At 47.0% G+C, this 568,101-nt stretch overlaps 18 protein-coding genes and 1 long non-coding RNA gene across 35 annotated transcripts; 13 read left to right on the forward strand and 6 right to left on the reverse strand.

Moving 5' to 3' along the window:
• Positions 1–17,204: 17,204 nt before the first annotated feature.
• Positions 17,205–39,859, forward strand: LOC308224030 (mannan-binding lectin serine protease 1-like; the record flags this gene model as incomplete). Its single annotated transcript, XM_080623636.1, is given in 12 exon segments — positions 17,205–17,224; positions 17,226–17,378; positions 19,424–19,649; positions 27,297–27,474; positions 27,742–27,873; positions 28,341–28,537; positions 28,842–28,989; positions 29,508–29,626; positions 30,462–30,540; positions 34,921–35,058; positions 36,000–36,074; positions 38,964–39,859. Coding segments are annotated over 12 exon segments (2,361 nt in total).
• Positions 39,860–55,034: 15,175 nt separating this feature from the next.
• Positions 55,035–60,224, reverse strand: PDCD1 (programmed cell death 1; the record flags this gene model as incomplete). The annotated part of the gene is made up of 5 exons (XM_080623995.1): positions 55,035–55,253; positions 56,077–56,111; positions 56,693–56,848; positions 57,883–58,206; positions 59,981–60,224. 5 exons carry the CDS (start codon positions 60,222–60,224, stop codon positions 55,035–55,037), a joined length of 978 nt encoding a protein of 325 aa, XP_080480121.1.
• A 1,834-nt stretch (positions 60,225–62,058) lies between these two features.
• Positions 62,059–89,467, forward strand: PCYT1A (phosphate cytidylyltransferase 1A, choline). Of its 11 annotated transcripts, none has more exons than XR_013957431.1 (15): positions 62,059–62,372; positions 63,102–63,322; positions 63,760–63,893; positions 65,461–65,530; positions 67,354–67,417; positions 72,738–72,842; positions 76,218–76,358; positions 79,137–79,236; positions 80,918–81,034; positions 82,972–83,123; positions 83,920–83,998; positions 84,762–84,904; positions 85,948–86,136; positions 86,719–87,814; positions 87,939–89,467. XR_013957431.1 is itself a non-coding variant. In XM_080623427.1 (14 exons), exons 1-14 carry the CDS (start codon positions 62,313–62,315, stop codon positions 86,923–86,925), a joined length of 1,782 nt encoding a protein of 593 aa, XP_080479553.1. In that variant the 5' UTR covers positions 62,059–62,312; the 3' UTR covers positions 86,926–89,467. The 11 variants fall into 11 exon arrangements, 8 of the variants coding, with proteins under 8 accessions (XP_080479553.1, XP_080479557.1, XP_080479556.1 ...); XR_013957432.1 differs by having other exon boundaries at positions 86,719–87,029; positions 89,391–89,467; XR_013957433.1 differs by having other exon boundaries at positions 86,864–87,029; positions 89,391–89,467.
• A 2,056-nt stretch (positions 89,468–91,523) lies between these two features.
• Positions 91,524–93,908, reverse strand: SLC51A (solute carrier family 51 member A). Its single transcript, XM_080623481.1, has 9 exons — positions 93,868–93,908; positions 93,596–93,690; positions 93,101–93,255; positions 92,913–92,986; positions 92,680–92,838; positions 92,435–92,546; positions 92,171–92,317; positions 91,922–92,027; positions 91,524–91,805 (listed from the first exon to the last, which is right to left on the reverse strand). Exons 1-9 carry the CDS (start codon positions 93,900–93,902, stop codon positions 91,669–91,671), a joined length of 1,020 nt encoding a protein of 339 aa, XP_080479607.1. The 5' UTR covers positions 93,903–93,908; the 3' UTR covers positions 91,524–91,668.
• Positions 93,909–109,392: 15,484 nt separating this feature from the next.
• On the forward strand, positions 109,393–124,994 carry TFRC (transferrin receptor). Its single transcript, XM_080622497.1, has 19 exons — positions 109,393–109,469; positions 111,118–111,188; positions 113,009–113,219; positions 113,826–114,045; positions 114,261–114,404; positions 115,113–115,209; positions 115,593–115,715; positions 116,513–116,608; positions 116,774–116,913; positions 117,300–117,466; positions 117,764–117,883; positions 118,496–118,581; positions 118,682–118,745; positions 119,020–119,087; positions 119,453–119,520; positions 119,925–120,006; positions 120,949–121,170; positions 121,666–121,806; positions 122,087–124,994. The coding sequence occupies exons 2-19, from the start codon at positions 111,156–111,158 to the stop codon at positions 122,327–122,329; spliced, it is 2,325 nt and encodes a 774-aa protein (XP_080478623.1). The 5' UTR covers positions 109,393–109,469; positions 111,118–111,155; the 3' UTR covers positions 122,330–124,994.
• Positions 124,995–126,931: 1,937 nt separating this feature from the next.
• Positions 126,932–147,980, forward strand: TNK2 (tyrosine kinase non receptor 2). 3 transcript variants are annotated; one of them, XM_080622447.1, is made up of 15 exons: positions 126,932–127,065; positions 136,284–136,461; positions 136,604–136,674; positions 138,241–138,453; positions 138,543–138,695; positions 138,889–139,166; positions 139,242–139,368; positions 139,461–139,607; positions 139,978–140,072; positions 142,846–143,040; positions 144,502–144,593; positions 145,507–146,822; positions 147,281–147,376; positions 147,466–147,593; positions 147,697–147,835. In XM_080622447.1, the coding sequence occupies exons 2-15, from the start codon at positions 136,299–136,301 to the stop codon at positions 147,701–147,703; spliced, it is 3,081 nt and encodes a 1,026-aa protein (XP_080478573.1). In that variant the 5' UTR covers positions 126,932–127,065; positions 136,284–136,298; the 3' UTR covers positions 147,704–147,835. The 3 variants fall into 3 exon arrangements, with proteins under 3 accessions (XP_080478573.1, XP_080478571.1, XP_080478572.1); XM_080622445.1 differs by lacking the exon at positions 147,466–147,593 and having other exon boundaries at positions 147,697–147,980; XM_080622446.1 differs by lacking the exons at positions 126,932–127,065; positions 147,466–147,593 and adding an exon at positions 129,404–129,543 and having other exon boundaries at positions 147,697–147,980.
• Positions 147,981–192,247: 44,267 nt separating this feature from the next.
• On the forward strand, positions 192,248–195,299 carry LOC308223834 (deoxyribodipyrimidine photo-lyase-like; the record flags this gene model as incomplete). The annotated part of the gene is made up of 9 exons (XM_080623300.1): positions 192,248–192,482; positions 192,673–192,818; positions 192,964–193,146; positions 193,326–193,484; positions 193,796–193,994; positions 194,084–194,236; positions 194,515–194,636; positions 194,736–194,895; positions 195,074–195,299. The coding sequence occupies 9 exons, from the start codon at positions 192,248–192,250 to the stop codon at positions 195,226–195,228; spliced, it is 1,512 nt and encodes a 503-aa protein (XP_080479426.1). The 3' UTR covers positions 195,229–195,299.
• Positions 195,300–196,225: 926 nt separating this feature from the next.
• RUBCN (rubicon autophagy regulator) lies at positions 196,226–227,741 on the reverse strand (the record flags this gene model as incomplete). Of its 2 annotated transcripts, XM_080622367.1 has the most annotated exons (23): positions 196,226–198,622; positions 199,504–199,597; positions 199,984–200,137; positions 200,333–200,394; positions 200,791–201,029; positions 201,432–201,496; positions 201,858–202,003; positions 202,319–202,451; positions 203,489–203,549; positions 206,217–206,291; positions 207,101–207,202; positions 207,564–207,768; positions 208,236–208,351; positions 208,516–208,611; positions 210,505–210,549; positions 211,115–211,663; positions 211,891–212,047; positions 212,259–212,399; positions 212,973–213,079; positions 213,254–213,413; positions 214,098–214,178; positions 216,103–216,256; positions 227,572–227,741. In XM_080622367.1, the coding sequence occupies 23 exons, from the start codon at positions 227,739–227,741 to the stop codon at positions 198,459–198,461; spliced, it is 3,276 nt and encodes a 1,091-aa protein (XP_080478493.1). In that variant the 3' UTR covers positions 196,226–198,458. The 2 variants fall into 2 exon arrangements, with proteins under 2 accessions (XP_080478493.1, XP_080478494.1); XM_080622368.1 differs by lacking the exons at positions 196,226–198,622; positions 199,504–199,597; positions 199,984–200,137; positions 206,217–206,291; positions 210,505–210,549 and having other exon boundaries at positions 200,377–201,029.
• Positions 222,993–227,650, forward strand: LOC308223433. Its single transcript, XR_013957305.1, has 3 exons — positions 222,993–223,131; positions 227,038–227,106; positions 227,273–227,650. It is a non-coding gene; the product is annotated as an uncharacterized lncRNA (long non-coding RNA).
• FYTTD1 (forty-two-three domain containing 1) lies at positions 227,680–242,404 on the forward strand. Of its 3 annotated transcripts, none has more exons than XM_080622370.1 (9): positions 227,680–227,901; positions 231,012–231,143; positions 234,125–234,270; positions 235,053–235,165; positions 236,013–236,109; positions 237,159–237,220; positions 238,098–238,172; positions 238,970–239,096; positions 240,173–242,404. In XM_080622370.1, the coding sequence occupies exons 1-9, from the start codon at positions 227,799–227,801 to the stop codon at positions 240,176–240,178; spliced, it is 861 nt and encodes a 286-aa protein (XP_080478496.1). In that variant the 5' UTR covers positions 227,680–227,798; the 3' UTR covers positions 240,179–242,404. The 3 variants fall into 3 exon arrangements, with proteins under 3 accessions (XP_080478496.1, XP_080478495.1, XP_080478497.1); XM_080622369.1 differs by having other exon boundaries at positions 227,682–227,901; positions 240,169–242,404; XM_080622371.1 differs by lacking the exon at positions 227,680–227,901 and adding an exon at positions 228,146–228,604 and having other exon boundaries at positions 240,169–242,404.
• Positions 242,405–243,216: 812 nt separating this feature from the next.
• LRCH3 (leucine rich repeats and calponin homology domain containing 3) lies at positions 243,217–316,403 on the forward strand. 2 transcript variants are annotated; one of them, XM_080622751.1, is made up of 19 exons: positions 243,217–243,607; positions 272,424–272,568; positions 274,083–274,209; positions 274,957–275,062; positions 275,253–275,389; positions 276,379–276,488; positions 280,508–280,601; positions 281,665–281,785; positions 284,290–284,438; positions 286,791–286,867; positions 290,107–290,152; positions 290,305–290,445; positions 291,686–291,733; positions 302,043–302,091; positions 302,582–302,695; positions 303,345–303,463; positions 304,921–305,058; positions 307,716–307,793; positions 312,973–316,403. In XM_080622751.1, the coding sequence occupies exons 1-19, from the start codon at positions 243,250–243,252 to the stop codon at positions 313,099–313,101; spliced, it is 2,286 nt and encodes a 761-aa protein (XP_080478877.1). In that variant the 5' UTR covers positions 243,217–243,249; the 3' UTR covers positions 313,102–316,403. The 2 variants fall into 2 exon arrangements, with proteins under 2 accessions (XP_080478877.1, XP_080478878.1); XM_080622752.1 differs by having other exon boundaries at positions 284,290–284,354.
• Positions 316,404–319,237: 2,834 nt separating this feature from the next.
• On the reverse strand, positions 319,238–341,012 carry DRC9 (dynein regulatory complex subunit 9). Its single transcript, XM_080622627.1, has 9 exons — positions 340,916–341,012; positions 337,348–337,495; positions 333,874–334,112; positions 330,349–330,430; positions 323,690–323,851; positions 322,958–323,032; positions 321,232–321,363; positions 319,972–320,073; positions 319,238–319,470 (listed from the first exon to the last, which is right to left on the reverse strand). The coding sequence occupies exons 2-9, from the start codon at positions 337,471–337,473 to the stop codon at positions 319,330–319,332; spliced, it is 1,059 nt and encodes a 352-aa protein (XP_080478753.1). The 5' UTR covers positions 337,474–337,495; positions 340,916–341,012; the 3' UTR covers positions 319,238–319,329.
• On the forward strand, positions 340,818–346,713 carry RPL35A (ribosomal protein L35a). Its single transcript, XM_080622628.1, has 5 exons — positions 340,818–341,050; positions 341,466–341,508; positions 344,479–344,631; positions 345,643–345,787; positions 346,654–346,713. Exons 1-5 carry the CDS (start codon positions 340,906–340,908, stop codon positions 346,675–346,677), a joined length of 510 nt encoding a protein of 169 aa, XP_080478754.1. The 5' UTR covers positions 340,818–340,905; the 3' UTR covers positions 346,678–346,713.
• Positions 346,714–352,798: 6,085 nt separating this feature from the next.
• Positions 352,799–358,307, forward strand: LOC308223683 (uncharacterized protein C2orf72 homolog; the record flags this gene model as incomplete). The annotated part of the gene is made up of 3 exons (XM_080623046.1): positions 352,799–353,318; positions 356,315–356,431; positions 357,655–358,307. 3 exons carry the CDS (start codon positions 352,799–352,801, stop codon positions 357,744–357,746), a joined length of 729 nt encoding a protein of 242 aa, XP_080479172.1. The 3' UTR covers positions 357,747–358,307.
• A 2,923-nt stretch (positions 358,308–361,230) lies between these two features.
• PSMD1 (proteasome 26S subunit, non-ATPase 1) lies at positions 361,231–433,423 on the forward strand. The gene is made up of 25 exons (XM_080624338.1): positions 361,231–361,382; positions 363,648–363,691; positions 364,785–364,858; positions 365,103–365,272; positions 366,118–366,323; positions 367,588–367,731; positions 368,501–368,727; positions 370,339–370,399; positions 372,117–372,245; positions 374,875–374,963; positions 375,628–375,706; positions 376,500–376,673; positions 377,745–377,856; positions 378,214–378,410; positions 379,515–379,610; positions 380,180–380,244; positions 406,901–407,015; positions 409,738–409,854; positions 417,313–417,415; positions 422,671–422,840; positions 424,511–424,603; positions 426,179–426,271; positions 429,660–429,806; positions 432,239–432,393; positions 433,225–433,423. Exons 1-24 carry the CDS (start codon positions 361,367–361,369, stop codon positions 432,383–432,385), a joined length of 2,868 nt encoding a protein of 955 aa, XP_080480464.1. The 5' UTR covers positions 361,231–361,366; the 3' UTR covers positions 432,386–432,393; positions 433,225–433,423.
• HTR2B (5-hydroxytryptamine receptor 2B) lies at positions 388,757–398,810 on the reverse strand (the record flags this gene model as incomplete). Its single annotated transcript, XM_080624339.1, has 3 exons — positions 388,757–389,677; positions 391,916–392,116; positions 398,501–398,810. 3 exons carry the CDS (start codon positions 398,808–398,810, stop codon positions 388,797–388,799), a joined length of 1,392 nt encoding a protein of 463 aa, XP_080480465.1. The 3' UTR covers positions 388,757–388,796.
• Positions 433,424–441,818: 8,395 nt separating the features above from the next.
• Positions 441,819–511,371, forward strand: ARMC9 (armadillo repeat containing 9; the record flags this gene model as incomplete). The annotated part of the gene is made up of 25 exons (XM_080623996.1): positions 441,819–441,869; positions 443,523–443,648; positions 444,080–444,250; positions 445,188–445,343; positions 448,032–448,118; positions 449,387–449,411; positions 457,061–457,218; positions 460,090–460,188; positions 468,301–468,336; positions 475,667–475,701; positions 476,891–477,002; positions 477,917–478,009; positions 479,280–479,370; positions 480,205–480,328; positions 482,045–482,184; positions 482,998–483,074; positions 485,030–485,104; positions 486,199–486,289; positions 487,207–487,265; positions 493,712–493,816; positions 494,990–495,105; positions 499,724–499,845; positions 502,930–503,062; positions 507,753–507,925; positions 511,268–511,371. The coding sequence occupies 25 exons, from the start codon at positions 441,819–441,821 to the stop codon at positions 511,288–511,290; spliced, it is 2,478 nt and encodes an 825-aa protein (XP_080480122.1). The 3' UTR covers positions 511,291–511,371.
• Positions 511,372–530,347: 18,976 nt separating this feature from the next.
• On the forward strand, positions 530,348–540,458 carry B3GNT7 (UDP-GlcNAc:betaGal beta-1,3-N-acetylglucosaminyltransferase 7; the record flags this gene model as incomplete). The annotated part of the gene is given in 10 exon segments (XM_080623997.1): positions 530,348–530,456; positions 531,094–531,179; positions 531,883–531,910; positions 532,231–532,291; positions 533,753–533,930; positions 534,484–534,526; positions 534,529–534,605; positions 534,607–534,627; positions 534,629–534,656; positions 539,093–540,458. Coding segments are annotated over 10 exon segments (1,776 nt in total). The 3' UTR covers positions 540,238–540,458.
• Positions 540,459–544,894: 4,436 nt separating this feature from the next.
• Positions 544,895–552,240, reverse strand: NCL (nucleolin). The gene is made up of 15 exons (XM_080622963.1): positions 552,022–552,240; positions 551,294–551,401; positions 550,376–550,670; positions 549,907–550,053; positions 549,455–549,634; positions 549,152–549,235; positions 548,798–548,933; positions 548,411–548,547; positions 547,839–547,965; positions 547,562–547,695; positions 547,076–547,211; positions 546,827–546,978; positions 546,180–546,306; positions 545,544–545,761; positions 544,895–545,389 (listed from the first exon to the last, which is right to left on the reverse strand). The coding sequence occupies exons 1-15, from the start codon at positions 552,037–552,039 to the stop codon at positions 545,307–545,309; spliced, it is 2,082 nt and encodes a 693-aa protein (XP_080479089.1). The 5' UTR covers positions 552,040–552,240; the 3' UTR covers positions 544,895–545,306.
• Between the last annotated feature and the right edge of the window lie 15,861 nt (positions 552,241–568,101).

The raw sequence follows: 568,101 nt of genomic DNA on the forward strand, positions 1-568,101 counted from the left end.
AGAGCTCAGATTGTAGTGTAAGATTAAAGGACAGGGCAAGGGTACATCCAAAAGTAGAAACAAGGAAATGCCTTGGGGACCGGCAATATGGCATATCAATCCTCTTCGTGAATGCAAGGTTTTCCTCCCCACCCTTGTCTTTGACCATCTCAGTAGGAGATGCAGTCCACTAGCTAAGCAGCGCTGGACCACAGGCAGCCATGCAGAGCATCAGAGACTTTTATGTTGCTCTGGACATCACACAGAAAGTCCTTAGCTGCAGCAGATCCAGGCTGTGTAGCTCCCGGACACTTGACATTTATGTCATGGGATGAACAGTTTCCATTCTACATATTTTTATGTGTATTGTCATTCCCTAACTACAGAGGAGACCCTAACCTTGCAGTGGGAGAAAGCACAGCATCTCCTAGCTAGGAACAGGAGCCAGTCAAGTTCAGGTTTGAAATACTGATAAGAGGGTGAAGGTGATTATCAGTTAGGACATGGATTGTTATGGGGCTCAGAAAATCCTCTCTTAGAGGCTTAGAGTCCAGACAGGTTGGGCTGCATCTGTGTAACATGAATCACTTGGCCAAAACCAGCCAGGGAGCACAGACATACCAGAGAAATTTTTGCTTCCCCTTGTTGAATATCACCTTGCTCCTTTTGACAGTCTCTCCCTTTTGTCTAGGGAAAATAAAAGCTGTAACTGTACAAAAGCCTTGTGGGATTATTTCTTAAAACCCTAGATACTTCTCTTATATATATAAATATAGCTACTCTGTAACTATTCTTTTCTGAAATAATTCATTATTTCAAAGGTATGACACTTTAGAATGACAGACTACAGCTGCATTCCCCAGAAACTGTATCGTGGGCAAGATAAGGCAGGACAATGGCCAAACAAGCCACTGACCAAGCTGGCTGGGTTATATGGGATGAGATAAGAGGAAGACAGGGACAAGATACAACCTTTTATCCTCTGCATTCACTGAGATGTTTGTCCCTTCTTCAGTGAAGCAGACCTTCTCCAAAAGAACCTGCAGCAAACAACCCAAGCCTATCTCCGCCTGGATGGTTTTGATGTCAAAGGCAGCTAAGCAAAGGGGGAGGCTGTTTTCATCCAGACCTCTGCTCTGCCACCAGGAACACTTGACATTGCCTGTGCTGGCTCTTTGACACTGAGGCAACGGCAAAATTAATGGCTGTGCTTCTGAAAGGGATTTAAACATTAATAATGAAAGCGGGGGGACAGCTCCTCAAGGCACATTAGTGTCATTCAGGGCTCCATTCACCTGGGATGATTACGAAAGGGTCCTCTTGTGACGGGGACCCATCTATTGGTAGTGGGATGGATATGTGAGAGAGCCTGTGCTAATCTTTCCTTAACTGTATCAAACTGATCCTGTCTCCCTTCATTCCCTTTCCCCAAAGCCACAGTTGAGTCCAGGTATTTGGTTTCTCAAGAGCATGGCAAAATTTCGTGTTGAACCCACATCTTCCCTTATGTTGCACAGCTTTCCAAGTCACAGACGGATTACCTGATGTGTTCCCAAAATTTGCTCTCCTTCCAAAGCTGTGTGTTTGGCTGTTCAAAACTACAGAGAAATTTGTCTTGAGCGAAACAGGAAAGGGGCCAACACAGTTTTGTTTCCATCAGAGAGGTTGTCAAACCGTTCACAGGAGGAGCAGGAGCTGCATCCAACTCCCCCCGTTCACCCGATGACAGCATCGGGGCAGAATAAAGTCAGAAAGCCGGTGGTCACAGGGTCTGTCAGCTCCCACAGCGTCTTCCCCTGCCATCAGTGCCAACTCCTTCCCCCACTCAGTAGGACAAATTACCCAAGCAGCTGTTCCCCACTCAACGTACAGAAATGTTGCAGAAAAATTAGCTTCTCAGTAGGCTGGTTCAGTCATTATCAGCTCACTTATCCAACACCTAGATATCTCCAGACATTCAGACACAGCATATTTGGCTCCTTGTTCATTATCTCTACTGCACTGTGGGTGGAAGCATTCAAAGACAAGACCTCATGGCCCAAATCAGATGAAGTGTGCCCTCTGAATTCTCCTTACTTACTTTCTGGTTGCTAAACTTCCAACTTTGATCTCAGACCACAATTTTCAAGCTGTTTTCCATGATTATGAAGCACAGAATGTCCTTTTCTGTACTAAAAGCTTACAGTCGCAAGAACCCATTCGAATCCAGAATCTGAAGCTTTAGAACAAATGCCCATTCTTGCAAACATCACAATAAAATTATGTGAGCCAGCAATACTTGAAATAACACCCAATTTATCCTCCTATTTCCCCTGTATGATTATGTCTTTCATTTTGCTGGAGTAGAGAACCTTGAAAACAAATGAGTCAGTTTGATTTTTGTTTCATGGAGAAGTTAATTTCCTGGCTCCTTTGCTCGCTCATGACATTTGGCTGACAGTCTGCATGCTTTCTGAAGAACTGACAGCCTTGGAAACTTTGGGCTTTGTGGATAGGGAGGGTGAGGTCCCAGCATCCTCCTGCCCCCTCCAGTTTTGCAGTGGCATCCAGTGCCTGTGGTACCTGCAGCACAAGAGTGTTTTCCTGGCTTTCCACAAGGCTCACAGCTTTCCTTCTCACAGCCTTCTCACAGTTTGGCAAGATTGACCTGGCACATTTAAAATGTAAATAGCAAATGAACCACCTTCAGCATCACATGAGCCTGTGCTATGGTGGTGGAAGTGGAAGCTTGCAAGCCCTTCCTCCTGCTGTGTAACACTAACCATTGCTGGGACACAACCACAGAGCATCATTTACCCCCAGAAAAGAAGGGGGACAGACCCTTTCACCCCATCCTGAAGAAAAGACTTGCATCCTTGATGTGAAAACCCTTGACTTGCTTTTCAAGGTGACCCCACCAGGTGATGGAGCAGTTCAAGGATTGTTGAACCTTTCCTTTCTCCAGCCCCTTTGATATTTTCCTCCATCCCCTAGGTCTGTCCTGCAGACAGAGGCCTATCACCCTTGCCAGAAGATTAATCCTATCTCAGAGGGCATCCCCAAAACTCGTACTCAGCACCACTCTCCATGACTGTGGAAGCAGCCCTGCATTGGTCCAGCCAAGGAGGCACCTCAAAATCGCAGTCTCCCCTCCTGCCTCTCCTAAACCCTCAGCACTTCATCTCACCAAAGCACACTCTCACACAAAGTCCTCTCCAGTCTTACAAGGAGATAAGATCAATTTAGAAGTATAATGAATGTATGTACATAAAAGTTCTGATTCAAACACTTTCATTAGATTCAGTCACTGGCTCCCGATACAAAATGATGGTGACACCAATTCCTTCTCAGCCTGAGTGACTAATTGTGACACAGAGGCAATTAGGCTTGGTTAGATGATCCGTGTCCCTTCAAAATAATGGTCTGTCAAACTGCATTTGCCCAAAATAATCCAGGATTGACTTGAGAATCAAAATATCTGTTTCTTCAAAATTAGTAAAAACCCAGAGCCCCTTGTTCCTCCATGGTGCAGCTTCAAAATGAAAGGGCTGCCACACAGTGATGAGGGAGGATGGGCCACCCTAAGGGAGGTGGGAACAGGCATTAGATGCTGTTAGAGGCAACAGCTATAGCAAACTACTTACCACACGCAGAACACAGCCTGAACAGAGCTGGATAGACTCCTCTGGCCTTAAGCAAACCTCCCTTCAAAGTCTCCAGCACCGGCAATACCTGGAATGCAGGAAGATGCGACAGGCAGAGGTGTGGGGTCGTCCGCACCAGGCTATTAGCACAGGCTTCCTTATATGAGGCCCCAGGTCACCAACATGGGCTTTGCTGGTTGCGCTCTGAGGGCAACACTCCACCTCTGGCATCTTCCCTCTAAAGAAACCCTGCACACAGGCATCTGTGGCTCAAGAGGTTATCCTGGGGAGCCAATGGGCCACCTCATGGAAACACATTGCAGAGAAGACAGTGCTCACAGGGACTGCATGACACTGTCCACTTTGGGAACAGGAACACTCAGGAGATGGGGGTTGAGTTTCTCCAGGCTTCAGGCAGCAGATCCCAGAGCATCCTGCACTTCCCCATATCCTAACTAGGAGTTAGTAAGGACCAACCCTCAAGTCAGTTACCTAGTTATCTGCCTCCACAGAGAACTCCTGCTAATTAAGCACAATGGGTTAATTGGAAGAATCCACACAGACGTCCCTAAGGATCAAGGCCAGGGAATGAGCTCTCCCCTACCCCACAACATCCTCTGCAACCCCCAGAGGGTTTGTTAGCTCTTGCAGTGGAGGGCACCCACCTCCATGGGACCCCAGCAAAGGATGCTCTGGCACCTTGGCTAATTTCTACATCATCCCCCAAATTACACCGATGCAATTTCCATCTGCTCTGCACAGCTCACTGGACCCAGCTCTGAGAAGGAAATCACAAAGCAATTACCCACGTTAATGGAAGCAGATATTCATATTGCCTATCTTGCTGCTGTAATCCCACCCCTGAGAGCTGGTGGCAGAAAGGTGCAATGGAGCCATCTAAGTAAAGCTTGCAACCCACCTTCATCTGCATCCCACCTGATCACACCCATTCATCCACAGGCAGCAGAGCCCACAAAGGTGATTTTTCAGGGACTTTCCTGAATGGATTCTCACATGTCTGATACTGGTGAGTTTGCCCCTTGGAAACTACCTTTCCCTTGGAGCCACCAATTTGAATATTTCTTCCCCCCTTTCACTGAACTGGAGGAACTTAACATCTTTGAGACTCCTGCCTGTGACAGCTTTGGCTGAAATGGGGCAATTGGCTCTTGTACCTGGGGCTAGGGTGAGAGATAGGGAGCCAAGCTCCTCATCTCATTCCTGTGACATGAATATGGAAAATAAAGGATTTCACATCCCAAGCAAATTACCACCTAGGAAACAAGAAGTGGCATGGCCTCCTGCCAAGACACTGGTCCATTCCACACAATTTCATCCTCCATGCAACTGCTTAAATCAGCGTGGACTTCTTAAATCAGAAGCAGACTGAGCCTCATGTTTGCATGCTAGATGAGCCCTTGCGAGCAGCAAAAGATGAAGAAGGGATCCCTGATATTCTGCATGTGACAGAAAGGAGTCAGAGCTGATGATGCTGTAGGTCTCTAACCCCTGTGCTCCACAGTGAGCTCAGCAGCACAGTCAGTAATGGACAGAAATAACAACTTACTTCAGGGAGAGATTTTTCACCAAACTGTCATTTCATCTGTGACCCTCTGGGCTGATCTGCAAAAGACGGCTGTAAAATATCTTCAAAGAGATGTGGGAATGGAAACAGTTCTCCACTGGAAAACTAAAAATCACTGACCTTTTAAAGGATAGTGGTTTAGTTGTGCTACCAGCCATAGCATGTGAAAGATGCTCTTCCCCTGGTACCCCCTCCATGTTGCAAGGAGATTAATTCCTTGCTTCTCTCATTTTCCAATGGAGAAAAACTGCCTATTTCTTCTGCTCCAGCTAAGGCTCTCTGCTCCACAGGTGCCAGTAGCCTTAGCTCTTAGGCTAAATGGATCAACATGCCACTTAAGCTCAGGATGGTGCTTTCAATTTATTCCTAATTTCAAGGCTTCCTTCTGACACACAGGGGCACAGCCAAGCCCTCTAGCCCAGGGGCTCCTACACATGCTGCAGGTACCACAGCTCTAGGCATGTCTGGAAGTGGGCTGGAAGGTGTTAATTCTGGAGCTGCACTAGCTCTTCACTCCTGCAGGGGGGATTTCATTCTTTATTTATGGGCCAGCCTCCTCTGGCTAGGAGACATTTAAATTTTTCAGCAAGGTCTATGTCCCATCACCCAGGGCAGTTTAAATTCTCACTCATTTCATCATGCACAGACATTGGTGCAGACATCAGCAAGTGGATAGTAATTAGAGCAGGAAAAGGATGAAAAAAAGAGTCAGTTCTGCAATGATTATCCCCTATATAAAATAGAATTATGCATATTTTACAGGATGAAAATGATCCGCCTGTTGCACTATTTAGCCCTACCCGTATGTGACAGAACAGATACATTAAAAGAGCATCTCTTAAGGTTTTGTCTCAGCCAAAGGACATTGCTGCTGAAAACAACCACTATATGTGAGAAAGCCTCATATAGCACTCAGCTTGTTTTGAACATTATGTGACCAATAATGTCTGATTGTTCATCAAAAGGCAGCTCGAGAACAGAAAGCTTTCTGACACAGGAGTTTCCAAACATAATTGTAACATAGGATGCTTTCCACGTTGAGTGCTGACATACACCACTTAAGGGCTCTGATTTTCAACGACTTGTGAAAACCCAGCTTTGAGACAGCAGCAGAATTGTTCTGGTCCACAGGAAGTCTCCAGGCTTGCTGCCTTCTGTCACCAACTACACCAAGAGTAAAAGCCACCACTGCCCCTACTGCCAAAACAGATGCTGCTAGGGAATTGCTCATCCCCACATCAGATTGACGTTTGACCATCAGGCATGCTCAGACAGATTGGCATTATGTGTCAGAGAAGGTTCAGGCTCCCAACAGAAGCTCCTCAGCAATTTGCACAGTTCAATATAACAATTTGCTCGTGGATAATGCTAGGGGAGGGAGAAGCAGTGCTGACTGAGTGCTGAAAGGGAGAGCTGGTCGTTGCTCTGTCATCAAGACATCACTCCGTGATCGTTTTGCCAAATGCAATTTAAACAGCTAATCACTGCTGCAGGAGAACAGAGACACTCTGAGCCTCACAAGGGCAGGAAGACTGTGTCCAGTCAAGAGGGAGGGCAGGCAGCACAAGTGGTCCAATTCCTCCTCACTGCTGGGGAAACTGAGGCGTGGAGAGACAGCACCGAGCTTATGGTCACACAGGGAAGGTGCTGCTAGGGTAGAAATGGAACTCCCATTTTACAGCCCCCATCTGGGAAACAGTGGAGACGCGAATTTGCCTCGTTCCCACCCCTCCAGGCCACTGCCCCACATTGCAGGGGCTGCAAACAGTCACCAAGTTTTGTGGCCTCCCCAACAGCACAGCAGGGAGATGCCACAGCTCGGGAGTCCTGGACAGAAGTTCCCACTCCCAGGCCACTGCAGCAGAAGGAAAGGGGACACTGCTGGGAATCCCACTTGGCACTTCTGGGAGAGGAGGCAAAAAGTTTGTTTGTTTTCCTTTCGTGCACTGGAAGCTCTCTAATTGCACTAGACTGTTTGCAGGAGAAGGGTGTAATTAAAAGTGAATGGCTCTAAGTCCTTTATTATCATGAATATTAAAGGAAGATAAACACTACATCAATATTCATTTAAGCAGAAACGGAAAAAGAAAGGCAGGACTTGATCCCAGCTGACGCTTCAGAATTTTATAAATGAAATAACACAGCCGGGGGGAGGGGAAACAAAAAAACCAAACAAACAAAAAGAAGACCTAGAAAACAGTAAGGACCTTGGCACAAAGCAGCAGGGACAAGCTGGAATTGATAGTCACCCCATGCCACGTCCTTCCTCATCACCTCATCCCCAAAGTTAGCTGCATCAGAGGAAGGGTACAGGACATGCCCAGGTTGATAGTTCCAGTACTCAGTGGCCTACGAACTGGGATTCATCTCACCTTTGCGCACAGCACTGATGCACAAGTGTTTGGTAGTCACTCCATAAATGTGCAGTTCAAACTGGATGCTATCACTGACTGCACCAACAGTCTATCATGCCTCAGTGCTGCTGTGGAGTGACCCAAAGCCTGCTGAGCAAGCCAACCCCATCGTGTAATCCGTTCAAGACTTTCTCACTAGGAAAGAGATCCAAGTCACATTTTCTGTCCATTTTCTCCGTCTCCATCCCTGGTTTCACCTTTTGCTTCTTTTCTCCAACACTCCACCAGCATTAGCTCCTCAGCACAAAAAGCATAACTCACCACTAGCAGTTTGTGCAAGCCACAGGGCTGATGGTCCTTCAGTCTCTTGTTAGAGCTGCTGGAATCTCAGCAGTGACCTGTTATATAGCACAGCAACACACAGTAGCTTCACCCATCCGCACTAGCTATAGATACAGCTCATCCCATGCACACTGCACCATCCAGCCAGCTTTCCCCAGGGAGCCCAGGCTGGGAGCTGAGCAGTTTTGTGTGTCCCAGCTCAGCCCCAGAAGCACTATAAAGATACCTTTAAGGAGAAAAAGGATGCAGCTGGCTTGCAAGAGAATCCTCTATGGCAAGACAAGCCTACATCCTTCTTCAGCAGGTCAAGGCATCCCCACCCACAGCACCAGGCTTTCCTAAGGACCAGGCCCACCATGCCTCACCCAGACTGCATCCCTTATACAGTAACTATGCTACTACTCACACTCCTGCATGGCCTGAGCCCAACACCAATGAAAAGAGGAGAAAGAAAATGTTTCCACGGCTCAGTATCACAACACCATCCCCAGCTGCTCTGTAGGTATTTATGCCATTTCCAGGCTCCCTCTAACTGGTCCTCAGGCAAATGCAGGGCACCTGAGTCAGAGCAGTGAGCAGTGCTAACCTCAAGGTTACAGCCACCCTCAGCCCCTGGATCTGAGACGGAAATGCAGTCCTGAGTCATGTCCTGAGGCTGCAGAGCTTTTGTGGTGTAAAACTGATGTTTAAATTTCTTCTATCTGCAAGTAAGGGCACATGTGTGTCTGGGTCACTGCCCAATGGTGTCTCAGATAGACACTGGCTTCAGACTTCTGCCTTCATCAGCCTGCCCCTGCTTTATTTCTGCACAGGTAATGTGCTCTTAGTAGAAGTAGTCTGCCCTAGAAGTGGCCACATCCTAATAGTGAGTGAAATCACCCATGTGCAAATCATTTTGTGATGCTAGAAACATTCAGTATCAATTTTTGTGCTCAAATACACCCCCAAACTGCTCACTCACTCATGAATAATGCAGAAATCGCTCTCCACAAATACAGCCCAGGGCACCATCCCTCTCTGCCCTCTGCCACCCTCAAAACTAATCATCTTCTGCTTCTCCCAAACCTATGGCTTGTCATCAGCTGAGGTGTTGTCTTGGGCGGGTTGGCTGGGGCATGAATAAGAACTAAAATGTGACTTGAATGACATTATAAATGCGGTTGTTCATAAAAGTACAAGCCACAGCAGATTTTGAAGATAACTAATGGCCCACTCCTGGGTCTCATAAATCCAGGTGGGTTGTTAAAATCCACCCAGCATTCCAGTCTTCATCTATGTGATCTATAAGCTATGTTCCCCCTCCAGCCTACAGAACATGTTATGCATTGCCTGCCATAACAGTCAATGTGTCTCTGCACACCTCCTAATGACAGGTCGCAGCTGATTAACAGGTTGTTAATGAGGGCAGAGCTGGTGTTTGTCAATAATAATCCACAGCAAGACCCATGCAGTCCACATGAAGAACGACTGCTGGTTTGAAGTAATGCTCAGAGGCAAGCAAACAGCTTGCATCCCTCCTTTGCTGAGTCCTCTCCTAACCCGTCTGCATTGCCAGGAGTTTCCAGTCTTCATATTGTTGTTCCAAGGGATGTTCAGCGGAAGGGTTAAACATCCAGATCGCCCTTGGATGCGAGTGCTCAGAGAGCTGGCCCTTCAGCTGGCCACATTAAAGGCTCTGGGAAGTATTTTTATCAGTTAGGGGAGCAATGACTTCATCATTTGTATTGCTATTATGACTAATGGCTCAGCCCTTCCAACGCCAGCGCATCTCACATGTCTTAACAGTAATCCTCACCGTAAGAAAGTGACACCAAGGGAAACTGAGGCAGGGGACATTGTGCTGCTGCCATGGATGCCATGCTGTGTGTGAGGTGCAGCTTCTCAGGCAAGACACACATCCAGCTGTGGCTGTGGGGACCTGGGGGTCTCTTCAGCAGTAGCACGGTGTGCACTAGCACTAAAAGTCAAAGGACTTGTCAAGATACCTTCTTGCAACCTTCCCCATACATCTGTATTACCTTCTAGCCTTAGCAGCTCTACAGCAACCCAGCTGCCATGTCCCACTCCAGAGATGGCCACATGTCAAAAGCATATGGGATGATTCCTGAACTGACTGAAAGGCCCTGCAAACATGTGGGTTTCCATGATGGCGGCAGCAGGGGATGTTTCCACTCCTGGCCAGGAGCAAATGAATCATTTGGCACTGGTGTCCGTATAGGAAGAACTGCCTCATCTCTGAAGCAGTCAGGCACCAGGGGTTTGCCATCAGTGTTGGCCTCACCAGCTCCAGAAGTGCTGGATGTCACATTGGCATTTCTTCATACACGAGATCTTCCTTGGGTCCTTTCCAGTCTGTGTTGCTTGAGATAGCCAACATCATGAGGACAACACTACCAGCCTTGAAAATGCTTCCTACCAAGGGGACAGTTTGAAGCTTAAATATCCGTTGGTGATGGCACACATGGGCAGTGTCCCCAGCCCCAGTGAGACACAGCAAATTGCCTGCCTGCCCCAGCTCCACTAAGAACCAAATGACACCACCAGGAACCACCATCCATGGTGGATGGATAACCTAGATCTTAGCAATCAGGCAGACCCAATGCATCACCTGCAGGGACAGGATTGCTCATCACTGCTGCTAGCGAAGATCAGCAGGCTTCTATATCTGTCACAGCCTCACCACCACCATGTCTAGAAATGATTGCAGCAGCCCAGTAGAGAGGGCTTCTCCCTGAGGGAGCTTTGAAGGGTCTACTGGTCCTAACACAACACAAACATCTATCTCCTCCAGTAGCAGGAAGCTTTAGCTTCCCCAGGCCGTTGAGTTTTCAGGCTCCCCAAGTGAAGAACGAAGCTGCATTTAGAGCAGAGGGTTACATACCCAGAACAGGGGCTGCAGACCCAAATGCCGGGAGCTACAAGCTACAGGGAATCACAGCGAACCCCGGGCATGTGAGCAGTGGTAGGTGCTGTCAGAGCCAGCAATGACACATCATGGTTCAGCACCCACCAGCTTCAGTGAGGCCCAGCTTTCAGAAACTAAAAAGAGAATGCAACAATACTCTGAGATTTCTCTGGGTCTTTTCTTTCTTCTCTTTTTCCCACAGGGAAGCAAGGTCCTGCCAACAAACTGTTGATTGCGCTCAGGCGGCTCATGTTATCTGCGCTCGGGAGCACGGCGCAGCATGCAGTCCCCTCCAACGCCTCAGATTTGCTATCATCCCCTGCCACCCGCATAATCACTTTGGTCACGCCACACTCTCCCCCGCTGCAATTTCACAGCCGCTCAGTCAGGGGGAAATCGCAGTGATTTGGGCTCGTCTGGAAGCATTACAACTGCGTGCTGCCTCTTAAAAGGACACTGGTTTGAACAGAGACGGATTGGCTATGGAGGGACCCTCGCAGGGTCCAGAACTCCCCAGTGAACCACTTGCCACCAGGAAAAGTGCTTAGACAAGTGGTTTTTGGACAAAGGGTGCTGGGTCTGAGTGCTTGGGGATGAAAACAGACCACTTTCCATGCCAAGAGCTACCCCGGGCTGGGGAGGGTATGGAGCATCAGGCTGTGAGGCAGAAATGTAGGCTTCAAAGTCTGTTCCTGCCCCAGCTTTCCTCCAGACTGCTCAAAAAAAGTTTCAGAGGTCTTTTTCTCTCAAAGGGGTGCAATGGATGCTCTGCTGCCAGCCTCTGTATGTACTAAGTGCCTAAACCCTTCACAAGGCTGTGTCTGTCCTTCAACTGTGGGTGTAGGCACAGCCAAGCCTATATCCTGTCATGGTGGATGATGCTTCAGCACCTCAGTCTCACACTCTCAAAAGTATTTAGGGGCTTCCCTTCCAGTGTGTCCTGGGTTCAGCAGTAGCAGTCATTTTTTCTCCTTCTTAGTAGCTGGTGCAATGCTGTGTTTTTGACTTTCGTCCTGGGGATAATACTGATAAAACCGATGTTTTCAGTTGCTGGTCAGAATGTTTACCCTGACCAAGGACTTTGTGAGTCTCATGCTCTGCCAGGGAGGAGGGGAAGCCGGGAGGAAGCAGGGACAGGACACCTGACCCAAACTAGCCAAAGAGGTATTCGATAGCACATCACGTCATGCCCAGGATGTAGAACTGAGAGTCCCCGGAAGGGCTAGTTCACTGCTGGGTGGGGGTGAGTTATCGGTCGGCGGGTGGTAAGGTGTTGTATTCTCTTCTCTTGTTATTTCCTTTATCATTATTATTATTGGTGGTAGCAGTAGTGATTTGTGTTATACCTTAGTTACTAAACTGTTCTTATCTCAACCCATGGGAGTTGCATTCTTTCGATTCTCCTCCCCGTCCCTCCAGGAGTGGGGGGAAGAAAGTGGGGGGGAAGTAGACTGAGTGGTTCTAATTTACGGCCTGGGCTTAAACCACGACACAGTGAAACACAAAGGGTGCCAAAACACCCATCAAAGTCAGCACCAGCATACATGGTTAAATACCAGCACAAAGTCACAGCTCTGTCAAGAGTCAGTGATGCAGTGGCTGGAACGCAGCAGTAGGAGATCCATTTGACTGGGCAAATATGTGACACAGCATTCTCATTTCTCTGATTCTGTCTCAATGTTATATGCATTTTTCCCTCTCTGTATCCTTTTGGGCTCCCCCAAGCCTTGTCTCAGCAGAGGAGGGAATGCCAGGTTGCTGAAACAATCCAAATCATTCCATATCAGTCATAAGCATGCTCTGGCAGCCAGGGTACACCCCATGATCTGTGTCTCACGGTGTGCATGCAAAGGCAGAGGATGGGGCTGACGGGGGGAAAAGAGGGCTCAATATTTCCATCCACAGCGTTATGGATCTGATTTTCTCTTGCAGTCAAATGAAGCATTGATTTATTGCAAATAGCCACTGGGCTGTGTTGATAGTGCAATAGATTATCTTTTCAGGTACCTTCTTGTCAATGCTGTATGTACCTCAGCAAGTTACCTCTGCCAAGGGCTGTAGCATGAGCCTTACCACAGGGCAAATGCCAGAGGAGGGCACTGTCCCTAAAAGCCATCACACCTCTACAATTTCTACTTACTCAGCCCATGCGGCAGAATTATCTGTGGGAGCTGCCTGCAAGGAGCAGATCTGAAAGCCTCGCGGAGCACAGTGTGCTTGGCCACTGTCCCCACCAGCCACCACAGGCAGAGGTTCGAGTACTGTCTAGTGGCACACAGGGCCAGTGGGACACACAGACACCCCTACTCCAGGCAGCAAGCCTTCTTCCTCTGCTCATCACCTCTGTGCACACTGCCTCCAAGCTGCTCCTCACTCTTCTCCACAAAACCTGCCTTTGCCAGCACCCCTCAAGCCTCTTATTCCCGCCTCTGTGTAGTCTCCTTTCCCCATCTTCTCCTTCTTTGGCTCATTGTCATATATCTCCCTTTTCCCATGCCTGTACATCCTCCCTCTCCTGCATTCCATGTCTGGGCTGTGGCCACATCCACCTGGGACTTGCATCATGTATCGTGCACCATGCAGCACACTCCAAGGGCAAGGGACTGCAAAGATGCTCCTCCCAAACTCACAAAGCAGGAAGATGGCTTTGCAACTCTCTGCCCTCTCTGATTGTCAGTGTCAGATGGGTGTCTTTGTTGTCACCTCCATGCCCTGTCCTTCAGTGACATCTCCAAGGTGGGTCTTGCTGCCTCCCTACCACTGGACCTGCAAAGAGAACCCGCAGCAGAGCGCTGTGGGCCCACCAGCAGCTCCCCGAGGATGGATTCAGCGGAAAGATCCACGAGGGGGCTCCAGGAACCCATCTGAGCTGGAGCAAAGATGCCAGGAACAGAGCTTGCTTTTCCTGGAGGATGGAGGAGAGATGCTAGGAGCTGAGCTCACATCTCCTGAAAGATGGGGTCTCATCCATCATTCAGGGTGGAGGGGAGCAGGAGAGATGACAAAGCTCTGTCGAGGATTTGCCAGAACTTTTGTCCCTGTCACATACATCATGACAAGGAGCAGTGCACATGTCACAGTGTGCCCGACACAGAGCCTGAAAGAAGCTGTGGTGTGGGCTGTGCTGGGCCAAGCCAGGGGACAGCAGGGCCACAAGCTCTTGCAGGATACTGGTGTTCAGTGTATGATAATTTACACCAGCTGCGGATTCATCCCACGGTGTTATTCCTGCAGGTCCACATTTATCCCTCACAGCTGTTTTATCCCTGTCTAACTCCACTGAGTGTAGGGGTATTATTTCCAAGAGGTAAATTTGACCCCAGCACTAAAGAAATGCTTTGGATAACACTGCTGAGCTCACTCCTTGGCAAGCATCCTGGACACGCAGAAGTCACTCCAAGGGTGACCTTTTCAAGTATGGGAGACATTGGTGAGAGAGCAGGTCCAAGTCTGTCTACAAGTTTGTCACAGTCTAACTTCACTGCCCCATCAGCACTGGGGGAAGAAAACACTCCTTTTGAGTTAAAGACTCAGCATGCCCACTGCTGTTACAGCATGGTGAGGTGAAGTCGCCCAGTAAGGTGGGGACAAGACTCAGCAGCCCTGGCATCACTGAGATAGCTACGTGTTAGCTGGATCTTTTAGGTAAAGGACAGCAACAGTGTACATGCGACAAGGTGACCCTCACCTGGCACCCTGCCTGGCCAGCACCACATCTTCCTCTCAGTGAACTTTTTTTGCTTTACTCTTGGACACTTCATGCAGCCATGTGAGTGTCCAAGCCTGGCCACAGCAGACCATCCTCTCAGGTGGAAATAACACTGAAGATGACGTTGCAGCCAGAGCAGATTCTCCACCACCTTCCTTCCCTTTGCAGGCCTGCAACCATCTCCCCACCAGCAGACTCTGCAGGATAGGGTTTATATTGACATGGAGGCTGGGGGCAACCTGGAGTGCCAAGTCCACATGGCTGCTGGCTGGCACTATGGTTCAGCATGGAAAAGCCGTGCACTGCAACTCTAGACCCACAGCAGCAGTGGGGTGCAGAGTCCATTTGGGCTGATCTACTGTAACTGATGGAGACAGTGCAATTACGCAAGCCAGCTAATTAGGATTCCAATAAGACTTGTTTGGAGACCTGACCTTAGTGGAGGACTGGGACACTGGAGGTGTTGGAGATGGGATTTGGAGCAGGAACGAATAGGGATGCATGAGGCTGCAGGTAGCTTTAGCCACCTGGGGATGGCAGAAATGCAGTTAAGACCACTCAGTCATTGCCTTTCAACTTTCTTTAGGAGCCCACACTATAACAGGTCAGATTTGGCCAGAAAACCCTGACCCCTGAGCTGGTTGGCATGAGCCTGCAGGGACCTATGGCTCTGCACACCAAGGGGTTTGGTAGGCTGATAGACAGGGACAAGCACTGGGACAAGGGAACCACCCAGGGTATAGCAGTTTAGCAGGTAAATCAGCCCAGAGGTCTGCTGATAGTGTCTACAGTGACATGCCTCTTGGGCATTGTCTCCTGCTCTCCAGAGCCTAGGGGGTCAGCATGGATACTTTAAGCCCTCTCTACACCCAGCAATGCGATCCAAAACCACATGGAGCTTCTGTTGCTACTTCACGGGTCCCTGTCCAGCCTCACAGTGTTATCACAGACTTTGACCGTTGGTGATCTGGCTTGAAAGAGGCATCAGCAAGCAAAGAATATGACACTTCAGAATTAAGTTGCCCCTGAATTAGAGGAGCTGTTTCGAAAAGCTATCCTGATGGAAAAATGAATGTGTGAAGGACCCACCCTGCAGAACAGGCAGGGAAAAAATAGATCACAATGTAGTCAGGGCTCAGACAAGACCACACTTGCTTGCAAAAATAAAGCATTGCATTTGACACATTGCTTACATATTAATTAGTTTGATCAGCTTGCCTGGGTGTGTTAACATGAGTGAGAGCTTGTGTCTGTTCAGTGATGAGCTGTTAAAACATCCAAAATAGAGCTACAAATAATGTCAGGCTGAGATCTTCCCTTTGCCCGGAGCCTTCCTGCTGGTTTTCTAGTGCTTTTCCACTCATATTTTTCTATTTTACTTCACTGTGTCTCCTAGGTACCATTTCTTCCCCAGTGCAGAACCAGAGACCCACAGGAGCAAGAGAAGTGGCTTCTGCATGGGAAGCCCAGGAACTGTCACTCCTCAAACACAAAGACAAGAAATGGAAAAAGAGTAAAACTATTCCCTTCACACCATCCCCTTCCTTCCCAGCTTCTCTGGGATCGCTGGAGGGGCACAGCCACCGCAGAGGCTGGAGTTAACATCGCCCCTTTAACGGCAGCGCCACAGCCTGACATGAGCGAGCTGGGGAGTCCAGGGAGGGCTGGGAGCTGCTGCTCCAGGAGTGGTGCCAACACATCCCTGTTTCCCTGCCTCTTCCCCGCTCTTGTTTGTGTGTGCCTTTTAACATGCCGCATATGTATCCGTGCTTGCCAGTGGATGTCTGCAGGGTTTACATTAACCAGCTCAAGCTGAAGTTGGTAAACAGCTATTAAAGCTTTGCTCTTCATGCCTCCAAGGGTGTCATTTCTGGACAAGGGAGTCACTTGCATCCTTTGAGTTCTTACAGGCTATTCCCTTGTTTGCATCCCAAGAGGATCTTCCCACTTAGCTATGCAGACACGAGGGGTTTGAGTTGGTTTGTGCCTGGCACAGAGAAGGGAAATGAATCTCCCGAGGCTTAGTGAGGAGTGTTCATGTTTTTACCTGTTTCCTCGACAAAAGGGAGTCAGACTCAAAACCTGTAACTTTAGTGTTTAAAGTTCTCACTCCTAAGCAGAGTCCACATCTAAAGCTGTTCTTTTGCCCTGGGACAAAACGCTGAATCCAGCGACTCCTCAGTCCTGCAGGAGGCTGCAAACTAGGTCTTGATTTTATTCAGACTGTCACAACTCAGAAGTTTCTTGGAAACCAGATTCCCATCCCAAAGGCTGGACGGCACTGAGTGGGAAGCTGAAAGCAAGTCCCGAGCACCAATCCCAGCTGCAGCACCACCACTAAAGCTATTTGTCCCCGCACAGGTTTTGTTTCACACGTTCTTGCCTTCTGTTTTTGCTGGAGCCTCCGACCCTATTGAGAGGCAAATTTTAGCCATCTGGCAAAGCAGGCTATAGGGGGGAAAGTTAAAAAAGAGGAGAGAGAAAACACAATGTGCATGAGCACAAACACACACACAAAACTCTGGAGATTAGGGAACACAAAAACTTCACTGAACGCCGCGGCTTTTGCTGGAGCGCACGGGCGGCGGGAGAGGAGGGAGCAGCGGGCGGGCGGGGAGGACGGTTCCAATGCAGGCAGGTCTGCCTGCGTGCCTGTGGGGATGTGGGGAACGGTTGCAGGCAGGGGAAGGCGTGACCTGCATGGAAAATGCCAGACAACTCCAGACGCACACACACATAGGCGCACACACGCTCACAAATCTCCGGACAGAGATAAGGCGGACAGCGGAGCACTCGGAAGGAGGCAAAGCCTTCCCCTGCAAACCAACCGGCAATCCTCCACACCAAACCCACCAGCAAACCCTCCCAGCAGCAAAATGAGGTGAGTACCTCCGCAACGGGCTGACCCCGGCGTCCCGCATGCCGTGGTTTCGGGCACGGCCGAGCAGGGGGGCCGTCCCTCTGGGGAAGGTTTCCCTCTGATGACCGTGGCTTTGGTTTCCACATCTGCAAGCTAACCAGGCGTTGCTCATGCCTCGGCTTCGTGCTGTAGCCCGGTTTGTGTGCCAGCATCCCGGCAGAGCTCAAGGAATCCTCGGGTGATGGGCATGCAGCAGGGGCATACTGCTCTGCCACGGTCCATGGGCGAAAGGTGTGAGTGAGGCTGGACACGCTGCAAGGGCTTCAGGTTTCTGTGCACACCATGGTCATTTATCACTTTTAGGTGAGGTTAAGATTTTCCTGACATGGGAAAGTAGTTTGATGTTTTGCTTCCCCTGTTTAAAGAGAAAGCAGTGAGTTGCACCAGCAAACGGCCCATTCAAGTTGAGGAGGTGATGCCCATTTTCACCAGCCGAGCATCCAGCCCCATGCATGTACCCTGTCCAGAGGAGAAACAGATTTTCCCTTCACACATTTTTGTGGTTTCAGACAAGCTGTCAGAAAAAGGCATGTTCAACCTCACTGTGCTTGAAAGAAAAATCAATTCAAATTTCTCAGCTTCTATTAAAGAAAAGTGATGGAACTACACAAATGAGTCCCAGAAATCTACTGCCCTGGTTTTGAAAGAACACAGGTTAAAAATAATCCACTAACAGTGCTTCAGTTTCCTCACCAGCATACGCAAATCAAGCCTAATTTTGAAACCAGGGGTACACGTACATGTGAGCAGTTCCAGTGCCTGTAATACACACCTACAAGTTTTTGCCAGGCCTTAGTACCTTTTTAGAAAGCATAACTTTCCATCTTTAATGGCTCTAATTTCCTGCATGTTTCTTTTCCTTTCTGCACTCCACTGGGTGTAAAGTGCCAGAGGTCTGCTCCTCTTTCTGAATCCCATGCAATGGCACCGGCTTTGGTGCCTGGACCTCCAGCACAGGCAGTGTTCTCACCTTGCACAGAGAAATATGTGGTTTATGCTCACTTTCATGCTCAAATTGGAGCTCGAGGGTGGTGCAAAGTCAGGTGGACTGCCACTGATTTACCTGTCCTTTCTGCCCTCCTCTGGGACAAGAAAGTTGGTAAAGTTGGGACACTCTTCAGGCTGAGATTTTTTAAAAGCTGAGTTTGATCACAAAAGATCTCTAAGGACCTCAGCCTCTGTGTGCTTCTCCATATGGGGTGAGTGGTACCCTAAGAACTGAAGAGAAAGAAAAGAAAAAAAAGGAGAGAAGAGAAAAAAGAGAAGAGAAGAGAAGAGAAGAGAAGAGAAGAGAAGAGAAGAGAAGAGAAGAGAAGAGAAGAGAAGAGAAAAGGAGAAGAGAGAAGAAGATGAGAGGAGAGGGGAGGAGAGGGAAGGGGAGGGGAGGGGAAGCAAAGCGAAGCGGAGGGAAGGGAAGAGAAGAGAAGAGGATAGTGGAGCATGACATGCTGGGTTGCACTGCTGGGGACCCAGTCCATCCTTGCCCAGCTGCAAAGATATGTGCTGTTTATTGAGAGCCAGCAATCTCAATTTGTCAGGATGAGGCAGTGATAATAATGATACTTAGCAGTTATTGCAATGATACTTTCATTAAACTGATTTAGAAGGCATCATTATTTTATTAAGCATCCTTATGTTTATTCTTCCATTAAATGAAGATTTGCCCATCAGAGCCCCATTAATTAAAGGATGTGTTGCCAGTGGCTGCTGCTCCCAGAAGCATGAAAAATACCAAGCTCATGATGGTGCCTGGAGCTGAGAACTGTGGAGGTGCCTTTGCATCCAGTGTGGCACCTGCATCATCCACCTTTCAAAGGGGCCACGTGTAGCTCCCACCCTCACCTCCACCTCCCTGCTTCTTGGCAGAGGGGTTGCTCCTGGTGGCAGAGTGCTGCAACTCGTCTCCCAGACGTTTGGAGTGTGTGACCTTACACAACCTGCTTGAGACCTCAAGAGGTTTTGGCATTTCCAGAGTTTCATTTCATCTCCTCACATATGTTTTCCAGGTACCTTATGACATGGGCCTTTTGTGCCTTGCTGCTCTACACAGTGGATGCCATTGAGCTGACAGACATGTTTGGGGAGATCCAGTCTCCCAACTTCCCAGATTCCTATCCCAGTGACTCAGAAGTGACATGGAACATCTCTGTGCCCGATGGATTTAAAATCAAGCTGTACTTCATGCATTTTGACTTGGAGTCCTCCTACCTCTGTGAATACGACTATGTGAAGGTGAGCTGTGATATCATGAGCAGATGGTGGGGTAGACAGCAGACCTGTTTGGCCAGCTAAGAGAGGGTAGTGCTGGAAAAGCTGGGAACAAGCCAGTTTTTCCCATATACTGGACACAGGAGTTGTCAGTCCAGGGGACAACAGGGAGAGCACGTGCAAGCTGACAACATACCACTGAGCTAACAGTGAATGGGACACCAGATTCAGAACTTACAGAGGACAAGATTTCTGAAAACATTTGGGCACCTCATTCTCATTGGACCCAAAGGGATTTACACACCCATGGTTGATGAACTCCTGTGGCTAAACCCCCAGCCTGTGCCACTTTGGTACCAGCCACACGCAAGGAGGATCCTTGAGTTGGGCACTCTTTGCCAGGCCATGGCCATGGGTGCACCTTGCAGCCAGCCTGCATCTCTGGCTGCAGCTTGCAGGCTCCTGAGACACCCTTTCCAGGCCCCAGGGATGCCAAAGGTAAAGGTTAGACCTGAGCTTGAGGCTGCTCTCCTGCACGCAGAGCCTCCCACAAGCTGCAGGGCATAGACCCAAAGGCTCCCTTGGGTTTAATGCAAACCCATTTCAGAGCTGAGATACAAATTTCAGGGCCACTACTGGCAAATACTTGCAGCACAAACAAGCTGGGGAGGCTCCCAGGGACCTCTCAAGGCCAAACCACAGAAGATTTCAGTCTGCTTCATTGCTGGGCAGAAACCCATCAGAAACTGTGGTGGGCCACACACTGTAGTGCCACAGAGCACCCTTGCCTCTTGCACCATAGGTCTTTCCAAACAAAGCCCTTGTTTGTATCCAGGACAATCCTGAGTTCTCCATACCTTTGAACTTGGTCAGGTCTGGTGCTTTCTAGCAGACCAGCATAGCAAGCAGGTGCTTTCTAGGTTTGCCTGGCTGAACATGCCTTACCCCATTGCCCGGCACAAGCCTCACCCTGCTCCTCCGCAGAGAGGCAGGTGGAGGTTGCAGCCAGGTCTGGAACCACAGAACTCAGCCCTGGTGCTAGCTGCCAGCTAATTGAAATTATTATTTTATTCTTGCCCTAGTAAAACAAAGCAAACATTTGTATTTTTTTTTTCCCCTCTAGAATCTGTTGTTCGCTGCTTTAATTTCCCCTTTGTGCTGGCACTCATTCTGCTACTAACAGCTCTCATTGAGGTTTGATTAGTTCTTTCTGCTTCTCCTGGATCTTTTCCAAGCACAAGGGCCAGGGACATATATAGAGATATATTGCTTTAAAAACCCAATAAGCTCAAGGAGCAGATTTCTTGGAAACTTTCCCCATTCCAAGCTTTACCCCTCCTCCCACCCTTCACCCCCTGCTCTTTTTAACTTTTTCACAATGCTCCCTGTTATTCGGCCATGGTGCCAACTTGGCACCATAGCTCTCCCTGCCGCTGGATTTCCATAGGAAGGCGGTATTTTTCACAGGAGTTTAGATCTGAGCTGTATAAAATTGCTTGGGGCTATAACTCAGCTTGTGGAGCCTTCACCACAGAATTACATTTGGAAAGTCCTGAAAATGGATGGATTTTGGGAGACCCATAGGCTACTCTGCTGGGTAGGGGTCCAATCTTGATGCTGCTAAACCACCAGCTTAGAAAATGTTAAGGAGGGCAGCAAATGATTCCATGGCTATTTTCTTCCCTGTGTTTGTGTGCCCAGCCTCTGTCTGCATCAGTGCAAGACACAAAAAGTGTCATCCTGCTCTTTGACTGAGGCCAACAGTGCATGGCTATAGAACATAAGTATAGAGCCAATACACATAGGGGCTTCTCTGTAATACTCTGTCAGTCCCAGTGAAGATGCTCAGAAAGCCACAGAACACATCACTCTGTTAGATGGTGCTCAATGGATTCCCCTCCATGAACTTTTACCATTGTTTTCTGAACTCATGGGTGACTTTAATCTCTGCAGCATCCTCTAGGGGAGAGCAGCACAGGTTAAATATATGATTATATGCCTCTATGTGTGTGTGAAGAAACACCTTTTTTGTTCTGATCATGGGTCTGACTGAGGTCTCCACCAGGGTCTTCATCTTGTCTGCCATAAGAAGGAAGTCAAAATAAGGGCTGAACAGCTCCAATGCAAGGTGGGGGTCCAGCTCAAGGTAGGCAGAAAGCTGCTATGCCCTGGCCTTTGCTTTCCATATCTCCTTGGTTGCCTATACGCCCAAGTTCTCAAGCAGCGTAGAAAGTCATCCTGAGTGGCAAGCTCAAGGCGAGCTGAGCTGTAAACCCACAGCCTTCGGGGTGGTCTTCAGAAGGGAACAGTTTCCAGAGCACTGAAACAATGGCTAATTAAAACAATAGCTGTTTATTTATATATATATATATACACACGTATGCGTGGCTGTGTGTATATATATATAAAAAGATCATGGCTCATAAAGAAATGCTTATAGGTCAGGAAGCTTGTTTGTGCAAACGGGGATGGCAGAGAGGGGTACTTCATTAAGGAAGTGAGCCAGAAGAAACAGCCACCCCAAAATATCCACCCGAAGATGCCCCATGCAGGTAGGAAACACCAGCCACAGACTGCCTTCGGAAGCCAGTTGGAAACAGCCTCTCCCCAGGCTGTGAATGGCTGCCCTTAGCCACATGCCAGGTCCTGGGGATGGAGAAGGAGCTGTCATCTGTGCTGGGTTTTTGGCTCCTGCCCTCTGCCATGCTCCTTGGTAGGCTCTGCCCAGCTCATTGCTGTCCCCAAAGAGCTGATTTGACGGTTCCTCATTTGCGGTGGGCCTCACTGTGGTTTGCCCAGCTCCTTTCTGGTGTCACCCAGCACTGAGTGCTTTGTGCCCAATTCTCCAGCACTGGCCCAGAGCACACCAAAAGTCACAGCCGTGACTGGGCATTGGGTTAAGTGACCTGACTAGCGCCACTGAGGAGCGCTGGGGCAGGGCGCTGGGAGATGAAGTCACAGTGGAGCATCAGAGATGGCAGATGAAATTCTGACTCTGAGGGACCTTCACGAGTAAATCCCCAGGTTTATTAGGGAGATCTGAGCCTAGGGTCCTGTCCATGAGGTTGTGCACATTACTCGGTCAAGCCCTGGAACGAAATCAACCCCTGAGGACTTGGCAGCCGGCTTGAGACCAGCTCCTTGGTTGAAGTGAAGGTGGGATCTATAGTGAGAGGTTTTCCCCATGTCAGACCATCGCAAGTCCTTGATGGCCCACAGTACTCATGGGGTTACATCTCTTCACCCCGATCCCTATCACTGAGTCCTGACTCAGGGAAGCACATGCTTAAGACCTGATCGTGTCCCAGGGAGAATCTGTGCCATCCGGTGCTCACACAGACAGGACTCCTACTAACCCCATGTGTGGATGCCAAGGAGCTGGCCAGGCATCTTAGGCAAAACCAGTGGCTGCAATAAATTTGCTGGTGGCCAGAGGCCCAGCTGAGCACAGGAGGCAGTTTTTGCCAACCCCAGTGAGGGGCTGGTGAGAGGAAAACAGGGGTCTGAGCCAAGCTGGGAAGGCAGGACCGCAGGCAGAGCATCAGCTAGTGCCACCACGCCAGGAACCAGTGCTCGAGAAGGAGAGCGGGATTCTGTGATGTGATGGAGCCGCATCCCCCCAAGGTTTGGCACAACGTTTAGGATGCATAGCAGACCAGCTTTGCATGCAGTGTCCTGAGTTCACAGTGTGCCATCCCCTGCCACGGGTGATTCCCATGGGGCAGGGCTGTGTGCCATGATGTTCTGAGCACTCAGCAGCACTCGATGCTCAATACAGCACTGGCAGGGGCCATGCAGGGACAGGGAAGGAGATCGATGCTGCATTCAGAGCAGTGCATGCCCAGCCTGGGGCTCTGAGAAGAGGGCACAGGACCCATTTACACCTTCCTCTGCTCAAACAAGGGGGAAAGGGCACAAATGGGGAGTTAGCATGAACTGGGGGAGGGTCAGGAGAAGAGCATCTTCTGATGGGCCTCAGGGGGTAATCCATGCTCCAGGGGAATGGAGTCCCAAAAGGAGCATATCAAATCCTGAGAGGCAGCTGGGAGGATCTAGGGCTTTGCTGCTCACTTTTCCCATCCTTTTGGCTCTGCGCAGACAGTGTGGTGGCACCCGCCACCTCCTGCACAGCTGTGGACCAGCAGCTCCATCAGCACCGCACCATTCTGCCTGAGCTCTTGTTGTACCTCCCCAGGAATGAAAGAAACTGGGTTATGTGAGTGCAGCAGCCCATGGGAGGGGATGGTCTCCAGACACTGAGCCAAGTCCACAGCAGGAGAAACCAGCATCCTCCGCTTTCCCCCATGGCACTGCTGCCATGTATGTTCCTGTGGAAATTCGGGTGCATGTTTGCACACAAAAGGACCCTTAATGTCTATCAGGAGGAGGATGCATGCGTGTTGGGGAGAGGGTCTTTAGGAGACATAGATGGAGGCTCCTGTCTCATCCCTGCTTCATTTCCAACAGTCAGCAGCAGCATTAGTCATTTTGCAAAAACACCCCATTCATCTGGGTGCTGGCTTCTTGTGTGCACTCTAACTGTGAGGCAGTGAGACAGGCCGTTTCACGCTCTTCCCCATCTCTGAGTGTATCCTCCCCATGTCACGTTCCCAGTGTCTTCAGCCCAGCGCTGTGATTTCTCTGCCTAATGAGCCATTTATATATATTACAAGTGGTATGTTTGGCCTTCATCAGTCCAATTAGTGCATTCCTGGAGGACTGGAGCCGGGGGGGGGTGGCGGCTGCGTTTCCGTATTGCCGGCTGCCTGCTCCTCTCCAGCAGCAGACACTGAACTGCAGGGCCAAATTCCCCTTGGTGTTCCTGGTGTTGTGTTAACCCACCCGCTGCAGGAGGCATCTCTGGAGCATCACTCATACCCCGAGGCAGCACCCCAGCTTCTACCCCAAAGGGGAAAATGAATATGGGACAGAGGGGGACACATGGCTTGGGTCACCATATCTCTTAGACACAACCCAAGCCACAATGCAGAGGGACAGGGCCACAGCCGGGGAGGGACCTCCATCTGCCTCCATCCAGAGGGGCAGAAATCTTAACAAGAGAATAAGGAGGTAGGCAGAAACAGGGCAGATGGCAAGAGGCAGTGGCAAGGGTAAATTTAAGGCACGAGAGTGTCACTATACTTTATTTTTCAAAGGAGGATTCTTTCAGCATATTTTTATGGGGAACTTCTCTGCGGCAATTGATATTTCCCTCAGGGACACATCTTCTCTAGTGAAAACGTCGACATCGTGACCCGAGAGGGAGAAACTCCAAACAAACAACCAGGATTTAATTACCAGCCTGCTTGCTGGATGTAAATGATCTACAAAAAAGTATACAGTCCTCAGCAGCAGCACCAAATATTAACCAGGGATGATGACCTCTCTGTTTAGTTTACTGCTGGAGGGCTGTCTCTGCTCCCTGTGGCTCGGGGCATGGGACCCATCACAGATAAGAGGCCTTAGATACCTTCATCAAGGAGACCACAGCTCCAGGGCCTCATCCTGCCAATCTGGGGCTGTATCCAGAGATGCTGGTGGCAGCGTTGGGGCTGGCCCCATGGCAGGAGCATCCTTAGGCCAAGACATGGGGCACCAGGGCAGGTTTTGCCGTGCCTCGGTGATGCTGCACTGCAGGTCCTGCACCAACCAGGGCTGGAGAAGAGGGATGGGAGCCCACATGATGGTCCATGTGTCCCTGCAGAGGTGACAGCCACCAGCCCTGCACAGAGGAGCTGGCTGGAAATTGCTCCTTCCCACAGCTTCCCTTAAGAAAAAGCAGTTCCTGCACAAAAGGCTGCATGCCGCGTGCTTGTGCAGCCAAGACTGCATGATGGGGCCAAATGCCGTTTTCCTTTGCTTTTAGTGATGGTGCTCCCGTTTGTCAGTCTGAAACACTATTTCATTTTAAAACCAGCTTTCTTTCAAATTTGAAAGAGATTGTAAAGCACCACAGTATATTTCAAAGGGATTGAAACCAGATGGATCCCAAATTACTTGTTTTCCTTTTTTTTTTTTTCCAGAACACTGTTTCACACAAAAAATCTAAAATTCAGTTGGGTTTTTGTCCCAATGCAGGCACATGTTTTTTCTCCAAATTCTCAAAATTTATCATCGGAAAGTCTCTCTCTTTTCTGGCCAGCTGCAGCTTGTATGAGAGGATGGAAAATATCTGGAGGCAATGTCAAGGCATGCTGAGTTGCCATTTCCATGTTGGCTTTCCCTGGTGTGAGCGAGTTTCCGCCTGCTTGTTCAGCCCTGGGAAATTTCCCTTTCAGCCCCAGACCCTCCCCAGCCAGCGCATCCCGAGGGTCTCCAGGAGACAGGGATGAAGCCAGAGGAGAGTCTTGCCTCTGACGCCATGCAAGCTGGGGATGGTGTTTCAACACTTCTGGGATGCCATGGGTCCCAGAGCAGGCGGCTGTTTTCCCCAGGCATGTGCTGGGGGACTGCACGCTTCATAATGGCCTCAATAGCATTGGCTTGGCACCAGAAGCAGCAGGCTGCCGTGGTGGTGTTCATAGCATTCCTCAGACGAGGGGTTATTCATATTCATATCTCCTGGGGGAAAGCAGGCGGGATGCTGGGAACCAGCTGGGAGAGCTTATGGTTGGGACAGGGGGTGGGGATGAGATGTACAGAATGAGTTGGGGTCAATGCTGAAATGGTCCTGGAGAAAATGGCAAGGAAAAAAGAGGAAAGGGGGTTTCCAGGGAAAACTGGAGGGTTTTCTGCAGGGATTACAGTGCTTTAAGGCACAGGTGAGGCTGTGCTTTAGAGGAATGCACATAGACACTAATGAGCATGCTGATGTGACAACATGACACACTGGCCCATTGATGCCCTCCTGTAGCCCTCTTGAGTGCATGGCTCAGAGTCCAGAGGAGGTCTGGAGCCAGACAGGGACCCTGGGTGGCAGGGACAAGACCCAGCTGATCCAAGCCAGCCCAGGGGACAGAAGCACCATCCAGATTACAGCTCCTGCTTTTGAGCTGATGCAGAACCAATGGCAGGGGCTTCTCTGGGGTCCCAGCACACTCCCAGCAGCAGAGCCCTCATGCAGACGCTGCTGCACAGATCAGCATTTGGGCCAAGGGAGGAGGAGAGGGGGAGTGTCTCAGATGCCAATAGCTCTGAATGGGAATGACACTCAGGGCTGATTTTCACACCCCTTCTTCCCACCACCTGCCTACGTCCTCATCCCACTTCCCAAACAGGCTCCCTCCCTGCATCCTCCCCTTACACCTGCCAGCTCTTCCTTACATCCCAGATGCTGCCTGCTCTCATCATCTGCTTCAGAAGCTCTGGGCAGAGCAGGCAGAGTCCCTGATTGCCTGCAGAAGGTGAGGCGGATGCAGCAGGAATGGTTGGAAATTGCTGTTCCGAAGGTGGTCTGGGAAGGGCCAAGGCAGCACAAGGCTGAGCAGGACAAGGCACCCAGGGGCCCAGAGCTGCATCCTTAGGCTGTGGCTGTCAGAAGCTGCTGGATGGGCAGCCTGCCCCACAGAGATACTGCAGAGCCCTGGCAGAGAACAGGCTGGGGAAGCACAGGCAGAGATGTGAGCTCTGAGGTGCAGAGCATGACTCCAAGCCTGACCTCCTGCAGGAAAGCTCTCTGGCTTGCAGACATCCAAGCCCTGCAAAGCACTCACCCATTCTTTCTGCTAACAGATTGAAGCTGAGGACCAGGAGCTGGCAACCTTCTGCGGCAGGGAGACCACAGACACAGAGCAGACTCCTGGCCAGCAAGTGATCCTGTCCCCGGGGCCCTACATGGGGCTCACTTTCAGGTCTGACTTCTCCAACGAGGAACGCTTCACTGGCTTTGATGCCCATTACACTGCTGTGGGTAAGAAGCAGTTCAGCTTGCAGGACCAGTTTGCTAAGGTGGCAAAATAAATTTGCTAGGATCATATCCCAGGCTAGCCTTGGGGACCCTAGCAAGAGAGGTCCTTGTATGCAGCCCTTGGGCAATATGGGACTCATCGGGTGCTAATGTGAGCCACCATATGGGACAACTAGCTTCTCATTTTTTGTGGCAAATGTCCCCACAAGGAGTGACATGTGGAGGGCTGCAGGGTGACCTCCCCTCCCTTCCTTGTTATCTCCATCCTAGATGTGGATGAGTGCCTGGAGAAAAGCGATGAGGAGCTGGCATGTGACCACTACTGCCACAACTACATTGGCGGGTACTACTGCTCCTGCAGGTTTGGCTACATCCTCCATTCTGACAACAGGACCTGCAAAGGTACTACCTAGGCACAGCTCGGACGTGGAGATGGTCACACAGAGGGGTCCCTGAGCAGGCAACAGACCTACCAAACACAGGCAAAACTGCCTTCTTTCACTGCCAGAGCCGACAGGTTGCCTCATCCCCTACACACCAATAGCATGGGACTGGAGAGTGCCTAAGGCCTCCAGTTCTCTTGCGTGGGAAAGAGATGTGGTTTCTCCTACGGGCTGTGCTTCTCAAGTCAGAGACATTAAAAGGTTTAGTCTTAGCTCTGAATCTGCATCTTGTAGATTACCTGGGATTAGCTCACAGCCCAGGACTTCTATGCTGCAGGCATATCTGGAAATTGGCTGTGTGAGGTCCCCCTTGCATAGTCCCATATTTGGGTCCAGCAGACCCCAGTCAACTGCAGGGGCTGATGAGAGTGGTCAGGGCTGGGATGTGGCTGGCAGGGTCCTGAGAGAGCCATGGCTGTGTTTCAGTGGAGTGCAGCGACAACCTGTACACCCAGAGGAGCGGGGTGGTCACCAGCGCCGACTTCCCCAGCCCCTACCCCAAGAGCTCTGACTGCCTGTACCGTATCGAGCTGGAGGAGGGTTTCTTCATTACCCTCAGTTTCGAGGACAGCTTCGATGTGGAAGACCACCCCGAGGTGACCTGTCCTTATGACTACATCAAGGTGAGCTGGGCTCTGCACACTCCTTTCATCCCACACTCCTGTCACTTCCCTAGTGTCCTGGTGATGGGACCAAAATCACCCTTGTCTAAACAGTAGTGCTCAATTGACCCCATGTCTCTTACCACATCTGATTTTGACCCTTTCAGCCAATGGTGACCCTCTTTCAGTTCACATGACCCCAACACATGGTGCTTAAGCCCCACTGACCCCACCACAGCCCCATCCGTTAGCCAGCCTCAGGGTGAAGCAGTCCTCAGGGATCAAAGATCCCCCTCAAACCACCCACTCTTCTTTGCCTTGGCAGATCAAAGCTGGAAATAGGGAGTTTGGCCCTTTCTGTGGAGAGAAGTCCCCAGGACGCATTGAAACCCAAACCAATAGCGTTCAGATCCTCTTCCACAGTGACAACTCTGGAGAGAACAGGGGCTGGAAGCTGTCATACACAGCAATTGGTAACTGCTGATGCTTTCCTCTCTTTGCTGGGCTTGGGCAATGGGAAGGGCTTTATAAACCCTGCAGGTGGAGAACATGAATTTGGTGGTCCATGATCCCATCTCCAGAAAGGGTCTGTTCCAGAAATCACATGAGGAAAGGAATAAAATAACAAGGAACCTCCTTTATATTTTTTTTCCCTACTCAAGATGAGCCCTGAAACAAGACCACATTGCAAAGCAGAGCATATTTGGCCAGGATAATTGCACAAGCTACTGTTATTAGCTCCCAGCTAATATTTGGGCTAATAATTTGGGTTTTGCTCAAAGCCAGGGTATTACATACTAGAGGAAAGACTTGGAGCCTCCACTCCTTCCAGGAGAAGAGTCTGGCTAAGCGAAGCCAGTGTAGGCTAACAGCAAGAGCAGGGCAGGGATGCTCGGACTGTGCTACATGAACTGGGCAGCAGAGCTGGGACTCCACTTCTGTCATTGATTCAGCTGAGTTTTATTTTGCTTCATTTGCTTTTTATTCAAAGGAAACCCATGCCCACAGGTGCAACCACCAATCAATGGGAAAATCGAGCCTTCCCAAGCCAAGTATACCTTCAAAGACCAGGTTGTCATCAGCTGCAACACCGGATACAAAGTACTGAAGGTATGGGGTGACCATGTGGAGCTGGGCACCTGGGTAGGAAAGGGTGGGATCCTTCCTCCCAAAGCCATTGCATCTCTGGAAAAGTGAATGTCACCCACATACAATTACCCAATTCCCAGGGGCAAGGAATAAGCCTCCTCTGAGAGCCACCAACTTTGCTTTCCAGCGGAAAAGTGGAGATGGCTTCTTCCCAAGCCACCCTCCAGCATCCCTCCAGAGCCGCCAGTCTCACAGGATGCCAGGCTTGGCACCTCTGCCAGAGAAGAAGTCAGTAAAAGCCCCAGGGGAGCTGCCAGGACCATGCCTGCTCCCCACCTAGGCAGGCTCTGGCTCAGCTTCCTGGGCAACCCTGGAGACCAGGAGGTTCTCTGGGATTTGGAACAGCTTCAGCTAGTCAAGGGGACTGGGATTTTGGCAAGCCCTCTCTGGGAAACAGCTGAGAGCCACAGGGAGTGTGGGTGATTCACAGGGTGGCTGTCTTCCCTCCAAACCAGTAGCCTGCTTTGACTTCCAACATGGAGCTGGGTATTTCTCTGATCTCTTCCCAGCCTCATCCTTCATGCAGAGCTGCCTCCTGACCCATCCCAGCACCTAGAGTAGGAATAAATGACTCCAGGTTTTTTTGCATTCAGCATGTCACTGAGATGCGGGCAACAATAAAACTTTTCAAGATTTTCATTATGATTATATTGCAATATTTAGCTAGAAAAGTCCTCCTCCAGGAGGGTCTGGATATAGCTTGACTTAATCACCAAGAAATTGACTTTTTACGGAGAGATTGATTTTCTTGCCTTGTACATTGATGGTAATTTTTTTGCTGGCATCTTCTGCACAGGATAACCTGGAAAGCGACTCCTTCCAGATCGAGTGTCTAAAGGACGGGACATGGAGTAACAAGATCCCTATATGTAAAAGTAAGAACACCCTTCCCCACCCTGCCAACGTCCTTCTCCTGCTGAAATAATTTCATGCTAAAGGGAGCTGCCTTGCCAGAGTGGAGTTCCTTACTCAGAGACTCAAACCCAGCCAGAGAGGCTACGTAACTCTGCACAGCTCTTTTGGCTCATTCTTGGATAACAGCGGGGCTAGCTCCAAATGCCACAAGCAGGAGGTTGGTGCTTTTATTTAGATTACTCGTATAACTTGATTTGCGAGCCGCTTGGCTGTCTCCCTCTCAAAGAAAGAGCAAGCCTGGCTCTGGCGAGCCGGGTCTGTTAGATAAATCTGACATAACTTGAGGTAATCTAATTCCTGGTACAAATTTCCTTCCCAGTGGAGGCTACTAGGACCCAGGGTATTAGAGAGGTCCCAGGCACTAGTCTAAACTGGGTGCTGCTCAGCCAAGTGAAAGGGAGAAGTTGCCCAAATATTTGCAAACTTTAAAAACAGGAGAAAAGGGGAGAAGAAAGAAGATGCCATTTGAAAGGACAGGTGATGATTTGCATCACCTCTTCTTTCATCTAACCCAGCTCCTCTCTCCGCTCAAGCTTGGCAGATGGACCCGATAAAACATTTCTCCTTTGCCCCCAAACACCCCCAGCCCTCAGGAAGGTGATCGCTGCTGCTCAGCCTGCTGTGAGGCTGTCCCAGAGAGGAGAAAAGCAGCAAACACACTCAGAGAAGGTCCCAAGACCTTCCAGGAGAGGCAGGATGAGATGCTCTAAGGGGATGTTGGGATCCAGGCTCTCCTCATCCGGGCAGATCCTTTCTCTTTTAATGATTGTGGATCTTACCTTAGAAGAGCGTTTCTGGAGCTTTAATTCATGTTTTCTCATTCAAAATGAAAATTTTGAGGCTCTCAGACCTGCTAAATCGATTTGTATCTGAAAGGGCTCCTTAGAAATTGTGAGGTCAGAGATGCCCCACTCCTACAACTCTCACTACCAGTCTCCCATTGATTTTACCCAGCTTGAACAGTGACCAGATGAAAATTGGCATTGACCAGAAAAAAAGAACAAATATTTTTAATCCCAGGAAGTATTATTTTTTTAAAATGATTACCTACGTTATTCGAGACGGGCTGGAACTGATCCCTTCTTGTGCAGTATGACTCACTACACTAAATTTCTAGGACTTTTTGGGGAAAGCCAAGAAGCCCCTAAATGGGCAGTTCAGGCCTCCAAAGTGCAATGCCTCCCACCTCCCCAGGATGCGTGGGAGAGGCAGGGCACAAGCAAAAACAGTTTTAGAACGCAGCGCAGAAAATAGAAAACTTCTCAGCCAAGGTGGATAAAATCCAGCTCCGTGGCCTGGCGAGTCTGAACACAAACCCGTGACAGCCTCTCACAGCCCCTGTCCCCAGGTTGCCCTGGGCAAGCAGAGCAAGTAGGTCCCCGGCACAGCCCTGGCTCCGCCGGCACCCGCAGCACGCTGGCACGGCTTGCTGGGCTCTCGTTAATGATTGCTGGTATTTTGGGGGCTGGGTTTCCTGCATGCCTCTCTCTGCTCATCTACTAATTGGGCTTTCTCTCTGCTTTCCTCCTTCCCCTCTGCTTTCGGTGCAGCTGCAGATAGAGCCGACAACCAGACAGAGGGAAGAGCCGGCTCGGAGCAAGTGGCCGCGTGAGGCTGGTGCCGGCTGCGCCGCCCCGACGGGCAGCCTGTCTCAATGTCCCTCTGATCTATCCGGTACCCAGGGCATGTCCCCTTTGCCCCTGGTCCGGTTGCCAAACCCATCTCTGTGGCTTGTCTAACTGGCATGGCGCTCTTAACCTCCTGCGTCTGGTGCTTTATTAACTCCATCTCGAGAAGGGGAAGGAAATTTGGAGTCAATCCCCTTTCCCTGCTGTCACACTGCTCCATGGGAAGGGTGTCTGCCCAGCCCCAGCACCATTGCCTGGGGACCATGTGCTGCCACCACCTCCCAGCACGTCCTCTGTATCCCTCCCTCTCCACTCAGATGCCTCAGCCAGCCTGGCTCCCCCCTCAAGGCAGCAGTTGCAAAAGGAGCGCGGCATGGCCGCCTGGTTGGTTGGTTGCTTGTTTGGATTCAGCCTCCCGCTGCCCTTCCTCCCTGGCTGCCCTTCCTCCCTGGCCCAGCGTCACAAATAAGAAACACTCCTTCCTTTTTTCTCTCTGAGAGTCCTGGTGCCTTTCAAGCCCTCCGGGCAAGGAGGTCTGGAGGATGGGTTGGCATCACCAACCCTTCCCTGCAAGCATCAAGCCCTGGCTCCAGCACAGGGGAATGGATGCTCCTCTGCTTCCCTTTGCAATGCTGGCCCAGCAGAGGTGAAGACAGTCTGGCCTCAAGCTGATTGCAGCTGAGAGAGGTCAGAGCTTTGTGTCTGGTCCCACTTATGTCCCCGAGAGCCATGGGCGTGCACCCCTGACTCCCCAAGGCACCAGAGGCTTCACTGGGAGGATGCTGGGATGTGTTCCCTGTTACTACAATGACACCAATACTAAATGACCACTTTCCTGAGGGAAAAGTCTGGAAAAGTGCACGGCACAAACTCCCTGTGCTCACCCTTTCAGCAGGAACCAGGACACTGCTGGAGTAACACCTCTGTGCAAGAGCCCATTCTCCAGGCATCAGGCCTCCTGCAGGCCTGAGGGACACAAAGGGATGCACTGTGCAGGCCAGTGGATGCTGCCCTGCAGCTATAAACGACCCCAGAGCAGATGTGCAAGCCAGGCTGGTCCCCAATATCCATTCCCTCCTTCCTGCAAACCCCAGCATCCCCCAGTTCCTTACAAATGCCCCATGGTTTCTGGTACCATGGCACAGGAGCACAGTGCACCCAAGCACCCCGGGAATTGAGCAGGAAAGCTCAGTCAAGGACCCCTGGGTCTGGAGAGAGGTCTTTGTCCCCTCCTCTCCAAGGCACAAGTGCCCAGAGCCTCTATTCAACCTGGCTGCACCCACGTACCCCTGCTGTCCTTACAGTGGGTGGAGGGGACCCTGGTGAACAGTGAGCTCCAGAGTTTTGTTTTATCCAAGCAATTAGGCAATCCTGAGCACCAGTACATGTCCCTGGTCCAGGTACCACTCCTAGTGAATTCTCTCTTAGTTAGCCTGGATCACTGTGTAAGGAGTTCTGTCTCCTGTCCCACCCCCTTTGCATCCTGGAGCACATGGAGACCCACAGAGCTCACATCATCCCTGATCCACAGGGCCTGCTTTGTGCAAAGTCACCCATCCCCTACTCAACCTCTCATCTTAAATGTGGCAGAACTCAGCACCACAGCACCACATCTCCCAGCAGGATCAGACCCCAGTTTCTGGACAGGGCAGAAGGAGGTTGCACAGCATCACCTGGATGTGCTGTGAACTGCCCACAAGGCAGGGAGCTGCAGTTTCCATGGCTCTGGTGGATGAGCCACCTCTCAGCCTTGGTTCCTTCCTGGGGTGGGTGGCGCAAGCCCAGTTCAGGGGACAAGCTGGGAGTAGAGGCTGGGCAGGGCAGGGCACTGTGAGGGATCTGGGGGAGAAAGGGGACCATGGACAGGCTATGGGGAAGGGCAATGGCAACCTTCTCCATCATACCCTGAGCCCACACCAGAGATGGGTGAAGCAGAGCCAACCTTGCCCATGTCCTGGGGGATGGAGCAGGTGAGGTCTCACCAACATCTGCTGGCCTCCCAGACCAGCTCAGCCACACTCTCAATGTCCTTCATCCCCTGCCATTGCAGGCAGCCGGGACCACGGGTTGCTTAGCCTGATCTGCAGATGCTTATCAGCACTGAATGGTGAGCAAGACCCAGAGCAGGAGGGATGGGGCCATGCACTCAGCAAAGCCTTGTGCATAAAGGAGCTCCCCTATGCATGGCATAAGTTAGTGAATCATTGCCTGCTTTTCCCTGCCAACCATTGCCCATATCAGATGCAATGATATACTTTGGGACCACCTCTCAATGGATCTCACCTGCCAGAGCAGGTTTCTTCCACTTTCAGCGGTATAGCATAGATGTTGCACTAAATGAAGTGCACAGGAGGGGCTCCCAGAGCTGGGCTCTCCACAATCATAAGTGGTGTTCTCCATACAGCCTGTGAGTGAGATGTGCTGTTGGTATTCAGTACTACTGCCTGCATGCCCTGTCTGCAGGGTGGCTGTGTTGGGTGCTCAGGAGGCCAGGCTGCTCTGGCTGGGGATAGCCTCCTGCTGCCATCTGAGACCATGTCAGGCTGTGCCCCCTATAGTGCCCTAGAGAAATGGGATACAGGACTATACAGGCCCTCATTCTGCCCCATAGGACCACCATCACATGCCAGAGCCCAGCATTACTGCCCACTGGCTGGATGGGCACCCAAAACACAGCACAGGGCTCAACCCCCCTTCTGTGTTGGCTTTCAGTTGCTGACTGCAAAGCGCCGCCAGAGCTGGAGCATGGCTTTGTCGCCTTCTCCTCAAGGAACAACCTGACCACCTACCGAGCAACCGTCCAGTACCACTGCCAGCATCCCTACTACCACATGGCCCCCAACAGCACCGGTGAGCAGTGGAACTGGGCCGTGTCCCCATGGCACGGTGTGGGTGGGCGCGTGGCCATGCGTGTGTGTGTTTGCAAGTGGGGGAAGTGTGGGATGGCCTCTCCGGGATGCTCTGCAAGCAGCAGGCTGTGGATGTAGCCTACACACATCGTACCCTGCATCTGCACTGCCTGGATGGTGAGACTGGTCACATCCTGCTCTGCAATGAGGTAGGATGGGAGTTAGCACTGCCTGGTGCTTTGCGTTTTTCACAGCCTCGGCAGAGCAGTGTGATTGTTCTTCTGCACTCTGCCTTCTGCTTCCTGCAGCATATGGAATTTTCTGTGTGTCTGTGAAAGGAGATGCTTTCAGCAGAGAGCAGCAGGGCCAACAGTCTCAGAAAGGGCTCCTCCAGAAGGCTCCTCACCCCAGCACCCAACCATCCAGCATAGTCAAAGCCAAAGAGATAGCAGTAGGATCATGGCAGAGTTTCCCCCTTAACCCCTGGTCCACAACCACAGAGACACCATAAGGTGCATTGCCAAGCACCCCAGGTGTCCACATTTTTCAGAGCTAGCTCTTATTCCTCCCTCAGCATGCAAAGCCAAAGGATTTCCTCACATTCCTGTCTCCCTGCTTATATCCCCCCTGCATACCTGCTGGCCCCATGTGTCTGGTCCCAGCATCCTGCAATGCATTAGCAGAACAGGCACTGGCAGCATTACTGGAGCAGCACTGCCAGCCAAGGCTGAGGGCACAGCACAGCCCTCCAGACAACTCGAGGCAATGAAACTGAGGATGTGGCATGTCCATGGATGCAGGGCTGCCAGGCCCCCCCCCAGGGAATGGAGCACAGAGGGTGTAAAAAGGAGAGTACCTGGGAGCTGGCCAACATCTCCTCGTTGCAGAAGACACCCCCTCATGCCAGAACCACAGCCCAGCTAATGCTTTGGTTTCTTCCAGCCACTTACACGTGTGATGCATCAGGGGTATGGAGAAGTGAAGAGCTGGGGACCAAGCTGCCATCCTGCCGACCAGGTACTAGTGCTGGGGTGGCCGGTTCCCACGGCAAGGGGTGCAAGGCAGGGATGTGCCATCAGAGAATGCCTTCCCGTCTGATGTGACGTATTGTTTCTCTAGGCAGGGACCTTGCTCCCTGGTGACAATGCAATATGCCTTAGGTATATATATATACAACTGCTCCAAAGTATGGACAGGAAGGTGGTGGGGTCAGAGGCCTCCTGCTATCCCAGCTGGTACAGAAGGTCAGGGTGCAGTGGTGGCACTGGGCAGCAGTGATGACGGCATGTCTCTCTGTCAGTATATGGCAGCAGTGGGTCATAGCCACCTCATGTCGGGGCTCCTCAAGCTCCCCACTCCAACAGTCAAGGAAACCAGGAGCCCAGGGCAGAGCCATTGGCCGTGTTCAACCCTTAGTATCACTGGAGATGGCTTCAGCCAAGGGCAGAGCGTTACCTGCCCAGCACCGCTGGCTGTCAGCTCCCATTAGCAGTGTGTCCACATGCAGAAGCAATTAGCACCTCTCCAAGCCTTGCACAAAAACCCAGCCGCTTTGCAGGGAAGGAAAAATCCCAAGCCTTTGAGCAGTAGCAGAAATGTTTGCAGCCAGCAAGTTTCCAGGCCAGGCGCCCATTCGGGATTAAACAAAAGCCCCTGGGATGTTGGCTGGCCATAGCCAAGCATGGGGCCAGCTCCGGCTGCCAAGCGGGGGGCAGGCTGGAGGCAGCCCTGGGTGCGGCTGTGGTCTGGTGTGCAGGAACAGCTCTACACAGAGGTGCAGGGACCCAGCTGCCGTGGAGCTCCTGCAGCCACAACCACCGCGGGGTTGGGGAGGTGGCTCAGCCCCAGGGAAGGTATCTGCTCTCGGCCACACCGCACGACTGCAAGGCCAGAGGAGGGACCCCCTCAGATTCCCTACATCTCATGGAGGTCTGAGACCAGGGCTGTGGCTGCTTTTGTTGTGGTGGCTGCTCCTTGCATCTCTCCTTGATGTTTCAGCCTGAACTAATTTGAGATGGGAGCATGCGGGGACATCTTTTGGGGCCATAGCTGCTTTCATGGGCCACTTCCAGGCCTCCTGATTAGTGACAGAAGTCAAAGAGACTTCGGGAAAATGGAAAATCCCAGAGAGAGGGTGATGCTCTCCTGAGATTGGGATCTGCAGGCTGCAGCTGGCCAGCTGCTCTTCAGATCTTCCCCGTGTCTCACGCCACCTCCCCATCAATAGGAACTCTTCTTCCAGGCCACTCTGTGCCTGCCTCTGCCATTAGTGGGAGCATTTGCAGCCTGGTCAGCACTTCTGATATATAATTTAACAGAATAAATATTTGGCTGGATGCACTTCCTCTAAAACCATCTTCCTGGGACAGCCATAAGCTTCAGTGCAGCAGACCAGCTGGGCTGGGACACAGGAATTATTTGCCTGAGCACATTTTCTATTCCTTGCTGCACTGGGAAAGGCAGAGGAGTGGAGCACATGCAGAGACACTCACCATGCTCCCTCCCCTCCCTGCAGGAGTCACAGTTTTCCTAGCAGCAGACCCCAGCCACAACAAACCCATGTTAGCAGCTCCTGGTGTTCCTGCCCTGGTTGCAGAGTTGACTTTTAGCCCAAATTCCATCTTCCTGTGGGGCTTTGCATCCCCACCTTGAAGGACAAGGGGCATTGGGGCAGAGTCCTGGCACTTTCCATAGAGGATGTGGGTTCCCCTTGCAGACGTGGAGGGATGAGACCAGGACATGAGCTGCTGCAGCACAGGACTCTCCCAGCCGTAGAAGGGTAAGCTGGATAAAGCTGCTGGAGGCAGCCTGTCAGGGCTCTTCAGATATTGATTCTAGATCTGTTGAGGAGCTGAGCAGAGGGATGCTGGTTTGGCTGCCAGAACTGTGAGGACTTGAGATGCAAGAGTAAACCTCATGGTGCTAGGCAACATCCCACAGCAGAGCCTTCCCCAGCCACAGCTTCTCTGGGAGGGCAAATGCCATGGCCATGAGACCACAGATCTCATGAGAGGTCTCAGAGCAAGGGGTGAGGCGGGGCTGATGTCAGGCTTCAGTCCTTTTCCAAATGCCTCCAAACGGTGCTCCCCTGGGTTTCTTGGCACATGGAGCCACGCAAGGGGCTGAATGGTCTGGGAAGAGCATACTGAGGATGCAGGATTACTCATTTGGCCTTTCTGCTTCTGAAGTGGTGTGTATCCAGCCAAATCCCTCCAGAAACTGAACTGCAAAGTGAGGAATTGCAAAGTACAGGCTAGCCTTCAAGCCATCTCCTTGTCCCACCTACCAGTTCAACTGTACAACTCTTAAGTACAGCCCTGTTTTACTTCAATCCAGTTTGGCAGAAATCATAGCATCGCCAGGTCTTTGAGATAGCAGAATGATTCCTCCACTTGCCCTTTCTTAAGGAAGCTAGTAGCACCATGTCCTCATCTGGAGCAGAGATCAAATAGATGTGAACCAAGACTATGGTCTGATACCTCTTAACATGCCTGAAATCCCACCCTGGCTCACATGTTTCGCTGAATCCATGCTTGACTTCAGTGTTCAGAGATCTGGTACAGCTCTGGTATAGCTAACCCTGGATGAAAGCCTCCAAGGCTCCGTAGCGTGCTATACACAGTTCTGACTGTCCATATTCATGCCCAGTGAGCAACAGCTCACTCCCCTTTTCCACCCCTTTTCCAGGAAGGCAAACCACTGCCACTAGAAATGGTTCCATCAGGCAAAGGAAGACACAAATGAAGCTGGGGTTGACTTAGGAAGCAAAGCCCTTCAGGAGGACAGATGTGTTCCTTTTCCAGACTAACTCCAAAGACCTGTTAGTGTAGGGAGTGAGGTGCAATGTCCAGCCTGCTCGAAGCTCCGAAGTGCTGGCGGTAACTGCCCTGTCCCTTTTGCCCGCAGTGTGCGGCCGGCCGGCTCGTCCTCTGCCAGGGATCATCAAGCGCATCATTGGTGGGCGGAATGCAGAGCCTGGCTTCTTCCCCTGGCAGGCCCTGATTGTGGTGGAGGACATGTCCCGGGTGCCCAATGACAAATGGTTTGGCAGCGGGGCCCTGCTCTCGGACTCCTGGGTGCTGACAGCTGCCCACGTGCTGCGCTCCCAGCGCCGAGACAAGACTGTCATCCCTGTCTCCAAGGAGCACGTCACTGTCTACCTGGCCCTTCATGATGTGAGGAACAAGATGGAGGCTGTCAACCGGACAGTTGAAAGGATCATCCTCCACGAGGAATTTGATATCCAGAACTACAACCATGACATTGCTCTGGTCAAACTGAAGGAGAAGGTGACCATGGGGAACTATGTCATGCCTGTCTGCCTGCCCCAGTTTGAGCATGAGCTGGAGGGGCCTCACCCCAACACGCTGGGGCTGGTGGCTGGTTGGGGTATCTCCAACCCCAACATCACGGTGGATGAGATCATCAGCTCGGGCATGAGGACACTGTCCGACATCCTGCAGTATGTCAAGCTGCCGGTGGTGCTGCATGCAGAGTGCAAGACCAGCTATGAGTCACGGTCAGGGAACTACAGTGTGACTGAGAACATGTTCTGTGCTGGCTACTATGAAGGTGGGAAGGACACTTGCTTGGGAGACAGCGGAGGAGCCTTCGTCATCCAGGACCCAGGAACCCGGAGGTGGGTGGCCCAAGGGCTGGTCTCATGGGGTGGCCCGGAGGAGTGCGGGAGCAAGCAGGTCTATGGTGTGTATACTAAAGTCTCCAACTATGTGGACTGGGTGGAGAAGAAAACAGGCTCCTCAGAGAGGTGGACATTTCTAGACCCGGAGCTGGAGAGATGAGTGACTAGGCAGCCTGCTGCCACAGCTCCCTTTCTTTTGTTGTTGTTGTTTAATGTGCTCCAGACTCTGGTCTTTCGCAAGCAGAAGCCACGACGCTCAGTGCACGCCAGACCTTTGCCAGCCCTCCACATCATTTGTTTTGCTTGGTCCCGCATCCCTTTTCTTGCACTCCTAGGAAATGCTTGCTAGGGAGCTGGAGGAAGGATGCGAAGGGCAAGATCTCAGCTGGCATCCTCAGCTTGTGCTGCCCATCTGCAAACCTCACCCACACTCCTGGGGACCCTCCCTCCAAGCCAGGACAAAGGCACAGCGATGGAGGCAGCATTTCCCTGCCACCAAAGCTTTGGGCTGTGCAGAGAACTGTCCCCATACCAGTGCTCTCCAGCCAGATCTTCCCATCAGACACAACTGCAGGAGCTGCAGAGGCTACAGACAGTGCAGAAAATCCAACTGGGCAGGCCTGGATCTCACAGCCCCCCCTCTGTGTAACACCTCTTCTGTGCAAGGTAGGAGTAGTGAGACAGCCCTGAGGGTTTGCTATTGTTTTTGTTTGCAAACAAACATCCCTGCCCGATGGCATCTCAGGTGATGTCAACCTGGCCCCAGGGATGTGAGGAGGTATCCACATTAGCCCTAACTTCAGCCATGGCTGCCAAGACAGCACCAGCTCAAATGGGCTACTCTTATCCCACCATGTGGGATGGATGCCCCACAGGAAACACAAAGACAAGAGAGCAGGGTTTGGACCCACTGTCACATTCACCTGCAGCCACTAGAACTTCTCCAACCCTCTATCACCTCAAGCCCTGTCCAGTCTTCCTCCTAGCACTTGGAATGTTTCCATCCACAGCAGTCCTCCCAAGGAAAGTTTTCCAACACATGAGACAGCATCACACCTGCTATAGCTAAGCAATACTTATTTTCAGCAGAATCATTTCAGACAAAATGTCCTTCCTGTGTTTTCACCTCATTTTAGGGGACTGGGTAGTCCTGCATGGCAGTGCATTCATCCTTTCAAGAACCTCATCCCTTCTAACTGCTTTTAAGGCCATTGGTTTGGCACTGATTTACAGGTTATTGATGGTGTTCAGTGTTTGTTCTAATAGGATCCACTGGCCATTGCAGATGTCCGAGCCATTCTAGACTGACCCTAGCTCATTTATCACACCAGAAGTATTCATACCTCCCCAGCCATTCTCCATGGTCCACACAGAGAAGTAAACCCCACCAAGGAACAAGGTCAGGCGACCTGGCCTTCCTTCAGTAAGGAAAGTCTCTTTCACTTGCCAGCAAAGCTCTCCTATAGCTGTAAGCCACATGCGAAAATTGCCTGCTGTCCTCTCTGCATGGCTGTAGCCTTTTTTGGACCTCTCCTCCTCCTCCTCCTTTGGTTTTGCCATGCAAAGAAGGAGTCAACAGTGAATGAACCACTCAGCCATTTTGGTATAACCCAAAAAGCCATTTGTAGAGCATGCAGAGGAGCACAAGGCCTAAGGAAGGTTAAACTTGCAGACACACTAAGAACTGTACTCTTGGCTATGCCATGTAGCTGCAAGGTATTTTTATATATACATACATATATATATTTCTTTTTTGATACTACATTCTGTAAAATATCCGATGTCACGTAAGGATGGTTCTGTGTAACCTTCTTCCTGAAACAAAATAAAACTTTGATACATACTGAGCTTGTGCCCTGAGGCTTTTATTCTGAGAGGAACATTGCGTTGTTTGCTAGTCCCTGCCACACGCGCTTGTGCTCCCGGGGGAATTCTCACACTGTCCCTCACCCCAGCGGCTGCTCAGCCATGGCCTGCAGAGCTTCACGGGCTGAGACAGACCCCGACCATCCAGGAATACAAATTGAAAAATATGGAAGAAGATGAGATTCTGCTCTTCAATTATTTATAACCTTAGCACTTCACTGAAGATAGGGGTGGTGGCAGCAGGAGAGTGCAGCAACCTGTTCACTGGGAATAACAATTAAATCTGGGTTCAACTGGCATACAGAAAGAATAACAGATATGTTACTTTTGCTTTAAAAAGGGTGGAGAATCAGCCCTTCCCCACTAGATGTTGGATTGAGAGAGCGCATCTTCATAGCAGAGACTCCACAGCAGGCAGATGGGAGCTGAGGTAGGATGCTCTGCCCAGCATCTCTTCTCTGCATCACAGGCTGAGAAAATCCAGCTTGAAATCATGGGCACTGTTTCATACCATGTGTCTGGATACAGGGCTGGGAGATGGGTTATTGATCCCTATTTTCCTACAGCACAGAACTGAAATAGCAGCACTGGGCTCCTCTGAGTTGACAGCAGGGAGGAGAGTGGTGGGTCTGGCCCACTTTCTCACAGTCTGCTAACATGTCCAGAGACATCCAAGGGATGAAAGGGAGGAGAGAGAAACATTGAGATCTGGGCATGTTTCCCTGAGACCACCAACTGTAGGATCTGAGCCTAGACAGCTCCAAGGCAAGCTAAAAAATATTGCTGCACCATAATAGATCAGTCATAATGCAGACTCTCCCGCGCTTCCCATCAATAGCTCTGCTGGGAAATCCCCGATGCAGCCCAGCCCTCATCCCCAGCTCATCAAGCTGCTGTGCTGCAAGTGCAAATCCCTCCTGCCCTGTGGCCCCTGTGGCTGGCTGCAGGCAGCACTGGGAAAGGGCAGCAGAGGAGAGAAGCAAGAGCAGCAACCACCATTTGCATTTGCTGGCACCTCATGACCTGCAGGAGTGGTGAGAGCTTCTCCCTAGGGAGATAGGCATGGAGAAAGCCATTTATCAAGCTGGCTCCAGTGAAGGGTCAGCAAAACATCCCTTGGTGAGGTCTGCCTGTCCCTGGCTGCATTTGAAGGCCAGGCTTGAGCTGAGAGTTGGCTGCAGCACAGCTCAACCTCAGATGGACCAGGGGGAGACAGCTGAGGGACAGGCCCAGGATCTGTGGGTAGAGAGAGAGAGCATCCTTCATCCTTCAGCCCCAGGAATGGGCTTACTGTCTCCACTCCAGCTGAGGGGCTGGTGACCACTCAGCATCCTAAGAGGCTGAGCCATCAGGGCTTGCTCTGGCCTCCAAAAGTGCCAAGAGCCACAAAAAGCAGCACTTTGAGGGAGAGCATTTTACTAAGAAACAAGCGGGAGATGGGCACAACTGCATGTCAGAGTGGGGTATCCTGGAAGGACTCCAAAAATGAAGGTGTGGTTGAGAAGCCAATGCATGCACAGGAGAGGATGAAGACTGCATGATGGAGGGGACTGCATGCACAGCATGAAGAAATAAGCAGGCAAGCCGGCAGCAGCAGGGAGGGGTCCAGGGAAAAAGCAGCATATACACGCAAAGCCGTGGGTGGGAGAGCACAGGGTGTGAGCAGAGGGCATTGCAGGGGAACAGGGAATGGCTCTGCCATTGTAAAAGAGCAGAGAGACCCAAGCAAGAAAATAAGGACCCCTACAGAGATGTGGTCTCCATTACAGCTGGCTTCCCAGGCGGAGGCAAGGGAGTTCCCCCTCAGCAGCTGGGTGGATGGAGAGGCTGCAGCCAGCAAGACATGATGACTGGGGATGGGAAAACCTCAGCATGGAAAGGAGAGGGCCATGGGCAATGGCAGCAAGAAACTTGGCTGTGTCTCTGCTTCATGACATAACGCCAGCGAGGAGAGGGTGGGCTGCTCCCAGCGCAGAGAGCCACACAGGAGGGAAGGGAGTTGGTCCAGGCTGCAGGATCAGCCTCCTCCTTCCACAGCAAAGCCATTCAGACACAGCCACCCAAAGCAAGGAGAGACAGAAAGACAGGTCCATTTAGACACGAGACCCTCTGGGTCCCAAGCTCTTCCTCAGCTACTGTTCCTATGCCTAAAATGGTCCGGGCATCACTGATACTCACTCCAAAGGGGACAGGTCATGCTGACTCTCCTTCCTGGGGAAGCCCCTGCTGGTGGCACCAAGCTGGTCCCCAGCCCTGCTGCTGTGGCACCACTTTCCCACAGCAAGAGCTGGGGATCTGTAAAGGTTTGAGACCCCGTGCTTTGCATCATGTGTGCATCTCCAGTGCTGTGAGACTCGAAAATCACAGTGAGAGACCAATTCATCCACAGACCAGGACTGTACCCACGTAGCAAATGGTTTGGGGGGACCAAGCTACAGGCAAACAGCTGGGCATAGGGATGGCAGGGAGGGTATCCCCCATCTGGGAAATGCTGTCGAATTCCAGCGCTGGCCGTCCAGCGCTTTTACTGCAATGCCGGAGATCTCGCAGCTCCATCTGCTGGCTTCATGGCCAAGGCTGCAGAGGCTGCAGAGAAGGTAAGGCGCTGGGGAAGGGGAGAATTGGTGGAATAAGTAGGACAGAGCGCTTAAGAAACAAAACCCACACGGCCCCTGGATCACACAGGGTTTTATTGTTGCTTTTATCTTTTTAACAAATAGCCTGCAGGTTGCATATATGAAAATACAGGAGAAACTTACACCAGCAAAAAAGCAAACCCACAGCGAGCACTGTAAAGGCTTGATGCTATGCAAGCTGCACAGGTGATGCTGGGTTTGGTTGTTGCCTTTCCTTCAGCCCATTTTTTTTTTCCGTTAATTCAGTCATGAAATCTTTTCTACCATGTCCATCTTCAGCATGAAATAATTTTCAAAGTCAGGCATTCACAACTTCTCTGGGCAACTTGTTCCAGTGTCTCACCACCCTTACAGTAATAGCTAATGTAAATCTGCCCTTTTTCAGTTTAGAAGCATTACCCCCAGTCCTATCATGATACTCCCTAATAAGGAGTCCCCTTGTAAAAGCTCAATACCCAGATGTTTCTGGAGGATGAAGCAATCTCCTGACCCCTGATGACACCAGGTGCACGGGGCCAGGGCAGATGCTGCTGTACACAGCTCACAGGAGGCACTACCAGTGACCACAGGCACCAGCTCCCCATGGCTTTGCTGCAGACCTCCAGCTCTAGGTGCCCATAAGCTCCTAAGGCAGGGGAGAATGGGAATGTGCTTCCCTGGAAGCTAAGCCCAGATGGTAAGTGAAGTCAGCCCTCAGCTTCCCTCCAAGCTGCTCACATGTACCTAAAAAGGGCTTTGGAGAAATTAAAAGCACAAATGCATCTTTGAACTGAGGAGAAAGGGCTTGTTTTATTCTTGCAAGTACATTTGTCCTTTGCATTGGGCAGCTGAGGGTCATCCTTATGCAAAGGGTCTCATGAGAAACCATCAGATCCACCAGGCTCCCTCAGGCTGTGGGATGAGGTGCCTGGCTGAGGCACTCCACTCTGCCTCCATGTCTTCAGGAGCTGGGGAAGTTGACCTTGGGTACCCAACTTTCCAGGCACTCCAACAGGTCCCTAGCCATCACCCCAGTTCCTCTTTGCAAGCTCCCACTACTTCTAGGTGAAATAAAACAGGACAAAGAGGAGTACTGCCAGAATACAGAGCAAGTAGCTGCCAATGAAGCAGCAGCATTTCCAAGGGAAGCTGCTGTTGAAGTGTGAGGGGTGGTGGGTTGGGATTGCATAAGGCCTCATAAGGGTGTAATGGATCCTGGCCTTGTCCACATTCATCAAGGGATTCCAGGCATTTGACGCCAGATCCAGCCACGTCTCACTGCAAATGCCGAGCTGGCAGCCCTCACAGCAGGCATTGTTGTGCTGCTCTGTTGCCAGCGCATCCAGCACAACTTCCAGGAGGTCAGAGGGCTGAACATGCACTCGGTAGAAGTACTTGAGGATCTTTAGCACCACGTTGTGCAGAAGCCTCTCCACAGTCTCCAGGCTGAATTCAGGCTCCTCCAGCCAGGGGTCTGGGCACCTCCTGCAAGCATAGTGGAAGGTTCACATCCACACCATGCCCCAGCCATGGCACTGATGCATGTGGAACAGGATGTGCACTTTGGCCGAAGACCACTCATGAAAGCACTGGGAGCACTGAAACCTGCCAGGGCACAGAGAAGATCAGCTAATGCTAGGTTCCCTGTGCTGAGCCAGCGGCTTCCCATGCAGCCAGCAGGGACCAGGGCAGCCAGGTCTAATGGATTCATTTCACTCAAGCAAACTTCACACTGAACTGCCCTCCCCCTAACAGCATGATGCCAGTGTCTAGGGAGTTCAACACAGGTGTGAGCTCATGACTGGCCCAAGCATTAAAGATCTTAGGAGCCAAGCTGACTGCCAGCACCATGCTGGTCCCCTTTTTTAGCCCATCCTGGCCACACTCCCAGGAGCAGGGGTCCTTGGGGTGGGAAGCACCAGGCCCCTGGTCTGTTTGGTGCTCCATCCCCTCACCCATACCGGCTCAGCACAGCTCAGCGGAAAGCCAGCATAATCTCACGGCTGGGGAAGTAAAAAAAAGACGACAAATAGAAGGAAGGTGTGGGTGGAGGCTGCAGGGCAGGTGAGGAGATGTCTCGAGGAATCAAAAGGTGTGCAACCTGCAACTCTTTGTCTTGCACAATCTGTGTGGGAGCTGCAGACCAGGTCTCTGTTTGCTGCCACCTGGTCAGGGTGGCTGGTTGATGCCCAGGGTCCTGCCTGGGGTACAAATGGCTGGGGTGGAGCCTCTCATCTGCAATGCAGATCTCTCTGCTGTGCGACCTTGCAGCCTGGTGCAGGGACTGCTGAGGCATTGCCCCATGTCTCAGCAGGCAGAGGCTTTCCCCATCCTCATCCTCTGGGTGCAAACCCAGATTTGTTTTGAGTGTGGTATAACTACCTCTGCTCACTGGAGGAGATCTTTGTGTCTTGACACCAGCACGGAGAAACTCTGGCCAAATATCAGCTGCCCTTTGGCCCTGTGGAGCTTCCGCTCTCTCCTCCCTTCCAATTACCATGATTTTTTCTAGTTTGGCAATAACCCACCAAGCTTGGAACAAAATGGGACAACCCTTCCAGCCTCACCCACCTGCAAACTGCCCCTTTTGTGTCAAAAGCTGTTTCCTACAAGCAAACTTTGAGAAAGGGAAAGGTCTGCCATGGCAGCCCATTGTCCCTGGTCCTGCTCCAACACGGACTGTGCTAGCAGCCCCTCACCTCCCAAGAGCATGGCGCTGCACAGGCTCCTTCCAGCCAGGCTCAAGGACGTGCACCTGCAGGGTATCATCCTTCTGAAGCATCCACGACTCTGTTAAATGCATATCTGCAATCTTCTCTGCAAAAATGTCCTGCCAGATCCTCATGGTCTCACCTGGAGCTGGGCAAGAAGCAGTGACCAAGCCTGCAGTTCAAGCTTGTAGATTCTGAGTGCTAAGACATGTGTACAACAGTCTTTTCTCCAAACATATCCTCTTTGCACATCGTATTTGTGCTTGGAGAGGGGAACCTTTGCTCCCGCATGAGCAGCAACGCTCCGTCCTAATCCGTGTGCCAACAGGCTCTGCTGATGCTACACGACATCTTGACCAGGTGGAATGTCCTCCAAAGCAAGGACAAAGGAGTGTTTCACGAAGCCCCACACATGAACTCCCAACCCCACTGAAGCCGTGTTCTCATGATGCTACTCCATCCGTAGGTAGGCACTGAGGTTGAAAGGAAACCCCCTGCCAGGCTGCCTGTGCCTATCACCATCACGGGAGCAGAGGTGAACCAGCAGAGATTGTGCCCAGCGTAGGAATAAAAAAAGTGAAACCCACCACAAAAACACAGGACTCGGCAGCTTTACCTCTCTCAATAGCTGCCACCAAATACAGGCTGTTTCTAACACCTTTCAGCCAACTCCAGCAGAAAAAGGCCTGACATGAAACCGTAGGGTGGAAAGCTGGGGAGGCTGGTACCGCATGTAAAACCGAAAAAGGTGAGGTGTGCTCTGAACTGGGAGCACTAGAGCTCTCTGTAACCCTTTGCGCTCCAGCTTACCTCTCTTCAGGTATGCAGGTCTCCCAGGACATCCCATGGAGAGCAATGCAGGACAGGGAGCAGGTTAGATAAAAGGCCAAATGATTACTGCTGTTGAGTTGGAGGAAGATCTGCAGCTTGATAAGGTAATCTCAGCCTGCCATAGAAATTGAGAGCAGCCCTGCAGAGAAGGACCTGGGGAACTGGTGGATAAGAAGCTAGACATGAACTGACAGTGTGCACTCACAGCCCAGAAAGGCAACCAGGGTTGGAACTAGGGGATCTTAAGGTCCTTTCCAACCCTAACTGTTCTATGATTCTATGGTAGTGAAGCACTGCCACAGGTTGCTCAGAGAGGTGGTAAATGCCCCATCCCTGGAAACATTCAAGGTCAGGCTGGATGGGGCTCTGAAGAAGCTGATCTAGTTGAAGATGTCCCTTCTCACCGCAGTGGGAGTGGAATAAATGACCTTTAAAGGCCCCTTCCAACCCAGACTGCTCCATGATTCTGTGATTCTATAAAGCCATGTCACCTAGCATGCAGCTTTCAGAGGAGAGCATCCTATGCACAGAAAGGGCACAAAACTCAAGAAAATGCCCAGCCTTGGAAAAAATGTGCTGAGTGGCTGCTGAGGATGAAGCCACCATGGAAAGTTATGGCAGGCCCTCATGTTGAGTGCTCAAAGCAGCACTCAGGCTCTCACAAACAGGGAGGGTTTAAAGCGAAGACTGTAGCAAAGTCTGCAGCAGGACAAATCTCTGTTTAAAAATGGCCATAAGAATCTATGAATCAGGCTTAAAATACTCCACATTGCCTTCAAATGAAGTCTGTCCCTGTGGCAACTCTTCTGGCTTAACATCTGAAAAGCTTGGGTGCCCCAAACAGCAGGGGCAGTGGCTGGCCCTGCCCTGGAGCTGGCTGAGGAGCTGGGGTTGCTGAGGATGTAGGTGACAGCACCTGTGTCCACATGAGAGTGGCATGGTGACTGCCAGCAGTAGGTGACAGTGATTGTGAGGTCTTGAGAGGCACCAGCACATCAGGTTCACCCTCCAGATCCCAGAAGGGAGGCAGGCGATGAACATAGGTCCCAGCAACCACAGGGAGCCTCTGGTTATTGCTGCTGGAAGGGAAAACCCTGCAGCATCTGTACATCCCCTAGAACTCCTCTGTGTTAGGGGCTGAGATTTACCCTGGGCAGGGCGGGTCAAATGCAGGAAAAAGTTAAGCATTTTGACATCTCCCCTTTATTTCTAGGGCAGCCACAAGTGTGTTGAACACCTAAACCTCAAGGAGGAGCAGTCCTCTCTCCTGGCACTCTCATACTCACCTAAAGAAACCAATCACTTCACCCAGGGAATCTGTGGGTTCAGCCTAGGTCTTCCTTCCAGCTGCTGCCACAGGGCAAAGGGATGCTCCCTATGGTGCAGGCACGGCTCCCCACATTGCCCACCCCAGGGGGCTATATGCTGCCCCTCAGGCACACTCCTCAACAGAGATCCGATGGCATCCCTAGTGTGGGGACAGGCCCCTGCCTCCATTCCGGCTGTGATGGAAACCAGTCCCCCGTTACATCATGGCAACACAGCTCAGATCTTGACTCACAATGTACAAAGCCCTTGCAGTCATCTCTGAGACAGAGCCTAGTGCTGGTCCCACTGTTAAAGTGTTTGACTCGCTTTTACTAAAGGGACTTTCCCAGAACCACCCACGGAGCTGAAAGTGCTTTTAGGTCCTGTTCCACTTCGCACACACCTCCCGGCACTGCCCAAGCACCTTGCTGCCTAATGGCACCCACCTGGCAACAAAAGCTGCTCCTGCCAGTGCCCCCACAGCCCGGCATGGACTAGAGACAAGACATGTCATGGCCCCAGCACACTGACACTGGGTTGGACAGACCCAGCCAGGGACAGATCCTCTCCATACCTGCATGCTGGTTGTGGCTGCTCCGCAGGATGCCTGCAGGAGGCAAACACAAGGTGCAGCCCAGGGAGTAATTTCCCTGCAGCTTTCATGCTGCCCGAGATTATTTTTGAGCGCAGTTCCCACCCCAGGGTGTGCTGCCTGTGTGAGCGGAGGAAGGTTTCCCAAAGCTCTTTCTGCTGTCCGAGCAGCAGGGCATAACTCTAAACACTTCTCTGCCTTTCACTGCTTGCTCCCTACCAGGGCTTTTCTCCCTTTCTGAAGACCTCCCTCATCTCTTCCTGCACTAAGCATGCTCAATGCTTTCCCATCAGTCATTCTTTCAGGGCATTTTTACTCTTTTCTCCAGATCATCAGGGTGAACACGATTTCTAACCCTCCTCCCAGACAGCCCCTGCACCCTCCCTCAATAGCCTGTTGCCTTCATTTGAGCCATGCTTGCCCAGAAAACCCCTGTTGGATGTGTCTGCTGTCACACGCTATTAGTGACTGCTCATGGGCTACAGCTTCTTGGGTAGCCATCTACCCACAATGGTAGAATTTCCCATTTCCCCTATTTGCTTATGAGAATGTCACGTAAGGCAGCACAGAGATAGCATCGCTCCTGCTTTCCCTGCAGTACCCAGCCCTAATGAAGAGAAAATGAGATTGGTTTGACACAACATGTTCCTGCTCAACCTATGTTCTCAGCCCCAGCACTGCCCTCTCGGTGTTTACCGCTTCGTGGCCTTACTAATTTGTTCCAGTGGTTTTCTGGGTACTGAGGCAGGCTGACTCATCTAGAGTTTCTCAGGTCCTCTTTTTTCCCCTTCTTTGAAGCAGATGGTGAATTGGGCATCTGTATCCTCCTGGGACACAGCTCCATGACAGCTCTCTGCATTCCTGTCCCCCTCCAACCTTGCCACTGTTGATGGTGAATGGTGGTCACCCCATCGAAGTGAAACCCACTGCCTCTAGGGACAAGCTATGGCTGTAGGTTCCCTTCCAGGCTGGACTGTCTTCATAGTCAAGCCCTTGGACAAGTGGGTTCCCACTTTTCTCAGGCTGGATTTTAGGCAAGGGAGATCAGGTCCTTTGGAAATAGGGATATGCTCAAGCTGAACTGTAGAGAGGAGTCATTGCCCCATTGCCCTGGACTTCTGGGATGGAGAGGGATGCTGGGGAATGGGGAGAGATTTAAGGAAAGGGGTAGATGTGAAGATGTGGGCAGGTATTACCCCACACGGCCTCTTGAGCCTCACAATGGTCCCTCCAGGCATCAGGAGAGAGCTCAGCCCCCTCCAACAAAGCTCTGGCTCAGTGCCACGGTTTGGTCTTTGGGGCAGTGGGATGGGCAGGGCCAGGGCTCCTTCCCAGCCCTTTGAATCCCCCCACACCAGGATCTGGCCTGCTGGCACCAGCACATCCCACCAAAGGGAGCAGCATATCCCACCAAACAGAGCAGCATATCCCACCAAAGAGAAGAATAGAAAGAAGGAGAAACCCTGGAGCTGATTCAAAGCAAAACCAAAGAAAGCAAAATGAGGGTGGTAGGAGGAAATGCAGATGTTCTGCAAGCCTGCAGCAGGCTCGGCAACAGAGCAAGGCTGTTAGTGGGACAGGACAGGGGAGATGCAGTGGGCCTGGACCCTTAAGGACAGACACACCAGGGCTGTGCAAGCTGCCGTGGTTAGGGGTCCAGGCAACCTGTCCAGTAGCCCACAGATCCTTAACCCAGGGGCCAAATACTGCAGTACATCCAGCCCAACCTCTCCAAAGCTGAAACACAGCTGAGACCTCCCAGTGACCAGGAGAGTGTTTACTTGTAAGTGATCTTACTGCCACATAACCTGCCTGCCCCTTCTCCCCCTGACCCCAGCATCTGCAATGTCTCATTCTGTAGGAAGGGTGCTTTTGCTCCCCCATGGCATAGCTCTCCTTGAAGACACTGCTGCAAGCAGCTCACCAATTTCCTTGAGACCTGGCTTTTGGGCTCAAGTTTCTTTAAGGGATGCTTGCTCACATGTTGTTCCCAATCACCTTTAATTAAGGCTGGGGTATACAAGGAATCAGGCTGGCTTTCAGCATCTGCTACTTAGGTATAGTAGTTTGGGTGTGTTGAAGTCACATATCCAGTTTCCTGCAAATGATGACGGCGATCAGCTCCCTGAGATCTTCCACCAGGGTTTGGCCCTTCCTCATCACTACGACCCCAACATGGGCTGGGGGATGAGCCCAGGTATGATGTCAGGGAGCTGGCAAAGCATTTTGGTACTGGCTGTGGTGGCAATGCTGGGTGCCCACAGTTGGAAGCAGCTGCTCTGCCAGAACAAGGCATGCAGGAAACACAGCTGCTTTGGTGCCTGCAGTCACCCGCTCAGCTGCACCCAGGTCCTGGGATGGGAAAAGGTGCTGTGCATGGATGGGGTGGTTTGGGTGCAGTGTGTCTGCAGAGGTGTGCATTATTTGGCACACAGTAACTGTACAGATTTAGGGGTGTGCACACAGATTTGCACGGGGAGTTGTGCATGCACTTTTGTGTTCATTTGTTTGTGCTTTCACATCAGTGTCCATGGCCAGGCTGGGGATGCTTGCTCTGGGTTGATACAGACAGAAATACAATTGGAACCCTTCAGTTTGGCTGCTGTGTGCGTGTGAGCACGAAGCACAGGGTAAGAGGCTGTCACGTGCATCCTCTATCACACGCATCCTCTGTCACTCACACTGGTAGGAATGAGGTGAGCAGATCCAAACCTATACCCTCTCCCTTCTGGCCTTTCAGGAGTCATTCCCAGTGATGACACATTCTGAGACCACAGAAGAGTTGGATCCAGGTGCTATTTAATTTTACAGGGCCTTGTTCTTCTCCTGCTTGCACTGCTGTAAGCCTCAGTTTTCCCAAAATGGGATGCTGAGGACAAGGCTGGGGCCCTGGGACACAGGGGTTAGCCCCAGCAGCCGCAATTCTGCAGGGAGGGAGGTCGAACAAGACAGCCAGGTGGTAGGGTCTGCCTATCTGCTCTGCAGCAAACCTCCTCTCCACAGTCTAAAGCAAAGACCATTGAAACCCTGCCACCCATGCCCCTCCACAGCCAGCAAAGCAGCTGGATGTACCGCAAAGCCATACCAGGCCCATCAAAGCTCAGCCTCTTATTGATGCAGCCACAGAAAGCCAAAGGACAGTGAGGGTGATGAGGCCCTGGCACAGGTTGCCCAGAGGAGTTGTGGCTGCTCCATCCCTGGCAGTGTTCAAGGCCAGACTGGACTGGGCTTGGAGCAACCTGGTCTAGTGGAAGGTGTCCCTACTCGAGGCAGCGGTATTGGAACTGGATGGTCTTGAGGTCTTTTCCAACCCAAACCATTCTAGGATTCTGTGACGTAAGGGTGTCAGTTCAGCTCCCCCAGAAAACCTGACACAAATTTTAGCATCCTAAGTGTAAACGAGTTCTGGTCTCTGCTTAATTTGGAGTGAAGGGGCATAAACCTTCCAATTAGCACAAATAGCAGGCAGCCAACTGGTGTGGGTGCAGTGGTAGGCAAAAGCAGAAGGGCTCTGATACAGAGTGAAGGGCAGGGGAAGGAGGGATGTGAAATGAGAGAACTAGGAAAGCCAGAACTGGGGTCCTCTCGGTTAGGTGAGAGGTAAAACAGCCTCCTCCAGGTCCGGCAGCTGGAGGGAGCAGGATGGGCTGCAGACCCAGCATCTCCGCTGCCTGAGAAGCAGGATGGAAAATGTGAAGCAGACCCACCCTTTCGCTGGTGTCACCTCTGATGGGAAAGCCAAAAGCAAAACTGCTGACTGAGCTCCTGCTTCTCGCCCGCTGCAGCCACCTCCTTCCTTGGCTTTCCGGGCAACCTGAGCCCGGCCGGCTGCAGCTCTCTGCCAGAGCCATCAGGGCAAGGAGTGGGGCTGCTGCTTGCAGAAAGCCCTGACAGGCTGAGCTATGCATTGGTGTGAATGAATGATGTGGGAGTTACTGCCTGTGGTAGCTACTGGGAGCCTTCAGTGACACTGGTGACCAAGGGGGGCCACTGTAACCACTGTCTTGCCCTGAGGAAGGGTGAAAGCCCTCCTACACTAATGTTCATCCCGTATGGTCCCCTCTGGAGGTTTCTTGGGGACTTTCCAGCCCCCTGCATGGGACATACTGCAGTGCCTGTTATGCCTCGCCACTTCCCCCAGCAGCCAGGCTGGCACCCACAAGGCTGCACTGGTTTTATGGGCGATAAAAGGAAATAAAACCTATTGACAGTGCTGCTAAAATGTGAGATGCAAGTGACTGTTCTCTGGGTTTTGTGGTCTTGGCGAAGGTCTCTGCTGCCTCCAAAACCACTCCTTACCAGGGTTCTTCCCCTCTCAAGTGGTGTCACTTCTTTCTGTTCTGGTTTCTGGCAGGCAGCATGGCCCCAGCATTGCTTTCAAGAGGGATAATGGACGTTTGGAGCCAGAAACCTGCACGGAGCACCATGTTGTAAGCTTTGCCCTGGCTTACGGCAGCCAGGCCCGTGGTCACGCAAGGGATGTTCATCCCTAATGGGCTGTGCAAGTGCCCAGAGATGAGCCTGGTAAGGAGGGGACTTGGTTTGCAGCTGCACCCCAGTAACCAGATCACACAGTGGGGAGAAGAAAAAGAGTGGCAGCCTCTCTGCATTATAAAGACCAGCTTCATGTAAGAGCAGCTTGTGTATGGCACGCAGAGGCCCAGAAACCACAATAGGTGCTGCTGCCTCTCAGCTCTCGGCTGCATGCTGCCAAAGAGATGTTATTCGGCTGCCCACACGCTTGCCATCACAAGGCAACAGACTCCCCCTGCTTGAAACCCTTTATTCACCCCCTGAGCCAAACCCACCTCCCACCTACTGGGGGGAGGGACAAGGGGGTATTTTTCCCCCCTTGCAGAGGAGGGAAGTGCCTGGAGGCAGGAGGAGAATCAGCTGCCCTCTTCCCAGGGGCTTCTTTAAATAGCCCTACACAAAGCAGTGTCTGCTCTGGGCAAGGAGAATCCCTCAGCCCCAGGCTCCTCTGAGCAGCATCTCCCAGGATCCACTCCCGCTTTGGCCTCCAGCATTTCCTCCCATTGGGTCAGACCTGGGTGAGGGAAGGAGCATGTCCACTCCAGAGAACCCCAGGTGAAGGCAGAAAATTGAGGCATGGTGTGAGTCACCTTTGGGACAGACCTGTTGGCATCGCTGCTCTGCCACAGCCCCTCCTCCCTGCCCTGAGTGAAGAGGCAGCATGAGAAGCCCTGCAGGGACCTTCATTGTCTCTTGGCACCCACCCCACGGGCATGGTCCCACCACAGCCAGGACTGTCCAGTGTCAAGTTCAGCAGCAGCACCTTTTGCTCCAGTCCTGGCACACCGGACTTTTCCCATTTGCAACCTGTGGTGGGAGCGAGGGGCCAGGGCAGCCTGTCCCTGCCTGCACCCCTCAAGCAAGGAGAGACCCCAGCCCTCAGCAGGGCTGGAACTGCAGCTGCCACATCCTCTCATCCGGGTGTTTCTTCCCCCGCTCTGGTGTGACAGGTTTCTCCTCTGGGAAGATGATGGTGGCGTATTCAGTCTGGTCAACTGGTGAGGTCTCAGGGGGGACCTGGATGTGCTGGTCACACTGTAACTCCAGCACGCCATAGTCCACAGTGGACACGGACACCACAGGGGGCTTCTCTTCCTCCTGCAAGGAAATTCCATTGGGATGATTCATCATCCAGAGGTACCTGCCATCCCCAGTGCAAACCCTGTTTTTACAGGAAGTGCCAAAACCAGCTCTGAAGCATTCCAGGAGTGCAAGGGCAAGAGCAATACAAAGCAGAAAGACACACAGACCTGGGATACCATTTGCCAACAGAAACCGGACTGTGAGCCTTGGGGTCACTGCTGAAGCCATATGATCTCTGCCTTTGCAGGCAGGTTGAGGTCCCTGCTTACCCAGTCATAGAAGGCAGGGTGGTGCTAGGAGCCCCTTTCCCACCTGTCTGAGCTGGCGTGGGGTGCATGAGAAGAGCACAGGGCTGAGTTTGCTCGGCTCAGAGAGACAGGGAGCAAAGGGGACCTACTCGCTGCCTTCAGCTACTTAATAGGATTGCAGAGGAGATGGAGCAAAACTCCTCCTGGAGGTGCCTGGCAAAAGGAAGAGAGGAGACAGACACTAGCTGCAGCAAAATAAATTTTAGCTTAATATATTGGGGAGAGGGAGGGGGCAGCACACATTTTCTCCCATTTTCTACAGCAACACAATCCACTGTTAAAGATAAGCCCGCTTCAAGCAAGGGTTGAACTAGAGAGGTCCCATCCTATCCCAGTTACTTTAATTTTGTGATGGGCTGTGCTGCAGGTGCAGAAAAGCAATTGTAGTTGTGCAGAAAAGATCAAGCAGCATCAGAGAAGACAGAAGAAGCAAATAGCCTGTAAAAGGCTGATAAAGGGAGGCCCTGCACCCCAGCGATGCCACAATGCTCCCTTGAAGCACGGCAGGGCATCCGAGACAGAAAACTCACCATTGGCGTGTTTTCACTTTGTGGTTTCTGTACATCTGCAAAGTAACACATTTGGTTAGAAGATGCTTGCATGCCAAGACAGCGTGAGCATCTGGGTCTGACCCAGTCCCCATGTCCTGCGAGAGCACAGGACATCACAACCATTGCACCACACTTCCTCCTTCTCCCCTTGGGGTCTAACACACTGAGCATTACAAAGACAAGTGTGATACCAACCCAGGGTTTAATTAGGATTAGTGGAGTGCAATTCTTCAGGGGTCACCTCTGGGAAAGCCCCACAGGTGCCCACAGCAGGAAGGTGATGAGAGTGCCGAGGTGCCCATACAAGGCGTATGGAAGGGGCTCCTACAGCATTAACACACAACACTAATGAGTAGTGCAGAGGCACACCATATGGTCTGGGGTCTCTATGAAGGGCAAGCAGGGCCCAAAATCACTCTTCTCCCTTGGGCATGGAGATACCTGTCCCACGGGGGCATGCTAAAGCTGAGTTTAGCACACTGAACCAGCCCATGTACCCCAGCAAGTTGCAGGCATCTGGCTGCCCTGAGGTCCCAGCTGGTTCCCTGGCAGAACCCACGCCCTACCACAGCATGGCCTCTGCGGGGGATCATACCTCCTCTCCTGTACGTGATGGTGAGGTAGCCGAAGATCAGCAGCACAACCACCCCAAACAGCAGCAGGATTCCCAGGAGCATGGCCTTGATATAGTCTGGGGGGTTGCTTTCCTCCATGTCAGGCTCATCAGTAGCATTCATTTTCTCAGGGGCTGCTGCAATAGCCATCCAGAAAAGTGAGAACAAGACAGCAAGTCAGGAGTGTAAAATGGGCTCTATAGTCCTTGTGAAAGGCAACCAGGGAACATGGGGGCTGTCCCCTGAAAGGGCTTGGTTCCAGGCAGGCTGCTACAGCCCTGCCATCCCTGCAGGGGCCCTGACTTTGGGTTGACATAGGGGATGTTTTGGCCATGTCCTATTCCTTCTCATTACAGGTGATGATGGTCCCACACCACTGAGAGCTGGGGTGCAGGGGGCCAGGGCACTGCTCTGCACCCACAGGCAGTCCTGCAGCATGACTCCCTGCCAGGCAGAGCCCATGGAGGACACAGCTTTCACAAGCCTCCCCACTGATACCATGTGCTCAGGCCAGCACAGCATCAGTTCACTTTGTGAAGAGATGTTGTGAAAGACAGTGACTTCTGCAGTGTTTTTCCTTTTTATAAAAGGTCACCTTCAGCCCCACAAAGCCCCCACATTGCCAGGCAAGAGCATGGCAGATCTTGCTGCAAGATCTCAGTCTCCCACGCCATGGGACTATGGCACCCTCCCAGGGCATGGTTTTGCAACAACACTATCTACACCAACACTGGCTGTTTAAGGGATCTTAGGTCTGGTCACCATCCCAAACACAATCCCTGTCCCCAGAGGGGCTGTTCAGGGTGAAGGCAGTTCCCTACACTTGTTTCCTGCCTCCATGTGTGGGTGAAAGCAGCTCCCTATGCTGGTCTCTTGCCACCATCTGTGAGTCAGGACTCGCTCCTCTCTACAACGTCACTAGCAGAACAACTCTAGCGGGATGGAGCTCTCTGTCCTCAGGACCAGATCCAGCCACAGTGTGGATATGGGAGGATAGCCTGTCTCCCCGTGCCCTCAACCCTGCATGCAAAGGCAAGGGGAAAGGACAGAGCTCTGCTCCCCTGATCCACAGCAGGTCCTCCCCCAGCAGGGTAGCATCTGCCTTGTGCCCTGGGGCTATAGCATGCTTGAGAGCACCATGTGTCCCCATCAGCTCAGTCCCCAGGCTGACCTGTGACCACCAGCTGGGATCTATTGCTCTCCATCACTTTATTGGGTTCAAAGAAGGTGATCAGACCACAGAAGTAGAAGCCTGAGTCGTTCTGGTGGAGGTTCAGGATCTCAAGCTTGAAGGCAGGAGTGTGGTTGGTGAGCAGGTACTTCTCTGTCTTCACCTGGCCGTTGATCTCAGCGATTTTTTGGGCTTGGCTGTGGTTGGTCTCCTTGTACCAATTGAGGCTGTACTCCAATCTGGACTCGTTCTCCATGGAGATATTGCAGAAGAAGGTGGCTGAGCCACCTGCAGGGAGAGTTAACATTGCTGGGAAGAAGGTCACTGTTTGAGAGAGAGGAAACAAGGCACAGACATGGTTACAGCAGGCACAGGTCTCAGAAACAGCTGTACTCTCTGCTGGGAACCAGGGATGCAAGGCCAGTCTGCGGCATCATTCTGCATCTCAGGGACATCAGCCCTTGTCTCTCCCCTCCTAAGTCTGTGCCTGACAGCTGGAGGGAGATCCTTGGGTAGTAACTATACCGAGAATTGGTTTCAGCAGAGCAAATTGTGCTCTGGGCTACCTAAAATTAACCCCTAACACCTGTACCAGGGAAAACAGACTTAGGGTGTTGTATTATTTTAAAATCTATACTGTGTGTTAATGTCTGAGTCATTCTTCCTCCAGCTGATGCTGCTTCTGACAGTGAGCAGACGGATCGCCGGTACTCAGTCCTGGACCAGGGCAGTACCCTGCAGTGCAGACCATTGCATGCCCAGCTGCTGTGGGGTGCTCCAGGTCTGCCCACTTCTCTGTGCTGGGACACAGCATGGGCAGGGGTTAACCAGGGCACTGTATTTGCCATCTCCAGCCTGAGACAATCTGAAAGGGCAGAGGAACCTGGAGCTTACAGTAACCATCCCTTTCCAGCTCCTCCCATGTACAGGAGCAGCCAGCCAACCACACCAGGGGGTCCTGGCCAGGCTTGCAGGCTGTTCCCAGCACAGAGGGTAGTTGGCCATCTCCTTGGCCCTTAACACCAGCCCTGTTGCTAAGCCACACTTCCCTGTTTGTGAACCCAGTGGGTTCACCCCACCCAGGCAGCGAGGATGCCGCTAACACAGGCCAGGCTCACAACGTCCCAGCTCAGCCAGCTCCATCCAGCAGGATAAGGCAGCTGCTGCATTAGCTTTGGTTTGGAGCAATAAAAAACAAGAAGCATTTTTCACATGGGTTATCTGACCAAGCAATTCAAACTGCCAGTGGTTTGAAAAGTTCCTGCCGTTAAGAAGTTTATCTTCTCTTTTCAGAAACAGCCACTGAAAGGTAGGTACCCACACTGAGAGATGTAGTTTTTGCAGTGTTTTGGGTTTCTTGCGTTTAACAGAAAATATTCTGCAGGCTCGAATCTTTTCTTCCTAACCAGTGCCATTGCCAGCAACGAGTGAAGCACTTAGAGGACTTCTGAAAGCAGAGGTTAGATTTACATGTTTCCCTGCATCCTCTCAGCACCAGAGGCAACATCTGCTCCAAGGGACACCCAGACCTGCACTCACCCTTGGGGCAGAGAACACCCGAAGTGACCATAGAAAAAGATGGGCTGGGAGGAAGTGGGGACATGGTTTGATGAAACCATGCTCTTGCTCAGTCTGCCCAGACTCACTCCTTCCCCTCTGGCACCCTTTCCTCCTCAGACTTCACCCTGAGCAAAAGCACATGCAGGACCCTGGCTCCCTCAGTGTCAAGTCTAAACTAGGAGGCCCAGCCTGAAAATGTGAGACCCAGAGCAGAAAACCCCAGATCTGGCATGGCACTGGCAAACCCAAAACCTGGCTCAACATCAAACCCCAGACACAGACAATTGTGCCCATAGAACATCCCCAGTGCTGGCATCATGGGCTGGCATCCTGTCCCCTTCTCTATCCTTTAACCCTGTTTCTACCCCAAGCATCCTCATTCTGCTTACTTCAGCCACACGTACCCAAAAGATTTGGGGTTTCTGCCTCCTTGATGCCAGAGCTATTTTTAACTACAAAGCTCCCAGCCCATAGACATTTTCCACCGGCTGTGAATGACACAGGCCACGTCACAAGCACACCACGCTCCGGTACCTACCCCGGCGGCAGCCAGCCAGCATAGGGCCACAGCAGAGCAGGACAGTGCAGAGCCTGGTCACGGCCACCTCCATGCTGCCCCACATTGTCTTCAAGGTAACCAGAGCCACGGCGAGCCAGCCAGTCCTCTGCCCAGGCAAATGTGCTGTGCCACCCCAGCTCTTCTCTGTGCTTCCTTCCCCACAGCGGTGGCTTGTTTTCTGACGTGCACAGCAGGAGCTGGGGTGGAAATGAAACGTGCCCATCTCTGCCGCAGAGGGAAACCCATCTGCCTCCCACCCCCAGCTTCCTCCCCACAGAGGCAGGGATCAGGTGAGCCAGTCCTGGCCTCTTCCCCTCCCATGTGCTCCCACATAGGCACACAGCCGCCAAGCACAGGGGACAGGCACTTCTGGGGGAAAGCTTCCAGGGATGGAGCAGGCAGGGACCACAGGGGACACACTTAGCTCCAGCCTGGCTCATAAGTAAAAGGGCAGTTTTGGGTTCACAGGCATCCATGGGTGCTCACATGAAGTGCCCATGGCAGTGTGGTGCTGGGGAAACCCATGGCATTGGCCAGCCAGGCAGGGTCTGAGCAGCCATGGGCTGCCTATTGGCAGCCCGCTCCCACCAGGAAGGGATGGGAGAGGAGGAAGAAGGAGGAGAAAACAGTTTGTTCTTCAAAACTAAGAGACAGGAACTTCAGTGAGTACATCACACCACTTTTCTGATGCACAATGTCCTTTTTCCTCCCAACAAGAAGCTTGCCCAATGTGTTGGCAAGGGTCCCACTGACACAGTTGAGACCTGGACAAGACCCTGGTCTCCTGCAGCCCTCACTGTTGGGGCACAGAGCCAGCTCAAAGGATCAAGGGTCAGTTCCAAAATGGCTTTAAAGCATCTGGGGTATATAACATGCACTAAAAATTTGGAAGATGAAAAAGCAAGCAATGATTGAACAATTGGGATGGAGACAGCTGAAGGCCAGAGCTGAATGTCCTCAAAGCCCAGGGAAAGCAAAGCTTCCCAAATGAGGTGGGGAACACAATTTACCATCAAAAGAGGCTGAAGAAGAGAGACCTACAGGTTCCAAAAATCCCTCCCCTGTTGGTTTAACTGAATTCACATCTGTTGGTCTGACCCAGGCAGGAGAGGAGCAGCCTGGAACAGGAAGAGGAAACGGTTAATAGTGTTTGCAAATAAACAAGGAGAGAGGTGAGGTCTTTCAGATACTTCTCAGAAATTAGGAAGGCCCGTGCAAACAATTTGCATGAGCACCAGCAGCTGACACGGAGGAGAAAGGCAGCAGCCCTGAGGTGGTGAGTAAGCAGCGAGTAAGCGGATGAAAGGAGTGGAGGCACAGAACTGTTCTTTTAGCAAGCGGAAATCTGCAGGGCCTGGGCAGGGCAATGGTGACTGCAATGCAAGGGTGCCACACAAGTATGGCTTGGGGCCCCTACCACTTTCAGCATGGCAGCGGGGTGATGTTCCTGTTCTGCTGGTGGGCAAAACTCATGCCCAGCCAGTAAGGGTACTAAGGGCTACCATGGACCATCTCTAGCAAATGGTGCTGCTAAAGCGTGTGGAAATCAGGAGATGCTGCTGCTGCTCAGGGTCCCAGCAACCCAGCTGTGCTCACAGCAGGTTGGGGCAGAACCTAGCACGAGTTGAGAGGCATCTGTGCATCCCAAGCGAAACTCAAAATCTCCTGCTTTCCAAGTGGCAAGGCCAGGCAGCACCCTGCCCGCAGAGGCCCAGTGCCCCCAGGCTTGCCACACACGCTGGCATCATCCCAGCAGCAGCATGCTCCACACTGGCACCAGCTGCACCTTCACAGTGTTTCCATGTTAAGCTGAGTGACGCACCCGGGGACCTTTCTTAGCAGCATCACCCACTGCAAGTAGGAAGAATCATCATGGAAATTGCTGCACCAAGATAAACAGCAAAGGAAGCAGGATGTCAGTCAGCTTCTCAGGAGGTGGCCACCTCTCAACAGCCTTCCTTGAGACAGTCAGCAGCTGTGGGCAGGGAAAAGGGCACAACGATGTGATTGGATGGGGGGGATATTGGGGAGTGACACTTTTAAGCCTTTCTGGAAGATTTAAGAAGTTCCTGGAAGAAAGGAGCAAGACTGGTGTCTCTGTACTGATGGTTTGGAAGTATGGATCAGAGACAGGAGGGGAGCACAGGGTGCAGCAGCAACATACAGGCAGGAATTGGGAACAGGCTTCTTAACAGCAACGACTTCAGGCGGCTCCCTCCTTCGCCGGCACCAGGACTACCCCAGCAAGGCTCTTGGGGCCGGGACACCACCGCAGCCCCTGTACATCTCTGGGTACGGGGCCCCTGCCCTGATGGCACCCGGAGCACTCGGCACCAAGCTCACAGCCACCGCAGCCCACCTGATGCGAAAGGTTAGTCGATGTACCGGGGGGGTTAGGGTTAAGCTTCTTGCTTAACAATGTTACCGCTTATTCATGCTTACTCAACAAATGCGCGCTCAACACTTATCGTGCTTGCTGGAACAGGGTGGGAGGACCAAGGCTATTGATAAGAGGAAGGAACAGTAACTCGGTTCCTGTTCTCTGGAACCCTAAACCGGCTGAAATCAGCTTTGCAGTTTGGACAGTGACTAAATCACTAGTGAACATGCGCGACGACTAGAGGTGAAAAGTTCAAGGAAGACTCGTTTACTTCATCTTGAGACCCTCACCCACGACCACCAGGAGACACTACGCAAGCAAGGACCTTTTTCCTCATTATAATACGAGAGGGGATAGGTCATGAATATGTATAAGTGTGTTGTGTAACCCCACGAATATGTAATAGTTTAGAGGATAAATATGAAGGAGAACAACGCTGAGGTGTGCATGCCTTCGGAGGAGCGATCCCCCATGCGCCTCAGCGCTGAATAAAGCATACCTAGTTTACAACTTTAACGAGTTGTGGAGTCTATCCACAACTTCTTCTTCACACCGAAGCCCGGGCGAGGCAGCAGGCACGGGCTGCGGCCGCAGCGGTTTTGGCGGCAGGAAGGCAGCGCGGAGGCACCCAGCGATGCGCGGCCACCTTCCCCGCCGCTGCCTCTCCCGCTGTGACCTCCTGCCACGCTCACGCCCCCGGGGCGCCCATCTCTCCCCCAGTGCCCATACCTCCCGGACCCGCGGACACATGCGAGCTCCCCCACGCCGAGCGCCCTGACGTGCGGCGTGACGTACAGCGTGACGCGCGTCAGGCGGAAGTGGTGCGGTTGCCACAGTAACCAACGCTGGGGAGAGCCGCGGAGTACCGCGGCCATGGACGACCCGGGCTTGGACGACGGGTCTGGGAACATGTACAGCCTGAGGGCCAGCGTCCAGCACCGGTGAGCCGCGGGTGCGCCGGGAACGGAGAGACGCCCGGGCGGCCTTTGGTCGGGGCGCGGGGGTGGTGGGAGCTGCGGTGGGGCTGTCGGGAAGGGTGTCCCTGGGCCTCGGGGGCTTGTATGGGGCTGTGTGCGCTTGGTGGTAGGAATGGGGAAGCCCTGGGGCTATGAGGACCCAGACTAACTTTGACACCAGACAAAGGGGGGGGGTGTGTGAGGAGGGGAGCACAGGGAGGGGATGCTGCTGGAGGGGCTGGTTTCACACCTATGTTTGTACAGCTTGTGGCAGGGCTGGTTAAGTATCTCCATCTCAGCTGGGCTTTCTTCCCCCGTGGTTTTTAATTTCTCATTTTTCTTTAATATGTGGAAGTTACACATATTTCTACACATAGTGTGAACTTTCTGGGTTTTCTGTTGCTGTTTTGTTGCCCTGATAGATTTAAAGCATCCACAGTAAAGGAATGCATCCGTGCAATACTGAAGGAGAAACTGGCCAATGTACAGTACATTCCAAACGACATGCCTCAGCTTACGATGTCTTTATCAGAGACAATAAAAGACAGACTGAAAGGTAAGGAGGTTTGTTTCTTTCGTACTGTATCCTCTCCCTTTTAACAGAGAACCTTCCTTTATTCTTGAAACCTATTCCTTCCCTGCTGACTGACTCAAGGCTACTGTTATGAAACAATCTATTATATGCACATATGTTCCTTGCCTGCAGCACTAGAAGGCTAATTCAAGCAGACATGATTTGTTTTCATATAGACTGGCTGGTGTGGGATGTCAGCCTCAGAGGAGGAAAGAAGCTGCATTAGAGAAAAGGAAGAAGTGATGCTTCATTGCTTCTTGCTTCAATAAGCAGAACCATTCTTCCTATTTTCCTGCTGCAAGTTAGATCAGAGTTAGGTCAGAGTGGAATAGCAGGGAGATCAGAACAAGGCTCAATGGGAGCAGCAAAGGGGGAGAGAATGAGGAGCGTTCTCCAAGGAGGGGTGTGACTACAGCCTTACAGCACTGGGAAGGGTTGTGGTGGTGCTGCACAGGATGCCCTCCACCATTTTTGAGCTCAAGAATTAAACTTCAGGTTCCATCAGGTGTTTCCTGTGTTTGCTGCTGGAATAAGTCCATAGACATGTGTTGGCACAGTCACTTTTTTTTTGGTCTTCTTCCTGGGAACAGGCTGGTGCTCCATCTGCTGGGCTGGCCTGACACGGTGGCACAGAGCTACTGTCACCCTCGACAGGAACCCTGAATTTACATTTCTCCCAGAGTTACACATCTGTTTAAAGCCAGCAGCAGCTGTAGTCCCAACACGAGTTGATGCTGAGCTAACATGCACAGGGATTGGCTTCAGGAATCTGTAAACACAGTCACAATAGCCTGAAGTGAGACTGGCCCAGTGTATTAGCTGGCATTTCTTATTCTTATAAGCATTGACAGGGTGGATGTTACCAAACCCAGCATGTAGTGTTCAGTCCTCCAGTGGAAACAGTGCACCAGAATCTTCCCAGGACACTGATTTGTTGAAGACAGGCATTAGGATCTATATTTTATTTTAAACATGCTTGTTCTCATTTGGCTTCTGGAACATTGCCATGGCCTGACTGGATCTGTCCTGTGCCCCAGAACTGTTTCTTTACTATTGTAAAACAACTGCATATCTTCGCAGATACATAACATACACCCACATATGCTTTTATATGGCCTTTTATCCCAGGTGAGAAGTAAAGGAAACACCTATGTGGCAGAAGAATCTCTACAATGCTTTTGCATAAGAACAGTTTTAAAATAAGCCAACTTTCTTCAAACTGGATTTTGTCCACCATTCTTTTTATGTGTTCAGTTCCTGAAAGTTGTTAAGGTAGAACGCCAACAAGTTGTGTGGCTGTTCAGGGGTGTCTTCTGCCTTAGATGCATCTTCTGACGGATGCTTAATACCCTGTTCACTCTTTAACTCCAATAAAATCATGGTACTCTGTACCTAGGAAGATGAAGCTGCAAGGTAGTCTGTCCACTTTGCCAATGTATAGGCTTGTACAAGACACTTGCTTTGTAGAAATCTTTAGCTTTGTGGGCCCTGTTTTGGGGTCCTATTTTAAACAAGTAGTTGCTCGCTATGATTTTTTCTCTCTCTCCAGAGGTGGGATTTAACAGGTACAAAATGGTGGTGCAGGTTGTGATTGGAGAGCAGAGAGGAGAAGGAGTGAAGTAAGTTTTGAGTCTTCTAATTGTATTTCTATAAATTTTGTCGGGTTTGGGTGTTGTTGGGTTTGGGTTCAGGTTGGGGTGGGTTTTTTTTGGTTGGTTAATTTCTTGGTTTTTTCTCATTTGGAAGCTGTTTCCAAATTTCCTGGGTAAAAAGTTCTCTCTGCAGATGATAAAGTGTAAAGCACTTTCTTTTCTCTTTAAGTGGCAAGTGAGAGCTTGGATTGTGCCTCCTTGAATTACCTCATGATAATTGGCTGCACAGGGGTTCTTAGCAAGCAGAAATGTTGAAAAGCATTTGTGATGAGTGTTGCAGAAAGGCATTTTAAGTTGTATTCACAATGAACTAGAGCACACACCCAGTCCATTCTCAAGTTCTGGCTGGAGCACAAGAGCCATGGTAACTCACTTCTGTCTAAAGCCAGATTTCCATAAATTCTTGCTTTGCATTTAATCCCCCCAGGTATGCATTTAAGAAGTTTACATTTCTATAATCCCTATACAATACTGTAATGGGAACCAAGCCTAGACGAAGTTCTAGTTTAGCTCCAGATAACTGCAGTTGCACAAAAGAATTCCTCTTCGGCTGCAGTCGTGGGCTGTAGTTTTCCATTACTAGTGAGTAGGGAGAAAATGAAAGAGAACAGCCTACAAGGTTTATGTGCTTTATCTACTGGGCTTATCTTTACTATTGTGCCCGGTGCTCCAGCAGCAGAAGATAAGTGCAGCAGAGCTGTAATCAGGTCTGCTGCCTCAGTGTTCTGGAGGTCAGGAAAGAATATCTATACCTGCTGCTCAGGCTTTTGTTAGGAATGTCTGTCTGCAGGCAGACTGCTTCAGAAGCAGTGAATGGTTCGATGAAGTGGTCTGATTTGAAAAGTGAAGCCCAGCAACACAGGCTGATAGAGCAATTGGGGAAATTTTCTGGTTTGCAGTAGGCAGGAGGTGAGACTGAAGCATGATTGCTAACATCCTTAATGCAAAATACTGGGAAACCAGGGTATTCCAGAGGCAGAGTGGAATATTGGACTGCATATTAGTATTAGAATTAACAGAGCTATGGTAATAGGGGAAAACTAAATAAATAAAAGAGAGAAGGGGGAAAAAAGGATTAAATTCAATAGCCTTCTAACAATGAGTTGCATGTCTAGGGACTAGGAACAACATGCTGTGCTACAGACATTGACCCTGTCAGCTGAGACTGACTGGGGCAAGCAGGGAGGTGGGCATTTGCAGCAGGGAAAGGGGAGTGTCAATGACCCTAGACAAGGCAGCACTGAGGTCTCATCTGTAATATCCTGTTACGGTTTAGTTGCTTGTCTTCAAGGTAAGGCTTGGACTGAAGCAGGTGTAGGAAAAGGCCAGCAGGATGGTCACGGAATAGAGTATAGATACATGAGGACTAGAAGAGCTTAGCTCATGGTCTAGTAACACAACATCTGCCAAGGAATACGATAGCTCCCTATAAATAAGTTGGGGATATGTACTATGAGGGTACAGGAGGTGAAGGACAAGAACAAATAAGCTATATTAGCCACTGATATGCACAGGCCAGAAGTCAAAGATTCTTAAGCACCATAGCAAAGAGATTTCAAGCCCTGCTGTGGAGGTGGCAGGGTTGATAGCTGAGGAGTTTCAAGATGAAGCTTGATCCACATACAGAAGGGGTTACAGCATGTGGTGGAATTTAGCAGTGGGGATCTAGGCTTACGATTCAGGAGAATTCTTCCTGTTTCCTCTATCTTTGAAAGAATCTCAGTTTGATCACTAAGGTCCTTATATGTGAACCTTGTGGGTGATGGCTCAACTCTGTGTCTTTTGTCTAGCATGGCTGCGCGATGTTTCTGGGATGCTGACAATGACAGCTGTGCTCATGATGTGTTCATGAATGTAAGTATCAACTGTTTTACCATGGGAAAGTGTAAAGCTACTTGCTTTTGTGTGAGAGGTAGAGCAAACTTAAATATGGAGCAGAAAAAAACAGCCACTCAAAGGAAGGAACCAAGACTATTGAAACAGTATGATTTACGTCCTCATTCACAAAACTTACTGAGATATCATATCCAACATAGTAGAACTTATTTCTTGAGTAGGTCATATATTGCTGTGCAAAAGTCATTATAGCCACACCATTTTACAGTTGGGGAGAGGAATCAATGGCGAGAAAGTCTTTTCTTGCATGGTTTGCTGAACTGCTGTTGTGGAGTATGGCTGGAACCCAGGACTGAGCAAAAGCCAAGGTTTTATTATCATTATTATTTTTTTTTCTTACTATTTTAAACTGACACCTAGACACCTGTGGGTGTGTGGAGGGAGTAAACTGAGGCACTTCTGACATTTAGACACACCATCCTAAGTTACACCACAAGTGAGGTAAGGAACTAATTAAGAGACAGAAATGTGTGATCTATCCCAGGACAGGGTTATGCTCTGGTCTAAGTGTTGTCTTAGCTCAGCCTTTTCAGCTAGGCTAGCAAAGAGCTTGCCTGCACTAACGCAGAGCCTTTCTGTTTTCCCCAGGACAGCCTGTTTTGTGTAGTGGCTGCATTTGGCTGCTTCTACTACTGAAGATGGTAAATGTTACACAGAAGGACAGAGGTGGGGAAGAATGCCTTAGGGCATTTTTTGTTCAAGTGCACAAAAGCATAACAAAATAACAGCTCTACAAAGCATGCCTCACGCCTGTTCTACACACTACAACATTCTTTCTTCCTTGTGGATATCAATATAGCTTTAAGCACAGTATTATTATGTCCTTTCTTTAAATCACCCTTCAATTTTATATAGTGTGTTGGGTTTGTCCTAGAACTGTACTGCCAGTAGCCGTTGTTTTTAAGGCAAACTCAACTTTCATCCTGAAAGGGTTCTGTTTCTTTTATGTTTGTTAATTTTCTGAAATGGATTAAATATTTATAAGAAATGTAAGATAATAAAATCTATGTATTTAGTATTTCCTCTCCTTGGGTTGACCCTTGCCATTTCCATTATCTCTCCTTCCATTCTAAAAGATGCACTAGCCTGGATGATTTGTCTGTGCTTCTCAGATGAGCATTTTCTGAGGATTCTCTGTAAATTAACCCATAAAGCTGACCTCTTATTCTGGTTATCCAGATTTGTTCCTGTGACTCTTATAACAATTGGGCTGTGAATCCCAGCTGTGTCACATGAGATGGTATTAACTGATAGGGAGACAAGGTATTTAGGACATCAGGTCAGGCACCAGCCTGCATACCTCACGACTACTAAACTCCTCCCTGTTGTAACTCCTCATTGGTTTGGTGCAATTTGTTAGAACTCCAGAAAAGAGGAGTAGAAACAGCTGTTGTATACCTAAAAAGGAGCGCTGCAGCCTCTAATCTCTTCAAATGTTAGAGGACCATGTCAGTTCCTGAGAGCAGGTGCAACCAGAGCACATCTCAAGTGCCTGTTGGAAGATGGGATGAGGTGAATCCTGAACCCTACCCTTACTGACTGTTGGGACCAGAATGCACTCTACCCATGCAGCTTGGGAAGCAGGGAAGTAACAAATTACGATGCATCTTTTAGAACCACTCTTTCACTACAACACTGGAGGCAGCATAGTCCTGTTTCTCGATTACGTTTGTTTGAACGTGGCTTCCTCTCCTTTTTCTCTGGTGGGAAATAGAGGGTGCTTACACGACACCACCATGGCCCAGAGCAGCCCGGGCTGCTCTAGGGGTGCTTGGCTCCCTCCTTTCACAATCCCCTAAATTTACATTGGGCACATGAAGGGCCGCGGGTCGAGGTTGTGGGTGGTAGCAGCAAACCTCCGCTGGCCCTTCTTCCGCTGATGGCCTCCGGTCCGAGCCTCGGGCGTCTGCGCAGGGCTGAGCGGGGGGGCGTTGTTGTGAGCCGGAACGGAGATTCTAGGCGCGGTTTCCCCGGGTGCGGCTTCCCGGAGCGCGGCCGGTCCCTTCCTCCCGCCCCGGGCCGACACGCAGCGGCTCCACCCGCAGCCCCGTTGGCGTTGGCGGGAGCTGGGCGGGGCCGGCGCCGGGAGCGGGGCCGAGCCGAGCCGGGCCGGGCTGTACGGCGGCGGAGCGTGCGGATGGCGGCTCGCTGGTAGGGGAGCGGCGGCCGGCACTGTATGTGCCGGTGGCTTGTAGCGGGCCGGGAGGCTCTGGGGTCTGTTACTGCGGGGACGTGGGGGCTCTGGGGTGGCTGCAGGGTCTGTCGCTGGGGGGGGCAGGGGACAGGTTGCTTGCTGTGGGACCAGAGGAGTGCCCGTCATGGGGGCTGGAGGGAGGTGGGGGCTCCTCTCTGTGCCCTGCGGGGCCAGTGGGGACCTCTTTCCAGCAGAGTGGCCAGGCATGGGGCAGCCCTGCCTGGGCTCGCTGTGGGGCAAGGGGACTCTGGGAGGTGCTGCTTGGTAGGGACGTGGGGTGCTTGGCTTTGGATAAGGGGGCACGTCTGCTGGGGAGGGTCGTGGTGCGCTGGTTCTTGTTGGAGGGAGCTTAGGGAGAGGCTGGAGCCCGGACACAATGCTCGGGGGGCGGCAGGATGGGCTGCGGTGGGGGTAAGCAAGAGGAGGCAGCAGCAGATGCTGGAGGAAACTTTGGGAGTATTCCCCCAGGGGTTGGAGCATGGGGACTGTGGGGGACATCCCCTGCCCAGGGGATGAAGCCAAGGGGTGGGCTGGGGAGGGAGGAGCAGAATGACAAAGAGGTGGCCCTGGCTGCGGAGAGGGAAGGTGTGACCTAGCTGCTGCGCAGGCACATGTCTTCTCTAACCCGCTTTTTTGTGTCCACCAAAGTCCTGGCTGCACTGGTTAATCGTTTTGTAATTAAAGTCTGCTGGAATTCTGAGAGCTGTCATGCTCCTCGGTGGCCTTTGCTCGCTGTGGAGGGAGGAGCAGGATGCTGCAGGTGGTCTCCCCTCGGTCCCCACCCTGTGCATTTGCAGCACTAGGTCCATAGTGTGAGGCTAGTGTGTGGTCAGAAGCAGGTACTGCGGGGTTTCCATCTGCAGGACTCCTGAACCTGAGCACAGCCACTGTATTTGCTTTGAAATTCAGATGACAAACACCTGTGCTTTATTTCCTGAAGGAATTTGCTGTACTTACAGAATTATTTAAGTTTATGACTTGGAAGTTTCCTGGTTCAAGATCTAGATTACAATTATCTTGAATTACTGTAGGGTGAGCCACAAAAAATAATTGTTGGAGTGAGGGCTTGGTGTTGATATGTAAGTCTACTAAAGGAGGTTGCCTCCTGAAGTCACAAAAGGCTCCATTAAACCCTAAAAACACACCATACATGCAACTCAACACAAAAAACTTCTGACACAAAAGTCAGGACAGAATGACCACTCATCCCTGTACTTTATTGTCCCTGGGTAGGCTCTGAATCCCTTCTGATACTCTGCATAAGCTCTCTTGCTTCTTTGCTAGCCACAGCAGAGGCTTTGTCACATGCTGGGACACTCAGTGCCTCAGGTTATCGTATACCCAGAATGGCTGCAAATTCATGGAGAGGGTCTTGCCACCAGGTTCTCTTTTGTGTGCGTATTTCATAGCAGCTCTGCCTAGGTGATCATGCTGCACTGTTTTCAGTTGTGGTGTTAGAATTGTCTTAAGCCATTTGGGACTTTGTTGGTGAACAGCAACATCTTTTCACCAATGGCAGGACATAGGTACCAGATCTCTCTGCTTGAAAAGATATTATCAACCTGCCTGCATCAGTAGAGGATGCAAGGCTTGGGGGTTTGTTTTAGCAAGTATAGCAAAGGTCTGCATCTGGATGCCATTGTACTAGTGTAAGGCACTGGCCGAACTAGAATCCCTTTTATATGTTCATGTGGCTATTAATATGCTGCAGGATAGCTGCTTTTTTTCAGCCAGAGTAGCTGAAGCAGCCTATGTTACAAGTGTAGACAGGACTCTGCCTACCAAATCCTGCAGTAACCTTTAAAAGGGGCTTGAGGGCTTAGGCCATGTAGATAGAGCAGATGCAGGCTGGGACGCAGCCATTAGCACTCAGTTTTTAAGCAGATACTTCTACTCTGAAGATTGGGGCAGAGCTGGGCCAGGCAAGCTTGGGCTGGGAATGAAGTTGCCTTGGAGGTTGGGCAAGATTTTTAAGCACAGGTTGAAGAGAAATCTGTGATGAGTCTTCTATCATTAACCTCTTCTGAGTCTTTCTGTCTACAACAGACCTCTACAGGGATACACACCAGGAAGTTAATCGAAAACTTGGGGTTGGAGGTGGGGGAGAACAAGGGGAAAGGGATTCTCTTCTCCTCTTGATGGAGGACTGCAGGGTCATTTTGGTACTATACAGCCTGTCAGGGGAATTGCCTGAAGTGACAGGACTTGCTCCTTTTCCCTGAAGCTCTCACTTTTGTGCTGCCCATGTGTCAAGGCAATTCTCTGCAGACAGCTGGCAGAGTGCAAAGTTTAGTAGTATTTGCCTGCAGATGAGTCAGCAGAAGTGAAATAGCTTGCTCTTGTAAAGTGGAGTGATCTTGTAGGCAAAGCAGCACATGACAGTCACATCTGATGTGCTAACACCTTCCAATTTCAGAGGGACGATAGGAGAGCCTGGGAACTGTGGGTGTCAAGGGGCCTTGCTGGTCCAGCCTGCCAGTCTTGGGCTGATTTGGATTGGGGTGGGAAATGCAGCAGCCTTGAGCCAGAGCATTTACGGAATTGTTGCAGCCAGGTCTTGTTTTGTACAGGCTTTAGAATTTAAGTAGCAGGATTGTTTTTGCCTTGGCATGTAAATCTGCAAGTGAAAAGCAGTGGAAGTGGCAGAAGAAATCTTACTACTGCATGTAGATTTGCAGATAATATTCTTCAATAAATTCCTTGGGACCTGAGAACACAAAGAATGCAGATGGGCTGGGTCCTCACACCATCAGTATGGTTAGGGTGCAGAAATATGCAGAAATTATCTGCTTCTCCAGTGTAGTGCCAGGCACACAGTTCTCTGATGCCTCCAAAGCTGAACAAAACGTCGGTACTGTCCATGAAGATGCAGACAGCGAGATAAGGCTTTGGCTGACAAGAAGGTTTGCCACACCTACTCTGACCTTTTCCATCTGCCAGAGGTGTTAATTGCAGTGTTGTTAAATTCCAGCTCGGATGATGGTGTAGTTAACTAACCCTAGAGGAGCTGTAAATTCTTTCCCTACTTTCCTTATTTTTTTTTTCCTTTGTGGTAACCAATGCTTGTCCTTTTTTTCCTCACAGAAGTGGCTGCATTTCAGTGGGACTCAGCGATTCCTTGACAAGGAGAACAGCTCCTCCCATCTGGCAGTCGGCTGGGCCTCACGGAGCTGGTACAACTCTCTTGAGGTGAGCTAGCTGGCATCTTGAGGTGGTGCAAGGCACTGCTTTGGTACAGGATATGCACCAAAGAAGTTTCAGAAGCAAACCTCCATGTTTTGTCAAGTGCTGCAGAGATTTGCTTATGGCTTTCCTGAGTGGAGCCCTTCCAGCCTTGCTCCTCACAAGTAGTTCCTGGTATTCAGCACAGACTCAGTAATGCAGGAGGGTGATGCCTTAAAATAGAACAATGTTAATATTTTATAGCAGGGCTCTTTCTTCTGGTTATGCCTGGGGTTTATCTTGGCTTTTTTTCAGAATGAGCTTTGAGAGTTATCTTCTCTTCCCCCTTCCCCATCTGCTGTAAATGTAATTAGTTTTAGAACAGTCAGTGTTTTGTGCATTTAAGGAAGCAAAGCTGTGTGCTCAGGTGTTATGCTCAGCTACAGATGTTGCATCCCATTGTTAGTAAGTGTTTGGGCTGCTATTTTAGTCTCTTGGCCAAAATGAAACATTCTAAGATTAATAGCTTTGTAGCAGTAAGGTATGGTTTATTTTTAAAAACAATGTGTTCCCAGTTTTTAATGAAGACAGGTTTGGTGCTGGGAGGGCTAACGTGCTAACCACAGGATAGAAGTTTTAAAGCTGTCATTTAAAGAGGAGTGATAAAATTGTTTAATTTCTGCATTAATTTGAGCAATTAGCAGAACTGTGTCACTCATGAGATGCCCAGACCAGCTTTCCAGAAGCTGCAGAGGCTCCTTCAGCAGCATCTAGCCTGTAAGATCAGAGCAGATAGAGCATATTTACTCCATCCTCGAAGCAGGTTTCTCCTGTGATGCATCAGGTGTTGCTGGTGCTGAGTGGCTAGTGCTGTCTGACCACTGCTGTTTATTTGATGCAAAGAAAATCCATTCACGTAAGCTATTGCTTGTCATCATTTGACTAGGTATACCCTGAGAACTGCAAAGGTGAATTAGGGTGGAGGGAAACTAGTTGGGTTTGGGAAGAAGCTGTTGGAGATCTTTCCTGGGCTCAGACAGTGGTGCTGTACATCAGCATAAAGCATGGTGTTGCCCTGTGTTGTAACTTGCTTTGGCTGACTGTGAGCTCTGCACCCAGCAGCAAGATGCTGGTGATAACTCAATACAATGTAGTTGTGTGTGGAGAGGTCTGGTTGCTCTGACATGCCAAGCTAATCCAGGAAGAGCTTCACCTGTTTGTGCATGGAGGCTGCTATGTCTGTACTTCAGCACCAGAGCCTCTGCCAGGGCTTTTTAGTGTTTTGATGGACAGTGGTTCTGATTGACTGTGTTCAGCACTTTAATAGACCTTTTAATTCTCTCCAAAGGAAAGGAAAGCAGGTGTTCAGAGACCAAAAGGTGACTTGAAGCACAGTGAAATTATTTTGACCAAATAACAAGAAAATCTGCTGTTGTTTCTACCCACTGTTTCCACAAACGTTAGGGTTACTTGAACCAGAGGCAGAGGCCTGCTGCTTTTTGTGAGCTAGATGGTTTCTGCTAGGACCATAGTGGTGAAGTAAACAACTGATACAGAGTGTGCTTGCAAGATGGCACTTTGCAAAACCTAGGAATTGCTTGTTTCATACCCTTTGTTTTCACAGAGGCACTCTGGAAGCTGCTGCATTTATAGGACAAGTCTTGCCTGAAAGTTAAACATTTATGAAGTATTTTTGTCTTCTCCCCAATATTGTTTTGGCTGCCCACTCACCTAAGATTCTCTTTTTCTGTTCTCAGTGCATTGTGCTAGGTCTAGCAGAGCTGTCTGGGATACTTAGATGTATTTACCCCAAAACTAGTTCAGTTGTGTCTGGTCCTAACACTGTTCCTAAGGTATCATCTACTTGATGCTAGGTGGGGAGATTGGTATGTTCACATATTACTAAACTGCATTTGACTCCATACTTAGGAACATTCCTTAATCTGGAGTCATTTGCACTTGAGTAAGTCTGATCACTAAATCTGCTTAACAGCTCACTTTCACAAAGCCCACCCTTCTTGTTTGCTGAACAGTAGAGCTTTGCTCAGTTGACCTTAACTGAGGACAGTTCCAGCTTGTCCCAAGCAGGAATGCTCAGTACTAACCCTCTGCTGAGGAGAGGGGTGGTGTTCAGAGGGACATCTGCCCTGTCTCATACCTCCTACTTGCCCCACCTAGTGTTTTCAAGCACACCCACTGCATATGGGTGGGGAGAAGTTTTAAATTCCACACGGCTCTTATTATTAGGGTGTTGAGGCACACATGTAAGCATCATTCCTGGGCAAAGTGGTCATGCTGCTCTCAGGAACAGGTCAGAACTGCCAGCTGCTGCACGGAGAGCTCCATACTTCAAGTGAGCCAGAAAGATAATGCTGCTCTTTAGTTATAGACTTTGCAAATGTAGCACGCATTTCTAACTCCTGCAGCAGCTGAAAAGGGAATGCTTGCTGCCATGTCTTTCTATAAATCCTTAGTTTTGCTTCAGCTGCATGGAGTGCTGGGCTTCCTAATGCTCCAGGGCCCTTTTGGGAAGGTGCAATGACTCCAGCTCAGAAACACAGATAGCTGTCATGATTTCTGTCCCAAACTGGTGGTCTGTCTGTCAGTTCATCACAGAAGCAGTTCAGCTGAACCACTGCTAATTACAACCTGGTACATAAAGTGCTAGCAGTATGTGTGCCCCTAATGTGGTATCAGCAGCTGCTTCACCATCAGCTGAGTCACCACTGCAGTGGGGACAGGGGACAAGAGGGCAGCACAGTGGCAGCCATCCCAAGGTGAGCCATCGGCACTGGGGAGCTGCAGCTTGATCTTACACAAGCAAAAAAGCAAACAGCAAGCTGGGTAGTTACTGCAGTTATGACCATGGGTTGCACCCCTTCCCTCACCCTTACCCTGCTGCTTAAACCTGCTGCTTCTTCCCATCAGGATTGTACAGGGATGCAGCACACCCACCGTCTTGATGGGTGGGTAGGGGTTAGGGTTAGAAGAGTGTTTACATTCATCAAAATGAGAGCTAGGGGAGGGCTGAATACAGACTAGGCATGCCTTAATCCTTAGGTTGCTTTTGAGATGCTAAAATAGTATAATTAGCCCTGTAATAATGATTTATAACTTGCATTGCAACTCTTGTTCGAGTTTCTCTCCAGCCAGCTGGCTGCTGCACACTTCTCTCTGCAGAACAGCTCCAAGTTGCATTAAATGATTCAGTATTCCCACCAGGCACTGTTTGTCAAGCCTTGGCAGCTGATGCCAAATGCAACTGGCTGAGCCCCTTGTTAGGTGGCTGTGTCTTTGTGCTGACCTTCTGTACGCTGTGCCTGCTGTTGACTGATTCCGTTTTGGAAGAGCTGAGAAATATTTTTACTGTTTTTTCTCCCTCTCTCCTTCATTTTGTTCCAGTTCTTACTGGCCGTGCTTGGCAACATGGAGCCGCCAACCTCCTCCAGGCTGAATTCCCGTAAGAGAAGAAAAGATGGATCTGGCCCCAATGGGGCAGCAGAAGTGGATGGAATCCCTCCAAAAATGTCCCGGCGCTCACTCGTAAGTAAGCAGAGATAGGAGCTTTAGATGCCTGCACGATTAGGACATTGCCCTGTAACAGCAGAAAGATAAATGTGATGGTTTTTCTGCGGGGGGTAAGAGAGAAGCAAATGATAGTAGCTGTCCTTCTTGCAAAGCCAGTTTAAAATCTTCCTTTATTCATACTAACAACATACTTACAATGTGGGCTTAAATTAGGCCTAAGGAAAGTGTCACTAAGCTGCTTTTGAGGTGTGTCTAGCTTGTTTATAGTCACTTAAGCTGAACCTGAACAGGCTATCAATATAGATATTCATGGAGAAGAACATTCATTTCTCACAAGTCAGTTTTCTTAAGTGACACAGCAGGAGGGAGAAATACTCCAAACAAGCATGTAACAACCCATGCACCTCGCAGAAAGCAGTCATTTTCAAGTCAGGGAACTGCAGGAGGGTCTGTAAGCACCTGCAGAAGCAGTCTATTGAGTTCACGCTCTGAAACACCCAGAAGATAACTGCTCCTTTGATTCTCTTGGTCTGGCAGGAGACTGCATTTATGTTTCTGGTACTTTGAGAGCATTCAGGAAAATTTCTCTATCTAGATCAACCTTGGGACAGCTTTAGCAAGCTAAAGGCACTGGGGTCTCTTCTAGAAGGGGTCTATGCCAGTTAACACTAGTGTAAAGGGCTGACTCTAACTTGTGCTTGCCACAATATTGTGATGATAGACTTTTTACAGCTCTTCTCTGCCCTCTTCCTGGATCTGTCCTGTGTATCATGTGTGCTCCAATTGCTCTTTCCTTATCTGTGTCAAAAGCCAGCTACCATCCCTGACACGTCACACTGGGGTCGTAGTCCTTGGCGAAATAGGGTGATGTGTTCCAGCTTTCCTCTTTGATAACAATGTTTTGCTCTTCTCAGTACTTCAGTCCTGTCCCAAAGCTTTTGACAGATGGAAGCAAAGCAAGAGCAGCACCAACATTGAGAACTAGGGAGGCAAGCATTGGGAAAGGAGGCTCGAGCTGTTGCATGACTTATCCCTCAGGGCCTTGACTGTTGTCAGAACCCAGTGCATGTATTTGCATAAGGAAGGAGAAGTGTGCAGGTTATTCCGTGGGAATTACTTGTTCTTCAAGTTGGTGTTTGTCCTGTGTTAGAAAGAAAGCATCTGTCTATGAACAGCACACAATAAATAGTATCTAGCCACTCTTTAAACTTTCCGGCTGTTTTTTAGTTAGAGGGCTAGCGCAGACCTCACGAGGAAAGTCTTTTTTTCTTCTTTCTGTCAAGAAAGATTTATTTATCATAGCAAGAGTAATGGTGTCACCTAACTGTGACATTACCTTGAAGCTTTTACCACTCCCAGCTGAACAGCTGGCTAGTAGAGTGTTCCCCTGGAGCAACGGGGCTCAGCAGCAGATGGTGGTAGCAAGCCTGCTGATGCATAAGCCTGTCCTATTGTGCATGTCGAGTCCTGACCCTTGTAGGCGCTGTGGAGGAAGGCAAGACTCTGGCAGGACCTTTTGAAGACATTTCTGTGTGATCATCTGATAATTTTCAGAGGGTTTTTGGGGTTTTATGCTTTTATTCCTAGTTTCATATCAGGTATGTGCCAACCAAATGCAAAGAATCTGTTTTATTCACAAGTCCCAGATATGATGGTAGTGATGAAAGCAGACACATGCAGGCATTACCTAACAGTAAGGATCCTGGTAGAGGAGGTGGTGTGTGAAATGCAGGTACTAGAGCCTCAGTAAATTACAGGAGATTTTCAGCAGTATCAATTTGCTTGAATGTAGTGGTCAGTGGTCGCTTCCTGTGAGCTTCACTTTGAGCTCTCTAGTAAGGAATGACATTAGCAATAATAGCAGCGGTCTTTCTGGTTGCAGTGGTGCTGGGCACCATGGCAGGATGCTGCAATGGGACAGGAGGTTGGAGAGGAAATGGCTCGTTAGCTTTTTGCAGCTTAAAGGTGTTATTCTAATGATCTGCAAGCTAGTTTCCTAGTCTTCTGGCTTGAGAAAAAGACATCCATTGCTGCCCCATACCTTCCGGCTAGCAGGAAATAGGACTGTTCTGTTATGGGAGGGGCAGATGTTTTGTTTTCCTTCGGAGGAGATCAGAAATTATGCCTGGACTTCAGCTGCTGATAAAACAAGCTAGCAGATTAAAAGGGTTTTTCTGCATCAGTTGTAGATACTCAGTTGTAGTATCTACAGTTGTAGATGCCTGCAGCAGTTTTAGATGCCACAGATCGAGGCCAGTCTCTCACTGTGTATGGCTCAGAAATGGGTGATGATACATATGTTCCCTGGGAATTAGTGCTGCTGTTGGTATTGCTCGTCTGCTTGTTCATATAATCAAATCGAGGAGCTGTTACAATTTGTACCTCACAGCACAAGCACTCAGGCACAGCAAAGTGATGGTCTTGCCTGGGTTGGCATAGCTGGCACTGCTACAGTGAGGTTTGATGAAGCTTGGCTTCTGCTGCTGTGAACTGCTGTTTGTCAAAAGTCTGGTTTACCAGCTGCAGATCTGAGCCTTCTGTTTTCTTGAATCCAGTGTGACTGCCATCTTAACTCCACTTTTCTCTCTCTCTGTTTCTCTCTAAACTCAGGCTAACCACCCTGCAGGGGTGTTTTGAGGTTTAGCACCAATAGTCTTTTAGTACCTGTGTTTGAATTGTGCACGGTGAGACATAGCAAGTCACTTGGTGACTAGGACACTGCAGTGGCAGTGCTGCTGCTACATACAGCATTCACCTTTGCATTCTCACATATAACCTTCTCTGGCTATTTAGGGACTGAGGGAACCAGCTCCGTTCTCAGATGAAGTGGAAATCGATTACAGCAAGCCATACATCAGAGTAACATATGAAGAAGCAGTGAGAGGGACGCCTTGTAAGTAAAAAAACAAAAGCAGACTGGAAGGGAATTGTACAAATGTTGGGGTGGGATGCGGGTATGATTGTGATATCTCTTGAGATCAAACCAACTGGTGTGTCAGACCAGGTTTGTGGTCAGTGATTTAGTTAATGCTTTGGTGATGAGGTGGCTGTCCCTATGTGAAATTAGTCTGCCAGTACTGTTGAAACTGGACCTCGTGTGTGTGAGGAGCCATACCTTCACCAGTGAGACTGTTTGATGCAAACAGGTTTTTGTGGTTTAGCTCTTCTGTGCCACTGGCAGCTACAGAATAGTATCAGAGCTGAACACTTCTCTGTATTACTTTGAAGCAGCTTAAAGTTAAGCACTTTAAAACTCATCTTTTCTGAAACTTGAAAAGGGCAGACAAAACTAACATACATCTTTTTTCGAGAATGTCCCATTGTAGCCTGGCTTTAAAGTTAGTGTCTTTAAACACAGTAGGTCAGCCCCAGAACAAGAACATATCCTTTTATTCTCTAAACCAGGCTAGGAGCAACTGTTCTCTTTGCAAGTCTAAAAGGAAGGCAGAGGCAGGGCTGACTCCTGAAGGATGGCTGCCCTCTTGTCAGAGTGTGCAGACAGTGCTGTGTTATTTGGCCTCTGTTGTGTCTACAGAGACAATAAAAATGCTGTACTTCTACCTACCTGACTGCTGATGAGACCTGGCAGTGGTTTCCTGCAGAGGTTCTGGAAATCCAATGCACATTTATTTCCCAGCTGAAAATCTGGGAGCCTGCCTAAGGTCTCTGATTTCAGTAGTGGTGGCTTTCCTGCCTGCTAAGACTAAAATACACTGCATGCTTCCTTGTTGCTGTTTATGCCTGTGCTCAGGAACTGTAGCTGCTGCAGGTATGGAGGAACAGACCAGTATGCTCCTGCCATTTTCCAGAACATTATTGTACTTTCATAAAGGCCTGCCAGGACCAGCCTTCTCCTGGCATACGGAAGGCTTTTGCAGTCTCAGATCTCCAGATCCTTGGCTCTCCAAAGCCTCCTGGCATCTTTAGTGAGGTGGATTTGCTGGAAAGGGATTGAAAGAGGCTGTCCTCAGAGTGACTCCTCTGTTTAGCTTGGGCTTAACAACCTTACCTCTGTGTTTTCCTTAAGTAGTCAGGCTGAGTTTTTTGGTCGAGCTTACACTTGATGGTCTGAGGAAGCTGATGATAGTGGTGGGGAATTAGAACAGCCTGGTCCCCCAGCCAGACTGGTAGCTGTGGCAGTGGCTGCAGAGAAGGAAGCTGAAATGTCTTGAGATGTTATCCTGACTGGCAGGGGGGAACATTTGGGCCAGTTCCTCTCTGATAGCTCCCTGCTGTGCAAAAAATTAGTGCTGTGCTTAAATTTCCATAGGAGGGAGATGTTCAGGGTTTGCTTTCCCTTGGTCTCCCTTCAACTTGGTTCAGTCAATACGTGTTAGGCTTTGAGTCTGTCTGTGAATATGGTTGTATTTCAGCTGAGCTGTGTTTGTTTACATGTGGAAAGGCAGAGTGCCAGCCATTGCTCTTTACAAACTTTTCCTGGCCACAGCTCTGCATTCTGCCACTTTTCTGCAACATCCCCAGGAGTTTTAGAAGGTCCCCAAATGTGGCAATGAGCAGCAGCTGCTTCTGCAGGAAGGAATCTTCACAAATGTTTCTCTGTCCCTTTGGCACAGTGGATCGCCCTGTCAGAGTTTATGCCGATGGAATATTTGATTTGTTTCACTCTGGACATGCCCGAGCCTTGATGCAAGCAAAGAACCTCTTCCCAAACACATACCTCATTGTTGGAGGTAAGGAGCGACCTTGTTGACTTTGGCTGTCATAGGAGTACAGTTTACCTCCATCTGTGGTTATGCATGCAGATGGCATAGTAGGGTTTTTGTCTTTATGGCCTCACTGGCCATAAAGCAGCTCTCAGTGCAGCCATGTTGTTGGAGTCTTACTCCAATATGTTGAGAGTTGCGTATGTCTGCAGAAAGATATCCTGTACAAAATGGGTACGTAAGGAAAAGATTTTTTTTTTTTTGATCACACTGTGACAGATACTGGTGAGTTGCACATCTGAGTATCAAAATACATTAGGTACAATTGAACATCTGCCTCTTGAATTGAACATCTGCTGAAGAATGAGTAGCAGTCCCTCCGTGGCTGGTTGAGCTTTGTGTCGCCTGTATCATGGTGTATGTCACTTCCCCACTCCAACTTTTTGCTGGGGATTTTTGTGGCTAAACCCTAACAGGTCCCACTCGGAGTGTGGAGATCATGGTTTTCTGGGCACATGGCCATGGAAGTCAGTGAGGCCCCATTTCTCCAAATAAAAGTTCCCTGTTTTGTCTGTTAGGTTCAAAGGTCTTTAGATGCTGCCAGGAATATACTGCTTGACTGCCTGAGGGGATCTGGAAGAGGTGTTTCAGCCAGGCCTCCTTCAGGAATATAACAGGGAAAAAAGAAACCCTTTTTTCTGGCTGCTGTAGTATACTGGCCTCTGTGCCCATGACTTCACCCACCTTAAAGACTGTGTGTTGTATATCAGAAGGTGACCTCTGGTCAGGATGCATAATGATGTTAAAGTATCAGCGTTGAGAATACCTTTAACTGCTTTTCTCAACAACTATTAGCTTCCTGAAGCAGATTGAAACCCTGATCCCACAATAGTGCGATCATAACGTCTTTGTGTGGTTTGTTTCCTTACCACTTGCCGCTGAGGGCATTTTTATAGTGGTACCTCTGCATTTTTGTGTGTGCTATAGTAGTGTTTGGAAGGGGAAGGGAGGGAGCAGAGCTAAAATAGTTGATGCAACCTACAAAATGCGTTGAGCTTAGAAATCTTGCAGGTGGAAAGATATCCCCATGTACATAAGTGTTGTACTTCAAACAGGGTCAAACTATTAATATTCTGATGTAGCAAGGTATGTAACCATGTTCTCTACCTTTGGGAGACTGGTGAAGAGGTGGAGGGCAGTGAACTGCTCCCTTTGAACCAGGAACTGAGACAAGAGGCAACAGCCCAGTGAACGTTAGCTCCAAGCTGGGAGCAATCTCACCCACTCTTTATCATCTGTTTGTCCAGAGCATGAATACATCCAATGCCAGTGAGACTGCTAATGCCTTGTTTACTTTTGAGTCTGATAACCAAATAAAACTCCCTCCTCAATGTCTTACGTTGCAGATTTTGAAGAGTTTTAACTTTTAATTTCTCATAGAACATAAGTAAGCTAACTTGATTTGCTGTGAACTCACCATTTGTTTTAATACAGCTTTCCAAGACCTAGACTGTGGTATGGCATTTTATGAAATTGGAAGTTTTGGCAGTGGGCTTTATTCATGGGCTTCAGTTTCCAAGCCTGAGACATCCACAGGTTAAAAAGCAGATTTCTGCCCAATAGGCCCCCAGGTGCCATTTCATACAGGAGAGTTTTCTATATTAGCTAAGAGTTCTACAGACCTTGAGGGCTTGGCATGTAAGTACCCAGCTTGGGCAGAAATTCCCCAAACAGCCTTTCTGGAATTGCTCAGGAGCTAAGTTCCCTGCACTGTGCCAGTGCCTGTCACAAAGCTCACTGTTTTTGGTGCTTTGTGGCTGGGTTTGAAACTGCCAGCACACTCCATCAATCTGTCAAAACCAGGCTGGCGTTGCCTGGTGTAGCGGGAGTGTGTGCAAGGTCTTTTTACAGTAAAGCATTGGGGTAAGTACTTCAGGCTCACTCTTCTCTGCCTGTTTCTTCAGTCTGCAGTGACGAGCTAACCCATAACTTCAAGGGCTTCACAGTAATGAATGAAAATGAGCGGTATGACGCTGTGCAGCATTGTCGCTATGTGGATGAAGTGGTGAGAAATGCGCCATGGACGCTTACCCCCGAGTTTCTGGCAGAGCACAGGGTAATTTGTGACATCTGATCTGTTCTGCATTTTGATTAGCCTCTGTGCTGGCTGTTTATAGCAAGAATTTATCCATGGGGGTGACCTCTGCCTGAGCAACCTGTTTCTGTTGAAACTCCTTAAATAGGGAACTTACGGGGTTATGGGAATCAAGTGGGCTTCTTGAAAGCATAGAAGCATCTGCTGAGCTGACAGGTAATGTTAAAATAAGGTAGAGATTGTGACATGGTGAAAAAGCCTGAGAGGGTTCTCGCTGTTCCAGGAGAAGTTGATGCTGGTTATAGATTGGTGTGAAGCACAGCAGGGAGAGGATAACATGGGTTGGAAGGGATTTCTGGAGTGTGTCTGGTCCAACTCTCCTTACAGCAGGAGCAACTCAGATTTACATCAGCTTCCCTGCAGCAGGAAACCAGGCAAGCTGTCTTGAGAGTCTTTTATCAGTCAGTAAGATAAAGTGAAAAGAGTCTGTAACATCTGTTGAACTGCTCTGGGACATGAAGGAGTCTCCAGGGAAGTTTGCTTAGTTTTTTAACCTTCTTAGCATTAACAAGCCATTTCTCTGTGGAGCTTAAAACAGCTGTGTCCTTAGTCCCAGCCTTTCCTCTCTGGTGTGTGCTTATAATTGGTATGCAATTACCATTGAGAGCTTGGGACTGCTCTGTGTTGCTTTTTAACGGAGGAAAGCATCTTGCTAGTCTCTGTCACACCCGTGCATTGAGGTGTTGAGCAAAAAGTTACCATCCTTTGGCAGAAAGTAGGATAAAATACTGAGTCTCATTGCTTTCTTAATTTTCAGATCGACTTTGTTGCACACGATGACATCCCCTATTCTTCTGCTGGCAGTGATGATGTTTATAAGCATATAAAAGAAGCAGGTGGGTCTGGGCCAGATTCTCCAGGGCTTCCTGTCAAAGGTCTGCTGTAGTTTCTTCTGTGCCCCTATGTGGCAGGATTATGCCTGGGGAAGTGGCAGTGCTCTCCTGAGAACAAAGTCTGCCCAGGAGGGTGGGAAGAAGCCCAGCTTTGGGCCCTACTTCATAGGTGACTGTTCCATGTCCCATGTCCATGGCCGAGCATTGCCCAGCATTAATTCCTACTTCCAGTCTAGTTACTGTGATTGAATTAACAGACACCTTCTGAAAAAATACTAAAGTTTGGCTTACAGATTCTCACAAATGGGGAATCTCATGAACTCAGCAAAGTGGCTCCTCTAGCTGTTTGCTGTAAAACTCTGAGGGGGTGCAGTTTATTTAAATCTATCCAAACCCAGCCATCAGAGCTTGTTATATTTTCACCCTCAAAATTGTAGGATTCTTTGTCTTGTCCTTGTAGTCACGCTATTCTATATGCCGTGGATCTTAGTTAGGAGTTTTTAAACCAGCTAATGTGAAAAGCCTTTCATTAGAAGACATGGTATTTTGACAGGGTTTTGAGATGCTTTGGTCTTACTTAGGTCTTCCTCATAGTCCCAGAAAGGAGGACCCTAGTATTGTGCATTCAAGGGCAAAGATACGGTGGTCTGAGAACAGTTAGGAAGTGAGCTCTTGACAGGAGAGATTATTCTCTAATAGAGGTGGCAGCAGCTCTTTTGCCATGTGTCTTGCTACAGCTGTCCTGGGTCCTGTTCCCCAACTTTAGGCATGTTTGCGCCAACTCAGAGGACTGAGGGGATCTCAACATCTGATATCATCACCAGGATCGTGCGGGACTATGATGTTTATGCCAGACGGAACCTGCAGCGAGGTTACACAGCTAAAGAGCTCAATGTCAGCTTCATAAACGTGAGTTGCAGCATCTCTCACCACAAGCTGTGTGAAGCAGAATCTTAGAGAGTGTGGAGATGTAGAATCTGTCTAGTGGTAGCACAATCCTGACACATGCCAGTAAAAGGACAATCTGCAGAGCTAAACAGATGCACCAAACCATTGTCTGTGGAGTAGAAATTAAGATGACTCCTGCCCCTGAAACTGCGTCAGGGACCCACCCAGAGGAGCTGGGGTTTTGCTAATACTACTCCATTGTCAGAAATGTCTGGGTGATGTTTTACCTGTTGAAAGAGCTGGAGACGGTGCGTGGTGAAATGTGCGTTTTCTTGAGTTAAATGAAGTGTGCGTTGTTCTTGGCAGCAGCTGCTGTGTGTCATCTTTCTCTTTTTCCACCTTACTAAGGTAGAGTCATTTATTAGGATGAAATCTGGTCCCATTCTAGCTGTACTATTCCCTTCCTGGAACTCTTTCAGGAGCTGCAGTGCTTGGGTAGGAGAGAAGGATATCCTCTGATCTTGTGCTGAGCAGCTCTAGCCCACAAGCAGAATACAAAGCAGAAGGCACTCTGATGTTGGATGTAAAGTAGTAAATGTTTTTTGGGTTTTATTTTTATCACTCAGATACTATGCCTATTTTTTTTTAAATACAATCATATACAAAAACAAAACAGGAGAGATAATGGCTGCTTGGCCTCTCTGTGGCATGTAACTCTACCTCTGTTTAAAAACACCCAGACTTGTGCTATCATGATATGCAGAAAGACCTACAGCAGGTCACTTGAGTCTAATCAGTATATTGTATAAACATTTCCCTCTTCCATGCACTCCTGTTAGATAGTGCTAATCTCTGGGTTTAGTCTCACACTGTGTGCTGTGCCAGTGCCTGTCACAAAGCATCTCACAGCCCCACTATGTTTGCCATTTAGTCTAGGGAAAAAGTGTCACAAGACTAATGGAGATGCTGAGTCTTAAGCAGCAGTTCAGTGTAGTAACACAGAGCAGAGGTGGTCACCACTCAGATTTGCTGAGCTGTATTCTGATCCAATGCTTACTGTACAGGAGAAGAAGTATCACCTCCAGGAGCGTGTGGATAAGGTGAAAAAGAGGGTGAAGGACGTAGAAGAGAAGTCAAAGGAATTTGTCCAGAAAGTGGAGGAGAAGAGTATTGATCTCATTCAGAAGTGGGAAGAGAAGTCCCGGGAGTTCATTGGCAATTTCCTGGAGATGTTTGGTCCAGAAGGTGCATTGGTAAGGAGCTGCTCTGGGAAAAGGGGATTTTTGAGAGCTTGGCAGTTGTTAATAGGGCTTCTGGAGCCCAGGGTCTCCAGACAAAGGTTCACAGTTTGTTGCAGTGCTCAGTGTGCTGCCAGTCTGCAGACATCTTGTCCCAGGCTTTGGCAGCCTGTTTACAGGGAGCCTTCACCTTTTCCAACTGGATAATGCCAGTTATGATTGTAGTACAAAAAGTCTCTGTATCCCATAAGCTAGCCTGTAAACTTCAGCTTGTGTCCTACAGGCCACTGAGCAGCCAAGAGATTTGGTGGTCACTTTGTCATTGGTCTAGGATTAGTCTAAAGCTACTTTTTTATGCCAGACTCTCCTTTACAGCTGAGTAAATATTACAGGCACTTCATGTTAGAAGTGCTAGAAGATTGGTGATGATTACACTGTATGTGGTTTCCAAAGTCTGGAGCAATGCTTGGGCTTTTTCTGCCCTTGTATGAAGCATTGAAGGGATGCAGCAACCCAAAATGCTGCACAAGCTGTAGGTAGCATCCATTTCCATTGCTGTTTGAGCCATGCTAACTACCTCCCTGCTTCTGTCACTAGAAACACATGCTGAAGGAGGGCAAGGGCCGTATGCTGCAGGCCATCAGCCCAAAGCAGAGTCCCAGCAGTAGCCCCACTCACGACCGCTCCCCATCTCCCTCCTTCCGCTGGCCTTTTTCAACCAAGACTCCTCCCTCCTCGCCAGCCAACCGCTCCAGGAATGAATCTGCAGTCACCTATGACATCAGTGAGGATGAAGAGGATTAAGCTACCAGCCGGGATTTGCTGCGAACCGCTAACCGCTGCATCCTAAGTCTGAACCCACTGGGGAACTCTAAATGAGTGAGAGAGCCATAGGAACAGGGCTGATGGTGAGCACAGGGCATTGGAGACACCTGTTGCTCTTAGCAAGGGCTGCTGCCTGGAAGCACATTCTAACCTCCTCTCCCTTCTCCTCCCCAGATCCCCTTTTTATTGTTTACATTCTAGTAGTTTCCAGGGGGAAGATCGGTTTTATATTTTAGAAAATACTTTTAAAGCGCAAAGAATAGCACTCAAGCATGGCTTTTGTTTTGGTTTCTTTTCCCTTGTTAAACCTCCAGGCAAGAGGGAGAATGGGAAGACCCATGTGTCTCTTCTTTGCTTCAGTTCCTCTGTCTTATTCCCCCCCACCCCCAGGCAGTATCTGTGCCACTGCCAAATGAAAGACCCCTCAGTTCCTCAATCAGCATGACCTTGAGAGCATGCAGGAGGTGATGGTGTAAAGAGGCCTCTAGGAAATAGAGACATCTCTGCTCCACTGGAGCCCATAGGAATCTATCCAGCAGATGCTGTAGTGCTCATGTGCCCCTTAGCTGAGCTTCCCAGAATGTCATATTGAGGATGTGCTGAGTAGGGGGCTACCAGCTTAACACACAGGAGTTACACCCTGGAGGAACTCGCAGCACTGTAGAGTCGCACACCTCATAAGCACACAGCATTCGCAGCTTCAAATTGTACAGGGGCTGCAGGGGAAAGGCCTTTCCAGCTAGTCTTAACAAGACTGCTAACTCTTGAGCTAAAATTCAGCCCTCAGTTGCTGTTGGAGAGAAGAGAATGAATCTTTGCTTCAGGGCACTTGCTGTCTGCGCATTTCCTCAAGTGTGTGAGAGCCCAGGTAGGAAACGAATGTGTGTACTCCTTTGAAAAGTTCCTTGTCCCTGGTCTCTGGTGTGTAATAAGTTTTACTGTCTGTCCAAACGGCACCTCAAGACTGTGCTCTGTGCGTGTTTGTGTTTCAGTTGCTGTGCTCTAAGGGCTGGAGCAGTCCTTTACACTGGTGCCGTGAAGTCGCTGCTATGAGGACAGAACGTGAATTCGTACAGCCAGTTTGCTGCCCATGTTGGCGTGTGCAGCTGGACAGATGAAGGGCATGTTTTACCCCAGCGAAGGGTCGCAGTCCTGTGTGGTGGTTACCTGGCTTGCTTAATAAATGCACAAATCAGTGCCTGCTTACTCCTCTCCTGGGGGAAGGCCAGAAAAAGCATCAGAGAGCTGCAGCTTTTTAACACTTTAAATATGTAATCTGCTTGTTTGAAACCGTGGTGCAGGTTGTGCCTGCTGTCCTGTCTAATAAACACTGAGCTTTGTGGCCTGCGACTCCTTGCGGGCAGTTGCCCTGCCCATGCTGCATGCCTGTGCACAGAGCAGGTCAGTGTCCTCTGTCCTTGAGGCAAGCACTGGAGGAACTGGACTTGCTGTCACGTAGCTGCAAAGCTCCTGCTTCCTTTTCTGTTCAGGTTTGCCTGTGATATCCATTGTCTCTGGGTGGAGCTGCTGGGCAGAGTTGCCTGTATACTGCAATGCTGGGAGTACAGGACAGCTCAGAGCTGGTCAGGGACACTGCAGGGAAGTTTTTCAAGTGGGATTTGGCACTTGCAAAGCAGTGGGTGCAAGGAGGCAAATTGTCAAGTGCTGCCACAAGCTCTCCACAATGCGATGCTTCCAGGGACGCAGTGACACTGTGGTGGGAGCAGGCTGCTGCTTCTTTCCAGCTTTCATCTTGCTGATCCTTTGTCATGCTGCCCAGAGGGCTTGACAGAGACTCTGTGCTTCTGTTGAGGCCAGAGCTGGTATCTGGAAGGGTATTTTGGGGATTCTTATCTGCCACTTCGGACCTCTCTCAGCAGGGATGTGCATGGCTCTGTGAGCGTGGTTGGCTGCTATGGATTTTTTTTTTTTTGCTATTAAGGAGCAAATAATTGCCACTTGGTACAAGCCAGTTGTGAATCCCCTAGTTTATGAGTGGTAGAGCACTTACTTTGTATCACCTACATTCTCTCTTCCCTCATCTTCCCCACCTTCCCTTCCTTACCATTCCCTCAGTATGGGTGTTGTGTTGCTTTCCCAAGCCAGATCACAAAGGCCAGGCTGCTTTAGAGCCTTACTACTGTTTTAAACACAAGTTATGCAACAGTGTTCTGTAAATTCAGATAACAATGGTGTTTTGGATGATGATTTGTTCTGCAGAGACCTTAATGTATTTCTCAGTCTCTCTGCAAAACCCGGGGTACTTGGTAAGAAGCCAGCTATGGTTTTACATGTAGCTTGGAATAACAGAGCTGTTTCTTGTAACCAATAATCCCTGCTTCCTCCTTGCACTTAAATTAAATTTGAACCTCAAATCCCAGATTAGTCTCTTTTTTTTTTTTTTCCCTTTGTATTTTTTGTTTGCTTATGGATTGCTGGACCAGCCTCATCTCCAGCACTGCCTTGTCTTCTGAGGAACACGACAGAGCTTGATCTTTGGGCAAAACACATGAGCCAAGTTCTCCAGAATATCTTGGTATCCACAGATGTACCCAGTGCTGCTTCCCAGGGCTGTCCTGCACACCCTTAACTCATCCCACTCCTCAGAAGAAGCACCCAGAAGAGGCATGATGGAATTGAATTTGGAGTCAAGAGGTAGAGTGGAAAAATAAATCTTTACTATCCTGCATTGAAGAATGTGTTGAGTTTGATGCTGCTAAATCCAGAGGCGTTAACTTCTGCAAGACAGCCCTGCCTCAGTTCCTGTACAGATCTGGGCGTGAGGCTGTTGGCACCAGCAGCCAGCCCCTGGGAGAGGATTTTCTGATGGCAAAGAATAGTGGCAGCAGCAGGGCAAAGCTGGAAGGTGCCAAGGATGCTGGTAGAAGCAAGAAATGAAGAGCATGGCACTTTAACAGCATAATGCTTAGAGTTGTAGAAGGTCTTTAACCTCTCAGGAAAGTATGAAACACACCTGTACTGAAATGATTTTGCGCATTTTATGGAGGACTTTATTGTGCAGTCTGGCTCTTGTAACCAGAGGCAGGTGCTAGAGCACCAGGTACACCTGGCAGTAGTGGTGACTTTAGTGGGACTGACCCCATGTTTTGCCCCTGGGCCTCAGGGTGAGCTTCTTGCTGCCAAGGACTCCCTGGTTTAAAGGTGTGGGCTGGGTTTCCTACCTGCCTCAGGTAAGGAGCTGGGTCTGGTTGTCTGATCGAGGGAAACGAGTCCCATATTTTGCTCTTCCCTATGTGTTGCTTCTTGGCAAAGCCATGAGATTGCTTGGTCCCAGTGCTTCTGATGCCTAGAAAGCTGTGTTGGTAAAGGCCATGTACTGTTGCCTGAAGACTGTCAAATTTGGCAATCTTGTAACAAAACACCAGCGCATCTTACAGCTGAGCAGTTTTCCATTGAACACAGCCACCTGCGAAAAGCTCTGAGTAACTTTTCCCCCCTTTTCATGGCACACAAAACCTGCTTTTTCCCCAAAATGAATCGATTAAATAAAAAGTTGAGAGCTTGGGCTTTTTGACTGCTTCCCCAAGGGGTTGCTCTGGCCAGAGGTATTACAGTGGGAGGACACCAGGATGCAATTCAGGGGAAGCTTTGGTGGTGCCTTGCAGCAGGCTCTGGTCTTAGTACAGATGATCTGGCATCTGCTGCCCACTTCCAGCTATGCTGCTTGACCAAGTCCCGCTGTCACCTCTGACCATGCTGCATCACCCAGTCCTGCTGTCACCTCAGCCTCGCAGCAGCAGTTGCTTTAAGCTGGTTCTTCCCAGTCAGTGTTTGCTGTGGTGGTTTCTCTGTATGGACCTCTGTGCACACTATGTATCTTACTGTCTTGTTCTTGAGTTGGGCGTTTGGCTTTTATGTTTAGCCAAATAAATGCCAAGTCATTTTACTCACTGTGTGCTAGATCCCTTCTGCCATCCTAACACGGCCAGCTCCTGTTGTGACCTCCTCACCTGCCATGTTAAGCAATGGTTTGAGTGAGAAGGTTCTTCATTGCAGGTCAAAAGATTACCTAGTGGTTTCTGCGAGCCATCATTCCTCCTGATGTCCACCTCCACCTCTGTTCTAAGTGTAGAGCAGTTACGGCTACCGAAGCACATCCTGGACAAGGCTGGTTAAGGTAGCATTAACTAATAGCCTGTATTACAAAGGTGCTTCAAGGCTTCTTCCTTTTGCCTGGCCCCAGGCTGGCAGATGTGGATGCTTCCACTGTGCTCTCAAGGAACAGGCCAGACCCAACTAGAGGTCTCAGGAGAAAATGTTGCTGCCCTGGCATTGCCTTGGACCCCAGCGAGCAGCACCCAGAGGTCAGTGTTACAGACAGGTGTTGAGCACACTGTGACAGCCCTGTGCCATGACTGTGCTGGTCTGGGCTCCATTGTCTTCTCTCTGTGTGGAGTCATCTCCCACCCAGGCTGGGCAGGAGACAATCTGAGCCCAGTCACCAGCACAAGCCTCGGGTACAAACTTATCTTTATTCAGTGCCAGATAAGAGACCCCCAGGCTGGAGGTGGCTTCACAGATCCCTTTGGCTCATGGCTTTCAGGTTTTGAACCGTTTCATCCCATGCCAAGATGTTCTTCTCCCCTCTGCCTCCTATGCTGGTAGTAGCTCCCCAAAGTTGGAGGAGGAGGAGATGGTTGTACAGGCAGAACAGCCCCTTGCCTCATTCTGCCCCTTGGCACCCCAGTTGCTCCCTCCTGCTCACGCCTTGGTGCTGGTGCCTGTGGGTGTGAAGCTGACAGGCTGATAGCCCGGCTTGTCATCCTGTTTGCGGTAGTATATCCGCGTCACCACTGCCAAGATGAAGGTTTGCGGGATCAGCAGCTGCGCGTTCATCTCTGGAAAAGGAGAAGGGTTGTTTGAAGCTGCCTTCATCCACCATGTCCATTCCCCATGTGCAATGGAGGGGCTCAACCAGGAGCACGTACCACTGCTCCCCAATCTCCCAACTTACGCTGCGATCTGGCCTTGGAGGAGAAGGGCGGCGAGCAGGCAATGCTGCCATTGTTGGCCAGGATGCTGAAGATGGCGGGCTGCAGTGCCGTCAGGAGGAGGAGGATCTACAACCACCAACACATGAGGTGGTGCAGGCTGCACCACTGCAAGGCTGCTGCCCTTCACCTTCCCCACTCTCCAACAGCCTGCCCCATCTCCGCCCTAACCCCTTCATGCTTGCGTGGAGCCAGGCAGGATGGGAGCTTACCTGGAAGCAGGCAAACTTGGCCTTGATGTTCTGCTCAGTAAGGTGCAGCCGGGCCTGCCGGAAGAGGATGCCCAGGGCCCACAGCCCGAAGAGTGTGGAGGCACCGACCACGGTGTTGATCCAGAGGGCCACGCTCTCCGCTGAGATCTAGGAGGAGACACACAGAAACACACGTGGGCTGAAAGAGCTGCTGGGCAAGGCAAGGGCTGGTGGAGGCTCTCCATCAGTGTGTCACCCTGCCTGCCTCTGTGCCCTGGCACTCACATCAGCAGGGTTGTAGTTCCCATCCGTGGCCAGCACCAGCCCCAGGAAGACACCAACTGCCCTGCAGAAGGCATACTGGAAAGTCCCCAGCATCAGCAGCTTAAGCTTTCTCCTGGCACAGCAAGAGAGACCATTAGCACCCTGAGGTCCCCAAGCCCTGGCCCAGGGGCTTCTCTTTCACCCCAGCAGTAGAGGGGTGTGACAGCCCTCCCCAGGGGCAGGGGGTTACCCCAGCTCTCCCTCACCTGCTCATGGTGATTCGGGGCAGGCAGGGGCAGCAGCAGCAGCAGGGCCCAGTGCTGACAACCATGGGCACATCCTTCAGGGTGCTGAGCACTGCCTCCTTCCCCCCGAAGCCCTCGACCATGACCAGCATCAGGAGGTAGAAGCAGACAGCAAAGTACCTGTGAAGGAGGAGGAGGAAGGCAGGTCAAGCCCCGTGGGGAGGCCAAGTAGCTCTGGGATAGGTGATACTCACGCTGTGGTAGCCATCTCCACCACCATCATGGAGCGTGGGATCCACAACCCGAAGCAGCTGACCACAGACACAACCTGGGGCAGACACAAGCTTGGCACACTGCTGCTCCCCACTCCTGTGGGCCGGCAGCCCTTGGGTGGCCCTGGCCCCCTGAGTGATGTCCCCACTGCTCTCGCTCCTCAGCTCACCGTAGGGGCTGAGCTGCTCCAGCAGAGGGTCTTCATCTTGATGGGGCAGCGGATCTTGCGGATGAGGTAGAAAACCTCTTCCACAAAGATCGCGACTGACAGCAGTGTCATGATGGTGGCAAGACCCATGATGGCGAGTTGGGCCATGTCCAGCTCTGCAGGGGAGGGATGAGAAATCAGCTCTGTCCCCTCCAGTCCCCCCTGGGGTCACCACTGCCACATGACCAGGTTTGGGAAACCCCTTGCTGCATCCTTCTGGCCATGCTGGAGCTGGTGCTTCTGCCCCACTGCTCCCACGTCTCCTGCCCTGGCGCTGCCCCCATCCTTGCAGGCAGGGCTATGGGGTGGGAGGCTGAGGCCCTGGCAGCACCCTGCTGCCTCCCCCTTCCTCAGGGCTGCTCCCTCCCTGCACTGTCCACATCCACCCTGTTTCCTTCTTCCCTGCCCTGCTCTGCCAGTGGCAAAAGGAGGGTTCCCCCCCATCCCCAGACCCACGCTGCAGCAGGTGCCGGGAGGTGGGAGGCAGGGAGAAGCATGCTGCCGGCACGCTGAAGTTCCTCATCAGCATCTCCACCAGTGGGCGGGGGAACCTGCGGGGAGAAAGGGGAGAGCTGCATGGACCCAGCCCCGCGGGGTCCCCGCGGTCCCCTGGCTGGCCCGCCTCACCACAAGCACCTCCCTTCCTTTATAGAGGGAATAACCCAAATCCTCCCCAAAAAAGCTGGATTTGTGAGGCCGCAAAGCGGCGCGGGGGTCCCGGCACCCACCTCGGGTCGTCTGCCAGCTCCATGGCGGTGTCCATCCTGCTCTGCTCCTCCGCGGCTCCGTCCCAGCACCGCCTGCCTCGGGGTCAGAGTCCCAGGGCAGGGACCGCGGGGAGGACGCCGCGCCTCGTTCCAGTTTAACCAGCTGCCTCCGCCGCTGCCCGCGCCCATTGCCGTGCCCTCGGCCGCTCGGTTATCGACCCGGCGTGCCGCGGCCCGCGGACATCACCCATGGCAGCGCGCCTGCGCGTTCCCGGGACACCGGGCACCCGTGCTGTGGTGACCCTGCCTGTGCACCCCCTCGGTCCGCATGGACAGGGGCTCATGGTGCCACATGGGATCCGGGATGCACCGCCTGTCCGCTCAGCAGCAGTGGCCGGACGGGAGGTGATGGTGCGGGGCGGTGGAGCCTGCCGGGCCCCGCACAGCCCTGTGTCGGTGTGAGCAGTTGGCAATGGCTCAGCTCCCAGCGCTCTGCAGCGCTGAGCCCTGCTTAGAGCAGTCCCACGGCACTAGAGGGCAGGGCTGGCCCGGATCAGCGCCCAGGCCCTGGGACAGGAGCAGGCCGGGTCTGGGAGGGCAATGTAGGACGGAGGGAGCACACTGCGTGGGGAGCTGGGGCGTGAGGCTTGGGGAGCAGTGTATCTTTGCCCTAGATGGATCCCTGCATCCTCATGGGTCTCAGGGGTGTCCATGGCTCCTGATGTCCTCCCAGCACCCCAAGGAAAATGAGGGCTGGTTTATACTAGGCCCCCACGGACCTTAGAGCCCCAACCCTTTGCCCTTCTGACAGTGAGCTCCTGATGAAGCCAGAGTAGCAGCTGCACCCCAAATGGGTCCCCTGTGCCCTGGCATGAGATGCTGCAGTTGCCATGGGAATGGGGTGGGGGGAGGAGGAGGATCCTGTGGTTGCCATGGGAATGGAATGGGGTGATGTTTTGCTGTGGTTGCCATGCATCCTGTGAGGCCAGGGCTCCACAGCTGCCCATCCCATCATGGAGTTTCTCACCCCGCTTTGATTCAGCACCCCTCATCTACCTGAGCTCACTGGCCTTCCTCCTGTAAGTCATCCCACACCCTCCTGGGGACGTGGAGCAGCAGAGCTGCTGTTTGACTCCAGTGTCCTCAAGATGCTAGAACCAGGCATCAGCTCAAACAGCCTGGATCTGCATCCTCTTCCCCACTACCCCTTGTCCAGCAGCCCCTGGGGCTGAGCACCCCAAGACTCTGCCCTTTCTCCACCTCTGCCACTGCAGCCCCAGGGCTTAGCCCCAGCCCCCATGTACTCTTTCTTGCAGGTGCCACAGCTGGCTCTGCACATCACACTTCCATCCTCTTCCTCCTGTTTCTCACTAGCTTGGTCCTGCCCCACGTAGTCAACCTAGGACTCCTTCAGCCTGGTGGGGTGGCAGGGGAGCAGGGGCTGCCTCATGGCAGGGTCGCCCCATGGGGACACAGTCTCCCCATGTGTGTCCTGCAGCAATGGGAGGACAGGCTGAAGCAGGGGCTCTGCAGCACAGCGAGACAGCACTGTCTGCATGGGTGCCACCGGCACTGCTGGCCACACATCCTCTGCTATCCCTACTGCAACTGCTCCATGGAGGTGAGGGACATGGAGCCTGGGGGCTCTGTGTATGCCTGAAGTGCCGCGGACACCAGGTTCTACCCACCCCATCCCTCAACCTAACAACTAAACCCTGTACACCTGTTCCTACACACCACATACCACCCCATCCTGCCCTATATACTGTGTCCCCACACCTAACCTGACACACTGCATGCTCTAAACCCTACCTGTAGCTTGCATGCTCAGCCCTACACCCATCCCTATACATTACACCTTGCACACCCAGCCCTACTCCCTGCAGCCCTTACACACTGCACCCTACATCTAGTCTTACACCATGTGCACAGCACGCACAGCTCTCCATGTTTCCCCTATACCCCTGTCCATACATCCTGCATGCTGCACACCCAGCCTTGTGCCCTCAGACATCCCTTGCACACACAAACACGCTCACCCCTGCCTTGCACAAGCACAACACCCCCTCCATGCACACACAGCCCCCGCGTGCACCACAGTGCAGAGAGCAGCCAGAGCTGTGGGGTGCACAGAGCCTATGGGCCCCCCCCACCTCCGCTAACACCCCTGTGCCGCACCAGTTTCACCAGCATTGCCTATGGCTGAAGAAACATGTTAGCTCCTGCGGTATTGGCTGCATCTGCCTGTTTGTGATGGTCACCGTGGGCTACACCACGGCAGTCCTGCTGTTCTGCCTCATCTGCTTGGTGCTCATCGCCCTGTGGTCCATCGCCACAGCAATGATCTGCACGTATCCTTGCCCCAGGGAGGCAGAGCCATGCCCTAGCACGTATGTACATGTGCTGCACCACCCAGGCTGTCACGTGCAGGAACCTATTCCCCTCCCTGGACATAGCCCTGGGGCCAGCACCACCCATGGGTGCCCACTGCATGGGGGGACACTGTAGTCCCCTTGCCCAGCATACCTGCGTCTGTTGTCCCTGACTCACTGCTCCAGCATGATGATGACCCTCCTCATCACTGTCTACCTGATTGAGCTCTGGGTCTCCTGCTTCCCCCAAGCACAGCACAGACTGAGATGCCAGGTACAGCTGCGGGGCATGGAGCACCCCGCCAGCACAGGAGGAGATACAAGACGTGGCTGGACCCCAAGCTGTGGGGAAGAGCCCAACAGATCAATGCTCTGCATGAGTTGGTCCCACCATGCGTGCACACACATGCACAGGGGCCTCCAGCACTGCACACACTCCCCTCTCCATCCCCCCTTGGTGCTGGATGCAGCAGTGGCAGCTGGCAGCACCGACCCCCCTCCACCTGCACCGAGCCCCCAGCCCCATCACTGTACCCAAGCCCACCCAGCCCCACCCCATATGGGCCCAGGACACATCTGTCACCATCCCTCTGGTGTCACCAGCACAGAGCTGTCCCCCAGGGACACACTGGGCTCTCACCCCTGCAGCCCACGGCCTTGCATCCTCCCTGAAGCAGCAGGACAGGACGTGCCTGCAACTTGCTTGCTCTGACCTGCCCCAGGAGCTGTCAGAGTTGGGTGTGGAGAGGGGAAATGCAGCGGGATGCGGTAGCCCCAGGTCCCCCCACCTTCTCCCCTGTTCCAGCCCCGGTCCATGCTTAGGGTGGGCAGTCCCTCCTTCCCCAGTCACCTTTCTCCACACAGCTGCTACTACAGCCAAAAGCTGGCAGGATGGGCAGGAGCCAAACAGCAGGTAAGCATCCCCTCCCATGGATAGGATGGGACAGCCACAAAGACTCCGGGCAAGCCCCACCAGCTCAACCTCAGCCTCAGCCCCAGCCCCAGACCCCTGAGATGTTCCAGGCATGAGATGCCCTTTTCATGCCCAAAACACCATCAACTGAGAAGAAAAAGGGAGTGCTGAGGCCAGAGCCATGTACTCCCCGTCTCAGGGCAAGGGTGGTCTGAAGGCTCCTCGGCAGTGGGGCGGCAGTTTTGCCCTGAGGAGCCGGCAGAGGGGCAGTGGCAGCACTGCCGAATCTCCCTGTTTGCTCAGTTGCCGTTTTAGTTTAACCAAAGCTGTTTGACCATTAAAATCCTGCCCCAAAAACCCCACACGGATCCCCCTGGCCAGCCTGCATCGCCCACACTGCTGCTTCGTCAGCGTTCCCCAAAACTTGGAAAAGTGCTTGAAATGCAAATATTTGAGTGGTTTTTAGACAGTTTTCCACCCATGTCTAATTCCCTGCGGTTATAGCCAGATGGGCTGACTCCAGCAGGCACAGTGAGCTCCCAGCTGACCATTACCATTTTCCTTATAGACAGGACATGGCAGGGATGCAAAACCCTCATTCAAAGCCCTAATAGGAAGTCAAAATATGTTCCTCCTTATGCTCTCCTTTCCCACCCAGATCCTGGGGCTGCAGCAGACAGCGGGAATGCCAAGGAGTGAGAACTTCACACCCAGCTCAGGTTCTGGTCCATCGAACAACTGAACAATAAATATCTTCACCCTGAGCTTTTGGTGATCTGTGGTCACTGCTGTCCCAGCGCACAGATGGACAGACCCTGCTCAGTGGGATGGAGAGCTCCCTCTCCCAAGGGACATCCTTCACTCTGCTTGGTCTCTGTGCCAGGCTGCACCAGCAGCCAGAAAGCAATGGGACCCTGAGGTGCAGGGGGGATGCTTGGCATCACAGGGATGCCCACAGTCTGCAAAACCACAGATGACCCTGCTACCCCGCACCCCAAGGGCTCAGGGGAGAGGCAGCATCCCCACCCAGCTAGCATCCCAATAGCACTCCACCGAGCTGCTAGAAGCAGGAGGGTGAGCACTACTCAAGAGAAATAAACAAAACATTGAGGTCAACTAGACTTGTGACAGGGATAGGAAAGCCTTTCCCAGGGCTCTTCCCCCCACTCCTGCAAGCATCATCACAATGAGGAAACTGCTGCTGAGAGTTTGGTGGTCACACAAGGCTGCTGCACCATCCACTTGCACATGTCCCACCACTACCCACAGCCACACAGTGCGACAGCCTCGGCTAGAACCTTCCAAATCCAGCAGTGTCAGAGAGGGGTCCTAGGCACCCTGAGCACTCCCCTGCAGCAGTCAGTGTAGGGCCATGCAATGCCTCCAGCCCTGGCCTCAACACAGCCAGGATGGGGCTGGTTCCCCCCAGCCCCAGCTCAGGAGCTGCCCCACTGATAGGGGTGGCAGGAAGCCCTGCCCATGACTGGCTCACAGATAAGGCTCTCGTGGTCCCCACAGATTGCCCCAGGAGGCAACCGGGGAGGTGGGAGCCACCATCCCTGGGAGATATGGCCAGAAGGGAGCAGGGGGTGAGGAGGGTGGGGGGGCTACTGCAGGGGTGCAAGACACCAGGCCCCTGCAGCTCCTCTTCTATGGGCAGGGGAAGGTGCCCTGGTTCCCCCGAGAGGGTGGCAAAATGTGTGGACTCCCTGGCAACAATAGCCACCCTCAAACCCTCCCCTTCCCAGCAGGGAGAAGTCCGTCTGCCAGTGGAAAACACCTTCCAGAGCCCTGCAAACCCATAGGGCTGCATCACAGGCTCGCTGCAAGGCAGGGTCAAGGACCCCACCGTGCCTCAGTTTCCCCATCTGTACAATGGGGAAGGAGCCCGGGGCACAACAGCAGAGAGGGCTCAGCCTCCTCAGTCCGGTGCCAGGAGAGCCTCATGCCAGGTGTTATTTACAGACCCAGCTGGCATTTCAGATGAGGACACGCTGCCCTTGGAGCCACATGGCTGCCTCCAGCCCCTGCTGCAGGGTCACCAGGAGAACAGCCAGCCTCGGAGGGGCTCAGTGGGGTTGGAGTCCTGCTGGCCTCAGCCTCCCATCCTGGGCAGAAAGAATCCCCGTTCTCCTAGCACAAGGGGGCAAGGATCATTCCCACTGCATCTCTCTTCCCAGCCATGGGTAATGGGATGCACTAATGGCAGTGATGTTGGGGTGAGAACAGAGGCATGCATCACATGAGGGAGTGTGAGGGAGAGCTGGGGATTTTCACTAACCAGAACAGCACGCTACTTCGTGGAAAAGCCATGTCTGGGATGTTTCATCATCCCCCTTCCCACCTTCATGAGAAGCAGAAGTGGTGCAGAGGGTGAGTGGCCAAAATCTCCCTATTCCCCGCTCCCCAACAGCTCCACTCTCAGAAACTCTGCCCGGCCATGGCCATGGGGCCAGCTCCTGTGCACAGCCCTGGTGATAGCCCCAGGGACCCTCCTGTCTCTGTTCCCCAGGCAGGTCTGGGTGTCCCCACAGGTGCTGCCACCCTAACCAGGCTCCTGTGCTGCAGGGCCAGGCTGGGGATAGAAGTGGGATGTTGGCACAATGAGGGGCATCACCATATCTGTTTTAGAGCGTCTAGAGGGGCCATCCCTCAGGGAACCTGCTTGCAAGGCAGCCCAACTCCGCAATTTATGTCAGCAAAATGCCCCTTCCCAAAATTTCTGAGACTGACCATATATTCATGGAAAAGCCTTACATAATGTATACTCGCACATCTATAAATATGTATATGACCTTATACACTGTATAGGGTCTTATATGAACTGCAGTGAGCTGGGATGGGTGTGCCCTCGAGTGGGACAGCTCACCCTTATCGCCTGAGCTATAGCTTCAATCACGCTTCCAAACCAGTGCTCCCAAGGGACTGACCCTGCTTCTCCTGCCCAAGGGTCTCCCCAGCCCCAAAGGTGACTGAAGGGGATGCACAGGGCAGTCTGCTGCCTTTCGCAATGCCCAGGAGCCCATAGCTGTCATTCCAAGGGTCTGTCTTCCAGAGTAGAGGAGAGCAGGGGTGCTCTCCCCTGATGTGAGAGGAAGGGGAGCCCACTGTGAGTGGGAAGAAGCCTGGCAGCATCTGCATCAAACCCTTCTCCATCTGGACCGAGGCCATCAGAACAGCTTTGATGGCTCTAGCATTCTCCTCCCTTTTGAACAGCGTCTCGCAGATGGGGCACCTGATAACATCCCCTCCTTCTGCCCGGTCCTTCTGGCCTCCCTTCTGTTTGCTTTTCCTCCCAGCAGCCCCACGTCCGATGGTGCCGCGCTTGGCCGGAGCGGAAACGACCAAGCCATGGTGGGGGCTTTGTCTCCTTCAAAGAGCATGAACAAACGGCCGGCGGTCCCCAACCCCGCTGGGGGATCCTGCGGAAATGCCGTAGTCAACACCCTCGGGCGCTGCTTCCTCCCCACTCCCAGGCTTCGGATGCAAAGAGGTGTTTTGCTGCCGTAAGGCAACATCTGCATTTCCAGCAGGCGCCCCGGTGAGACGCCGCTGGTTTCTGAGGGCCGCCGCCAACCTCTGAATGAAAAGGCACCTTGTTTGAAAAACAGAGGGGCCTTCTCTGCTGCGGCCACCTAAAATGCTGCACATCACTGCTGATGTTTGCTTTTGGGGAATGACGAGGTAAAGTGTGGGCTGCAGGCGTTTGCTTTGGTTGGGATCTTTATTTTCATACTTGTCTGCCTCCTGCAAGAAGCTCGCAGGTGAAAATGCTGAGATTTTTAAAAGCCCTGCCTCAGACTACAAATATTTTCCCAGAAAGCCAGTAGAGACACAGTATGTTTATGGAATGGGGGTGCTCATTCCCTGATGGCCCTGAGCCCTCACAGCTACACAACACCCTCCAGCCACCCCACAGGAACACCCACAATGGCTGTGGGTGAGGCACAGTGAGTGGTCCCAATTGCCACGGGAAAGCCTTCGGCCGTTGATGGTCTTCTTCAGCAGGTCAAGGCTGTCCCCCAGTGATGCCGCCTCCCATCGCAGGTGGGAGGTGGAAAACATCCAAAGTGCAGTTCAGCGGAACCAAGAAAAACAGTTCCTCCTTTTCCCTCATCACTTCCCCTGGTGCTGAATCAAGTGCTCCAGCTCAGCTGCCCACTCCCTCTTGCTTTGGTAGGCAAGCAGGCAGTGTGGTGGGAAGGGGTGGGTATACCCAGGAGCTGTGGGCAGACATGTGAGAGTCTCTGTCGGGTGTGCATGGACAGGGGCATACATGTGGATGTACATGTGTGTGTGTGCCCATACTTGAGACATAAATGCGTGGGTGCATGTGGTTTTGCCCACCTGGCTGGCATCCACGCCTGTAAGCACAGCACCCTGCTGGGTGGCAGGGGCCCAGCATCACCGGCTCTTGCTTGCTGACAGCCCTGGACAAACCTCTCTCCTGGGTCTCACTTTTTCCCCCAAGTCCCTGCTAGGGCACAAATCGAAGGGACAAGGAGTTTTACCCCCAGGATCCCATTAACAAGGAGGAAGAGGGGAGGGAGGGCTGTGGCAGCTCTAGTTCCTCCAGAGAGGTGCACATAACCACATGTTGCTTTGCCCGTTTTGCATCACGGGGTAGTAAATAAAACCTCTGAATTCACATCTGGAGGAAGCTGTAAAAGATGCTGGGTCGTGCACAGACGAAGAAAAGCGCTTTCTCCAAAGAGGAGTAATCACACCCAGCACAACCCACAACTGCACCCAGCTGAGAAGGGAGCCAGGGCGGATGCCTGCACCAGCACGGCGGGTGCTGCAGCTCCCAGGGCAGTTCTTGTGGACAGATTGAGCCAAGCAGAGGTAAAGGAAAGGCTGGTGCTGGAAACTGCCCCTGCTGGCCATTCCCATACAAGCCAAGGATGACTAAAAGTCAGAAGTTAAGAACAAATACCAGCCAGCTCTCCACTGGGGAAGCGGGTAAGGGAGGAGCAGAGATTGTTTCCATTGACTTGACCAGGGAGTTCTTTTAGCTACAGGAAAGACTTAAACTTTCAGGCCACATTGAGACAAAACCACAGACATTTTTAAAGTCAGCTTTTCCAGCTGAGCAGTGGCCTGGCTCTGCCATGTGTGTATCCCAAAGGATGCCTGCCAAAACAGGGAGGGGGTAGGCAAGGTTGTGCCTCTGCATAGCCCACCATGGACATTTGCCTTTGGCACCCTGTCCCTCAGAAGGGGACATGGGGGGACAAGTGCCTGCCTGGGGCAGAAGGCTGTCATGGGGCAGACCAGCAGGGATGGGAAGGTCAGCAGCTTGGCCAAGGCTGCTTATCTCTTGATTCCCAGAGCTGGGAGAGTCATGGCCTTTCTCCAGCCACATACCTCCCAGGAGATCTGCCCTTGAGGCGCTGCCCTGCTTCACATGCCCCAGGGAAAAGGATACCCAGGCTCACATTTAAATTACCCATGCCTGCTGCCTGTCTGTGTCCAGGGAAGGGTCTGGCTGCAAATTGCAGCCCCTGGAATTCAGCTCAGCCCCTGGGACCCCACAACAGCCCAAGGGAAAGGCACGAGCTGCTTAGGGCTATGCCAGGCACCTGAGTGCCAAAAGCATCCCCAGCCCTCTGGCTGCCAGAGGTCCCCTGGTTTGCACACTGCATCTCACCCTCTGCTCCGTAAATAAACCTACAAGGCACATGGCATCGCCTGGGCCGCAGTAGCACAAAGCTGGCACGCAGGCAGCCATGGGCAGGTGCCACAACTGCTGCCAAGTGCAGAAAAGGGACAATTAGTAGGTAGAGAGAAAGCTCTTGCTCTCCCTGTCCAGCCCTGCTGTGCTAATCCCACCCCAATTAAAGACCCCTTATTGCCTTCATATATTGCTGTGAGGCATTAATCTGCCCTAAACCAAGGCATTTTCAGCAGGTGGACAGGACAAAGCCAAGCCTCAGCTTGCCAATGGCTCCAGCATCTGCCTGGGAGGGTTTAATTACCCTGACAATGGCTTCAAAAGCAGAAAAGCCACCGAGACCAGGAGAGCCCTGCAATCAGAAACCCAGAGAGGAGGTACTGGCTTAGCCTGCTGCTCCAGGATGCCTGGGGCCACCTCCTTCAGAGTACAGCCACTTCCCAAGAGCAGAACCATCATGCAGCCCCCTTGGGGATACTTTTTCCAAGCAGAGCCTTCAATGCTGCGCATGGTGCTGGCTTCTTCTTTATGTTGTTCTTTTCCTTTGTGCTTTGGGCTGCTCTTTTGCCCATAAATGCACTTTATAAAAACACAAAGCAGTGGACAAGCCTAATCTGAGCCAACATGTGCCCTTATCGCAGAGGGTGGTTCCCACTGAGAAGGCTTGGGCTGTCCTTTATCCAAAGGATAAGGCAGCACGTGCATGCAATGCGGAGCAAATCGGAGGCAAAACTTTCCAGCCCCTTCCCAGGCCTTCCCACTGATCCTGCTAGTGAGGTTCAGCAGGTACTGCAGGTCCCCGCAGGGCAGGCACATGTCCAGCTTAGAAAGCAGGCCCATCTCACAGTGTCTTCATGTCCTTCCACAACTCCATCCAGGCATCATTCAGAGCTCAGCTTTCTAAGGCTTTTGGGCAACAGTCACTTTCCTTCTGGCTATGTGGGCTTCTAAACAAAACACCACAAATTTTGGATGGCATCCCTGGCTGATTAGAATTCAAACCAAGTCTGGAAGACAAAAACCCCAACAGCCCCCAGCTGTGTGAATTGCTGATTCAAGAAAAGTGTTCACAAAATTGCACACAAAGCACTTTGCAAAAGTGACCTGAAATGCCTGCCTGGAGGTGGACTGAAGGAGGAAAGAGAGGGGCTGTATACTGTGCAGATACAGATCAGCAAGGACCAGAACAAAGTGGGATGGAGGAAACTTGTGAGCGACCCACGATCTGGAGGCAGAACCTCCCCGGACTGTGTTGCAGCTCCTATGTCGTCCCTCTCCACACTGCTGTCTTCTCCCTTTCCGCTTCCCACTGCTCAAACCCTCTTCCCCTTGTGTGACCCGATGCCGGGGCCAGGTCCGCAGGTAGCCATCAAACGCCACAGACTTTTTTGGCGGTGCAGAGCAAGACAGACCTTTGATGTGCCCCAGGGTGGCCGCGCTGCGTCCTCCTGCTTTCCAAAGGCCCGTCTTTGGCTATTGTGCTCACATCCTGAGCTTGTTTGTACACCCGTCTGCGGCCCCCAGCCCTGCAGCCCCCCTGCCGCAGCGGCAGCCGCCCTGACCGCCAGATAAAAGCAGCCGGGCTCGCCGGGCAGAGCTGCTATCAGCGCAGCGACAAGCAGCACAGTCCCGCGGTGCAGCCGCTGATATAGAGGAGCTTTGTCGGGCTGACCCTGCGCCGCTGAAGGCTCCAGGTCAACAGCAGCCCCTGCTCCGTCTCCATCAGCCCCAGCTGCCTGCCGCAGGGCTGCCTGAGTGCTTTGCCTGTTGGCAGGAGCCGTATCAGCCCAGCGCACGCCAAGGGCTTGTCCTTTTGCGGTGCTGCTGTCCCCCTCGGCTGCACCTGGGACGGACAGCATCTTGCCAAAAGATGTAACTGTCAGGCAGGAAGCAATGCTGAAGCCTTGCTCTTTGCTAATCGCTTCATCTCCCTGCTTCCTCTGAGCAAGGATAAAGCAGGGATAACTGCCAGCCCTGCTCCCTGTAGGCAGGGTCAGTAGTGCAAGGAGCACAGAGGAGTCCCCAGAGGCCTGGGGGTTAAAATCCCGGTGAAACCCAGTCTTTGCAAATAAGGAAGCCCCATTAGAAGAGCCAGCCTGTTTTAATCTCAGTGTGACAATGTCCAAGCATGAACATCTCTGTTGGCCCTCTGTGTCCAACCCCTGGCAAGCAGAGCAGTGGTAATGAGCATCACCACGTTCACTTCCCTCCTTGTGTGGTTGGAGAGATGGAGAGATGAGCCTCCTCACTGCAGGAAGGCAAAACAACCCCTGGAGGACTCCAAAGAGGAGATACCACAGGATACCCCAGGTCTGCACATTCCAAGGAAGAAGGGACTGCACCGTCTTCACCCCATGTCTCTCCCCCAGGTACTCGGTGCTTTCTGGCTCCTGTCCATCTGGCAGATGCGGACAATGCGGAGAGCCAGGCCAGATGCAGGTGCTTCCTCAGGAAGGAAGCAAACAAGGGTGCTATTTTGAAGAGAAGACGGAGCTGTGGCCAGCTTTCAGAATTACATGCATGTTTCCACTCTCTCAAGCACATTTTCCTGGCTGCACGTGGCCCATCCTTGCCTCCCCCACAGCCCCTTTGCTACAGGAGAGGCAGCAGATCCTTTCCCAGGTACCAGTGCCTGCCGTGATCCCCTCCTTCAGGCAGCATGGCAGCACATGCTGGGACTGCAGCTGAAGAACCGAGCTCCCAAGCATGGCTTTGCATGCCTGGATTGCCAGAAGTGAGCAGGATGGTGTGACCTCTTTCAAGGTAGCACAACAGCTTTTCCTACAAGGGTCAGATCCAAATATCTCACCCCTGTTTAAGTCAGGGCAGTTGAGAAAGGCAGCAGCAAATGCCAAAAACACAAGCAAGGGGATACTCATGGCATTGTGAAATAACTGGATATTGCACTGGTGGCTGGGGTAGACAGTAGCAGGGAGGGCAGGCTTTCCCAGGAACCATGCCTGCCAGCCCTGGCATGGAGTGGGTTTGCAGCGTGATTCCAAGGTTGCAAAAACCTGGGTGTCCCAGCTCCCTTTCAGGAGCTGGTGCAGCCCATGAGTTGAGCAGAAAGCACAGCCAATGTGTTGCTCAGATCTGCACCAGGAAGGAGGAAGCTGGCACTGCCACTTCTCCCAGTGGCTCTGATGCAGAGGAAGCAGCTGACACACAGTGCAGAAGATCAAAGCCTTTCATTTGTCCCCAGGTGCCTGTTGTCTGCTTGGCCCTGCACCCTGGGGTGCCCCTGTTTTGCAGAACACAAAGCCCATAGGAGCTTTTTGGCTGTCTCCCATCCCATGGGCCATCGTATCTCCCACAACTTGGCACCACGCTCCAGCACTTGGATCTTGGCTTTTCCAACCCTTCCAGATTGAAAAGCCATGTTAGTCCCTGCATTTCTTGCCATAAAGTGCTCAAGTCATCTCCCAGTGTTGTTTTTGATAAGATGCTCACAAAGCACTGGTCATCCTTTCCAGCCTGTTTATTTCTGATGCTCTTGTTTTCCTTCTGCTTTTCAAATGCCTTTCCAAAGTGTAGGACAGCTGGTCACACGAGGGTCAGCCACGCAAAACCGAAGTGAAACTGTGTTTTCCTTCCCACATTTTGGTCTCATGTTTCAGCATTAATCCTGCAGGAGGGACACTGTCACATCATGGGATATTGCACAAAGAAATGTGGAGCCATTTGAGTCTGAGTCAAGGCACTCACAAGCCCATCAGAAGCTCAGAGGAAAGAGGGACAAACATACCAGGGCCAAGACGCAAGGAAGAGGAATGCCCTGATGGAAGCTGGGCTACAATGAGGTGTCAGGACAAGCATGGAGGCTCCTGCACTGAACAGCAGGCAGGAGCCAGGCCAAGCAGGGAGCAGAGCAGGCAGAAGCACGTAGGAGCTTGGTGCAAGCCGCAGACACCTATGGCGTGGTGCAGCAGGGCTCAAACAAAAGTCTGCTGCAGCCAGTTCAGAGTTTAAATGCTCATGGTCTTTGGGAAGCAGAAACCTCCAGGTGGAGAGCGATGTCTCCTGATTTTTATGGGCCTGAGCCATGCTAAAGTCAAGCACACAGAGACGATGCATCTTCCTGGGATGAGGGATCAGAGGTCAGCAGCCATCAGTCCTACACCGCCCTCCCTCTTTGGTCATTTCCCAGCTCTAGCTATCTCTCTTCCTTGCAAAAACTTTTGGCCGAGCTGGGCAGTGTGAGCACAGAGCTAGGCATCATCTGCAGCACAGGCACCGCTCTGCAAACAACACAGGTGCTAGGCCAAAAAGAGGTGGCATCAGCCACTCTCACGCCAAGCCTGCAGCCAACACAAGGTAGAGGGTGCTCAGCTGCTCTCAGGTACCATGTTGCATCTGACGAGCTCTCATTTTAAGGTATTTCACTGCCAGTGCTGACTGGTGCAAAACCATCCGAGTTTCCAGAATGACAGCTCTCTTCTCTTTTTCCTGGCAGGTATAGAAATGGGGAACTGCTCAGCACACAGTCAAACATATTGTGAGAGGGAAGAGAAAACACCTGCAGCTAGTATCTGTCAGGGCAGGTCGAGGCTGGAACAGTGGGGCACACAGCAGCTCCTCTGGCAGCAGAAAAGGAGATACAATAGACAGATGCTATGGAGAGAAACTAATCAGACTGCCCCTTTCTGGCTTATATTTCAGCATTACTCCTGGGAGCCCCCTGAGTGTGGGCTCTGCTGCAGTGACAGCAGTGTTCCGCCATGACTGGCATCACCACACACGTTGATGGATGGCCTGGAGGGGAAAGCGCCTCAGCACTGGAACCTGGCTCAAACCTCTTGGCATGTCCACCAGCAGGTCTTGCCTGAGAGCTGCTTTGCAGGAGGTTTGTCTCTAGACAGATGCATCGAATTTCAGGTCTAGCTAATCCCACCTTTATCAGCGCAGGAATGTAATGCTTTTCACAAAGCATAATCCTCTTTGCAGTCATGTGCTCTGCCAAACTACAAACTTTATGCTCCCGTCCTTCTTTCCTGGGAGAGGATTTGAGGCAATAATCCAGGCCTACCAATTTATTTTCTTTAATGAGCAAGGGACAAATCAGCACAGCATTGCAGAACACACACACACTCAAACTTTGAAGCGGTCCCTGCTTCTGTCATGCCTTTGAGGGATGCCCTGAGCTGAAGAACCGAGGGTGGAAACAGTGACCTCTGGTCATGCCGGAGCCCAGACAGACAGGGCAGAGGCAGCTGTAACCACAGCCAAGGACCACTAATGACCGTGGGCAATGCTTGAGGCAGCAAACATCAGTGGGTGTTTGAGGAGGGCAAGATGTTCTGCAGGTTCCATTTAGTTGGGGTCTGTATGAGATTAGCCATCAGCTGAAAGGAAGCAGAGCAAATATCACAGCCCTGGTAGTCCTCGGGAAGCTATGGCAGAGAGAGCCCCTGGCAGGGGGAGCTCCTTTTCACAGCCCCATTCAGCGCCTTGCCGAGCTGCAAGCCTCAGCCCAGCATCACACTCACAGCTGGAGATAGACTTACTTGCAAAGGGCACGGGTGGTTTATGGGTTTCCTAAATACTCCCCATTATATTATTTACCACCATCACTCTAACACTGGGCTGCCTCTTCACCCATTGCTCCACCTTATGAAGCCTACTGAAAGATGGCATGCTAGAACTTCATTCTGTCAAATGACCAATGCATTCTACTTCTCCTTCAAGTTCCTCAGAAACAAACCAGGGGACCTCACCAGTCTGCACGTGCTGGCTATTAGAAACCAAGCTCTGCACACAGAGGAGTTCCCACCATGGAATGGGAGCACTCTGCCTGCCCCAGGGAGAGGGCTGGGGTGAAGACCAGATGGGCTGTCTGTGCTTCTGTGCACTACTGCAGCTGGATCTCGTCAAGGCTTGGCATGCTTCTCATCATGCAAACAAAACAGAAACCTCAAGTAGCACAACATGAAGGAAAGGCACCCCGGGTGCCTCTGCTTGCTCAGGTCAAAAAAGGCAGCCCTGAGCATGCATGACTTGCTGGGACCTGAAGATGCTGAGCACCTCCCAAGCCAGAGCAAGCCCTGTGTTTGGTTTGTATCACCCAGGGAGAAAAATATTCTTCCTGCTCTCTTCCTTCAAAGCAGAGAGGGTGGGAATGCCGAATCAGTGACCTGCTCCTTCTTTTGGCCGCCGCATACTGTGGTGAGCGCACACCCGTCCACAGCATGAACACCTAAGAGGTGCTAGAATACCTAAAGAGGTGTTCTACCGCCTTCCCTATGCGAGGCTGCTGTCCGTGCTGCTTCCAGCCCTAACCGTGGGGCACCCAGAAACAATTCTGACAGAACGCTGCTTCCTTATACCCCTTCCCCGCAGCGGGGGCGGCTCAGTCAGCGCAGCAGCAACGGCCCACCGCGCCATGGAGGTTCCCCTCCGCCGCTGCGGGACCTAAGCACACCAGAGCGGCCCCTGCCCGGCCATGAACCATTCCCGCCCTCTGCGCCCGGGCCACGGGCATACGCCGAGAACAGCCCGCAAGGACCCCGAGGCGGGGCGAACCCTGCCGCGCGCGCCTGTGGCTGCGGCGGGCGCGCTGATTGGCCCCGCGGCGCGCAGGGGCGGGGCGCGCAGAGCAGGGGTAGGGCCGCGTCGCGGCGCCCGGTGCAGCAGTTGGGTCTCGGCGCGGCGAGTGAGAGGGGCGGTGGTGAGCCTGGGGGCGCGCTGGGCGGGAGGGGGGCAGGTAGACGGGGGGAAGGGGTGGTGGCCGCTCTGAAGCGAGGCGGGGAGAGGTAGCGCGGCGCGGCCAGAGGGCGGCGGGGCGCGGGGGCTGCAGGGCCCGCGCTGGCGGTGCAGTGGCAGCAGCAGCAGCAGTCCCGTTGGCGGCGGGGCGTGCGCGCAAGCACGTGGCCGCGGCGCAGTCTGCCATAACCGCCTGACCTTCAAGGCGGGCAGGGCCCCGCTGCGGAGGGGAGACGTGCCCTCGGCGGGAGGCGTATCGCCCGGCTCGCTTATCGGGCAGCACGCAGCCGGGCCCTGCCCGCGATACCGGGGCCGCCCAGCCCCTCGCGGGAGCCTACTCCTATGCTTTTATTTATTGTTTTTTCCTCCTGCTCTCCTTATTTTTGAGGGATTGCGGTTGTTGGCCACCTCCCGGGCTGCGTGGAGGGAGGAGGGAGCGTCCCTTCCCCGTTAGGTGCCCGGAGTGCTGGCTCTCTGCCCGGCCTGGCTGAAGGGGTTTGGGCCATGAGGGGCTCGGGGGGACCCTGTGTTCCTGGGGGAGTAGGGAGCGTCCTTGCCAGGTGTGATGGCCCCTGGCCATTGTGCTTCCCTGACTTCCCCTCGGTTAGCTCGTCTGTCTTTCCGAAGACCCTCCATATGCATGTTGTTCCCCACCTGCCAGCTGGGAGCCTAGGCCTCAGACTGTCACTTGGAAAAGCTGCTGGGGATTCAACTCTGTGTACTCGTGCCCTGAGTGAAAGGTGAACGTGAGATGAGCGGATGGTCACTTTTAACCTTTGATCTCCAAATAAAGCCTGCTTATATTTCAGAGCTCCCAGGTGTAAAGCTAATCCACATGCACCCAAAGACCAGTTCAAAGTTATTTCTGAGCAGCACTGCTTGAGGGCATACTCAAACTGCATGCCTACAACATAAACACCTGCCCCAGCCCAAGCTGTCTCGTCACTGACTTACAAAGCTTTTTCCAGCCTCTTTTTAGGAAGAAATGCTGAAGTAATTGAGTTGCAGCAGATAAGTTTACTGTTTAGAGAAACCCATATGATTGAAATGCTTTTTGAAGAGTTGCTCTTGGCTACTCTGGGATATTGCGCAGAACTCATACTGCCTTCATAAGGTGGTAAAGAATATAGCCATCTAGAAGAGACTTTGCAATTGAAAGTGTTTTGGCAGTGTTAGGTTTTGTCCTGCTTTGAGTTACAGCATTGTGCCACTTCTGGCTAACAGTCGGACTCGTCTCCATCCTGTCAGTGAGACAGACTCCAGGAGCCTTAGATATGTAGTGTGTGTTGTCACAGCTGAGCAGTGCCTCTTGCTAACATTCCCTGAGTGGAGGTGCCCCTACCATTAATAAGACTCTTGGCTGAAATCAGCCATTTGAGGCTGTATTCCTCATTTATACAGTCTCAATCCCCAGAGTTCAATAGAAGGAGTCAGTTTGTTCATCAGAACTGATATTTGCAGTGGGAGTATGTGAGCTTGTACCATTGTGACTTACTTAGAAGCATGCATGTAAAGTCCATGGGCAAGTGTTGTACTGGTGACAGTGACCTTGGATATCTTATGTAATGGCAGAGGAACAGTGTGACTTGACTGCTTGTGTTCTGCACTTCCAGGGCTTTGATCAAGTTGGTGGGTACTCCTCCAGAAGGCAATGGACCATGCCAGAGCAGCAATCTCTAACTTGGTAAGACACATCTCCCTGTGCCATTTGTCTCTTGGTGGGCTGCTGGTACTGCAAGAAGAAAGGTTCAACCACATGTGTGTCAGCACTGGGGAAAATGAGAAATCCACAGCAGTGTTGGGTGCTACTGTGTGGGTTGTGAGCCAGATGTCACCGTAACTAGCTGGCCCTGATAAGGGGGTGGCTTATGCAGTTCAGTGCTGTTTGGTTATCGGTTAACTGCTATAGTGTCTTGGGTCTCTCAGGAAGCTGATAAGGAGGGGGGGTGATCCTTGAACAATGTTCCAGGAGGAAGTGCTGCTGAGGAAGCTGATAAATGCCTATCGGGACAATCAACATGTGTTGTATTGTGTTACTTTGGGGGTGGGAATTCAACCACAAGTCCAGCTTTTGAATGTAATGTGCTTTGAACCAAATGTGCTCAGACAAGCCTGCAGATCCTAGAGAGCTTGGACTGTGAGATGACCCTAGGCTAGGCCTGCAAATGTGATGGTTTGGCCTCTGCCCAAGTGTGAAGGATATGTGGGGTTGAAGCATGTCATCTGCAAAGGGTGAGGGAAGCTGAGCTATCAAGCAGCTGAGCAGGGGCATTGTAGGACAGGCTGCTGCGTTGTGCTTTCTGAAACGTGAGCAGCCAGCCACTTCATCACTGGTAACATGGGCCAAGATGGAACCGCAGGTCTGAAATTACATGGTATCGTTTTTACCAGCCAAGCTGATGTATGGTGTCTGCACCTTCAGCCCCTCACTTGCAGTTAGAGAGCAAACTGAGAACTGTGAAAGAGGTATAGATACTGTAACAGGGCTTGGGTGCTTGCAACCAGCCACTTCTCCAGTACTGTGGAGAGGGCCTGCAGGACTGTTGCTCCCAAAATTATTCCTCTGGCCTTTTAGCCAGTCTCCTGCCTGTCCCCAACACAGCCATGGCCGCAGGCAAGTTCAGCAGCTCTAATGGGAGCTGAGTGGTTCTGCACAGTGCGTGGCTATGCCTGGAATTGAGTTTAACTGGAATTTAGTTTAACTGTCTGTTAATCTGAGCAACTGCCTTGTGCTTGGGCTGCTGTTCTGTGGGCAGTTGGACTGTGTGTTGCAGCTGTTCAGAAAAGTGGGCTCCAGCCTGGAAGCTGCTCTGCTCAGGCACTGATAAACACTTGCTGAATGGTGCCAGTTGCTGGTAGATGCAGGAGGTGTGGCCTCAGCTTTCATGTTAGCTGAGGTAGCAGGGTTCCCATGGGTCATCTCTCTTCAGTGTAGCAGCTTCATAATACTCGTCAATAGTGTAATTTAAGAGTAGCCTGGGCCGTTAAACACAAGACCATCTAGATGTTGCATTAGAGTATTGACATGAAAGCGGATGTGGCTCAAAGGCACAACCACGCAGGAGTTGCCTTCCCTTTCCTCTGTGCTGATCAAAGTTCCCTTCTGTGCAAACTGCATATGTTCAAGTCAGATCGATGTGCTCCTGATTAAGACCAGGAGTTTCTGCTTGAGTCAGCCTGTGCCATGGGGTAATGTGGGAAATGCTGATGCCATTGACTGTGTCATAGCTGAAATAGACTCCAAGCCAGACTTTGACCAGTGTAGCTTTGAACTTGTGTAGGGCAAACAGATGCTGAATAGGCCCTGGAGACCCCGTGTTGGGTCTAAGTCTAACTGTTCAAAGGAGCCAGCCTGATTTACTGAAACCCAAATGCTCAGGCTGTGCTGGAGCAGTTTCAGGTGAACAAGCTGTATTTGATTTTGGGCATGGGTGCAGCTGGCTGCAGGGACTGTATGTAGACTGATGTAACACTCTTCTATCGCATGACTGTCTTTCAATACAGTTTGGTGGCGAGCCAATGTCATATACGCGCTTCAGCATTGCCCGGCAAATGGATGGAGACAACAGCCATGTGGAGATGAAACTGTCTGCTGATGATGAGGAAGGAGGGGAAATTGGGAGACAAGAGCATATGCATGCCAGCATGCCTCCACGGAGGAGTGTCAAGAACCTCTGCTTCCTAGTCATTGCAGCTCTCCTCCTCCTTTTGATTGGTAAGGAAGGGTGGGAGACAACTGCATGAAGTGGATTCTGGTATTGAGCATATCTGAGGCCATTAACATTTGGCTCTGTATTGGTTCATGAGATAATTAAAGAGCCTGAATCCAGGCTGCAGCCTCTTGTCACTAAGTATGTCTGTCTCAGACTTATGGTACAGAATTGGCACAAAGAAGTGTGAAATTTGGCAGTGGAACTGTGTCTTAGCTGAAGGGTAAACTGATCCATTTGGCAAGTGTACTGGTTTTCCCTTGATTAACTCTTAACACTTTTCTAGTGATATGGCTCAACATGTCAGTAAAGCCTCTGGTGCTTGTGTCAAGAGTTTTAACCCTGCCTCTGGACTAAAGTAAGCATTCTTCTTCCAAAGTGGTGCTGGATGGACTCTGCCAAGCACAAGTTCAGATTTGCAGTGTACCTTAAAACATGCCAGCTCGGGCACAATGTCAGGCTGCATAGTCCTGTCTGTCCTTAGCCATGCTAGCTTGTCAAAAATGGTGTAAGAGCAGAGATGCATCTCAACCCTGAAGCTGCTTTGTATGCGCTTGTGTGGGGCTGATTTAGTCATCTGCAGCACAAAAAAATGTCTCTTCTGTCTGTAGGGTTTCTGCTTGGCTACTTGAGTTATCGTGGACGAATGCAGAAGGCTAGCAGGTGTCTGGATGGAAGTGGCAAGTGTGAGATGACTCCTACTGCATCTTACTTAACAGAGGATGAAACTGAGGAAGAAGAGGTTCCTGGACCGCCTGTCTTATACTGGCCTGACCTCAGAACCCTGTTGTCAGAAAAGCTGTCAGCCATACGTCTTGAGGACAGCTTGAGGTAACAGGTCCAGAAAGCTTAACTACAGCTATAAGAGGCACATCCTGTGAGCAGAACTCCTCAAGCTCTTTTGGAGAGCAAGGGCCTTAAAGATGGTGTGGGGTAGTATTGTGGTTAAATATGGGCTTAAATGGCCCATCCAGCTTGGGTTTGCAGGCTGCAGCACTGCAGTGCAACCCAGTGCTGTAGTATAAGCTATTATCTGTTACCTACAGGCAAAGAGCAAACAAGGACTCTTTTGAAGCTGGACAGATTGAAGATGAGAAAGCTGCCAGCTACATTCATGACCAGTTTAACAGCTTCCACTTGGATGAAGTCTGGAATGATGAGCACTACATTAAGCTGCAGGTCAAAGGCAGGTACGTTAATGAAGAGGTGCAGATCTCTTCCTTGCAGCATAGGTATCTGTAGTCTTGAGCAAACACATGATTTCTGCTGAAAGCAGTACTAAAATTGTGAGCCAGTTACTGCTCTCCAAAGAAGGCCTCAAGCTAGCCAAGCAGTAGCTGCTTCTGTCTCTTCTCAAGATTCCAAAATCCAGAGGGTCTGGTAGCAGCCCTGTGGATTTTTCCTGGGGCAGCTGGTTCCTCAAAGCATGCTTAGGAAGTAGAGAGAAAACAAACTTGAGTGAAGACTAGGCTGAAGGGCATATTGCTTGTGAGTAAAACTGTGGATGTGGGTGCTATCTTGTCACCCAGATGAGTGTTGTGGACCTGGCAGTGGCTTCTGTTGTAGCTCAGGAGAGTATCAACAGGCACTGTGTTGGCTGACAGCTCACACCTTTGTCTTACTTGCCCTCTTTGTGTTGGGGGGAAACGAATTTGCTTAGGTTCTCTTAGGAGATGACTAAGAGACCTGGAAGCGCAGATTCTTTCTGCCTTGTCTTAGAAATTAGCCTTCATTAATGTCTCTGAACAACCCTAGAGATTCTTGCATGGAAGTACTGAGATGAGTCTGCCTGCTTCAGGTTCTACGTTGACTTGATTGTAATTGCTGAAATATGGGATCTAGTTAAATATGGAGTTTATGTATGAAAGAACATAACACTGTCTCTTTACTTTTAACAGTAGCAACAACAGAGTGTCTATTCTGCAAAATGGTGAAGAGGAGGAACTGGAGAGTCCCAGTGCATACGTAGCATACAGCAAGACTGGCTCAGTTGTTGTAAGTGACTCCAGGAAGATTTGGGAAATGTGCTTGCATGCTTACCAGGTGGCAATGTTCAAAATATGTCCCTTTGAGATATGAAGTGTATAAGCCATCTCCAGTTAGAGACCTGGGGTGGTGGTGGGGAGAATTCAGTGAGGAGCAGGCCCATGTTTTCAGCAAGCAGTGAAAATAACTGTTTACACTTATGTGCTGGGATCCAGACAGGAAAGTCATCAGAAGTGTTGTTCAAGCAGGCATGTTGCATGTGATCAGTTTACATGATTGAGCTTGAACTCCCCACTGTTAGCAGGCGTCACTGGTACTGTGACTCTGTAGGCTGTATCAAGTACCTTACTGACATAAGACTGTTGCATTTATAACCAGTGTTTCTGTCCCAGGGCAAACCAGTTTATGTGAACTATGGACTGAAAGCTGATTTTCAGAAGTTAGAGAAGCTGGATGTTGCACTGAATGGAGCTATACTCATCTTCAGAGCTGGAAAGATAACCCTTGCTGAGAAGGTAAGCAGTCCATGCCCCAAAGCCTGGCGAAATGTGGCACCAGGAAGCCATGTTTCCTCCTCTTTTAGGTTTAGAGGTGTGTGTCCAGGTCTCTAGAACTTGTGTTTGTAGGCTTGTCCCTGCAGGTCTGGTCTTGTGTGTATGCACTAAGCTTCCACGTGCAGATCTGGACACCAGGACTGAACAGAGCTGGTTACCATTCATCATGGCATTCTTGTCCTCTGGCAGTCTTGCTGGGACAGCCAAGCATCTAGAGTGATGGAGGCAGCCTCCGGGCTATATGGTATTGCTAGATGCAGCAATAGAGCTGCTAGAAGCAGAACAGCCTTGCCTTCAGAACACCTTGTGTTGCTGCAGCCAGATACTTTTAAATCTTGGCTGCAGTGTCTCACTTGGTCTGAGTGAAGGTGGTGGCACTGCATGCCCAGTCAGCTGCCTTGCGTGTTGCTGTAATGCTCTCTGTGTAGCAAGTAGAACCAAATAGGCAAGCAGCCTAAAGGATCCAAGTCCTGTACACAAACTTGTTATATGTGTCTGACCCGGAGCTGTCCCTCAGATGGGTGCTTCTGGGGAGGCTGGGGCACGGGACTCTGCAAGCAGGCACAGTCTGACTGCATGTAAGACACAGCTGAAAAGTGCTTCCACAAGGAGTGTTTACTGGTTCTTCAGTCCCTTCCCACTTTTCAAGCTGGTATCTAACCTTGCAAGAGTGTTTGTGCTGGTGGCATATCAGAGGCAGGCCTTAATTCCCCTTGCTTGCAGTGCAGATGTGCAGTAAATGTTCCTGTTTGCTTTAGGTTGCAAATGCCCAAGATGCAGGAGCAGTTGGTGTCCTGATCTACCTGGATCCCTACGATTACAAGAACACGGATGCACTTGTCCCCTTTGGACATGTGAGTATGCAGCTGGTTCCCCTGCTCGTGTTCTTGTTAACTTTTTTTGCTGTGGACTGCAGCAGTCCTTCTGCAGGCCTCTGGCTCAGCAGTGCTTCATACCTTTGTGTGGATGAAAGCTGTTGGGCTTCTCTGAGACTTGAGGGCTCCTCTTGCTTTTCACAGGCCCACCTTGGAACTGGAGACCCTTTTACCCCAGGCTTCCCTTCTTTCAACCACACCCAGTTCCCACCAGTGGAATCTTCTGGACTGCCTCGCATCCCTGTTCAGACCATCTCTAGCCAAGCAGCAGGCAAACTGTACAGGTAATAGTTTGTCCTGGCTTGCAGGCTAGGCTGCTGTGGCCCTCGTGGAGAACTGAGAATGGTGTTGATGTGCTGTGAGCCCAGGGAGCTCTCTGCTGGTTCCTGCTGTGTATCGCAGTGAGCACTTACTGGAACTGGCTGGAGAAATGTTGCTTGTGTCCATGTCTTATGTCTTAAAGACTGAACTTAAGCTAGTGTTGGGATTTCTCTTGGCTTCTGCATCTGATCTCTCCCTGCATAATTAGTGGTACAGGACTGCAGGCTATCTCCTGAGCAGGTCCCGAGCAAAGCTGCATCTGCAGCTGTGGGCTTGCTTTCTTCACAGGATAACTAGATGAGGTCAGAGCTGTATAATGGGTTCAAAGAACCTCTCTTTTTCCCTTCAGCAAAATGGATGGAGACAGATGCCTTCTGGAGTGGAAATCTGGGGTCATGGGATGCAAGATGATGAGCAGCACAACCAATGTGACAGTAAAATTGAGTGTGAACAATGTTATGGTGGACCAGAAGATTCTGAACATCTTTGGTGCTATCAAGGGATTTGAAGAACCAGGTAACAGCAACTGCCTTGTGGCTTAGTCTTAAAGGGAACCCTTCCTCTTCTGTGATCACCAGATGACAGCTGTTCCTACAAAGACAACAACTTCCTCAGCAGAACTAAGATCCTTCCCGAAGGGTCAAGGAAAGGGCTGAACCATACTGCCAGAGAAAGGCTAAATGATAGCAAGCAGTGTGCCAGATTTAGGAGTCAGACTCCATATTGTGTTTCTAGCAAAGGCTCAAAGCTGCTCTTTTGATAAGTGGTGTTTACAACCTGAACCTTGCAGCTCAGATTTTGTCTCCTTTATAGATCGATATGTTGTGATCGGAGCTCAGAGAGACTCCTGGGGCCCAGGAGCAGCCAAGGCTGGTGTTGGAACTGCCATATTGTTGGAACTTGCCCGTGTGATCTCAGACATAGTGAAGAATGGTAAATACTTGTGCAAAAGCACGGGAGTGGGAGGTGTGATGGAGGTTTAGTTCTCTATGTGTTAATACTGGGGAGTCCAGCAAAATAATCCTAAGGGAAGGCAACAGGGAATCTGACTAAGCTTCCTGGAAGTCTGTGTTGGAAAAGCAACAGCTAACTTACCTGCAGTGAGCACTTGCATCCACTGCGTGCTTGCATCTGGTATTCCTTGAATGCAGAAATGTCCTTGGATAATATGCAGTGCAAACCTCAAACTTGAGCTGTTTGTTGGGCAGCCAGACCTGAAGGTGGGAAAAGACTGACGTGGCTGACCAGCTAGAGCAGTGGAGGCTGCATGGTGGCACTTAGTGTGAGTGCTCCTGTCTCCAGGGTTAATTTTGGGCTCAGGCAGCTAAACAGAAAAGGAGGGAAATGCAGACAGTATGGTTTTCTGACACATTTCTGCAGCATGAGGGTCAGGGGGAAGTGTCCATGTGTCTGCTAGTGTGCATGTTTGCAGCAGCCAGAACGCTTCAGCTCTAAGGAGCAGGAGATTCATCACCCCAGGCCCTCGGTGCTGACCTACATCTCTATGGGGGAAGGGCAGACATCTCAGTCTTCCTCTCTTTGCAGGTGGCTACAAACCAAGGCGCAGCATCATCTTTGCTAGCTGGAGTGCAGGAGAGTACGGAGCTGTGGGTGCTACTGAATGGCTGGAGGTATTGTTTCTTTGGTGGACTTCTGCTTGATGACTGCCCAGTTGTGATTTCCTGGTGTTGTACTGCTGCTGCTCATCTTAAAATACTTGTTTTGTTCTAGGGGTACTCTGCAACGCTGCATGCCAAAGCCTTCACTTACATTAACTTGGATGCTGCAGTTCTAGGTAACCTCCTACTCTGAAGTTTCTCGAAACTGAGCGGGACTAGAATAGCTTGCCTGATATCCCTTAACCTCCAGGAATGGGGGCTGTGCCAAAGGTATGCAGAGCCTGAGCCAAATGGAGGCAGCTCTACTAGGTCCCAGTAGACTGTACTGTGTCTGCTGAAGATCCTTTGGCAGCAACCTGTAGATAAGTTGTTGCTGGGTCACAAGGCTGAGCAGCTCTAACAGCAGTGGCTAATTGTGCCAGCATGTCAAATGTCCTTGTCTTTTTGCAGGCTTCAACCACATGAAGATATCTGCTAGCCCACTGCTGTACACATTACTGGAAAGAACTATGAAGGGGGTGAGTTGAAGGGTCTTGGGCTAGTCAAGGTGACTGGTTTTAAGGAAAGCAGCCACAGCCTGTGCTGGCTCATTTTTCTCAGTAGGCACTTTCTGAGGAGAAAGCCCTGAATAGGAGAAAGGGCTGAGATACTCCAGAGGGCCCAGTCTGAAGCCAGCTGGGCTCTGGGAATTGCAGTTCACACATGTAGAATCTAAAACTGGCAAATGCCACAGTTCAGTGGGAGGTGAATGCTTGTTCTGCATGAACTGTATGGAGAAAGGAGATGCCTGACTGGCATCTGTACAGCAATGCAAGCTCCAGGATGGACCTGGAAGCCCCGGCAGAGGTCAGAATAAGTGCAGTGACTGTTAATCTCTGTGCAGGTGAAGGACCCAACAAAGGATTCAGGAAACCTGTATGACAGAGTTGGCTCTGACTGGGTAAAAACAGTGTAAGTAGTGTCATCCTGTTCTTTGGAAAAGCAAATCTCCATAAAGGAGCAAACTAAATGGCCTCTGCTCTTTGTACTGGAGTGTCATACTGCTGTCTGCAGCAGGCTCTACCTGCTGCAGTGGGATCAGGCAAGCGTGAACAGTATGCTTGTTACACTTAATGCTGTCCCAGTCTGCCTGTAGGCAGCCCGGATACCTTTTTGTAGAGCAAGAACAGCCTTGTCCAAAGACAGGTGGCCAGAAATGAATGAGAGCCCTCAGTGCTTGGCTAGATTCATTGCCAAAACCAGCCTTATCTAGACAGGGTAGTCCAGTTGGCTTACAGCTTCAACTCTAGAGCTTGTAGCTTTTCTCCTGGTGTATCCAAACCAGTTGGTAACTACTCAGTGCTTGTCTTTTGCAGTGTTCCCCTTGGTCTGGATAATGCAGCATTCCCTTTCCTGGCCTTCTCGGGAATCCCTGTGGTTTCCTTTGGTTTCTGCAATGTAAGTGCCGTCCACCTGCCTGGTGTACTCATTCTGTGCAGAGTGTTGTAAGGATATCTGCTCTTCAGGGTGGCAGAACACAAGGTGCTATCCTAAGCTCCTTGTCCATACAAGAGCCTTTCTAGGGAAGGAGAGGTAGGTAGCCTCTGGACCTACATCTGACACAGCCTCGTGGTTGTGTCAATACTTGCTGCAAAGGCAGCATCTGGGGCATGGTTGGCCTGCGGTCTCTGTTCCAGAGTCCTGAACCCTCATGTTTTGTTGGGAGAGGGGGCACTTGCTCTTCTGAAGGCGCAGATGTCGATGTTTCAGAAGGTAAAAGTATTAAATAATGTCATGCTGTTGCTGCTTCAGTGAAAGACTCTGCTGTGGCCTGCTAGTCAGCAAGCAAAGTGCATTGGGGAAGCAGTACTGTTGGTTAAAGCAAGTACTAATTCAGACTGTTCAGGTGGGGTACTGCAGCTTGGGGCTGGAAAAAGTGGCATCAGACAGGCAGCCTGCTCTGTTACTGCAAGGTGTGTAGCTGGGAGCCTTTCTGATAACAGCTTCCTCTGCTTATGAATGATTTTGTTAGTGTCAGACTTATTCCACAAAAACCTTGAGTTATCCTGCCAAGAAAGGTATGTGCTGCCAGCACATACCAGACTGAGTGATGGGGTTTGCCTGCCTGCACTTCTGCATTCAACTCTGGTAGGGGAAAAGCTCTATATATCTTTGCGTCCAACAAAGTAGTAGAGCATCCTGCTGATTGCTGGAAACTGTGAGGGATGAGATGCAGGAGCTCCATTCCCTTCTGTGCTTTTGAAGTTTTGCCCAAGTCTCGCTACTTAGCAGCACAAGGAGATGGGATGTGGTAGAAGTTGCAAGCGAGCTGCAGTGGGAGGTAAGAAATGCTAGCTGGAGAAGCAGTCTTGCCTAACTGCAATGCCTGCCTTCTTGCAGAAAGATGAGGAATATTCCTTCTTGGGAACTACTGAGGACACTGTGGAGAACCTGAAGATGACTGACAAGTTGTATGATCTTATGCGTGCTGCTGCAGAAGTTGCTGGACAGATAGCTCTTAGGTTGACCCATGATCATGAGCTTTACCTGGACTTTGAGAGATACAGTGAAGAATTGCTAGCGTTCCAGGAGAAGTTTTTTCTCTACGATCGGGATGTGAAGGTAAGAAAGGCTCCGAGTCCATTGAATCCCTGCTATGGGGCCATGTGCTAATGGGGCTCTGCTGCCATTGGATACAGCAGGGTGGACATCTTTCTCCTTTGGGCACCAGAGTGTACCAAGATGTGACAGGAATTAATGCTCTTTATTAGAGCAGTGCAGGCAGAGTCACTCTGTCAGACAGATTTAGCTAATCCGGCTGTGATGAGCTCTTGAGGAAATGGACACGGATGGTTTCTTGTCTGGTTACCATTTGCAGTACAGTGCAGCTCTGCATCTCATTTGCACCTCTGCTGAGAGCTCACAAGAAGCTGTGGGTGGGGAGAGACGTCACTGGGCTCAGTGACCTCAGAGGAGCCTGCCAGGAACTCGCTCTGCTACTTGGTTAAACACGGGGTGGGGGGGTGGGGGAGAGACAACAACAAACCCAACACTTTCTCTTGGTAAGAAAGCAGCAAAAGAAGAAAATCAGGTTTGCTAACAGTTCCTCCCTCACAGGCTCTGGGGCTGACCTTGAACTGGCTGTTTTTTGCCCGTGGTGACTTCCAGCGAGCTACAGATACACTGAGACGAGACATTGCGAACAGTGACAGGGAAAACAAGATTGTCCGCAGGGCCCTGAATGACAGGATCATGAAGGTGGGTACAACTGGTTTTCCTTTTTTCATGAAGGAAAGAAAGGTTGGGATGGGCCTCTTCCTCAGGTGCGCCACGGGCAATGTGCAGACTGGTATCTCTTTGCTTGCTTAGTTTCAGCGTGACTGACTTCTGCACTGGCTATTGAGAGAGAGTCTGGCACAGCACAGAGATGCAGTGAGAAAGGGCTGGGTGGGGACCAGAGGTCAGGAGCTCTGTGGCAGATCAGGAAAGAAAACTTGGAAGGTAAGGGTATAACCCTAAATTTGCACCTCTACTTCAGGTGGAATACGACTTCCTCTCCCCGTACCTCTCGCCAAAAGATGCTCCCTTTCGCCACATCTTCTTTGGCAGAGGCTCCCACACCCTGCAGAGTCTGCTGGAGAACCTGCAGCTGCTGAGAGCCAGCAGGGACAGCGTGGATGTGAACATGCTGAAAGAGCAGCTGGCCCTGGCGACCTGGACCATTAAAGGAGCTGCCAATGCCTTAGTGGGTGATATCTGGGATACAGACAACGAATTCTAGACATGGCAAACACCTGGGTAAGGTACAGGATTAGGGATACCCACTCCCTAACATTTTTCTGTAGATTCTCTGGCAACAAATACTTTTTGACCAAAGTGGAGCATAAAATTTAAATCTCACCTTGACAAATTCACAGGAGGCAGCTTTAAAGCAGGTACTAGGGTTATCATGAAATCTGCTCTGACCAGGCTCCCATCTGACAAACCAGTCATGTAGAGCTGCTTGCGGGGCTTTACTTTCCAGTGTACTTGAGAACCAACAGTTCAGGTGACTCCTGAACTGGTACCTTGAGTGGGGAGGTACCTCATCTATTTAGGGTTTTAATTGTTGGCCTCCTAAACCTAGTGATAAAATGGGGAATGGATTCCTCTTAACTCTTGTAATGAGGATCCCTTTTCTGGCAGGGAGCTGCAGACATCAACCTGTAGCTCAAAAATAAACCAACCTAGTAGTAGCCCGCAAGTGCTGGATTATCAGCAAGCTCTGAAGTGCCCAGCCTGCCTTTACTCAGCGGGAGAGTCCCAATATCTTACAGACTAGCTTTTGCCAAGGCAGGTCTCGATACCCAGGGAAAATGACCCAAAGATTATCTAATGCCCCCTTTAGATCCTTAACTGGCACCTCAGCAACTCCTGCGGCATTGAGGAATGGCTCTAGACTGGCACTTCAGACTTTGCTGCTGTGGGGCCTTTTGTGAAATCGAGTCTCTTGCTGGCCAAACCCTGTCTGACTGGTGCCATTTTGCAGGATGGCTCTTGTTTGGCACTGAGATATTTATTTGTTTATTTATTTATCAGTGACAGCGTTCACTATAAATGTTGTGGTTTTTTTATAGAAGATAATTATCGGAAGCAGTGCCTTCCATAATTATGACAGTTATACTGTCGTTTTTGAATAAAGCAGCATCTGCTATTACAATCAAACATGATACTGGAACTTTGCATTTAAAATAACCTAAACAGGTCCCTCAAAAACCAAAAAGTTTTGGAAAACTAGCAATTAAACTTTCTGTGGCAAAAACACCCCTCTGGAAGAAACCTGAATGTGCAAACCTGGTAGCAAGTCTCCAGGTTGTGCTCTAAAGTGATTCTTGAAATGCTGAAAATTGGAAATACTAGAAATCTGGCTGCCCTGTGATGTCTGTGCCTCTCTGTGGGTTTCGGACCCCTCTTTGCATCTCTTTCTGGATGCAGTGTGCTCTCACAGGGAGCACAGCTTTCCCCGTGGCCGCAGTGGCGGAGTTTGATGTGTAGCCCTTGCTCCACCTGTGCAACACACAAACTACTTGTACTTCAGATTAGGTATTGGCCCAATATTTAAATGGCAACTTCTTGCAAACTTCCAGTACCTTATGTATCATGAAACCTAACTGACATTATCGGGGGCAGTGTCTTCCATAATGTGTAAAGAACAAGGTAGTTTTTGCCTACCACAGTGTTATATCGGAGGCAGTGACCTCCATATGTTGCACTATGGGTGTACGTAATTATCGGGGACAGTGTTTCCCATAATTGTTCTATGCTTATCATGCAATGTCATCTGCGAAGCTTGATGGTTAGTATCTAACATGGATCAGTTTCCTGCAGTTCTATTTTTTCCACTCTCCTGTGGTAATGCAAATACAAACTTTGGTCTGTTGTGTGCTTCCCTATATTCTACCTTCTCTGTAGGCTGAACTGTTTCAAATAGCTGTGCTGTCTTGAAGTGGCTTCCTGCCTCCATTCATGGGGCTGGTGCTTGAATGTTTTGCGGAAACTAGGCTAGTTAGACTGTGTGCTCTGTGATTTAGTAAACTTCCTTCAGATCTATTACAAGGAGTTAGGGAGTTAAAGGTGAATCTAGGGCCTGGGGCTAATGCTGTCTGGAGGGGTCTGGTCACCGCTCTAGGTAGGCATTCATGGTACCTGAAGGCTGGGGGATGCTGCTGTGTGTGCAGGGCAAGCCGCTTGCTCCCCAGGTCCTGCTGGAAACTGCAGTGTTGTTTCCTGGGTGTGTGTGGAGTGGCACCTCTCATGGTGCCCTTCTGCTGCCTGCCCTGAAGCTGAACACTGCTGCTGTGTGACACCTGCTGAACTCTGCTGCCTGTTCCCAGAAAGCAACCGGCTTGTTGCTGCCAGCACTGTGCTCTGCAAACAGTTCTGGCATTTAAACCTAAACCAAGGGAGTGACCTGAGCCCCAGCAGTAGTCCTTGAGGGAAAGAACAGTGTTCAGCTGAAACAGAGGCCTGGCCTCTGCAAGGAACAGGCAAGGATGAGCCCCCAGCCTGGTCCCTGAGCTCACCAGTGTTGAAGGCAAGTTTTTTCACCTCTCTCAAAGCCCGATGCCCAGGCTTGTGTGACTCCGTGCTACTCTTAACTACCCTGCTATCCGAGGCCTGTGAGCAGCCCTGTGTTACTGTTTCCTAGTGACACTTCTCTGGATGGCATTTAGGAGCTGCTGTCTGGGAGTCCTCACTGTAGTGTTTGCATGCATCTTGATGTCAGAGGTAATCACGTGCTTTGTAGCGGGCGGAGAAAGACAAAGCCTGTCTCCTGGCTGGGCAGCACAACAGTGACTGCTGGGATGTTGGGATGCCTGGTGCAGCGCTGGCATCGGAGTGGTGTGGGGTCTTCAACTGTTTCTGGGTTACCTGCTGTCTGCTTGAATAAAGTTTTAAAGCTTCAACACTCACCTCCTCTCGTGGGTTCTTTACCAGCTGTGATGCTGGTGTGGTAGTGCATGAGATGGGGGCGGCTGGAGGGAGGAAGCTCTCCTGCTGCATTGGCCTGTGTTGATGTGCAATAGCAAGTTCAAACCTCAGTGTGCTCCTCGACAGTGCGTCCTGCCTAAGGCCGACAGCTGGCATGAGGATTCTGGCACTGAGGTGGAAGAGCAGCCGCCTCTTGGTCACCGCATTGATCCTAAAGCACCTGCGGCACTGGGGTAGATGGTGGAAGTATGCAATGTCAGACTTTCCCCTGGCATGTGGTTGCTCATATTGCCCCGGAGAGCTCTGGCAGGGCTGGAGCTGCTTCCCCAGACTAAGAACCTTCTCGTGGGAGACCGTGCTGGTTCGGGGCTTTGCATTTTAAATATGCTTAGCTTTCCTTCCCTGGTGCTAGTCTCTCCTCCTTAAGAAACACTGCATCCCGTGAAAATGCACCGTTTTGGAGGGGGAGGCTGCTTGTTCCTTACGGGCTGTCCCTCCTCTTCCAAGCAGGGATGATTTACTTCTTGGGAACACGCTGTCTCCTGCATCTCCTTGCCCAAACCTGGCAGGGTTCTCTCCCTGCAGTGGCGGGGCCTCTGCAGCCGCCGGGCGGGGCCAGCCCCGCCGGGGCAGCGGGGGACAGGGCTGCAGCCGCCTGGGAGCAGGAATCAGGACTGCTCCGTGGCAGTGCCGGGCTACCCGTGCCCTGCGCCCCATCTCACACCTCCAGTCCCTGTACCGGAGCGGTCCTGGGTTTGGTGCTGTTCCTGGTGAGTCTGCCCCCCGCGCCCCACTCTTCCCCCTGTCTGCGTGCCCGCCCGTCCCCGCTCGCTCGGTCCGTCCGTCCCTCCCCACCCCGCCGCCATCCCCTCCCCGCTGTTACGTAAAGCGGCGACGCGGCGCCTTTAAGAGCAGGGCCGGCCGGGCGCGCACCGCCCCGGCAGCTCTCGCCGGCGGCGGCAGGAGGGGGCGGTGGCGGCGGCAGCGGCAGCGGCGGGGTAGGGAGGAGCGGCGGCGGCGCCGGGACTCCAGCAGCGCGGCGCGGGGGGGGCGCGGCAGGGGGCGGCCCCGGGGGGGGCCCCCCCGGTGAGCGGGGCCGGGGCTGGGGCCTCGTGCACCATCCGGGGTCAGGGCGCGAGCGGGGTGCCGGAGGGCGGGGGGCTGAGCCCGGGGGTACCGGAGGGCGGCGGAGTGGCCCCGGGGGTGCAGGAGGAGGGGGGCTTCTCCCAGGGCGTGCAGGAGGCGGGGCTGGGGGCGCTGCCCCGCGGCCAGGAGCTGGTGGCCGCGGGCGGCGGGGGGCCGGGACGCGGCGGGGGCCAGGGCCGGTGGCACTGGGTGCCGCTGGGGGAGCGGACGGGCTTGCAGGAGTGGGGCGAGCGGCCCGCGCTAGTTACCGCCGCCGGCGGCAGCCCCAAGCCGGGCGCGGAGCCGCGGCGGCCCCGGGAGCGGGGGACAGCCCGGGCGCGGCGGCGGGTGCGGGACGCGGAGGAAGCGGCGGCGGGGGAAGAGGGGGGCAGCCCCGGGGCGCAGCCGCCGCGGAGAGCGCGGTGCGCTGTGAGGGGCGTGCAGGAGCACGGCCCCAAAGTCGGGCAGGAGCAGGGCCTAAGCCGGCGGGCGCAACAGGAGCGGGGCGGGGGGCGGCGGGAGGTGAGTCCCCCGGGCCGTGCCCGCTGGTGGGTGCGGCGGGGCCGGCAGGAGGAAGGGGAGGCCAGGGGCGGGGTGCAGGAGGAGGGCGAGTTATACTCGGGAGAGCAGGAGCACCCCGGCGGCATCCCCGGCACAAGGAACCCCGCACACCGCCCGAGCCGCAGGCGGGCCGCCCGGGTGTGAGGCCGGACCCGGCACCCGCTGCTGGCCGCCCCGCGGGGGGTCCCCCCGGAGACCGGGCTGCCGCCGGCGTCGATCTGCGTACCACGGCCCGACAGGCGGGCAGACGCATCCCGCCTGGCATGCGGGCTGCGCGGAGAGCGGCTGTGCCGGTCCTCTGCCTGCGGTGACGCTGTGGACCCGGCGCAGGATGCGGTGGCAGTGGCGGTGAGCACGGAGGTAAGAGCGAGGCGCGACCCCTTGCAAGGGGTGGGAGGTGTCGGTGTGTAGCACTGCGGCACTGCCCGGCCGTGATGTGCCTCACCGGGCACGGCTGGCACCGTGCCCCGCGGTGCTGCGGGCTGCCGGTGCTGCTGTCGTGCCCAGGTGGCAGTATGCCCGACCCTCCTGCTGCTGCCTGCCAGGACGGAGCAGGCAGTGGGTCTGGAGTGGGTGCCCGGTGCTCTTGAACCCTCCCAAACCGCAGCGGAAGCTGGGGGAAGGTTTTTTTTTCCTGGAGAAAAGGCGGCTTTGCTCTGCTCTTCCTCTTCGCCGGGCTCGTGGGAGCTCCAGCGCTGAACAGAGGATCCTTGTCCTCCCGGGCCGGCCCTGCGCCTTGGGGTGTTGTGCTGCTGCTGGAACCCGAAGCAGCGATGAGGTGCAGGGAGCCTCTACCCACTGGCTTGGTGGGCAACACCGTGTCTGTGTCCAGCCACACTGTAGCGGGTTTTTCTCTACACATTCGGGACCTTTTGGGTGCTTTTGTTCTTTGTTGGTTTTGCTTTTTTTAATAAAGCCTTTAAGTTAAACCTGGAAAGGTGGTGCCGACAGCCCAGCGAGGGTCCCACCTCGTCAGGAGAGCCCCGCTCTGCTCTCCCGGCACTGCCAGACCCCTTGCCCACTCTGCTGCAAGTATCCGGGGATGGGGTTTGCAGGTGACCGGAGGAGCCAAGGCAGGGACAGTGTCTTTGCCGCAGCGCTGCTGTCATGGGCCAGAGACTGGGCAGGGCTGGGCTGTCTGGGCAGGGCAGGCTGGGGCAGAGCCCGGCGCTGGTGCTTCCCCACGCGCTCACCTCCCTGGAGCCGCCTCGGTGCATCATTCTGGGGTGCCCCAGTGCTGGTGTCAGCTCACCACCCCATACAGTGGGTCTCCCTCATCAGTTGCTGCATGCTCTGGGTGTCGTGCATCCCCTCCATTTCTCAGCCTTTTGCTGACCTGACTCAGGGCAGAGCCCTTGAACAAAGTTTGTCAATGCTGGGCTTTGCTAAAACCACGACCTGCCTGGGAGGGGGGGGATCTCTGGTCTGCTCTCTAACAGGCCCTTCTTTAAGGGAGAGGGTCCAGGATGGGCCCGGGGTGCTGCAGTCTGATGCTCCCTGTAGGGAGCGGGGCCAAAGTAGGCTCTGCACCCTTGGTCCCGCCGGGCTGAGACCCGGCTGGGGCCTGTGCAGGCTGTCCAACCTCCTACCAGCCCCTGGAGCTACCCGGGCCTCTTTAGCCCAGAATTCGTTAGTGCAGGGTGTGGGCTATGTGGGTATGGCTGGGGGGCTGGGGATGCCTTCCTTCTCCTGCTCTTCCTCCTCCTCCGGCAACTACCACCCTGCTGTCCTGGCCTTGACTCAGCGTACACCCGGGGCATGGGGGTCCTTCACGGGCAGAGGAGCAGCTGCCACAGGACCAGAAACTGGTGCAGGCTTGTAGCAAAGCCCTGTCCCACCTTGCAAACCAGGCCTCGATCCATGCCTCAGTTTCCCCCCAAGAGGCCCCATCCTGCCACTGAAGCACTGGGGTTCTCACTTCAGTCATGCCCACGAGGGATGGTAGCCGGCTGGAGCAAAGGATCCCGGGGGACATTGCCCACTCATGTGGGTTTTTGGGGGCAGGAGGGAGCTCTGCCCCGCATGCATCCCCTGCTGGAACAGGAAGGCTTTAAGGAGAAAGTCTTGCTCCAGCTCTCTGTTGAGCAGCCCCAAGGCGGGGAGGGGGCACTGCTCACACTGCAGCCTGGCTAATTAGGCTGACATCAATTAGTGATAATGACCAGCAGATGCTGAATGATCTTGCCAAGACAGTGCTCTGCTCTGGTGCTGGGGAAGTGATGGGATTTAGCCTTTGTCCCCCCAGCTCTGGGGCTCCCACCTCCCCTGCTCCCAGCACCCATCATGGAGGGGAGATGCTGTGTGGTGGATGTGGCTTTATGCCCATCTGGCCTAAGACCTGGCAATTTCATTTTATGCCAGCTACAGCCTGCCCCAAGGGCAGGTCACGCAGCGGCATGGAGATGGGGGTACTGCTGGCAGCACCCCTGGGGCAGAGGTTTCACCCTGGGCTCAGGGACTGTCCTGGTCCCCCCCTTTCCATGGCAGGACCAGGGGCAAAGACCACCCATGACCCTGGGGTAGAGGGGGAGCAGCTCCACAAAGGCTCTTTCAGCTGCCTGGGCAGGCAGTGGCTCTGGATTGAGGGAGATGTTCCCACCTTTTACCATCCAGGGAGGGTCTGGGGTGGGCATATGGGTGTGCCAGGCTGGGGGAGGACCCATCCTGACATCTCCCTCCTGCTGTGCCCCAGGGGGACCCTACGGCCAGCGTCACGACAGCCCTGCCAGCCCCACGGCTGAGCCCTGACACCGTGTCCCCTCGCACACTGCCTGGCTCACTGCAACACTGGGGCTGGTGCTGCCGAGGGACCCCCACAGTGCCACCGCTGCAGCCCAGGTGAGATGAGTGCGGCGGGCACAAACCAGCGTTGCACAGGGCAGGGTGGCAGCATCCCCACCATGGCAGTGTCCTTTGGGGACGGTGATGCCAAGGCTCAGTGATGCCAAGCCTGCTGCCCTCTCCCCCTCCCTGCATTGCCTGTGGGCACGAAGCTGACTGTGAGCAGTGTGCTGTGCCGGGGGTGTTGCTTTGCCTGCTTGTCCCCCAAAACACCGTGCTGTGTTTCTGTCTTGGTTGGAGGGTCTTGAGGCTGGGGTGGGCATCAGCTACAGGGTCAGTGATTCCTGCCTGCAGTGAGGAGATGGGAGGTGCAAGATGGGCTCAACTCGCCCTGCCTCGACCTGCAGGAGGGATTTAGTGGAGGAAAGAGGCTTATGAAGGGAATTGGAATTGCGCTGGGCTCTGTCGGGTTGGGGGGGCTCCCCACCCGGCTGCGTCTCTTCTCCCCAGGCAGGCACTGCTGCAGGCAGGGGCTCAGAGTGGGGGATGCGCTGTGCCAGTGGTTAGGATCAGGCAATGGGGCTGAGCTCTGGGAGCCCAGAGATGGCAGTGAGGGGGAACCAGGCACCCCGGCCTCCACGGCCAGCACCACCACAGGGGTCACCAGCCCTCCGTGCTGGCCCCCCAGGAACTCCTGCTTGCCTGAGCAAGCAGCATCGGGTACCAGCACCGAGGGAGCCAAAGCACCCACAGGTAGGGGATCCCACAGGGGGGACGTGGGGTGGGGACAGAACCGGGGGAGCTGGGTGGCAGCAGCACCCTGGGGTGGGCAGGATGTGTCTGGCAGCCCTGGTTTTGGTGGGAGCAGGGTGCGTTTGTATGCGTGGGTATGTGCGTGCCCGCATGCCTGTGCCGGGCCACCGGGCCGGGGAGTGTGTCACCACAATTTGGGGCCGCCCCCGGGGCCCCGCCAGGGCTGAGCCAGACCTGGGTTGCTGCCGCGGCCGCCTTGCTGCCGCCACAGCCGGTGAGATCACTTCCAGGTGACGGAGCTGCCAGGAAGGTGGCAGACTGTGGTGGCAGCAAGCGGGGTGATGTGCCAGAGGTGAGTGGAGGAGGCCGTCTCCCTCTGGGAGCTTGCATGGGGACCCGCCGCTTCCCGGAGTCCTCTGTGAGGGGTGGTGGGCACGGGGATGCTGTGGCCCCAGTGTCCAGGGTTGCAGGAAGGGATGTGGGGCCAAACGTGGTATTCCAGAGTGCTGGGAAGGTCCAGTGTCTGCAAGGGGAGGGACCTCCTGTGGTCAGTTCCCTGTGGGGCAGGGACAGCACACCCCATTGGGAAGTTGTCCTTGTGCTGGGGCCCCTCCGGGGTGGGAATTACAGGCTGGTGGGTCAGGGGTGGCATGGGGTGATGCCATCCATCCTCTTACAGGGGACCTCTCGTTTGGGTTTCAGCTGAGCCTGGGCAAGCCCGGAGGACCCAAGGCATGGAGGGGTGAACCACATCCACTGTGGAGGCTGTGAAGACGGGGGTTGTCCCCTCGTGGCTTGGTGCCCTGCAGCATCGCTGTGGTTGGGCAGGCTGGCGAGGGTTTTGGGGCAGCTGGGGCCAGAGGGAAGGTGTCACGGCACGTGCGTCAGTCACGGCCATGGCGTGCCAGCGCGGTGACGCCGGCGGCCGTGCATGGGGGTGGCTCACTGCTCCCACGCCGCGGGCCCGGCCCGCCTCGGCTGCACGGCTGAGCTCACCTCCTTGGTATGGCGGGGCAGGAGGAGCCGCCGCGGGGTGTCCCCCTCCCGGGGCAGGTGCCCCCCCCGGCACTGAGGGTGTTTCCCCTGGGGAGGGCATGATGGATGCTTGCTCCCACTCCTCTGGCGACACCGGGTCTTGGGGGATGTGGGGGGTCGTGGGGTGGGCATCATGCTCCCGTGGCTCTGACATAAGAAGCAGATTTCTCCCTAGGGCTGTGCCATGCCCCAGAGGACAGGTGGGTCCTGGGGGACAGGGTAGGGGCTGAAGGGGCTTCCCTCTGCTTCAGCTCTGGCCCAAGGGGCCTCATACAGTGGCTGTGGCCAGACAGTGCTGGCCTGTGAGCCGGCCCCGATGTGCAGGTTGGGGGTACCCCATGGACGGGGGTGGCCACCCAGTGCCACCTGCCCCTGCTGGGGGCTGTGCCTGGTGCAGCGCTTGGCACAGGTCTGGGAGACCCCCAGCGCGCTGCGATAGGGTGGGGAGAGAGGATTGATCCTGGGAGCAATCCTCCCCGCATGCCCTCCGGAGCCCATCCTCGCAGCGCCCGCGGGGCCTGGCTGCTCTCCCGGCACTGCCGTGCTTGCGCCAATGCTGCCGGTCGCTGTGGAGCAGCCATCTTCCCAGCACATCCCATCCCCCTCTGCCGGCGCAGGGAAGTGGGAGGGATGCTGGGGATGCTGCCAGTTCCAGAGCCCCCACAACCCCTCTGCAGGTGCCCAGCGGGGTGCCTTCTCACCCACCCAGCTTGCCGCCGATCCCCGCCTGCCGAACGATGATCCCTGCTCATCCTCATCCTCCTCCTCCCGCCTGCCTGCACCGCATCCCCGCTGGCGGGCTGCACCGTGTCCGGGTGGGGGGAGAAGGTGGCTGTGAGCGCGGCACTGGGGATGGCATCGATGCCACCACCTTTCTGCTCGGGTGCTGGAGTGGGGACAGCAGGCGGACAGTGGGGCTGCCGAGACGGGAGGAAGATCCCGTTGCCAGGTTGGGATCGGGGTGAGGACGGGAGCTTGGCGGGCTGTCCCCGCTTCTCTTTTCCCCCATCTCTGCATCCCTCCATCCACCCTCCTTCCCCTCCATCACATTCGCGGTCACCTTCACCCTCTCGCTGTTTTCCGGAACTGCAGCAACTTTCTGCCATGTGATCCCGAGCCCGGCTCCAGCCCTCGCCACCCCCAGCCAGGCGCGGGTGTCTCCGCAGAGCCCCCCGCTCGCCGACGCGCCGCAACCACCGCAGCCGCCCCAGTCATGGGCGAGAGATGCGACTACCAGCGCCTGAGCAGCGCCGAGGAGGAGGAGGAGATGCTCGGCTCCCTGCCCCACAGCCTCTCGGACAGCACTGGGCAGCAGGCCCTGCGGCCAGGCAGCAGGCGCCCCGCACGGTCCCCGCGGCAGGACATCACCCTGGGCATGCCGTGCCGGCGGGTCAGTGTGGGGGGAGCGGCGGGGGGCACCCGGGCAGGCTGGGTGTCCCCCATGAGGGCAGGGTCCTGCTGTGGGGCACAGGACAGCATCTGGCACGGGGCATGGGGGGTTCCTGCATGGCATCTCCCCTCTCCAGCAGTCGTGGTACTCCGCAGCATCTGGGGTGGTGTGGGCATGGCATCCCCCTTCCTGGCTGTGCTCCCATCCTGACACACGGGAGCAGGGCTGCCTGCTGCTTCTTGCTGGGGAAACTGAGGTGTGGAGGAATGGTGGCACAGTAGGAGGAAATGGAGGGGAACGGTGTCCATCACAGGCTGCCATCCTCATGGAGGGGGGTGTTGGGCTGTGTCTGGAAGGGGGCGGCTAGGGAGCACGCATAGGTGAAGCTGCCTTCGGGTGTAGGGCAGGTGTTGGGGTGTCACGGTGGGTAAGAGCATTTCGAGGTGCTTTGGCCACCCATGTGCTGCTGAGCATGATGCCGGGCAAGCGCAGAGGCAAGGAGTGTGCCACACTGGGGCAGGCACCCATGGGTGCACAGGGGCGCAGGCGGCTCCAGGTGTGCGTCAGGCGGGGGCGGGTGTGCTGCCGCCGGCTGTGAGGCGCCGGGGTGTTGGCGCACGTGCGGCCGGGCAGGGCCATGGCTGGGGGGTCTGCGGGGGTGATGCGCTGGGGGGGGCTGCGGTTGTGCAGGTGCCGGGGGTCGTGCGTGTGTGGTCCCAGGGTGTGCGTGATGGTCATCACCACTCATGCGTGCGCCTGGGTGCATGCAGGGTGCACCCTTGAGGCTGCAGAGGTGGGTGTGCGCAGCATGGTGTGTGTGCAGGGCATGGAGGGCCAGGTAGCACCACTGCCAGGGGGCTTTGCCGCCTGCCAGGTCATGGGAGTGAGATGGGCATCTATGAACCCCCCTAGGGGTTTGCTGGATGGACTTTGCTTGCCTGTCTCAGCATTAAGGCTGTGGCATCAGGTTCTGTGTCCGTGAGTCTGTGGTGGATGGGGAAACTGAGGCACGGAGCCTACCCAGCACAGTGGGCAAGGCTGGGTGTCCTTCTCTCTCCTCCCCCGACTCCCTTCTGGAGACCAGTACTCCCAGTGTGGGCTCTGAAATGGGCAGCCTCACCTGAGGTTTGGGGGTGCAGGAGGCAAGCGCACTGGCCCCTGTGGGTGCCAGTCTCAGTGAGTGCCGATCCCAGTGGGTGCCATCTCCGGCTGATGGAGGTGATGCCCTATTCAGAGCCGGGAACCCCCTGCATCACAGAGTCCCCAGAGCCAGGGAGGGGGCAGCTGGCGCGTGGCAGAGGTTGGTGCCGAGTGCACCGTGCCTGGGTGTCCCTGGTCAATGGGCTTCTTGTGTCGGGCGCCTGTGCCAGCTGGGATTCCGGCGGTGGTGGAAGCCGCAGCAGAGGCTCGTCCGCACCTGGGGATGCGCTTAACCCTCTCCCAGCTGCCCCCCCCCTCCCCCCCCCGTCGCAGCCATGGCCACAGTGGCGGGGGATCAGACAGGCCGGGGCTGCGGCAAGAGGTTGCTGTGGGTCTGTCCTCTCTCACGCCGTGGCTGCGGGTGCGGCCAGATGTTCTCTCCGGGGAGCCCGCCCCGGACAGCAGTGCTGGGGTTGGGTGCCAGCTCTGCCAGGGAAGGGGAGTGAGCCCCAGGGTGCTGACGGCACCCCACAGCAGAGCCCGCGGGGACTAGTAGCTGGGCAGCGGGTGCGTTTGCCGAGCCAGAAGCTCCCCCCGCAGTGCCCATCGCCCTGGCATCCTGCCTGTGGCCTCGGCTGGGGAGTGGGGAGCCGGATGTCTCCTCTCCCTCCCTCCTTCCCTGCTTCCTGAGGGGGGAAACTGAGGCCTGGGAGCGTTTCCCAAGGCCGGGACGAGTTTCCATGGAAATGGGAGCGGGGGTCCAGGCTCCCAGCTGCCGGCGCGGGTGCCCGCTGCTGAACAACGGAGAAAGCGGGACATTGATGGGAGCCCGGCCCCCTGGGCGCGCGTCCCAGTCCCGGCTGAAAATAACCCCTCCCCGGAGCGCTGCTTGGGCAGCCGGCCGGGACCGAGCCCCGCGGCCGGACAGGGGTCCCAGGAAGTGGCTCCAGCCAGGGGGTGACCCCAGCGCTGCCTGCCGCCACCCCCCGCCCCGGCCCTGTTGCGTTGGGGAAGGGGAGGGCCGGCCAGGAGGATCGAGAGCCGGACGGAAGAAGAGGGAGAGCCACAGCCCGCGTCCGGCTGACGGACGCCCCGAGGACCCCTGCCTGCTCCGGGGGCATATACGGGGCGGCCGAGCCCGAGAGGCATGCCTGCAGCCAGAATGGCAGGGCTGCGGGTGCCCCTGCTGCGCTGAGCGGGCTCTGCCGCGGGACGCCGGCGCCGGGGAAGGGACATCGGTGGTGCCAGGAGCCGGTGACGGGCAGCCAGGCAGGATGCGACGCTTCCAGGCTTTGCGCCGATCCTTCCCTTTCCTCACCCGCTTCCGCCTCTACCGAGTAAGTGCCGACCCTCGCCCCGGCAGACCCTATACTGGCTGTCACCCAGCCCTGTCCCCATTGCCTGTGGGCAAGGGACCAGCCGTCCCTGGCCACCCGCGGGCGCACACCAAAGGCCAACGGCTGCTTTCGCCCCGCATGCCCCCCGTGTGCCCCCGTGTGCCCCCGTGCCCAGCTGCTTGCCGCACCCGCCGTATTTTTAGCCCAATGCCGAGGGCTGTAATTGTGGTGACGCACCGAGAGAGTCGACTGCAGGGGATGAAGACAGCGAGGACCCGGGGAAGAGGAGAGGATGGAGTGGGCTGTGCTGCTGTGGGACCGGGATGAGGATCCCACCTCCCGCCCAGCTCACATCAGTGAGGGGCAAAGACATGCCTCTTCCCAGGAAGGCGGCAATGAAAGAGGAGGAAAGCTGGGAAAGCGGGCAGGGATAGGGAGCGGAGGGGGACATGTTGTGGGAGATGTGGGGAACCGTGGGTGAGACCTGGCCCCATTCCCCGGCCCAGCTGTGGAGCTGACACCAGCAGCGCTGGATTGCCTTGTGCCTCAGCCCAGGCACCAGGACCACCCGAAAGCTGTGATGTCCCTGTGTGTCCCGTCCCTGTGGCTGCCAGGCAAGGTGCCACCACTCGTGGCAGAGGAGACCTGCTGTGGGTCTGTGCCGCAGCCCAGCTGCGTGTGTGGGGATGGCAGGGGGCCAAGTGGCAGTGCCGAGGTGGCTGCCCCCTCCCCAGTCAGCCCCTCCAGCTGGGCAAAGGGAGTCTGGCAGGCATGGGGTGTCCCTCAGCTGGGGGCCGGTGCCAGGCACATCCGTCCAGGAGGCTCTGCCCTCTCCTGTGTCCCTGGCACTGCTGCCTGGGGACAGCTTGTGCTGGAGTAGAAGGGTGGGCTGGTGTTTCTGTGGGCACCCTGGGGCAGTATGAGGGTCCCATCCTGCTTGATGGAGTACCTTTCCCAGCTTCTCAGGGGAGCTGGAGGCAGGCTCAGGAGATGAGTCCTGCTAGCATCCCTCACACCCTGCCCAGGCAGCACCCCAGCCCTGGCTCTCAGCCTCTCTGGGTGACGTCCCCAGTGTGAGGGCAGGGCAGAGGGGAGTGGAACAGGGTTCTCCCCCTAACCCCACATGTTCGGTGTCCCTGCAGAGGCTGAGCTGTAGCATGCAGGCGGAGGAGGGCACGGACTGGCTGCTGGAGCTGCTCACTGAGCTGCAGCTGCAGCAGTACTTCCTTCGCATCCGGGACGAGCTCAATGTCACCCGCCTCTCCCACTTCGAGTACGTCAAAAATGAGGATCTGGAGAAGATCGGCATGGGGCGCCCCGGTGCGTACGCCCCCCCAAACCTCCCCCCATATCTCTGGCTGGCTGCACAGCATCTTCTGGGGATCCCAGAGGAACATGCAGTCTATGGGCTGGAGGGACCCCCATCCCATGCTGGGTTGGTGACAGCCACTGTGTCCTGCAGGCCAGCGGCGGCTGTGGGAGGCAGTGAAGCGGAGGAAAGCCATGTGCAAGCGGAAATCCTGGATGAGCAAGGTAGGGATGGGAGAGGGGCAGGTGTGGCAGGGAAACAGGCATGCAGGAGGAGCCGGACCTCTCCACATGCTCTTCCACAGTGCCTGGCTCTTCCCCATGTCACCAGTGCCTGGCAGGGAGGCTGGCAGGGAGGGGGGCAGAAAACCCTGTGAGGCATGAGCTGCCTGCAGTGTGCTCCCATCCTGTGCAGGCTTCTGGGTTAATTCCTGGTGATGGATGTCCCTACCGCCCCAGCACTTGGGAAATTCATTCCTCTTGCATTATTTGCCTCTTTGCCAGGAAACTAATTTGCAGCTAATGAGCCACAGAACCTCTGCATCTCGCCCCAGGCAGCTCTATGGGCACCAGTGCTGCCTGGCCCCATGCCCACCAGGCTGGGGCTGTGCCAGGGCAGGGGACCCCACATTGCTCGTGTATGCCCCTGATGCCACTGTGTCCAAGGCTGATGCTGCTGCCAGCCTGGCACCTTGCACCCCCAAAAGAGCAGGGTAATTGCCAGCTGGGCTCTGGTTTGTGGCCTCTTCCCTGTGTGACTCATTTGGGATGGGATGGAGACAGGATAGCTTTTAATAGAAGGCTACTCAGCCTCGCACTGGGCACAGAAATGCCACCTCCCACCCCAGCCACATGCTGGGCCCAGCCGCTGCTAACCCCACACGGGCCCTAGCTTCTGAGGCTGGGATGGACCCTATCCCATGGGGCACATCACTGGTGCTGGCACATCATCAGTCCCAGCTGGGGGAGATGGCGGGACAGCCTGTCCACGTTCCCTCTGGGCTGGCGGTGGCAGCAGCACATGTTGCAAGGCCCATGTTGCTGCAGGGATGTGTCACCACACTCGGCCCAAGCTGGAGGTTTCTCTTGGCCTTATGCCCAGGCACATCGTGTAGTCGCAGCCTGGCCAAGGAATGCCCAGGGCCCTCCAACTGCCAGCCTGGTTTGCCGAGGCTGCTGGAGTGCTGCTGTGGGGCTGCTGTGAGAGGCTGGGAAAGCTGAGGCTGTTCAGCCTGGAGAAAAGGCTGCATGAAGACCTCATAGCAGCCTTCCAGTATCTGAAGGGGGGTCTGCAAGGATACCGGAGAGGGACTCTTCCTCAGGGACTTTAGTGGCAGGACAAGGTGCAATGGGTTTAAACATAAACAGGGAAAATTCAGGTTAGACTTAAGAAGCCCTTTATTGTGAGGTTGGTGAGGCACTGGAATGGGTTGCCCAGGGAAGTTGTGAATGCTCCATCCCTGGCAGTGTTCAAGGCCAGGTTGGACAGAATCTTAGGTGACATGGCTTAGTGTGTGGTGTCCCTGCACATGGCAGGGAGTTGGAACTAAATGATCTTGAGGTCCTTTCCAACTCAAACCTTTCTATGATTCTACGAATCCACACAAGTCGCAGCTCAGCTAGGAGAGCAGAGCCTGCTGCTGCGCCAGCCTACCCTGGGTAATCATGAGTTAGGGGTTATCATTAGGTTCCAGAGTGTACAGGCCAGACAGGGTGTCATCCTAGCACTCACAAACACAATAGCTTGGGGCATCTCTGCAGCTGCATCTCACCTACCTCCATGTCCTGCAGGTGTTCAGCGGGAAGCGCCCCGAGTCAGAGCTGCCTCCCCAGCCCCAGAGCACTTTCCGCAAGCCCCCCACACCACCCCCCCCCGAAGCCGGGGGCCAGCACTCCCTTACCTGCCTCGTACGGGAGCGGGACCTCTCCATCTTTGAGAAGTTGGGCGACGGCTCCTTCGGCGTCGTGCGTCGTGGCGAGTGGTGCACGCCTGCCGGCAAGACGGTGAGGGGCTGTTCATGGTGGGGTGAGCCGGGCAGCGGCACCACCTGGGGGGGAAGATGCTTTGGGGCTCATCCCTGCTTTGGCCGTAGCTGGATGTGGCAGTGAAGTGTCTCAAGACGGATGTACTGAGCCAGCCAGAGGCACTGGATGACTTTATCCGGGAGGTGAATGCCATGCACTCTCTGGACCACAGGAACCTTATCCGTCTCTATGGTGTGGTGCTCTCCCACCCCATGAAGATGGTGAGTGTGGGAGGATGGGGCTGACCTCCGTGGTGCCCTTTGAGGGTTCTGTGTGGTGGGGTGAGCAAAGCCAGGTTGGATCCATACCCCAGTGCTCCACAGGCATCTCCAGTGGGGCACAAAAAGGCTGGAAACCAGCCCAGCAAGGGTGCCTCTGGCCTGACCAACCTGCTGTTCCTACCCCATGGCCCAGGTGACAGAGCTGGCCCCACTGGGCTCCCTACTGGATCGCCTGCGGAAGAACCAGGGCCATTTCCTCATCTCCACCCTCTGCCAGTATGCCATCCAAGTGGCCAAGGGCATGGCTTACCTGGAGTCCAAGCGCTTCATCCACCGTGACCTGGCTGCCCGCAACATCCTGCTGGCTTCCAACGAGCTGGTCAAGATTGGGGACTTTGGACTGATGCGGGCCCTGCCCAAAAATGATGACCACTACGTGATGCAGGAGCATCGCAAGGTCCCCTTCGCCTGGTGAGCCCTGGGGAGGGGGGGACCTGGGGATGCAGCACCCATTGCCTTCTGATGCTCACATCCTTCCCCACACAGGTGTGCTCCTGAGAGCCTGAAGACACGCACCTTCTCCCATGCCAGCGACACCTGGATGTTTGGGGTGACTCTCTGGGAGATGTTCACCTACGGGCAGGAGCCTTGGATCGGCCTCAACGGCAGCCAGGTGAGTGCACAGCTGGGACCTGACCCCCTGCCTCACCCTGGCAGTGGTTTAGGGGGACCTGGGAACCCTTGACAGTACTCACTGCTCTGCAGATCCTGCACAAGATAGACAAAGAGGGTGAGCGGCTGCCGCGGCCTGAGGACTGTCCCCAGGACATCTACAATGTCATGCTGCAGTGCTGGGCACACAAGCCTGAGGACCGACCCACCTTCGTGGCCCTGCGGGACTTCTTGGTGGAGGTGGGTGTGCAGGGAGGGGGGACAGGGGCTCCAGCACCCCCTTCCCCTCTGCTCTGCTTAAGTGTAGGCAGAGTTCAGGGTATCGCCCAGGCAGGAGGTGACATTGGGGGATTCAGCCCAGGCAGCCCTGCAGGCTGGGAGGTGAGGGGCAGTGATGTGGTCACAGCAGGGGGTTCCTGGGTACCACCTGGCTCTTGTCCAGCCGAGGGGTGTTACAGCTGAGTAGGGGCTGGGAGTGGTGATGCTGTCTCTTGCTCACTTTTGAGGCTCCCGTGCCTTCCTCTACGTGGGGCTGCAGCTAATCTCAAAACAGGGCAGGGATGGATGGTGGGGGTCTGCATCCCCTTGTTTTCATTCTCTTTTCCCCCAGGCCCAGCCCACTGACATGAGAGCACTGCAGGACTTCGAGGAGCCCGACAAGCTGCACATCCAGATGAACGACATCATCACAGTCATCGAGGGCAGGTACTGCTCAGGGTGGGAGGGCACATATACTGCATGGGAGCAGTGCCAGGTATTGCACTAGAGGAGCATGGACCAGCTGCCAGCTTCAGGGCTGCCAGTTTGCGTGGGCACAGGGGAAATGGGAAGACTGGGGGCGCTGGCAGAGCTGTGGAGCAGGGATGGGGAGGATGAGCTCTGCCCCCCCCAGCACACCCGATTGTGTAGCCCACAGGTGAGCTGCCCCAGTGCCCTGAGAAGTGTGCAGTGCCCCAGGCAGCACAGCGATGTGAGGCCATTGCAGTGTTAGGAGGCAGCAATGCCTATGGGCAGCACAGCTCTACCTGCACTGCCCGCACCATCCACCCTCTGACTCACTCACTCTGCCTCTGGGTTTGCCCTGGCCTTGTCCCTGGAAACCGGGTGCCCCAGAGCTGCTCCCCACTGATAGCGGTGGGGACCTGCCGCGGGGCCAGGAGAGATGCTGGGGAGCTCAGTACCACGGTGGCATGACCTGTCACGCCCTGCGCTGTCAGCTCTGCTCCTTGGTCGCTGCTAGCCACGCCAGGGCACAGCCATCCCCTTCCACTGCCTCGGTGACCTGCGGATTGGAGGGACCTTTGGTCCCTGCATTCCCATCCTAGTGTGTGGCTGTCCCACTCCAGCGTGCAGACAGTGGAGACCCCTGGGAAGAGCTCCATGTCCCTTTGCCCCGCTGGCACATGGGAGGCTGCTCCCGCCTCCAGCCCCAGGGGGTGAGGAGAAAGGCTCTGTCCTCCTCCCCTTCCTGCTCCCCCTTCCCGGGGCCAGCTCCCCGCCGTTAGTCACGGCCCGGAGGTGAATCAGGCCGGATTTGTGTGTCTTCAGGGACCGGCTTTCTCTCCGGCCGCCGCCGCCAGGGATGACTCTTGCTCAGGGTCTGGCGGTTTAATTGCAGGGAGGGGAGGGGAGGGACGCGGCGTCGGCGGAGGGAGGGAAGAAGGGAAGAAGGGAGGGAGGGAGGGAAGGAGGGAAGGAGGGGCGGAGGGCGGCGCGGCCGCGCCAGTGAGCCTACATCGTCCCCGGCTCCGCATCACGGGCTGGGGATCCTGCTCCCGCGCCCCCAGCCCCGCCGTCGGCCCCAGGTGAACCACGGGGAGCGGCGAGGGGAGCGAGAGGTTGGTAGGAGCGGGACGGGGGGACGTGGTTGCGCTGCAATGAGTCGGGGAGGGCCGTGAGCGCAGCCTCCCCTGCCTCAGTTTCCCTGGGGGACGCCGGTGCTCGGTGGCCCGCGGTGGGCACGTTTTGGGGTGCTGGGTCCGAGCAGCCGCGGTGAGCTCTGCAGCCGGGGTGTGCTGCTGCTCCCGGACCGGATCCCCATCACCGTGCCTCAGTTTCCCCTCCGGGGCGCCTGCCCCCCACTGCGCTGGGGCGCGGATGCCCGGGCAGGGAGGGGAGGGCTGGCGGAGGGGGTTGGGGGCTCCTCCCGGGGGCCGCATCCGGCCCCGCCGAGGCCGCCCGGGGCACCGTAAACACCCCCCACCCCTTTTCAAGCCCCTGCCTGTCGTTCGGCGGGCGCTGGGCGTGCGTACGTGTGTGTGGGCAGGGGCAGGGACCTACCTGAAAGCCCCCCGGGGACCCAGGCGGTCGCGGGAGAGGGCTCTCGGAGGGAAGCCAGGGAAAAGCCGCAGCGGGATCGTGCCGGGGGTCCGCGCCCGGATCCAGTGGGACGATGCTGGGAGAGGTGGAGAGCAGAAGGGCCGGCTCAGCGGCAGCATCCCTCCGGTGGGATGCGGTGGTGTCGCGGCGCGGGGAGGGCGGGTGGAGAGGACCTCCGGGGAGGGGAAGACGGCTCCTGCCCGTCCCGGTGCGGGTGAGGGATGGTGCCCGGTACCGGTTGGGCTCTGCCGCGGCCACGCCGAGGGGTCCCGGCGGTGAGTATGGCGGGTGGCTGGCGGGGAGCGGGGAAGGTAAACAGGAAAAGGGCTGAGCTGGTGGCTGGGGGTGACTCACAGGTGACTCCAGGAAACTGTGGGGCAGTGCCAGCCTCGCCAGGCTGGCACCGCCACCGCCCCCTGCCCGGAGCACGCCCTACCCGCGGGGAGCGGGGGACCCGGCAGGCGGGGGGCGGGCTAGGGTCGGAGTCCCCCCACATTCATCTGGCACAGTGCCTGGGGTACCCTTTCCTGCCCCCTACCTGTCCTTCTCCTGTCCCACTTCCCACGCGGGCTAGGTGATCCCCCTCTTCTTCCCTTGGAGCAGGCAGCTTCTAGGGCACACTGGGGACCAGAACCCCAAGGTGGCATTGACCACTGCCTGCCTGCCCATCTTCCCTTGCCCACACCAGCCTGCATAAGGCTCACTGATAACATAGGAAGGGAGCGAGGAAGACCTCCCAATTAATATTTGAAGGTTCATCATCGGACCCCAGCCATGTTCCTTGCACCATCCTTGGCTGCGTAGGGCACAGAAGGACCAGGGGTCAGGAGGTCCGTGCAGGCATCACCCCAAGGCTCCTGCATAATTTGGGGCAGCTGGGAGGAGGAAGGGGCACATCTCTGTGGGCACAAGCAGGGAGCTTTGTTCCCTACCCCCTGCATCCCCAGCACCACCGGGTGCAGGGGCCCACAGGGTGGGAGGCAGAGGGCACTGTCAGCACAGGGTTGGGATCCTGAGCACCTGGGCTCCCTTCCCGGCTGTGCCACTGCTTGCTTGCATGGACTTGGACGAGTCACCTCGCCTCCTCCCCCGTCACCGGGGCAGGCGTGTGTCCACCTCTCATACCCTTGTTGGTAACGAGGTCCTTTTTATTCTTTAGGGCCGAGAATTACTGGTGGCGGGGTCAGAATAAGCGGACCCTAAAAGTGGGCCAGTTTCCCCGAAACACGGTGACCTCGGTGGCAGGGTTGTCGGCGCACGACATCAGCCAGCCACTTAAAAACAGCTTCATCCACACGGGCCATGGAGACACCAACCCCCAGCACTGCTGGGGGTTTCCCGATAAAATTGATGAGTAAGAAAATCTTTTGTCTTCTCTGCATCCCCTGCCTGCTCTTTGCTTTTCCTGCTGCCCGCTGGGCATGGAGTGAGCCATGGTTTGGCCATCCTGTGTCCCCCTTGCCAGTGAAGCATCTCTTCCGCTCCCCTGCTATTCTGAGGATGGTGGCTCCGGGAAGGGTTCTTGTGGCTGGACTAACTCTCTCTCTTCTTACTAATGGGGTCAAGGGCAGGGAGGGCGGCTGTGCTTGTGGGGGGGCTGTCTGGGGCGGGGAGGGAGCATCTTCTCCTAGCCCTGCAGCCCCTCATGCTGTCCCGGGCTGGAGGGACATCAGTAAGCACCACCCTGGATGTGGCCATGTTACCACAATGCTTTTGGGATGTCCCAGGGCTGCTAAACCTGCGCCTTTCTGTGCCTGCATGGAGGGAAGCTGTGATGGGGGTGTAGCCTGACCCCCTGCTTTTAACAGCATGAGTTAAAACAGCACACCATGAAAGAAATCCACCAAAATGCTTTTTCCACTGCCTGTTCCATCAGGACAGACCCAGGTTGTTCTGATGAGGGGGTCGAGTGCCTGTGCCTCTTTGCCACGTGGGACTGGCACGCTTAGTGTGGTGCTGGGGGATGGTGGGCAGGGTTGCTTGGCTCAGGGCAGAGGGCATGGGGGGTCTTTGCCAGCACTGGGTTGGGGGGATGTGGGAGGGCTGTGTGTGGGGGGCAGGATAGGATTTCAAAGCCTGGAAAGGTACAGCTGGGTAGAGCCAGCTCCTGTGCCTGGCTAAGGACATCCCCTGGGATTGTGATCCCCACTGCTGCTCAGCTTCCCACCCCCGGGACAGTTCTGCCGGTGCCCTCTGCCCCAGCCTGACTCCCCCAGGCCACCCGGTGGGCTGAACCTCGGGGGGCTGGACCGGGGCGCCGTGCGCACAGCCCTGCTCGTGCCCCGGCAGGCTCCCGCTGCGTGGGCACGGCGCTGGGTACGTGCTGCCGCGCTGCCGAGAACGCACCGGGCTGGGCACACACCCAGGCCTTGGGGCTGCACCGGCTCCCACCGGCTCCTGCCCCGCCGCGCCCAGCTTGCGACGGCTCGCCCGCGCCTCCCGGCACCCCACCAGCGTGCCGTGCTGTGCCGTACCGGGGCGCCCTGCCCTGCGCGCAGCGTCGTGCCGGGACACCCTGGTGCTACGGTGTGTCCCGGGTACCACACCCCGTACAAGTACACTGGGCACGGCACCCTGCTTGCAATCCCCTGCGTTACAGCACATCATACACGTGGTGGTGGGATGGCACCAGGCTCTGTGCTGTAGCACTAAAAGCCTCTGGGGTGTGGTGCCCCAACGCTCACTGGGATGGTACTCACTGGGGCATGGTGCATGGTGGAGGTGGGGTGTACCAAGGGACAGGGCACAAGCTCAGGGTGCAAGGAGTCCCTCGAGGCCCCTGCTGACCTCCAGGCACTCTCCTTTCTCCCCACAGGCTGTACCTGGGAAATCCCATGGACCCTCCTGACATTTTAGGTGTGGACCCGAGTGCTGCCAGACCCACACAGCTTCCTGGCAGGGCTAAAAGTGAGTCGCTTTTCTCCTTCACCCTCCTCGTCAGCTGCGCAAAGTCCTTGTGCCCTGCTGCCAGGGTGATGGGCTGTGGACCCTCTCCTTTCTGTCTCTGCTGCCACTTGCTATTTACAGACCCAGGGGGAGCTGGGGTGACAGGGCGTGTTGTCACCTGGCCAAATGCCACCGCCAGCAGCGTGGGTGGCCTGTGGCTCTGCCCGGCTGGACTCTGCCCCGCTGCCCTTCGTCCAGGTCCCTCGTCCACTCCCAGCCTCCCGCGGCCAAGCTCCCCAGTACGGGGGATCTCGGTGGAGCTGCCACGTGGAGGGAGCTCGCACGCTGTGCGGGTGCCACAGATCCCCTAATCCTGCAGTTTTCCCTTGGTGGGGCTTCCCACCGGCATCCTCCCTGCACCCCAGCGGTGATGCAGGACATGATGAAGCATGCACCCTGCTAACGAGCACCCTGACTGCCGCTTGCTTCGCGCACTCACCCCACGCCTCGCCTCCTCTCGGGCTCTCTCTTCTCCTGCAGGGCAGCCGCCTCCGCGTCCGCCTCAGCCTACTGTCCTGCTCACCAGTAAGTTGGGCTTTTTTGGGTGCTTCTCTCCCCCCTTGTGCCTTCCTTCTCTTCTCTCTTAGCTCCTTTTCCGATCTCTGCCTCCCGGGTACCAACATGGGCGATGGCATCTGTCGTGGGGACAGAGATAAGGAGCCAGATGCTGGGGTCTGCAGGGTGAGGAAGGGCAGGGTACCCCTCAGGCCCCCAGCACCCTTCTGCCTGCCCTGGTGCATCACTACATCCAAGGTGGAGAGGAAAGGTGGCTGAAGCTGTCAGGCAGTTTGGGGGTTAGGGATGCAAGTGCCCCTCCTTGCACCCTCGGGATGGGTGCCAGGAACCTCACCATCCCTCTATGTCTACCTCCTAGAGCCCTGCTACGACCCAGTCAGTGAGGAGGAGGAAGGTCTGCCAGGGGGTCTCCGGAAGCTCTGCCTGAAGAAGCCAGGCCCAGGCAAGGGTCTGCGACCAGTCAAGCCGTCAGCACGGGTTCCAGGCACCAAGGTGGGCGAGCGGCAGCCCAGCCGGCTGACCAGTGAGGGGCCGGCAGGCGGCGAGGTGACCCTCATCGATTTTGGGGAGGAGGTGCCCCAAGGTAGCCCCTCGCCACTGGGGGAGCTGACAGCCCCGTCGCTGGCCAAGCTGGCCATGGAGGCCTTCTCCTTGCTGGACAAGACCCCACCACAGAGCCCCACGCGGGCTCTACCCCGGCCCCTCCACCCTACGCCAGTGGTGGACTGGGATGCCCGCCCCTTGCCCCCACCGCCTGCCTATGATGACGTGGCACAGGATGAGGACGACTTCGAGGTCTGCTCCATCACCAGCCCTCCAAGCCGGCGGGGCAAGACCAACTATGGCTTTGTGGACGAGGGCGAGCGGGGACCAGCGCTGGAGGACAACCTCTTCCTGCCCCCCAAGGAGATGAAGCAGCCCAGCATAACGCAGACCACAGAGCTCTTTGAGGAGCTGCAGCAGGAGTGCATGAAGAGGCTTAATGTCCCCCTGGGACCAGCTGCCCCCACAGACGACAAGCCTCAAATCCCACCCCGTATCCCTATCCCGCCCCGGCCCGTACGCCGTAACGAGCCCGGGCGCTGGTCCGGGGAGCTCTCCCCAGCGTCGGGGGGTGAGGAGGACCGGCCGCCCCAGATCCCACCCCGGGACCCACTGTCGCAGCCCACGTCCCGGACACCCAGCCCCATGGCCCTGCAGGTGGGGTCCCCCCAGCAACGTGCCGCCCTCTGCTCTTGCCTCTCCACCTCGCCAGGGAAGCCCATGCCCACCACGCAGAGCTTTGCCCTGGACCCCAAGTACGCCACCCCCAAGGTCATCCAGGCACAGGGCAAGGACTGTTCCAAGGGACCCTGCATCCTGCCCATCGTGAAGGATGGGCAGAAGGTCAGCAGCACCCACTACTACCTGTTGCCTGAGCGCCCTGCCTATCTGGACAAGTATGAGAAGTTTTTCAAGGAGGCCAAAAGCCCCGAGGAGGTGCAGGCGTCCCGCCTGGTCACCACAGCCACCGTTCGTCCCATGGTGCAGCAGCCGCCAACAGACTGCAAAGCCAACTTCTCCTCCAACAACAGCAACCCTGGGCCCAAGTGCCTGATGAAAGCCTCCTGCAGCCTCCAGAAGATCATCTACGATGGGCCGGATGGCTGCCGCCCTGCTGACAAGATCCGGCTGGTAAGTGGCATCCGTGAGCAAGAGGGGACACAGTGGCCGTGGGCTCACTGGAGCAAGAGCCATCCCCACCCTGGTTTCCCCAAGTTCAACCCTGGGGGGTTGGCTGCAAGTGGTCCCCAGATGTGCTGTGGGACATAAGTGTCGCTGCAACTCCAAAATGGGGATCACAGGCCCTTTTAACCCAAATTAGCCCCATCCATGGCCGCAGGGAGCGGGGAGGAAGGTGGCTGACACTGTGGTCCCTTTGGGCTCTCTTGGCTGGTCCGTGGTGGCCAGAGGTCTGCACCCAAGCCCAGGAGAGGCTGAAGATCCCCGGGATGAGGATGGTCCCAGCTCCAAGCTGACGGTGCTCTGCAGGTACAGAGCCAGGGTGGAGAGCAGCCCTGGTGTCCTGCTCCAGCCACTGCCTCGTCACTGCTCAGGTCAGGTGACAGACACTGACTACAACCTCTCCTTAGGTGCAGGACACAGTGCACGGTGTGACCACCGAGGAGTGCCAGGCAGCCCTGCAGAACCATGGCTGGAGCGTCCAGCGGGCCATCCAGTACCTGAAGGTACCACACACCCCTGTCCACCCACCCCGGCTCCTGTGGGAGTGTTGGCACCCCTGTCACCTCCCTTGCCATGCCCTGTCCGCTTGCAGGTGGAGCAGCTTTTCTGCCTCGGGCTGAAGTCCCGCGTTGAGTGCCATCGGGTGCTGGAGATGTTCGACTGGAACCTGGCCCAGGCCAGCTCCCACCTCCTTGATCCCTACAGCACCACCCGCCAGAAGTAGGGGCACGGATGGTTTTTTGGGGTGGGGGGTGTCCACGCCATGCTGCTCTTGGCCGGGTGGCACCATCACCCCTCCTGAGCTTATGTTCTCTCCTTACAGGCGGTGACAGTGGGGATGGGGCAAGCTGTGTTGGATCCGGAGCAGGCTTCTCACCGTGGGGCCATCCCCTGGTGCCCACCCTCACCTACACAACCTGCTGCTGGACTCTGGACTGAGCCCCCACTTGGGGCATGGGGACATGCCGAAAGGGAGCCTGTTCAGCACTCGTGACTTGTCAGGGTGCCTGCGCCTTGGCTTCAGTGATGAGCTCCATCCCCATGCCCCTTGTTGAATTGTTTTTGTAAAGAGAAATGTAATTTTAATATATATATATTATGTATATATAAAAAACTATTCTATGGAGAGGAGGAGGATGCCTGTGGCCATCTCCCAGGTTCATCCCTGACAATGCACAGGGACAGGCCATGTCTCCATGGGTGTTGGTTCCTCCCTGTGCAGGCAGCTGTGGCTGTGACCCATGAGACCTGCCACAGGGATGGAACTCAGGCGCAGAGTGCCAGGGAGGGGATGGACATGTGCTGTGATGCCCAGCAGGTGCTGGGGATCTCTAGGGAGCTGTGTGACGTGTAAAACACACCGGTGATGGCTCCCAGGCTGTTCCAGGGTGCACAGGTCTCCCCATCTGGGGTGCTGGAGTTAGTCACATGCTGTCCCAGGTGCAAAGCTGGAAGGCTGGGTAGGTTTCTCCCACCGTGAGCGGGCAGTATTGCCCCCAGTGATGTCCTGCAGCAGGGCCCCCCTTTCCCGGTGCCCCAGGGATTTGGATCCTGGTGACGCCTGACTCATGCCCAGGCAGGGAGTGCCGGGACCTGCCTTGCACCCCGGCCCACGCGAGGGGCGTTGTGCAACCAGATGCCACCGCGCAGCTGGAGCCGGGTGTTGGAGGAGGGGGGAATGGCGCCTGTGGTGTCCCAGGCCCCCCAGTCAGCGTCAGAGCCCCTCAGCTGGCTTCCCTGAGGTGGCAGCAGCAGGAAGGGTCTCTGAAGGTGGAGGAGAAACCAATGTGGAGCATGGTGGACCTCAGTGCCCAAAACCAAACAGTCCCTGGGCTTTGGCAGTGCCTGGTCCACAGGATGCCTTCTGCTCCAGAGCTCATGGCTTCAGAGGAGTGACCCCACCATGCATGGTGAATCGCCTGGCAGGAAGGGCTGTCTCAAAATGCTTGTGTGTCCTTCCCTGTGGCAGTGGTGTCTGGCTCCACCACCTATATGCTATGTGCACCCTGGTCCTCCCTAAGCATGGGAATGGGGAGGTTTGCTGGTGCTGCCATGGAAGCTGTCATGCATAGGTGCTTTGGACCCTCTGGGCCTCAGTTTCCCCATCTAAGGTGCAGCTACCATGGCGTGGCAGCTGGGGGAGGATGGCTGTCAAGAGAGGAAGGCACAACAGCTTCACCAACTTACTTCTCATCTTTAAATGATCCCCAAGCTGATCTAGGCTAGGCTCTGTGAAGAAGCAAACCTGTGTTTGCTGAAGTGGCCCCACTGGTTCCCTTTGCACTGTGAGATTGCCTGTGTCCCTGGTGAGAGGTGACCTGCAACCCAGGACAAGGCCCAGCCCTCCTGCCCATGTGGGATCAGGCCCTCCTGGCCAGGCTTACGTGGCTGTTTGCCGTGATGGCACTGATAACCCTTGCACGCAGGTCCCTGGGCAGCGGTGCTGGCAGCACCAGGAGGGGACCAGGGCAGGGCTCACACGCAAGACCCCGAGGGTGCAGCAGGAGGCTGCTCCTTCCTTCTTCCTCCTTGGCTGCAAACCAACTCCTGCCGGGGGTTATCAGCCGCGGCCAAGCGTGGCAGGGACCCAGCAATAAGCAGGAGGGTTGATGAGAGGATGAAGAGCCCAGGGCTGACCCACCCCCCGCCCAGAGGTGCTGGGGACCCCTGTCACCACTTGCCATCCCAGGGTCCTTGGCCCAGGTGACTTGGCAACCCATGGGGTGCTTTCCGGGTTCTGGAGACCTCAATCTTGGGGTGTCAACCATGGGATCAAGGACCTTGGAATTTCCCATGGCACAGTGGGTGTTCCCCAACATCAGTGGGTCCCCAGGACATGGACATAGCTGTGGCAGGCAGTGAGGACACAAACCATCAGTGCTCCAGGCAGGGTAAGTCAGTGCCGAAGGCAGGGTACGTGGCGTCCTGTCCCCCCACCTGAGGGAGTGCTCACTGGTGGAGCCACCTCCTTGCGTTGCTCTGCTGGGACAGAGAGAGCTGCAGTCCTGTCCCTGTCGTCGAGAAAGCATGACGGGTTGCTGGGGCCAGTGGCCACTCTGGAGCTGCGTGCTGTGGGGTTTCTGGGTGTTGCCAGGTAAGTGCCGGGGTGCCCACACTACTGCAGGACAGACGAGGTGGCTGATACCATCTGGGCGACGGGTGATGGGCTACAAACAACTCTCTGACTGCTCGAATGCTGTGAGCCCATGCCCGGCTGGGGTTTGCCCCACCTCTGCCAGCTGCTGACAGTCTCAGTATGGTTCCCTGACCGTTAGCACGGTAACAGAGGGTCGGTTGTAGGTCAGATGGGGTCTCTCACTTGTACCTACCTTGCTCTTGATGTTGGTCCGGCGGTGGGTGCTGCGGTGGGGACCAGCCCCAGGGGGTGGGAGAACCTTCCTCCTGCAGCAGGGAGGAGGGATGGGGATGATGGGGACCCCAGGCTGGTTTTTTAACTCATCCTGCCCTTACCAACCCGCTTCGCCTCCAGCGCAAGCCAAGGGGATGGGGCAGCAGCCCCTTGCCCCGGTAGAGCCGGGCAGCACGTCCCTCGGCACCAGTGCCGAGCAGCCTCCAGACCTGGGCATGTGCCAGGCGTTCCCCAGCCCCGCAGTTGCCTGGCCAGAGCACCCCTCTCCCGCGGGCAGGAGCACCACCACCACCACCTCCGTGGGCGCAGGTAAGGCCGGCGGGCAGCTGCCTGCGGGCGGGCTCCTGCCTGCTGGGGCCGCGGTGGGGTTGATCCAGCTGGGGCTGCCTTATCTCGCCCCGCAGGCAGCCTGGTGCCGGAGGTGGTGGAGGGAGGGCTGGTCCCAGGCAGGACCAGTGGTGAGCAGCAGGGGTCTCCCACTGTGGCAGCCCTCCCCAGGGATCCGTCAACACAAGGCAGCCTCCAGGAACGGGCTGGGGTCTCTTCTCCAGGTGCTGCCAGCCCCTCGACCAGCGTCCATCCAGCTCCCACCACCCCTTGGCATGAGCAGCTTCTGTCCCCCGTGCCTACAGGGCATGCAGTGGGTCTTGCCACAGGTGGTGGCATTGCTGGGCCAGCTACAGCCACATCGTCCCCAGCTCCACATGTCCCCACTGTAATGGGGATGAGCAAACCATTATCAAAGAGCAGTGCCGCTCCCACGCAAACTGTGGAAGGTTCCAGAGTGGCTCTGGACAGCACCCCTGGAGAATCAGTCCTGGGAACAACTGTTCCCATGCAAAAAGGCACTGTGGCCAAGCCACCCGTGGATGCTGCTGGTGCACTGAAAGGTTCTCCCCCAGCTCCAGGTGGAGGTCTGTCCCCACCAGTGGCACACGTTCCAGCTGCTCATTCAGTGCCATCTTCTTCAGTAACTGGCAAATTGACTGATGCTCATGAGTTGGTGCAGCTGGGCAATGGTATCACTGCAGAGGGGATGCCGGGGACAGCATGGACTGCAATGCCATCGCTCCACCAGGATAAGCGCAGGATGTGGATGTTAGTCCACAGCATCAGCGAGAGCTCTGCTGAGCCACATGCAATCTCCGTTCTCCCATCCCAGGAGGATGTGCTAGGGCTGGACAAGGCCACCTCACCTCTGGCCACAGCAACCAGCATCTCCCAGGACACAGGCAACATCATGAAGCTGGCAGCAGCCCCAGTCAGCCCTGCTACTGGCCTCCACAGAGCCCCAACCCATGCAGCCACAGAGAGAGCTAGAATGGCAGCCCCACCATCTGCAGACAACCCAAGTACATCCTCAGCAAAGGTCAACTTTTCTTCTGCCACAACTGCCACCAGCGAGGCTACAGAGCCAGGGACACGTTTCTTATCCAGTGTTGGCCACAGTGCCCTGCAGGACTCCCCTTTAACCTCCACTCAGCCACCTCCAGCCCTTTTGCCTCTGCTTCCTCATGGTGCTGTACCAGGCACAGGAGAGATACTCTCTTCCAGCCACAGCGAAGCCCTTGGCACTGCTGGATCCAATGCTGTCACCTACCCCCAGGCCACTGCAGTAGCTCCAGGCACACCAGCTATGGTGATGGACATCACCACTGCAGAGCAAGTCCCCACTCCATCGTTTGCAGCTCTGGGAAGCACTGGCACTGAGCTGGCATCCCTCAGGAGTGAACCCAGAGCCACAAGAGGTACGTCTTCCCTGGAGACCAAGGCCACCCTGGTGGGGCTCAGCATGAAGCTGTCCTCTCATGCAGCTTCCGATAGCCCTGGTGGTCCCTCTCCAGGGCCCTTTCTGCACTCCACAGGGTCTCTGTTGCCCCATGTGCTCTCAGCAGGCCCTGGGGCCACCACGGCAGAGGTGGCTGCAGGTGGATCCCTTCCAGATGGACCCAGCATGGCCATGACCTTGTTCCTCAGGGGCGCTGGTAGAGCAGAAGGGCCGGCTTCCAGCCATGTGATTATCAGTGCCAAACCATCACCAGAGACACCTGCCAAAAGTACTGAGGCTCCTGAAACCAGCCCCACCATGGATCTGCGTGTCCTGCCTCCCAGGGGTGGTCACTCTGCTCCATCAGCCATGGCTAACCCAAGCCCAGCACTGGCCACAGCCAGTCCCCTCCCCAGTGCCACCACCGGCAAGACACCCCAGCCACCCCCCAAAAACACAGCTGCGGAGGGAGGCAGGGACAAGTCCCAGCTGAAAGAAGATGGCAGCACCACGAAGGCAGTTCCAAGCTCAACCCTGGCTGAAAATACAAGGGTGGGTGCTGTGGCAGGCACCCCTCTCAGTGGTAGCTCCACCCTGGAGACTGCCCTGCTGGCATCACCCTCTGCCACAGACCATGTCGCTGCTTGGGACCGCAACTATCACACTGCTGAGCCCACCATGGGCATGGACTTAGACATGGACACAGCTTCTCCCACCACAGGGAACAGGGCTATGGGGCTGCCCCTGGGGTTGTCCACTCCCATGGCTGGGGTGGCTGAGCCAGGCACTGGTGATGCCACCTTGTTGGCACACTCTGGCCCAGGCAGCAAAAGCCCTACAGCAGTGGCAATCATGGGCACAGTGTCACCTACAGCTCCGGAGCTGGTTCCTGGTCTCACTCACAATCCTGCTGAGCCAGAGGTCAGTGTGTCCTCTCCTGTCCCCAGGAGCACCCATCTGGTGGTGGTAGCACCCTCCATCACCCCCAGCATCACCATCACTCGTCCAACAGCAGGAGCAGGTGATGCTAGGCTGGACAGGGTCACAACACCACCTTCTGCTGTCCCCAGTGGTACCTCCACTGTCACCCCAAGGCCATTCCATGAGGCCACCAATAGTAGAGAAGACCCAGCCTTGAGATTTCTCAGCCCAGTCACTGAGGATGAGCCCACAGCTGGGGGCTCCTCACTGGCTGTCGGCGACACACACGTGTGGGAGACTACAGCTGCATCCTGGTCAGGTGCTGGGGTTGCCACTGCTCAGGTGGACACGGCTACTTTGGAGAGTGATGACAAGGGTGCAGCACCACCAGCCAGCACCGACAGCACCTGTGTGCCTGTTTCCAATAATGGTGGCACAAGCCCAGGCATCACACCATCTGCCAGCATGTTCCCTAGCAACAGCATCCTACAAGGCACCTCAGATGGATGGGAAAACTCTGTGGTGACTGGGGCCACCACAGCAGTGATATCTGCCACAGCAAAGGCCACCACCACCAACAGTGCCCCATCCCTCGCTGTAATGCACATAAAGGAAGGTGGAGGTGGGCAACCTGTCCTGCACCAAGCAGCACAAAGCCCCTTGGTGGAGACAGCCTCAAGGACCTGGGGTGCGCTCAGTACCAGCCCTGCCATCATGGTGGCTGGTTCACCTCTCTCAAGCCCACACAGACCAGCAGAAGAGCCAGCAACAGTACCCTCATCTCTGCTTGGATTTCATGCAACTGGGGAGGCAAAAGCCAGAGAGGCTCTCTCAGAGGTGGAAACAGGCACAACTTTGGCCGGAGCTGTCAGCAACCATGCCATGAGACAGGCAGAGAGCACATCAGCTCCTGGCTTCTGGACATCACCTTCGATATCTGCCTGGGGGAAGAAAACAACCATCACTGCAGATAGACACAGAGCCATCACTGCAAACAGCACCACGGACATCACTGCGGGGAGTGCCACAGCCATCACTACAGACACAACCACAGGTACCACTGCGGACACACCCAGAGCGATCACTGCAGACACAACCACAGGCACCACTGCAGACACACCCAGAGCGATCACTGCAGACACAACCACAGCCACCACTGCAGACAGAACCACAGCCATCACTGCAGACACACCCAGAGGCATCACTGCAGACACAGCCAGAGCGAACACTGCAGACACAACCACAGCCATCACTGCAGACACACCCAGAGGCATCACTGTGGACACAACCACAGCCATCACTGCGGACACACCCAGAGGCATCACTGCAGACACAACCACAGCCATCACTGCAGACACAACCACAGCCATCACTGCAGACACACCCAGAGGCATCACTGTGGACACAACCACAGCCATCACTGCAGACACACCCAGAGGCATCACTGCAGACACAACCACAGCCACCACTGCAGACACACCCAGAGGCATCACTGCAGACACACCCAGAGGCATCACTGCAGACACAACCACAGCCATCACTGCAGTCACAACCACAGCCATCACTGCAGACACAACCACAGCCAATACTGCAGACACACCAACAGCCATCACTGCAGACACAACCACAGGCACCACTGCAGACACAACCACAGCCATCACTGCAGACACACCCAGAGGCATCACTGCAGTCACACCCAGAGGCATCACTGCAGACACAACCACAGCCATCACTGCAGACACACCCAGAGGCATCACTGCAGACACACCCAGAGGCATCACTGCAGACACACCCACAGCCATCACTGCAGACACACCCACAGCCATCACTGCAGACACACCCAGAGGCATCACTGCAGACACACCCAGAGGCATCACTGCAGACACAACCACAGCCATCACTGCAGACACAACCACAGCCAATACTGCAGACACACCAACAGCCATCACTGCAGACACAACCACAGGCACCACTGCAGACACAACCACAGCCATCACTGCAGACACACCCAGAGGCATCACTGCAGACACAACCACAGGCATCACTGCAGTCACACCCAGAGGCATCACTGCAGTCACACCCAGAGGCATCACTGCAGACACAACCACAGGTATCACTGCAGACACACCCACAGCCACCACTGCAGACACAACCACAGCCATCACTGCAGACACACCCACAGCCACCACTGCAGACACAACCACAGCCAATACTGCAGACACAACCACAGCCATCACTGCAGACACAACCACAGCCATCACTGCAGACACACCCAGAGGCATCACTGCAGACACAACCACAGCCATCACTGCAGACACACCCACAGCCACCACTGCAGACACACCCAGAGGCATCGCTGCAGACACACCCAGAGGCATCACTGCAGACACACCCAGAGCCATCACTGCAGACACAACCACAGCCATCACTGCAGACACACCCAGAGGCATCACTGCAGACACACCCACAGCCATCACTGCAGACACAACCACAGCCATCACTGCAGACACACCCAGAGGCATCACTGCAGTCACACCCAGAGGCATCACTGCAGACACAACCACAGCCATCACTGCAGACACACCCAGAGGCATCACTGCAGACACAACCACAGCCATCACTGCAGACACACCCACAGCCACCACTGCAGACACACCCAGAGGCATCGCTGCAGACACACCCAGAGGCATCACTGCAGACACACCCACAGCCATCACTGCAGACACACCCAGAGGCATCACTGCAGACACACCCAGAGGCATCACTGCAGACACACCCAGAGCCATCACTGCAGACACAACCACAGGCATCACTGCAGACACAACCACAGCCAATACTGCAGACACACCCACAGCCATCACTGCAGACACAACCACAGGCACCACTGCAGACACAACCACAGCCATCACTGCAGACACACCCAGAGGCATCACTGCAGACACAACCACAGCCATCACTGCAGACACACCCAGAGGCATCACTGCAGACACACCCACAGGCATCACTGCAGACACAACCACAGCAATCACTGCGGACACAACCACAGCCATCACTGCAGACACAACCACAGACGTCACTGCAGACACACCCAGAGGCATCACTGCAGACACAACCACAGGCATCACTGCAGACACAACCACAGCCATCACTGCGGACACACCCACAGCCACCACTGCGGACACAACCGCATCCATCACTGCAGACACAACCACAGCCATCACTGCAGTCACACCCAGAGGCATCACTGCAGTCACACCCAGAGGCATCACTGCAGACACAACCACAGCCATCACTGCAGACACACCCAGAGGCATCACTGCAGACACAACCACAGGCATCACTGCAGTCACACCCAGAGGCATCACTGCAGTCACACCCAGAGGCATCACTGCAGACACAACCACAGCCATCACTGCAGACACACCCAGAGGCATCACTGCAGACACACCCAGAGGCATCACTGCAGACACAACCACAGCCATCACTGCAGACACAACCACAGGCACCACCGCGGACACAAACACAGCCACCACTGCAGACACAACCACAGCCATCACTGCAGACACACCCAGAGGCATCACTGCAGACACAACCACAGCAATCACTGTGGACACAACCACAGCCATCACTGCAGACACAACCACAGCCATCACTGCAGACACACCCAGAGGCATCACTGCAGACACAACCACAGCCATCACTGCAGACACAACCACAGCCATCACTGCAGACACAACCACAGCCATCACTGCGGACACAGCCGCAGCCACCACTGCGGACACAACCGCATCCATCACTGCAGACACAACCACAGCCATCACTGCAGACAGACCCAGAGCCACCACTGCAGACACACCCAGAGGCATCACTGCAGACACACCCAGAGGCATCACTGCAGACACAACCACAGCCATCACTGCAGACACACCCAGAGGCATCACTGCAGACACACCCAGAGGCATCACTGCGGACACAGCCGCAGCCATCACTGCGGACACAGCCGCAGCCACCACTGCAGACACAACCGCATCCATCACTGCAGACACAACCACAGCCATCACTGCAGACAGACCCACAGCCACCACTGCGGACACAACCACAACCATCACTGCAGACACAACCACAGCCATCACTGCAGACACAACCACAGCCATCACTGCAGACACACCCAGAGGCATCACTGCAGACACCCCCAGAGGCATCACTGCAGACACAACCACAGCCATCACTGCAGACACAACCACAGCCATCACTGCAGACACACCCAGAGGCATCACTGCGGACACAACCACAACCATCACTGCAGACACAGCCGCAGCCACCACTGAGGACACAACCGCCTCCATCACTGCAGACACAACCACAGCCATCACTGCAGACAGACCCACAGCCACCACTGCGGACACAACCACAACCATCACTGCAGACATAGCCACAGCCACCACTGCAGACACAACCAGAGCCATCACTGCAGACACACCCAGAGGCATCACTGCAGACACACCCACAGCCATCACTGCAGACACAACCACAGCCATCACTGCAGACACACCCAGAGGCATCACTGCAGACACACCCAGAGGCATCACTGCAGACACCCCCAGAGGCATCACTGCAGACACAACCACAGCCATCACTGCAGACACAACCACAGCCATCACTGCAGACACAACCACAGCCATCACTGCAGACACACCCAGAGGCATCACTGCAGACACAGCCGCAGCCACCACTGAGGACACAACCGCCTCCATCACTGCAGACACAACCACAGCCATCACTGCAGACAGACCCACAGCCACCACTGCGGACACAACCACAACCATCACTGCAGACATAGCCACAGCCACCACTGCGGACACAACCAGAGCCATCACTGCAGACACACCCAGAGGCATCACTGCAGACACACCCACAGCCATCACTGCAGACACAACCACAGCCATCACTGCAGACACACCCAGAGGCATCACTGCAGACACACCCAGAGGCATCACTGCAGACACACCCACAGCCACCACTGCAGACACAGCCGCAGCCACCACTGCAGGCACAGCCGCAGCCATCACTGCGGACACAGCCGCAGCCACCACTGAGGACACAACCGCATCCATCACTGCAGACACAACCACAGCCATCACTGCAGACACAACCTCAGCCATCACTGCAGACACACCCACAGCCACCACTGCAGACACAGCCGCAGCCACCACTGCAGACACAGCCGCAGCCACCACTGAGGACACAACCGCATCCATCACTGCAGACACAACCACAGCCATCACTGCAGACAGACCCACAGCCACCACTGCGGACACAACCACAACCATCACTGCAGACACAACCACAGCCATCACTGCAGAGAGACCCACAGCCACCACTGCGGACACAACCACAGCCATCACTGCAGACAGACCCACAGGCATCACTGCAGTCACAACCACAGCCACCACTGCGGACACAACCAGAGCCACCACTGCGGACATAACCACAGGCACCCCTGCAGATACAACCACAGCCACCACTGCAGACACAACCACAGCCATCACTGCAGACAGGTCTAAAACCATCCCTGTAGGGAGCACTGCAGTTGTTGCACCCACATTCCCAGTAAGTCCAGCCAAGAAGGCAGATATCTTGGCTGCAGGCACTACTATATCTTTGAGACCAGCTGCTACCGCCAGACCTACCACTGCCCCAGCTCCTGCCTTTGAGACACAGAGGGGACTGGCCACAACATCAAGCAGGTCTGCCCACTCCACCACTGTTCACAGAAATCCTGCCCCTGAGCTCGGATCCACCAGTGGGATTACAAGTAAGTAGATTTTCTTCATCCGAAAGCATACAGCAGGAAGGAGTTAATCAGCTGATGAAACATCGTGATGGCTGAGGGTACCTATGGCCAAGCCCAGGGCAGCTCATCCACAATGCATGTCAATCAGCCAGATTCATGGGGAAAGATGAAATAGGACTTCTGGGAGCCTGTTACAAGTTAAAAACTGGTTTAAAAGTTGGGTTACACCACCCGAGCAGTGGTCTGTCCAGGGGGAGCACAGGTGTAGCACCTAGGAAGCAAGCAGGTGAGTGTGGGCTGGCCATAGGAAGGATGAAGCAGACATTAATATTTTTTCTCCTTTCTGTCTCAGTGCCGGCAGCCTTGCTCTACCCTTTTGGCACAAAGGAAGGGGACCAGGAGTGTGTCCAGAGGGCAGTGGATTTTAACTCTCCGCTGTTCAAGCCAGAGATCGGATTCCCCTTCGGGAATTCACTGCAGGATGCTCTCTACGTGAGTTGCCACCTCGCTGAGCATGTCAGGGATGTGCAGCCTCTTTGGCAGAAAAAAATCACACAGAAATGAAGCAGAAACTGAATTTCATTGAATATAATTTTTTTGCAATTAAAAATGCCTGTTTTCTGTTCACTCATGAGGGCTAAAAGCCTCCCCAGGAGCTGCCTGGGATGTCAGCAATGAACAAGTTATTCTGGTTAGTTTACAGATAATGGACAGATCATTTTCCCACCCACGGACAACTACGTCCCCTCCAATCCCAACCCACCTCCCCATGGCTTCAGTGGCCAGGAGGGTTTGCCAATGGTGGCTGCCTTCTGGGACGACGCAGATTTCTCCCAGGGTGTCGGCACTACTTGGTACCAGGTCAGGGCCACCAAAGGTGTTCTCCTGGGAGACCCCAGCTCCCAGCTTGCCCATTTTTACTCTCTTTCTTGCCAACCAGGAGTACTTCACACTCAGCTCTATCCGAGACCCCCTTGTTCATGATGTGGAAGCAAAGATCACGAAATACCTGAAAATCCCCTACGTAGCAAAATGGACCTTGAAGGTGACATGGGAGAAGGCTCCAGCGTACCCGTCCCAGAGGAATGACACTCAGGTGAGCAGTGTGGGACTCAGGTGACAGAGGGGACTGTCACCAGCGATGGCCAGGGCAGAGCTGGGCTGCTGGTCTCCTGTACCTTGATGCAGGTGTTTCAGGTCTCACCACCTCAGTCTGCACTGCAGGAAGAGCAGGGGAGGCTTTGGTGGTGCTAAGGGGGTGCCTTGTGTTTCCCCAGACAAGCACCTACCAGGCAATCCTCACCACCGATGGGAACCGTTCCTTCACCCTGCTGCTGTACCAGGACGGCAGGATGCGGTGGGACTACACCAAGCTGGCTGCAGACAATGTGCTGATTGGCTTCTCCAGGTGCTGTGCACATATGTGGCTGTGTTTTGAGGGAGCGGGGATTTCTCCAGCATTATGTTGGGACCATCTGAGACCTTACCCCAGGAAAGCCCAGCTCCACCCCTAAAGCAACCCTGTCCCATTTAAACCCTTCTCCCATAGCAATTCCTATTCAAGCTGCTCTACAGGGAGAGGAGGAGGGTTGTGTTTGGAGAGTGACCCCCAAACCTTCTGTCTCCACACAGCGGCAATGGCTATGCCCAAAACAACGAGCTGACTCAAAAGCCAGCGGCTGTCAAGTACCGACCTGACCAGCACAGCAGCGCCAGCACCGGTATGACAAGGGGGGGAGTCCTTGAGGCAGGTCAGGATGGAGGGATCCATGTGCTCTGTGCTGGGAGCATGTTCCCAGCACCTGTCCCTGTGAGGTGATGGGCCAGCAAAGCCATTGAGCCACACCTGGCCACTGAGAGCAGAACATGGGTGTCCTGTGTCCTGCTGTGGCTTGCTACAGCCAAGCCAGCTCTAGAGGGAGCCTGGAGACTTTGTGTGAGGTCAACGGCCAGCGACGGTTGTCCCACAGGATCCCCCTCAGAACAAGGTGAGATCCCACTGGGGCTGTTCTCTGGTTGCTCCCAGATGTGCGTGGTTTGTGGATCTACCAGCTGGACAGCCGCTCCCGGGTGAACTACAGGCTGCGGTGCCTGGCGTGGCTGGATGCAGAGCCATCACCAGCCACCTGGAACGCTCAGCTGCCATCATGCCCCTGTTCCTGGCCCCAGGCAGAGCTGGACCCCCGCTTCCTCCGCAGCGCAGGTGCCAAGCGCAGCACCCCCAGGGCCAGCCACGGGTATGTGGTCCCCTCTGCTCTGGGGTGGCAGTCATTCTCCCGCACCATTTCAGGCCCAGAAGACACCTCTGTGAGGATGCTGCGCGCTGCATCCCCCAGCCCGGCCGGAGCCGGGGTGCGGTGTCTGTACCGAGATGGGAGCTTGCTTGAAGGCTGGCAGGAGAGAGCATGGAGCCTCCCCATTCACCCTGCCACTGGTAAGTGAGCATCAGCACTGCCTTTACACTTTACACACCAAACACTGAGCACTCTGTAAGCACAGTGGGGACCCCGACACCCCCGGTGCCCAGCTGTCTTATCCCTCAGATGGGGAGCTGGAGGCATTTGACTGGTGCTGCCGACGTGTTGGGAAGCCCCTGTTCTGTGCAAGGTTTGCTGAGAAGAGACCAAGGGTTGGCTGCAAGGGATATGTGCCACCCACCCCTGGTGAGTCCCCAGGGCTCTACCTCCTCTGTGCCAGGGTACTGGATGGGTGGCATGTCCATATACAGATCCCCTCTGGAGAGCATACAGGGGCTGCTGTCCTCCATGAAATGACACCATCATTTCCTGCCTGACACCAGGCTTATTTTCCTTTCCCCAAAATGGCTCCATGTCTTTTGGACCACAGCTGGCGCCTTTGGGGACCCCCACATCACCACTATGGATGGACTCACCTACACCTTCAATGGCCTTGGGGACTTTGCCCTGCTGCTGGCTAGCGATGCCCAGACCAGCTTTGTGCTGCACGGCCGCACAGTCCAGACTGGCATGGCCCAGGCCACCAATTTTGTGGCCTTTGCTGCCCAGTACATCTCCACCACCACAACAACAGTGAGTAAAGGAAATCTGGGTATCAGTTTGAGCTTCTAAAGGGAACGAAGAGCACATCCAGCCCTGGTGAATGGTACCTGGCACTGAGCCTCTCTGCCAGTGCTGGAGGAGGACACAGCTTAGCTCAAGTGTCTCCAGCATGGGGGGATGGCAGGAAGGGATGAGCAGAGAGGCTGACCAGGACATCTGCTGTGATTTGCAGGTTGAGTGGACCTTGGGGAGCCAGGGTGATATCCAAGTCCTCCTGAACCATGAAACCATCCAGTTTTCCTATTCCCAAGGTGAGCAGGTTGTGCTGTTAAATGTTAAGGGTATCTGCAGGAGTGATGACTGTCTCCATCCCCACCCAGCCAGGGTGTATGGAGAGCATTCACCTCCTCAGATTCTGGGGCATCATTTCAGGCCCCAGCCTTGCATGGACTCTCCCTCTGTGCTCTCCTTCCCTTGCAGACATGGGTGCTGAGGTGTACTACAGCCCTGGTGTCCTGCTGGTCAATGCCTCTTCTATCACGGCTGTTTTCGACGGGGCCATTGCCATCACCATCTCAGCCATCTCCAGGATCCTCACCGTGGTCTGCAGCCTTCCTGATCAATACCGCAACAGCACCAAGGGCCTCCTGGGTGAGGACTTGTGGCACTGCTGCAGAGCCAGGGTGTAAAGTCCCCTTCCCACCCTAAAGCAGACTAGAAAACACTGGGGGGGGGAGGGTGTGGACGACATATTTTGAAGGCAGGGACCCCTGAGTCTAAACTAAACACAGGCCAGCACCAGAGAGTAGGTCTACCCTGGGGAGACTTCAGTCCTCTGGTGATGCTTCACCAGGTGTGTGGGACCATGACCCCGCGGACGACTTCCAGATGCCAAATGGTACCAGCATCCCTGTGAACAGCAGTGAGGAGGAGATCTACAGCTATGGTTTGACCTGTATGTTCAGGCTCAGGATTTACCTTGATGATTCCCCTGTTTCTGTACCTCCTGGCTACACTTTGGCTGGAGGCATTTTGACACTTGCCTGAGCAGAAGTGATGCCAGGGAAGCCCTTTGGTCTCCTCACTGCTCTGTGGAAATGATACTTAAAATACAAGAAACCTTAAAAACCCAAGGCCATACCCATGGTGTACTCTCTTGCAGGGGCTGTTGGAGGGCACAGCCTGTTTACTCAGCCTCTGGACTTACCGGCAATAAACTTCACACCCATCTTCTTGTCTCAGCTGCGGCAGGAGGATGAAAGCCAGTACCAGCTGGCAGCCTCACAGTGCCGTGGCAGCAAGGAATGCATCTATGATTCACTGAGCACAGGGGACATGGCCCTGGGTCTGGCCACCCAGAGCTTCACAGCCAACTTCCAGCAGAAGAAGACAGTACTCAGTAAGTGGACCTCTAAGAGGTCATAGCTTTGGTAACTGGGCAGTGCCCTGCTCCCACGCTGTCCTCTCTTGCTTCATGTGAGTCAGGAGAGAAGTCACCAAGGTCTTGGAGTTGCATTGCCTGGCTGGCTGGTCTCAAAGCCTGGGAGATGCTACCATGCTGTGCAACATGAGGGCCTTGTTGGTGGGCAGTCATGGCAGCATCCGCCTGGGGTCCTGTCCTCACCACAAGGGACTCAGAGCCAATGTGTGCCAAAGCTGTGTAGCTACCAACCTGCTGTGTGCTGGGCTGCTCTTTCCTCAGATGCCTTCCCTCCCATCATCACTGGTGATCCGTCACTCACAGCCTTCAGGACAGAAAGGGTCAGGAGGCAGTACCGTGCCATGGGGCTGGGTGCACACTTTGTCCCCCACCTCTCACCAGAGCTCAACATATCAGGTAAGGAAGGAGCGATGAGGCAGCAGGGATGGGATGGGGGGGATACTGGCCACCAGCCCACTGCCACCTCCTCTAACTCCCACCTCTCCCCTGGCAGAGAGTGGCACCTTGACATGGGAGCCCCGTGGGACAGCCCCGCTCACCATCGACCTGGAGGCTGTTGGGTCCAACAACCTCTCTGCCCTTCTCCAGCTCCACTTCACACTTTGCAGCTGCAGCAGGATCCAGGAGTGCGATTACAGTAACACCGTCACTGTTCGGGGGTCCTCCCTGCAGGTAGTGTGCTGGAAAGCCAGTGCCACATTGTGCCTGTCCCCACAGCTCTCTTCTCTGTCCATCCATCCTCCTCATGTCCTCTAAGCCAGGGTCGCTGTCTCCTTCCAGTTGGCAGCCTGCAGGTGTGAGGGCGGCTACTCGGGTCCCTTCTGCCAGGACCCTCCGGACCCCTGTGCCCAGGGATGCTTCCCTGGGGTGCGCTGTGACTCCCTTGCTGGCTGTGGCCCCTGCCCGGCCGGCCTGACTGGTGACGGGCGGCACTGCTCAGGTGACAAGGGCTTGCCATGGCCACCGGGGCACCCGTGGGATCCCCACCAAGGTGCTCCTCCCGGTGCCATGCTGCTTTGCCTCGGCAGATATCGACGAGTGCGCGCAGGGGGCGCCGTGCCCAGGGAACACCACGTGCACCAACACGGTGGGCAGCTACGACTGCTCCTGCCCAGCTGGCGAGGAGGGTAAGTACGGGCACTGTTCTCATCCCCACTACCCCTGGGCCTCGGTGGAAGACGGCTCCCATGGAACTCAAACTGAGAGAGAGCAGGGGGAGCTGGCTGAGCTCTGTACACAAGCCCTTGCTGTCTTCAACAGAAGGAATTGGAATCTAGCCACTGCTCATGCTCCTAGGCTGCAGGTCTCAGTATTCCTCTGGGAAGGGAAAATTTTCCCATGCAATTTCTCTCTTTGGAAAAAAAAAAAAAAAAGAAAATCTCATCCCATCAAAGTTCAAATGCACATGCAGAGGTTGGGGGGGATAAAATAAAATCTTTTTTTCGGGTGGCTGTGGGGGGGGAGGGGTGGGGTGGGTGAGTGATGGTTTTTGCTCTTATTCTAATGCAACGAGCTGGGATTTCCCAAGGATGAAAGGCTTCAGCTCTGAGGAGGAGGTGCAGGGCTTTTCCTTGAGAACCTGAATGTATACTAAAAGTCCCAAGGTGTTAAAAAAAAACAAAACAAAAAAAAAAAAAAAAAAGAAACTTGTAAGAAAGGTGCTACAGAGCAGCTGGGGATGGCTCAGCGGGCTGAGGCTCTCTGCCTCTGCAGCCAGGCTCGTGCCTCAACCTGACCCGGGCTCCCCATCCTGCAGGTGAGGGGCCAGGCTGTGGCTCAGCCTGCGGCTCCCTCTCCTGCCCCATGGGATACTGCAGTAACGGGGGACACTGCCGCCTGCACCCCATCACCTGCACCCCTGGCTGCACCTGCCCCCCGGCCTTCACCGATCAGCGTTGCCTGGTGGCAGGGGGGGATTTTCGGCCATTGCCCAGCGCAGGTGGGTGCCTGTGCCCGGTGAGTGTGAGCCCCAACCCCGCTCACGCTGGTGCAGGGATGCAGAGCCGCTGCTGTGCTTCCCCTGGCAGGTCTGCCCCGGAGGAGCATCCAACTGCGGGTCAGGACGCTGCAAAACGCCACTGCCGAGGAAGTCAATGGCACTGTATGTCACCAGAGGGGATGGGCTCGGGGAGGGGGATGCACCGGCACACCAGGCAGCCCGGCAGCTTGGGGTGCCCATGCACCCATGCGCTCCCCTCCTGTGAGATTCACAGGGGTCCAGTGGATCCACCGGGCTGGAGGGAGGCAGTGCCAGCCGCATGATGCTGGCTACAGCCATGTGCCAGGTCCCCAGTGTGCGAATGGAAGGCCAGAACAGCCCTTGGGGCTTGGCCACAGTGCCCATGCTGCTCTTCAGCCTCTCCCTAATGCCTTTCCATTCCCTCCACCACAGGTCTCAGCCACCCTGGGCTCCCTGGAGGTAAAAGCTTTCCAGTGCAACACCAACATCACCCAAATGTGAGTCAGCTGTGGAGCAGTCCCATGCCCACCCCAGCGAGCCAGCAGAGCAAGGCTGGTCATGGGGCCATGGGGTTTGGGACAAAAAGGGAAGTTCCACCCACCAGCCCTAATACTGATAAACCCTTGGAGATGCAAGCCCCAAGGCACCTCCGTCTCCTTCCTCATCCCTTCTTTACCACACACCAAATGAGGAAACTGAGGCACAGTGAGGCTCGGTCACTCTGTGATGCAGCAACACCTCTGCCAGCAGCACCATCTTTTCCCTGCAGGACAGACGGTGATGGCTTCACCTTCACAGTGGTGTCTGAGTTCGCCTATGACAGCCGCAGAACCGTCATCCAATTCCTGAACGAGGAGCTGCTGGGGGCCATCACCAGTGCCTTCAACAGGCACTGGGGACAGCGGGAGGCAGGCACCCGCCTCCTCTTCCAGCGCCTGCACCGGGACAACATCACTGACCTGGTGAAGCGTGAGTTGTGGGGGAGCCCAGGAGGAGCACCCCACTGTTCCCATTGTCCTCATCACCCTGTGTGCCCCGGGCTTCATGTAACAACCACAGGGGAGGCGGGTGGGCAGCAGTCCCGAGGCATGGATCCAGGTCAGGGAGGTGATGAATCCACGCCTTCCTTCCTCAGTGACAGTGGCTGAGCTGAGGCACTATTTCCCCTGCAATCTGTACGGCTACAAAGGATACCAGCTCCACTATATGCGGACCGCCGGCTTCATCTGCATTTCCCCTTGCAAGAAGGGCTACTGCCAGCATGGTGGCCAGTGCCAGCACCTGCCCGAGGGTCCCACCTGCAGGTAGCAGCAGCTCTGGGATGTGCAAAGCCGTCTGGCTCTGCTGCTTCTCCCCACAGCATCACCTCTCATCTTTCCCTATCTGCAGCTGCCTGCCCTTCTCCATGTTCTTCCCATCCGGTGCCCGGTGCGAGCAGCTGGCCATCAGCTCCACTGCCTTCCTCAGCATCTTGCTGGTAATCCTGGCTCTGCTCTGCCTCTCACTCACCATTGTCTGCCTGGCCTCACACCTTTGCCACCAGCAGCGCCGCCTGCATGAGGGGTGAGCCATAGGCTGGACCACGGTGGGGGTGCTGTGGGTGCAGCAGGGAAAGGAGGTTGGGTGTCAGCAGCGAAAGCTGGTGGAAAATCCATCTCTGGAAGACCCACCACTGGTGGGACCCATCTGGCCTGGGCTGAGGGAGCCTGCCATGGGGAAGAGGCTGGGCTGGGTGATCTTGTAGCTTCTTCCCAGTCATCTGCTGCTCAGAGGTATGATAACATCAGTGGGTTGAACATTAGCTTCCCTTTTTTCCCTGTGTCAGGGAATATTTGCATTTCTTCCTCATCCCACCTAGTGCTCAATCACAGGCAGGCTTTCTATTTAGTTTTAATTTGAATGCCATACAAATAATTTCCACTGCCATTCACATTGATCTAGAAAGAGCTGGTCAGGAGCCAAGGTCAGGCAGGGGCTTTCCCAGCCTCCCCTGACATGTCATCCCCTTTCTTTTCTCCCCTCCCAGGGCCAGGGACACCTTCTGGATGCCACGGCCCTTCTCCTGTGAGTACATCCCTGCAACACCTCCTCACACCAGCTCTGCTTCACCCCAGTCTTCCTTGACCTCTGATCATCTTCCCCACTCCAGCTCTGACAATGGCAGGAGAGCAAGCAGAGCCCACCCACTCTCACTCCATGGAAAGCCTTTGGGAACTGCAGCTCCAGCCCATTGACCCCCTAGTCCAGGTATGCCCAGGGGTTATTGTCCCCATGGTGGGTCGGAAAGGGGGGCTGTGGGATGGGGACAGATGTCCTAGTGCTATGCCTCCAAGATGCTGAGGAGCTATGCCTCGTGCCAGGGCATCATGAATGCTTTGGCTGGCGTTGGTGTCAGTGCTGTTGAGCTCATCACAAAAAATAGCACCAACAGAAAGTGTGGCTTGTCCCTTCTTTACAGATGAGGATCCAGAGACCCCACATCAGGCCCCCAAGCCAGCCCCCCCAGCAGCCTTAGCTTGCCACTGGTCCTGCCCCAGCACCTCCGGGCTCACAGAGAAGCCGGCTCCTGCTTCCAGCCCCACCACCTGCTGTCAAGGTCTCCAGTGACAGCACCTGCATGGAGGCAGGGGACTGGCGGCTGTCCTTTGGAGCCTGGTGTTTGTGGGAGGACTCACTCTGGAGGAGGTGGTTTCATTGAATCAAAAATATGCTTTTACAGTGGGTGGCCAAAGCAAGAGGATTTTACCTTCCACTGAGGACCTGCAGAGGCAACCAGGATAATCCTTGAGTGTGTCTGCACTGGGCTATGCTCTAGTGCAACATAACCAGACCTAGCAGAGCCACTGATATGGTCAGGTGGGACAATACAGTGATTATAACCCATTAGGAACAAAATAGAATAAAACAATAATGATGGCATGCTGCTAAGTTGTCTGCACCCCATGGTGCCCATGCACCAGCCCTCCTTCCTTGTCACCAAGCTCTCAAGTTCCTGCTTTCTGCTGGTTCCATTTGCAGGACCAAAGACAAGATGGATGTAGCTTCTTTGATTGCTCCATTCCCTCATTCTCCCTGCAGAGCTGTAAGTTTCCCGTCAGTCTTCTCGCCAGGCACCACTCAGTGGCTCAGATCATGCAGGTTGGGCTATGGTCTCCACAAATGCCACTGCTGAGGGAAGATGCCTAAGGTGGGTGTATCAGACCCTAGTAGACCCTGCTTCCAGCCCCACATCCCTAGAGCCTGGCTTGGCCTCAGCCTGGACACTCACATCCCCAGCACCAGCTCCAAGGGCAGAAGAATCCTACAATCCTGCTGCTCCAAACCTGCCCCCACCGCTGTCTCCCTCTGGCTCAGCAGAGGACACAACTGCTGCAGCATAGTGATGTTCAGACCCCTAGGAGACTTTATTGAACAAACAAGATTGAAAAGGGTTTATTTTTTTTTTCCTTTTTTAAGAAAGGCAGATGCTCTTTTATGCACAAAATAATTATTTTTCTCCCAATTTCTGATCATGAGATTGCATTTTACCCTCACATACCCAGCAAGGGTATGGGGAACAAGAGAGGACCAGCTCATGGGGTGAGCCTGGCACACCATGGCATGCAGGGGCTTGGACACAGTCAACCCATGCAAGATGCAAAAATCCCTTCCCCAGGTGCCAAGGGTCCAACCTCTCCCAGTTCCATGGGAGACACGGTGGGATGTAGTAGAAGAAAGAGGTGGTGTATGTGGCAAGGGGTACCTGCCCATCTCCTGCCAGCAAGGAGGTGCCCATGAGCACCCACTCAGCTGCAGCTGGGGAAGGGCAACTAAAGCTACTGGTTCTTGGGACAAGTCTGGGTTAGAAACATGAACTTGTGCCAGTGGAGCAGGCACTGGCCAAGTGAGCTGCCTTGTGTGGTGGGCAGGGTGATGAGTGCTGGAGATAGCGCAGGGACACAGTGGATGAGCAGGAGCAGAGGACTCAGAGGATCAGCTGTGGCCCAGACCATGCTGTTAGTGTGCAGTCCCACAGTTATTCATCCTCTCCGCCTGCAAAGAAAAAGAAATGAGAATTGCTCATCCACCTCCACCCTGAGGGCCTAAGGTAAGCTGGGAACCCTGGAGGAGCTTCCACATAGAGGGACAGGGACAAAGGAAAGTGGCCAGCAGACATGAGACCCCCAATCCCGCTCACCTCTCTGCTCTTCTGAGTAGCTCTCTGACTCCTCTGAGGAACCTGCTGGGGTTGCAATAAAGCCCCACATCAGCTTACACCAATAACAACATTAGCTGCAATCCTCGTCCCCTCCCAGTGCTGTCACCCCCAGACTACGCTGGTGGTTGTGTGCTAAGGGGGATGCAGAGATGCTCCTCACAACCCCATACAGCCCAGAGCACAGCAGAGCCTGCATGTGGACATCCCAAAACCCATCCCTCATCTGTGTGGGGCTCTTGCTGCCTTAACAATGGGGTGGCTGAGACTTTCCCCTCTGCAGCCCTGGGCACCAAGACAGCATCACCCCAGCACACACAGGCTGCAAACCCACCCGTGCCAGGTAACTGGTATCCATCACAGCCAATCTTTGGTCTCTTCTCACTGTAGCGGTTGCAGAGATGGGCACTTCCAGCCTGGTTACAGCACCAGTCATACAGCTTCAGCTCCTGGTCTGGAGGCAAAAAGGAGAGTAAGGGGCTGAAGGAGAGAGGAGAGGGAGATGGGATGTCTCTGGGCAGGCAGGGCGCTCGCCTCAGCTTTTGGGAGGTCCACACTCCCTCCAAGGGCAACAGCATGTCAGGAAAGAGGTTCACATGGAGATTAAAGTGATTTAGAGGCTACAGCGATGCCAGCCTCAGCCGGGGGATGCCAGGGGTGGCTGTGCTTACCACGGTAGGGGGACGCCTGCCTGAAGGGCCTCCAGTACCTCTCCTGCCGCCCCTCAATGAGCTGGTTCTGACTGTCGTACAGGCAGCGGATGCCAGCACCATGCTGGTTGGGAGAGGCGGAATGCAGCATGGAGACACGGGCAGCCCACCAGCCTGCAATGGGGTGGCAATGAGCCTTAGACCACAGCTCTTCCCAGCCAGCATCTTTGCCTCAGGACAAGGAGCAGGTCTGGGGCTTACTCCTTCTTATCCGTCACTCCCACTGCACCACCCGTGGTGCTATGGGGGTTTAGAGGGACTGACAGAGACCATCCAAGTAGTCCCCCAGGGTGAGATCTGGGTGCTGTGGAGGGTCCATCCCCCCTGTCCCCATGCAGCTTAGACCAGCTCCATCCAGTCTAGTAAGACAGAGGCAGGTCAGCCCATGTTCCTCCTCTGTTTCCCTGTCTCTGCAGGGAAGGGCAGCCCCTCTCTTCCCATTTTCCCTGGGATCACCTGTCCACCCTGCTAGCGGTACCCCAGCCACCCTCGCAGGGGAGGTGGGAAGGGACAGTTTGGACATGAGAACGGAGGGAAGTGGTGTGCCCGCTTACCTCCACGGCTGCTCTTGAAGCGGGGGTCCTGCTGCCCTTGCTGCAGGGAGCAGGGGCAGGTGGGCAGGCCCTGGCTCCATGCCCGCGGCTCCTGCTGCCGCCCCGTCCACGCCAGGCACTTCAGCCGGTAGTTGATACCCACTAGGCTCCCCAGCTTGTAAATCCACAGCCCGCGGAGGTCTGAGCAGGGACAGAAGCCATGAGTTGTCACCTCCGGCCAAAGGACCACAGGGGCAGCTTTGGCTTGAGGCAAGAGTTGAGTGATGCTGATGCTAGAAGCTAAGCCCACATTGTCCCTAGCCTTGGGACTTCATGTTTAACAGCCACCCAACTGCAGGAAAATGGGGAAAGGCTCTTGTCAAAGAAGAAAGCCTTGGGTCAGAGCCATTACAACAAAAAGGGTCCATGGACACATCAAGAATATTTCAGCCTCAGGGTACCTAGTGGTACCTTTTGTCTCTAGGGCGCTTATTAGCTGGTACCCACTGGAAGCGTTTTATGCATTTGGGTCACAACAGCCCCAGGCAATGCTACAGGCTTGGGGAAGAGTGGCTGGAAAGTTGCTCAATGGAAATGGGCCTGGCTGATTGATGGAGCTGAATATGAGCCAGCTTGTGCCCAGGCAGCCAAGAAGGCCAATGGCATCCTGGCCTGTATCAGAAACAGTGTGGCCAGCAGGGCCAGGGCAGTGATCATCCCCTGTACTGGGCACTGGTGAGGTTGCACCTCAAATCCTGTGTTCAGTTCTGGGCCCCTCATTACAAGAGACACATTGAGGTGCTGGAGCAGGCCCAGAGAACGGCAACGAAGCTGGTGAAGGGTCTGGAGCACGAGTGTGATGAGGAATGGCTGAGGGCCCTGGAGGGTTTAGTCTGGAGAGAAGAAAGCTCAGGGGAGACCTTATCAGTCTGTACTGCAACCTGACAGGAAGTTGTAGTGAGGTGGGGGTCAGTCTCTTCTCCCATGTAACAAGCAATAGGACAAGAGTTTCCTCCTCAAGCTGTGCCAGGGGAGGTTTAGATTGGATATTAGGAAACATTTCTTCACAGAGAGGGCACTCAGGTATTGGAACAGTGGTGGAATCATTGTCCCTGGAAGCGTTCAGAAGCCCTGTAGATGAGGCTGTCAGTGACATGGTTTAGTGGTGGTCTTGGCAACCCCGGGATAATGACTGGACTTGGTGATCTTAAAGGACATTTCCAACCTGGTTGCTTCTATGGTTCTATATGCTTGGGGGGGAAAGCCTGGTCTCGATGAACTCAGTGGGAGCCTTGCCACAGTGTTAGGCTGGATTTCATCCCCTGGGGACATCTCCCTCCCCACACAGCTCTTTCCCAGCTCCCTGAGGAGCTGTGTGAACCCCCCTGGCTGTGCAGCACTACCTGTGTTGTAGCCCCTGAACTGGTCAGGGCGATATTTAGCAGCTGGAGGTCTCTGAGTCAGGTCATCATTGTGGTAAAAACCATCCCCGCTGCATGCAGAGGAAAGAGGAAGAATCAGGGGCTGCTCTTCCTGTGCGAGGTTATCACAGCCCCAGCCTGCCCTTCAGCTGCTCTGATCCTGAACCAGTGGGACCCTGCAGCACCCAAATCACAGCTCTGAGGACACAAGGGCAAAGGTACTAGCTACCCCAGCCCGCTGCCTCCTCTCTACGGGATGCAGTTAATTTTGGGTGCTGCGAATGCAGCTACTGCATCATGGCTGAACCCACAGATATCTCAAGACCTCTGTGAGCAGCAGCTGCCATGGTTTCCAGCGTCTTGCAGGGTGATATGGAGCAGAAACCACCAGCAGTCATGCACAGGCAAACGTGCACACACACACGCCTGTGCTGCCCACGCTTCCTGTCCCAGCCACCTTTTCCTTACCCAGCTGCAGCAATGAGGAAACCCTGGAGACAGCGTGCATGGGGTGAGACGTAATGCGAGGAGGCAGGAAGCGACTGCTCCAGCCAAGCAGCGGAAATCCCTTCCCTTGAGTGGTGCAAAGCTCAGCAAACATCCCCTGCTCCCCACTCCTTCTACTCAAACCACCAGAATGCTGTGGGCCCCGGCCCCCAGAGGGATGTGTGGTTTTTATCACAAGCACAGCCCAGCAAGTCAGTGTGCTGCAGCATGATACAGCCACTAATGGGGCAAATGTGGTTGTGAGACCCCCGTATGTTAGGCTATATGGGCATGGAGACCCCATCTGCGCTGTCCCTCATCCTTAATGGGACACAGGGAAAAGGATTAAACCAAACAGAGCTAGTGTTGGGACACAGCCTGGTGCTTAGAGGAGACAGGGGTAGCGTGCTGATCCTGCTGTACCTGGTGTAACCGATGAGCACATTGGTGGCAGCGAGCTTGGTGTAATCCCATTGCATGCCTCCGTCTTGGTACAGCATCAGGATGTAGGACCTGAAGCCATCAGTGGTCAGAATAGCTTGGTACGTGATCGTCTGGGGAGAAGTGTTGCAGACGGGTAAGAAAGTGAGCAAAGCTATTGGATTTAAAATCAGGGCTGTGGGTCAGCGCTCGCTGCGGAACAGCAGGGCTAAGGTCCTGATGTGCAAGACAAAGGAAGCCTGCGCTGGTTTGCATTTTGCTTGGAAAACATGATGGTTTTACTTCGATGCTCCATTTACTTTGATGTTCCAGGAGAAGCCTCATATTCACCCAGTTTTATGCTCCTGAAGAACAGTGTTTCTGGTGCACAGTAAACTCCTACCACATTAAATAGGAAAATCTTACAGAGCAGGGGAAGTTCAACTAAAGATGTCCCCCAGAAAACCTGAGAAACACCAAAACATGGGCACAGCCCAGTTCTTCTGGCAAAAATCTTCAAGACTGACCTTTTTCACAAAACTGGTTCTTATTTTTAGGCACAGACAACCATGAGTCTTGGTTTTTTTGACAACTCAGTGAGCTCTTGAGCTCCATCAGCCCCTTACCCTGCGGCTGTCAGTCCATGCTGTGTAGGCAGGTGCCCTCTCCCAGGTGATCTTCAGGGTCCAGGCTGCAGAGTAGGAGGACCTCAGGTACCGCTGAACCTTTGCTTCCACATCACGGACAAATGGAGGCTTGACCGTGTTGAGGGTGGTGTACTCCTGCGGGTTGGGTACACCCATGTCTGTGTTAGCTCCCAGCAGGGCAAAGACAGGTCTAGACTGGGGTCATGCCATGGAGCACTACGACTGAGGCTCTGGATGAGATTTGGATGGCTCAAGACATGACACACACAGGACCGAGAGCTCTTAGATTTGGACCAGAAAAGGGAAATGCTGCTCATGGGCTCCATCAATTACACATTTCAAGGGACATCCACAGAATAGGTGAGGAGTTTATCATCAAAAGGTGTTTCATGCAAACATGCACCCCAGTGGCTTCACTTACCTGGTAATAGGTGGTGCCAACCCCTTTGGAGAAGTCGGCGTTGTCCCAAAACACAGCAATCATGGGAACCTCTTCGTGGCCATTAAAGCCGCTGGGAGGAGGGTTGGGGTATGTGAAGATGCTGTTGTCCGAGGCTGGGAAAATGATCTGTCCATTGTCTGTAAACTGAGCAGAGGGATCCCTCCATCAGGTTGAGGATCCCCTATAACACAGGAGCAGCAGCCCTCCCATTTCCAAGCCCACTTTGAGCAAGGCCAAGGAAGGTCACCACCGATGTGGCCACAAAGTCACCTCCTGCTATAAACAGACCCTAGCAGCATCCCAATTGATTTGCCCCCGACACGCTTCCATCCCAGGCACCTGCCCCCTGGGGCCTACCCAGGTTCCTGGGAGATGGCAGCTTGCCCTGCAGCAAGGGTAGACCAGGTAGCCAAGGTAGACTCACGTAGAGAGAGTCGCGCAGGGTTTTCCCAAACGGGAATCCAGTCTCGGGCTTGAAAAGCGGAGAATTAAAATCCACTCTCCTCTCCACATACTGCTGATCGTTTTCCCTCACTCCGTACTTGTAGAGGGGCACAGCTGCAACTGAAAAAGAAAACAAGCAAAAAACAACCCCCAAAGCACACTTACAGCAAAGCCTTTGGTGTGTGCCAAAAATTCAAAGGACTGAAATGATTTTGCTTCCAAAGGGACACAGACTGGGCAGCAGGAGGTTGTGGGGAAGTGGCCAATAGCCACCTGGACACCCTGTGTGTCACCTTCCCTTACAGGAGCTTGCTCCCACACCTTCCAGTGCCTTATATGTACACAGCTCTCCTAAACCCACTGTGATGGCCCTTGTGGTCACTGTCCCCTCCTTCTCCAGCCCTGCTGGGGCACTGTGCTGAAGGACTGCTGTTAGGAGTGGAAAAATATTGTGTGGGGCTGTGGTAGGGGGACAGCAGGGAATTAAGCACTCACAGCAGTTTCTAGAGATGTCCACAGTCTCCAGTCCCATATTTGTGTCTGCTAAATAAAACAAAGCATTTGGGGGGAATGGGTTTTCGAGCTGATTGGACCATACTTGAAGGCAGGCTCAGCCTGTCAAAAATGCAAGCTCATGTGCAGGAGATCCTCGTGGTGTTTCTCACCCAGGGGTCCTGGTCCCAGATAGCCCCCTTGGCCTTTGGATACCAAATGTCCCCCAGGATGGTCAGTCAGGATACATCACATACCTGCAGGGCCAGGAAATGGGGTTGGGGCAGCCGCCGGCCCTTTTGGTGGAGCTGGAAACACTGGGGATGATGCTCGGGAGATAACAGTGGCTGCTTCTGGCCCAGGGAGTGCCTCCCTGTCCCCCGGGATGGGGACTGGTGGGGCCAGGCTCGTGGTGGCTGTGCGTGTGGTGGCTGGGGACGCCGCCCGGGCTCCCCCTTGGCCTGGGAAGGCTGTGGGAAGGCTCGACCCACCAGTGGCAGGGGCTCGGTTCACTAGGCTGGTTGTCAGCTCACTGCCCAGGAAGGGCTGTACAGCAGCTGAGGATGAATCACTGAGAGGTCCCGGCCCCAGGGTCTTTGATGTGGGGCTGCCAGCAGTGATCCCAGTGGAAGGAAGACCAGGGAGCCCTGGGCTCCCTCCCAGCGGGGAATGAGCAGTGGTCTCCATATCTACCCTGGCTCCAGTTGTGCTGGGCAGGAGCCGAGCCATATCCCCTCGTTCTGCAATCTCTCCAGGGAGCATGGCACTTGTTTCCCCAGGCACGGGGGTGTCAGCATCCCCAGAGGGGACTCCAGGGCTTTTTGTCTGGCGGGCAGGCAGGAGCAGGGCAGGCCCCCCCGGTGCTGCAGCCCCCAGGTCTTCCCTTCTCCCTGCAGAGGACCCCACTGCTGACTCACATGCTGGAAGCGGAGCAGAAAGCCTGGAGCTGGTGGATTCTCCCTCTGCAGCACCTTCTGTCTGTGGAGCAGAAGGCAGCGCCAGGGCAGCACCAGGGGATGCAGGAGCACGGGGGGACACCTCTCCCAATGGTGCTGGCACCCCTGAGGCCGTCTCATCTTCAAGAGACCATGTCTGAGCACCTCCAGCATCACCTGCCAGCCCACCCTGTGCCCCTGGCATCAAGGGTCTGCTCCCTCTCTGGGTGCCAGGGGCAGAGTTGGTGTTCCCATTGGGTGCCAACCCTGAGCTCAGACCATGCCCGGAAAGAGGCACAGAAGCAGTCGTAGAGGTGGCCATGTCATTGGAAATGCCACTGCTGGCAGGAGCCACTGGGACCAGGGGCTGCACCTCCGAAGGGGAGGTGAGGGCAGATGGGGCCAGTGCTCCTGATGTCCTCTGCGTGATGGCTCCTGCTCCTTCCCCAAGGTTGGCACCAGGGGAAGGTCCACCGTTCACCGAGGATCCTCCAGGCAGCTCCACCACATTGGCTTGGCTCAGTTTTGCATCAGGAAGTCCAAGACTGGCACTGCTCTGAATGCCAGAAGCAGGGACAAGGTGTTCCTCAGGGCCAGCAGCCTCCAAGTCTGTGCTCAAGCCACCGCCAGCTGCAGGAAGGCTTGCTCCGTTAGCAGCCTCGACAGCTGTCCCAGGTGATGAAGACTCCTCTGCAGATGGGGAAGAAGATGCAGACTGCAGCACTGCTCTCATTTCTCCATCAGGGGCTCCTGAACCAGCTGGTCCCTCTCCAGCAGGGGCCTGGGACTGCCCCAGAGACCCTCCATCACCAGCCGCTTCACCTGCTCCTTCTGAAGCAGAAGGGACCTCAGGCCCAGCACCCAGGGAAGGTGGCAGAGCTCCAGAAGCACTCAGGCTGGATGGATCCGAAATGGAGGATGCTAAAACCGCACCAGCGGGAGTGGCAGGACCAAATGAGGAACCTGCCCCAGGCAGGTGACCCATCCCAGCCACTGTCCCACTGCCTGCAGCAGGGAGCAGGGGTGGCTCAAACCCAGTCCCACTGCCTGCTCCTCCCAGTGCCTGCTCTGCTGGGCCAGCTCCATGCTCCCCTGCTGCTGGCAGCCCCACATTTGTGCCAAGCTGGACCCTAAGGGCAGGTGATGGGGGTCCTGCTGGTCCAAAAGCTGCTGAAGTGGGGCCGTCCCATGTCAAAGTCAAGCCGGTGCTGGGTCCATTGGCTCCAGGGAGACCTGGTCCCTGGGGAGCACCAGGTGCCATCCCCAGTGGCTGTGGCTCCCCGAAGGATGGAGGCACGGGAGCTCCCTGGGCAGCACCGAGGTCAGGGCTCACTGGTGTCTCTGCCCCAGACACGGGGCCGGCTGCACCCCCCAGGGGTGGGTAAGCAGCCCCGGGAGCACTGGCAGGTTCACCAGGCAGGTGTCCTGGTCCTTCAGCCCCCAAGATACCAGGCTCCAGGCCAGCACTGCCAGGAGGTGCAGGACCAGGCAGGGGCCCTTGTCGCAATGGTGGCACTGCTCCTGCCGCTGCTCTGTCCTCAGGACCTGACAGAGGGGACAGTTCAGCATTCGCCAAAGCTTCTGTTAGTCCTGCTGGTAGCTCTCCAGTGGTAACAAGGTCCTGCTGAGTGCTGAAGGCTGAAGGATTCATGTCACGCTGGGTATCTGCATAAGGACTTCCATTTCCTGGACCTCCTGACTGTGCTGTGTCCCCTGCACCCTCGGCCCCCTGACCCTGGACCCCAGCAGCGGGCCATGCCAGTCCATCAGGTACAAAAGATGCTGGATTGGCAGTATCTGGAGCTGAATTCAAACCAGTGCCATCAGCATCCTGGGGACCACCAGCTGCCACCTCCCATGGCTGTGACCCTCCGAGAGAAGAAGACGTGGGTGCTCCTTGGTCAGCAGTGAGGTTGGGGCTTGCTGGTGTCTCTGTCCCATCATCAGCTGCAGGTAGGGCGCCAGACCCAGTCCCTGGGGGTGGGTAAGCAGCCCCAGGAGCTCTGGGGAATGGCAGAGCAGCAGCAGGCAGTGGTGGCTGTTCTCCAGTGAGGATTTGCCATGGAGCAGGTTGCAGGGATGGTTTGGCTAGATGCACAGCCCCCATGTCCCCTTTGGGTAGCGCAGTGGCCAAGACTGGGGAATTTATGCTGCTCAGTACATCTGTGGGAACCCTTGGGGCTAGCAGTGAGACGGCAGTGTCCTCTGTTGCCTTGGGTGCCTTGCTGGCTGCAGGTGGCAGGGTTGAACCAGGAGCCTCCAATGACACCCTGGGGGTTCCCTGCCCATCCCCATCCTCACTGCCAGCTGGTGCCAGTGAAGTAGTTGGGCTCAGCACTGCCTGGCCAGGGAGGAGGGAGGGCTCCCATAGGTTTCCCACTGTTCCTGACACTGTTGGGCTCTCCAGGGGCAGGAAGGTTGAGGCAGCTGGGCTGAATTCACCATTTACTGCATCTCCTGCATCTCCAGGCACTGAAGCTGAGAGACTTTCTTCAGCAGCCGGGGTCATTTCTCCCACTGGCTCTGGGGTGATGCCCACAGCTCCACTCACCGCTCTGTCCTGCTGGGCCGTAAGCGGCCCCGCAGTGCTGGGCCTGGGGCTCGAGAAGTTGGCATTGTCTTCACTTTGGATATCCAGAGGAAGGGTAACACCTTCCTCAACCACTCCCATGGCTGTGGTCAGCCCCTGGCTTGGCAGCACGGTGACACCGGTACCCACAGGGCTGCCAGCAGTTGGCTGTGCTGGTGAAGGTGTGGTGGGGAGGGACTCAGTGATGGGGTTTAGATCTTCTCCTCCTTCTCTGGTCACAGCCGAAATGTTCTCCTTCATATCTGGAAGGAGAGGGGTGGTCCCGAGGGGGGTGTCGGGATTGGCCAGTGTTACATCAAGCTCTGCTTCTGGGGTGACAGCAGGGTGCTGTGCAGAGATGGCGGCAGCAGTCGTGGCTGCAGTAGGAGCAGCCAAACCCCTCTCAGAATCCTGAGGTGTGTTAAAGGGCTTGGTCACGTTTGTCAAAGCTGGTGGTGTAGAGCCGTATTCACTCGCCGCTGTCACCAAAGCATTCGGCTCAGCCCCGGGAGGAAAGGATGGGCCTGGTGGGCTCTCTGTGAGGATCGTCTCTACTGTCTCAACATCAGCCGCCAAGGTGTTTGTCTCCACAGTGCCCCTCACCAGGGCACCGGGCCCCTCGCTCTCTGCTGTGATGGGAGAAGCTGTCCCGGTAGCAAATGGCCCCTCGGTAGTAACAGGGACTGCAGCAGCAGCCCCAAGCCCTGCAGAGAGACCCAAAGTGGAGCATTACGCTGGGCACTGGAGCCGGCAGCCTGTCAGGATCAGCCATGTGTCTCTGTCAGCTGAGCATCAGGAAGATCCCACCCCTTCTTAAACCCTACTGCTTCAGCCTGCGGCCTTACAAGTCTCTGATTTAACAGATAAGGAGCGCAGCCTGGGCTGCCTTAGGCACAGCACTGCACAGCGCCTTTTCCAGCCCCAGCATCAGCTGCTGCCAGCTGAGACAGGACACAGCTCATCACAGGTCTGGTGCAAGCCTAGAGGCAAAGGCAGAGGCTGCAACCAGGACAAAGACAGACACTACAGCCAGGGCACAGCAGATGGTATTGCCTGCTGCTGAGAAGAGCTGGAGCCCAGTAAGTCTAGTTCATAGCCCCAAGGGTGTCTGTGGAGCTCTGCCACCTGAGGACACCTCTCAGCCCTCTTTACCTTGCTGCAGGGACAAACCTGAGCACAATTGCTTCTGCAGAGCTGGTGTGGGGGGGTGTGTGTGTAATTCTTCCATTTTTTCACCTTTTGGGTGCCTGAGGGACATTTAAATACAGTTTACCCAAAGCCCTTTGGCAGATAGGACAGCCAGGGCTTAGTGAAATATTCCCTGATGGCAAATCCCTCTCTCCTGCTGCAGATACAGCAAAGTGGACCACCCCTCTCCTCCAGCTGGGTGCAGGCATCAGGAGCTCCCTTCCTGTGGAGGGAATATTAACTCCGAGGACCTAGCCCTGCTTACAGCTCCCTCCTCTTGCTGTCGAAGTCCTGCCCCACATCCAGGAGCTTTACACAAAGGAAGAGACACTACCCCACATCCCAGCACCCTCTGGCACCCATGGGTGACATTCCACCCAGTCTTATTTTTAGGACAGGGATGTAGGCTCTGGGGAGGCCAATCTGCTGCCGTTGGCTTCAGGAGGAGCTGGGCAGATCTGCTGACGCTTGGCTTTAGGCGGCTGCAATTAGGGGAGACAAAGGGCACCCCGAGGGTGAGCCCCAGCAGAGTTTCACTTCAGCATGACAGCCTGAGCCTGTTCCCCATCCCGGTGCTCCGGTTCATCAGGTTCCCCTGCCAGACAACCAGATTCCCCTGCAGCAGAGGTGCCTCCGACCTCACCACTGGCTCAGATCATTAACTTGTGGATAGCTTGTACCGGAGTCATTAATGACTATGCCAGACCAGTCCTTGAGGGGTCTGTCCTCCCCCAACCCCCTATTCCCCCTCCTGTCAGGCTGCTTCCTTGCCATGTTCACCGGCTCTTTGCAGCAACCTCCTTCAGCCAGAGGAGCTCAGCAGCTTCCCTCCCCATCTCAGAGAAAACAAAGCTCATCCGTCAAGTCCCCCAGGTTAGCTGTGCACACTCTACCCCAGTAAATCCGTGTTTTATCTTAATTCTTCCATGCAGAGCAGGAAACGCCACCTACCCCACGCCACCCCGTCGTGGGAAGCATGTGTAGAGGGGCCCCAGGATGGAGCACGGAGTTTGCTCTTTCCCAGGACGTGGGAGGGATGGGAGTGTCTCTGGAGCCCCGCTGGCTTTCCTTGGATCCCTTGCTGGAGGGGCTGTACGTAGGCTCCAGGGCTGGGCTCTCACCTCTCCCATGGGTCCATTCCTGCAACCAGCCCCTCAGGGTGATGCCTGCCTCATAAAACACTTTTCCTAGCTCTTTGGCTGCAATGTATTGTGAGGACTTGGTCATAAGAGGAGGTTCCAGTGCAACCAGGAGAGAAAAACATCTCACAAGTGTACCTGCTATGCCCTGCAAGGGCTCATACAGGACGTGTGTTAGCATTAAAATATAGGACATACCGTGCAGAATCCATATGCAGCATCCCACGAAGGTAGAAAGTGGCCATCCCCTGGTCTGCATGCCTCAGGCCTCCACGCAGGCAGAGCACTGGGAAGCTCAAAGGGAGGTGAGAGCAGCTCCGTCCGTCTGTCCGTCCGCCCACCCACCTGTCTGTCTGTCCTGCAGAGCTGGAGTCCCGCAGGTGCAACCCTGCTCCTGCTCCCTCCCATTTATAGGGATGGCAGAAGGAGGCAGGTTACAGCTGCCGTCCCCTCCCGCCCCCAGTGCTTTCTCTCCAATGCCCCTGTCATCATTCCCTTCCTGCTGAGCTGCCTCCCTTCCCAAAAGCTGGATGTTCAAGTGGTGCATGGGTTGGGGGTTAGCCTATAGGAACCCAGTCTCCCAAGGACCTGAGCACAGCCCAGTGCAGCTCTCTGGGCCATCAGCACCAGCTGGAGAAGCTGAGCCCAGAGCAGTGCGTGACACTGCCCACAGTGGTATCCAGACACTCCAGAGGCCCCACAAGACCTGCTCCCCATGCAGGGAAGAGGGACACGGAGCAGTGGGCTGTGGTGGTGATGGGGCAATGCCAGGTGGTGCCACCATGCCTGTGAGGACACCATAGACACTGAAATCAGCAGCTGAGCCATGTTCCCCCTTGGCTCAAAGCTTCCCCCAGAGCAGAGGCAGATTATAAAGCAGAGAGAGGTAGGGCTGGGAGCAGGCCCTGGGATGTCAGCCGAGCTCCCCAGCACCCAGCTATAACTGAGATCACTGGGGATTCTCATCCAGAGCCCAGCATGCCCCATCAGGGTTTTAAACCTGCACCTCAGTATGTGCACAGCGGTATGGGGTGCTGAGATGGGGTGAACGGGTCAGGGAAACTCTTCTGCAAGGTGGGACCAGCCTCCCCAGAGGCTGAAGCAGGAAAAGGTGCAGCCCAGGATCCCCTACCCTGCTACGGGGATCCCCTGGGTCACTTCGCCCCTATGTCTCCCCTGCCCCTGGAGAAGCAATTCCCAGTTCCCCCCCCTTGAAAGCTGCTGCCAGCTCCCCCACTAAGAGCATTATGCAAACCCCCCCCCCCACTGCTACATGGTTTTGTAATCAATTAAATGCTTTTTAACCAGAACTGCCCCCAGGCAACTCCTGCAAAGTGCTATTAGGGGTGTTAGGCAGTACACAGTGTCCCACCCCTTCACCAGGCATGAGGCAACTGCAGGGCACATGGAGCGACATCCTGATCCCAGCCAGGCAACGCAGGTGGGGGAAGTCCAGGGGAGGCCAAGTCACGGCTGATGGATCCCCATCCTGTAGACCCACTCATTAACCCTGGCACTGGGAACAGGGCATAGGTGGTAAATAAGGGGGGAGCACCACTTGCCCGGAACCGAGAACGCCAGCACGGGGACGAAGCTGGGGGGAGGACGGTGCACTGGGGGCCCCTGCAACCAGCACTGCAGATCACTGTGACCGCTCAGCCAGTGACCACCCCAGCAGCTGCCACACCTGGGCTGATGGAGGATTAGAGGGATGCAAACCCACTGTGGGAGAGTCATTGCTGGCTGTGCTGACAATGCCGTATCACTCTGGAAAGCCACTCTGATGGGCAATATGTGCTGACGTTGGAGAGAGTTGCTCCAGGTGGTGTTTGAGGTGTAAAATGTGGTGGGAACCACAGGGATTGTTGAAAATGTACTGCTCAGCATAGGGGAAAACAACTCAGATGAAGCAAGGTGCTTCCAGCACACCTCAGCCTCAGCCCTCCTGCAAGCTCCTCCCCATGCTGTGCTGGGACTGGCACTATCCAGAGACCCTCATGCTTACACCACCTGCCCAAATAGCCCAATTCCCTGATGCTCCTCCAGCAGTCACGGGGGTGACAAACCAAGCTTGTCCTTCTGCTCTGGCATTGGCACACCCTCCCAAGAAGGCCTGCAGCCACTCTGGGTCATCCCTCATCTCAAGGATGGTGCCCTGTTCCCACCCTGGGAAAGGGCTTTTCATTGATCCTTCTGCTACACCTGAAACCAAGGTCCCAGCAAGCTGCTGGCTCCTGGAAGGCCAACCAACATCCACAGTTATCAAGGAGCCCATATCCAGGGGGCAGAACCACAAATCCCAGCATCCATGGGTTCTGCACCATCCAGCATGGCATGGCATGGCCCAGCATAGTGCCTTATCAGCCTTCCTGGCATTAATGGGCTGGTTGTTCCAGCCCTGCGGAGATGCTGGCATCTCCTACCAGCATTGGTCCTGCCTCCTATCAAGGGCATTTGGAGAGGGCTCAGGAGTGGGGGGGGGGACACCAGGTTATCCATCAACTCCATGGGTTCTGCATGATTTGGCATCCTGCGGAGACAGGCTATAGCCTCCGGTACAGGTGAAGGGGAGGGGGACACTGGAAGGGACATTTGAGTCACAAGGGAGTTGAGACACAATGCCCCATGATGCTGCTGTGTGTTCTGAAGTGACAGTTCTGCTGGCACAGAGTTTGCTTCTTGGGACAATGGTGATAGATGGGAGCTGGTTATAGCGAACAGGCTGAGAAATGATTTATGGGATCAGAAAGGAACGGGACTTGGATCCAACCTCCCAAGCCCTTCTGGACAGGGGTCCATGACAGGCAAGTGGCCGTGGTAAAAGTGGCAGCCAGAATCCTCAAGGATGGCAGGCATGGAGAGCATGGGCAGCATCAGGAGCTTGTCAGAGATCAATGTCCTCAACGCCCAGGTAGGGCCCACCATACCAATGGGAACAATGTCCCCCCACCATGCCCCACTTCTTCCTCCCAGACTGGGGTCCAGAGGTGCTCAGTGGGACCGGAGCATCTCTTCCTCCTGCCACGCCCCAACCATGACAACAGAAGGCATCCGTGCTGGCAGGGGACAGCGAGTGCCCCGGTCACCTTTTCATCCCGGCATTTCAGGACCTTTTCCTCCCTTTGTGACGCAGTTTGGCTCCATTATCCCAGCCTTGGCCCATGGCCATGTCCCGGGGTCTGAAGTTATGGATTCAACAGCCGGAGAAAGCAGCCCAATGGGACACGGTGTGGGAGGACTCTTGGCCCAGCTCCACGGTGTAGGCAGAGCACGAGGACTTCTTTCCCAGCACCCCACCAGCCATCCACTGCAGGGACCCCTTCCGGCAGGCTTTGCCCTGCTCCCCAGCTCCCTGAACAGGTACTAAGGACCTCTCTTGGTGCCAACAGCTACAACAAGTCCCCCAAAGCCAGGCAGCATCCTAGAGAGCAGAGGGGCAACATTGGAATGCAAGGGGCATTCCAAACAGGAGCATCCTGAAAAGCTGCCTGGGCTCAGCCTCCATCCCCAGCCCAGTCTCTCCCGGGCCTGAAAAATGGAAGACAGATGGGTGATCCCAGGGTGCCTCTCCCCATTCTGTCCCCATCCAGCCCCGGAACAATATATCCCAAGGTTTAGCATCCCAGAGCCCCATGTGCCCCCTCCCAGCCTTCCGCACACTGGTGTGGCACAGGCTGCCAGCAAGGAGCAGAGATCAGCCGAAAACAACCCCTGAGAAGCAACACGGCTATTTTGTTAATTATTTCAGTTTTAAATCTCCTGGCGAGGTGACTTGTTTAGGCTAATAATTGCTTCAGTTGGATTTTATCTGGCTAATTAATCAGTTAATAAGTGACTTTGCTGCAGGGGGATAGATGTTGCGGCTGTCTCCTTAGCTGGGGACTGGAAAAAAACAGGGAAGGAGAACAGCCCACAGGATTTCCACAGCCAGATGGTGCACATGGGTGGCATGGGGCAGAGAACACCCAAGCAGGGACCCCCAGCCTGCCAGCGTACTGAGCCATCCTCGGAGTGTTTGCAGCAGCCCCTGCCAGGGGGAACAGCCCTCAGCTCATCTCTCTGCTGTGAAGCTTTTGAGACAGTTTTTCTTGCTGGTACCTATGCTAGATGGAGAAGCTGAAAACAGGGAAGGCAGCTTGGAAAAAAAAGAAGTCGTCATCTTTGTCACAGAAAACATGGGATTTCCCTGTACTGCCCAGCCTGGTTAGCATGGGTGTGCTCCTGTCAGCAATACCACAGGTGAGCTGGGGATTGCTGCTGTGCCAGGCTCTGGCTTCACTTGCCCATTGCACTGCAGGGCTCAGGAGCTCAGCTGGCCATGGGGCAGGGCCCTGGTGTGGGATGGGGGCTCTTTTCCTCTCCTGCCTCCTTCCCAGAACCACCCCAGGCTCCACCTTGGCCCACTCTGGATGTAAAGCAGCCATGAAGCATCTCCTGAAGACCTCAGGCACTGCAGCCTCCCTGGGTTGCAAATCCTTAGAGACCACCATCACCAAGCCCCCGCGTGCTCTAGGCACAGCAGCACTGGGGGTTCTAGGTCTCGTTTCTCTCATCCGTTGGTCTCCAGGGTGGTTTTCATGGCTGAGCCAGCTCTGTCCCAGCTGTAAAAGCCCATCCCCAGAGGGTCCTCTCTTCTTGGTCCCCTGGCAGTACTGGTAGGGGGAGTTTCATCACAGGAGCCAGGTCTGGTGCAGGGTGGTGGGAGGGCTCAGGCTCTACAGACAGGCTGAGGGAAGGGAGCAGGGTCACCCCAGCCCACAGAGAGGCACTGGGGGTCCTGTGGGGATGCGCAGTGAAGGAAGGGGGATCCCAGGTTCAAGGGGAGCTGTACAGGTTACTCCAAAAGGCTGCACCACCATGAGTTAGGAGCTGGCAGCAGAAGGCTTGCCAGTCCACGTGGGTGCTGGCTGGGCGAGGAGCAGCGGTCAGGTCCTCCTCTTCCCTCGCCACTCCACCACCAGGCCGGCACACGGGAATGCTGTCTGTAAGTCCCCGCGGAGCTGTGGGGAAAGAACAGCCGTCAAACCATGCCAAAGGGGTGCCCTACCCCTGCTCCAACCTAGGAGGGGCCTGATCCCAGATGAGGGTCTCCCCTTCATCTGAAAATACTCCAGATGACATTCAGTGTAAGATTCAGACATTCCTCTCCTGCTGGCTGTCCAACCTGCTCCCTAGCTGGCCGCACCATGGCTGGCAAATGCAAAGTGGCACCCCCCTCCCAACACACCTCACCTTGGACAACAGCAGCTCCTGCACTGTGGTGTTGCCCAGGTCCAGGGGGACGGTTAGCCGCAGTGACAGAAAGAGGTGAGATGCACCTAGGGATGAAAAACATGGGTCTGGCTATAGCCCTTAAATATCGGCCTTTGCCGAAGACACAGACCTTTGGCAGAGACACAGACCCTCCTCTCAGGTTAGTCATGTCATGGACACCTTTCACTGTCAGGAGAATAACGCTCCACCTGTACAGCAAACCACACGTCCCACAGAGCATCAACACCCTTGTATTGAAAGCATGGCAAAAGAATGGGGCTCCAGGACCCCCTGCACTTGCCCCTTGAAGCCTAAAGCCACCAGCACTGAGGGTGGTGATGCCCATGGGGCACTGCACTTACTGGTGTTGGCTGTGGTGGTGGGGCAGACAGGCGGCATTGTTGGCAGGTCTGCAGAGGTGCTGAGGGCAACCTCTGTGGTCTGCGTTGAGCTGGCAGCAGGGGAAGAGGGCTCCATGCCTGGGCAAAGTAATGTTATGTTAGCGCTGTCTGCAGAGAGGTGCAGGATGCTCCTACAGCTGGGGACAGACCGAGACTAAATGGAACCACCTCCATGAAGACACCCAAGTACATGCCCAGCATCCCCGTGGGGATTTGTCCTGACTATGCCCCTTGCTTTCCAGGCACCCCACGGCTGCACCTACCCGTGGCTGCACTGAGGGTCCCAGATACTGTTGATGTGCACAGGGTCGACCCCAAGGGTGAGTTGGAGTTGCCAGGGGTAGCCCTGGATGTGGGATTGCTGCTGGACATGTCTGTGCTGGTAAAGGGGATGGCTGTGCTGTCTGCCAGGGTTGTCAAGGGCTCAGCTGAAGCGGCTGTCAGTGCTGGTGCGGTGACAGGAGGCATAGTAGATGGTGAGGAGCTGCTGGTCCCCAGCAATGTGCTGGACCTCTCCAGGGTAGAGGATTCAGAGCTGGAGGGAGGGAGAGTGGCTGCAGTGGTGGGGTCAGTGGTGGACAGCAGTGCTGAGGTCTCCAGAGGTGTCGGAGAGGTAGAGACACTTGTGGGCACGGTTCCTGTCACATCTGTGACGGTAGTCGCTGCAAAGAGGTGGGAGAATGAGATGTACAAGGGCTGGTGGTGAAAGGCTGAGACCATGGCTGTGCAGCATCACCACCACCATGAGCTCTACAAGCTATGCATGAGCAATGGATCATCAGGAGTGGGACATTCACTGCCCTGCATTGATCCAGCATGTGGATGCCCTGAACAGCAACATGATTGTCAGCAAGGCAGGCCAGGTAAATCCAAGCCCAACAAAGCAGGAACAAGACATGGCCATTGTTGGGCTCAGGACAGAAACTCCTGTAGGCACCAGCACTGAGACCCGTTCCACCACCTTCACCCACCCCTGGAGGAAGTCAAACAAACCCGTTTGACGGGAAGAGCCGTGCAGGAACTGGTGACCGTGAGACAGGCTGGAACTGCAGCAGCAGCAGTAGTTTACACAAAGCTCCCTACTGCAGATAGTCAGGAACTGATAGCGCCGGGTGTAAATAGTGGCAAGGGGGGAACCAGCCCCACAGAGGAACAAATCCCGGCTTGCAGCTCAGGGCAAGTCGTTAGAGACGTGCAGCAACCCATGAAAGCTCTGTGGGGGGTGTGATGAAGGATGCAGGAGGGCCTTCCTCTCTGCCTGCACCGACGCTGTACTGGGGCAGTGTGCTACCCCTGAGAAAGCCCAGGCATCTGTAACCCCTTCCAAAAGGATGCACAAAACAGCCTGGCTGCCCCAGCCTCCATCAGGGTAAGCCTGCGAGTTAGTGGCTTTGAGGTGCCAGGCTGGATTCCACCATGATCCCAGCACAAACCCAATGAGTCTGTGGCTCTGCTCGCATGGGGTTGGGGAAACAAGCCATGGCATTTCAGTCAGCCCCACCAAAAATTCGCAGAGCCCTTGGCAGCCATTCGCTCCGTGAGCTGGTGCTGGCTGCAACTGGTTAAATAATAATGTGGAGAAGGGCAATGGTCTGATCCGAACCCATGCTGGGTATCTGCACTATAGACCCACATGCTCACATACAAAGGAGGAGCTGTAAGTTCACCTCTGTTTCCCATTTAGCAAACAACACTTGCAGTGTTTCACTCCCTCACCCCACAAGGCACCACACCGCCCCAAGGAATGATGCTCCATGCTTGCCACCCGCCCCATGGAGACCATCGCATCCCACTCAGCCCTTACCCAGTACGAGGTGCAGCATGGCGAGGTGGGCAAGGCTCAGCAGCAGCAGCAGCAGCAGGGATGACCTCCTGCTTTGCCCAGCCATGTCTGGGTGGGTGGGAGCCGATGGGACCCTGCAGGCACCAGTCCAAGAGCTCCCTATGTTCCCAGCACTGGGGTTTCCTGGTCTCCTTTGCCCAATAGAGGAGAAGCATCCAGGTGGGTTCTTTCACTCCCTAGGTGTCAGCAGCAATGGGGGGGTTTCCACCCAACATGGATACTCCTAGGGAGCGGAGTGATGCCGAGCGGACATCAGCTGCACAGCTGGACCCAGAGGAGCCACGAGCAGCAGGCAGGGCAGGCCAGCAGGGCCACCACTGCGGCCAGGGACCGTGCCGTCCTTGCCTCCTGAGGAGACAGCGACAACAGAAAAAAGCCCAGGGAAGCACCAGGCTGCCACGGACCGTCCCTGTGCTCCACCACAGGGGTGATGTTTGGTAGTGGCTCCTGACACCAGCACCACTTGGGAGACGACAGCCTTGTCTGAGCTGGAGGAACTGGCTGAGAAAACAGGAGGTGCTCAGGAAGGGCGTGCTTCAGGCTGACGGTTTGTCCCCTGGGCTGTCTGTACAGGCATCACTTCCCTATGTTACAGCATGTCAGAGCTGAAGCGCTTCGCTGATAGCCAGTCACTTCCTTTTTCGCAGGGTCAGAGACAAGACCAGTTGGAGGAGCCTGAAGGCACTGGGCCAGGGTACAGGCACTCCTGGAAGGTACAGGCATGCTGGAGGACTGTCAGGGCACAGCCACCCTGCTGCTGTACAGACCCACTGAGGCATGACCAGGGTACAGTGGTACAGGCACTCTGCCAGGGTGCTGTCACACTGTAGCCATTAGGTCAGGGTACAAGCACTTGGTCAGGATTCAGTTGCTCTACCTTGGTACAGGGATGCAGGGGGTCACCGCACAGCTAGGGGCACAGAGGCAGGGTCCAGCCTCCCTGCCAGGTAGAGGTGCATGGAGAGGGGTGTCACCAGGATACAGCTGTAGCCCCGGGGTGAAGATTATACCCTGGGAGAGCCACCGGGATACGATCACACTGCTGGGACACAGGTGCCTACGATGGGGCACTGCCAGTGTACAGCTGTTTAGGGGGAACAGCCAGTGTACAGCAGCATTCCTGGGGTACAGCCGGGGTACCGCCTCATCACCGCCCAGCTGGCGCGCCAGAGCACGACAGAGGATGCCCCGCCCCCCGAAGCCACGCCCTCTACAGGGGCCACGCCCCTTCCCGGTACTTACACAACGCGCGGTCCTCCCACAGGCCGTGGCCCTCCGCGCTTTTCCCGCGCTTTACCCGCCCCTTCCCGCGGTAGGGGGCGGGCGGGCGGGAGTTGCCCCCGAGGCGCTGCCCCCGAGGCGCTGCCCCCGGGTGCTGCGGAGCTGCACTCACCCGCAGCGGCGCTGGTTGTCTCGGAGGAGGCGCCAGCGGTGGTCCCGGCCGTGGACTCGGCCAGTTGGGTGGGGGTGCTCCCGGGACCCCCCGTGCTGGTAACGGCGGTGGCCGTGGTGTCCGACGTGGTCCAATGGGGCTCGTCCGAAGCGACTGTCGGTGCTGCTGCGGTGGGGAAGGAGGCTCTGCCGGTCTCTAGCGATCTGCTGCCAAGCAGTGTGGTCACGGCTGGCTCTTGGCGGGTGCTGATAAAAAACGTGGTGCCCGCTCCGTTGGAGGAGAGAAGAGCAGAGGTGGAGGGAGGCAGTGTGCTCTTTTCGACTCCAAACGATATGACAGCCAATGCCGTACTGGTTCCCACAGACGTGACAATGGTTGAATCAGTACCATTGGATGTCATAGCCACGGGAGCTGGTGTCAGGGTGCTGACGGTGAGCCCCAGCCCTGTTTGGGTGGGCTCAGGCAGCACCGAGGTGCCATCAGGAGTGCTGAGGGCTGTGCTACCAGATACCTGTGGTGTGGTGATGCTGGAGGCTGCCGAGCTGCTCTCCAGGGGCACAGCACTGGCTGTGAAAGCACCCGTGGTGGAGGTGTCAGTGCTGGAGGGAGGGAGGTTGGCTGCAGTGACAGTAGGCATGGTAGATGGTGAGAAACTGCTGGTCTCTAGCCATGTGCTGGACCTCTCCAGAGTAGAGATTTTGGGGCTAGAGGGAGAAGAAGCAGCTGCAGTAACAGTAGGCATGGTGGATGGTGAGAAGCTGCTGGTCCCCAGCAATGTGCTGGACCTCTCCAGGGTAGAGGATTCAGAGCTGGAGGGAGGGAGAGTGGCTGCAGTGGTGGGGTCAGTGGTGGACAGCAGTGCTGAGGTCTCCAGAGGTGTCGGAGAGGTAGAGACACTTGTGGACACGGTTCCTGTCACATCTGTGACGGTAGTCGCTGCAAAGAGGTGGGAGAATGAGATGTACAAGGGCTGGTGGTGAAAGGCTGAGACCATGGCTGTGCAGCATCACCACCACCACGAGCTCTACAAGCTATGCATGAGCAATGGATCATCAGGAGTGGGACATTCACTGCCCTGCATTGATCCAGCATGTGGATGCCCTGAACAGCAACATGATTGTCAGCAAGGCAGGCCAGGTAAATCCAAGCCCAACAAAGCAGGAACAAGACATGGCCATTGTTGGGCTCAGGACAGAAACTCCTGTAGGCACCAGCACTGAGACCCGTTCCACCACCTTCACCCACCCCTGGAGGAAGTCAAACAAACCCGTCTGACGGGAAGAGCCGTGCAGGAACTGGTGACCGTGAGACAGGCTGGAACTGCAGCAGCAGCAGTAGTTTACACAAAGCTCCCTACTGCAGATAGTCAGGAACTGATAGCGCCGGGTGTAAATAGTGGCAAGGGGGGAACCAGCCCCACAGAGGAACAAATCCCGGCTTGCAGCTCAGGGCAAGTCATTCTCTGCGAGGGGGTGAAGGATGCAGTAGGATAAGACCTATCCAAGCTTTGTGAGTCTGCAGCATGCAGGAGGTACAAGCCTCAAGTTTATTCGCTGTGTTTGACTCAACACTGCTCTTGCTTTGTGTCAAGTGCAAACATATCAGGATGGCATTTGGAGTTTTCCAGGCCCACAACATCCTGGTGATGCTGCCATCCAGGCAGGGCCATTTGGTGCTACTGGGCAGGTCATATCAAAGGCAGTGAGCCCAGCAGTGACCAATGTTCAGCAAGGAAGTCAAGCTGTGACCAAGGTCTTCTCTGCCTGGATGGAAACCCACATGAGAGGCAAAAGAAGTGAAGCCAAGCTTGTTGCTTCTGTGTTGCAGAGCACAGCCCTTTCACCCACTGGAATGGGGCTGAGATATCAGAAAGCAAACAGCACCCACAGTGTTCTACCTGTGTTGGTGAAGCCATGCCGAAGCTGCCACCACCACCCTGGGGAATGATGCTCCCACCTCAGCACCCACCCAGTTGATAGCACCACATCCCGCTCAGCCCTTACCCAGCATGAGGTCCAGCACGGCAAGGCTCAACAGCAGTAGGGGCAGCCCTCCTCTCTGCCCAGCCATGTCCAGAGCCAGCACCCCTACTCCCTAAGTGGGGACAGAGTTCCTGCACCCTTGGATACAGGGCCAGTGAATGGTGCCAGTGGGGGAACTACGCTGCCCAGTGACGTTTGAAGGTGGCAGGAGCCGCTTCCTCATTCCCGCGGGCAGGGAGGGGAGGCACAGGCGGGCACTACCCCCCTTTCCCGGGGGTAGGTGCTGCACCGATGTCCTCGGCGCACCCACGGGCAGCACCAGCTCCCGTGTGCTGGGGGGGCGGTACCAGATGATGGAGTCCCGCCCCTTACCCCCGAATCCCTGCCCATTTCCACGCCTTTGACCACCCCCTCGCGTTGTATAACACCCGGAGGACAGCGTGGCTGCCAGGTAAGGACCGGGAAGGGCAGGGTATCAGCATCCGCCGGGCTTATGAACCGGGATGGGTAAGGCAGCGAGAGCTCAGTACGAGTACGGTTCCTTTTCCCTTCGCAGCTGCCGCACGGAACCACGCTGCTCTCGCTGCCGGCCCGGGTAGCCCTAAGGATGCGGCGGCGGCAACGGAAGCGAAAGGCCTCGGCCCCGGAGGAGGTTCCACGGGTGTCTCGGAGGAGGACGGAAAAAGAGGAGGAGCTGCAGGAAGCCCGGCGGAGGGCGGCCCCCTCCGTGCGAGAGTTCAGGTTCAACAAAAAGCGGGTGCGCCTTATCTCGCAGGGCTCGGATCTGAAGGATGATGGTCGGTGCATCCTCTACTGGATGTCCCGGGACCAGCGGCTGCAAGGTGTGAATCAGCTGATGGAGGAAGCTGGGAAGTGGAGCTCCCACGGGCGGCAAAATCCACAGTCCCTTCCCACAGTAGGCCTTGGAGCTGGTCTCCCCTCTGCAGGGGAGACTGGTGGCATTCCTCTTGTGAAACCCCATCTCCGTTCCCGCAGTCCTCCCTGACACTGCCCCATGTGCTTTCTCCCCAGATAACTGGGCTTTCCTCTATGCCCAGCGCTTGGCCCTCAAACAGGAGCTGCCTTTGTGCGTCTGCTTCTGCCTGGTGCCCAAATTCCTGGAGGCCACCATCCGCCACTATGGTTTTATGCTAAGGGGTCTGCAAGAGGTGGCCGAGGTATGGCCACTGCAGGGCTGTCCATGCTGAGTGGGACAGGGCTCCTGGGGGAGGGGGGAGGAAGACTCATCCCTTCAGTGGATGGTCGTGGGATGTGGTCTGCAGGGGTGTGAATCATCCCATAGCCTTTTCCCCCTCACTGCAGGAGTGCGCAGAGCTGAACATTGCCTTCCACTTGCTGCGGGGCTACGCCAAGGATGTGCTGCCTGCGTTCGTGGTGGAGCATGGTGTTGGTGGGCTGGTGACGGACTTCAGTCCCCTCCGCCTCCCCCAGCAGTGGGTGCAGGACGTCAGGAAGCGGTTGCCGGAGGATGTGCCATTTGCACAGGTGGGTGCCTGCACTCTGCGAGGGGAAAACTGGCTGGAGAAATGTGAGAGAAACTTGTTTCCTGCATTCTGTGCCTGCAGAGGTGAACTGGAGTGACCTGAGCAGGGAGTGTGTGTGTCACGTCTTCGGGAACATTTGCTTCTCCTGCTCACACCCTCCTCCATGGCTTTGCTTTCCAGGTTGATGCTCACAACATTGTGCCCTGCTGGGTTGCCTCCGCCAAACAGGAGTACAGTGCCTATACCATCCGAAGAAAGATCCAGGCTCAGCTCCCTGAGTTCCTCACGGAGTTCCCCCCTGTTGTTCATCACCCATATTCCCCCTCCTGCCCAGCAGAGGTACCAGCAGCAGACACTTCTGCACTCAAGGCCAGTTCTAGAGGGTTTTACAGCTGCTTTGTGATCCTGGGAGAGGCTGGCAGGGAATGGGGACAGTGACCTGCCTGAAGTGTGCAGGTGGTGTGGAGATGGCAGTGCCCTTGGGGAGGTTGGTTCACATCTCATTCATTCAGGGCAGGCCTAGTTAAGAGTAGAAGGCTGGCATGAGCTTGGGACTTGCTGGCTGGGGAAACCTAGGGGACGTAACAGTCAGGGCAGCCCTGGCTGAAGAGCATCTGTACATGCACTCATGCTGCTTGGTCACCGCCCAGCCCATTGCTTGGGAGGCCTGTTATTCCAGCTTGGAGGTGGACCGTACGGTGAAGGAGGTGGAGTGGGCGACCCCCGGGACGGCTGCAGGGCTGGCTGTGCTGCAGTCCTTCATCAGAAAGCGACTGAAATACTTCGGCTCCCACCGGAATGACCCCAACAAGGCGGCGCTCAGCAACCTGTCCCCATGGTTCCACTTCGGTGAGTATCCCTGGCTTTGCAGTCGGCAGCATGGCTGAGCACGGTGGCTGAGACCGGCAGCCTGACTTCCTCCCTCCCCATGTCCCCAGGCCAGGTTTCCACCCAGCGAGCCATCCTGGAGGTGCAGAAGCACCAGCACAAGTACAAGGAGTCAGTAGACATGTTTGTGGAGGAGGCCATGGTGCGGCGAGAGCTGGCTGAGAACTTTTGCTACTACAATGAGAACTATGACAGTGTGCAAGGTAGCTTTCTGGTTTGGGTGGGCAGCACTTGGGCTGGGCGGGTACCCAATGGCCACCCCAACTTGGCAATTGCAAGGCTGACTTGGAGAGGGGCTGTGAGGGCACTAATATGCTGTCATTCAGTCCTTCTGGAGGTAGGACAGGAGCTGGTAGATGCCCTTTTCAAGGTTGATGTCCCCTGGGCATAGTGCTCTTCAGTAGCTCAATTCTTCATCTCTTCGCCAGGGCCCTGCAGGAGCTGGCTGCTCATCATTGCTCCTCATCTCTCTTGCTCACAGGTGCCTATCCATGGGCACAAACCACCCTGAAGCTCCACGCCAAAGATGAGAGGCCTTTTCTCTACAAGCTGCAGGAGCTGGAGCAGGGGACCACACATGACCCGCTCTGGAACGCTGCCCAGGTACTGCCCCACATCTCCCCCACAAAAAGCTGAGTCTTTTCCTGGAGGCAGAGGCGAGGTGGCACAGACTGACCTGTCCATCTGTCCCTTTCCCCCCAGCTCCAAATGGTCTGGGAGGGCAAGATGCATGGCTTCCTGCGGATGTACTGGGCCAAGAAGATCCTGGAATGGACCCGCTCCCCCGAGGAGGCCCTGCAGTTCGCCATTTACCTCAATGACCGCTACGAGCTGGATGGGAGAGACCCCAACGGCTATGTAGGCAAGCAGCAGGATGGGGGCACGGGGGGGGGTGTCTTATCTCTGATGGCCAAGGGCTGTGGCAGGGGGAAGGCTCTCTGCAGGCTACCCAGGCCATCCTGCTTTGCACCCACATCTCACTACTCTCTAGATGCCTCCTAGCAGGGGCAATGCTGACGCTCTGTGCCCACACCCTGCAGGCTGCCTCTGGTCCATCTGCGGCATACATGACCACGGCTGGACAGAGCGTGCCGTCTTTGGGAAGATCCGCTACATGAACTATGCTGGCTGCAAGCGCAAGTTCAACGTGGGGCAGTTCGAGCGTCGCTATGCCCCCTGCACACTCGCCCAGTGACAGGCACAGCAGCCTCCAGACTGCTTGTGCCCCTCTGCGCTGGGGGCAGATGTGCCAGTGCCAAGGTATGAGCTCACACCTTACACCGCAGCCGGGGATCACCATGAATGCTGTTGGAGGGCTCACTGTGATGGTGGCAAGCCCTGGGGTTTTGCAAGTCTCTCACCCCCTGCTCGAGCTGCTGGAGCCCCATGGGGCTCTCCAGGGCCCTCCTGCTGCCATATCCTCAGTGTGCCTGTGCCTGCCCAAAACCTCTTCTACAACCACTGTCCTTGGGCGTGAGCCCAAGTCGCTGTTGCTGCTGCTAGTCACAGCTTAGATTCAGGCTGAGCAGGGCTTTTCTCGGGAAAAGCTCCTAGAAAGCGGCTCCTCCTGGTGCGCTGCAAGGCAGGGAAGCCTTGCTTTGCTCCATGGAAAGCCAGCGCTGTGCTTGCACAAGCATCGGTCAACAGTTTTTTTAAAGTTTACAGTTTGTATCTGTCTCCTGTGTGTGTGGTGTTTATGCGGTGATGCACAACACTGCTGCAAGGGACAGAGATCCAACAAGGATGGGACAGCCAAGGCCATGCCCTTGGGCTCCAATGCCAGCAGCAAAGGCCAACCCAGGGAGGGACAGGGGAGCCCCTTACTCAGTGTTTTGTACTTCCTGCCCTGAGTCCAGTGGGCAGTTTGCAAGGGGAGGCCACAAACCACACGGATTAGTCCCAGTGACATCTGGCAACGCGTCACCAGTTGCACAAGTTGTCCCCCCACTGCCCTCTGCCCACTCCCTCCCTACCCCAGGGGCCAACAGGCACTGCAGCACTGACCTCAAGGGCAATACACACTGCTACAACAGCTGAACTGATGCCACAACACAACCAGGCCCCTCATTAACTTAGTTTATTAGGGATGGCATTTTCATTGCCTCTTTGTGCAACAGTCCCATGGGGAGGGCCCCAGGTAATGGCCAGGGCATTCCCTTCCTCTCTCTTACAAAAAGCTGACTGCCTTGGCCAGTTCCAGTGTTCCTTGTTGTGGTGACTGCTGGGTATAATCCTGCCCTGGAGCCTTCCATCAAGTTTGCGAATCCCACTGCTTCCAAAGTCCACAGTGGAGGGTGGAAACCACAAATAATCCAAAATCCCTTCCCTCTTCTTTAAATGTACTCAGTGCTTCTACAAGGGGACGTGGACAGCCTCTCAGCTGCTGTCCCATGACATTAAAGTGCTTCAAACAAAACAGGGGGGATGGAGGTGTGCTGCTGAGCCAGCTCCAGGGAATGGGGTGCCAACTCTGGGCAGCAGTGTGAGGGCTTGGCTGTTGAGGACAGACAAGACAGAGGTGGACCAGCATCTGGCAGCCCCATGGTGTGCAGAGACAGTGAGTGGGAAGCAGTGGCTCCCCTGGCAAAAAACAGAGCAGAAGCAAGACAGGAGGCAGCAAACACTCCAGGGAGTGCGTGGGGAGCTGAACCCCCTTTCCCGGCTTTGCCAGGATGCTGCGAGTCGGGGAGACATGCTGCTCTGCAGCAACACTCGCAGCCACCCTCCTTCACCAAGTCCTGCATCCACCTCTCCTAGTCTCAGCCTCTCTCCCTGACCCTGCCAACCCTACAGGGATAGCCCATGAGGGGTCAAATCCCAGCCTCAAGCCAGTGCTTGTGCTGCAAAAGCCATTGCCTCTAGATGCCTTCTGCCAGCGTATTGCTCCGCAGTTCTTCAACACCCTTCTTACACATACACAGGCCACACCATCCTTCTGAACATGCCATGTCCCACCCATGGGACACTCACCAGTGCCATGTAAAGCATCCCCCTGCAATGCAGGCACCTCTTCGGCTGACTGCTAGCCCCAGAGCATCTTGTACTGCTGGGTCCAACCCTGCGGAGCTATTGGTCGTGGCAGGCAGCTCTGCATCAGCAAGGGACCAGCCCTTTGAAGCACCTCAGTGCCAAACCTTCTCCCCCGCGCACCCCCCACTGCAAGCAGGCTGCCTGGCCACCCCACTGCACTGCACCTGGGAAGCCTCGAGGCTTTGCTTGGCTCAGGGACACCTCTCCCAAGGGGAACAGGAGATGTGCTGGGAGAGGGGACTCCTGGCAAACAACAGCCCCCTCCAGGGGTGAGGAACCAGGAGCAGGACAGGCTTGGAAGTTTTATACCGGTGAGTCCCAAGCAGATCGCATGTCCCCTAAAGAAGCATTTCAAGCAGCACCTCCCTGGGGGGAACACACAGTTAAAAATACAAACAACCACATTAAAAAATAAAACCAAATCCAGCAGATTTAAAACCAAAAACCCAACCTGAAAGAACAAACTGAGACAGGGGCTCAGGGGATGTGGCTGGAAGGCTGAGCCTTCACTTGCATCCCAACAGAAGGCAGCTGCATACAAGGCAGGTCCTGGTGCCACCAGTGAGGCCCCATATCACCCTTAGAGAAGGATGTACCCCCCAGGAGGACAGGCAGGCAGAATGAGGAAGTGGGGCTTACTGCATTCTCCAGCCGTGGGGATCTGCCTCTACGAAAACCTGGCAGCACCAGTGCCCTTGTGCAGCTTCTCCAGGGGCAATGCCCCTCTACAGCACAGGTTGCATGTGGAGGGCAGGGAAAGCAGCTCAGCACAGATGGCACAAAGAGGCAAAGCAGGAATCTGGCATTTTCACCACTGCCACATCCTCTGCTCTGATCCTGGAGTGAGAGCAACTGCTCTCTGGCAGTGTCGCAAGCCACATTTGAGGCAGCTGTTATATGCACATCAACCCCGAATCCCCACTGTCCCTCCATAAACACAACCCCCAGCAGCAAGATACAGGATCAGAAGACTTGGAGAGCTGATTCCCACCTCCAAGGAGCAGATGTGGCCAGAGATTCCTAATATACAGCTGATGAGCAGAAAGTGCTGATCCTCCAGGGACCCTGTTGGAGAGCAGGGCACAGGGACCAGCAGCACAGCCCTGCCTGGTTCAGCATGAATAACTGCTCAGAAAAGGCCCCTGTTCTGCCTGCAGCACAGGCAGGAGCAGTTGAACTTCCCCAAGTAAACCTGTGAGCAGAACCTTGAGCAGACCTGGATAACGGAAGATGTCCCTTCCCCAGCCCAGCACTACTGCATGGGAGGAAAACAGATCCCTTCAAGGCAGAGCTCCAGTCTCCTGACAGTTCTCCTCATCGCCAGTCTGTGTGGCTCAGTCTTTGGTGATGAAGGCCATGCACATAAACCCACGTTCTGCTCCTCTGCTGCAACATTCATGTGGCTGCCACCACCTCCGACTGCTCCAGCTCCTCTTCGTAGTCTGAGACGTAGGACTCCATGCTCTGCTTGGCCAGCAGCTCTTTCCGAGCTTGAAGCCGCTCACAGCGGGGACAGCGGGTGGATCTGAAGCAGGATTTGTGGTAGCAGGCTTTGCACTCTGCAAGGAAAGCATGACTGAGAGCTGGCAGAGGCTGACACAGACTGCCCGACACTTGGCACCCCCAGAGAGGGATGCTCCAGACTTGTCCAGGAGAACTTTTCAAACCAAAGCCATGGCAGAACTAGCACTAAAAGCAGGGGTCCAGCACTGCTCTGGAAGCAGCAAGAGGACAGGCTGCAGGGCCCCTGAACTGGCTTGTGAAGACTTTGGGAGCACAGGCAGGAGGCTGCCTCCTCCACACAAGGTCCTTCCCCAAAATTTCATGATTCTCCAAGGAAACAGTAACTTTGCCCCAAGGTTTCTCTGGCACTGTGTCTGCATGTTGTCAGGAGTCATTTCAAGCCAGTTCAGAGGCTGGTTCCAAGCTGCAGCAACAAGCTCTGCTTGGCCACTAATACTGGGCATTATCAAGGATTACACCTGAAGGGACCTGTGGATTTCCTGGCAGGCAGGAAGTGCACAGAGACAAAGCCTTCAGGCTCTCTCTGCTCTACAAGGTCGGCTCCAGCCATGCAAGCAAGGGCAGGGGAGCTGTGTGCAGGCACAGCGTGTCCCACAGCCACAGAGAAGGAAAGCCTAGGCACCTGCTTGCTGCAGTCACAACCTGACTGCACGCTGCCACCTGGGTAGGGAGCACACAGCACGACCAGGAAGGGACCTACACGCTCCACCACACCAGCAGCTCTGGCCAGACATCATTATAATGCTGATCTACTGCTGTGATAACGTAGTGCAGAGACACAGGCCATGCACAGAGGCACCCCAGTCTGGCTGGCTCTGGCTTTATACCTCTCGCTAGCACAAATGCCACTGAAACTGGAGGCAGACCTTGGTGGCCTCAGGGTCTGTCCCCTTCCTGTTTCTCCCCACCATCTCACCTTCACATGTGCTGCACTTGTTGAGCTCAAAAGGGAAGATGATGTCACTCTCATTCTGGCAGAACTCACAGATGAAACCTTTGGCTTGGCACAGCTGGAAGTGGAAAAGGTGAGGAAAAAGCAGCTGAATGCTTCTCATCTCCCTGGCAAGCAGGGCAGGAGGTAGAGCAGAGCTGGACAGGAGGACATGGTGCCCTGCTCTAAGCATGCAGGACAGCCCTTCCTCAGCATGGAGCATAGCAAGACAGAATCAACATGTGTTAGGGGTGGGGGGGGAGCCAAAATGGAGAAACAAACATCCCATACATGACTCAGTAGGAACTCTGTGGGGCAGGCAGGAACAGTTAGCATTGAATCAGTAATTTGGTGGCTGTCCTGCACATCAAAGGCCTCCCCATCAGTTATCTTTGCAGCAAGGTGCTCCCAAGGGTGTTCCTGATGGTATGGAGCCATGCAGGAGGCAGGAGAGGGAGGCCTTACCATGCACTTCTCAACGTGCAGACTGCCTGCCTTCAGGAGCTCAGTCAGGCGAGGCACCAGCTCCCCTTTCTTTGTGGCACTGAGGTCACTGAGCGAGTAGAGGTGTAAATCCTCTGTCAAGTGGCCAGGCACCATATCAAAGGAGTCAAGGAGGCTGCAAGGACAGAGAAACCAGAACTCAGAGCAAAGCAAATCCATTAAGCTCCTTTCCACTGCTTCTGCTTTCTTCCTCCCTCCCCTCCCTTCTCTCCCCATTGCTCATTGCACAGGCTGCACAATCCCCAGTGCAAATTGTCATGGAACAGAATCAGAACAGCAAAACAGCTTCATCTCACAGCCTGGGACTCACTCTTTAGCTAGCCGGCATGTCTTAAACATGTTCTTCATGTGGAAAAGCTGGATTCGCAGCAGCTGGAGAGGAAGACGGAACACAAAAATCAGTGAACAGAGTACAGTCCTTGGCCAAGCAGGTCTGCCCCATTTCCTGTGCTGGTGAAACAACCGCTGCTCCTCAGCTGCTGCTCTCCTGCTACCAGTGTTTACACCACACAGGACAAAGTGAGCACAACAACCACATGCTCCAGGAGATAAACTGAAGCCCAGCTGGACACCAGGCAGAAATTCCTTTTGAAATTCCTCTGTTACTGGACAAAAAACAATAGGTGAATGGAAATCCATGGTGCTGAGCTTTTAAGCCTCAAAACCTGAAATATCTGCTTCTCCCCAGCTTCCCTGGAACACAGTTTACAATGAGCAGCAACTCACCTCACCCAAACCCCACTCAGGAAGGTGTGGAAAGCATCTTACCCACACTTGGTTGAGAGACTTCACTTTCCGGTACAGGGCAGGATTGATATCCTGCACATTGAAGAGCGGGTCACTCCAGATCTTACTCAGTAGGTCCTTTGAGAAGTTGCTCACGTAGTACTTGCTGAAGTCCCACTTGCGCAGGATGCGGCTGGGGATGACCATCTGGGCATTCTCATGGCAGCACTGGCAGAAATACTTCCCCAGGTACTCACAGTACCGCAGTCGCTTGATGTAATCTGGCCAAACCCAGGCAGACAGGGAGATCAGCTGAGGCACAGGCTCTGCACAACCACATACTGGACTCCCAACATTGCCCAGCATTTCCAACAAGCAAGGAACCTGCTGGGAGCCACAGGACCCCAAAAGATGACTTTGCCTCAGAAGAGTCAACATCTGAAATGCCCTCCCCAAAGGACAGGCTGGCTGCTCTTTGTCTCTACCAGCCCAGTGACCTTCTGAAGAAGGAAGCTCCTCTGTGGATGGTGCACACCAATATGCAGGCAAAGCTGATAAAACCACCATATCATTTCCCCAGTGTCCTTGTCCTGAGCTCTGCCACCACACACCCACTGTGTGTCTTCCCACTTGTTTACAGTATTCCCCATTCCCCAACTACAGCTCATGGTCCCAGCACTCACCAGGATCAGTTCGGATGCCACAGCCTGCACATCGGTAATTCTGCTTGGCTACAGCCACCTTCCTCCTGCCCAGAGACAGAAGACAACATGCATGAGTCCAGCCCTAATGGCACATGGCACCAGAGGATGGGCACTGGCACAGGGGTGGACAGGAGATGGCCACATGCTTTGCCACTCCAATGTGGACAACAAATCCAAGGGGAAAAGCCCTGTTGTGCCCTGGTGCACACCAAAGGCGCTGACCACTGGCACTGGCTCCACCTCATAGCATCAGCTGCTGGTAGTGATCAACGTGGATTTATCAGGCTAAGAACAGGGAAGTCCTGATGGTCAAGTAGGAAGGAGAGGATAATCAACCTTGATGTTAATGGAAAAGGGTTGGAAAGCAGAGGACCCTGGAAAGCCATCGGCCACACAGGTCCTTACGTTGGGGCTGGGTGAACATTGAAGATGATCTGTGGTCGTGGAGGGGCCCACTCCAGGTTTCCGCGCACCCGAATCCTCAGCTTGTAGATGTCAGCATGTTCTCCATCATCAGGAGAGATGGGCAGAGAGTCGGGGATGGGTAGAAGCTGGAAGAAGCAGGGAAGAGGGTAGATTCCTGCCAGGTACAGCAAACGCAATGCACCTGGCTGGCTTGCCAGAAACCTCTGGAAAACTGCCAGGCATCGAGCTGCTGCTCCAGCTGAATAGCGGCTGGAGGAGGGATGTCCCCAAGGATGTGAGCACTCTGCTGTTGGAGGCTGTGGTGGCAGAGCCCCACTAAGCTGAACCCCAGAGCCTGGACAAAATCCCTCTTCCAGCTCCACAAAGGCATCACTAGCAAAGCCCCTCAGCAGTAGGCTGAAGCCAGGGATTTGAGGAAGATCAAATACTCACAACCCTACCTTCTGTGGAGCATCATGCTCGGCGACCAGCCACTCCAATTCAGAGGCAGCTGGGAGCTGCATGCCCTCGAACTGCTTCAGCAAGCCCATGGCCACAGCCTCCGCCGAGTTGGAATTGAGGAAGGAATGGGATCTAGACAGTGAAGGGAGTGGTTAGGATAGGGTCTCACAGCTGTGCCCTCCTCAAAACCCCTGATGCCAGTCCCATCTCAAGCTGAAGATGCTCCCTTCAACTTCGGTACCTGATTTCTGCACTGCAACACAGGCCTGCAATTGAGATACGTTATTGATTCCTGTCTTTGCAGCTGCCCCCGAGTGAAGCTGGCTAATGGCACAACAATTATTTAGAAAGGCAAGCAAAACATATCTTACTTAATAAAATCTGTGCCTGTTTGCAGGGGAAGCTGCAAAGTGAGAGCCAGAACTGCTCTCCCAGTAATAACCTACCCAAGAACCTTCCAACCACAGGCACGGCTTTGTATCTTACCCAGCTAGCAAAGGGGTCCCTGCATTCCATTAGGGTTTTGCTTTCAGAGCATTAACACAGCAGCAGTGCTTAGAACAGGTGGTGATTCCCCTCCCCATAGCGCCCACCTCTCCAACCCACGGCAGTACCAGGAAAGGACTGAGCACTTCAAGTTTAAGCTGCTGCCACACTGCACAGTGTCTGTGAGCACTGCTGTGTGCCAGCAGTTCCACCTCTGGGTCACAGCACAGCAACAAGGGTTGGAGAGAAGGTGTCAGCACCATGTAGTCTATCAGGCTATCCCGGTTGAAAGGGGAGAGGCAGAGGAGGCTCAGAGCCAGCAGCAAGCCAGCAGCCAGTCCAGATGCTCCAGGTTATGCCAGGTCCTCTCCCCAGCCTCTTACCTACTAGGAGGTGTGGGCCTGTCTCCTGACACTGCTCCATATCATACTTACCTCATGAGTATCCTGATCATCCCAGGTGCTGCTTACCAAATTTAAGACTAGAACCTAGTGCCTCATTGCTAAGTAAAGAGAGGGAGAGAGGGAGGGAAGGGGGGAAGAAAGGAGGGAGGGAGGGAAGAAGGGAGGAAAGGAAGAATGCCCACTCCAGTGCAAAACAGCAGCTGATGCACTTGGAAGAGCAGAGTCGGGCAGGAAAGGGGACTTGGTACCAAGATGTCTCACCACAAGCCGCAAACGTACATGGACTCTGAGGAGAGAAAGGACTTCCTGCTGGAGTCTGGGTTCCTCTTGATGTCTGCACCTGAATCACAAACAGACGAAGTGGAGCAGATGGGGCAGGGCAGGGTGATACACTCATTTCAAACCAAAGCTTCATTGTAAAACTCATCAAGCTGTTCAAGAGCATGTGAAATAACTACAGCATCAACTTCTACCAGTGAGCAGCAAGGGGAGGTGTAGTCTAATCAGTCACCTGTCGGGAGTTTCAAGGGAAAGACACGGTAAGATGCTGTGAAAACAGTGAGCCTGGGGCTTGGGGGAGTTGAGTGGTACAGGTCACACCCTAAGTCCCAGCAGTGACATGGCCTGAAACAGTACACACACAGGAGCTAGGAGGGCAGGACAGCAAGGTTAGCAAGAAGGTTTAGTAGCTCTCTAAACACAGTATAGATGCTGCAGGGGATTAGGAATTGGACGCAGAGCACTTCTCTCTACTTGACTGCAACCTGTAAGATCAGATGGTGGCCATGTCTCAGCTTTTCAGTGGCTGCACAGCCAGGGCTGGTAGCCTCATCCAGCACTCCAGAGACATGTCAGCATCTATGCAGAGAGCGGGCTGGCCCCATGGGTGCCACATGCTCTGCACAGGCCACAGACCCATCTCCCAAGGAAGGGGAGTCCAAGGTAAGGTGCAGGAGGACCCTGAGGTCCTGCTGCCTCCATCCCTCCAGCAGCTCCCCAATAGCCCTGGGCTGCCCCACACTCCTCCTCAGTGCCAGCCTCGGGTGCCAGGCAGTACCCAAAGGTACCTTAATCACTCATCCTTTCTTTCATTCTGGCAGGTTAAACCCTGACAGGGAATTTATCTCAATGGTGGAAGGACCCTGGGACAGGAGACTTTTCCAGCAGTACAAGGTAGGCAGAAGCAGGCAGAAACACTGCTTCATTGCAGATGGACTCACAGAAAAGGAAAGAAGGACATGCAAGGGGAAAGTACTATAGGTCAGACAGTACAGAGACCAATGCCACCACCTTCAGCCCAGTAGGTCTCCTGTTTTGTACCTCTAAGGAGCTCTAGCATTGGGGTCTGCAGTGACCCTACCACCCCCAAACACAGGCTCACAGCTTTCCTACCCCAATGAACCAGTGCCAGTACATGGTCCAACACAGAGTCCATCTGATCCTGGCCAGGCACCAACCACACACTGTGGCCAAGGGAATCACAGTCTGGCTGACTGAAGAGTGCCACCTCAGAGCCATTTGCTCCCTTAGGAAGAGTGGGGCTGCCCTGGCAGTAAGGGGAGCAAGTTCCACTCCTGCCCATAAATTTACAGACTCACACTAGAGGAGTCCAGCATGGATGCTTGACCCTCCTCGTTTGACATCCATTGCTAGAACAGAATAGTAAAGCATCCTAATGCTAAGGAGTCCACATATCTACATCATGCAAACAGACTTCTAGCTGCACAAAACGGAATTCAGGCAAACGTAGCCTCCTGACTATGTAGGGCAGTGGCTAGACATACCTGCCATGCCCTGGTGCCTTTGGCTCTGCATAAGAAGGTGCTGTGTTGCCCTGGACTAAGATGAACATGAGCAAACAGCGGAGCACATGCAGCACAGTGTGGGCCAAGTGTTATGGAGAGGAAGAGCCAGCACACTTTGGCACTGGCATCATCTCAGGGATGGCAGAGGGAGCCAAATCTGACCCCAGGCTCCCATGGGGGACCTCACTGGGATGCTGCCACCACTCACTTCCCAACCTTAACTGCAGACACTCCTCAAAAGCCTCCAGCTAGCTGCCTGAAATGCTTCCACTGCCAATGTTATCACCAGGTGGGATAGTCTCCAGAAGGCTCGTGAACAAACCCAAACCCAAGGACATTACCCTAGTCCCTGTATGCCAGCTTCAGGCCAGGATGAGCCCCCCACGGATCAATCCCTGGGCTGTAAACACAGGACACAGTACAGCTGGTGGGGAAGCTCTGAGCACCAGCATCTCCAGCTTGAGCTACAGGTTGGCGCCAATAAACTGACAGGAGGGTTCAGCAGCAGCTCATGTAGGCTGCTCCCTTGCTAAAGCAAACAGGGGACACATGAAGGTTATTCAAATGCAGCCAGAATACTGGAAGGATTATGTAGTACTGTAAAAAATAAAAACAGTAAGCAAGATCCGGCTGCACATGATCCCGGTGTCCAGGTCTCCAGTGTGAACAAACTGCCTGTGCCCTGTCTGCTCTCACCACTTCTCTCTCCAGGACTTTCTGGAAGGATTCTTCTCCAAGTCAAATCTGAGCAGGATGGCAAGGTTTGGCTGTGGTTCAGATCAGAGCTACAGGACAGCAGCCCTGCCAGGACAAACAGGATAATGCTCCCCAAGGCACCTGCAGAGGTCTCTGTTCTTGTTCAGCCTAGGCTCAGCCTTCAGCAGCTACAGAACCACCTCCCTGCCAAGCCCTACCCCACTCAAGACAGGTCTTCACCACAGCCGGCTTGTTCGGTATATCTGAAATACTGTATGGCAAAACACGCTGGGGGATGGAGCCCACAGCACAGCTCCTCTGCCTCTTCTCTGCTCCATGCTGCTGTATCATCCTGTCATAGATTCTCTTGGTGATATCTGGATGATACTGTTCACAATCCCCACTGCAGTCAAATCAGGCAGATTTCTGAGCAGTGTGCACATGCACACACACACAACTTGCACACAAACACACACGTGCTGCAGGGGAGCACTGCGGTGTACTACCTGAGAACAAGGAAGCCATTGACACTGAGAGGCCGTTCTTGGACATTTGAATCAGGTTAGATCCATCATTACCATCTGTATAACATGGTGATGACAAAATAGTTGACTTCAGTGCTTCAGCCAGGCCAAAGAGAAAGGGCAAATAGAAGAGCAGCACTCACACAAGAAGCCCAGAACTAAATTCACACACCTCTCCTTGGGCTTCAAAACCAGGACAAAAATCTAGCCCCTAGTGACTGAATGGAGAGCTTTGCTATATCCACAGTTAAGAGACAAGAAATTTAAGCTGGAGAGTGGACTGCTCTGTCTTCTATGATTTTATCTCCTTTTTAAAGTCAGTAAGATGAAAGTACTGCTGAGAAGTCAGTCATCCACCTCAGAGGATGAACAAGGCTCTGAAGAAAAGGAACACCCAGGGACCCCAACAGGTCTCCTGTGGGCAATAAGCTCAGCCACCCAAGCTGCCAGGAGCAGAGCTGAGGTATTGTAGGTCAGGATGTGACCAACACCCACTACTGCCACCCAAGAGGTACGCAGTCAGAGCTACAGCTCTTTCTCTGCCTGGGGATGAGGGGAGCAGGATGGCAGCTCTCCCAACTCTCTCTAGCTGTGACAGCCGCTATGTGGACCAGGCAATGAAACAGAAACCTACCAGCCAGAGGCACTGAAGGCTAGAGGGTTACAGAGGATTTTGAAGGAAAGTCATGCCACCACATGAGGGAAACTGGTTGCTCTTCTCATGCTGAGAATTCAGCCACTTGTTTGGGAAAAGTCATCCTGAAGTGAGAGGGATTCGCTATTCTTCAGCAGGGCTGACCTCAGCACAACCACATCAAGCGGAAAGCTGTCCCTATGGAAGGAACAAAGCAGCCATTCCCTCCTACCTCGAATCTCGTACTCTTCCACATCCTCAGCGGAGCCAGAGTCAGAGAGTCGCATGGAGCCATGGGAGCTGAACTGGGACCCGCTATCTGTCACCACAAGACCTGGGAGAAATGCAACACAGCCAGGCCATCAATGGAAGTGGTCTGAAGGGTCATTGACAGCTAAGTGACAAGTTGATAGCCAGGTATGGCCAGGGCAGGGAGGGACAGAGGTCAAGGCTGGAAAACACTATGGGTTCAAAATCAAATTACATTCCATAACTCAGTGACAGCATCACACAAGTGTTACATTATTAGTCCTATTATATTCTTCAATAGCAGCAGAGTTTCACAAATCTCTGCAGCACCTTCACAATCATGACTGTTTCCCACAAAAGGGCAGGAAAGCAGGATGCTATAAGGTCAGGCAACAGACAGAAACCCCACATCCCACTAACTGATGAGCCCAAAACACATCACCCACTGTCAGAGCCCATCCCCTGGCAGGTAGGGTACAGGTGCCTGGTGCGGATCTGCTGGCGCCGAATGCGAATCTTTTGTTTAAGCTCCTGGATTTCCTTGTCGCTGTCTTCCTCCTCCTCCTCCTCCAGCTGTCGGCTCATCATGTTGCATTTCATCAGCTCAATGGCAGCAATCAGGGACTCTGAGATGCTGAAGTGGGCATTCTCCTGCAAGGCAAGAGCAAAAGCATTCAAGGCTGTAGCATAGAGAAACTAGGAAGACATGGTAAAAATCCTGTCTCCACCTATGACAGCAAAGAACTTACTACTCATGGAGAGTGGTAGAAAGACCTTAATCCCTGTCAACCACACAAAACCTGACTCTTCTAGGAGGACCTAGAAACTAAAGTCTTCTTGGGCACCAGAATACTCCTACAAAGAGGTTGTGTAATAAATCCACTCTGGGCAGTCAGCATATGTCGTGGAGGAGCCCTAACATGTTGAAAAGCTGCTGTGTATATGCTGGATGGGCAGATCCTGGCTGCCAGACACCATCACAGAACTCAACCTTGAAGTTCTGTGCACACATCTGTAACAGGAAATACTATGGCATTATCTTCCCCACGGAGGAAAGTATCACCGAACCTGCAGTAAGATACATTCTGCAATGCACAGACTGCTGCTGCCTCCCTCACCTTCTCCAGGTCTGCACAGCTTCCAAAGTCCTGCTCAGAGAGGTAGCTGATGAGGGACTGCCCTTCTGAGGGTCTTCTGAACATCCCTTCCCCTGAGCTCAGGTACTGTCCAGAGTCTACAAAAGCAAAAGACAAACATATTAGGGAGGGACCTGCTGTTATCCCCTTGCTAATGAGCCCTGCCAGTGCCCAACCAGCATCCCATAAGCAAGTGCCTAAAGCAGAGGCCACCGCAGCCTGACCAGGAGCATGCACCCCTGATGAGGTTGACTGTACTCACCGTATTCCATGTACAGCGAGCTGGGTGTGCTCAGTTCACTGCTCTGGGTAGAAGCAGAGATCGGCCTTCTCCCTCCACTTGGATCATCGTGGGACTCTGGAAGAGAAGACACCAAGCACATATCAGTATCCCAGAGGTGCTCAGCCACTGCACAGGGTGAAATGAAAGGGGCTCAGCATTTCATGGGCAGGCATAAATGAATGGAAAGCACAGAGGGACATCTTTCTGCTCCATGCCATGGGCAAGCCCAGGAGGGGACAAAACTAGAAGGCATTTCAAGTAGGAGAAGAGGAGGGATAGAAAGAAGGTGAGATGCTCATGAGATGCCACAGAGCAGTAAAGTCTGGAGCAGCCTTCTCTTTACTCCCTAGCAGAGCTGGGGGACACAACACACTTGCAAGTGCCTCTTGCAAGCCCTTTCTTTCTGATGGAGCACCTTTAAGAAAAGAGCTATCCCCAGGGTACTGAGTCACGAGAAAGGGGAAACCTGAGGAGCTGAGAGATCTGTGGGGCTCCCAGCCCTGCAAAACAGCCCAAACAACTAAAAGGAGGCATCTGAAGGACATGCTCTTGCCCAACTAGAAGCCAGGGTTCCCTGGTCACCTGTAGTCCTCCAGGTGACCTGCACAGGCTGTGTGCAGGGCACTGCCCCATGCACACACTCGTGGTGCAACTCCCTGCCAGGCTGAGCTGGTAGGGACTGTCACGAGCTGGCGTGACCAGAGACCAGCAATGGATGGTACTCTATGGAGACCCACAGTCCCAGGGAGCACCTGGATAGAGCAGCTGGATGACAAAGGACTGCTGAAGGAGACTGAAAACACCCTGACTGGAGCAGGACAGGAGCACGCGGGTGTGGACACAAGGGTAGGTGCTGGCTGATATCCTGAAATGCTGAGCAAAACAGAAGGGCAATCCCATCCTCTCAGCCTCCTACTGCTCTTTGTTCCCAGCTTTGTTCCATAACCCTGATGTGGCTGCAGGCTCCTGAGCCCACCAACACCAGCATCTGCAAAGACCATGAAGCAGCCATCAGGATCGCCCTGGGACTAACCCACTGGACAGGCTGGGTGACAAAGGAAGCCTGCTGGCGTGGGAGGGTCCCATAGCTAATCACTGCAGCCCTGGCAGAGTATCCTGCTGTCACCTCAACCTTGCTGAAAACCAGCACAGAAACCACCTCGTGATCACCAGCCTGGGGGATGCCACGTACAACAGAGCCTACTGCTGAAGGGTAAAGTGATGCAGTGCTCAGAATCCTCTGCTGGAGCAGGACACAGGGCTGGACATGTGTCTGAATGCCCACCACTGCCAAGAAGGAGCCTTTGCAGCTGCAAGAGCACTCAGCACCAGCTGTGAGCTTGACAAACCCAATGCTGCTGTTCAGCAGAGTACAAAAGAAAACAGCCCATTTTCTGGAGCTCCTGACTCTGCATGTGGGGCAAAGGGATGGCAGTACCCCAGCAACTCTGCTTGGTGGAAAACCTGCCCCAAGCTCAGCAGATCAGCTGGAGTCCTGTCCTGGCTGAGGGTGCAAACACAGTTGACTGGTATGTGGCTGACCTCAGCCAACATCAAAGCTCCCCATACCACAGACCCACTAAATGAAAAGAAAAATAAGATGTTCAGGCCTCCTTAGCTGCCAGCCCTTACTTGCCAAGTGAGAGATGAAACCTCTCCTGGCTCCCAAGGCAATAGGATAGAGGGAAGGGCAGGGGATGCATCTCAGGGACTTAGTGGCCAGCACTCTGTTACACCATGCAGGGGAGCTGGGCGCCCTTCTGAGTCTGGCCCACTGCTCCCAAAATCCAAGCTAGGATCTTTAGTCAGGTCACATGCATAAACCTGACTGTGCTTCAAAGCATCAGCTGGGACACAGAAAAGAAAGATTTTTTTTTTTGTTTTCTAAATGAGCACTAATGGATTGATGGAAATCCTGAACTTGATGCAATGATCACTAATGAAGGGCTGTTACACTGGCTCCCAAACCTGCCACTGGATCTTCTATTATAATGGTGATATCCCTGAGGCCTCCTGGGCAGACAGAGAAGGAGGAGGGCAGCATTAAGGGAGAAAAAACAGAGACAGACTGGTTACTACTCAGCAAGGACCTGCACTTCTCCCATGAAGGCAGCACCAGTGGGGCAGACTCCCACAAACTGGTTGTCCTCTCACATCCTTTCCACCCCCACCATGCATTCATCCACTCAAGAGCACAGGAGGACCCAGCACGTTACCAGAAGGATGAGCCCAAGCCCCAGCTCAGTGCCCTGCCAACCATGGCCCCATGCCCCAGTCAGGCAAGGCCAGTGGGGAAACAGGACAGTTAATGCCATGGCATTGCTGGCATTTTCTAAGCTTTTGGTAAAAGCTGCTAATACCAATAACAGACTACCCCAGGGCATTCTGGGGATCAAAAGGTCAGCCCATCATTCCAGTGCAGTGCAGGAAAGTAAGGGCAAAGACCAATTTACCAACCACTTGCACACTGTTCCCCTCACCAACCAGATCCATGGTGTCAAAGGGGTGGCCAGCATGAGCCTCCCAGTAAAAGGGACTCCCATACCCCAAAGCAGTCCCAGAAAAGCTCCCCCATTACCGTGCAACTTCCCCGAAGCCACATTGGTGTCAGAGTGTGAGCGCACGTGGCTCTTCTTGAGGATGCCCTGTGTAGCTGACGACTGTCCTTCTGAGAAGCTGGACCGGCGCAACAGGCTCAAGCCCCTGCTTCCACCTCCGCTTGCCCCCTGCTCCCCCAGGGATGAGACCGAGTCCAGCTTCTGGGAGCTGCTGGAGGAGAAGAGTTTGGAGCTACTGCTCTTGGTGCTGTTGGTGCTAGCACTGCTGCATGCTCGGCCCTGGCGCCCCGAGTTTCCAATGGCCAGGTACTCTGGCCCATCATTAACATCGCTCTGAGGATCATCCTGACTCCCCATCCAAGTGTCCTCACTCTGGCTGGTGGTGCTGGAGCTCATCTCACTGGCTGGAGAGAAGGGGTCTTTGGGTGAGGGTACATTGAAGTGGGTGACAGAGCTGGGCTGCTCCAGAGGGGACCTGCCCTCACTGAAGGAGGAAGACCGGGTGGATGGGCAGCATTCCTGGGGCTGGCTGGCACTGGAGCTGATGGAGTTGCTCACTGATTTCCTGTCTGGACAGAATCAGGAGCAGGATGTCACATACCCTGGCACAAGCAGACCACCCTATGGCTTCACGCCAGCATATCCACACACCATGAGCCCATTCTCACCAGGGATCTCCCTCTCATTGCAGGCAGACATCTTCTTGCACCCATCCACCACAATGAATCCAAGAGCAGAAATAAAAAGTAAAGTCTTTTCTGGGTCTATCCTGAGCTTCCCAGCCCACCCTCGTTACCTGAGAGGCCAGAGGAGGCTGGAGAGTAGAGGCTGGAGGCAGACCCAAAGCAGCGCTGCTGCATGCAGCCTGCAACCGGGATGTATGGGGATGCGGGAAGGGCAGTCAGGCTCTGACTCTTGGTCACTGGAGGTGGACCATCACTCTTCCTGGTAAGCTGAAGAGAGGTGGCATCATTAATAAATTAGCATTTACAGGGCATTTACACATCAAAGCAGTAAGGGAAAGGAATCAACTTGCTAGTGGTCATCAGCCAGCAAGGATGTGGAAGCCCTGAGGGCAGGAGGATGGGGAGGGAAAAACAGAAGTGTAGAAGGGAAGCGGCTCTTTGTTTGCAGTTACATGGCAGGCTCCCTTTGGGAAATTACCAGGCTCTCAGCGAAATGATCCAGGCAGCCCAGCGCCCCAGACAGGCGGCTCTCATGTTCTTCAGAGTTGTGGTCACACATCTCTCTTGTACCAGCAGAAGGACCTGATGCGCACAGGGATGGCAGTGACGTGCCGGCCAGCTGAAAGAACACAGCTCCCATTTAATGGAGCCTCATTAAGTGCTCTCCTGTGGGGAGCTCTGTGCAAAGAAAGCAGCTGTTGTTCCCATTGTCTGGGGAGGAGTAAGATGGTGTGGGGCTGCACAGGGGGTGACTGGCATCACCAGCAGGAATGGGCACCCAGGTGTCCTGGACTGCTGCTTGTGCCTCGGACGGTGGCTGTCCCTCACAACCAGGCAGCTCTGTCACTGGCCCTGAAGCCTGGGACTATTGGAGAGGGCTTCAGAAGTGCCTCTTAGAAGGAACCAGTCCTCAGGTCCTAATACTCAAATCCTCGATGCCAGCCAGAACCAAGGTGCCCCACTACACAGGCTCCACAAAGTCACCTCCACCACCCCAACCCCTGCCAGGCTCACACAGGCAGTGCAGGGATAAGATCACTGCTCTCCTCCCCTTTTGGAGCAACTTCGGCTATTTCCAAGTCCAGCCCCTTGTCCAAGGGCTACATGTGTCCCAAATAAGACCTCGCACAAGCAGCCACAGCCAGCCAGCATCTGGGGAAAACCGGATGTAAAAGACAGGACCTCAACTCACCATGGAGGTGTCGATCTGAGCTAGAAGCCTGGGGTTGTTCTGCTCGACAGCCTCCAGGCACTGCAGCATGGCCGTGACATGTGCGTCACTGAGCAGGAAGGCAGTGTCTGAGGAGAGAAAACTGCTGCTTGGAGAGGTCCCTCTCATCTGTGTGGTTTGATAGTGTCAGTTCCTCACATTCAAACCAGCTTTTCTGCCATCCCACTCACTCCAATGTGGCTTGGAAATACCACAAGCTAGATATTTTCCTAATAAGAAGGAAAAGGCCCATTTCTCTTTACCTGCATAGAATTTCCTGATGTACTGCCGGTTCCCCAGGAGCGGTCTCAGCTGTGCTGACAGGCAGTGGCACTGCAGGCTGTGCTGCAGCCACAGCTGTGCGATGGCCTGCTCCCCCGGGCCCTCAGGGCCAGGCTGGCTGCTCTCCTGCAGGCTGATGAACTGGAAAGGGACACCAGGCACAGGTTAAGATAAGCACTGGAGCAGCACTGGTCACTGTCAGCGGGAAGGAGGACACATCCCAGCAGCTCCTCTGCCACCAGGGCGGCAAAGCACCAGGCAGGAGCAACGCTTCAAAGGTCAGCCAGCGACCAAAGTCCTCTGACAGCCACCAGCAATATAAATTTCTCTTGCATGTTTTCCCACACATGTGCCTCGTCCCTGACCTAAAGGGACCCCACACTCCCAAATCCAACCTGACCCCAGTGGTGATGGTTATGCTCTTGCTGACACATTAACTGTGGAAGGTTATGGCAATGCCTGAGCTGCTGCAGCTTGAAGAGCTAGACTGTAAGAGATCTGCACAGACACACGAATCACCCCTGCGTACACACAAGTGCCGCTTGTGCTGGTTCCCTTGGCGATGCCTACTGTACCCGGCCAAACCGAGCTGGAGATTGGCTCGGGAGAAATAAGCAGCCAATTGTCTCAGTCCAAGCCATGTCGAGTTCCTGGGACGTGGCTTGTACACAAACACAAGGCTGCCTCAGCCTCCACAAACCATGGGACTGCTTTACTCCCAGCAGGCCAGCAGCTAAGGCGCTGCTATCCCAGCAGTGAGGGTTGCAGCACAGCTACCCAATCCCACCCCTGCTGGGCACACAAAGCCACCCCACCAGAACCCACCTTCTCCAGGTGATGAGCAGAGCCAGGACTCAGCCAGCGAATGTCCTTCACAAACTGCCAGTAATCCTGTCTGCAGCACACCTGCGCAGGACAGGCACAGTTAGATACCACCAGCCAAGTCCCACTTAAATGACAACATCTCCCATTAGCCCCTTGCCACAGAGGACAGCCCCTAAACCTGGCAAGATGAGTCAGAAAATAGGCAAACACATCCCAGCAAAACCAGCAACCATTGCTGTTTTCAGATGCAAACCTCCACTGAGGACACCAGCACAGCTGAGCATCCCAGGTAGGAAATTTGCACTTCTATCAACTCTCTGCTTCTGCTTGCCTCAGCTTTATTCAAACGATGGATTATTTTGTTCTTAGTTATTCTCACCATCAAAGAGGAACTGCAGCAGAGTTGCTGTTTCCCTCACCACCCCATAGGGTGTAAACACACCCCCAAAATATCTCTGTTCACCAAAAGACTGAATTTTTTTTCTTCCATCTTCATTTCCTCTTTCACAAGCAGCAGAGGAATGGGCTCTGTTTTGTGGTTTATTTGGCTGGGGGGAGAGATGTTGGTTTGGTTTTTTAAGACTAGAGAACTAATATGGCAATTTTAGTCCTCTAGATTGAATAGGGTGTTGTTTGTTTTTTTTTTTTAACAGGTAGGTAAAATTCACTTAAAAGTTTAAAAACTCTTGCATTCTCTCAGCACGTACATATGGGTTTTTCCAAAAAAGCTGATGAAATAATAAGCAAAATGAATTGTTTTGCTGGAGCAACTATGAGCAAACTGCTGTTAGGAAGCTGTATTTATGTGCCTCCCTTTGCAGCTTATATAGCTTGACTGGTGCTGCAGGTGTCCAGACAGGGGAGACATTTCTAAGAGAAAGAGCTGCCTTTGCTTACCTGAAAAGGATTGAAGAAGACACCACCATCCTGCTTTGCAGGTCTGGCATGAACTGTTACCAATAGTCAGACAAGTACAAATAATTTAAGTCTCACTTCCTGAAGCCTATTAATAGCACATCTATCAGAAGGGAGCACTGCACGCCTCAGACGTGAAAAGTAGCCTCTCTCTCTGTGGATCTCTCAAAGAAGCTCCTATTCCCTGGGGACTAACGGGATCAGAGAGGCACTGTAAAGAATGCTGACTGCAAACTTAATGAATCCAGGGAGGAAAGCACTCTGCTGGGATGACATGCCAGTCTGGCTCTTCCCGGAGGCTTATTAGCTTGGGTGCAGCACTGCAGAGGTGTGGTTTTCCTGCTCCTGGCCCATGCAAGCTGCCTGGGGCTCCTCTGCATCCCTCTCTCGCCTGCATTGCTCTCTGGGCTCCAGAGCCACGATGAGAAGCCTGCCCCCGGGCATGCCCTGCAGACTTGCTTCAACCCTCCATTGTAAATTAATTGTGCTGGTAATTTTAAGCTGAAAGGGAGATCTTCAGGCCTCTGCACACAAGTGGGAAAGAGAAGTTCTTCCAAGCAGCCATGAAAGGGGGAACGGCTGGGTGAGTAACTGCAAGGCACAAGAGCCTGGAAAGAGATCCCATTCACATGAAGAGAGGATTTGGCTGCCAGTTAGTTCCTGCTACTAACACAGCTAACCAGAAACAGTAAAGATGCAAGGTTTCTCTTGCCAGACTTCGCTGCAGAGTTGTCCAAGTGCAGACAATATGGGGCCAACTCATCACAAATGCAACTTTATCACTTGGCTGCAGCAGGAGGAAAGGAGAGAGGGGCTGACCTCAGTGCAGGGGGCACAGGTACTTAGAAAAACTATGTCAAAGGTGGATGAGATAGAAAGAACACGCACTCAGGTCCCTCTGACAACCACAGCACTTGCCAGGCAAGCTCAGTTCCAGCTTCAAGCATTTCCCACACTGCTACAAGCATTGTATCCACTCCATGCTAGGAGCACTGAAGTGAGCTGCAGCAGTCAGGACAGCCCCACTTGCTCATGACAGGCATCAAAGCTTCTACAGACAGACAGCAGTGCTGGCAGGACAGAACCCTACCTTGTCATGGATGAGCCCATGATAGAGGATGCTATGCATATCTCTGCAGAGCCGTTCCAAGCCACCATACTTGGACCAGACATTTGGGTTGCTGGTGGACACCAAACCTTCCACTGTGGTCTTCAGGTTGCCTAGTAGCTTCCAGTGCTCCTTCCTGCAGAGGAACACAGCAAGTTGCATCAGATATACAGCAAGAGGAGCTTCACAACAGGACCATGGTACTGGTATCTCCAAGGAGACTCTGGTTAGGCTGAAACCTTTGGTGGTCCAGAAGCTAGCAAATGTGAGCTAACACTCTACAACTCCTTGTGGTCTCCCATGCATGCTTTGTGGACAAGAGGCCATATTGTTATGATTCTTGTGATGACTGGTAGTCACCACCAATGCGGTCTTAGAAGGCAACCAGAACAAAGACTCATGGTTCCTGCAGTATGCTGCTTGCCTGGTACGCACCAGCAAAGCTGAAGGATGTTTTTCCAGCCAGCCTCTTGCTTGTTTCATTCACAAGCTCTATCAGAAACTGTTCAGAGCAGCAGCCCATCAGGAGTACAGCATTTGTAAGGCAAAATCATGATGTCTACCCCATTCAACCTAGTTGATGCTATGATTCTATATAGCAGATCCTGGCCATGCTGCAGCCACATTTACAGAGAGCAGCACTCCCTGATCAATATGTACTGCACCAAGCACTCCAGCACCATCATGATGCAGAGGTGCTCCACTCCAAGGCTGGTAACTCTTCACCTGATCTCCATCTGAACAGCTGCCCTCTGGCTCCTGAGCTCCCATAGGTACAAGCTGACTTTCTCGCAAAAGCATTCATCATGTTCTGGACAGAGATTAACAAACTGCAAACTACAGCTGTACTCAAGAGCTTGCACAGCATTTCTCATTGGTACAACCCACCTCAGCTACCCTCCATACAGTAAGAAATCACCATGATTGGCCATAAAGGAGGAGTGACAGTGCAGAGAGGTAATATCATTTGCCTATGCAAAAGCTACTTTGGGGAAGGAAGCTTTGGACAACTGAGGTCCCTGCTCAAGCTCCGTGACTGGGTTGCCAGAGGAACAGCAGCTGTAAGAAACATATATTCAGATAGAAGCCACTCTTTCAGAAGCAACAGGAATGTTGCAATGTCTATATGGGGGTGTAAATACCAAAAAAACTGCCTCTGCAGGGTTCGTAACAAAAGCACCCAAGGTGATAGCTTACAATGAAAGTCCAACCTTTCATCTTGCAAGAAACAAGCCAGTCTTTCAGCTGTTAATCCCTCCCACAGCCAAAACCAAACTCAACTTCCAAAGCAAAAGGGGAAAAACATAAAATAAAAAATAACATTATTTAAAACTGCTCTCGTTGTAGATGAAAGTGTTGGCTGCACACTTCTGCAGCACAGAGAGCGATACAAAAAAGTAACATAATCCTGGTATTTAAAACCAACCTTTCCTTGCCAATATTATCTTTTTGAGACTTGTTCACTACTGCTAAACTGATTAAGTGAACAAGCAGATAATCAAATATTGGGTCTACTTCAGGCTATCCATTCACTCCCTTCACAAGGTCTCCCCAGTGAAACTTCATCACTTTCAGTGCCCACCTGAACTTAAACCACACAGAAGCCAACCCATCCCACCAGCAAAGCCTGTCACCCTGACAACACAGGACCTCCAAAGCTGAGCTGCAATGCATATGGAAGTATGTATATGTTTATGATGTACTTAGACTAACAAGCACTGACAGGGCTTTATCTCAGGAGATTTTATCTCCTTATCCTGAAGGAGATCCAACTTGGGGAGACACAGAAAACTGATCCAGCTCTTCTAAATTTATGGGCTGTTCCCATCCCTGCCCTGAGGGGTGCAGATGCTCTTTGACTGGGGACTGTGGGCACCAAGAGCAGCATCGTCAGTCCCCAGTCAAAGAGCACCTGCAGCCACTGAGCTCAAAACTTCACCAGCTCCTCTCCAGGATATTTCTAACACTCAAGAGTTAGGAAATGCAAGTGAAAGCTCAGCCACGCTGTTGGTCTTCCAAGTAAGTGAGTCAGAGGAACTCCCTCCCATGCTATTTCATGCAGGCAATGCACACAAGGATGTGGGGGTAGGGCATGCCGAGACGTGCCTTTCCAAATGAACTCTTCTCATTAAAGGAGTTGTGCATCTCCCCAGAGGTAGGAAACCAGGGTCCAACAGGCTGGAGTCACAGCTCCCTCCTAGCACAGGGAAACTAAGGTTAAGCGACCCTCAAACAAAATAACCTCAAAATATTAAAACATTTAACTCAGAGGCACATAGGAAATGAGCAGCACAATGAAAGCAACTTTGCAGAGGTGATGCAGAAGCTACCAAAAGTGAATCAAACCCCTGTAAGACAGTATGGATCCCATGGGACTTGCTGGTGCAAAGCAGTTCACAAGTTGGATGCACGAGATCCTACGGATGCTGAAAACCCATCTGTTTCTGGGCCGGAACACTGTGCATGCTAAAAATCATACAGTGACATAAGGTTGAAGAAATGAAGACCCGTATAGCTGGCTGCAGGTGGCAGGGAAACCACATTTCAGCTCTGACTGGACTCGTGGGTTAACCCCAAATTAGCGGCAGGGTTTGCTGCCTTACCATTGACAGAGCCTGAGTTTGGGCTGCCAGGAGGGATGGAGGAAGCCTGAGCCCAGCTGCCCACGAGTTCCCCATTTCAGCAGGTGTTCAGAGCAATATTAAGAAATCTGCTTGGTCTTCCCTGAATAAAGAGAATTCCCCTTCGGTAGTGCTAAAGAAAGGTAAGGCCAATTCGTAATCACATCATGAAAACTTTCAGAAGGGCAAGGTGAGTGGGGTTTTGTGTTTCAGAGAGGTCACAGTACACGAGCAGAGCTTCCCCTACATATGTTTCTCCTCTCCTGCTCTACCAGAGCCTGGCTCCCCCAGCTAAAATGGCTGACCGTGCTTGCAGGGGCCATTGCTGAGACCTCAGCTGCATCCCTCTCTTTTCTTAAAGATGACAACCTCTGATCCAGCCTCTAATTTTAACCACCAGCTCTGTAAACTTGGCACTGGGTCTCCTTGCTTTACCTCCACAAACTTCACCTTCAGGTACAGCAACATCAACCTGCCATCAAGAACTGTGTTCAGCATAACTGAACCTTTTGCACTGGAGTGACAGAAGACAGAATACAGCCTTGGAGCAAGAAATGACTTAATGCCTCTGCTGATGACAACAAGAGAGAAACGTTGCTTGCTCTCCCAAGGCTTTCTCAGCCCCTCCATGCCACCAAGAGAAGCTCCAAGGCAGCAAAGGTGACTCAGAGCAGAGGCAGGGAGCCATGCTGTTGACTGAGGTGAACTTCTTCATTTAAACCAAAACCAATCCCTGGTTACTTTCCAAAACAGAATCACACAACTAGCTAGTATTAAAAATATGAAAATAAAATAAGAAAGCAGTCAACATGTGCTGCGTGTGTCTGTGTCCTGCAGGAGGCACCTAACAGGCTGCTTGAACCCTGTCCTCTACCTAGAGAAGGCTTTCAATCCTTCTTAGCACACTAAAAAGGTCGGGCTGAGGATGGTGAGGTCACGGAGGGACTTCCACCAGATCTCCAAGGACATTCCCATGCTGACTGTCAGCTCCTCCTGCAGATCCCGCAGGCGCTGCGCAACCCACTGCTGCGCACAGCCTGCTCCCGTTCTCACCATTCCCGGGTCTCCCAGACAACCAGCAGCCCCTTCCCTGGGCTCTCCCACTGCTCCTCCAGCAGGCTCAGCGCTGCTGGGGAAGGGCATTAAAAGAAAGGCAGGTTTCGTGCAATTCATCTGCAGCTATGGGGAGTGGCTGACAAGGCAGAGGAAGCCAGGAGAGCCCTGCCAGCCCGGCAGACCAGCCCTGCAGCGCCCGAGTGGGAACAGCCGAGCAGGCTGGCAGGGAAACAAAACAGAGTGGTTTGCAACGGTGCTAAAAGCATTCATCAGTATAAAACAGGGGGCACAACCACAAAAGGCTCCCCCAGCAAATGCAGCCCAGAGCTGCTGCTCGCTGGAGCACTCTTGCTCTGCACTGGCAAACGATGGGGGAAGAAAACAGGGATTAAAGGTGGGGTTTAGCCTTCTCTCAGCACAGCATACCGGCAGTTTCACCTGCTTGTCCTGGTGAAACCTCCCACAGGCAGATGACCACAAAACTGTAAACCCAGGATACTTTCCATCAAGCTTTGATCTGCATGGGACCTGCCTGTAACTTGCACACAGGAAGCCAGAGGCAGCAACAGGCAGAGCAGACCCCCACCGCAGCCCACCTCCCTGGGACCAGCCACTCACCTTCCTCCAATGCTCCCAGCAAGGCTCCCTTTAAGGACCTTCTCCTCAGGCCCTGCTGATCCTGGGAGCTGAAGGCAGCAGCTCTCTGCCAACCTGCCCAGCTGACAATGGCCCCCCTGCTCCCCCCCAGCACTGCTGTGTCCTCCACACCACCTGCCCGAGGCACCGAAAGCCCTGCTCTCTGCCCAGCTAACCTTCCTGCTGTACCTTGATGGACATCGCTGTTACAGTCCCTGCTCCCTGATGCACGTCAGATCTGCTGCATAGCAGGAGAGACAGCAAAACCCAGTGCAAAGTCCTTGCTCTTCTCTCCTGCGCTGGCAGAAGGATGGACGTCAGCAAAATAATATCTGCTTCTGCATTTCCTGTGATACATAGGAAGATGGATCCAGTGAGCTCTACCCTACTGCTGTCAGTCACAGCCACAATCTATAGTGAAATGGCAACTCACAGGGAATTAAACTGCTGAACCATTTGCACAAAGGACAATGAGGCTGTGCACGGCCCATGCCAGGATCCTCTCCAGCGCATCAGTGATAGCCAGGAGCACAAGTAGGCCCCCTCATGTGCCAGCACCAGAGCGGATGATGCCTGCTGTGTCCCTGGGGGAGTGCTGGGGGTGGCACCATCTCAGCCCTATTAACAACACAATGATAGTCTGGTAGTGCAGGACTTGCACTTGTAAAGGCAAGAAAATGCACAAAGACGATTCTGGAAAGAAAAAGAAGTGAATGCAGTCAACTCCTTTCACCTTTCTGAACCTGCTGGGTCTGAAGCGTTAGCTAAAGAGGGAGAATAGCTTGAACCATGCAAATCAAAAGGTTTGCCCCAAACCTGTGCTGTAGCTTTAAAAGCTACAGCAGCATTTTTCCAGCAGAAATAGAGAGGCTAGCTGAGCCCCTCAGATAAGGAATGCTTGTTTCTCATATCAAGTTTCAGTGGCTCTCTCCTCCCCAGCCAACACACCCTTTTCCATCCAACATCCACACCATGCCTGTGAGCACCGGGGCAAAACCGAAGCACAAAGCAAAGGCTGAAGACATGCAAAAACCTGAAGTAAACAGGACTTGTCATCAAAACACCTCCAGGGAACAACCTCTGCTGCTTTTATAGATGCCAACAAGAAAAACCATGCCTAAAGCATGAAAGAAGACCACACAGACAAGGATACCGCAGCACAGCCACTCCTGCAGCCAGCCATGTGCAGGTGCAGGGCCTCGCCTTCAGAAACAGAGAGAAGCCAGGGGATTTCTTTTCAGTACCCAGAAGGGGCAATGCAGCCGCCTGCCACGAGGGTAAGGAGACATGATCCAAAAGCAGCAAGCTGCAGAGCTGCCAGAACGGCAGCACAGCGTCAGGGCGGAATGGCGTCGCCCTTAAAACAAGGCATGGGAAGCAGAGACTTGGCAGTTGCCGCCTTGGCCATGTCTGATGGAGAGTGGCTGTCTCCACCATATTGGAGACAGAGCACAAGGTACTGAGGGTGTACATCTGTGGCTGTCACTGCCAACAGAATCATAGAATCACAGAATGGTTTGAGTTGGAAGGGACCTTAAAGCTCATCCAGTTCCAATCCTCCTGCCACAGGCAGGGACACCTTCCACTAGACCAGGTTGCTCAAAGCCCTGTCCAACCTGGCCTTGAACACTGCCAGGGATGGGGCAGCCACAGCTCCTCTGGGCAACCTGTGCCAGTGTCTCAGCACCCTCACTGTGAAGAATTTTTCCCTAATGTCTAATTGAAGTCTACCCTCTTTCAGTTTAAAGCCATTCCCCTTGTCCTATCTCTACATGCTCTTCTAAAAAGCCCCTCTCCAGATTTCTTGTCAGCCCCCTTAGGCACTGGAAGCCTCTGTAAGGTCTCCGCAGAGCATCCTCTTCTCCAGGCTGAACAACCCAGCTTTCTCAGCCTGTCTCCATAGGAGAGGTGCTCCAACCCTCTCATCATCTCAGTGGCCTCCTCTGGGACTCACTCCAACAGCTCCACACCCTCCTTATGTTGGGGGCTCCAGAGCTGGACACCGTACTCTAGCTGGGGTCTCACGAGAGCACAGCAGACGGGCAGGATCACCTCCCTCGACCCGCTGACCATCCTTCATCCATCAGCAAGACACCCGCCCGGTGCCGAGGGCAGAGCAGTGCGCTGGTCCCGGGGCGCGATGTGAAGCACAGGGCAGCTGGGCCGGGCTGTCAGCGCAACGCGTGGCTCTGACACAGGAGGGGCCGAGCGGGGGCAGCGGCACGCCCTGCAGCCGGCCCACCCTACCCCCGCCCCGTGGGTTGCCGCAGGCCCCGTCCCCGTCCCGCTCGCGCCCCGCGCCGTGTCACGCACGCACACACACGTGCCGCCCTCCCGCCGCGGACACACCTGCTCTCCGCGCGCCCCTCGCGGGGACCGACCTCCATCCCGGGCGCGCGGCACCGCCGCCCGCCGCCGCGCCGCCGTCACGTGGGGGCCTGAGCCAGCCCCACCGGTGGCGAACTACATCCCCCGGCATGCACCGCGGCCGCCCGCCAACCTCCGCGCGGCTGGAAAACCATGGCTCCCGGCATGCACGGCGCGCGGCTGCGCTGAGGAGGCGGAAGAATGCCGTGGCGGGAGGGTTACTTCAGTTTACCGCCCGGAGCTCTGAGGTGCCCTCGGTATCCTCCGCGAAAGCGCTGTCGCCGGTTTCAGAGACAGTATGCCCCCATGAGCCAGCGCCCTGTGTGACTAGGTAAGGAGGGAGCAGTGGACACTACGGGTTCCTGTCAGGCACGGCCGCTGGCGCTGAGCGGGGCGGGCCCCCGGCGTCCTCCACCCCTAAAGATACAGGTTCATGCGCCCACGGTGAATCTACGGCTGCTCTAGGTCCCTATAGCGATTCACTGTGTCAACGTGCAAATGTTGAGTTGCCAGTCGGGTTATTGACATCCCTCCGAGTAAAGCATTTGCACTGGGGTGTAGCTGCACCCCAGCGTAAACCCACAGTAACTGCTGAGGTAACTGCTTGACAAACCCTGCATCAGAGGTGATGAGGAAATTGTGATGCCGAGAAAAACAAGCAAGATGTCCCTGAGAGACAGCTCATGCACTGAACATGCCAGTGGAGACAGAGGTTTCTGTTCTATCACACACAATAAAGAGTATTTGAAAAATATTGCAGAATTATATGTACTTTCCTCAAGGAAGATTGACATGAAACTTGGAAAAGGAAAAAATGATGCTGCCGTCACTAGTCTGAGAACAGTCAGTGACAAATTATAGGAGACAAAACCCAAATATGTCTCCAGGTATGTTTGATGACTCGGAAACCAAAGGCAGTCATTAGTACAGTGGGAACATCCTATAACTGTTACTTCTAACAAATACATGCTGCTTACTGGTGCTGCATACGTGAAAACACCCCACTTCACCTGAAATTTTCTCTGTGTTTTACCAGTACAGCACTTCAGCAGCATTTGGGAAGAATAGGGCTCTATACTGCTATTCTAAAAGCAGTAACAACAACAAAAAAAAATACAGTGGGTGCTTAATTAAGAGCCTAGGACTCCCCAACCATAGTAACTGTGTACAAGTGTGGAACAACAACTTCCAGCTGGTTCTTCGTTGTGCAGAAGTTTTCATGCACTGATTAGACGAGTGGAAAGCACTGGCTGTATGTGCCATGTCTGGTGTCGGGGCATCGGGCTATGCATTAACTCTCACAGTAAAAATAGTGGAGGAAATCAAGTCATCAAGACTATTGTGATCATTGTTAGATGATCACACCTGGTGAAGTGAAGCATGTAGATAAAGCTGCTGACAGATCTCATTTAGCTTCTAAATCAGAAATTACAAGATTCTTCTGGCTCCACAAGTTAGAAATAGCACGGATGTTGCTTAACAGCAATTTTCAAATTCTCTTTCTTCAGGAAAATCTCTTCTTTTCCCCTGCTTCATTATTGTTTTGCAAGTTACTTATAGACACTTCTTGCTTAACTATTGTCAATACCTTTGACAATTTAGAGAACATATAAGAAATAATTCTGTCAAGAATAAGCCCGGTCACAAAGAGCCTGTAGTCACACAGGGATGTGTAAGCTTCCGGGACTGTGATGAGGTTCAACTGAGGAGTCACCCTCCAGTGTAAAATTTGAGGAGTGCCTATAGAGGTCAACAGCTGTAAATGTATGAAAGCATGTATATATCCTTTTGCTCAACAGCAGCAAAATTTGGAATCTCGCAGACATGACTGCTGTTCAGAGAAGATTTGGGTGACATAAAGTCAGTTATCAACTCAATGTAATTTCTTTACTCATTAAAAGAACCTCACAGGGAAGGCAGAATTGGAAGTTATTGGTAGTTGCCAGACAATTTCATGTTAGGAATGAGAAGCTGTTTTTCAGAGGGGTAATGCCCATGCCCCTAGGGCAGCACAGACTGGGATCAATGCAGGTGTTCCACAGCTGAGGACATACAGATTGGACTAGACAGTCCCCTCTGGCTTTAAATCTACGTGTGCATTTAGTACCTGATTCTTTGGGCATGGTTTCTGCTTGGTAATTTTATCGCCTCCTCCTAGGAATTTAAGCCAGGATGTACAGCAGGTAACATCTGGTCTGCAATTCCCCCATGATGTGTCATAACAACAGGGGTTACTGGGCAGCCAAGTCATGAAGTCTCATTTTTCTGAGGAGACAATAACTGTCAGTGCCACATGGAATCTTTGTTGCTTGGCTGGATGTTGAAACAGTCCTGAGAGCCAGACAGAAAATCATGAGCTGATGTTTGTACAGTTGCCATTATGATCCCCACAGTATTTCAGCCATTTTCAATACAGAAGAAAACACTCTTCAGGATCAGAACTTCTGTCTTTTTTTCTGTTGTGCTGAGAAGCTGTCGTGGTTTAAGCCAGTCAGCAAGTCAGCCACGCAGTTTCTACTCCCCCCCCCCCCCCTTTCTCCTAAGACGGAGAAAAAGTGTCTGCTGCTGCTGAACCCAGGACAGAAGCAGACAGCTGGTGTCCTGTCTGGGTAATAAATGGGACTCATGGATATGGTACAATCTGGATTTTGTCTGATTTCCACCTGTCATGAGGGCAGGCAGCATCTGCCACCTTTGCAGTTAGCATATTTGTTTTGGGTAAACAGAGTATTTGCTTATCAGTGTGACACAGTCACCAGATGGAGCTGTACCCTAGAGCATCACAGGAATTTGATTTGATCTTTTTAAAATAATACCTCTTGTGACAGCTCTATTATTAGTATTTATTGGTAATCTGGTGATAGCATCTTTGCTTTAGAAATGAGGCCTGACTTTAAGAACCTCAAGTCCCACTTGTCATCAGTCACTTGTCATCAAATCCCACTCGTCATCTGGAAGAAAATGCATAAATTACCAAATCTGTGGCTCCAGGACTCCATGTCTGAACTTATGCTGCACATGGAGAACACAAAGAAGAAAACAGGGTGCCTCCAGCACTGTGGTCACGAGCTGCTCTTGCTCAAAAGGGAAAACCTCTCACTAGCTGAAGCTCAGTCTCAAGAGCTGAAGATGCCCTGTGACAGTAACTGAGCCATTCACTTCTACATAGTAGAAAGCAGCAAGAGGAGCATCCAGAGTTGTTATTGGCATTGTTTAAAAGAGAAGAGATGCATAAAGAGCATAAGCAGAGAGAGCAAAGCTTTGTCAACAGTGTTGCACAGCACAGAGCAGTGGCCAGAAAGCCTCAGCTCTCCTCTCATTCTCACTTTTCCTGATGGTACTCCAAGAAGGATGTCCAGTTCTGCAGTCAGGAGCAAAGCCCTGCATTTAGTATTATTAGGTATTTATACTAGGTATTAGGTATTAGTATTATTTAGGTATTTAGGCACAGGTGCCTCCCAGCATGGGACAGAACTGTGCCAGAGACTGCACACACAGGGAGCTGCTTGTGGGTACTCTCATTTGCCACAGAGTATTTGTTCTATCAAATGAGCATGTGGAGTACATGGGCAGTTAATAAAATGCAGCAGTGTTCCTACTGCACGGAGTCATGCTTATGGAAATATTTATTCCTGCCCAAGGGTATTTGCAATATAGTTCCTGGAGTTACAGCACTGGAGGCAGTCAGTCAAGCCCTAAAACAAGCTGTCCTTCGGTCATGTTGCAAAACCAGCTGAAGGACAAAGGCAATCAGCTTTTGGACGGCAGCCTCAGCACAGCTCCAGGATGAAAACTCGGGGAGATGCAGGCAGAGATGCCAGGTGACTACTGCAAGTGGGGGAAATCAGTACAGATCCTCCTCTCAGCATTTACTGTCTGTCTTCCAAAGGCAGTCTCTGAAATCATGTGGTTTGCACACCTGCTCTTTCCTTTACTTCCTCTGGAACCCACTGCCCAATTTCAACCAGCTATGAGCGAGATGTAGAGATTGCAAAGCTAATTGCCATCCCTTAAATTTAGCAAAGAGAGTGTTGCAGGAGGAAAGAGCTACTGTGTAAAAGAGGTAGAACTCAGCCCTGTTGCAGCTTATTAAGCAGCTCCCAACTGACCACTAGGTATGTGTATACTGTGGACCCAGCAACACGTTCAGTGCCAAAGAATGCAGATATATAGGGGAGGAGGGAAAGGTTTCACTAGATTCCTTGCTAAAAAATACCAAATTGTTATTTTTTCTGAGTTTCTGAATCGTGATTCTGACCAAATGTGGGAGAAGATAACCCTGAAAAGAACCCGAAGAAAACAAAAGGTCAGTAGCCATGCTGTTCTGGGTTTAAGTAGTAATTTTACGCCTTACATGATATTTTGAAATGGGAACATGTTTTGAACCCTGCCGTTTAAAAACATAATTCTACTAGAAACTGGCCTATGTTGGTTTTGCTGTTTACTGCAAAGGGTATTTCTCTTAATTGCAGTGATATGGGAGCTTTCCCTCCCCTAGGCCAGCCCGCGACTTTATGCTTTGTGGTACATCTGCCCTGGGTCCCGGTCGCACCAAACCCACCCCGACACCAGCCTTGCGGCGTCCCCGGCCCGCGCTGTGGCAAGGGGGCCACCCGCTGCCCCTGAGGAAGCCCTCTCGCAAGCGGCCTCCGGACCATCCGACCTGCGGCCAGTGTCACCTCGGCAGTCGCAGAGTGGGCTGCCGACGGCAGCAGCTCCACAGGCTAGGCGGGGATCTGAGCCCCGCCCGAATCCCCTTCTTCCGCTGTACCTGCTCCTTCCGACCGGCAGGGGGCGGCACGCCAATTCCCAGCAAGAGGGGAGGCAGCTGCTGTCCCCGGCGCAGGCGTCTGCTCTCAGGGCGGAGGGGAGATTACTGCGCACGCGTGAGCTACTAGAGCCCGGGTGAGAAGGGCGCATGCGTGGCCACACCCTGCGCATGCGTGGAGCGCGCTGCCGAGGCGGTTTGGGGAGGCAGCGGTGGTCCTGCGGGCAGCCATGAGTGGGTTCGGGGCAGTAGCGCCGCTTCTCGGGTCCTCGGCTGCGGCGGGTGGCCGAAAGGGCAGCAGCGACAGCCTGGAGAAGATCGACATGTCGCTCGGTAAGGAGAGCGCTGCTGTGGGGAGAAGGTGGAGGGGCGCGGGCTGAACCGACCGCCCCGGCCCGTTTGGACGGCACAAACCGACGGGCTCTGTCGGGCACCGGCGGGGGTGGGACCAAAGGGAGGCGGCTGGAGCCAAGTCGGGCCGGGGCGCAGGACCCTACCACACCTACAGCACGGCGGGGGACCGGCTGTGAGGCTGCTGCGGGAACGGGAGGCGAGACCAGGTTGTGTCCCTGGGAGCAGCAGGGTTCCGGGCTGAGCGTTGCTATGAAGGCACTGGGTTCGGCGGGGTGGGTTCTCTTTGTTCCGTCTGGGTGTCCGAAGCAGGCCTAATACCCGGGGTGCTGCGTGCGTATGGCACTAGCCAGGCCTGCGGTGCTTGGGCAATTTGCTGGGTGGCCCTTGGGGAGCGTTCCAGGACCTCATCTAGCGTTCGTAATTGCAGGGGTGGGGTGGTTTGGTTACCTCTCAGCTGGCTGTGCCTCTTTTTTCTCCTCAGGTGTAGAAGTCGGTAATGGCAGCTCTCCTTTGCAGTACTTTACCAGTCAGATCAAGTGTGATGTCGTCTTTACCACGTAGTTTCCTGTGACAATCTGCTCCTTTCTCCCCTGTCCTCCCATTGGTTGTGTGTACTAGGAAGTGGCACAGCCTCCTTAAGAGATCTGCAGAGCTGTGTCTGTGAGAAACTGACATCCTCACTGTATGTATTTGAGAGAGGTATCTCAGAGCAGTTCTAGTCTGGTCTTGTGCACTGAGTTCCCTTAACAGCTGGAGACACATTTGGTGTGTCCCTGGAGTACTTGTTCCAGTTTAGTTTTATTAAAAAGGAAAAGAAAACTGATTTTATACACTACAAGACTTCTCCGTGATGCTACTGGAGTGTGTTGGGTGGTGGATACTCTCAGGAGACTCACTTCAAACAGAAGACATGGTGTGAACTAGAATGTTAATGGTAGACTTAGCCTTTGTGAACCAGCTTAAAATAAGTTTTGTATAATTTTTCCTTATGTGGAGAACCCAGTGCAATTCTTTGCTTTGGCAGTAGAGATGACTTGTGAAGTGATATTTTGAGTTTGTCTGACTGGAGTAGCATTACAGTGTTCATATAAATCTAGTTTTACTTATAGCACACTGAGTCTTTATTTTCAAAGTTACCAAGATTAATAGAGTTACTGATTCTGAGTGGCTGGTTGTGTTTTCATACATTCTAATGTTTCTTGGCCAAGTTAACCTTTTGCTTAGCTACGGCTGTGTGTCCTGGACACTGATTAATAGCAGATCACAACGGACTGTTGTGGTGTTATGGTGATGTTTTGTTGTGAGTGGGTATGACCCTTCACTTGTTTAGATGCAAGAGTAGCTTGCATGAGAACTGTGACATCTATCACAACTTTTCGCAGGTCAAAGCTGCGTGGGCTGGTGTAAGGAAAGATGAGAGGCTGTCCCGCCTCTCTGTCTGTGATACGGAATAGGAAAATGCCACATTAATCTGTGAAATCTTAAGATCTAGATGTAACATTGATATTCTCATGTAGCAGTAAAGATTAAAACTGGTTTTGTTGGGAATGTGTTATGTGCAACTCATCTGAAGCTAACCTTCTGGTTTGATACATTTCTCAGATATCCTTTGTTTTCCCAAATAAGAGAGTAGCTGAAATTTAAGTTCTAAAGTTTTAAAAAAACTTGTAATCCTGTGTGCAGCAATAGCTAACTTGCAAAAAAGGCATTTAAGATGGAGCAGAGAAGCTGAAGCAAGGATCCATGCTCTCTGAACATGGAGGTTTTGTATCTCAGGTACATACTCTGCTCTAACAGTTTTGGAAGTTTTAGTTTTTGTTTAACATCACTTTGTTAATGGTGCTGTGTTCAACTAATGCTCCTGGTTGAGTACTGCTTTTGGCAGTAACAGTTTCTGCCATTTTGAAGTGGCTTTGGTTTCCTTTGTCATATGAAGAGGGTAGTTTGGTAATCCTTGCTGCAGGGATGGTCCCTTTGGTAAAAAAGATTTTGTAGCAATCAAACCCTGAGTGACCTGTATTGGTTTTTCCTGTCCTACTAGGACTTTTCTGAACACTCAGTCATTTTTGCAGCAAAGTAAGCTAATTTCCTCTTAGCTTTACTTCAGCAGGATATAAACCAGTGGATAACTATGTTGTGATCTATTTTACCCTGTCCAAGTCCATTTAAACTCTGTTAAGCACAGTAACCCTGTTCCCATCTCTCCCTGGCTCAAAAAAGGATGTCCACATGTTTGTGGTAGCTGTCTGTTGAAACAATATGTTCATCAGTTGTGCTGCTCCCATGATCTAGATGCAATAAATGTAATTGATGTTTTCCTTTATGGTATTTCTGTAAACAAGCTAACAATCAAATAGAAGCATGCTACATCTGTTGCTTTACTCTTATCTCCTGAGCCAGCTACCAGATCAGCAAAGAAAATCCAGTTGGTGTGGCATGATTTGCAGTTGACAGACCTGCTATTCACTTTTCATCTGTGTATTATCTTACAGTTATTCTGAAACAGATTAATAATTTGCTCAACATTGTTTCCCTGGACAGTAGGTTGATGATTGCTTTGCATTGCAGATACCTGGGGAGAGAGAAATCTTGCTTGCTTTTTTCCGCTTCATCTTAACCTAGGTGAACATAGGAAGATAACTGATAGACTGAGTTCTCTCTTATGTCGTTTTTCTTAACTAACTTTGTATGGAAGAACTAAGGCTTGAACTGACAGTTTGTATGGACTCTTCAAAGTCTGGGAGTGAGATGGAATTATCTTTTCTTTAATGGTATGCAAAAACTAATGGAGTCATTCAGTTTAAAATTTAATGATGGGCTGAATGCCATCATCTTTCAAACCTATTGGATTTTCTGGAGGTATGCAACTGCTTCTCTTTTGCTAGGGCATTACATTATAAAGCAAGTCTTATAATAAGACTAACAGGGACTGGGTGTTTTCTAGTGATAATGTTTCTGGAACCATAACTTATATGTGCTGGCTTTGAAGGATTAACTGGTCTGTTTCCCGTGGCTCCAGGCTGCGAGGATTTTTTCTTCAGAACTGGAACATGTCTGCAATATGTCAAATTTTTATTTTCTTCTTACAGATGATATAATTAAACTGAACAAGAAAGAAGAGAGAAAGCAATATTCTCCCAAAATGAAAAGAGGACTTCAGCAGAATCAAACTCGACAGTTCAGGACACCAGGCTCTAAGTGGGGAATCCAACAGCAGAAAGGTGTGTATGCCAAACATAATCTAGATGCACAATGCGGTTTTTGAGGTGAAATGCAACCTAATGAAATGTAGGGATTGCCATGGTCAATTCAGGTGTCTTTCAAGTACTGTTATATGCAATTTTGATTATAATTCACTTCTTTGTGATCCATTTATGTTTGGGTTTGGTTCAGTGTGGGAAAGTCATTGACATGTTTGGCCAACAGAGAACTTAGGTGCTTGAGAGACTGTGTTTGACTCGAGGAAGGATTGGCTTTCTTTTTTATTATTTATTTATTTATTTATTTTAATTTTGGAAATCGTGTTGATACTTTGTCCCTTTTCAGAAATGAATAGAAAGAGTGCTTATGCCAGTGTCTTCATATTAAGAAATATGGTGGACTTGCCAGAGCTCAAAGCTTTGTGCAACAGAGCCAGCATATTTATATTTGCTAAGAAGAATTCTCCTAGCAGGTCTCCCTAAAACTGCACTACACAAACTGTCTAAATTGGCTTTGTCAAGAGTTTGGGATGGAGGGGAAGAACCATGTCAGCCTTCTTAAGCCAATGTTTTTATAATGGAATATAGAAATACAAATAGGCAGGGAGTGAGAAGAGGAAAAATGCACAATAATAGCTTTACTGTAGATTACCTGAGTAACAGATAAACAGAAGTCATATTCTATAATGATTCCCAGGTTTTAGTCCGAACATGCCCAGAACTTGCTTGAAGTATAGACTGGTTTTGCTTATATTTAATATTTTAAAGTACCTGTATAGCTCTGGGTTATCAAAATATGGAAGAGTACTGTCTAATCAGAAAGCTGACCACCTCAATACGAGCTAATTAAGTGTTAATAGATGTGATTTCTTGTTCAGTAACATTCATTTAAAACAAATACACATCTGTCTAGTGTATTCAGTGATCCCCATTTTATCGTTGGCTTGCTTAATGTTTGTTGAAACAACAGCTTGTAGCTAGCATCTTAGACACAAATATCTTTGGGGATCAGTGCAGTGTTGTGTTGCTCAGGGCTCAGAGGAAGTTTGGTTTTTATACAGGTCAACATGGCAGTGTTACTTGTGCGTCTTTAGTAAATTGGTGACTGTAGCAAAATATTTTGCATCTGTCAGCCTGAGTGTAAAATTATTTCTGTAGGTGAAGCATGTAAATGAATTTAAGTTGCAGATTATCAAATGTGGAGGCTTCTATTTATGGCTGCAGTTGTTAAAAGCAATTGTTTATGATCTGAAGGTCACAAAAGAAGCAAGTACTAGAATTTGGAATTTTAGGAGGAACTTGAGCTGCAGATATGAAACTAAATACAACTGTCTTGCCAGTTACTTTTCTCTCTTGGAACCTTCTCTCCTAGCCTGCCCTTGCCTGCCCTTTTTCTAGGAAAAAAATGACTTTTTTTTTTTTTTCTTTTCTTTTTCTTTTTCCCTTAAATTGCCAGTTTCATGACATGCTGAAACACCGTGAACTTCTTTAACTTCTCCCCCCTGTACAGCTCCATACATTTTCATTTGAAAGCAAACCTCTTTTATGTTGTTTCTTGAGCAGAAAGTATAATTAAATAGTTCTTTTAAGCAGTGTAGTTATTAGTAGCTTATGACCAATAGATTTGTTGCTGCTCCATTGCCACTGAAGCTATTCTGATAAGTAGCAAATCCTCTGTTGTTTGTGGACGGCTACGGAAACCACAAATGATCAGCAGCATTCAATTTCTTGTGGTTTTAGAAGCGTTTGCCAAACTCCCTGGAAAGAAGCGAGGAACTTGAGCTGGGAGTCTTTTCAGCTTTTTGTGGAAGAAACAGAGAGGGGAACATTGTTCATTTAGATAAAAGTTGTCGTTGGTGATACAGAGAATGCAAGTGCACAAAACCCTGTGCAGCCTGAGCTAACATTGAGGTTGTCATTCATTTGAGCAGAGTTTGGTCCAGAGAGTTTATAAGGTCCTTTTTAGCCAAAGTAACCCTGTTTCTCAGTTTTTCTATTTGAAAAGAAAAACATTTGCTAACCATCCACAAAATGCAGGTACATAGCAGCCTCACCATGGCAGACTTATCAAAGCTGGTTTCTGATCAATGGCTTACCTCATGTGACAGCTCATGTCTCATGGAGAAGCACAGATTTATTATCGATGCTATGAAGTCAGATATGTCAAACCTAGATGTGTCTATTGCTGTTAAGCTGACACCTTAGTCTTACTTTATTTTGAGGTCTGAGGTTCTAGAGGGGATGATACTTGGGGATAAAACTAAAGCATGGTCTATATTCATAATGTGAAGTTAAATGGCTCCAGACAGTTAACCAAAGCCTTGTAACTGAAGATTTGAGGTGTTTATACTACAGACCTCAAACTTACAAGCCTTTTATATTCAAAGGCTGGTTTAATTCTCAGTTTCATCTGGACTGCTGTGCAGACTTCTAATTGAAAACACTTTAAATGTGATGTAATTCATACACTGCTTGATATGGTTTTGTGGGCCAATTGCTATGTTCTTTTTTTCTCAAGTAATGTCTTGGGAACCACTGATCTAAATAAATAAGCTTTGAAGTTGCTTTTTTTTTTTCCCTTTTAAATTAAACTGGTAATTTAAAGTTCGCTAAATGGGTAGGCAGCTAGTGTTTTGTTTTGGTTTGCTTTTGTGTTATTCAGCGCTTAATGAAATTCCATTTTGCAGTATTTTGGTATTTTCTATGTCAGAATGACTAAGTCGTCCCTGTAAGCATGTCAAGTAACAGATTTTCAGCAGAAATTAATGAAATGAACTAAAGCAACACTAGGATCTGTATGAGAAGCTGATTATTGTTGTGCTAGAGCTTGGGCCAAACCTGCTAGAATAACTGAGTGACCAAATTGTCTTCAAGTGTAGTGATAGCTTCTGCTCTAAGGGCTTCAAGTGTGCAGCCAAATAACTTGCATTGCCGGTGTAGCATCGTAAAGCAATAAGCTTTTTCTTTCAATAAGGATTGTTGAACTCTCCATTTTTTTGCAGGTTATGGTATAAATCGTTTGGGACGGAGAAAGAAGATAGCAGGGAAGAAGCGTTCTTATGGAGTTGTAACTGGCTTGGCAGCCAAGAAAGCAATGGGTTCACGCAAAGGAATTAGTCCTCTGAACAGACAGCCACTTAGTGAGAAGGTAATTAATGCAATTCTAGTGGTTCATTTAAGAACATTAAAACACGAAGCACAGTGGCTTCAAAAGAGTGCTACTGAATAGAAAATGGAGACAATCTGGTGCAGACTTTTATTAAATTGGGGATGTGTTAGCTGAGTTCTTGCTTGTTTTAAAGGGAGTGGTTAATGACTAGGTTTGAAAATTTTAACTCTTAACTAGGTTGGAAGTCATTAAAATTGAAGTACAGATGTATATTCTGTGCAAGTATGGAGGTAGTTACTGCATTTTTGTGAGAAAAGCTCACTTAATAGGATTTCTTGCCTTTGCATTGCAGTGATTCAGCCAAAATGCAGGTGTTAAGCATGTGCCTGTTACAAAAATGGAAGCTTTTGCAAAATACGTCACTCCATCAGTGGGCTGCCTCTTCTGCACTCCTCCAGTGCATTGGTTCCTGCTCCATCTCATTCAGTATTGTAGAACAGGGACTGCTTTTGCATTTGTGAAGAAAAATAATTTTAAGGATGTGTGAAGTGTGTACTTTGTCAGTTTGGGGAAATACAGGAATCAAAAAGTAACTGAGCTTTGGGGTTTTTGTGTTGATTCCTCCAGCCCCCCTCACCCCCCCAGTAATGAGTGGAATATAGAATTCATGAAAGTGTAGAAGGTGTTTTCAAATTGCACTAGCCTGCAAAAGGTAGGAAAGGCTAAATGTATTCTATATGCAGTTTGTAAATGGAAATTGAAGGAGAAGTGTTTGTGTGTATACAGTACGTACATGCTATATATATTTGTTGGTTTTTAAGAATGCACAGCGGTATTATCCAGTTTTGAAAAAGAAAACAAACCTGCAGAGACAATCTGAAATGCAGAGAAAACAAGCTCCAGCCCTGAGGAGGCATGCCCTGCTAAACAGAAGGTAAAATAGCAAGTCTGCTTTCTGAATTCTCCTTGACAACTTCCCGCAGGGAGTCTTGCTTGATAGGACTGAGTCGAAGAGAAGATGGTAGGAACTAGCAGTAATAATACGGTCAAGACTGCTGTGTATATGAAGTTCTACAAATCTAGAAGCCAAGCATGGAACAAACATCATCCCAATACAAAGCCAGATATTTTATTACCACGTAGAGCACTCAAGAATACGTGTGTTTGTGAACACCTAGCATGCTGCCTTCATTGAAGTCATAGGCAGCCTATACTGTAATGGCCAGTATGGATTTTAGTAGCTTTGAAGTGATAGCTGTGGTTTAGTGAACTTTCTAAAGAAAATACCTTTGGAAGCTGGTGCCATCTTCAGTTTCATAGAAGCTATTGCGTGTTTTGCTTGTGCTGGAATTAACATGTCTGTTATAAACTGCATTTTAACTGGTGTCCATGATGAAAATTTTCACGGAGTGACTTTATTGCAGAAACTGTAAACAAACTTTCTTTATACAAATCAGGTTGCTCCTTGTTTTCATCTAATCAGCAATCTTTGAAGTGCTGGAGGATACCTAGTGAAGTACAAAACTGAACTAATAACCATACTGTCCTGTGACATACTACTAGGCTGCTGTGTAGCAGAGGTATTTTTTTTCCCCTGTATGAGTACTGTGTTTTGTTCCTGGTAGAGGCAAAGCTTGCTGCAACTGAAATGTTGCACCTCAAAGAGGCAGCATTGCAGGTGTCCTTAAGGATGTATTGGATGCTTTCCTGTCATGCACTGTAGTTGCTCCAAGATGTTATCTGTGGAGCCTTTAATAACTGTATTTTAATAAATATTACAGGAATAATGCGTTGTCAGCTTTTGCCAGAATTGGAAACAAACTAAATCAACAGAAAGAGACTCGTCAAGCAACTTTCCTGTTTAGAAGGGGCCTGAAGGTAATAAAAATTACTGAAAATGACAATAACAGAAAAGTGCCACAGGTTCTAAGCTAACCTATAACAGTGATATTAATGAACTAACTTTGAATGTTAGATCTGAGTAGAAACTTCAGGTGGATTGGGAAATAGCTATGGGTTCTTCTAGGGAAGTGTACTTGTTGCCTTTAGTTACTGTAATCTACTGAGTATTGCTTCCTGTTCCAGTGTAGCTGGATTGTTCAGAGGGGCATGGAACTCATTAGTGTTTGAGGATGGTTGCAGAGTATTAATTCTTCCTTTTAAAAGGTCAATGTTAGCACTTTGCAGCTTTCAAAAGTTGCTTTCAGGTGAATAGAGGAGAAGCATATTTTAGAATCTGATTATGGTTGGGGGAAGGTTAGTTATATGAGGTTATTTATTTTAATTATTTAAGTTGTTAGTTACTTAAGGATTTTTTTTTTTTTTTTTTTTTTTTTTTTAGTTATTTTGAATAAGATAAAGAGAACAGAGAGTGTGCAGTGAATAAGTGGTGTTTTCAGTTTGCCCTCATTCTATATCTGCCATTGTTGTGACTGTAAGTGGCTGCTGTATTCCAGCCACACAGGTTGTAGAATTACGGACAGGGTCAGGAGGAAGAAAAATAAAACCAAAGTCCTTTAAAACAGCTGTGAGTGTGTATCAGATATTATGTATGGTAACATCAGATTAGGAGCTAACCAGGTTTTTCTCGCTGGCCTGGTAGGGTTTTGGTGTATCTTGATAAAGCATCTGTTTGCTGACATAGTCTTCTGAAGTGTTTCCATCTCTTTATTGGTTAAGTTACTGTCATTGACAGTTTTGTATAAAATCATTGTGTTCTTAAGTTCTTTCCAATGTCTTGCAAGGGTAATAGGATAGTTATTTTTTAGGATAGATAGGATAGATCTTTAAAGTGCCTGTGAAAGTGCAGCTGGTCTTGTGCAGACTGTACAAACAGCTTTAAACTGGTTTTGAACTTCTCTATTTCCAGCTGCTACAATAGGAATTCAAACAGTATTCAAATCCAGTGTCTGTTGATGTGTTTTCAGGTACAAGCCCAAGTGCAGTCAACAGATGATCTTGATAATCAAACAGTAAAGAGAACTCGTCAGTAAGTATGCAATTTGTAAAACTTCAGCTTAGTTTACTGATATGATTCTCATTTTAGCTCTGGCTTCCGGGTTATGATAATTGAATGGTTTGTCTTTTGCCCTGTATGCATATCAACTAAGTGACAGTGATCCTTCCCCTATTCTCAGTTATTTCCTAAATTATATTCTAATTTAACTAGGAGGAGTTTGGTTTTGCTTAAGACATTTGCAGGAATAAGGGGGAAAGAGGTAGCTTCAGAGGATCAGACTAATCTCTGCCACTCGTGAATAATGCATAGGCTGGAAGAAAAAAATCAAATCTTAGTGTTCTCCTGAGCTCTTAATGTAATTTCCATTTTATTGAATACACGTATAAGCCTATGAAACAGTTTGGAAATAAACAAAGCAGGTCACAGGTGGACACTCAGCTCTCCCCGCACATATTCTTCCCATATTGTTCCATGCTTGCTAGGCTCTTCACAACTTTATTGGTAACACAACAGTCTGAGTAAGCAGTGTATGCCACAGACCTGAATCTGTCACCTTTTTGATTTGCTGTGAGCACCATTTTAGTCCCATCTGTGGCAAGGAAATGGAATGTTTAAAAAATAAAAAATAAAAAAAAAAAAGAACATTTCAGTCATTGCTGCAGTTCTAGTACACCTTGCCAGTGTGTGATGTAGCACTCACCTGAATAGGTTTAGATAGTGTAAAAGATGAAAGAATCAATAGCCAAACTTCTTGTAGATTGTTTGACTGCACGTGGTCTTTGCCCTGCACTATATTTGGAAAGCTTGTACGTTCTTTGCTAGCCCAGTGTTTTGGATGCACATTTAAAGATATTCGGAGTTAAATTCCTGTATATTTTTGTGAGTGACTTCTGTGTTTTCCATCTAGATGGCGAACTTCTACCACAACTGGAGGGATTCTGACTGTGTCTATTGACAACCCAGGAGCCATCATAACCCCAATGTGAGTTTTCAAAAAAGTTCTGAAATGTTCTTAGCTTAACTAAAATTGCTGGTCTGAGCCATTCAGCAAGTTCCTTGCAGGTAGTATTTCAGATGACCTCAAGGTCACAGCTTCTTGAGAAGACTTTAAGTCTGGTTCCCCTCCGAGTGTTTCTGAGCAATGTTTGAATAATACCACAGCGGGATTTCACAAGATGTGTCCCAGTTAGGAGCTTCATGTTGTGTATAGAGTCAAAGAGTGGTGAGCTGGTAAATTTTCACCTAGTCTGTCTCTTCTCAATCAGATTGTATTGCAGCTGTTCTGTGTGAAAAGGAATGAGCATCTAGTTGATGGGTGATGATAGTTCCTTCATGATTCATAAAAATAATTCTGGCGTTGTGCTTAAGGAAGGCATTACTGTCTTTGTCTTTAGGAAGTTGATGGTACTGTTGTTTCATGAGGTGTTTTATTTTAATCTTAAGTAGCCTTTTTCATTAGTAGCATTTTATCTGTAAGGAAGACTATAAGTTTTAATTTTTTGTATTTATGGGAATCATTAACTCCAAATTATGTGTTTGTCAGAAGGAGTGAGAGGTAAAAGATTACTTCCTGTCATGACACTTGCTATCTGATTACAGTAACAAATGGTACCTTTTTATAGTTCTGCATGACTTTTACCTTCTTGAATTTGTGCTCTTCAGCTATTCAGCCACTCTGATTGAATGGCTTGATGAAAAATTTATACCTCCATCAGCATTAAGGTTTTACTACATAAAACATATATTCACTGTGTGCTTTGTACCATTCTTCTTTCACAGTTCCCCAAAATTGCAATTAACTCGTACTCCTGTGCCACCATTTCTGGTGAAGAGGGGCCAATCTGAAGAGAAGAAGATTCCCAAAGGGGTTCCATTGCAGTTTGATATTAATAGTGTTGGAAAACAGGTAAATGCATTTTTGTTGCTTAACTGTGGAAATAGTTTCAAGACTTTCCACCTAGACTCACTAGTGACAGGAAGAGGGAACTAATGACTTCTTGTTTCCACTTCCAGTTCTTTCACTAACTTGCTATATAACTTCATACAAGTAACTAAACTCACTGTTCCTGTTTGTCTAGTTCATGTCTTGCATGCTCACATGCTTTAAATGGGATTTAAAATGTTGCATATTTCTAAAGGCCTTCTTGTGTTCCTGCAGTGCTTGAATCAGCAACTGTGCGTAATTCAGGGATGAGTTGTTCTCAGTTGTGTAACTTGCATAGAACCCCAACAGCTGAATTTATAAGGCAATTTTTGCTACGCATCTGGGGGGAAAATAATCAAATGTAATGATGTAAATGCTTACAGATGAAAAGTTTTTCAAAAGTTTCATGAAGACAGATGATTTTGTGCAGAAATCTTCGTTCTGTCATTGAAAGAATTCTTACAGGGTGACAGATGCTGCTTTTGTAATTGGCTCCTTCTTGACGGCTGTAGAAAAATACATGGGCTCAGGGCATCAGACTGGATTTTTTCCTTCCATAAATAAGCAGTATGGTAAAAAAAGTCTACTACTATACTGTAACATTAACTGAACTTTTGGACTAGACTCCAGTCTACTGCATCAGCTGGATGGACTGGAAAGCAACCCTGCATTAATGTAGTTAAAATGCTGCATTTGTTGAAGTTGCATGGAAACTATGTGGGAAAATTAGTTAAGTGAAAGTTCCCTCTTTCAGTCTGTCTGTCCTCAATTGCAGTATTTTGAGTAGACGTTGTCTTGACATTGTGTACCATGTGGTTTTAATGAATTCTGAGAAATGAGAAATGGCAGCTCTTGATGTATAGTCCAATCTTATTTTTAAATGGTGTGGGAAATGATGAAATCAAATTAAACCATTTTTTTCATCCAAGTGAGGCTATTAAGAAATCATGTGATGATACAGAATGAGGGGAAAAAAAGTATTGTTGCCTCTCTTACTTTGATTAAATTAACCTGAGGTTTTTTAAGACTATAGTTAAATTACTTTATTTCTCAGACAGGGATGACGTTGAACGAACGTTTTGGGATCCTGAAGGAACAAAGAACAGCACTGTCTCAGAACAAAGGGAGCCGTTTTGTAACAGTGGGCTAACCTGACAGATGGACTTGAGCACTGATCTCACCTACCTAAGAAACTGAGATAAAAGTGGGCAGAAGAATGCAGCACACATCACTGAAATTCTCTGGACTTCATGCTGAGATGGTGGCAAGAGCTTTCTCTCTTTATTACTTTGAATGGTAAAAGACATGCTGTCCTGAGAGGGGGAAAGTGGGGAATCCGATCTGCTGGAGTGGCACCATCACCTGGCTGGAAAAGATTCTGTTGCCCAGCTGATAACAAACACTGATTTTGGTTCTTGTAACCAAAATACACAAATCTTAAAAGCTTTTTGTTTTGTTTTGTTTTTTGTTTATTTGTTTTGGGTTGTGGGGTTTGTTTTTTTGTTGTTATTGTTGCTGGTTTTGTTTGGGTTTTTTTGTTTGTTTTTTTATTTAGGTGTGCTCAGCATCTATTCTTTGACTCCTCTGTCACAAGAAAGATTTTATGTTTCATTGCGAACCCCATTTTAGGGTTTTTTAGGGACTGCCTATAAACTTTCTTGTGGGCTGCACTTTGGCACAGAGCCTCAGTCCATGAATATTTTGGTAGTGATGTAGTGGCATTTTTTATGGGAGCATTGGTTGGATTTCTTTGTGGTTTTGAAGTTCAGGTTTTTTTCTTTCTTGAAAACTACATGTTTTGCATCCTCACTTTCACAAATAAAGCTGTTAGTTGAGATATCCAAAATATGAAATTGGGATGGAGACTATTCTACTCTTATCCTTAAAAGTGGTCCAGATTGCAGTGGAGGAATACTCCACAGGCAGTGTGAGAGTAATTTATATTACAAATAGCTCAAGCTCATTATCCTCCTCTGTAAATGGAGTATGTCTGTCTCCTATTTTTTCTTAAACTTTTGCTGTTTCTTTTTGTAAGCTTTTTCACAAACTTAATGCAATAACTTTGCAATTTTGAATAATTCCATAGGAATAAATGCAACTGTGCACCAGAAAGCCACTGATATGGTAGAATTCCTTATCCTCCCCAGACACAGGATTCTCATTTTGCCTTCCTTGCCCCAGAGGGTTTTCTCTGGCTCTCGGAAATAGCCAGAGGCAAGCAGCCTAATGGCACTTGTTTGTGTATACCAAAGAGAGGAAAGATCCGAAGCTGATCAGAAGTGGTCAGACATCTTAAAATTGTCTGGAACTGGGGAATGTTGCTGGAAGAAAGCCTTCGCTTTGCCAGCCCATGCAAGGTGTTAAGCCAGGAGCATGTAGTCATTGCTTTAAGTTTAGCTTTGTGCATCATGATCTGCAGGATGGTAACAACTGGGGCATCCTCAGTCTGAATTTGTATGATCCATAAAACTGAGGCACCTGTTCAGAATTGCTTCCAGATCAGGAACTTAACAGTGTTCTATAGCAATGAGATTTAGGTACAGTCAGGCAAAAGAACAACTGGCTTGCTGCATCCAGAAATGTTTAGTGTTTGAAGTGGGTTTAATTCCTTTTATTGTTCTTCAGGAACTTACATTTGCCTTTTTAGAGTTGGTTTCCTTGCATTTTTGTCTCAAATTCCAAGTTAACTGGCATTTACCAGGACTTCAATATTGAAGAACGTTTGACATTAGAAGGGCTTTTGTATAGCAATTTTAAAGTCAAGAGTGCATCCTGATACTATATAGTACTTAAACCCTTATTTTTAATGTTGAAAAATATACCTTAGCAGAAGCAAACTAATCATAATGACATTAAAGGTTGGTTGGTTTTTTTTTCTCTTAATTACTAGTAGGAAATTGGGTTTTTTGGAAAAAATGTCCCACTGTTAGAATTGGAGTAGATAAAGTGTTGTCAGTCACCCTGTTTCAGTGTATACATTCTTCAATGTGCCAGGATGCAACGAAAATAACATTCTTTTGCATCAACATAGATGCAAAACACTGATGCAATGCATCAAAAAGTGCTAGTTTGTATTTAATGAGAAGATGTGTTACACTATACCTTTTGGTACTTTTCAGAGAAGTTACTACATTGGATCTATTCTGAAGCTGTTAATCTTTTTCTTTTTTTTTTTCTTTTTTTTTTTTTTTTTAATAAAAAGTTACAGGTTTCATATTGTCTTGTTCCTGTTATAACTACCTGAGCAGTGTATTGGTTATGTGAATTTTGTGATATCTTTCAGGAAGTTCTTAATAATTAGATTCTTATTAAATGTTCTGAAGAACATACCAGAAAGGAGGCTCATTTGAAGAGGGCTCACATTCATTGCCCAGCTTAATATCCTGCAAATGAAACACTTCTTGGAGTGGCACTGTACAAACTCACTTTCATTTAAATGTGTATTTATGTATTTTTTCAGTAACACCATCTACTGTAGTGGTTTGGTGTGATTTTTAGAACCAGATCCCTTAATCGGTCAGACCAAGCACTGGTTTCATGTTGCTGTGATGCACCTTGCTAGTGAGAAGTGACTGTCACCTGAACCTCGGGTTACACGATTGGTGTCAACACCCTGAGAAAACAACCACCACTGTGGTTCTGAGTGCAGGCTTGTGTTAGCACTGGAAGTGCTGCTGCTTATTGAAGGTGCAGGAAGAAAATGCTGCCTGTAAATATGTTTGACAAGGTGTTGAGAAGGAAGAGTGTCCACAGCCTTTGCTCTTCATTACCAGCTCAAGCCTGCACACTTGCCAGCTTCCCGCAGCAGTTCCAGCATGCGAGCGTATCAGTGCTTGCCCAGACCAAGACTGACGTTTATTTGGAAGTTGCAAAGAGTGAAGCCTTTTAGGGATTGATGACATCAAGTTGAACACGATCCAGTTGGTACTCTTCTTCCCACCTAGTTCAGTCCGTGCCCTCTCCGCTTGGTTTGCCGCTGGAACGGGCCTGCACAGGAAGGGGTCCGGACACTGCAGCCGTGGCCGAGGGGCGGTGCGCGCCCTCGCACATTATCCCGAATCGGACCCAAAAAAGCGGATGTGCCGCGTTATTTTCAAGAGCTGTCGTTTCTGTGCGCGCCAGCGGTTGGCTGCGCATGCGCATACCCCGAGCCCTCCCAGCCGGTCCCCGGCCTTCCCCGCGCCTGCGCAGCGGCGCGCAAAGCTGGAGCAGTAGCAGCAGCAGCGGCGGCGGCGGCGGTGGCGGAGGGGGGGAAATGGCGGCCACGGTGCTGGCGGCGCCGGAGGGTGGTTCCGCCGTGATGCAGGCGGGGAACGCGGCGGCTTGTACTCCGCCACCAGGTCCCTCGGGTCCCGGTTCGTGGAACCGTTCTTTGGACCGAGCCTTAGAAGAAGCGGCGGCCAGCGGTACCCTCAGTCTGAGCGGCAGGAAACTCCGTGACTACCCGCGGGCCAGCGCCGCCAACCACGACCTCAGCGACACCACCCAGGCTGGTGAGGGACGCGGCGCTGCAGGGAGCGAGACGGCGGGGACGAGGAGTCGGGGAAACGCCTTGCCCTGCCTCCGCAAGCACCTCAGGGCTGGGGGCAGCCGGTGTAGGGGGTCTAGCGGCTCCCCGTGAGAGAGGGCTCGGGAGGGCTGCTTGTCCCGCCGCGTTCCAAGAAGGGTGCTGGGGTGGGAGAGAGACAGCCAGTCCCCCGCCAGAAATGTAGCTGAGTTGGTCAGTTCGCTGTCTCTCCAGTAAATTAAAGCTGGGTGCATGAGGAGGAGGAATGTCGTCAGTGGATGTTTGGAGGTGTTCCCCCCCGCGCCGCGAGTTTCTCTTGGAAAGTGCGTGTGTGTGTGCGGAGGGGGATTCCCCCAGCGGAGCGATGCTTGGCATGTTTCTTAATTTGGGCCGTTTCTCCTTCACCCCTTAGCTTCCTCCCTTCGCCCTCCGCCCTTCCTCTCCTCGGCTGGGGCAGGATGGAGGAGCTGTTGCAGGGTACTCCTCCTTCCTCTGCCCGCCGTCGGTCTGGCCGATGAGATGTCTTGATTTGTTGGGGCTTTTTTCCTTTGTCGTCTCCACTTTAGAGGTGTTCCCCTTGTTGGAGGCTGTTTTTAAAAGAGTTATGAGGCTTTTCTCAGTACTGCTGATCACTGATGTGGTTTTAGCCACACATGTTCTTGTTCTGATGTATCTACATGTGAATGTGTGTGCATATGTACACACATCTATGCACCCTACCCATCTCGTCTTGTGCTGTTGACAGGGGAAACCAACTTTCCAAGAAGGGCTGTCACGTGTGTGTATGCTAAAAACAACTGTTTCTTGTGCTCTTATGCTTCTGTTATCGTAATTTCTGACAGCCATAAGCAAGATATGAAAGATGCTGTGGACAGAATCACGTCCCTTTTTTTTTTTCTCCTGCCTTATATGGATAAAAATATTACGGATTTTTAAGAAATAATTAACAAGGTACAGTAAGCAATAGGGCTGTTTTTTTCTCTCTGCTCCTCAGTGTAGTCATAGGAATAGACTAAAAACTAATATACTTTCCCTGAAAGCACCTTGATCATAAACAAAAAACATGTGTGTGAAGTGTGTTTGCGTATTACTGTATTGAATAGAGAGATGAGACTTGGGAGTCGGCGAGAGTTTGTGCAGGATGTAGGAGTTTTCATAATGCATTCTATAAAGCAAATTTAGTTTATGTTTATTTTGATAGTCTGGTTGTATATGTGAAGTGTACAACTGAAGTGAAGTAAAAGGAGTTTTAAAGAGTGTCAGCATGCCATTTGTAGCTTTGATTACTTCCTGTGCTGTCATTTAGATTTTTTAGTGGTTTATGTGGAGTTGTAGCTTAGGAGCTTGGAAATAAACTCCAGACATCACTTTTTGAAAGTTACTATGTCTGTTAGTAAGTGTATTGATACACTGTCAGCTAAGTACTTCAAAATAGAGCCTTCTTTAAAATTGTCTGACTTTATAGTCTATCCTGTCACACCCTACTTATGCAAAAATATGTCACTAATAAAAATAAACAAAAAATCCCAGGAAACCAAACCTTGAGATAACTGTGGTTTGTTTGAGGTGAACACATCCATAAATAGAAAACACTTCTTGTTGGGGGTGTAATTTTTTTTTGTTGTTGTTCAAAGGGTGTTCTACAAATGCAGTTGCACAACGGATGTGTAGTGGGCTAATCTGTAAGCAAATGCAGCATACAGATTTGTGAGGGATTTGGGCCTTTTGTTTGTGATCCTATTCATTTACTGTACTCTTAAACAATTTGTGGGAATTCTTGTTTCCACCGATGTTCCCATCTATTGTGATGAGTATTTGCATTGTAGTTGTTCAAGAAGCATTAAATGCTAATAAGCGGCCGTGCATACCATACACTTTTGTGCATTTATCATCACAATGAACCTTAGAAAAAAAAGCTAGAACTGTTCTGAAGTTGTAGGGAGCAAATCTTATTGAGATGTGTGTGGGAGGGAGGGAGAGACACATTCTGTTTAAATTCTCTTGTTTTGAAGGCCGCTGTGAATAACTTCGTCTTGTGCCCTTTTTTAGTGTGGTCTATGACTTTTGTTTTGAGTAAGGCTGGGCAGTGGGGAAGAGTCCATGCAAGTGTTTCTGACCCCCACTTTTCAGTTGAGTGCTCAGCTACGATTTAATCTACTTCTTACCCCACATCAGTTCCATTCTTGTAAAACCTCCAACTCTTTTCTATGGGAGCAGCCACGAATAGTATGGTATAATGTATATGTGTGCTAGGTGTTACAAACACTGGAACATTTTAACTAACCCCCTAGATTGTATACTCCAAGTGCCTTCCTGCATGCTGCGCTGCAAATACTCAGGTGGGGTATGTGTGTGTGGAGTTTCATAAAAATCAGTGGAATTACTCTCAAACTGTAAAAAGACAAAACAATGTATATGCAAACCTTATTTCTTTTTACGTGACACCTCTCTAGTGTTGATCATGTTATGCTGGTATAGCTCATTCCCATTCTTGTAGTAATAAAAGTAATTGCATGTCACTAACTGCATCGATGCTAAAGAGGTGGGGATGAATCACATCTCTCATTAATGTAACTACACTGGTAGAAAACCAGAGTCTAGCATAGCCTTAAGCGATAACAGAATCACTGGCCTCGCCTGGAAGCTGTTAATGCAGATGAACCAGCACAGTGGGTCAGCAGGAACAGGATGTTAGAGGTTAGATGCTTGATCAAGTTTAGTTGGGTGCTCTGTGACGATTCTGAAGTTGATGATGGGTGAGGGGAAAATCCCCTTAAATAGATGTCACCTGTAAGGTACATCTTCAAAACATTAAATCAATGGGAAGATCATATTTCTTTGGATCCTTTATGGCTTCAGAGTTGGCAGTGATACTAACCCTGGTGCTCAAGCTGTAATACCTTCAAAGTAGCATTCTTAATGACGCGCTAAACAATCATCAGAGCCCAGTTTGTGGCGGGTGTAAATTAACTCTGGAAAAATACTTGACAAACAGATCACAGAATCAGTTGGAAGGGACCCATAAGGATCCTTGAGTCCAACTTGCTGCCTCCAGAGCTGCCTAAAACCAAATCACATGACCAGATCAGGTTTGCTGCATTTTTATTTTGGAAATAAATATGTTTTTTCCGCTGATGCCTAACAGAAATACTAAGTTCCTCATAGTCACTAAACTGTTCACTGGAAAGTGAATTGTCTAATAGTGTCAGAGCCTCAGCTGCTTCTGGGCACTGCCATCTTCCACGTGGGGAATACCCACAAGCAGCTTTTAAAATCGAGATCAGTGCTCAAGGTTGCTCTCAGAACAGAGCAGGTGAACTCAGCAGGCATTGAAGTAATAGTGAATTTCTGGTTTGCTTGTACATTGACTGGAATTAAGATCATGTAATATAAAATCAGATTGAAGATGGGAAGGTCTGCGCTTGAGAGCTTTGGAATGGATTAGCGGGAAGGTAGCTCCCCACAATGTGTGAGGCAGTAGTCCATCTAATGTTCTTGTACATGTGGAGTGGCCCATGTAGAAGAAATGCACTGCAATAACAACTTAGATGCTGAAAGAGGGGAGAGCAGCTGTTCTGTATGCTCATCCCTTACAACTTAATTGGAATTTTAGGAAGTGACTCAAGTTTTCAGCATTCATTGATGATGAAGAATGAGCAAGCTTCATCATTAACAAAGCAAGGATGTGCTTCTCTCTTTCTTTCATACTCTTTCCTTTAATCTGCATTATCTCTCCCCATTTTATCTGGGTTGAATTACAACCCATTTGTTCATCCCACTCTTATGCTCAACCAGGGAATAGGAAAAGGAAGGGCTATAAACCATCTGAAAGGAAGTACAGTTGCATTTTGCCAGTGTTAATGTAGATTCTGATGTCATTATTTGACAGCTTTCCCAGTGTCCTAAAGCATATATTGAGTAGAAAAGTTATTTTTCAAGCCCTTCGTGACAGCTGTAATTACCTAAACCACTCACTGTTTCCATTTTTAAAGGGGAAGATGGGAATATGGGGGTTTATACAATAAAAGAATAAAAGAAATGGCTGTAGTGTGGGAATCAGCTAGTGAGATCATTATATGCAGTGTGCTACATCTTGTTTCTCGAATATATTAATAGTGAAAAAAGATAGCAAGACTCTGAAAATTAAGGAAAACATTGTCTGCTGCTACCTTTTTGCATGCCTTTGCCAGTAAGGTATCTCTGTAGTTTTGGTCTTAGCAGCTCCTCACAGAAACAGTAAAATCTGACCATAGTGTCAATAAAATTTCTACGTGCAGAGTGCTTGCTTGCATTTAGAAAGGTTACAGTGACTATATGAGTGTTCTGCAGAAAGAGCTCTCACTGATACTTTTCTTTCCTGCCAGAGATTGAGTTGATATTGCCTGATGAAATGTAAAAACAGGTTGAGAAGTACACTCTGGCACACAGAGCAGTGGCTGTTATGTCCCCGACATTTGTACTCAAAGCCACAACAGTGGAATCTAAACCAGCCTAAAATTAAATAACTGTTTGGAAAAAAACCCCAACAAAACCTCTTTGAGTTACTGTATCTAGAATATGATTTTATTATGATCTTTAAGATAACTTGCAAGGATATGGGATTGTTCTGTGTTCAAGTCACAGGCTATTTGTCAGAGGAGTTTACAGTGTTTCTACTTAGATTATCTGAAGTTTCAGTATTAAAAATCGAAACCTAACATTTCATTAGGGTAGTCCAGAGTTTTGTGCTCAGATTTCTATATTTATACCTACCCTTATCAAAACCCAAACAGAAATACACTGTCCCAAGGTTCTGGTAGCTATATGGGAAACAAGGAGGGAGGATGGCAATCTTTCCCCAAACTATAGATGATAGTCTAGCTTGTTGCATTTTTTTGATCTTACCTCCTTCTTGTGTCAGTCCCTTTATAATTTGACTATTGGTCTATCTTATTTCCTTTCAAGTTGTGTTTCTGTTATTATAAAGTCTTGCTGTCATGCGTGTTGTGTGCGTAAATACTGACAATTCTTAGTCTAGGCTAATGGGATTATCTGAGAGTGTTGCTTTGGTGAATGGGTAAATTGTGGTCAGTTCTCTTTCTTTGTTACCCTCAAAATGTGTAGAGCAGTAGACTGTTGTAGTTTATGGTTTGGTTTTGTTGAATGGGTTGGGTTGGGTTTTGATGGAGAGCTGAGGCTTGCACTAATGCTCAGTGGTTCTCGGCACACAGGCAGTCTTTTTGCCTCATGTTTTATAGCAGCTGGGGAAATGGAGTCGGAGCTTGTAGCTTCTAATCCTTGTGTCAGTAAAAGTAACACGTGACATTCAGAATGCCTTTGTTTAGTGAGCTGATCTTTTAAAATGGAAAAAGTAGTCACACAATCAAACTTTTGCTACCAGTAAACTCTTCTAAGTGGTGTTTGGGATGGCATGTGTTTCTGCTTACTTCACTGGTTACTTCCACTTCCCTGCCTCCATCATGGTCAGGCTTTTTTTTGTATTTTTGTCTTGTATGCATACACACTCTTAGCTGTAATTTTAAAGATAATTGTAACTATATAAAAAGTAAAGAGGAGAGGGATTGGTAGGTAAATATATTGAATCCTGCAGTCACACCAAGGACAAATTAGAGTTTAGGAAAATAGGAAATGTCTTCTTTTCTCTCGTGGTATTTCCAGACCTCTTCTCCTCTGGCTATACCTGTGCTTGGAGGTAGCAAATTTATATTGGGTAAGTACTCCCTGAAGTCAGTCATAAATACACAGTCTAATGTGGTCCAAGTTCTATGCTGATGCCAGAAAGGGAGGTTCTGTCTTCATCTCTTGCTGCACAGTCAACGCCAGCAATCATATTGCCTTCCAGCAAGCTTTCTTGTACTTACCTGGCTGAAAACTCAGCCCGTAACGAGCTGAATCAAATCCTTGGACAGCTTGCGGCATTTTCATGTGTGTTTGAGTGCCAGCAAACAGAAAAGATGGAAAGACCCTATTGGGTGATATGAGAATGAGGGGGTCTGTTTTGGAAGATGTGTGAGCTTAAATTGACTTGCATCAGTTGTGAAATCACACCTTAACTCTATTTTGTAACCTTTTACCACTGAGCTGTTGTAAATTTGAACATTTCTTTCTGTAAAACGATGTGCTAGCCTTTGAGTCAGTGAGCATAGGAACTTTTTCTTTCAGAGTATGGCTTATAGAGCTGAGTCGCATTAATTGAAACTTTACTGCTGACAGATTTTGATCTCATGCATTCATTTGGCAAAATACATTATTTTATGGAAGTAATTTTACACTGATGGTTTAGCTTTAGAATGCAGTAGATGGAATTAGTTTCTTCAGTAGAAGAACCAGCAGTGAAGAATTAATTACAACAAACACTGCAAATTATATAATGTGTGTTAAAAATAAAATTACATGGTAGCTAACGAAAAGGCTGTAACTCAATTCAAGGGTTCTTCTCTCTTTAATAACTAATCAGGCTTGGATCTCACGGTTTCCAATGTTAGCCAAACAGCTTGAATGAATTGCAGTTGTGTATTTAGCTGAAGTCATGGGCTGTGCAGTGTGCTTTCTTTATCTACTACGTCCCCCTCTCCAAAGTGTGGGGGGTGTGAAAACCCGTTCATGTTAAAAGTGTCTTGGGGTTAGACTTTATCAGTGCATTAGAGTTAAAATATTGCTTTAGTTCTCTGAATTACAGCTATTTAGAGAAAAGGTAATACATTCTGGTCTTTTCTTTATAGGAGTGTTTTGTGTAAGTTAGTACTTTTGTATATACGCAGGAAGGGGGCTTTATTTTTCACTTTGAAGTCCCCAAAACTGTCCTGACAGTCCCTTACTTCAGCCTCACGTATGGTTCTACACTACAAACTGCTGTCTTCACTGACAGAGCCCAGAAGTCTCTTTAGAGTGAGGAGAGGCTTTGTTCTTTTCTAGCTGGTAGTGTTACCGATTTGAAAGTATTTAATAGTCTTCTCTAAATGTAGTTCAAGCACTCCAAAATGAGGATATGCCTAAAAAATCCCAACTTGCTGTGCAGCCCAGGTGTTGGCTGGAGGAACACATTTTTTTTTAACCATAGTCTGCTCTGTGCAGAGTACAGTAGGATTAGTGAGCATCTATTCAGTTCCCTCCCCCTCTGCCCCCCAGTTGTTCAGCAACCCGTGTGAATTTTAGTCTGTTCTGCTTATTGTTGAAACTTAGCTCTGAGTACAGAATTGTGTTATTATTGCCTTGGGCATTTGGGTAGTGCTCCCTACTTTTGAAAAGGTTCCAGACACTATTTTTCAGGTAATCTCTGTGAAGTGAAGCAAGGTAATGTAACTGTATTTTGTATATATGAAGCTTGGATTCATACAAAGTTTGATAGCATATGCTGATTTGGGGTGCCAGATTCAAAGCACTTAGTGCCTGAACTTTTAGGCAACAAAACCATTACAGATAAATCATGGTTTTATTTTTTAAATGCGGTTCTTCATAACTTCAGTTACCTTGGTGACTCCTCAGGACTACTGGAAATCAAGCCTGACATTTGGAAAAATGGGAATATGTGATTAGTTACTGCCTTTGGAAAAATTAGTTCAGAAGGTTTGCTTATTATGATAGAGGAACTAGATGGCAATGACAGATGCAATCTGTATTTTCAAAGCAGCATTCACCAGCTTTCAGGTTATCATCCCTTTTTTCTGATTGCAATTCCCTGCTTTTTTCCTAATGATTTTTCAACAGCAGTTGTTGATCACAGTTGCTGTGATCAGTCCTGATTCTTACAGTAGTTCTGTCATCTGAAGAAATCCACTTGAACAGAAAGATCTTGAAGAGGAATGAAAAGTGGTGTGTGATTGCTAATTAAAGACCTCCGGACACTAGATATACACAGGAAATGGGCAATTACAGTTACGTGAGCATCTTTGATTATAGAGTATACTGTCTGTGTGCTTGATTTATCAGTGTTACGTAAGTTTTTAACTGAGTTTTCTCTGTATAAGACTCCAGTGCTTTTTTCAGGTTACTTTCCTAAGACTGAATTCTGAATTCAGGCAGATTTTCTCTAGATGCAGTTAAGTGGAATCATGCTGGCATCATGACAGTTCAAACCTTTATGCCCATCAGGTCTCTCTTACCAATGCCAATGAGACAGCAGTAGGTTGCCATTCCCTGGGACCAGTTTGTAGAGTGGAATGCTCTGCCTCCAAATTGTACAGATGTTTGAAAGCAGAGGAATGATGGTATGTGTAGGTCTTCAGTACTGTGCTTGGTGTACTGGAGGGGATTGTGCTCTACTGGGTTGGGATTCCTCCAAAGTGTTCGCGTCACATGTTCCCAGCAATATGATGTTATCTGTCTCCTCTGCCTTCAATCCTTTTTCATCTCCTTCATCCAGACTTCCACATCTTAACCTTTTCGTCTTTCCTCACTAATCTTGCCCTCTGTCTCAAATGCTTCTCTTGTTGCCAACTCAAATCTTCTCATCTAAGTTGTTAGCATGATAAAGAGAGGAATAGTCAGTATCTTAATGCTTGGTAGAAAATCCCTTTTAAATCTGAGCAGAACATTAATTTTAGGGTGCTGATGAGATAAGTAGTAATTTAAACATGTTTAATTCATTATTGCCTTTATTTATGGCCGTATATGTTACTACTTAGTTCAGTCATAGACCAAGGCTTTTACTGGTCTTTGAATTGGTGTTATACATGCTGTTCTCTAGGAGTGAGAGTCGGTGAGCACAGTAATAGCAGGACAATTAGGTGCTTGTCATTACATTGATTCCAAGCTTCAGCTATGGAATAAATGCTTTTTTTAGAGGGCCACCGCTGAATGTGGTTATGAACTATAAAATATCTGCTACTTCCTTTTATTCTGCTGGCTTGTCAAGGGGTGGGTAGATTTGTGCTTAGCAGGGTCAAAAAATTATCTTTGGAACCCATCTATGCTAAACCAGCAGATTGTTTGAGCTGTAAATGTGTTGCAGAATATTTGAGTATTCTATATGGCATGGTTCTGTTCTGCTGCCATGCAAATCATCCTATCATTCAGGGAGGCCTGTGTGTCAAAAGATTGTTATCTTTATTACTGCTAAAAGCTACAGTGTAAAAAGGCAAGTCTGGAAGCTTTACTGGTGATAAAAACTTTAGCTTCTGAGCAAGGTGAAGGAAGTTTTCGTGGAGAATACCCCCCCCCATAACTGATAACCTTCAATCTGTTTTGTAGTTCCTGTTCTCTTGAACACGTTTTTTAAAATCAGCTTTTCTATTTGAATTTTCAGTTTAAAGGTGCTGTCATAGCGTTTATCATGAGCTGGTATTTAACTGCAGATTTCTGACTATGATCAACTTAACATATTTTTCTTTTTTGTTCAAGATACTCACTTTTTTTTTTATTCCTGCTGTTTTTTTGTTTTTTCTGAAGGGAAAGGAGCATTAACTTGTTATTTGAAATAAGAGGTAGAAGATTTGGGTTTATTTTGTTAGTGCCCAAGTGCACTGCAACTATTCAAAATCTTTCTGAAATATTACATCCTTCTTTCTGTTGGTTAATTGATATGGTCAATGTTAACAAATGGTGTTGAGTGAGAGTTTTATTCTCTCTTCAAGTAGGGTGAGGAGGAGGCTAGCTTTCTATTCAAAAGCATTCTTTTACGATCTGTTACTGTTTACGTGAAGGTTCATCAATACTACTAGAACTATACTTCTATGGGAGTGTTAATATTAAACACATATTAAAAAAAAAACCTCAACAAACCTTAATATGACAAAAAAGCTGTAGTTTCTTTCCAATTTGGCTTGTTATAATTTGAAGAACTTTTTCCCAGGGCTATGCTGTAAGGTATGAAGAATGTGAGGGGTTACAAAAACACACCTGTATTGTAATTATTTTGAGAACTTTTTTGTGATAGAACATATTTTTCACAGAATTAACTTGCAGTGCTTTTTCCGTATCATTACATTCATCACAAGTTCAAGCGTGTGCAGATGGTTATGATCATGTTGAATAAATATGAAAAATGATGAGTATGAATAAAGAGCATGGTATAAACTATTTGTGTCCTAGATCTGATGTTTCTATTTTGTTTCTGAGGATACTTTGGTGGCTACGAACACCTCTGCATACCATGTTTTCTAAAAACTTATTCTTTCAGATATTGAAAATACCTTGGCAATGCTGTAGTGCAGGTTGCAAAGCTTGATTGCTCTTCCTGCTTTTTTCAAAAGAGCATTTTTATTACTTAATTTAAGAAACTGTTCTATTTCATAGAATTTCATCTAGACCAAGGTATTAAAGTCGTAATAAAATAAATCTTTAAACGTGGCTTTCCTTGCCAGAAATTTCTATTCCTTATGAAATTAACATGCTTCATATGTATTTCTTGAGTATAACTTTCTCTGAACCATAACATTCCATTCAAATGGGGAATTCAATTTGGGAATAGGTAAGAGAGTTATGTTTTATTGCTGTTAAGAAGCATACAGCGCTTTGAAGAGGGAAGGCACAACGGAAGTGGTACTTTTCTCCCTCACATATTTCTAGTGTATGTGATTTGGGTGTGAATTATGTAACTGAGTAACAGCTGTAAACTTTTAGATATCTGCCATTTCTCCTTCCACAAATACATGCTAAAATGAGAAGTGCATCTGTTAATCTGGTAAATTCTTTTTGTCAGTGTTACTGCAGTGTAATTTCTATTCACAATTCTATAGTGCTGCTATAGAAAGCGGTTAAGAAATAAGTCTCTGGAAGTTCCATTTCAACAATGTGTTGCCAGTTTGAAACCAGACCATTTAAATAGCTTTTTTAAAATTCTCAGTTCATATTCCTTTTCCTTAAAACACATTATTCTTTTTGAATATGTAAAACGAAATGCAGAAATACCTATTTTCATCAATAATGTAATTGTTGGCACGATGCTGCCAGATTTGCAGTATTTAAGTGGAAAAAAATACTTTTACCTTTTTAATAACCTCTGCTATTATTTCAATCTAATTAGGTTTTCAGACAGAAATGTGATTTATTTTTTATTTTTTAAATGTGACTGTATTCCCATATGAAGCAGTTCTCAACTTTTGACTGTGTTGAGTATGTAATAAATGGAAATAGAAGGGTTTCTAGAAGCATACATGGCAAGCTGTGTGAGCAGATTCTGGAATAACTTGAATGAGTTGTTGTCCCCTTTGTTTTGGGGAATGGGTTTCCTCTTCTAATGAATGACTACAACAGGTGTCTCTGGGGCTTTCTCGGTATAGTAATGGGAAATGTATCTGATACCTGACAATTGCTGGGGATTACAAAAGGAAACAAACAACAAGAACTGAGTAGAACTAAGAGAATTTCTCTTTGCTCTTACAGTGGACTGATGTGATGGAGTGCAAAAGGCAGAGAGGATCTGTTCTGGCTCCCTGCTTCACTCTCGAAGAAGCAGTTTATACTTCTCTGATTCTCAGTTGGGAGTATTTCAGTCTGCTCAACACAGTGTCTGTTTTTTCGTAATATTAGAAGAAAATGTGTTCATACTTAAAAAAATTATGCCTTTTAGATTTGCCTGTTCAATTTTCATTCTCTGGTTTTGACCTTAAATAATCTTCTATCTCTGTGTTTCCTATCTCTTTGCATCTTGCTTTCTCTAATTTGTGTGGTACATCCTGCTTCCTTGCTCTTTGCATGGTGATACAGACTTATGTCAGAGATACTTGTAGAACAACTTGTTTGGTGTACTGTTTTACTTCTCAGGCAAAATCTTGCAGTTTTAAACAAATCAAAGAAAACAGTCTATGTCCCATGAAGAGAAAAAAAAAAAAAAAAAAGAAAATCATAAGCCATGCATCTTACTTGGGGGGCTTGAATTTGATTTCATTTAAAGGTTTATATTGCACATAGACTAAAGTTGTTTAAAGAGTTTTTTAATATGCCTTTGTATTTTGCTTCCATGCCATTTGATTTGAAACTATATTACTACATCATGTAATCATAGAATCATAAAACAGCCTGTTGTGCTGGGATGACAGTACTTAAGAGGAACTGGGGATGTTAATATCTGTAAAGCTGATTGCATCCTTTTCAATAAGCAAAATGAGTATGTGGTGTTATGGAGTTGGTTGGTGTACTGGTGTCACTGACTGATAAAAGAGCCTGCCTCTGGCAGGTAGCATCTTCCATGAGGGGAGAGAAGATTAATGAACAAGACTTTAATACATGTACATATGAAATTGTAAATGTAACCTTAATGTTGCTTCACACCTATAGCACAATTTCACTGTCAGAAACTTCATTTCACTCCAGCTGTTCAAGTGTTTTCTTCATGTTACTTCCCATGTGACAGCTTTTCCATGTAGCTTTTGTGGCAGAAAGGTCATTCCTGCTGTATTGTTGATGCTAACTTTTTCATGGGATGTCAAACTCCAGTGGCAAATTCTCATTTACCAAGGTTTTAATTGGTTTATGGCATCCTGTCTTGTGATCACTGCCACTCTTGCTTTCTTACTCTGTATCAATGAAATGCAGCACTCTATTTCTTTTATGTAGTATTCTCACAATTGTAACAGCTGTTTCTTCTTTGGCTGTAGTTGCACGTTAATAGTGATAGGGAAATTCTGGTTTGTCTTTACAAATATTAGCAGGTGAAGTAGAAACTAAAATGGGTTTATTTTCAAATATATTTTATGGTGGGACTTTTCACAGGTTTCTCATTCTTGCTTTATAATAGCCTGAAGAGTTTTATTTTACTTCTGTTAGAAGTACAGATGTGCTTCTAGAGATCCCAGGATAGATTTCATAGAATCATAGAATAGTTAGGGTTGGAAAGGACCTTGAGATCATCTAGTTCCAACCCCCCTGCCATGGGCAGGAACACCCCACACTAAACCATGCCACCCAAGGCCTCATCCATTTGGCCTTGAACACCGCCAAGGATGGCGCATTCACAACCTCCCTGGGCAACCCATTCCAGTGCCTCACCACCCTCTCAGTAAAGAATTTCTTCCTTATATCCAATATAAACTTCCCCTGTTTAAGTTTTAACCCGTTACCCCTTGTCCTGTCACTACAGTCCCTGATGAACAGTCTCTCCCCAGCATCCTTGTAGGCCCCCTTCAGATACTGGAAGGCTGCTATGAGGTCTCCACGCAGCCTTCTCTTCTCCAGGCTCAACAGCCCCAACTTTCTCAGCCTGTCTCCATATGGGAGGTGCTCCAGTCCCCTGATCATCCTCGTGGCCCTCCTCTGGACTTGTTCCAACAGCTCCATGTCCTTTTTATGTTGAGGACACCAGAACTGCACACAATACTCCAAGTGAGGTCTCACGAGAGCAGAGCAGAGTAGAGGGGCAGGATCACCTCCTTTGACCTGCTGGTCACGCTCCTTTTGATGCAGCCCAGGATATGGTTGGCTTTCTGGGCTGTGAGCGCACACTGAAGCCAGCTCATGTTCATTTTCTCATCGACCAACACCCCCAAGTCCTTCTCTGCAGGGCTGCTCTGAATCTCTTCTCTGTCCAACCTGTAGCTGTGCCTGGGATTGCTCCGACCCAGGTGTAGGACCTTGCACTTGGCATGGTTAAACTTCATAAGGTTGGCATCAGCCCACCTCACAAGCGTGTCAAGGTCCCTCTGGATGGCATCCCTTCCCTCTGGCGTATCAACTGAACCACACAGCTTGGTGTCATCAGCAAACTTACTGAGGGCGCACTCAATCCCACTGTCCATGTCACCGACAAAGATGTTGAACAAGACTGGTCCCAACACCGATCCCTGAGGGACACCACTCGTTACCGGTCTCCAGCTGGACATTGAGCCATTGACCACAACTCTTTGCGTTGTGGCCATCCAGCCAGTTCTTTATCCACCGAGTGGTCTACCCTTCAAATTGATGTCTCTCCAATTTAGAGACAAGGATGTCATGTGGGACAGTGTTGAACGCTTTGCACAAGTCCAGATAGATGACGTCAACTGCTCTGCGCCTGTCCATCAGTTTCGTAGCCCCATCATAGAAGGCCACCAAATTGGTCAGGCAGGATTTCCCCTTAGTGAAGCCATGCTGGCTGTCACCAACCACCTCCTTGTTTTTCATGTGCCTTTAGCATGCCTTCCAGGAGAATCTGCTCCAAGAGTTTGCCAGGCACAGAGGTGAGGCTGACTGGTCTGTAATTCCCTGAGTCATCCATTTTCCCCTTCTTGAAAATGGGGGTTATATTTCCCTTTTTCCAGTCATTGGGAACTTCACCTGACTGCCATGATTTTTCAAACATGATGGCCAGTGGCTTAGCAACTTCATTCGCCAGCTCCTTCAGGACCCGCGGATGGATTTCATCAGGTCCCATGGACTTGTGTACGTTCAGGTTTTTAAGATGGTCTCGAACCAGATCCTCTCCTACAGTGGGCCTAGGGTCCTCATTCTCACAGTCCCTGCGTTTGCCTTCCAAGACTTGGGTGGTGCGGTCAGAGCCTTTGCCAGTGAAATTTCCTTCCTCAGTGAATTTTCCTTCCTCATCTTGTACTTACTGTAATGAGATCAATATTACTTTCAGGGCAAAAGAAATACTTCGTGCCATCACTATTGTTAGTGCTTTATCATAATTTTTCTTTTTGTATAAACTTCAAATATCCTGCTTGACTCACATTTTCCTACCCTTACTGCTTTCTTTTTGCTGATCACTTCCATATTTAGACCAAAGCTAAATTAATCTTTTAATGCAGTGCCTTTTTTATAGTGTCTTTTTAAAACTGCATATCAGAGCCAATTATTTTCCATGTATAACCTTTCCATTTTGCTGTGGGTGATTCATTGGCTTATTCTATGCTGAAATCTGAAAATCAGATGTGTAATTTCGGGACTCTTAAGCTATCCAGTATCTTTGCTGCATCAAAGTCCTTCTCTCCGATCTCCCCATAACTCTCTGCAGGCTTCTGAAAGTTGCTAAAGTTGAATTGTTTCCATTAAGTCTCTTGATTAAAATTCATGGAGTGATTGTTGCAGTGGGACTATTTTCCATGGTGTGGGGTTGGATTTGTTTGGGATTTTTTTGCAGTGCTGAAACTACAAGTTTACCTGCAGTTTCACCCAAGCTGAAGATTGTTTTTCCTCTTTTTACCCAAGCCTGTTATCCTAGCGAGGTTTTGCGAAAGATAAATGGATTGAATAAATATTAATGTATGCTTTTAACAATGCTTGTAATTTTTAATAGGAAAAAATACGGATGGATCCAGAGCTTTGTGCATAGACTTACAATCTGGCAATAGTTCTAGCTCCATTTTCAAAGCTTTGTTATGTGTTTTGCTTGAAAATGAGTTTTTAAAGTCGATTTTAGTTGGGCAGTTCCTTTTGTACCTGAAGAAACTTTGTCAGGGGGGTTGGGAGGGGAAGAGTTCACTTGCTGCCCACTTCCCCTCACTGCTAACTCTGTGAGGCAGTGGTGTAAAATGAAACCCTGCTCTCCTGGAACACAGTCAAGTATTTCATAAGCAGTGGTCAGGAGGCAGGGTGTCATGTTGCTGAGGAGCAGTAGTGTGCTTTCATACACGTCATGCTTGTGCCCATGTGTGAGCATGTATGAAGTAGTTTATCTGAACCTTTGAGATTTTTACATTTGTATTTTTTACAGTTTGTGAATGACCACTTTGTGAAATAAGGTTTTATAGAGAGAGCTCTAAAAATACCAGTGGTTAAAAGTCATTATGAAAATGGAGTAGCAGAGATTTCTGAGAGTGGAACTCTTACTGTTGTGTAGTGTGGGCAGTTGCCACACAGCTCAGTGTTCGTCAGGAATTCTTCTAACAATGCAAAAAAACTTTTGTTCTCCTTTTTCTCCTGTTACAGTTGGTACTGAGACGGTATAGATGGAGTTGTCACATGCCCAAAACTGATGTTTCTCAGAGGAGCTGGAGGGATAGAACCAGTCAGCCAAGAATTTTCAAAGTGAGTGCTGCAGTTTGAGATTAACTTCCATCATGGCCTCTTCAGAGCAATGTTTACTGTTAAACCTCAACTGCAGCATTTTCCTGAACAGGGATGGGTTTGGTTTTGAAAGAATTCTATTTTAAATTGTAGTGAGATCAGGTTAGATTTTGTGTTGTGTGTTTGCTGCCAGAGATACTTTTTTAAAAAGATGTGTAGAGATCACCTCAAATACTGGTTTGAGAATGTAACAATCCTTTTGATAGCCTTGCTACTAGCTCTTAGCAAGCTGAGCTTTTAAAAAAGTGAAGATGCATGTAATTGTGACCACCAGTTCTGTAGTTCTTGATCCCTGCTAACATCAGCATGGTGTGCTTTTGACTGAAGGTGACTTTTATGGTTTCCAGATTCAAAATTTATTTCATATGATGAAAATATGTTTTGGCAATTGCTGTCATTTATCTCTTCATTTGGCTGTCCTCTCTGTTTGATAGGGGGTATTTTCCATACTTATTCTATACTGTTGTTTTATTTCTTGACACTAAAATGGCTTGTACTGCACAGACGACTTGGTAAGGCTCCAACTCTTTTTCTAGAACTCTGGCAGTAATTGTCCAATTGAAAATTGCAGCACTGCTGGTGTAAAGTGTAACAGGCTTTTTTTGTTAGGGATGATGTCAGCATGAGAGATGGCCTCAAGGAGTCATTAAAAGAACATAGGACTTTTGACTGTTGGACTTTATTGACTTTTCTCCTCAATAAAATACCATCCTGCTAAAGACAGATTAGTGTCTGCAATGCTGTGAGACATACTTGATGACCTTACTGTATAGTCTGATGAAGCTGCATCTAAGTGCTGTAAATATGGAGGCACTCTATTAAGAGCTTCAGAGAAATGCGGTAATAACAGGCGTAAAATTTTATAGAAATGCTTGCCTTTCTGTGAAAGTAATTGGCCTTTTTATGTGAAATTACTCACTTTGCGTTTTAGGACCTTTGAATTTCCAGTTCTGGTTTGAGCTTGTTTGTTTCTAACTCTCCACTTAAGACATTCTGAAATGTATTCACAGCTGAAATGTTTTTCTTTATGGTCTGTCCATCTATTACTGACTTTAATATATCATTCTACTTAAACTGTCTGTGGAAAAAAGGGAATAAGGTAATGTATTTTGAACTGATCAGTGAAATATATAGGGAAAATAGGGAAATATGCAAAACTAATGGGATAGTAGGTGAATTGCAGCTGTCACATTAACTGACTTATGTATATGTGAAAATGCTTGTAGATGGAGAATTAAAAGTAAAGATGAATTAATTTTTATTAAATAATAATTGTAATTAATTACAGTAAATTATGAATACAACTTACCATGATGTGAGGACAAGTTTCATAACAACAGAAGCTTTTTAATTAAAAACAAGATAAAAAGAAATGTATTATTAAGTGACTTGACTTTTAGACTCAGCAGTTCAACACAACCCAACAAAAGAATGTCTTCAGCTGAAGTTTATAAAGCTTGAGTATAGTTTCAGTGTCACAGCAGGTTGAAGAAGTTGCAGCCCTTTGCCACATTCATTCCTGTTTCTGTGCAGCAGTTCCTCTCTCCTCTGGGCTCTAACCAGATCACTAAGATCAAGTTGTTTTAAGTTATGAAGTGACAACTGGGTTAGTTCTGCTCCTGTGAAAGTGAGAAGCTATACTCAAGTCTTTAATAGTTGGTTTTCTTGAGGTATTAAATGGGAATGTAACAGAAAATGAGAAATTCTGTCCTGATTATGGAAGAGTCCGTAGGAGGAGGGTATTTCCTTCCTAAATAATATGGGACAAGGCCAGCTCAGGCATATGATGGAAGCAAACATTGTGGGAAGTGCTGATACTTTCGGTGGAAGTATGTCCATTTATTGGTATTCATTCTCCATGATCCTGAGTGTGAGAACTGAGAAAAGCAGATGTCTTAAATAAAAATAGATGAGGAAGAAATACAGGAGAGAGAAATTTCCTGTTGTATAGGCTGGGATTGAAGTCCTGAATCAAAGGAGCAAATCTGAACTGTGTAATGATTCTAAGTAATGGTGTTGCAGCAAAATATTTACAAAATGAGCTTAGTCTCCTTTGTTTTAGGTGAGATGGTTGCTTAATGCTAGAAGAAAATAAAATGCTTAAGTAATGAGCACTTTGATCTGATTCAAGTCCAAGTAATGTCTGCTTTGAAAATCCTGATTAAAGATTTTTCTTTTATAAGTTTTTTTTTTTCTTTCTTCCCTCCTGGATTGGGTTTTGTTTTGGTCAGTTGTTTGGTTTTGGGATTTGGGGTTTCTTTAACCTTCTTGTAAAGGTGAGGCCTCAACTTGTTTGCCAGTGTGCAGATAACATCTACTTTAAGGAGGTTGTACTACCAAAGGAAGTCACTCCCCTTACGTATCCACTAGAAAGACAGTTCATGTAAGTCTTCCCCAAGTTAGCTTCAGGCAAAATTTGCAAGAGTAGTTTAAACAACTTTAAAGATCACGTGGGCTAACTTGACTGCTTCTCTGCCTGATGTAAATTGAGAAATGCACAAGTGTTGCAGAATCAGTAACTTGCAGCAAAGGGCTGGTAAGGAGTATCCAATAGAGGCAATAATTTGACACCAGTATAGTTGGATTCCAGAGGTGTATCTCCAAGTTTTTCAAATGCCATTTTAAACTGTCTTGGTTAAACTAGTATAAAAGGCTAAAAGGCTAGACTCACAGGTTTTATGCTATGATTTGACTTTTTTTTTTTTTTTTTTTTTGGTTGGTTGGTTGGTTGTGGGTTTTTGTTCGTTTTTCTTTTTAGTTGAAAGTCAACAAGGAGTAGGTTTGGGTCAAACCAAAACAGCCTTCTTTAAAACGCGTTTATTAATGAAGGGGTGTATGCTGCCTTACCAGCTATGCATGTACAGTCCAAAGGCTGTTTTCCCTTGGAGATAAATACTGTATGTATGTTTTGCACAAAACCCCAGAGATTCTTGCAATGCTGCTGGTCAGGGAGGAACTGAACTTCCTCAGTTTAACTGGACTTGGTGAGCTGGAGATTCTGGTTCATTTCCTCCGTGTTGGATCTATTGCGACATTGCTTCCCCAACTTTCACTTATTTTAGTTTGTTTGGTTTTATGTTTTAGGGTGGTTTGAAAGAGAAGCATGATTGTGCTGTTGGCTGGATGCCCAAGTTTAGTGAGGAAAGGGAATGAAATTGCTGAAAGAGATCGGGGGAGTGGTGGGGTTTGTAGCAGAAGTTGGAAGTAAAGTGTATGTAAATACTTCTTTAACCCCAAACCCTATAGGAGGGGGTTAGAATTAATCTCTGTTTTCAACCATAGCTGAATAGTTCCACTTTGCATCATCTCTGCTGTGACAGTATATGAGTTGCAGTTTGCATTCTGTGGGTAATCTGTCCTCTTGTTTACTGACCAGTCATAAGGCCCAGCTGGTAGGTCATCTGACTTCCTTTATCTGCCTCCATTCTAAAGCCACTGAATTCTGCTCCCTGCTCATCTGAAAAGTGGTTGCATCTCATTCCCAAAGTGTTTGCTTTGCTCCACCATGTGCCATCCTTAATGTCATGTTGCATACACAGGTACATATCTGTAAATATCTGTAATGAGCAAAACTTGGGAATAAATCCCTGATCACAATGTATTTGCTACTCTGAGAAGAACTCTGTGTTTTATTAAAGTGTGTGTGTGTGTGTGTGTGTGTGTGTTAAGGAACAAAAAAAGTGCAGTTTCATGCACCAGCTAGTCCAAATCCCAGCTACTGCCAAAAATCATGGTCCCTTTCTTCCCATGCACATTCTTGTCCTTTCTTTCATACTGATGTCAGAGATTGCACAGCTGCAGCATGAATCAAATCATGCCTTAGAAGGGCTGAAAACTACTCATGGTGGTGGTTTTTTGCAGGATTTGTTCTTAGTAATGAGCCCCAACTGGCTGTGTGGCTGCACAGTTGGAAGTGCTGGTGCAAGAGGACAGCATGATAACACACGGCCAGAAAGGAATTGTTCCCTTCACTGGCTTAGGGTGACTGACTGTGAAGCCAGCATCTCCATTGAAAAATTAATAAATAATACTTGACATAACAGTTTGATTCATTGACACTACTGATTTTCCTGCTCCAGAGCCAACTAGAGGAAAAGCAACTGGAGTCAATGGAGTATTAGGAGTTCTCTGTTCCTTACAGGGACTGGAACTTGTCACTCTTCCTGTTCTCCGGTAACCACACAACAACTGTGTAATGGTGTTCCATAGTTTCCACTGGGTTTTGGTTGTTTGTTTTTATTTTTAGTGAAAAAGCAATATTAGTCCTTGCAAAAGGAAAATGAAATTATTTTACAGAGGAAGTGGCATTGTATTCCAAGTTGTTACTCTGATTACAGTGTTTATCTATTCTTGCAGTAGTTATACAGTCTGCTCCTGTGAGAAAATCATGCTTTCTTTGGGAATGTGCTTTCTTGTCAGATGATGTACAGCAGCTGACAGTAAGTGCAGGACTGTAAAATATGTGTTTGTGTTTAGTCAGCATGTTTTATGGTGATGCCTGTGAAGTTTTCATTCATGTGTAAAAGAGAAAGCTAAACTACAGCAAATATGCCTTAAAATCATGTGGAAAGAAAAAAGGGAGGGAGAATGGGAGTTGGTGCTTAGAATCTTGTTTGCCTCTTTGATCCCAGTCATGACTGAGTTTTCTTATTTAGTATAATTAAAGTTCTTGCAGATCTTTGTATGTGGATTTTTCTAGCCCTAACAGAGGATGTTGCAGAGACCAGGCTCAGTAAGAGAGTTTCAGCTGATTAATTTCTTGGGTTTATGTGTTGTGTTCTAATGGAGAAGAGTTGAAGGGGCGACACTGCTAAAAAATCCCTAGGGTAGTTCAGGTGAGTTGGAAGGCAGATTCAGCAATACTCCCTTGTGTGACTATTCTTAAGATGTTCCTGAGTTAAAACAAAACAAAACAAAACAAAAGCTAGCCAGGTTTCATGTGGCAAACTGTGTGTTGAAGGTAAATGCTTAGGCCATAGTTCTGCATCACTAAAATTGCCTCAAGCAAGGGATTTGTGAGAGTTCTTTGGGTTTTCTTGGTTTTTTAAACCTTTGGCAAGAAGCCTTGTTATTTGTATAGAGTGTTCCAAAATAAAAGCGTGGTCAGAGGAAATGGCGTCTGTGAAACTTTGATCCATGCATCTGACACTTGACAATGATTTGGCAATGATTTGAAGCATGGTTTATAAAGGACAGTGTTAAGCACCTCTGATTAAAAGCATGCCACAAACCTTGTCTTTAGCACACAAGACAGGAAATACAGAGCAGTGATTTCAGTGTGAAGTATAATCTTTCAATTCATTTTGTGAGTTATGCAGTATATTCTCAGGTTGGTGAAGCAGGCTTTGGTGGTGAGCACCTCTGCATTCCAGGCATCGTACCACCAAGTTGACATTTGGAAGAAACCACCATCCTTTGCCTTGTTTTCTCTAACTGCAGAAATAATAGCCTGTTCACTTTGCAAAACCCAGCAGGTTGGAGATTCCTGGTTACAAAATCTTGGTCTATGGAAATGGTTAAAACACAGTTCAATGCTGCTAGTATTGTGGCTAAGTAGGAATGTGATCGTACATATCAAGAATGGATCTGCTGAGAACTGAAATGTGGTAAGTGTATCAGGGATGGATCACATGTCTGAATCTAATTTTCCTTCATGAAATACTGGAAATTGAAACTAGAAATTAGGGGATGTATTTCATTACAGGGCTACAGAAATAACGTAGGTGAAAAGAGTCTTCATTATGCCTGATACTTGGGTATTCCGGCTTGGGCAGTGGTGCTATTATGTCATCATTGTACATTACTGAGGTAAAGCAAAGAAGGAAGTGTTTCATTTTGGCTCACCTTCTTTCACCTTAACAGGTTTACAAGAAGTATATCTCAGATACGTGGGAGAATAGTTGGGAAAAGTTCAGGTTTGACAGGACTGGCAGGTGGAAGGTGAGTCAGGAGATGACATTTCTGAGGTTAGTTTTAAATTAGGGTATGACAAAAGTGGTAGTGTTGTATCACAGCAGGCAGGAAGAGGTAAAATCATCCCTTTTGTGTCAGGAAATCCTCCAGGTGTGAAATGCAGCTCTAAGGATGACAACATTTTCAGTGCTCAGAGAGGAAAACATTCCCAGATACTGAGTCCAGAGACCAACAGCATCAGAATTATACACAGAGGTATTATTTAATGATGATTTCTGATTTTCTTGTGCAAGTCAGGACAATAATACCAGCAGCTCATCGCTTAGGACTATGCTTGCTTTTTATTTGTTTTCTTTCAGTAGCTTTATGGGAATATTTCCTAAAAATCATCAGAATCATAAGCATTGCTCTTCTCAGTGTAACCTGAGAACATTTCAAGTTCTGAAATGTTTGCAAGGTAAAACAAATCATTTCATAAAACCAGGATGAATATGCATGAATTTGTTTGACCGATAGAATGAGTGACAAACGAGATGGAGTTAAAGTTTATATAATGCATTTGGAATTGTGAGTAATCATTCTAATAGATTTGATTCTAAACATCATAATTGAGCAATCAGATGGCATCAAGTTCCTCAAAAGATCTGTTGAGTGACATTATCTGAAAGATGCCTGTAACCTAAGCAGTTAATTTCCAGGAAGCAGACCAACTCTTCCGGAACAGTAGGTTGCAGATGAGTTGTTCAGGTGAGCTGCTTTCCATATCTGTGAGATTACATCAGCTACTTCAAGGATATTCTTCAGTGTGATTGTGGTTTTGTTGTTATCATTGTGAAACTGTGGAGTTCGCTTCTGGTCTTTTAAGTTGTGTATAGGGGGAGAAAAAAAATGTCTGTTTACACAGTTCCAGATTTTGAACTTACTTCTTCTTGAACAGCTGTGCTTTGTCCTCATACAGCAGTTCATTCTGCCTTTTGCCTTCTGTCACTGTTCTGGCTGTCAGCCTCCTGTCATTGATTGGCTTCTCTAATTATTTATATGAAAATATGTTTTTGTCTGTAAGCGGCAAGCTAATATATCTTAGATTTGTCTGTTAGAAAAGGAAAACTGTGGCGTGCTTTTAAGTTACAACTGTTTTCATAGTTTTAGGGAAAACAAAACATTTTCTTACGCTTCAAATGAAGTCATCCTAGTTGAGAGCAGTATATAGTAGCCAGTGTCACCATCAGGATTCAAATCAATTCATGGATACCAGTGTTGTTATTGCATCACTGCAGCACATTCATGGCTGATGTCACACAGCTGCAACTGCGTTATTGTAGAAGATGTGATACATCATGAGTGGGAGCTCACAGTTTACAGCTGCTGACATAAAGTCGCAATTTCTCTTACATTAGCGTTTTGCCAGCGGGGTGTCATGGTGGTTGCTGACATTTGGTTTTGAATAAATGGCCAAAAATGTAGGCTTAGCTGGTTTAAATTAAAAAAAAAAAAAAAAAAAGTGCATGGGGAGCACATGCAGATCCCTGGTGACAAAAGGCAGATTTTTATCAACGAAATGATGTAGCACAACCCAGGCCTAGAACTGGCCTTCATTGTCATAATTAATTGGAATGAGAGCAGAAGCCATATTCCCATTGCAACAGGATTAGTGGACTGATCACATTGACATCTTGTGATGAACTGGAATTCAGCACCACCCAGCTAGTTTTGAGTGCCAGCAGCAGTTGAGCTGCAGCTCCCTTTCTTTCTAGAGTATGGAGTGGGTTAAAGTACATGATACCTTAAACAGTGCATCCTTGTGCATCAGTGATTTTACTTTGGAGACAAAATTAGTGTTACAGCTTAAGTTAAAGATGTGTGAACACAGCCCTGCTAATATTTGGTGTCAGAGGAACATTCTTCTTTGAGCAGGAACAGTTTAAGTTTAGAGCCAAATGATGCAATTTTAAACGTACTGTATTCTCTACTCGCATTTAACGTTGGATTTACTGGCTTTCTGAACGGAATCCCAATTAAGATGGAAAAGGTCGGTGATCTGACTCCACTCTGAGGTTTCATTTTGTGTTTGTACTCTTGGCTTTATTATCTTTCACAAAGAGCTTAGTTCCAAAGAATGCTTCTCCTTTGCCAAAATTCCACATAATCTTGCCTTCAAGGAAACATGTCCATTTTTAGCAGGCTACGAGAACCTTTTTTAAAGCAGATTTCTGGTAACAGCAATTTTAGCCTATGAAATGTGACCACAAGTGAATCCTACTTCAAATTATATTAGCTATATTCCACTCGTACCCTTACTCGTACTGAAATTCAGCATTTGTGCTTTTGGGGGAGAATTAGTCATTTGCTCTTTGGAGTTCATGGTATGTCAAGCAGCAAGGGTGTGTACACACGTATTAAAGCAAATAATCTGCATCATGCTGATTACTCCTTGCTTGATTTGACAGTTAACAATTGGTTCTTAATTCATGCTGTAGTATTTGTTAAAAAAAAAGAAAAAACTAAATTTTAAATAAGAATTCACCACAATGTTCTTCCAAGAAGTTGAGAGAAATCTTTGCACAACTTATAGCTTGTAATTTTAGTTTAGTAATTTATACTGTAGCACCTTTTGGTTTTCTGGTTGTAGTTGAAGTTATTTTATGCATACAGTATCAGAAAAATATCACTAAAACAAGTGATTGTTACCTTAATTGACAAGGTATTTTCAATAAAATACCTTAAGTTCTGTTCCTTCAACTCACTCCTACTTTCTGTTTTGGAAAAGCATGAGCTACTGCCATACTACAGGCTAGCTTATATGTAAATATCTAACCGATCACTGGTGTGCTTTTGTCTTTATTTCTCTCCTGGTTTTGTTAGAGCTGTTCCTTTCATTCCCATATTTTTAGGAAGAAGGTGGGGAAGAGGATGGAGTTGTTGAATCATTTCATACAATGACTGCTGCAGTCTCTGCCCCATTTCTGGGTCCATTTAAGGTCCACTTTCTGGAGCGGAGGAGGGTTCCAGAGAAATTGGCCAAAATCAAAAATGTCACTGAGTCTTAGGGATAGTGTATTCTGGACTTAGGGAAATTGAAATACTTGTTGGAGGTTTGCAAGGGGGCAAGGCAGCGATTGCAAATGACCAAAAGCAGTTCTTCATTTGCAGATTTGGAATTCACACTGTATTTTATCATATATTGTTTGACTCTGTCACTTAGTCTGTGTTTTTTCTAGCACTTGGCTTTTTTTATGGTCCTGGCAGACATTCCCTCTTAGCTCCCCATTCAAGCATATGAAATCATGGATGCTGTGTATGAGTTAGCATTCTCATGGCCATCATCTGGGTAAAAATGCTGCAGACTTCTTTACCAAGCTTGTAATTGGTTAGACCTGCTTTGAATGATGTAAGAGACTACACTGCAGCGTCAAAATTCAGCTTCGATTTAATCTGCTTTCCACCAAATTTCTACTGCTAAACAGAAGTGCCAAGTTTTAAAAATCACTGTAGATTGAGAGAAGTCTGGAAAAACTTAGTTGTTGTGGCTAACCGGCTTTGGTGTCTCTCTTCTATCATGCAATGAGCTCATTTGTTGTTTAAAAAAGTATATTTTCACTTCTTCACACCCAGTGTTATTTTGTAGGGAGTTATTTCTATAGAAATTCTAAATCATAGCTCAGAATATATTAAATTCTTGACTAGTTCACGCCCCATGGGCTGCACAATATGTAAACACTAGAATTTAAATATTCTTTGTTAGGATAAAGTGAAACAAAAAGCAGTTGTGAATTCTCATGTTTGTGGTTAAACCCTTTCCGAAACAGAGTTGAAAGAAATTCTTTCTTTGCAACTCTTCTGCCAGAAAACATGGCTCATTACTTGGGAAGCCTATTTCATTGTTAAAATGGGTAGTATTAAAACAGACTTTGCCAGCACAGCTGTGTGAAGGAGGGATAAAACTGTGTACTGAAGGATGTTGTTACATTGTGAGATAACTGGTGGAATTCTGTTCCATCCTCCAGAGTCCCTAAGAAAAACGCACCTTATAGTGAGCCAATGTTGTAATTCTTTAAGTAGGTGCTTAAACATCTAGTCAGTGTGGAAGCTAAGTATTCTTTCTAAATTGCCTTTGCTTGTTTCTTGACATCTCTGAAATAATTTGCATTCTTCTCCCTTTCTTCCATGGCAACATACAACTGTGCAGTGAAACGTTAATGGCGAGTTGTCTGTGTCACAGATAATTTCAGTAATTCCAAATACTATGACTGGCTGCACTTAAGAGTAACTTCATTTCATTGAGGGCACATCATTTTTATGTGTTGGGACAATATGTTTGTTTGGAAGTGGCTGTTCTGTTATGTATTACAACAGTGTTGGCACAGGAGAGATATGTTTGGGAATGTTGCCATTTTGGACATTGCATTGTTGCATAGTTTTAGCGCTATTTACTCTGCTTTGAATTTACTGCAGCTGTACAACATGGAGGAGGGGAGGGTTGGAGTTTGCTGTCATTCTCACTGAAACATTAATAAAAATTTAATTATGGAAGTAAAGCAGAAGAAACCCTAGGTCAGGCTAGTATATTAAGGGAAATGGCTTGTGCAAAATTAGTATCCATTGCAGAAATTCCCTTTAAAGTGTATACTGTGTGAAACAAGCAGGATATAGACAATTGCTTTATTGACTCCTTTACTATCTACAGATTCTTAAGCAGATTCTGATCAGCCAGGTTCATTTTCTGTTTCCACTTAAGCTGGAGTTTGGCGAGTGCTTTAAATCAGCAAAAATAATCCATGCCACCGGAGCAAGGGACTCTGTTGCCTGGACTGTTGTTTTTCCCTGGTGCTGGCATAGGGTTTGTGGGGCTGGGTGCTGAGGGGCTCAGAAATAAAAACATTGTATTTAATTCTGACAGAATTTCCCACAAACTCTGACAATACAAGGGCTTGGGATGAGCAACAGAAGTAAGAAAATTTTGGGTTTGGCAAGTAGTAGGAAGCAGGACTTATCACAGTGGCCTTTCTTCGCATTTGATGCATTTTTCTGATGTTTTATCTGAACTGGCATATGGTAAGATTGGGATGTTTATGGAAGCTGCCTTTAGCAATTGTAAGAGCAGTTTTTTCTTCACTCTTCAAAGAAAAGTGGAAAAAAAGGTCTTTTTCACACAAAGAAAAAGGGGCAAAGATCTCAAATTGTTTCCTGTCGTAAGGCAACTAAATAATTCTAGACATTTGATGCACACTTAATATTGATGGCTTCTATTATTTTGTAGTTTTGGCTCCCACTGTTAGAGCTGGTTGGAAACGTTCATTTAAAAGTGTTGATTTTTCAGAATCAAGTATGGACAAGTTTAAATTGAGGTCATGTTTGAGTCTGATACAAGCTGGAAAGAAGCACTTGGTGTGATTTTTTGTTAAATACTCATTGCTGAATGGACAAAGAGTTTTGTTCCGTTCTCTAAGACTGCATTGGCAGTCTTAAAAAAAATAATCCGTCTTGGATGGTTTCTTCATCCTATTATGCTGTTGAGGAAAATTCGAAATTCAAAACAAAGTAGCAGTTAAACTTGGATTATTTTTTTTTTAATCATTTATAACACTGATTCAGATTAGATGGGTTCTTATAATGAACATCTGCCGTCCCTTAAAAATATTAAGGTGAAGAGTTAGTTTATTAAACAAGAAGTATGTCTGTAGGAACTCCCTGCTGACACAAGGTGCTCTTGATGTGAGCATAACTCCTGTCAGAATTAAGAGCTGGGTGTGTTAGGAAGCAGGAGCTGGCATTATAAGCAAAAGCTTGCTTTAACCTTTAAAAACAAGAGCCCTTTGCAGCTGCATTATTTATCACAATGCAGCTTTTATCATAGAATCATGGAATGGTTAGCGTTGGAAGAGACCTTAGTCCTTAGCAGTACTCGAGGTGGAGTGTCGACACACAGCTTGGTGTCATTGGCAAACTTGCTGAGGGTGCACTCAATCCCACTGCCCATGTCACTGACGAAGGTGTTATACAGCACCAGTCCCAATACTGTTCCCTGAGAAACACCACTTGTCATTGGTCTCCAATTGGACATTGGTCTATTGGCCACAACTCTGAGTTGTGAGCCAATTCCTTATCCACCAAGTGGTCTGTGCATCATTACTTTTGAAGGAGAGTATTACCAATGGGTATTTTATACAAATAGACTGGTAATTGGAACTGGCTAAGAAAAAATACTGATTCTTCATATACAGAATTTGGTAGGAGTTTTGGTGAAACTTTTTGTCTTTTGCCAAGTGAGGAATATATGATCACAAAGATAACAGTAAACTTGACTGCTAGCAGCAAGCAGAGCATTTCTCTGCAGCTGGGAAGACCCTTTATTGTAAATCGTTCCTTTGCCTGGTTGAGATTACAGGCTTGAACTGTATCTCTCTGAAGGAGGGAATGCTCTGGCTAGAGTATAGGCTTGTCTGAAGTGTGTGCCTCATGTTTCCCCTGTTGGAACTGTTACACATGAATATGCATATATCTATATGAAGTACGTATTTTAGACTAAAAATCTGAGATTTTAACGTAGCATTGAGTACCTTAGTAGGGGGCTGGGAGAAAAGTACTTTCTGATCCTTTTCATTACAGCACTGGCCACCCAGTACCAATTCCATTATCTAAAGATGGTCTTGGTACAAAGATATGAAGCTGGGCTTTCAGCATCTTAAAGTATCTTCCTCTAAGCATAAGGCATTTTGGGATATGGAAGTCTGACTATGAAAGGAATGTTGCATCAGGCTCTCTTTCTCTCATTGTGGCTGTAAGATTTTAAAAGATGTTGATGTATTTCATGTATGAAGTGAGTCACTTCATAACTTTGAAACTCTTGCAGGCAGGACAGGGAAACTAATTCCTGTCTAACTCTGTGACAGCGAATACACAGACAATACTTGTCCGCGTGAAATTTTAAGATAGCTTTACTGAATGATTTTTTTTTTCCCTCCCTTCAGATTTGTCACGGAACAGACTGTCAGAGCTTCCAGCAGAAGCATGTCACTTTGTCTCCCTCGAGAGTCTTAATTTGTACCAGAACTGCATTCGATATATCCCAGAGGCTATTTTGAACTTACAGTCTTTAACATTTCTAAATATCAGGTAACAATTGTTTTAGAAATTTTGCTTTAGCATCAGTAATCTAGGTTCATAAATTTTAATGCATCTGTAAGTAGTGCTAACATGGTGTGTGATCATCTCTTTGTTTTATTGTATGTCACTGGATCAAAGCAACCTGAACCAGTCTTACCCACTCAGGTGGATCAAGGAACATGAGGATTAACTAGCAGCTTGTGGAACTGAGTATGAAGAAGAAAGCTAATTCCAGCTTAAAGGAATAGCCAAATGAATTCCAGTAGTTTTCATGTGAAATACAGGCATGCAGACTGGAAAGAGATGATAGAGCTTTTAGATGGTCTTTACATTTCAGCTCTCAGCAGCTGAGCAAGGCTTATGCAGTTTCCCTTTACTTTCACTGCATTGATGGTTTTTAAAGATCTTTCTTAAGCATGAATACGACTCTGGCAGCATTGCTAAAAAGCTAATTGGTGCAAAAGCTAATCGGTGCAACTCAGGCTGTTGATTTAATTTAACTGTGTACAGCATCTTCCGTTTGTAGAAGGCCTTTTAAGAGGCATGGAAAGTGCCTCATCACAAATTGGCAGTGATATCAGGAAAAACTTCAGGCTATTTTTTTCTGGTGCTACACTTTTGCCAATTTAGTATACTTATGTTTCTTTATTTTCTTTATTGATGGTGAGAATTGTAGGAATAGGACATGAATCAGGTATGGGTTTCCTATTGCTATGATCTCTAGTAGGTGCAGTCCGATTATTATCCTTTTAAAAGTTGCTGTTGGTTCACCTACTACTGCTCAGAACTTTTTTTCTTTAATAGCAGGGAAAACTGGATTTCAAGTATGAAAAAATACAGCAGCATATTTTGCTAAATGTCAACATCTGATCAAAGCCTTAATTAAGATCCTAATAAAATTCTAATCATCCAGTCACTGCTCCTTTCTATGTTTTATTTTTAAAAGAAATTTTTGTTTTTTACAGTCCATTCTCATCCTTTCTGTTTCTCATGTGAGGTTACAGTCCAGTCATATGACCTCATATTTGCGTTAATAGTAGTTTATTCTGAAATGTTCAAGGTTGCATTTTGTAATAGTGAAATCCAGCACACCATGATTTTTGATCCACATGACTTGCTCAATTAGAAATATACTTTAAATATTCAGTAGGTAGTGACTTTCTCTGTGGCATTTTGTATGTGCCCACCTGCAGTAGTACCTATCAGAAGGGCTTTTGCACTCTGTTCATAGTCATTTGTGACAGAGGGTGGCTCCTCATCAGAAGCACCTGAAATAATATATTCCCCAGCACTGAGGTCAAAAACATCTGATCAGGTTTGGTACTTGATATTCAGAGTTTGTTCACATGTAACTGGATAAAGCAAGTAATGAAGAATGACTTAATGGAACTGCTTTTACAGTAATTAGATGATCAACTCAGATTTTATATAATTGGAATGTGCTTTTTGTATGTGTCTTTTGTTGCATTAGAGTATAAGTTCATTAGAGTTGTGATGATTTTGTTTTCTTTCTGTCCAAAAAGTCGAAACCAGCTTTCCACATTGCCAGTACACCTCTGTAGTCTACCACTAAAAGTCTTGATAGCAAGTAATAATAAGTTGGTTTCAATACCTGAAGAAATTGGACAGCTCAGACAGCTGACAGAGCTTGTGAGTACACAGTTATTTTTAAACTATTACTATTCCGTCTTGAATTTGTAATTGATGTGTTTAGTAAGTTCAGACATGCTTCAGAAGAAGTAACTTCTTTTAAACTGATCAGAATAACACAGTAACTAGGATGCTGTCTGGGCATATACAAGATCAGAATCCTGTTTCTCATTCTGCTGAGAATTTGTGATTCTAAACCAGTCACTTGCATGCAACGATAAGTTACTTGCATCTGCTCTTAGCCTAAGGAGGATTTATGTCTGCCATAGTATCTCCAACTATGCTTTGACTTTGGATAGAGTTTGAAATACTCTGAGGTCTTAAAAAATTTATGTGAGGGAGAGATGCCTTGCACTGGAGAGCAAATGATCCATGTCAATTTAACTAAAAGTCTTCCTTAATTTTTAAAGGAAGGCTGGATGGAATTAGAGCTCTTCATGCATTTGTTTTTGGCAAAAAGCTTTTATGTAGCAAGTTGTGCTCTCTCAGATAATATGGAATAACTTGAATGCGATAACTTGAAATAACCCTCTACATCTGAATGCTTAAATCTTTGTAAAACTTTTATTTCCCCATGTATTTAAAATGAGAATATTGCTTCACATCAGCAATGAGATAAAGTAATATAGGGATCTGAGATGTTATGTAAATAGTTGTCTTTTTCAGTCCTTAAATAAAGTGCTACATATTTTACTTAACAGAAGCCTACCAGTCAATGATAACTCATTCCTTACTCTTGTTTTCCAGGATGTGAGCTGTAATGAAATACAGACAATACCTCCACAGATTGGAAATTTGGAATCCTTGCGGGACCTAAATGTCAGAAGAAATAATTTGGTGCATTTACCTGAAGGTGAGATAAAGGCTGTCAGTTGTAACAGCAGAAACCTGAAGCACTTCTGTATTTTCGATGCTGTTTTCTTTCCTTGGGGGCTAGAAGCAGCATATTTAATTATTTTGTAAAACACGCAGTTTTATACTTTGGTATTTTTTTTTTAATACTTTTTAATCTGCTGAATTTTATGTTTATTTTCTATATCCAGAGCTTGCTGAGTTGCCTTTGATCCGATTAGATTTCTCCTGCAATAAGATAACAACAATACCAGTTTGTTATAGGAACCTCAGACATCTGCAGACCATCATGTTAGAGAACAACCCTCTCCAGTCACCCCCTGCACAGGTAAACCGCAGCTAGGAATTCAGATGGACTAGGTCAACGAAAAAGGGCAGAACAAAGTTGGATGCTGAAGGATTATATTACAAGCTTTATTTAAGAACAAGAGGACTTTAAATAAATTGTATTAATTAATAGTGTTAAATACACAGCACAGCTTGAGAAGTCCCTTTTCTTCTTTTACTTTACTGTATTAGTAGTCTCATCGATGGGTTATTACTGAGAATTCCCCTGTTAGCATTGTACTGCTGTTAATGTTAGCAGAACACTTCTGCTTTTGGTGTAAGAGAGAGGAAGCTCTGTTAGGCAAGACTGATTTTGTGCCACTCAAATGTCAAAATTTTGACTGAGGCCTCGGTGCTGCTATGTGCTGGTTCACTTTGCAGCAGAGTGCTCAAATTGGCCTTTGAGCTAGAAGCTGCAATATGGTTGGTGACTAATTTGATTTTTTTAATGTGGTATATAAGCCCTTGAGTATTACAGGTTCTACTGTGAGCTGCTGCTTCTGAGTCAGGAGGGCACTTGCTAAGACCTGTAGCTTCAGTAGGGTTTTGCCTCCCTTTTGAAAGCAAAAAACAGCTGTTACTGGCTTCATTCACTTTAAATTTGAGCTTGCTTTGGCAGTCTGCTACTGCCATTCAGAGCTGGGCATGGGTGGGATGCGTCGTTCTGATGCCAAGAATATAAATGCTGGTACTTGTAAATGCTTATGTGTTGTTTGCATGTTGAAATTTCAGCATCCAGCTGACAAAGTTGCATACAGACCAGAGTACTTGGAGGGCAGCTTCCTTTTGTCTGTTGTGTGCATCCTGTCATGCTCCACTATATCTGTTTCTCTAAAATGCAGTGAGATTAGAAGAAAAGATACATTGGTTGATGTAAATGTGCTCATTTATTCTTCTCAACTACGGGTTAAATGTCTGTAGAGTACTTTGAAAATGTAATGTCAAATTATACCTATGTCATTTTTTCCTTTTTTTTTTTTTTTTTTCAAGATATGTATAAAAGGAAAAATCCACATATTTAAATACCTGAACATAGAAGCATGCAAGATAGCTCCAGACTTGCCTGATTATGATAGGAGACCCATGGGATTTGGATCTTGGTAAGTCTGGCACAATCCAGGTTCCTAGTTTTGACATTCAGGAAAATTTTATCAGTTGCCTTGAGTTTTTAAAGAGACTAGATCCAAAGATCATTCTTCAGTAAGTGCATTGATGGAGGTGGCTTTGAAGAATGTAATTTATGTTATCTCATGGTGCACTTTAACAATTGGTGCCTGCTCTTGTGTTGTTAACACATGTGTTCAGTTTATAAGATCTTAATATTTTCCACATACTTCCTGAAGTACATCCCTGCTGTGATTTCGAGCCTTTTGTACAGAATTTTATAACTGCTGTGCTCAAACCACAGGTGTAAATGCTGATCTCTACCCTATTAGTATACTGCTATTTTTGGCAAGCTTTCACTTGGCACTGTTGCTTAGCATTGTAACACAAATGTTGGAACAGTCAGTTGTATCAGCTGCTAAATTAAGATGTCTAGAGAAAAGCAGGAGTTAAGATTTATTTCTGTTATATGATATAGAAGAAAGGGAGTCAGTGAAATATGAAACTTAATATATAGAAAAATTACTCAGTCATCTTGGAAGGTGGTAATAAGGTGTGGAGGAGTGAGTTGCCTGGAAGGATGTACTGCTGTTTTAGCAGCAATAAAACAGAAATCAGAGCACGTTACAATAAATCATGAGACAGATTTGTGAAGAAGGATTTGCATAGGGGATGACAGAATGATTCCTCATCAGCACAGAGTGTCTTAAATTATTAATTTTTTAGGTGAGGTCAACATATAAGCATTTTGAGTGTTACTCAGTTTCCTAGAGTATAAGCTGTTGCAGATGTTTTCTGCATAATACTGAGGATTCTGCCCTGTTACTAAATCATGGTATTTTATCTAAATGATAAAGTGTCATGATCTGTTTATCTCTAGCATAGTTTGTGTATTTTTTTAAGAGGAATTCTAAAAATATCAGTGGACTATGTGCTTACTGATTTATGTTGTTTGTAGTTGTATATTACTATGGAAATTTTCATTAATTGCTTTTGTGAAATTAGAAGATTTAATGTATTATAATCATAACTTGGAATTATGAATGTAAAAACAAGTGCAGAGCTATTTGATTATGCTTTCTTTGGATTTGCCTCCAGACTGAAGCATATGAAATGAGCTTCAGCTGGCATTCCTTTAGCTGTATTTCCATCCCCAATAGGATATAAGAGTTGGTGGTAGAATCGTTTGTCATTACCATGCTGTTTAGGGCATTTAGTTTTACAGGTGATTATTCCTGTCTTCATGTACCTACTCTTAACTGTCCACAGTTAAGAGTACGTACTAGGAGGAAACGGTAGAATGATCTAGTGGAAGAGAGGATCTCAAATTACTATATTCTTCTGGAACTTGGGATGAGAGAAATAAAAGCATTCTGCTACAATATAGTTAATATTTCCAGGCAAGTCATAAGAGCTTTATGTTTGTTATCTTCAAAGGTGGCCAATAGAAAAAAGGTATCAGTCTGTACACCTAGACTTTGTTGCTGTTTTATCTGATAAGCTAGGTGAAATACCATGGATCTGAAGGTTAAGGATCTGAAACTGAGTGGTTGAGATTTTTAAAAGTTTAAGAAAGTTTGAGTCATACTGTCAGTTCACTCTTCATCAAACATTGTTTAATAACAAAGTTGTTAATACTGCTAATAAAGCAAGATGCTGTGAAACATTAGGGTAGAAAGTGGTATTTCGAAGTTCTAGTGCTGCTGATTATCAAACTGTTTTACCAGAGTGAAATCTTGTATGTTACAGTCCTTTTTTAAACATAAGATAGGTGAAATTTATGTTGCAGCAAGTTTTGATCTGCTGCAGCCAGTCTCTCATTTGTAAGACTGAAGTTCAGAGCAGCTCAGGTTGGTGCTGGAATGAATGTGATTGAGAGGAGGCAGGACTGTTCAAGCTGTGTAGCAGTTCTTTTGGCACTGAGGCAGACTGGTATAGGCTGGAGTTGGATAGTTTAAAATGTGAAGTACTCATGCGTGACCCAGTGTCTTGGATATTCTGGGACTTGGACAACTGTTCTTTCTTAAAAATACATGTTTTAGTGTGGCTTTGGAGTGGTGTCTTTGAAGTGTTGGCAAGTATTGTCTTTGGCTGTTGGCTTTACCAGGCATTTAGTTTCTCATCCTTTGATTTCAAGCCTTACGTGGCCTTCTTACATAGTCTTCTGGATTACTTGCCCCAGAATGCTCTGATCTGTCCAAATGCTTAGTCATTGTTACTTGTAGCTTGTTGGTCAGAGAGGAATAAAAATCATAAGTCTCAACTGATTTCAGGATGGCTGCGGTATGATTATAAACATGTAAAGTGTGCAGCTGGTTTTAGATGTGAAAGTTGGAGAGACAGAAAGCAGCTTTCATGTTAAAAAGGAAGAAGGTCCTGGAAACAGTGATTTTGAATTCTTGAGCTTCCCCATTTTTGAAATGTAGCCAAATAGTCATTTTGATGCTCTTCAATTTGCAGTAATTGTTCAACCTTACAACAGCATACTTGGGAGATTCTGAAAATATTGATGCATTTATAATGGAATTACACTACAGATGGATTTTTCTTTTCTCTGACCCATGTTTTAAATCCAGTATTTAAGTACTGTCACCTGTTCACATAAGTATAGTTCTATTGTCAGTTATTCAAGTAAATAGTTCTTTAACTGCACTGGATAATTTTATGGTCATTCTTTTTGCTTCCCCACACAAAAGAAGGGAATTGGGGTTTTTTTCCCCTTTTTTCTTTGTAGGGGTTTATTATGCAAATAATATTGTTCAAATACAGGGCCATAAAGGTGAACTCTTTTTATTTAAACAAAACTCCATGCCTATACAAGTTTGGGTTTTGGTACGTATCAGCATAGAAGTAGATGTATAGCTTAACTTTGTCATCCCTCCTCTTACTTTTTTGCTGCTTTATGTTTATTTGAAAATTAAAATAGCTCAGGATAATCATCTGTTGCTATTATACAAAGTCCCATGCACACATACAGCACTGCATTAATAATAACAACAACAATAATGAGTCATTTGAAAATAAGTGTTTCCTGAAAGAGGAATTTCAGAGGGAGCGACAACTTGAGAGCAATACCAGAGAGAAAATGACCTGCAATTTAGTTATGATGGGGTGAAGCAATTAGCTTCCTGAAATTTGTTCTTCCTTGTGTATTGTATAGTAATTATTGCTGCAGCGCTCCCTGAGGCATCCAGTGCCAGTAGGACAGTTGAGCCATTGTGAAATGCCATCTGCAATGGATCAGACAAGTCCCATTGTCTCTTTTACTGTAGCTATCTGCAGCAGTTGCCAGAGTTGACATCTGTGATGGCTGTACTGCTGAATTACGTAGTTTCTAAGCCCAGAAGTTGAGAACTGCATGGCTGTTTGGTTATGTGTAGTTATACTAGACACATGTCTGATGCCTTTGTCTAGTCAAAGTCAGGCTCTGTAGATGAAAACTGTACTTCTATAGTATATTACAAAGCATTTGAAATACTGTTGAGATTGCTACAGTTTCTTAGGTAGGTTATTATGATACAGGAGATAATTATGTAATACATTCTGTGTACTTTTGTGTAGAAGTAGTATGCTCTGAATTTTTAGTAAGTTTGCATGTCTTTTAATTTTCAGTAATTTATGCTTACTTTTGAAAAAGTTTCTGGGACAGTGTTTATCAGTGGAAACATAAGAAAATGGAAGCTTGAGTTGTTAAGCAGTGAAATAAGATGCCCCTTTGCAGTTTTCTTTGTCATAATTTCTGCTTGGAAAATGTTTAAAGTATGGATCTCTTGGATCAGATTAGCTCTTAAAACGCTAGGCAGTGGCAGGTGGACACCTGACTGATAAGTATGCTTGCAGCTGTGAGTACGTGCCCTCTTGTTCTAAGTGGCAAATGCGCTATGATGCTTTCTAATATGCTGAGCTTCTGAACACACTGCAACTGCTTCGTAGCTCATTCTGCTTTGGTTCTGCAGTAGCTGAGAAGCTTTTAGTGGTATTTATATTACAGTAACCAAAACTGTGTGTTTAACAGCCATGAGGAACTCTATTCCAGTCGTCCGTATGGAGCACTTGATTCTGGCTTCAATAGTGTGGACAGTGGAGACAAAAGATGGTCAGGGAATGAAGTAAGTTGCAGCTTTATTTTTGTTTGGTGCAGTATTGTATAGGAAAGAAAACTGTTAAGTATACATCTGGAAGCATATTCAATATGTAACCTATATGCTAGTGTGCAGATGCCCTTGAGCCAAAAGTATTTGTTGTTTTATTGGAGAAAAACAAGTGTAATTTTATATGGGACAAACACAAAGTTGGAAATGTATAAAACAGTGCATGACAGATTAATTTACTGGAGTACAAAACATGAGAAAAATGGGAGGCTTCATTTTAAAAAAGCTCTTAACTGTATCATATTACAATGTTGAGTTACCTACAATTACTTATGAGGAGTTGTTTCAACAAAATAAATCTGAACATGAAAATCAAGCTTCCAAAATCAAATGGAAATTTTTTCTTCTTTCTTTGAAGCTTGTTTCAAATATTAAAATCTGTTTGCCATTTAGAAGCAGGAAAATGGCATCTCTTAGCAAGGAGGCTGTCAATTACTTTTCCCAGGGAAAAGCTCCCTTTTTCTCCTGGGACAACTAGAAAAGGCTGTAGCCAAGACCTTAAGAGCTGCAGTGAGATACACTCTGTACACCTGCTTGCGCTCCTGGCATGTTTTTTGAGACGGTTCTAGGAGTTTCCATCCTGGAACGTTTCCAAGCACTTACAGATTAAAAAAAAAACCCAACAAAACAAACAAAAAAACCCCCCAAAACCCAAACCCAAAAAACCCCACAACTCCATAGGCAAGCTGTTTGTATTTTTGTTTTTTGGGGTTGTTTTTGGGGTTTGGCTTTTTGGTTCAGTTGGGGTTTTGGTTTTTTTTTTGTTGTTGGTGGGCTTTTTTTGTTTTGGTTGAGAGTTTTGGGAGGGGGAGTTGAGGGGTTTTTTGTTTGGGTTTTTTTTTTGTTTGGGTTTTTTTAAGAAAATTTAAATACGTGGTTGAAAAACCCATTGCACTACAGCTGTATTTTGTAGGTACCAGACAGGAGAGTTGAAGTAAAAACACAAATCGAAAAGTAACAGTTTCAAGATGATGTTTTCTGGAGAAAAGTGTTTCTTGACTTCACTCTTTGTTTTCTGAAGCCAACAGATGAATTCTCGGATCTCCCTTTGCGAGTGGCAGAGATCACTAAAGAACAGAGGCTGCGAAGAGAAAGTCAGTATCAAGAAAACCGAGGGAGCACAGTTGTAACTAATGGTGGAGGTAAATAGTGATTTTGGTTAACAATATTTGTTGTCATCATTATGAAAGCTCAAGGATATTTGCTATAAATAGTAGGTTGTCTAAAGAGGAAAATAATTTAAAAATCCAGGTGTAATTGTCTACAACCACTGATATGTAAACAGAAAAACACTTGTATTAAGGTTGCTATGAGGCAAAATCAAATAGAATCAGAATTAGGATTGCGTCAGCTTCTGCTTATGTGCTGTGTAAAGTCTCCAGTTGCTTCGAACAGTGTTTTGGAAATGGAGTTTTGCTGCTTGAGCTACAGGGGAAAATTTACAGCAGGAGTAAATTGTCAGTGCTTCGTGCTGACTGCTGTCAGAACGGGGTGAGCAATTTTGTCAGGGAATGTCAAATTTCCAAGTAGCAAAAGTGCCTCGTTCAGCAGTCTCAGGTTTTAACCCAAACACACAAGGCATCTGTGAGGGACTGGTATTTCTTAGTGATGTTGCTTTTTTGCACCTTCTCAATTGGTTGCTCTGCAGTCTTACAGTAGCACTCTCATATTTGTTCAAGAGGTGACAGCACTTTACATGTTACTTGATCTCTGGAGGCCTTCTCCATTTTAACTTCCAATAATCTGCTGCTACCACTCTCTTGTTTTGATTATATGTCTCAGTTTTAGCATTCTTCCAGGTTTTGGGGGTTTTTTTTGGCTTTTTTGTTTTCCAGTCGTTCCATCTTCTCCATTTTTCTGGAATACTTATTATTAGATCTCATCCCATATACCTTGATTAATTTTATTTCTTTCTTAGCTGCTCCCTGCTTTCCATTTCCCCTAATGGTTACAATTCATATTCCCTGTCTGAGTGACGCTCTTCCCAACTACTTTTAATCTTCTGTGCCCAACTCCCACTTTTTCTTCTCTCTTCCTTCCTTCTCCTCATCATCTTTTGCCATCTTCTTTTCTTGGTCTTACTCTTCTCCACAGTACTTTGGGGGTTTTGCCATCTGCTAGAAATACCTGCATTATTTTGGTTGACTCACTCTTTCACATGATGACAGACAATAAATATCAATTCAAACACTTAGATTCTCTCAAAGTTAGAAGAATTGAAGACATGGCATCATGAGAAGCTCTGGGCAGCCTTAACAACAGGTAGTACTGCCAGCTCTGCCTCCAAGACTAACTTTATTTTGTTCTTTGGGTTTTGTACACTAGGGATTTCAAAATGTCTCACTAGTCTTTTAAGATGGAGCAGGGTCAGTTCATGATTAGGAGTATTTTGAGAGGGGCACAAGCCGTAGCACATAGCTGTCAATGATCCAGGAGATGCTTTCCAATTTTGTGTTTCTGACACAGACACTAGTGTCTTTCACCTTTTACTGTAGTGTTATTGTTATTTAACTTTAATACGCAAGGCTGGAAAGAGGGGCTTTTTTGTTTTGGTTTGATTTGTTGAGGATTTTTTTAAGATTTGAAACTGTGATGGAGACTTAATGAATCCAAAGTATACAGGAATGCTGTTCTGGAGGGTTGTAGTAGCAGAGGAGGTGGCTTTGGCAGTAACAGTTGCTAGATTGTGTGATGAGGCAAAGAGAAGTCTGTTTTAGACAAGCAGGAAAGGGGCGGGGGAGTAGAAAAAGAATGTCTGCAAGGGAGTTTGCAGCAAGTTTGGGGAGAGTTTTAAGAGAAAGCAAGCTCTAGTGCTCAGAAAGGGAGCTCATGCCTTGTGCTGCATCCCCAGCACAGTATTTTTCACCAGCGTAGTTTGCTCAATGTCATGACTCTCAGGCTCCCTGGGCAGAATGTATAAAAGCAGTGACAAGTGAAAAAATTGCCCTACATAATATCACCCACACAAGGGAAAATCAATACTAGCCAAGCTGTGCTGTTTCTTGCTCTCATTTCAGTGGTTCCTAATCCCTTTTCCATTCCTCCTTTTAAAATAAAACTGTAGATGATTTTATGTTGGTTTATAGGGATTTTGTTGCTTTCTGTGTTGGCCGTTATTTCCACACATGCTTCTTATGTTTCTTGGATTTGTATCTAGATAACGTAGACACGCTGCGTTCTGTGTTCTTGTTGTTGTAGTAAAATCAGTAGAAGTATGTCATATCCATTCTAATTTTTGTGACAGAGATGAATTAGAACCAAGAGAAATGATTCAAAGTGTACACAAATCATTGTACAGTCTTGGTGTTAGGTGACAGATTCTGATAGATAGTTTTGGGTTTTGAAAAAAAATCACTACTTACTTTACTTTTTCAGTCACTGCAAAAGTATCTGCTGCCATAAAACTACATGCTTGATACATATTTCTCATTGCTCTTTAAAAAGCATAAATTTTCTCATTATTTCAAAATTTGATGTTTAACAAATGTTAGTGGACCTGGCAAAGTCCAAGAGCTTTTAGGCTGAGTTTTTCCAGACGGAAGAAAAACAGTAGGGCCTTAGTTCCTGTCATTGCTTTTTTGTTGGTATTTTTCCCCTCCTGTTGCTTATCTAATCGTGGGTGTTTTCTTTGTGTATGTATGTCAAGTGGAACATGATCTCGATCAGATCGACTATATTGACAGCTGTGCCACAGAAGAGGAGGAGGAAGAGGTGAGGCAACCCAAGTGCATGGACTCAGACAGCCTCAGCTCACAATTCATGGCATATATTGACCAGCGGCGAATCTCTAATGAGGTGGTGCTTTTACTTAAATCAGTTAAATTCATATGCCCCAGGAAAGCCTCTGTGATGGTATTAATGCTTCTTGTCCTCAGAGGTTTTCTTTGGGTCATTTGTTTGTTTGTTTTTATTTATTTAAATAATAAAATCTGGTCTGATCTGGAGGAAGAGCACAGCGTTGGGCTTTGTGGAAGGCCAGAGCTGGAGTTTTAAGCTGCTCCCAAGTGCCTTTTGGGATATGTGGAATAAGTCCAATGCAGCCATACTGTTTTCCTGTCATGTGGATTCATGGAATCATAGAATGGTTTGGGTTGGTAGAGTCTTAAGGACTCTAAGATCTAAAGACTTAAGATCATCTAGTTCCAACCCTCCTGCCGTGGGCAGCGACACCTTCCACTAGACTTGCTTCTTGCAAGCTTATGCTTTAGGCGTATGTGAAGTAAGTGTTTTTTACAAAGGAGTGCTGTCTTCAAAAAACATGTAAGTTGATGCTTCCAGCTGATAATTTATGAGATCTAGAAAACTGTGAACATTTACTTGGGAGTAGTGAATATATACTGGCTTTCTCAGGGGGAAAATGTTGATTGTTACCAGCATAAAGATTTAATACAGGAATTTTGCAACTCCATTAATTTGGCTGTTCAAGTTGATTGTAAGTTACTTGCCAGTAAACTCAGTGTCTTGAGCATCCAGTTTTAAGTTTAGACTAACTTAAATATTCAGACTTTTCAGAGAGCCTTCTCTTTGCAGAAAATGATTTCTTTCTCACTTTACTATTGAGGAAAGCTCTGAACCACAGATACAGACTTGGTTATGTGTATGGTCGCCTTTCTGAACAAAAACCAGCATCTGTAGTTTTAGATAAACCTGACACAAAACTGTTCTCAGTCAGTGAAAGTATACAGGTGAATGAACAATAAGTAAAATTATTGCTAGATAGGTGCAAAAGTTCTCCAGCCAGCTTTTTAGAAATGTCTAGGAACAGCTGTGAGCAACTCTGAACACTGCCCTGCTTTCTCTCACAGAAAAAAAAAAATACAACTAATAATAATAGTAATTTTTAAAAAAAAAGGCAAACTTAGCATATACTATCCTAATAGCAGCTGGTTTTATTGATTGCTTACTCTATCCAAATGACTTTCTGGCGTAGACAAGGGCAATGATTCCAGTAAGGTTTCTTTAGCTCATGTCTTTTACTGCTTTATAGCTGCACAAGAATTGGTGCACACTATAATGAAATTCACTGGAATTGCTTTAAAATTGTATGAATTGCCAAAACTGGGAAGTGCCTTTGTTCCAGTTGTAGCAGCTCCTGCTGTGAAACACACAGAGAAAACTGTTCCCTGTAAGTCATTTGGATGGTACATTTCTGGAGACTGCCCTCAGAAATCTAACCAATAGGAACAGATTTTCAGCATTCATGTAGGAGCCTGGTCCCCAGTTTGCCCTCTTTATATTACTGTTTGCTGTGTTCAAAATCAGTGACAGAGATACCAGAGGTGCACTCATTTTGCAAATCTCATAAATCCAGTATCAGATCACAAAAGCTGATGTCACTTGAAGCATAGATATAAAAACAAAACTCAGAAAAAGCAACCATTGGCAATGCAACCCAAGGACTCCTTGCTGTGGATAGAGAAAAGGCATTGTTAATATCAAAAAACTGTTCATATTTTTTCATAAAAATTTGTTTGCTTTTAACTGAAGTAGTAGTTTCTCTTAAAAGACAATCCAAAATTCTGCTTAGGAAAACAAGCTGTATGCAATATAACAACATGCATACAAGAGGCATGACTGGAAATTGGCAAGTTAATCTTGAAAAGTTTCTATTTTCCTACATTAATGGGTATCAGCAGAAGTTTTAAAATAAAATTCCCAATGAGTTAAATGATTTCAAATCTCAGATTAAGCCTAATGTGTTCTCACTCATCCCATGTTTTGCTTTCTTAGTCCCTCTGTGATGTGTCTTTAGGTGATGTGTCATAAAAGATCCTCAGCTATTGTATCCTGTATTTCTGAGAATCCAGACTGCATTGCTGTACACTAGAATAGATGTTTGTCAGGCTTCATGCTACATTTCGTCTAAGTGACATGAATTATTTTCTACCTACATGTACTTTTCTGCACAATTCTTAATAGTGATGGTTTTTAAACGCTTGAATTTATTTAAAATCATTTAAATTGGGGGAAAAAATGAAAGTGAGCTTGCCTAGCTGTAAATGAACATCCTTGAGTTGTGATTTGTGGTTCTTTGTCAAGTGTTTTGAATACGAGTAATTATGGATGTTGCTCTACAAAGAGTTTCTTTGACATTAATGTACAGTTTTCTGAATAACTTGCTAACTTAGTCTATGTTATTTTGCTTAGGGCTCACCAGTAAAGCCTGTATCCATCAGAGAATTTCAGAGAACAGAGGATACAAGACGATACTTACATCAAAACAGGTAAGAATATGTGATAACAGTAATTCTATCCAGAGTTTTATGATGAATGCAGAGTGCATATTTACTGAATGTGTTTTAAAAATGGCACTGTTCTCTGATGCTTCACAAGAAACATGCATAGCAGTTGACTTGTAAATTATTGCTCCAGATTAGGAATTTGTATTCTAATAATGGCAGTGACCAAAAGGCATGGCTTTCTAAACCAAGGCTCAGCTTTGAATCAGTTGGTTAAAGAAGTCTGCCATATTAAAGTGTATATTTTAAACTGATTTAGTATCTGCATTTCATGATTTAATTTGTGCTTCAGTTAAATAGCTGACTTTGATTAAATAGCTGACTATGTTACATAAAGGACAGAAGGGATAAGCAAACTTGTATTGCAGGTTTAGGGGAAGCACAAAGAGAGTTACTATGGAGTGTCTGATGTGCTACCTGGTTGACTCTTGGTAGCTGTAGGGTTTTAATTTAATTTAAAATGTGCTTTTATGTGTCATAATCATGAGCTTACATGAGGGGAAGAAGGGATAGGATGGAAGTCAGTGCTGAAAACAGGTTGCTTAGTTTAATGAAGAAGACTTTTTGAATTACGTTCATACTCTAATGACTGTTGGCTTATTGAAGGGAATGCTTGTCTGTAAAAACTGGTCTGAGTTGAACAGAATATAAATGAGGTGGTTGGGTTTGAGAAAAGACATTTGGGTGTCTAGTTAAGAGAACAAGATAAGCAAATGTTTAGCTTCTTGCTAATGGAACTTGAATAAAAATTGTTGGAACCCTTCATATTTCAGTATTCTTTGGGGTGAATGTGAATGTGCAAGGACACAGCAGAACGCCAGCTCAGTTGTACTAGGAATGTTAAGAAAAGAACTGCTAGCTATAATTATGTCATTACTTTTGCTGTCAGTGAAAATTAAATTTTAATGGCATGCTAAAATGGCATTGAAAGAGAAAATGAAATCAAGAATAGTGTGTACATTTTTCCAGAGTCATGGCAACATTTTAATAAGCATTTCAAAATGTCAGCAGATGTGCAGGTAAGGTTTCAAAGGAGAGTAACTCATTCAGCATGTATCAGCATTCCTTATCCTGTAGTGTCTACAGGTAAGGCATAAAATAATACAGCAGTCTGATATGTCCTCCCCAAATAAAGTGGTTTGAAAGACTGATTTTGTTGCTTGTTTGCTTATTTACTTTCCTATTTGTACATTGGTGGTCAACATGGAAATATTTAGACTTTACAAACACTGGATTCTATGATGCATGTGAAGTAAAAGAAGGCTCATTAGCTAGGAGAGAGCTGCTGTTTACATAGACATATTTTGAAGATAAAGGAAATTGTATTTCAGGATGGTATCCAGTGTTTTCTAATTCAGCTTAAGGATGGCAGCAGACCTTCATGCAGAAGTAGTTGATCTATGATCTAAATGAATTGTAGTTTATTCATATTATGCTGCAGTGGAGTGAAATTCTTAATGAGAGACTAAAAACAGGTCATACTCTTAATGCCTTCAAAATTGTGTGAAAACAGCCATATGACAATGAGTAATTTTTTGTATTTTAAGCCTGTATTAGACAAATATTTCATTTGTGGCCACCACAAGCTGTAAACTGCTTCCACAATAATTCTGTACAAATGCCTTGGCAGGCAGCCTCTTTGTTTTTCCCTCAGCATGCTGGAGCCATTAAAACTCTTAGAGTTGGATGTAAGGCAGACTCCATCTCAAGAGTACTTACATTAGTTTATTCAACTCAGTAACTACAGTTTGTGTCTCTGGACAGACTGTGGTGCATTCCTGACGCAACAAAGCTCTGTGTACTCTGGTCTGAATACGTTTCTTCGCACTCAGTTGAATCCAGTCCCATCCATTTGAAACAGCACAGTAATGGATTTGTCATGTGAATCAGTGCTAATTTAAGTAACAGAGGAGACCTGTAGCGTATGGGTCTTCCACATCTCTAAAGATTTTCCATGCAGGATAGGTAATAAGTCTACACACAGGCTGCAGGACTGACATTTTTTGGAAATTGGCAAATGTGTCTCTGTTCCACAGTTGCCCCAGGAGTGAAGGTTGCAGAGTTGGGGCTGTCAAGAGTAAGCTGCTAGATTTCCATCAACTTTCTAGGCAGCAACATGGCAGGGAATGTGCTGTAGACTGTGGGCCTTGGGAATTGTTGCAGTGCTAGCAACTGCCTTCTAGAAAAGAACTGACTGCAAGTTTTCTTTTATTGTTGATATGATGGGTAAGACACAGATGAGTTATTGTGTACCTTGTGACTTTGATGGGTTGATTCACAGACAGTTATGAAGTCATTACTTGATTGGTAAAGTGAGCAGGTTCTGAAAATATCAGAGGGTGCTAATGTTTAAAACTGTTCTTTTCAGAGCACAAAAAGGCCTACAATAACCAGAATATAGTCTTAAAAGAGAGATTGGTTTTGTGTATTTTGAAATCACTGTTAATTAAGCAAGGTGTGTTTGTTTAATTATGAGCTGCCTTAGCTGTGATCTGACTACATATCACAACATGATTTCTTTAGTCATCCTCAGCTTTGTGGTTATCCGAAGCTAATTGTCTAGGCCGTTGCTCTCGGAAAAAACGTAATCTAGAAAATCTATTTGGAAAGCTATAATCTAGAGAGGAATTAATCTGATAGTAGTTTATAAGCATTAGTGGCCGATCCCCCTTCCACCTGGTGTTTACCTGCAGGGATACTGATAAATTACAGACTTGAAACTCTAAATTTGATGCAGGACAGAGAGCATCACCAAGTACTAAGGAGTGATGGGGACAGGACAGCAAGGTAGGGAAAAGAAACATATAGTTTCTACTGACTAGTTTTATTCCACACATACACCCCTCTCCCCCCAGTAACTGCAGTAGCCAGTTGGTCCTCTAAACAAGGATCATCTGAAAAGGTCCTGGATTGGTTACTTAAGCAGCTCGTAGATAATCAGTAAGAAGTACTGAATATTTCTGTGTAATAGGCCAAACGTACAATCCAATGGGTACATCTTTAGCTGTAGAAAAATTCTGGAGGAGAGCTAGAAATGACTGCTCAAAATCTGTCATGCACAGTGAGTTAAATTGTTATCACAGCAGTTGGTTTAACAGCTTTGCTTACTAAACAGTTACTCTTCTGATTTGATGAGATACTTGTGTGTTGCTGACAACTCATGTATGAAAATTTGTTTAGATTTAAGATAAAAAGTATACTTACTCTGTTTTTCCATTTGTCAGACCCACGGCTGATTCACCTTGCTTTCTGTCAAGTCACCACAGTCAGGTAACACATTGAACTCTACCTACTATTTTATTCTTTTGGATGAATTTGATGCAAAACCAAACTCATGTTAGCCATAAGATATGAACTGTTTCTCCATCTGTTTTACCCTATGTAGCTCTGTCTTTACAGCCTGGTGCACTGTTTTGTTCCAGGTGCCTAATACAGATCCTGAGCTGCACCGCAGGCACATAGAGCGTACCCGTCGGGAGGCTCAGCTAGCAGCTCTTCAGTATGAGGAGGAGAGGATGAGAACAAAACAGATTCAGAGAGAAGCTGTCCTTGACTTTGTTAAGGTACCTCCTTTTAGTACCTACTTGATACTTTATCATTTCCGAATCCCTGACTGAAAATTAATTGTCAAGATCATAATACTTGTACATTACACTCCTGGGCATGCATGCCATTTTTAAAGAAAATGGAGAAATAGTGCTTAAGTCCATTTAGTGTTGGTGCTGTAGCTTAACATAGACAAAGCTAGAACTGGAGAGGAAGACAGAGAGATCTGCCCACATACAGTTTTTGCAGAGGACTATATTTTTACATAGTCCACCTCATTCTCTCAATTTTTCATTCATATGGAAGTGACAGGGTTGGTAAAAGAAAGAAGGGGTCTTTATTTCAGAAGGCATAGAGGCAATTTAATTTTGAAGACAAGTTTGGCAGGAAGAAAGCAATCATACACACAAGTTGACATTGGCTGATCTGTTTTGGTGCTTTATGGTGTGTAAGTTAGTTACTTCCAGGTAAAGCGCAGATGCAAATTTATGGTACCTCAGATCCTCCATGGATACTGCATCTTTGTGTTCTCTTTCACTATAATCAGTATGAAGTAGTCTGCTGCTTAACATGCAAATTTGTTTATATGTTAGTTAAATTTATTTTACTGTTTACTGGTCTGGTGACCTACCCAAATCTTGCTATTACAAATCTAGTATTTTGGGCTTAGGGTGGTCTGCAGAGAGGAAAAGAATGTTTTATTGCATTTATGTAATGTGTAAATTTAGTTTAGAAAAAGATTTTTAGCTGCCAGAAAGTAGGCTCTTCATTAACACCAACTACGCTCAGGCCTCTGGCAGTGTTTTTTAGAAAAGCTGTTTTTATTAAAGATTCAGCTCAGTCTTTCAGTTAAAGACATTAAATGTTTAGGAAGCAGTTTGTTCATTGATGAGCCTTTTGGGGTTTTTGGGTTTGGTTGGTTTTTTATTTCTGTTGTCTTTGTTATGCATGAGCACTTTATTCCCAGCAGTTAAATTCCTCCCTTGGGTTATATTTTGTATTTATTATACATCTTTAATATGCAAAAGCAACTTTAATTTTGTTTGGTTTCACTTGGAATAAAGGCTGGTTTTCTACTGATGGCATCAGTGAAGCTTCACCTCAGCGGAAACTTGCAATTTTCCCAGTGCTTGTTTCATTTAAAAACTAAGACTTGTTGTTTTTTAAAACACTTCTAAATTATACTGTTTTGTTCTGAAGTTTTATTTCTCTGTCACATTTTTTAAATTGTCATTCATTTTTCCTTTTTCTCTATAGCAAAAAGCATCCTTAAGTCCTCAGAAGCAAAGTCCTCTGGATAGTGAGGTAAGAGTCCAATAGGAGTATTACAAGGGATGTCAGCGCCTCAATTCTTAGCTCTCTCCATCAGAGGTATTTTTCTGATGATGGAGAACTCTTCAGGACTGGGTTATAGCAGTTGTTTTGACACTTAATATTAATCTTTGGAATGGGTTTTTTTGCTTATGGGACCATCCTAGTATTTGCTTTTGTTCATGTAAATGCCTGTCCAAGTGTGTTGTTTTGTTGTTTGTTGCATGTTTTCTATGTTCTGTACAGAAAACACATTTCATATATCATTTTAAGTTGCTCCTTGCGAGCCCTACAGTTTACTTTCTAACGGGAGTATTGAGACAAGTTACTGTGTTGTTGTCATCCTTTATTGATCAGTTTTCTCCCAGTTTCCTGCCATTAGATCAACAGTTATGCCAAAAAGTTTAAGCATTAGAATTTTGAGGGCTATCAGAAAAATAAATAAAATTTTTAAAAGTTTTATTCTTGTGTAGTTTCACAAACAAAACCAGTAAGTCAGCGGGGAACACAAATCATACAAGGCTCAGTCTTCTAGAGCTGAGCCAATAACATCTGTTCACTCTCTGCATCAGATTTCTACATGTTCCACTGCTTGCCATCTCCACTTTCCTCCAGAGGACAGTAATTCACTTGGCAGTGTTAATCAGATCAAAACTTTTAATAATATAATGAGTATAAATAGTTCTTCAGCAGCATTTTCAACTAACTTTTTTGTTAGAAAATTACCGAAACATGGGGTAATTGAAATAGATTTTGCTCCTTTGCCTTCTTAATGTTCTTCTGTTCTTAATTTATTCTTTTGAAGGGTCTTTTGTTCTACCACAGTAAGAACTGTGAATACATATTAGCTATATGTACTTGAGACAACACAGAAAGCAGAGTAATTGATTCCTTAAGTAATATGAGTACACTGTAATTCCTGGGTTATGTGGCTGTATATTACTGCAGAGTTACATATACTTCATGAATTTTAAAAAAGCCTCACAGTGCTATAAACAAGCAGTACATGTTCCAAAATGTCTGTCTGTTCACATACCATGTGTTTCTGACATTCTGTGTGTTTCTGACATTACTCCATCTCTCCCAACTCCCAGTGTCCTTTTCCATCCAGAAGGTCTCAGCATACTGATGATAGTGCCTTGTTAGTGGTAAGATCCTGCACGTAATGGCCTTTTTATGTGGCAGATTCTAGAGCATAAAAATAACAACATGTTATGATTTTGTCAGACCAACTATTTTAGAGCTAATCTAAATAGCATAAAACATGATCATCATCTTCAAAAAGTAGCTTATCTGTGAACTTTAATATTATATTGATACTTGTACTGGCAGCCATTTGTTAGTAATATAGTGATGTTTTCCCACAAAATAATTGAAACTTATCTTTTGCTGACAGCAGAAGAAAATTACTGATAGAACAGTAATAAAGAACAGCTTCTACAATTAAAAATTAATCTCTAGTCGTTCTGGTTTGATTTCTTCTCCGTTTAGCTTGCTTCCCCATTGATGCGCTCTGCAGTATCAAGTACGCAGTTTTAATACTTCAGGCACAGCCTTCTACTTTAACTCGTCTGCATCTTGCACACAGTGGTTAGAAATACTTAGTATCTTGGCAAGGAAAAACTGTTTACATATGCTACAAATCATATAAATATTCCCCATACCTTTTTAATGTTTATCGATTGAGATGTCGTAAAAATAATCTATTATGAACACTTAACAAAAATAAAAGCATTTATGTACCTAATTCATGTTTTATGCTATTTCTCCTTTTGTAGCATCTTAGCAATGTAGCATAATAAAGAATATAATTAATGCCATAATCCATGTCTATAAAAGAAAAATACACTTGATTTGCCTGCTGTTGCATGACTGCATGCCTGGGATTTATTTTCCTCATTCATGTGCTTCCATTATCAGCCTAAATTTTCTTTAGGCAGTGGTTTCAGTTAGAGTATCCTTCTCTAGAACACATAGCGCAAGATATTTACTATCTCTTTATTCAGATGTTTTTGTTTTCCTGCTTTTAAACAATCAGCACAGTGCAGGAAAGAAAGAAAGCTTGTAATATTAGAGAGAGATGTAGTGATCATGCATGTGCCTGCTGATAGAAATCACAATCAATTAGCATATAAAAATGTGCTCTCATATTTAGATAATAAGAAACAGAAGAATAGCAGTGGCCTGGTTTAAGTGTTAAGAATCTATTGTCAGTGAATTGAATGTATTTTAAAGATACCTTTAGGGACTATTTGATTGTGTGACTCCATGACTTTTGTTGTAAATTAATATGTAGAATTTTACATTACATGACTTGGACTTTTCAGAAATTAATTTGAAACTGTCTTCCGTCACTGTTTGTTTCTTTTGTATTTTAACCAAGTTACATCCTTGCACTTCACAGAAAAGTGGCCAGGCTGGTAGGGAAAGATTGAACCAGATTTCCAAGCAGTCATTTCTCTGTTCATTTTTTCTTTTGATTCCTTGCTCTTTTCAGCAGCACTGAACTGTAATAGTATATGAAATACTCAGTTTTCTAAACTGCTGAAGTATGATCTGCAGCTCTATTTTGTAGTGGAAATAAATACACAGTGTGTCTAAATGATGACATATGCCAGGGCAGCTGTTTCTGGCAATTGTTATAAACTGGAACATTAAGCCCATGCAAGCTCATGAATTTGTAGCAGTTTTATTTCGACAAATGTATTCTGTATGGTAAAAACATGTTCAAAACCAAGGAGATGGTTAGGGGCTCTGGAGCTCAGATTGTCTTTTCATCAATTCTCCAGGATACAGGGGGAGACCTTAAAAAAGCTAGGAGGATTGGCCAAGTTAATGAACGGTTAAAAGGATCCTGCCATAGTCAGGGGTTTGGGTGTTTTGAATACGGAACCCAAGTTAGTAGGCCAGGTCTACTGGGGGCTGGTGGAGCTGATCTGACAAAGAAGAGGAAGAGTGGTTTTGATAGGAGGCTTGCCAGGCTGGTCACGGTTTCTTTAAACTAGATGTGTTGGGGGAGGGGGGCATCATTCCATCCTAACACACCCAGTCAGTTGCCAGCACCTACAATAAATGCTCGGAGTGATGCAGAGATATTCCAGCCACTCCAGCCAATGAGCCGGCTTCATTTGGAGCTTGGCTCAGATGTCTCTGTACAAACGCCCGTAGCATGGGAAACAAACAAGAGGAATTAGAGATGTGTGCACGACTATGGGAGTATGATATAGTAGGCATCACAGAAACATGGTGGGATGGCTTCTACGACTGGAGTGTTGGAATGGAAGGTTACAGGCTCTTTAGAAAAGACAGGCCTGGCAGGCGGGGAGGGGGAGTTGCTATTTATGTTAGGGATAGGCTGGAGAGCATGGAACTCTGTCTGGGGACGGGTGAGCAGTCGACAGAGAGTTTGTGGGTCAAGGTTAAAGGGAGAGCAGCGATGGGGGACATTATTGTGGGGATCTCTTACAGACCGCCTGATCAAGAGGAATCTGTGGATGAAGTGCTCTATAGGCAGATAGGAACAGCCTCAAGCTCACAGGCCCTTGTTCTCATGGGAGACTTCAACCACCCTGATATCTGTTGGAGTGAAGGTACGGCCCGGCACAAGCAAGCCAGGAGATTCCTTGATTGTGTGGAAGACAACTTCCTTCTGCAAGTAATAGAGGAGCCCACAAGGAGAGGTGCCATGCTTGACCTCGTGCTCACCAGCAGGGAAGGGCTCGTTGGAAATGTGACACTCCAGGGCAGCCTTGGTTGCCGTGACCACGAGATGATCGAATTCGAGATCCTTGGGACAGTGAGAAGAGCGTGCAGCAAGCTCACTGCCCTGGACTTCAAGAGAGCAGACTTTGGCCTCTTCAGGAGCCTGCTTAGTAAGGTTCCATGGGATATAGCCCTAGAGGGCAGGGGGGCCCAAGACTCTTGGTTGTTATTCAAGGATCACCTGCTCCAAGCTCAGGAGTGTTGCATCCCAAATAGAAGGAAGTGCAGCAGGAGGGCCAGGAGACCTCCTTGGATGGATAAGGAGCTGCTCAGGAAAATTCAAAGGAAAAAAGAGGCTTATAGAAGGTGGAAGCAGGGACAGGCGGCCTGGGAAGAATACAGGGATGCTGTCTGGGAAGCTAGGGACCAGGTGAGGAAGGCTAAGGCCCAGTTAGAATTGAACTTGGCTAGGGATGTTAAGGATAATAGGAAGGGATTCTATAGGTACGTAGCAAGTAAAAGACAGACTAGGAACAACGTAGGCCCCCTCCGGAAGATATCGGGAGAACTGGCTACCCAGGATTTGGAGAAGGCTGAGGTTCTTAATGACTTCTTTGCCTCGGTCTTCACTGGCAAAGTCTCTGACTGCACCACCCAAGTCTTGGAAGGCAAACGCAGGGACTGTGAGAATGAAGACCCTAGGCCCACTGTAGGAGAGGATCTGGTTCGAGACCATCTTAAAAACCTGAACGTACACAAGTCCATGGGACCTGACGAAATCCATCCGCGGGTCCTGAAGGAGCTGGCGAATGAAGTTGCTAAGCCACTGGTCATCATATTTGAAAAATCATGGCAGTCAGGTGAAGTTCCCAATGACTGGAAAAAGGGAAATATAACCCCCATTTTCAAGAAGGGGAAAATGGATGACTCAGGGAATTACAGACCAGTCAGTCTCGCCTCTGTGCCTGGCAAACTCTTGGAGCAGATTCTCCTGGAAGGCATGCTAAAGGCACATGAAAAACAAGGAGGTGGTTGGTGACAGCCAGCATGGCTTCACTAAGGGGAAATCCTGCCTGACCAATTTGGTGGCCTTCTATGATGGGGCTACGAAACTGATGGACAGGGGCAGAGCAGTTGACGTCATCTACCTGGACTTGTGCAAAGTGTTCGACACTGTCCCACATGACATCCTTGTCTCTAAATTAGAGAGACATCAATTTGATGGGTGGACCAGTCAGTGAATAAAGAACTGGCTGGATGGCCACAACGCAAAGAGTTGGGGTCAATGGCTCAATGTCCAGCTGGAGACCGGTAACGAGTGGTGTCCCTCAGGGATCGGTGTTGGGACCGGTCTTGTTCAACATCTTTGTCGGTGACATGGACAGTGGGATTGAGTGCGCCCTCAGCAAGTTTGCTGATGACACCAAGCTGTGTGGTTCAGTTGATACGCCAGAGGGAAGGGATGCCATCCAGAGGGACCTTGACACGCTTGTGAGGTGGGCTGATGCCAACCTTATGAAGTTTAACCATGCCAAGTGCAAGGTCCTACACCTGGGTCGGAGCAATCCCAGGCACAGCTACAGGTTGGACAGAGAAGAGATTCAGAGCAGCCCTGCAGAGAAGGACTTGGGGGTATTGGTCGATGAGAAAATGAACATGAGCCGGCTTCAGTGTGCGCTCGCAGCCCAGAAAGCCAACCGTATCCTGGGCTGCATCAAAAGGAGCGTGACCAGCAGGTCGAGGGAGGTGATCCTGCCCCTCTGCTCTGCTCTCGTGAGACCTCACTTGGAGTATTGTGTGCAGTTCTGGTGTCCTCAACATAAAAAGGACATGGAGCTGTTGGAACAAGTCCAGAGGAGGGCCACGAGGATGATCAGGGGACTGGAGCACCTCCTGTATGAAGAGAGGCTGAGAAAGTTGGGGCTGTTCAGCCTGGAGAAGAGAAGGCTGTGTGGAGACCTCTTACAGCCTTCCAGTATCTGAGGGGCCTACAAGGATGCTGGGGAGGGACTGTTCATCAGGGACTGTAGTGACAGGACAAGGGGTAACGGGTTCAAACTTAAACAGGGGAAGTTTAGATTGGATATAAGGAAGAAATTCTTTACTCTTGGGGTGGTGAGGCACTGGAATGGGTTGCCCAGGGAGGTTGTGAATGCTCCATCCTTGGCAGTGTTCAAGGCCAGGTTGGATGAGGCCTTGGGTGACATGGTTTAGTGTGGGGTGTCCCTGCCCATGGCAGGGGGGTTGGAACTAGATGATCTTAAGGTCCTTTCCAACCCTAACTATTCTATGATCCTATGAAATGTTCATTAGATTGCTTTCGGAAAAAAAAAAAAAGTCTGTCATAAGAGTTGAAATTACTTCTGCTTTTTTCTATTCTGTTGTATTTCGTTCGACATTCTCCCTGCCCTTATGGATTTGAAATTTATCTGGGTCTAATTTCTGAGGATGGCTTTTTCCTTCACCAGAGTTTTTGATATCAAAGTTCTGTTCACTAATGGCAGTTTTCAGTACTCATTTTTCATTCATATAGTTTCCTCTCTGACTTTTTCTCTCCATAAAGACTGCATGCAGCAGTGTGAACTTTACTGTACCAAACATTAGGACTTTGCAACTTGCAGATAGGTTAGTTTAAAAAAAAAAATAGTTCTGCTGGTTTTTCCACTGTTTGTTCTTGCTTTGTAGTGTGGGAATAACTCTTCATGGCAAAAGGAGAGAATATTACACAGAAGTGCAGTAAAAGATCTTTTGTTCAGCATTTCCCTTGTTACATCAGAGCTCTCCAAACTGAGCAGTTGCTTTTCTTTTGCTTCAAACAATGTTTTTGGCTCAGATGTAAGGAAAAGATTAAACAAGTTGTAAGTCTAATATGTAGTTAGAATGCAAGTGAGCTTTCTTTTATTTTACCTCTTCTGTCTTATGGTTTTGTTACTGCTTTAGCAGTAACCAAAATTTAAGTTGTGAACTTCCTTTTTTAAATCTTACATCATGTTTTTTCTCCTTGTTGTCTTTCATCACTAATTAAATTAAAATGTATTCACATTGCACAGGGTGTGCTCTGATTGTTTCCTTCTGTTTGTAAACATTTTCAGCACAGTCTGTTTGAACTCATGAAAAACTACCCATACTTTTCTGTGAGTGTTAATAGTTGAGTTGTATGTTTGTTCTACATACCTGTGATTAGAAGTGGAGTTTGACTGTAGCAGTTCATTGCACACTGTGGGTGCTTTCTTTTTGTTGACTGGTGATAGCCAGACTAACTAAAATGTTGCTGAAGAAATGTAATCACTGGCCTCTGGTGCTGTATACTTCAAAGTTTTGTATTAGTCCTTTCCCGGCTGCTGTTCTCACGAGGGTAGTCCTGTTCGTTGCAATTGAGATTACTTGTTGAGATAGTATCAAGGCTTCAGACTTGGCTAGTGATTTCAGCTTTGATTGCTTATGGATCTCATTTTTCCCCAAATACCTTGTTTCCTCCCATACTGTCTCTTAAAAGGTGAATACTGTGGAAGGAAAAATAGTCCAAAACATCCTCTCAAACTGCTGCACAATTTCTCTTGTTGTGAAGCCTGTGACATACTTGATAAGCATCAGGCAGCTGGTGTGACTTCTTCTTTTCATAACGTTTGTGTCATTGCTGCCTTGTGATCTGTTTTCTTGTTGTGGTCTCAAACATTGCCTGAGGCCATCATGTTGCTGTTAGCACATGGGATGTCTGAAACACTTTGACACTTTAAGGCTTTTAGGCACCAGTGTGTTACAAATAATAATGGTATGGGTAAAGTAAGCAGGACTTGAGTTATGGTAACTTCTACCCTGGAGTTTTCTCTTAGACCGTTGGCATCCATTTGTGTTTTCAGAAGTTTAATAATCAAATTCTCTTAAAATATCCTTATTTGGTTCAAGCAGAGTTCTAGTTGGGCTCTGTTTTGTCAGTCTCTGTATCTACAGTTGTTTCTGGCACAGGGAGATTTATCTGTCTTCAGTGCTAGACCTAGAGGCCAAGTGTCGCGTGTGCAGTAAGGTGTTGTAAATCTGAATTCCAGCACCTTGGTTCCTTTCATATTGCAGCTGCCTTCTCTTACAGTTGTTCTTTGCCTCACTTCCTCCTTTCTTTCCTCTCTTTCTTTCGTTGCTGCCCCTGGCAGAATGGCTTTGAGCCTTTCTTTGTGTTTGAGATTGACAGTAACACCAATACCATTAAAAGAAGGCCAGGGACTTGCAAACAGGTGAAGAGCATGCAGTGTGTTGCTGTTGTGATTGTCCTACCCTGTCGTGCGCTGTGTTCCCCTTCCCTTCCCCCACTGCTGGGTACATGGATTTGTGATGAATTCTCAATTAGTCTGCATCAAGGTTGTCTTGGTCTTTTCATCTAGGAATAAACAGTTATGTTAATGCTACAGATCACCTACTTCTGTTTTATTTTACTGTTCTCATATAATAGCTGATGTTTTGCTTAAGTCAAGTGATATTTTGAAATTCTTACCAAAAAAAAATAACCAAACAAACAAGAAAAATTTTGCTCTGTGCTGCTGTGGAGAGAGTCTGCACTGAGAATCAGCGGTTAAATCTGCATAAGGCCTAAAGATGTTTGTATTTAAGGCTTGCCCTCAGCATAACCTCTCCTCCTAGTCCTTCCTGGCTGTACTGTTCTTCTGAAGCGGCAGAGTAGTTGCAAATCATTTCAAATACTAACACTCTCAAGTGTCTCATTCACATCATGGAGTCTCTAGGTGTCATTTGGTGTTCTTTTCCTGTCCTGAACTGCCACTTTCCTATTTGAATGCTGTTTCAGAAAGTATAGTTTCATTCTTGAGCCATTCAGTCCTCAAATGTTTCGATTGTGCTTTCAATAAGGCATGGAATTTGGCCTTCTAGGTCCATCTGTCAGTGATAGATTGGGATGCTGGAGCTCCTGTTCTGTAAACATGAGAAGTTGTTTATTTGGTTGGGTTTAAGATTGTCTGTAATTGAAATCTGGCTGTGCTTTATTTGTGGCAGCACTATGAATCTTCACACTGATATCTTCCCTGAGAGCTAGATTCCACCCATGGAATCTTACTTACTTTGTGTGTAGCTCACAAGGATCTGCATTAGGTGTTTGTGGCAGACACAAAGTGTGTATTCCTAAACTGGTGAGATGTGGGTTTCTCTGATCTTTACTAAGTTGACAGGAAAATAACTAACTAAAAATGCACAACATACTCCAAATATTTAAAAAAAAAAAAAAAAGCTTTTTTCTGAATAGTGGCTCAGAATGAATTGTTTAGGGTAAAATTTCCTTTTGGCTGATGGCATAGGGGATAGATTAGGTGTTATTAAAGAAGCTTTTGCCTCACCGTTCTTAGTAACTCACTGTTCTACTAGTTCTGCTTTTGATATCACTGTGTGGTGTGTAAAAGAAACATCACATCTCCCAAGCTTACAGGCCAAAAAGTTTAGGAGGATAGGCAGGCTTTACCTGCAGTTCAGCAAGTACGTATTTGTTGCCTGTTGGGTGTTTCTGAGAATGTGATCACGCTCATCTCTTGTTTTTTACCTTGTCTACTGCATTCCACCTTTGTGTGTGACCTATCAGCCTTTTGCTAACACTGCTACTGCCTTCTCTTTCTTTCTGCATTCAGTCACTTTCAGGGTTGAATCAAGAAAGCCATGCTACTACCCTGCCTAATGCTTCTACCTTCAGTCCTGTCAAGGTATCTCTTGCTATTATCATTCACCAACAAAAAACCCTTGGATCCACACATCTGTTTTAACAGGTGTTAGTCTGTCAGCTTCTAATCAAAAGTTCAGGTAGGGTATGAATCCTATTTTCCTGATTAAACTGTAGTAGATATTACCTCATCTTAGCTTTAGGCTGTGTCTACAGGATGCCTAAGCTATAAAAACCTGGTAACCAGTCTCTGCTCCGAGGGGTTCTTAGCTGTGTTTGATGTTGCTTTTTCTGTGCAAGTTTATTTGCGCTTGACTAAGTTGAGTTCATCAAAAGTACTCTTTTTGTATTCTTCACCAGCTTACTTCTGAATACAGACACACTGTATTTCTTTCTCCTCTGTGAAAACTGCTGTAATGAATGCATTAATCACAAGAAATCAGTCTGTCTAGGCACTGTAATAAAACACAGGGTGTTTCACTGTGGAGAGTGATGTTAAGTAAATACCAGGCTTGCATTAGCAAAGGAAAAAGTGTATCCTTATCGGTGCTGCTGCAGTGCAAGTTTTGCATGTTATTTAATGATCTCTTTTTCTGTGTCCGCTTTGCAAAGAATACTTTGAAAGTTTTGGTTTGAAGGAAGAGTAAACAAAGACCCATCATTGCATTGTCAGTATTGTTTCATTATTCTTTCTCCTTAGAAAAAAGCAAATGTGTCATTTCTGCAAAAGACAAAACTTTGTCCCTTTCTGCAGAGATGAGACTTGGGGAACAGCGTACTGTGGTTTGTCACATTTCTGGGTTTTGTTGGGGTTCTTTGGTTTGGGTTTTTTTTCTGATATGCATTTAGATGGATGGAGCCTTTTTTAAAAACACAGAAAAATTAAAATGTAGTCACAGCTTTTCCAGATTAGGACCATTCATATTGTTCTGCTCTCTTTATCCACAGAGTGATGACAGATCTACCGTCTCCCCTGGCTCACCTACCCCTCAGACAGGTAATAGGGAAAGGAACAAAAATTTCTGAAAAAGGATCAAAATGCCTGCTCTGCTTATTTGTACTATGAAGAGATGGGAGCATTTGTTCCCACCTCTCTATGTGGCGGTGCTGTTAGAGAATTTATGCAGTTACTTGGGTCTCCTTAGAAACACACCAGGGAAGATTCAACAGGAGTGAAGCATGTCCTCAGGCAGAGTGTAGGGTTTGGCTGCTTTAGGCCCTCATACAGGTCTAAAGCAGATGCATTCAGCACCAGCCAGAACAGTTGTTGGTATTGATATGTGGAATGTGCTTTGCATGCAAGTGTCCTTGGAAGTGCCTTTTCCTGCTTTGTGCTTTTACCATGCATGGCTGTAATTTATTTTGTCATTATTATATTAAAATTTTTGTTTTGTTCCTTTAATTACCACATTGCTGAACCCATTTCCTATTTAAATTCTAACCGTTTCCTTCTTCCTCCATTCCTGTGCCTTTCCCCATTTGTTTAGTCCACCTTTCCCCTCCATATCCTGGCCATGCAGCCCCGCCTTCCTATAGAAACCCTGCCCTGCGACCAGAGAGTTTCCTTTACCAAGCAGCTGTCAGGGATGAAGCAAAGAAAGGTAGGTTAAATAGCTCAGAAATCAGCTAGCTTTGCTACCCTGTATTAACATCTGCATTTACTGAAGTTTTGTAGAGTTCTGTTACTTCAGGTCATTACCATTAAACTACTTTTTGACTTTCATTTCTAGACACGTGGCATTACATACTTTTTGAATAAGAAATTTCTTATTTAGAGCTGTCAAATATTCTTTCGCCATATTTGTAGAAATGTGGGGATTTGTTCTTCCTGGTCTGTGCTTACACCCGAGAGATACCAAGGAAATGCCACAAGAGTCTTCAGCAGCTGATGAAGGCAGCTTGATAAATTTAGCATTGCGCAGTCGCACATAATAAAGTTGCAATTTCTGTAGAAAAACTGAACTGTTTCAACATACTCCATCCGGCAGAACTTTGTTCTCTCCTTTGTGAATTACTGTTACCCAACAGAATGAACAGAATCTAAACAGAAAGGAAAATGTGTTAAAGAATGCCTCATTTAGATTAGGAGATCATTAGTTTGATTCATAATAAAATGAAAGAAGCAGGTGGTGAAAGGGAATGTACTGTAGCCTTTCTGGAACCTTGTGTGTGCATGTATAGTACAGCAGTGAAGGACAATCAGCCAAACCATGCTTAGTGATTTTTCTTTCCTTCATGCTGCTTTTTTAGCTGTTGCTTCATCTTCTGCCTGTGCCTTGTCTCCTGCTAATGATGCTGTAGACCCTAGAGTAAGACAAAACTCCAAACAGCGAGAGGAGGAGCTGGAGCTAATAGAACAGCTACGCAAGGTAGGTGCTGCCCAGAGCCAGTATGTGGGCATCTTAGTAAGTGCATTGTGCGCAGCCTGTTAAATCTGTCAGTGTGTTTTGGATCAATTTCACTGAACCAGTGTGGTGCACAATTAACCAAAATTAAATGGTGTTGTACAGTTTAAGTGGTTCTTTCAGATGGATGCAGTGGTGTTCTTTGTGAATAAAGTCAGCTTCAAATTCTGTAAAATAAATACTTCGGTTTCTGGGTGTCTGGTGATCTCTGCTTTTAAAATGAATGTGTGCTTGCTTTCTTCTTTATCAGCCCTCACACTTGTTAGGGTGAAGCCTTCACACTTCACTGGAAAGTTACCTCACTGTTTCCTTTCAATCTCTTGTTTTAAACTCCCCTTTGCTGTAAATCCCACAGAAAAGCTCGTGGTGTGCAGACTACTGCCAGTCATGCTGACAGTATGGTTTCCTTCTGTGCTCTGGATCCATCTTTTGATTTGTGCTTTATCCTTAGTTAAGTGCAGAACATCAGAGGCACAGATATTCGTTGTAGTCATGCTTTTTGTCTGTTTAGGGCCACCACACTTGTGGCTTATACCCAGGTACATACTGCACATACGTGAATATTGAAAATGCCACATGGCATTAAGGTACTACTCTGCTTTACCCCAGACTTCTTTCTGGAGAGCATGAAGGGATTCCTTGACGTGTCAATTTTTTTAACTTTCCCAAGAAGTAAGAATTCCTACTTGTTAAGGCTATAAGCATCCCAGATGGACAGAGAATTCTTTCTCTTTGTAACATTTGAAGTAAGGACAGTCTGTCTAAAAGGAGAAAGTTATCTTAAAGCAAAACAAAACTTGGTGCTGTTTGCAAAGCCCCTCTTATCTCAGAATGTCTGTCTTGTTCTGCTTGCCAGATACGCTTAAATCTTTCTCAATACTTAAAGTAGATACAGCATACCAACTCAGTGAAATTCACACAATGTTTAAAATAAGATTAAATGGCTGAACAGAATTTGTGTTCATTTCCTTACACAAATGCTAACTATTTATGTCAAGTAGTTCAGGTTTTTATTTAAAGGCAAAAATGTTGTCTTGACTTAACTGTTGTTTTCCAGCCCACAACGACAATGATTTTCACTTCCCTTGACAGAACCATTATCTGAGACTACGTAAGATCAGGAATACTATTTCTAGACCCTGGTTTCCATTATTTTGGTTAATGGTTGTATTAGTCTCTCATGCTATACAATGAAAACTGTTCATCATTGAACTCAATTGCTCCCAGATTATGGTCAGCTCTGGGCCACAGTAGTGTGCAGAGCTTTCCTTGATGTGATTCAGAAGGCTGTTTGGAAATGTCATGAGGACAGACAGAGTTGTAGTGCAAGCACTCTGCCTCATATAAAATGTTCTGTAGAATGAAACAGCTGGAGGAAACCAGCTCTTACTTTCTGTGTATCCATGTTCATCTTTCTGCAGAATATAGAATCACGGTTGAAAGTGTCGTTACCCAGTGATCTTGGAGCAGCTCTCACTGATGGTGTTGTTCTGTGCCATTTAGCTAATCACGTGCGTCCCCGATCTGTTCCCAGCATTCATGTCCCCTCACCTGCTGTTGTAAGTATGTAATAGTGATAGTATTTTATAGGTATCCAAAATAACATCCAACAAAGTCCCATAACCTAGACCAATGCTAAATTCGGCATTCTTCTCTGTGAATGTACATGACAAACAATAACCATCTGTTCTGTCTAAAAAAGGTCCATAGCATCATCAAAAGAAACTGTATTTGGGTTTGCTTCATTTAAATGAAGTTACTTCTAGCATAGATTATAAGAAAATGTTAACATTTTCAAGTCCTCCATCCATCAACTTGAAAATTAGTGAAATAAGAGTCAGTTCAGCATGAAAACTTGAAATAGGATATTTCAAAAGATCAAAAGGTCTGAGAAGTTAAGAAAAGCAGATAGTAGGGAAATAGAACATTCTCTACCACATTTAGGATCCCAGTACATAAGACAGTAAAAACAGGCAGAGAAACCAAGTTTATTCCTGTGTCCACTTCACAGCACTACAAATTCCTCTGCTTAGGAATTTCAGCAGAGCACACTCAAGATACTAGGAGAACAGCATCTCCTGGAACAAAACAAATCCAGTCATAAGGCCAGGTTGGATGAGGCCTTGGGTGACATGGTTTAGTGTGGGGTGTCCCTGCCCATGGCAGGGGGGTTGGAACTAGATGATCTCAAGGTCCTTTCCAACCCTAACTATTCTATGATTCTATGATAATAGTCCCCAGATAGAACCTTTTTTCCTGTTGAGAGCAAGGAAGGAAATGCAGACGCACTGCAAACAGAGAAGTTTGGAAGTGTCTGAAGTTGTTTCTCTGACCCTGCCTATCTGCAGTGCTTTGGGAAAGCAGTGATGATAACAGACTTCTGGATGCAGGTCACTGTGTATCACGTAGGGAAAGCACAGAATTAGAGAAAGGTCGAGAACTGGAAAATAGTAGCAGTATTTGAAGGGGGCTTATAAGGGTGCTGGGGAGGGACTTTTCGTTAGAGACTGTAGTGATAGGACAAGGGGTAATGGGTTAAAACTTAAACAGGGGAAGTTTAGATTGGATATAAGAAAGAAGTTCTTTACTGTAAGGGTGGTGAGGCACTGGGAATGGGTTGCCCAGGGAAGTTGTGAATGCTCCATCCTTGGCGGTGTTCAAGGCCAGGTTGGACAGAGCCTTGGGTTTAGTGTGAGGTGTCCCTGCCCATGGCAGGGGGGTTGGAACTAGATGATCTTAAGGTCCTTTCCAACCCTAACTATTCTATGATTCTATGATTTACCTACTCTGTATTTGTGGAAGTTGGAAAGTTCAGTGAAAATACTTAGGGTCAGCTACTTAAAAGTATTAGGAACAGGCAGGCTGCTTGTTCTGCACCTGTAGAGATTGTTTCTGTGCGAAGAGGTTGAAACATGCATGTTGTGTTTGCTTTTTCTTATTTTGGAGTCTGTCATTGTGTTGGCTGGAATTTGAACTGGCACTTACAAGGCTGCCTACTGTATCATTGTGGTTCCTCTCTCTTGGACTTAATGTGAACAAGCAGATGTCTTCATTACTTTGAGAACAATTGAACTGGACATGCCAACATTTTAGGCAGATTGTGGAATCATTAAGAGAAAAGGCATACAGCCGCTATTCAGAAGACTTACGTCATTGAGAGTATCTCTTCAATGGCCTGGTTTTATGTGCTGTTGAATATTCTGTGTTAGGAATTAAATCATGGCTTTGTCATACTAATCCCAAAGAAGAAGCAGCCGTTAGCTGCGTGGCTCCAGAAGCCGAAGAAGCATCATGTCATTACTCAGTTACAACGTAATCTTTGTATTCCCTTCGTCTTTTGGGGTGAAGGAAGTCAGCACTAGCCTTTAACCTGCTTTCTTGATGGAGAAATATGGCACATTGAGGGGATAGAGCAGAATCCCTGCCATTTGTGGAAAAGGATTGAACCCACACAGGCTGCTGCCTGCTGCTATGTAGACTGTGGGTAGCTTGTTCAAAGGAGCAGGAAGCTTGTGTCTCTTTGACCAGAAAAGAATAAACTTCACAAATAGAAACGAGACAGAGGCTGTGCCATGGTCTGTATGTGTAGAGGTGTGAAAGCTAACTGTAGAAAAAAGCTTGCTTGAAAAAATGCTGGTGAGTGCAGTTCAAACAGCTACATCAAACACGTCTAACAAGAGGCTTAGAAGCAGCAAGCTTTAGTTCCACTTTTCTCCCGTTATGTTCTGGTTACATCTAACAGCCTTCCTTTTTTTTAAAAATGTCTTTGTTATTTGAAACACGGTGTGGTATTTATATGTTTTTGTATTGTAGTTATTCAGAACAGACTCCAGATTGCTTCATATCATGAAATTGCTCTGAAGTCACAGCATGGAAGCCATGCATGTGTTTCATTCAAAGTATATTTTTAAAATTGCTATCCTGTGGTCACTAAGGGTGTTGGCCAGTTTCATAACGCCTTGTTTCTAAATAGTGCACAGCTTAAAATTGTCTTTTTTAAAAAACATCCAAAATTCATAAATTAGCTTTTCATAAAATGGCTTTGAAATTCTAAAGAAAAGCAAACTTAAACAGAGCCTGCTTTGATTTTGACAAGCTTAGGTCAGTGCAGGAAGTTTTTGGCAAAGAGATTTATTAGGAGTTTTATTTAAATAAAAAATTAAGATCTTTTTAAATCCTGCCAATGACGAACACTGTGCTGCCTCCTTCTTTGCAGCCTAAACTTACAATGGCAAAATGCAGACGAAATGTGGAGAATTTCTTGGAAGCTTGCAGGAGGATTGGAGTGCCTCAGGTACGTATTTCTGCTATCCTAATATAATGTTTCAGGTGCAGTTTTGTATGATGCTTCGGAAAATAAAACTTTCTTTGAAAGATTGGATGAAAACAAAATTACTAAAAGCTTAGAAGGTTCAGGTATAAGCTATGTCTTGTGGTATAGATCAGGACTTAGCTTGCATTATCTTCCAGAGCTCAATGATGTCAGATTTAGTATATCAGAGGTCTTATTCACTTACTGCTGTCCCTCAAATTCATAATAGCTGATGCAGTTCAAGTCTGCCTTTAGAACTGCAAGGTGTTTCTATAACTACACTTACATCTTCTCAAGATTAGATATTTGACAGCTTAAAGGTGGGATAAAATTTTGGTGATGTTTTGTATATTTTATTTTTCCCAAAGCTTTTCACATTCCTTCAGAATAATTCTCTTACACAAATACTTTTACTGTCTCACCAACAAGTCACGGTATTCCTGGCCTTTCTCTGATGGTAGCTATCTTTGCATAGATCCTAATTCTTTCGTTATATACCAGTGGTAGAAATCCATCTTCAGATACTCCTTGTCACCTTCTGAAACTTGGAAGTTCTAGGAGATGGGAACATAAAATAGTCCATCTGACTCCATTTATCCTGTTTTATGCTATACTGTCCTTTCCACTTTGTCTTATCAGCTATGTCGGCACAAATAACTTTGATACATCATGCTTTTCTTAATTTTTCTTCTAGTGCATTAATTAATTTTGTTCTTATATTGCTAAGCATTAGTGTTTCTATTGTAGGTGCTGTTTTCTTTCTTTTGTATTGTGAAAGGGAAAAGTAGACCCAGTGGCTCATTTCCCAGTTACTTCTAAAACCACTGTTCTCAAGTCAGTCATGCAGTATTTTTTGGTGTGTTTAGATAGTCACTTGCAGGCATTTGAACCATTGGGCTTTTAGGATATCATATTTATCAAATGCCTGGGAATTCCACATGACTCAGTGGTGAGCTGCTTTGGAACGTGGTAGGGAGTTGTAAGTGATCATTAGTACTTTGAGATCCTGCACTGTTTTGGTACCCTAGGAAACTTCAGACTTTTACTCCAAGCAGAACTACACAATATAAATTTGTCTGGGGCAAAACTGTTCAATTCCATCCCAGCTTCCGTAATTACAGCTCCCTCAAACATGCAGATGCGATTTTTATGAGGTTGCAATACGGAGCAGATCGCTGAAATGACCCACATTTAAAAACAAACAAACAAGCCAGTCAAGAAAAAGGCCCTTATAGACACAGCCTGCTACATCTGCTGCACCTACGGTCCAGGACCCTCCTGGTTTTCTCATATTTCTTGCTTTAATGTGGAAGAGTTCAAGGAGAGTGTCTCTGAGGAAGCTTACTGAAATAGCCCCACCTGAACTCTGAAGTTGCTCTCACATGTCTACATTACATATCTGCTGAGATGTGAATGTAAGATATCTGTATGCAAGAATGGCCTGACAGCCTAGCATGTTTTTTTGAAAAGATGCCTGCAGGTATTTCCTTTCATTTAACATCTAATTACAAAAATAAAAGGCTTTCTGAAATATGGATCTATGTAGAAACACTAAGAGGAAGACTACTTTTAGAAAATGGTAATTACAGGCTCTGCAGTGGAGCAGCTCTCTATAGAACTTTGCTAGTTAAAGCCCTTGCATCAAAAGAGTCCGACAGTTGAACAGATTGATCTGTGCATCTAGATTTCACTGATTTACACTTATTGCCTGGGTAAAAGGGAGGGAAAAGATACACATTGGGAATAGTTGCAGAACACTTAAACCCTAATTAGTAATAGATTTCTGCAGGCTACCCTTGTCCTACTGTTTTCGTTTACTAAGATACATATGGAAATTTAGTGTTGGTGAGTGCTCAGTGCCAGCAGTGTCTTAGAAACCTCCCCTGGAGAAAAATGGTTTTCACTAAGGCATGTGTAAACTGCTGTTTTTAACAACAAGGAATCGTTACATGTTTAAGCTGTACACAGGTGACAGGCACCTCAGCGAACACTAAATATTTGCGTTAGGTCTGTTCTTTGCAATGGAGTCTTGTGGATTCCTTTGTGCGAATTAACCAGCTGTGATATGCTTCTCCACTATGTAGGCTGTATCTGAGATGTCTGATAACTGACTGCTTTGTGGATGTTGCTATGGCTAACTGACTGACCTTTTTTTTTCTGTCTGTTTTCCCTTCTTGCTCACACACTCTGGACAGGACAATCTTTGTTCCCCTTCTGACATTCTTCAGCTAAACCTCAGCGTTAAAAGAACAGTTGAGACTCTTCTTTCCCTGGGGACAGATTCAGAAGAATCCAGTCTTGTTTCCCTTTCCATTCAGCTCTGGGGCTTTGTGGTGTTTTACTGTACTCTAATGCTAACGCTCTGTATGTTCTATCGCTGGGTCTTTTTTCTCTAGCTGAAGGATGGTGTCGCCGCTTCCTCCCTCTGTCACTCCAGTGCTTGGGAAAGGATTTTGTTTTTTGTCAAGACTGTGTGTATGAAGTGCTTTACTTCCCACTGATGGGACAGAGGTGACAAGTATAATGTGTGAACACATTGGTGCACCCACACGACCGTCTGTGTCATAATCCACATTTGTATTTGCCGTGTCATATTTAGCAGGTGACAAGGGAGGAAGTGCTGTCTGGGAGCTAGAGTGAGGCACAGAGGTTAGGACGTGTGGGTGCATGCTATAGTCTGCCGACAGGTGACGTAGTACTGGGAAAACTGTGTTGTTGGTTTGTGCCTCAGTTTTCCCACCTGTATAATGGGAATTGCACCCACCCTGGTAAATTGCTTGAGAATTTATCTGATGAAAAATGTTAAAGAAGGCAAAGTTGTTTTTTTTTTTCCCCGACATCAATGTTCTTGATGAGATCTCACAGTCTTAGGAGACATGGTCTGGTAAGTTTTATCCACAGGACTTTGTAGCTGATTTTTCTTTTTCCTTACCCTTATGCTGCTTCTGAGAGCATTTGCTTTCTTGTATTTGTAGACTGTGTATTACTCTGAGTCAGGATTTGCACAATAACTGTCAGTGAATCCTGAGCTACTTGAGCTTTGTAACAGATCAAGGAGGAAATTTTCAGAGAAATTGCACTCTTTAACAACTTTGAAATAAATTTTTTTCTGTCACAGAAGGAAAAATCCCTTGAAATTCTGTTGGATGCCACAGAATGCCATAGCATTTTACTGTGCTCTGGATAAAACTTAATAAAAACTTCTTGAGTTTCCACTTGATTGTGAGCAGCCCAACCCATGCTTGTTCCATGCATCTTCCTCCTATCCTGTAATTTTCAGAAACCTTTGTATCATACAGTTGCAGAAATGCAGGTCGCAGTTGCACAATGACTCTTCACTGTTATACAAAACTCAGGTAGTCTTCCATAAAGCTTCAAAGCTTTTCCCTCCCCAGGAAAAGCATCCTGGTGCTTTAATGCTTTAATGTCTCAGGGACACCTCAGAACTTCAGGGCACTCCCCATGTGATGTGTAAAAGACCATGTCTCCTCAGAGTGTAGATTGATTCAGGGAACTCTGTTCAGAGATCAGTGACCAGGTAAGTGTTAAATAAAATGGCTTAATGGCAAATGTGTTTTCAATATATTTCTGTTAGATCTGAAAAGACAGTAAATGGCTTGTAAGCTCAGCGTAAGTGGTGTTAGCATTCCGACGTTAACCTGGCAACAGCTCTGAAGCACAGTTTAAGATACACAGGAGTTCAGTTGCACTTGCAGTTGCTACCAGTAAGAATGTGTTAAGTGTACATGGATCTCGCAAGCCCTTGTAACACAGAGTGAGTATTTAACAAAGAAGCAAGTAGAGGAGTCGATGCCCTCTTTCCAAATCACACAAAGCGTTCTGTCCAAGCAAAGCATTTGTGAGCAAAGAGGGGACCTCTGGCAGGGGGAGATTGTTTTATTTTTAAATGAGCTATTTTTGCACTGCTTACTGGTATGAACTAAAATGAACTCAGTTCCTATGTCCTTTAACTTCTTCTAATGAACACTGTGATAAAAGCTGCAAAGGGTTTTACACTAACAGTGCCTTCCAGTTTTTAAATTTTGCTTGTCATGACTGACTGTGGTATGGAGTCATTCCAAAGCTTTTCCTCTTATCTGCTTGCATATAGAATAAAAAAAGGCATGTTTGCTCAAGTTTAGAGGTATTTTCACAAAAAGCACACTCTTTTCAAAATAACACAAATTTGCTGGAAGAAAAACATATTTCAGCCTGGTCATATGGTTTACTGTGAGAATTTCAGCCTGGTTTCGTTTGTTCTCTCTCCACCCTGAGCTTTGTGGGAGGAGTTCTGGCTGCTGCTGTTTATGCTGAAGGATTTCTTTAACATCCAAAATCAGTAAAGGGTCAAAAAGTGAAGGAAGGCAGGTTGCTGGGGAAATAACACGTGAAATGTAGTTCTGTAAGAAGGACACACTTTGGTTATTTTCTACAAATACAGGACATGTATCCTGACTGTTGTGGAGTGAGGATGGCCAGGATGTGCCAAGGACTTATGTAGGATGAGACTTTAAATACATCTTAGGCTGAGAACAGCACAATTATTAATAAACACTTTTAAACCTCTCTGGCATTTTGCGTGTTACTCTTATTCCTCAGGATGATTTTGGAGGTAACCTGCTAGGCAGGTGTACTTCTGGGAGGTCGATAAGTGGTAGTGGTTTATTCTCTGCTTTAAAGCATGTCTCTCCTCACGTTTGATAGCTAAACAGGAGGACTCCCTCAAAAAGGCAGTGTTGTTCTGGAAAGGAGGCCATGGTTCCTTTCCTGCTCCTTGTGGTGGTGGGTTCTTCACACTGAGGGAAAGCTTTCTCCCTCCTGAAGTTCATTTTCTCTTGGTTTCATAAGCTGCTGCCATTTCAGTGTGGGCAGAGATAGAGCAATCTGCTGTTCCCCACGCCTCCCACAGTCCTCTTCAGGTTCTCATTTGTACAGTTTTCTAATAAATGAACACAAGGATTAGCCTGAGGCCACCTTCTTTGAGAGTCAAGTTCATGGTTCTTTAGCCACAAGCAGCAGTTTCGTGTCGTACCTGTGTGTGTGTGTGCTCGCTGTCCATGACATTTCATATTTCAGTCACCTTTTGCTTAATTTTTTTTTTCTTTTCAGTTGAGTGTTTTTCATCCATTTTGTTTTTGTCTTTGTTTTGTTCCCCATTCAGGAGCAATTATGTTTGCCTCTACATATTTTAGAAGAGAAGGGTTTGACACAGGTAGCTGTGACTGTCCAGGCGCTCCTGGAGCTGGCACCCCCAAAGCAGCAGCAACTTCACCACTTGTCTGCTGTGTAAAGACCTCCAGGACCTTTGGGGTTACCTTGGCTAAGCAGAAGGACGTGAAGACTTTACTGCCCGTGCAGTGCATCCAAACACACAGAGCTCTGTTTTAAGGAAACGAGTTTCCATGATTCCTGACAGGAATGTTTTACTTCATTTCTCCATTTTTTTTGGAGATCACAACAGTTTCCAGTAACATTTTTATTATCAGTATTTTGCCCCTTATTTAAAGAAAACAGAGTTCATTGGGAGGAGGGTAGGGAATTCCTTGCTGACATGGGTGTAGCTTGGAAAGAGATTCCTAGGGGAATTCATTGTTAAAAAAGGATGTTGCTGCAGTGGGCACATGGGGAAATTTCTTTCCTTCCTCACAGGGTTCAAAGAAGGAGAATTTCTCTGCCTCCAAAGAACAGCTATTTCTATTATATATATTAAAAAATTGCAACACACAATCTTACCTGCAGTGTTTGGTGACAGGGTCGAACCTCCTGCTGCTGTAGCTTGCTTTGGCATGTCCTCATCGCTTAAAATTTGAAGAAAAAAAAAAAATGATTATTTTTTTTTCTCAAGGGGGAGAAATACTGCGTGTTTTCTCTGCAGGAAAACACCTTGGTAAAAGATACTAAATCAGAACTGTTCAAATTCTGTTAATCACATCAGCATTCTTGCTGGGTTCACTTTCTGTTTGGGTTTTTAACATGTCTTTATCTGACGATTTTCCCAACACCAGCGGAGGGAGATCACATCTGTCCTCTCACCTGCCCTTCTGGTCAAGTAGTGAATGATGACTAGATGTCATTAGCAGCCGTGTCTCTGTTTTCACTGCAGTGCAAAGAATCACAGCCTGCTGTGATAATCCTTGGCAACAAATGGTTTATTAGGGGCCGGAGCATCCCCTGCAGCCATGCCAGCACTGGTGAGTCTCCCAGCCACTGAGAAATTCATCATTTTAAGAACACAGTTACTGAATTTCCACACTGGGCTGTGTGTTGTCGAAACAGTGTCTGTTACAAAATGTAGCTTCTCTTTGTGGGTTCGACAGGGCTTTAAATAAGTATTTTATCATTGAGAGTTTATGTAGAGAGCCTCACTGGTATTACAGAGCTACCATTACTTCCTTCCTTTTTCCTTAATATGAAAATGGAAATTCAATATACAGGAATGGGAGAGGTAGCCAACAGGTTTCACATTTTTCTGGACAGATGATCCTGGCAAAACAAAGACTAGCTCCATGTGCTCTGGTCCTAGTGCTGAGGCCAAGCTCACAACCACATCACCTACAGTATTTTCTTCCCCCCCAAAAAAAACCACCTTGCAAAATCTAGTTCTCACCCATGCATTTCCTTTGGTTCGCTTTGGCCCATTTAAAGCATCCCAGAATGTTATGCTACTAATAAATACGTGGTGCATGGGGTCTGAAACCAGCCTCAGGCACTGGAGGTATTCCATCTGGGAATATATTTGAAGCAGAATATACCAGGAGGATTTCATAGGGATAATAACAGAAGAAATGGGAGCAGGCTGGCTAATAGGCATTCTTGTGGAGTAAACCTGCCATGGGAGCACTGCTAAGGACTGGGCTTAGCTGGATTTTCCCCCTTTTATTTGCAGTTTTGTTTCCACTCCATTTTGCTTTGCATATTTCTTTCAAGGTCCATTGTGGTGACTGTTGAATCCCTTATTTCGCGTAATTATTCCAGTTGCTCCTTACTGGCATCTGTAGATGGTTGATCACGTTGTGAGTGGAGAAGAACACCTGAAGGGTATTTCAAACTGCGCAGTTTAAGAGAAACTTTTCACACTGGGTACATGCGCTGCCCTGGGCCTGGCAGGAAATGAAAATGCCATGTGTAGGAAAAGAGCAGCCCACACAGACACTTTCATCCTCAGTTAGATTTTGTATTTCAACTTAATGTCGCTTGCAAGGAGTGCTGGTAATTCTTACAGGATTACATCAAAGTGTCTGAAGTCTCTGCTGTGGTTTGTTGAGTGGAAGGTTCTGCCACTCACAAGCAAACAGTAGGGACCACAAACGTTCTGTGTGTGTTTGTCACTGCACAGAATTTGAAAGAGGAGGGCTTCATCAGTTTCCAGCATCAGGTCACTTGTGTTGTTACAGGGCTGAGTTGCTTTTAGTAGCACACCCTTTGTGGGCTCTTTAAACACTCCTGTTTTAAGAAAACCCTTCCCTTCATGGAATGGTGTGGGTGTGCTCTTTGCTCTGGTCCAGCTTCCAGCACTTAGGGGAGGTGAAACCTAACAGTGTTCAGGTTGGTGGAAGTTTGGCGTTTCATTAATCCTAGTTTTCAGGAGTTAATGGGGTGGTGGGTTGAGTCTGGACAGCAAGAAAAGGCCATTTCCCCTCGTGCCTGGTGAATGCAGCTCCTCTTCTGTCCGAGCAGTGTGTGTGCAGCAGCAGAATTTGGGTGAGGAGCAGTGGTGGCCTGGCTGGGTAGGGGCTACCTCCACCATCACTTGCTTTGTGCTAAGCCCTGGTTCCCTCTGGCAGTTTCAGTGTATGTGACCATATCAGTTTGACATTAATGATCCTGCGTGTTCATCCTGGCAAACACTAAATCTTGACCAGATGTTTAGGAACAAAATCCAAACCTGAAGTTTCATTGTACAGTTAATTTAAAGTATTATACCAATCCCAACTTCAGTTCTTGTTTGCAAAATGGGTGCAGATTTTTTGGTGTATTTATGTGCAATTTTTGTTGTATCCCGTGAAAAGAATATTTTAAAGAGAACATGTATAAAATCCTATTTTGTGTGACAAAGCAAAGAGGCAATTGTCTTTCTCTGGGGCATTTGTGTTGGAGGAGGAATCCACCTGACTGTGTCATGCTTGTCATTGTTTACGCACTGACTCCCCTGCGCCGTTGTCTTTCCTTGAGCCATGTCAGGTGCTGAGCAGCGTTTGATGCTCAGCAGGGTTACGTGCTCAAGGCGGAGCAGTGCAGGCACATGGGAGCCCTGGCAGCAAGACCCCCCCAGGGTTTGGGTCTTTCCCTGCTGAAGGGGAGGCTTTTGTAACAGCCCCAGCGTAGCAGCCTGCTTAAAATGAATCGGAGACAGCTTCTTACAGCGCCAAGAACGCCTCTTGTTCTTGGTTGTGACATGATGGCAAATGGTATTTTTATCCCTTTATGCCTATAAATGTTTGAAAAAATGTTTTAGGAACAGAGGACTTCTAAGGTGAATTTGGACATTAAAAAATGCTTTTGTATAGATATGGTGATGTTTTACAAAGTGATCTAATTTTGTTATTTCTGAAAACAGTGTAAACGTGTAATTAATAGAGTAAAGGATTTTAAAGCTCCATCCCATGCTGTATGTCTGTAAATACATTCCATAATTTCTAAGTCTGTTACACATAAATGTGTCTGAGTATTGTATATTTTACATTGCCTGTATTCTGCCAGTAGTGTGAACTTCTAGCACACCGGTAATATAAAAGGAAACCATGGGTAATTTGAAATAAAGTTTTCAAACTTACATGAGTTACGTTATTTCTTCCTGCTGTTTTTCTGTTCCATCAATGAATGTCACATCCTCTGTGTCGGGTGTTTATTCCCCTTCCTCATCCTTACAGGTTCCAGTTAATGGACTTATTTGTTCCCCTCATTTTCATAGTTAACTAGGACAGGACAACTCCACTGTCTTTGCATATGTTCTGCAGCCACATCAGAAGCTTTTTCTTAGGGATATTTTACCTTCCCCAGACACAGAGAAGCAGTGATTTTGTTCAGAATCCTTTGCTCCTCTCTCCCCATGCCCTGGGTTTTCTCTTCCTCCTCAAAATAGAATGTACATTCTGGGTTTGGGGACTTTGCTGGTGCTTCTGCTCCTTGTGGCTCTTGTCACTTGCTTTGTTTTATCCTACCTCGGGTCTAATCTGTAAAACTTGCACCCAGCTTCATGCCCTGCAGCATTTGAAGGGTTTGTTTTTACTAACCAAAATGTCTGCTCCTCTTTTCTTCCCTCCTCATAGCTAGTTTTTATTATTTAGAAAAATAAATAAGTAAAGGCCTAGAAATTGCCAGACATCCACAGACTTCCCGCTGCGTGCCCCTCTTCACTGCTCACCAAGCTGCTTTCTTTGTGAGGGCTGCCCAGTTCTCTCCAGGTGTTCATCCTTCCCACTCTTTCCAAAGCCACCTCCTAACCAGCTTCCCGATCTCCAGCCTTTCTTCTCCATTTACCTCCCAGGAACCCAGTTCCTCCAAAGGGCTTGTGATTTCTGGTTTTCCCTGCAAGAAATATGGATGTGTGCTTTGATCCCCTCTTTCCATAGCTGGAGAAAACACAGAGTACCAACCCTGACAGAGTTCCTCAACGCTGCCAGGTTTGGGGACACTGCTCTCTGCTTCCACCACCAGATGCACTCAGCCAGTTTACTTGCCCGCTGCACAGCCAAGGAATGGAGCGCCACTGCGGTTTTTGCTAAGCAAGGTAAGGCTTGTAAGGGGAGCAGCACTTCTGGGATGGGCTGCTGGCGGGAGGAGGCTGGGAGGAGCAGGATGGGTGGCAGCCAGGCCACAGTCCCCATGGAGGAGCATGCTGTCCTTCCCTGGGAGGTGCAAGGTCAAGTTCAATGGCTTCACTCCCATTGCACTACCACCAATGGCTGGGACACTTGTGTTGGACTTGAGATTTCAGCACCCCCCACCTTAGTGGAATAACAGACCCCGTTCTACTGCTGGCTTTTTCTTTGCGACCAGAATTCTGTTTTGCTCTCTGCTGAAAAGCAGTCAGAGCCCAGCAAATGCCCCATTTCAGATTTCAGTTGTTTGGTTGTATTGCTAATGTGTGCCTAGAGTTTGATATAAGGTCTGCCACCCCTCCACTTATCCTGCTTTTTCCTTCGCTCAAGCCCTCTGAAGAGTTTATTATCAGACTTCATTTCTTCCACCTGAACAGGTCACCTCTTAACACCCACCACATACGGAAAACGTAAGTCAGCAGTGCATGAGAAAGGAGAGTTAAGATTTGGAACCCAAGTCCCCCAGTTGCTCTGAGGTGCTTCGTACAGTGAGGAGTGTGGATATGTAGTGTGGATATGGGTGCAAGCACAGTCCTGGCTTATGACACCTGCTCTTAACACTGCATGGGACCATGGAAAGTGAGCAAAATGGCTTTGGTACCAGTGCTGGGAGGGGAACCTGCATCTGAAACTTCTGTGTTCCCTTGATGATCCATTCTGCCTGATACTTGGGCACCAGCCCCTTCTCTGCTGTTCAGCCAGCCATGAGCCAAAGGCTCTCTGCTTATGATTTCAGTCATCTCCACCTTTAGATCTTTTGGCACAGTTCAGCTTGGACATGAGGACGTTTGGATGGGGCCAGCATCAGCTGGTCACAAAGAGCACAGCAGGTTTTGTGTGGTTTGAGCTCTCTCTCCTGTTGAGGGAGTGTCAGACACCAGCCAGCTCAACCACAGGGCTAATTTTGCTTTGTGCACAGACCTGTATGTGACTGACAATCGTGTCAGGAGAAGGGGCTCCCCTCTTGTTAGAAAAGCAGCACACTGCTGTCCAGCAGCTTCACTCACTCTCTGCTGCCTCATCTTGCTGCACACCGATGAGGCCAGGGCAGCTCCTGCAGGCAGTGCATCCAGCTGTCTTTTTTCGATGTGCCTTCCCTTGGTGGGAAGGCATTTGGAGCTATGCTGTGCACTGACATTTTGCAGGACTGGGGAAATGGAAACCTGCGTGTGTTGACTGCCCTTGTGTTTACACTGCAAGCTGTCAGCAGTTTTTCCCCTGCTGGCCTGATGCTGGCACTCACAGCCTGGAGGGTGCTCCTTGAGCCCAGGTGTGGGTGACTTGGCCTCCCTGCCTCACTTTGCGCTGCAGCAAACACCAGTGCCTCAGCCATGGCCAGAGCTTTGGGGTCTGCAGAGGACATTCTCAGTGCAGAGTATCCCATGCAGGCAAGATGCTGGGCTGTTAACAGGGTTAACTCCTGCTAGCTGTCTTGTTTCCATACAGCACTTTGGGGGACATAGTGTTTCTCACTGCTCTGATGCAAATCCCCTTTCTGCTGGAGGAAATGTCTCTGCTGTGCAAGGGCAGCTTCAAGATCATAAGAGTTACTGTAGCTTCACCAACTGTGCCTGACATGATTGTGTTCTCCCGAATAGCTCAAGAACTTGGTTTATTTCATTCTGTCAGACAGACCGACCGCAGTGCCATGCCCAGCAACACCCCTGGAGCATTTCTGTGGCCACTTTCTTTACTTATCACTTTTTTTTCTTTGCCCCAGCTTCTTCCTTTTTCTCTTTTTCTTTGTGGTCTGATTTCTTTTTCTCCATCTTCTTCTTGAGGCCCTGGTAGGGGCCAAGGTTCTTGCGGACCATTGTACCTCTCCACCAGGACTGCAGCTGGAAGAGAGAGAGAGGTGTCTTAGGAGAAGCCACTTGCTGGAATACTTGGTACAACTCAATGGGCAGAGAGTCTCTCTTGTGCTCCCCAGCTGCAAGAGGGAACCTCTGGCCTGCAGAGCAGCGGTTGGGCCTTTGCTGGTCATGCTGAAGGAATCTATATCTGGGCCAAGGGCATCTGTTGCTGGTGGCAAGGGGATGAGCATGGGACAGCTCCACGACCCTCCCTCTATCACCCGTGCGGTGGGGCTGGTGTGATAGGCACAGCCCCAGATCATTTGATGGGACCAGCTTCTCCCCTTTTGCTCCTTTCTCAAACCTGCAGCTGACTGCTGGCTTTGTGTCTGCCCCAGTAGGAAGGGACAGGCTTTGTCTGTCCTTTCCTTGTGCTGCCCCACACCTGCCAGCTTTCTTGGGCATTTTCTGCCTAAACAAATGGCACAAATTATTAGCTCCCATCTGCTGATGGAGCAGCAGTGCCTCAGCTTTGCTCCCCTTTACCTTCAGGGTGCTCTTCAGCTCCAAGGCATCCTGCTCTATTTGTTTTCTTTTAGCATCCTTTTCTGCCCGGTCAGTGATGATGGTTTTCTCGAATGTCTGGCACTGCAAGATCGCACAAGGGTGGCAATAGCAGCATGAAAAACACTTTCCCTAAAGTGCAGGGCTGTCCTTCAAGCCTCACCCTGCCCAGCAGCCTGCCAGACCAGGGCTTATCCAGACTCTAGTGCAAGGATTCTTCTCCTCTGGCTGTCTACTGGGCCACAGTGCAGGTCTCTACCCTATGCACCAGGGAGCTCCATGGCAGCCCAAGGGCAATGTGTAAGCATGAGCCTTCCTCCCCCATCTCCTTTATTTGATCTTTCCTGAATCCAGATGGCAAATGTTGCTCATTACCACCATCAGTCCAAAGGCACTGGGACCTGCCGCCAAAGTGAAGCCTCTCATGGCCTGGGTATAATTAACGCTCTTATCCTGTGCTGTAAAATGGCTGTCTGATGGTGTCTCAGGCAACAGATGGTGGTAGGAAAGACCTGTGCTCCCCCAGGGTAGGCAGCAGATGATGTACAAGCACACTTGGGACATGGAGATGACAGTGTACAGAGTAAAAAATATGAGTCCACAGGGAAACATCTAACTCAGTCCCATCATCTCAGACCCAGTGACAGTAAGGAATGATTACAAATTAATTCCTTCTGGCTTTAGAAAACCCCTTTTTCTAGACACTTCTCTCCACCCTGTGCTGCCTGCTCTACTGCGCCTACATAGCTGTGTTCAGAGCATGGCAGTTAACCAAGAAACTAGTGTGAGGCAGGAATAGTTTTAACCAGAATCAGTCCCTTAGAGCACTGTGCAGCTGTAAATATGCATCTGCAGGGAGGGATGAACTGCCTCTTCCAGTCTCAGCCTTACCCCAGTGTGGCTAGAAGGAGCAGATATGTTCAGAATAAGGCAGCAAATGAAGGTGAGGCATACTGATGTGATGGGACAGTGGTTTTGCCCCTCTCAAAGGCTGTCAGTAGCTCTCTGATTACTTGCTGGTATTTGACAACTGCTGTAGGGGAAACATCATCATCCTTCAATGTCACAGGTGGCAAATAGAAGATGACTACTCGATCTCTGCCTTCCTAGAACTGTCTCACCCTACACCTCAAGATTACTGATTTTTATTTCCCATGGTCCTGGTTCCTTACCTGAATGTGGGTAAGAAAACGCCAGGATGCAGTTTTGCATGGCTGAGCAGAGATGCTGCTGATGTCTTACCTCCTTGGCAAGTCCCTGCAGTGTTTCCAAGTTATTTGCCTTTAATGCTTTTAGGGCATCCAGTTCTTTGTCTTTAGCATCTGTGTCGTTTTCATATTTGTCCACCCAGAATTCCAGCTTCTCTTCCACCTTCTGCAGGGGGATAGAGTGGTGCTCAGCATCATAAAATGTGTGTATAGGGGAAAGGTTTGCTTCTATTATATGGCCTGCTGTCAGAATGGTGGTAAGAGTCCCCTAAATTTTGCATGCTCGGTGTTTTCTTCTCGTCTTGAAACGGCCAAACGCCTAGGACTAGCGATAAATTATTGGTGGCCTGCAGGTCCCTCACTGGGAGTTCACCACGGAAGCTGCAGCACTGGACTGGGGATGAAGAGAGGCTTTCAGGGGTGCATGAAGAATGGAGCAGCACTGCGGGTTAGTTTTGTACACAGTCAGTCCTGGTGAAGTAGGTGACAATTAGAAGCCATTCTTTGTGTGTACACAGAGGGAGGGAGGGGGTTAAGAAACAGAATTTGTCAGTGAGAAAGCTTTTATCCTCTGCCTGACTCCCTACCCACTTTCTGTATTAAGCTCAGCACACCAGGAATAAGGTCCCATAAGAGCACTTCACGCTATTTCAGGTTGTGAACTTGGCTTTGTCTCACTTGTGAATAGAAGGGCAGGTGTTTCTGAAACAGTCACCCAGATGACTTCCTTCCATTCATGAACAACTTCTCCATGGCAACAACCATGATGGCTTGCATGGAAAAATAATCTGAGGGAAAGCATCAATCTCATTATGGCATCACAGCTGGACACACAAGGGAGAAGGAGGCCATGGTCATTCTCTTCTCTGTGGGCCTCTATAAAGCCACCAGCTGCTGTCTGAGTACAGAGAGGCTTGTACTTTGCCATATGGTAGAGGTCAAATAGGCTGCAGCTTGTACTTGGAAAGCCCCCTCACTATGAAGCGCTGATCAGCCTAAGGCTCTGGGATACAGAGGACACCAATTGCTCACACAATACAGCACGCCTTTTGCACTCAATTTTTCTTTTTAATTTAGTATCTTCTGATAAATTTTATACTAGCAGAGATGTTAGGCACCCTGCAGTAGTACAGGTTTTCTTCCAGTTGTGTGGTTTGAGATGCTTTCCAGTGTTACTCACTGTAATGGGCACACTGTTGATAATAGGAGAGCCCTGAACCCCTGGATCAACAGCACAAGAACATTCATGGTTGTTTGCTGCTGAAAATAGGTACAATAATTGTGAATTAGCAATTATTCAACCCTGATACTTCCTCAGATTAAGGTAAGGCAAAACTGGGCTGGCAGTTTGTGTCATTTCCTCCTTGGTGCCTCCTGTGTGCAACACTTGGCCCCCACTCTGCATAGTAGCACCCTTCACTGAGGCACTGGGAGCCCCAGCTACTGCCAAGGAAGGTCTAAATAAAATTCCAATTAGCTGAATACAACTCTCTGAGGGAGGAACAATCCTGTAACAATCCTGTAACACCTGAACAAACAATGACAATCATTACACGAACTCTCATTTTAAGGAAATGTAGCAAATCCCAAGTCTGGGTGAGCTGGGTTAATTATGACTTGAGAATAAACAGTCATTCAAACAGCAGCAATAAAGAATCTGATGAATTTGATAGAGCAATAACTGGCTTTGTTCAGGCACTAATTGAGGATACAGTGTTTATCAGTTGCTACTTTAAGCATTAGCAAACAGTCACACATACCTTATGGTTTTGCCTGAGGAAATCTTCAATCTCCATGTGGACTCTAATCTCCTCATCAATTTTGCTCTTCAACTTCTGTGATCAGCACAGACAGAAAACAAGAGACAACGTCAGTGCATGTGTGTGCACACACTCGCTGCTGAAAGCTGAGCTGTGAGCAAGAGTGCAGGAGCAATTTGTGTAGCCAAAGCCATTTTTTCCCAGTGATAAAATTAACCGAGGCAGTCCTTGACCTTGGGCCATCCATAAAGAAGGGACAACTAGATCAGACTTTTTTTTGGGGGAAAGAGGGGGGAAGGGGAAGCTTGCAAAACCAGAACAATTTTCTAGCCCAATTCACCTTAGGGCCACATGAACAGTTTTATCAACACCATGTGCTGCGGCCAGTGCTGAGAGTTCAGGCTGCTTATGTTGCTAAACAGCCTTGCAACGACACCCTTTGGATGTAGTTATGAGTCTGTTTCTCTGATAGTGTCATTACTTTAAGCAGTCCCTGCCTCCAGCCATTGTCTCCTGCAGCCATGCCATCCATGCTGTTGCTGTTTGCAGGACCATACAGAGAAGCAGTGGAAGAGTGAAAGATTTCTAACCTGGATGAGTTTTCTGATCCAGTTCAAATAGTTGTATTGGTGACTGTGATGGAGAACACAAAGGGCATCTGGGGAGCAAGGGAGGACTCTTTCCTTACTAGCTGGATATGCCTTCCAGTAGGGGTCATGGGGAAGGGCTTACCTGAATTTCCTTGTCCAGGATATTCTCTGCATTGTTACACCTCTTCTGGGCTTCGTGGACTTGGAGGTCAGTGCTTTTCTTCACATAGGAGCTCTCCATGTTCACTTTGGCTTTTATCTCTTGGAGCTCGTCTTTGAGGTTAAGAATCATAGCATCTCGGCTCTAGTGGAGGAGAGAGAAGCCCAAAAGCAAGCCTAGAGTCTGAGATCAGCTCACTGTCTCTTAATCTCTCCAGTCCCTGATAAACTCAGGAGAGACAAGGCTATAGGCTTCACACTTTCCCTGAATGTTGCTCTATTTCAACCTCAACTTCAAAGGGAAGTTTGATTTGTGACCCATAAAGATGGCAATAAACCCATGGCAAGGACTGATTACCTCTGGAGAGGGTGGAGTAATGAAGAGTTAGACAAGAAACCAAGCTTTTTGGTCTCTGATCCAGGAAGGGATTCAGTCATGCTTATTGTAAGTGTGAAAGAAGACAAACAATTTCAACTGCCTAAAGTTAGGCTTTACCAAACTCCTGAATTAGGCTGTCTCAGTGAGTGAGCGTCTGTAAGAGGAAGATAATACCTTAGCCCCACGTAAGCCAAAGGTTGATTTCCTAAAGCATACTCTATTCCTTGGATTCATTTTTTCCTAGTTATGCAGCAACTCTATAAATGCAGCCTTAGGATCAGGTGAAAATCTTATCTGTGTGATGCTTATGTTTAAACAGTTCTTTCTTCAAATCTTACCAGGTAGATGGTGTCCACTTTGTTATAAAAGCATACACCCAGGGCAAGGAAATGCTGAGGCAAGCTTGCTATGAGCTCCCACCCTCTCCCCATGCTTTGTTTTGCAATGGGGCTGAGCTTTCCTGAGGGAATTCCGCCCCTGGGGAACTCGCTATGGGCAAGAATCCTGAGCCATTTGTTCAGTTTTTGGAGCATGCTCAGGAAGCAAAGTGCATTTGCTTGACATGGGATTGTTGATTTGTTTACTCGTTTTTAATGGATTTCTTTGAGTAACAGATAAATGTTCATTAATCTGGGGTTGGCACTTGGAAGAACCGCCTGTAAAATGAAAAACTCTGAACTACTGCATCAAGAGTTAAACGGTTTCATCAACATCTCCTATGCAATTATGCAAGATCAATCAATGTCTTGGGTTTGGTGCCCGACTGCTCCACTACAGCCTTTCTCTTTGCTTTCTTGACGTCCTGTGATGGGTTTGACATTCATCAGCCAAACCATGCAGCTGAAGATGAAATACCAAAGTGCTGGCATTTAAATGTTCTGAAGTCTTGTCTCTGAAGCACCCTCGCATTCCTTACATGTGTAAATATGGAAAAATGCCATAGGAAGAAGCCAGCTCAATAGTGCTGTGTTTACGAGTCTCTGCAGCATGACTCATTTGGAAAATGTTTCCTTATAAGAAGAGTTTGGAACAGTTAAAAGAAAAATCCTTCCCTCTGCACCCCTTGTGGGACATAGTTAGGAAGAGTAAAGTGCGCCTGTAAGGCTCAGAACAGTTTGGGCCCTTGGCTGATGCTGTTTTGTGGGTTTGAACATCATGTGTTCACTTATTTTTATTTTTTGAAGGTTTGCAACATCAGGTGCTATTTTACAGCCATAGCATCATATGGCTGCAGACAGCTACAGACAGTACCTTTCTGTGCCTTTATTTTCCCTGGTATGAAATTTTGGTGGGCACTGGGAGGGCTCATGTTCTCAGTCACTAGATATGCGAGGTGACCAAAACACTTCATTTAGAGATTGCCTTCCTGTCTCATTGTGGAATCATGTCTAAATTGAGGGGCTGGCAGAGGGACTGGGGAGATGCTGATGAAGGATGCTGGGTTTTTTTGGTGCTGAGACTCCACAAAGCCAAGTGCTGCGGCTGTCAATGTTACTGCTGTCTGCTAAGTATCTGCAAACAGGTCAGAAAAGAAGGGTTCAGCCTAGGTTACAAAGTACTCAGGTATTACAGAGGTGAGGCAGAGCATGACCACTTTATCATGTTTTCCTTTTTATTTCACATTTTAGTAAAGCAGAGGAAAAAGTGCTTTTGATTCCAGCGCCCCAGGCCTCGGCTGGGATGGGGGCCTGACTGTGCCGTTTGTTTTCTTTGTTGTGTGGCTTGTCTGTGGTTTCGATTTGGTCTGCAGTGTTGTAAAACATCTTTGTCAGGGGTGAGGAATCTGGGGGCTTAGTTACACAATCCAAAGCAGAGGGGAAGTGAAATGCAAAACCCCACTGGTGGTTTACAGCAAGGCATTTGCTTGGAGAGGGAAAGTCAGCTGGAGGCGTGTGGGCAACTACTGCAGCCCCGCTGATGGACCTGGTGCTGCGGAATTGGGGCATATTTGGTGTTAGATTGCAGGCCTTAAATACAGCAGTAGACGCGCACAAGCTATGGTCACCACCTGTAGAGTATGCTGTTCCCTGAACTTAAACGACACCTGGCAAATGAGTTCATATTTATGCATTCTTGTTTATCATAGCAAAGTTCCCAGCCAGGACACTGAGCACTGCCATAGTTAATGCAGTAAACCTCTGGGCTGCTTATTTGGGATGACTTCAGCCTTGAATCTGCCAAACCAAAGATGCAAAATCATACCTTGTGTGTCCAAAACTATCACAAAACTGGGAGAGAGCAAGATCAAAACCCAGGAAATAGTTGCAAAGAGCCAGTCTGCTTCACAAGCAGGTAAACAAGCTGATTTTCTCTGATCTCTCAGCTTGCAGACATAAGCTCGGAGTCCTGTCTGCTGCTGTTACCCAATGCCATAGCAGTCTGCTCCACAAATGCTGTTTGGCTGCAAAAGGAACTGCACTTAGCTGGAGAGGCTATGCACACTCCTGTGTCTTAATTTACTTCGATTTGTTTCTCTTACAAGTGCCGCCTAGATTTCTCAGCTCTTCCACAGCAATTAGTATTTACAGTCACTGGTTACAAAAATAGCCAACAGGAGTAAAGAAAGAGTCCGAGGAATTCCTGCGGTCAGCAGCACACCCAGAGCCCACCATTTGGCAGGCACTGGGAGGGGGCAGGGAAACGGGTGCTGTGCTATGTGCAGGCAGGAGGCATGCCGGCAAAGCCCTGCTGCCTGCCTTCTTGCTTCCACGCTGAGTGTGTATGAGCTCGAGTCTCTCCACTGGCAGCTGCAATATCTCAGCTTGCAAAGCCTGAAGATATGCTTAGATCTACACACCTGCTGCAGCCTGGACTTGCTCCCCCCGAAACCACAGCATGAAGCCCTACAGACACTTCAGTAAGGCTCTGTCCCAGCTGCCAGAACATCCACATGCTGCACACCCCAAGAAATGCCTCAGCCGAAAGGACACCAGGACTGGAAGGTCACCCAGCTTCGACATAACAGCTTCTGCAGCCTTGCGCTAGCTCACCCCCGATCACAGCAGCTGCAGGAGCAAACTGTGCGAGGGGCAGTTTGCTGGCAGAGGGAGGAGACCTGTTAGCAGCTGCACTCTTGTCCAAAGTCCTGTCCCTCTGGAGCCGGATTTGGATCTACTCCGCCAGCTCCGGGTCCTGCTGAGCTGCCTTGGGGCTCTGCCAGCAGTCACCCAGGAGCTCAGGACCATCACAGCCCTTGTGCTTTCTGCTGGAATCACCTGGTGCATTTCTGCAATAGGAACATGCACCAGTGCACGTGTGTGTGTGTGTGTTTGTGTTTAAAACATTCCCCCAGAACACTTCATCTTTCGATTTTGGGAGAGGGTAAGGGAGGAAACATGATGGATTTTAGTTGCACTACTAAATGCACTACCAAGTGGTACACTGACACAGTGGCCCTGGGTGTGTTATGAGAGCCTACATAGTAAAAGTTACGGATCTGTTTTCATTGGTACTGTAGTGCAACAACATGGTTTTCTGTCTGGGAGGTAGCCTGCAGTATTACTGCTTGTTATAAAATTATACCATGACTTGCACACATGTATGACATGATTATACCACAAAACCTACAGGACATAAAGAGTCTTCAGATGAATAGCAATGCAGGAATTCTAAAGTTTAAATTGTGTACATTTTTATGTTAAACTATATAATACTATATGATGTGAACTTGTTACAAAAGCTGCTGTACAGACTGCTATCACTTGTCCAGGAAACTAGAGAAAGTGAGTATTTTTATACAAGCTAGAAAATAAACACTGCAGCAGCAAACGAAACTCCTGAAGCCAAACTAGAGCTATTGGTGATGCTCCTGCATGGCGGATAAGAGCAAAACCAGAGTGATCACTTCAGCTCCTTTAGAGACACCAGTGCTTTCCAAGAAGACAAACAAGATTCAAAAAAAGAACATTCAGCATTTGATTTGTGTTCCATTAGAAAGAAAAATGAGCTGAGCAGGCTAACACTGCACTAATTAGCATCTCATTAAGAGGTAGCAAAGCTGAAAATACAAGCACATAGGCAACATGCGTGAAACAAAGATAATGTTTTTCTGGTTCCATTATTAGATTTGCCCTCTTCTGTTTTCTCATCCACTAGACTGGAGACAATCATGTAGGCTTTTGTCCACAGGTCTGTGCATTATTATTGTTCAAAGTACTCCAAAATCCGCAAGCTGTATTTTTGGTTTTAATTAGCTGGCAAGGTGACAAGTCATGCAAGTGGCTGTAAAATTGCCTAAGGGAAAATCCCATATGAAGCAAATAGAAATTATTCTCCCTTGGGAGACACAGTGAGACACCATTATTTTTGGCACAGGAGGAAAGGAGTACTTGAAAGTAGTCTTGTCTTTGATTTGTTATCAAAGCTGAAACTGTAAGGAAGCTGAGCAAAGGACTTTTAAGCTGGAAATATAAAAACAAAATCTCAGATGAATTCAGATCCCACTTCATGTGGCAAAAAGCATGGATAAGATTAGCAGAAGGCACTGAAAGAATACAGAGAAGAGCACTCTCTCAGCATGGGAGCTACCCACCTTATGCTGCAAGAGGTAGGAGAGATGTAGGGCAGGACACAGAGAAGTGCCCAGCCTGACTGCACAGTGCAGGACATTGCTGCTAGTGTGAGACAGGATGATTCCAGCTCCCTATACATCAGTCCCTGGGAAGGCATTAAACCAGAACCAGATGCATATATTGCATGCACAGACACTGTGAGTTTTGAGAAGCACTACACAATAGAACTATGCCATCATATTCACTAGCTTCGGAGGTGGGAGAATAGGGGCTTACCAGGAGCCATCAGATTCTGACTGAGAAGGGACAATATGCAGAAGCAAACAGACAACATACAGTCTCTTGAGCCTGCCAAACCATCTAGCTTATTTCATTGAACTGCCACACAGATGTCAAGGAACTTTTGGGTTGACCCACAGGGACACTTCCCAATTTATGTTATGAAATGTTATGCATTTCCAGGATCTCTGCTGGTAGATGAGCATTGACCTAAATGAATTTTCCCATCTTGTATATTCCTGCTTTCTCCTCTGCTGTTCCAATATCTTCCTGGACTTCTGGTGTTTTCATCAGTTATAGATAGCTGCATGCACTACCAGTGCCAATAGATCCTTCATGTTGTTACAACCATCCTCTATTTACAATTAAAATTTCCACTGTACAACCAGACTGTCAGCACAAAACCCTCATGTTCTATAAACTGTACTTCACCAGCATGTCAGTGGCTTAAAATTCCTCTCTGTAGCCAGCTATATCTGGTTTGAATACTGTCCACACTTTTGTCCAAAGACAAAATTCAGTGATATTGACTCTTTCTTCTGATGCCCTGCTGTCCTCTTGCTCAGTACTGAATGAAGCATCAGATTCTTGTTCCTTCTTCCACTCCTTGTATAGCTCTGAATCTGCCTTCCTTTTTCTTGTTTTCTATAACACTCTTCCTACCTCATCAGGGCTATGCTACTTTTCCATGTTTCTCTACAGAACTGTGTTTGCTTTTGTGCTCAAGCACGCCCAAGCATCAAGTCTGAGCTGTCTGGTGAGCATCAAAGTGACCAGTGATATGGCATTCAAATGACCTGCACTTGTGTAGCCAGTTTGACATTTCCAGAATGCCTCAGATTTACTGTGCATGCACACACCATTTTTATGCTGCAGACAGAACAGTGGAAATACTGAGCATGAAAGATCAAGCTGACAGTGTATGTGCAATAACGTTGATCTGCCTTTGTTTAGGACTCTCAGGTTTGGGATTTTCTAATATCTGGAAGCCTAGAAAAATAGATAAAATAATGAAATTTTCCCCAGACAAAAATGTAGGTAAAAAAAAATTATATGCCCCTATGCCAGGTGTCTCTCACTCCCTCATTGTGACACTTTTTTCTGCATGAGTAAGTACAACAGAACCTTAAATACTGCTATCTGCAGACAACCTCTTTCCTACTGATTGCAGATGTCTGTGCTTTGCCACTCCCAACAGTGTTTTGGGGTATTCAAATTTGATCATAGTCTCTCAAGCTTATAAGAATTTCGAACTCCCATTTGAAAACCATTGGACACTGCTCTTCAAGTCATTAACAGGCTTATTCAGAATACAAATCTTTATTGCAATTATACTGCTTCTATATTCCTAAATTATGGATCATTATATATGCCACATGTCCTCCCAGCTGAGTGCAAGTTCCTGTGCAGCAGGGGCAACCTTGCTTAATGGGCTTCCCCCCTAGCATGATGCCCAGTGCTAAGTGATCTCACCTTAAGTTCTGTTTCAGTTTGTTTCTTGACATCTTGCAGCTGTTTCTTAAGTGACTTTATCTGCTTCTTTCCTTCCTGCTCCCTGAAGAAAAACGTGAAAATACAATCACTTGAATATATATAAAAAAGACAAGAGCTGTTTACCTTGAAGGGGAACTTCCTGTCTTGGTACATTGTGGCACCTTGCTGAACACTGCCCTGCTTATCCTGCTCACTCACTGAGTTTCTAACAGCTGAACTAAAAGAAGTGCACGCAAATGCTTGGCCAGCTTCTTCAGACCAGTAGAAGACAAGCTGCTTCCTGTGGCTAAGTAGCAAAAAAAGGCATTCATCTCTTCATCTGAGTCTTGAGGAGGCAGCACATCTGCGACAGAGACTTCTCGCTAAAGCTAGTGTCTTGATAAGTAAATTCTGAAAGAAGTGCACAGACTGAGCAAGGAGGATGGGAATGAATGGGTGAATGAGCCAAAAAATAGGGGATGGTCTTGAAAGCATGGAGGGTACTTGAAGATGATGCAAATCCTATAGCAGAGAGGGAGGATGCCTACCATTGAGTCAGTTTCTGCATTTCAGGCAAAAACCTCTCTGATTCTGTGCAGAAGCATGCCTCACCAGCAGACAGTGCCAAATTGAGTAAGTTTCAGTATATGTATTGAACATGTTTTTTTGGATCAGACTTAAAATCTTTCAAAAAACACTGCTTCAGGTTCTAAGATCTATGAAGGGATATGAGTGAAGGCAAATGCTAGAGAGGTGTTAACCTGCCTAAAACAAAACAGATGCAATAAGGTTCTAGGTGTTACTATCTTATTTCACTTGGAGTGCTTTTCTAAATTTTTATGCTTATGGTTTGTTACAAAGGCAGTAAATACTACAGTTAGTACTTGAGACTTCATACTCTATCCCAACCTTACAATCAAACATGCATTTAATTTTCAGTCCTTAGCTGGGTGACTGATCAGAACACAAGCTTCTGATACAAAGTTCTAGTCTTACTGCAGGCTGCTCTCAGACTAGTATATTGACACAATTCAAGGCAAGTATGCATTATATTGAAAGACAGATCAATTTTATTCCATTAAAAGAATATATAGTAGAACAGACATCACAGTGGCTAGATATGATTGAGGAAGTGGAATAAAAAGGATTATGTTCTTTCTGATTATAATTTGTTTGCTCCTTTATACCTTCCACTATTGGATAGCTATTCCACAAGCAATTGCTGCTTTTACTTTTGCTTTCTGTCCCTTTCATGGATAAACAATAAATCCCTTGTGTTTAGACAGTGGAAGAGTTGGAGTTTGTGACTGAAATCATCCATTTCACTGGAAGCTGAGAGCTTGCCCCAGAGGCAGACCACTGAGCCACCACTGGAGCTAGCTGATCCAGTAGGTTGGACTCATGACAAATCATGACTTACGGCAGCTTTGCTGTCTACCCTAAATGATGGGCCTGAGCTGCTACACAGAACAGAGTAACTTTAAAACAGTCAAATACTTTTCTGATGACTGCTATTCTCTCTGACAGGCTTGGGATTGAACCAGAGCTTCCCATGCTAAAAAACCTCCAAATCTCTAGTGCCCAGGAGTTTGTGCTAAGGAGTCACCAGTTTGAGTTGAGATTATAACAAATCTGTGCCCTGTAAGATTTGCGACAGAAGAGGATCTGCAGTGCAGTGGCTGGTGGATTAGCTGTAAATAAGAACTGCCTCTGTCACGATCTCTGCTAGCCCCTCATTGCTCCTGGGAAAATGGAGCATATCAGCATTAGCATGGGTCAAGATACTCCCCAGCATCACATAACCTAAAGACCATATATTGCTGGCCCTGGTTTGAACAGATTCTGTGCTGCTCTGGCTTTCACTGGGGATAGGAGTTAAAGATCAGGGAGCTCCTACATCACATTATGTTTTAATTTGATATTAATATGATTGTAATGAGGCACTGTTCACATTAATGCAGATACTGGTGTCCACTGCAGTCAAAGCTCAGGCAATTCCTAGCTCAGATCAGTATCATAACTATCAGTTATTTCTTTCTGAGAGGGAAAGAAGTGCAGGTTGTGAAGCAGACAGAATGATTCAAGCTGACAAACTGGAATCCTTTCTGTATTTTGGGTGTAGATTGGGGGGGGGGGGTGTTAAACTTTTTAGCATATACTAAGCAAGAATGGGCTTTGGCTTTCAGCAGTTAAGCAGGGAAGTACTGAACACAACACTGACCTGATGAGGACATCATGAAACTTGCTCTTTTTTGCCTCCTCTCTCTCATTAGTTTCTGTTAGGCTATTGAATGTTCCTGATTCCTGCATCCTTTTCATAGTGGCTGTAATTACATCACTTGCATACTGCCTGCCAGGAAGGAAAGGAATACAACAGCAATCTATAGGTGCTGGTACTATAGTGTGAGGCACCTTTATCCATTATTATTTTCAGATAAAAAGGTAAGGAAATACAAGGTCCCATTTGTGTTCTTGTGTCCTATCAAAGCCAGAGGTGTTTCTCCCATGGTATCTGCTTCTTGTGTGTCTGGAGAACTCTGTATTAGGAGTTCATGGAAGTTTACAATTTAAAAATGCTGCTCTGAATGTTACTCTGGGAAATAGAAAAGAGGCACAAACATATCCAGTCTGTGCCAGGCTGTGATGCCATTAGGAAGAAGTCTGCTGGCCTGTAGTAGTGATGACAGATAGGTGGACCTTGGAAAATGAGACCTGAGGAGGCAGACAAATGTGTCTGTGAAGAGACAGATATTTCAGGTGCCAAAATATCCCAGTACAGCCCTAAGCTGATCTTAGCAAATACATGGGCTTGCCCAGTTTATTGAATTTCATGGTGCATATGATATTTATATTTTAGCTGCATTTTTCTCATTTGTGTTAGGGTCTTCTTTAAGCCCTTTGTTGATATAACATTAAAGCCAGAATGCAGTAAAATGCATCCTGAATGCTCAGCTCCCCATTCTGTCTTTTAAACCAAAGGCTGTTGGTATTTTTGTAAATCAAGCCACTGGATTAGGTGCAGGAATAAAAAATATTTTAAAAAAGAAAGGCACTCTTTGTTTTTTATATACCTTATCTGTTCTATAAAGGAAAATGTCTGTAGCTGCCATGGAGGCTCTGTGTGCCCTGCTGAATAGCTGAGTTAATGGGACAATGCTCAGACCCCTCTTGGCTTGTACACCTCTGCTAGGGGAACCTGACTACAGATAGCAGAACATCAGCACTGGCTAGTACCTGGCATGAATTCAACCTCAGCAACAATTATCAACTGGGTAATATTTTGCAACTCCATTCAAAATAAACTGATTGTCATTACTTGGCATCTAGAGACAAGCAAAGGCCAGAACTAAATTACCTATGAAGCTAGACCCCACTGCTCTCTTTAGAGGTATGCCTTCCGGGCCAAGACTGAGGTACACCAGCAGTGGGAGAGTGGGGAGCTTGTATTTTTGCTTTCAGGAGATAAATTGAGAACTTTACAGCTCAGAGCATCCCCCACAGTCATCATATTTGTGCTTTACTCACCTGTCAGCTTGAATTTTTCTGAGACTTTCTATGGACAGAGCACTGTTTTTCGCAGCCCTATTGGAGAGATGATGGGTACTTTTTAGCTCTTCAGTTTTCCCCAGCTGCTGCTTGTGTTCGATGCTTTTCAGAGACATGGAGGTAACTGTTTCCCTACTCCCTTGCTTTGCTGACTCTTGGTAGTTACTGTCCAGCTCCTTCAGAGCCTCTACGACTTCTTTCATTTCTTGAATGCCAGACTGAAAGGGAATAAGAGAGACCTGCTTGCACATTGGGCAGTGGAAGTAAACCTGCAACATTATATGAGAGGAAGAAAAATTAATAATAAAGTGGAGCTATACTAAAAGCGGTTGATAGTCCATGTTACATTCTGCTAAGAGAAGAGCAGAAGCATTTGTCTTGGTTAGCTCTGAGCACACAATGTAGGCCTGTTAAAGTTTATGGGATCAAAAGTCCTAAAGTGGCAGGACTAGAAAAAGCCTCAGAGGGTGAAAACATTTGCCCCAAGAGATGATGGTTCAGACTTGCTATTGCTGGCATGTTCTTAATGACCTCCAGCAATGGAGACAATGCTGCCAGTGCTAGCATTTCACAATCTTTACCATAAGTTTCTTGCCTCCTCAGCTGAAGTCAAGCCACCAGCTTCTTGTCCTCATTTCCATAGGCAAAGAGGACAAATCATTCCATCTTTTGCAGCAGCTTGTACTGGAAGACTGTTAGCCTGCTTTCTCTCTGCCTTCTCTCCTTAGCCATTTCCCTCTGCCTGTCTGTATCTTGTGGCTGTGTACAATTTTATTGAAAAGGAAAAAGCTCCAGAAAAGCAAAAGCACACTACAAAGCCAGGTGAGGCCTTGGTTCTAGGAATTTCTCTGCTTTAAGTGCTATGGTAAGAATGCAAGTGTATACACTGGGACATTAAAATTTTTGTTGCCTGCCTACCACCACCTCTGTGGCTGAACACTTACTAGCAGTACCACTCAAGCCAGCTAACACAGCCACTGCCAGCCCCAGCCCAGTCCAGAGCTGCCTACTCCTGCCCTGGCTGCTTGAGAAAACTGATGAGAGAACTCACTGAGCTGAAACATTTTCCAGCAAAAAAAAAAAGGGGGAAAAAAAAAAAGTAAGTTTATTTTTAGCAGCACCAGTTCTCAGTCCAGATCCCCCCACAACCATACACGCATTTGTGCCAATGCAACACAGAGGACAGAAGGGGTCAAGGCAGCAACTGTGTATGTCAGTTCTACTTCCAAGAAGTTACTTGTCAGCCAAGGCTCCATTAGTGATCTGCAACACTGTGTAGTCTGAGGGCAGTGCACAGGGCACTGCAAGGGGCTGCTTCGTTCTGAATATTGTGGACATCTCCAGATTGAACGAGTAAGTCTCTGGTAGTGCCTGACTCACCACTGACTACAGAAGGAGTCTAGGTGTCTATATGCTTAATTTAGACAGTTAAATTTACATTAAATGAATTGCATGCAAAATATGCACAGACCAATGAAAATTACATAGTTAATTAGAAAAAAAGGGTTTAAATAATTTGCTGGTGATGACTGTGCTTCAGAAAGAACTAATTTTGGCAAACAAACTGCTTAATATAATGTAGATTTTATGAATGTTCTCATAGATGACTTTTATGTCTGGGAAAGTTCAAGAAAGGCTTTAACTGGATTGTCTGTAAACATGCTAATAATTACCAAATAACTATGTAAGACAAGGAATTTGTAAACTGCATGTGTTATCAACTGTGTAGTGTCCTAGCTGTTTATGTTTTGCTAGTCTTTTGCTCAAAATTCAGCAAATAGAAAGGCTGCCTTCCTGAGTGGGTACACTGCATGATGCAATGTACAAGAGTTCCCAGGTTGGAAATTCAATGAGGTGCTGGCCAACATGGTGATTAATCCTCTCAAAAATGTCATCAACTGAAATTTAGATGTCAGTCTTTGAAAATGTCATTGATTTGTTTGACTGACAGAGCTTCAGGGTGCTTTGCAAATATGAGTCTTGTACAAATACAATGATAACAGCCAAATATAAACTGAGAAACAGGGAGGAGTAGCAAATTACGGAGCACCAAAGTTAGTGAGTAGCTTCCCTAAGTCATTTTCTTGTTTCCCTTTCAATTTGTTTTAGCGTCTTTCAGAACACAAGTAGGGTTTATAGTCTGTGAGAAAATTATTTTTTAAGAAGTGACTTGATAAAAATGAGCATTTGTGACTGAAGAAAAAAGCTAAGGTGTTTTCTCTATAATTGTGTACCTTTAGTAGTTCTGTCAGCCTCAGTCTGTGTGTCTGAGGAAGAACAACAACTATTGTTCTAGAGATACACTCTGTCTCTGTGGTTTTGCTGCTGGCACAGAAGAAGTTACACACCCGACCGATGTTACCGAACATCCTCTGGATGCTTCTCCTCTGGACACAGGTGGGGATGGGTCACAGGACTCTTTTAAAGGGAGGAGTGCCCTCTATTGCACAGTATAAGCACGTTCACTCCCTGAAATACAATGTAACACCAGCTTCTGCAGCCCCGCAATGGATTTTTTTAAAGAGAAGGTAATATGGAAAGGAAACACGTAGAAAACGACATATTGACTTACCTTCCTCTTGCATTCTTAACTGGTAAATTAGAAAGAGTGAATAGCATTAGATCTGAAAACTCAGATCCCAGTTTTTATTTCTATCCTGGTCACCCACTCTTTTCTGAGTTGCTCTTCAAAGAAAGGGTTTGAAACTACTTAAATTGTAAACAGCCAGCAATGTCACTTCAAATATACGACAACAGAACTTAGAACCATTTACCCCTCCAGATGGTTCTATCCTGTTTCCTATGTCTATCAGCTACCAGAAATATCACAACCCCTTCCTCCACAAGCAACAAACTTGTGCCTGAGCATTAGAACTTCTTTTCTGATCCTTATCTCTCTGCCCAAACCTTCTTAGTTATGATGCCTATTAGAAATCAGCTAGTTAAAAATGGTCATTGAGAATGGATAGTTACTAACATAATTTGGAGTACAATCTTTCTTAATTCACTGTCTGTGGGGAGTAGAGGGACTTTGGTGTGGATTTAGTGAGGAACAGAATTAGCCTGGGTTTGAGTACTTTCAAATGTGCTATTAGTTTGTATTTTTAAGATACTTGTGTATCTACATAACAACATAGTTACATTTTGCCTCCTTTTCCTTAGCCCTTTGCTTGTCATCTGCCCAGGAACCTAATCTTAGGTCAGTGAAGTCCTTTGCACCAAGTCTGGACAACGGCTTCTCAGTGATGCTGCAGTATAAATATTAAATTGGTCATCCATGCATTTTTAATGTGTTTCTTCACCTAAGGATCATGGAACACTCAGCAGAGAAAATATCTGAGTTGAATTTTTTTTTTTTTTAAATGCTGGTAGAAGACATAACACTAAGACAAGAAAAAAAAAAAAGAGGAAAAAAAAGGTAGTTTTTTAAGCAGGAAGGATAGAGGCACATACATGGCTGAGGTCTGTCTGGCCCTCATATGAAACCGGTATAATATATCCAAGAATTGAGAGCTGATCAACACAAGTCTCCAGCACAGCAGTAAACAGCAGAGCTTCCAGATGAGTGAGTTTTTCCATTTCTTTAGTCTCCGTGTTCTTGCTAAGAGGAATAAAGACAAAAGATACTAATGAGAAAGGCTATGGTGTTAGCAACAGTACTTTAAAGGTAGACCTGAAATAGCCTTATTTGCAGCCTTTCATATACTTCCTTAGCTTTGTTTATACTCTTTCATACCCTGTTTATAAAAGGAGCTATGCTCTGCTAATGGCTGCATTCAGGGACAGTGGGAATGTTTAGCTTTCACAAAACAAAGTAGGGCCTAGTCCCTCCTACAGTAGATCTGGATAGATAGGCTGAGAAGGGAATGGATATGGGAGGCACAAACTGGGTGAGGTGGCCTCACCATTCAGTTCAAGGGGGGAGCAGTGTTTCATGATGGACTTTATTCTTTGCAAAACAATGGAATGAAGGTGCCTTTTTAAAAGGCAGAAAAATAAATCCACGTCTTACAAGATCTCAAATGATGAACCTGCATGCTCTAATCTTTGCTCAATATTACTGTGTAGCTTTTAACACTTTCGATGCAAATCACCTCAGCAGGAACCGTCATCAACTTAAGGTCTTGAAAGTCAAACAAGAACCAATATCTGGACTAAGTAAACTATCTTTAACATTCTGTGTTGTTTTAAGTTGCACTTCAAATGTGAAACTGCTGTGATGTATGTTTTAGCATCCCTATGCCTTGCTTACACATGGAATATTGTGAGAGTGCTTCTAGGAATGGTGGAAATCCACTATTAGTCCAGGCAAAATTGGCCCATTTAGAAAAATGTATAAGAAAACACCTGCATAAACAATGGAGAAATTTTGAGATTTTTAATATTTTGGTAAGCCATTAGAGAGTTCCTCCAAACCCAAAACATCACTTTTCCTTTTTCTTCAACCTTGGATTCAATGATAGAAGTGGAGATGCGCAAATTAAGTATCTTTACATAGAGAAAATCAAACGATGTTTTTTTCCAGTCAGCAGGCACTCATAAAATATTTTTAAATGTTTAACTTGATTTTATCTTTATAAGAAATCTACAATCCATGTTTTGAGTCTAAACAACACAAAAATAATCTATTACATGTGGAGTCCTAACGCTAAATATATGGTAAAAACAAAAAAAAAATTGTTGTGAGATAGTTGTGAGAGATGATTACGACAGCATTCTTGAAAGAAGAAGTAATGCTCACAGCTTTTATAGGAAGAAGTGACTTAATTGGAAACAAAGGAGGATACAATAGCTTTTCCTCTATCCCATCAACAGCTTCTGTCCAGGACAGAATTTACTCAAGATATTAATATGTGTTAAAAAAACTCATGGCTGGAATGTCTCTCTAAAGCCTGCTGGTTTGCTCCTCCTATGTATCTCCTCTTATAACCATATACTCCCTCAGAAGATGCATGTACCAAGCCAGTACGCTCTGGACTTATGTTGACTTGGAAATGAGAAGGAAACCACTGTCTGGAGCATTAAGAAACAGTACAAATAGTGAGCTGCTTTCCCAGGATTTTACCATTAATGCAGTCTCACAGACCATCCTGATGTAGCCATTGGCATTGGCTTTAATCATTGTGCTTTGCCGAACTTGTTCATTAAACTCTAATAAAAGAAAAGAGGAGGTATGTGAAGGATTCAGTTTTCCCCAAGAGTTTAGGTTGAAATTCTTTCCCTGCTGATCTAAAGGGAAAGAAAAACATGTCAGGAAATATTTTTTAAAACAACTGTATAAAAAGTCTGGCCTTCTGTTCCTTTGGGGATTGCAACTCCCTCTGCTGTGTGAGAGTCCTGGATGCACGTTTCTCCCATCCTGCTGCCTGATAGACTAAAATGGCTTCAAAGGCAGGATTTCTTTTAGTCAATTAAGGATCCCAGTGGGATAATTTGAAGCTGAGAATGTTACATCTCCTTCAGCTCTGTTTTGCAAATGATTGGCAAAGAGAGGTTTGAATATCCATAGTGGCAGCAGCTGGGCCATAAATCAGAAATACCTTAGTTTTTACAAAAAAAAAAAAAAATGTCTCTTAGGCAAGTAACATAGTTGTGGTCTTTCAAAACCCTGCCTACCACTATAAATGTTAGAACATATCTTGGATTTGGCTTAGAGATGCAATTTAGTTTTCATCCTGACTGTAAAGAATTTCCACTCCTGCTCTCTGAGGCTGCACTGATGAGAACCCTGGAGAACTGAGTGCAGGAATGAAAGATGTGGTGCTACTTTTAGCTGTATGTCCCATATGGGACTAGATCTGTGTGGGACAGGAAAAGATAAGATTTAGGGAGCATTTATTGACTGTGGACGTGTACTGCTGGAAAACAGTGTTTTGACAGATAGTTCATTCTCCTCAAAGCAGGGATTGTGTTCTTTCTCTAAGCAGAGGTGCCTAGCACACATTTGATACTGGTAACTAGATAGAATACTGGGCACTGCTTTGCTTTCTACCTCTTCCTTAAAGTAGAAGCCAACAGAGTAATTTGGAGAATGCATAATATTCTATCCCTTCTCTGCTCCTACTTCCTAACAATTTAATCTCTCTAAAAAAAACCTCTGCTTATACCTGCTTGAAAGGCATTGTGTGCTTCTGCCCTGGCCCAACAATGTACAAATAGACTTGATTCTCCTCCTGGATCAGGATTTAATTCCTCAGTCCAGGTTCAAGCTCTCTAAGCTCACCCGGTGACAAGACAACAGTAGACTTTGCTCCTGAGATTCCGGAGATCCTTTTTCCCCCTAAAAGCAGTCTAGACACATGGTCAGATGCAGCTTAAGACACTTAGGAGCAAAGTTACAGTGAAAGTCTAACCAGCCAGGCACATTTCCCTCACATTTCTGGCTACGTGAGAGAAGTGACAGAGATCAGGAGTGAATGGCCCTAACATGGGAAAATGGGTAAGAGAAAACATGTATTTCTACAGGGTTCCGAGTGTATAAATACATGTTTTCCATCACCAAGGTGATACCGGGAGTGAAATGAATGTTGAGATGATTCAGTTCAAGGTGAGCAGGGAGGAAGATAGGCAGGGCCCGAAAAGCAGCCATCACAAAAGGGCCCCAGAGCCCTGGTCATCTCGAAAGCACCAAGCACTCCAACTTCACCTCCTCGCTGCCCTCTCGCAGGGCTCCTCGGCTTGTTCTACCGCCGCAGGCGGTTGTCACAGCCGAGCTGCGGCCCCGTGCGTCCTCCTAAGCCTCCCCTCAACCTCCGCGTCGCGATATACTCCCCGCGTCGCGATATACTCCCCGCTTCGCTCCTACCACAGGCAACCACCCGCTGCCAGTGCTGGGGCCAACCCCGACCCTCTGCGGCGCCCGTCTCCATGACAACCACCACACTCCGGGGGCCTCGACGTGTTGTCCAGGCGGATGCCTGCGCAACGGGGGTGGGGCCGCCCCTCCCCGAATCCTCGCCGGAGGAGAAAGGGGACAGAGGGGGATGCTGCGAGGGATGGCGCTGAGGTGTAATGTACTCACCCCGCTGGGTCGCCTCTGTTTCGCCCTCTCAGGCAGTGCTCGCGGGCGCCCGAGGAGGGTCCTTCCCAGACCACATCCCGGAAGGCAGTGCGGCAGCTCTCTCTTTCGCCGCCATATTGGTTCGTCGCAGTGGGGGTGAGTTGATGAGTGGTGGCGGGGGGTGAAAGGTGCAGGGGAGGTGTCCCCGCCATGGTACCGCCGGCGGGCGCCGGATTCCAGGGACGTTGCGGCTGGCGCCGTGCGGAGCGGGTAGAGGGTGGGATGGCGCCGATGTGCGGCGGATGGTCCCGGCCGTAGGTTTGGGGCTCGTAGATGAAACGGGCTGGGGCGCCTGGAAAGTCCCGTTCTATGGGGAGGCGGAGGGGTCTCCTTCCCTCCTTCGCGAGGCGGAGCCCGAACTGGGTGCTCTGGCAGCCGTTGTCGCTTTGTTCTGGGTGGCTCCCGGCTATCGGGATGTTCTAGCCCTGGACCGGGCCTGCGGCAGCTCCCGCTCACTCGGCGGGACAGAGCTGCCGGCCTGGAAGGCTGATGTCTTGTGTGTCGTTTCTAGGCCCGCTGGGACCAGGGCTTCAGGAGGACACCATGACCGGGAGGTGAGTTAGCTACCCCGAAATGGCTTTTGGCTCGCTATACATTGTACTTGTGATAAGTCTTGCAAACTGAGCATTTCCGAGAGTGTTAAAGCTGTGGGCAAGGATCCGTTTACTGCGGCAGCTCCTCTGCCCAGTATCTTGCTGAGCCCTCTTAAACACCCACGATTGTGCCTCCCTGTTTTGAAGTCTCTGCCTTAAGCTAGTTGTCGGAGTTCATATGTAGTTCTAGCTGTTCATATGTTTTGCCACACTTTCCTGGCGTGTCAATAGATGTGTAGTACTAATGGTGGCTTTGTTAGCACAGTGTTTGTAATCCTCCAGTGTACAGTGGAGGCTTTGGCATATTGCTTCCTTGCTTAACTACGCTACTTAGAATCATAGAATAGTTAGGGTTGGAAAGGACCTTAAGATCATCTAGTTCCAACCCCCCTGCCATGGGCAGGGACACCTCACACTAAACCATGTCACCCAAGGCCTCATCCAACCTGGCCTTGAACACTGCCAAGGATGGAGCACTCACAGCCTCCCTGGGCAACCCATTCCAGTGCCTCACCACCCTTTCAGTAAAGAATTTCTTCGTTCTATCCAATCTAAACTTCCCCTGTTTAAGTTTGAACCCGTTACCCCTTGTCCTGTCACTACAGTCCCTGATGAATAGCCCATCCCCAGCATCCTTGTAGGCCCCCTTCAGTTACTGGAAGGCTGCTCTGAGGTCTCCACACAGCCTTCTCTTCTCCAGGCTAAACAGCCCCAACTTTCTCAGCCTGTCTTCATATGGGAGGTGCTCCAGTCCTCTAATCATCCTCGTGGCCCTCCTCTGGACTTGCTCCAACAATTCCATGTCCTTTTTCTGTTGAGGACACCAGAACTGCACACAATACTCCAAGTGAGGTCTCACAAGAGCAGAGTAGGGGGGCAGGATCACCTCCTTTGACCTGCTGGTCACGCTCCTCTTGATGCAGCCCAGGATACGGTTGGCTTTCTGGGCTGTGAGCGCACACTGAAGCCGGCTCATGTTCATTTTCTCATCGACCAACACCCCCAAGTCCTTCTCCTCAGGGCTGCTCTGAATCTCTTCTCTGTCCAACCTGTAGCTGTGCCTGGGATTGCTCTGACCCAGGTGTAGGGCCTTGCACTTGGCATGGTTAAACTTCATAAGGTTGGCACCTGCCCACCTCACAAGCGTGTTGAGGTCCCTCTGGATGGCATCCCTTCCCTCTGGCGTATCAACCGAGCCACACAGCTTGGTGTCATCGGCAAACTTGCTGAGGGCGCACTCAATCCCACTGTCCATGTCACCGACAAAGATGTTGAACAAGACCGGTCCCAACACCGATCCCTGAGGGACACCACTCGTTACCGGTCTCCAGCTGGACATTGAGCCATTGACCCCAACTCTTTGCGTTGTGGCCATCCAGCCAGTTCTTTATCCACCGAGTGGTCCACCCATCAAATTGATGTCTCTCCAGTTTAGAGACAAGGATGTCATGTGGGACAGTGTCAAAGGCTTTGCACAAGTCCAGATAGATGACGTCAGCTGCTCTGCGCCTGTCCATCAGTTTCGTATCCCCATCATAGAAGGCCACCAAATTGGTCAGGCAGGATTTCCCCTTAGTGAAGCCATGCTGGCTGTCACCAACCACTTCCTTGTTTTTCATGTGCCTTAGCATGCCTTCCAGGAGAATCTGCTCCAAGATTTTGCCAGGCACAGAGGTGAGACTGACTGGTCTGTAATTCCCTGGGTCATCCATTTTTCCCTTGTTAAAAATGGGGGTTATATTTCCCTTTTTCCAGTCATTGCCTGACCAGTGAATGACCAGTCATTCACCTGACTGCCATGATTTTTCAAATATGATGGACAGTGGCTTAGCAACTTCATTTGCCAGCTTCTTCAGGACCCGCGGATGGATTTCATCAGGTCCCATGGACTTGTGTACGTTCAGGTTTTTAAGATGATCTCGAGCCAGATCCTCTCCTACAGTGGCCCTAGGGTCTTCATTCTTACAGTCCCTGCGTTCGCCTTCCAGGACTTGGGTGGTGCAGTCACAGACTTTGCCAGTGAAGACAGAGGCAAGGAAGTCATTAAGAACCTCAGCCTTCTCCAAATCCCGGGTAGCCAGTTCTCCAGATATCTTCCGGAGGGGGCCTACATTGTCACTAGTCTGTCTTTTATTTGCTATGTACCTATAGAATCCCTTCCTGTCATCCTTAACATCCCTAGCCAAGTTTAATTCTACTTGCTGTCGAGTTTTCTCATGGATGTAGGGATTGAGTCTGAATCGTAACTTTTTGTCTTAATATTTATCTGTAGAGTTCATCTCTTATGCATGTGTAGAAGGTCAAACTGGGTAGCTTGATTTACTACTACTGTGTTATGGGACAGTTGCTGGATGCAGTTGAGACAGTCACACTGTGTACATGATGTGTAGAATGAGCCTTGTAATTGCTTTACCTGCACTGTACAGACATACCTTTGTCATGAAGAATTGCTGAGGAGTTTGTGTAATGTCACTGGTCCAGAGCATGTGGAGCTGTCCTGATAAACTGCAGTTAGGTCCTTTGAGGCTACAAATTATCAGCAGTTACTATTTTCTGTAGCAGTTATTGCAACACAGGAAACACAGTTTGTGGTGTATAAAAGTAAAATTTACTCACCACAGAGTGTTTGTAGACATTTGAAAACATAACACCTACTGATGTTGAAGCACTGTGGGTTTAACATGCAGCCTGTAGTGCCAGAAATTTGTAACAAGCAGACAGTTTTCAGAAATACTTCATGTCTCATTTACTTGAGTTTTCTCTCATGACTGAATGTAGGGATCTGCAATAATATGTAAAAGTAGTAGGGTTTTTCCTTGACTAAATTTTTATTGGTGTAGAAATAGCTTCTACTGAAGCAGCACATGATTTATTTTTGTATTTGATACTTTGGTGTGAATTCTAATTTGAAAATTCTTTCAATGTCTCTAGGCTGTGGTGCAAGGCCATCTTTGCTGGCTACAAACGTGGCCTCCGAAACCAGCGGGAGCACACTGCCTTGCTGAAAATTGAAGGTGTTTATGCCCGTCAGGAGACAGACTTCTACTTGGGCAAGAGATGTGCCTATGTATACAAAGCTAAAAAGTAAGTTGCTTTTTATTGTTGTGCTAAATTAGCTAGCTGCTGTATCAGCTTTTGGAAATGCCAGCATGTGAGCAATCTGCTTACAGAGTTTTTGTCAGAACAAAAATAAATTGAGTTCAGTTTGTCAGTAGAGTGTTCATGGAGTACTGTGTAGAGCAGTTTCCTGAGTTGGTTTTGTTTTTTAATGTCTGGGGTTGGTTTTGCTTATGTGGCTTAATTCAGATAATGAAATTATGAAAAATAAATTTTGCTCAAGACTGGCAAATACTGCAGGTAGGTTGATGAAGTAGATTGAAGTGAGGTGAGTTTGAGGTGGGTGCTGTGAGCTCTTAATTAAATGGCAGAATTATTTTGTGAAGCCTGGAGGAATTTGTATCATGGCATTTGTGTGCCCATATCAGAGTACTGTCACTGCTGTGCTAGCATTGGTGGAAGCCTATAAGAACAGTTACTTAATATTTTCCACTTGATTTTTTCTTGGGAGTGTATTTGTTGGAGTTCAGATATGGGAGTTCAGAATAGCCTTGAATAAAATTTATTGAAGTGTTAACCTGACCACCATCGTTTCCAAGATGGCGTATGCCTTCTTTAAACCAGTTTTTTGCAGTGTGTTCCAGTGGCTTAGGCCTCTCCTGCCTTTGGTGTGTCTGGATAAATAGTACAAATAAGATGTTGCATTTTCTTTGGAAAACTCTTGACTTTTTGGTTTGATCATGTTGGCATCAGCATTTTACAAATTCTTAAGCTTTATAACTTAATAGTTCTCCAGTGGAGCTTCTAATAAATTACAAGCTGCAGTATGTAGCTGTTTGGAAAGTATAGTGAAATTCCCAGGCTTGGCAAATTTCACAGGCGAATAAAAGTGGCATGTGGTCTTTTTAAAAATGGTTGTGGAATAAAGTCACTGAAGTGCATGGATTAAAGGGGCCACATTGTCTTCCCTGTCACTGCAGAGCCCAATAGGGGGCTGTGGCTGGCCTGCTCAGCAGAGCTTTTCCTCTCTTTCCTTAGCAACACCGTAACCCCCGGTGGGAAGCCCAACAGGACACGAGTGATCTGGGGGAAGGTAACCCGCGCCCATGGGAACAGTGGCATGGTTCGTGCCAAGTTCCGCTCCAACCTTCCTGCCAAGGCCATTGGACACAGAATCCGAGTGGTAAGTGGATTTATTTCAGCAACAAGATATTTAGTGACAAATTTCAGGGAGCCTTTTAATCCCACTTAATATGAGAGAAAACTTGAACTATGGTTTTGTTCTGTTGCTGTTGTGCATTCAGCATGGCTCTTCTGTAAATGCTCCTTTTGGAGCTAGGAGGGGTTTATTGGTGGCTTCTTGGGCTGAGGGGATTTGTGTCATTGTCAAGGGTTTTGTGTGCTGGCTCAGCTTGTCTGGAAAGGCTTTTCAACTTCAGGACTCTTCCTCTGCTCCCTTCTAAAGCTATCTTGATTTCTTTTCCCTGGATTGTGAACTTTTGCACCCTTCTACTCTGATTTCTACCCATTGATAGATTTGTTTTCTCCTACCTCCCCAATATTTGAACTTAGGGGATGCTGTCCTGGCGTGTCCACTGGTACCTGCTCCACAGTTGGTGTTTTAGCCACAAGGCTTTGGTGAGACTGTCCCTTTAGGCCCCTCACTGAGTTTTGATGGAATATTTTTCTAGTGATGTTGTCAAAGGATGCAATTCTTCCATCCTTCCGTTCTGACTCTTTCCTGTGCCTTAGGAGTATGAGTGGCACAGTTATCCTGAAACTAGACCCATGAAGACTCCTGCTGACTGTGAGCAAAAGGCCTGACTGCTGGGGCACTCTATACCTTCAGCAAAGTGCTACTTCAAGTCGCTGAACTAGTTGTTGCACTTTTCAATTCTTGCACCTCTTTGTAAATGGGGGAAAGGGTGTTGCTTTTATAGTAGTTGAAGAGATGGAGAATCCAGATGCAACTGCAAAACTTGTGTTTAAAATGGTACAGTCCAGTAATAAGATTTCTAACATGATTGTATCTGTTCTTGTGTTTTGCAGATGCTGTATCCGTCTAGGATCTAAAATTTTTATTGGAAATAAAATGGAGAATCTGTTTAATTATTGTACATTTCTGGTTTTGTCCCCTCCACCTGTTTTGAGGGACTTCACTCTTTTTCAGTAGTGTACCAGAGTTCACAGCACAGGGATGGAATGGTGATTCTAAGCTAGACAGTGAAATGGAGGTTCACTGTGCTTGGCAAGGAGCTTGCAGACCAGACTACATTCTAAAGACAAGTAACTGGCAGTCTTTACTGTGACCTGTCTCTGGAATCTGAATTGTTTGCAAGGCTAAACAATAAATGTTCACAACCCCATAACTGTACACAGAAACTTTACCTAGGACATGACAAGTATTTCCTTGCCTACCTAGTAGAGGGAAATTCCTTGTTCCTGTTTCTTGTGTGCTGAGTGATGACTGCTGTTGAGACAAAACTGTGTGACAGGACACCAAATCCTAGCAGGTGTAAATCCTAGCTCGCATCTAAAAATAATGGTTCTGGTAGAATCACAGAGAATGAGGCCATATGCATGTGGGCAGCGTGTATGCCTCTTGTCTGCTCTGTGCAGTTTATTTAGACAGGTTTTCATCGAATCACAGAATGGTTTGGGTTGGAAGCGACCTTAAAGATCATCTCGTTCCAGCCCTCTGCTTTGGGCAGGGACACCTTCCACTAGACCAGGTTGCTCAAAGCCCCGTCCAACCTGGCCTTGAACACTGCCAGGGACGGTGAAGGCTTTTTTCTCGTCATGAAACTCTAGTGCCCCAGTGTTAATAATTGCTGGTCTCTTGGTTGGACTTATCGCAGTGTATAGTGGACAGTGGTGAAGCTCTTTACATCAGACTGTGCCAGGTCCCCATCTTCCTCTTCATGCATACTTTCCTATGCCCCTTTGCCATCCAGAAAGGGATGGTGACTTAAGGAAACATAAGGAGACTTAGGACAACTGCCAAGATGGGCAGAGCGAGGCACAGCTTTCAAAGAGAACAGGGTTTTGGAGAACAGAGGCAAGGAAAGGTTTGGGATTCCTTATTGTATAGAGTTTGCTTGGCAAGGTTTTGGTAGTGGGTGGGCTACAGGAATGTTTTTGTGAGAAGCTGCCAGAAGCTTCCCCTGGGTCTGATAATGCAAATGCCAGTTGGCTCTAAGATGGACCCACTGCTGGCCAAGGTCAAGCCAGTGACAGTGGTAGTGTCTCTGGGACAACATCTTTAAGAAGGAGGGGCAAGTTACTGTACAGGAGCAATTGCAGCTGGAGGGAGGAGTGACAATATGTGGGATAAACAGCCCTGCAGACACTAAGGTCAGTGCAGGAAGGAGAAGGTGTGCCAGGCGCTGAAGCAGAAATTCCCCTGTGTGAAGTTCAACCAAGCCAAATGCAAGGTTCTACACCTGGGTCGGGGGAATCCCAGGCACAGCTACAGGTTGAGTGGAGAAGAGATTCAGAGCAATGCTGCAGAGAAGGACTTGGGGGTGTTGGTTGATGAGAAAATGAACATGAGCCAGCAGTGTGCGCTTGTAGCCCAGAAAGTCAACTGTATCCTGGGCTGCATCGAAAGAGGCATTACCAGCAGGTGAAGGAGGTGGTCCTGCCCCTCTGCTCTCGTGAGACTTCATTTGGAGCACTGTGTACAGTTGTGGGGCCACAATATAACAAGGACATGGAGCTGTTGGAGCAAGTCTAGAGGAGGCCACGAGGATGATTATGGAGCTGGAGCACCTCCTGTATGAAGGCAGGCTGAGAAAGCTGGGGCTGTTCAGCCTGGAGAAGAGAAGGCTGCGTGGAGACCTCATAGCAGCCTTCCAGTATCTGAAGGGGGGCTACAAGGATGCTGGAGAGGGACTCTTCATTAGGAACTGTAGTGATAGGACAAGGGTAACGGGTTCAAACTTAAGCAGGGGAAGTTTATGTTAGATACAAAGAAGAGGTTCTTCACTGTGAGGGTGGTAAGGCACTGGAACAGGTTGCTCAAAGAAGTCGTGAATGCTCCATCCCTGGCAGTGTTCAAGGCCAAATGGAAGGAGTCTTGGGTGACATGGTTTAGTGTTCTGTGCCCCTGCCCGTGGGGGGGATGGGGTGTGGAACTGGATGGTTCCTTTCCAACCCTAACTATTCCATGCTTCTATGATTTGTTTATAGGGTGTAACCTATGTTCAGTGGAGCTCAGAGGGGTACGGTGACTTGGATGGATCCAGGCCAGGGCTGAGTCAGCACAGGGTGCCAGGGGACCAAAGTTGGGACTGTCTCAGCAATCCCTGGAGGTATCTGGGTGTGGGTTGCTGAGACAGAACAAAGTGACCATCCCGTTTTTGAATTCAGTGGTGATTGAACTTGCCACAGGAAGAATCTGTGTCAGGTTTTGTACGCTTCAGCGCGTAAAAAGTGTGGAGTTCAGGGACTAGAAGGGTTTAAAAGGAGTTCTGAAGAAGGTCAATAGAGGAGATGGGAAGACTGAACAGGAGACAGGGGCTAGAAGGGGATCAGTGCAATTGGGATGTTCAGGGCAAGGGGATAGGTGGGATTTCTTCACTTGACATTACCTCTGCTACTGCTTTGGGGCACCCAAGATCTGTCCATGGGTGGAGAGCTCAGCACGTGCTGGTGCAGCACAGCAATGCCCCTGGTGACAGTCAGGAGCGATGCACAAGTAAAGCAGATGCTTTCTTACCAGCATCTTGTAATCATGTGTTTTTCCAAAGCAGTAAGTGGAAGCAGGTTTGGAGAACAGGTGTGTGAAAGAGCACTTCTCAGCCACCAGCTCAGCTCCTTGCTGGCTCAGAGGCTTTTCAAAGTGCCCCCACAAGCACCAAGGCTGCTGAACAGAAGAGTTTAAAAAGCTGGGCTGCATCACTGCACACAGAGACTCAAAACTGCTCTCACAGATTCCCTCCTGTTTAGCTTCTCTGCAGTCCTATCATCAAAATTGGCATGAGAATCCTTTCCCTATCCTCTTTCTACTCTCTTCAGAAGAGAGGTCAATCTTGGTAAACACATCTCTTAAGGGGCCTAATCCAATGGGCTTTCGATTTTGTTTAGACTTCAAGGCACTACTACTACACATTATAAATTTATTTCTCTGAACAAAGCATCCTCTCCTCCTCTGAAGTCCAGAATGAGCAGATGTTGTGTTTGCTCTGAACAGCCATATGTAGGAGATGTGATTACCCTCATTTGGGACTATCTGTAGAGGTTTTCTACAAATGTGACTGTCAGGTGGGTGTTTGAAGGAGTGTCAGGCCTTGTAAATACATCTGTGTTTTGCTCAGATGCCTGCCAGAGCTCTGAAGTCACTTTGTCAGGGACCACAAATCTTGCTGAGCTCCTGACACCCTCTGAACTGTTTGAGCTGTACCCCTTTAAGTAACACAAAGGAAGATAAAGTTGTATATGTTATTAGATCTTACCTCTGTTAATGAGTAAAGAAATGTAAACAAGGCTATTTGGGTATTGTGGGTGACATTCACCATTCCAGTCAGCTGCTGCTGGCAATGGTATGTGTGTACCCAAAAATTAACTAAAGAATTGCAGTGGCCATGAAGAACAGCTCTATCTGGTCCCAAATATTAGTTTTTAGAGGGTGTGCTGGCAGTTCAAACATTGGGGCCACTGCAGAGAAATAGCCAGTGGTGCTCTTTCTGAGCTGAGTTAGGAAGATAATTTAAGCTTTTTCTATACCTTCTCTGTAGGAATAATCTTCATTCATTTGGGGAATCTCCTGCTTGAGAGCCCACTTTCTGATGCAGTTCAGGGTTTCTGTGCTAGTCACTGGCACTGCTTGAAAAGAGCCCTGTGAGACCCATGCTGTAATGGTCTTGGCACATCAGGCAGGGTATAGCAGGCACCATCACACGCCAGGCTGTGCTGGCAGCTCATGTGGAATTTAAATATGCGGGTCATCTTGTGGAAGTTTGCAGGGGACATCCTGCCTCCTTAGAGCAAACTTCAAGAGACCTGGCCTTTTGCAGTCAAACTGGCCAAAGCAAGTGTCTGTCTTTGGTTTGTTCCTTGCAGGGAGCAGCCAAAGCTGCTGGTCCCTCTTCCCAGAGACTTTCTGGTTGCGACTCTGTTATGATCCAGTCTGTCTGTAGCCACAGTTCTGTAGTGAGGGAAAGTATCAGCAAAGAAACCCCAAGGTGAGGGCTCCCAGTGGACCAGCACCTGCTCCTGTCCCCTCCAGATGCTGCTCATGGTGCTGATTACACCCAGGGTTTTTCTCCACAGGAGCAGGACTCTCAACAGGTGAGTTAAAAAATTCCTCATAAATACAAAATCTGCGCAACACTATAGCCAGACCTGGCTGTTGAATTATGTCTGACTTTGTAGTCCTGCCATATTGACAGCTGCTCTCAGTGCTACCTGGCATGGTAGCATGGTCTCTTGCAACAATAGACCCTGATCTTTGGAAGAGAGGCCTAATCCTTCTATTTTATCTCCCCGATTTGCTTATCAGCACTTGTCAATGAGTAAGTTGCTTTTGCAAGGACCCAGGACAGAAAGTCTCTCTAAAGCCCTTGCCTGTGCTGTCTGGCGCCAGTGATGCTGGCATGGGGCAGTGTTTGCTAAGCCTGTCTGTCATAGCTGGGGAAAATGTTTTCCTGGCTGAAAATTGGTAGCAAACAGCGACCTTCCCAACCTGCCACACCTCTACTGTTCCTGAGCACCAGCCTGTGGCACATCCCGCACATAGTGCCTGCTGATCTACTGGGCTCTGGGGAAGAGTGGCCATGAGTATGGGCAGGAAGCAGGCATGCTGGCTCAGCTGCCTTTGTGGCATGAGTGTGCCCCAGTGCGCTGCTGGGAACCACTGATACAGGGCAGGCACATGGATTTCAGCTTTACTTTTGCCCACCATGCTCTTAGAGCCAACTCTGCCCATCCCACAGAGATGGTTTGGCTCCAAATGGCCTCAAAGAACAACTGCCCAAGGCGACTCCTTTGAGCTGTTTATCCCTTCCTGGGTTCTTGTGATGGGACATGAGCTGCTTGATGGATCCTGTTCTGATATGCACAGGGGAAGTATTTACCAGGTGCCATAGATTGGACCTTCCTGGTTCATATGAGAGACACATCAACACCACACAAGTGTCAGAGGTGGACACTGCTGTGACGTGGTTGTCATTCACTGTTGGCTAGCAGAGCCAGCTCATGGAATATGGGCCCTTCTCTGTGCTGAGGCTGTGTAACACATGCCAGCACCCAAGCCCTGATTATAGCTTCCTGCAAGCATTATATGCTTTGATGGGATGTGTGTGTCACTGTGGAGGGCTGCCAGTGCTGGTGGCTGTGACTATGGACTGTGTTTTGCATGGAGAGGCATAGATGTGGTGTTTGCAGAGGGGAAGCCAAAGTGGGCTGGCTTAGGAAGGGACTTGGAGGTGCAGAGTGTGGGGTGAGGGCTGCAGCTCAGCTGTGCACTTGTGCACAAATTGAGGAACTTGTGACCAGTGGGGTGGGTATGGTCTGTGAAGGGGTAATTGTTTCCCAAAGTGAAATTGTTTCCCAAATGTGGCTATAGCCTGGCCAGGCTGTGCAGCAGCATAATGGCACATGACACCAGGGAGGCCACTCCAGCACTGCTCTGGGGTAAGGCCTGTTATACCCTGGGGAGCACGTTATACCTTCGGGGGTGCACAATCAGCTGCTCCTCTATTGTGGCCTTATGTGTACCGCACTTTGCAGTCACCACAGCCTCTGCTCATCCCTCTCTCAGCTTCCCAGCCTCTCCACAGCACGTTTTTTGCCTGAAGTTTATCACCTCCCCATTGGACACAAGACCAGCCTTGCAAGAGGCCTGTGCAAGGGCTCTGAGGCTGGTTGCGTGGCAGATATGAGGGCCCCAGGTCCCCTCTAGTATCCTCCCTGCTGTGCCCTTCCGGCAGCAGGCAGGGGCTGTTCAGTGGAGGGGGTGTGCCGGTCCCGGGACGCGGCCGGAGATGCTGTGGGACGCTTCTCATGGAGGGGGGGAGGGGCGATATCCACGGCGTGGTGCCTGGCGCTGGGGGTGCAGAGCTGGTGCCCGAGCACGGGGCCGGGAGTGATGCAGGGTGCGAGGGAGTGGTGAGCGGAGCCGGGGGGCGGGGCCGGGGGCGTTGCGGTCCCGGGGACAGTGCGGGACCGGGCAGGGTGCGCTGCAGCGGTGGGGATGGCAGCGGAGGAGCTTCAGGAGCTGCGGGCGCTGGTGGAGCTGGCGGGTGGCCGGCGGGTCGTGCTTCTGGTGGCCGAGGTGGCGGAGGGGGCCCCGGCGGCAGCCACGTTGACCGCCTTCGCCCACGACCTCCTGGGGGAGGAGGCGCCGCCGGGGCCGGGCTGCCGGTCGCGGCGGCGGGTTGTCGGCGGGCGGCGGGCGCTGGGAGCGCGGCTGCTGCTGGTGCTGTGCCGCGGCGGGGCGGCGCGGAGCCAAGGGGCTCGGGTCCGCCTGCGGGAGGTGGTGCGGGATGTGCGCGGCCGCCTGCCCCTAGCGCCGCCGCCCGCCGTCGTCGGTGTTGTTCTGGCCGGCGGAGACGCGGAGGACGCGGCGGTGCTGGACGCCACGCTGCGGCGGCACTTCCCGGCGCCCGGCACGGTGCAGGCAGCCCGGTACAGCCCCAGCAGCCCCTCAGACCTGCGCGACTGCCGCGCCGCCGCCTGCCGCGCCCTGCGGGCCGCCCTGCAGCACCCCGCAGGTACTTGAAGGGGACCGAACGGGGAACAGCAGGTGGCCTTACGCTGGGGCCGGGGGCTTCTACAGCTGGATTTTCCGGTGGGATCTACTCCATCCTGATGGGATCTTCCTACTCCTGATGGGATCTTCCTTTCCCACAATGGGATCTGGCTTTTCCCATTGGAATCTAATCAGCCCTGATAGGATCTTCCACCCACTCAGTCAGATCTGCTTTTCCTAGTGAATTCTCTTTCATGCTGGTGGGATCAGAGCCTTCCCAATGGATTCTGTCTCTTTCTGGTTGACTTCCCAGCCCTGGCAGCTGGGGAGGGCAAACTTCCCAGCAGGTTGGGAAGCACTAGAGCAGATAGCAGGCATCACAGATAGCAGGGATGTGACAGCTGATGGCTGTGACACATGCTTATGGATGTGTGTTCCTGGGGATACAGGATTGGGGTGTGGCCCTTGCTGTAGGGTGCAGGCAGGTCCTGACCTTCCTGCAGGAGGGAAGATGCTTGTGCTGACTTTACATAATTAATAAGAACAGTAAGTGGGTGTTTGCATCTGTTGGTGGTCAGTTTAAGCAAGGTGAGCATGGCAGGATGAAAGCTGGTGTTAAGCAGGGCTTTGAGGAACAGCACTTGCCCTGGGGTGAAAGGTGAGTCATGTTTGTGTGCAAACTCAGGGTGATGGGCAGCTGGGCAAGCTCTGCTGTCATAGCAGCCACACAAACTTGCCTGGGCTCACTTTAGTCTTTGGCACTGCTTGTCTTGGACTGCTTCTCTTTCTTTCTTCCTTCCTTCACTTTTTTCCCCAGTTTTCCCTTGCTCCCCATCATTTCTAGGTGCTTTGCTGTCTCGATGCCTTTACCCCAAGGAATCCTGGCACTTGCCTGCAGCACCACATTGACCGGGTCCTCTGGGATGCCTGGGGCATGGGGATGGTCAGCAGCAGCTCAGGTGCTTCTTTCCATCAGCTCAGTCCAGAATCCTGGATCTGAATGTTGAGTAGCTTTGAAGTGTTTGGGACTCACTGCGAGGGTTCAGGGTTGTCTTCTGCCAACTCTTTCTACAGAAGTATGTATGATCCCCTTTCCATCTTTTTTCACATGCTTTTGTCTTCCTAACATTGGTCCCACTGCAAGAATTTCTGGTGTGCTCCCAGATGCCAGTGAGCCCTTCAGTTCTGGTCACAGCAGCCTGGTGGAACAGCAGCTGCAGAGGCAGAAAAACATCCCTGCGTATGTGACCTTTCTCTACTTCTGTACATTGCTGTTGCTTGGCTCAGAACATGTATTTTTGTGGCTACCTGTGGATTTGTCCTTCAGACAGACATGGAAGCAGCACAGCAGTCACCTGTAGGGAAAGAGGAACAGGAGCTGGAGCAGGTTTTGGATCCTGTTTGTGTGTGCTTTGTAAGTGTGGTGGGTAGAAGGACTCAGTGTGTTGCTTTAGTTCACCACCGATGCTCTGCCTGGTCATGTAAGTGTCTCAGGACTTGCATGTGTAATGAGGACACTCATCAGCTGTAGGGTTCAGCCTTAGGCAAGGGTAGCTTCTTTCCATGCCCCTGTGAGCCCTATCTTCCAAAATCTCCATATGGCCAGAGGGATCTCAAATGTGGCCTCCAGGGAGGTGGATACCTGGCAGTACCAGGCACCAGCTTCATTGCAACCTGGTCTCCTTCCACCTGTGGCTTTCCCCACAAGCAAGGCACAAGGGGAATAATATATTTAATGTAATGTGAGGGAGGACTGTGGAAGAGATGGGCGTGGGCTCCAGAGCACGCTTCAAGGCAGGTTCTAGGGATGCCACCTTAAGGATGTCCTCAGTCAGTGCTGAGCTTGTCTTTTTTCCCTCTTGACTTTCAAAAGGGCTTGTGCTAAGCTGAAAAAAGGGCTTATTCAGATGCATCTGGATAAGGATGCTGGGAGGTGTACAGAATGTAAGGCTCTGTGTACCTGTGCTTATGCCTGTTTTATTTCAGCCCAGCTTCCTCTTCTACCCACATTGCTGCTCAGCTCTGCCTAAGACAGTTGCTCTGGAGCTGCAGCCCTCCTCCCTGTGCTGGGAATGTCCCAGACGCTGTTATTTGTGCAGTGGATCTGGGACAGGAATGGCAGTGGGTTCCTGTATCTCTTGGGTCTAAGCAGGAGTGTGTTGGGCTGCTCTCCTGCCGTGTTTCAGTGGTGGCCAGAGTCCCCATACACCGTGAGGAGAGGATGTCTTTGCAGCTGGAGGTTTTGGTTTATTGACTGGCAGGAAAGACTGCCACTGTGAACCCTCTCATGTCGCAACGGTTTGGTAAGCTGAAGGACACTGAAGTGGTTTATAATTTGTTATCTGATTAGGAGATGAAAGGCTGCTATCATATTTCAATGGAAACTGCTGCTGTTGGAGACCTGGTGTAGTGTTTTACAAGCTGCTGTAGTGTTTTACTGTAATGGCGTGAAAACTTGTAGTAACTTGTGATCTTCATTGTTCTCCAGAATAAATACATCGATAGAGGCTACATGCTCTTTGCATTTTGCAAGCAGTTACAGCAGTAGTTTTCAGTGTGTTGCAAGTCTGCATGTCCAGTAGGTCTCCCTAGGAGGGAGGAATTGCTTAATAAGGCAGGGAGCAGTGAATAGGCTGATGTGGCAAAAGGTGTGTGATAATACAAAAGAAAAACTTCCTTCTGCAGGAGTGCCCTAACTGTGTCAGTCCCCAGCGTGTGCCTGCTGAGCTCCTGACAGGTTTTTGCTCTGGGCTGCTACATTCAGGATGTTTTTGGCAGTGAGGTAGCAAAGTAGAAACTGACACTGGGGACAAATTTCAATGGTAGCAGAGAGGTGTCTGCCTGAAATAAGGATTGCCAGCAGCTGCTTTCTAGGGGTGGGCTCTGTGGAGTGCATCTGGTTTTGCCATGAAGCATTGGGCTTGTGGAGGGGAGATGTTGTGAGTCTGCACCAGGGAGGTGGAGAAGCAGTAGGGCTGACCCACGCTGGTCTGAACTCATCTTCTCTCATTTACTCAGAAGAGGTGAAAGACAGGGAGAGGTGGAGGCTCCCATCCTTCCTGCGATGTGTTTCTTGGAGCCGGAGGAGTTGGAGAAAAGATCACAAAGCAAAAGCTGCAAACAACATTCATGAAGGTATGCCCAGCTCCCTCACTTGTACTCCTGCTGTGACTGTCAGAGGTTCCTCATTGACTCCTTGATTGTTCTGATGGCCAAACCCCTTGCTGGTGACCTCCTGGAACTATTTCCAGGTCTGCAGCTGATGTCTCTTCCCTGGCTGTAGTTTGGCCAGAAACTGAAGACAACTTGTGCAAATCTGGCTGCTGTGTTGCCGTCTCCCTGTTTTCTGGCCTTTTGCGTGTCTAAATGAAATCATGTGAGGTCCAGTGCCAAACTACACCCCTGGGAGCAGTGCTGAACTCAGATGTGTTTTACCAGAGTTTCTGGCAGCAGAGCTGCTGTCTGTCTAAACAATTAATTGGAAGCATCACCCTTATCTTACGTGATGTTTTCTGCAAACATGGCTGGAAGGAGTGTTCCCAAACCACTTGCATTCGAGGCTGGCTGTGAAGAGGAGGAGAGCAGTTAGGCTTGGGTTCCCTGATTCTAAAGGAGATTTTTCATGTAGCAAATAGCCTTTGCTGTACCACTGGCACTGCTGCTTGCCTTTCCCAGCAGTGATTTTCTTCTTGCAGAAATGCCTCCAAACAGGAAGCTGTAAGGTGTGTGGTACAGATGTCCAAACTGCTTCACAGAGCACATAGAGGAGAGGAAGTGCCTTCACTGTAAATAGAACAGGCTAGGCTAGGCTAGCCTAGTCTAGACTAGACTAGAACAGAATAGACTGGAATAGAATAGAATGTTTTCAGTTGGAAGGAATCTATGATAATCACCTAGGCCAACTGCCTGACCACTTCTGGGCTGACCAAAAGTTAAAGCACGTTATTAAGGGCATTGTCCAAATGCCTCTTAAACACATTAAATGCTTAAAAACCATAAGGCTTGGAGAAAACAACTGAGAAACAAGCTCTGAGACTTGTCCTCTAGGGTCAGAAAATTTAGTGCCTGATCTTGCCTGCCCGGCAGCTGGCAGTGCAGTTTATTCTGAGATTTCTGAGACAGCAAGAGGCCAGGGAGCTAGGCAGTGAGCTCCTTTGCTCATAGATAACCCATTTGTTGAAGAAATGTGGAGTTTGTAAACCAAAATGAAAATCAGTTATGAAAAAAATCAGCTGTGCTTAGGTTGTGAGTATATATCAATGGCTTTGTCCCATGTGTTCTTTTCATCTTAAGTTGCATTTTGCATTAATAAAGGTTTCCCGTTTAGATCTCCCTTGACCTCACTCTGCTCTCTGCAGATGACCTGCAGGACCCTGAGGAAGAAGTGGCTCTGACCAGCCTGTCCCCCAATGGAAACTACGAAGAAGGTGCTGGATGCACAGGCACTTAGAACTGCTGTGTGCTTAACATAGTCCATGTCCCTGAACTGCCCAGTGGATTTGGAGCAGTGGGAGGAGGAGCTGGTGCATGCCCACTCACCTTCTCCTCTGAGGACCCACCGCTAATGAGAGAAGCTGCTCGGCTTAGCTCCCAGGGTCTTTTGTAGCTGCTGACAGCCTGATGTCTATGCCAGAGAGCCAACACCTGCTGCCAGGGAATGCCTGGAGCTGCTGCTGGAAGTTCCCACCCTTTCTCTGATCAGGAAAAAAAAAAAAAAAAAGTGAAGACAAATAGCTTGGTGGTGTGGAGACTGCGATGGCTACAGAAAAGTCTTGAATGTGACTGTATAATATGAAGAATGCAGTAACAGCCCACTGGGCAGTAAGAATAACTCAGAAGATCCTGATAGTAAGGGCAGATGGAGCAAACTGTGATTTGGAAGCAGGATCATCCCTCTGGCTTGTGCTAGGTGCTCACAGACTGACTGATGGTTTGCCTGGGTTGGAGCGGGTGGCAGATGGACACTAAGGTGTGGCTGATGCTAGATGGGGTTATGGAAGAGGCCCATCTTACTTTGGACATCTCCACAGCCATGTGGTAGCAGGTCTTGGAGGTGGCCTGAAGCACAAGAAGCTGTGGCTGCTTCATAAATAAATATAAAAATAGAAAAATAATCTATTTAAGTTGTTCCAAAAGGCTGCTTGTAGCCTGTGGGGCAACACAATTAATTACAAATCCTTGGTTTATGAGGAGTATTACTATAATGCTAAGAATACCTTTTTTATTCTTACTTTAATGAAACATAAAATGGGTCTTGTATTATTTTTAGCACAAACCCTCGGTTTTGTTTGAGCCTAGCTGTCCTTTCGGCGTTTCATCTAGCTCAGACCAGAAACTTCAACCTGTCACCTCTTGCCTACCTCTCCTCTGAGTTAGCTGCTGAATTACTTCAGTACATTCTCATTACATGTCTGTTCTCTCTTTGGCTCCTTTTTTCACAGTGGCAACTGAAGTGTCTGCAGTCCTGCCAGCTCTGGCCAGCAGTGTGCCTTTGGCATCTCCCTAGCTCTGCCTGGAGCAGGGGATGGGTTTTGTACCCAGCTCTGCCTATCACCATGATCATCAACATTTTTCAATAAACCATTTTTCCATGCCTCAGTTTCCCCACCAGTAGGATGGGGACAGCAGTGCCTACCTACCTCTCTGGCGTTACGATGGTGATGCTGGAGCAGAGCTTAGCAGCTCTTGCGTTTAGAGTTGGTCCCTTTAGTGATGGTGCTGCTTTGCCCTTTTGGCTGGGAAAGAGCAATGAATGGTGCCTGGAACATGTTGGTAGCGTCGACTGGGAGAGATAGGGAGCATTTCCAGGTGTGCTCAGCAAGTCTCTGCATTATCATGCTGCTTGTTTGAATGTGTTGTGATAGTTAGGATTGGTTACATAGGAAAACTTGGTCTACGTAGGAAAGCTTCACCTGAAATGCAGCTGTAACATGCTGTTGCTGCCATAAGGTGATGGAAAGGGGTAGGTGGATGCCAAGCATTTGGGGAAGTGTGTGTCACATCTCTTCACAGCAGAAACACTTTCCTGTGTGGGTGTGGGCTGGGGAGAGCGAACCTAGGAGGCAGCTGTTGTCAGCAGAAATGGCACCAAAACCAGTTCTCCTTCCAGCCTGCAGGATTTCTGTAGGATTTCTTTGCTTACAACCAGGTGGAAAATAGAAATGTAACCAAGTGACTCAATAAAGTCACGTGGTGTGGGTGGCTGTGTTTCTGACGCTGGGCTTCAGCACCTAATAGTGAGTGCATCTTAGCAAGATGAAGGTATCCTCCTGCTCTGTCGCTGGCATGAGCACGTATGTGTGCTGTGTGATAGATTCCCTCTGCTTGTATGCACAGTAGAGCCCAGGTTGCTGCACAGTTACATACTTTCCTTGGTTAGGTGAGTCCAGTAGGACTTCACAGTATGATCAAGTGGATCTTTGTTTTCTTGCAGTATTTGGCCTTTGCCAGCTAGAATTTGAGTGAAGAGGTTGGCTAAGAGACTTGCAGTTAAACCTATCTTAGTGCTACAAATCCAATGGATTTATTTATTGGTAATTTTTAAGTAAATCATGCAAGTTTACCCTTGCAGTGAGACTTTTGCGGAAGTGGATGAACTGCGTGGGGTTTAGAAGGTGTGAGAATACAGTTGATCAAAAGTATTGTTTTCCTTTGACTGAGTAATAAAAGTGACTTGAATTTTTAATTTTTTTTTTCTTTTTTTTTCTTTGCATGTGGAGGTGCAGCAGATGGTCTTTCATGTTTAATTGATTTAATAATTGAAGGTCACTGTGATCTTACAGGATTGCTGTAAAAATAAAGACATTTAATTTCTGAACTGGAACATGCTTCAGTTTGTTTTTTGTTTGCTATGGTGTTACCTGTAAAGCAGCATTATGTGTGGTTTGACTAATATTTCTCTTGATTTAAATAAAAGGTATATTGGGAGGGACTGGAAGTGGCCCCAGTATATGGATCCAGAAGATCATCAGAATTGGTCTGTGTGGAGCTCAAGTAGGCTGCTCACCTGTGGGCAGCGGGGAAGGCTAGAGATCTTCTCAGTTGTCTGAGAAGAGCAGAGCTGACCCCCTCGGCATTGTGAGTAGGGCTTTGTCATTTGTTATGTCATTAATAACATTCACTAACTGAGGCCATAAGGTTTCCTTGAGGAATTCAAGTCCTTCATAAAGTATTTTTTCCTATTTAGCAGAAACAGGTAGAAATCAATGCTGCTGAAGCCTGAGTGCTTTGATCTCTTGTGCAGCACCACTGCTGCTGAGCTGGGTTTTCCTTGGTGAAAGGAAAACTCCACAAGCCTAATTTTTCCCATCTGCCTGTACTGGAACCAAAACAAGAGCTGAAATAACTCTATGTTCCTCCACAACTGGGGGAACCTTCAGGTACACCTGTGTGTGGGAAATCTGAACACCGCCCTGTGCTGCCAAGTGATGGACAGGGAAAAGGTTCCGGTTAGGGCTTGTCAGGTGCTTCCGTACATGTGCTTTCCTTTGCAAGGGGGAATGGGTTTGGGTGAGACGTTTCTCCAACGCTGCAAGGTATGTGAGAGGAGTCAGAGCCCAGAGAGGCAGCCTGCAAGAGGTGGGCAATGCCTGTGCCCCAAAACATGCCACCCCATTGCGAGCATGTGGGAGATGCCATCTGTATGGGTCAGACAGGGGCAGCCATCTGTCTAATCACAACGCAAACGTGGGCATTCACGGGGTCACCCGTGGGGATCCAACAGCCCTTGGCGGAAGACTGTGAAGTCTCCCGCGAGATGTGTAGGATCCGCGAGGTGCCCGTGAGCAACACGCCCCCGAGCGGGCTAACGCAAGCTGCGAAGCCCCGGGAAGCAGAGCTGTCCCGCTCGCGCCTGGCTGCTTTTTCACCGCACGGCGCAGGCGATCGCCGGAGGCACCCTTCCCGGGAGCAGCGGACTCCTTCCGGAAAGGGCCCTTCGCGGCACTTCCGGGCCGGGCGGCGGCGGCGAAGCTTCAGCGGCGCGGACCCCGGGCGGCGGCGGCAATACCACCGCACCTGGGCCGGAGTGGACCCCACCTCCCTCCGTACCTGGGCCGGGCGGGCGGCACCATGATCACCTCGGCCGGTGAGGGAGCGGCGTGGGGTAGCGTTGCCCTATGGGGTTTCGCTGAGTCAGGGCTGTGACTGGGCACCGCCGCAGGCCGCGGGGGTTCCGGCCGCGGCGCTTCGTCGGGCCACCCATCACCGGGGCCTCCCCCCGCCCTGGGCACCCCTGGCTGGTCGCCGCCGTGCTCCTCAGCGGGAGCTGGAGGCTGCTCAGGTGCCCCGAGGTTCGCCGTGCCCGGTGCCCGTCCTTGCCCTGGAGCGGCTTCTCGGCCGCTCCGGTGCTGCAGCGTCCGGAGCGGGCCGGCCCTCCTTCGGGCTTAGTTGGGATTCGCGGGAGGCAGAGGTGGGTGCTGCCCGCCTCGGTGCCTCGTCCTCTTCCTGTAGGTACTTGTTGAGGGCAGCGTGGTGGCTTCGCGGGCCCCCTGGCAGACCGTGGTGTGCCGCAGCAGTGAGTTGAAGGGCCTCACCTGCTTAAAGCGGATAACCCATAGGAGGTATCACACCTGGGCAGTGGGTTCTGTAGGAGTGCAGCAGGAAATGAGAAAAGGGGAAAAGGCAGACTTGAACTTTACAGGAGGTCAGAAATTCAAATGCCTAGCAGGGGAAAAGCCAGCTTAAAGAGTCCAGGCTAATGAAATGTGTGAGGAGCTAGATGTTAAACACTAAGAAAACAGGAGAGGTATTTCTAAAAGTACTCAGGCCAGAAACTAATGTGTAACTGGTGTGGCTTTGTGAGAGAAAGAGTGCAGAGGGTAATAGTCTGCAAAAAGCTTTATCTTTCTGAACTCTTTGCTGTATGTTTCAGTCTTATTTTAATTGAGAAGTAGGAATTAATTTCAAAAGGGCTTAAAAAAGCTAAATAAAATATGTTGAATAGAAGTAAGATTTCTTCTTCCTGATAGATCAGATAAGCACAGGAGCTTTTTTAAGTAAATAAATGAAATCGTGTGTTTGGAGTGGAGAGTTGCTGAATGGAGTGATGTGGGCTGGGCCTTCCTTGCTGAAGGGCTACATCAGCGCTTCCTCAGTTGTTGTTACAGACATGTGTCTAGCCTGGTTTTAAAAGTATCTGATACTGGAGGTTCTACAACCTTGTTAGGCAAAGTGAGTAACTCTCTTACTGTCAGAAAACTTACTATCAAACCCCAATCTTTGAAGCTCCAAATAAAGCTTTGTTTTGCTGTTCCTTTTTGTATCTGGCACAAAGATCAGATTATTCCCTTCCTGCTGGCAGCTGCCCTGTACATGTGTGACCTCTGTAACCTTACGTGATTTCCATAGGCTGACCAGTTAGCCTGCCTAAGTCCTGATTGTTCGACCTTTTTGTTCTTATTGCTCAGTTCTGAACACCCAGGTTTGCTCGTCACTCTTAAAATGTGGTGCCCAGCACTGGACACAGTGGTCTGACACAAGTGTGTCAGTGCCTAGCAAAATGAAGGATTCCCTCATATACCTGCCAAGAAACACTCTCAGTTACACACCTCTCTGTGGAGTTTGTGTTCTCTTCCTTCCGCTGCAGCCATATGATACTATTGATCATGTTTCATCTCAATCCACTGTGCTGTTCAGATTCTTTTCTGGTTTTGTACATTTTAGTTTAGACCTGCACACTCTCCTTTTAGATTTGTCAAGATCTTTTGAAAGGCAAGTTTAGCCCTCCAATAGGCTTGCTGGCCTTTACAATATGATGTCTTATTTAGATTTAAAAGGTTAGATTTAATATTTACAACAGATGAAAGATTAAAAGCAGTGAATTGTGTTGGACTTCAATCAGATGCTATTCCAATGTTTTCAGTTGCAACCTTGCATTCTGATGGTAAAACCGTCTTCAGATTGTGCTCCCCAGATAACCTCTCTTCCACTTATGTCAGATAAACAATATTTCTGTAGCTGTGTGTACAATGTTCTGGGACAGCATCCCAGATGATTTGACATGATCTTTACACCCCTTGGGGAAGTGGGGAGTGGCTTGCTAGAAAGCAGTCAGCAAACCAGTGACGAAGCTGGAAGTACATCCCAGATTCTCTGAGTTCCTGTCTAATATATTTTCCTCTAAGAAAGATCATCTTTAATAAACAGTGTACCTTTTCAGTTATAAATTTTGAACTATTTTATATCATGTTTAATACAAACTTGGATCTGATCACTGAATTTTAAAACTAAAGATTTTTAAACCTGCATTCCAGAGACGGTCTTCCTCCCTGTTCTGTTGGTTTTGAACTACATAACGTGTTCACTTTTAAAACAGAGTGAGTCCAAAACTGACCATGATCTTGTTTTGCAGCTGGAATTATCTCTCTTCTGGATGAAGAAGAGCCACAACTCAAGGTAAGCTGTTACATCTGGGAGAAAATAACATCAAATGCATTATGTTGAGAGCTTGAAATAAGTAGATCTCAGTAATTAATGGTTGGACAGCAACAGGTGGACCCTAAATCATATCTAGCCCAAAAGCGGAAAGAAAGGGTTTAGATAACATGATAACATGTCCAAATTCCTTGTTTTGAACAAGGATCAAAATGGAGCTTTGCATGCAAAGATCTCTAGTCATCAAAGCTTCTAGCTGTCTGATGATAATGGGGCTTTGTTAATTAAGTGTTCCAGAGACTGCATTTTGACTACAAAAAAATCAAAGCTGAAGAACATCTCAAGTTTTTAACATAATTTAAGTGATGTAAAACAAAATCACAGTTACAGTTTTCACTGGGGATGGGGGTGGAATCACAATAATAGTAGGAGGAAAAAAATAGCAACAGAAACTTTACAGTTCACAGACTGTATGAATCCATAGGATATCATGAAACACTCAAAGTGGTGGTGTATTGATGATGCTTACTAGTTACTTGAACAGTTAACATAGTCCCTTTTAGGAGGGGGATGTGTATCTTGTAGTACTGGTAATCCCCTAAATGTTTTGCTTGGAAACAGACATAGGTGGTGGTGGATTGGAGTGAGGCCTGCTTTTGCTCTATACTGATTACACGTGGGCTGATTCTAGTCTGGATATTGTTCATCTGCTAAAGTACTGTGTCCAAATAAATACATACAGTTGGCTTGTGTAGACCACAGGCCAATTCTATGTGCTATGTGAGGGCTGCCACAAAGATTTGAAAACTTTGTATTTTAAGGATTAAGTATTCCTTAAAAACTCTTTATTTTAAGAAATTGTAGCCAGTCGTTCATCACAGAAAGAGGCTTTGGGAAGGACCGTCAAGGTTGTCTTGCCTGTTAAATGAACAGCCCTTTATTTGCAAAGGACTTGGAAACTTTGATGAATGCTTGCTAAGGTCTTTTAAAGTAGAATTTGCTGTTGAAATGGATCAGTGTTTATGATATCGGTCTTAGGTGGTACTTCATTTTTACTGAGGAAAGATAATAAATGCATTTTTTATGTAATGTAGCATTTTATTATTTTTTGTAGGAGTTTGCTCTTCACAAGTTGAATGCTGTTGTCAATGACTTCTGGGCAGAAATCTCTGAGTCAGTGGACAAAATGTAAGCCACTTATTACTTGAGGGTGTGCTGCTTAAAAAGAACATGAGATATGAAGTAAATGTAGTTCCGGTTGCTTGATACTGGCTAGTACAGCATCTGGCTCCATATTTTCTGGAAAGCGCTAATATAAGAGGATGTGGGGTTGGAGCTATAGTCCCAGACTTGCAAGTTCGATCAAGCTGTCATGTGGCCTTAAAGAGAACTGAGCACACAGAGCTGATGCTCTTCTCTCTCTCCTTTGCAGCGAAGTTCTCTATGAAGATGAGGGCTTTCGGAGTCGGCAGTTTGCTGCTTTAGTTGCTTCTAAAGTTTTTTACCACCTGGGAGCTTTTGAGGAATCGCTGAACTATGCCCTGGGAGCAGGTGACCTCTTCAATGTCAACGACAACTCGGAATATGTGGAGACGATCATTGGTAAAAAACAGTTGCTGCAAAAGAAAAGCTCTTGTGCCTTTGAGATTTTACTTGATTTAGCTGCTTTTCTCCATATTCCTTTTTCTCCCCTTGTATTCATTTAAAGTGATGTTGCAGCTAATTTTACCAATTTTATTTGTGCTTGCTTTCTTCTGCTTTGGGATTCTGTAATGGAACTGACTTGGGAGTTCTGGCATTTTTTTCCTATTCTTAACCCTTATTCTATTGCAAGTTCCTAATAGGAAAATCACTTTGGTTGTTTATTGTCCTTTCTCTCATTTGTGTGCTAATGTTATAAATTTCAGCATAACTTTGGAAATAATCGGCTAATAAGTGTAGCTGCAGACCTGACTGAGGAATACAGCTTTTTTTTATCCATCTTTACTAAGATAGCAAGTCAGATGCTGAATGCATGTATAATTTGAGTATCTTTTGAAAGTCTTGTCTGCTGGTGTCATTTACTTTGTACAGGACATTATGGACCAGGACTGGCTTTCAGTTTCCCCAGCTAGTGCTTATAGTAGAGCTGTGAGGAGGAAGTAATCCGTTACTGCTGTTTCCTTATTTATTTAAAATATTCCACTTGAACAAAGATTATGTCCTTGCTTCCATTTTAAAAATACCTGCTTGGTTTGAGCACTAACATTAGAGTTTATTAAGAGAGAGTATTAGGATCTTCCACTACTATATGTATAGGAGTACACAAATAGTTCTTGTGCCTCACCTTTGTTAGTTTCCCATATGCTGTATTTGCTGGTAGGACATCTATGTGCACATACTGGTCTTTTCATCAGCAAACATCTTGGAAGTTGACTCCCCTCCATATTTATTCAATATCTTCTCAGCAAAATGTATCGACCACTATACCAAGCAGTGTGTGGAGAATGCAGAGCTGCCAGAAGGGGAGAAGAAGCCTGTTGATGAAAGGCTAGAAGGGATAGTGAACAAAATGTTCCAGCGGTGCTTGGATGACCACAAGTACAAGCAGGCCATCGGCATAGCTCTAGAGACACGCAGGCTGGACATCTTTGAGAAAACCATCCTTGAATCGGTATGTGCAAGAGCCAGGAGGGGCAGGTAGCTGGTCTTTTCCAGGTGTGGATTCAGAAGTGAAGTGCACGATCCGTGTTGCTATGAAACTCATGCTGCTTTGTATGAACAGAATAAAAGATGAAAATCAAGGTGTTTGATTCATCATGTTCATGGAAGGCAGAGCCACTCAGGGCTGTTGAGTATAGAGGGACCCCTAACTTTAAGAAATCCCCAAGCTGCAAGTTCCTGGGAGAGTATTCCCAGGAAGCTTGACCATGTACCCTCTTCTTAAGGTATTCCCTGTCAGCTATTAGCAGAGATACAATGCTGGACTAGGCAGACTTGAGATCTGCTGTGTTTTATTTTGGTGTGCTTGTCATCTGCTCTAACTCTCTTGGAGGGGATTGTTAGGGCTAGGTGATTTATTTATGGCAGGCAAAAGAAAATAATCCAGTAACTGTGTGAGTGGCTCTAATTTTCAGTAAGTGGCTGTGTGCAGTATTAGCCTGCCCTGACTGCAAGATGGTAGGTACAGACTGACCTTAACATCTTTCACTGAGGGTTTAAGGTAAGTCATATTACCTAGTTGTAGCACTTAGAGAAGCATAGCTGTAGTCATTTGTAGCAGCTCAACAGTTGTGTGTAATCTGATTATTCTGTAGTATCTCAGTCATATGCCAGACACATGGTTTAAATCTTAAATTTTAGCCCTTTCAGTTTACAGCTTTCCCATATTTTTGAATGCCTCCTGGTTTTGTATAGAGGAATGAGAATCATAAGGCATTCATTTTGCTTTCTGTGTTCTGTTTTCTGCCCTATGCATTTACTAACTTAATTGTCCATTATACATTTCTCATCTCAAATCTGAAGTTTAGTAACCAAATCTGTTTCTTGATCTCTAGAAAGAAATAGGCATGTTTGGGATCTTTTCTTGGCACATGGTTTGTTTTGTTGACATATTTTATGTTAGTACAGTGACTTTCACTACAGTCAAGAATGATTGTTTGAACAAGGGATGTGGAGAAGGGGAAATAGCTAGTGAACTTTTAAATTAATCTGTTGCATGTTTTAACTATTGAACTAAATGTTAATCCTGTACATTTTTGGTAGTATTTTATAATAAGTATAAGCCTTTCTGAAAATCTGAAAGGAAACTGTGAAGATTTATGTGTCCACATCTTTCGCTCTGCTTTTTAAAATAGAAAGGAGGTAGCTTTGTTTTAATTTCGAAATTCTATTTGTTAATCCAAACTCAGAATTGATATCCCTGAATTTTATTTCAGAATGATGTTCCTGGGATGCTAGCCTACAGCTTGAAGCTCTGTATGTCTTTGATGCAGAATAAACAGTTCCGTAATAAAGTCTTGAGAGTTCTAGTTAAAATCTACATGAATCTGGAGAAACCAGATTTCATCAATGTGTGCCAGGTAAGCTTCTCAGAGTGATCAATCAAAAGTTACTCTTCTTTAGATGTATTTGACTTGATATCTACTTGATCTCTTTCTTATCTTTTCCTGCTTGTGTCCTTCAAATATATATCAAAATTAGATCAAATTGAAAAGGAGATGTAAATATTGCACATTGATCAATTTATAGAGAAAGAAACATGTTCAAAGGCAGTTTGAGGATTTAGACAACTCTGACAGAATATTTCAAGCCTATGTATGCAGTATCAGATGGAAGGTTCACAGCTTTGAATTAATTTATTTCTCCAAGGAACATTGACAGTGCTTTGTTTTTTTGGTGAGCCATTGTCTGAAAGTGTTTAGGCAATCAGTTATGAAGTTACTCAGATGTTCTCAGACCTCTGCCATACTTGGTGTGCCAGGTAAATGTGACTCAGAACTGTTATACCTGTTCTGTTTTAGCCGAGATATCTCTACAAAATGACTGATTCTTCTTTAATCTGCTTTTGAAATTTATGTGCTTAGTAAGACAATGTGGTCAGTATCCAAACTGCAGAAAGAGGTGTCTTGAATTTGTAATACTTGGTCTTGTTTTAAAACTGACCTATGAAAACTTCAAAGATTTCTGTTACCGTCTGTGAGAGAGACAGAATTTTTCTTTCTTTGAAAGGATGTTCTGTGGAAGCAGCAGATGAAGGAATGGTGAAAATGGAGTATGTAGTGTTGCTTTTTCATTCTGAAGTGTGTAATGTCTTTTTTTTTTTGTCTTCTTCCTGTTCTTCCCACTCAGTGCCTGATATTCCTGGATGATCCACAGGCTGTAAGTGACATCTTGGAAAAACTGGTGAAGGAAGATAACCTTCTCATGGCCTACCAAATTTGCTTTGATCTGTATGAAAGTGCTAGCCAGCAGTTCCTGTCTTCTGTGATCCAGAATCTCCGCACAGTTGGCACTCCCATTGCATCCGTGCCTGGATCCACCAACACTGGCACCGTCCCTGGGTCAGAGAAAGACAGGTGAGGAGGTTGGCTTGAGAAGGGGTGTAATTGGTTACAGTCTTGCTCTGATGGAGCTTCCTGTTCTGTGTATAGATGCTCATTACAAGCAATCATGTTGCTCCCCTTCATTTAAGTCAGGGCAATAGACAAGACATGCTGTTTGCTCAGGGCAAAATTGCATATTACTAGAACTTGCTGTTTGGTAGAATGCATTTTCCACTGCAGCTGAGGTAAGCATGATGCAGTTAGTGTGGCTCAGCTAGTGAGCAATAATTCATTAAGCCATAGTGTGAAATGCTTGGGAACACTCTGATGTTGTGTGGTCTTTGCAGCATCTTATAAAGCTGAGGAAGGGGAGAGTTTAAGTAAAAAGCTTATCGCAGCTATATGCAAGTTTGGTTTCACATCATAGCTTGTTGGAAGAATGAGCTCAGATGATACTGTAATGTTGTAGACCCTTTTATACTTGCAGTTAAAAAGAGCTAGTTCAAATCTAGTCTGAGTTTTGTTAAAGTCCTGACATTTAAAACTTTAGTGGTTGACATAGAATCATAGAATGGCTTGGGTTGGAAGGGACCGTAGAGATCATCTGGTTCCTACCCTCCTGTCACAGAGGACAACCTGGCTTTGAGCACTTCAGGGATGGGGCAGCCACAACTTCTCTGGGTGGTTTGTTCAAGTGTCTCGCCACTGTACAGTAAATGAACTTCCTCCTTATATCTATTCTAAATCTACCCTACATCACTGGATCATAGCTGCAGGAAGCAGCTGTTAAGAAAACCAAAGTTGTCACTAGCCATTCCATCTTCTTTATTTCTTGTTTTGATGGCTTTAAGGTAATTAGCAGATAGTTTTGTTTCAAACTTCTGTTCTTAGAGGATTGACCAACCCATGCGAAGGCTGCTGTCCAGCTCAAGGGCAGCATGGAGGAAGTTTGTGCCCCATCAGCTCTTTAATCACTACAGCTGTCGTGCCTGTACAGAACCTGATGCCTGCACTGTATTTGATAGTGTGTGATGGAGAATGCTGCCTGGATTAAGACTGATTAACTATAAGGGCTTGCACAGCTGTAAGGAGCTGCATCTAAATGCTTAAGTGATACAGGCATAGCAAGCATTTTCCTCTCCTTTTCCAGTGAAATAAAAGGAAAGGCACAGAATAAATTATAAGTCAGCCTGTGAAGCATTAGGACAAGGTGCTAACAACAGCTTAATATGTTTCATTTCCATTTCAACACTCTTAACATCCATCCTAATAGTGATGAGCTCAGTGCTTCTGGGTGAGGATATAATTACCCTTGCTGACTTGTTTGTTGACCTTGTTTTCTCACCAGTCTCTGCTTGTTCCTTCCCTACAAGGATCTCTGTTTTTGTTGTCTCTATAGATGGAATAAGAGTGTGGGGTTTTCTAGGCCTTTTTCTTCAAGTTCCCTGAAAATTAAATTGGGAGGAGTTTCCTTCTCAGCAGTGACCTCCAGATAGTCAGCCCTTGTCCTGTCAGAGTCCTGTTCCCAGTCATCATCTCCATATCACAGACTGCTTTTTGGGACAGTGTTCAGCCATAATTTCAGTGCTTGATTAGTTAGGAGTGGTGAACTAGGTTGCATTTTTAATTTTCATTTTATTTCAGTGATGCTATGGAAGCGGAAGAGAAACCAGGAAGCACTTGTGCAGGGAAATCTGCAGAAATTGTGAGTGCCCTTTCCAATGTATGCCTTGCTTAGTTTTTCTTACATGTTCTCTTTGAATTTCTGGGTTTTCTGAACTGGTTTGGCTAACAAAGAATGGAATTCCCCTTCTATCTTACTTGTGTCCAAGGTGCCAGATGATCTCTGAGGACCAAATATCTGACAGTCTGGAAGTCCAGCAGTTCAGATACTGAAAGCTGGGAGAGAGTGGCAAGTGGGTAGATTTCAGCAGGAATTGCAGTGCTCAGTCACTGAAGAAGGGATCAGAGGGATCTGGCTCGTGTGTTTGCTTTTTGTTCATATTAAAATAACTCATTCTAGAAGAAAGGGCCTGAAATTTGCTGCTGTGAACCTAAGCTGATGAATTAGCTTAACGCAGTTTTTAACTTTTTAAAATTTTTTCTTCTACTTCTGAAATCCAGCTCTAGTTCTGGCTGTATGGAACTGATGCTGTTCCGCAGGAATGGCAGGAGGGGATGCTGATGTAACATAGTTTGTTTTGAGCTAGAATGGTGGCTATATTGCTGGTCCAGCTGGTTAGGATCTTTTTGTTTAGTTTCTTTCCCGAAGTAGCGGAGACAGTGAGTTTGTTTCTAACATGCACATAAAATTGCATTTCAGCATGTAGAATGACTACTGCAATTCTGACATTTCTAATGCTGAAGAACGGTAATGTTTCTCGGGAGGAAAGCAAAACCCAAGATGAGTGTGGGGTTTTTTGTTGTTTCCTCATGGTGCATGTTTACAAACTAGACTTGGGAATCTTTGAGCAATTCTTCCAGATCATTTAAAAATTTATCAAGGACAAACAGAAGTGTTTTCTTGAAATTATATTCCACAAGGAAAACAAAAGGGATTGAATTTCTTGCCCCATTAAGGAACCTGTAAACAGTGGTTTTGTACAGGAAAGGTGTCAAATCAGTTTCTGCTGTACTGGCATTGCTGACTGTGCCAAAGGACCAGTACATAAAAACAGTTATGTGACCAGAAATATTCTTGAGCTTAATCTTCCACAATTCAGAATGCTGACTATAAAGAAATAATTGAGGGGATTGATTTAAGGGCTGAGCTACTCATGCTTGGCTGGTCTCTGACCAGCTAACAGTGTCAGTACAAAATGCTATAGTGTACTTTTCACCCTGCTCAGAAGGGACTTAAGTTGGAACTTAATCTGTGGAAACTGTTCCATCATGAAGAAGAAGGAGGCCTTCTCAAAGAGCTTTGAAAGTCAATGTATTGGAGATTCCTAGTTCTACTAGGTGTTGTTTTAAATAAAGCCTGTAGCTCACAAGAACGGTGCTGCAGCTCAGCAGGGTCATGTAAAGTGTTGTGACTTTGTGGTCCTCTCCATTAAAACTTCCGTGGAAACACAGGTTCACATCTTCAAAAGTGATTGCGTCTTGCAGGAGACTCGCTGTATCTATAGGGCCAAACAGCAGCCTGCAGAACATCAGATGTCACTCATATCCTTTTACTTTCAATGAAACAATACATTTACTTCAAAGACTCTCTTCTCCCACCTGCACTGTTGTGCACAAAGGGACTTGGGAGGTTTGGGCTTGGGCAGCAAGGGCAGAAACAATGTCCTTTTAGTCCTAAAACGTGATAGATTTTGGAATATGGTGATGGGAACATATCAGAGTGGCTTCTCATGAACTGAATTGTAACGGAGCCATAGTTGGTTTCTCATGCTTTTTCTTCTTTCTGCTTGTATGTGAAGAACCCAGAGCCTAAGGACCAGATCTCAAAAATGATTAAAATTTTAAGTGGGGAAATGGCCATTGAGTTACATCTGCAGTTTTTAATACGCAACAACAATACAGACCTCATGATTCTCAAAAACACAAAGGTAAGAGGCTTTTTGGATATGGTTGTCTTGGATTCATCTGTTTCATCCTGTGTTTTGACCATGTTGCTATTTTTACATCATCATCTTACGTTTTAGCATGAGCTCCCTGGGTACATGTAAAACTTGAACATGTGAGGCTGAAGAAGAGCTGATTGCACCCAAAGGCCATATAATCATTGCTTGAACTGACAGCTAGCATGATCTTGTAACAGGCTGCTGTTAGCATGTTGCTTTGGTTTGTTTTTTTTTTTTTTCCAATTGGTATAGAAACTAATTGTTTTCTTCACAGTCCTCCCCCTTTTTTTTTTTTGATGGGTTTATTTTCATCTGGTCAGTAAGATGGATGAGCTCACCCTCCAGGTCCGCAACTGATCCGTTGCAAATGCTGCTGGTTGGGGAGTGATGGAGTCAGCCAGGACTGTAGGTTACAGTACGTTGGTATCTTTATTGAGGTGTTCATGAGACCATACTTTCAGCTTAGCTAAAGAAATCCTGATACATGCTGAGAGACTAATACTTCTCATTGAAGACAGAACTGATCAACTACTGTAGGCAGTGCTAGTGAACTGGGTAACTTGTTTTGTTTTGGAAGGTGTTACTCAAGGGTGGCTAAATGAAAACTTAGAGGTAAATTAAACTCTCTTAAGCTAAATGATTATTAGAAACCATAGGAGAAGTTTTTTATGTGTGAAATGAGATGCACATTGTCAGCAAAAATGGTAGGGGGTGCTTGTCAACAGGTTCATCTATTTCAGGAGGCACTTCAAATGTATTGGAAAATCATTTTGCATCTACTGGTTAAGTCTTGGGAATGATCCTGCATGGTGTTCCAGGGGTGGCTTGAAAACGTCAGCAGCACGCACACTGTAGTGCTCAGTTGTGGGAACCAGAAGAAGGGATTTTCCAGTTAAGCTGCAATTGAAGTCATAGAATCATATGTTAGGGTTGGAAAGGACCTTGAGATCATCTAGTTCCAACCCCCCTGCCATGGGCAGGGACACCCCACACTAAACCATGTCACCCAAGGCCTCATCCAACCTGGCCTTGAACACCACCAAGGATGGAGCATTCACAACCTCCCTGGGCAACCCATTCCAGTGCCTCACCACCCTTTCAGTAAAGAATTTCTTCCTTATATCCAATCTAAACTTCCCCTGTTTAAGTTTGAACCCGTTACCCCTTGTCCTGTCACTACAGTCCCTGATGAATAGCCCATCCCCAGCATCCTTGTAGGCCCCCTTCAGATACTGGAAGGCTGCTATGAGGTCTCCACGCAGCCTTCTCTTCTCCAGGCTGAACAGCCCCAACTTTCTCAGCCTGTCTTCATACGGGAGGTGCTCCAGTCCCCTGATCATCCTCGTGGCCCTCCTCTGGACTTGTTCCAACAGCTCCATGTCCTTTTTATGTTGAGGACACCAGAACTGCACACAATACTCCAAGTGAGGTCTCACAAGAGCAGAGTAGAGGGGCAGGATCACCTCCTTCGACCTGCTGGTCACGCTCCTCTTGATGCAGCCCAGGATACAGTTGGCTTTCTGGGCTGTGAGTGCACACTGAAGCCAGCTCATGTTCCTTTTCTCATTGACCAACACCCCCAAGTCCTTCTCCTCAGGGCTGCTCTGAATCTCTTCTCTGCCCAACCTGTAGCTGTGCCTGGGATTGCTCTGACCCAGGTGTAGGACCTTGCACTTGACATGGTTAAACTTCATAAGGTTGGCATCAGCCCACTTCACAAGCGTGTTGAGGTCCCTCTGGATGGCATCCCTTCCCTCTGGCATATCAACCGAACCACACAGCTTGGTGTCATCAGCAAACTTGCTGAGGGCGCACTCAATCCCACTGTCCATGTCACCGACAAAGATGTTGAACAAGACCGGTCCCAACACCCATCCCTGAGGGACACCACTCGTTACCGGTCTCCAACTGGACATTGAGCCATTGACCCCAACTCTTTGCGTTGTGGCCATCCAGCCAGTTCTTTATCCACCGAGTGGTCCACCCATCAAATTGATGTCTCTCCAGTTTAGAGACAAGGATGTCATGTGGGACAGTGTCAAAGGCTTTGCACAAGTCCAGATAGATGACGTCAGCTGCTCTGCGCCTGTCCATCAGTTTCGTAGCCCCATCATAGAAGGCCACCAAATTGGTCAGGCAGGATTTCCCCTTAGTGAAGCCATGCTGGCTGTCACCAACCACCTCCTTGTTTTTCATGTGCCTTAGCACGTCTTCCAGGAGAATCTGCTCCAAGATTTTGCCAGGCACAGAGGTGAGGCTGACTGGTCTGTAATTCCCTGGGTCATCCCATTTTCCCCTTCTTGAAAATGGGGGTTATGTTTCCCTTTTTCCAGTCGTCGGGAACTTCAGCTGACTGCCATGATTTTTCAAATATGATGGCCAGTGGCTTAGCAACTTCATCTCTAACAGAAACTCATGAAAAGGATTGGTTTGCACTAGATAAATGGGTTGAGAATATAATAAAATGTATTAACAAGCTATTAGTTTGATTAAAGGTAAATTGCCAGTTAAGTTAAGCACAATTGCAATCCATTTTTCTGGTGTACTGGCAAGCATGCTAAGTGACCTAGGGCATACTTTTTGCTGACTGGTGATACTGTTTTTGTTCTTTCAGGATGCAGTTCGGAATTCTGTGTGTCATACAGCAACGGTTATAGCAAACTCCTTTATGCATTGTGGTACGACCAGCGACCAGTTCCTTAGGTAAATTTAGGCAAGGAAGCTCTAATGTCATTTAAAGGTCTTTGAAGAACGTTGTTGCCCTGCTTAACTTGATACTGTTAAAAGGTGTCTGCAAAACTCTAGGCTTACAGAAGAATACACAAAAGGTCTGAAAATTAATGTGCAGGCAGAAAGAAGAAGCTGGAATTGTTTCCTTTTCTCTCTCTTCACAAACTGACTTGATTTGACTGCTAACCGTGTGAGCAGTTTGGAGGGTAGAGATCTGGAATGTTTGTTCTGTTTGCCAGTTGGAGAATTTCTGAGGTGATGTATCTTTTTTTGGTAGAGACCGACAATGCTGAATGACTCTTGGAAGGCAGATGTCAGGGTTGACCTTACCAGTGACTTGAGGAAAGCTTCAGAAACTGCTAGAGTTTCTTCCAGAGAGCTGATGGGCTGCATGTTGGTCAGTTGTTCTCATCTTTCACTGAGATGACCAGTACCAAGGAGACTGATTATGACCACCCAAAACTCTAGGCTGGTGAAGGGAAGAGAGGTGTAAAGTGGAAATGTGGTTAGTCTTCTTGCCTTCTGGAGCTGCTTTTCTCGTTTGAAAGTGGTCTTTAGTGCTGCGAAACCTTGCTTGCAAGATGAGGAACAGGCTGTATGAAAAACTTTGTATAACCTTTCTCTTTTTGTCTTCCAGAGACAATTTGGAGTGGCTGGCCAGGGCCACTAACTGGGCTAAGTTTACTGCTACTGCCAGCTTGGGTGTTATACACAAGGTAACGTGTTCATTGCCCTCTGTTCAATATAAATGCTTGACTTATGAGCACTTAAAACATTGAAATAGAGATTCTGAAAAATGCCTGCACTCCAGTTTACCTAGTCTATTGCAAGGCACAGCTGTAACAAAGCTGGTGTCTTTGCACTAAAGGAACAGCTGTGCTTTATCAAGTCTATCTTGTCTGATACCCGATGTAGTTTATGGCATGTTTTATTGAGCATCAAAAAGGTGGTAGTGTAACACAGCTCAAGGAGTTTTCTTCCTAGATCTTCTCTTCCTTTGTGAGTTGAACAGAGTCAATAATTTCTAGCTATTAAAACTGCAGGTGTACATTTCTTAAGTGGTTTTAGGACAGTACTGTCCTTACTGTAGTAAGCTTCAATAAGTTTGAATGGTGACCTGAATAGTCATTTTCTTCAAATTCATGCACAAAAAGGGCATGTTTAGAGCTGTTTTGAAATAGCAAGAAGTCTTTGTAATTGTGTTGCGTGTCTCAGCCCTCGTTCAGGTGGTCTAGTGAATGAACTAGTGTAGCTTCAGGCCAAATTTGTCATGAATCAGTGACCAAGTGATTGATGAATACTTGTGTACTGTGGTTAATAAAACCCCAGTACAGAAGGATTCTTTTCTGATTGTACAGCACTGAAAGGCTAATTTTTGTGGAGAAAGTAATGGCTATAACTTGCTTTCTCCTGACATGTTTTAATATCATTGTGAAGTATGTGCATATGCTGTTTTTTCACCTTTCACTTCCCACTGTCTTCTTTTCCTGCTGGACTTTGGACATACAGGGTCATGAGAAAGAAGCATTGCAGCTAATGGCAACTTACCTACCCAAGGACACCTCGCCAGGGTCAGCATACCAGGAAGGCGGAGGCCTCTATGCCTTGGGTCTCATTCATGCTAACCATGGTGGGGACATCATTGACTATTTGCTGAACCAGCTGAAGAATGCCAGTAATGATGTATGTACTGGGTTCAGTGATGAGCCTTTGTTTTGTTGGGAGTATCCAGAAAGAGTGCTAGCTTGTTTAGGGTTAGAGGTGACTAAGACCATGGCAGTAGTGTGGTATTTACACTTTCTTTGGGCCTTAAATATAAAGTTTGGTTTTAACAACCTATTGCTCAAGGTTTAGGTAAGATTTTTAGGAAATTCTTTGAATTTAGGAAACAGTTGACAGTAAATCTAGCTTCATCTTCCTTACTCCTTGTGTATCTACTTACTTTTGTTAGTAGACCTGCAATATTCAGGGACTGTTACTGCTTATGGCTTAGCTGTCAAAAGAATAAGCCACAAAATGCTTCTGCTGCCCTATAGGTATATATGTGTATATATATATAATATATATATATAAAAAAAATATATATAATATATATATATAAATATATATCATATCTAAATATAAATATATATATAATGCAACTTAATAAAAAAACCCCCTATTTTACTTCACCACTCACTGTTTGTAAACCTCTACAAAAAGTCTCATTTTCAAGTTAGGAACAGATCAGTATTTTCCCAGCATGTTCCCTTCATCTCTTTGGGGAATTTCACACTGCTTAAAAATTCTGTGAAGGGATTCCACTCATCTTATTGCAGATGTATTGTTTTTCCTGTATCCATTGTTAAGACAAAAGAGGATGTAGACAGTTCAAGTGGGTTACTGATTTACCTTTCTACTTAAAAAATATTACTGAGCAGCAGTTTTTAGACATGACACAGTTTTATGGTTTTACATAAATCACTCAGTGGGCAAAAAGACTTTAAAGATACTAGAAAGTATCTTGTGCTACGTGTAAAGCTTCTGATACTCATTGTTTATAGGCTTTTGAACCACTATTTCTATAGTTTTCTGCCTCTTTCATCAGAATTACTGCCTGAGATGGTCAAAGTGGTATTTCTAACAGGTATTTCTAATTTTGGGTTGTTTGAGACTGAAAGTTTGCAGCTTTATGTTGATGGAAAAATGTCTACTTCAGCTGAAGCTGTATTTTTCCCGGTTTTATGATGACTAAACTTGCATATGCTTCTCTAGATTGTCCGACATGGTGGCAGCCTGGGTTTGGGTCTGGCTGCCATGGGGACAGCACGTCAAGATGTGTACGATTTGCTGAAAACAAATCTATACCAGGATGATGCAGTGACAGGTAAATGTTCTGCTTTCAAAGCAAATAACCATCTGAGGCCTTATCAGGCATCTGGGGTTTTTTGGTGTGGTTTTTTTTTTTCTGGTTTTCTATTAGCAGCATGGGTTACCTTAGCTGTGTTTTATTTACTGACCTTTTCCTGATCAGCATGGTTCTTGAGTTATATGGCAGTAATATTCAGAGGTCCTGTCAGGGCTGGTCTGTGGCATTATGCCAAATATTGGTAAGACATGCTATGTCTTTAAACAATCTCCTATTTGATCTGTTGTCCTACTTCTTGTGTGATTTTCTAGATAGAATATTTACAGCTTTTGGGAACAGAGTTTGCTTGACTTTTTGCTTTTCTGTGCTGCGCAGGTGAGGCAGCTGGTTTGGCACTGGGACTGGTTATGTTGGGATCTAAAAATGCTCAAGCTATTGAGGACATGGTTGGCTATGCGCAGGAAACCCAGCATGAGAAGATTTTGCGAGGCCTTGCAGTTGGAATTGCTCTGGTCATGTATGGGAGAATGGAGGAGGCAGATGCTCTCATTGAGAGTCTCTGCAGAGATAAGGTAAGTTTAATTGTGAATTAATCCCTGGCCCTTTTGTTACACATATGACCTTCCTGTTCTCTTGTGAAATCTATGGTAAGTTGGATGTTTCGAGCCAGGGAAGTTCTTACATAAGTGTCCTGGGTTCAGCAGTAGCAGTCAGTTTTTCTCCTTAGTAGCTGTTGCAGCACTGTGTTTTTGACTTTTGGCCTGGGAACAAAGCTGATAACACTGATGTTTAGACTGACCAAGGACTTTGTGAGTCTCATGCTCTGCCAGGGAGGAGGAGGGGCCGGGAGGAAGCGGGGACAGGACGCCTGACCCAAACTAGCCAAAGAAGTATTCCATACCACAGCACGTCATGCCCGGGGATGTAACTGGGAGCTACCCGGAAGGGCAGGTCCTCTTTTTCGGTCGGGCTCTCTTTTCCGGCGAGCAGTATCGTATTCTCTTCTCTTGTTATTTCTCTTATCATTATTATTATTGGTGGCAGCAGCAGTGATTTGTGTTATACCTTAGTTACTGGACTGTTTTTATCTCAACCCGTGGGAGTTACATTCTTTCGATTCTCCTCCCCATCCCTCTGGGGAGTGGGGGGGGGGGAAGTAGACTGCGTGGTTCTAATTTACAGCCGGGGCTTAAACCACGACAATAAGTCTCAAGTGAGGAACTTTCACAGCTTGCTTCATTAACTCTGATCAACAGTACAAGAACAAAAGTGCTTAGTTGTGTATTTTTTAGTCTCATACTTACTGTCCGTAGTTCTGTGAGCCTCAACAAGGAGCAGAACAGGTTGTAATGATTAAAAATGGATGAGGTTTGCTGTAGGTGGTTTGTTCTTGACGATCTAGTAGTGGTTCAATAGCAGATATTGAATAAGAAGCAAAATAACACATCTGCCAGATACTGTCTTTGGGAGCCTGTGGTGTGGCAACTTTCTGTCCCCCTGAAATTGGTAATGACATCCCTGCTTTGGTGATTGTCTTGTCACTCATCCCTAATAAACAATTAAGCAACAAGGCTACCTTTTTGCAGATTCCAGGCCCAAAAGTGGAGCAGATTTAAAATCAGAATTAGTAAGTCACTCTTTGGGTGAATGTTAAATATTGCTGTTTTCTCTTCCAGGATCCAATTCTCCGTCGTTCTGGCATGTACACTGTTGCTATGGCATACTGTGGCTCAGGGAACAACAAGGCTATCAGGCGCTTACTGCATGTGGCTGTAAGTACTGTGGGCTTAGAAGCACACAGCAAGAAGTATGTGGTGTGAGAGTAAGCACATCACTGACAGGTTTTGGTTCTGTGGTGTTAATGTTCTAGTCTAAATCAGAGATTGTAAAATGATGAAAACTTTCCTTAATACTATGAGTAGAAATAACAGGGTCTTCTGACACTAGGATAACTAGACTTTCAGCAAGAGAATATTCAGCCTGATACCACAAAAAAGGAACCTATTTAAAAATAACACAATCCCAAAATAGTTGGTAATGGCTTTGTAGTGAATAGTCTGTGTAACAATGGGCTGGGAAAAAGCAACTTAAGCTATAGAAGATGAGGTCTGTCTGCTCCTTGATCGGCTTGCAGCTACAGCGTATGAACAAGGGTGAGGCCATTTCAGCTAAGGCTGAACATGATTTTTAACACTCTCCATTGTTGTGTCTTCATGATTAACTTGTTAATTATTGTATCTTCCTGATTAACCTAGCTTGAAATGTTTAACTTGGCTTGAAATGTTGCAAAGTCCTCAAGTGTTTTAACTACATTCTGGATGTCCTGTTTTCCCTTTTGTAGGTGAGTGATGTGAATGATGATGTGAGGCGGGCAGCTGTTGAGTCGCTTGGTTTCATTCTGTTCAGGTACAGTATCTTACTTGGTCACTTCTGCAGCCTTCAATTTGATGTCCATTGCATTTTCAGGAATTGTGTATGCTAGTGCTTTCACAAAATTACGTAATTGCTAACTGAGTGGATTTGAAATGTCAAAAAACTGAGAGAAAATAAAACTTCATGCAGAATTAGAAGCCTTCTTTAATGTTCAGCAGATGCTTAATGAGCCTTTCTGTTGGTTTCCGGACTTATGGCTTAATTGTCTGAACAGAGTTAGATGAAGTTGACAAATAGAATGAAAAATCAATATTTGCAGGATTGAGACTTAATGAAAAATTAAATATAAGGTGCTTATGCCAGGCCTCTTAAAGGCAGCAGTACTCAGACAAATATGTCTGCCTGATTGCTATCTACAATGTTCTTGGAGGTCATGACTTTAGCAAAAATAATCTGAAGAAGAATGTTGAAATAATCTTTGTTTTTAAGTATCCACTGCTAAACCCTGACAGGTTACTCGGGTTACATTGTGGTAATGTAGATGTAGCCCACCACAAAATAGTCATGATGTTTGCTTTGGTTCTCTGAAGTGAAATCAGTTTCTGATCTGGTATTTTCTAGTGCTCTATGGATAGTTCCCTAGGTAAGAGGTGCTGGGCTTGGTTGGTGTGTGTTTGTTTGTTTGGTGGTTGTTGGTTTTCTGCTTGGTTGGTTTTTTTTTTTTATTAGATTGGGGAATTAAAGGTCTCCCCTTCATCTGTTAATACAGTAGTATGTGTAATTTTAGCACTGAGTTAAGCTGCAGCCTTTGGGTGTGTCTGAGAGGAGGTAGTGTGTACATAGGTCCAGCACTTGTAATGTAAAAATCTTTGTTCGCATCTTCCCTGGATAGTGGCAGTTTGTAAAGTCATCCTTAAAAGCTGGATAAGAGGTGCTTAACGGTGGTATTAAAAAAATAGGTTGCTGATGATGAGTCAAGTTGGTCATTAATGAACGAATTTTCTAGGTGAGCAGCAGGTGTCTCTCAAGAGCTTCTGCTCTGTTGCATTGTTTCTTGCTGCATAGCAATAGTCTCCTGAAGTCAAAAGGGTCTGTTTAACTGGCTTCTGCATCTGTGTACAGAAGGAAAATTCCATGCAGGCCTTCCGTATTTTCAGGCATCTTTTTTCCAAACAGGTTGTGACAAATCACTTTCGATCTCTGATTTCAATGTGATTTTTCTTCTCAGTAAATGAAAAATGTAATTGGACATCAGTATCTTCTGCCAAAATGAGAAGCTTTGAAGGCTCTGAGCTAAACCATTTACCATGTGCTTGCATCTTATTGGAGCAAGGTACTTCTGGGCCTGTTCTCTCCATATCCAGCAATAAGGGAAATGAGTAACATCACCTTTGACTCTTTCACCTGCTCTGCAGTGGTTCGTATCTTATCCTGCCTCTTCTTCTGAAGGGATACAGTCCAAAACCTGCTTGCACAGCAAGGAGGAACCTGTAAATTCCAGTGTCCACCTGACTTGGTAGCAAAGGACTAAAACTTTTTACCTCATTATCATTGGCTTCTGGAGACTGAAGGCTTGTGTCAAGCTGTTGTAACTGCTAGCATTTTTCACTTGATAACTTTCATAAAGTACATGATCAGTTGTTTTGCTTTAAGACACAGTTCTGGAGGGAGCCCTTGGTTTGTCTAGTCCAGACTCCTGCATTCACATGCAGCAATGAAAGGGATTTTCTGGTAAGTAGGCCTCACAGGTTACCCCCCGCATTATTCTCTCTAATTATAACCCAAAAGCTGTGTTTCAGTTTCTGGAAATAAATAAGGTACATCACTGTAGTGATCTAAAAGGAGGTTTTACATTTACATTTCCTGTTTGCTGAAACTGCTAGTTAGAGCTAATTGTGTTCTATAGCCCATAAAGAACAAGTGGGCTATGCGTTTGTCAGATTTCATGCGTAAAATGACATCTCTTAGGACTGTTGCTTGTTGAAGTCTATCTAGATTTACTTGTGTTAAAAGCCCCTAATACAGCATTGAATGCTGGCAAGAGTCATTAATCTGTCAGCTGCTAGGTATACAGAGCTTTTCAATAAAGTGTTTTGTGATGGGAGCTGAGCAGGTCTCTAACACTGTGGGCTAAGCCCCAGAAATTAATCTTGTCTTAGGTGGAAGAACGTGACTGAAGCTCCTGTGAGAAGAGATGTTGTTGAATTCTCTGCATGTGGTTGCAGAAAGAGAACTATGAAGTCAGGATTCAAATAAGAGAATAAGTTTGTTTAATGCAAATAAAGCCTTTTTGGTTTTTAAGACTTATGCTAAAATGGAAAACACAATAAATTTAAAGTGCTTTACTTTTTAAAATTGGAAAGAAATATTTTTATCTTCATTTTTACCAATTCAGATCAGGAATTGATCTTTGTTTATATTGCAAAGTGAGATGTAATTGGTTTATATAGTCAGCTTTTTTTAATATGGCTATATATTAGAGCAATGGTGCAGTATATCTAAACACTGTAGTTTATGTACAAAAATGAGCAGGTAGATGTTTTATAGATACAACAAATTTGGTTGGGGAGAAGGCTTCAATGTGGGAGGCAGCAATGCTTGAGACTGTGAAATAAAAGGGTTTAATACTCTCATAGCAGTGTTGAGAGCCATGGGGAAGAAGGACTTAAGTTGTGAGATGGGCTTCTGCCTTGGTGCAGTATTGTTGGGAAAAGGCTAAGGGCAGGAGAGGGAACAATGCAGCCTCTAGAGAGTCTCAAAAGACAGATGTAGTCTTGGCTGATAAGTGTAGGCTACCCAAAACCAGAGAACTCTGCATGGCTTATGTTCAGTTCTTCATTTTAGGATTAGGCAAGTTCGATAGTAATGTTTCCTGCTTTTGTATTCTTTGTGTTTACATAGTCTTTGATATTTTAACACTATATATTTGTTTTGAGGCAAACATAGGTCAGATACTTAGATTTTGTTCCAGGAATACTTGGACAATTTGTTTTAACCCCTACAACCTACCTTTATCCAGTAGGCAGATGGCAGATCTTCTGGGTAATTGAGTAATAGGCTAACAGTCACTCTAATGTGATCTGTACGGGTCACTTTTTCAGTTCATTAACTGTGAAGAAGAGGAATTTAGTGAAACATACCTGCTTGTTGATTCTTGCATGGGAAAGGTGAAAGGGTTTTGTTTACCTCCAACCCATTTTTGTCTTATTCAGTCCTCCTGGGGGGGGAGGTTGAGGGTCCCTTTCAGTGAAAGGTTAATAGTAACAGAAATCTTATTATAACCAGAAGAAACTTCAGACTTTCACGGAAGTATTTTTAGCTTTGAAAGTGCTTTTATCTGTAGGTTTGAAACTGGAAACAGAGCTGTGCGTCTTCACTGACCAAAGTATTGTGCACCGGAGAATTCCCTTGGCATTTCTGGCAAAACTAATCTAAATTCTAATGAAAATTGTAGCTGTACAATCAGATTGAAACAATGAATGCATTTGTGCAATCAGTACACTATGACATCTTCTATTAATTCTTCCTTGCTATTGTTTTATCATTATTCTAGACCACTTTGTATTCATGAGATTCTTCAGGAAATAGAGCTCAGAGCCTTATGTTGCTTGAGAGTGTTTGAAAACCTCTGCAAGTGTTTTAACTTCCTACTGTAGAGTGTCTGCACAGATAAGCAATATGATTGGGTTTAAATCTGAGCAAGCTAGGCTGAAGAAACCTGCTGAAATCTCCAGAGTATTCCTTCAATTAGTCACTTGGTCCTTACATCGTAAAAACGATAGGCTTATAAGCACTGCCTATAGTGCCCATAATAAGCCTATCAGCTTATCTATAAAGATTTTCATATCACTAAATCACAGCGTGCGTGAGAAGAGTGACAGAAACCAATCTAATATTCCTCCCCACCTCTCATTCTAGAAAAATATTTTCAGATTCCCAGATTATACACACTAAAGCTTTTTAACTTAGTAACTAAACATTTTAAGCAGTGCCATTTATAACTAATTTGGTTGTCTGACCAAATCCTTGAATTTGCTTTAAAACTACTGTTCAGCAGCTGAAGTTTCAAATTAAGTCATAAAAAAATGCTGAGATTCTTTGAGCCATTAAAGTAAGTTAATGATTTTTTTTTTTTTTAATGGCAAAAACTCCTGTTGGATTTTATTAGGGTATATGATGTGCATCTTGCAGAACAAAAGATTTATTTGTTGTTCAGTGTTTAATGAATTTGAAAATGAGTTGCTGTCAACTGTCTAGAGCATTTGTGAAGAGGATCCTTCAGAAAGCAAAAAACTCCTAATTTTTAAGAGCATGATACTGTTTTTCAGAGGTTGGAAAGGATCTCAGTACCTGGATGCAAGGAATCTTAGGTGTGGCTAGACAAATAGGGTTTGACATAACTTATTTTTAAAAAGAGTAAATATGGACATTCCAGCAAGCCATCTTGCCTATTTTGTAGCTGGCTTCCCATTTAAAAACTAAAAAGCTTCCTCTCCTGCGACGGGAAAGCCTTCCTTTGCTACTGGAGAAAACAGTGTGTCCCAGGGGAATGGACAGTGACAGTAAACAACATGGTGTCAAATGACAAAGCAGAAATATGGAAGCTACTTCTCTCCTGATTGCTGTTTTTACCATGTTGATAGTTACCTAGAAAGCCAAAGGGGAAGTGAAATGAAGAAGTGCTTCTTAGCAGTTGTACGGAGGCATTTTTATCAATGTCATGAAAGAAATCTAGTGCTTCATGGTAGTATTAAGTCAGTGCTGAGAACTGGCCAGAACTCTGGGACCCCTGCCTCCAGCTTCCAATGCAAAGAGCCAGAGGAGCTCTGGTGTATGTCCTGTCTCTTTTGGCTCCAGAGTACCAGGTTGTTCAGTATGCATTCACCAGGTTTACTGTGCTTGCATTACTTTACCTTTTAAGGCTGAAGTTATGTATGACAGCCTAGAAAAAGATTTAGGGGCGTAATCCTTTTGCTTTCTCATACCAGCCTGCAGAGCTGTGGATTTTTCCACAGTAAGAAAATGGTGTAGGAAAATTACCTTTTCTGTGAAGCAGCATGAAAAAATCAGCATGCCCCTTGTGTGCTAGTGAACAGCTTTATAGCATCAATCTCTCTTCTTAGTGCCTTGTCCTTTGCTTAACACTGGATTTTTTAACTGTATTTTGATGCATTTGAAATCGATATGAGTATAGCCAGATGTGATGTGATTAGGAAAGTTTTACACTTGGAGAATGCAAGATAAGTGATGAATACATTTTTCTGGCTGCCTGAAAATTTTCTTAGAATCATAGAATAGTTACGAGTTGGAAAGGACCTTAAGATCATCTAGTTCCAGCCCCCCTGCCATGGGCAGGGACACCTCACACTAAACTGTGTCACCCAAGGGACTTGCAGCTTAATCCCCCAGATGATTTGGGACTGGCTCCACAAAATGTGTTTTGTATCAGCACAGTTGAGATTAGCTGAATTTCTTGCTTCTCTGTTTCGTAGAGTGGTTTAAAGGTTGGGATTTTGTTTGGTTTTGCTTGGTTTTGTCTGGGTTGGTTTTTTGGGTGGTTGGTTTTGTTTGGTTTGTTTTGGGTTTTTTTTTCTCTTTTTGATATTCCCTTTATTTGCATTTCAAGGCACTTATTCTGTTAGGCTTCAAACTCCATTGTTTTCCTCTCTTCAAGGCTGCTAAGGTGGATATATTTATAAGTAGTCCTTGTGTCCATGTCTGTGCTGTAATTTTTCATTAGATAGGCAGCCAGAACATTAACTAAATATCTCCTAATGTATTAATGAAACAAATAACAACAACAACAAAACCTCATACTTGTCCGTTGTTCTTCTAAAATGTATTTCTTCCCATAGTGCTTGTATGTTGCAGATCAGCTTTTACTCGTCTGTCTTGCTTCTCTAGTAGTTTAAACAGAATGAAATATGCCAGATAAAAGCTTACGTGATAATGAGGAAAGTTAAACGAGGTAACTGTGTACGTTATTTTTTTTATGTAGCACATAGAGGCCACAGAGCTGGCCATGTGATTGGTTTTGTCATGGGCCAGGTTCTGAGAGCATCTTACTTCAGAGAAAGGAATGACTTATAAATTTGTGTTGCTTAAAGATGATGCCTGTGGATGTGGTCCTGAGCTTCCCATCTTGCTTGTCAGTACCACACTAGCAGTGTTGTCCTTAGTTACTGTACAACAAACTTGTGCTTTCTTACAGTAGCTTGCAGTGACTCTCTTATTTTCAATCATGTCTTGCTAATGAAGGTAATGTCTTTGCTCAAATCCGTTCTTGTAGATACAGTTGCTAAAACAAGATCTCTGCTGTCTGTTACATTGTCTGCATCTTCTCTTCATCTTTCTTCTCCCTCTGTCCTTATGCTTTCCAAGGCTGTTACCTGAATTCTTCACTTGTTTGCTTTCTCAGTGGACAAGCAATTTCTTTTTACACTTGGCATGTTAAATGGAATGTGCATGTTTTTCTGTCTATGGAGAAATTTCCTCTCTTTGTAGGAAGACTGGATTTTTGATGAGTCACTAGTCCTTTTGATTGAGGTTTATTATTGCTGACTATATTCAATAACTGAAACATGTTTCTTTGTATGGTTACTAAAACTGAGAAATCTATATGCGAGCTTGACAAAATAGATCTTTGCCAAGTGAGACTTTTTCAAGGGTCGTTTCCTGTTAATGTAGTCTAACCCTTGATTACTAAGAGGCCTTGCTTTGGGGGGGTTCATTTTATTCCTGCTCTCTCACCCCTTGAGCTTCAAAGTAGTCTAGGTCTTAATAAGGCTTTTGATTTTCAAATATTTTTAGATGTAGGTATCTTTTACGAGGGTAGCAGTCCATCAATTCTGGCTTTAACTACAGGATCCCCTTAAACAAATTTTAACAAAAAGAGGAGTAACAGCAGTTAGAGCTTTTTCTAACTTAAGTGACTATCACCAAAAAGGGTAGGAAGAAGACAACTTACAGTAAATAACACAGAAGTATTTTTAATAATTTCTTCTGGGACTCCATGGCAGTTTTTACATTAGGCTCCATTTCAGATGTGCGTATGTTCTAAATTAAATATATGCAAATAAATGTTGGAAGGACATGTTATCTTTCGTACTTTCTGTTCTGAGGAGGAAAAAAACTAAACCTTTTTCTGCACATAATTTTAGTGTGTAACTAGAGGGTTCTGAAAACACTAAAAATGAAAACAAAGCCCCAGCTAAAAATGTTACTGTAAATGGGAACTGTTGGGGAAAAAATGGTGAGCTGGCTGCTTACTGTGAGAACTCCAGTACTTTGGGGAAATCCGATTTCCCTTCCTAAAGAAAGATGTTCTGGAACTGTCAGAAGCTCCTCGTTTCACAGATGCTAGACTCTGGTAACTTTTATGGATTGTGATGAGCGATTCTTTGTATGAATTTTATGCTCTGATGAAAGGCTTGAGCATGTCTGAGAGAGTGCAGATTGGGACCTACAATCGTATGCCATTAGTCCAGTGAAATTATTGTGAGCTAAGCTAAACTGCAGATGTGTGCAGGTCTGGATAGTACTGGCATCTCTACTGTCTCTTAAACGCTTGCTCTTATGTTCAAGTGCAATAGCTATTCTGTGATTTTTCTACTTTGTGTGAACTATATAAGATAAGGGAAGGCTTTCACTGAAGTTTCAATGGTTGCAAAAAAGGAAGCTTGTCCCTCTAAATTAAAGGGAAGTTCCAGGCACTTCCATGAGTTCCATGGTTTACTCATGATCACTGATGTGGAATTGTCCTAATTTGGTTAAATGCTCTCACTTTCTTAGTACGAAAAGAACATCTGACAAATCTAACAATACCAGACATGTTTGTATGCAAGAGTAATGGAGATGAAATTCAGGTGGATAAAAGATTCTACATACCCCTACAGTAAAACAACAAAGGGACAGTTTCAGCACATGGCATTTTTACTCACCCTGCTAAGAAACAGTTTCACCTGTTGTGGAATGGACACCTTTTGGTCTTTGGAGGAAGTGATTCTGCTTCTGATATGCATACCCATAGAGAAGAAGAAAAGCTCATACTTGGGTACACAGTCTCAGCAAAGGAATGTATCTGTAGGAGGCAACGCAGTGAGTGTATGTGCTGTTCTGTTTACACAGAGTAAAGGTGGGTTTAAATTGAAACAAGCATGCTTGTATCCCCTTGCTAATTTCATCATAAAGCATCAACCTACAGAATGTTCTGTCTTCTTTCCAGAGTAAACGTTAGTGTTTGCACAGAGATGCTTTTCTTATAAAAATGTACTTTGAAGAGACTGGGGGTGGTGAGAACTGAAGTCAGATGTGCAAATTGGCTTAGCTTTTATTTATTTCCCTTTTCCTGTTGGCTGCAGTTCTGCATCAGTCATTTATCATGGAATGAAGCTGTGGGTGCCACCATGGGGTTGGGGTTAAAATAGGGGAGACTTTGGAGGAGAGGAATTAATATAAATTTGTAAGGTGCTGCTTGCATAAATAACAGAAAACAATAGTATTTATACCGTCTTACAGCATAATTGTGTTGTTACCTAGAAGAATACATACAGTAACACTATGATATAGAGATAGCTGCCATTCCACTATACGTAGCTGACTTGTTCTTCTGTTTTATCAACTTCATTCTCTGTGAGCAGCAATGTATCCAGCAGAATGGCTGATGATGCTTGAATGGGTGAGCTCCTCAGCCTCATTGGGCTCTGGTATATAATGGGGTTAATCCCATTTTTCATCCCATGCATGACAAAGAACCTGGAATTTTCTGTCACAGAGCTTCTGAAAGAGATCCTGCTGGAGTGTTTTCTAAGGGCCTTGATAGGCTTTGTGGTCCGATAGTTGCAAGTGATATACCTGCTGAAAGCCTCCCTAAATGTTTTGTTGAATAGTGTATAGACAAGAGGGTTCACTCCTGAGGATACGTATCCTATCCAAACAAATATCTCCATAAGCTTTTGAAAAATCTCTTGGTTGCAGGAATTGCACAGAACCGAACTTATGTTTGTTATGAAGAATGGGCACCACATCAACAAGAAAAGAAAAAATACAATCCCCAGAACTTTTGACGCCCTTTGTTCATTGGTTATTGTTTGCATGGACTTCCTCCCGATTGTGGATGTTCTGCAGATTGGCATGTCATTGGACAAAGTCTTGTCTTTTCTGGAGCTGTTTAGCATGGCCACCTTTTCTGGTGAGGAGGCAGATGTTGTGTCACGCTGAAATACTGTGGACACTGTTGACCAAGTGAAACGGTGAGGTGACTTGTTGATCAAGTAGGCCTTCTTGCGTAGCACTTGGATTGTCAGAAAATAAGTGACTATCATGATAGCGAGGGGAATGAAGAATGAAGCCACTGATCCGTACAGAATGAAGTCATGAAAACGACCAGGCATCAGGGCACACGTGATGTTTGTAGAGTTGCCATTTCCATCTTCAATGCCTCTGATAGGGACCGGAATAGCAATTCCTACAGGAGAAGAACAAAGTACTTCAGCATATGGTAATTGCTTGCAATCTTTTTTGGGCCTGAAGCCTCAGGGTCTCTAAAGAAAGGTAGTTCCTGAGCTCTGGAGCTGGCACAGAGTGACAGAGAATTGAGAGCATCGTGTGTAGTTGGGCAAATAGTACTCTTTAAGACTTGGCAAGCTCAGCTATAACAGAATGCCTTTTCTAAGGAGATTGGGCCTAACCTTTACTGATTGAGGAAGCAGTATAAAGTTGCCAACTTCTCAAGTGTAAAAAACATTAATTGTTTTGACTGTAGTTGTTAGAATTAGTATGGCTTTTCCTCCAGTGAAATGTGTTTCCCTAATGCCACCTGCTTACACCTCCCTTCCCCCGGGGGTAACCTTTGCACTTTTTGAAGGGCAGTTTGGTAAATACATGAATCTTGTCTTTGGTTCTTATCTTAACCCCATCAAGTTACTGGACACAGCTGATTTTTTTTTTTTTTTTTTTACCCTGCCTTGACTCTTTCATATATACAAGTAGTTAAATAGTTGCCAGAATTATGCAGTGTGTGTTTAAGATGGATTTGTTGTTTAAAGTCTCTTGCATATTTAAGAGTGTTTAAATGAGACCAGCTAGCCCTGTACTTCACCACTCTTTAAAAAAATATTAAAAAAGTTATCAGTCCTGTCTTTTAAATGAATTTTTTATAATCACTAAATTGCAGTCAGCACTTCTTTTGCCAGCAGTCTGACATTGCAACAAAAACAACAGGTTCCTTACTGCCTGGTGAAGGTTCTTGTGCTATATTTCCTTAATATATAATTATAATAATAATTATAATTATATTATATATATTATAATAATTATATTATTTTGGTTTTATTTTATATTATATATAATTTTATATTATATTTATTTTATTTATATTATTATATATTATAATAATTATATTATTATATTATAAATTATAAATATAATTATAATTATAATAGTAATTAATTATAATACCGCTTAATGAGATGTAGGCATTTACTGTATTCCTCTGCTGCTCTGCTTACTGAAGTTGGTTGAAGGCAGCAAGAGCAAAAAAACCCTTCACCCACTTGATCCCTTTCTTAATAAGAGGCACACCTTCAGATACAGCAAAGACTTAAAGTGAGGATTGAACCAAATTAACCTTTGATTTGGAGAACCCTGTCTCAGCTGCAGAATGCTTTTTTGTCAGATAAAAAGGAAATGAAAAAGTTCAGCACTGATTACTAACAACAAACCAGGCATTAAAAGGTCAATTTGTGTCTTGTCATGCTAACAGGTTTTTTTGTTTGTTTGGGATTTTTTTATAAAATAAAGGTAGCATCTTTTCTCGTATCATCACAGTTCTTCCTGAATTTTTTTTGAAGTTTGACTTTTTGGGTTTAGGCATGTATACCTTGGCCAAGATGGCGGATGTACCCATTCTACCATGAATCATTTGCCTTAATAACACAGAATAATTTTGTTCTTTCTCTTGCACATAGAGCATATAGCACTGTGCCTATGGCTGCCTGCAGTGTACGTTATGTTATTTGAATTAAATGTTTTCACCTCCTTATAGCTCATTCAACAGATTATTTTTTTTATTTTCAATCCTTAAAGGCAGGTGCACATCACAGAGGTGCTAATTTAAAAGTTTATTCATTGGCTTCCTTTATATAAACTCTTCAGCGTGTGTTTGGTTTTGGTTTTCTTGGTTGTTTTTTTTTGCTTAAAAGTTAGCCTTTCTATATGCTGTATTGCCAGTGCATGTCAGTCTTCAATGTGAATGTTACCAGCCACTCATTTATCTTTCAGTCTTTGATATAAGTAATTAACCTTTTTTTACTTGCTTCATAGGAAAATTGTAAAGTACAGATTTTAGCAGCATCTACTCAAGTCTTTAAACTGTGTTTGGGACAGAATATACTACCACAGGAACATAAACTCTTGTTTTCCCAGAAGACAAGCGAAGCATGCGGTTACTGTCTTCTGATTTTTTGACTTTTAAGACCATGAAGAAAAGGTATGTTTGAGTAGGGTAAGCCTGATAAGGAGCGGTGGCTGAGGCAGATTCTCATGGTGTAGCTATGCATGATCTAAGAGGTGGACTTAGGCCAGCCCAGGTGTTAGGGTCTGCTAGTCAATAGTATTTGGCCAGAGTTTCCATTTTGACCAGCAGCCACCCGTTGTTCTGGATGTGAAAAGCTTCTGCATTCCTTTTCCAGTTTCCAAGTCTCACCTATTGAAATGAGCCAAACCACGACGATTTTGGTGATTGTTGTAGCCCATGAATTGTACTGACTAGCCTGGATTGGCTTTTTAATTGCAATATAGCGGTCAAGTGAGATGGCACAGAGGTGCATGATGGAAGCTGTGGAAAAGAGGACGTCAAGGAACAGCCAGATAGGACACAAGGCAGTTGGTAAAGGCCAGGCGTTGTCTGAAAGAAAACAGAAAACTCATTAGAATCTAAGCCTTTTGAGAGTTTTCAGTGTGTGGTTTTCCCTTGGCCATTAGTGGTTTTGAGAAGTTCACAATACTACAGGAGCTGAGCTTTGCCACTGCCTCGGCTGGATTCTGTCTTACATTTTAGTTGGCTCCTAACTGGCATGATTGCTGCCATCATATTAATCAGGCTGCTTGTGTGTTAAGCCTTTTCCTGTCTTTTTGTCCTTTTTAGATCATAAGGTATTTGTGGCAAGGACTTTGGATAAAAAAGTATTTAAAAAGTGGGTTATGACTGTGCTTGGTCCTTGTGCCCTGCTGTTAAGTTATTATTTTCAGCTATGTCTCTTTGACAGTCCTATGATTCAGGGTTGTATTAGATGGAGGAGGTAATGGGTCATGACCAATGTATTACTCAATCATTGTAGAAACTTGGTTGAATCTTAGTTGGTGATCTTGGAGAATCTAGTTCACATAGTTTTAAAATGAGTTTGCTGTGTCCCTTGACCAGCTGCAGTTGAGCACTAATGTGCCAAAGCAGGGCTATTCTGTCCCAGTAATGATTTTATAAAAACTGAAGGGCTTTCTTATGCATCTTCCCCCTTCCCCTTGCCAAATTGATGGCTTGGATTTTCAGTATGGCATACTGCTTCTTATAGTAGTTATCTGTCCTTAATGTTAATCTATAATGAACCTAGCATCTGTCAACTGCATTATTGTTTTGTAGTGTTAAACTTTTCAAAAACCTCATAGTTTTGGGAGCTGGGTCTCCCCTATGAGAGTTTACAATACCAAACCAAGTGAACTTTAATGAAACTCTGGTTTGGTTTTTTTTAACTGCTTTATATTAATTCACCAGTAGTTTTTATTGCAGTCCAGTGCTAGCAGTGTTCAGTTTGAGATGCACGTTAGTGTTGTGTGTCTGTAAGAATGTCCTGTAGTCCTAGGGAAGAAAGTATAAACATAGAAGTTTTTTGTGTTTCTAATGGTAGAAGTTGATGTACTGTATACTCCTTCCTGCTAAAATTCAGCTGTACTCCATCAGTAGGCACAGTAATAATATTACCAGAGAAATCATTTCTTAGCTGAATGATGATTAAAGGATGAAGAAAAAAAAGCCAAACCAAAAAAACAACCAACATTTTTAACAAATCTGATAATTTTTAATCTTACTCTGAATAAATAGATCTGCATGCTGAGAGCGCGAAATGAGCTGGACTGTTTAATGCCCAGCTTTATCAATGTGGTAATGTTGCAGTAGTTTGAGATTAAAACATGGTGTAACTGATAGGTGAAAATTGTAATGATGCTGCTTTGACTTGAATTAAAAACTCCAGAGAATGGAAAATTTTATGAAGTCAGACATAGCACATGCTTGTCTGCATTCTTCCCTATGTTGAGAAACCTCATCTGTAGAAACAAAGAAAATAGATGGATGGAGCCCTGAACCAAACCTCATCCACCCCCAAGCAGGGGAGGATGGCATAAGCAGTGAGGCAGAAGGGAAAGAAGCATTCTATATTCAAACCATTAACCAGTAAATTTTAGTTGTAGCTGCATATTTCCCAAAATAGCTATCATGGTTGAAATTGTACTTCAAAAAATTGTTGTGTCAGACAGGTAGGAGGAAGTTGTAATTAGTACATTATGAAACCCCTACTCATATTTAATAATATGGCAGGATAACAGCTGGATTTCAAATAAGCAGCCAGTACTTCTGTTGGAGAGTACTTATATGCTGCTCCCTGGATTATAAGTGCTTTGTTTCTCGGTGAATTGCAGTGATAAATTCTTTTTTTAAATTTTTTTCCCAGTTAATTTACTCTTTGCAGAAGAAAACCCTCAAATATTTTGCAACAAAAAGCTCTTTTCCTTCTTTTAAATATAGATGCATGTAAACAACAATCTGGTGCAAAGCAACCTTGTATGTTTTTATGAGTTTTAAGAGTTTTCATTAGTTGGTAAGTGCAACTGAAGAGAGAAAGTTTTGTCTTTATTTTTGTATTGTTTTGTACAGGGTGCAGAAGGCAGTAGATTATCACATTCATGATTATAGCATTCTGTACTATTATACTTGTGTCTGCGATCATGTTTTTTGTCCATACAAAATGAGAGTAGACTTTAAATGCAGTAGCTAATAAGAATTGAAGAATACAGTTATTATTTCAACTAAATATTGTGAAACTGGTACCTTAAAGTCCAAAAAGCCACATAGTTATTTAGGATTCATACTGTGGTGTATTTTGCTTTTACTTATTTTGATTTTACTTACTTTTTTTTACTTATTTTGATTTTACACAGGTTGGTTAAACCTGTGTTAGCTCTGTGCCTAGTGTTTGAGGGACTGCTCTGGGCTGAGATTTTGTGCTTTCCTGGCGATAGTGGTGTGTATCACTGTTAGCCTCTTCTGTTACTTTGGTAGTTAGAATATTGATTTCCACTCTCAGAACTCAAAGCATCTCTGATCCTTGAACATGATAGTGACCTGCTTGTTTGTTGTCTTGCTTTATAATTCGGATGGAAGGTAAAATGAGTATGTCCTGCCAGGTGGCAATAGGAAGCCATTAGCAGGTCATGCTTAGTTTGGATAGTTACAAGTTCTGATTCTCATAGTATAGATCCACACGGTTGGAGCAGACCAGAACATTTACTGGGCTGAGATTCTCCACCTTTTTCCTTCAGAATTGAAATGCTGATTTAAGCAGGCTAGTGGGTTGGAATTTTGGGGGGGTTTAGTAAATTTTTTTTAAATGTCATAGTTACCTGACAAATGTGCCTGCCTGAAAGCTTGTCTGGTTTCTCCAACTGTCACGTAGAAAGATACTCCTCCTTCCTACAAATGTTGCCTCATATCCTCACAGGGCTATATGATCTTAAATGTCCCTTCCAACCCAACCATTCTATGATTTTGTTATAGGCTGCTGAAACATGTTCCTTCTATAGGATTTTGTTGCTGTTAGATAATAATGCTTTTACTGAAATTGGATATTTTTAATCACTAGCTGACTTAAGCCTAAGCTTCAGTCTTCAGATTGGGGAGGGTGTGTCTACATCATGCATGTGTGGTGTTCATTCTCGGGTCATTATTCTGCTTTGTGGACTGCGCAGGCCTGGTGTTTCCAGGCTGTTGTCTTGTTTCACCACTGTGGCTGCCTGCCTTTACTTCTCTGTTACCATTACAGTTTCAACAGTTGTTCACTGTCATGTGGGTTTTTAAATTTAGCTGAAGTATTTTCTTTTTTTTATTTTCTTTTTTTTTTTTTTTATTAGAGTTGCTTTGTGACAAACCAACCTTTATTTTCTTAGTTATCTTTAGATTTGAGATTTTTGGAAAGTAGCCCTCAGTAAGGAAGTTTTCTCTGGTAGTTTGCTCAAGCAAGAAGGGAAGGTTTGCTATGGTTCATCATCAGTAATGGGTGAAGATTAAGATGCTGATTGCATGTGATAGATTTTTAAAATGACGTTTTGCAACCTAGGATGATTAGCATCACCTCCTGATTTTTAAGTGGATGAATATCAGGAATATTTTATATTTTAAAAAATTCTATTTTAAAATATGGTACATGCACTGTGTCCAAGGAACCCATTGTCCACCAAGCTGTGGACAACAGACTTCTTCCTGCTGCAGGCTTTGCAAATGAGAGGGTCTCTCCAATTTATTTGCTAATTTTGCTATGCAATCAGTAGCAACACTTTTGCTTTTCTTCAGTAGTTCTTAGTGTTAGAATTGTGGGTGACTCTTGAAAGCTAGGTCTCAGAGGATGCAATTATTTCCTAACATGCCCTCTTTTTTTTTTTTTTTTTTTTTTTTTGAAGAAATGAGAATTTAGCAAGGAATAAAAGCAATGGACTGTTTGTGTATCCTGACACTCACACTCATAAATGAAAATTTCAGTGTATATTTGTGCCAGAGTACATTTCGATCACTCTGCTGAAAATAAATAATCTGCTCATGGTATAATACCTGTGAGTGTGAGTTACAGGTTTGTTTATTTATCTTTAAAAGGGGCAGCTCTTTATTACAGAGACAGTCTGACTATTTTTGAAGATTTTTCTTCAAGCGTACCATGAGGGCATGGAGCCAGTATCTGCTTTGAATTTGAACATGTTGTGCTTAGTTTTAACAGTTAAGATCATTTAATGTGACTGCACTTTGGTTCACACCTTTTCCCTCAAATATTCTCCACATAATTAGATATCAGTCCTAAATCAGAAGCATAATATTTGTATTCTGTATCTGGAAGCTGCATCCAGCTATTTCATTATTAAGGAGACATTCCTGTGTGGAAGTGCCAGGAGGCTGGGTTTAGTTTGCTCTCTGGGTATCAGTGATTTTTTTGCATTCAAGTAGTTAGCCGGCTAATGTAGCTTCAAGATTTAGACCTGTTATGTATTTAAATATCTGTTTTAGCTTCATTCCAGTAAATCCTCATGTTTTGCTCATGCTTTGAACTTCTATAAACACCTCAGCATCTTCTCCCAGTCGGTGAAGAAGCAAAGCAGTTTCTTTGGTTGGCTGCCAAAAAGAGACTTGTATGCAAGAAATTTCAGTTTTAACCACTGCTCTGTGAAAAGCTGGTTGCAGTCTTAGTTATAACTAATTTTGCTACTCCAGTAAATTTCCTGCAAGATGGAAGATACCTTTGTTTGACTTTTAAATTAAGATTCCTACCATGCTTTAAATTGTTGTAACCAGGGTTTAACATGGGATTAATTGGGAGATTAAGGAGCAATAGCCCCTTTATAAAGTTAAAAAGAAAAGATTCATTAGTCTAGCAAAAAGAAAATAGTTTTAAAAATCCAAACCAAAAACCTCCACCACCACCAAAAATCAACTCCAGAAAAATCTGGAACTTGCCTTCTCTTTGTATTGATTGCTAGTCCAATACTAGTACTTTTTATAGTTAGTAATTTTATTATTAATGAGGCCTTTGGCAGGAGCTAAGCAGTTACACTATCAGTGTGTATGTCTATCCATATCTGTTTCTTGCCTCTACACACACATACACATACATGACATAGCAAGGTTTTCTTTAAGTGACTGTTTTTTTTCAAGTTATAAATCACTGTCCTGGTCATGTATGTTAATTTTTCTTTTTAGAAACTGTTGCTTGAAAGAAGACTATTTTTTTATTTCAACACTGAATTCTGACCTCCAATTCATACTTCTGTTTAAGGAAGAGCAGTCTGTAATATAAAGAAGTTCAGTCTCAAGTCATTTAGTGAATAATCACATTTGTTAATAAAGTTATACAAGTCTTCTGCAGCACACAGAAGCCTTTCTCAAATAAAGTTTCTTATTGTGTTTGCTTGTTACTTGGGTAACTCTTAGAGATCCAGCATATTAAAAATGAACTGCTGCAGCCTTTCATTATTTAGAGTTCAGTGCTATCTATACCTTAAAGATAATAGTGTAAATCCTCAAGTTTATTAAAAAAACAGTCTAGTTGATTTTTTTGTTTAGTTGTATGGTATGAAAATAGACCACTGAAAGTGTATTCTTAAAGGAAGTTTAAGAGTAAAAGAGAGAGACTTTCTCATGGAGCTGCCTCTGGTTAGTTATCAGAAGCAATGTCTGAAATAAAGCTGGATATGAGAGAATATGAAAAGTCATGCTTGTTCTGTAATGACTAACCAGAAAGAAAATGTCACAGATGATATATGCTCATATTAAAAAAATACTTATTTTATTCCATATGAGCCAGACTAAATGATAAATTTAAGTCTGAAACATTAGGTTCACAGACTGACGCTTCCTTGGCTTGACAGATGAGTTAATTCTTTGGAATGCTTTATGAGCTTGCCACTTTCCCCAGGGTGGGAGAAAATCGATTTACCTGAAAGCGGTACGGGTAAAGTTTGTTGTCACTGATGCTGCCAGGAGCCATCTCTGACTGCTCATGGAGCTTGGAGTCAATACTAAGGTAAAATCAGGTGCCTGACTCATCAGAAGTTCAAAACCTGTTCAGTGTACTGAACAGGTATCTAGTTTTCATTTAGCATTTTTTTAAGCGAAAACTGCCTGCAATTGATGTAATATTGAATAGAACAGATGCCAACATTGTGCTGATGTTGCTAAAAATAATATTACACTGTACACAATGTGATCTCCCATGTCCAGCTCCAATTTAGCATCAGTTCTAAGTCTCAGGTGATTTTTGAATTGTTTGTTTCAAAGGAAAGAATATCCAGAGTGGCTATACTTCCCATAAAGACATTAAGCTATATGAAGTTGGGCAGAAGAGAAGATTTAGCAGCCCTCATTCAAGGGATTTTAAAAATGGTAACAGTGGAAAGCAAACAGTTTTTCTGTTTAAATTAGACCTCCCCAAACTGTACCCCATATGCTAGCCTGATGAAATAAACATGCTGTACTTACCAAATAAGACCATGAGAAGGGCAATCGGCATCACAAACAGACCCACGAGCAAATCTGCCACTGCCAAGGACGTCAAAAAGTAGTTGGTAGCATATTGTAACTTCTTCTCCAGAGATACCGCCAGTATGACGAGTATGTTCCCCCCGATCGTGGGGATTATCACCAGGAGGATCAGTAAAGCTGCCCAACGCACTTTGTTTCCTTGTTCCTCACTTGGGTAGTCCTGCTTGGGTTCTCCCGTTACTGAGAGAGGCGACAAAGATTCATTGCCAGCTCCAGACCCATTCAGGAAATGTGAAGGATAGGACATTTTTGTGTCCAGCAGAACGTATTCAGGAGCTGTGTTTTGCAAAGGAATTGTGTACGGTGTAGGAGTTCAGTGTTCCTCTCTGGTCCAGGATGATCCTGCAGAAAGGCCAGCATGGTCAGTATGGTAAACTGGTCATATGCTGTTTTGAGATACTGTAACCATCTCTGAGCTGGTTTCCAACTTTTTTATCATGTGCCTTGCTAGGTCCAATTAAGTCTTAAAAATGAAAGTCTTGTTTTATGTCCATCTCTGCTTGGCAGGGTTCAGTGGTCTGGTCTCCCAGGTTCAGGTTTCAGATTATAGGAGAAAATTCAGTAGCTGTGAAAAGCAAGCTGTCCATTAGCTACCCCCCTCCCCCCCCCCCCCGCCCTTTTCTTTTCTTTCTACAGCAGTAAGAAGTAATAGATTAATTTGGATGCCAAATGGTTCCCTTTAGGTACAGTGCACGTAGATCTGCTCTTTGTAAGTACAAACTGATTCAAAGGCAGATGCTCACATTGTGTATATGCAACTCCTCCTCTCCTGAGTGTCTACTCTCCAGCAGCGTGTGCGTAGGCAGACAGCAGTTCCCATATTTCCCCTTATTAAGAATCCTGTTTCTCCACAGAGGGTCACCTCAAAGATATCTTCAGAAATTATGTATGAGATTTCCGTTTTAATCTCTGTGGTTCCTGATTTATCAGATGAGGGTCAGGAAGCCGTAGACAATAAAACACTGGTGACAGTCTCAAGGGGACCGTGAAGATTTGTGGAACTGAGACATCTAAATTTACCCATTACTTGAAGGGGGGAAGTGAGTAAACCACTTGTTTTTGTAGTCTGAGCAGGGCTTTTATTAAGTACAGCCTTTTCTCTCCCTCTCTCTCTCTCTCTCTCAACTCTGCTGAAGAGTTGAGACTACAACAGCTGTCACAGCGTTAAGCTCAATTAGTGAGAAGATGTCATGCGTTGCAATTTTCAGGTGAAGAAAGCCTTACCTCTTTCTTTTGCATTTTAGTAGAATTCACTTTGCATCCAGGAAGATCCTTTGTAATCCTTTTCATCACTTGGTGGATTTTAAGATGAGATTTTCCATTACTTTCTGGAAAACAAGTTGTTGATTTGGTTTTGGTTTTTTTTATAATTTTTCTAAAACTTGTCTTTTTGTGTACTTTTGTTTAGCACTTGTTTCTTCTAATACCAAGATGAAGAATTTCTATTTTGGTAAAACTGTATTTCTTACCCAGGTATTTTCTCCAGCTCTTGAATGGAGGAGAATAGTAAATCTTGCCACATTTAAAAAAGATAGAAATAAGGTTGTGTTCTTTTTTTGCTGTCCTTTCTCTTCCATCATTTTGATGATTTTACTGAAGTGATTAGCAGAGTCTGTGTGCAGTTTTCTCTTTTCATTAGCGAAGCTCCCGGTCTGCTGCTACCCTTGTTTGCTGATTGACTCATTTCAGTGTTTTCAGCTCCAGCGCTTGAAAAGCAGGGAAATAAATGAGAGGGGGCTTGGCTGGAAAGTAGCTAGAGAGGGTTAATTGATTCAGTGCTCCAGTACTGTAATGTGTGCTCCTTGTATCTGCATCAGGATGTGCAGATCTTGTAAATGACCCTTCATGATACAGTATTGTAGCTGTATGCACCATAGCGTGTGTATGCCTGCGCACATGCTTGCTCTTGCTCTCTCTCTGGACGGAAATAAGATTAACCCTAAAATGTTCTGCTGCCTTGTAAAGGCTCCAGTTTTTTTCTTGACTAATTTAATAAAAAGATTGTCTACCACACTATTTTAACAGTGCGCACTGTTTAAATATTTCTTCATGCAGCTGCGTTTTATTATGATGAGTGTTCTCTTTCGTTACCTTCCAGCTTTGTCAGATGTGTGTATGGTCTCTAACAAGATCTTGTAGTTCTGCTTTAAAATGGAAATAAAGTTCACTTCCAAGGACATTAGCAGGACAAGTGTGTAATAGAGACCTTGAGCTTAGGGCCAGAAGAGACCATGAGATCATGGACTGACCCCCTGTACGTCACTGGCCATTACATTCCATGAATTGCTGGTGCTTACCACGCTTGAGATGGGAATCAGGTCCTTGGTGAACTGTGGATCAATTTATATTTGTTAATTAAAAAAAAAAATCAAACCAAAGAACAAACAAAAACCCCTGAAACACAAACATTCATATCTTTATAATACAGCCACTTTGTGGCCGAAGAGGGAAAGCTGCTGCCAGTAATTAATAGAAATGCTTGACTTAAAGTATGGTCAGATACAATAGAATTTCCAGCAAAGTAGTTTTCATTTGTTCCTTATTTTTCCTTTCCTTCGGTAAGATTCCATGTCATATTCATTTGCAATTGACTTTTGATATCTTTATTCTTCAGAAAAGTAAGTATTAGGAAATAAAGGTTAATCCAGCTGTGGTATTTCTGTTTCCTTATCTGACCACCTCCCCATTGTCACCCCTGACAGTACTGAGAATAAAGCACATGAAAACATACAAAAAGCAGAAATCAAGACAGGACAATGCTGTATTGGGCCAGTGAGCATTTGGATTCAGATTTCCTTAAGCTCAACTATGTCTAATCAACTTCTGGTTTATAAAATAAATCTTGAAGGCTCTTCTGGCATTAATCTAGGTGTGCTTTAAGTCTGTACCAAAATTTCCATTGGATTAAACAGTGTTCACTCTTTCTGAAGCTTATTTTCCTTCATCATTAACACTGTTTCTTTTTCCTTGTTGAAAGGTGGCTGGAATTATTACCACTTTCTGGAGATGGAGCTATTGTCAGTATGGCTGCATCATAAATGGAAAAATAATGTTCTGAAGTCAAACCTCTGAAGTATAGTAAAAGATAAATTAATACTTTAACTTCAGTGGTTTACTTGTGGGTATGTGTCACATTCAGATCTTCATGTCACATCTCTGTATTTAAAGAACAGAATTAAAACTTCTAGGGAAAAAAGTAGGCAGTGCATCTATCAGAACCATCTGCTACTCATCAGCATCAGTCACTCATGCAAGCCTGTGTTGGAGCTGAAGCATTATTTTTGAAAGAGGTTTTGTGGGGGGTTTTTTTGTTTTTAATTTTTATTTTTTCACAGCATGATAGACATTATCCCTCAGTCACTTCAGTGTGGGGCAATTGTCAGAGTTCTAGAGTGTAATTTTGTTGACATGAGTTCTGTATTAGCTGTTTATAAATTTTCTTCACAGATCTTATCTGAGAAGCATCACTGTCAGCTATTGCAGTAGAGAGTTGTTTTGGTCAAAGTGAAAATCAAGTGTTCCCACTTCTGGAATGCTGCAGTGGATGTTACAATGTCATTTCTATGACAAAATAATACCTTTAGTTGCTAGAATGACTAAATCTGGTAAAGTGAGAAGGGGGAGGTACCTTGATGAAGCACCAGCCAAAGGATGTACTGTTGCCTGCAGATTGCTCTGATAAAAGCTGTAAAAATACATTCATATCTAATTGAAAAGAGTTGTGGGTTTTTTTTAATACAGATGAAAAGTTTTTTTAGAAACTTGCAGAAGAAGGTGGTACAGGTTTAGTCGCATGTAGGCTTGCAAGGCATATGGACCTGCTTGGGGCATTTTTTTTCACTTCACATGACTAGAAAACTTATTTACCTTTTGTGATGTTTTCTGAACTTTCTCAGATTTTAATCATTTCTAAGAAACACATCCTCCCTTATATCTATTACAGATCTGCAGCAGGTTCTTTACTTCATGCTTCTGGCCAGGCGTTTTGTTCAGGTATCTGTCCTGCCCTCATATTCAGCTCCTCTTCTGTGATAATGATGATAAACCTTAAACCATGCTAGACCCCACTCCTGGTCCTCTGTAACCGGAATATTTGAACCACGCATAGATATTATTTTTTTCCCACCCCTTGCTGTTATTTCTGCTTTCAAATTGCCAATACTGTTTTATTTGAATGCAGCCAAGTTGACATTGGATGTGAGCTGACACTGGTGACAATACTGTTCAGCCAATGTGTATCCTTCAAGTTCACCTTTGCTGGTTGGCAGTACTCAAACTCATCCTCCCGACAGTAGGAGGCCTCCTAGGAGTTCTCATTCTTTAGCAAGTCTGGCTTAGACAACCAGGAGGTATTTCAGAGAAGAATACTGTGGAGGAGGCTGTGTTGCACATGAGATATTTGCAGGAAATTCCTGGCATGGGAACAGCTTAGAGTCTTTTTGTTGAGAGGGAAAGAGATGCGGTTTACACCCGAGCTTAGTCTACACCAAAATATGTCAGTTTGATGCATTTTTCTCTGCAGGTTTTCCACCTTCGTTTTCCCTGCTCTGCTACACACACCCCTTTCAGAAATGACTGCAAATTGTGTAGTTAGGTATCTGCATTCCTCCTTTGTTAACTCATTCATAGATGAAATGAAACTTGTGTTAAGTTTGTGTTTTGTTTTGGTTTTTTTTATCTGTCACTGCACTACCACTGCAACTTGTGGAAATAGTTGTGTACCAAATGATTAATTCATGACCAATAGTTTAGAAAGTCATAAATATTTAGAATCTTTTGAAATATGACTGGGGAGACTTCATGAGAATTTTAAAAGATATATTTGGCATTGTTCTTTAAATCTCTGACATTTCATTTTTCAATGAGTTGTTAAGGCCTTAAATATTTAGATTAAAAAATAAGTGATTGTTAGTGATGCTTCAGATGCTTCCATTTTTAGTCTCAATCACAAGACTAGTATGGTGGTTCATTTTCAGTATTCTGTTTATTTACTTATTGACACTACCTTATATACTTATACAGGGTTTCATGTTTAAATACTGCTGAAATAGAGAAATGGCAATAGTCCTCTGTTGGACCTTCAAGATGTGCAACTTACAAAGTTGGAGATAAACTGCACAAAGGTATTTGGATGTGATTCTAACGGGGCTGTGATCTAAGAAGTCAAGTGCAATTATAAGTGCAGTTATAATTACCTTCAGAAAAACAAAACTGCTCAGGTTCCTTGCAGATATCTAATAATGCTGCTGTGTGAAATGTTTTGTGGTGAAAAGGACATACAGTTTCAGGGTTCTCTGCAAAGTATGGAGAACCCTCCCATGGTCCACATTATGGATAGAAAGGAAAACTGACCACATTCTGTGTCCATTTGATCACTTAACAAGATTGTTTTGCATTTTATTAATTTTATTAATTGTGGGTTGGGGTTTTTATGGGCTAACCTTTGGCAACAGTGTGTAGGACTTTGTAAAGCTTTCAGCAATAAAGCGAGCAAGGAAATGTTATTGCTTAAGCATTGATGCCAAGAGTGCTCTTGTGTACTGAAGTTTTGTTCCTATAGTAAGCATTTTTACAAGACTCTTGCTTCCTCAACCCACCTGAGTTTCTGCCTTCTAGTTCTCTATTACGTGGGAAGACACTTTCTGAGGAAAGTGGTGAGGCCCCCTTAAGTAGCTTTAACTCCCAGAGTGGATTTACAGAAGGTTCCCTGTCAAAATACTGGACTGTTTTATGGGTATATTTGAGATAAAAGCGTTTAAAAATAATGGCCACAAATAATTTAAACCTGGCTAAGAATTCCCGAATCTGTTAGTGTACATTAATCCTGATTTTATAATAAAAACTGTTTTGGAACGTCTGAGCCTGCAGACACAAGGATGTGTCCAAGTTGGTGATTCTATAAAAGCCAGTTTTCTGAACAGGAATTTAATGACTCATGCTTCAAAGTGCATAACCACATCTTTGCCAGAAAATGTTTTTCCTCTTCTTTGGGTCATAGTCTGCCTGTTTAACATTTGCTGAAGTAAAGCAAACACAAAGGTGTTAAAAATCTTTGTGCAAGTGCTGAAAGTCTTCTGTGCAGTTGAATGCTTGGGCTTATTTATTACAGGATTTGTGACTTCTGGTCTTCACATCAGCTCATTAAAAGAAAACCAAAACAATACAAAACACCCACCACATTGTCAGCATCCAAGATGTTATTTGAGCAAGAGGCTGACAGGTAGTTTTAAATGTGTCTTTTAGTTTATAGTCTTCACTTCTGCTTGCTTGCAAGACAGAATTGTTCTGTTTCTCAGCTCTTTCCCCTTAATATTTGTTATCACAGCTGCATCTTAGAGGCAGGAGTTTCTAGGAAATTTGTGTTTGTTCCTTTTTTCTTTTATCTGTTGGAGTTCTTTTCTGCCTTTGTCCTCGGGGGTTTTTTCGTAAGTTGGTAGTGTTAGTAGACGGGATTCTTTATCTAAAATGTATAGATGTTTTAGGAAAACTCATGAAGAAACAGACTGTTGGAAGCAGGGGTGAGGGCAGAGATCTGGGTATTTGCTGCCATTACTGCTGAGGGGTTGAGTAACTTCTGAAACCTGTGTGCCTTTGGTTCCCTTCAGCAATTTGCAAGGAGGACTGGAGCCTGTGTGATGCTGCCTGTCTGCAATCAACTGGAGCAGGGGAGAGGAGTTTAGGACTAGTTGTCAGATGAGACTATGGGAAGAGATAATAGCTTGAGTAGGAGTTAACTGATTTTCTGTGTAGAGTAAAACTGAAGTAGGAGTGTGTGTGAGCATGTCTTCTGTCCCTAGGCACAATGAATGAAGAAAATTAAATAGATTATTGCTTAAGGTCTTCTTTGTTTCTGTTTTCTATGATTCAGGTATTCATTTAAGTAAAACCAGTACTGGGACATACTCTATAACGGGTTTTTGACCTTTTGAGTTGTTGAGTGCTTTAATAGACACTTAATGATTCTACATGGTGCTGTAATTCCTGTGTACAACAGGTACTGCTGCCACCCTCCAACCTCTGTCTTTCAGTATAGCAAACATAAGAAGGTGTTCTTGGCTTTCCTTTGTACATTTCAGTCTGAAATCAGTTTGTAGTCAAAGAAAATGGCTTGCAAGGCCGCTTTTAGGATTGTGACTATGGCAATTAAAAAGCTAGTCTGGGCTGCAACACACAGTGAGATGGACAGGATAACCAGATGATGTGCACTTTGAAAACAGATGTAATTATATCCCTCGTGATTTATAGTTTCTCATATTTCTTTTTCATGAGCATGTACTTGCCAGCCTCATTCCTGCATTGCCCTTGTGTTCATGATGTCATGAGATTGGGTAAATTTAACTGATTAGCTGTGACAGAGTTCAGAATGCAGACTTGTCTCATGCAAAGATGCTTATTTTACAAACAATTTTGCTTTTGCTGCATTAGAAATGCTGAAATTGGTAGCGTACAATATTATAAAGTGGTTTGTGTGGCATCAAAATTAGTGGAGTGATAAATATGACTACAAAGACAGGAGGGAAATAAATATATTCACACCTGTAAATGAGTTCTGCCCAACTTCAGAAATACTCAGTATTCACAAGACTTGTTTACATTAGCGACATGTGCTTCTTGTTGTAGGAAATTAAGGGTTCCTTTCATCTCCCCCAGCTCTGGGCTAGAAGTTCTGTTGCTATAAAGACCAAATAGCACACCAGTTCCCAGCTGGCAAGGAATGAAGATCTCTTAAAAGGCAGCAACATCACAGCATGATGTTGTAAGGAGGCAACAGTAGACATCACGATAAACTGATCAGAAGTGTGTGTTATACCACCATTTCTTCACATGCTTAGATTTATAGCAGTAGGCTGGGTGAGGAGGAGATAGCAAAAGCAGTGACTGTGGAAAGGATTTTGGGACTCATCAACCTTGAAGGCTGGTTGAATACTGGAGTTGAGGTTTGTGTCTGCTGATGGGAGGTTTAGTACTGTGTGTCTCATTCAGTGTAAATCTCTGCTAGTGGACGGTCTTACAACAGCATGTTTTCTAGAGATAAAGACCTCAATCTCAATAGATACATCATTATGTTGGATCATCTTTTAAAGGCAGAAAATATGCACTCAAAAGGAAGACTTTAGTAATGAGAGCTGTGTGTGATATCTGCAGTGATAGAGAAGTTTATTCATTTGTGCACTTTCCTGTTCTCCTCTTAATCCATTTGTTCCACTCCACTGGTTTTGAGAAATGAAAAATATATAGTGTAGAAGGACAATTTTAAATTTTCCAGTGTGAACAGAGTGAAGTCTCCATATTTTGAAGAACAATAATAATAACCTTTTTTTTTCCCCGTTTCTCTAGGACTCCTGAGCAGTGTCCGAGTGTGGTTTCTTTGCTGTCAGAGAGCTACAATCCCCATGTCCGTTATGGAGCTGCCATGGCTTTGGGTATCTGCTGTGCGGGCACTGGAAACAAGGTGAGGTCTAGAAGTATCCATTGACAATACTGTTTCTGCTCCCTCCTGATACATTTGTGTGGAAATGTCATGCACACATGCAGATTTCTCACACATGTACGCTGTTAGCCAGCTGGAGTAGAGCAGTACTTCTTTAACTGTCCTGGGCATAGAGATTCTTTTCCTGCTTGTACAGAATAGATAAAGTAGAAGAATGTTTTTATACGTTATTGCCAGATTCTTGGAATTTTGTCTTCAAGACTTTCCTTAGAGTTTTCGTACTGTCAAGATGCTACTGGGCTTTAAATGTATGTTCAGTACTTCAAAATCAATACTTCTTTGCCCTTGGAGTTGATCTTTTAGAGACTGCTTTATGGGGAACAAGGAGGTCCCAGTGTCAGAAAAACAGCAGGTGTTTTGCATAATTTCTAGCTCCTTTATTCTGTCCTGTGATACACAGTTCATGGAACATCCATGTAGTATTTGATAAATCTCATGCTCATCTGTATCATCCCTTCCTCAGCTAGTATTAAACACTTGGTCTGTCGCTCTTGAAAGTGAGCATTCCCTGGCATGTCACTTGTGTTGTGAAATGCACGGGATGACATGCTCTGCCTGCCATCTTTAGTATCTAAATCATGCAGACTTGACAGCAAATTGGAAGTGCTATTTTTTTATCCAGGTTGCTTTCTCAAGTGGAAGGTGGAATCAAAGAGCTAATTATTTTTAACCTGCTGCATCTGACAGTTTAATTTAAGTGGAAATGCTTTTTAGTCGCACAAATAAGTCTGTTTTATTTCCAGAGACATTGTGTGATAAAGACATAAAACATCTGATTACATGCAAAAATGTCTTCCAGAGCTTATATTAATATGTTTTGAAGGCCCAGATATATTCAACTTTGGAGATTGGAAAATTCAGCTTTTTGTCATAAAGAATGTTCCATATGTGGTATTGAATATTTGCCAAAGAATGAATGAGTCACCTTCAGGTGGAGAAGCACAGTCTCCAAGATAGCTCAGTTGGTAAAAGCAGTCTAAGTGAAGGCATGATATTATTATGGAATTGGTTCTTAGAAATAGTGTTTTGTGTGAAATCAGCTTCTCCTTAAAGGCCTTGCTCTGACAGAAGTAACACTGGGAGAGCTCTGTGGTGGGAGGCTAATGCACTCAGCTCATTTGCTCATGTCCTCAGTTTAAGTATGGACAGGAGAGAGCTCCATAAAAGGGATTGCCAAGTGATTCTGTCTGACTTCTGTAAATCAGAAGATCATATAACAGATTAAAAGAACTCTTTGAGCTTCTTAGGGTAGATGTCTGACTGTTACCTCTCCTGTTCCAAAGAGTATGTAATAGCTTGCTTCACATACCATTTCAGAGTGCTTTTAGAAAGCCCGTTTTGCCACAGAACAAATTTATCTGTGCAGCCTATTGCTGTACAAGCGACTATCTTAGTTTTATTCTGCTTAGATCTGAAAAGCATGATTGCTGAAGGCTGGCTGAGCCCACTAACAGCTTGCTGCTGTTAAAACTGGTGGTCTTGGTCCCTCCTGCCATAGTTTGTTCTGTCTCATGTCCAGCTCCCTGGTGAGCTGATTAAGATGCAAGCTCACAGAAAGCTGACCCAGATAGCAACAGCAAAAAAGAGAACGTTTCTCCCTTGAATTATCAAGTTGGAAAAGCTCACAGAGAGGTGAGAAAAGGGCTGCAGCTAGCACAGGGAAAGGGGAAGAGCTGGATAGCTGGAAGGAAACTGACGAAGGAGCGGGATCTCATTTTGATGACAGTGAGTTAAGATGAGCTCACTTGTCCAGAATAATGTGCACTGAGGACCTTACATATTTAGAAATAAATTTGTGTCTGTAGTAATTCTATATATATTTAAGTCATGGCTAGCAAAGTTGCAGAACTGTAAATGGAGATCAAAAAATGTGCCTACAGAGATGATTTAGTCAGAGGTGTCTGTAAATTCCCCATTCTGGTCTTGGGTACTTCTGAGCAGCATTTGTTTCAAAGGATTCTCTTAAAGCTTTTCATAATCAATGACTAAATCGAAAGGAATACTTACTGATAGATCATTATGGATCATGTTGCTGTTGTGCCTAGCTGGGAAGTTACTGAATTTGAAGAAGCAGTAGAACATTTTGAAATATTTTAAAATCCTAGATTTACTATTTGAGGCTCAGAGGCAGCCTCACCTAGATTTGAAATGAATGCATTCATGTGATGCTTAAAGTTACAGGTTGTAACAATAAAGTGAATGGCCAAGAATTTGGGATCTGGATTGTTTTACCATCTCATTTTCTAACCTCCAGCATGTTATTGATATCTCTGGTTCACTTGTTCTTATGTAGAAAATGAAGGTAATGCTGATACATTTTGTAGGGAAGAATGGCAAAGACAGTGTACAAATGATTTATGTGTCCTGTTTAAGGCATGTCAGTAGTTTTAATGTAATGAATGCCCCTGTTGCTTACGACAACTGTTGTTTATCTGTTGCCCTATTTCTGCAGGTAGGTCTTGTATCACCCATCACTTGATTTTGGTGGGATTTTTTCTTCTCAATTTTTAGATTAAAGTCCACAGAAATAATTTTTTCTGCTTCGTTTACTAAGAACAGGCAAAATATATTAAAAATATATCTGATGGCATCAATCTCGTAACCTTCCATTAGAGTACTGAATCCTAGGATACTGAAAAGAATAGTATTAACTTTGCAACTGCTTATTTGTTTATTTTTCTAGGAAGCAATTAATTTGCTTGAGCCAATGACAAATGATCCTGTGAACTATGTACGTCAAGGAGCTCTGATTGCATCTGCCCTTATCATGATCCAGCAGACTGAGATTACCTGCCCAAAGGTAGCGTGGCATGCTTTACATACCGGCTTGTTAGGTGGAAAAATGGTCTCGGATGTGACTCTTTAGTGCTTTGCAGTCCAAGTAAGCATTGTCGAAAGAGTGCATGTGCCTGGTAAAGAGCCAGAGCTGAATTCACAGCAGGATGCTCTTGCATGGTGCAGAGCATGCACTTTTGAATGGGGGAGTGATGCATGGTGATCAAAACACCTGATAGATGACCTCATTTTAACTCTAGGTGTTACAAGAATAAATGCTCGTTTTTACAAGGTCTAAAAGCATCTTGTAACGATATTAAAATGACTGTCATCCACTAACATGCACTGAGGCCTGTACCCTCATGGTTTATGTGAAAGCGATTACTTAGTAAAGAAATGGTTTTTGATAACAGTAAACTTGGATGTGGTCACCAAGCCAGGAAGTCCTCTTATGTTTCTTTTGTAGCCTTCAAGTGAAACAGTTTCTTTAGGCTCTTCAGGAGAAACAGTTTCTGCTGTCAGAACTGGCTTAGTGGCTTAATAGCAAATACTCCTAGTTTTTAATGGAGTTTTTCTTTCAGCTCAGAAGGCAAAAAGGTTTGAATATGCTGTGTTTAGCTTTTAAAAATAGATTGCCATGTGAATATATGACAGATGATGATATGCAAACATTTGTACAGACTAAAAGTCCGCATTAATAGAAGCTCTGAGGTTCCACATTTCATAGGCTCTGGTGAGTGCTGGGGCAGAGCAGTAGCTCGTACTTTGCTACTCATCTGTCATATATGGGTTGCTTTTATTAATGTCATTTTAGAAACTGAACTGTGATAAAAACAGCCACTTTTTTACTGCATTTGGGTAGGGAGAAAGAAAAAAACCTCTTTTTTTCTTGTGGAAGATGTTACTTGGGAAATTCAGTGAAGGAAATCTGCAAATAGAGGTGTTTGGGTATTTCCACGTCATGGAAGATGAAGATTTGCTGGCAGACAGTTTGTTCCTTTTTTTTTTTTTTTTTTTTTTAAGTTAAAAGTTAAAAACCAGCCAGTTACTTTTTACTGATCAGAATCTGGGAGCATTGCTTATATTGTCAGAATTGTTGTTCAACTGGATAAGCCAGTGGAGAACATCAGTTATGTTGGATCCCCTCATCTTCCAAGATACAAAGTCTTAGTCATGTGAAGCTAAATTGTCTTTCTATGGAAAGAAACCACAAGTATGGGATGAGATGTATAGTGTGGGGTTCAGTGACTTGTTCAAAAATGGGGAGAGTACCTGAAAAAGCTTTATGCCAAAGCCTTGTTTCAGCCAAAATTTTTTATATAATAGAAAAGGCAATTCATTACCCAGTCATAGAAACACTGCAGATATTAAAAAACGAACCACCCCCCCCCCAATTATTTTATTATTACAAAGTAACAAGTAATCCTGAAAATATTCTGACAATTTAGGAACGAAGCATAGCATATAGATGTTTTACTTGTTTTGAACACCCCAGAAGTTAGTTATAAACATCATAGCTTCTTGCTCAAAAGTAAGAGGAATATTTTGAAGACTCTGCTGCCAATTAAGTTATTTATTATCCATGGGAAGCTTTTTTCGGAGTGCTCTGCCAGTCTGAAGAAAAATTATTTTACTCTGATATGAAAGGATGAATTCAGAAACCCAGCCATTTTTGGATTACAGTGACATATTTTGATCTGATTAGATTCCTAAGTGGCATGCTGGTGCACTGTGTGCCAAAGTGTCTAACCTTATGTATGTGAGTATTTGCACTGCTGGATAAGCAGCTAGTAAGAGGAGCAGGATGGTTTCATATCCCACAGTCTGTACTTGTGATCTTGGTGGGGATACAGAGGTGCTGAATTTTACATGTCATCATCTCACTGCTGCTAAATACTTCATGATGCTTTGCATGTGAGAGGGTGATTTTTATCAAGACTGTGATATATAGTTTGACCAGCCTCCTGTCATGACTTTTCTGTTTTGTCTGTTCTGGGATTTTTTAAATTTATTTTTTTCTTAACTTGTTGTTTGTGATCTTTGATTTAGAAAGACTTTAAATTCTCTGGGGATAATTTGGGATGAAGATGGTAGCAAACAATCTTCCTTGAATAGATTTAGATTTTTCGGGAGCAAAATAGCTTCAGAGTTTAGAGAGCTGAGTGTTGCGGTACTGAAGTGCCATCAATAAACAGAGATTAAAGAATCTAAGTAATTTGGTTTAAAATAAAACATTTTTGTTGTGAGAGAATGTAGGTGTATGCCTTTGAATCACCTTTGCTGTGATTTCCTTTGTATTCATCTTCCTCTTTGTGGTATTATTCACTTTGTATTTCACAAAACAACTTAAACAGTTTCAGTTAAGAGTTTCAAGAATTATCATTGTCTGGAGGTCCCTCGAATTTGCAAGTTGCTGAAGTGTCAAAAGGGGCAGCAAATCTTGTGTAAAGCTGATTTGGACTCTTTGGAGTGGAAACACAATTCCTCCATGTGCAGCCAGCATGATTTTTCCTGACCTCTTGATACATTTAAGAACCATAATAGTGCAGGATACAGAACAATAACAGGTTTATTTTGTGAAACGGAATCCTAAATTACAGATGTGATGAGGTCATTGTAACAAAAATCAATGACAACTTCATTATGTATTTGTGACTTGCAGAGCAATTAAGACAGCAATTTCGGAGACAAATTACATGTCTGACATCTTGAATTTAATTTACTTTTTCCTGGTTTTGTGTTAGGATAGTCATCGGCAAAATGAGAAGATAATAAGCAGGGTCAAGGCTTTTCCTCCATCCTCTTTGATCATCTTGCCCTATTATCTTTAAGATGTAAAGAAACCAGAACCAGATTGCCTTTTATTTTTTTGCTTTCATTTAGATTAAATACTAGGTTTTGCTAGGATGCAAGAATGATTTTTTTGCTATGTACTAGTAGCACCTTCACATTTCTTCTTGTAAGCTTGTTACTGTTAGATGCTCCTGCATACTGTATACTCTTTCAAGAGAGCAAACGTATGCAGAATAACTTCAACTTTTGAAGAAAATAGACAGAACATGCAGGCAGTTTAAAACCTGTTTTATTAATAACAGATTCCTAAATACTCTTGTTCTTAAGAACTTGCATTTGCAAAAAGCACATTGGGCACAACACCTGTCACTGTTTTCCTTAGCTGTTTACTAGGTCTTCATAATATCATGGGCTTCATATGCATGAATGTTGACTAGTGGAGAGAGAAGTGCTAAATAACCTGATAAATGACAGCCCCTCAGGCCTGTGGTAGGAAATGGTGTTGTACCATTCTCACATCTTAAAGCCTGTGTTGTTTCCTCAGTGTTTCCAAGGTTGCACATGTGGCTTCATCTGAAATCAGTGGTGTGTTGTTTTGGCCAGCACTGATTACCAGAATGGTGTGTATGTATTGTTAGTAAAGACAAAATGAGTCACTGCCTATGTTTTAATGTTCCTTGTAGAAGTCACCAAAATAAATTTCTTGGTAGCATTTCCAAATGCTATAAAACTTTTAAAGTGCTTGAAGATTTCAAGGGAGAAACAGAGTTTGTGGATTTCGTAACTTATTAAGTAAACTCATTCAGTAGTTTGGGATGTGCTTGTTGCTGTGGTCTGAAGGAAAAATAATAGATTAAAGGGCTGTACTAGACAAACTCAGGCAGATTTTGCTTCAACAGCTTAAGAAATTACTGTCTGTTGACATCTTGCTCCTTTCTGTATGAGGTGAGTGCCCCAACAGCAAAGGCAGAACTGAGCTTATCTCTACTGCTCTTGCTTTCTCCAAAGAAATGGAGCAGTGACTCCATGTGAGGATAATACCTTCCTGAATCACTGCAGCTAGAGCTGCCAAAGCAGGCTTTCCCCAGCAGCAAAGAAGTTTTTCAGCTGGGATCTGATCCAGTCAAAAATCCCATCCCTGTGAAGCATTTGCTTTATAGGAACAGCCTGAATAAATCTGCAGGTCTGCTGTGCATTGGAGTGTTGAGGCAGTCCTTCAGTCTGGGTTTGCTTGGTCTGTGTAAGTCCAGGAGGGGTAGTCTCCCAGCCTTTCATAGAACTATTTTGCTTCCACTGGTGTTCCTGATGGACTTGTTGCTCAAGTGTTTTGTTCATCTGCTCTGGACTAATGTACATGTGAGTAAGAGCTGTGGAAGGCATATTAGGAAAGGGTGCTCACAGGGGAGCATACCATGACCAGGGGAGGTAGATGACTTCCTCTGCTAGACCTGTCTTGCCATTCCTGAGCAAGGCGTTTCTGCCCTGTTTCCAGGTGCTGCTCTATCAGATTTTAGATGGCAGCGTGAACATTAGCAGTTCTGCTGGATGTCTTCTTGCTTCACCCAGCAAGAAGTCTGAAGATTTGATTACAGTGTAAATTACAGATTACTGTCCACTAAACGAGCTTTGTAACATCTCTCTGTTTTTATAAATACTACAAATCGAGAAGCTGAGCCCAGAGTCTCAGGAATGATGTGATACAAACAGAGGCACTGGAATCGTACTGCTCAGCTCACCCAGAGTTTTACATGTTGTTTTAGTGTCTCTGTGTCTGTCACAAATGATATCTGAAGGCTTTGGTTTACCTAGTCTGCATGTGGTTGCCGTTGATACTGGATGAGGCCCTGTTCCAGGTTGCAAATGCAAACTAAGGTATTTTTGCAATGTACATGAGGTCAGGCGTAAGAAACAAACTGTTTATATCAAACGTGTAAACCTCAGAGTAAGCTTTTATAAATAAAAATCGGGAGAGCATGAAAAAGCATAAATGGAGTGAAACAGGAGCAGAGCATGGTCAGTATATCCAGAATAAACCCTTATCGTGCATGCAGTATCTCCCTTCCACACATTTGTCTGTGGCTGCCCTGAAAATGTACATTGGTCCTTTTTCTTAGCTTTAATAAATACAAAGAGATTTTTAAGTCAGCTCCTTCTGGGGACATGAACTAGTAACTAAGATCTTTTTAAAGCAAAGGGAAATGGGTGAACAGAGAACCATTGATAGCACACAAATTGTTGGACTTAGCCTGAAAAATGGAAACACGTGCTGTTTTCTCCTTGTAGGTTTTAATAAATGTCTTGTACTCTACTGGAGAAGTGTTGTTTTGTTAAGCTTTACTGCCCCTGTTTAAAAGTGGCTGACTGCTGTGATGCTTCATGGTTGTGAGACTGTCCATTTGTGTGAAACAAAGTAATTTTAATACAGTCATGTTTAGCAGGTCACGATATATGAATGTTAGTGCCTTCTGCTATTACAGACTGGTTTAAATTTCATCAGGTTAGATGCCATCGGGGCTGAATGAGTTGAGGTAACACTACAGCTGGGTTATAGTGGTTGAAAGAGTGAAGGCAGAAAAGTTATTAACCGGAGAGTGTTTGTTCTTTTAAGACTGCTTGTGTTTTAGGCAGTGTGGTGAGTTAACAAGAATTGAGAATTATTTTGCAGAAAATATGCAGTTTTCATCTGAACTGTTCACTAAGTATGTAGAACAGCCAAGCAGCTGGTAGGTTCAAGAGGCAACCTCTGTCTTCTTTCCATCCCAGACATTGGACATAATCTCTCAAAGGTATGGTCTCAACTTCAGACTGCCTGTGGTCAAAAAATTCACACATAAAATGTGGTGAAATTTATTGCTAGCATTACCTCAGCTGCAGGATTATCTCATGGCTCTAATGTGCTTTTACTTGGGAACTTGATCTCATGCTTTGCTGAGAAACCTCTGCAGTCTAATTTATGCCCTCAGTAAGATCTTTCTTCTGTTTTGATCTTTTTTTTATTGTTGTTGTTGACCTTGATTAATTCCAGTGTAACAAAATGTTATTCCCAACACAGTTCTCATGTCATTGATTCAGTTGTATGAAAGTGTTTTCCATGGGTGTGAAAACTCTTTCTCTGAGTAGTTTGAGGTTCCCCAGTGCAACTCAAGACAGGCCACATGTGCTGGAATGATGCCTGAAGGCTGCTCCTGGTGCTCAGTGCTGCTCAACCTTAGCACAGGTCTGGAGCTTGTGGTGTCCTGCATGGAGGTGTACCACCTCTTTGCTGGGTGCTGTTATCAGCCAGAAGGACCTCCCAGGTACTGTAGTCAATGTTTCAGCCTCCCTTCACTAGGAGCATCAGAGGCTGTGCAGGAGAACATTCCTAATGATAGCGTTGGAGCTTGGCCCCTTTACCTACAGCAGACACCAAGCATGTTTCGCAGCTGAAAAGTAGGACCTTTCTTTAGACGCCTGTCACTTAGCAAATACCACTGGTGTCCCTGGAGAGGCACATGCTCTTTGGATGTGAAAAGCACCTGGGGGGTTGTGTGGTGTTAGAGTTTTATACTTGGAAACTTTAACTACGTTTTCAGTACTAGGAACTGCTCTATGTCTGGCCTTACTGCCTTAAGCTAGAAATTTGTCCTCTCATCTATGGCTGCAAATGTAGGAAAAGGACTTGGAATACCAGCATCAAAGTAGACGAGTAATGGGGAGAAGCTTGTTCAAGCCTTTTTGGAAGATGTCCTTTACTTTTGAGCATGTCAAGTGAAGGCTTATTATTAAAACAGAAAAAAAGAGAACAGAAAGTCAAATGGTATTTCGATTAAAATTAATTTAGGGAAGAGGTATAAAGATTCTTCCAGACATGCTGTGAATGTCATGCAGCTTCCCACGTTTTGGCTGATTGGGATTTTCTGGTCTGATTTTTCAGCTATAGAAGTTATTTGAGCTATATTGTTGCTTCACAGTATATATTAAGAGAATAAGTTATTAATTTGAGATAAAGCCTTAGATATTGCTGGATATGATACTGTTCTGTCTCCTCAACACTTAGCGAACTAGTGAAAGATGAAGCTATGATAATAATAGTATGAGCAAAGGTTTAGCAATTTCCCTTACTAATGTGTACTTAAGATATTGTGGTGAACATACCAATGAATAAACTGTTAATTTATTAAATATTTTCATTAATGATTTTCACTTAAAAGTAACATAGTTTGCTGATGACTCACCATAGGAGCATTATCAATACAGCAGAAATATTGTACAGGAAAAATGGAATACATTTGAGATTTTCAGCAGTAAGAGTTGAAGGAGATTGAATACAGTTGCAATGTCATGCACCTAAGAACATTCTTGCTATAAACTTACCAGTTGGTCTTCCAGTGGTACTCCAGAGGTTCTCAGGCTATTCCTGTAAGGCGTACAAAATGTGGTTTGGATATGCGTGTTCATCCTGACTATTTTAAAACTGGTGTGTGGATATCTTCAAGTGGGGAAAACAACTTAATGATGTATTATTATCAATTAAAATAAATTATAAAATAATTAATTATTAGTGGGATGACTTGTAACACCAGTGACTGAGGCTGTTGGAAAAAAAATGTTGTTCTAGCATGCACAAATCTAGAATGCTTCCACTAAAGACAGAATGTTTGACCCATGCAGTCAGTTTTATAATCTTTCTTTTTCTCTCGTTTTTACCCAGGTCAGCCAGTTCAGACAACTCTATTCCAAAGTGATCAATGATAAGCATGATGATGTTATGGCAAAGTTTGGAGCAATCCTGGCTCAAGGCATTTTGGATGCAGGTAATTCCCCAAACATTTAAAGCAGTCAAAATTTCTTAAACTTATTTGGCTACAATAGCTGTAATTGCAAATTCCATTTGGGAAATGAAGTGCTGGATTTATGCCTGTCATGTAATAGCAGAAGACATCTCAACTTTCAAGTCATTTAGCTAATTAAATAAACCCTATTTTATAGTTTCAGCTTGTATCAGCATGCTTCTGTTAGGAGAGACTTAACCCAGTCATGGGGGCAGAATTCATGTCCATAAGTCTGGACAAGTATGATCTTTTTGCTCGAAGTTTGTTGTAACCCTGAACATGGATGTATACCTTGATAGGTTGCTCCTTTATTTTTCTAAGTAAGCACCTGCTCCAGAAGTTTGGAAACCTTGTGGTATCCAGTACTCATATTTTGCTTTTTCTGTTAAAACTTGATATAGCCATTTTTTTTTAAATATATATGTATGTATTAAATATGTTTTTAATAACTAGGTTTTGCCTCTTTCCTGATTGAGAGGCGTTGCACAAAGAGGGAAGCTTAGTTAGCTGCTTCTGTTACTTCAGAAGATGCAGTTAGTTTCACAGACTGCCACCTTCTTCTAGGGAGGAAACATCTATTTCATGACTAAATGTTGAGCGAGGGATAGGATTCTCTAAAGGAATTAGCTTTTCACAAGGACTGAATTGCAAGACCTATTGAGGAAGGTTTCTTTAAGCAGAAAGGACAGGCAGTGTTTTGCTTTAAATTTCTCTTCCTGCTAGAGTCAAGACTTGTGCAGTGCTGTGCCTGTCAATAGCACCCCCTTTCCAAGATTCCAAACGCTGGTTTTCCCTTCTGGTGTCTCGTGCTCTGAGCTTTTCTTGCCATGCATCTCCTTATTCCTTGTGGTAGATAGAAACAAGCTGGTTTTCCCTGTACTTTGAGACCAAGGTTAATCATGAAGTCACATAAGTGAAGGAGTCTCAATACGCTTGTCTTTGTGCATGGCTTAAGCACAGCACCATGAGTTGTGGTTACACAGTGTCTGTATGAAATTACTACGTCTCCAAGCCATACAGCAAGGAAGCATGCTTAAAAATTTTTTTTCCTGGTGGCCATGTGTCAGTCAGGCTGCTCTGGGCCCTATGGCTACGGCTACTTAGAGAAGAAGTCAATAGGAACCTCCTTTTTTGTCTTTCTTGCCTGTCAGATACCCCTCCTGGAGCTCAGACTGAGCAATATTCTTGGCATAAGACTGTTAGAATAAATTAATAATTAACTCTTAGAATAAATAAATAATAGAATTTTGGTCATGCCCATACTCATACTGTGTTGCTGGGAAACCAAAGCCCAGCTGGCTTAGATTTTTTTCTCAGCAGTACAGACCTGTTTCAAATTCCAACCTTTAAGATTAAATCATCAAAATGCAGCTAAAACCTTACTTGCTTCCTGTGTCACTCATGTATTGTATGATGACTTGGAAACCAGAAGCATTCAATTTTAATAAACTACGTGTGAATTTGTGCCAACTTTAACCTCTTTATTTCTTGCTGAGGGAAGGCTGTGAGCTACCCTTTCTTAACCTATTGCCACTTTCATTGGAGCCTCCTGAAATGATAAATTCTTCTTATCTCTCCCATATAAGTGCTTATCTGAAACAATGAGCTATAGAATTTAATTATCACTACGAGGAAGAAAAGGTTCTGTGTGTCATCTGCCATAGTGGAGGCAATTGAGTTTAGGGGTTTTTTTGTCTTGGTTTTTCTTTTTTTTTTTTTTTTTTTTTTGGGGTGGAAAGGAGAAAAGTCTAATTCTTTTCCAGTGACAGGTTTTGATAAGAAGTGCAAGATTTCCAGTGCACAATTGGGAAATGATGCACAGGAGGTGAGGTTTTTGCTCGGACAATGAGGCAGTCATTAGACCAGTGGTTTTAGTAGTAGAGCAGGGTACCTTGGGAGCACTGAAGTAAAAATTAAGAATTTGGTTATTGTGTAATTGCTAGGCCCAGCAGCTACATTTTTGCTTCTTTAATAAAATAAGAAAAATGTAGATACTCTAAATTTAACTTAAGGGGTTTTTTTGGTTTTTTTTTTCCTCCCAAAAAACCTGAACTTTTATAATGATCCTCTTTGTGTACAAACATTCTCTTCTGTTCCAAGCTGATTAATCCCTATCTGTTCTTTGCAAAATCATTATGCTTTATTTTCTGGACTATGTATTTGTAAATGTGAGCTATAGAAAGGATATACTTATCTTAAATAGATAGCAGCATTTTACCTGCTTGAAAACTATATTGCCCTCTGGACTCTAGGTATCTTCTCTAGTTCTTAATGCCACATTTCTCAATCAGTGAGAAAAAAGAAGGAGCAGCAGTCATTACACAAATACCTACGTAGTATATCTAGAAAATCTTTTCTTCATGTTTAGGAAAGGTTTGGGTGGTTTCAGCAGTGCGATGGCTTGCGGACAGAGTGTGGCATTGGGTAGTGCAGACTGAAGCCAGAGAAGGTGCTGACAACCTGATGGGGAATGTACTGGATTTTCCACAGTTTGGAGACATTTTTAATGAGTGATGAAAGTGTCATCCAAATTACAGAGGAAAGAGTTGCCTGTCTCCTCATTGCTGGCTCTCCAAATATGCATCTTGCATGACATGTTATATTTTGGCTGTTAAAAACTTTATTGCAAAATATAAACTGACGCATAAGGTCTGCTTTCCCATGTGTTGAATTTGGTTTGAATTTCCTACCTTTCTGCTGCCTTCCCTTGTTCAAGAGCTGTTCATATAAAGTTGGGTCTAAGTCTCTGGTAGTTAGGAAAAAACCCCATTATCCCATGCTAATGTTTTTGTCCATTAGATTAGAGCTACCTTGCGTTTCATTGGCCATATGAATCAGGTTGCTGACGCATGCTGCAATCAGCTCTGCCAGTGTTTTGATGGCTGGTCCTGTGAGATTTTGACTTCTCGGTGCTGCTGCTAATAGTCCTGGTTGTCTTCGTTCACTAGATAGGTGTGAATAGGATTGTGTTTGCTGCTAGAGAAAGAAACAGTATGATACTGTTTGAAAATGGGATGCTGCCTAGGCCAGGTTTGGAAACTAATTTCCAAAGTCCACAAAGTCACATATTAATGGCTGTCATGCTGCTCTGTTGTCTGGGCTACACTGCCAGAGTATTACCGAGTGCCACCATGACTATGTAGAAAGTGAGTTCATCAAAGTATATAAATCATCTTTGATGAGCTCACTTTTCATCAGTGGGGATGAGTGCAGTCTGCTTGCTGTACTCCCCCTCTTGTAAACTGACATTAAACTTGAGCCAGCAAATCTTCATAGTCTTTAGAACAGCCACTTTAATTCATCAGACCTTGCCACAGTTGCAGTGTAAATTCTGGGAGATGAACTTTGTAGTATTACCCAAGGAGCCCTGAAAATTTTTCTTGGTTTTTGAAATTTTTTTTACAGGCATCATGTCACAGCTTTCATCCATCTAGGCAAAGGCCTGGAATGTGTTCTCTTCCAGGCTGTCAGGGCTGCTACTTAATTGTGAAGATAAATCACAGTTGTGCAATATCATATCTCCCCACCTTTCCTGCTCCCTGCAAAACCCAGGGAGAGAGGGTGGGCTGTGTGGATGTAAAACAGCAGAAAGAAGTAGCATGACAGTATCTTTTGAATATGAAATCTGTTACTCATCCAGGAAATTCCAGAGATTAGATAATATAATTCTGAAGGTTAACATAAATTCTGAAAATTAAAGTCCAAAAGTTTGATAAAATCTAGTTAAACTGCTTGTGCAACATTCACTGGTCTGCTTGATCCAGAGTATCTGCAGATACTGACCTGGCCCACATACAGCAATGCAGTGAAGAAAAGTTCAAAGTAAAGATGGGGGAGAAGACCAGTAATTTGAGTGCAGAGTGTTTGACATGTTCATGTTAAAGGATAGCACAAGACCTGAGGCAGTCTCTCCTTAATGCTATGGCAAAGTCAAGTATAAGGGCAAGAGACTGTTATCAGAGAAAATAATGAGAAGCAGAGCAGACCTAGCAGTAGTAAGAGATGAGACCGTATCATTGTCTTTCTTCAAAGAGGTGGTGGGAAGGAGTTATCTAGTCAAACAGCAGGAGATTATTGCTACCACAAAAGGAAAAGCAAGGAGGTAGTATGTATGCAGAGTATCCTACAGGAGAGCATCAGAATCCTCCATCCTCCATTGCTTCTCCTGGGATTAACACTGCCAGATACCCAAGATGAGATTACTGCTTCATTCAGGGCTTTCATTAGTTTTGGCAGCAAAAATTAATTTTGCTTGTCTTTAAAAGTCAGCTCCATTGCTGCCTGTCCCTGTCGAGATAGATACAGCTGTGTGAGGCTGGGCAGTGTTACTCCAGCTGGGGATTTTCAGCTGCAAGATGCCCTGACTTTGTAAGGAGTGAGTGTTTGTATTTTAACAAAGTTAACCTCCCTACACCTGGTCTTGTCAGCAGTAATGGACATGCCTGGTGCTCTCTGCAACCCAAGTCACTGTGTTCATCAGGAGACTGAAGATCATATTAACACTTTCTCACTCTGCAAACCCAATCTTTCAGTTTGGTTTCTAGCTGGATGTTTCTGCACTACATCAACATATGGAGCTGTTTTGATCTCTGCTTTGAAAGTACAAAGCTCGGACTTGGTAGTCTGGCAGAGATGTAATTTTGCTGCAAAGACTGCAGGAGCTTGTCTCTGCTGCTTAGATTGATAACCTCTAGAAACAACTTCTGAAGCTGCTGCTGTTTACATTTTTTTCTAGTGAGATGGTGTAGGATAAAAACCTAGGCATATTTGTTCTGAATAACTGACAGATCAGGGAGGCAGCCACAGAAAGAAAAGTTTCTGTATGCACTGCCTCATATGCACTATTTTCCTTGTGAATCTAGTCTTGTGGATCATCTATATGCTATGTTTTAAAACTGCTTACAGCAAAGGTTTGCCTTTTTCTTCCTCTCTCGTTGCTTTTTGCATTGTAATTCTGTTTAACCTGTATCCTGGCAAAGTAAGTGTGCACAGGCTGTATTGATTGTGTTTAGGTCATACCTAGCAGATAGAGCTGCCCACCTGTTTTGCTCTGTAAGCTGAAATCACGGTAATGGAGGGAGGTGTGTTCCAGAGGACAAAGCTGACAGCACTGTGGCCTGGCTTGCGCTGTGAACAACCCCTTCACAGCAGCTATTTTAGAGATGTATTGCTCAGGTGTCTTCGTGGAGTATGCAGGAATGCATTCGTTAACTTACTTCATTTATGATTCCTTACAGGGGGCCATAACGTAACTATTTCACTGCAGTCGAGGACAGGCCATACTCACATGCCTTCTGTGGTGGGGGTTCTGGTCTTCACCCAGTTCTGGTTCTGGTTCCCCCTGTCACACTTCTTGTCGTTGGCTTTCACCCCAACCTGTGTCATTGGCCTTAACAAGGATCTTAAGGTATGTAACGAGCAGAGAGGAGAAAAGGTGCTAATAGCTGCTTGGAAGATTCGAGTGGTCTGAGAGGGGTGTGCATAGTTTTCTTTGCATGTTTCCAGCTTGTTTGTGTCAGAAAAGGCTCTAACTGGAAGAAGTCTGAAAAGCAGGTTTAAATTGCAGAGTTGGTGGTGGGAATAGGGACAAGAAAAATGTAGAGAGTAGACTTTGACCTCTTTATTTCGAAATAGCTTACAAAGAAAGGAACTCTAGTCAGTGTATGTGGGCAGAGACTACCTCATCATCACTCCAGAAGGTCAAGGTTATTTAAATAAAAAATAGTGTGTTGCCCTGCTGCCCCCCAAGTACATTATGTTATATTCTCCTTTAGGAAAGCTAGCAGTGGGAAACCAGGATTTGTTTGGATTCCTTGGGGAATAAATACTAAACCAAGCAGCCATTGGTACTGCACTTTTCTTATGCATCTGCTTTTCCGGCTGATGAGCTGTGTTATGGCTGCTGCAAGCTGTGTAACATCCAGGGTCTTCTGTGCTGAAAAGCTGAGCTAGCAACTTCCACAAAAAAAACTTGTGAATGTGGCGGCACAGGGGTGTGCAGCACCCTCATGTCATTGCTGCAGCCTTATTCTGTGATGCACAGAGCATGTGTAGGGCTGGGCTGCTCTCAGAGTCCCTCCGTGGGACTGGGCAAGCTTGCAGCCCCTGGACCAAAACCTCAGGGTTCTAGGTTGATCTTCTTCAACTGTCTCAGGCCGAGCATGAAGTCAAATTACACACCACTCTCAATTCTTGCTGTTTAAAGAGAGAGGGTTGTTTTTTCTTTCCCTCCCTGTCCTGAACACTTCCCTGTGTTTGCATTGCTGCACCTCCCCAGTGGTAACGGGCTCGGCACCTTTTTTGGCTGTTAAGCTGAACTGCCATTTTGACTCCTTCTCCCCATTCCTTAGAGTTTCCAGGGAGCCCAAATGGCTGTAGGTAAGGTGATGTTCTAGAACTTTGCTTGCACAGTGAAGCCAGTTACAAGGCTGGATGTACCTTATGGTCTGCACCATACCCACCTTGCTTCCTCAGAGCAGTCTCTGTTCTGTTGTTGCTTCTTGATGTTTTGCAAAGGAAGAGAGTTGAGATACTGAAGAAATTAATCCAGTTTAAGAATTTGGATTGGCTGTCAGAAGATGCTTACTTAAATAGCTGAGAGTAAAAGAATATGTGACATTGGTAACCCACCCCCAAAACATACTGTCCGTTTGCAAGAGGTGAATGTCAGGCAGTGATTGTTTTGCTCTAGCGTGCACTGACAAAGCAGGTCTTAGATCTTAAACTAATTTTGTGTTCATACAAGCAGGCACAGCAATAACATTAAAACCACAAAAGCTTTGAAACAGTGAAAACAAGGCATGGTGTGAATAGAGTGGAGAAGCGTGTATGGAGAAGGCTAGGAGAGCTTGCCAGAGTCGAATTATAGAATAATTAAATAACATTGTTCTAGTTGAACTGTTGCCACTGATAACAGTTTCTCAGCTTCCGGAGGAGGAGAAGGGGAAGCTTGTATTCTTTAGAGGATCTGTGTTTGTCTCTGCTGGAAGGAAAATGAAGCTAAAGTAATTATTCTGCTGTCGATTATTTTTCCCTGCTTTTCTCATCTCTAATGATGTTTTTAACTGTTTGTCTTAGATGCCAAAAGTCCAGTACAAGTCCAACTGTAAGCCGTCCACATTTGCATATCCCCCACCTCTTGAGGTACCAAAGGAAAAGGAGAAAGAAAAGGTATGTGGGCTAGCTTTCTGTGTGGTAAAGACTCCTCCTCTCCTAGTATAAACATTGACTTTAGTGGCACTAACATGGAATCTAAAGAGCGAAAGAAGAATTGGCAGGCACTGTTGTCTCTGAAAGAGAATTCTAGTTATTTTTTCCTGCTGTGGCTGGGACTGTTTCTGATCATGGCATAAAGTACTTTGCTACTCAGTTGCTGGGACCTCACTTGTCTCCAGTGATCAAGCCAGAAGTGTTGATTAAAACAAAACAAAACAAAACTGCTTTCCATGCCCTACTGATTTGTATGTGTGTATCATCTTGGCACAGTGCCTAGCACAGCAGGGTTCTTGTTGATGAGTTGGGCTCCAAAGTGCTACTGTAGTACAAACATCAAGAATATTAGGCGTGACACTTCTCAAATAGTCCCAGATGGAAGGGCAGAAGTGTACCTGGTCTCAGAGGAGTGGGCTCATGTGCTAGAATAGTAGCTGTCAGGACCATGGACTGCAAAATGGTGAACATGGAACTGAGAATAGGTATTGAAAAGGAAGAGATGAGACCTGTGGAGTAACAAGCGGCATAATAGTGGAAGCAGTTTGTCTCCTGGCGCAGGATGGTAAAAGCTATTGAGCAGACCACAGCAGCAGGCAGAGCAGCCCTTAGGGAGCAATTGCAGCAGTGGAGCCCTAAGGTATGTCATGCTGAGGGATGACATTGTGTGAAAACTGTAAAGCAGTTTGCCAGAATTGAATGCAGGGCAGGACAGAAACGAACTCTGATGAAAGGCAAACCTCACTGCTCTGAGAAAGCAAAAGCTGTTTTCTGACCTTTAGAACAGGCTGAGAATTTGACAAATCCTTTCTCTTTTAAACTTTCCTGGCCAAAATTAAAATGTGTGAAGAGCCCACAGCCTAAAAAGCTTTACCAGCAACGTGGCTAATGTGGTTGCTTCGTGTCTCTCTCAGGAAGTTACTGCCTTACATAGACGGTTACTGTGGATAGAGAGACAAGCTGAATTCTTGTATTTGATTATTGCTTCTGTGTACTTTCTGGCTCAGGAGTCCCAAAGCCTCCTGAGGACTCCTCCATAGGGCGTTTTGTATATCCACTTCTTTAGATCAGTGAGAAACACAGCTGTCTGATTAGGACAGTGGAACAGCTTTAGGTCATTTCTAAAGAGTATTATGTGCATGTTTCTTTATATTGGAAACTCCAGCAATAGGTTTTCCTGCAATAAAAGTTCAGTTTGTTGCTCTGTTAAATAACAAAACCTCTCATATAGACACCAAAACCAGCAGTGATTATTCTCAAAATTAGGAAGTTTGTTCTCCTTCCTATGTGGCTGCAGCCTGTCTGCATTCATGTCAATTTTTTTTTTCTCTCCCATATGTGCCATTTATTTGTTTTGGTGTATTTGTCTTTTAAAAAGAGCAGTGGGTAGGAAGTGGAATTGATCTCATTGACATCTGTACTGACCTAACAGAACTAACCCAACATTGATCTCCTTTTGTTCCCCTGTTTGGGAAGCTGAAGCATAGGGCATGGTGTTGCAGTTATGCTGAATACCTCCTCTGTTGAAATATCCAGGTTTCCACTGCTGTGCTGTCCATCACTGCAAAAGCCAAGAAGAAGGAAAAGGAGAAGGAGAAAGAGAAGAAGGAAGAGGAGAAGATGGAAGTGGTAAGTGCAAACATTGAAATTTAAATGTATCCTTATAGATTTGGAAGGTGTGTCATGAAAGCTGGCAACCACAGAACAGTCCCCCCTACACCTGTGTTAGTTCTGAGCAAAGCATTAACATGCTTTTCAGTGTACTGCATACACAGGTTAGCATCTTTCCATGCTTTCCAAGCAAGAGGTGGTGGTATTTCTGAAAAATAAATCTTCCTCAGTATTGTTAAGTAACTGAATTCCTTAAAGGCAGAAGCTTATTTTGACAAATTTATGTACCTTTAACTGCATGAACCTTTTGTGCATTATTTCATTGCCAACTGTTTGTAGACCAAGGGAATTTTATCTCTTATCCGTGTACTTTTGTTATTGATGTGGAAAAAGACTTAAGAATTTTATGTTCTTGGGACTCAGTGTTGTAGCAGTTGCTTGGTGATGTCTAAGTCATTTGAGAACACTGAAGAGTTTTAAACTTTCTGGTTTTCACGTGCTTAACTCCCTGTTCTGAAATGTTCACCTTTTTGGCAGCAATCTCTTATGTGCTTTGCCCATTTATCAAAATGCCAAACATTTATTCACACCCAACTCAGAACCAGCTGAGCTTTGAGCATAGAATCCATATGCTGCTCAGTAATTATGGTGATTGCTTCAGTTCTCTGATGATTTCTTTCAACTTATAGACCTGACACTAGAACTTGTCATCCTCATCTGTCAGTAATGTGTCATCCTGCAGCAAGCTGAGGGATAGAGAAATGGCTGGTTAATGAATTCTTGGTGGTTGCTGTAATTTGGAAAACATATGGTAGCTAAAATTCTTGCTGTACCCTAACAAAGGACCCTTCGTTTTGTGCTCTTGAAACAGATGCAAATATGCCAAGAATAATTGTAAGCTGAAAATGTGTTACAGAATCATAGAATCGTTTAGGTTGGAAAAGACCTCTGAGATCAAGTCCAACCATTAACCTAGCACTGCCAAGTCCACCACTAAACCATGTCCCTCAGTGCCTCATCTGCACATCTTTTAAATACCTCCAGGGATGGTGACTCCGCCACCTGCCTGCACAGCCTGTTCCAGTGCTTGAGAACCCTTTTGGTGAAGGAATTTTTCCTCATGTCCATTCTAAAACTCACATGGTACAACTCAAGGCCATTTTCTCTTGTCCTATTTCTTGTTACTAGAGGGAAGAGACTGACTTCCGTCTCACTACAACCTGCTGTCAGGTAGTTGTAGAGAGTGATAAGGTGTCTCCTGAGACTCCTTTACTCCAGGCTTCACAACCCCAGTTTCCTCACCTTTTCCTCATAAGGCTTGTGCTCTAGGCCCCTCACCTGCTTTGTTGGCTGTCTCTGGACCTGCTCCAGCACCTCAATATCTCTCCTGTAGTGAGGGCCCCAGAACTGAACACAGTATTCGAGGTGCAGCCTCACCAGTGCCCAGTACAGGGGATGATCACTGCCCTGGCCATGCTGGCCTCATTATTTCTGATACAGGCCAGGATGTCATTGGCCTTCTTGGCTGCCCGGGCACAAGCTGGCTCGTGTTCAGCAGCTCTCAACCAACACACGCAGGTCCTTTCCATTGAGCAGCTTTCCAGCCACTCTTGCCCAAGCCTGTAGCATTGCATGGGGTTGTGGTGGCCCAAATACAGGACCCAGCACTTTGCCTGCTTGCACCTCATGCAGTTGGCTTTGGCCCATTGATCCAGCCTGTCCTGATCCCTCTGCAGAGCCTTCCTACCTTCCATCTGATCAACACTCCCAGCCAATGTAGTGTCATTGATCCCCTCATCCAGACCAATACGGATATTAAACAGAAGTGGCCCCAGTAGTGAGCCTTTGGGAACACCACTTGTGATTTGCCACCAACTGGATTTGACTTCATTCACCACCACTCTTTGGGCTTGGCTACCCAGGCAGATTTTATGCTGAGAACGGTACACCTGCCCAAGCCATAATCAGCCAGTGTTTCCAGTGGAAATGGTGTCAAAGGCTTTACCAAAACTGATAAGCTCAGTAGAAACTTTTCTGATTCCACTTTAATATCTATGTGAGAAAAGCAGAATGGTCAGAGAATTTTTGGCCCCTTTAATTTTAAAAAGAAATACACAAACAGTATGTAAAGGGAGTGTGGCATAAGATCAAAGGTGTATGTATAAAATAACCTTCCTAGACCTGCTAAGTGTGGCCATGTTGTAGGCACTGAACTTTATCCAGTTGGCTCAGAAAATGAATCATCTCATGCATGCAAGGTTGAACCTCTGGGTTTTTTTCATTTTGCTCCTTTATCAAAGTTTCCTTGTCACCAAACATTTCCTTTCCTTTGAATTATTCTTGCAGCACTATATGCTAATCAAAATGCGCTGAACAGGTGCATATTTTCTATAAAATTACTACAACATATAGTTAAGTACAGGTGTTGAGAGGAAGCAATACATTACAAGGTTCATGTGTTGTGTCTGTGTCTGTACACTCCAGATGTCTGAAAAGTTTTGTTGGTTGAACGAAGCAGAAAAATGAAGATAGTAAAAAGGGAGCGTGCTGCCACCTGCTGTGTTTGAGTTGAGAGTTTTGCCATTGTCCTAATGTTTTAGAAGTATAATTGCTTTCCTGGTTTTTCTCTTATGCCTGTTATATGACAAGTAATCCATAGCTTCCAAGAGATCTGCACAGCAATGAGCAGTCACAGTGACAGAGAAAGTCCTGTCTGTTTTGCAGGACGTGCCATGCATGTAGTGGGGCTCCTGATTATTTCCTATTGTTTGTTTCCATCTTTTCTGTAGCCTTTTTGTTTGCACTCAGATGTTCCTGAACAAGGGAGAAAACACTATCCATGTTCTTAAGTACATGAAGGATGCTGTGTTTCTTCCTTATGAGCTTTTCCCTCTAGCTGCTGCGTCATTTGTAAAGGAGGGGTTAATTGCAGTACCTTAGGGGAGTCACTTAGCTCAGATCATTTTGGTTGAGTTCCCGTCTCTACCAGTAATGTGACATGTCAGTGATAGCTTTATAACTGCAAAAATACAAGGACTGCTTTTAGCAATTTTCATGTGCTCAGTAACGATATTGAAGAATCTTCAGTTGTGACCAAAAAGTGGTGAGTGAGCTTGCAGAAAAAGTATTAGAAAGGGAACCCAGAGGTAAACTGTTCCACTGCCACCTCTTGCTGAACTTACTTTCACCTGTAGTTGAGAGTGAGGCATTGCCTGATGAGAACACTTTGATCCATGCTGGCATTGCGTGTGCCAGCTGATAGATAGGTGTTAGCTTGTTCCTCAGCAGAACAGTTTCTCACCACAGTCTGGGATTTGCTGCCTGGTTGTCCTTTACCCTCCTGAACTATGAAAGGGTTGGATATTACTGTTAAAATAATGTTGATGTTCTCCCCCCGCCTTTGCAGGATGAGACAGAAAAGAAGGATGAAAAAGAAAAGAAAAAAGAGCCTGAACCCAACTTCCAGCTTCTGGACAACCCAGCAAGAGTCATGCCTGCTCAGCTCAAAGTTCTCACTATGACAGAGAGCTGCCGATACCAGCCTTTCAAACCAGTAAGTGTCATCTTCCGAATCCATGTGTTTGACAGAGTGTTCCCAGGGCTGGGCTTGTGCCAGGACCCAGAAGTTCTGTGTGTCCATGAGAGTGCCACTCTCAGCTGGTATCACTGTAATGTCTGACAGAGATTTGCAACTGCACTGTTGTCATACCTGCTTTTTAGTGTCTCTCTCCAAATGGTCACATGCAGTTCTAGTTGTATTAAAGCCAGAGCTGCTGCAGACCTTTTCACCAGGCTAATGCTGCTTTATTTTTCTTTCTTCTTCTACATATCACATGCTATGACATAGAAACCAATCGGACGTACTCTGTTCTAATGACATTGCTGGGGACATAAAGACTGAGCCGTGATTTTTACAACGGAGTGAGAAGTTGTACAGGCTTATTGCCAAAGCAGTGAAATACACTGCAACTTCTTCTGGGGCTATGTTATCCTGCAGTGGGATTTATACCTAAATGGAAGGGCTTTTCCATTAAACAGATTTCATATTCAGTTACGTCTAACCTTAGAAAAAGTGCCTTTATCTCTGCTTAACACAGAAGAGGTAGCATGTGGTTGTCAGGTGGATGATGGAAAAGATCTTTTTAACATTAAGCCTAAGGGATAACTAACTTTTATGTGAGATGCTCAAATATATTGCAAAGCTAACAAGCTTGCTCCTGACCTCAAAATCTCCTGAGTCAAATTCTTCTGGCCTTTATTTTTGTTCAAGAAATAACACCCTGGACTTTTTCCTTTTGCAGGATTATGCATGGGGAAAATGGTGTTCAGAAGAAGTAATATTTTTTCCAGGAAAATAGTAATGTTTTTAATAAATTGATTTATTGGAATAATATCAGCACATTGGAATTCTCTGTGCATCATCCCCTTTAGCAAAGTTGTGGAAGGATATTTTAGTTTCTACCCTTGAAAAAGAGGAGGTGACCCAAGTGATATTTGGATTGGGAAGATCTGTTACGTGGTCCAGTAATTGTCCACTCATGCAGCTGAAATACGGAGGTCACCTAGCTATTTGCTTCAGTTTCAAAAGAAGTCAAGTCCTTGGTGAGGGGAGTACAGTTTCCAGCCTTAAACTCCTATAAATAGGTTTTGAAGAGAACACAACAGTGTGGGGTTTTGCTGGGATTAGGGTGTGTAACCAAGGAGGGATTTGAAATGGAGCTGTTCCAGACCTTTGCTGTGCTTTGGGGAATGCCAGAGTAAAAGGCCTCTTTTAAATGCTGTTTGTAGCCTGGAATCCTGCTGTAGTCAAAGCCCTGATTCCAGACAGGCATGACACAGCACTGCCTCTTTGCACCTTGTATTCCAGTTCTGGAGATACACAAATTTGCTTCAGCCTGCCAGGATGTTTGGTTGTTATCTTTGCAATTAATTTCCTTTTTTTTTTTTTATGAGGTTCTGCTAAATAGGATTCCTCAGTTGGTGGAAGCTGGTGATCAGATTATGCTCTGTTTCAGATAGCCTCTTGGGAGGCAGCTACACATAGAGGCTTCACTATGCTTTGTTGCCCTGAAAAGATGAGCCTTATAAAGCAATTATGGTTCAATTAGTTTACACGTGGAAAGCCCCAGACTGGGACTGGAGTAAAGCTGTGAATCCAGATGCTATTTTCTATTGATCTGAGACTTAGATAGCGGAAATACAAAAGGTGGCCTGGATAGACTCTGTGCCATCCCCTTACCAGGCAGGGATCCAGGTGAGTGTCAGATGCTTTGCTCTCTGAAACTCATTGATGCTGAGGTGTTTCATATGGCCTACTGTCCCAGTTTTGGCTGGGATAGAGTTAATTTTCTTCCTAGTAGCTAGTATAATGCTGTGGTTTGGCTTTAGTTTGAGAATTATGTTGATAACACACAAGTGTGTTTAGTTGTTGCTAAGTAGGGCTTACCCTGATGAAGGACTTTTCAGTCTCTCATGCTCTGCCAGTGAGGAGGGGCACAAGAAGCTGGGAGGAAGTAGAGACAGGACAGCTGACCTGCAGTAGCCAAAGGGACATATCATACCGCAGATCATCATGTTTGGTATATAAACTGGGGAGAGTTGGCCAGAAGGGGCCGGTTGCTGCTCAGGGACGAGCTAGGTATCAATCAGCAGGTGGTGATTATTGTGCATCACTGTTGTTTGTTGGTTTGGTATTTTTCATTTTATCTCTCTCTCTCTTTTTGTTGTTTCCTTTTTTTTATTAGTAGTAGTAGTATAACTTATTTTAATTTTTAAACTATTCTTATCTCAACCCACAGGTTTTGTGTTTTTTCCAGTTCTCCTCCCCATCCCACTGGGGGCAGGAGTAATTGAGCAAGCAGCTGCGTGGTACTTAGTTGCCAGCTGGGCTTAAACCACAACACCAAGGATAAATGCTGTGGCCACAAACACTCCATCATGAGGTAGAGGCAAGCAGTGCTAATGCTCACTGTGTTTGTCTTGCAGCTTTCCATCGGAGGCATCATCATTCTGAAGGACACCAGTGAGGATATGGAGGAGCTGGTTGAACCTGTGGCAGCTCATGGTCCGAAGATTGAGGAAGAGGAGCAGGAACCTGAACCACCAGAACCCTTTGAGTACATTGATGATTAAGACCTGAGGTACAGTGTATTGTGAAGAGTCACCTTTATTAGTCCCAATGAAGGAAAAGCCTCTTTGGATCAACTAAAGCAATTACCAACACCTAGCACTCTTGTTTTAGCTCTTTGATAGCTTCTGCGCCAGGTTCAGAAACATGCTTTATCCTGATTTGAAGAGTTTGGCAGTAATAAAAGAGAAATCCACTCTTCTGGGTCATGCCTGACCTGGTTGTACTGGATCTGGTCTCTAATCTCGCAGGTCTGGCTGCTCTTGGGTAGAGCCTTGCCAGGCAGAGTTAGAGCCGTGCATGGGTTTACAGGCAACAGTTGAGCTGGGAATAATCAGCTCATGAAAACAATCCCAGAGGGGCAAGTGGTTTATGTAACAAAGTTGTCATCTACTTGACCTCAGTGTGGCAGGATTGGTTGAAAGCGAGCTACTAGTCCCCTTTCTGGGGTTGTCTTGTTTTCCCAACAGTTCTTAGAAGAATTTAAAGACACTCCAGTCATGGGCTCTGTGATGCTCTCTAAACCTGACTTGTAGATCTGTTCCAGGCAGTGAATGGTGTGGTTCTCAGGTTCCTTGGCTAAAGTGCCTGAACTGGTGTGCAAGTTTCTCAGTGAGAGGCAGAAACCCAGTTGCTTTATTTCCAAACAGGGGCTGGCATGTCTCAGTGCTCCCAAGAGCAGAGATTATGCACTTGAATTGGTGGATGAGCAGGAAAATAAACTTCTTGTTAAAAACTGTAAATGTTGCATCAGTGGCAGGCTCAGGTGAGTGTTTGGGGTCAACCACAAGAAGCCTTAGTTAAATACATTTGTTTTTCTGGTTTCTCTTTCCCCCTCCTCCAGGGTCATGGCCTCTAAAGAAGACACTATGCTTGATATCAGAAAGACAGACATGAAGACCTTCCTATCAAGATCTGCTGTTCAGTGCATGCAGCCCCAATCTGTGCTGAGCTAAAACTGATAGTCCGTGTTTTATGGCTGAAGAACAGATATATGCTATTTAGTGTACTCTTTCACAAAACCTTGTTTTCAAATAAATATATTAAAAATTCTTGACAGAAAGTTGCTGCTTTAAAAAAAGAAAAAAGAAGCCTAACAGCCTTCTCTTCCGCTCACTCCAAATGTTAAAAACTAGACCCAAGCTGTGCATCTTCCTCCAGCAAAGCTGGGCTGACTCTGCTCTTCTGTAGAGTTGTTAGGATCTGTGCAGATCTCTACTTTCTTGAGCACTCACATAGGCTAGGCAAGGTCACCAACTCTGGTCTGGCCCAGCCGTAGCACTGCTGCTACAGAGAGGGCAGGTCTCTACTTGACAGCAGCTGTCCAGATGAGGTCTGCATCCAAATTACCTCTATGATACTAACTTTGCACTGATTTTCCCCCTTGTTCATCCTGGTATTCATGTGATGGTGTGGGGCTGACAGAAGGGTTGTGGGTGTTAGTGATGGGGAAATGAGGCCATGTTTCTCTTTGTTTCACAGACTCCCTTTTCTTTGTCCTGTGTGCTTTCACCAAATATGAGCCCATGTGAGCACAGCTAGAAAACATTACAGGCCTAGATGATGTGAATCTGGACATGCAGGATGTTACACGGATGTGCATCATTAGCCAAGGGGGGATTTACAGTCAGGGGTATGGAATGAGCAGCAGTCAGAAGAAAGGAATGCTGCTCCACCATTCGCTGGGCAGCCAGCCCTTCACCTGGTGAGCTGGAATGCTTCAAAGGATGCGCACTAGCAAGCCAGAGCCTGCAGCCATGGTCAGCTGTAAGCCAAATGCTGGACAAAGCTCCATCAGTTGAAACAGCACTTAAACAGAATGAGGGGCTTATTGTATGTATGTTGGGAATATTTTGCCCCATGTGAACATACCACAAGCTCATGTGCATCAGTAATAATGGAAGACAAATCTTGCATGTAGTGCCTGGGAGCTTTTCCAGCCGATGGTTTATTTTGGCGAATGTTACTGTAGCAATAGAATAGTCTGCTATTGTTCTCTGAAAAGCTTAAGCAATACAGAGCAGAGGTGTGAGGCCAAAAGCCTATTTTGAGTCTTAGGCTTTAATCAGAAGTCCCTTAAGTTGAAATGTCTCAGTAAGGGTCCAGATCTGTTCTCCCACGGAGCAGAGCCAAGAATGAACCTGAAATGGCTACAGACAATGTTACTGTCAGTAAAACTGGAAACAAAGGGGGGATCACTGCTTCAATCCCATGGACGTTCAAAGTGAGACCTGTTATTGTGGGGCAAGAAATGGAAACTGGATTAATGTACATTGTGTAAGCCTTTCAGGTGCTGTAATCCCTTCCTTCTGAATGGGTAACTGGATCCCTTATTCCTGCACATTCTACTGGTACCAAATGGTGTGGTACGTGGAGTTTTTCAGGTAATTTGTTAGTAATGCCTTGTGTCTTCTTAAAAAATACTGTGTAGGGGGGAGGGCGTTGGGAGGAGAAAAAAATCCTCACTTCAGGTCACTCAACAACCTGCCAGTTATCGCTGGGAGATCTCTAGAGTCTGAGTGGAAATGCTGGGAATAGCTGGCTCAGAAAGACCTGAAGTCCTATACTGGTGACTTGGCCAAGCTGTGAACAGTTTGCTTCTATTTAGTGGACCTTTTGCTGAGCCTTTGATACTAGAACAGACGTTTTCAGATTAGCCAGTGTATTCCTGATGCTTGCTACAGGTTTAGTTCTGTGTGGGTGTGTAAATCTGTACGCACAGGGCAGTTCCCACTGAGCCATGTACTGCCTGGGGCACCATCCAGAAGACTTAATTCTTCTGCTAAATGATTTTCTTGTCCCTGTAAGATCACTCCTGCCTCTGGCAATGATGTTTCCCAGAGCGCCCTTGGCACAAACAAACGTAGAAACCTCACATAGCCCCAAACTGATTTCTGAGCTGCTACTCTGGAGCCAGGCACTAAGGTTACACTTGGGCAGTCAGATTTTTAGAGGAGCTTTTGATGTCTGTGAAGGAAAAAGGCCATGCATGCCAGGCTGGGGACACCAGGAGGGACATCTGGGAGTTGTCCTCACTTCCCCGGCTCTGCCGCTCGCTGTGTTTTCCTCTAGAAATGTTCTGAAGATACAGCAGAAAACCCCTAGAAAGAGAAAATTCTAGAGGATGGCCAGGAAACCTCCATAAATCTTCTGGAAAGGTGCTGGAAAACCTCTGAAAAGGCTCCGGAAAGCTGCCCGGGGGCTGGATCCTGCCCCCATGCTAAGGCATCTGACCAGTTTCCCTGGGGACAGACGTGGCCAGCAACTGCAGGACATTGCTGTGCTTGGGGGATGGAGGTCACTGCTGGCTGTTTGATCTCTAGTTTCAAGGATGCATGGTGGGAGCCTGGAAAGCTTTGGTGCTGCTTTAAATAATGTCATTTAGCCCCAGTGACTCATGAGTGCTGATTTCTTCAGAGGTGCTGCCCTCCTGGGCCTGCCTGGGGATGCTGCGGAGGGACCCACCCTTGGGCTGTTTGCCAGGGGCTAATTAGACCTAATGCTTCTGGGTTTGCCAGGGGAGCAGGGGAGGCTGAGGTGGCAGGAAGCATGCTTCTGTCCATCCTGACTAATGGACCTCATCCCCCTTAACCCTGGGGAGAAATAAATCACTTCAAAAGCATGCTGCTTCTGACAGATCCCAAAGTCCCTCCAGGAGGCCCTGGACATGCCCTCAGTCTCCCCTTTGTACTCATTAACTTGGCTACAAGCCCCTTGCTTGGCGCTGTGCTGGGGAGATGAGTATGTTGGAGGTAAAGCTCCCAGGGCAAGGGGTCTTTAAGGAGGGGGACAACAGGCCCCATTGCTCCTTTGCCCCAGCAGGCACTCAGTAGGTTTCGTCCTCCCACCTCTTCCCCATTACAACAGTGCCACCGTCCCCATCTCTCCCTTTCTTTCCAGGGACAGGTGAAAGTCTTGCTCCTCCCAGTTCAACACAAAGGTTGGGCACTGCTGATAATGATGATGACACTGACCATTTATCTCCCTGTATCCTGGAGGCTGGAACATCCCACACCCTTGCCCCTGCCAGGCCCCAGCCTGCCCCGGTGCCTCCCCTGCCTGCTGCTCTCAATGCTGGGGACAGGTTGGTTTTTTAGCCCACCTTAACCCTGCAGTAGTAGCAGGATGAGAGAGATGGGGAGCACAGACAGTGCAGGACTGTGCAAGGCTTGTGTTTACTTGCAACCTCTGATGAGACCAGTGGGTGTGAAGGCCTTCCCCCATGGGTGCTGATCTTCCCCAGTGTGACTTCACATGGGAGCAAAGGTCTTTGCTTCCTCAGTGAAGATAACTGGTATTAGCAGACCTGGTTCAATGTGTTTCTCCAGCACTGATGTGACTGAGCTGGCCCTTGCTCTGTGTCTTGGGAGGAGAAGCTGCCCCAGCCCCTGCTGCTGGTCTCCAGCTCAGGTCTGGCTTCACTCAGCCTCTGAAGTTCTGTTCTGTGTGGGCAAATGGTCCAGCTGTCGTCAGCCCAGATCTGGAGTTTTGTTGTGAGGTCTGTACTGCAGTTCCTGGCATTGGCTGCACAACCAAAGCTCTGGTTTCTCTCAGAAGGACTGTGCAGATACTCAGGTGAGCCATCGGAGTCTCCTCCAGCAGGGGAGAATCAGCACTGCAGAGAAGTGACTCGAGGCAAATCCTGCTTCTGCCCAAGTCCACTGGAGATCGGCTAATGAGAGGTTCTAAAGCCCATAACCCCTGATGGCCGAGCCTTGTGCACTTGGTGTGATGGACCCTGCTGCCTGACAACCCTGTGCATGTGTGTTTAAGCAGCATGTATGTCTGGGTTTTTTTCTGTGTGTTTGCAAAGCGTATGCAGAAAATGGACAGTGAAGAGTCTATACTGTAAGGGTCCAGGTGAGGCAGGTCCTGGTGAGCATGAGGGGACACCCTAGGGCTTGCTGCCCACTGCCTTGGTGCAAAGCTGGTCAAGGGGAAGGGCAGTCATTTGGCGGCAACAGCATCCCTGGCAAAGGATGTAAATAGCTGCTCTGGTGAGCCAGGGAACAATTGCTGCAAAGGCAAAGTTAATTATCAGCAGAAATTATGGGGACATTGTTCCTCCAAAGATAACCTGCAAAAGGTGAAGCACGGAGCAAATTTTTCCCCTTCAGAGTGAAGGAAAAAGACCTGAAATATTGGTGCAGTGTCTTTGTTCTTAGCTTTAGGTTGGCTCTCCCCTTTAATTGTTTTCTTCATTCCGTGTCAGTGAGAACAAAGATGGATTAACTTTTTGTTCCCTCCCAGTGTCCTCCCAGAGGAGAAGCTGAGATAGCTTCTGTAGGGCTGGGCAAATTCTCTGTTTACTTTAAGTTCACACAGAGGTTTTTTTTTATTTTTAGTTTAAGCACGAACTCTGGGGTTCAGGGATGAACAAGAAGCACCTGAAAATAATTTGCTAGAAACATCTAGTTTGTTCATGGGCTCATTCACAGATGAAACCTGCTGCTCCCTTCTCTTGCAGGCCCAGAGGTTTTGTGATTTGTCTCCAGGTGATGGGGTGGTAGCCATTGCTCTGTGCTGGGGGCAGCGTCAAAGCTGTGCCCATGCAATGAAGGCAGTGAGGCTTGCTAGTGCTGGGACTGGGGTTGTTTCTGCTGCTGATGAAGCTCTCTGTCCTGCTGTTTCTGTGCACCCGGTCTCCCAGACTATTTTTGACATACTACTTTTTTTTAATGGAGCATCTGCAGCAATTACCTCCTCCCAGCCCCCTGCCATTTTTGGCTGGAAATCCTTGCTGTTACTGCAAGCCAAGCCCTCTCCCACATTGGTGTTCACCTTGATTGGGGGCTTAATGACCCATGCCCCAAATGAGCACATGCCAGAAAGCCCTGCTGGGCCCCCTTTGGGCTCAGGGCACTGAGCTGCCATCATTCCCCATGGAGGCACCCCCAGCCCTGCCAAGGCAGTTGGTCAGTCTCTCCTGGTGTCAGCTCTGTCCTTGTAAGGATCTCTGAAGGATGATCTCTGCCACAGCTGAAAAGGTGCCATGGGCTGATCTGTTTTAAGCCTCCTTCACCATTTTGCAATTGAGCAGAAATGAGCATTTTGGGGATGCATCAGCCAGTCCCTCCTTCTTCCCTGCTTTGCAGTGAGCAGGTCAAGAAGCTTCTGGATCTCAAGGAGAGCTGAGTTCACCCTGTTGCCTCCTTCATGCATCCCATGGCACAAAATCAAAGTCTCCATTGTGCCTCTCCCTGGTCAGGGACTTTGGTTACAGGAAATTACTGAAAAAAGGGCTGCATATAAATAGCCTGGCACGGGTTGACCACGTCCTTCTGGGGAGAGGTGGGGAGAGGTGAAACTTGAGGCTTGGCAGCAGCTAAACGAACCCCATTCGTGGAAGACAAGAGCAGCTTTATGATAGACTGAAGCAGGAGAGAGCAGAGAGGTTTTGCAATTCCATTGCACTGGTTTTCATTGCAGAGGGCCCTGGGGAAGCACTGCTGTATAATTCAGTATAAGAGCTGTGCCTGAACTACTGGGCAAGTGCCCTGCCTGAGTGCAGGACATTAGTCCAAGCAAACCCCTCTGTTTCCCAGCCAGTTCCAGTAGGAGGCAGTCCATGCTCCAACCCAATCAACAATAATGTGTCATCAGCTAAAAACTGTATTTATTTATTTATTACTCCTTCAAAGTATTCACTGAAAACCCAAACCAAAATCTTTTTTTGCAACTAAAAGCTGAAGTTTTACTCCAAAAATTACAGGATGTTAAAGCTTCAAAAAGTGTTCGTCTCTTGCCTGCTTGCTTTTAGTTTTAATGCAGCCACTTGGAAAAGCTTCTGCGAGAAGACATTTCCTGCAAAACTTTCCACTTGGGCACAGAGAATGGCCTTCCATGTTTTTAATCCAGCAAAAGGGTACAATCCAGTCTGGGACCTGCAGAGTGGTGTGGTCTTCACTGGGGTTTCAGGAATCTGCTCTTCTGTCCCTTTGCCCTTGCATGTTATGATGTGCTTGCTGGGACTGTGGAGGAAGGAGGAAGCCTGAAGAAAACAGGTGAGGTTTCTCCCGATTTGCTGGGGAAGCTCCTTCCCTAGCAGGATTTCTTTAACTGAGAACATCTCACAGGCACACTGAGTTAGGGAATGAGATGTTTTCAAGGGCCTCTGGCAAAGGCAGAGGTGATGAAGTGACCTGTTTCTGGTGCCTTTTCACCCATCACATGAAACACAAGTAAGTAAAAACTGGGCAGTTAGGCACAACTCTGGCTCAAACAATTGCTCTGTCCCTTATCGAGACAAGCATAACTTGAAGAAGCAAAGCATGGGAGAGGACATAGATTTGTCAAAGCTCCCTCTGACCCTCATAAGATATTTAACGTCTCTCTTTCCCAAAGAGCAGCAGTCTGCCTCAGTATTTTATTCACAAATACCAAACCAGAGGTGAAATAACTCCCACGGGTTACGGATGGAGTGCTAGTTCCTGTTCACCATCCATCATAACTCTGCTTCCCATCACCTCACCCTTTCCAAACATTTCACCAGTCAAGACGGTAATTTTAGACCTTGCAAAAATGTTCAAGGGTGATATTTTATTTTTTTTTCCTATTCCTTAAATATTTGTTGTTCTTGGTCGGGGGGGAGAGGGGGGGTGTTTGGGGGAGGGGTTTGTGGTTTTGGTTTTTTTTTGGAGGGGGTTGTTTGTTTGTTTGTTTTAATTAGATAAGGAGAACACCACCCTTAGATCACGGCCAAGGGAGGATGGTAGCCTGAACTTTATTCAGCCACACTGGTGCTGGAAAGTTAAAGTTTGACTGGGAAATGATCTCTTTGGAGAGCAGTGCCCCTGAGCTGGCTGGTCAGATTAGCTTTTGGGTTTTGTGAGATTACTGAGGGTCAAAATCTGAGTGTGTGTGTCAGATGCAAATCTCTGCATTCTGTTTCAGCTGTCCACTTGTGAGCCTTTTAAATGAAGAAAGATGGTGCTGTGCTGTGTCTGGTTGTAGGATGTGCAGAGGACATGGGTCTTCTTAGGTGTTAATGATGGAAAACAAAACTGTGGTTTTGGGGTGAGACCAAAACCCCACAGGACATCACTGGTGCTACAATGTCATTGTGCTGTGTCTTGCAAATGCTTGCTAGAAATTTGCTGTTAATGGCAAGAGGTTCATTAACACCAGTGTTAATTAAAAATGGGACAAAACCTTGAGGTGGCTTGGCCAATCCCCCTGTTTATTTTGGTCATGATTCTATGAGGTAATGACACATCAGGTGTGTGCCTGCTGGTGCAATACGTGCACGACCCATGGGGCTGGTCTCGGTGTCCCTCACCCTGACGGTGCTGGGGCTGCGATTCGGGTTTATTGTGCAGTGCTCAGCCTCGGCAGGGCTCTCACTTTTTCTTCTGACATTGTTTCCAAAGGAACCTTCCAGGCAGTTAGGTAAGGCAGGTGACCATGGCCACAGGCTGTACTAACCACAGAGGGAATTACTTCCGGCCTTTGTGGCCCAGGGAAGTTGTGAATGCTTCATCCCTGGCTGTGTTCAAGGCCAGGTTGAACGGAGTCTTGGGTGACATGGTTTAGTGTGAGGTGTTCCTGCCCATGGCAGGGGGGCTAGAACTGGATGATCTTGAGGTCTTTTCCAGTGCTATTCTATGATTCCATGCCCTCAGAGCACGCAACGCTCAGTAGCTAATGTGGCGGGGGCAAATAGTGCTGGATGATTAAAAAAGCATGTAACTGAACAGCAGAAAGCTATGGGCCTACAGGTAGGCACACCATAGGCTGCGCCTTTAGAAGGCTGCTGCCTGCCCAGGATGACAAGAGGATACAGAAACATAAGTTAAGACAGTAGGTAATTAAACAAATGAACTTAACCCCAAACTCGCCTCAGGGCGGTCAGAGAGAGTGAACCAGCAACAGACGACTCCCCACGCCGCGCTCGCACGACCTCCGCCATCGTGAAGCCCCCCAATCACGTAATACACAGTTCCCAGCACGGTATTGGCTGAGAGGGATCATGTGCAGCGGGAGGGGGCGTGGCCTAGTGAGAGGTCGCGGTTGCCAAGGCGACAGGAGGCGGCGGCGCGGGGTTGCGGGTAGGCCGTGCCGCGGTGGTGCTCGGTTCGCTCAGGGGCTGGTAGGGCCGCACGCTCGCGGTCCTTGAGGGTGCGGCCGCAGTACCCCGGTCCGGGTGGGGGTGCGGGTGCGGCGGGCCGCGCTGGCGGTTTGCTGGGTGAGGAGCCGATGTGACGGCCCCGCGGCCTGGCGAGAACAACGATTCTGGTCGGCGAGGACCGGCCTCGGAGCTTCCTTGGAGGTGCCTTACGGGAGGTGGGTGTCTCCCTCATGCGGTTGGTTTGGGATGAAATAGCTGATGGGCTGTGCGTGGCTGGGGTTGTTTGAACCGCTGTGCTGTCTGATAACCCCTTCCTTCTTTACGATTTTTTAGGTTTATCAACAATGACCCACAGCAGTTAACACTTAACCATGAGTAACGGTCAAGTTTGTGACCTCGAGTTACTTGGACTAGTGAGAGAGGTTGGTTTTCTCTCTTTTTTCTTTTTGGTTGACATGAGCAAGGCAAAATTTCATAATGCTTGTGTTCAGAGCCAGGCATTATAACTGTGGTCTGAATCCTGGAGTTATTTATCTGGGCAAGTGTTTGCTACACCCTGAAATCATATTGACTCCTGTCAAGCTCTGTAGATTCAAAGGGCTTAAAGTCCATTAAATGCCAGGAATCAAACATAAAATCAGTCTAGAATTATCTGTTCTTCATTGCAAATTAGGCTTTCATTAAAGGAACAGTTAAGTTGATTAGATCCACAGGCAGTTTTAGGGCGTGATAATAGTGAGATCTTTAAAACATTGTTTAGCTACCACCTTGTTCCCATATGTGTGTAAAAACCACAGTGGCATGTAAAAACCCTACAGCTGACAAAGCCCAGGCTGAAGTCCTGAGGCTGCTGATCTCTGTGGTTTAATGCCTAATCAGGATTTTCCAGCGAGTCACTCCTCTTACAGGCCGTATGGGTAGAGGTAATCAGAATGTATTCTAAAGTGTGGAATGGTCCTGTGAAAGAGAGGCCAGCTTTCAAGAGCAAGTGCCTCAGGCTTCTGGATAAATTGGCTAAAACGGGACATTTATGATTTGGAACAAGAACACAAATTGTGATCTCTGCTGCTTGCTACTGCTCTATTCCTTTAATCGATACTGTGCTGGTAGACTAGTTTAGGGCTCTGAATGAGCACCAAACCAACAAAACCTAGACCCCCTGCCTTGTGTGATCAATCTATTGCAGTGTTCCACAGATGCCAGTGTTGGCAGAGGGGCAACCAGGAGTGGCATTCAGTGCCCAGTTTCACTAGGCTGTCTGTTGAAAGCCTGGACAGAGAGTCTACCAAATGGCAAAGTTATACACAACCTAAATAATTTTTGTGAATCTTGGAAAACAAATCTAAAAAGAGGCTTAAGTACTTAATCATTGCTATATTACTGTTCATGTTAACAGTGGAGAAACTAAACAATTCTCTGTAGCAAATAAAAAATAATAGATTTGCTATAGATTTGAATAGATCAAAATGAAGTGTGATGTCTTGCCTCAGCAACCAATAACTAAGACTTCTGAGATGGGAGAAGAAGGGAAAAGTTCTGTGAGATATAACTGTGCATTGTAGGAGGAAGAAGTAGGGCTATTTATTTCTTTCTCAGAAGAATAGTGCTTCATTAGATGGTTATTAATTTGGCTTGCATAGCTTCAAATGAGTGACCTAGCTTAGAATTCAAGCTGTCTACTGCTGTGGAGATAAGAGTCATGCTTGAGAATTCTGCCTTCCAAGAATGCTGTTTGCAAGGAAGTTACCCACTTGTTTCTTCAACCAAGGTATAGCATTAATGAATTTCAGTTCTCTTTCTTGTTTGGTTGAATGAAATTACTGGCTAAATGGAGGAGCATCATTTTTTCAGAGAGGATGTGCTTGGTTGTCAGTACTGTTCTCCAGGATGCAGGAGGAAATTTAGTTCTGAGACAGTATTTCCCTACCATAAAGTCTTGGTTTGTTGCTGTGCAGTCTTTGGCATTTATTGACCCTGCTACAGAAAAACTTTAAAGGACTTTGGGAATTCATGGGTCACTCACTGGAGCATTAATAATCTAAAAACGTATATGCTTGTATGTTTTTGTCTTGCAGTATTTGGATTTTGCTGAATTTGAAGAAACAGTGAAAGTATTTACAAATGAATGTCAAATAAAAGGGAAGACACTACCTAAACCAGCAGGTGTTTCCTCTAGGGATTCAAAAGCTTTGGCTGTTCAGGTAATGCATAGTTTACACTACTTTCAGTAATACTAAAAGCAGTTAAAGGCTACTAATCATTGTGTGAGATTACAGCATCTCTGAGCTATCTGAAGAGATTCTTGATTATTTGAAGAAGTCTGCCAGCAGTTGTCTTCCAGTGCAGGAACCTTCAACTTTGGATTTTTTGGTTGGTTTGTTTTGGTTGGTTGGTTGGTTTTGGTTGTTTTTTTCAGGACTCCAGTCCTTTTGAACCTGAGACAGTAGTTTTGATTCTGACTATTTTAGTTTTTTAGCTTGCCATACTTTGGTAAGACTGATTTTTGCACATTGTAGGCATTTATTTTTCCTCTGAGCGTTCAGATGGCACTCAAAGTCTTCATTCACTGTTGAAAAAAATGTAATGCTTCTGTGTCTGTTTTTTTTCCACTGAATGCTTTTCGCCTTTGCAGAAAGATCTGCTTACAGCATTTGAAAATGGTGAACAGAAAGTTTTCTTCCAGCTCTGGGAGGAACATATTTCTTCTTCAGTCCTGGACGATGAACCGGCTGCTCAGAAGCTGGAGTTTTATCTTCACATACACTTTGCCACCTACCTCTTGAAACACAATATTGGAAAGCCTGTAAGTATAGTTCACAATTCAAACTTGAAATGGCTTTTGCTTGGTTTGCTTCATTTGTTTGTCTTCTATGTGGGTGAGGATGGGATATTTACTAAGAAGAATTCCCAGTCTTTGGGCCGCAGCCTGCATTTTAGTTGAACCAGACCCCTTGTATTGTGAAGTGTAGAGATGGAAGTTGGAGGTTTCTTTCTCCTGAAGCTCCTGAAGTATTTTAAGTTGGAAAGCACCAGCATGTTGATACTTAAAACACTTATTTTGCTTCCAGTTTGGACTGAAGCTGTCTGTTGAAATATAAATATTTCTGATAAAATGAGAAAGCTGAATCTTGACCACCTCAAGATATCATATTGAAAACTAATACCAAGCTGTCATAAAGTAAAATCTCTCCTACATGGGACATTTATGATGAAGAGAAATTTAAGTAGCCTGGAGTCAGCCAGGGCTTAATAGCTCCTGCCTTACACCTGTCAGCTGCTACAGGAGTATTTGGATGCCTTCAGTTTGTTTTCCAGCCTCTAAGGAGCTTTTGTTCTGTGTGCCAGCTCCCCTTCTTGGTGCTGTATGAGTGGATTTTGTGGTTCTGCACTTATCATTGAAATGAAGCATGTTTAAAGTAGGTGTTTCCTCTCTGCCCTGAGTATGGAAATGCACTCTGCTTTAGAAATCTAGCCTGAAGAGGGAGGAATAATTTACGTTCAAAAAGGAACTGTCCCTCACTTTTGTTGGACCTGGGGGACAGAGACAACATTGGTTTAAATTTTCTTTATTGAGTGGCGAAAGCAAGATATAATGCTCCCTAGTGAAAATAAATCTTGCTTTTTAGAGAACAGATATTCTGGCATTTCAAATCTAATGTGTTTAGGCCTCTGTGTTTGCCAGCATTACAGTGTGTTCAGAGTGCTAGTTTTCTAGATAAATATGCTACTTTATTTCCTAGGACAAAGCTGAACTTGAGGAAAGGATTTCTTATTTTAAGGGATACCTGGAAACAAAAGGAGCTGCACTGAGCCAGACTACAGAGTTTCTTCCATTCTATGCTTTGCCTTTTGTTCCAAACCCCGTGGTACATCCTTCATTTAAAGAACTTTTCCAGGTAAGTATCTGTTCTGCAAAGATGGTATTTATAATGTTTTTTCTCATGGGGTAATAGATATTGAATGATGTTTAATTTGGTAATAATTTTTATTGTTTCCTTTAAAAGAAACTCTGCAATCATAAAAAAATCAAATATTTGGTGGAGGAAGGGTTGTGAGAGTACTGTCAGTAACAAAGTACCATCTTAAGTATGTATTTTCCATTTGTTCTAAATGGTACGCCAACTTTGTGTCCATAAATAAGAATTGCTGCCTGTCCTTCCTTTCCACACAACCCTGAAATACACATGCTTCTGGGAATCACTATTTAGTAGTTTAAGTCTCCCTAACTTGTTTTGAGGTTGTTGTACAGCCCCACTATCTGTGTGTAAATATAGCTCGGTTTAAAACATGATAGCTAAGCATGAGGAGACTGAAGCAGTTTCATTTAATGTGGAAAAGAGGAAGTCAAGTTTGTAGGTAATCCTCCTGTAACAAAAAAAGATGCAGTGTTGCCTGCACCTCCACTCCCCCCAAAAAGAAGTGCTGGAAGAGCACAGCTGTGCTTAGTGGTTTGGTGACTCTTACCACAGGCATTTTTCCTGGTAACATTTTTTGGCTAAATATGTTTCAGCCTTTGCTTTGACTGTTTCAGATTTGAGTTCTTAGGTTTGCATGTGCAAGGTGAGAAGAAAGTGTAAAAGTTAATGTGTTTGAACTTGAACATGTTTGCAGGTGCACTTTCAATGTGATGATGATCTACAGTTATTCTATTGATGAAAGTGTAACAAAACACCCTGACATTGACTGCTTTCTGGGCACCATGCAGGTAGATGATTAGGAGATGACAGTTTGATGTTCCAAAGCAGTGGTGTACCTTCCCCACAGGTACAGCCACCATTTCCCCTGTGGTGAAAAACTGTGCCTTAACTTCTTGGTTATGCTGGGAGCAGCTGGTTATGTGGTTGGACTGGATCAAGGACCTGGTCTGCTTTATTGCCTGTGAATATGTATGTGTGTATATACTGCTCCCATGTACACACACACAGGTACAAGAATTTGTTTGTAAAATATGTACGGTATTTTGCAGGGTTATATATGCTTGAAATGCTTCCCCATCCTACCTCATGGACATTTGTGCTGGCTTTTATAAGCAGCTGCAGGCAGTTATTGTGGTGGAAGGAGATATCTTCAGCCTGCTTTGCTGCCACACATTTTTTGATATTGCATCAAAGCTTAAGTGATATTTGCCCTTGGGCTGACTTTGGATGTACCAGCTGATGACGAGCTCCAGTTTAACACCAAAAAGAGGCATATACAGCAGTTTTCCTTTGGGACTAGCTATAAATACTGAAATGTACTGTTTGACCTCAGAGGTGGGATGTGACTACTCTTTTTTTAATTAGCAGCTTTTATTTATTTATTTTTTTCCCCTCTTTTTCCCCTGAATGCCTTATCTGAGATGAGATCCTCAGGTTTATTCACAGTAACCCAGTGTCCAAGCTCTTAGTCCAGTCATTCATCTTTTCTTGTGGGAATTGCACAGCTTATTCCATGTTAGTGTTGAAATACAGATTGTTTTATGTTTGAGAAAGAACAGCAGTGAGTCACTAGGCTGCTAAGCAGTGTTCTTAGCATTTTTTTTTTCTCAGGCGTCTGATGATTTATATAGCTGAGTTCCTGTCTGTTTGTGTAATATGTCTTGAAAAATCATATACACTCCTTTCTGTAGGAGACATGTTTCCTTTGGTAATATACAGCATACTGCTATGCACCACTGTCTGGATACTGAATTGGTAAATGCAGCAAGTAAAATCTGTATGCTCTCTAGCACAGTGAAATAAGGGCAGATCTGAGCTGTGAGAACAGCTTGTAGCATATACGTACACAGCAGTAAATTTAGGAAGCTCCTGTTATTTGTTGGAAGATACTGCTTTTTCATTCGCTGGCTTGCTTTTCGTCAAGCAGAGAGGAGCTTAACTGAAGGTTTGAAATAGAATAAATGAGTATTCAGTGAATTCTTAGCTGTAGTTTGGCTTTCTTCCTTAAATGTCATTTTCTTGTGCTTATGAGATACTATGTCAGGCAGAAGACAGCATTCCAGTTAATGGCTGATATGTTGGTCTGGTTTTTTGTATATGAGCTATTTTTCTCCAAATCCTTGTTTTAGAACTGTTGTACCCTAATCACTGATGTCATATCATGACTCTTGCAGTAGTTATTGACAAAATTTAAATTTCCCAGATGTTGTTAGGAGTGAAAGATGTCTAGTGATTACTTTTAGAAAGCTGAGTGGTGGCAAATTATTAATTTCATACTCTATTTCATAAATATCAAATTCACTTTAATATTTTTATCTTTTTTTTCAAGATGCTTATATTTTTTAAGTACTTCTAATTTAGGGGCAGTTGTTACATGTCATATGAGGTACTAATATTATATGGTACTTTAACACTTTAAATAAAGCTACATTGTGTTTCTAGAACACTCATTTAGGGATAATACTGAACTCTCTTCTATCTTTTGTATACTGTTATGCGTATCTAGCAAACACATTCACTTCAATAACAGTGAAGGGAAAAACATTTCAGTATGATGCTGACTGCCTTGTTTAGTAGTAAGTGGAAGGTGGCTATGATCAAAACAATACTTTCAGCAGAGTGTATGTATTTGGTGGAAAACTGTCATCATTTGGTTTTCTTTTCAAGGATTCTTGGACATCGGATTTAAGGACAAGACTGGAAAAGTTCTTATCTCTGACCCTCAAAGACATTCCTCGGCTACTCACTTTATTTGTATCCTTTTGAGAAAACACTTTGAAGATAATTAGAATTACTGCAAAGAGGCAGTATAATTTACTGGAAGAGTGTGCTGCTGAGATTTACAGTAGAATTGCAGTAACGTTGCAGTTCAGTGTTTTTAGGATAGGAAACTTTGTTTATAATCTTTTGAAAAAGTTATGTAAAGACAATAGATAGATGCATATGGACTTGCATATTTATTGTATGACCATTCTTTGCTTCCATATAGAAAGTACAGGATACCTGAAGACACCGACCTGAGCTGACTTCTGTGTCAGCATTAACTAACTAAAAGCTTTTAGTCTTTTCTAGCTGAAAGTTTTCCAGGGCTTTTAAGGGTTCCAGAAATTATTGCTTTACTAAATGGCTTGTGATCCAGATTGTTTTTCTAACAGTATTGTTTAAGCTGTGTTGTCACGCCTGATTTGCAAACTAACTAGCTATATGACAAATTCTCTTCCCTGTATTTTGTCAGTGCAGTTACACACAGGGTAGAAAAACCTGGAGTCTTTGTTTCTAAGGTTTTGGTTTTTTTGAGGGTGTTTTTGTTTGTTTGTTTGTTGGGTTTTTTGTTTGTTGTTTTGTTGGTTTTTTTTTAACAGGAGAAGTTAGAAGTCCTTTTCCTGCTGTATCTTATTTTATTTTGAAGCAGCATGTTGCCATGGTGGTACTGAATGATGAGCTGGGAATATATTCCTTCTATCCCATTCTTGCCTGTTAGCCAGGATGGAGAGCAGTGGTCAAAACAGTGCTTTCACTTCCATCTTAAGGATGTTTTTGTGGGAGTCTGGCATAAAACAGCTAAAGAAAATTGTCTCTCTGCTTATTTCTCTTTATGGAGTAATTGACCAGATCGTTATTGAGCCCTGAATATTTCTTAGGTATAAAACGTCACTTACCCTTAAACAGTTGCATATTTGTATGTTGATGTTATGTAAAATCAGTGGCTTGACTTTTGATTTTGGTGTTAATACATTTAGACTGGAGTTACTGTATTTTCTACTTCAGGGCTGGATTTAGTATCTTTAAAGGTCTAAAGTCTTTGCAACGTCATACATTGTACACAAGATTTTTATGTATTTATTATTGATTCCTTTATTGCTTCCCTGTGAAGCATTAGGCATTGGCTGTTGCCTGGGACAGTAGGAATATTTGACTTGGCTAGGTTTGCCAGTTGGTTGAATTTCTCATTCTATGTCTCTGGAACAAACATCTACTGAAAGAATGCATATTTTCCTGAACTGCTCCTGCTCAAACAACAGAAGGAGAATGGACAGTGCAGCAAAGGTAAGTGCTGAGATGTGGTAAGATTATTGGGGGCTATAATAGTAGTAGAAAGTATACCTGCAATGACAGGGAAACTAGTGATGCATGGCAAAAAGTCCTCTGAAATCCAGACCCCTGTCTTGTTAATAGTCATTGCTAGACCGATTGAGGTCAGTAGGACTGAACATAGACATACTATAAATGGGAAAGGGCTTAGTCATAGGGTTTGTATTTTAATTCTGTTCTGTCCCGAAATATGGTAAAAATAGATGGAGAACTCTGTACAAAGTGCCTACTAGCTCTCCATTTTTAGTTATGATGAAAGTAAGCTTTCTCAGATTTCTTTCCCATACTTGCTTATGCCTACCTGCATCTGCCAGATTTCAAATCTCATTCAGTTATTTGGATCACTGTCTGATGATTTTAGACAAACTTGATTTTTGTTCCTATTCACTTATCCTGTTTAAACTCCTAAAATAGCACATACTGGTATCCTCTGAATAAGAATGAGTTTGTTTAAGTATGACTCTGGTGTTTTGCATTTTTAGGTAAGCTGTTCATGCACACCTAAGTGTGTAAGTGACTTGGGGATCTTTAAAAAAAAAATAAAAATTTTATCACTGAATTCTGTTAGATACTGATGGCATTTGAAATATGTGCCTTTTAAAAATCAGTTCAATAAATAGAACTAAGGTTCCCAACTATCTTGCATTCATTTTTTCACCTGACTGTGTTCACTTTATTAGTAGGGATTTGTAGGAGCCCAGCTGGGTTCTTTAGATGACTTCTCCCCTTGAATTATTTTAATCTGTAATTTTAAACTGAGGATTTACAACTTGTAGATTGAATTAAGGGGAAAGTTAGGCTTATCTCCCGGGGTGAGTTCCAGGTATTTTCTTTGTTATTTGTCGTGCATTAGACTTTCATTGAATAGTAGAAAGATCATTGTAGATGTTTATTTTCCAGAAGTTACTTTTTTCTCATGGCAATAATTCAATACTCTGATTAAAAAGAAGTTACTACATGATTGGGCCTGAATTATTTTGGGTCTAATTGCTTCTTATTTGCGTAGGTTCTGTGCTTTGTACAAGTACAGGGAATGTCATTGTATTGAATCCAGGCAGGTCAGCTTTAATTTGTAGATCTGTTATGTGCCTTGGAGATTGAGTTGGTTTGGATTTTTCATAACTGTTACTTGAGGGCTGTCTCATATGGAAGTTTTGCATCTGAGATGTTATTTTTGCAGTATGCTGCTCAGATCACATGGGATCCACAGTACATACTTGCTGTTGGAGAATGTTTACTTTATCAGTGAAGGAGAAAAGCAGAGAAAATTAATAGGCAACACTTGGAGAAAGAGAAGCATGGCAGAGAGTCCTGGAAGCAGCCTTCTGTGCATAGTTGCCAGTCATTAGTCTGACATACTGAAGCACTTGAAATTTAGGTGGGGTGGTGCATATGCTCTTGAGAATGTCCTGCAGAGTTCAGTGTGTTTACCTTGCCTGATTAAGCTGCCACAGTCTGGCTTTTTACGCATTTTTTAAAAAAAAAAAAAAAAAAAAAAAGGATCAATGTGTGTATGCATTTCAAAGCTACCTGTGTGGCAGTTGTGCTTGACTTGCAACTCTCTCATATGTTTTCAGTTTGGCAGAATGGTTGGCATCTTGCACAGAGAGCTTCAGACCTTCTGTGTGTCCTCAGGCTAGCAGGAGTGGAGGGAATGAAGTATTTGGAACTGGGTTCAGCTACTGTCCCCTTCACTGCCTCCTATAAATCTGTGGATGAGTTCACAGCTATTCTTCCACCATGTCCTCATAGCAGCCTTCCAGTATCTGAAGGGGGCCTATAAGGATGCTGAGGAGGGACTCTTCATTAGGAACTGTAGTGATAGGACAAGGGGTAACGGGTTAAAACTTAAACAGGGGAAGTTAAGATTGGATATAAGGAAGAAATTCTTTATTGTAAGGGTGGTGAGGCACTGGAATGGGTTGCCCAGGGAAGCTGTGAATGCTCCATCCCTGGCGGTGTTCAAGGCCAGGTTGGACAGAGCCTTGGGTGACATGGTTTAGTGTGAGGTGTCCCTGCCCATGGCAGGAACAGGGTTGGAACTAGATGATCTTAAGGTCCTTTCCAACCCTAACTATTCTATGATTCGGTGTCAGGAAAGGGGAGAGTAGGGAAGTGTGTCAGGCTGCTGCACAAGAGAAGGTGAAGTGTGACCTGTCTGTCTGTCAAGAGTTGCTATAGTCTGAATTACTATTAATGTGGAAAGATGTCAGTTTAAAATATCGATAGTAATTTTTGTGGAAATGAGGTTAGCAAGAAGGAGACAAGACAACTGCTGCCTATCCTAAGTGCAAGGTTTCGATGTCACCTAAGGAGTTCTGGTGTCTGACAGCAGCTCTTGGGACCTGCAGCTCCTCTGCTGAGAGCTCTCCTGCATTGTATGCAGGAAGTCAGCCTGGCTGGATTAAGTGCTTCTAGCAAAGTGTGTGGGAGTGGACTGAGGCTAGAGAGACAGGGAGAGCAAGCACAAGTTCAGGAAGTGTGTTTGAGGTGTAGGTAGGTTGTCATAAAGGGTAACAACTAGTCTCTCTCTTAAAGAGAAAAGCTTATTGTGGAATTATGTGTATGTGCGTATGTGTAACTCCTTGGCTGTTAGTAGGAACTGGAGTCAAAACATTAAAAAGGCTTGATAATTACATACATGAGAGAGCAGGCAAGAATATTGGTAGAAACTTGCAGTAGTTCAGATGATACCTACTGCCAGCATCTTCATTTGGCAGAGTAGCAAGCTTTACTGTATGCTGCATCCTCCTAAACCAGGAGATTAGTTCTTTGTCCTTTATTTTCCCCCTCTTTTCCTCCACATATGAATAATGGTCTGGCAGATATTGTGTCCAGAGCTTCCCCCCACCCCTTTCTAAACTTATCATATGCAGAAAGCATATAGGAGTTGTGTTCTGGAGGAGGGAAAGAAAGAAGTGAAATGTGTTGTGTTACTCTCTGGTTCCTGTTACAGGTGCAGTTTGATCACTTCTGCAAGGTGACATAAATGTGAACTGCTTCTGAAAGGCAGTTTCCTTTTCACCAATCCTGACTAAGATGGCAATGACTTTAAACAAGCAACTAAATACTGATTTTTGTCTGGACTGGTAGCTCCCTCATCTGTCTGCACAAATGGTGTTATTGGTTGTGGGGATGTGGCTGGAATGCAGGAGGGAAATGAGGTAGCACAGGACCAGCACTTCCAGCTGCTCTCTCTGAGTCAGCTACATGTGAATGATGAAAGCTTCCTGCTCTCTTAGTAAGAAACTTTAATGAAATACTTTTCCTTTTTCAGTAAAATTACTTATGTGTGAGAAGATAGTGATAAAAAAACCCCAAACAACCCAATATGTCAAGGCTCTGCGATTCCTCTCTTTGACTCCCCTTTATCAGTAAAGACCAATATTTGTAATTGATAATCCCTAAATTTAACATGCAAAGGGTAATTTGGACCCTGTTTTTTTGATTGCCAAGACTAGCGTTCATGAACTGCATGAAGTTCTGTTTATGTAGTTTTTCCTGCTGACTGTAGTTGAAAGATGGATTTTCATCACTGGAAACTTTCCCCACTGGGCTGTGAAAAGCAAGCAAATTATGAGTAGGTTTATATTTTGTAGCTTGGTGCTTCCAACCATTTCCTGGGTAAGGTCATGCTCTAGGTACATCCACTGAAAATTTCTGAATCAAATGTGTTTTATCACAGTTAAATAAAAATGTATTCCAATTGCTTATCTAGACAAAGGAATAAAACATTGAAGAGTGGCTAGTTTTGTGCAATGGTTGCTCAGGATCTTTTAGTTTAGAAAAATACTGTTGTTTTGGAGCTGTATCATTAAAGCTGTGGCAGCAGTTTGGCAGTGATGGTTGTGGAATAAAAATAAAATTCAAGTTGAATGATTATTATCAAAGGAGAATAATTTGGGTTGTATTTGGAAGTTATCTTAGCTCTTTTGATTTGTAAGTTGATGAATATTGATTGCTGTTGAGATGGTTTTAACAGCTTAAAGAATTGTAAAAAGTTTGGTGCTCTAAGCAAGGTTGCTTGATACTACTGGGAGCTGTTCAAGTGTTCTTTGTGGTTTCCTTTCCAAGTGCATTTTGCTGGATTTGAACAGGATCTGTGGCTTGTCACAGCTTCTGTTGTTATTTCACCTTGGTTTGTGCTTCCTCCTAGAAAGTGTAAGAAAAATATTATTAGGATGGCTTAATTTGCAGTTGGATCTCGAGTATCAGTCACAAATCCTGCAGGTGCAAAATGCTGTGATTCTTGAATAGTTTTCAGAAGATGGCCATTCTTAGAGGGGAGAAAGCTGTGAGAGTAAAATAACTGTCTGGGTGTTTGTCTTTTTTTTATTAACTCAGATTTTTGAAAAAACATGGATTAGAAATAAGATGTATCTTCTTTGTATTTCATGCTTTAGGACTGTCAATTTATAGCTAATTTTTATAGCTGAAGTCTGTTAATGCACATTTTCTCTAAAAATCCAATTAAAAAGATGATTTTGCTAAGTTTTCTGAAAGTAAAAATAAGATGTTCTGACATCTACTGCTTTTAACATAAATGGGATAAAAGCCTATTTCAGAAACCCTAAAAGCCTATTTCAGAAACCCTAAAATCCATATGATATGACAAGTTTTTAAAGCAGTTTCCAACATCTGAAATCATAGAACTATCTGATGACTTTGATCTTGTTTATTTGTAGTGAAAGCTTTATAAACAGTTCTGTTTGAATAGTATGTTTCTGACAGTTCTGTGTCTCTTATGTCCATGTGTTTATTGCTTTTTTTGAAGTGTTTTGTTGGAAGTTGTTTGACAGATATTTGTGCATCAGTAGTACATCACTACCTGCAATATAACTTGATCACCACTGTAGAAGAGAACTTAGAATCATAGAATCATAGAATAGTTAGGGTTGGAAAGGACCTTAAGATCATCTAGTTCCAACACCCCTGCCATGGGCAGGGACACCCCACACTAAACCATGTCACCCAAGGCCTCATCCAACCTGGCCTTGAACACTGCCAAGGATGGAGCATTCACAACCTCCCTGGGCAACCCATTCCAGTGCCTCACCACCCTCTCAGCAAAGAATTTCTTCCTTATATCCAATCTAAACTTCCCCTGTTCAAGTTTGAACCCATTACCCGTTGTCCTGTCACTACAGTCCCTGATGAATAGTCCCTCCCCAGCATCCTTGTAGGCCCCCTTCAGATACTGGAAGGCTGCTATGAGATCTCCACGCAGCCTTCTCTTCTCCAGGCTGAACAGACCCAACTTTCTCAGCCTATCTTCATACGGGAGGTGCTCCAGTCCCCTGATCATCCTCATGGCGCTCCTCTGGACTTGTTCCAACAGTTCCATGTCCTTTTTATGTTGAGGACAACAGACCTGCACACAATACTCCAAGTGAGGCCCCATGAGAGCAGAGCAGAGGGGCAGGATCACCTCCTTCGACCTGCTGGTCACGCTCCTTTTGATGCAGCCCAGGATACGGTTGGCTTTCTGGGCTGTGAGCGCACACTGAAGCCGGCTCATGTTCATTTTCTCATCGACCAACACCCCCAAGTCCTTCTCCTCAGGGCTGCTCTGAATCTCTTCTCTGCCCAACCTGTAGCTGTGCCTGGGATTGCTCTGACCCAGGTGTAGGACCTTGCACTTGGCATGGTTAAACTTCATAAGGTTGGCATCAGCCCACCTCACAAGCGTGTTGAGGTCCCTCTGGATGGCATCCCTTCCCTCTGGCGTATCAACCAAACCACACAGCTTGGTGTCATCGGCAAACTTGCTGAGGGCGCACTCAATCCCACTGTCCATGTCACCGACAAAGATGTTGAACAAGACCGGTCCCAACACCGATCCCTGAGGGACACCCCTTGTTATCGGTCTCCAGCCAGACATTGAGCCATTGACCACAACTCTTTGGGTGCGGCCATCCAGCCAGTTCTTTATCCACCGAGTGGTCCACCCATCAAATTGATGTCTCTCCAATTTAGAGACAAGGATGTCATGTGGGACAGTGTCGAATGCTTGTGAACTTGTGAAGACTACCAGATAAGCCATGGTGTTAATACAGGACTTCCTCTCCTCATTTTTCCCTCTGAAGATTACCACCCCCTGTGCCATTCACCTTGGTTCAGAAGAGGTTCTTGCCTGTATTCAGAGAGCAAGGGAGCAAATGTCAAGGAGCAGTTTCTGAATAAGTACACCTAAATTCTCCAGAGCTTATTGCAGCTGTAAGATATATGCTGGGATTTTTTTTAAACACAGAGGATAACAGTGCAGTGAAACTTTGTGCTGCTTAGCATTCTCCAAATGAAGATCCAGAAGATTTCCACTGATATTGGCTGTGTTTCCCAATGCTTCTATGTTACAGGAACATATGATCTCCATCTTTATGGAAAGAGATAGTGAATCATGAAAGAGGATCATGGTTTCCTTAAAGATTATGAGCAAAGTCTGTTCAAAGGCAGGAACAGGAAATAGTTTTTCTAGTTTCTAATTCTGTATTTTAGCTCCTTCCTCTATTTTTCTTCCCTTTGGGTCTGTTTGGACCCAAACTGTTTTGGTCATATTGGGCTGTTAGGAATGCTCTACTATAACCCCGAAATTTTTTAAAATCTGTGAAAAATAATCCTACTTCTGTCTGAAACTTTGTTGTCAAGCTGCTTCCTGCTTATTGCTTAATAGAAAGTCCTATGGTAAATATTGAGTCTGTTTGCAGATGGGCGTGATGCCGTTTTTGCGACACTAGAGCGATACTGGCTTCTCAGCAAACTAATTTAAAACATAATGTTCTAGCAAATTACATAGACATCAGCAGTAACAATAGAGATATTGTTCCTCTCCTCATAGTTATCCAGTTACGAAGATCTGCACTGCAATACACACCTCCAGATTCTGTGCCTGCCTTCCACGCAGAATGTTAATTTGACTAGGTCTGAAGTTGTTTTCGTTAAAAGATAGCAGACTTAGTATTTACTTTAAAATAAGTGAAGCAGTACATAACCTAAATATCAGTGGTTTCTTTCTATAAAATAACTGGAGAAAACACCCAGCCTCATAGTGTAATCTGTCAAGTACGGGCATGAACATCTGGGTACTGTCATTCTCCCATTTTGTTGCTTTAGCTTTGAAGTGTTGCTCAGTGTGATACTGGTTTTTACCCACTGGTACTTAAATGAATGTACCAGACAATGCACGAGTCTTATCTGAAGATAGCAAGTCTGAGCTGCATTTTGTCATATATTCTTCTGATTTGATGCCTACTGTCTTTGTTTTGTCTCCGATAGCATAGAACTTTTTGTATTAACAGACATTTGAAAGGGTATTCTCTTCACAAATGTATTCGGTGGTGTTTACTGTTTAATAGTTGTATTACTGCTATAAGTGTGAAGCAGTTGTTTCTTTAGGCAATTAAGGCAAAATAAAGTTTGTCATGGCAAACTGAAATCACACTAGTAGTATGGAATTATCCTTGCAGTGTAATTCCACACCTTGGATAAAAATAATTCCATAGCAGCAGTTGAAGTTTTCCCTTTAGAACAGTAAAAATGCTTGTGGGTTTTTTGTCCTTGTGGTTGAAAAGGTGATGTTATTTCTCTTTTTATTATTCTCTTGACAGAAAAGTTGCAACATCTTCAGCAACAGTTAGTGGAATCTGAGGGCAGAGCCATGACCTACCTGAAACGATTTAGCAAAATGCAGGCAGACTACCGTAACCTTATTGGAGTCGCTGCAGAGCTGGTGGATTCCTTAGAGGCCACAGTCAATGGCAAGATGGTAAGAGGTGACTCAGATGTGTAATTGCTTCCTCATCCCATGGAAAATGGCAAAAAAATGCCACTAAAATGTGAATTGAGCTTTGTAGTTAAGAGCATTTCTTAAGTACTACGTCTTTTTGCTAATGAAACACAGCACTTTGGATGAGAGATGTCTTCTGTTGCCTCTGTGTACTAGGATAAAATTAGTGCAGAATATGGGTTGAATTGTTCTGGCTCAGAAATCTTCAAGAAATTACCACTGTCTCACAAGACAGATCTCTTCTGAGAGTCCCCTTTTGAGCTTTGGCATCAGCAGTGATTAGAGGGCATTTCTGTGACTACTGCCTGCAATCCAGCCTATCAGAGGTTGTTGTATGTTTAAAACTGCTGCCAGGTCTGTTTTAAGTTACAGTCTGGTGGAAACAATTGTCTCATCCAAAATATTGGTGAGCAAAAGCTTTGCTCTCTGTTCTACTGAGCTCAACTTAGGGAGCTGGGGTAGGAGTAGTGGATGAGTTGCACAATGTGGGAAATGAACCACGCACGTGACTGTGGAAAGTACAACTTTCTTATGAGTATTTTTTATACAAAGATGATTTTATGCTTCGTCTTTTGTGCCATCTTCTCTTCAAGCATGCAAGAAGTACTATAACTTCTGTATAACCTGAGAATTACTCTTAGGCAGATGTTTGTGGCCTCTAGATGCTTTTAAAGGAGCTGTGAATTATTAACAGGGAGAATGACCTAGGAATTGCTGAAGAGTCAGTATGTACCTTCCTTTAGTCATCAGCATGAAAGTCTTATATTTCATTAAAAGAATTTGCCTGTAGGTGTGAGCTTTGCTTTAGAGCAGATTAGGAAAGGTATATGCTCACATGAGCTCTGGTAACAAGGAGAAGTACGTAGTAATTAATTTGCTGCCTCGCATTTCACACTTCAGTGCTTTCCAAGGTGATACACCCTTATGTTCTGGAGGAGCCAGGCACTTATCTTTTGTTGTGAATGCTTGTTTCGTTTCCTTTGTAAGCCTTGTGCTGGGCAGTCATTTGCTCCTTCCCAAGTGTGTCCAGCAGAGGGTATTCTTTCGTTGGGAATCTTGGTTTCTGTCGTTTCTGAATCCAGAGTGGAGTTGAGTACTGAATAAAATAATGTTGAAGTTACAGCATTCTGAATTTGAAGGGTTTTATTATCTCGCCATAGGTCTGAGAATATCAGAAGTGCCCCATTCGCGTTTCAATAATTTAGGTCCTCTCAGTTGTTCTGGGGAAGTTAATAACTGTTCTGAAATCAAGAAGTATAGATTTCCCAAAACAAAAACCCGAAACCTGCTGAGATGTTTTGCATTGAATCATAAAGTGCTGTACTGTGTAACTCATATTTATTCTTTCTGCTGTGCAAGACAGTCTTGTAGGTTCTGCTTTTTAACTAGACAGCACATCAGCATATCATAAGTCTAAAGCTCAAAACTGCTTGCTACTTACTGTTGGACAACTTACCTTTTGATTGAGGAAAACCTGTATGCAAGCATAGATGTGACAAATTCTGGTTTTCTTCTAGATTCTCTGAAAGTGTTTAGTGTTAGTATCATGAATACTGTAACTACTCCCAGATGAAGAGTGTTTACGTTTTTCTTAATTTTGTAGAATCACAGAATGATTAGGGTTGGGAAGGACCTTAGAGATCATCTAGTTCCAACCACCCTGCCACAGGCAGGAACACCTTGCACTAGACCAGGTAGCTCAGAGCCCCATCCAACCTGGCCTTGAACACTGCCAGGAATGGGGCATCCACAACTTTCCTGGGCAACCTGTTCCAGTGGCTCACCACCTTCACAGTGGAGAATTTATTCCTAATATCTAAATTTACCCTCTTTCATCTTAAGGCCATTCCCCCTTGTCCTATCCCTACAGGGCCTTTTCACAAGGCCCACTCCAGATTTCTTGTAGGCCCCTTTCAGATACTGGAAGCTACTGTAATGTTTCTCTGGAGCCTTCTTCAGGCTGAAGAACCCCAGCTCCCTCAGCCTGTCTTCACAGGAGAGGTGCTCCAGCCCTCTCAACATCTGCATGGCCTCCTCTGGACTCACTACAATAGATTCATGTCCTTCTTATGTTGGAGGCTTCAGAGCTGGATGCAGCACTGCAGGTGTGGTCTCACCAGAGTAGAGGAGGAGTATCACCTCCTTCAACCTGCTGGTCACATTCCTTTTGACAGAGCCTGACATACAGTTGGCTTTCTGGGCTGCAAAACTGCTGACAGCACACTGTCAGCTCATGTGGAGCTTCTCATTAATGAACATCCCCAAGTCCTTCTCCTCAGGGATGCTCTCAGTCCAGTATCTACCCTGCTTATAGCTGTGCTTGGAATTGCCCTGACCCAGGTGCGGGACCTTGCACTTGGACTTGTTGAACTTCATGAGGTTTGTGCTGGCACACCTCTCTGTCCCTGTCAGGATCAACAGTGTGTTGGCCACACCACACATCTTGGTGTTGTCACCAAGCTTGCTGAGAGTGCTTGATCCCACTGCTCATTTCACCGGCAAAGACGTTAGACAGCGCCAGTCCCAATACCAACCCTGAGGAACACCACTTGTGTGCAACCATCGGGCCAATTCCTTATCCACCAAGCTGTCCATCCATCAAATCCATGTCTCTCCAGTTTAGTAATAAGGATGTCATGCAGGACAGTGTCAAATGATTTATGGAACTTTAGTTCTGTCCTGAATTTCTGAATAGAAGTGTAGTTGCATCAATGAGTCTCAGGTGTGTGATTTTTTGCCCTCTGGAGAAAAACAAAGCAAAACAACAAGCAACCTTTAGTATAGAAACACTTGTCTGGTAGAAAGTGTAAGTTTTATTATAATCCTGTTCTCTCTGTTTCCTAATTTTAGATCACACCAGGGTATCTTCAAAGTGTTTGTGTTCGCTTGTTTAACAACCAGATGAGACAAAAGGTAGCACATAGTATTGACTTCACAAGGCCTGGAACTGTAAGTATTCATATTTGGTTTTCTTACAGCAACTATCTCTGGAGACAATACCACTTAAACTGTACATTTGAACAATAAATGTGAGATAGTAAAGGCAAAACATCATGTGTCATGTGTCCAAGCTTGTATAAGAATATAACAATGCAGAAGGTTTTGTTGATCTCAAATGCTGGTGAAATGACATGGTTACATGGTCATAGCTGCATAAGTATGATTAATTCTGTTGTTATGATAGTGGTAAGCTGTGTATCTGTTTAAATGCTAACTGAACATTTGAAAAACTGAAACAAACCTAAAACTAATATCCTGAGTGTGGTTTGATGCACATTACTTAGCCAATTTAATAATTTAGCTGAAAAGGGTGGTGCTGTTGTTCAGCTCTGGACACATGTTCTGTTTCTTTCTGCTGTCAGTGATGCTCTTAAAACCCAGAGTGATTTGGCTTAGCCAGCTAAAGGAGCAGCATCAGATAGGATCATGGGAACATAAGAGGAAAAGAAGAAGAGAGAACTTCCCTTATGTGTAAAAGCTAGTTGTTAGATGGGCATTTAGATGATACACCCAAGCCAGGTTGTTGATTTACATGATGAGCTTTAATTCCATATCTGAGGATCTTTGATCTTACTGATAAGCAGCTACACTCCCTAGGTTTTTTCTTCTTACTTCACCAGCCTCTTAATTCCTTTTCAGATGACTGCAGTATACCGAACTGCTTGTGCCCATTAGTGTTCTGCTCAATCTCTTCTGCCTGAATGGAAAGGGAGCTTTTTGTCCTGATGGCAGAACCATCTGAACCATCTTAGGATAGTTTCTAGTGTCTGTGAAACTGTGCCTGGGGGTGTGAAATTTTGAATGACTTAATGGTAGTGTAAGAGCTGTTCAGTGGTACAACCCTTTTTAATACCTAGTTTGTTCAAATTTTTCAAATATGCATTGACATTAAAACTGCATTAAAACATTTTAGTATTAAAATATTGTGTGCCAGTGCTTTACAAAATGAAGTCATGAACTATGCTTATTATTTTTGCCACAGCAGACTTTCATGTATACTGAACTTTGTAGTAGGAGAGCTTTGTGAAGTATCAAAGGAAAAGCAGAAGAAAAGAAGATTCTTGCTCATTATTCTAGCCAACATTTTTAATAACAATGATGCTATGGGTACATTTTGTTCCTCTTGAAAATTATTACAGAAATATGAGGAGATAATAAAAATGCTCCCTCTTTATGTTCTGATATTTTCAGTGATAAATATTATTCCTCATTGCTCTGTTTAAGCTGTTTTAAATGCCTTCACTTCCTTGTTAATGGTCAGATCTTCTTTCTCTGACCTGCTGTGTATTTGAGAGGTGTACTCTTAGCAGCTATTGCAGGCTGCATATCCCAAGGTTTTGGGAAGCAACCAGGATATCTGCTTATCTGCTACCTCAGCAGTAGGGTCTACTCGTAACTCTTCTCTCTTCAGATTTACACCCTGTCTGTAGTGCATGGTTATGCCATGTCCCACCCTCTAATGTACTTCCTGCCCCATCTTTCTTCTGATCAACAGTTCTCAGGGGTTTTACCTCTTTCCCTGCCAATGGCTTTCTAAGGTCATGCTGTATGTATCCCAGTAGTCTTCTGTATTTTTACCATCTGATGTTGTGGTTGCGTGTGCGTCCTAGCTCCCCTTCCCTGTACTGAGGTCATTCGTTCTGTGCAGCCACATTCCCTCTTCTATCTGTTCATGCTCTTTGCTTGCATCAAGGCTTTACATTTTCTCCTGTGATTTGAAGATACTTAATTTGCCCACTCTTATTATTTCTTTTCTTTCTATCATGAGTTGATCCTCTGATCTCTTGAAGCCCTTTTGGGCAAAGTGTCCTCCTTATGCCAGGTGCTGATTGTTTTCTTTATCCACTCTCCAGGAAGTGTAGAAGTGGCTGAAGCTGTGTCTTCACTGATAAAAACTGGGTGGATTATTGCTAGACTGCATATGGCTTGCTATGCCCCTGTCACAGATGCAATTTCAGCATAAACATCTGTCCTTGTGTGGTTTAGCCTTTAGGTATAGGCATCTGTTTCCTTCTCTATGAAATAAAGACTTTTAAGAGTTTTAAGAACAATAAGTGATCATTGAAGAAGTGGATTAGCAGCAGTGTATAAGCACAGTATTTCAGCCAGAATCTCGGTCACTGGGGGTTTTTACGAACAAGGTAGACAAATGGACCACTTGTGGCTGATGCTTGATTCTTCCTCCAGGACAGACCAAAATCTCTTGCAGCCATACTTCTTCATTTTCCTTCCAGTAAAGATGCTCAACTGGGAAATGATTGTTGGTCTTATGCATCATGTTTATTTACTGCTGCTTTTCTAAAAGTATTTTTAAAAGTATTTCTGCTTCAGAAGCACCTTTACCACCATACTTATGCCCCTGTGGCCAGTTTAGCTCAGTCTCCAGCAATGTAGGTAGGTCAGAGAAAGAGGATTTCGTAGTTGTGGATTTTTTTCCCCTCCTACAATTAAATTTTTGCCTCCTTTCTATCCCAAATTAGCCAGTTTAAGATGAGTAAAGCTATTTTCTTCTGGCAGAGTTGTATCTATTTTTATACTAGGCTTTACTAGCCTAACTATTTCTGTGTGACTTTGTCTCCTTTGCCCATACTATTTGTAGTAGTTGCTGTGCCAGCCAAGTTCTCTAGTAAAGGACCAGAACAGCAAGAACCCTCTGAGACTGTTTGGATTAAGGGTTTCTCAACTACTTTAAGTTGCTCCTTGACAGTGAGGTTATAGTAGCTACTGTGGTTGAAATCTGATGTTTCTATAAGCAGACCCACACACTCAGGCTGTCTGAGGCGTTAACCAGGTTTTGGAGGGATAATGGCAGTTTTTGCTTGCAGACGTTTGCTGCATCATAACCAGGTTTCTTCATCTTATGCTTTTGTCCACACTTGGTTCATCATATTTTCTTGTTTGTTTCCCATGTAGAGCATTCTGGTTTTATACATGAATAGCAAACACACAGAAACACAAGTAAGTGGAAGAAGAAAATATATATGTAGCCCATCTTCTGAGAAGAAAAATGAGACTCCTTCCTAATCATCTCAAAGTACTTCTAACCACTCCTTAACTCTGTTGATCCAAGAAGCCAGATAAGATGGACTAAAACCAAAATTCTGACTGTTTGCACTAGGCCACTAAGGCATCCCATTACTTTAAGGATTCCAAATACCTCATTGTCATACACTTAGATGTTTTTGTTCTATCCTTAAGTGGTTTCAGGTTTTTGCATAAGTTTTGGAATAAAGCTGGAGGCATTGTGACCTGGTCTAAGTAGCAGCATAAGCTTGCAGCATCTGTGCTGGATTTGTGTTGGAAGATCCCTTCACTTTTTTACTCATATCTGATTAGAGACACTAGAGTGTGGTTTTTTTCAGCTACTCCCTTTAACAAAACTCCTCCGCCATAGGGGCAGTCACCTGTAGAGTTGCAGAGGGAAGAGGCTAGTGGGGGAGGGCAGCTCCTTTGCTCATCCTTACCATTTGGTCACTGTGTAGGCAAGGTGAGAGGTTTTAAAAAAAAAAAAAAAAGGCCAATGTCTAAAGAGTTTTGGCAGGCATTAAGTATGGTGACTTAGTGGGGTGTTTTCCCCCATTTTGCCTTGAGTGTTCAGGATTTGACTCTGTCTCACTGACGTCACTGATGCCAGGACCAAACTGTGAAATAAACTAGTTTTGTTGGATTGATATCACTAAGTAGATGAGCAGAAAAGAAAATCGTTAGCAAAGAAGTTACTTTCTGTTGTACTGACATGCAGCCTTAAATTTCTACCACTTTTACTTAGGGAATGAGTGGATGTGTATTACATAGTTTGGAAAGAGGAGGTGCTTGAGTTCACAGTCAGCTATACTGGCGCAACTTGGGACAATCCAGGTTCTGAAGTAGGTTCTAAGAGCAGGAAATGTTAAAGCTGCATCATGCTCAGAGATGTTTGCTTGAGCTCTACAGTATATTGTGTTAAATCAACTACACTACATTGGTAGTCTTAAGTTATACTGGGAAGGAGCACTGTACCACTGGGAAGGAGCATTGTGCTAGTGCTGTAACCAAAATGAAGTATTGCCCAAAGAAATTAAAGAGTATGCCTTGGATTATATCCTTGGTAGCATTATTTATATGCAAACTTGATTTTGTTCCCAATGCATTGTACTCTCTGCTCAATTTTTAATGTCAGGGAAGTAGTATTGTGTAATATAAAGCCTTGAGGTCTCAGACTTTGAAATTACAATAAAGGTTATGTGTATCCCTTACTAACGTGTGCTGGTTTTGTACAAACATCAGCTTCCTGGTTTGCTGCTCCACAGCTGAAGGCCTGTCCTTTCATACTGGAATAAATTTGTATTGAGGCAATAAATCCCAGAACAAGTCTTTCTTACCAAACTGGCTTTAACACCTGTGGCATTGACGTCTTTTAACCAAGAGACTTTCCCTGTGTAATCATACCCACAAAATCTGACTTAGCATGGGCTTCTGGTTTTGGCTGTTGTTTTGTGCTCTCTTGTAAGATGGCTTGGATCTCCTCCTTTTGCAGAATAACTTCATGCCTCTTGGCAGCTCTCTAACCTCCTGGGTCAGCTTGTGAGCTTGATCTACAATCCATTAACAGGATGCATCTGCTGCATGTAGTGGGAGAGAGGCTACACTACTGTGTTACAGTTGGGAGATGTTTCCAAGGCTTCTCTAAAGACGTGTTTTACCATACGGCTTTTTTCCTATGTCCAATTAAATGTTATTGCTGTCTTCCATCTTTTAATTTGACATGTGTGGTCCTAAACTGGGAGATGAGAAACCTGAGAGAACTGTTAGAGCAAAAGGTCTGGATCCAAGAATAGGAGGTGAGAATACCAGCTCTGACAAGCTGAGGAAACATTCATTTGAGGATTTAATCAGATTCCTGACTTTCTAATGTTCATTTAGACAGGGAACTGATGGTGGGTAATGGTAAATTTGAATATTTTTAAATACAGTGATCTGTCATAGTCCTTTACATCTTTAATATCTTGAGGTAACTTAGGGGGTTTAGTTTCTTTCTGTGTGTATGTTGTCTTTATTTCTAACAGTGATTTGTCTGGTGGGTAAGAAGCACTGGTTGTAGTTTTTTGATGCCTGCAATTTTATGTTTAATGCACATTGTGAAGCCAAGAGGATTCTGGATTTTTATCACTGAAGTGTTGTACATTCACTCCCCATCAAAAGTAGCATAGGCTCAAGTCGAAAACCCACAAATAGATTTTTCTAACTCGAGTAAGATATACACCTTCCTGGAATTTCTTTGCATTAGGCATAATCTAGTAAGAGTCTCTAAACTTTGGATTAAAGGGAAAACAGGAACTGCTTCTTCAGGTGTGCAGTTTCTGACAATAGCCAAGATGTGTGTTAACCACTGGAGAATCTTTCTCTGACTAGAAAGCTGTATAGTAGTTTGCATATATTGTTCCTGTGTAATTGAATAAATGTCCATTATGTTGTTACTACTATTCAGTCTGATTATATTTACCTGTAGCTACAATTAAGTGCATTAATGTCCCTTGCAAGTTTTAGGTCTTTTTTTGGCACAATTCCTGAAGCTTTGAAGTGCAATCATTTTTTATTTTTTTTTTCCCCCTTAAGTTCTGTCACTGGACAGAAGCTCTTCTATAAAGTGAAGCTGTGTCATGGTTTAAGCCAGTCGGCAGGTCAGCCACGCAGTTTCTACTCCCCCACCCCCCGGAGGGATGGAGAGGAGAATCGAAAGAATATAACTCCCACGGGTTGAGATAAAAACAGTCCAGTAACTAAGGTATAACACAAATCACTGCTGCTGCCACCAATAATAATAATGATAAGGGAAATAACAAGGGAAGAGAATATGATACCACCCACCGAAAATGAGTCCGACTGAGCAGCATGTGCCCTTCCGGGTAACTCCCAGTTACCTCCCCGGGCATGACGTGCTGTGGTATGGAATACCTCTTTGGCTAGTTTGGGTCAGGTGTCCTGTCCCTGCTTCCTCCCGGCTTCCCCCCTCCCTGGCAGAGCATGAGACTCACAAAGTCCTTGGTCAGAGTAAACATTCTGACCAGTAACTGAAAACATCAGTTTTATCAGTACTATTCCCAGGCTGAAAGTCAAAACCACAGCACTGCACCAGCTACTAAGAAGGAGAAAAAGTGACTGCTGCTGCTGAACCCAGGACAAGCTGTCATTTACAAACTGTGAACAAGCAGGAATTTTAAAAATCTTTTAAATGTTCTGGGATACCTGGAGAGGCTGGCATGGTCTCTTCCCCCCCCCCCCCCCCCCGCTTCTCTTGTGCTCTGTGCTTTTTTTACTCAAACTTGCCTTTTACTGCAGATGTGAACATGCCATCAAACTGTAATAGTTGGCAAATATTCTATTTTTCACTTGTGAAAGTGTTTTCTACACCAGGAGGCCACATGAAACCCAGGAGGAAGGGTAACAAGTTTTTTTGTTTGTTTTTTTATCTCTCTGAACCATTCAGAGTGGATTCACCAAGTGTCATCTGGATGTGTGCTCTTTCATTTAAAAATAATATCCAGCAAACAGCATTTACCCTAAGTAAACATTTCTTAGGATGAAATGTATCGGTCTTCTCCATCCCTGTCCATGGGAAGAAACAAACCTACCTGTTTATGTAAACAAACAGAAGCACTTTTTTCTTCTGCTGCTGTGGTATATGATGTTTTTTGCACAAGTTGCATAAATTCCTCATCTCTAAAGGTAGTGTTGCCATCAGTAGTGGTTTCCACAAACATCCTCTTAATGTTGTCAAATCATAGAACAGCCCAGCTTAAAAGGGACCTTGCAGGTCATCTGGTCCATCTGGTTTCTTGTAATGTTAAAACTTTCCTTTAATGTCATTTTTGTCTCGATGCCTATGTACATTTTCAGTGGCTCAGGTCATGCGTGTGTTGAAATGACCTCTCATCATGATACTGGTTTCTTTTGCTCACTTATTGCTCTCTATTGATGTTGTTCTTTTTAATCTTAAAATTACTTTGACAAGAACTGTCTATGTGCGTTTATAGCACTGTGAAAGTTAAAATACTCATTAACATCAGGGAATTCTGAATGTGATTGTAGTAGAAATAATAATATCAGATTTTTAAAACTGGTTAAAGAATAGAAACAACTTTATTTTCTCCTCACAGTAAAGAGTCTCAAGTTTCTTATACCTTCTGTATAAAGCTGTATATGTCTGTTAAAGAGAAACCTGCTCTTCACAGTGTTTAAGTGTTTATATGCCTCTGAAGTAAGTATTGGCAGGTTTGCACAAAAATATTAAAAGCAGAATAATTAAAGTTGGTCTTATTCCATTGTGTTGAACTGTGCACTTTTATTTAGATACAAAGCTTTCTAAGTTAAATATTTTAGTCTAATTAAAGAGAACATAGCATATTTTGTACTAAACTCTTCAAATCATGAATTACCACAATTTTTTATTTTAGTAACTAAATCTTAGGTTTCCTTCCAGAGACTTTTTTGGAGCCTTTCAGGCTCTTTTTTCTCTTATCCTTGGAGCCTTTCAGGACCAGGAATTGTTAACATTGCTGAAACACCTTAAATTGTCTCAGCTTTCATTATGTACTGGTGAGAAACTCCCAGTCAACACAGTTATGGAGAATACTTGCAGCTGCTTGCTCAGAAGCTGAGGTCTTCTGATTGATCTGTTTGTTGGAATCATATTCTATGATCTCTGTCTTAGCTGTGTCAGTGTAGTGAACAGTAGAAGTCATATATTCACATAAACGTGTCAGTGCCTTGTATGTAGCTATTCTAGCTGACAGTTATAATGGAATATTGTGCAGACTAGGTATGTTTGTGAGGTGTTGAAAGGAGAACTTATAATGTAAATATATCATGAGAGAGGCACTGATTTCAGTCTGAAAACATACAGTTACGTGGGTTGGGAAATGATGCTTATAGTTTTCAAAGCTAATAGTTTGTTAATTTTTAGCTAATTTTGAGTTGTTAGATTATTATTTTTAAGAACTGTGTATTTCTCTGTGATTAATTTCTGTTAACTTATTTTTTTTAATCTTCTTTATTTTAATGTGTGCCTGTTTGCCCGTAAAGGGATATTACTCTATGAGCCCTTGTGATGACGGATATGTAAGTGTCTATATCTTTAAATCCTTTCACATGCCTGCTCAGTCTATCACAGTCTATATTTCTCCTCATTTCACAATGTGTAACAATTTTCTGTGCATTTTAACTTGTCATGATATTAATTGTATGGTTTATGAAGAGCCAGAAAATGTGGAAGGCTTGGAATTTCTGCATGAGCAGAATAGAACTTCTGAGTAACCTTACTGCTTCATAATACACGTAACACAGCATGTCAACAAAAGAGTAGCTTTGTTTACAACTTCTACATGAAACACAACTGCTTATAGCATGCAGAAAGCAATTGTTTCTTCCATGTGAACATCAGGGTCTATAGCGTACAGTCTCTGAAATATGCCCAACACTAGCTGATCCCACAACACCTTTGACAAAGCAAATAAACATCATTGCTTAGCATAATAGAGCAAATTGAGTTGTGCTCTTGAGAGATGTGTCATGTTTTGCATGTTTGCATTTTTAATTTCTAAAGTGAAACTTTTGTAGTAAAGATTATGAAACCTTTTTATAGAATTAAAAATCTATCTTCCTCCATTGAAAACTGGACAAGCAAAATGGGATTCTGTGTATGGCCTGTGACTTCTGTAACCCAGATGGGAGTTTGTACTCTGGCAATATTACAAGTACACCATAAGTATCTAATTTTGTCCATAGTCAGTGCATTCTTTGCAAAGAGAGGAAATGAGTCTACTTCTAAGTAATTCAGTATGTAGTCAATTCATAAAGGTGATTGACACCAATTCTGAAAAATGTCAGTGAGTATTCTACTCAAAATAATCTATATTTATATTTTTTTGTCTCTTTCTTTGGTTAAAACAAGATTTAATCTTTCAAGAACAGCTACTCTTTTTCAAATTTATTTGTCATCTTGAATTAAGTGATCCCTGTGGGCACACAACATCCTGCTTACAACAACATTTGTTTCGAGAAATGTTTCCAGAATTATTTAATGCAATGGGCTATTCCTTTTTATCTTTATGTAGGGAACACTAACCCTATTCACCTATGTTAAAAATATCACCTGTATCAATCAATCCATTCCATTTGATGTTGTGAATGTTCGTAACAGATGCCTTTTGCTTGACATTTAGCATTTTGTTACCTTTAATAATGGTCTGTTTTGAGATACAGAAAAGTTTATTACAGATGCAAATTGTTTATTAAATTGTCCTTGCTGAAGGAAAGTTTTTTACTTATACAGGTAGCCTTACTTAAATGTAACTTTATATGATGTAAAATGTAGCAACTTACAGCACAGAGTTTATAAAGTTTCTGTAAAGCTAACTGACTCTAATTCTGTGGTATTTCTTGAAGACAGATAGCCTTCAGCCACCCTTCACTATTTATATATGGTACTTTATACTTTTTTCTGACAGTTTTTCTTGTCATTACATGATCACATAGTATTATTGTGACTCTTTCTGTGTACAGAAATCTGTACATAAATCTGTTTTATATGGCAAGTGGGAAGTTTTCATAACAGCGTATCCGAAGTGTAAGTAAAAAAGTTTAAAAACGTTTGCAGATCTTATGAAATAAGTTTGCATAGGCCTGCCAGCTTACACAAGCTCAGAGCCTAATCCATCATAGGCCACATGTAGCAGCCTTATCATTAGATATAACAAATGAGCTCAGCAGAAATTTGAGTTCTAATGATATGTACAAATTTGCTCAAACTCTGGTTTTATTCTTCACATATTCATCATGTATCTTTGATTATTACTTCTGAATCTGCATTGAATTTACACTGGATTTTTATAGTACATTTTCAGACTGGTAACTGAGGACAGAATCTGGCTTTCAGCTTTATTCAGCATATTATGAATATATACATTAAGTAGCAAAGTGGAGTTGGTTTGGATACCGGGCTACAGTATTTGATAAAATCAGTTGTGGTTTTGGCTTACACATGAAATGCATCTGTTTTATTTTATAAATATTGTTTTTATTTTTATTCCCTTTGAACTTCTTTGTTTTATTCTACGCTGTTCGTATTCATGCCTGGCTTCATTCAAAAATGAAGGGCTGCCATCTGTGGCTAATCTGCATTGTGACAGAATTACTGGACTTAATATGGCACCTGGTTTGGCTTTGGCAAGAACCAACAGAAACATAAGTCATACCTCATGATCCTACCAGAATGAGCTATGCCTGGGCTGTTGTTTTCTTGTGTTTGTCTGTCTTCCTTTCCTTAATATACCTAATTTCTGCATGTGTTTCAATTATAACAAACAATTCTGTCTGAACATGGGCTTTGCATGAAAAGTATTCTGTTCAAGATTAAGTCTGTGAATGCTGGGAGTCATCTATTGCAGATGAGTCATGTATACCCCATGTTTTTCACACTCTTTCATTCCCTGGCAATTTAAGGAATCCTGTTACTCAAAACATTGAATTAATATTTAATGTGTTCCAGGAAAGGTAAGATCAGGGAAAAGGCTTGGGAGAAAATGCTAAGGAAATAAATTCTTTTTAGTCTAAGAAATCTGGCAGTAAAGAGGAGCTATGTAAACTTGGCTGATTGAGGCATCAGTCTGGTAGTTGATGTGATGGATGTGCAATAAGGAAGTTGCCTATCAGCAGTGCCTTTGACTGCCTTCAGCCTGTGGGCTTGGATTCATCACCTGGAGATGAAGATCGTAATGTTTCTACTATCCTTATAAGAATGTGAAGAATTTACTTTCTATAGAGAGCTTTGAGGGCTGTGAATGCACAGTGCTGATGGTTTTACTTTCTCTTATCCAATTGTTTGAATGCAGCTGTTTAAGTCCCAAATTTCCAGCATCCAAATACTTTCTGAAAAGCACAGTACACATGGAGTTTTTGCATTATTGCCACAGGAACAAGAAGTTACCAGAGTTCAGCACTTAGGTTTGAGAGTGAACACCAGGAAAGAGAACAGGTCTATGATGGTCAAAAAAAACCCAGAAGGCCCAAATGAGCTCTGTTCTGCCCACTTCCAGACTTCAATATTAACCTTTTCATCAGTTAAATGTATCCCTTTGTTCCTAAAAATAATTTCAAAGGCTTCATCTTTTTATGTGTATCTGCAACATAGAAGTCCATTCATAAAAGCATATAGCTAAAGTTTTGCGAAGAACTTTAAGAGTTTTGTTACTAATTTGGTGATAGGGCAGGTTTTTGTTCCTGAGAATCTCTTGCTTTTGCCTTCTGTGGTAGAAATGTGTGAGAGGGGTGAATATTGGTTCAGCTGTCAGTCTCACCAGAAGTAATGGGTGTGGAAGCTTGGCTTTGGATCTTCTGTATACAAAGATAGTGGTGAAGACAATGATGTTTTTCCACTGGCTTGATTATATATATCTTAAATGATATTATTATTAAATTATATCTTATATATCTTAAATTATATTATATATATCTTAAATGAGGTGTGCTGATGTAAGTAAGTCCTAAAGCTGACTTGTAGCACTCAGCTATATTTAAGGCGTGGTTTTCCTTTTGTTAAAGCTAATGCGCAAGTCAAGAACTAGAGCTTAACACAGCTTTTGGGAGTTAGGTTCTGTAAAGATATTTAACTCTGTAAATAACCTGAGATTAGGACATCTCAGTTCCATAGCAAAGAGGAGAAACAGAAACAAACAAACAGATACTACCTAGTGAAATGTCAAAGGAGGTGTTGAGGCCAGTGTATTTGCTTTGGTGGGCTGCCTGTTAGTAGAATCCATAATGCGCATTTACTCTTTCATGCTTGTGTGGGGCAAGGCACTTTGTGAGGTGGAGAAGAGCACCCTGCTTAAGGAATAAGAGTATCAAACCAAGATAAAATGAAATGTTTGGTTGGGTCTGTATTTTGGTGTTCTAATTAGAAATGTTAATGTGAAGGAAGCAATGAACTTTTCAGCAAAATATGGGTTGTATTACCCAGGCTTAATTTCCACTCCCTTCCATAACACAGTGTTTCCTATTGCTGAGACTGCTGCTTCCAACTGTAAAATATGCCAGAATTAAAAATTACGCATGGGGCTCAGTACTAACTGTTACAGCCTTTTGGGGGTATTGGCTCAAGCTCTGAGCTGGAATGGGCACCCCTTGATACTGCTGCAGGAGGTGGTAAAAGCAGCAAAGGAATAGGTGCAGAGGTGGTGCCAGCCAGACTGGCAGTACTCTAGGAGCAAGAGCTGAAAAGGCCGTGGTATGAGGAGGAGAAAGACTGGCATGGTAGCAGGACTCTGAGGGTCTGGAGTGCCACATGTCTTCCCTCTTTAAAAACAAGAATAAAAAGATGAAGAGTTGAGAGTTTATGGTGAGAGGTAGCCTGGGTGTTGAATTGAATGATCAGCACCTGGTGGTACTGCGCTTTGATCACTTGTTTGAAAATTAAACTGATGGAAAGTCTTTTCAGACCCATTTAGCAACAGATGGAGGGTGTCTCTCAGCATGCTGCATGGCTGTGTGCTTCACAGGGGTGCCTCAGCTGACTGACCCACAGTAGTGCAGGCCCTGAAATTGTAGCCCTACAAGACACAGGAGAGCTGCTGGATTGTGTTAAAAAAAAACCAAACCAAACCAACAAAAAACCTCAGAGATACAATTCTCTAGCAATATTTTACTGCAACTCTTATTCTCATAGAATTCTTAAAATAGAGGCCTAGATAAATTCCAAAACAGGAAAATATTTGAACCAGAGTTGTTACTATACTGTATCAGCTACTGTTAGCTTGTTTTGCTGTATCATATTGCCATGATCAAATGTTAAATATGTTGGTTTTCTGTGTGCGGTGGTTGTGCCATAAGCGTTTGATTTTTTGATTGCAAAATAATAATTTTTAGCTTTTGCATACTGCCGTTCATTGGTAGACCTCAAACCCCAGCTTATTCAAGAAATTTATGCCTCTGTTTGCTTTCCAGATGAGAAAAGTTGAGTCCCAAAGATGTGACATGACATGTTTCAATTCTGTCTGCAGTCGATAGCTGGATCAGGCCTAGAAGCAGATCTCCTGAGACCCAAACTGATGTCTCACTCAGTATGCCATACTAGATGGATACAGATTAGCTACTAATGACTAATTGCAACCATAAAAATGAAGAAACGAAATCTCTGCCTGTAATGTGGTTGCATTCTTTCTGCTTATCAGTGATGCTGCCCATAGTCAATCAGATTCAGAAATGAAAGTGCAGTGAAAGATAAACTAACCCTGAAAAAATGATCCCATTTCTGTTTTGCCTCATTGACTCTGACATAATACGAAGTGTTTCCTTGTTGTTTTCTCAGAAACGCCAAAAGCCTGAGAGTGCTTCCTTCTCCCTGTGCAGGTTCTAGACTGATAAACTTGGGTCCAATCAGGAAAAAATGCTGGACAAGAAGGCTCTTTCTGTTGGTAGTCCTGCCCTCAGAACTCTGGTGTAGGGTCTGCCTCACTGTGGTGCCTTTTCGGTGCAGGTAGACCACAGAGCCAAACAGTACTAAATGGTTTGCTATGCTTCATCTGCCAACTTACAAAGTAACTTGGAAATTAATAGGACTTTGTCCTGCTTGATCCGATACTTTTTTTTTAAATCTGAATTTAAAAAAAAGTTTTTCTAATTGAAGTTTCTGTAGTTTGAAATTTGTAAGATCTTGTGAACTCTTACACTTGCCCAAAAGTTTTGTGTGGAAGGGTGATCCATGTACTAATTATAGATCTACTAAATATCTACTAATTATATATCTTTTAGTTCATTTTAGTTGGACCATGTTTTTCTTTGCAAGGCAGCAAAGAAGTGGTGGATAAAAAGGACTTTGTTGAGAAGCAGAGAGCTTTTATATACATCTGTTTACTCTTAGTGACCTGCCTATTTATTTTCTCAGTACTGTTCTTTGTCTCACCTTCTCATCTAAAAGGGCTCTCTCTTTTGCATTAATGGACTTTAGTCGCTTTCTTCCTATTTCCTTTAATGAAGAAGGGTGCTGAGGAAGGCACTCCAGTACAAGATGAAAGGTTTTGACTGGGAAAGCAGTTTGCTTAAACTTATTAAAACTTTAACTTTTTATATTCATCAAAAAGGCTAAGGAAAATTAATACAAGTAAATAAGGGGAAAGCAGTTTAGGTATGATACTTTGAAAGGCATTTCTATTATGTAAAATAAACTATGGTTTGAGAACTGCTGTCAAGACAGGTTGATTTTGGTGTGTATGACCTGTTGTCTATTGTGTACAAGTAATTCATTGACTTAAACATAATATGCTTTCCAATGTGTGTATAAGCTTGTTTCACATCTAAGAGAGCAGTTCCTTGTGTTACAAAGGATACCCATGAGGTAGCGTGTTCAAGAATATGTCAGCTGGTGTAATTCAATATTCTCTATGGTATTTCATGCTTTTTGTCTCCTAAATCTCTCAGTTTTAAATCTGACAATAGACATCGATTATATAGCTCCCACTGAAAGAGGCTAAGTTAGAAGAGAAGACCAGTTTTAAAGGCGTAAGTGGTAATGAGAGATTTTTTAGAAGGTGAGTAGGAATATCAACACAAAGAGATGACACTGAATATTTTGCAAATATGATATGAAGCACTCTTGTGCCAGTATTGCTGCTTCTTGGCTCACCTACAATTAGCTCTAGAAAAAGAATGTTACTGAATCAGACAACTTTTATATGGAACTTTTATATGGTGTGATATTCTTAAATTTTGGTTTATTCAGCAGTGATACCTGCATATGCTCTGTGTCACACTGCATCAGAAAGGAAATATCCAGGCTTACATTGAACTTATCCTAGGCAGAACCACTGAGAAATAGTATGCTATTCTGTATTGGTTTTATCCATACGAAAATATATAATATTTTCTCTACATATTAATATTTATATATGGGGTATATATTAGTAGTAACAGGTACTCTGATAACATTAGTGTTGAAACAAAGAATTATAGCAAATTTGGATGCAGTAATAGGTCTCCAGTGAAATCACTGAAACTTTAAGGTATGAACATTTTTGAAGTCAATAAATGTGTTTAACAAGTGCTTCACCTTCCTCAGTTTACTCAGTGGGCTTCAGGTGGTAGTTCCTACTCGCTTTTTTCCTTTTACTTTTTTTTTTTAATCCTTCAAGTGTAGGTAATTTTTAGAGTACGACAGTGAAGATAACATAGCCAGATCATAGCAAAAGTGGTATTTACCTGTAAGAGAAAGAAAGATAAACACTGAAGTCCTCTCTTTCTTCAGCTGTGTTTCTATTTTGCAAAATGAGTTTTATAGAAAAAGAACTGCAGAACCTCAGTGAAAGAATTCTCTGCATGAAGTTCATTAGTAACACTGCCGGTGTGAAATTTGGACTAATCTGTTACTGTTTCCTTTTTATTTCTTTTTCTGATCCAGGCTTCCACTATGTTAAGAGCATCTATAGCCCCTGTGTAAGTATTTATTGCTGAGCTTCATTTATATCTATAGAGAAGAGGAGGAGTTGTTTGTAAACTGAAGTGCACTGCCAGTTGTCTGCAAATGGGAACCACTCACCTCTGTGTGCTTCCTCTGATCTCAGTGAACAGTAAATGCAAATATGTGGTCTGTATTCTTCTGTAGAGCAGGTTCAGTAATGTCCTAATTTCAGCAGGATGTTGCTAATCCAGCAAATCTGCCACTCCACATCTGTGAGTTGGTTGCTGTGTTTTCTTTAATGTTTCTACACATTACAGTCCTGTTGTTGTTATTGGTTTGCAAATCCACAAATCCAGGAAAAGGGGGAATTGGTAATGTGGATTTTGGGTTACTTCTAGTTTAATTTTTTTGTAACTTAATACATTTTGACTTATAAGATTGAATAGAGATGGTATATCTGAGCTAAAGGTTTTACTAAATTTTTTATATGCTGTTTTGGTGCTTTTATTGTTTACAAGATAATTAAAGGGACAATTACACATATAACACAAAATTTGCTTTTAGAAGTTGTAGGACAGGAAGCTAGGAGTAAAAATTTTTTAGTGGTATATAAATACTAAAATTAAAGCATTTACTGGAAACAGTTTTGTTTAGGGAAACTTCTATTACAGTGTAAAAACTCAAAATAGCAAGATAGTACTGGTGAATGGAAATAGGTCCTGTGTTAAGTCTTATGTTAAGCCAGCATAGTTCAACCTGTAAAAAATCTATTCAGCCTCCCTCCTTTGCCTTGGAGAAGACATTTCTGTGTGCTTGAGGGCTTAGAGGTGAAGTTGTAGATGCAGCCTGTTACTGTGTCTGTTTATAACTACACTAACAGCCATAAGCAGCTGCCCTCATGCCCTTGTGGTCTGCAGAGAGAAGGAAAAAAATGTTATTGTACTGTTTTGTGCTGCGAAAAAGCTCAGATCATCAATTGTCAGCGTTTGGTGTCTGCAAGTTATGACAGTAAATAAGCTGCATGCATGGTGAAAAAATAAGTCCAAGTTTTAAAAAGTCTGTTGTTCCAAAGTGGTAATGGTAATAAAAGGAACAAAGGTGTAAAAATGTGAAAGCTCTTTTCCTGAAGCAGACTTCCTGTTTTGGCTCTTCTCACCTCAGTAACATCAGCTGTACTGAATAAGGAGAGAGTGTTGATGAATGTCTTTCCGTGTTGCATTGTAGGAGAATGCAGGATGTGCCTTTGTTGCCCTCTTTGGATTATGAGAAGGTGAAGAAAGATTTGATTACAGGGAATGATCGTCTCAAGGCCTTCTTACTGCAGGCTCTGCGCTGGGTAAGGGAGAAGGCTTCTGTAGAAAAGAAATAGGTCCTTTCTGTAGGAATCCAGAATTGAAATCTGTTTTGCAAGCAAGATGATTGTCATCATAGGCAACTTGTCTCTTTGTCAGTGAAGCTTGCTAAGGTTCTTGAGATGATGAAGAAAACCCAGGCAGTAGGTATCTACTTGTATCTGTGTCATCCTCATTCAAGGAAAGCCAGATGGGAATTTCTGGGATCTTCGGTGAAAGTAATTTCTGATGTGTTTTCAAAGAAATTTTAGTTGTTTTAGGCAGCTCCTTTTTAACATGTATTGCCCTGGTTTAGGTTTATATAAATATTGCTATATCTAAGAAATACTTGACTCTAATCACCAGTTTTCCTTTATAATCAAGATATTCTACAAGATCCTGCCTTTTGATTGACTTGGATCATGTAATGATGTTTCAGAAAAAATAAAGGTGACAACAGGAAGTTACGTTTTTCTGCTGAAAAGGAAGCTCATGGGTTCAAAATGACAGACATGAAAGACTGCAATAGAGGAATTGTGATCAAGCTTCAGTTTTTCACTAAAAATACATCCATTGGGTCTAGAGCAATGATTCTTCTTCCCCAGTACCCTGTCTCATGTGTTTTAGAAAAGCACCACATCTGTAGCTGTTAGAGGGGCTTTTTAAATTTATGGGAAGTAATGCTGTATCCTTCCTGTCACAGTGGTGACAGCTCCCACATAACAGTTTTTTAATGGATCACTGAGCTGAGGTCAGGTCAGTTCATCTCTTTGTCTCTTAGGTCATTGAGGTTGAATTCCTTCTCCCCATGAGAAGAGGTTTCTCAGGTATGGGGTATCATCACATTTAAAATCTTCAGTGGTCATCATTCACGTTACCATTTATTTGACTGGCTTATTTATGTTGTTATTTATTTTAGCGCTTGACAAAATCGTATCCTGGAGAACAGAGAGACACTGTCTTGCAAGCATACATCAGTAATGACCTCCTAGATTGCCACAGCAACTGTCAGGTCAGCTGGAAAGGGTTTTCTTCCAACTCCTGTGTGATACTGCTCATTTGTTTCTATGAACTGAACAGAAAATTTTATCACCCTCTGGAAGGGGGAAGGGGATTAAAAAAAGTGCCAAAATCATGTGATACTTTTAACTTCAGCATCTCAGCCTTTCAAGGTTGATGGACAAAGCTTTGCGTTACAAGAGCTCTCAATGTAGACACAGTTCTTACAGACAAGCAGAAATTTGTTACCTCTCCTGCTGCTTAAAGTCTGTGGGTTGAGCAGATGCCTACCCAGGTCCTTATTTAGGAGTTAGCTCTTGCTTATCAGATGCTATGTCTGTTTTTGAGTGATTATGTATTGTTAGATAATGCACTCAATCCATTTCACTGATCTAGGATAAGAACTAAATTAGGACTTCAGTCTCAATGCCTCTATAGAATATCTGATTATGCACTTGTAATAACATGTTCAGCAGTATTTCCATGAATTTAGACTGGATTGTTACCTTTCTTTAGGAAGGGGAATTGCTGGCCTGTTGATTTTGAAAGGTTGTTTCAGGCACTGATAAACCAATGCTATTGCTAGCAAAAGTGTGGCTTTTTTTCTCTTGTAATAATGAATTTTGTTCATGGTTGAATTCTTCAGTTGTTGGCAGCAATGGGCCTGCTTGTTATGTTGTAGCCTCCATTGTCATTGCAACAGTCACTTGTACTATTACTTAAAGGATTATTTAATGAATGATCTGGTTTTCTCCCTGTGAATTTCTATAAGAGGGGAGTTATGTATAAGTAATGCCTGCAGTAAAACAGATTAAAAATAGCTTGCAACGGGGTATTCTTGGTAAGTTGCTGAGCTGCTTTCCCACACTCTTAGTAGTCAAACAAAAGCATTCAGGTAACATTACTGAATTTACGTTCATGAGTAAAATTAGGAGTTTGTTGACTTTTCTTGTCACTGACTAAATACTCGTTTTTGATATCAGCTTTAACTGATTACAGTGTTGGTTCATTTTAATTCCCTTCCTACACCTCAATGATGTTTGAATAGATTGAGCTGAGGAGCTATAATTTTCTTATTTCTTCATTTTGCATTTTTCTCTCAGCCCCTATCAATAAAAAAGGAAACTGGGAAATTTTAAATCATACTGAGAGTATTTAAGGTATCAATATGTATACAAAGATTGTTGTGAAAATTTAAGAAAGCTTTTAAAACATAGAAGACTTGCTTAGGGTTTTTTCCTCCTTTGGTGACTTTTGTTATTAATGCTTGTTTCATTTTTCAGAGAAGCGTCCTCAAATTATTACATTCTACAAGTGTGGTAGTCAGGCAGTATATGGCAAGGCTCATCAATGCTTTTGCTTCACTGTCAGAAGGTAAAGATTTGCTTAAAAAAATCATGTAACGCTGGCTTATAGGTACTTCACAAGTGTGTGTCACTGCATGTGGAAATTTAGAGCCTTATTTGCACCATTTTTCTAGGGATTCACTGTCTTTTGTTACAAGCAGTTTTTCAGTATCTGGAAAGTTTTAATTTTGACACTGTATGTTCAGCATTTATGACTTCTTTTGATGATTTGTGGTCTATGTGGGAACTTATCCAGGGTCTGCTTTTGATATAGTCCTCAGTCTCTTCATGAGAGTTAAAGAAAAAAAAGATAATTCCCCATTAATTAAAGGTCCTGTAGGCAGAGCTGCTACCAGGCTGTGTACCAATAGTTAGTGCAGCTGCTCTTTCATCTTCCTGGTCCTCACCTGAATAAATTTTGTGCATCACTGCTAACTGTTTGATTGCATACGTATGCAGCTTCATATCTCTGCCTGACGCAAATTAGCCCGAGATTTGGTGCTACTTAAGGAGCTAACTATTGCTCAGAAACTGAAATGCCATTTCAGTCAATACCAGGAGGGCACCTAAGTTTCCTGAGCAATTTGGACATATCTTTTCTTTTCCAAGAATGTACAAAACTGTGATAGCATGCACTGAAAGAAGAGCAGTGCATTCAGTGTGAGCTTCTGATGCCCCAGGTACCTAGATTAAATACAACTGCTCTGCTAGACAACTCATTTGTGAAGGTTTGTTTGGGTCTTGGCACAAGATTGTGGTTTGTCAAGAAGAAACTGAGATCAATATGCTTACTTTTCCAAGGAGAAGGAACTTTTCTGTCATAAGCTGATAGCATCTGTTCTTTCATCACTTTTTGCACCAGGTCGTGTCTACCTTTCTCAGAACCCAACGTTGCTGGAAATGCTGGAGGAGAGACTGAAAGCTGAAGACAAGGACTCCCTTACATGGGAGAATGTTCTTGGGGCTCTGCAGAAATTCAGCCTCAGGTGATGAAAGTGCAGCACACAGTGGTGACAGCTGGAGAGGAAATCCAGGCTAGCTAGGCTCTGTTCAGGGAGGAAAGAAGAGCACTTGATTTTCTTATAACAATCACCAGAACCTCTGGTGACTGTTGAAAGCAGAGTCACTTATTAGGGAGAACATAATTTTGCTGACTGAATTAACCTTGACTTCCTGTCAAGGATCAAGTAAATTTGCATCTCCTGCTATAGCCTTGTGTGCTTTATATGTATTCCTTAGCTGAACAAAGTGAGAATCTTAATGTAGAATGTTCTGAAGATTCTACATAGAAAAAAAGAGTTGCATTACATTCCAAAGCATAAGGTTTTCATTATTCTTTCTGCAAACATTTTTCAGGGATTTCATCTTCATCCTGTTGATCCTCTTTCCTCGAACTGTCTATGCATGGGCTGTCTTTTGTCTTATTTTTGCATTAGAAGCCTAATTTAAATGCCCATCATAAAATAAATGTCATGCAAAAGCAGTCAAGGGCATGATGTTGCTTTCATTTATCAAATAGATACGATCTAGGAACTCTGTTTCCACAATACTTAGGAGGAATATTCAGCCCTGAATAGTTAACTAAATGTAAGGAGGTGGATGGATGTGTTTAGTTCTTGTTATTTTCATTCATGTTTTGTCTAAATTAAGACTATGTTGGGTTTGGGAGGGATTGGGGTTTTTGTTTGTTTGTTTGTGCTTGTTGAGGAATGAGGGCTGCTTTTGGATTTGCCTCACATTGAAATTGTGTAGATGAAGCACATTTATATGTGCTGTGGGTAATATTCTGCACTGCTTCCTGACATGATATGTTATACATCTTTGTAATAAAAGAGAATAAATCTTCATATCCAACTGCTTGAAATCCTAACCCAATCTTAGAGAAAATTGTTTTTTTCTGTTAAAGCAGTGGTCAATAGTACAAGTTAGTTGAATTTTGGGGGCTAGGCACTAAGCTACTGAAAATCGAAAGTTTTTTACTTTTTAAAAAATAACAGTTAATCTTTTCATCTTACAGATCATTCATTCCAGATACTTGGCCCTTATAATCCTCTGGACTTCCTCCAACAGCTCCATGTCCTTCTTATGCTGGGGAAACCCACCTCCTTTGACCTGCTGGTCATGCTCCTTTTGGTGCAGTCAGGAGTTAAGAGAATCTGTGATTTAAGAATCTTCAGAGAAAAGAGCAAATAGATTTAAGCAAAAAAAATCTCATTTTTCAAATAAACAGTATAAAAATGCTATAGTGCTAGGTTACCTATAGCAGAAACAGTAATTAATTTGTTTTATGGGTCTGTTGTGTATAACTGACTTCTTTTTTTTACCAATTTTAAGACAATTGAAAATGCAAATTTAGGACTTAGAAGCCTTACAAAACAATGTAGAAACTGACCTTAGCAGTTAGCACATTTAAAAAAGCGAAATACAAAAAACTGCACCCACACAATAATGTTTTAGTCCTCTATACCTTTGGGAATCTGTATGTTCAATTTGTTTAGGCTTTGTTAATTCCTTAGTTTAATGATTCTACCAAAATGGGTAGTTGTGGGTTGTGTTTTTTTTGTTGGCAGGCTAGTGTATGGCAGGTAGATGAAGTACAGTTTTAATGTGCTTATATTAGCTATAAATGTATTTGAAAGCTATTTATGTTGTCTGATTTTTGTGGGTTTTGTTTGTTGTTTGTTTTGGTTTTTTAATCCTAGGCGTGCACTGCAGTCAGCAATGATCAAAGATGGGCTCATTTTCTGGCTGGTTGATGTTCTCACGGATACAGATTGCCTGTCTGATTACACCCTGGCGTATTCTGTTGCCTTGCTCATGAATCTTTGTCTGCGGAGTGCAGGTGTCTTACATTTTGTATTACAAGCTAATTCCAAGAAATGGAAAGGGAAGGTTTTGAATCTGTGTTTATGATATACCTGGTTTCTTTCAAGTGACTATAATTAGTTGCAAGGATTCACGTGACCAGAGATATTTGAGTGTTATAACCAATGCTTTGGAGCAGATCTTTTTTCCCAAGAATCCCAAACTATGGAGAGCAGCTTCACCAAAATCTAAAAAATTAAGAAATTGATTAATCACCAGAAACCTCTAAGATTCAATTCTTGGTTTTTATTCATATGTGAGCCATTTCTATATTCCAGGCACACTTTTCAAAGGACACTTTATACTTGTGTAAGATACTTGTGTGTCAGAATGAAAGTCAGAACTGAGTTGATGAGCAGTGGCAAGAAGCTTAAGCTTCACCTTGTAGAGTGAAATACTTGCATGCTTCACTTCTACAACACTCTGTTCCCCCTATGAAAATAAGGTCCTGCCTATGTCCAAGAGACTTGAAAGGAGCTTAAAGTAAGTTTTCTTTTATAAAGGAAGGTAATTTAAGGGTGAAAGATTAACTGCTTGCCATAAGCAAAAATAATGCCTCTGTTAAAATTTTTTGAATCCCTTGGTGTTGCTTCCTGACCGGGGTTACAAGTGTATAAGTCCAGAGTAGCTCCACTGATTTCACCTCAGTTGTGCTGAGCAGCATTTGGCAGGAACAAGGAATAGTATTGCTCTATGTAAGTTATACTTAGTACTGATTTTAAGAAACATGAAAGGAGTTTGGTCTGATGTCTTGTATTTTTTCAAGCATATTTGTTTTCTCACTTTGCAGGAAAGAATATGTGTGCAGGGATTGCAAACCATGTGCTCAGAGTTCTCTCTGATCTTCTTGGCCACGAGAATCATGAGGTATTTGTATGACTACATTTGGGTTAATGCAAAGGTGGAAAGAAAACATTAAGGAAGAAATGCAGGAAAGTAAATTGGTTTTGCTTCCCTTGTCAGACCCTCATGAAATTAAGTTGCATGAAATTTTCCTAAAATTCACAATTATGTGAATTTTATTTCGTTGGGTACTGGTCTTTCTAGACATGGTTATGTTTTCCTTTAGCAAATGTTGGCAGCTAAGAATGATTCTTTTAAATGCATAGTTAACATGCAATCCATGTGCCTTCTTGATCACAGTTTCTGATGCTGTTTACATGTTGTCTCACACCAATCATCTCAAGCTTAACTAGTTCACGTGATGAACAATGTGTGGTGCAAGCCCATTATGCAAAACATCAGGTGCAAAGAAGCAAATATTTTAGTAGTTTTAAGGAATATTATAAGATGGTACACTTGTGACATTCAAGCCCTAATATATTTTTATCTGCCACTTCATTTAACCTGCCACTTAACTGCTTTGAGGTTTCTTTTCTGTCTCCAGACACACTTGCATCTTAGAAGCTAAATTAAACTACCAGAGAGGAAAAAACTGAAACAGATTACTTATTTCTACCTAACACTTTTCAGCACATCACTATGATATCTGCTGTCTGCTATATAAAGCATTGCTTCGGCTGTCTCTGCAGAGGGGCACTGCTTTGACCATGGAGTAAAATTCAGGGCAGGAGAAAATGCAGGCAAATATTGTATGAAGATGAAATCAGGGAGGCAGTATTTTTACCAGGGTATTCTACGATGAATGTGCAAGGTATCTGGGGACTTGAATAAAAAGAATGTAAACTTATGTGTCTTATGTTTATAATTCAATGATTGTATCATCAGGTTTTTTATTTTGAAAATACAGAATGAATTACAGTCAAGTGTTTAGTCCATGTTTTATGAAATCATTAGATGATGTAGACCAGTTCTTTACTAGTGCTGTTTTGAATAAGATGAAACTTGGCATACCTTTATTGGACTCTTCCACTAGCTTTGTTTTTATGACTGATGAAAGTTTAATACAATACATGCTAACACAAAATAACATCCCAGTCTCTAGACTGAAGTACTTGGAAAGTTATCGTACTGTTGAAGTCTGTGCCTTAGAATGACCTTGAAATTTCTCTCAGAGAAATTCTTACAACCTAGTTTGCACCAGCACAGCTGATAGAAGTTTTATCGAAGTCAAGGGTAGAAGGCTGTCCAGAGAGCTTTCTGCGAAGTTGTGGAATCCCTGTATAAATCACTTATCTTTCCTTGCTTCCCCTGCTCCCAGCCTAGCTTATTCTTTGTTTCCCAAGGATGTAGACAGAGGATGACTGGAAATTTTAGTGCTCCAAAAGTAACTGGCCAATACAAAAGATCACATAAGTGCTGATAAAACTAGTTTGACAGATCTGGTGGCTTTAACTAGCCATAATACAGAGCTTTCATACTGGCTCTTTTTCTGCCTGTACTGAGGGACGGTATACAGGCAGCAGAGTGAGAGGATGTTTGAACCTGTAACAGCTTTTATTCTACCTAAGGCTACAATGCTTGAAGCCTGTTTTGAGTTCATGCTGACAGTCTTGTCCCTGTTCTTTGCCCTCTCTTTTTTTGTACTGCCACTAGTGTTTGTCAGAAACTAACCTCCTTCTCCATTTCATTTTTTCATTTTTTCTTTTTTTGTTTTGTAAGGCTAGGTTAGTTTACAAGAATACAGCTTCAGAAGGTGTATGGAGGAAATCGGCATGCAGCAGTACTGATTTAAATCAAATATATGACGGTATATTTACATCCTAAAAGTTCACTGCTTCCCAAATGGGAAATTTTGCAAGGCAGGCTAGCCTGATTACGTTCTTTGAAAGTAGTTCTGCACTTCTCCCTTAAATTTTGGTTATAGACAACTGGGGTGAACATAAGAGTTTTTCTTATGGTATGATATTTCTTCCTCTTAGATACAACCATATGTGAATGGAGCACTCTATAGCATTCTTGCCATCCCTTCTGTCCGAGAAGAAGCCAGAGCAATGGTAAGAAGTGCTGCTTTGCATAACACAAACATCAATGCATGTGCTAGATGGCATGTATACAGGTGCCTGTTGCACAGTGTGCAGCAGGGTTGTGAGGTAGGAGCCATGGCATTTTGAGAAAGGAATCCCCAAGAGGCTCTCCACTTTTCATACCTAGTATTCAGGCATTTATGAATGTAGGTCACAAACACTTTTGCTCTGTTTGCTGGTCTTTTCCCAGAAGTGGAGCCCCGACAGTGTGAAGGATTCTGCCTAAATTATAAATTAAAGGTGTTATTTTCAGAATAGTCTTGTCCATCTAGCATTTCATAGACTGGCTTAGGAGATGCTTTCATGTGACCTGCTATTCTTCCCTTTATTTAACTCATTCTGCACCAGCAAATAATCACTAAGAGGATGAGTTCCTCTTGCTGCTTTTCTTTCTGCCTGGTAATAAACATAGTTAGATGGTGAAGGCAGCAGGAGGGAGGTTTAAGCAAAACTGGGAACTTATCTCCTGTGAAAGTTAGTCTAATGGTAATGAATGTGTTTTAACTTCTGGATTTAAGGAAGCTGTTCTTAGGATAGCGGTGTATATTTTTATCTTAAGAAATAACCTAGGGAGCTATGCAAACATAATTGTTGTCAGATGCGTTACCTCACAAAGCACAGAGGATTGGAAGTCATCTTAAATGATTAAAGATGCAACATCAAACCTGTAAGAGGCCATAAAGAGAGAAACTGGATTTAAGAGAGGGTCAAAGTTTGTCCTGCTTTTTGCTTTCCTTCTCTGAACCTTGCACTGTTATCTCTGTCAATGCAAATTTTCTCTTGACTACCGTGTGCTGAGTTCATAAGTCAGAAGCAGCAGATCTATTGGAAAAAAATTTGCTGTTCATTGTGGGTACTTCTGCAATTATACCTAGAAGCAATCCAGACAGCATATTTCTTTGGGAAGGGTGTGGACAAAATGGAGAGCTTAGAGCTGGACACATTGGTTTGTTTCACACTGCCTCTGTTTTTATTTAACAAAAAAAGAAACATTTTAGCTAACAAAACACTCTCGCTGTGATCACATGAAATGCTAAACTAGCAATGTTTTCCACTATATCCAGGGAATGGAAGAAATTCTGCGCTGCTTTGTCAAGGAAGGAAATGCAGAGATGATCCGACAGACTGAATTTATTATCAAGCAGCTCAATTCAGGTCAGAAGAACAGATCTGAGCTGTAAATCTTTCACAAAAGCCATAAGAAAGCTCATGTTTTTACTTGACATTGAAACTCTCAAGGAATAATAATAGTGTGATGATCTGAGAGAGGATGAATAGTGAATGTCAGATGTATTTTAAAATATCCTTTTCTGCTACAATTACAACGAAGAAATAAAAGGATGAGTAAGTCCAATTCCGAAGTTTTGGGACTCTAAATAGAATGACCTTGACTGTTTGCTTTCTTGCCAGTGGCCTCACAGTAATGAGAGATTTCTGTCAACTGCAAAAATAAGCAGGTGATACAATTTCTTCTTAAAAATGCTTGTTAAGCACTGTATTGCCACTGTACGTGAAGTTGTTCATGAAGTTTTTAGAATTGCTCCTCTTCTACGTGTGAATGCTATTTTTAAAAGGTTTTGTCTGATCGGTGAGTTAAAGTTGAGTGTACAGATTTCCAGCTTAAGCCTGGCTGCTTTTTTCTAAAGAAATGAATTTTTCCAAAAGTTACGAAGTATTCTATGTGACTGCTATCTTTTTATGTCTAAAAGCAGTATAATACTGAAGAGTTTGTAGGGAGAAGTAGAGTCTTTTATTAAAAATTAGTTGAGAAATAGACACACACTTTCATTCATGCCTTGTCAGTAAATACACTGAGACGCCATAGTGGGATTTATGAGGAAAGAGCTATTCCACAGTGTTTCTGTTTCTGTCATTTTCCCAAATATGAATTGATTTCAGTGATTTCTAGAATGCTTTATAGGAGCAAATAATTTCAATAGTTGTCTTGAATAGAACAGGATGTCTATATAAGAAGCAAGCTGAATCTTACCCTTTTAAAAGAGGGGTAATAACTAGAGATTCTGTTAAGTTGTACATGTACTCTTAAAACATTTTGTTTTGCTTCTTTCTAGAGGAGCCGTTAAATGATGGAATTGTGTCTGATGATGAAGAGGAAGAGAACAATAAGGAAGTAAGTATAAAGGCTTTCTGGCACCTTTTAGAAAAATCCTTAGCCTTCTGAACAGAAAATATTTGTCTCAGTAAATCAGACTTTTTTATTTTGGTGGGTTTTGATTTTGTTTTTTACTTTAATTATTCTTGCATTAACAAGAAAATTGGATCTGTTTCCATTATCTTTTCTTCATGAAGCCCTACTCTTTTATTTTGGCAAATCACCTGTTGATAACTGTGGATAACTAAAGGATTATAGCTTGAAATAAGTGAAGAGATGAGTTACTGTAGCAGTAGAAATCTTGCTTTCAAGTACACCCATTTCAAAAATTAAAAAGAAAGGAAGCAAATGAACCAGTATATTATGGAAATAGTTTATAAGCAGGTTGTCACTGCTTTTAAATGTATCATAATCCGTTTGGGGTGTGATGACTTCTTTTGCTGTTTAGAAACTTTGAAATGTATTTAAAAAATTGTCTATATGTAATGAAGGAAAAGAGTAATTACAAATTGAAAAATAAGTCCCATAAGAAAATGAAATTTTAAAATTTGAGAAAGCAAGCATGAGAAACTATCTAGTAATAAATATAAACTGGTTAGCTACCTATTTCCAACTGTACTAATAAGTGCATTTTATACCAATACTGCAACATTTTTTAAGAAGCTGTCTTCATAGAGTAATGGGTTCCCAGGTGTAGACAGCACAGCATATTCGATCATCTGAGTTAACAAGCAAAGCAAGGTGTAAATTACATAAGGGAAATGTTAAACCCAGTCTTCACTGGTGATGTTGACCATTGCTACATTACCCAAAGTGCATGGAGGGGCAGCGAGGGGGTAGAAAATATACTGTATAGGCAGTTAACATGGGAGTTTTAACTGAAAGAAGTCTGCCACATACCGTTTTTCTTTTATTGGAAAGTCCTATATGAGAAATTTGAAAGAGGAGCTATATGTCCTTGAAGCAGTGTTTGAACATAGGTGGGTGTATAGGTGCACATGTATGTGTATCTATATATATCATGTATTTGCCCTGAAGAAGTCAATGACATTGAGAGTTAATGATCTCTGCAAAACCTATTTGTATTAGAAATATTTACTGAAAAACAAGTTTTCAGACAAAATGGAAGATTTTGTCCTGAACCAGCGAAGAATAAGACACATAAAACTTACCAAGTCAGTTGCATCCACATTGTACTAGCTTGTTGCACATGAACATGCTAGTGAACAGTGACAACCATGCTACAGTCTAAAACTTGACTGTTACTGCAGAGTGACTGAATGCATTTTCAAGTGCGTGTTGAGTCTTTTGTTTTGAAAGCAGAGAAAAATGTGAATATCCCAGTTGTAATACGTGCAGTATGCTCTCAGCTGCCATGGGGTGCAGCACCTTGCAGGATCTAGCCTTTGCCTGGCAGCGTCCTGGGAAGTTTTGCACTGTTTGCATTATTTACCCAGTTTCTGTGTTGTGGCACAATAAGTGGTGAACACGTGAACTAATTATAATTACCTTTGTGACTGCCTAAATTTAGAGCTGTGTGGAAATTCTTAAGTTTGAAGCTACAAGGAAAGGTTTTTTAGTAATTGGCTCTTCCCATTTTGTTCCAGGGGGGTACATTAAACAATTTTGGTTGCGTTTTTATTTTTTCCTAATAGGATTAGATTAGTGTACTTCTTCCACCTCATGCAGTCCTGTAGTGAGTTTTCAGTACTCTTTTCCACTCGTCACACCCAAAATCAATGCTTGATATGCAAGATGGGCTTTCTGGGGATTAATCATTATTACATAACTTTGTTTAATATGTTGCTTAACACCCTTTAACTCATGTTCCAAGGGTTGAAGTGTCTTAGGTGTGTCATGAGAATCCAAGGTGGTGGTGTTTTCGCTTGTACTATAGTATACTTTTTTGAAGCATACAGTGTTCTGTTGGCAAAGCACATAGATAAGGAACTCCTTTGTTAAAGGTGTGGCATTAAATTGTATGATAGTGTTGAACATTTTCATTAATTTACCTGCTCTTGGGAATTAAAGGAAGGTGAATTCTCCTATTCAATCATACCACCTGCACAAGTTGCTGCTGCTTCCAATCCCAGCCAAGGCTCTAGATCATGTCATTTTGGAATGCATTTTTACCACTGAACCATTATGTGATTGAAACGAAGTTCTGCAGCTTCTTGTTACTTGACTCAAATTTAGAAACAGAGAGGTGTCTGATTCCAGTTTTCATTAGCTTTGCCATTGTAAGAAAAAGTCTCATTTAGCCAATTTTAAAATTGTTTCCAGTGTAACATTAATTGTGGCACATTATAAATCCTTACTGCTGCTGAGAACTGTAATTCTGTTCTGCTGCAAGAATGCCTGGTTTCTTGGTTCCTCAGCTTAGAAAATATAATTTACAAACAAAATGGCAGCAAAATGCATAATATTGTTACTTTGTTAAATAAGCAAGGATTTGTTAACTTACTGCCTCAAGGCTTGGAGCCCTTTTGTGTTTTGGAAATGCAGTGAGTTTATTGTTTGATGGGGTTCTGTGATAACATCTGATGTGATCTGGCAACAGAAAGTTTTGGAAAACATTATCAAAAGTCTTGCCTTTATGTAACTTTTAAACTACTACAGACTGAATGTATTTCAGAATATGGCCATATATTGCCAATTTAGTGACATGCAATTAGACTGCTTACTGATATTATAATTTGTTGCTTATCCACTCAGTACCAGTATTTGTACCTTCACAATTTAAAAAGCAACAAAAAGACACTCTTATTCAGACTTAGTTTGCTGCTTTTGCCCCAGGTTTTATTGTTTCCAAGACCATGCAAAGATCCCCATGCTATTACTATTACCTTTCATGGGTTATTTTTTGTTATTTTTGTTTAATTTAGAGTTGTTCAGTTCTGTCTTGCTTTTGAGTAGATTGTGTGGTAATGACTACTTTCTCCTAAACACTGCTATCAAGATGTGGTTGAGCTTGTTGAAGGATAATTCTGGGATTTCCAAGGGCATTATACACTCAGAAATTTAATATTCTGTGATGTGTGACACTGGTGCAATTAAACTGAATAAAAAATGGCTATGTTTTCCATATACATTATTCAGAAATAAGTTAATTTTTGGGTTTGTGTGCTGAACTTTGCATGAACTAGTGTAGAGCTCAGGATGCACCAGCTTCTGGAGTACATACCCACCTTTGGTACGTCAAAAGTCAAAGTCAGTCAGTCAAAGTGCATATTTTCTGGTGCTTAATATTCTCTTGACTGTTCTGTTAAATACTAACTTAATTTGTCTTCAGTATTCAATCTTTACATTTGCTTTTTATTTGACTTATGCCATCTTTAAAAGCTGCTTGTAAAAGGGTATGTGTTATATCATAGCTGTAATTCAGAAGTTTAGTTACAAACTTGAGCTGTGTTAGGTAATCGTACAGTGACAATTCATCAGACACCCTGTGATTCCACATCATTCAGCACCTGGCAATAAAATCAGTAAATGGTGGTGTGAAAATACACTTCAGCTAGAGAGTACCTCAAAAGAAAGAGAACTTAATCATGAACCTAGTCACAGGACTTCAAGCCATTACATTAAAGAACTTTGCTGCCAACATCTGCTGCAGTCGATGAGCAATGGTGAACAGGGCACCAACTGTGTTATTTCAGCAGTGGAATGATGGCATGTGTCAAAGCCCTTTTTCAGTACAGAGAGGCAGAGGAGGGACACATTTAGGCTCAGTTACCTGGCATGTTAAATAACATCAGGGAGCAAGGTTGCAGTGGGAGGTACTTCCCAGAAACTAGAAACTGGTGTTCTCTATCTGACAAGATGTGTCAACCAAAATACTGGAAGAGGTGGAACCTGGGGAAATCAAGGTGAACTGTGAGGAGAAGTTAAATACCTCATGCATGCAAAGAGCTGGATGAAAGAACAGGGTGATATTCTGGCTGTGATGTGTAACACTCTCTCCAGGCACAGTGTAGGCAGTCTCTGTAAAGCATCCTTAAACAAAACTGTTACCTTTGGATGCTGTGTTAACATACCATATTAAAAAAAATAATAATAATCTACCAGACTATTTATAAAACTCATCTTTGCAGTTTTTAATTTATTTTTTTTTTAAATACAGTATATTCTGGAGCTTGGAGAGTGGTTTTGTTGTGCTTGATGCAGATGATTATTGACCAGTTTACAAGTGTTTATCTGTGGTTTTCTATTATCTGAGTTATTTTTCACACCTACCCAGCTTCCCAGATAATTAGGAGCTGATTGTAACTTGTCTTGGAGAGAAAGGCAGATTGAACATCTTCCTGAGGTCCTATACAGCCTCATCGTGTATAGTTGAGCACTGAAAGAATACATATTTAGGAGGATGCAGAGGATTAACAATCTGGTATCTTCAAGGCACTGACGGAAGAACTAGACTTTTATTAAAAAGGTACATGAACAAACAATTACGGAAAAAATTTACTCTAACCCATAGAACACTGTGGATTATCGGCAGTGTTTCTGTAACTGCTTCAGTTGTTCACACACAGGCATCTGATGACTCTTAAATTTAACTGCAGCATCAGAAGCACCTGCTCAAGGCTGACGGATGTGACTTGGGACCTCTGGGAGGCTTGTGCCCTGTCAGAGCCACAGCGGAGGACTAGGCAGGATATTTCAAAGAAGAATTGGATGGTGGTGTGGGCTACTGAATTGAGACCCTTGTGCCTGTACTTTTTATCTCTGCTTGACACCTGTGAATAAGGAGGTGATGAGCAATGAGAATAACTACATCAAAACAAAAACTATGGTTTTAAGCCATTTGTTACAGAGATCATTAAACTTGAAAAAAGGCAAGCCTCTATAGCTGTGTGGAAGCCAACAGCTACTTCGTCTGAGCGATGGCAGTCCTGTTATATTACACCAGACAAAGACTGGAATCAGTCAGGCATTGCCATTGTAGGAAAAACCTTCCCTGTACACATTTCCAATGTCTTTTTTCCTCGTGCTGTTTTTGTAGAGCACTGTCCAAGCATCCATATTATTGGCTAATCTTTGTGGCAGAAGGCATTTCTTAATTTGGCTATTTAAAAGTATTTAAGTCTGAATCTCACTAAAGTGAAAGTGCTTTTGATTTTGTTTGTGGTTCAGAGCTCATCAAAGTTCAGTGGCCATTGTTTTTAATGGAGCTTATGCCAGACTCTCTACATTAATTCCATGAAAGATGAATCACCCATAGTTAAACTAGAAATAGGCACAAGAGAGTGAATTCTTGGTACTTTTCACTTGAGAATTACATTTGTTTTTTATGGAATAAAGTCAACAGAGATTATTGCCTTCTTGTAGAGTATATGTATACTAAAGTACTGATTCCAAGAATTTTGTACCAACCCGATATAGTCAGCTTTAAAGCTCCCTTGAAAATCTGAGTAGGTGGTGCTGCTGCTGCTTCACATTGCTCTAGAAAAATTCCTGTTGGACACCCATGGTCTCACCTTACAGGAACCACTGCTTGAGGAGTGATTCTGAATGCACCTCAGTAAGGATTTTTTTTGTCTCAGGTGATTAAGTATTATGTGTCTATTTCTTGAAAATGAGTAAAAATGTTCAGGGTTTGGGGTTTTTTGGTATTTTTTGGTTTGGGTTTTGAGGGGTTTTTTTGAGGGGGATGTTCTTATTTTGTTTTTTCCTTCTTGGGGAACAAAAGGCAATAAATAATTTCAGTGTTTTTGTCAAGGGAGAGGGATATACCACAAAGTGCTGAATATCCATATGGACATTTTGATCTCATGGAATGCTAGCATTATGTTCAGGAATGTTTATGAATTGTATTAAGGTGCACTTATTTTATTTTTACTGCTAGTTGTTACAGTCTAACTTGAACTTATGCTTTTATTACTTCTAAGTAAAAATACCCTCTAGGGTACTGACACATAACAAGATCCAGATAAGTTTTCTATCAAGTTTCCTTTTTGCTTGAGAGATAACTTAAAACTTTCTTGTGACTTTTTTTTTTTTTTTTTTGGCTGTGACTTGGGCAGATCTGCAAAACCTAAAACTTCAAATTTCATATCAGCTGCTTGTTAAGGACAGAGTGTTGTGTCTCTTCAGACTACGTGCAATTTTCTATAGAGATACTAATGACTGAGATTTTTCCTGAGCCTCTATTAGGTCAAGCAAGGAATAGTTGTCTGAAGCAGAAATTTGAAGAACAACTTCTAAAATGCATACTGTACATTTTGGCATAGCCTGAGTGGAAAAAGTGGTGGGTTTTTTTTCTTCTCCCAGGATTCCGTCATTTCTGGTTATATAAAAAATTTAGGTGAGTGTGTCTTTAGATGTCTGCTTTTTTGGTGTAAAATGCTTGTACATTACCACTTATATGAGCAGTGCATATCATCAAAATTACTACTGAAGTGAGAACTAAATTTGAACTAAAAACCTCCTGTAAACTGGCTCAAATAACATGCATGTTGCTCTGGCAGGAGGATCATGACATCATGGAGGCTGATCTGGACAAAGACGAGGTTTTGCAACCTCAACTGGGAGAGCTTACAGGAGAGAAGCTGCTAACAACTGAGTACTTGGGAGTGAGTACCACTCATTAGGATCTTCAAATAAATTATTTTGCTGGATTAAGTGTTCAATTTCAGTCATTTCATCACTTTCTAAAATAATTTCTTCGATCTGTTGCTGAAAGAGCTGGGTTCTACCTGCATAGCAGTCCAGGTCTTTTTACACATGCTGTTTAGATGAAGTAGAATAAGCTTGAGAAAGGTTCACAGAAGGTGGTAAGTCTGTGGCTTAATAATAAGCTAAAGGCAGCCTTAGGGTTCTAGTGCTACATCAGTGATGCTGTGAGCACACAAAGCAACGTGCTGAGCAAGGTAATAGTGGAACACTCTACTGGTCTAAAATGATTTTGACAAAAACTTGGGGAAAAGAAAAGTTGAAAAGTTAACTGCTCCTGGAGGTGTTATTCCAGATCAAGTATTTTATGTCTTACCTCAAGCAGCAAAGAGCCATTAAGTAAAAAAGCATAAAGTTTGCATGAATGCCATTTAGTGTGCTGTGACTAATTTGAGATGTTCAGAGGGATGGAGCACCTCTCCTATGAAGACAGGCTGAGAAAACTGAGGTTGTTCAGCCTGGAGAAGAGAAGGCTCCAGGGATACCTTAGAGCAGCTTCCAGTGCCTGAAGGGGCTGAAAGAAATCTGGAGAAGGAGTTTTTTACATGGGCATGTGGGGATAGGACAAGGGAGAATGGCTTTAAACTGAAAGAGGGTTCATTTAGATTAGCTATTAGGAAGAAATTCTTTACTGTGAGGGTGGTGAGACACTAGAAAACAAGTTGCCCCAAGCAGTTGTGGATGCCCCATATCTGACAGTGTTCAGTGACATGTTGGATGGGGTTTTGAGCAACCTGCCTGTGCAGGCGGGGTGGAACTAGATGATCTTTAAGGTCCCTTCCAACCGAAACCATTTTATGATGCTCTGGCAAATGTGACTGTATGTCTTCTGGACCTCAGAATCCACAGGTCTGCCAATGCTGATGATGGAAATGTGACCCAAGATGAGATGTCATGGAAAGGCCTACAGTGATTCTGGGCAGCACTTTAACTAGTGACATTAAAATGCAGCTTAAGTTTCTGATGCAATACTCCGATAGAATTTTCTCTAAGGCTCCATTTATCTGTTTTTCAACTGCATTCTCTTCTTGGTCCCCCTTTCCCATCTCATTTCTTTATTTTCTGTGTATCAGATAATGACTCATACTCCAAAAACCAAGAAGAAGCTGTTTCCTGGTGTCCATCAAAGTATAGATGAGCCTCTTCAGAGACCTGTGACGCCTAGTTATCACAGAACTGTATACCCACTGTAAGTCCAAACAAATGAGACCAAGTTGGATTCTTTTAGAGCGACTTAAAAAAAAAAACCAAAACAAAACAAAAAAACAACAACAAAAAAAGCCTGATAAATACACAATCCACTTTCCCTACCTAAAAGTGCATTGCCATTGTCATTCCTTAAAGATATCTTCAAAAAAAGAAAGGAGAGGAATACTGTAAGCAGAGAAAGGTCCATTGGCTGAGGTTGATACTTAAAATAGTTAACTATTTTTTTTATGTTTACTGATCAGTTTTATTTAGATTTGCGTTATATCCTGTGTGTTCACAGTCCTTTCATCTTCTGATAATGTATTCTACTGGTAAATTGCATGAAGTGTCTAAACCGCCTGTGATCTTCCACTTTATAAGCAAGAAAGTATATATCTCTGGGGAGAGTTGCTAGCCACTCATAAGAGGACAGATTAAAAAGAAAATGGGAAGGCAAAAATCTTGTTATGTTGGATTTTCTGCTTTGGGAGAAATATATTTTCCAGCAAGAGGGTGTGTGACACCTTGCTCTTGGTGTGATTTGGGTCAGAGATAGAAGGTTGGATTGAAAATGGAATAAAGAAATCTTACAGTATAGAGCCTTGAATATGCTCTGCCTTCTGTTACAACAAATATAGCTTAATTTTTGAAATGAGGCTTCTCCTTTTCACTGTCCTGAATGAGGAAATAAAATACCAATGAGAGCTCAAATTTAAATTTATTTAGTTTTTACTTTCAGTTGCATACAGTTTTGGATTTGATCAAATCCAGGCAGCTACAAAACAGGCAGCAGTTTATCATGAGATTTTAATGTTTTCATTTCCGCAGACATTTAAGCTGAGAGACTACAAGCCACTCTAACCAAGTATAGATAATAGTACTCCAAAGTCATGGTATTGGTATAGCCAAGTACGTTAAAATGAATGGGTAACCTGAAATACAACATTGTAATGAAGTTAGAATGTAGAGGCATTTCTTAGAAGAATGTATTAGTCCTGAAGACTGTCCCATGTCATCCCCTCTGCCACTCCTTGCTTTCATATTCATATTTTCTACTTCTTAAAATACATTTGTTCCTCATTTTAGTGTGGAAGATCTCTCTCTCTCTCTCTCTCCTTTCTTTCTTCAGAAAAGAGCATTTGGCTAAACCAGGGCACATTTGGAGTTTTTACTTTGTGTCCTTCCTCACAGTGGTCAACTTTTGCACTGTTATAATATTCACTGCTTTTGCAAGCCTCTCCCAATATATTAAATGCGTCTGTTTTTGTGTAAGAAGAAAACAACAACTAATTAATATAAGCTTACATTAGTAGCACAGTGATTATCTAATCACTGCTAGTCCTCCAGTCCTCCAAAAGAACTGCAAGCCTTAAAAAAAAAAAAAAAAAAAAAGAGGCTGATACATGACTAAACATACAGTGCCACTTTTCTGCAGGGTCAACATTACCAAGTTCAAGTCCCACTTTACCTGCCAGTATTTTGCCCATGGTGGGTTAGGAGACCTGGGCCAATTCTGTGGAATTGGCTGTTGGGGTAGCCTTAGGACTATTTAGAAAGCATTTTTCAGAAGCAAATCTTAGTTACCATCACAGTGTCTAACCATTACATTCCTGCTCTATAAGTGGAGGGAAAAACAAGCTTGTGAAAATGAAGTGACTCACATGCAGGAAGTCAAAAAAATAAAAGCCACTTCCCCAGGCTTGCTATTATTTTCCTGGTGCCACGTAGCACACTGCTATTTATGCATCAGAAATAATCTCTAGAAGTGATTGTGTGCATCTCTACTACCACCGTCTACCCAGGCAGTACATTTACTTAACAGTATCCTGAGATACCAAGTGATGCTAGTTCCATATTTTGTCAAAACTTGAATCTCCTTACGAGCAACTGTGCAGTTCATGCGTCTGCAAGATGGCTTCAGGTCACTGCTGGACTGTCATAACTCCAGCCAGCAACTAAGTACCACACAGCCACTCACTCATTCCCTGCAGTTCCTATACTGAGCATGAGGTTCTATGGTATGGAATAGTCCTTTGGCTAGCTCAGGTCTGGAGTCTTGTCTCAGCTCCCTCCCAGCTTCTTGCGTCCCTCAGTGCTGGCAGAGCATGGGAAACTGAAAAGTCCTTGATTAGAGTAAGCCCTGCTCAGCAGCAACTAAAACATCAGTGTGTTACCAGCATTATTCTCAGAGTAAATCCAAAACCACAGCACTGTACCAGGTACTGGGAAGAAAATTAACTCTATCCCACTGAAACCAGGGTAGTATCCACCCCTTATTCCATACCCACCATGCCCAGGTCCCACACATTCCAATACACCACCCCCTTTCCTGGTCTTTTGATATAGATATGCAGATACTGTTCCGTCAGTCTGTGGGCCGTCCCTATAAAGCATCTGTTGAGTTCATTTAGTCCATGAGTTGGTCTCCATCTTTCATAACAGTCTTTCAGGGCAGAAAGATGGTGTGTGGTTTTGGATTGTTGCATGCTGAAGCCAATTCTGATTCTATCACTGCTACTCTGATCCAGTTTCATCAAAATGTATTCTTCACTAATCTGGGTGGTTTTTACTGTAATACCCTTGATACAGCAATCAAAATAGAGTCAGGTTCAGGTCCCTGAATCCAGAGTGCTACAAGGTGTCCAGTGCAGTGATGTGCATATAGCCACCACAAAAGTGATGATATTCAGCAATTAATGTCATACAATTTAATTCATTGGCTATTCTCACCCTAAAGTCAAGTCCCCTTGAGGTATACATCAGAATTCCCTATCCTCCTGCAGAACCATGCTGGTTCTGGTAGCTTTGTGTCTAAAAGACTTGTTAGTTTGATGATATAAAACAGTCTTTACAGATTGCTTCACTAGGGAGGAAAAATGCAAACAGCAGAAATCCAACATAGTGAAAATATGTGAAAATTAATTTCCTTCCTACTCTGGCCTAATGGTAGAAATAATGTGACTGTTTGGGGCTCCCATGTTGTAAGGAATCATGAGATATCACCCTGAATGAGAAGTTTGTAGTTTGTGTCTAATTTGTGTGCAAGAATACTACAGTAAATAGATGAAGACATTCTTGAACTAAATTTTACAACAGAAAAGGACAAGCTTTGATGGCTTTTATGCTGTTCTAATTTTAGTGTGAATTCATTTACTAAAATGAGGAAATACTGTTGTAGAAAGCCATGCAAGAGGAGAACAATAAAACTGACCAAATCTTAGCTGCCTTAGTTTGAAAGCAGTATCTGAACTAAATGTATTTCATATTCTAAATAATTTAAGTGGTTTGTGTTTGTATTGGATGAAATGGCATGAAAAATGACAGACTTTTGCCTCATATGCAGCTTATCTACCCGGGGATAATCCAGGACAGTTGATCCGAATTATCTGAAGTTTTGGACTCAGCAGAGTAAACTACATTGAAAATTTGTGTAAATGCTTGCATTCAGAATTGAAGAGAATAGAACTTGTTTGAAGTTCTTCTTGTGAGACTTGATGTAACATACTGCATTTTAAAAACATCGTGAAAGAGGAAACAGTTGATGGAGATACTATAATGTAATTCTTTGAGCTGTTGGTTCATACCTCCAAAAGAAGGGGAGGAAAGGGGTAGAGTGAATATCTAGTGCTGAATAGAAGTATTCACACAGAAAATTAATGCAGAATAGCTACTGCACATGTAGCAGATATTCCATGCTAATTTTTCTATGACTTCCCAGTGCAGAAAAGGCTCTAGTTACTTCAAATGAATTGTCATGAGATCCCAATATAGACACGCTCTTGCTGTATGGAAATACTGGAAAATTGCCTTTTTTTTCTTTTTTTTTTTTTCTCTCTCCTCTTTTTTTTTTTTTCCCCTTCTCTGTAAAGACTCACTGACTGAGATCACTCAAGGGGGACTGAACTACTTAATATTCTGCAAGCTGTTTCCTTAGAAACTGATTTAGCTCTGAAATCATTAACTGCCTCGTTGGACTGTGTCCTTTCTAACTAGAGATATAATCTAGTTACCCTAACCTGATATTGGACAGGGAGACTTTCTGCGTCTGCCGACTTATTTTCACACACTTTTCACACCTCTCTTGCTGTGTTTTATTTCGTATTACTAAGCAGTCTTGACCCTGTTCTGTCCTTCCGCTACTTCAGTTTTTCATTGGTCAACCTCACTTGGGAAATCAACAGTTCTATTTCTTATCTACTTGTTTTAAATCTGTATTACATACTGCTCTGTAAAGCAAAATCCTTGTAATATTCAGAAGCAAATCTTAAATCCTTGAAAAAGCTGAGTATTGAAGACCTCTCAGCCGCACTGCTACAGGCTTTTTCTTTTAAGTCCTGCTGCATTTTGGGTCTTCAGGCTGCAAGGAGTTACGGTTTCCTTTCCTTGACTCTTTTATTGCAGCAGAAAAAAGTATTAATTTCAAATATGTTTGTATCACCTGGTTTGGGGGAGCTGCAGTCATGCAGTTATGTCCTTAGTACTAGTTCGCAACATGAAATACAAAATAATGTCAATATCTTCTATGTCATTGCAGACAATTAGAAAAAATTAGAATTTACTGTCATGCAACTTTTTGTGCTGCAAGCATTTTTCACTCTGCATTCTCCTTTCTCCTCTAGGCCAGAGAATTATACCAATTCTTATCATGATAGGGATGAGAAGCTGCAATCCCTGCCAAGTGATCATTCTTCCACTTGTGGGAGCACGTCCAGCATTTCTGACCTCTGCGTTTCCCCTTCATGTAAGGATATTCTGTGGATGCTGCTGTTAACTGTGGCTGTCTTTCTTGACTGGGACAGGCATTTGCGGCTTAGCTTATGTGCTGTAGATTTGTTGTTTTTTTAAATGCAGCCTTGGAACCGGCCTTCCATTTGTCGACCCTGAGGCGTTCTGCAAGACCTTGGGCACACAGTTGGATTTTGGCTTGAGCTAAATAAATGGCTACAGAAGATAATGTGTGGTCAACAGAGACCAATAGTCTGACTTGCCTCACTCCATCTTGCTTCCTGCGGAAGTGCCAACTATCCTACCCAGGGCTTCCAATATGCAAAGTATACTGTATCTCCGTGATGCCCTCTGCCTAGGGAAAGAGCTGCAGCCCAGAGACAGTGCACTTCCCAACAGGCAAAGCCCCTTCCTTGATCAAATATACCCTTGTTTGGATCTAAATGAATCACTGTCTGCTGGCACCTGCAGGCTCTGTTGGCTAGACCTCTGTATTAAAGTTGAAGGCAGCTGCAGTTATCTGCTTAGATTTGCAACTACATTCAAACCATTAAAGGTTGTGGAGGATGTGAAGCCCTGTGCTGTATAGCTATGTTGTGGGTGGTGCTTCTAAAGCTTCTGTCCTTGCAACTTAAACTGAAATGAATAGAAACTCAGCTGGACCTGAGAACTCAGAAATATGATGGAATTTACAAGGTTATAGCCTTCTGAAATACTTTATTTTTGAACTTCTGATATCCACAGGAACATGGAACTTCAGATGTAGGAGTTTCAGCCTTCTTGCAGGGACTCATTAACATTTCCAATTAGGGATTTAAGGCAAAATGTTCTGCAGTCTTAGATAAAGGATCTTGCAGTATATCCGGTACAGAATTATTAATAAGTTCAGACAAAGCATGCCTTTACTTTGGTGAAAAACATGCTTTGAAGCAGTAAAGGAATAGCATACTTTTCGCTCTCTCTTTCATTTTTTTAAATTTCCTAGAGGAAATGAAAAGGATTCTGAGAAAAGTAACCAAGGTCTTACAGGCAGGAATTTGCTTGTGTAATGCCTAGAGCTGATAAATATAACATGCTGAATGAAAGCCATATGATAGAAGCAGGTGAACCTCTTGTTCAAGATGGGCACTTGGTTTCTCACTGTTGTGTGGGAATGAGAGCTGCGGTCCTCTCCTCAAGCCTCCCTTTGCACAGTAGCACCTCGAGTATAGCTGAGCCCATTTTACGGGGAGGTTAACTGGCCAGGGTCAGCAACTTGGAACAGGAGAGGTTGCAAACTAATCAAAAGCATGCTGACTTGACAGTTTTCCTATATAGAAGGCAGGGGGAAAACAGCATGTTACCTGTTTTCAGTCAAAATTATGTGCAGATAGGTACTAATCAGAGTACTAGATTATACTCCAGTAGAAAAAAAAAATAGAATATATATACAGCATATTGCAAATTTATATGCATTATACATGTAAAAAGACAAATAATTTGCGAGTGTGGCAGAGACAATTCTTCCTAGCACTAATCCAGGCTATAAGGCAACAGTAGGCTACTTGAAAGATTGCCATAGGCTTGTTTTAGGTTTTTGCAAGTAGCCAGTGAACTACATGCTTGTCTTTCTTACCTTTTGGGATTTAGAAATCTGGAGTAGGAGAAGAGAAGAGAAAAGAGAGACTGCACTGCTGGATCCCTGGTTGTTCATGTCAGTGACAGTGCTTTCATTCTGTATAATGATAATTGGAATGAATCTTTGGACATCCCCTGTTTTCCAAAAGGTGGTGGGTTTTGTAATTTTTAAATTGGAAAGGCTTTAATTTAAGACAATTGAAAATGAGCCCTTTCTCTTCTAGTGCCTTTTTAAGATATGGCAGGGAACAGTACATAACAAAAAGGTGTAAAAATAATTGTGCTGTATCAAGGGATTGTCATCATGCTCTGCCGAACATATTTGCTGTGCAATAAATATGCAGTTTATTGAGTTCTGATCTTAGTCTGATGGTGATTATGCAGTACTAGGAACCTGCTCACTTCAGAATATGTGTTATCTAGCATCACGTGAATACTTTGGGATTCAGAGTTTCATGCAGTCACATCGTGAAATGAATAATAACAGACCAAGAGTGGAAAACAGAATAAAAGCTTTGTGTGAACAGTTAGTATCATCGAGGTCATCTCAAGGAAGATAAGTTTAGCCTCAAGAAGCTTTGATCTTCTTTTGTTTTATAAAAATGAGAGCAGTTCTTAATGTCCTCCATAGCTGGATATATTCAGCTGTTCTTGAGTCAGTCTGATTTTGTCTGATTTTCATCACTTTGGTAAAGAATCAATAATTCTGGCTCTTTCTGTTTTGTATCCTGTGAGCAGAAAACTTGTGGACTAAAGATGAACCCTGGTCATCTTACTATACTTACTATGCTGAATATCAGACAGAACACGCACTGGGCAGCCAAATGCCTGTCTGAAAGTAACCTGATTTGTATCCATATCAGCATGTGAGACCAGATAGGATGTCAGCCTGTCCTGAGCATGGGAGGAATGGAGCTAGGAATTTTCCCTAAACTTTTACTGAACTTGCACGTCTTGGTAGCCTTTCGTCTCTTGGCAGACTGACCGTCCTTCCCGTCTCCATTAGTGCAAGGCAGAAAGTGAGGCATCTTGAACAAATGTAATAGACCTGAAGTCTGACAGAAGTGTAAAATGCTGGTTTTTGTTCACAGTGGCTGCCTATCCTACTATGTATATGTACATACAACTGCAAGTGGTTACATTCCTGTGGCTTTAATGAGATATTAGGATTAGGAGGTCATTAGCTGATATACGTTAACTGATGGTCTGCATGCTACTAGCCTATTGTGAATGCTTTGAAAATGATCCAAGTGTGTTTTACTTTCCAACTGCAAAGGGCTGGAAATGTGCACACTTGCAGCTGGCTTGGCTCAGCTCATGAGCTATAATGCACTCTGCCATGCTAATGCAGTAGCCTGCTATTATCTCAAGGTTTCCTTCATATAGCAGGAACTGTGTCTTTAGTAAATTTGTAAAGAGACAACTCCTCACTGAACTGTGTTTTGTTTGTTTTTTGTTTTGTGTTTTTTTTTTTTTTTAGTAGCAGTTGAAATTAAGTCATCTAGAGAATTCTCTTCAGGCCATAGAGTGGACCGAAGCATCTCAGATGGTGACAATATCTTGTCTTCCCGATCTACTGACTTTGCCCAGGATGAAGTAAATGGCCAATCACATAGGTATGATTTATGCAGAGGAGTATCTAAAAGTGCAAGAGGAGTCTGAAAGGACTTACCAGCTAATTCCGTGCTGCTGTAAAGACAATCTGTTAAGTCATTTGATGTATGATGTAGTCTGGTCTGAGACAGCTGTGATGGTGCTTGCCAAACAAAATACCCTTAATTGTGCCAGAGGCAGCTGTTCAATTCCTAAGCATCTGGTCCAAAATGGGAGAAATTTCAAGCAAGACATTATTAATGAACTTCACATGTATGCACAATGCAGTGTTCTGCAAATAAAACTTCCTGATTGCTTCCTTAGATGACTTGACTCTAACCCATGAAAAATCATTTATTAGTAAAGAAACAGGTAGGATTGTGGGAACAGGGCAGGAATTAACTTGCAGGAGGAAGAAAAATTAAGCATTTAAGTGGATTCAGAGAGTTTAAACATGCTGAGTTACTAGCATGGCTGACCAGAATCCCCAGTTTATCCTCTAGACAGGTATAGCAAGGGAGCAATATTATGAGTTCTCTCAGCAATGGGTTTCAACTCTTCTTTGAAACAATTTCTGTCAAAAGAAGATGAAAGATCCTTCCTCTCCTTCTCCTGTTCATACCTTGACCCCTCTGTGAAGCCTTTGTCATATGTAGGACTGTGATGTTATATCTTGGATGGGAACTAGGAATTCATTAGCAATTGGCCCAAGGTTTACCAAAGTTTTTCAGGGCTTGCATGTATCCTTCAGACATTAACAGCTTTTTCCTATAGCTAATTTGATTGGGCCAACTTTTAAACAGTGAGTGTAGAGAAATTATAAAAGCACGTACATTCCAGAAATAAAACACAGAACGGGTGGAGATGTGTTTAAGGAAAGGTTTTACCAATTCTTTATGGACCTAATTTTTCAAAGTGCTTAGCTATTTGTGTTTAGCACTTCTGAAAATTGGACTCTCTGCTTAGAGTTTTGTTTCCTTCTGGCCTACAGATGCCTGTGTGTGGTTTTGGGGTGTTTTGTTTTGGGGGGGTTGGTGTGGTTTCATTTGGGTTTTGGTTGTGTGTTGGTTTTTTTGGTTGGTTGGTTGGTTTGGTTTGGGGTTTTTTTTGTTTGGTTTTTTTGTTTTTTTTTTTTTTTTACCCCCAGTTGTGCTGTTTCCATGGTGACATCTGAGTCGTTATATGTTGTCAACTAATCATCACTGATTAGCAGCTGAAATGCCTAGTAGTCATGGCCCCATCCCAGCATTATGGTTTTGTTTCTGTTGCCTGTCCTAACAGTAGCCAAGCACATATTACAAATGAGAATTTTATGGTCAAATTGCTTGCTTTGTGATGGAGAGATTATTTTTCAGGCCTTGGCTTGCAAGAAGCAAGCTAAATTGGTAGCATCTTTCCCCCACCTTGGTGAGAGGCTTTGCTTCTATACAGTCATAATCTATTATTAAAAAGATATGTCTTCCGTAATTTTTAATTTTTCTTCATAAATGTATGTCTAAATCTCACTAATAGATAGATCTCTAACTGAAGAAACAGGCACAGTATCCTGCAAGAGAAGATAGTGTCTTTTCATTGCGTGCTTTCTTAGCATGCATACAGTAATTTGTATTTACAAATGCAGCCTCAAGTTACGGATATGGGAATGCAGCCATTCACAGTCCAAGCACAGGGGTTCCTGTGTCAAGGTCTTTTGTTAATATGTTGGTGTTGAAATAGCTGGACGTGCCTTTTCATTCTTTCATTCATGGAAGCATACTTTAATTTGTTTGCAAAACAAACAGAGCAAATATATCTCTGCTTTGGTCATAGTTTTGACCGCTGTAAGAGGTGTGTCCTTCCTACTAGGCAAATACCAAGACCTTCCTAGAAGAGGTATGTATGAGAAAAAGAGGGATGAATTATGGTCACTGCTATATCCCCTCTTCCTTAGCAGTATAGACTGGGAATTTAACTGCACAGAGATCAGTGAAATTACGCTAAGTCAGTCTGAGAGAAGAATGAGACCCTAGTAGTGGCATGTTTATTGTGGTTCTTTCCACAGGCAGAAATGATTGTTATAGCTGATACATGTCAGACTGGCAGCTGCCCCTGAATTGCTATTCTCTGCTGCATTTTAATAATGTAAGAATATAAATTTGTTGTGCTTTTTAGCTAATCAAGACTGAATTTGTAATAGACTTGAGTTTACAATTGTGGCTGGCTGAAAAAGCCTGTATCTTTTTATTTTTACATAAAGGGCTTAAACTCTACAAGGCCTTCTTAGGTCTCTAATGGTCTTGGTTTTCTGCTAATCTGGTAAAAATCTGATTTTCTGCTAATCTGGTAAAAAGTCCAAATGTGTTTCAATTGGAGAAAATGGTCCAAGTCATCTTTGTATGTTCAAGTCCTGTCATGTCTCCCGGTTGAATATTCCCAGTGTCAGTCTGTCGTGTGCTTTTTTACACAGTTATTTCTGGTTTTGCAAGTGAACAGTTTTCTTTCTTCTCAATGCAAATGTAGGTTTCTATGTGAGTTTGTTGCAGATTGAGCTTTTTTATTTGGTTCGTTTTTGGGGTTTTTTTTTAGTTTGTTTGAGCACTTGTTCTCAAATTACCACACCTTGCTGTAAAGGACTCCTTTACGAAATACTGTGGAGCATTTTCTCACAGTTAGATTTTGCTGCTTCTTTCTTCATCTCATCAGTTTCTAAGGGATGCCAAATAGCAGTTTTCTGTGTTATTCTGAGGATTAGTTCTTTTCTGTTGATCTCGGCCTGTTTATTGGTATAGTAAAAGATGAGGTGGTTCTGTGGCACCTGGGCACATCGAGACCAAGATCTGCTCTGCGCCTTGCTAGAAAAGCAGCAGTTTTGTTTTGCTCTGGGGTTTGGGTTTGTGGTTTGGTTTGTTTTTTTTTTTTTTCAATTTTATAGTGTTTGGTACCAGCTTATTTTATATAATCCTTTCCTGAAGAGTTTGCAAAGGTGTGAGCCATCTGTGTGACCACTGTGTGACCCTTTGGCACAGTGACTACTCTTTGGTATAGGTGACTGGTTGCATTACTTTATGCCTGGAGTGCTTACAGTCCATCTGGCCAGGTTACTGCAGTGGAACTCTGTGAAGATTACTGATGGCTATAAAAACACTTCTTAGTGTATGGGAATACAGATCCAGACCTTTGTTACCTATTGCTGAATAAAGAGGGAAAGAAAGCTTATTTATCACTCAAAAACTGTGGTGGTGAAGCTGTTGGTTCTTCCTTTTTTATCTGTGTTAGCATATTATAGTACATATAATGATTACCATGACAAGCAAAAGTGAATTGAAAACCCAGCTCTTGAACTAAAGTGAATAAAATGACAAAAAAACAGTAACAATGAGACTGGTTTATGGTGCGAGATATTTAAATATGTCTGTGGCCCACGGCTTGGGGTTTTATCTAGCCAATCTTAGGTTTTTGGTTTTGTTTTGCTAGTACCTCCTTTGAAATGAGACAAATGTAATACTTGCAATACTCAGAGACAGGTCGAGGACTGCTGAGATGGCTCTTAGCAGACATGCCAGTTAGCATGTCTCTGTCCTTAATAGTTAGCATGTACAAATGTAAAATAAGACAATTTGTTTCATTTAAAATACAAAAGGAACACTTGCTCAGATCTCCCTGCAAGGTGAAGCAGGGGTTTGAAAGGGCTAATCAGCCCTGACTAAGCAGCATTCCCAAGGGAGGAGGCAAGATTAAATGTCTTGAAAATCCTCCTAATCACCCTTTCTGATGGTCACAAAGGGTTCTTTTGATGGCGCTAATAACACGGGGACTTTCCATTTTAATCTCATCTTTAGATGGCACCTTTTTCCATCTCCTGCCTTTGGCTCTTCTATTTTCTTTTTAAATATGGTGAGTTTTTTTCGTGTAGCTGTTATTTCCGTTTAACCTTTTCTCCTTCTGAGAGAAAATTGACTCCCTAGAGCAAACATGAGTATAGATTCTGAATTACGTTAGAGACTTGCTGTTTCCTGGTAGCCTCAATTTTTGTACCTGGGAAAGAGTACTGATGCTGGGGGCAGGGAAGAGCAAAGTATCTTCACACAGTCATGGACTACATTTTAAAGAATGGTATTCTTGCTGCACAAGTAGACTGTGAAATAGCAGCAGCTGTTTTATGTTCTCAGTGTGAACAAAGGACCTGTGTGCTTAGGGAATATATTTCATAGATGCCATCACAGCTTTTTTGCTCTTTTGACAAAGCCTTCAGGGTGTTCTACAAATCTTACCACAGCTGGGAGCCAGGGAGGCTGCCTGTCTCTGCCAAGATTGTGACCTATACCTGGGACAAATAATAGCTAGTGCCATAAAAGGATGCATTCCTGTGCTGTAGCATACCTGTTTGTGCCTCAGATTGAGTCTCTGTGTGTGATAAATACAATGGAAAACAAGCTAAAGATCTGTTACTTATTTGCAAGGGACTTAACTGAACCTGTTTAATCCTGTTGTCCAAAGAACCGTGTTTGAGTAGGATAGACAGGTCGATAGAGCCAAGTTTAGAAGCAGCTCCCTGAATACATGCCCCAGGGCAGTACCTGTAGTGCCACTGTTCCTTTCCATTTGCAGTCTCCCTGAATTTTGATCAGTCTGTCATGCTGTCACAGCATGTACTGCAGGTTTCACTTGATTGCAGACTTATTATACATACATAATTCTCCATGCATTGCTAACCCTTTCCATCTCCTCCTACAGTGAGTTTCCCTCAGCCTTCACCAGCAAACCTAAGATCCCTCGCACTCCCGAAGTGCAGAGTGCCAGCCCTAGAAAGGGAAAGGTCCCAGCCATTGCTCCCCAGTTCTCTCAGTCTGGGCCCCAACACACAAGCCGTTCCAGCTCCTCAGGATCATCCACAAGGAGCAGACAGAGTAAGTGGAAAAAGTCATCATTCTGTGTGTCAGACCTTGGGGTGGGAATGGAGGGAGCACTGTAGTAGTTCTCCAGGAATGAAGTTGTATGCTACAAATGTGCCAGGAGTATATGACATTGTACTTGTCATCTGCAGGATATACAACCATGTAATTATATCCTGCTGAACACTGCTCCTATTTCCAGGCTGTGTGAGCAGTTAAAGAGACATGCTTTTTCCTGTATCTGGGTGGAGAAAAGTGACCCAAATTCTATGCTTCTACAATTCTGTGAATTCTCAGAAGTTTGGGGGGAAGCTTCTAGTCTCAGACTTCCTCTGGATTTCATTAGACCTTTTCCTTATCATTAGACACGTTTGCTCCACTCTTGTAAAGTGTTTAATGTTCTTCAGTTTGGATCCCTGGGTGTGTCTGCACTGCAACTGAATGTAGACCAGATGTCAGGCAGTTCGGAAGACAGGCGCAGGGCAGCCTCGTAAGGAGACAGCCAAAACTTGGTGTGCTGCCTGTGACAGTCATCATTCTGCTGAAGACTCGTATTTAAGAACCACATGGATGTCTCATTGCCTGAAGAGGTTTAAGCAGTACTAGTTTCCAGTGGGCTCAGAAGAGGTCTGTAACTTGAGGTCGGAGGGAAAGGATGGACGCTTGCTTTAAGCCAGCCAACACCTGCCCAAGAAAGCAGAAATGTTATCTCAGATGCTCTTACAACGTGTATGGTATATAAGCTGGGGGGAGGTTTGGAAGAAGAGAGAAGAAAGATGCGTTCTTCAGTAATTAGCATGATTTTTCCCTGGAGTGTGGGTAGGACTAGCTGGATTCATCAATGAAAATGGGAGGAGCTATGTGCTGTATATTCTCATTCCAAACATATTTGAAGAGGTTTAGTGATGATTATTTGATCATAATGCAACATCAGCTCTATTCTTTAGGTGTAACTTATCTTTAAACATTTCACAAACACATAGTAACTCATAGTACCTTACAAACCTTTGCAAAAAATTTGAGGTATGTGTATATCCTTAGCTCCTCATTACAGGCAGGGAAAATGAATCACAGAGAATTAAAATAACCTAGTAAATAAGCAATAGAACTGGAAAGAGCTTCCTAAGTCTTCTGTGTTATTCAGTAATTGTTGTTCCATACAGTTGCATGTATGGGGAGATGGGGTGGTTTACATTCAGGGAGTACAGGTGAGGCAATGGTAGGGAATGTCCTTGGCGGAGAAGGGAGGTTTTGACCTAGAGGGTACTTGCTTAAACAGTCCTATGCTTAGGTAATATTGCCAGCTTTTTTGGATTTACTTATGCTGCATATGCTGTGTGCTTTACCTCTGACATTTCTGTTTCCTGTGATAGCAGCACGGTTCTGCCCTGATTGAATGTGGTGTTAACACCCGAGAGTGTCCCTGTTTCCTCTTTCAGTTCATTTACAAAAGCACTGGCCAATTGAAAAGGAGAAAGCTCTGCTGAAGAAGGGAAAAGCATAGTGTGTGTGTGCACATAAATACTCCTCCGCATGTTCTAGTTTCTCCAGGACAGCTTAACACTCCTGGGTGCTGGTGTCCTATGGAAGATGTGACATACATATGTTGCTCTCAGAGGGCTCTGGAGAAAGTTCCTTTTCGATTTGCACAGTGTTTAATGTATTTTATCTTGAAATGGCATCAAAGCAGAGCATGATCAGAGTTGTGTATCGCTTAGGTTTCTCTGCTAATTCAGTATATAAGTCCGGACTCTTTGGCTCTTCTGACTTTTACTGGGTAGGATTTGGCCTACAACACACCTCTTAGCTGTATCTGTGCATCCTAAAGCTGAATGTATAATGGGCATCACATCTTACTATGTGTCCATTTAGCTTTTCTCCTGAGTTTCCTATTGGGGTTCCAGGTAATTGTTTACTATCTGCCCACAGATGCCATGAGACAGACTTGGTGTCAGCAATTGAATGTTAAACTCTTATCTTCCTGCTAAAAATAGCAAAGAAATGATTTTGCAAAAAAAGTCATCTGCAGTTCACGCTGTGTATGTGTCCTGCATTGCTCTCTGCTGTCACAGAGCACCTGTTAGTTACCATACATCTTGCGCAGGCTTTCACAGGCTTTTTGATTGGGAAAAGTGAGAGGAAGGTGATAAGGGCCAGATTTCAAAGGACTAAAAAGGGCTTTAAGCACTTGAGGTTCTCAAAGGTAATTCTGAGCTGTTACTTAAAGATGCAGGGAAAGCATCTGAAGCAGGTGAGCCCCTAATGATGTTTCCCTAGTAAAGCTCTGTGCAACTGTTCCTTTAATTTCCTAGCTGACTCATCTGTAAGTCAAAATTGTATCTGATGCATAGATATCAGCAATCAGTAGATTTCAGCAGTTGATGCCTCCCGTTTGCCTGCTGCATAGGTATGTAGGTTTTTACATATCAAGAGATTCCATCCTAGTGAAGCTTGTCTTTAGTTTGTGGATTTCTTGGTATTTCTCCAGAAATACAAGTTTTTATAGTAGATAGACATGATGGAAAAGGATTTGTTCTGATTGTACTTACTTGATGTGCTCACTTACCTTAGAGACACACGTTTAGCTTGCTTTTAATATTTATTATGGGTGTGTTTTCTGGAAATAAGTTGTTCTTACATAAACCTAGCTGGACTGTTCCTCTTGGCACTTGGTGTGTGTGGAATGCCTGAGGAATGCAGAGGAAGCACAGGTACAAGTGGAGCTGCAGTCCTGAGGCGAGATTCCTGCCTGAGATGTAGCCTGCTGCTGTTAGCTGAGCTCTAAAGTTGTACGTTAAAGCAAAATCAAGCTCCTCCAAATTAAATCAGCCATGCTGGGGTTTTCTGCGGATTCTACTTCCTAGCTGGTGCAGGGACAACACTGGCAGCATGGCTAGAGCATTTAGACTTTTTCAACTGTGCTTATGTGCCCCATGTGGACATAGTTGAATGGTTTAATCTACTGTGTTCCTTACTCTGCATCTGTTCCAAGCAATTCCGTGTGGGCATGTTGAAGCTGTTCGCAGTGTACCAAGTTCTGTCTAGGGCACAGTGGAGCCAGAGTAGTACAAAAATCTCTACCAGAGGAATGAGGAATGATTTTTATCAGGTGTGTCACTGGGCCCTGGTAACCCCCTGTTCCTTCACGAGTTCTTTCAGTGTCCCCTGCCAAATGGTTGCCATAAATACATTCTGCATTTTTTAAGTTGCAACATCAGTGGTTAAGGTGCCTTTCTGTATATTCTTTGTGGTGTTTGTGTCACTGTACAGGTTGAATAAGTGTTCCCTCAGGCAGCTCCTGTGTTGTAATAAATCCTGCTTTCAGCTGACAGATCCTTTCTTGCTGTTTTTCTGCAGGCAGCCAGTCATACAGGAAGTGAGAACAGTTCCTTTCCTCAAGAATCACCTGTCACATTGTTGAAGGACAGAGCCAGCTTCCCGTAATGAACTTTACTGACAACCTACTAAGAGGAGAGTGAGGTTATTGACATTGCATGGCGTATGCCTTGCACAGTGATTCAGGGATTATCTGATGGGATGCATCTGTTGTCATCTCTAAACCTGGCTAAGACAAGGGCCTTGTTATTACAATTCAAGGTCTTGGCAGCAGCCCAGGACTGATATGGAAGATGCATATAGTCCCAATATCTCCGATAGCTTACTTTAAAGTGACATTGCTACCTTGAGAAGAAACTCTTGCTCTCTGCCTTCTGTGTCAGAGTAAATGGCCTTTGGAGGCAGTATGTAATGCTCAGCAGAGACTGACCAAACAACGGTCTTTTTTACATACTGCTCACTGAACTTATTATGCCTTTGTGAATTAGTTGGGAGATACCTGTGTTCAAAGGATCTGAACTAGGAGGGAAAATGTACGCCATGTGTGCAGAGCCTTACTGCCTGGAGCAGTCTTGTGTGGAGCGAGTTCTGTGTTTGGCTACCAGAAACTGGAGAGAAAGTGTTTCATCAACTTCTGATTGACCTGTGGCAGTTGAAAAAAACTGCCAGTGCCCAAGGCAGCATCCATGCACACCACCATGATCAGCAGCTTTATCTGCAGCAGTCACTCCTACTATTTTTTCCTGTTTTTTTCTTAATTCTACTGTTAAACTTTTGTGGCATGAATAATCCTTTTTTTTTTTTTTTTTTTTTTCTTTTCCACTGAAGTGAAGAACTGGCTTTCTTCATTCAAAGAAACTGTGAGAATGTGAACACATCAGAAGTAACTTCCTCTTTACACATGGCTATGGACAATCTTCTTTGGTCTTTGTTGCCTTTTTTTATGTTCTTCACTTCTGAGTGATAACTGGTTATGACTTCATGGAATTTGTGCTAGTCTTCTGTGAATATGAAGTGCTGAATAGGCAAGAGAGATCAGAAAGCCTTCCACTAAATAAAAAAAAAGAGCAGTTAGTTCTTCTAGTGAATTACAAAGCTAGCGCTGTTTGTTATTCTTTCTCTCAAAAGTAACAGTGACCAGAAAACACTAAATTCTTCACTGGGGATTGGCTTTTCAGTAACATCGCCTCATGTGACAGAGCTGTTAGGACAACAGCAACAACTTTCCAGAACTGTGGTTTGCCTTGGAAGTTGGCTGCTGCTGAGGCAGACATGCACATAACACAGGCAGTGTATTTGCCATGGGCAGACTTCAAAAGCAAATACTTTAATACGTCCAAAAACAGAGAAGGTAAGGCTTTTGTTTTGGAGTTCCACCTTGAGAAACAAACAAGTGGACACAGCCTGAAAGGTATAGCAACTCCGGTAGTGATGCTACCTTCCCCTAGGGTAAAGATACGTAAAACCACCAACCATTTCCATAGCACCAGAAGAAAGCTTTATGCTTCTGATGAGACCTTGCATTGTGCCTCTTGGTATGTGGTGGCAACTGAAGAGCCAAGGCCATTTCCTTGTGTGATGTGGTTGCCATGAGACCCACCAAGGTCACTGAACTGTGTCAGATGTTTGCAGAAAGGGCTTCCATGTGCAAATTCAGGTAACCCCTTTGGATAATAGACTTTAAACTGAAATCAGGATATTCTGGAGGAGAAGACACCTCCCAGTTTAAAATCTAGTCTTATTAATGTGGCAGGGGCGATTTACTGCTCAGTAACTTCAGGGTCCTAAAACAAAGCAGGCAATGCTGCTTTAACTCCCAGACTACGTAGGACATAAAGTGATTATAGACACTTGATAGTTCCCGATGCATAGATCTCCATGCACGACAAAGAAATCACAGAAAATCTCTGACCTGTGCTTCAATTAATCCACTTCCTCTCAGAGCTGATAAACACAATAATGGAAAAATGATTCACAAAAGGGCAGTAATGGAAAGCAGCCATTGAAACTCACCTGGTGGTTTTCCAGTGTAGGCAGCTTTTCTTTTTCCTCTGAAATGCTGTCTGTTTTCTAACATTGTAATAGCAGTGGTCAGGTCGTTAACACTGACGTGCTAAGCACATTCATTTGCATGCACAGATAACACATAATGATCCAGTAGTTGAGTTTTATTTATTTTAGAGCAATGCTGAATTTCATGTTGGAGCAAATGTGATTCTCTGAGATGCAGAGCAGCAGCTCTTGAAAAGTGTTGATTGCAGACTGATTTTCTTTATTTGGAAGGACACAATACCAAACCTCACTGGCTTTACCATTAGTTGAGATCTAAATCACTTCACTCCTTCCAAGTCAGCTGAAGGTGGTTGATAGGTATGGCTACAACTGTTCCAGCAGATACAGGTTCATGAAAAACAAAATACATCTTGTAGAACTGGACTGAAAGGAGCAAGCTGAAGTTTACGTACTTGTGTGTTTGTTTCTTACTCAGGCCTATTGCAATGCAGAACTTTATATGTACGTTTTTCCATATTCTAATCCTAGATGTTTTGGAGTGTGAATATAGAGTTTGAAATAGTAATGCTTGAGAAACTTCGTTTTCCAAATACAGAGAAGAACTATGGATATGCTTAGAAATAAATTCTCAGCTGAGCAGTAATTTGAGAGGCCAGCAAAGTAATGTGTCCTCCTTTTCTCTGTCTTGTTCACAAAAAAAACCTGTGATGCCAGCTGGAAGGTTTTGAAGCTAATGAAAAATGTTGATTCTGCCTTTGTTAGTAGGACTCCAGTATTCAGGGTTGAAAGGTCCCCAGATGGAGGTCGGTAACACATACATAGCAAATTCTGCACCTCACTCCTAGAAGGTGTTAGGGGTTTTTTTGTGTATGCCATGTAGAGGTTGCTGCTAGATGCACCACTGCCCTGGTAAATTCATAATGGGGGCAGTGGAAATTGCCTGCCCGAATGAGAGGGAAGTGATTTTGCTTAAAGTGGCTGTGATTTTGTTTACAATGAGCAAATAAGGTTATTGCATACGACACAGATCAGCAAGGGAAGTTTTTCTGAGACCAAAGTGCTGTGTGGTGCTAGCGTGCCTTTTGGATATAACTTCTTTATATTCAGTGTAATTTTGTTTATACAGTGTTGTATGAGACACAAAATGCATAAATCGATTTAATTTTATGTGGAGGGCTCATTCTGTACAAGTGCTTTAAAATTGTCTGGCAGTGACTGAGTGAAAATGCTTCTAAAGAGATTTTCTTTTTCTCCTTTTTGATAGGTTAGTTTGGGGTTTCATGAACTTTTAGGGTGTGCATTTGTTTACATTTCACTCTGGTTTATTGTTAATAAATTCTGTCCCCAACAGTCTTGTCTCCACCTGAGTTGAAAACACAGCTCCCTTCTGTTCAGCCTAGCCTGTCTCTACAGAGGTAGCATGTTTACTCAGTGTTGCAAAGCAGGCATGAACCACTCATTGTTTGTGGTCTCTCACAAGGAGAGCCCAGGCAAGTGGGATGCCACCAGTGACACTGGCTTGGTGTCGGAAATATTTGTTGGAGGATTTAAGTGTCTAGGGAAGACAAGCAATGAAGTGCTCTGGAGGAAAAACATTTCTGTGATGTGGAGGGACAGTGGTTCCTTGGTTTGGCTTTGAGTTGTTTCCTTTAAACAAAGTTCCACTAGTCTTTATAAATCATGGTGGAGGTTACAGTGTAGAGATAAAAAGTGATGCATTGCATTCATATGCATCTTTGAGTAGTGGTAGCAGAAAAGCAAACAGGCTACCTTCCTCCCAGGTTATTACCTACATCCAGACTTACCTTTTAGCTTCGGGCATGAATTAATCTTTGAACCACAGCTTCCTGGCAGTTTGGACCACCTCACACTTGCTGGCAGTCTGTCTCAGTAATGGAACAAGCCTTTTCCAGGAGAGGAAATGTTGGAAAGCTGGGAGGTGCACCTTGCTCAGTGAGCTTAATCTAACCGAGGAGCAGGTGAGCCCTGTGGGATCACTGAGCGCAAGTAGGTATGTGGGCATGGCTGACATAGAGGATGTAGAGGCAGCCTTACAAAGCTCCACTGGTGGCAACTAAGTACCAAAATACCTCTGTGACTAAGCCATGCGGGCTTCTCCAGGCTATGCTGCACTTTCCTAACCTCTGCTATTAGTATGAATTATAAAAGTGGGACTTTGGATATTTTATTGGTGGGTAAGAAACAGCAAGATGTTTCAAGGCAAACAAAACAGCCTTTAAGACCAGACTGTTCTGGCCAAGCTGCATGGGAATCTGCTGCTAATAGATTTTAAAAAGAAGCCAGCTTCTGGGTGCAGAACGTAGAACACTGTCCTACTACATTATCAGACCAGTAATTCTTCTGGCCTGACACCTGGTTAGTGATTGGGATCTGATGTTTCAAAGCAAGTTTCTACCCAACTCCAGGCTGCTTTCTACCCTGCAGTGGAAGGGCATTGTATTCCGTTACAGGATCATGATCCAAATTTCCACTCCCTAAGGATCTGATGCTCTCCACACAACAGGCTGAGTGGCACACCTTATGGCATCTAACAACTTTCTAGAGCATGGCCTTTTGTTTCAAGTTCTCTCCGCAGTGCTTGGCATATGGTCTGTTTCCAAGAAACTAAGGTAGTAATTTATTGCAGTGAAAGTGAAAACACTTCACATGAACAGTAAGAAATACAGGTGACAGCTTTAAGTTTGTTTTGTGCTTATCTTCTTCAAATATGGAAAATGCTGCTGTGATATGATTTGAAGTCCACGGATTTTGGGAGTGTCAGTTGTTCTGTTCACTCTGAGTGTGAGAAACGGAGCACTGCATTTAATTTAAAAAATGGTTTCCAGTATGCTTTGCTGGTTTTCATCTTGAAAGTCTTCAAAGTGTTACTTCATTTTATTTGCTTTTTCTTTTAATGATGTTGAGAACTAATTCTGCTGAGTAAAAGAATAAACAGGACAAATAAAACTTGATGTATACCTTTAACATTAAAGTTTGTCCTGCAGATGTTTAACATACCCTATATATTAAGCTGCAGTGCACAGCTATGAATGCCAAGGCCGTCTGAGAATCAGACCATCTACTAGGGGATTTTAGGAGGTGAGGACCTCCCTCTACTGATTTCGAGCTAAAAAATCTGGCTTTTGTAGGTCCAGATTTCATTACAAATGCATAGTCGTTCTTCTCTGAAGAGTGAGAAAGTTGAGCTAGTGTGAGGATGGGATGTAAGTGCTGAAAATAGCAGCTTTGTGCCAAGTGATACAGTTCCTCATTTGGTCTGCCATGTGCCGGTCTGACTGCCCTAGCCGTTGTCTGGATCCGGTTGACTGTTGGCAGAGGTTGAATGCTTCCTGAGAACAAATCACTTTATTGTTCATGTTTGCTCATGCACTGCCTTTTGGGAGCATGTTTCGTGTTGGTAGCAAGAAGCAGGGCCAGTCAACACCAAGTGAATTGTTTGTCAAGCCGTGTGTCTCACTGAAAGTTTTGCCCTTTTCTCCAACTGCTTTCCTCTGGATTGAATTTGCAGTGTCCTAATGGACTGGCTCCTACTAAGCAGCTGACTTGTTTATTGGTTTTGTTGTTGTTAACTTGGTAGATTGTGGCCTACCATGATTTTCCACAAAACTGACTCCTTTCTTTTTTCCTCCTTTTCCTAGTGAGCAGCTGAGAACTGACATGAGGCAGCTCTAGGACTTGAGGAAAACAGTTGCTTTGATTAAGTCCTCTCCATCCTCAAGCCCTGGATGAAAAGTGGGGTGTTTGAAACAGCCAGAATTTCCATCCTGACTAACTGTACTGAAAGCTCCATGCCAGGGAGCTCCTAGTCATGAGCCACCACCTAGGGAGAGGTCCACTGGCAAAGCACAACAGCCGTTCTCAAGAGACACATCGCCCCATGCCCCAGCAATACTGGCTACAGCAGCCATTGCTGTCCTGTCTGCACAGATCCAGGGACTGGGATTGTCCAGAGTGACTGCACCAGTGTAGCCATGCTGTAACCGGGGGAAAATCATGGATTATGAGCCAGCACAACTGGTCCCATGGCTCATAGTCATCCTCAGTGCTTACATGACATGAAGACATGATCAGCTTAGCCCGTAACTAAGGCTTTTAGGCCCTACCATGGTACACAGTAACAGCAAGAAGAATTTCGCTTGCTTCTCCCGGAACTTCAAAATTGGTCAGGTTGAGTTCCAGTCACATGTACGTGGGGAGCTGACCTGAAGTTTAGTGTCGTCATCTTACTCAAATTCAGGACCTGACCATTGCAGAGCATGGCTCCCAATTTATGCAGGATGGGAGAGAAATAATTTACTTTTGATTCATTTTCCACATGGATGAAAAACTTTGAGTAGCTAAATGACTGTTTCCTGTACTGTATGTTACAACCTGAGTGTGCTGTGGGTAGGTACAACGAGCGAGCATTCTAAGACTGTATTTCTCTCTAACCCTTGTTGTCCTCCTGGCTATGAAGATGCAGGTGGTGAGGATGCAGGTTTTCACAAAGCCATGCTGAGCATTGCAGGAAGGTGGGTCTAAGCAGCTGTGAACTTCCACAAATCTTGTTGGGGCTTCCAAGGTTCTCTGAAGCCACACTTACGGCAGCTAAAGCAGAAGACAGTGACATTAATTGTATGTCACTTCCCAGGTCACCCAGAAATGGCAGCAATGAGAACCAATTTCATCAAGTCCCAGCAGGGTGTTCTGGCTCCTGGGTCCTTGTCATGTGCAGGTCAAGGCTTTTGAACCAAACACAGCCCAGGTGATGTTACACCTTTCTGGTGACAATAATGCATTTACATCTGTAGAGTCCAATCTAAAAAAGAAATATCTTTTCTGTATGTCTCATTGTTTGCACTACTTGTTACTGGTGAGATCGATAGCTTCCCCTGCACAGCTGCGAGGAGGCAGCTAGCTTTCTGCAAGCACTTTCTCCTTGCTGGCAGCAGGGAATGGTTTGAACCTTCGTAGAAAGCTGATAGTTTTGTTCAGGTGCCTTAAATGAGTTTCACATGCATAAAAATCTGTCCCTTTATCCTGCAGCAGTGACCTCTCTGAAGAGTGTCCTTGTAGTTTCCTGTCTCTGCTTCCTTCCCTCGCTCTAATGTTTTGTTTTGTTCTGTTTGTGTTTCTTCCTGCAAGGGGAATTATTCCAGTAGGCTGGATTGTGTTTGTGCATTACAGAGGTGAAAGAGGCTTTGAAATGCACTCATCCCAGGCTGGAATCCTCTGAAAATTGGCCTGATGTTTGGTGCTTGCTTCATTGTAGCCTCTTTCCTTTCACCTGTACTTGTGTCTTGCTGCAGCAGACCAGATCCCAAAGGAGAGCTTTTCTGTCTCTGTATTTTGCAGGAATCTGCTTCTTTTTGTGCTGGGTCTGATTCAAATCTCTCATTAGCTTTACTTTCTGACTTCTGACCCTGATGCTTTATGCAAAACTCATTTCCTAATGAGAACAGTTTTGGGCAAGTCAGCTGCTGAAGTGCTTCATTGCCAACAGTGAGATTTCTGGGCTTCACTAGAGGCCTCTCAAACCATCCTTGGGCAATGGGAATGGGACAGTGTGTTGCTAGATGAACTGTAAGAATATTTTGCTTCTTTCTTCCAACATCAGCAGTTGCTCTGGGCAAAGCTGCCTTATCTTCTGTGGAGCTGCCTGGTCCTGCGGCTTGGCATAGTTACTGGTGTTGCCCACGTGTTTCTTTGCATGACCTTCCTCTGGGCTGTGAGTGTGGTTTGTACCAGGAGTACCCTGTCCTTACCTGAAAATCAGCTCCTGGGGAAATATGTCCTTGCTTAGGCACATCTGAGATGGTGGAGGGGGTGTTATTGCTATGGCCTTAGGGGTGTGTTGTGGGTTAACTCAGCCCTGCACAACCACTTGGTCATTCCCACCTGTTGTGAAACTGTTTAGGATTACTAAAAGAATCGCTGTCAGGGATACTAATAAGAGTGATTTTAATGGAAAGATATAAATGTGTGATTCAACAGAATTCGATGGCAAGGTTCACTCTTACATACAAACAGAGATCGTGTCTGTATTGGTAATGATTTATATAGGATTGGATTTAAGTGATTTATACAGAGTTGAAATAATGCCTACAGAAACCGAAGGTAAACAGGAATAAGGGGGACCCTCCCGTTGAGTCACAAGCCTCAGACTAGATCCCCTCGCTTCCTAAACTCCTGGCAGAGCCTTGATAAGGTTGGACCTAGTCCTAGTCTCAGACTTGGACAACAGTTTATGTCTAATGGAAATCAACTTTAAATATAAACTTGAAATTCCTTAAAAGAAAGTTGTGTAAAGGGGTTAAAGGGTAAGGGAAAATTAATCTGTTGAGTCACAAGATTCAGAGCAGGTCCCCTTGCTCTTTAAACTTCACATCAGGGAAGAGTCTAGGTGCAGCTGAATCCAATCTTAGTCTCAGACCTGGTCAATGGTTTATGTTTAACTAAAGACATATAGGGAATAAGGAAATCCTCCTGCTGAGTCAAGGAGTTCAGTCTAGACCCCTTGCTTTGTCTGGATCTAGACTTAGTCTCAGACTTGGTCAATGGTTTATGTCTAAGGACGACAAATGCAATTTAACAGTAATTTGTATTGTTACAATGAATCACAAGATTTATAAGACACTTGATTATTGAAGCTAATAGTATATATACACTTACAATTAAGTATTTAAACTCACACAACACAGTAAGATGGGGATATATGGATATATAGATGTATTTACATATATACACATACGTATGTCAAAAATTTCCCTCAGATGCAATGGAAACTAATATTTATAATAATATCCTCACATCAGCTTTCTCAGCACTCCTCAAGGGGCAAAGGGTTAAGAGTCAGTGAACAACTGCAACGGCCCAGGCAGATGATCTCCCTATTTCATAAACTCCGAGAGTTTACAGATTCCAAGGAGCTTCCCACTCAGGAGGAGATCACTGGGTCACAGCATGCTGCAGTCCAGAGATCTCATAGGGGCTCTCTCTTGGGACCACTATTTATAGGGTAATAATAAATGATTGGCTTTAGTCAGTGTAAATTTTCATCCTGGTGTCATATCTTTGTGAGGAGCAAGTGATTTACCATCTCAAAAGAACTCCTGATGTGATAAGGGAGTATCCAGGCTTTCCTGTTATCTGTGGTCCTCCCTTCCTTTGTTAGGCAAGTACAGTTAATGGTCAGGGGGGCACCCAGCCATCCAAGCCCATGCATGTATGCAAAAGCTAACAGGAATTCTTAGGGAAGCAGATGGGTCCAGGAGAGAGTGAGGGGGATGAACCACCACACACCCCCTCAGGTGGGATGGGGAGAGAAGCAGAAGGGTAAAAGTGAGAAAACTTGTGAATTGAGAGAAAGGCAGTTTAATAGGTAAAGCAAAAGCTGTTTGCACCAGCAAAGCAAAACACGGAGTTCAGTCACTGCTTCTCACCAAACAGACAGGTGTTTAGCCATTTCCAGGAAAGCAGGAACAGTTACATCATGCATAACTGTTACTTGCAAAGAAAGACAACATGACTCCTTGTTTCTCCCAGTTTTTATTGCTTAGTGTGATGGCACATTGTCTGGGATATCCGCTTTGTCAGTTGGGATCATCTGTCCCAGCTCTGTCTCCTCCTAGCTCCTTGTGCACCCCTAGCTCACTCACACGCCGGGCAGCGTGAGAAACAGAGACAGCCTTCACACTGTGTAACCAACAGCTAAAGCATCCCTTGCCTTATCGGCATTGTTTTGGTTCTAAATCCAAAACATAGTGTCTTACCAGCCTCTATGGAGAAAATTAATTCTGTGCCTGCCACAACTAGGACAGGGTGCATGGCTGTTTGTTATGCTTTGCACAGAATTGGCCATAGCCTGCTATGAACAGAAGGACAGTGAGACTCAGGAGAGGTGATAGCTATTCTGACTCCAGCTGTGCGCCAGAGGAACTGGGTAGATGGTGGAAGGGGCTGCTGTAGGGCTGGCACACAGCTACTGGACACAGACCCATTAGATTAGAAACTGGGGGTTCCTGAACACTTGGTGGGGGGAGGATCTGAGAGGATGGGGCATACAACCCTGACAGGAGTGAGGGCTGTTGATTGTCTGCTGCATCTCCAGGGGGTTCCTGGCAGGCACCTTTAAACCCTCAGTTCAGACGGGAGGGAAGGTTACACAAAAGCCCTGAAGTACCGGGTACCAGGGGTGGGGGTCTTTGTGCTTCCAGCTGTGAGGGACTCCTGAGAAGGATTTTCCCCCAACATCTTCGCTGTTTTGGTCATTCCCTTGTACACTGTGATGGATCAAAGACAGCAAAACTGCACTGGTTCAGCAAAGGTTCTTGCTACCGCAGCAGCAGTTCCAAATCAGACTGCCACTGCCTGACTGCCTGAGCTGTTGCAGGCTCCTTTCATAGGCCAAGCAGGATTATCAGTGTTTTTAATCATGAATGCACTGTTGCTATGCCTGGCTTTCTGTGCAGACTTGTGCTCTAAAACAGAAGGAAGGGGAAAGCAAAGATGTTAACATCTCTGGTTTGCTAATGTAACATCAGATAGACAAGAAAGTTGCATTTCAGCCTGGTTTATTACCCAGTGTGATTTGTATGCACAGATTCTCTTACAGAAACTCAAATCTTCAGTTTGACCTGCACACCTTTAATTGTATTGGCACCATTCAGTTTCTATTATGCTCAATGTGAAATTGAGGTTGTTCCAGTTAAGGTAAGAACCAGGAATGGAAACTACACCACCACACCCACTTTCAGACCTTGAACATCACAAAGATGTTGAGAAACATCTCCATGGCTTCAGTTCGGGATGGTTTTCCCAAATGCAAATATACCAGCTTTACTGTCTCCTTGTTTTAACTCCTTCCAACCTGGAGAGAGCTTTGCACCTGCTTCAGCATAGACAGGGAGATTGCAAGAGACAGAGCAGAGGAGATGGGGGCTGCCTCTGAGCCTCGCTGGAGTGCAGCAGCTGAGATTGGGACTGGTAGGAACACTGCAAAAATGTGGATAATGAGTTATAGGGATAGTCCTGCTTGTAATTCAATCCATGTTATTTAATCTGAGGTTCCCATTTGTTGATGGTAGGAGTGACTTGTGGTCTGTTAGTGTTGTCACATGTGTTCTTACAGCAAGGTAAAGTGGTTTGTGCAGGATGGAGGCCCAAAGGGTTGCTCTATGCACGGGGAGGGTGCAGTGGGAGACCTGCAGTGCTGTGCTTGGGGAGCTGCAGCTGCAGATTGCCTGGAAACTTAAAATGTTAACATGATCCATAGTAGTTTATTTTCTTCTTCAGGCACAGTTTGAAGTTACTGTTTGTGACCCTGAAGGACAGAAATAGATTTTGTTTGTCAGGACAACCTCATGTCTCCCCCACTCATGTGGTTCAGGGAGGGATAGCTCCTACATCCTATTAGGCTCACAGTGACATTGCAAAACTTCTGATCCTGCATCTATATAAGCTTGGCCCATGCTGCACCTGCATCAGCCAAGAGCTGTTACATGGCACCTGGCTTTTCCTCTGCATCCACTGAACATGCAGCCCATGCTGAAGGTAGGGGCTGTGTAAACCCAGCCCAGGTCTTTCAACCCACAGCTAATGGGGGGCAAAGTAAAAGTGCAGCATGTCTGCTCCTTGCACAGACCAATGAATCTACTTTTTGCTTGCAGCCTGAATTTTGTTTTTTCCTGCCACACTTCTGCAGGCAGCATCTGGTCAGTTTTCTGTTGCTTCAGTGCATTTCCTGAGCACTACTCAAGTATCTTATTCCAGCACAAGGGAGGGAGCAGGTTAGAGTTGTCTGGCCTGGTGGTGGAGGAACCAGTGACAAATAAAAGCTCCTTAAGTACAGTGTACATTCTTCTGCCCTTCCTCCACACATGTATCAGTTGCTTTTCCGGATTATTGAGAAAAGCAACTGGATCTGAAGTGCGTTGGTTCTCCCTTTGCAAGCAATGAAGAAGATAATTTTGCTGGCAGCGCTGCAGCTCAGCCTAAGGCTTGCTGCTGAATGGTTGATTCCCAAGGCCAACAGTAGCTGTGGAGATACTGGCCTCAGCCCTGTAAGTGGATGGTGGGTGCCTCCAGCTTGCTCCAGTGGCCTGGAACCTGCCTGGGATTCAGGACCAGCCCAGGATGGAGCTGCCTGCAGTGGCAGGGCTTCCCTCCTCCCCTGTCCACCCCAGCACCCACTGCCTGCAAGAATGGGAAATGTGCACTGGCCCCTCCCCTACTTCTGCAACACTGGGCCTGGGTACTGGCTCCCTCTGAGCTCTGGGATGCCTACGAGTCTGTGTATATTTAAGCCTTATCCATCAGCTGTTCCCTTGTGGCTGCTATCACCCTCCTTCAGCATCATAACAGCCTGCCTGAGCTGCCATTACCGCCCAACAATGGGTCTCCTCCTCCTCAAACGCTCCCTGGGCTTTGCTAAGGGGGTGATAGGATTCACCCCCCCAACTCCTGAACAAAACCAGGCAATAGTGCAAGGACTACCAGGGATGGAGGGAGGCAGTGGAAAAAAGTGTTCCAGGTGTTGTTTCTGCCACAGCCTGATGCAGCAGCACTTGATCCCTGCTCCAAGGCAGCTTGGCCCTGTGGTCGCTGCACCATTCAGGGGGCTGGTGATGAGCCATGTCCTTCTGCACTGGGGCTGTGGGACCATTTCCACTGGTTACAAGGCTCTCTGTAGCTGCTGGTAACTGGTGGTGGTGTCCACACACCTGTGGCTTGATGTAATGGCCAGGAACACAGCTTTTGGGTGACCTTTCCCATGTTAAGCACAGCTTGCAAAACACTCATGGCTCGCTCTAGGCTTATAAAACTCAACTTTGTTGTGGAAGTTTCACTGGAGTAGGGAGCTGAAGAGGGACTTCACTGCTACTGAAACCTGGCAAACACCCAAAGGGGAGGGTGGCTTCGATGCACATCTCAGCTCTTCAGACACTGCATTCCTCCCAAGATTTCCAGTCTTCACATCCCTGTCCCTACTTCTGGAAGACAACAAACAAGCCTGCCCCTGGGGCAGCATCCCTCTGCTGTCTCCTGCCAGAAGAGATGCCTGCAAGAGTAGAGGCTTGTCAGAATCGGTAGCAAATCCTGGGCAGGGATTCCCTTGCAGCCTGGACACCTGCATCTTACAGTTTTTCAGTCAGAGTTGTTCTCCTTTTCTTAGCCCCGTCCCCTGGCCCAGAGGTGGGTTTGATGAGGTCCATGTGCTCCACAGGTGTAAATCAATGCAGCTTCAGCAACTTCAGATACCCTCCAATACTGCTCAGGGTGTGAGGATCAACTGCCTTGTCTGGTCTGTGCTGAGAGCTGTGACAACAATGACTTCTCTGGGCAGATGGACACACGCACACACATTTCAGCCTCTGCTGTAGAGGAGTTTGTGACATTTTTTCAGGTAGTTCAGGTATTGTGGCAAACTGAGTAGAAAATCAGAAGCGGAAAAGGCTGCGAGAGGCGGGAAGGAAAGAGAAGCAGGAGGTACTTGTGCAATCTCATGCACGGGGTTTCCCCTGAGTTTGTGCACATCCCTGCTGTGTCACCCACGGTCACAAGAGTTCATCTTTTAGTTTGTGTCCCTCGGAGTGTTACATACCTCGCTGGAGAGGCTGTGCCAGTGAAAAGCCATGGTGTTAGGCTGTGGAAGGTGGGTAAGGCTCTTTCTGGGGTATATCTGAGCCCCACCTGAGTCTGCAGCAACATGCGTGGACTTGCGCAGGCTCCAGTGCTTCACCCCAGGCCATAAGACACGTCCCCTTGCACAAGCAGGACCCGGTGCAGTGCAGGCAATTGTGCTGTCCCGCCAGCAGCATGCTTCCAGACAGCTTTCTGTGCAGCCCTGGCCCCAGGGAACTCATGAACACTGTTTTTACAGTGGCTCCTCTGAGGGAGGATTTTGCAGCGTTTCCAGGTGAAGGGGTGGTTAGTACAGTGATGCCCATCCCACTGCCAGCCAGGGAACAGAACAGAAGAGCCTCTTCTCTGCCCCTGTCCCTGCGCAGCAGACAGAGCCCCACTGTTGGTCAGAGGAAGTTTGGTGAGGGCAGAAGGGAGGAAAACGCTCCTGGCAGGTTTTGTCTCTCAGAGCCAGGACCGGTCCTGTTAGGAACTTGTGATCCTGGTTTTTCTTTTCAAATACATCTATTTATTTTTTCAGACTGCTGGCCCTTGCTCAGAAGGACCCAGGCTGAGTCCATCCCAACTGGTTGACTGCTTGCTTGTGCCTCATCCTGGCCTGATCATGCTGGTGAGAGTTTCGGCTCCTCGGCCATGAAAGCAGCTCTCTTAGCGAGGGTGTGGATGTCTCCCCTTGGCCAGGAGCCTGTGCCGGCAGCGGGCGCTGGGGGGGAGCTCGGCACACCGGCGCTGGGAAGACTGGGGCAGTGTTTGGGGCCGAGGGCTGCTGAAAGGGCTCAGTGTGTGCTGAGCGTGAGTCACCCGGGCTGGAGGGCAGCTGGAGCTGCTGCAGGAGGGGCCAGCATCCCACGGAAAGGTGGTGAAATGAATATCATTAGTGTGGAGTGGAGGCAGAAGGCCCTGAGGAAAGAGGGAGGTTGGGGCAGAGGGATTTGACTGACAAAACCTGTGTGCGTACATGGGGTTGGGGGGGGGCAGCGAAGGCTGGGCTCACCTGCGTCCCAGGTACATCGCCTAACCTTCATGTGCCAAGCAAACAAAACCTGGGGAAGGGCTGGGTAAGCCCGGGAAAGCTTTGTGAGGTCTTCAAGATGGGGAACTGCCTTGTGTCAGCCTCTGGTGCCCCAAGCACTGGTTTGCAAGGCTGGTGTTCCACCCTGGCTGTTGCAAAGCAGCCCTGAAGCCACTAGTTTTCTTTGGCTGTAGCTCAGGCTCAGTTTGGCTGTGTGCTTCCCGGTCTGGCTGATACACACCTGGGCAGCTGCCAGGATATGCCAGCCCTTTATGGTTCCTCAGCATCATCTCCCAGTCCCCGGGTATGTCACCTGCTGTAACAGACCCTGCAGGTAGCCTGTCCCGTCTCCTGCATCTGACATTGCTGGTGATTCAGTGCCCTCCCCTAAAGGGAAGGTGGCTTCTTGGTGACATCCCAGTTAGGACCTCCTTATCTGGCTGCATGTGAAGTAGGGATGTTTTTTTTCGTTTGGATTGAACACAAGCATGCATGGGAAGGTTGGGGTCCATCTTGAAAGCAAACAAACAGCCTTGTGCATGGGGGTACCAGCACCCAAAGAGGTCCCTCATGATGTGTCCAAGGTTTAGCTGTCTTCAAGAGGCATCATGTGCTCATGCAAGACACCAGCATGTGCGCAAAAGAGTAGAGGCCCTGTGGGGTTCAGCTTGCCCCAGTCCTCAAGCCACTGGGGACAGCAGGAAGCTGGGACTAGTGCAGAAAGTGTGAGTGCAGAAGGCGATCTGGTGATGGCTGGAGAAGAGGTGCATCCAAAGCAGAGATGCCTTTTTAATGGGGTTTTATCTGGCTGAACTGCAAAGGAGCTGACCTTTGCTGAAAAGTCACACTAAGAAATTTCCTGCTAGCACAAGTAACCACAGCCCAAAAGCACAGGGTCTCACCAGCTGAGCAAATGGGGAGGGCGGCTGATTGCTCCAGGCAGCGGAGAGAGATCTCCTGTGCCTCTAGATCGGCAGAAAATCACTCCAGGAGCTGGGATTAATCTTATTGGCTTGTTGGCTGCTGTCCCAGAGGCAGTTTCTCCACCACAACTCTGGTTCATTGATCTGCGGGGCCTCAGAGCCAAACTCCACAGCCACATGCCCCATGCTGACGCTGTGAGCTGCTGGTGCCAGGGATTGTCCCTGCCACCTCACCCCGAGGACCTTTCCATCTTCCTATTTCCATGTTGTCCAACTCCCCATCCTTACCCACCTCTCCTTAACGCTGGGCAGATCTTCAAGGCTTTGGCCCTACATGAGTAACCTCTTAGGGTGGTGCTTTTCTGTTCTGTTGTCACCAGTGGCAGCAGTAGGATGAAGGAAAGTAAAACACTATGGGGAGCACAGTGTGATGACACAAATGGGCTGGAAGTACCCCTGAGAGCCATCACTTTGTTCCTCCACCCTGCAGCAGGAGCCAATTTCCCATGGTGAGGCAGGGATCAACCCAGCAGCAGTGTCTGAAGCCTCCCTGGATCAAAATGCTAGAAACACCAGAGCCACAGCAGAACCATTATCTCAGCGGATGGCACAGGGCTGTAGCTGCTCTTGCTGTGAATAAGGGAAGGACCTGGATCCATGCATTAACTCACTGGCCATCTCAGCCCACAGCATGACTTCACCGTCGGGTGAACATCCCACCATGGAAACCAAACCTCAGGAATGCAGCTGGGTGTGCCGGCTCTCTTCTTCTCTCCTGAGGGCTCTTGCATGGCTAAAATACTCCCAGGCTAGCAAACTGCTATTGCCACCAGCTCCCTGAGCTGGGCTGGGAAGCAACGTCCATGCAAGGGTCATTGCTGTACAGGGTGGGTGCCCGCCTGGGGCTGGCACTGTGGGTGCTTCCCTCCTTTCTTGCACAGGCAGAAGCAGGGAGCTTTGCCATGGCCTCCATCCAGTAGCCCCAGCCAAATAAGGGGAAATTTGTATTCTGCATGCCCTCTTTCTCTTGCTGGACATGGACCCACCAGTGGCTGTAGCAGAGGCCAGGTTTGGCACAGGCAGTAAGCAGCAGCCAAGTGATGATTAATGACGAGCAGTTGCACAGGCCAGGGATGTGTGAGTCGCCCCTGCCTCCCTCCTGAACCAATTTGGCCAAAAGAGGCTGATGTGAGCATTTCTGTGTCTGCCGGCCCAGGAGGGGGCATGGACACAGCGCAGGGTCTCGGCAGGCGCTGCACTGGGGCCGCATGTTTTTCCACTTGGACTGGAGAGGGGCTGTGGGCAGGGAGCCACTGAGCTCAGGTGACTCCTGAGCCGCCCTTTTCATCTGACTCATGGGAGACATGGTGAGCACTCTCCTACCCGATGGAAAACACGTCGCTTGCAGCTCGTGGCTCTTGGGTCTGTGCCAGGTAGCAGGGCTTCCCAGGGCTGTGAGCGCAGCGTGCCAGCACCCTGAGCCCAGCCCGGGCTGGAGCTAGGAGAGCAGTTTCTGTGGGCTGATGCCCAACCAGCGCTTGTGTCTGTGTCTGGATTTGCAGGATGGTCAGGGTGGTAAGGCTGAGCAGGATAGGCCCATGGGCCCTGCAATGGGCAGGAGCACTCCTGCAGTCAGGTTCAGCATTGGCATGACATCATTGCTTTTCCAACCCTGCAACCTGAGGATGTCTCCCTCCTGGTTCCCTGTCTTTTATCTTTGCTCTTTGGGAGGGTTCTGGATGCAGACAGCAGGACAGGTCCTTCCCTTCCCCTCCCAAGGCCAAGCACACCAACATCCTCCCACCTTCCTGAATCTGGGCAGCACAAACGCATCTCCTTTCTTAGCCCCACATTCCCATTCCTCTAGGATTTCTCCATCCTGTGTCTTCATGGGCTTGTTTTCTTCACTGCCACAGGTTCATGGGACAAACCCAGACCTTGATGCTTTCTGTGTGAGGCTGAATTGGGTGAGCAGAGATAGGGAAACTGAGATACACTGGGGTAAGCACTGCTCACAGCGCACACTGGCAGGGAAAGGCAAACCAGGGCCTCTTGTGCCCAACCACAAGACTGTTCACATCACTCCACAGAGGCAGCACCACAAGCTGTCTTCTCCCTGCCCGCTGACAGAGCTACAGTATTGGGCTCCCCCTGTTCCTTTGGGAAGGGAAATGTTTTCCCTTTCCCCTCCCTTCCCTGCTCGCCAGTGTGAGTCTGATTTCCCCTGCGTGCTGCCGCCAAGTGCCTCTGGAACCACTGGAAAACGCATAAAAAGCCTGGGCAAGGCTGCGGTGAGGGTTACTTGCAGTCACAGCTGGATCCAGCTGCTGATTTAAAGCAACAGCACAGCCACACCGGGCTCCCCAAGAGACCCAGGCATCCCAGGGGAGCAAATCCTCCAGGGAGAGGAGGCAGCATCCATTCCGGGCAGCAGCCCCGAAGCTGCAGGGTGGCTTTTTTGCAGGGGAAACTGAGGAAGGGGCAGCCCAAGCGGGCGAACCCTTGACTGGACACAGCCCCAGGGTTTTGCTCACCCAGGTGTGTTGAGTGCACCCCCCTGCCCTGCTCCTGCAGCTCCCGGCAGAAAGGCCAGGGCAGCACTTCCCTGCCAACCCCAGCTCACATCCCACCTGCGGACATGGCTGCAACAGCATCAGCTCCACCAGCTCCATGCCACTACCCTGTCCCCTGCCTTTCCCTGAGCCTGTGTCACTCGGGTCTCACCTCATCCTCCTATACCCCAGCACTGCAGCTGTGGGGTCTGCATCCCCTTCCCTGAGCATTGTGCTCTCATGGGGTGGCCCAGAGGCAGGGCGGGACTGCAGAGGGCAACAATGGCTTGGGTACCGCCTAGCAGGGGCGTCTGGCCCTGCCATTGCCCTGCAAAGCAAAGAAATCGTGTAAATCCCACAGGGGTGATTCCAAGCAGGGCAGCAGACGTTGCTTTCAGCTATGGCTCGAGGTGTTTCAGCAGCCTCCACTGTCACTGTGACAGCTGACAAGGCCAATGGAGCAGGTGGGAGACCCCCGTTTTGGGAGGGCAGAAAACCTCCTCCTGCCTCCACCCAAGAGCCAGCACAGTCCCCATCTGGCAGAGTTGCTGGGATGGAAATGGCTGCAGGGCCCTGGGTTATTGGGTAAAATAACCCACCCTGTGCTCAGGGTCTAGTTTATGGCCCTGTAAAGGATGGGGACGCCCAAGGAGCCTTCTGTGGGGTGGCTGTCTTTCTTGGCCTCCCACGTCAGATCTGGCCAGTAAATGTCATCTGCCCCAGCTCCCAAGCTGGTGGTGTTCACTCAGCAATAAACCAGGATAATAATTAATCCTAATTTGCCCAGGGGAACAAGGGCTGGGACAGAGGCAGTGCTGGTCCCTGTTTGTGTTCCCTGGCATTCCACGTGGCAAGAACGGGTGAGTCTCCCAGGTTTATTCTCTACCTGCTGGCACAGCCCAAGCAGCATCAGAAAAGGTGCTTAGAAAACAACTGTGCAGGAATAAAGCAAGTTTCCATGTCCTATCACATCCAGGATGTTTGCCTGCAAGTGACATGCCCTGAATCTGGCTCAGCTAAACAAACAGCAGCCTTGTCCTCTCTCCCCACCACGGAGTACGTCACAGGTGAGCGGTTTAACAAATTAAAACCTAAATGTGTGACCACTCCTTGCTGTCAGTCTTGGGTCAGGCCGAGACCTTGGTCCTGCTCCAGGCACTCAAAGGTCTGGGAGGAGAGGGCTCATCTGGGTGTCCCCACAGGTCACGGGGCAACAGGACCTTGGCTTGTGTGGGAAACCCAGCCTGGGGACTGTGGCACTGGCACAAGGGGCCAGGATATATGAGAGTTGCCAGGAGAAGAGATGAGCCTTTTTCTGTGTACATGTAATTTGCTGGAACGGAAAGAAATCAGAAAACAACACAAAACCCCCCCATAGCAAAGAAACCAGGACAGCTTTTCCCAGTGAAACAAAACCCAAACCATCAGTGGGAAAATACTGGCTGGGTCAACCTGCCACTAGCCAGTCCTCTGGGATTACATAAACTTCCTAAAAAAAGCTCGCTGCTTTCTTTGTACTTCCTTTTTTTTTTTTTTTTTAATATATATATATATGTAACATTATAGTTCAGGTCCTCTTTGAAATGGAAAGAGGCTTCTTGCAAGAAAAAAAGGATTGTGGCTTGCTTTGAGAACATCTAAATGAGATGGTTTGGCATCACCCCAGTCCTCACCCTTTTCCTTTGCCCAAATGGTGCCCTGTAGCCCTGTTAGATGCCAGCTCCAAAGCCTCGCATTCCCACAGGTTGCTTGCCTCCATCTCCGGTGGTGGCACGGGGAGTGATGCTCAGGTGGGAGATGAGTGTATGTCACTAGTACTGTCTCCAAATGGGTCCTGGGGCTGGCGGCCGCAGAGGTGGCTGGTGCCAGCAGAAGCTGATGTCATCATCTGATGATGGAATCTGTGCATCACTTTCCCTTCTGCATCCCCATGCAATGCAATGATGTTGTGCCTGAGTGTTATTTCTTGCAGGTCCCCTGCCAGCTTTTACAGGATCATGGTGTCACCGGCATTGCTCCAGGCAAAGGAGCTCAGCTTTTCCATGCCCGACCAGAACCTGCCACCCAAAAGCCTTTCTCCAGACACCTGCAGCTCTGCCAGCAGTGCCAGAAAGGCACCTGGTGCTTCCAAATTTCAGTCTAATGGCTTAGACCTAAGGAATAAGGGTGCTGGTTGCTGCAGCAAAGGAGGGGTAGGGTGATGGATTCAGGGAAGGGCAGAAACAGCAGAGGTCTGCTGGTGGCTGGGTTGGCTCCTGGTGAAGTGCTGCTGCCTCTGGCTCTGATTTTGGTCTAACAACAAAATTCAGGTTTCTCTTTTTCAGGTTTCACTCTCAGCAGAGGGTTGCAGCTGCTCAGATAAAACCTGTTCTGGCCAAGTGCTGAAAAGAGGCAAGGGGAAGGTCTGTGGAGGAGGACTTTTTTCATTTTTTTCAAAAAGAACACCACTTTCAGTCTGGTTTTAACCTTCCTGCTGCCTTTCTGCTTTCCCAGGGTGAATCTGGGGAGCATGAAAACACAGGTTTGTCCAAAACTTTTCTATCTAATGATGAAACAAATGTGCAAAATGCTGCTTCATCTTAAGAGTCAGCCTTGAAACAGGAGCTGGTGGTGCCAGAGGTGCCTAGGACAGTGCTTATCTCTGTCATGAGTAGCTACAGACCTGACACTATCTGAGTCTTTAATGACTATCAGAAGTAAGGTTTTGCACAGGCAGCACGCCCCGGGTCTGCAGTGCTCTCACTCAGTGGGACGTGCATCTCTCCACACAGAGAGAGGTGGGAGCAGGGCCTGCCTGCACAGAGAGAATTATTTGAGCTGAAACTCTGTGCCTCATCACAGGAACGTCCGGGAAGTCCTCGCGCTCAGGCCACTTTCCTGCAGGGAAGCAGCTGTCAGAAAGGTGGGAGCCTGGGAGCATGGCTGCCAGAACTCCCTGCCACAGGCTGCCATGAGCCCTGCACCAGGCATGGAAGTGGCTCTGCTGCAGGGAGAGCAGGGCTCATCAGGCACACTGCACCATGGCTGGCGCTGGCCTTGCCGGCTGTACATGCTGATGCTGGGGGATCAGATAGCCCTAGGAGCCTGTTGTACACCAACAGTATCTGGGTGTCCCCTGCAGCTGCAGCATGTGCTCCAGTCTGTGCTCCCCCTGGTGAGGATGCTGCTGCCATCCCTGTCCCCATCGTGGTCCCAGGGCATGTTGCAAGGAGGAGATGGTGGCTGTGCTTTTGGTGCTTCGCCTCACATCCCTTTGTGACTGTGAAGGGGAGGTTCTCCAATGCAGTCCCCCTCCACGAGGAGGCCCTCTTTGCAGAGTGGGATGAGTTCCCAGAAATGGGCCAGTGTGCACCTACAACCCCTGTGTTACAGGGATGAGATGTGTTCCTCTCACATCCCACTCTTGTCAAGCGGATATCAGTGTCAGGGCTTTTCAGCATAGCCCTGACAGCCTTTCTCTGCGCCTCTCACAGCCATGATTTTCTTGTGGCCATGAGTTCACAGATACAGACTTCTCCGTGGGCAACAGGAACAGACTACAAAGGAATCAGGGAAGGTGTGTAGGGGCCTTTGGTGGTGACAAGGTTGTGGGGTGCTGCAGAGCTGGTGCAGCCTGTTTGGGCAGTGTTTTCTGGGGAGCCTTCACAGCCCCCAGGACACAGAGCTGCAGGGCATCTGGGAAAGTGATAAGCTGAGATAGGGTTGAGAAGCAGGTCTGGAGAAAGCTATGCAACTTTCCTCCACAAACTGAGCTGCACTTGGGGTTTTCTTGGAGCAGGACCAAATGCTGCTTGAGTAGCGAAGGTTGTGTGGGTCCCACTGTGTGTTCAGCCTCGGAACAGAAGAGCCTTTCCCATGACAAGCACAGTGTGTCCCAGGGGTTGTGAGAGCTGTGGAAGAGCCTGACTAGTGTAAAACGCAGAGGGGTTGCAGGGAAAGGGACTGGGATATCTCTGCTGGCCAGGAAAGGAAATATCCAAAGGATTTCCTGGAGTCTTCCCAGCCCAGCTTCGTGGTTGACATGGGTGGCTGGTGGGGATGGGAAGCTGGCAAAAAGAAAGAAATCACAGAAATGATGGAGACTTATTTTCACGGCTGAAAAAGACCCTCAACTGAAATGCTACACTTTACAGGAAAGGAAGGTCTGAACTCACCTTCTCAACGGACAATCAGATGTCCCATGTTGATATGGTTGCAGTAGCTGGTGAAACACTGCTTCAAACCAGGGCTGAAAGAGGAGTATGAAGGACACATCACCTGTCTGTGGTGCTGGTGGAATTTGACCCATGAGACAGGTCCTGGCATGCCAAGCAGGCATCTTCCTGCTGTAGCAACCCTTCATCTTGACTCTCTGTCCTCCCAGGTGCAGTGTGGGCCCAGCAGATGTCTGGGTCCTGGAAGGAGCATGGGTGCCCGGTGAGGTGAGAGGCCTGGGCAGAGTGTTGTTCCCTGACAAGGTGTGGATCTTGAGTGAGATGTGGGTCCTAGGAGAAATGGGGTCGCAGGAGAGATGGGTGTCCAAGGAGAGGTGGGAATCCTGGGTAAGAAGTGGGTCCCAGGAGATGTGGGGCTCCATTGCTCTAGGGATCCCCAACCATGCTTTGTACAGAGGCAAAGCTGGGATCTCAGATCTCAGTGCCCCCATGGGAAACTGCGGTTGGGCCTCAGCTCCCTTTTGGGATTCATCCCAAAGTAACCTGCCTGTGTTGGGAGAAGCAGAGGGGAACAGAAAAGACACACGTTCCTTTTCCAGAGATCAAATCCCAGCTGCCAAAAGCACCTCTCCTGGTTACCACTGAGATCCCCTTCCCATAGCTGGGATCTTTTGCAATTTACGGCTGTGGGGCAGGGATAAGCACCCCAGAGAGAGCACTGTGCCCGGGCTGCAAAAGACCCTGCGGGGTGCCAGGGTTGGACATTCCCTACCCTGAGCTCCCAGCTCCTGATGGGTGTCCCATCAGCAGCGGGGAGGGTCTCCAGGGCGAATCGTGGAGTGTTTCCCTTAAACCCCTTCCCGTGGCAGCTCTGACTGCTGAAGAGCTGGGGGCGACAGAGGGGCAGGGCAAGAGTTAACCTACCTGCTCTGCCATCCCTCTTGGCTCCACCTCGGAGAGGGAGGGGAGGGAAAAGCGAAAAAGTAGAGGAGGGGGGAAGAGAAAAAAAGAGGAGGAGGAAGAGGAAGAGGACAGAGAGAAGCGCCCGGACCGCGGGCAGCCCCGGCCAGCAGCGGAGCGGCCGTCCTGTCCCATTCCCAGCATGTTCCAGTGGTGAGTGACTACGGGGAGCCCGAGCCCCGCTCCGGCACCCTTTGGAACCCTGTGGTCCCTGCTGCCCTCCGCCGCCCCGGCGCTGCGTCCTGCCCGAAGCCTGAGGACTGCGAGGTCCCGTTCCCACCGGGTCCATTCCCAGGGGTGTCGCAGGGGCGGCTGACGGGGGAAGGGGCAGCTTTGATGAGGAGGATGCTCATGGGAATGGGCAAAGGACGCGTCTGCCCTTTGTCCCCTGTCCGTTTGTCCCCGTTCCAGAAGGGACGTCCCCCCATCCCGCTGGGCTCTTCAGAGAGCTTCGAGGCGGGGGTCCCATTCCCCCTTGTTCCCTTCCTGACCGGAGTACCCCGGGAAAGGCTTTCTGGGGTGTCCGGTCCTGGCGCAAGCCTCGTCCCATCGCGGCGCACCGGAGCTCCGGCGGGAGCCGGGACGGGGTCACCGGGCAGGCGCTGGTGGTCAGTCCCCCCCCTTGCCCGGGTTTGCCTTTCCGAGACTTTCTCTGCAAAGCGCTGGTTTGCGTGGCGTGGCCGGGGACAGCGGGGCCGTGGAGACAGCCAGACCTGCCCATGGGTCCCTGTCCCACGGCCGCGCCAAACTGGGGGCAGATTCCCACGGCGGGAGGAATCATCCAGCGGTTTGGCTCTTGCCTCTTACCCAGCCCGCTCTTTTTACTGTTACTGGTTTTACTTTAAACCAGATATCTTTTATACTTTAAACCAGACATATTTCATAATCCCTGGATACCCCGGGACTGGGGAGAACCCTCGTGAGCTGGGGCCCCACTTGGCGCTTGTACCCAGTTGCTTTTGGAGACATTTGGGTGCTTTCTGCCTAGCATCTACTTCTAGACAAGATCCCCTCTCCCCAGCCGTTGGCACCACCAACAGAAAGGGCTCTATGCTGGCAATGCCTCTGCCGGCTCAGTGACTGGGTCTAATTGAGGGCCAGAAAAATCCAAATAAATAGATAGCCCTGGCTGATCAAAGAGGTTTTCATGAGGATCAAAAGCCGCTGTGTGCCTCTCTGGGGACGGGGGATGGAGAGCCCCAGTCTCCTGGGGCCTCGCTGCTCTACAGCATCACCACTTGAAAAACATCACCTGGGAAACTGCCCACCTCTAATTTGGGGATTTATGTTTAACTGCCGGGGCACAGCCAGCGGTGGCCTGGCTGTCTCACAGGGTGGCTTTTGAGCTTTTCCTGGTGGAGAAAAGGAAGAGGAGGAGCAGGTTGGGACCCTTTCAAAGCTCTCTTGATGGCACTGACACCGGCAGTTGGAGCGGCCAGTCCTGGCTGGCGCTGGTGGGAGCCAAGACGTGATGGGCGCGGGTTGCTGCGACCTTGGGCTCCGCAGTGCCCAGTGCCGTCGAATATTGAGGACACTGCCAGGGTTGTGCCCATAGGAGGGTGCTGGGGCTCAGCAGGGTGATTTCTCTGATGGCAGCAAACCTTAAGCACCTCCCTCACCCTCACCTCCTGCAAAGCAGTGGTTCCTGGGGTCTCTGGAGAGCACGACATAGTTTCTCCCTCCTAAAGTACTTCCCAGCTGAGGACGCCACAAAACAGAGATACTCGAGATCAGAAAAGTTGCACACATCTTTTGCCTCTCAAATCCTTGGTTTGATGTGGGAGTCACCTGCAGTTGTGGCTCAGGGTCCTCCCAGCCCCCATCACTTTTCTGCCAGTGCAGGGCCAGGGTTTCTGTGAGGCAGAAGGCAGCCGCTAGGCTCCTGGTTCCTGTTGGACCCGGTGATGCCTCTGTAGTTTCCAGAGTCAGACCTATAGGAAAAACCCCAAACAGGTTTTTATAACAGAGCAAAAATTGCACGTTGAACCGGTGAGAACTGGGAAATGGTGTCTGCTGAAGAGGAGTAAGTTTCTGTGCTGTTATGCAACACCTCACTGATATACCCAGGTGTACCCAGGCAACCCCAGCCCTCTACCTCTTACGGAAAGACAGAGCTCTTCCGTCAGCCCCAGGGCAGTGTTTTCTGCCTGGCTGAAATAAAAAGCAGTGGCCCAAGGATGGTGATGGGGTGAGTGGCTCCATGCAGCGCCTCCCAAGGGCAGGACTCATACGTGCAAGTGAGCAACAGCCCTACCTATGTAAATTTTTTGAAATTATATCAGTAATTCCCTGCCCATGGCTTGTGGGGAAACACCGGCTCTCCTTTGGGCTGGGTACCTCATCATGGGTTGTCCTTGGGGCAGGGGGGTGGGTAAGGATGGGATGGGATGGGAGCAAGGCTGGGGTGTCAGGATGGGATTGGTGCCGCTGGGGTGACTAGGGTTATTTCTGCTATTATTCTGAAGTTTTAAACATTGCTTGGCTATGCAGGGTTACAGTTCCATTGGGACAGAAGGGTTTCTAAGAATAAGCTCAGAGGTGTTTGGCCAGGGCTGGAGAGGGTTAAGGGAATGGTGAGATCTAATCAGAACTGCTCCCTCATCAGTCTCAGATGAGTGGCCACATATAAAACCAGATGGGGAATATTTATCCATTTACTCGTAATTACTTATTTCCATGCTTGCTCTCTCAGTCCACACTAGTGATCACAGCTTTTACACACAGAAACAGGAGCCCTCAAAACTCCTGGTTTCCCTGGCTCCCACTTGAGGCTCCTGCATTTCAGGGTGGCCAGAGTCCCCAGGAGCAGTGCTGTTGCCTCCCTGGGGAGCCCTGTGACTACATATGGGGTGTCCCATAAAGCAGGTGCTTTGGGGAAGCCTGTGTCCCAAAACCCCAGCAGCTTCCCAGTGTCCCAGCAGATCACAATCCAGTCCCCAGAGCCAAGAGCATTTCAATGTTTGTTTGTTTGTTTGTTTGTTTGTTTTTCCGGCTACCTGGAAATTACATTGGTTAAATGTTTCAGATTTCAGCCCCAAGCTTCTTCCCTGGACTACCCCAAAATGAAGGTGCCATCTGCCTAGTAGAGACAATCTTGGATCTTTCTGGCTCCTAACAGGGCACCAGGGCTGGGACATGGTTCTGTCACCAAGAGGACAGGCACAGGGGAGCCAGGTGGCTGGTGCCACATGTGTCTCCTTTGACTTCCCAGCTGATGTCCCTTTCACTCACGAAAGGCACTCTAGGGACTGTCAAGCACCTCATGTGTCTTGTCCACGTAGGAGCAGCCAGAGATGGGGCTGCCCTTGGGAAGCCATCGGGACCCCAGTGGGCATGTGGAGCTCAGCTGTGGCAGGAAGAAATCAGTGCAGATATGCCAGCTGTGGAGGGGAGTAGGGCACTGCAGGGCAGCACAGTGCAGATGGATGGAACAAGCATTTTGTCTCCTCCACAGCAGCAGAGCGAGAAACCCACCTTTAACTGTGTGAAAAGCAGGTTGCCGGGGGGGGAGAGGTGTATATCTGGTGCATCAGTAATCCCTGAGTGCAGCATTCCCACTGTCTCAAAGACCACAGGATAATCCTGCTCAAGCCCCCAGTGAGCTTGAGGGTTTGTCGCCTGAGCCAGCAGCTTCCCTGGGTGATAGATGGGCCTGCAGCAATTGAGAGCAGCAGCACGATCCCACAAGTCTGTTTGATTTACCACCGCTAGTCCCCCACCCATCCTGCACATGCAGATACCTGGTTTGCTGCAGGCTGAGAAATCTGCCCCCAAACTGCAGTGTGTCCACTGTTCCTTATTATCACTGCAAAGTGAAGTAACGGGTCCCGAAAGATGGCCAGAACACGCAACAGTACCCCCAGAAACGCTGGATCTCGAGGTGGTTGCAGGATCAGGGATGTGTTTTCCACACTGAACTTTTAAATTTGTCTCAAATGGCATTCTTTTAGCTCCTGATCTACCATTTTGAAATGAAACTGCAATGCGTGTTTCATGCCTACTCCTGTAGTCTTCCCTGCTCCGGTTCCCCAGTGTTGTGTAACCTGTGATGCCAGTCTAGGGCCACAGGCAGTATGTCTGTGTTTTGGAGCTACGATAAATCCCTTCTTCTCTTGTACTAAACTGCAGTTTTCAGATGGCTGAAACAGGGGTTTCCCTTGGGCCTTTCCTCCAAAATGGCTGCTTTGCCGAAGCTCTCAGCCTGTCTTCTCTCTCTCTCAACCCATTAACTTCTTTCCCATGAATCCTTCCCAGTTCTTTGTGCAGTTGTAGGGTTACCAGATGACTCTGCAGCCACCTGCCATGTGCCTTGTGCCTGTCCCTGCAGTCCTCCAGAGCCACCCCACAAGCGGGTTGCAGGTGGGAAAAGCACACATGGAAGTGTCCTGCAACTCTTCCCACAAGACTGCTGCCTGTCAAAGGGTGATGGGACACAGATTATGAGCATCCCATGACCTCTCCAGGAAGTGCTTTTGCAGACAGGCCTCTTGCAGCCTCCGGTTTCCTCTCCTTAATCCCCCTGTCTTGTCCCTTTAGGAAGAAGACCATCTACAAAACCATTTGCCTCTCCTTCTTGCTGGTGATCACAGTGACAGTGCTGCAGCGGGGAATGGCACCCAGCCATTTCACACAGGGCCAGCAGCAGAAAGAGCTGCCCCTGCTGGAGCCCCTTAAAACACAGAAGAGAGACAACACCTTCTCCATCACCAGCACTTTCTGGAACAGCAAGGAGAAAGCTCCTGGGAAGGAGGAGACCATAACTGCAGAGCAAGCAAAATCCTGGGATGTCACCACTACCAACTGCTCAGCCAATCAGAACTTAAGCAAGGTGGACTGGTTCAAAGGGCTGGAGCCCAACTTCCAGCAGTTCCTGCTCTATCGGCATTGCCGCTACTTTCCCATGCTGATCAACCACCCTGAAAAATGCAGCGAGGATGTCTACCTGCTCATTGTGGTAAAGTCTATTATCACACAGCACGACCGCCGTGAGGCCATCCGCAGAACCTGGGGACAGGAGAAGGACGTGGATGGCAAGAGGATCAAGACACTGTTCTTGCTGGGCACGGCTTCCAAGGAGGAGGAGAGAGCCAACTACCAGAAACTGCTGGATTATGAGAACCTCATCTATGGGGACATATTGCAGTGGGATTTCCTAGACACCTTTTTCAACCTCACCCTCAAAGAGGTCCATTTCCTGAAGTGGCTGAACATCTACTGTGACAACGTCCACTTCATCTTCAAAGGTGATGATGATGTGTTTGTGAATCCCAGCAACATCCTGGAGTTCCTGGAGGACAAGAAAGAGGGAGAGGACCTCTTTGTGGGGGATGTCCTCTACAAGGCCAAGCCGATTCGGAAGAAGGAGAACAAGTACTACATCCCCAGCGCTCTCTACAACAAAAGCAACTACCCACCCTATGTAGGAGGTGGGGGCTTCATCATGGATGGACCCCTGGCCAAGAGGCTACACAAAACCTCAGAGACGCTGGAGCTGTACCCTATCGACGATGTCTTCCTAGGGATGTGCTTGCAGGTCCTTAATGTAGCACCTGTTGGGCATGAGGGCTTTAAAACTTTTGGCATTGTGAAGAACAAGAACAGCAAGATGAACAAGGAGCCATGTTTTTTCCGGAGTGTGCTGGTGGTTCATAAACTGCTGCCTCCAGAGTTGCTCCAAATGTGGGACTTGGTCCACAGTAACTTGACATGCTCAAGAAAACTCAATGTCCTTTAGCTCAGTCTTTCTGGAGAGCTGGGACTGGAAGGGCTGGGACAACCGATCCCTGCTCTGGGATGGGGAGGATGTCTGCTGGTGGCACACAAATCCTTCAGGGGCATCTCCCTCTGGGGCAAGGAGGGCAGAGACACTGTGCTCGCAGGCAGGGTTTGCAATAGTGTTTGCTCCTGTACTGTAATGTGGTTCACTTATCTCCAGCTGGATTGGGGGTTGCTGAAAAAGAAGAGATAAAAAAAAAAAACAACACAACAAATCTAGCACAAAGTTAAGAAAGAGAGGGAAATGGCAGAGGGGTTTGTGCTCTGGTTTAGGTACCACCTCCACTGGAGCATGATGCACTGTGGGGTGGGGGGAGGCAGGGATGGATGTGGCACAGGTATTTTTTGGAGATGTTCAGGGTCTGGCTATCCAGGGAAGCTGCTCCAAGGGAGTTGAGTGGTTTACAAGTGCGTGAGCCCCCTATGGCTCAAAAGTCAAGGGGATTTTATTTATTATCTCAAATTTCTCCTCCATGCAAGGTTTTAGTGACACTGACCCTGTGACCAGTGGGTTCCCCCCTGCTGAAGTCCTCTCTTGTGCCCCCACTGTGCAGCTGCGGAAGGGGGCTCTCTTCTGAGGCCGGACCTCACCAGCCCCGAGCCCCCATTAGGGTTTCGGCCAGGTGGTCAGGGGATTGGGGTCTTTGTCCTCAGTAGAGGGTCCCACATGATGCTGGCTCCCAGCACCAGCCCGGGTTGTGCTCTGCTCCCTAGCCCCTCTGCTGGCAGCCTTGCTGTTCGTGCACTCTGGAGGAATGTACCCAGCCAAAATTTCTCAGGGATTTGTTCCTCCTGGCAGGAAAGGCAAGGGACGAGGCAGGCTGCCCTTGCCCCCGGCCAAGGAAGTGGCAGAGAAACTTAGCCCCAGCTGAAGCAGTGCAGGGGCTTATCTCACCTGGTACCCCAGCTCCGGTGCAGGCATCCTGGGGACTTGCTGGAGGGAGACATTGGGGTTGCCTCAGATAGGAATGAGAGCTCTCAAAGACCCCATGTGTGGCTGCCTGGGCTCAGCCCTGGTTTTACAGCAAGCTCTGTGCTCCAGGGCAGGTCGGAGAGCATCCGTCCTGCCCTGGAATGTGGAGTGGGGTCCAACGGGATAAGGTGAAGGGGGGCTGGTGTTTTGCACCACAGTTGCTACTCTCAGAGGTGTTGCAGTGTTTGTTCTGAAGGATGAGGCCCAGGAGCATGATGGAGTGGTATCACAGGACATGGCCCTTTTTCTTTGGGCTGAAAGGGCCACTGGAGCTGTCAAGGGGAGCCGCAAGCCAGCTGCTGTGGTGGAAACCCTCCCAACACAGAGGGACACTTGGCCACACAGGGCCCATGGATGCTCTCCAGCCACCGACTGCAGGTGTGAGCAAAGACACAGACATGTGCAAAGCCACATGTGTGCCTGGGCCCTCGTGTGCCAGCTCCAGACACAGGCTCTGCACACACGGATGTCCCCATGCTTACGACTTGAGTGCCCAGATGTCCCTGCGCGCCATGGGGGGGCACACAGAGCCACATCCATGGCCCTGAGCACGCACAGCAAAACATGGGCACATGTGTACTCACCCTCTCCCTCCCTGGTGCCAGACATTGAAAGGAAAAAATTTAGACTACCTCAAACGTCCCCCTGTGCAGTGCCTTTTTTTTTTTTCTCTCTTCTTTCCTTTTCTTAATGTGCTTTGGAAATGGGCCCGTTTCATTTACTCCAAGTCTGTATGTTCCCCAGGTCTAAGAACAAACAAAAAAGGGCATAAACCAGCCAAAAAAGGCACCTTCACGCCAAACTACGTCACTTCTCGGCAAATGTCCTTCGTCTGCTCGGATGAGATGCAAATTTGACAAAGAGAAGGGAAAGAGCCCGTTGCTGCCAGAGCTCAACTGTTGGTACTGGGGCTGGCAGTGATACTGTGAAATTTGATTTATGATGCACCAAGCCGCACCGTGTCCCTGCGGCAAGTGCCAGCAGCACGGAGCGGAGCCCGGAGGGCACCTTCTGTGCCCGCTGGGCTTAGGCAGTACATAACACTCCTTCACTTTCCCATCCCTCCCTCCTTCCAACAGGAGTGAGTTCAGAAATACTTTCCAAATTGACACCTCCGTAACTTATGTCAGGTACAGTACATTGGGCTGTATATTTATCCTATGTGCAGGGATAGCTCTTGGTCTCTGCAGCAATGCATACAGGGAGCCAGGGCTGCATGCAGAAATCTCTCAGTGTTGCTCTTCACCTGGTGGGACCCGTACAGAGAAACCTTGTAGACTTTCGTGAATAATGTAGTTTCTAAATAAAGGTTATAAGAGAAGGAAAAAACCATCCCCAAGCCCTTGCCTCTTGTCATTGCTGGTGGGGCTCTGCTGACCAAAACACCTTGGCTGGTGGGGAACAAAACTTGGTAAGGGACTACAGAGGCAAAACCACTGCTTGGAGTGGGATCTGGGGGCTGTGGCTGCCCTGTTCCAGATTGGCACAGCTTCTTTATGGAACCTGGTATGTGTTTAACAAGGGCTGGTAGATATTTTCTCTCTTCCAATGCAGCCTCCAGCTGCATTTCAAACCCAGGTAAACTTTAGATCATCCTGGCACCATGCAGTGAGGAACTTCTCACATCACCCTCCATGGGAAGAGCTGCTTTGGCAGGTTTGTCTATCACCCTCCGCTCACCCTGAAGGACTATGGTGTCCCTATCCCCCCCTCTGTGGCAGGACCTTGCTCACTGGTTTTTCCTGAACCAAAGTGCTACCAAAGGCTGACACATGCCCTGGCCGTAGCATAATGGCATACATGTGCCATGCACCAGCAGTAACCCCAGAGCAGAGTGAGACACAGCTACAGGGTCAAGCTCTCATCAGGTCTGAGCCTGGCTGGGGTCAAGCAGAGGAAAGCCATAGGTGGTCCTGCGGACTCACCTCAGTGCTGGGGAACTGAGGGCTTAGTTTCCAGGGCTCAGCAAGTTGATGGGGAGTGGAGAGGCCAGCAAAGGCCACCAGGACATTCTGCACTTGGCAGGCTGGGCCATCAACCACCAGGGCCAACTTCCCAGTGGCACCAAAAATTTCCCAGCTGGGGACAAATGGCAAAATACTAAAGTGGATGCACTTGTGGATGCTCTCCCCCTTTTCCTCTCCAGCATGACCCAGGGCTGTGTCCTCCCACTCCAGGACTCCTCTGCAGGGTACCAGCAGGGATCCAGGGTCCCCCAGTGCCTGCAAGGTCCAGATTCTGGTGTGAAAGTGGGGCTGGGCCCCATGGGGCAGGGCTGAGGTCAAATGCAGGCCAAGAGACAAGTTAGGGCAGGGACATAGGGGGTGGGAAGGGTGCAGCAGCCCCCAACCCAATTTGCTGACCGCTTCACATGGAAGCGGGGATGGCCTCCGCTCCCTGTTCGCTCACCCCACGGCGGGTGAGAAGCACTCCGGGCCCTGCCCGGCCCCGCGGGGATGGCGGTGGAACGGCGTTGAGCACACCCGGGTAGCAGCGGCTCCAGCCCCAGCGCGGGCAGGTGCTGCCCCTGGCGGCCGGCCGTGCCGCCGCCCTCGACCATTTGCCGCCGGGTCCCGTGTGGCGGCTCTAAAATGGCTGATGCCCAAACAGCGGGAAAGCAGCACCCCTGGCTCAAGGAACGAGGAAAACACAGACCCCCCCCCTCAGCCCTCAATAGGAGCAGAAACTCCAAGCTAAAAGTAATACCCCCACTGCTGTTTAACGTTCTGTCAAACCTTCTGTCCTTAAAGAAACCCTTTTACCTCCATGGGCTGTGTCTTGGGAATCCATATGGAAAAAGAGACCAGCACATGAGCACTGGAGGGCCTTCGAGGATTTTGCATTGCAAGCTCTCAGCGTTGCTACAGTACACAAACGGGGTGAAGCTGCCTGACAGGGCTGAGGCTCAAGGTCAGCACCTGCCTGCAAGCACAAGCCTAGGGCAGGACACAGGCAAGTCTGCGTGTTCAAGGTAGGGTTTCAGCTGACAACTACACAAACCCTGCAGCCAGAATAGTAGCTGCTCCGGGGCCTTCTGTGCCCCTTGGGGATTCTGCACCCAAGAGCAGCACTGCTCCAACAGCCACCATCGCAGAACACCAGCCAAGTGCCTGGCTGGAAAAAGAAGGCCAGTAATGCACTGACAGAGGGAGTGGGCCAGGACCCAGCACCTTCATCCCCACTCTGGTGATGACAATCACCTGCACCAAGGGTTGCAAGGGTTAATACTGCCCAAGCCCATGTTTTAATCTATTTGCTTCTTACAACAGGACAAGTCAAGATAAAAAAAATAATCTAGAATGAAGGACAAGAGGCAATGCACATCAGTGTGACTGAACTGCAGGGCCTTGGTAGAAGATTGTTTTACTCATTTAAAAAGAGAGTAAAAATGTAATTGGCTAGCATGCAACATTACATACATCTTCAGTAAAAAAAGAAGTGTGGTTACAGCCACTGAGTTCCCTCAGCCATCACCTTCCTCTCTCCTACTCCTCCCTGCACACATACACTGCAGGGAGCTGACGTAGGCTACAGGAAAGCGGGGCAGGAGCTCCTGCCTCTGACGGCAATGATCTGAACTTGAGAGAGAAGGTCCAAGACAGAACTTCCCACTGCCCCGTTTCATTTAGCGGCACAGAAGTAACACGAACCAGTTTAGGTCCTTTAATCTGTCCAAGACAGGGTGCTGAAGCACAAATGATAAAACATTTTGCATTTTTACAGCAAAAATGCTACAGAAGTTTATAGGAAAAAAAAAATCCAAACCTTTTGTACATGGGTAAAACATTATAAATTCAAGACAACTCACAGACAAGGGGTAAATTCCCACATCTAGCGCTCATTTTTTTAAAAAGTTCGTTTGAATAAGCAAGCAGTCAAAATGGCTTGCTCTCTCTTCCTTGAAATGAAAACTGTATCTTCCAAGTGGCTCACAGTACTGCTTCGCATCTTGGAATGTCCTCCGAAGGCTCCGCCAAGATCAAAGGAAAATAAAAACCCCCGGAGTCCTTTCAGATAGTCTCAGAGAGCAGGAGAAGGGAAAGGAAAGGGGAAGTTTATTCAAACTTTATCTTCTTCCCTTGTGGCTTGTGTTCTCCACCACCTCCTCCTCTGCCTCCTCGGAAGCCACCTCCTCTACCTAGAAAGTAAGTTAAGACAAGAAGCAGAGTTATAGGTTGCCTAACCCACCTTGGCACAGGACAGGAAATAAATTCACATCAAATGCTCGCTGGTGGCACCACACCACAATCCCAAGAACAGCTTTCATTTAGCAGTTGGTTGCCTCTTCTTACCTCCAAATCCTCTGCCACCACCTCTGCCACCAAATCCACCTCTTCCTCCTCGACCTCCTCCTCTGCCGCCACGACCACCAAATCCACCACCCCGCTGAAATTCACCCTTTGGCTTGGCAAAATCAAGGATCACTTTGTTTCCATCTATCTCTCCATCCTCCATGGCTTCTTTAGCTGCTTTGGCATCTTCTGGGGAGCTGAAGTCCACAAACCCAAACCTAGGAAAAGTGTTAAGACAAGACAATCAAACTCTGTCAGCTGTAGCACCACCTACAGGTACATGATAGCAATCCCTTTGGAAATAAATGCCTGCACTGCTGCAGCTGCATTACTTGTGGAACAGCAGTGGCTGATCACAACGGATGGAGTCCCGTTGTGAGTTTGCCAGTACTGAACAGTTAATATTCTTCTCTTGCGAATCCCTAGGCTGCCATTTTTGTTGGCAGGAAGGAGCTCACTGAGAAGTGAGTTTGTGAACAGACCCAAAGACATATGCTAGCTTGTTTTGCGGTTCTCTCCACCTTACTAGCTTCAAACATCACCCACATGAGCATGGGTATTGCCCTGCACTGCAGTTACCAGTTGAAGTGAGACTTCGCAACAACCCAGCTAATTCATCGTAGTGTTTTAACATACCCTTTAGATGATCCTGTGTCTCTATCTGTGACTATTCTAGCGCTTATAGAGCCTTCAAATGATTCTCTTAGCGTCTCCTCCGTGGTGTCCTCCGAAAGGCCTCTGACAAACAATGTTTTGCTTTGTTCTATGGAAAGAGAATACATTCAGAGATCACTAAACCCTAGCAAGGTAGCCACCACTTAACATAGCAGCCAACTTACATTGTAGGCTCCTACAACAGCTGGCAAGGCTGAGGGGTTGGTTTTGAAGGAACAGCTCAGGCATTTAAAGTAGTCCCAGAAAACTTTTCAGGACCGTAATTAGGGCCTGACATCAAAAGTATCTCCATCAGCCAACCTGGTACTGTCAAAATATATATGTATATATATTCTCCCCCCCCCCCCTTTTTCCCCGCCTTTTTCTTTTTTAAATAGATGCTTGCATCTCACCAACAGGAATACTGACTGGACAGATGCTGCTGGATCAGCACTTGACTATCTAGAGGACTTAGGCAGTAGTTTCATCAGCATTTCAGACAGTCAGTCATCATATCCAGCACACTCTCTCTTGATGCAAGCCTTTCACTCCACAGACATGGAGCCCTACGTTCACAGGAATGGTACACTCCTGCCACAGCTGTCTCAAGATAAAACCTGAACACTTACGATTAAATCCTCCTCTTGCGTTTGTGTTCCCTTTCTGCCATCCTGGTGAACTGAATTCCAGTCTGATTGTTCTGCCTTCAATCTCTGTGTTGTTACAGGAATTCAATGCCTCTTTGGCATCCTCAGTGGTGGGGAATTCTACAAACGCGTACCTATTTGGAGAGAAAGATTCAGGTCAGCCTGGGAGCACAAGGGATCCAGAGAGCCAAGTCATTTATAATGCCAAAGCAGGAGAACAGCACAACACACCCTTTCGGCCTGCCCTGGTTGGTCTGTGGCATCTTGATGGAAGAAGCTTTCTTGAACAGTTCCTGAAGAGTCTCTTCTGAAGCAGCATATGAGAGGTTGTTCACAATTAAGGTTTTTGACTCTCTCTCTCCACCTCCTATGGAGAAAATTCAGTGCTATAAGTGTGCAAGTTTGGAGAAGAGAGCTCTACTTCTAGTCACAAGACCCTCTCTAGAATGAAAGCAGTTGCTGCCCCCTTCTCACCTCAAAGTGAGGCACAAGGCAAAGTGCAGCACTGTTTTGGTCATCTAGACTAGTTGTTCCCCCCTGTCTAAAACATGCAGCAAAGACAGGATGCAGAGTACAAGACAGGCAAAAGGTCTCTCCCTGCTATCTTACAGTTTTCCTGCAGTGCTTCAAGTTGCTCTATTCTAGCAAACTTCTTTAAACAAGTGAAATTAAACCCTAAGTGTCATACGTATGAACATTTTTGGTTTGGAAAAGTACCTTTCTGATGGTCTTGATGACTCTTCTCACCAGTGAAATCAATAACCATGGCACGACCATCAATCTCTGTGCCCTGCTTCTCCTCCAGAGCTTTGTTTGCCTCAGCTTCTGTTTTAAATTCAATGTAGGCCATCCTGCAGCACAGAAAAGCACATAAGCAAATCCTCCTTCCAGGAATGATTAAAGTTTGTGAATGCAAGGAAGGATGTGGAAGAAAAATGCTTCAAAAATTATACTCCTAATGCAAAGGAACATCAAATATCCAACAGCTACACACCCTTTGCTGTTCCCCTCCTTGTTCATTACTATTCGGATTTCTTGTGCGTTTTCAAACACCTCTCTCATTTCATCTTCAGTTAAGCGGTAGGGCAGATTCTTCACAAACAGTGTTCTGGCATCTCTCTCTGCAAAGAAAGAAAAGTTGCTTTCACATTATCAGCTAAAAAAATCCCTTCTCATTTACACTGCCAGTTTAGTGAGAATCAGTGAGTTGACCTAGCAGAAAAACCACTATAAGCATACACACTTTCATAACTGAAAAAGCAACTATGATGGAAATTAGGCCGCCACTGTACTTCTGTTAAGGGCATCAAGATCAGAAAGGGCCACTCTTCTTCCTCAGCCCCCTCCAGTACACAGTGTATTTCTAGTGATCACATTTCCAGATATTCCAGTCTGAACTTGCCTAGCCATATGTTAGCATTAGAGAACTGTTTATGATGAGCCCAAACCAGGAAGATCTGCCTTAAAAGAGTGGAACAGTGGCCACCAGTAACACTGTAAGCCTGCTCCAAGACCTGGTGACAACTTTTCTTTATGTGCACAGGTATCTGGAGTTATAGGCTGTACCTTTCTTATTTTCTTTCATAGTTTCCTTGCTCTTCGCTTTTTCCAGTTTGACTTCTGAACCCATTAACTTCTTTCCATTCAGTTGGAGAGCTTTATCCAGATCTTCAGCAGATGAAAAATCAACATAGCCAAATCGCCTGAAAGAAGAAACCTTACTATTTAAGCTGATCTACCTCTAGTAGCAGAGAACACAGACACACAGAACAAGAGGTCCCCAATGGTCAAGTTAGACTGTCAATAAATAAATGCTAACTGATCCACATAACTAACAGCAGTGCAGAACAGCAGCTCTGTACTGAAGTGGTAACTCTCCCTTTAGGGAGATACCTCTCCAAGCAATTTACTGCCAGTAAGAAATCAGCACCAAAATTCTACTGATGAACTCACTTGGAAGCACCAATTCTGACATCTAAAACTTCAATATTCTTCTTTCCGAAGAATTCTTTGAGGCCAGCCTTCAGTTCATCATAGTCCTTGGTGGGGACCAAATTTCCCACAAAGATGGAGAATGCTGAAGTGGGCCCTTTAAAGGAAAAGATGTATCAGGCTGGGGTTTTTTTTTTGTTAAGAACTAAAACAGACAGTTTTAGCACATCAGTTTCTGCTCAAAAGTTGACATCATACTTCAGTATTAAGTCCCTTATTATCATCACCTGTGCTGAAAAAAAGCCTCACTCAGCACTTCACAGTTATAGGCCTCACCCACCAGCAAGCATTATTTGACTAGCCTGTAACACCTACCGTCTGTTTTCTTTTTCTTGGCCTCTGGTGCACTTTTATTGGCCATTTCTTTCTTCCTCTTTCCAGGTGCTTCTTTGACAGGTTCTGTGATAAGAAAACAAACACCACCACTGGTAAGTACAAAACAACTTTTCCTATACTGGACTGATACTGAAGCATTAATCTGTACAAACATCATGCACAAGGCCTTGTCTTGTCACTACAGCAACTGTTCCTCTGCCCAGAAGACTATGACAGGACAAAAAAGTCACTCAAGCATCATTCTTGTTAAGAGTTACAGCCTCAAAAAACATTTAAACTCACTTTCATCCTCACTTTCCTCCTCATCCTCCTCTTCATCCTCCTCTTCATCCTCTTCTTCCTCATCATCCTCTTCATCTTCCTCATCTTCAGAGTCTGCCTTGGACTTCACTGGTGCAGTCTTTGCTGGAGCAGGCTTCTTCACTTGAACAGGGGTTGTGTCCATGGCTTCATCTTCAGACTCTGAAACAATTTCAGCACAAGATTTCAGACCTGTTCAAGATTAAAGCCCTTCTGAGACTAAGACAATCTTGTAAAGTAAAATAGCGTCTTTTGTGCTTCCTTAAGTTTGTAGGTTCTCAGGAAAGGAGTTGAGTAACACTCACCATCACTCCCACTAATACATTGAGTTACACACAATCCCTCTAGCTCCCCTATAAGTGCTTATTAGTTTAACATATTTAAAAGCTCTTTCCCCTTTTTGCTTTGAGTCAGTTTTCCAAAATCCCACATACCATCATCATCTTCCTCATCATCATCCTCCTCCTCCTCATCATCTTCAGATTCTTGTTTTGCTGGCACAACTGCAGGCTTTTTGGCTGGTACTGCTGCAGGCTTCTTGGCTGTAGGCTTCACAGGCATTGCTGGTTCCTCTTCCTCATCTGCACCAACAGCACAGCAAGTCTCAACCCACACCACCCAGCATTCAGACTTTGCTAGTAAAGTACTTGCACAAGGTTTTGGCAAAGTTCAGGGAAGAATGATCAGAAAACTAGAAGATGCTTCAAATGCAAGTGCCCAATTCTCCTTCCTGCAAACTTCACTAATTCCCCACCTTTCCTTCTTTTCCACCTTTTAACTAATGAACCCTCTCTCATAAGTATTAATGCTAAACTTTCAATCCTAATAGTACTGAAATTCAGCAAATCAATTGGACCAGTTTTAGTCAACTTATGCAAGGATGAACATGTATTTCAAAAGTACCAGATTCCTCATCATCCTCCTCATCATCTTCCTCCTCCTCATCATCATCTTCCTCATCATCTTCATCTTCATCCTCGCTCTCATCCTTCTTAGCATTCTTGCCATTTTTTGCTCCCTTGGTTAGGACAGCAGCCTTTTTTGGTGATGGAGCAACAGCCTTTTTAGCTGGAGTAGCCACAGGCTTTTTGGCAGGCGTGACTGCCTTTTTTGCAGGAGTTGCAGCCTTCTTTGCAGGGGTAGCAGCCTTCTTGGCTGGTGTAACTGCTACTTTTTGCGGTTTCTTCAGAGGGATCATCTGAAATACAAATCAGTGCGAGACTCTTACACTGACCCTTTAAACTTGTTATGACATCACTGTCAGACAAATATATAGCAAGTACAATTTAAAGCATTTAAAAACAAACTTAAATGTTTCTGCTGAATGACCATAACTGCCTATTCTATGGAATTAATAAAACTCAAAACCAACTTTTTAATTATTTTTTAACAGACTGTTTATGGAACATTAACGCATTTCTAAATTTTGCGGTACTGAACCAAGACCAGTGATATCCCTGGTAGGATTAAGGAGCTTGAAATTTTTAGTCTTGCATATTATTTATGTGTGACAATCCTATCATTGCCAATTGTCTATCTACTAGGGTAATTAACTGCCTACTTGCTTATCCAACCCAGGACAGCTTTCAGATCCCAACAGCCCTTCCCAGAGGCTGGAAATACAGACTGAGCAGCAAAGCTACTTCCTCCAACATCACTTTTCTCTTTTGACATACAGCTTGTTCTTTAGCCACATCCAGCTGACAGACACCAACTGTTCATTAATGTCGATTCTCTGCCACACACTATGCACCCCTCCACCCTCATGACACTTTAACATTAACACGTGCATCCTTTCGACTCCATTTCTAGATTAATCACCTCTTCTCCACTGCTTTCCTCTAGCTCAGAGGACTCCTCTTCTTCGCTTTCCTCGACCTTTTTCGGGGGAGGAGCCATTTTTTTCTGTTTGATCTGATTCTTTGGGGTCTGAAAGAGACAACGAGCTCTTAGGCGGCGTTTGTTTCTCCTCCCGGCACCGAATACCACGTTTACACTCCGGGGCAGCCTAGGCGGACAATTGTCCCAACCACGTGGCTGCCCCGCCGCGGAGCCATGTAACGAGGACACCCGGGGGCACAGGGTCCCGACAGGACAGGCGGGGGGGAGCCCGCGCTCCCACGTGCTCGCTCCGTCCCGGCGGACCACGTGTCCGAAGGGGTGTGGCCCCGCCCCTCCTCGGCCTTGTGCGGGCGCGCGCTGATGTGCGCCCCCTCCCCCCCTTCTCCCCCTCCATATCCCCTTCTTTTGCAGCCCGTTTCCCCCTCCCACTACCGGGCCTCCGCGCGCGACAACATGGAGAAGAACAGGACCGGACAGGGCTTGAAACCGTTCCCACTGGGCACAAGGCCCCTCCCCTCGCCGCCATCTTCGGGCTGAGGGATGGGAGGCCTGGAAACCGTCGCGCGACCCAGGGAGACGCTGGCGGGAAAGTGGCCCGTCTCCCTCTTTCTTTTCCCCCTCCCCATCACCATTCGTCCACCTCGACATGGCGGCGGCCGCCCTCTTCCCGCCCGACGGCTGAGCACAGCCCCGCCCGCCATCCTCACCTTGGTGATCTTCACCATGATGGCGGCGGTGCTTGGCGGCGCAGGGGCGGCGGCCGAGTTGTCTCAGTGTAAGGGTGGGCACGTCCGGCGGGAACCGGCAAGGAGCGGAGCGGGACCCAGGCGGTCGGCGGGAGCTGCGGCGAAGCGCTGGCGACCCGGATCGGGGACTGAAACGAAAGAGCGAACGCAGGCCCCTTCCGCTCGCTTGCCTAGCCCTCCGCCACGCCACGCCCCCTCCGCCCCCGCTCCAGCCAATCGCCGTGCGCGCCGCGCCGCCAATCGCCGCCCACGCCCCTCGAGCCCCCTCCGCCAATCTGCGGCACTTTGCGATCGGCCAACGGGAAAGCGCGTTACAGCCGCTGCAGAGAGCGAGTGCGTGAGGTTGGGGCCGAGAGCGCGGGGACGCGTTGCCGCCCGGGAGGGATCGGCGTTAGCCATTGAGACGGCGGCAGCTCGGCGCCTGCGCATTGATTGGGCGGCGGGGCTTAGCGGTGGGTGGGCGTGACCGGGATCGCGGGAGAGCACGTGGTGATCGGCGGGCCACGTGGTGGAGGTAGGCGCGGGCGGGTAGGGGTTTACGGGGGGTTCTGGCGCCTGGAGCGCGGGCGGCAGTCGCTGTGAGCAGCCCCGGGGCTGGCTCTAAACGCTAGTACTGCGGCAGCTCGGCTCTGGGGTGGAACTCCTGAGCACGCCTCTGCCTCATTCTTTGGCCTTGGCAAAGGGACAGGGCTGGGGCCTCCACAGCGCTGCCTTGGTCACCCCTTTCTGCTCCCGCTGTCATCCCCTCCCCCACCCTCGGGAGGCAAAAGCCCCCTTGGACAGCCTGAAGAAGCATCCTCAGGAGCTGGTTGTTGGACAGTTGACACAAGAGCATCCTGCAGCTTCCACCCTTCACGGGCTGCCAGTGGGGAAGAAAGGCCTAATGCTGGGGCAAAAATAAACCTGTGATTGCTTCTGTATTTAGTCATTGAAAGAAAACACCAGCTTTCCCCCCTGTGGAATTTTGCCTCAGTGGCTATAATGTTGAGGTAGGGATGACGCCAGGGTAGAATGCAGCACCACTGTTTAACCTGCTGGTGTGCTAGCAGGGCCGAGTGCTGCCTTGCCCCTGCACTTGTTCCCTTGCCCCTGTTCCCCAAAGACTTGAGTGGCCTCTGTTAGTGGGGTTTCCCCACTGCCTTACATCTATCCCAGGAGCATCCAGCCAGCTCCTGGGGGCTCTTGACTCACATATAGCAGTTTGCCGTTCTAAGGCCTGCTTGAGGGGAGTCCCTAACTTGGGAAACACAAGATTCTAGGGAGCCCTAAAGAATATAAACCACCAAAGACTCTCAATGAATGCAGTCCTGCAAGGCCCTGATGGCCTTGAGGGCACACCCCTGGATGGCTCAGTGCCAGCTGAAAGCAAGCAGAACACTGTGGCTGGCTCTTAGACCGTCCTAATGTCTCTTTCACCTCTGCTGGGTAAGGAGAGGCAGTTTCCAGACAGGCAGAGCCATAGCTGAGGGCACCCGATTATGGGGAGGTGATGGGATCTGTCAGCCTCTCCAGGAGTAAGCCAGCATGTGGAGAGACTACCATCAGCCAGTACAGGGCGATAGCTGGAACAGAGGGACACAGCCAACTTCCTACCCCTGGTCACAGATGCAGGCAGATGGGGATCTCACCTGGGGAAACCTGGGCAGGTGGACTCTGCATGTGAAATAGCAACATATGGCTCATGTCCCACTGCATGCTGCAAGAGCTGTCCCCATGTGCCTAGAAGCAGTGTTACAGACCTGGGGTGCCCTGTGATCATGCAGGGTGATGGAGACAGAAGAAGTAGAGGCCTGGCAGGAATTTTTAACTGTCTGAAGAGCTGATTGCACCCTCCTTACCGTGCCTGCACATGGTACAACAAAATCCTGTATGATTATCATTGCTTGTACAGCTCTGCAGCCAGTGCTGGGGCTGGCCTTCATTTCTCTCTGTGCTGCAGGAGGGCTGGTTTTCCATGGGAAAGGGACAACTGTTGCTTCAGCCAGAGGCAGTTTTGGCAGCCAGGACACCACATGGGTGTAATAACATAGTGCCAGTGGTGAGAACAGCAAAGGGTTGCACTGGCAGTTGGCCAGTCTTGGTTCCCAGCCCTGGCAGGGGACACTTTGGTATAGATTGCGCTCCATCTCTTCTCCCAGCAGTGTGCTCAGCGCTGGCAGGTTGTACTTGGCCATGGCACATCTGAGGCTGCATCAAGACCCAGCGTTTGCAGGAAGGAGCACAGCACCGATGTGTGGAGGAGCAAGAACCAATGATTCCTGCAGTGCTGCATTAATCCATGCACTGCTGCGCAGGTTTGGATGCATCCCAACCCTGCCAGTTGCTCCTGTGGCCATAAGGGACCAGGGATGCTGGGGGGAGGAAGGTATCTGTGGTACTGCAGGTACTGAAATTTAGGCTAGGCTGTTCTTTGTATCCCACCTGTGGTCAGGACCTCTGTGCAGCCCTAGCAGTGTGCAGGAGGATGCCAGAGCAGCAGCAAGGCCAGCGTTTTTCTGAGGATGCAACACATTGCAAGGCTATCCTAGTGACACAGAACAGCCCTGCTTCTCTGCAGGTACAGAGGGAGGTCTGCAGAGCAGCATCAGTGAGGAATAATTTGGCCAAAGGAGCAGGTATAACAGCTCTATTTGTGGAGTAAAGGTATTTTAGGTGCTTTTATGACTGTCTCTTGTTGTAGCATGTCTGCAGCTTGGGAGCATTAATGTAACTCCACAGTTAAGGGCAATTTAGCTGGGGACACCTTGCTCGCTGCACTGCCCACGGCTGGCAGGGAGCTGGGCTGCAAAGCAGATGTGGCTCCCCAAAAGCCAGGCAAGGTGGGTGCCCAGCCCAGGGGGGACACCCCTATAGGGACTGTAGGTGAAGGAGAGCGAGTGTTCCCAAGCGTCCTCGTCTGGCTGTGCCTGGTCACGGCCGTGTGTTTCCACTAGATGGTGACAAAAGGCCGCAATGCCCGTCCCGAGTGGGAGCCCGCGGGGGTACCTGGCTCCCCGAAACACGCCTGAGCGGGACACTCCGCCCTGCCTGCTACAGCCCACCCAGGTGAGCTCGGGACACAGCGGAGGGTCTGAGCCGAGCCCCACCTTTGGTACCCACCAGATACAAGCAGCAGCCAGGCACAGTAAAGAGAGGGAAAGTTTTACCTGTGGCTTGTGCAGGCATCTGCTGTCAGAAGACCATCAGGGACCTTCAAACAAACACTCAGTGGGTGTTCAGAGAAGGGAAATCAAACTAGAAAAGCCATCAAATGTGGTCCAACTTCCCCCCCCTTGCTTCCCTGGCATCCCAGTTCATCTGCTACATGGTCCGAGCAGAGCCCAGTGTGGGCATGGCATGCAAAGGCGATAGCAAAAAAAAAAATCAAAACACCCAAACAACCAACACACACACACAAAACCCCAACAGCAAAACAACACACAAATTTACCCATCGCAGACCCAAGCACTGCTTAAAACCTCTTGAGCACCCCCTTGTAGCGGGTTCAGGCGCACAGGACTCTCACAACCACACAGCTCTCTTCTAATACCTGACGCATGGAGAAAACTCTCCCCAAACCCTTAATTAATGCAAAGCATAAAATGAGATGGACGTGTGGCACCCTAAATAAGTAATTTTTTTAATTACGTGGCCATGCTGAGAGGAGAGACCTTGAAGACGATGAGCATGAAATGATTGAGGACTGAAAAACAGCATTTAATTCAAGCAGCCACCCACCAGCCCATGTCCCATGCCTTGAAGCAGGCAGCTCAGGACACAGTGGACTGCAGGGATGGGTGTCAAAGATGCCTGGCAGAGTACATGATTTCTTCTCTGGGGAGCATCCGTTCTTGAGGTGGGATGCTGCAGGGATCGGCATGGACCCCTGGAGTCATATACAGCCTTTGCAGTGCTGACTGGTGATAACCCAGAATATCCCTTCTGGATAAGTCTGTGCAATTTCCTGGGGTTCATGACAAGGAAAAGTACCAGTGACTCACATGGGGAGTTTTGTACATGTAGCATTTAATCTCCCCATGACTTTGAGTATTCCTCGAGGTGATCATTCCTGGTATCTGTAGAGCAAAAGAGCTTTTCTATTTCCAAAAGTAGCCAATTTCCCTGAGATATCCCTTCTGGCAATACAGTTCTCCCTTACACCGCTTGCCTGGAGCTGGCAGCAGGACCTTGCTGCCTGCCTGTGAGCCTCTTCCAGGCCAGGCGAGACTCCCCTCTGGCTCTGCTCAGCAGGAGGAACAAGTGCAGCCCTGAAAAAAATGGTCCAAAGGAGTGAAGTGGGACTGGGACAAAGAGGGCTTGTATTAAGTGTGAGAGAAATAAGAGAAACCAGACTAGGGAAACATGGCACAATTGAGGTGATGAGAGGGGAGCTTGGGAGCACTTTCCTCTCTCCATTGGGATGGAGAAAATTGGTGAGATGGGAACAGGGAGGCATTTCAAAGCAATACATGCAAGTGCCTTTATAACCCACAGGAAAATCAGCCTGAGGACAAGTTACAGGTGATCCCAGTTCAGTGATCCGAGGCCAGCAGCCAGCACGTCACAGCCCCACACAACTGCACATGTCCCTGCACTGCCCCACAGTGCTCAGGAAGGTTTTGCAGGACTTCTGTGGGGACAGCCCACAGGGGGAAGCACCTCTTTGCACCAGGCATTTCTGTGCATCCTATTCACCTCCCAGAACTGGGGCAATAGATAACAGGATCCAGACAAGCACCAGGTCCCTGAGGATAACTGTCCAGAGACTCAAGTAAAACATCTGCAAACTGCTTGTGGCTCAGCACACCACCCCTTGGCACAGGCCTACGATGCAATGACCAGGAGCTTTGCCTCAGCTTGCTCACATTTTACCTGTTGGAAGCTCCCTCTGCTCACAGGCTTGTGTTGAGCTATTTCCATTCCATGGCAGCTCCTAGGCAGGGGGCCAGCAGAAGGCAAATGCTCAGCCTGGAACAAACCCAAACCAGGCAGACCTTTTTTTCTTCTTTCTCACTATCAATCAGAAAAAAAAAAAAAAAAAGAATCTTCGTTGAGTCCAACCTGGAAAAGCAGGAGTCTCCCTCTACTCCCCCTTCCCCCTATTCTTCTATTTGTATCCAAGAGAGGGTTGAGCTCAGCCCTGCCTTTGAATCCACTCAGTGAAGGCAGTGAGCAGCATGGCCATGGTGAACCCAGAGCTTTCCCATGTCCTTACCTCAAACCCAGAACAGAGCCAAATGCCACCAGGGAGAGCAAAGCCAGTGTGCTGCTGATCCCAAGGCCCCCTTGCAGCCCCCAGCACACAGGCACGTGTCCCCACTCCAACCTTTCCCTGATATAAGATGTCACAGCCTCTGATGGGGAGCTGGCGGGTCCCATCCAGCAGAGCCAAGTCTAAACTGCCCTAGGAAACAGGCACTGGTGGTGGTACAAAGTGTGCCTTGTGGCTTCTTTAGCTTAGTGAGAAATGGTCTGCCATTTCCTCAGGGAGCTGCTGTGTTGCATTGTCCCAACTAAAGTTGCCACTGAGCCCCATGCAGGAGGCCTGCAAAGCTTCTGTCCCCACTTGCCAGCAAGAGGGACCAGCCACCCTGGTGCAACCACCATGGTTGCATTGGGAGGTCCAGCCATGAGCCAAGCTGTGGAAAGGTCCACTTTCCACTTGACTGCAGAGCTCAAGTGACCTGGGCTGGCATTGAGCTGTATAGACCACCCAAGAGCCCAAGGAAGGCGAGAGCTCACAAGTCACCAGTGCAGTGCCAGAGATGCTGAGCCAACCCTATTTTCATCCTCTCTCTGCCCTAGTCTCCCCTCCACGGCATGCTCCATCAAAAGGAGGTTAAAAGTAAGGGGTGAAAGTATATCCCCAGCATAGACCACTTTTGGGCTGTTTGTGCCTTGTCCCAGCAGCACATCAGGCTGTGTCAGTTGCCAACTCTCGCCACAGAAATTTCCACTGGCAGGGTGCAAATTAAACCCACTGTTTTCAAACCTCCTATGACTGTAGTTAAATATAAGACTTGGGGCAATAATTTTCCTACTGTTGGTGTTGTCAGACCTGAAACCTGGTTCTGAACAATTCAGCGGTGTCTCATTAAACTGGATGATGGTGTGATCGTGACGTCTGCATCCTGGGAGGGCGACGAGAACATGGTTTTTTAGAGAAAAGTCCTCTCCTTCCCATCCTTTACAAGCCAGCAGCTCCTCTCCCCGTGCAGAGGAAGCTTAAAGCAGACTGGAAATTACACTGCATCTCTCCTGCTCAGTTTTAATTGTAGAGCAAAGAAAGAAGCCCATCGATTCATCCCGCTGGGTAATTAAATGTCTAATGCAATTGCCTATGAAGACATTATGGTTCAGCAGCCCAACACTAATGCATTAATAATCACTTATATCATGGCAAGGAAGGGACGCGAGCTGCTCCCGAGGAACATAATAGGTATGTGGGATGGGAGCTAGCAGTGAAAACCCTTAGGGCCTGAATTAGTGCTGTGACAACCTGCAGGAGGAAGAGCCTCTCCCAGGGAGCAGTGAAGGACCAGAAGGACCGTGGAGAGAGCAGGCAGCTCCTACCCTAGGGAAATCCCCTTGGCCACACAATGGATGGGCAATGGGAATGGGAGTCTGGGCTCTGAGCCTCAGAGCTGCCCTTTAGCACAGGTCTGGGATGTTGTCAGCCATGAGGTCAGGAAGAACATAAATCTGAGCAGAACAACCCTTTTATAACAAGCCATGGTGCAGGCATGAGCAGGGCCTGCCCGCCTCCTTCTGGGCTCTATATTCTCAAAAATTAGCTGGCTGCTTTAGCATATTTATTATGCAGATGATGTGGAGCACAGGGCAGAGCCTGCATATTGCCTGGAATTAACTGCATCAAAACAAGGCTGAGTGAGCACTGTTCCAAGCTGGAGAGGGTTCTTTCCTCACTGGGAAAGGTGGTGTTGAGCATGGTATGCCCACAGGTACTGTGCACTGCCCAAGGGGTCTCACCCAGTATGGCTGGAGGTTGCTGTCGTGGCTGCTTCCCACCTGTGGGGACTTGAGAGCCAGGAGTATGGCAGGAGTCCCATGTCCAGGCAGGCTGGATAAGGCCTATTTACAGAAGGGGGAGGAAGGAAGGACCTGCAGCAGCATGGGGAGAAAGGATCCTCCTTAATTCTATCCTCTACTGAGTTTTTTCCCACCTCCCCATGAGTGAGGCATTGCCCCTCCAGCCATTGCAGGCTGCGTTAACCCAGCAGCTCACCTGCAGCCACTTCAAGGGACAGAGCAGACATAGCCTAAAAAGCCACCAGAGCGCAATTTCTGTCTAAGCTCTCAAATCTATGTTCAGCAGCCCCCTACCCAAGGACAATGGGAGACTACACAGCCCTTCCAGGGCTCCAGCACAAAGACCAAAAGCACTTGCAATTTTCTCTGAGCAAATACAAGTGCAGATCATGCTGTCAAACCCTTATTTGATTTGTTTCTCTGGTGGCTGTGCACCATTTGCCTTTGTTACTTTCTCTGCCCCATGCCATAGTTTGCTAACATAGCATCTGCCCAATAAAAGATCCATTAATATAATTTACAAGGAGTTGGCACTTTCTGCCTGGCCTGGGAAATTGGGCTTCCTGGGTACCCCGTTGCTTTGAAAAGGGTTTTTTTATGACTAGTCTGAGTGGTATAAGTAACCTCTGAGCACTGTTTATAGCCTGATTTAACTTTGTGAAGTTGCAGCTCTACCAAAGAATTCACAGCTTGAAATTGAGCCTCTTTAAGTGTATTTCTTTACAGAGCCTTAAAAAGTGGAAAGAAAGAGAGGAAAGAGGCTTTCCTACAGCCCTCACAGAAAGGAAGAAGGTGCTTCCAGCTCTTTGGAAATAGCTGAAGTGGAAACTGAGTCAGGGAAGGAGGAGTGCCTGGTGCTCCCAGTCTCCTAACTGACCAGATAAGGCAGCCCTGACTGGGTGAGCTGCCACATCTCGTCTAGAAAAGCCTTTCTGGAACCGAGGTTAGCCTAAATACATACCTATGTCGGTATGTATGTGCATATAACAGCTTTGTTAAGGGTTTGTTGGGATATTAGAAGCGAAATGTGTTTCCTGAGGATGCTGCGAGGGTAAGGGAAGTGTGTTGCTAGGTCTCCACACCCCTTTGCTCTGAAGCTTCAGGATGTGCCCATACAGCAATGGGCAGAGGCCAGGGTCTGTGCCATGGAGCTGTGCTTGCTCTGCACCCTGTTTCAGGAGCAAAATGAATCATCACTGGTATGGGTGCCGAACAGCACTCTCTGGGCCATGAGCCTTGTAGCCTTGTGCCTAAACTTGCTGTAATTGACTGACACTTCTGCATTGCCCCATGCCTTTTGACTGAGGAGAAGCTGAACCAATCCTGATGCTGGTGGATGAGCAATAGCTTGGGAGGGGGCAAATCCATTTGCAGAAGGAGAGCGTGTTGGGAGAAAGGTCCAGAAGGAAAAGGGGAAATTTCAGGGAAAGCCCACATGTCTCTAGCAACAGTGGTGCCAGGTTTCTTTATTTAAATGAGTGTTCCTTGGCCTTCAGTTTTCAAGCAGCTCCATCACATTGCGGGTGAAGGCTGCCTGTGCACAGAGAGAAGACAGGTGGATTCTGTATGTGACTGGCCCAAACCCTCCCACACACCGGGGCAGTGGCAGCACAGGGGTTAACATGGAGCCTGGTATCACCATCCACCTTCTGCCAAGGCCTTGGCCAAAAATTGCACTGGGACTAATGAAATGATCCTGTGGATTGACCAAGCATGGGGGGCTAAGAGCTGCTCCGACTCCTGGCAAAGGCAGCAGAGACAAGTGCATCCCAGGTCCCTGCCCCAGACACCAGCCTTGCTGAAAACTAGCTAAAGGCAGACCTTAATGAGTCTAAAAGAGCACTAAGCTGTACTCACACTGTCATTAATGCAGGATTTGTGCAGTGCTGTGTAGCCTAAACCTTCACCTTCTAGGTATTAAAAGGTGCATTTAGCACTGAAAGGATTAGGGTTGCAAAAATGCACCAAGCAGGGAGAGTCCCACTTTGCTCACTGATATTCAGTTCTCTCTCTTTCCTCCCACTGCCTCAGACCCGGGGGGGGGGGCGGGGTGTTGCACAAAATCAGGATCTGTTTTTCTACCTTTCTGCCCTTGCTGTCACCTGCGGAAAGGAGATACTCCTTGTGCCAGCAATGAGCAAAGTTGCTGCCACCAGCCGCAATGTGATGGTTCACAGCAAAGTGCCCGTCTTTTTTCTGCAGTAAACGATTAAATCCTTTTCTTGGGGGTTGAGTCTGTTTTTGCAGGGCTGGCACCAGGCACAGAGCAGCTTCTTGGATGGGGGAAAATCAGACCAGAAGGTCCTGAAGATGCCGGCAAGTGCCCATTGGCCACATCACACCCAAGAGCATCCCAGCTGCCAAAACCAGTTACCCTGCGGTGACCTGTGAATTCACATGTGGCACAGGAGTGGACCTGGCCTCACCAGCAAGGAGGGGACATGGCTGAAGCAAGTCCTTTGACAAGAGCAGGGCTGTGGTGGGACCACAGCTTGTACTTGGAAATGCTCCAGCTCCCTCTGTGTGCTAAATTGAAAGGATATCAGATTGCTTGGCTTGGTCTTTCCTATTGTTTTAAATTGTTCTCCCAATTCCTTGAGCGCGGTCAGGCTTTGTGACCAAAGTTATCACTGAGACAGAAAAGCTGGGTGTTGGGACCTCCTGACTGGGACTGCAGATCCCCAGATGTGTTTCAAGTAGGTTCTGAGGGAAGATCATGAGTGATGCCCAGGGTGTCTCACTGCTGACCCCATCCTCTCCCAGTCTACACATGCAGAGTAAAATAGCACAAGCGTCAGTCAAAGGTCCTGTTCAGCTCTGGCCCTTTTCCACTGCAGGGATATTAAACTTCTGGGGCAAGGAAGCAGGCCAGGAGCTGGGAGGAATAGCAAGAGGATGCAGACACCTCTCGAAGGCTGGTGCTCCAAGCAAGGGAGGAGATGTTTGCAGATACGACCCATCAGACCAATCTCGGCTCCAAGGGTGTGTGGTTTCCTACTGCAACTCATGGCTTCTGGAATATGATTAAATTCCATTACATCTACCAGTTACATGATCAGCAGAGAGACACAAATCCCCTTTAAACCTTTCAATTGCCACACTTACCCAGCCTGACTGAGTGCAAACAGGTGCTTTTCAGTCCCATTATCACAATTTACTGTGTTTTCTTTCCTTTAGCTTTTTTTCTGCTGTATATCTAATTCAACTATCCACCACACAGTCAGTAGAAATCCCTTTCATCTATATTCCTTCTTCTGTGGCAGCGGGCTGAAGAAGTCCTCACCCACCCCTCATCTTGTGGGGCTCCCAGCTCACACAGACGATGCTTTTGCATGGCACTTGCTGCTGTAGAGTTTCAGGCTCCTGCCAGATGGACTCACTGCCTGTGAGTGGGATTGCCACAGAAAAATAGAAATGAAACCCAGCTCAAACCATTTGCTTCTCCATCTGTGCAAGGCGGTTGTTTAAATCAGCCCAGGCAGAGAGGTTTGGAGTTGAAACCAGGACGAGTTTGTCAACTGAAGAGCTGGAGAGAGATGTGAATCTTCCTTTAACCAGAGCAGAAATCTCTGGAAACACTATGAGGAGCAAAGGGCTTTTAAACAGAGGGACCCAGATCATGGTACAAATATAAGGCAGTACCTGGAGAAAGGCAGCTTGAGCCTAGCATTGCTAATGGGCTCCTAGGATGACTAAGAACTGTAGGTGCGGGAGAGAAGAGCAGGGCAGGCAGCAGCAATACCTTCCCCTGTTCCTCATTACTACAGCAGCGTGGCTTGATGGGTCTCCTAAATGATAATGACTTTCTTGTCATTAACTTGATTTCTTTCTGGTGACAGTAGCAGCAAATTAATCCCAGCTGTTCTGAGTATGGGATGAGAAATAAAAAGGAATTAAACCAAGCTAAGAGTTGGTGTGCAGGGGAGGGGTGTGTTTTGGACTAGTGGTAACCTGAGGGCTGCAGTGATGGGATAGTGGAGTCAGGGCTTACACTTCTACCTGTAAGCAGGACACTAAAAAGCCCATGCTTGCCACAGTGGGGTCTGGTGGGGAAGCAGACACTCATGTGTTTGCTGAGGCTACTGCCATGGGAGAGGACACATGAAGACTGATGAGTTGAAGGGTCTGGCTCAGCCAAGAGAGACAGGGTTTTTTGGGGTATTTTTTTGGGGTTAAAGATGCCTGAAAGCAATTTTGACTAACAAGTCAAAAGCCCTGAGGAAAGCAAGATCTTGTCCCCCACTTGCCATAAACCAGTAGCTCCCTGGGGATTTCCCCCTCCTGGGAGCATTCCTGGGCTGGGATCTGGCTGGTGGATGAAGGAGGGCAGTGCTGCTGAGCTTCTTTCCCAGCCTGTGCAGGCAACTGTCAGGCAGCAATGGGTTTCCGTCAGCTGTCCCTGTAGAGGTCAGGCACAGGAGCTGAAGAAAACCAGATTTATTTCCATGTCTTTATTTTCTGCTGCCTCTTGGCAGCTCCTGTGCCTGCAGGTGCCTGCCTCTCTGCCAGGGCATGTAGAGGGGCTTGCTTGGAGAAGCCACTCAACCCTGCCTCTGCCAAATACCCGCTGGGACCCTGTGTCATCCCATCCTGGCAGCCCCAGGCTGATGCCTGTATGAAATACAGCTTTTGGCCTGGCTTTTATTCCCAGGGCCAGCTGCAAACATCTTGCGCATGAGCTCTGGGGGCGGGAGGGGATGTCTCATGCTTGGTCTCAGCCTTATCAGTGTGAGATGGTTGTTAATGTGAGGCAGTCACTCTACCTACCCCAGAAATATAACAAGAAAGATGTGTTTGGCCTCCAGATGCCTCTCAAACAGCTTTCTCCAATGTGCCACATTAAATAGTCCTGAACTGAGAAGACAAACTTGTCCCGGTTGCTGTGATAAGCACAAAGAGTGATAAACCCCTGTAATTAAAGCCTGCCACTATAATAATGTTGCAGCAGAGACAGCTGGGGTCTAGCCTTGAGCACTGGTCCGTGTCTTGAGTCTTTACTTGTTTTCATTGCAAACTCATTTTGGAGGGGGTCAGTGCAGGTACTGCTGGATGCTTTGTGTGCCAGGGAGGGGAAGATGCCATCTCGGCACAGTGGAGTGGAGGAGCAAGGGCTGGTCCCTTCCTGACTCTGTAACACAGACCAGGTACTTAGCAGAAGCAAATGCTCTCAAAAGCACATTTGAAGAGCAGCTGACCTTATGGAAAAGTGCTCCATCTGTGGGGAGGCATTTTCCCTCAAAGGACTCCACCACTGCCCTTGGGAACTTGTGCTGATGTTTCACTGGTCCTAAAAACTAGATAAAAGTTAGCTTTTTCCAGTCTGGGCATCCTAGCTTTCCTCTTCATGCTGGAATTTGTTCCACCCCAGTGAGGACTGGAGAGCTGGTGCCTCCTCATCCTCCACATCAGACACACAGGACCAGGGCAGACCCATAGGACATGTGTGCTAGGGATGGTAAGCATGGCTGCTGTGGGCAGTGGGGAAGCCCTTTGCAGACTATTGTCCTCCAGGTTACTCTGAGGATCCTCCACTGCCCTCCCCAAGCCCTAGGGACCTGCTCAGTGATCATGTGGGACTCCTGGGCTGAGCCCTATCCCCCAGCCTCACCAGCAATCACAGACAGTTGTTAGTAGTCCCTACCTGCCCTGAGCTTTACCCATCCAGCTTTAATTCACTTATTGCTGTGCTAATTATGCATCACTTTTATTCTTAACCAAAGTGTCCCCATGAACCAAATTAAGTGTCACACAGGCTCCTCTGATGTCAATTCTGTCATCTGTAGCAACAACACATCAGGACAGAAGGCATGAGCTAACCAGGCAGTCTGTCTCTTCTAACCCATTGCAGTGGAGTTTTAACCCTGCCCCAGGTGATGCTTGTGGAAGTGCCCAGTGGCTTCAATGGGCCACTTTGCTCCTGAAATTGTCCCTGCGTATTCCTGCTAGGCTGTAGGGAAGGGCACTGTGCATCGCACATCTGTCCTTCCCATTACCCTGCCATAAGAACAGTGGGATTTCAGGCAGGGAGGTCCTTAAATAACACACAGATCTTCACTTCTTGGAGATGCCCTTTACCCCTGTAACCCAGTGTGTCCCTTCCTTGAGTACCCTACTATGGGGAGAGGTGGGATATGGGGAGATCATCCCTTCCCTGTACATGGCCTGGCCCCTCCAGGTCTGTTGGGTTTGCTGTGATGTGGAGAAGACCATCCCAAGTGTAGGTGACAGTCACACTGCACCATGGACAAGTCAGCCCAAGCGCTGGAGCCACGGCTGAGGTACTCCATCCAAACCCTTGGGGTGGGCTGTGCTCCCCACAACACCTCTTCCTCCCCTCCCTGGCTGCCTGGAAAGCTGGTTCTTATGTGAGCCCTGCCTCTTTGGGAAGCCACTGAGGAGCCAGCCGGGAATATGGGCTATCTTTGGCACTGGGCTAAAACCTGAGCCCACAGGTATCCCTGAGGAGCAGAATAAAATCATAACTATATTTTTCTTGCTGTCCATTTCTGCTCCTGGCTACCTCCATGCTGCCCATCACCAGTAGGCACTGGGTGTTGGCTTTTCACTGCCACCACTATCCTGGAATAAGAGGAAAAATTGAAATATGGTTCCAAAAGCAGCCTAAATCACTGCCGAGCTCAAACCCAGCTCATCCCTGCAGTTTCCTGACATTTACATTTTCCTGCTTCCCTGCTCCCCTCACAAAGGCTGGGACGTTGGTGGGAAAGGCTGCTGTGCCACATCCATGGCCAGGCAGCCCAAACTCACACCACCACCTGGACCCAGACAGGGACCGCTTGCTCCCAGGCACTCAAGGGCTTTGACAAATTTATGCTTTATGAGTTTGCCCCATACCATGGCTGTGCAAAGGACACGAAAAACAACCCTTCCCTTGGCTTATTGAAGAGGGGCAGCAAAAAATCCTCTGGCGCTTTCTGGAGCCATCTGTCATGACTCCAAATACACAAGGCGATTGCTGTAAAACTTGAGTTTGGCTCAGTAAAGGAGGAAAAAACCCAACATCCCATGCCTGTTGCAAACAACCACAGCACACACAAAAAAGTGCCTTACAAGGCTGGAGCAGCCTCATAGATGGATTGCTTTTTAATCCTCAAAGCTACAGTGATAAATCTTTTCATTGGAAGCTCCAGAGTTACTGTGTCACTCAGGGCATTCAGCAGGGTGAAAAACAGCTCCAGGAGCTGCTGGGAGAGGGGAAGTCTTCCAGTAGTGGGGCTGGAGGTGATGGAGGAGAGATAGGTGCTCACCGTGGGGGTGCTGAGTGGGGACAGGGGGCAGGAGGGCTCCCCTGGGTGTCAGGAGCGGATAGTTAGGCAGGAACTGGCTGTTAGACAGACACTGCTATAAATCTGGGAGGACAGATGGACAGCTTTTGGGGAATGGCTCTTTGGAAATTAAGTGTTTGGAGAGGAGATGGTGCCGTGGAGCCCGAGCCTGTCATATGCTCCAAATTGCAGGGACAGAGAGATGCTTCATCCAGCTCTGAATGAAGGCTCTGAGCAATGGCACTCCCCAGCTCCCAGCTCCAATATGTCCCTCTGCTCTGTCCCCTCTGGGCTCTCTTGAGTCCTGAAAGAATCATTTAGTTGGTGAGAATGCCCAGACAGTGTTTTGGGATCTTTCTTCCCCCACAGCCACCCTGGAGTGCTGGTTGATCACCCCAGCCAGTTACATGGGTTGGAGGAGCAGGAAAAACTCACTCCATCCCTGGGTGCTGCTGCCTCCCCCCTGCAGGGCTTTTTGCTTCTGTACCACCTCCCAGGCAGGAGTAATCCCTCTTAATTGATACCGGGAAGGTGGCAGGGGACAAGGTTGACCACAGGGGTGCAGAGCAGTGGGGAGCATTGGAGCAAACAGGCTCTGTAATGCCCTTCCTGGGGGCTGTAACGACCCTGAGGCAGGCAGGAGCCAGCATCCACTGCCTTCCTGGCAAGGCAGAGGTGTCAGACTCTTTCAATGAACCCACTGTCCCCTGGGAGATCAGTTCCCTTTTCACTAGGTTTCGTGCCCTGGCTGCAGCTGTTACTAAAATTAATTGTGGGATTAAAGGACTTGCTTGGGAGCCTTTGATTGCAGCATCTCTCATGAATTCAGCTGGCATGCGGTACCAGGGGACTTCGGTTTTCTTCACACGCCTTTGCAGAACCCCAGGCAGGGGAGTAGTTTGCCTGCACATCTCCACCCAGGAGGGGCCACTGTCCATGCTGCATCACTGGATGTGGCTTTGGCAAGACTTTGGGGTGCTTTTCAGGGTGATCCCTGGCCCAGCATCACCATCCGACACTCTGGGGCCTCTGCTGCACACTCCCCTCCTGCATCTCAGGGAGGAGGATTTGGGGTAGCCAAGGAGGATAGGGAGTCCCAGATCCTGGAATGGCAGTGGGGGACATAAGGCTGGGTAAAGACAAAGCCAGTGCCTCCCCTTTCTGGATGTTCTGAACTCCACCCCAGTTGTGCTGAGCCCCAGGATCCTCCCCCCCCCAAAAAAAACACAACCCCACACCTGTGGACACACACACTTTTCTCTGGCACTGACCAAACAGCTCAAGCCACAGCAGCTACAGCTGTATCCTCACACAGCCCAGATACTCATGAGCAGGGGGATGCATCCTCCCAACTCGCAGCACAAGGGACCCTGAAGCTCCATGCAGGTGGCTGTCACTACATAATAAAATGCTATCGACCTCCTATTAAAAAGCCATTCCCTGGAGATTTGCAGTCGGGGAAGTGTCTGGGTGAAGTGAGATGGGGCAATAATGGCCACCAAGAAGGCATCAGTCATGTCCAGCCGTGCAGCAGTGATCAGGGGCCGCGCACGACTGTCCCCTGCCAGGACCATCAATGCTGGGAGCTGGAGAGGGAAGGAAATAGATGGATTTAACGCCCTTGGCCACACTGACATCCTCCAGAGAGAGACTGTGAGCAGCTTGCAGGACCCTGAAGGACAGAGTTACTGCAGCCCCACACCCACCCTCACCCAGCAGCACCCAG

This window comes from Psittacula echo (assembly GCF_963264785.1).
Source record: "Psittacula echo genome assembly, chromosome: 7".
Lineage (NCBI taxonomy): Eukaryota > Metazoa > Chordata > Aves > Psittaciformes > Psittacidae > Psittacula > Psittacula echo.

Coding starts and splice junctions, on each gene's coding strand:
- SLC51A (XM_080623481.1), bottom strand. CDS start 93,902: ATGGACACCGCCATGGAGCTGGCAGACGACCCGAG. Junction 92,987..93,100: donor GGAGCAGCTCAGCCCCTACG/GTGAGCTGAGGA, acceptor TGTCTGCCCCAG/GTTGTGTCTGTGGTCAGCTG. Junction 91,806..91,921: donor CTCCAAGGCCAGATCGCAGC/GTAAGTTGGGAG, acceptor CTCCTTTTCCAG/AGATGAACGCGCAGCTGCTG.
- TNK2 (XM_080622445.1), top strand. CDS start 136,299: ATGCAGGCGGAGGAGGGCACGGACTGGCTGCTGGAGCTGCTCACTGAG. Junction 138,696..138,888: donor TCTCCCACCCCATGAAGATG/GTGAGTGTGGGA, acceptor CCCATGGCCCAG/GTGACAGAGCTGGCCCCACT. Junction 140,073..142,845: donor ATCACAGTCATCGAGGGCAG/GTACTGCTCAGG, acceptor TTTATTCTTTAG/GGCCGAGAATTACTGGTGGC.
- TFRC (XM_080622497.1), top strand. CDS start 111,156: ATGGACCATGCCAGAGCAGCAATCTCTAACTTG. Junction 113,220..113,825: donor TCTCCTCCTCCTTTTGATTG/GTAAGGAAGGGT, acceptor TTCTGTCTGTAG/GGTTTCTGCTTGGCTACTTG. Junction 116,914..117,299: donor GCAGCAGGCAAACTGTACAG/GTAATAGTTTGT, acceptor TTTTCCCTTCAG/CAAAATGGATGGAGACAGAT.
- LRCH3 (XM_080622751.1), top strand. CDS start 243,250: ATGCGCATACCCCGAGCCCTCCCAGCCGGTCCCCGGCCTTCCCCGCGC. Junction 275,390..276,378: donor TCCAGTCACCCCCTGCACAG/GTAAACCGCAGC, acceptor TTTTTTTTCAAG/ATATGTATAAAAGGAAAAAT. Junction 290,153..290,304: donor TGTCAAGTCACCACAGTCAG/GTAACACATTGA, acceptor GTTTTGTTCCAG/GTGCCTAATACAGATCCTGA.
- RPL35A (XM_080622628.1), top strand. CDS start 340,906: ATGTACTCACCCCGCTGGGTCGCCTCTGTTTCGCCCTCTCAGGCAGTG. Junction 344,632..345,642: donor TATGTATACAAAGCTAAAAA/GTAAGTTGCTTT, acceptor CTCTTTCCTTAG/CAACACCGTAACCCCCGGTG. Junction 345,788..346,653: donor TTGGACACAGAATCCGAGTG/GTAAGTGGATTT, acceptor TGTGTTTTGCAG/ATGCTGTATCCGTCTAGGAT.
- FYTTD1 (XM_080622369.1), top strand. CDS start 227,799: ATGAGTGGGTTCGGGGCAGTAGCGCCGCTTCTCGGGTCCTCGGCTGCG. Junction 234,271..235,052: donor GACAGCCACTTAGTGAGAAG/GTAATTAATGCA, acceptor TTGGTTTTTAAG/AATGCACAGCGGTATTATCC. Junction 239,097..240,168: donor TTAATAGTGTTGGAAAACAG/GTAAATGCATTT, acceptor TTTATTTCTCAG/ACAGGGATGACGTTGAACGA.
- PCYT1A (XM_080623427.1), top strand. CDS start 62,313: ATGGCACCCGGAGCACTCGGCACCAAGCTCACAGCCACCGCAGCCCAC. Junction 72,843..76,217: donor GCTGGTACAACTCTCTTGAG/GTGAGCTAGCTG, acceptor ATTTTGTTCCAG/TTCTTACTGGCCGTGCTTGG. Junction 86,137..86,718: donor TTGGTCCAGAAGGTGCATTG/GTAAGGAGCTGC, acceptor TTCTGTCACTAG/AAACACATGCTGAAGGAGGG.
- NCL (XM_080622963.1), bottom strand. Junction 548,548..548,797: donor GTCAGAATTGGTGCTTCCAA/GTGAGTTCATCA, acceptor TTCTTCTTTCAG/GCGATTTGGCTATGTTGATT. Junction 545,390..545,543: donor TGGTGGCAGAGGATTTGGAG/GTAAGAAGAGGC, acceptor CTTACTTTCTAG/GTAGAGGAGGTGGCTTCCGA.
- PSMD1 (XM_080624338.1), top strand. Junction 365,273..366,117: donor ATATGTGGAGACGATCATTG/GTAAAAAACAGT, acceptor ATATCTTCTCAG/CAAAATGTATCGACCACTAT. Junction 417,416..422,670: donor TCAAGGCATTTTGGATGCAG/GTAATTCCCCAA, acceptor GATTCCTTACAG/GGGGCCATAACGTAACTATT.
- DRC9 (XM_080622627.1), bottom strand. CDS start 337,473: ATGGAAAAACTCACTCATCTGGAAGCTCTGCTGTTTACTGCTGTGCTG. Junction 330,431..333,873: donor AGAAAAATTCAAGCTGACAG/GTGAGTAAAGCA, acceptor GTTTTTCTTCAG/GGAGCAGGAAGGAAAGAAGC. Junction 321,364..322,957: donor TCCTCAGGCAAAACCATAAG/GTATGTGTGACT, acceptor ATCCCCCTGCAG/AAGGTGGAAGAGAAGCTGGA.